The sequence below is a fragment of the Lepisma saccharinum genome, chromosome 11 (genome assembly GCF_977018435.1).
Source record: "Lepisma saccharinum chromosome 11, izLepSacc3.1, whole genome shotgun sequence".
NCBI classification, from domain to species: Eukaryota; Metazoa; Arthropoda; class Insecta; order Zygentoma; family Lepismatidae; genus Lepisma; species Lepisma saccharinum.
The window spans coordinates 72446836-73023551 of record NC_139239.1 but is presented as its reverse complement, the minus strand read 5'-3'; the positions used below and the strand labels follow the sequence as shown (position 1 = coordinate 73023551).

General features: G+C 39.5%; 7 protein-coding genes and 1 long non-coding RNA gene across 12 annotated transcripts; 5 read left to right on the top strand and 3 right to left on the bottom strand.

The window, feature by feature from the left end:
* The first annotated feature begins 26701 nt into the window (after positions 1-26701).
* Positions 26702-40186, top strand: LOC145995315 (uncharacterized). The gene is made up of 2 exons (XM_083131923.1): positions 26702-26780; positions 38426-40186. Exons 1-2 carry the CDS (start codon positions 26766-26768, stop codon positions 39968-39970), a joined length of 1560 nt encoding a protein of 519 aa, XP_082988049.1. The 5' UTR covers positions 26702-26765; the 3' UTR covers positions 39971-40186.
* A 41664-nt stretch (positions 40187-81850) lies between these two features.
* LOC145995313 (uncharacterized) lies at positions 81851-96454 on the top strand. 3 transcript variants are annotated; one of them, XM_083131921.1, is made up of 3 exons: positions 81851-81906; positions 94560-94809; positions 96090-96454. In XM_083131921.1, exons 1-3 carry the CDS (start codon positions 81862-81864, stop codon positions 96185-96187), a joined length of 393 nt encoding a protein of 130 aa, XP_082988047.1. In that variant the 5' UTR covers positions 81851-81861; the 3' UTR covers positions 96188-96454. The 3 variants fall into 3 exon arrangements, with proteins under 3 accessions (XP_082988047.1, XP_082988045.1, XP_082988046.1); XM_083131919.1 differs by lacking the exon at positions 96090-96454 and having other exon boundaries at positions 94560-94985; XM_083131920.1 differs by lacking the exons at positions 81851-81906; positions 96090-96454 and adding an exon at positions 88496-88684 and having other exon boundaries at positions 94560-94985.
* A 1918-nt stretch (positions 96455-98372) lies between these two features.
* On the bottom strand, positions 98373-187535 carry LOC145995311 (uncharacterized). 3 transcript variants are annotated; one of them, XM_083131916.1, is made up of 2 exons: positions 187191-187535; positions 98373-99070 (listed from the first exon to the last, which is right to left on the bottom strand). In XM_083131916.1, the coding sequence occupies exons 1-2, from the start codon at positions 187251-187253 to the stop codon at positions 98669-98671; spliced, it is 465 nt and encodes a 154-aa protein (XP_082988042.1). In that variant the 5' UTR covers positions 187254-187535; the 3' UTR covers positions 98373-98668. The 3 variants fall into 3 exon arrangements, with proteins under 3 accessions (XP_082988042.1, XP_082988043.1, XP_082988044.1); XM_083131917.1 differs by lacking the exon at positions 187191-187535 and adding an exon at positions 121031-121113 and having other exon boundaries at positions 98374-99070; XM_083131918.1 differs by lacking the exon at positions 187191-187535 and adding an exon at positions 116633-116767 and having other exon boundaries at positions 98374-99070.
* On the top strand, positions 125244-134741 carry LOC145995310 (uncharacterized). The gene is made up of 2 exons (XM_083131915.1): positions 125244-125362; positions 134005-134741. The coding sequence occupies exons 1-2, from the start codon at positions 125345-125347 to the stop codon at positions 134626-134628; spliced, it is 642 nt and encodes a 213-aa protein (XP_082988041.1). The 5' UTR covers positions 125244-125344; the 3' UTR covers positions 134629-134741.
* Positions 170503-198700, top strand: LOC145995312 (uncharacterized). Its single transcript, XR_014442434.1, has 2 exons — positions 170503-170636; positions 198196-198700. It is a non-coding gene; the product is annotated as an uncharacterized LOC145995312 (long non-coding RNA).
* A 2183-nt stretch (positions 198701-200883) lies between these two features.
* On the bottom strand, positions 200884-464563 carry LOC145995074 (uncharacterized). The gene is made up of 12 exons (XM_083131606.1): positions 464249-464563; positions 428332-428774; positions 244021-244082; positions 236001-236104; positions 233436-234721; positions 227089-227213; positions 224659-224826; positions 220953-221069; positions 214145-214213; positions 211208-211336; positions 205126-209417; positions 200884-201136 (listed from the first exon to the last, which is right to left on the bottom strand). Exons 1-11 carry the CDS (start codon positions 464354-464356, stop codon positions 205237-205239), a joined length of 6792 nt encoding a protein of 2263 aa, XP_082987732.1. The 5' UTR covers positions 464357-464563; the 3' UTR covers positions 200884-201136; positions 205126-205236.
* A 20371-nt stretch (positions 464564-484934) lies between these two features.
* LOC145995073 (uncharacterized) lies at positions 484935-497069 on the bottom strand. The gene is made up of 3 exons (XM_083131605.1): positions 496874-497069; positions 490151-491443; positions 484935-484993 (listed from the first exon to the last, which is right to left on the bottom strand). The coding sequence occupies exons 1-3, from the start codon at positions 497067-497069 to the stop codon at positions 484935-484937; spliced, it is 1548 nt and encodes a 515-aa protein (XP_082987731.1).
* A 7706-nt stretch (positions 497070-504775) lies between these two features.
* Positions 504776-528321, top strand: LOC145995309 (cysteine-rich protein 1-like). Its single transcript, XM_083131913.1, has 3 exons — positions 504776-505066; positions 526784-526936; positions 528005-528321. Exons 1-3 carry the CDS (start codon positions 505027-505029, stop codon positions 528046-528048), a joined length of 237 nt encoding a protein of 78 aa, XP_082988039.1. The 5' UTR covers positions 504776-505026; the 3' UTR covers positions 528049-528321.
* Positions 528322-576716: the final 48395 nt, after the last annotated feature.

Here is a 576716-nt window from a genome sequence, read left to right as displayed (position 1 = left end):
TGTTTTTTTTTTGTTGTATTTATCAAAATAAATATTAATGTTGAGTATACTAAGCTATTTGTTTCCTTAAAAGTTTACGAGGCTAAGTCATACTTTTTATATGAGTGCACATTTGAAAATTTTCCCATAAGTGTAAAAAATCTTACTAAATAGAAGAAAACTATTGTTATTTCGAAATCAGCATGTCTTGATTAATAAATTGAGGTACCAAACCAATTTGGGTTCGATGTTGATGTCCGGACCAATATAATGTATCACTAAAAACAAGAAAGTTGTACCTTTTTTATGACCGACAACAGCGTTATTAGCTGGGCAGATCCTCCTTCGAAAAATATGGAACTATAGCAATCTTCTTGTTGGAACTTTTCAGATAAGGGCCTAAATAACTAAAAAGATGTTGATCTTAATATTTTTTTTAGTTTTATTGCCATGAATACCATGGTTAACAATTACCTTGGTTTCTCATTATTGCTATCCTCTGGTTTAATTGTTGTGATATCAGGAGAAAATTGCCTTTGTTTGGGATTATTGAAAAACACATTAACTTTCCTACTACTTACATCTTATTCCAAAAAGGAACCTTGTGCATATGGTTAGGGCTTGTTCATTGTAGAATGTCATATACGAAGGTCATGTGGGAGGAACAGTCCAGTCTTGAGCGTCAAGGAGGTAACAGGCGATGAAATCTCACGTTCTCCTTAATTACAATTTTTGAGAGAGCGTAGGTCAAGCCCGGCGGTTCTCTTCCTTATCTCGAATTCTATAATACAGAATGATCTTTTGAAGTGTAGACCGCCCCATCAGCGTTTGCGCTATCGGCAAGCGACTTTGATTATTCTATTTGGACACTATCCAACAGAACTTTATTTGTTGTTAACTATAACAGTAAGAAACATTCTGCTTTGTTATAAATTTAAATAAATATCCAAGGGGTTTCACGGACCGATCTGATCCCTACCTTTTTCCCGACACCCATAGGCACCAGCCATGATGGACGTCTGGGAGGGGGTGCAAGGGGGGAATGAATGTCCTAAAAATTATATATTTCACACATAATTTAAGTTCAGTCACAGTTAATTATTATAAAGGCGTTGAAGGAACATTACAATTTTAGACTGAAGCAGTGTTTTGTGAGGGGGTATGAATGGATGAATATTATGGAGGAAAATATCCCACATTTGACCCCATGGAAAAAATTACCTTCCTTACTCCTCCATGAAAAAAATCCTGCGGACGTCCATGGACACTGATTACAAGATGATGCGACCTGTCCCATTAACGAGCGCCGAACATCTCGATACTGAATCGATTGTCGACTATGATCTAGCATCGAATAAAAACCTCAGCATGCTGGTTGCTATGACGCTGACTGTTTCTATCTTGGATGGTTTACGTCGCTTTTCTATCTCTGGGAGCTAATCGCGACCATGAATATGAATTGTTGTTTTAAGTACACTTTAAGCACAGAGAGGCTAATCGGTACTGGACCTACAGTTTAATCCAATGGCGACCATTTGAATGACGGAACAAACAGGATAATACATTTAAAAAGGGGGGAACCTCCGAAGTAAGCCCGCCTCCACCCGGATACATTCGAGGGTATTCTCTTAATGTCCTGGTACCTTTAAATAAACCAGGACGGCAGTTTCTCTGAAGTTAACGATTCCCCCGCTTTTTATTATCTTTCTTTACATCTTTATTTTCAATTTAATACATAAATACAAAGAGAAAAATAATTTTAAAATATGGTACCGTACACATTGGTAACTTCAAATTTATATTATTGTATTGACCCATTCTGGTGACCGGAAAAAGGTCTTTAGCAAAGAATTGTTTGTTTATTTAAGGATTTTAGTTTATTTGGTCCTTAGTTAAACTATTAGTAATGTAGTTTAATGTTGTTAGTTTTTTATGTTAGTTTGTGGTTAGTTTTGCTTACATAACTCCTGTTATTTTGGGTATGTTATAAATAGGTAGGACAACCATTCTAGATAATACATTCATGCTTGACCAGGCTTCGAACCTACGACCTTCTGCTTCGGAGGCCGACGACTTCGACTGTCCAACTGCTGCAACCATTGTTTCGTCCTTGCAGCTCAAGCCCCACTTACATCTCGAACGTATTCAGGCGAATCGGTCCAAATTACCCCAGACTTTCCCGACACACAAGCGGTGGAAGGGGAACGGAAAGAGGAAGCGAAGATGGCATGAGATGCTGCCTCTACCAGGGCTCCCAGCTTCTAGTGGTGGGAATTGGCGGTTTTGTGGTTTTTCTACTTTTATGCATTTCTGCGCTGCTTCCTTCAATATGCGCCTGGTGGAGAAACGAGGTCGTAAGATTTCCCTCCTGAATATTACACTTCAATACGTTGCACGACATAACCTCCACCTGCAAACCAGGTCATGCTTCTTCCAAAGACCGTTCGATATTCAGAATTCAGCGCTGCATACAGAAACCGAAATGCACCATTGTTACAGTAGGATATATGTAATTTTGGTTCATCTGTAATGGTCGAGTCAGATCTGCGCAAATGATGCATTTGTGTACCACACACCCTATCTGGCGAGTGATATTGAGTGGTATTTCTATTTGCGCTGGAGCGGGTGGCAATGTCAGTTGCGATGTGAACGTTCTAGGAACAGCACCGGCTATAGTCGACGCGCTAGCTTCGTTAACGACCGGCTGGCTTTGGAGTTCACGGAGCGCGCCCACCAGCTGCAACAATCATATTCAACGTTCAGTGTTGGCACACATCTACTCTACGCCACGTTGTTACTCCGCGCACTAGCACCTTCCCACGGTCTCCACATTGAAGTTGCAAACTACGGCAACAGCGTATCCGCAGTCATGTGACTGAGACTCCACGTGGAATAGACGAGCAGAATGAAAGCTGAGCCCATTCGCTGAAGGTTGAGTGTGATTGGACGAAATCAACTCGCTCGCTGTTTAACCACAACCACGATCGTGGCGGCAGCTTCCTTCAGTTCTTGGACGTTAACGAAGTAAACGCGTGGACTATACCCTCAGACGACATCGGTTCTCCTTGAGACAACGTTCTAGGAATATAATCCTCAACCGAAAGGTGTAAGACCCTACTTGAAGCGAGGATACTTCGATTGATTGATTGATTGAGTTGGTGTTTTAAGTTCACTTTATGCACAGTAAGGCTAATCTGGACTGGACCTACAGTTTAAAGTGGAATCCGAACCACTATGTGCCTCCACTGGGTATCGAACCCGGGACCCCTTGATTACAAGGCGACGAGAGAGCATACTTCGAGAATGGTATCGCACTTCCGTCTCGAAGGGAAAATATTTTCAATTACACTTCGACTGCAGCGCCTAATACGGCCAGTAGATAAAACTACGAACACGTTTTTTTTTCTGCATTATATGCACTTGTTTTTCATTTACATCGCATTTTAAAAAGATTTTATAGTTACATTTTCACGCAAGAGAAGATACAACCAACAACTGGCAGAATTTTGACTTCATGATTTCAAACAAGTGAACAAGCACATGAGTGAAACAGAAACGACGGTCGGTAGTGAAGTAAACAAGACTGCATCGTCGAGTAGTACGTCCTGCGCACTCGAATGCTCGTTTCATTGGCGCTTTCGAACTGCACAAGGTGGCGTTACTTCCGTCAAGACAGTACCTCAAGTCTGCTTGCTCTGAACAATGCACCTGCATGGGGAATCGAACATCCAACACCTTGATTATTTACAAGGGGATAGCATTAACCACACTACGCTTCTGAAGAAGCCCTCTTCTGGATAACGACAAGTCACACACTAATTTGTACCAGTTTTCCAGATAGGAAATTTTCTAAATGTTAAACGGCCTTTAATAGAATGCAGTACCAACTGTAAATATGGCTGCCAACATTCACATAACAACACAACCTCTATAGTTGAGAAATCTAAATAAAGCTCAAAAATTGTCTCAAGATTTCGATGAACAGGACGAGATTTCTGCTCCATATGTTCCGCTAACGAGTTCATTGAACCACGCAGGAAGAGAAAACGCTAATTGTGCCAATTGTGGCCATACTGAAACCCATTCTGCTGTAATTTGAAAGCGATCTTCGCACATGGAAATATTGCAGCGTGCTTCCAATTTCACAAATTTCTCTGCATGAAAAAAGAAATCGTCGATATGTTACCGGACATGAGTATATTATGTGTGTCACACAAAGTTCTTACAAATGACCACGAAATCATCAGATATTTCGCCTTTCACAGCTAAAGCCAAAACGAAAAAAAATCCAAATTGCCCTATTCCTAACTTTAGTTTATGGGTGTAATGTCAGATCGACCAGGTCCTCCAGGTCATAGTTTTGGATTTGGATTAAATTTGGCATGATGGGTCAATGATGTCTGGAAGGCTTGCATTCCAAATATTAGGTTCCCCCGATAAATACAAGCAAGCGAAGTGATTTCATGCAGTAATAAGTTCGTGTAAAAACAAACTCATAAAAGAAAGTTGATTACATAGAATGTCGCTAGAGGTAGACACCTATATCTCATTCTTTCTTTATATTTCGGTTATTTTGCGTTGCCTTTCTACTTCTTGGGTTAATATCAACGGTAAGGACAAACACCTTACGGTAATCTCTCGTCACGGATTTCGGCATGTATCGATCTAATGGTTAAATCAGCACGCTACGAACGCCAGAGATCACTGATGTTCTTTGTGAGTGTCCCCCTTCATAAATTTCATCATATCATCACTCATCCTCATCGTCGCGATTAGCCAAAAGTGACAGAAAAGAGATACTAAATAACCAAAACAAAAATACAGAAGTTATGCACGTGGAAACACGGGGCAGGCAAAGGGGCAGCGAGAGGAGATAGAGTATGTAACATTGTTATTCGTACACATAGAATTTCCGAGGAAAAAATGTCATATTTACTAGTAAATATAATCATTTTCATATGTACCTGGAAATTAATGTTAATGAAGGTTTCACCAACAAATGTCAATAAAAATGTATGTTCAAAGTGTATAAACAGAGCATATAATTTGTGTGAAAAGAGAAAAACACGCTGTTTTATGCAACATTGTTATTCGTACAGGCACGAGTTTCAATCTTCCTCGCATACAGCGCCACCGCTATTCGGGCGATTTCGTGCAGTTTGCAACTTCGTAACAAGTTTGAACATGCAGGCGCGCTCCCCGCCAAGCGGAATGCTTGCGTAGGTATTGTTGAAGGCCTATCGTCCATCTATCAGCGTGTTCGAAATGGGCAAGGTGAAGGAACTTAGTTCCGATCTGAAGGATGTTATTATAAATTTGGCCCTTAGAGGTTATTCGTTAAGAAAAATTGGACAAACAGTCAATAAATCAAACTCCACAGTTCAATACATAGTAAACAAATTTCGAGAGGAAAGTTCAACACAGAATGTGCCGAGAAAACCAAAAGAGAGACGGTTGAATAAACGTGATGAACGCTTTATTTTAAAAAGAGTGCGAGAAAACCCCCGACTAAGTGTTGCTCAGTTACGACCGTTAGTAGAAAATGTTGCTGGCAAGATTATGTCTTATCAAACTGTCCGACGTGCCTTGTGGAAGCATGGATATCATGGCAGAATACCACGAAAGAGACCGTATGCAAATAAGGTGAATCGCAGGAACAGACTTTCATTCGCGAAAGAGCACATCCACAAGGGCCAGGAATTTTGGGATAGTGTCATATGGTCAGACGAGTCCAAGATTAATATATACGGGTCAGATGGGATAAATAGGGTCTGGAGAAAATCAAATAAAGACAATGATCACATTAACACAGTTCCAACAGTTAAACAGGGTGGTGGGTCATTAATTATTTGGGGCTGTATGTCGTCCAAAGGTGTTGGTACCATCCAGTTTATTGATGGTATCATGGATGCATATGTCTATTTGGACATATTGAAGAACAATGTAAAGCAGATTGCCCAAAAAATGGACATGCCGCCTATCTACAGATTCCAACAAGACAATGACAGTAAGCATAAGGCGCGAGTTAACATGAATTGGCTAATATCGAATGTGCCCAAACTACTACAAACACCAGCTCAAAGTCCAGACTTAAATCCCATTGAGCATTTATGGGCAGTTTTGAAGAGACGAGTCCGTAAAGCAGGCGTCAAGTCCAAACAAGAGTTGAAAACTGTTGTGCAAGCCGAGTGGAATAAAATAAGCTCTGAAACATATCGGAAACTGGTTAATTCTATGAAGAACAGGTGTCAAGCCGTAATTAAAGCCAAAGGATACGCATCAAAGTATTAGAACTGTCAGTCAATTTGCTTTGAATATACTTTTTTCTTTTATATTATTAAGTGTACGAATAGAAAAGTTGTACAAAAAATGGCATGTTTCTCTTTCAGTTTCATTTAATTTATTATTGTCATTGGTTATACAGAATTTGGGTAAGATTTTATGTTCCTAATGATATTAGTTATTGAATTGTAAAGAAACAATTTCAAAAGAGTGTATTTCGTTTCAGATATTAATGCATTTTCTTTGAAAATCCGTGTGTACGAATAAGAATGTTACATACTGTAACAAATAACTGACCACTTCAGTTCGCGAGTTTCCATCAATATCAAGTCAAAGTACGTATAATAAAGACATCACTGTCACTCAAATCATAAATCTTCTAAAAGACGGTTGCCTTCCTGATATTGAAAAAAAAATGCCTTGTACCGTTAAGCCGTGTGCTTCAGTTCCGCCAATTGACTACACGTGAATCTTTTTGCTTTACTATCTCACCACCCCCACTCCACTTCTTATACATTCACCATTCGCCTTTAACGACTGCTGTTGAAAGTTTGAGAGATTTGACGCTGATATCCCTCTTCCCTCATGCTATAAAAAACAAGTTCTGACATGCCCTGCAGGCGAATTTTTTTTCCAGTCAACTTGAGAGTGCGGGTTCATTTCTTGCTCTCTGATTGGCTGTTGGAAAGTTACGGTGCTCTGATTGTGAGAATATCTTATTTCCTATTTTTCAGCGAAAATTTGTGTTTGTAACCTAACCTAACCGTAACTTTACAACAGCCAATCAGAGAGCAAGAAATGAACCCGCATTCCCAAGTTGACTGGAAAAAAATGCGTGCCCTGGCAGACGTAACGACGCGTTAAAACTTACCCAAATGCAGAAAGAGTTGTAAGTGTTTCACCAGTCTATCAACTCAAACTTTGGTTGTCAATAACACCAAAAAAAAAAAAAAAAAACACGAAATATTCATACCCTGAAAAAAAAAACTTGCTTTAAATTTTATCTTTCATGTAATTTTCATTTCATAATATTACTCAAATATTTGAACTTAGAAATTAATTTGTCAATATTATTCCTAAATACTTTGTATTTAATTGATTGATTCATTTGGTGTATTTTACTTCGCCTTTCTGCCACTTTTGACTAATCGCGAAGATGAGGATGAGTGATGATGAAATTGGTGAAGGGGCATTCACAATGAAGGCGATGTGCTAACCACTCCGCCACGGAGGCCGGCTATTTTGTATTCGAGTTTGAGTTTTTAAGTCCACCTTTATGCACGCATAGGCTATTTGGGACTATTTCTTCAGGTTAATTTGTGATCCGAACCACTTTTGTGCCTCCAATATTTGATACTTGAAACTCAACTAACATACATTATAAGTATACAGTAATTCATCTGTTTTAACAGAATCTTGAACACATTCTTCATTATCTTCTTTCACTTATTCGAAATATATTTCTAAGAAGACAATCAATCGAAGTCCATTTGCAATGTCGACAAGTTAAAAAAAACAACTTTTATGATCAAAATATGCATTTATACCATATTTAGACCAAAAAATGGTATAAAATAGGGCTGAACTGATACTATTTTTAGCCGATACCGATACTCTTACCGATTCCCACCGATACCGACACTTGAAATTTGTAACAAATTAAAAAATGTTCAAACTCTTGAAAAATATTTACGAGTATTCCACTATAATTATAAGCATCAATTTATCTGATTTTTCTTCTAAAATAATAAGAATATAAAAATAACTCTCACGTAATCACAAAACACAGTTTCTCACATAATATTAGTGTGAAATCAATAGAAACTACGAATTTGCATAGATTCCGCGAAAGTGTCGCGCTGCAGTTTTATAGACTCGCGAACAATCAAAACGCCTCCATTGGTATCGGCTCAGCCCCTAGAAGAAATATACAGGGTGTTCATTAGTGTTAGCCCACGAGCCGAGACATGTCCCGTCTCGTCTCGTGTCTCGTCTCGAAAACGAGACGAGACACAAGACGGGACAGGCTTGTCAAAATTCGAGACGAGACTGACCACCTGTATCGTCTCGTTTTCGAGACGAGACACGAGACGAGACGAGACAGCTCGTGAAAAGTCTCGTCTCGTCTCGGAAGTCTCGAAAAAATATAAACAAAATAAATAATCAATTGCAAATATTTGGGCCTCCCCCGTGGCGCAGTGGTAGCGTCATCGCCTTGTAATCAAGTGTTCGATACCCGGTGGGGGCACGTAGTTGTTCGGATCCCACTTTAAACTGTAGGTCCAGTCCCGATTAGAATTACTGTGCACAAAGTGGACTTAAAACAGCAAATCAGCAGCAAATATTTATTTATTCGGAATAAAGCATTTCCTTTTGGAAACCCAGATCAGCTTGTATTACATGAAAAAAGATCTGTAAAATTCCCCCTCGAAAAATCCTAATTCGTCACACGTTCTCCGTAACGAATTTGCCAGACTTTAGCCTCGTATCCGAGCTATCTTAATTTCCTACCTTAAGAGATCTCTTCCATTCATCCTTGCGCGGCCTGCCATGCCCCTACGCTGTGAAACGTCGCTGTTGATTGGCTCGTTCCAAAGCGACATCTGTCGCTTGTCGCTCCGGTGTGAAAGCTCCCTAACGGAGCTTGTCGCTTTGGTGCGAAAGCTCTGTGTCGCTTGTTGCCTGTTGCTTCAACTTGAAAGCTATCTTGGGGAAATTTCACACCGAAGCGACAAGCGACAGGTGTAATTCACACACAAGCGACACAATCCCTTTCAGTCGGAAGGAAAACATTCACCCCGCATCCGTGAACAACGGACTGAAGCGTCAAGAGACACGTGCAGCTTCTCGTGTGTCTTCTGTTCGAAAGTTTGCATTGACTACTGAAAGTTCGCTTCCAAGCGACTCGTGTCCTTTTCGAACCGAAGCGATACAACAAGTTGCACGTCTCGCTTGTCGCTTGCATGTTGTTCTGCTTAGGCTGGTTTCTGGATACCGTGTATCGTCGCGAGGGTTGTTATTCGCGTATGCTCGGTGAATGCTTGCTTATAAACTGAACTGTCCCTGTTGTTCGTTGCTTCAGTGTGATACTTCCGTGTCGCTTGTCACATTCAACAAGCCACAGGAGAGAAGCGACAAGCAACATGTCTCGCTTGGAAACGAACTCTCAGTAAACGTAACTTTCCGAACCGAAGCACCACGTGTCTCTTGTCGCTTGCGTGTCGCTCAAATTGGGTCGTTTTCTTAATATCAAGCGTAGAGTCGCCTCGATCTGTTGATACTGCCCGTGAGGTGAATACTTTTATCATAGACGGAACGGAAGGGGATCCTGTCGCTTGTCACTTCAGTGTAAATCCCCGTGTGGCTTGTCGCCTGTCGCGTGTTCCTTCTGTCCAGGGACTGCAGTTGAAACCTAGTTTCAGTTTCAGTTCGGCTCAGAATGAAACATTGCGGTTCACTTTCAGTTCTCGAACTGAAACTGGAATGAAACCGGAGTATATATGTCCGAACCAGAACTGGAATGATCTGATGTTTTACATCCAGTTCGGCACGGAATGAAACCATTCGGTTCATTTTCAGTTCTCGAACTGAAACTGGAATGGAACCGGAATATATATGTCCGAACCGTAACTGGAATGATCTGAGGTTATAGTTTCAGTTCGGCCCGGAATGAAACCTTTCGGTTCACTTTCAGTTCTTGAACTGAAACTGGAATGAAACCAGAATATATCTATCCGAACCGTAACTGAAATGCTCTGGGGTTTTAGTTTCAGTTCGGCCCAGAATGAAACCTTTCGGTTCACTTTCAGTTCTCGAACTGAAACTGGAATGAAACCGGAGTATATATGTCCGAACCACAACTGAAATGATCTGGGGTTTTAGTTTCAGTTCGGCCCGGAATGAAACCTTTCGGTTCACTTTCAGTTCTCGAACTGAAACTGGAATGAAACCGGAGCATATCTATCCGAACCGTAACTAGAATGATCTGAGGTTGTACTTCTAGTTCGGCCCGGAATGAAACCCTTCTGTTCATTTTTAGTTCTCGAACTAAAATTGGAACGAAACCGGAGTATATCTACCCGAACTGTAAATGGATGGTCTGAACTTTCACTTCCAGTTTGGCCCGGAATGAAAGTTTTCAACATACTTGTTCACACATAAACACATGTGCAGATGTAACAAACAAGTTCTTATGGGTTGGCAACTATGGCAGGTTCCAGCTTTGTTGTTATTTGTTTTATTACAATAGAGGATAAGGAAACTCTTGTTCTTTTTTAATTTCTGAAAGTAGCGTATGACATCACAGTACAGTAACCAAATTGTAGTTAAACATTACATTTATGAAAGTAACGTATGTCATCACAGTACAGCAACCAAATTGTAGTTAATAAAACAGATACAATTCTATGTGAGCTGTGGCTAGCTTCATAAGTGTGTCCATTTTCGCGCAAAACTACATCAATAAGATTAATACACATTAGATTTTCCTATGGCAGCAAATTTTCCAATTCATGGAAAATGGCATTTACTCTTTTGTATTACTCTTTTGTATGTAATTACATAATTTTGTTTGGTTTTCTGAATTCCTGAAAATAGAAAATTAAAATAAAATAGTGTATGAACTGTTAATTTATGAAAAACGCAATAAGCATCTATACTCGATGGATATTTTCACACCTACAAATAACCATGGATTAAAAAAAAATCACTTAAAAATATGCTTCACAAACTTTGGTTGATTGTAAATGATACATGTCATAATTTTGTAGTACGAGTTCCTCCTCCTCGTATGTAACCTCGTATTTGCACTTTAACAGCTATTATTTAAATTTTGAATAAAAAAGGAAATTAGGTCATACATAAATCTTACAATGTTAATCTTTTAAATGTCTTTCCAAACGAGAATTATGAAAAACGACAGCAAACATGTGAACATTAAAAACAATGACTATTGACCTTCCTCCTCGACGAACTCGTAAACACTACTGGAGCTAATAGAGGAACTGAAAGAATTTTCATCTTGGTTTAAGGTTGGCAAGTGCTGATCAGAACGCTTTTGGAATAAAGCATTCGTCCGCAAGACCATGAGATCATCAAGTGTTGGAGAGGAAAGGTTGTACCTCAAATCTGACATTACAAACTTCACACTTGAGAACAACCGCTCCACGCTTACCTGGGTGGCTGGTGCAGCCAAAACCACCGGTGTCGGGAAAAATGCGTCCGGGAAAAGTGCGCTCTCACAATAAAAGTGGGAAAAATGCGCCCTCTCAAGAGTAACCACAATGAAAAGTGGGGAAAATGCGCATTGCACTTGCCTTCCCCAGTTACCCATTGAAAGAAAATGTATTGTGGTTTAAGCCGACAGTGTGTCGATCAAACTTCTTTCGTGACCGCAGAACCAATAACCACCACTCTTGGACAATGCCGATATGAGAATTGTTTCTTGAATTGCGCTGCAGCTGTGCTGAAAAACACGATTCCAATGTGGATTTGATTAATATCTTGTATGAACAGGGTTATTTATAGTACCTGGATTTAAACAGTTTGATGGCATGGCAGTCGGGTAGGAGGCCACGTGATTGGTTGGGAACGGGAATGCAATGCGATGTAAGGCATGTTGGAAAATACATACTTCCTGTTCCCTTCCTACAGGTGGTGACGCAATAGAAACTGGACCGGACGGACCTAGTGACTAGTGAGTCACCTACTGACTATTTGAATCAACAATGTTATTTTTTTATGTTGTAACAATATTACATTTATTTTGTTATAATTGAAATCTGGGCTATAAAATATGAAAAATGACACCAAACACGACCAAGATATACGAATTACAAACATATTGCCACTCAGAAGTAATAACTACGTATCCATATTATTATGTAGCGTATTGGAAGCAATGAGTTCGTGTTTGGTGTCATTTTTCACACTTATTTCATACAATGTTTAGGTATATAAAATATTGAGAATTCAGGGGGTACACAGAAATATTCAATTATGTCAAGGTGGACTCTCAGGAAAAAAAATTGAGAAACACTGCTTAATGGCATTTCGGATCTTATCTATTTCCAAATATTCGGATCTGGCAGCCCCCAAAATACCAAATTGTTCACTACGAAGTTTTATTCCGAAACAAAACTTAAACTGAAAGTACACGGAGGGTTATGGTGCACCAGAATGTAGCGAAACATTTCAGTTCAGGTGCGCACCGGAAATGTTCACAACGAGGTTTCATTTCGGAACTGAACTGAAGCTGAAAGTACACGGAGGGTTATGGTGCACCAGAATGTAGCGAAACATTTCAGTTCAGGTTCGGGTGCGAACCGAAAGTGTTCACAATGAGGTTTCGTTCCGGAACTGAACTGAAACTGAAAGTACACGGAGGGTTATGGTGCACCAGAATGTAGCGAAACATTTCAGTTCAGGTTCGGGTGCGAACCAAAAGTGTTCACAATGAAGTTTCATTCCGGAACTGAACTGAAACTGAAAGTACACGGAGGGTTATGGTGCACCAGAATGTAGCGAAACATTTCAGTTCAGGTTTGGGTGCGAACCGAAAGTGTTCACAGTGAGGTTTCATTCCGGAACTGAACTGAAACTGAAAGTACACGGAGGGTTATGGTGCACCGGAATATAGCGAAACATTTCAGTTCAGGTTCGGGTGCGAACCACAAGTGTTCACAGTGAGGTTTCATTCCGGAACTGAACTGAAACTGAAATTACACGGAGGGTTATGGTGCACCAGAATGTAGCGAAACATTTCAGTTCAGGTTCGAGTGCGAACTATAAGTCGAACTGGAGCATGTTTCAGTTCGAGTTCAAATTCGGTTCGCAGTCCCTGCTTCTGTCTGAAAGCTCCTTACGTGTACAGTGTCTCTCAAAAGTTTTAGGACAACGACATTTTAAACTAGGCAACCCAATTTACACAAGCCGTTAGTGGGTTGCGTGCAGAGTTAGGCTCAATTTCAGGGTTGCCACATGCACAATAGATATTTATAAAATACGCGAAAGAAATATAAACAAGTATTATTGTATAAAATTATTAAAAATATCACTATTATATCACAAATGACAAAATTCTTTCTGAAAGAAAAAATAGGTTTTCTAGTATTTCATCGGTGATGAGTCTACAGTAAGGAAAAGAGGTGAGTGGAAACGAAAGGTTACAAAAGAGAGAAGAAATAGAAAGCGAAAGGAGAAGAGGAAAAGTAGAGGAGAGAAGAAATATAGGATGGACGAGGAGAGGAGATGTAGTGAGGAGAATGGAAAAAGATTCTAGGAGAGATGAGGAAAAAAGAACAAAGAAGAGAAAAGAGGAGGAAAACGAGAGGAGAGGAGAGGAGGAGACGAGAAGACGGAAGTGGAGAGTAGAGTAAAGGAGAGAAAAAGAGAAGAACGAAAAAAGAGAGAATAGTGCAGTGGAGTCGGAAATCTAAGACAGGAAAGGAGATAAGAGGAGTGGAGAAGAGTGGGATGGAGATAAGATGCGAGAAAAGTAGGGAAGGCGATATGAGATAAAAGCAGAACGGAAAGAGGGGAGAGAAGAAGGAGAAGGAACTGGAGAGAAGAGGTAGTTGCAGAAAATATCGTCTGAGCGTCAAGAATGGATGCATTGGTCAAATTATCGACATGAAACATTCAATAACATTTTGAAAATTACTGGAGAATATATTAGATCGGTGCGAAATGCCTTTTGGCTGAGTTCAGAGCAAATTAAAATCTTCCATGTAAGATCTTTGATTTTACCTGCGATTACACCACTAAAAAAATGAACGTAATTTTTAATATTTATAAGAATTATTCAATTTTTCTCCACTTCTCGGTTCTTTGAAATGGAGATTTTGTAATTCAATATTTCCCCTTACCCCATCGTTAATTCCAAACTGAATCATTCCGTTTCACACGGCGTGGACAATGAACACAATGGGATATGTCTAAAACTTACGAAAATTTTCTGCCACCGGAAGGGTTTGAACCTACGACCATCAGATTGACAATCCTGAACGGTAGCCACTACCCTACAAGTTTTAGTTCCTTAAACCAGGTAGAAGAACCACTACACCACGCCTTTACCTTCGAATGAAACAACATTTTTTTTTAAGTATTCTGTCCCTCCAATATTATAAATGTCGGTTGGTATACGTGTAGTTGAACTTTTACTTTAATTTTGATTTGCTTTCTTGTAGTATAACCGATATCTTCGAGAAATAATTTTCGAAGTGATTAAAAACGAGAATATTGGTAGTTGTGAAAATGAGAGTTATTTCTTCTAACTTATTATTGTGATTAGACATTATTAATGGAAAATATCTAGAGGCTTGAACATTACAGGACGATGTTCTTTTCCTGTGATACTGTAACAGACAAAATGCTTGTTTACTGATGCAAGTCTTGTGTCCAGAACAGTCTTATGAAATGTATTTGCTGTTGCGTAAGATAACACGAAATAATTACACCGTGTGCGAACTACCAAATCTGTGCAACGTTATACGTAAACAGGCGGAAAATTTTATTCATAAAATCACTTCACATTTGACAGTGTTAGTCAAGAGAGACTCGTGGGACACTGTGTTAAGGTGCTGGACTAAATCCTTCTAATTTTTCTTCCTCGAAGAATAACAATTTCTAAGGAAGAGCAACAGTGATCTGCTTGGTAGTCTAGCTTGCTCGCGATCAAAGTGACTCACTCACGCTATTCAAGGCCGCTTCTTATCGCAAAACACTGTGCTTCTATGCACAGTGTCTGCACCCAGCACGTTACAAGTGACCAGAGTCGAATTTTAAAGAGAATCTGAAGAATGATAGATTTCATCAGAGGGGGCTAGGTAGTCTAGTTTCTGTCAATGACAGAAATGCAAGCAATATTCTTATTTATTTTTAACCCAATTAAAGGAAAGTGTAAGCATTTAAAAGAAATAAGAAAGATCATCACTGTTGCTCTTCCTTAGAAATTGTTATTCTTCGAGGAAGAAAAATTAGAAGGATTTAGTCCAGCACCTTAACACAGTGTCCCACGAGTCTCTCTTGACTAACACTGTCAAATGTGAAGTGATTTTATGAATAAAATTTTCCGCCTGTTTACGTATAACGTTGCACAGATTTGGTAGTTCGCACACGGTGTAATTATTTCGTGTTATCTTACGCAACAGCAAATACATTTCATAAGACTGTTCTGGACACAAGACTTGCATCAGTAAACAAGCATTTTGTCTGTTACAGTATCACAGGAAAAGAACATCGTCCTGTAATGTTCAAGCCTCTAGATATTTTCCATTAATAATGTCTAATCACAATAATAAGTTAGAAGAAATAACTCTCATTTTCACAACTACCAATATTCTCGTTTTTAATCACTTCGAAAATTATTTCTCGAAGATATCGGTTATACTACAAGAAAGCAAATCAAAATTAAAGTAAAAGTTCAACTACACGTATACCAACCGACATTTATAATATTGGAGGGACAGAATACTTAAAAAAAAATGTTGTTTCATTCGAAGGTAAAGGCGTGGTGTAGTGGTTCTTCTACCTGGTTTAAGGAACTAAAACTTGTAGGGTAGTGGCTACCGTTCAGGATTGTCAATCTGATGGTCGTAGGTTCAAACCCTTCCGGTGGCAGAAAATTTTCGTAAGTTTTAGACATATCCCATTGTGTTCATTGTCCACGCCGTGTGAAACGGAATGATTCAGTTTGGAATTAACGATGGGGTAAGGGGAAATATTGAATTACAAAATCTCCATTTCAAAGAACCGAGAAGTGGAGAAAAATTGAATAATTCTTATAAATATTAAAAATTACGTTCATTTTTTTAGTGGTGTAATCGCAGGTAAAATCAAAGATCTTACATGGAAGATTTTAATTTGCTCTGAACTCAGCCAAAAGGCATTTCGCACCGATCTAATATATTCTCCAGTAATTTTCAAAATGTTATTGAATGTTTCATGTCGATAATTTGACCAATGCATCCATTCTTGACGCTCAGACGATATTTTCTGCAACTACCTCTTCTCTCCAGTTCCTTCTCCTTCTTCTCTCCCCTCTTTCCGTTCTGCTTTTATCTCATATCGCCTTCCCTACTTTTCTCGCATCTTATCTCCATCCCACTCTTCTCCACTCCTCTTATCTCCTTTCCTGTCTTAGATTTCCGACTCCACTGCACTATTCTCTCTTTTTTCGTTCTTCTCTTTTTCTCTCCTTTACTCTACTCTCCACTTCCGTCTTCTCGTCTCCTCCTCTCCTCTCCTCTCGTTTTCCTCCTCTTTTCTCTTCTTTGTTCTTTTTTCCTCATCTCTCCTAGAATCTTTTTCCATTCTCCTCACTACATCTCCTCTCCTCGTCCATCCTATATTTCTTCTCTCCTCTACTTTTCCTCTTCTCCTTTCGCTTTCTATTTCTTCTCTCTTTTGTAACCTTTCGTTTCCACTCACCTCTTTTCCTTACTGTAGACTCATCACCGATGAAATACTAGAAAACCTATTTTTTCTTTCAGAAAGAATTTTGTCATTTGTGATATAATAGTGATATTTTTAATAATTTTATACAATAATACTTGTTTATATTTCTTTCGCGTATTTTATAAATATCTATTGTGCATGTGGCAACCCTGAAATTGAGCCTAACTCTGCACGCAACCCACTAACGGCTTGTGTAAATTGGGTTGCCTAGTTTAAAATGTCGTTGTCCTAAAACTTTTGAGAGACACTGTACAATGGATAAAGAGTGGATGAGAGCCAGAAAAACAAGGCAGATTCTATACACTATCTAGCTATTGATAATCAACAAACTTTATTTGAAATGCTCATGTTCTTATGATTAAGGAATCATATTTTCACTATACAGTGAAATACCCATTTTCGAGAATAATATTTTGTCATGTCTCCCAGTTTTAACTTTTGTTGGCATAATATCCTGCATTAATTTTCGAGACAAGATACGAGACGGGACAAACAAATATTTTCGAGATGAGACACGAGACGTGACAGCATTTCCACGAGACGAGACGAGACAGACCAAAGTCTCGTCTCGTGGGCAACACTAGTGTTCATAAATTCCGGTACCATTACAAAAAACATAGCTCAGAAACTACATGGAATAGAACAATGCTGTTGATTGCAAAATGAGCTACAACTCTCCACGTTTATGTGCCATACACCTCAATGTGCGCCCCTTTAGTTGCTCTCAGAGCATGAAGGCGATAACACATACCCCCAGAAGAAGAAATCCAAAGGTGTGATAAAAGGAGAGCGCAGAGGCCAGGGAATAGCCTTTTTTGTAATGGTACCGGGACTTTATGAACACCCTGTATATTTATGTAACAAATATACTCGTGTGAGTGTTAATAAAAGGTAGAAGTGTGTTTAACTTCAGTATGGTAAAAACAGGGTAAATAATACACTATAAAAAGCCCCAAGCCATAGGGATGAGGAATGTCCATGAGCTGACCAGAATTGTCGTTCAACACTCGACCAACGAGACAACTTCATTCCGTTCTTGTTTGTGTGACATGTGTAACAGGTGACTACTAACATCCTTCCCCTGACATTCAGCAATGGAAAAAACAGTGTCCGAGGCAGAAACATAACTGGAGCATTCGTGATGCGCATGCATAAACAGAAGGAAAGGCAAAACAAAAAAAGTTCCACGCGCCGCGAGATGTACAGGCAAGGAAAGGCTACTGGTGCAGCACCAGAAGCATACTGACCGTCTTCCATGCTTAAAAAAATAAAACAAAGAAAGTTAAACTCGAAGCAAGTCTTCCGGAAGAGGTTGTTCGAGCTTCCTCGCCGCAAAACTTCCGATAAACATACGGTTTACAAACGTGTTGTTATGCATAGACCTGAATTACCTTCTGTAAGTGGGACAGAAAGTGGGAAGAAAATATCCAGTGGTGCATCATCATGTGCCACTCACCTTGGTTGCGGAATTCTTTTTTTCTGAACAGGGGACTAGTTTTCTAAGTAACTTGGACAAGGATAGCTAATTATTTCATATAATTGCGACTTCCATGCATTCATTATCCTACCTCAGAAACGTTTTCATTATTGTATTACAGTAAAATGCTTAACACAACATCAAATTATTCTGTGCATAAGAAAACAACAGTAATAAGTTCATTTTGCTGTGTGGATATTTCCTGCGGTCTGCCCTATAATATGTATTCACTCCAGGCGAATGCTAATATGCAGGGGGGATTTGCCTCTAGGCCGCAAGTCCGGGGGGGCACATAAATGAGGCATTGAAGGATTAGAAGTGGCAAGGACCATCAACTATTAAAAGTCCTCCATATTGTGATTACAGCAAAATAAAGCAACATGTCAAAGTCCTTTTACTTGCTTATTTCATGAAAGACTGTAGAATGAAGGAGTTCATAGTGTTTAAATAACTTCTTACACAATAATCCTATTTTCAGTACCGTATTTTAAGAGGAGTGCAATTCTGTATGGGAGACTGCAAAGGTAACCACGCGATGTCACGTAACAGGGCTCGACTTAGTTCTTCCCATGGCCGTAGGCAGGAACATTTTTCGGAGGAGGGGGGTTCATTCATAATTGTTCCCATGGACGTCGCAAGAAATTTGAATAATAGAAATAATAACAATAATAATTATTAAATAATAATAATGATTAAAATGTCATAATAAACTAATTTATTCCAAACGTATTATTATTGCTGTCCTTATATCCTCGTTGAGACTTTTCCACTCTATCCATCAGAAGTGTGAATATGCAGCACAACTGTTTTTATTATTATTATTATTATTATTGTACATTTCATGCAGTGTGTACTGAAATCCATAGTTATTATATTTTGTTATTAAATTTTAGATACCTCAAGAAAAAGCTTTAAGTAAGACAGCAATTTTAGTGATAATGTTTGTTGTTGACCATTCACATAAGACTAAATTTTTGGAATTTTGAAAACTGTGGAACCAGTTATTCTTTGGATTAAATGGTAAAACATAACCTGATGCCTGTATCGGAACTTCAATTTTTCGATCTAACGCCGTTTTTCCTTGGTTATTCTGTTGAAATACTAACTAACTGGACTTTATTTCCGTTATTAACAATAAAACTAACACACGTTCTGCTATTTTGTAACTTGCAATGAACGATGTAAATTCGGGGGGGGGGGGGGTTCATGGACCAGTTCAATCCCACTTTCCGAAGCTCATATTGTTCCTATACTTAGCGAACAGCATTATATACAACCACTGTGCATTATACAAGTATGTGCTTTATGGTACCGCATACAGGTTAAATATGTACTATATCGAACGCTGGGTGAAGGATAGTGAATGTAACGCGCTACGAAGCTGGATATCCTAGGTTTGAAATCTTATAAAAGGGGAATGTAAAATTTGAAACGGGAATTTTGGGAAAATCACAAAAAAAAATCAGTCTGATGCAGGAACAGCACTGTAAAAAGGACAGCAGAAGTGAAAATGAAGGGGTTGCGGGTGGGCTGCGATTCGGAGAATTAAACCCGTTTCGCTCAAATTTCGAATTCAAAATGTTTGAAAATTCTAGCTCGATCATTTCAGGGTTGTCTCCCTGTCGTATTTTTGTGAAACTGCGAATAATTTTTTTGAAAATGTGTTACAAATTTTGGTTTCTGAACTTCCATTAATCCAACATGCCAGAAGTTTCGGGGGGGGTTGAACTCTAACCCCCCCCCTCTAAATACGGACATGGTTTTTCCTCGAAGAAACGAATGTGAACATTTGGAATGCCTGCAATGACCAGTGTGGCTACCGTAATGTAGTGACGGTTTCTTTTGGTGCGTGTGCGATATTAGTGTTGTGTGGTGCTTATAAACCAAAAAGAGGTTTAATGAATAAGTGTTATTCAGTGTCCAATTTTAAAGTTTACAAGTGTTATTAATACATAGCATGCAAGTAGTGGAAGTAAAATAGAACCATGATAATAAAACTTAATAATAATAATAATGTCAGCAGGGTCCAAAACAAAGGATAGCCTAGGTCCAAATTTTATAAATCCCTCCATAATAAAGTTTCTTTAACGACGGGCACAGATGCATTATCCAATTTCAAAGATTTGGCGAGAAGAAAGAAAAGTTCCTGCGGTGGGGGAAACAATTGTTTATTTTGGTCCAAGGTATAGAGTAAGGCTTGTTTTCGTGATATTGAATGAGGACTGGAATTTCGAGAGGTTACTTCAAACCAGGTGTTGGTAACTCAGCTAAGTTGTGGAAGAGCGCACTTCTGTACTAGGGATGGCCAAACGGATCCGGATCCAAAAGTTACGGATCTGGATCCGGATCTTAGAGTTCCGCATCTGGATCCGGATCCGGGTCCGAAAATTCCGGATCTGGATCCGGATCCGGGTCTGAAAATTCCGGATCTGGATCCGGATCCGGGTCTGAAAATTCCGGATCTGGATCCGGATCCGGGTCTGAAAATTCCGGGTCTGCATCCGGATCCGAGAGTTTCGTATCTCAATCCCATTATAATATTACCACACCTTAAAAGTTATTATGATCTTCGATTACAAAGAAATTTTTCATTAGTTAGTCCTACAAGAATTTTTTTCAAGTGTTGTTCCTAAAATACTTTGCTACGCATCGGCTAACACACTCGTGCACAAAAATAATCTTACTTGTTTAACATAAAATGTCAGAGGTGATTTTGTAAATGCCATTGAAACGAATATGTATTCATTCGAATGTATTGGAAATGGAAACACACATAAATGTGAGACATTCCATTCCAGGATGAAACCTTTAACACATATAACAAGATAGAAATGTTATACAAAAATTATAGAATTCTTCTACAGTTACAATTTTACAAATTAAAATAAAACATTATAATATATGCAGTGTTATATAATTACAAAGTGTAAGACTAACAAGGGAGGTTATATAAGTGTCCCCCTCCGATTTCCATGAAACTTGGCAGGCGTATAGTGGGGCCCAAAGGAAGAAATACGTGTTTTTTGTCTCAGCTAAAAAACGGTTTTAGGGGGCAAAACACCCTCAAATGTCAAGATGAGGACAAATTGAAGTGAGGATCTGACCCCTGTGTCCCCCTCCGATTCCCATGGAATTTGACAGGTGTATAGAGAGGCCCTATGCCCCCTGTTTCTTCCTATGCCATATTTACGTGGTTTCAGGGTCAGATCCCCACTTCAATTTCTCCTCATCTTGACATTTGAGAGGGGGGCCTCTATACACCTGCCAAGTTTCATGGAAATCGGAGGGGGAGACTTAGACCTCCCTTGTAAGTGTATTAATTAATTACAAATTACGCGCGCACACACACTATATATATGTGTGTATGTATGTAATATATATATATATATATATATATATATATATATATAGCAACATCTCATTTACTCCGCGTGGAGTTGACGAGAGCTGTCATTTTTTGGACGGACACTATTGGTGGAAAAGGTTTCAGGGGAGGATTTACTGGACTCCACGTGGACCTGATATATGGTTGTAAGGGGGAAAACTGATCTTTCGGAACTTTCTTTGAAGTAAAGTGAGGTTTCTTTGGGGACGAGCGCTATATAGGGCCGGTGGCAACCCACCATCGTGAGGAAATTGGGGAGCTCCGAGTGAGTGAGCGTAATCCGGTCGAGACGACCTACTATAACGGCTGGGGATACGTCGGGCTGACCCCCCGACTATTCCAATACTGGTTGAAGATCTCCACGCTTAGAGGTGACGAAGGGAAGCGTGGGAGGGAGATCGGCAGTCGGTAGGTACGCCAAGGCCCTTCATGGGCTGTTGCGCAACGGATTATTATTATTATATGTATATTAGCAGGTAACAATATGTTATCAGCACATTCTTACTTTCCAAAGAAGCGCATGTGGGATGGCAAAACGGATCCGGATCCGAAAATTCCGGATCCGGATCCAAAACAACCAGATCCGGATCCGAAAGATCTGGATCCGGATCCGAAAGTACCAGATCCGGATCCGAAAGTTTTGGATCCGGATCCGAAAGTTCTGGATCCGGATCCGGATCTGAAAATTCCGGATCCGAAAAATTTTAGGATCCGGATCCTTAGGATCAGGAACCAACCGGATCCGGATTTCGGATCCGCCAGGATCCAGATCTGGCCATCCCTATTCTGTGCACGTGTGGAACTCGGAGGAGCAACGTTAGGCTGGCTCCGTTACATTATATCCCCATATTTTTGTGCCATCAGAACCTCTTTGGCAAAATGTTGTACTATTTTTGAACTACTCAAAAACTAAAAAATCTGCTGGGCCATTTCGCCTATTACAGACCACCCCTGTATTCGACCCTCTTTGTTGCTAAAGTTGCCTTGTTCCGTCAACGTCTGTTTCATTGCGCACGCTGAGACAATAATTTGGAAGTGACAGAAAGAGGTCCACCCTGTGAGAGGGACAAATAAGAAACGAAGATTGTACAGGTTTCGTCAAGTTTTCAAATTATATGAAAAGACATTTAGATCTTTAAAACGAAAAAAATATATTGCCAATCCACAAGAAGTTGACACGTCTTTCCATTACACACAAAATTACACACAGGCATCGATAATACATACATTTTGTGTAATTACACAGACACTGGCAACGCTGAAAAGGAGGAGGAGGCCTTGAAGTGCAGTGTGCAGGCCTGAAACTCAAGTCCAGTGCACCCGTTGCCAAAGCTTGCTTTAAACCCTCATCGAAAAGCCATCACATTTGAGTAAATCTAGGTACATGTACTGACAACATCGTGCGTGATCATGGTACGTACAATAACATTACTTTGAATTTTTTCAACTCCCCAAAATATAGTCAATAGTAACGGTGAAGAGAACAAAAAGATAACCGGAAATCTCTTTTTTTTTTCAGAAGGAACATTATTCACCAATGTTCGGGTCCTGGGTTCGATACCCAGTGGAGGCACATGGCACAGCGGTTCGGATCCAACTTTAAACTGTAGGTCCAGTCCCGATTAGTCTTCCTGTGCATAATGTGGACTTAAAACAACAAATCAATCAATCGAACCAATGTTCGTTTACGAAATACATTGTAAGCCCTTAAAAACTTACACAGAATGTTAATTCGAAAGCTTCTTCTTCCAATTGAAACTTTCGTGGATGATCCTTGTAAGTTAACGCCTTAGTTGGAAGTAAAAAATATACTTTTATGTGTAATGTTATAATATTTTTCAGAATCCTTCAGTGGCGTAGCCCCTTTAGTAAAAATATATATCGCGATGATACCATGTACATAGTCAGTTAATCCTTCACTTGTACAGTCACGGACACTTCTGGATTGTAACAATCCCATTAACATCCAATGTAATCGTTACAACTCAGAAGTGTCCATGACTGTACAAGAGATTAACTTTTTTCCCAAATACCCTGGCTTCCCATTTTTTGTTATCGACTTATATATCAGTTGTAGTAGCTTTTTGAAACTTAATCAGGATGAACTGAATCTCCGAGAATAACTGGAAGAAGAAATTGGAAATATTTTCAAAGCAGTGGCACGTCCAGTTTTCTCTTTTGGAGTAGGGAAGAAGCTTCACGCAGCCAAATATTTTGTTCGTGATCCTTTGTATTTTTTGCTTGAAACATTTTTTAAAACAATAGGTTAGATACAATGCACAGATATTTAAAAAAATACTGGGCCTCCCCGATGGCGTAGTGGTAACGTCTTAGTCTTGTAAACAAGGGGTCCAAGGTTCGAAAGCCGGTGGAGGCACATAGTATTTCGTATCCCAATTTAAATTATAGGTCCAGTCCCGATTAGCCTATCTGTACATAAAGTGAACTTAAAACAACAATTCCAACAATTCAATTAAAAAAGATAGTAAACAATCCTCTTTTGGACTTTGAGGTGGATGCGCCTTCCAGCCCCAAAAGCCATCCCCTGACTGCGCCAGGCCAAGATTCAACATAAGAGTCGCACACATTAGCCTTCTAATAATGATACTAATAAGCCATAATATACTCAAGCAAACGTATCATTTCAGTTATGGGGGGTTTAACTGGACCTCTAGATTGTCGGTGGTGACCTAACATCATAAGGTCAATTGCAATCTGCTACAAAGATATAGCAAGGGACTCCAGTCTTGAGAGAGTCGGCCTCTGTGGTGGAGTGGTTAGCATAGCGCGCCACGACGTCGGGGGTCCCGGGTTCGAATCCCAGCCTGGGCATGGGTGTCATTTGTGAGTGTCCCTTCATCAATTTCATCTTATCATCGCTCTTATCTTCGAGACTAGCCAAAAAAGTGGCAGAAATGCGAAGTAAAATAAACCAAATCAAAATAGAAGAAAATCATAATCAAATTAAATCCAGTCTTGAGAGATAGATAATAAAATGGCGATGGGGTTCTATTCACTGAAAAATTTTCACTCAATGAAAAGCCGATTGGAAGGACTGGGCGCTCAAAAAGGTTGTTGCCACCCGGACACGGTGTTTAATTTTGGTGTTAGTGGACCTCAACATTTCGTGCCATTTCTTTTAGATAGACCACTGAACATAATATTTCTTAGATATGTTTTCATGAAACAAGAGCCGTTTTGTTAATAGATTATCAGTGCTCGAAGTGTGTTTGTGAAGGGGAAAGGGACGCAGGGGGATGCTATCCCCCCAGCTAAGAAACATTTCATAAAGTATCCCCCCACAGCTAGGATAATTTGCATAAGCGTCCTCCTTCATCTACTGCATTGTCTTCAAGTTGATCCCAAATTCGAACAAGGAAATTCACAGCTAGGAATTTTCACTTCGAACTCTGCAGATCACAGAATCGTAACACATTGGAAAAGAAGAACTGGTTCGACAGAAGTGTCCAGAAAAATTAACTTCACCAAACCCTCCAAAATAATGGTGACATTTATACGCTGTATACGCTGCGTGACAGAAGAGTGGAAACTGGCCCCTTGGACAAAGGGATAATTGTCCATGGACTATTCCTCCTATACTCAGTTTTTGAGCCCCTTTCAAGTAAAACGTAACAAGTGTGGACAATGTGGGAAAATGTATCTTTATCTCAATACTTATTTCCATATGAAAAGGCTTGGGGCCCTCTTGAAAATATTTGGTGCGAAGTTACATTTTAAATATCACATGTAAAACTAATACGTATATTAGTGGTAGAAAATCATGAATTATCAAGTTTGATTGTTATTGTACTGTACAGCAATTAAGGCATCGACTGGTTAAACTGAATCTTTATACTGGGGCCGGACCCTGTGGCCGAGTGGTTAGCCATCGCGCTGCGACGCCAAGGGTCCCGGGTTCGAATCCCGCTCGGGATTGGTTGTTTGTGTATGTTCATTCATCAATTTCATCATTTCATCCCTCATCCCCATCTTCGGAAATTATCAAGAGGCACAAAACGCGAAGTAAAATAAACTAAATCAATCAATCAATCTTTATACTGGATTCATAGACAATTGACACACTACACTAGTTTACGATAGCGTTACGTAGCTATAAAGGTACGAGATGAGGAATTTTCCCAATCGATGGCCATCTGCGAGCAAGTAAGTTAATTCTGCATTTTGGAGGGGGCCCATATGTCAAGTTGTCAGGGCCCCTCTGGGTTGGACAATACGCTGCTTATTATCGTAGACGTTACTGAAAACCAGATTTATGTTTCGTATATAGATTCTTTTCTAAGCGACACTCTGTTGAATTACTGGGAGTATATAAAATTTCAGGAGCACAGGGAGAGAACATCGCGGGATCCCTACACCTCGCCCCCCCCCCCCCCGCATTGCGGGGGATGCGGGGGCGGCTACTAAGCTGCTGGAATCCTTCATGCCTTCATATTCTGCCATCTAATGGTATTTGTTGAATATGCTTGTGATTCCAATAAACTAATTCTACCTTTCTGCAAAATCATTATGCATAAGCTTCGTTTGAAGGGCATATAAGATAAAGTTGTGCCATTTAACACAGCACAGCTTCCTGTGACCAACACCGGCGGCAGCACTGACGGACATTTTCTTCATTAGGTAATTATCGTAAACTTTCTATTTGCTAAAAGTTTCACGTTCCGGCCCATACCTGGAATGGCCTAAAGGTGATCAAAATGTGCAGATAATTATGAGTTACCTCAAAAACAATCTCTAATGTATGCAATCAATATGTTTTTTCCTTCCTTTACAGCCTGATGCTGCACGTGGCACTGGAAAAATCCCCACATCGCTTGGTAGCGGACGATGAGCTTGCTGTTCGAAATTTCTTTTTCGACCCATTTTTCGTTATTGCAGGTTTCCTCTACGACACGCCTCGCTTTCTACAATGTCATCTTCCCTCACCTTAACCTCAGATACTGGTCGCACGTACTTCTACGTGCCTACAAGGAAGGGAGGGGGAAGAGGGGGGAGAATTCGACGAGCAAAAAAAAGAGGGAAAAGAACAGAGAGAGAGCAAACTGAAAAGCAGTTAGACGAGAACCTGATAAAAAGACAAGTTGCTTCTATCCGGCTTGCATTTCGTTATCTTCTTTCTTGGAGTGTTGTTCTTTCGTAAATTCCGGAGCTGGCTTTGCATTGGGATAGATGGTTGGAATACCCGTAAGTGCTGTAACGATCCACGGTGTAATTTGTTGCTTGGTTTCAGGACGTTTTCAACAGTGACAAGAAGTGTGCAAGTGTTTGTGTGCGACCTTGAACTCTTGATTGTTCGACGTCGAGTGTTGTCCGAAAGTGGGCTAGTGCAGCGAGTTTGTTTTAAGCTCACTTTAGGCTGAGATAGGCCAATAGGGACTGGACCTATAGTTTAAAGTGAGTTTTTTGAGTTGGTGTTTTAAGTCCACGTTATGCACAGTAAGGCTAATCGGGACTGGACCTACAGTTTAAAGTGGGATCCGAACCACTTGTGCCTCCACCGGGTATCGAACCCGGGACCCCTTGAGTTTAAAGTGGGATCCGAAACGCTGTGCAATGTGGCCCCAGAGAGGAGGTCCAAAAGTTGGTGCTGAAAATGTTTATTCATACTGTTGGAGAACAACAGGTCATGTTCCTTTGTAAATGTTCCTTCATTATATCTAATCAAGTAATTAAGTAAATAGCCAAAACTGGCAGCAAAGCTACGCAAAATAAGGTTGGTTCGTTTATTTAGTGTTTTAAGTCCACTTTGTGCACAGTAAAGCTAATCGGGACTGGACCTACAGTTTAAAGTGGGAACCGAACCACTATGTGCCTCCACCGGGTATCGAACCCGTTACCCTTTGATTACAAGGCACGCAAAATAAGGAAAATACAAGAATATTTATGGCCTCCCCGATGGCGCAGTGGTAGCGTCGTCGCCTTGTAATCAAGGGGTCCCGGGTTCGATACCCGGTGGAGGCACAAGTGGTTCGGATTCCACTTTAAACTGTAGGTCCAGTCACAATTAACCTTACTGTGCATAAAGTGGACTTAAGACAACAAATCAACAAGAATGTTTACACTCATATTGCAAATAGCCAAGATGTACAGAAGAATCACAAGTGTACACAGGATTGATTTTCTATGGGGGTTGCAATTGTAAAAGTGGATATCACATAGCTGTGTTCTAGGTAGAGGCGTAGGGATACAGGATATAATATTCGTAATTATCATTTTAAAACTTCGTTATTAAAGTTGTACAAGGTAATCGGATGCCATTTTAATGGGGGTTGAATTTATTATTTTGGTTTTTACCAAAATTCTTCACACTTTTCATTTGAAAATTTTGATCTGCTCAAAATTTCGGTAGGCCCATCAGCTCCTCCCAGCGTACGCCAGTGAAAGGGTTGTGGTGTCGCTGGTGTCTTCACACAGCTCTGGTTGGCCTTGTATGTGCTCTGCACTCTGCACACTATCTCTTCCACGACTTCTTTCTCTCTTAGAGCCTTCTGCCCATGCTATCATATGCCTTATCAATATCTAGAAATGCCATAGTCAAATCATTTCCATACTCGTAGTGCCTTTCCTGCATTTGCCTAATGGTGAATATCAGGTTTACTGTTGATCTGCCTCTTCTAAATCCTTACTGTCCCTTTTTCTTTTCTCTAATATTTTCACATATACCTTTGCTGAGTGGCACATAAGTGTTATTTCTCTGTAGTTTTTACATTCCTTTCTGTCATCCTTCTTGAATATGGGAACTATTAGCCCCTTTCCAATATCATGGCACTTCTCTCTCTTGCCACACTGTTTTTAATACACTGTACAGCCACTGCACACCAATCACTCCTGCTCCTAGCATCATTTCCACTGGCACTTCATCTACTCCAGGTGCTCTACCTCTCTTCATTCTCTTCAGAGCTTCCTCCACTTCTTTCCATGTGAGATTCACTTTTTCCTTCCTCTTTTATTTTTCCTTCACTTCTTCATGTTCATTTTCTTCTTTCACATTCATCAATTTCCCGAAATGATTTCTCCACATTCCCCTTATTTCTTCATCCTCTTCTACAACGTTCCCCTTTCATCCCTGAGGTGGATTACAGATTACAATTTAAAATGGAAACTGAAGCTCTGTGCAATGTATGGTCAACCGCAATAAAAACGAGACAACTATATCCTGAAATATTCGCTTCCGTGTGCATTGTGTGTGCTACCTACTCTACGACGATAACCAATTTTCAATGGCAAGTTCGGCTATCGTCGTATGATTAGGCAACACACTTTACACTATTCAGAGAAGTGAGTACTTCAGGATACAAGTGTTTCAGTTTTATTGTGACTGACTTTACTTGCAGCGGGAATCCAACTAGGGGCTTTTTGATTACCAGGTGACAGCATTGACTTATCAAATCGGAGTAGTGGCCGTCTCTAAATTCATTTTAGCAAAATGTCAACACTAGCTAATTTCTACCAATTTTCCAATATATATGTGGTCAAAGACTACAAAATACCAAAGTATCTCTCCACAATAAGGTTGTACACTTAGTAGAACCGGAATTCCATTCTTTTATACAGCATTTTTGTCCAAGATGCAGTTCGACCGACATTCTGTATAAAAAGCAAAATGAGCAAAATTCGACATCGTGTCGAATTACGTGCTGGGGTATACAAAGCTAGTAGACCTGATACTTTCGTGTGTATGGGGCGCTGGTGTGACCTTTAAACGAGTTGTTTTTGGTCTTTAAGAGGGGGCAATTGAGCTTGGGACACTCGTACCCAGAATTCCTAGAATACCACTAACGACCGATCTACAATGACTTACCTTACATAATTATTTTAACAATGAAATTACTTTCAATTTCATACGTTTTATTAACTAAAACTAGTGTTGCCCACGAGACGAGACTTTGGCCTGTCTCGTCTCGTGGAAATGCTGTGAAATGCTGTCTCGTCTCGAAAATATTAGTTTGTTTCGGGACACATGATCAATCTCGTCTCGTCTCGAATTTTTAAAAGCCTGTCCCGTCTCGTCCCGTGGGCAACACTAACTAAAACTGAAGGTCTTTCGAAATTTGATTGATTCTTTACGAAATATGGTTTATATAAGCAATAAAAGTATCTCATGATATAATTTTTTTTTCACTTAGCAACAAAATTAATCAATATTATATTGATTGGTAGTTGCCTCCTACTTTTACCCCCCCCCTAAGGTATCATATTAGACTGTCCTTGCCCCCCCTTCAGTTTTGGCATCCAATGGTCGCCACTGGTTGGTTGTGACGCCATAGAGATTACTTTGACACAGAAATAAGGCAGTGGATGGTGTATTGGTTAATACATGTCTTATGTCTTTATCACATCTCTTTTCCTGCAACTATGGGAAAACAATTGAAGTAATGATTTGTAAATGAGCGAAACATAAAAAGTGGTCACAGTAGGGTAAAAATCTATGTCCTATTAGCAAATGTACTATAAATAACGAAAACTCCTACAAGTCTATATTTAGAAAAAAATAATTGATTGAATTCGTTCATTGAGGAATGCTAGGTCAATCTCCCGATTCCCTCTGATGCTTGCTGCTTCGTTAAAGTTATGTATCTGTAAGATACGAGTTCTCTATGCTGTGGCCCTTTTGAGGGGCCCATTTTCACTACACTTCTTATTTAGGAGTCATAGGTCCTGAGGCATTCATTCACTGATGGCGAACCTCTGTCCTAACAGAAATGAAGGTCGATATACCTTGATATATCTGTTTACACTGAATAATCACCATCCTCGAAAACAAATATCTGCGTGTCACATGTAGCCGAATATTTAGCACTGTTGGTTTTCTTTCGATCTCCAGAATATTCATGTTGTATTATAAGTCAAACACCATTTAAACATATTTTAATGGAAGTTTTACACTAGTTTCCAATTTATTGAGGCTGTTCAAACCAGCCGTGTGGCGTCGCTAGCGTCGCCGTAAAATAATCTTGGCCATCTTTCAACCTACCCAGTTTGCCAACATAAGGATTTTTCAGAATCCTTTTCAGCAGAAGAAGAGGAGGAAGAAGCTCAGAGGGACAGGGTGAGAATAGATATGGGAAAAACTGCAAAAACCGATAATCCCAAATAAAAGTTAATAAATAAACAGGGCGAGAAAGAGGCAGAGAATCTGAGGAAGAAAAAGAAATAAGGGGATAGAGGAGAAGTGGAAGAGAGAAAGATAGAAAACATGGGAAGAAGAGGAGGAGAAGATAGTAAAATATAAAGTGACAGGAATACAGAGAAAGAAAGAGAGATACAAAAAGGAGATAGAGAAGAGGAATCAAGAAAGACGAGGAAAGAAGACAGACAGAGGCCACGGGAATAAAGCAAAATAGAAAGACAGAAGAAAGAAACAACTAGAAGATAAAGAAAGAAAATATAGAAGACTGGCGAAGAAATCAATCAATTTGGAAACGAAGAAAGAATGAGTGATTTGATTTATTTTGCTTCGCTTCTCTGCCACCTTTGGTTATTGTGAAGATGAGGATGAATGATGATAAAATGAGATTCAATGAGAGGACAATAACAAGCATATATGAACGACATAATATGAGCTCCCAGAGGATTTTACTGGCTGTGAGTCCGCGGGAAAACAAAGAAAGAGAACTAAAGAGATAAAGAGACAGACGACGAGGAAAACAAACATACTAAGGACGAGAGGAAGAGACAGTAAAAAGAACATGAGACAAAGATCCTTAAAAAACACTACATATGATGGTATCCACATGCGAGGACCATTATTCATCCGAGGACAGTTTCAGGGAAAGTAATCTATTGGATAGTGTGAGAATGTGCTAGCTTTCACTGACACGAATGTTGTGGACACTCAGAAGAATCGCAGCATAAGAATATGTTCGTACAAAAGCCACGACGTACAGACGGACACGCAAGTGACTTTCTACCACGCAATGATTAATATGCGAAGCAAATTATCTTTGACCCCAAAGAATGATTCGAGTGGACTTCAGTCCACGCAAACATGGATGCCCGAGGCGACGAATCTTCCCAGAGCTAACCTCTTTTCCTTCTTGCTCTCTCTTTCACCCACTTGCACGTGGCAACCTTGCTTCCTCTCAACAGGAAATGCGTTTTCCAGCATTTCTCATGCCATTTGAGCAGCTACTGCCAGAAATAGCGTTGCACCACACCGAAGTCTCCTGATTTACCGGGTGGGTATAAGTCCGTTATCACTAGCAATCGTTAGACTTTGTTTTGCCTAGCGTAGTGGAAGTCAGTTGTGAACTTTACTAGTGCGTATTACCCCGCATTCTTATATTGGGGGTAGCGTCATTACCTTGTAATCGAGGGGTCCCGGGTTCGATACCCGGTGGAGGCACAAGTGGTTCGGATCCCACTTTAAACTGTAGGTCCAGTCCCGATTAGCCTTACTGTGCATAAAGTGGACTTAAAACACCAACTCAACTCTTATATTGGGTAATACGCACTAGTCAAGTTCACAACTGACTCCCACTACGCTAGGCAAAACAAAGTCTAACGATTGCTAGTGACAACTGACTTATGGCTCACCCGGTATTTGTAAGGGATCAGGTCATTCATAGGACTTGAATAGTAGAAATGACAACAATAAAAATTATCAAGGTTATTTTTAAAAGGCAATGACTATTTTGAACTTACAAAAAGAAGCCAATTTTATGCCAAACTTTATTATTACCATAGCCTATACTTTGGGATATTATAGTACTGGGGCATTCCGTTGTAGGACACACATACTACATTATTGGTATTAAAAGCAACTATCTGCTGATAGTTAAGTAACATTTGTCTTTCAACACTTTCTGTGCAATGAAGTATGAAACGAAACGCTATTGATTAAATATAACTACCCTTAGAATACCTTCCCAGATTTGTAGCTCTAAGTGAACAATTTTGTGTCATGGTTGGGACAGATATTGCCTCTTTACTTAATTAAGTAATTCTTATTAATAATAAATTCATTTTAATTTATGTAAATTTTCAAATTATGAAATCGAAATTATTTAAGACAAAGAGTTGACTTTTGAATATTCTAGTGGAGTTGAGGTGGGAAATGCAACAGTTAAAGGAAAAATTAATTGTTTTTAGTGTCACAGGTGGGACACTATACAAAACAAAAGTAAATGAAAAAGTTAAACGAACAATATGTCAAATATCTAACTTAATTATGTTTAATTTTTATCCAAATAGCAATTTTAGATTGTTGAGTCATAAAGAATAAAGTTACTTCATTTAATTTAATTTTAAAAATTGATATTCTGGATTACTTTGACATGGAATGCCCCTACTCGATCTACCAGATGGGTGAATATCAAGCACAACTGCGTTTTTATAACATTAGTTATATAGTGATATGCATAGTTATTCTATTTTGCTATTAACTTTTACACTCCTCGTTCAAGAAAAAAATAGGGGCGAGTTTTAGTGATGTGCATGTTTGTGACCTCTCATAAAACTGAATTTTTTTGGAATTTTGAAAACTGTGTGATACCTTTTATTCTTTGGTTATTTAAATTGTAGAATATGATAGATAAACTGCATTTAACACAACATTTTACTTCATTATTCTTTACGAATACTAACTAAATGAACTTTATTTTTGTTATGAAAAATAAAAATAACAAGCTTTCTGAAAAAATTGGAAATGTTTAGACAATGCTAAGAATTCGATTTCCAAAGTTCAAGGGTGTTTGTATTTGTAATTTCGATATTTTGCTTTTGCATTTCTGGTATTTTTGACTAATCGCGACGATGATGATGAGTGATGAACGATGAAATTGATGAAGGGTCACTCACAAAGAACACCCATGTCTTTGCTCCAGTTCGAACCCAGGAATTTCGGTGGCGAGATCAAAAGTCGGCCACCGACCCGGCTTAAATTCGAGGGATAGACATATATTTAAAAGTACTCTAAATACATCGTTTCTCATATTTTCAAGTTTTTTATTCACATGTTTGAAGCACCTTTTGTAAAACTCGAAATTTATTTATTTTTCTTTGAAGTAACAAGAACAGCATTTCCATTTAAATACAGCATTAGGAGCAAACATATTTGCATCACACTATGAATGATTACACAAAACTATTTTATAATACCTCAAACAATAAATTTTTCGAGCTTTATACGAAGGGAAGCCAAAAAGTTAGTTGCATGAAACTAACATCGTAGGGAATCTTGAATTTAGTTGCAAGTATAATACAAGAGCTACATTCCTAAAAATATCACCAAGTTTATTTAACTCATCGTACCGTGTCACGAGTTATGATATGATTTTTTCCCCCAAAGAATTTCCCCATCAACCCTCCGAGAACCATATCAGTGCACTTCCCAAATTCTTCCGCGATCTCGTCCTTCGTAATTCATGCAATACATTCTAATGCATGGCCGACTCTACCATATCGCTGCAAATATTAAAATTCGGCTAGCGACAGTGGAAGAATTTATAATGACATGTTTATTGTTACGGTTTAATAATACACGCGATACAGAAAACACGAAAAAAAAACATGCTCTACTTCTTATTTAAAAAAGTAATGGAAATTTCCATAAGCGAACTCGAAATATTAAAAAATAATAATAATAACTGGATTTAAAAATTCATTTGCAATGTACAAATTTTGAGGCGCCATAGCGACCTGTATTTTTCTACCCCTGAATCGCCAATATGCGATCACTTCGTGGGAAATACTTCGCGAAATTTGAGATTTGTACATATTTCTACCATGCCAACAATAAAGGCATTCCCTACGGCGAATTACAATTTGGACGTTAATACTTGCACCAGACGATATATCGTTCATGGCTGATCAGTGGGGTAGCAAGGGATGAGCGAGGTTGGCGACCGGCCAGGGCCTCGCGTCTATGGGGTTGGTACGAAAAATACAATAAATAGAAGTTAGAAAAATATGGGAAAGGCTAATTTTTGTTGGCAACAAAATTAAAACATTCTGTTTTTACCTGGTTTTAAATTCTGGTATAATTTGAATGAATATGTCAAATCAGTTGCGTAACATACAGGCTAGGCCAGCCCTAAGACGAGGAAGCCCCCATAAAGTAAAAAATTATCATGGCATTTCTCATGCGAAACATTTGCGTCGAAATTCATGATAACTTGCTTTGACATTTTTATCCATTTAATCTTTTCTTGAAAAAAAAAAAAAAGGCACAGTCTTGTACGTATTTTATTATTTCTCTTGACTTTGCACTCCCGATTTTAATAAGTTAACAATAAAGCACATTCAACTTCCTTGAATCAAGTGTGAAGCATTTAAATGCTTGCAGGCACGTACCAATGATCAGCAAATGTGAAACAAAGGTATGATTCGAAATGCTGTTGGATTGATTGAGTTAGGTCATTTCACAAATTTTCTGACACTTTTGGCTAATCGCGACGATGAGGATGAGTGACGAGATGATGGCATTAATAAAGGAACACTCACAAAGAACACCCGTGCCCAGCCCTGGATTCAAACCCTGAATCCTTGGCGCCGTAGCGTGACATGCTAACACTCAGTCACGATGGTTAGCGAAATGCTGTTGGGAGTATTAGATGTGAACACCATAATGTTATGGTAGTATTGCAGCTAGTGCTAAATGTACACACAGCGGCAAAAGTAATATGTCCATTAGCTTCATTCAGTCTGTTTTCCACAGTGTGATGAAAATGGGTTGAAATAAAAATGCCAACATCAGCTTCGCATCAACAAAATTTCATCCCTTAGAACAACACAAAATGTAGAATAAAAACAAGATGAAAACATTGGTGAACAATTTGCTATTGGCTGTACAATTGTAGAGTTGCAATGTTATGGTCCAAGGTAACGGCGGAAAAAGTGAACTCGCCGATACTTCACCGCCCTCCTCCCCTGATCCGACAATCAACAGAACAGTTGCTTACAGACAAAGATGTCACAGCTTACAGCTTGCAGCTTATTGTGTAGAATGAATTCTCAGAATTAATTGAATTGTACTGTGTTTTGCAAATTAACATTGTTTCATTTTTTAAATTCTTGTGCCAAGCACCACTGAACAGCCATGATAATTATATTGTTAGAAAATAATATGTTTATTAATTAAATGGTACGTATTAGCAATGATTACCAAAATGAACATGCCTAAATGTGGGTTAATAAAAAAAATAAAAAAAATAAACATTTTCGCAAAACGACTGTAGTTTGAAAAAAAGTAGGGACAGTGATTAAAAAGAATTGACTGTCCCGACTTAATCTGGATGTCTTGTAGACTTGCATTAGTGGTTATAAATAAAAAATTATTCAATGTTCCAGACTGCAGACTTCTGGAGCCTCCTTCTCTCACCAAACAATCCATTCATATATGCAAGGACGAAATCGAACTTCTTGCCCAATATGAAAAATCATAAATATTATTTTCGTAAGTTTGTATATCTTCACATTATAATATTTCACTGAATACGAGCCTGTCCTACAACTTCAGATTTCAGCTCCCGGAAACATAGAAATACACTTTTAGAGTGAGTGAAAGTATTAAATTATAATTTTCATCAGTAATGCATTATTATTGAAATATGATAAATTGCTGACGTATCCCTGAAGAATTTGTATCTATTCACGTCACGTTGAGATTTCAAATTTAAAATACGTTCTAATCTCACCCAGGGCCTCGCGATATGTTGCTACGCCCCTGTGCCTGATAACAGACGAATTGTACCTGCACGTCGAAAACATCAACGGGAGTACAAGTTTCATCAAAACATATCTTTTCACACAAAAATACTTCACCTCGCACACCCATTGTTATTAATTCAAATGGTGCTTTTAAAATTATAAAGAACAGAATATACGGGGAGTGCAATGGAATGGAATATCACTAGGGAACGAATTTTAAGTTGCAGCACCTTTCGAAAAATATAGTTGTATCGTTTGAAATACGTATTTTAGGTCATGAACTCAAGTAAAATGAACACACTTTGTTGCACCTTTTCGTGAGATAGCACATTTATCCCATTTTTACCCCCCTCTTTGATGCTTCAGCGCCCTTCTTCTCCCTTTTCTTTCATGTTTTGTTAAACAATTGGGGAGAGAAATAAATTATTTTCACTCTTCTTGAGTAGCTACATAAACTCCTATGATTTTGTAGAGAACGAAAGCTATAAAATGGTATAATATAATCATTGCAGCCGAAATAGTTTCCAAGATAATGTAGCAAGACCCACGAGAGAAAACACAAACTTCAGCAAAAGCTATTCGACAGAACCACAGTTCTCTATGCGGTCCGCGCGCATTATATACAGAAGGCGCAAAGTAAATGTAACTGGTTTAGACCTGAATAAAAGCATTTTACTAGAACCTTTCTTTGCACCTTTTTGAAAACATTTTCAGAACCTTTCTTACCCTTTTCCGACCATAATTTTGCACCTTAAAATCCTTTCCATAAATATCACACATAACAAGTTTACGCGAAGAAATCGAACATACTGTAAAAACCGCTGTTAATTTCTCTAATTCACATAGTTACAGAGTAAAGTTCGTGAGAATGTATGTAAGTTAAGTAAAATATTGAGTTAAATAAAGTAAATGAAACATATTACTAATAATTATTAATAAGCCATAAGAAAAATATTTTATATTATTCTTAGCATACTTAACAAGTACGTATTACCTAACATGAATTATATAATTCAGTTACGCAATACCTATCTCCATCTAGTGTGGTTAAGATTGGCGTAGCATGACGATTTGAATAAATTTGACAAATGATGCAGTTAGGAAAGTGACTTTATAATTATACTTTTAATATCAGTAAAAAGGTCATTTTCAACAATTCGTGACAGTTTTTTCGTGCATTTCAAAAAGTTTGCTCTAACCTTAAAATTAAAATATTTCTCTCTCACGTAAACTGTGACAAGTAAATTTTGTAAAGTTTGGAAATCATGATCGCATTCTTCAAAATACAATACCAGAACAGTCAGTTGCTCAATTGTGGTGAAACGTACAATAAGGTAACTTAAAAGTAACAGTTGCAGTTAAAGTGATTTATTTCAAAAAGTAACTGCCGTAGTTATAGTTACCTTTTCTTAAAACTTCCAAACACGGCTAGTTACCAACTACACAGGCTTGTTACCATTAGACATTTTCCAGGATAGACATTACCCCCGCCATCTTTACCACATGATTTGGAGTCTGAGTCTGATTGGGTACTCTTAGCGTGGGCACAAAGTCCCTGGGCAACTAACTTTGAAGAATATCTGTAAATTGTCTTTCATTACCAGCACAGAATTTGATTTTCTTCCACGTTCTTTTGGACACTTTCTTCCATGTGGATGACTGCATTTCGAGGAAGCACTCTGGGAACAAAGTTGGAAAATTATGTATTTCACTATATAATACCCTAGAGCGAATCATCAGATGTCCTAGAGTTCGAGGAGGACAGAACTGTCGCGATATGGACACTTCCGACACGGAAAGTTTTCTTCTCCCAAGAATACAGGGTGTCCCGTTTTGGGGCAGGCTTATTGAAACACCGTGACACTCGTTCTCTATTGTTCTAAAATTTACATTTTCCCATACGCTGGATATAAGTTATTTTTCTATGGTATAGTGACTTGTATCAGCCATGATGTCAATCAATCTGAAATTGACAAAACATTAAGGTTCAAATATGTTGTTCAGGGACTTTATGCCCACCCTGTAGATAAACCAGTAACGATAATATGTGGTACGATCCTGTTGCTAAGGTCGATAAATACTCGAGTTTTGTAACACGTAAGGCTTCACGAAAACTGCTTTCATATTCTCGAATTGTGGTGACCTGAGTTCCTGTTCTAATCATATTTTTAATCTTTCAGACCTTATTCGCCGCCGCAGTCCTCATTATCGGATTGGCTGAGGCGGATCGTGGAAGAGGGTTCAAAGGATGCCAGTACGTGGACCGCACCGGCGAGGCAGCAGGGCGCGAACCATACGGAAGAGGCTCGAAGAGATTCCTGTGCAGAATCGCCCCGCAGGAGGACGCCGATCGTCCCAGCGACAAATCTTCGGAGGAACCTGGCGACTTTGTAGATTACGACAGCGGCAAGGGGAGGGATCTTCGGGGTAGGCCGTACAGAGGGCTCAGGAGGGAAAGAAAACCACAATACTCAGGAGACTACGAGAGTTCGGAAGAGGAAGATGTCGTCAAGTACAGAAGACTCAAGAGCAAGCCAACAAGAGGGCATGTTGTGAGGATCCCCGTACGTGCAATCAGAGAGGGTGGGAGGTACGTTAATCATGATTCTGCTGAAGACCATTCCCCAGAATCGGGCAGATACCACAGCCGGTACCGTAAGGCCACCAGGGGGAGGTACGGTAAGAACTCCAGCAGGTACCGTAAGAATCCGCCGAAAGAGCTGGACGAATCCCGTGAAGAAGACTATTACGGCAGAGACTCCTCTGAAGAACCTGGATACGGCAAGAGAGGTTACGCGGGTAGATACAAGTACACGGAAAGACCGGTGAGATATTATGAGGGTAAGCGTGAAGACGACAGACATTCAGAAGGGGTAAGGAATATCTTCAGACACTATGGCCACAAGGTCGAGAGTAACCCAGTGAAGCTAAGAGGCAAGTACCACATCCATAAGCACCCTCCTGCGGAAGACCACCACGAACACGTGGAAGGCTTTGGGCAGAATGTAGGTTTGCTGAAAAACAACTTCAAGGCTAATGACGAAATCTTCGGCCAGCAAGGTGCCAGCTCATCTCAAAGTTACCCCACCGAGTATGTTCCAAGATTCACAGACAGTTTCGAGGCACACAGGGACTACCTTCGTAACTACTACGACAATAAACATTACGGAGACAGCGGTTCTGCCAGTTCCCATGCTGGATACAAGGAGGAAAGGCCTCACGTGAGCAGCCTGCACGACTACGGGCAATACAGCATGGGGTCTTACGGTGGAAGGTACAGGAGGAAGGAAGACTCAGCAGAAAACATTGCAGAGCAGTACAAGGACTCGTTCGGCGGAAATGCCAACTACCAGTACCAACCTCAGCAGCAAACCGAGTATGGAGAAGGTACCGAAGAAGACGGTGGATATCAGTTGGGGTACAGCCTGGGCAGCATGTACGGAAAGGACAGCACGAAGGAAGCTCTCAGCAGTGGATACGACGGTACAACCGCAAACACGTACAACAACGGAAATCAGTACGGATATGCTTACAGCACCCTCAACGGCTACGGCACCCCGTACAGTGAACAATCGCCTACTATGTATGGCGTTGATGCGACCGACACTAACAAATACAAGAGGAATCCAGTTAGTGGGGTAAGTTATGTGATCTTCCATCGTGATGCCAGGACTTCCGCTGATAGTTCGGGAAACTACAGTAATGTGGCGCCACTTGGCATATAGCGTCGATATGTTGACAATGGGTTGTGTGATATGTTTTTTAACCCAGATTGTGCCAACAAATGTTGAAATCAACTACGCTATCCAATAGTTATACGTGATATAGCAATATCGCTGCAATGTATCTTATGTAACAATTACAGTTCTTTATTCTCTTTGCTAAATAGTTAAAGAATACAAATTTCATGACTGCTCAGATTTCGGTTCACGTGAATTGTAAGAATGTTCATAATCTAAATGAAACTCGTAGCTAGGAAGACTTCAATATTCATTTTACCTAAAAAATAAAGTGTTTTTTACATCAAATCTCTCCATAACAGATGCATTAACAAATAAGCTTTAATTGCAATATCATTCTTACATAACTGCCATATTCAGTACATCATATTTTTACTCTTCAACAATAATAGACTGTAGAACGCTTACATTTTTAACCATTCCTTCAAGCATAGTACTATATCACGACATAGTACTGCCTAGTATTATTCATTGTTCAGCACGATGTGCAGTTGTTATTGTTAAGTTTGACTGTTGTTATTTAAAAATAACGTTTATCGTCAAGTATGATGAGTTGTTATATTTGTCACAATTTATTGTTATTTTTATTGCCGTTACTATTATTGTTATGTAATTATTTAATATGTAAATTGGTTTGTAAACCATTTTCAGTTAAAACTATTCTATGCCTTTTGGTTAATAAATCGTATTAAAAATACAATTGAAATAATTTTTCATTACATTTTTATCACTCGTCTTGTATGTATTTATTCACTAAATAATAGTGTACTACTTTATTCAATATAGTTGATACAAAAGAAAACAAATTTTACCTACAGTGAGTGTAAGAAGTGTTTGGACACGTAAACAAGGGATCCGTTCAGGGTTGTGGGAGCAGGTAGGCGAGTGTTATGAAAACCACATTATTCTACCTCATATACTTGTTTATCTGGTACAACAGGAAAATACAAAATATAAAAAATAAACCATCTATAAACAATAATAACGAAAATATCACATATTTTGAACACAAAAAGTCTTTTGACACTTGCCATTCTTGTCCATATTTTCTGCAAGAACAAAAGCATTTGATATTTTGTTGGATTTCCTTTGGCACGAATCACTGCCCGGAGCCTGTCTGGTACAGATTTAACCAGATCTGCAGTAATCTGAGGTGAAATGGCGTTCCATTCTTCCTGCAATACTAATTTTAGGTCGGATTTGCTGGATATGTTTCTTTTTCTTATCCGTTTCTCTAATACACTCCATAAATTTTCTATGGAGTTCAGATCTGGGGATTGAGGGGGTGTGTAAAGTTGTTTTGGGGTGTTATATAACAGCCACAATTTTGTATTAAGGGCGGTATGCTTAGGATCGTTGTCCTGTTGAAACAAGTAATCATTACCCAAGTTCATTTGAGCCGCACTAGCGCTCAAATTATTCTTCAATATATCAATGTACATATACTGATCCATCGTTCACTCTATGAAATGCAACTTGCCTACCCCAGCAGCACTTGTACTACCCCATACTAAGAGTGAACCACCACCTTGTTTGACAGTTGGGATTAAGTTTCGCGACTCCAACTCTGTATTTCTTTGCCGCCATACCATATGCCTACCATCGAACACAAATAACTTGAATTTGCTTTCGTCCGAAAAAATGACCTTGTTCCAGAAGTCTGCATCGAGGCGTTTCTTTCTGTTTATTGTACTAACCCAAACTTTCTTCCTTGCCACTCGTCTATGGTAGGCATTTCGTCGGCATACATTACGAACTCTACTGGAGGAAACTTGCTCACCTCGGTCTTGAAGGCTTGCAGCCAACGTCGGAGCACTACGGAAGTTTTGGGGTCTTTTTTGATAGTTCGCAAAATAAACCGTTCGTCTTGCACAGAAAGCATTCTTGGTCGTTCACTCCTCGGCTTACTTCCTACTGTTTTTCTTTCGCGAAAGCGATCTATGATCACGTGCACTGTTGATTTAGGAATTTCGGACAAGCGTGACATTTCCCTTAATGATTTGCAATGATTGTGAAGCCGGATAACTTGCCGACGTTAAAAAACGGCGAACTCTCCTTCCGGGACCCATGTTGCACTATCGTGTTCAATGACTCAGGGTTACTGCCGGTACTCAGACTTGCGAACTGAAAGCTGCGAGCCCAGAGGTTGAAAGGGTCAGTGGTACGTGTATGGCAGTCCAGGTTTATTGATCGTGTTTCACAGAGGTCCTTTTTAATGTTTTTTACTAAGTGTCCAAAGACTTTCTGTGCCCATAATCTGTGGCATTTTTGTTATAATTGTTCATGGATTGTTTATGTTTTGATATTTTTATTTCGTTGTTTTGCCAAGAAAGAATTTGAGGTAGAACCATTGCACTTTTATCCCGCTTACCTACCATCATCCAGAACGCCAAGAGAATCAGTGGCGGTCCCTCCATGGAACAGAGGGAACAGGCTGTTCCCTTCTACTTATCGTCCTTTTTTAGCTATTTAAATTATCTATAATTACATAATAAGAACACTTCTTTCTTCCGAAATCAACACGCCGAAGAAAAACTTTCACCGTGACTGGACGTTTGTTTACTTCACCTACCCTCGTCGTCCCACGCTCTGCTGTTTGTTGCCGAGTATTTCCGACCACGCGCGAACGATCCTCATGGTGCCGCGGAAGCTGAACTCTCTAGCTGTTCCCTACGAGAGACATAGCGAATTCGTTTTCCTTCGATTTTTTGCTATGTGCTAAAGTTTAATTGCGTTGTAGTGATAGTTTTGAGTGTAGTAAGTCTATAGTTTCCTAATCTCATTGCAAAATTGCGTCTGTCATTCATACCGAACTGGAAAAATCTTCTACAGTCTAAGCGTCTGCTAAATGCCTTGGCTAACCGCTGCGAAATAGCTTCCGAGGGAACAGCTCGCATCCACCTGTTCCACCAGCGCCAAGACGCACGCAGCGGCAGGACAAAGCGAATGTTGCAAGTGTTGTATGATCGACCGGCTGAAGACGAAAGATTTTAGTTTTAGTTCATATATCCGCAATGACTGGACTACAGTTTAAAGTGGGTTACGAAACTCTGAGACCCTACGAATCTGTTCGCAGGAACACAATCATTTAGGGTAAAATCCTGGCTGAGTAATGCTCTCCTCCCACTCGGGCCTGAATGACTGTTCCCCGTAGAGAATTACGTCGATTTTTTCGTTAATACATTTACGTTTTATGTAAAATAAAAGTTATTTCAGCGCTGTGAAGCTACAAATAACCCAGATACTTGATCCCAAAGTACGGTACACGTAAGTAACGCCACCAAACGTAGCACTCCTAACCTATCACAAATGTCGAAATTTCTAGATTTCGAAGTTTCGTGTATAATAAGTATCGGAATTCACAAATAAGCAATACGATTTGATCCTTGGTCCACTTTACCCTCTTAAATTTGAACGCCACCTATAGACGGGATCTACGAGACCGAGGTATACGCGAATCCACAAATAAGCAATATATTTGATCCAAATTATATCACATAAAACGCAATACTTCTCTGTAACACACTTTTGCGAGCTAAAAAAAACAAAACAAAAAAAACAGAAAATGTTCACAAACAAAATTTTACACTTCCTAGCAGAGGTGCATAGGATCAGGGTGCCTTTATCTGTGTGGGAGAGGGGTGTGTGTGTGTGGGAATGTGTGTGCGTATGTGTGTGAGGTCAAGATGAACAAAATAAAGGAACACTTTTGTCAGGGAACAGTATTGAAACAGACTTTACTTAATATAATATACAGATAGGTTCAAGTTGTATCGCAAAAAAAGGTTTAAGTTCACTTTATGCTGAGAGAGGCTAATCGGGATGGGACCTATAGTTTAAAGTGCAATCCAGAACACAAGGAATCAAACCTGGAATTCCGTCTTGCGAGGCCACAGCGTTGACCATTATGCTCTTTGTTTTATTCAAGTTCACATACGTTGTTTGTTTTTAAAAGAAGTGAGGAAACATGCAGTTTAAACTTACCTCTCAGTTTTTTCATTGGAACGAAGTGAAGTCAAAATGGCAATCTTGAATCTTAGTTCTGAATTTTCATCTACACCGAACACAATACGAATATCACTAGTAAACACTACAGAAACAGACTGAAAACGATAAAAACAATGGTCCACTTTGCCCTCTTAAATTTGAACGCCACCTGCGGACGGGATCTACGCGAAACCTGTTGCATCCAGTTGCCTTCTGCTGCTTGTGCCATGTCACGTGATCAGGAAGAACATTGAATCTCCGAATAACACACGAGCGAAACAACAGCGAGGGAATCGGTACAAAACCGAATAACTGCGAAACTAATAAACTGTAGTTGTAAGAAATGAAGGCAACGCGAAAGCAACGAACAGAATTGTTGGATGATCCACATTGAAGCAGCATCAGCATGTTAGGTGGTATAGCTATTATCTTTTGTTATTTGTGTGTAGCGTCTGCTATAGTATTTTCGTTATTTAGTGTCGCTCTTCTGCCACTTTTGTCTAATCGCGACGAAATATTCTGACTAGAAGTTCCATAATTTTTGTATAGAATTTTATTCTGCAACAAAAAGGGGGCTTTCCATTTGAAAAAAATATGATTGATTGGTTTGTTTTACTTCGCATTTGGCTAATCGCGAAGATGAGGATGAATGATAATATCATGAAATTGATGAAGGGGCACTGACAAATAACTCGGATTCGAACCCGGATGAAAAAAAATAAGTTCATATCTGTTTCACCGACAGTAACGCCATCTCCGACATACCGATAGTACCATCTTACGGCCCCTCCCAACATTATACGTATCTTGTATATGGAATATTTTATTCGTACAATGTGTATTTTGCAGTATATTTATATTGTTCATTGTAAACGGAATGCCCTGTTTTTTATGTAATTCCGATTATACAGATAGTTAACTCTAAACCACCGATAAGACAGTCGCATAAGGAATATCCTTTCCAGTGATTATCGATTACTGCATCCAGTACTGGCGATTAGAGGGACAAGGGGGCAGTTGCGCCCCTAAATTTTGCCGATTTATCCCCCACCCCACTACGCTCTCATAATGCTAAGTCCTGTATACCAAGAGAAGGTAAACTTTCCTTGCTCCTCAGTTACGCCACTGATTGCACCTAAACCAATTTGTGAAAGCCGTGAATAAACTTCGAACATTAGAAAGAAATTGAAGAAACATCAAATTATGTTCTTCGTGACATTTGTAAATCGTGGCTCAATCATTTTGCTGCGGACAATTGTTCATAATGTGAGGTGATGGAGAAATGACCAATTGCGAAAACGGCTGAAATAATAATAATGCACACGAAGGCTGAGGTGCGAATCCTTTCATTAACGGTGTTATTTTTCTGCTAATTGTTGTTTCGCTGCATTCTCTCTAATTGCTCTGGTGTCATATATGTCGCTGTTGCTGAGGACGTATATTGCAGTTTGCGAATAGCTTGCACCGTGAGACACTTCTGGTGAAATCTTCTTAATGAAAATAATGTGCCTGGTAAGTACTGCGTAGCAGATGTGTTAGGTGGTTGGTAGATGTAAGCAGCTAAATACTATACCAAGCCTAGTCAACCAGCAGTATTTGTGAAAGAGCCACGTTCCTCCCCAAAACCCCAGTAATGCAAGCACATGCCCCCCTTTATGTAATTTAGATTCGAACCCGGGGTCCCTTGAAAGACCATATCACCGGACCTCGATATGTAAAGGAGTTTCATATGCTATGATGCTTCAGAAAATAGTGGAAATATTTTTTAAAAAATACGGCAAGTTTATAAAAATGTAGCTGGCCGTCTGACATAACTGAAATCATATATGGCGGGGGTGAGGGGCAGGGTTGTGCAATTACGCGTAAAAAAGGTTTCTACATGACACGTAAATTACGCTTAAAACGCGTAAAATACGAAAAAACGTAAAGTACTTCAAAAAACTAGAATCAAACAAAAATGAAAAGAAAACATGTTTTTTGCAATTGATATTGTTATGTACGGCAGTTTGCAGTAGTAGAAAACAAAAAAAGGCTTTAAAAAACTTCCCTCCCGAATTTGTGATTTTAAAAAATTAAAGTGCTGAAGTGGTCCCCTGTGCTTTGCACTACGCCATGAAGGCATATAGGGGGAGTGTAGTTAGGACTCCACACTTTCTTGATCACGGACGAAGCTGGGGGTGATGTGATCAGTCCATAGGCGTGCACAGACCCTCAGATTACGGGGGGGGGGGAAGCCCTGATGAAAGTTAAACCGGAGGAAAAAAAATCCTCATTTCATCTCATTGCTTTATTGCATTAATGTGTATGGAATAGAGGCGTATATAGTGTCCGGACCTTCCGAAAATCAATGTATTAGAAGAATTTAAACTTTGTAGCACCAATGTTCTTTGACCCCTCCTGTGGTTAAAGACTATTTTACGTGTAAACATGGTTTCGTACAGCAAATTCAAAACAACTACACATAATTTATTAATTTCTAACCGTGGCGGAAATTAAGGGAGCGTGTGGGGCATTGCCCCCACACTTTTGCCCTTGCACTATGGCATTTTAATGCTAAGCCTTGTCTACAAAGACAAAGTCAACTGTCCTTGCCCTCTCCCCACACTTCCTATCCAATCGCCGCTACTAATTTCCAATGCATTGGTAAGTTATTCTGCAAACTCATAGAGGTAACACAACACGAATAGTGCGGGAATGTTAATAACAAAAAATATGCTAGAGAACGAAGTTGGATATTGTCAATTTCATAGGAAATAATGCACCTTCCTCCCCTCGGTAGTTAAGTACATTTTTAAAGTCAAAGTTTTAAAAATACAATTTTTCAAAGTTAAAGTTTTAAAAGTACATTTTTTTAAATTAAATGTTATGAAAGTATATTTTTGTTAGTATAACTTTTTATACTTTTTTTTAAAAAAAGAAAGCATCATATTTTCTAATAACTGAGAAAAGATTCCTCTACACTAAAATTCAAAGTGAGAGAATTAGTGGGGGCAACCGCCCCCTCTTGACCCCCCGTGCTCATGCCTATGGATCAATCTTAATTAGCATATGCAAGTGTATAATACGCATGAAAAAGGAATTTGAAGCTCTTACTAAAACTTCGAAATCCAATCCAAATAAATTATCGTTAATCGGTATGTCTTATTTTAGTACAAGTACCGTGCAAGACGTATACATCAGCAGGTGTCTCAATTTTAAAAATATGTGAAAGAACAATTCTATAATAAAATATTGTTAGTCAGGATGATTTTTTTTAGTCAGGATGAGGGCTTGAGGTGTCTGTGTAAACAATCTTCAGAAAATAATGGTTTTGTGCTAAAATATATAGGAAAATTAAAATGTAATATAATTAAAGTAGTTTTTATATTAATAATTTACGAAGGAAAATTAGTTTTTTTACATCTGCGTAAAAATCTGGTTTTCTACGTGAAGTAAATTACGCGTAATTTACGTAAAAAACCTATCGAGTTTTCCAACCCTGGGGAAGGGAGCTCAAAATTTTGTTAGCACGGGCTCGACTTCGATCGTACCTGAGGTAACAATGTATTACACAGCATATGACAATGCAAAATACTAATTAAAACAAATATATGACAAATATATATATAAAAAAGTGTTGGAGCTATTGACGGCGCCAGAGGAGAAACGCGGAGAGTGCAGTGCATAGGCGGAGTTCGGGGGGGGGGGGGGGGCAGGAGGGGGGCCTGGCACCCCCAACTTAAAAAAAGACTAAAAAATAACACATGATTAAGTTCAGTTACTACATTTTTGTTATGAAGCCATACCGCAAATATTGACGTTTGGCATGATGGCATGTACGGTAATTGCGCCGCAATAGCGGGTCTTAGACGCTTTGATTGATGTGTACAGTTTGAAGAAAGAAAAACGTGAAATGACTTTGTGTCGAGTCAACAGTTACTGCTGAGGCATCAAAAGAACTTTTCAATTTAATTTTTCTAAAATTTCTGAAGCTTACTATTGTACCGTAACTTTTTAAACATGATTTCAGTTGTATCAATAAAAATTAATGAAATCCAAAATGCAATAATCGTACTGTTTTGCTTCTTTTAAAACTGACAACCAATATACGAATTAATATTTGTTTACTTAAGCGAGGAAATTTAACATTTTCAAATCTAAAAGGCCTAAAATTCAGTATTTTTTTTTAATTTCCGGAGGAAGGCCTCCGGAACCGTTATAAACTAGGGGATATTCAATACCTGAGAGTTATTGAATATCCCCTATTCTGGCCCTCCCAAAGCAAAAGCTCAAACTCCGCCCATGGTCCAGTGATATTTTACGGGAAGCAGACATGTTTATTATACCCTTATATTTACATACAATATACAAAAGATCTGCTATTAGATCTCGCACAATGCCTTTTTTACAAAAATGCAATCCCGCATTTTTTACGTGAATGTTGAGTTGTCTATTCGTTTACTTACGCAATTATCGACGGGAAAGCTGTGATATTTTATATCTCTTCCTTTAGTTTCCTGATAATCGTTTTCACAACTTTCCATAGCATTTAGACATGATTTCAGTTGACAAAAACATAAGAATCTCGTTTGAAAACATCCAGAATAAATAAATCCAACGCGCAAAAGATTCCCTATCATGGGCAGCACGGAGAACAAAATAGGGGTTCATTCGAAAACTATTAGACGCATTTGAATCAATTTTGTGATAAATTGTTTAGAAAGGATGAATCTTAACAGTAAAAGTTGTAACTTTTCCCCTGCTACTATATTTTAGAAGATATTTGTTGCCAAATATCTGAATATTTGCATAAAGAACCAGCTCTTTCCGTGCCGATCCTCTCAGCGATGACGTAATGCATCCACGGACAACTGCGCATACGATCTGCGCCGCCGAACGAGCACCCCCTGGAGACAAATAGCTAAAGTGCTGCCTTTCCATTAAATTTAAAATCAATTCATTATATCGATGAGATGAACTCTAGATATTTTTCTTTTCAGATTTTGTGATAAGAATATATTTAAAATTCATTTACATAACACTTTCGTTTTTACTAGTTTAAAATCTCCTCGCGATTTCTTACTAACGAAAGTAGTACAGCAAAGAGAATTCCACGCCCGAAAATGAGGTATAGTGAGGTACACAGTGTTGCCAACCTCTTACTCGAAAAAATAACCAAGGTTTTTTTTTTTTTTTTGGTCTAACCTAACCTCAAACAAGGAGCTGGCAACCTTGCTTGAGGCTTTTCTCGCAGTGTTGCCAGCTGGGGCTCGGTGGGGCTCGGTGCCAACCTCTTACTCGAAAAGTTACCAAGGTTTTTTATTTCTTGGGCTAATCTAACCTAACGCGAGGAGCTGGCAATCTTGCTTGAGGCTTTTCTCGCAGTGTTGCCAGCTGGGGCTCGGTGGGGCTCGCAGTGTTGCCAACCTCTTACTCGAAAAAAATGACCAAGGTTTTTATCTTGGTCTAACCTAACCTCAAGCAAGGAGCTGGCAATACTGCTTGAGGCTTTTCTCGCAGTGTTGCTAACTCCTTACTTGAAAAAATCACCAAGGTTTTTATTTTGGTCTAACCTAACCTAAGGCAAGGAGCTGGCAATCTTGCTTGAGGCTTGAGGCTTGCTTTAATTAATTGCATAAATCAAGGTTGCCAACCTACTGGTATTTCTACCATGGTTTTTTTACAAAAAAAAAAAAAAAGAGGGGGAAGAGTTAAACAACCGACAATGCTGCCAACACCTACCTATAGTTTTTCTTACTTGATAAGGGTTTAGCCAATTTATACACTGGCGTAACATACACACACTGTGCAATAGAGCCGGCAACAAATATATACTGCCGTAAAAGAGAGATGGCAACACAGTATGTGTGTGCGTGTGTGCGTGTATAATATGTAGCATTATTAACTAGAGTGTGTTGGCAACCCACCTGCAATTAAAAAAAAAAAAACTAGAGACGTCAATGTTGCCGTAAGATAAAGAGGGAGACTAAGCTGGCAACAGTGGTGAGCGAATATGCCTTATTTCCAAGTCCCGGGGCGCTAATGTATATCGGGATTTTTGTAAAAAACCTTATCGCGGGAACGATGTGCTGCACATACGCGCGCGCGCACCTGTATTGTGATGCAAACAAACAAATAAATAATTGTTGTTTTTTAGATGCCTGGCCCCTAACCTCGCCAGGGTGCGTGGTGCCCAACCAAAAAGGTTCTAACGGCTGCGACTCTAAATAACCGCACCTCTGTAGGGTTTCACGTGTTTTTTTGTATGGTAGTGGTGGTGCCGGCAATAGTGGGTGGGTTAATTGTTGTCGTAATATTTTGGTTATTTGGCAAAATATTGCTAGTAACTAGAGGAGTTAGCGTGGGAACGTAAGGCGGCGGCATCTAATTATCTCCTTTGCCATTATCTCCACCGGAAGGTCTACTCCACCCAGTTCGGCATCTAATTATCTCCTCCGCCATTATCCCCACCGGAAGGTCTACTCCACCCAGTTATTGTGTTGGTTTTGCTGCTGGGCACGCCAGTGATGCAGAAAGCTCCAAAGGCAGCGATCCAAATCATGATGAGCGTGGGAACGTGAGGCGATGGTATCTGATTGTCTTCGTCGCCATTATTCCCACCGAGGTCACTCGCACAAAAAACTGGCCGTAACTGGGTGGAGTAGACCTTCCGGTGGCATTGTGTTGGTTTCGCTTGCTGGGCACGCCAGAAGCACTCGGGTATTAATCAATCAACGTCTGGTGAATCGGGGGTGTGATACATGCCAAGGCTTTTGCCTGCTTTTTTGCTATTCTTCGCACATCAGTTGCAGTCGAGTATTGCTACTAGGTAGTTGCATAAAAGTGTACGCTATACCAAGTGTAAATATCAAGTGTAAATATCAAGTGTAATAGAAGCCGAATTAGTTTGGTCTGTCAGGTGAGTACCATATCAGCATAAGTTATACGCACACAAGTTGCTTGACTAGCTATAAAACTAAAATTTACGCAGTAAGGCTAATCGAAACTGGGTCTACAGTGGGATCCGAACCACTTCCACTGGGTATCGAACTTGGAGTTTACAATTATACAAGTGTACAGGGGAAATTTTATTTTTTTTGAATTTGTTGATACTATCGATTGGATTTTGTTGTTTTAAGTCTATTTTATGCATAGTAAGGCTAATCGAAACTGGGCCTACAGCGAGATCCGAACCACCTCTGCTAGGTATCGAACTTTGAGTTTAAAATTATACAAGTGTACAGGGGAAACTCTATTTTTTGAATTTGTTGATACTCTGGATTGGAATTTGTTGTTTTTTAAATCTATTTTATGCACAGTAAGGCTAATCGGGACTGGACCTACAGTTTTAAGAACTACTTGTGCGGGTATCGAAGCCGAGATTACAAGGCTATTGCAGTGCTATCGCAGAGGCTGGTGGAAGTACTGATTGATTTGATGTTTTAAGTCTATTTTATGCACAGTAAGGCTAATCGGGACTGGACCTACAGTTTCAAGAACTACTTGTGCGGGTATCGAAGCCGAGATTTTTTGATTATAATGCTATCGCTGCGCCATCGCAAAGGCTAGTAGAAGTACATAGTTATTCGAATCTTATTTATTTAGACTTACAGTCTAAAAAAAATATCATGGTATTATTATTTCTGCAATTATTTGCAATCTTGGCCAGAGAGAGGAGAAGAGGAAAAAAAAATAATATTTTGTTTTAATGTCGAGCCTATATTTTAAATTTTAACATGTGCGCATGCGCGCAGGGGGTAAATTTTATTTTTTTTGATCGAGTGGGTTGTAAGGTGAGTGAACATGTAGGAAAAGTATTGGTATATTGATTGATTGATTGATTGATTTAGTTTATTTTATTTCGTGTTTTGTGCTTTTTGGCTAATTTGCGAAGATGGGGATGAGTGATGGAATTGATGAAAATGGATATTCACAAACAACCATACCCGACCGGGATTCGAACCCGGGACCCTTGGCGTCGCAGCGCGATGTGCTAACCACTCGGCCACAGGGTCGGGCAAGTACTGGTATATACATAGACCAAAGTTACATGGTTCTAGGTCCCATAGAAGCCGAGAAAATCAATATCTTGGAAAATATCTTAAGACAAATATCTTAATCTTTAAGAAAGTCGACTTCCGGTCTGTCAAGATGTTACTTCCGGTCTATCAAGAAAATTTTCTTAAGACAAAAATCTTAAGACGTTTTCCAAGATATTGATTTTCTCGGCTTCTAATTGAGCTAGGATGATGATTTTAGGTTTGTTGGATAGGATTCGACGAGAACTATTCGACTGGCAAATAAAATCAATTCTACCCCCTCAAGTTTCGGAAATACAGACAATTTTTTTATTTTTTGAGAAACTTGATTTGCTGGCTTAGTTTTTACCCTATTTCGAAAATTTTAATAGTATTCGATACAAAATTAGAAGTACTCTACAACCTAATGGAGGGATGATGACTAGTGCCTGCTGTTTTTGAGTTATTTTGGATTAAAATTTCAAGATGTAATTTCTAAGATGTTTTGTAATTTATAAACTATGGGTTGTAGGAAAACGATTCTTGCTCTATCTGCTATTGCCCGACAAATACTATAAACACAAATAAATTTTTTAAAAAAATAAAGATCGAAAATAATTTTGTTTTCTGAAAATAAAAAATATGTGTATGGAAAAAAAATACGATTGTGTAATTTTTTTATGATGTATGTTTGCATATAAAAATAAGTATACCTGAAAGTTTTAGAATTTCAAAATAACTATATATATATTTGCTATTATATCAGCCAAAACAAAAAAAAATATATATAAACAAGTATATTTTCATAGTTTCACACCTCTACTAGATTGGTGGAAAAATATACTAGTGGGCAATAAAATCTGAAGAAAATTCGTGTCTAGCGAAAGTAAGCTAAATAAAATTACACATACATACAATATTTATTGTGTTTTTTCCATCTACAATCATATTTTTCTTATATATTTTTTATATTTTTTTATAGAGTTGATTAAAACACATATTTGAGGAAGACAACGCTACCCATATATAAATAAACATACCCCGAAAAAATGCCCTCTATGAAAAGTTGCCCTGTGTGCAAAAAAACTATATTAAGCAAAAATTTTGCAAGACATTGTCGCACCTGCGTGCCAGACAAGCATTTGGCTGCCACTGAACTGTGTTCCGGATGCAATAAACATATTACGATTGCGTATGCCAAGAAACATAAGCTTACTTGTCTAAGCAAAAATACATCTGGGGCACAGCCTTCGACCTCCACCAAAAGAGAGGCAGAAGCAGCCACCATCAATGCACCACCCGCCAAACGTGTCAAGCATGTGGCGAAAGCGAACCAGTCTGCTTTCCAGCATTTGTTAGAGGACTTTCCTTTTACTTCGGAGGACTCATGCGACGTGCGTAGCTTTTTGGAGAACGTGCAAGCCCAAATTATTTCCATTCTCGGCGATGCGCTTGCAACGCACTCTACCAAATTCTACGCATCGCTTTGTTGCTGGTACAAGAAGCCGTCTGATGAAATTTACAGCTTCTGCCACAACACCAAGGCGAAGACGCTGCATTTGGCGGATGTCGACAACCTCAAGGACATCTACAACAAGTTTGTCGAGGAGCTGCTGGCAAAGCAAGAAGAACATGAAGCTAAGGGCTCGGGGGGTTCGCTGTGTGGTGAGCCTCACGAGTTGCGCGTCAAACTTTCCAAGTTTGTGCCTCTCTCCGCCTCCAGCTACGTCCGCTTACCAAAAGCAATTGCGGCAAAGACGGCCGTCCTGAACATCCAAAATAAAGATAACAAGTGCTTCGTATGGTGTGTGCTTGCGGCGTTGCACCCTGTCGACTGGAAAAACCATCCACACCGAGTTAACCACTACCTACCCTATGAGCCAGAGCTGGAAGATGCCATTGCTGGGATTGACTACCCGGTGGAGGTCTCGGACATTCGCAAGTTCGAGGCCCGTACACACAACCCTCGGTTGGCCATCAACGTTTATGGCCTCACCGACAAAAATGTGGTGTACCCCATCCGGGTGAGCGACGTAGACAACAATGATGCTCGAGAAATCCATCTCCTACTCATCAAGAACGAGACCCATCACCACTACACTCTTATTCGCTCCCTCTCTAGACTTGTGTCGAGTCAAAAAAGCAAGCATCATGGTAGCATAGAAGTTTGTCGAAAGTGCCTGATCACTTTTGACAACCAACAACAAAAACACCAGAGCTTACAAGAAGAAAACATCGCTGCCGAGAAGCTCGCTAACCACAAGCTCTACTGCAATGCCAATGAACCGGGGGTGGCAGACTTGCCCGAACCTGGCACCGTGGAGCGTTTCCACATGCACGGTGCCATGGTGGAGCACCCTGCTATCATCATCGCGGATTTCGAGGCCTTCCTCAAACCCCTGTCCACTTGCGATCCCGATCCTGAAGTTTCTTCCACCACCCCTTACCAACTCCACGAGGCATCCAGTTTCGCATACGTTGTGGTGCGACGAGATCAACACATCGCCCCCGAGCCCTACGTGTACCGTGGTCCCGACGCAGCCAAACACTTCCTCGAGAGGATGGTTGTCGAGGCCATCGAGATAGGGAAGGTACTATTGACCCCCAAGTCTATGCTCCCACTGTCCCCCGACGATCAACGTAGACACGACGAGGCCATCACTTGCCCTGTCTGCGTCAAGGAGTACACCGCCAAAAACCGTAAAGTCCATCACCACGATCACTTTAACGGTAGGTATGTTGGTCCTTGGTGCAACGATTGCAACCGCTTGGCCCGGGACTCGCGCTTCATCCCTGTGTTTTTTCACAATGGCTCGGGATACGACTTTCACCACCTGATCAAGCATCTTGGATACGACAATGCAAGAATCAATGTCCTGGCGCAGAACGAGGAGCGTTATATTAGCGTCAGCAAGTGGGTGCCGATCCCCAACTCAAAAAGTAAGAGCATCGAGCTTCGCTTCCTCGACTCCCTGAGGTTCCTCCCGGCCAGCCTCGATGCTCTTGCAGGGAAGCTGAGCAACGAGCAAATGCTTATTACCTCTGCAAATTTTCCAAACTTGGACGCCGGTCTCTTCAGGCGTAAGGGGATCTACCCCTACGAATACGTCACCGACTCTACCAAGTTTGCGGAGACGTCGCTACCTCCCCAGGCGAAGTTCTACAGTCAGCTACGAGGCTCGAACATCACCGACGAAGAATATCATCACGCCCAGTCCATGTGGCACGAGCTGGATTGTCGAACTCTCGGAGACTACCACGATGCCTACCTCAGACTTGATGTGACGCTCCTCGCCGACGTGTTCCAGACGTTCCGGGCGACTGCAATGAACATCTACCACCTGGACCCCGCCTACTTCTATAGTCTCCCCGGACTGGCGTGGTCAGCCATGTTTCTGGTGACGAAAATCGAGCTGGAGCTTCTTTCGGACGTGGACATGATGCTGTTTGTGGAACGCGCCGTGCGGGGTGGAATGGTCCAGGTGTCGCAACGGCACGCGTGCGCCAACAACCATCACATGGCTACTGGCTACGACTCCACCCAACCGTCGAGCTACATCATGCACACGGACGTCAATAACCTGTATGGGCACTCCATGATGCAGCCACTCCCCTTTAGAGGGTTCGAGTGGGCTGATCCTTCCAAATTCGACGTTGAAGGTTTCGACGATTCGGAACATGGGTTCTTCGCCGAGGTGGACCTTGAGTTCTCCAAGAACGTGCAGGATTCGTTCTGCGATCTTCCCCCTGCACCCGAGTTCAAGTGTCCACCCGATTCTAACCAGAAGAAGCTCGTCATGGATTTCGAACCCAAAAAGAATTACGTCCTTCACTACCAGAATCTCCGGTGGTTGATGCAGCAAGGGGTCACGGTCCACGCAGTTCACCGTATCCTCAAGTTCGAGCATTCTCCGTGGTTGCGTCCATATATTGAAGTTAACACTGAACACCGCACCGCAGCCACGTCCGAGCTTGATAAGGATTTCTTCAAGCTCATGAATAATGCGGTGTTTGGCAAGACCATGGAGAATGTACGGAATCGCGTGGACATAAAATTGGTGACGAGGAAAAAGCGATGTCGCCAGCTTGTCGCGAGTCCATTGTTCAAGTCTCGAACAATCTATAACGAGCAGCTGGCTCTGATTCACATGAGGCAAGGTGTGGTGAAACTCACCAAGCCCATCTATGTCGGAGCCACGGTTCTGGATCTGAGCAAGCTCCACATGTTCGAGACGTACTACGACATATTACGTCCACACTACGACTACAACATCTCGCTTCTCTACACGGACACGGACAGCTTGGTGTACCACGTTCGCACAGCCGACGCATATGGGGATATAGCCACAGTTCCATCTTTGGTTAACCTCTTCGACACCTCGGGCTATCCCCAGCCGAACCAGTATGGTATCCTGGCCTGCAACAAGAAGGTGCCTGGCAAACTCAAAGATGAGAAGGACGGAGATGTGATTCTCGAGTTTGCAGGTCTTCGCGCCAAGGCCTATACCATCAAAGCCGAGGGTAGCGTTACCAAGAAGGCCAAGGGTGTCGGCAGACAGGTGGTTCGGGAGCATCTCACATTCGAGGACTTCGTGGATTGCCTCAAGACCAGGTCGTCGGTTCTAAGAGCAGAACAGCGCATCCAGAGCATCGACCATGTGTTGACCACCAACAAAGTGAGGAAGATTGCCCTGGATCCCAACGACGACAAGAGGTGTGTTCTCCAATGTGGAATCCACACACTGCCGTGGGGGCACTATCGCTTAGCAGAAAGCAAAACCTGCAACATATGCCCATCTTCAACAGAAGATTCATAAAAAACAAACAAAAAAAAAACAAAAAAAAAAAAAAGTTATTTTGTTAGTTATTACAAAAAAAAAAAACACTGACTGTTATTACAAAAAAACTTTGACCGTATTTTAAATAACCAGCATACCTATGAATCTCTTTGGTTTCCGAAAACAAACCAACATGGAGACTGTACACAGCGCGACGACAGATCATGAATTTCTACCTTCCATGTTAACTAAACTCAACGGTCTACTGATTGTTCACCTTAACAGCATTTGGACGAAATTGGATGACGATGTGGGCAAGATGTTTTACGTCTTCAACAACAATTTACATTTTTACAAAATTCCGATCGATGGAAAACTTCAAATTGCCGTGAATCCGAAAAACGTAGGCGAAATCAAAATATCTACCGGCAAAAACATTTTTCGAATCAAGCACGACAAGATGCTTTCTAACATTACGTACGATGTTTCCGCAGGAGATTGTTTATACGTGGAACTCCTAGGAGATTACGACAAACTCATTCCTCTCTTCGTAGAATTACGAATCGTCTATCCTATTATAAATAACCGTTAACCAAAATGCCTAACGATATTTTCGGCCACACCAAACGTGTAGACCACGCAGAAGAGATTCTCATGTTGGACGTCAGAATTAAAAAGTTGAGGAGCGATTTGATCGCTTTGCAGGAGACCTTAAACAAAAGTTTAGAGTCGGAGATTGCTACGCTCCAAACGCAATGTCTGGACCCCATTCTGAAAATCGATTCCGAACTGAAAACGCTCATAAAAAATTATGTCGACGTACCTTCTTACGACAACGTTCAAAATATACAGTTGAGCGTGGATAAGCTTCAAAATGATTTGGCCAAATTACAACAATTTCAATCGAAAAATGAAGATTTGGAAAAATTGAAACTCGAAATCGAAGAACGAACTTCCGCAATCGAAAAGAATTTCTCTGAACTTCAAACCGTCGTGAAGGATATTGATGTAGAACGCTTGCATGTTGTTGTTTCCAAATTACAAGAAGAATTCGCCAGCACGTTGGAAGAAATTAAATCCAAGTTACAGACTTTGGAAGATACCATGACGAACCTACCATCGTCAGACGAGCTGCAGGTCATCGGCAAAAGCGTCGCGAACATAAAAATTCAATTGGAGGCTTATCAAGATTTCGAACACATTCAAACCACCATCGCTACGCTTCAGGCGTCTCTGGAGTTGATCAACGAAGAAATTAAAAATATTCACGCTGAAGCAAGTGCGTTGACGAGCATACAAGACACGTTGAGCACGGTTCAGCAGAAGATCGAATATTTAGAAAATTTGAACGTCGAATCGAACCTTGCTCATTTTCATCACATACTCGACAACATACAGGGTGACTTGGAATCGTTACGGACGAGCGTACCTTCGAGCGAAGATTTGGAAAAATTGAAAACGGCGGTGACGGCACTATCCGATTCGAGCGACATCAAAAGTTCGTTGAGCGATCTCGAGAGTAGGGTTGCCAATCTCCCCACCTCCAAAGAATTGCACGCTTTGAAAAGAAGCATATCACGTATGCTGAAACGACTGGAAACGGAAACGGCGAACGTGGAACAGATTCGAGACGAACTTGCTTCGCTGGTGTCGACGCTGCCCACTTCGCAGAGCGTCGCCGACCTTCACACGCAGTTTACCGAGATGCGAAGCATCGTGAACGATCTTACCGAGAAAAGTTCGAAATTGAATCAAGTCGAGAACCTTCAGAGTATCGTCGTCAACATCAGAGATCAAGTTGGAGTGCTGGAATCCACGCAGGAATCGACGCTGACCTCTTTCGGTGCCAAGTTGCAAGAACTCAACGAAAACTTCAAGCAGTTGAACGTGGAAGTGAAAATCAAGCCGTCATTTTCTACAGTAACGGATACCATCGTCGAACATTTGTTGCCCGTACAAAATACACTGGGACAGCTTCACAGCAACCTCGTTAGCGTCGATACTAAATTTGCTAAACTGCATTCTCTGCAAGCCATCGAAATCAACAGCGTACCCAATCAACAGAGAATCTCCACGTTTGTCGAAGGTAACAAACTGTACATGTTACATCCTTATCATCCGTACTACAAGTTTCTCCTCGATGGCACAATTCAGATAAACGAATTTTCGTACTGGTCTCACGGCAGAAAAGCTAGCGTTCCCACCATGACCTTGATATCGAATCGTGGTGTTCAGAAAGCAGGAAACATTCCTCTGGCACGTTGGAACGAAACGCGCAACATATATGAAATACACGAAGACGAAGATCTCACCGTTTTCGACGTGAGTGCCGGCGATAAGCTGATCATTCAAAACACGAGCGAAGTGCCACCCTCTTTGAATCCCATCACGCTGGTGCTTCTCTTCAAACGTAATCTCTAAAAAATGTCTAGGCAAGCCATCGTCGAAGAATTGCATAAACCTGCACGCCGCAACTACGAACGTTTAGCTGTGGTAACCAAGGGAATCGATGACCTCTGGCAAAGTGACCTCGTGGAGATGAGTAGCGGCAATTTGAAAAATGTGCATAAATTGAACAAGGGCAGCAAGTACCTCCTCACCGTCATAGACACGTTTTCGAAATTCGCATGGGCTCTACCTTTGAAAGCCAAAACAGGAACATGCGTCACGGAAGCATTCAAATTAATTTTTCGCGAAAGCAACAGACGACCACGGTTTTTGCAAACGGACAAGGGGAAGGAATTTTACAATGCCGTATTCCAAAAGTTTATTCAAAAACATGGCATTCGACATTATTCAACCTTCAGTCACATCAAAGCCAGCATCGTGGAAAGATTTAATCGAACCTTGAAAACACACATGTGGAAACGATTCACGCTTCGAGGAAATTACAAATGGGTCGACATACTGCCGGAACTCGTCGACACCTATAATGATACGGTACACAGAACGATAGGCATGAAGCCGGCTGACGTTACGAAATCTGACGAGCAGCGTTTAATTTCTACAGTTTACTGTCCAAAGTACACTCCCACGACTACCAAGAAATCAAAATTCAAAATTGGAGACCAGGTGAGGATCAGCAAATTCAAACGCACCTTCGAGAAGGGGTTCACAAAAAATTGGAGCACGGAACTTTTTACGGTGGTTCGAGTTTTACCCGGAAACCGACACACGTATATAATAAAAGATAGTAGCGGCGAGATTTTGAAAGGAAGATTTTACGAAGAGGAACTCTCTAAAACAAAACATCCCGACACGTACCTCATCGAGAAAGTATTGCGTAGGAAAGGTGACAAACTGTTTGTCAAATGGCTGGGACTTCCGGAAAAAAGTTGGATCGACGCGAACGAAGTGATCTTGTGAGTACGTGGAACGTGGTGAAGCGTCTACCGGATTCGGAAAGTCAAACGAGGAAAAAGAACGGCGAGTTGCTTCCCGACAGCATCCGCTGTCTGATCGTAGGTCCTTCGGGGTGCGGGAAAACAACACTGCTCGTGGACAATTTTCTCCTTGCACCGAATTGGTTAGATTGGAAGAACAGACACCTCTACGTATTTTCGAAAAGTCTCGAACAAGCGAAATACAAGCAACTGATGAAACTGTACGATGGTCTGGACATTGCAACGTTCGCTTCGGAAATAAAGCCACTCGACGATTGTCGTGAAAATTCAGTCGTTGTGTTCGACGATGTCATCCTGGAAAATCAAAATGAAATTCGCAATTTTTTCACGCAAGGTCGTCACAAAGGAATAGATTGCTTCTTCCTAGCTCAAACGTTTTCCAAAATTCCAAAACAGTTAGTACGCGACAACGCTAATTTCATATGTTTGTTTCGTCAAGATCACACCAACCTCAAGCACGCGTACGATGACTACGTAGGCGGAGACATGAACTACAATCAATTTTCGGAAAGCTGCTGCTCCCACTGTTGGAACAGTGACGATTTCGGATTCGCGACGATCGACATGACGAGAAAACCCAACAACGGAAAATACAGAAACAATATCAACGACTTTCTAAACGTTGCAACGTTGTGAGAAACGACGTGTATAAATAACGCTATGACGAAACGAAAAATCGAAGACGAAAATCTCAAGTTGCGAAACTACCTCGCGAAACGCTTCAAAGGTTGGAAATCCGAGAATCGCGGATTCTACGAAGAGAAGAAACGTCAAGATCAACCTGTGATCGACGCCATCAGCGATCTAGGTAAAGAAATTAAAGGCGTCACGGAACAAAATAAAAATTTGATCAACGAACTCGTACCACTTGCAGCTAAAAGTTACACCGTACCCACGCCCATTTCGAGCATTCCTTCGACGCCCTTCGAGCTAAGAGACGTACCGCCACGACGTCGAGCCATAGGTAGCACGTCGTCGTCTTTGGATAAGATCGAGTTGGGACCTTTGGCACGAGACTACCTGAGCACGGGGAAATTCGACAAGGATGAAGTGTTCGGATTGTATCCGAGCATGGAGAGCAACGAAGGCGGCGGTGTGGTTTGGAAGATTGGAAAATCGAAGGTGACCTTCGAAGGCAACGACATTAAAGTTAATTTAGGCGAGAAGGATAGTTGGAACAGGTACCCGGGTACGGTGGGACTGTGGGAACTCGTTGCCAAAAAGCAGCCGAAAGATTACACCGACGAAGATTACCAAAGTTACAAGGAAATTTTGATCATGACGGATGCCTTGTACCAGAACAACGACGCTACGCAGAATAGGGTCAAATCCAGCAGCGGCGAGAAGTACAGAAATCTCATCAAGCCGATATGGAACCAGGTGAAAACAGGCAGCGGCGTCAAACTCTACAACACCCTGCCCAAAGAGTTTGTGTGGGTGGACGACGTGCGCAAGCTCATAGACAGGTTGTTGGTTATTGCAGGAGAGGAGAATGCAGGCAATCGTAATTTCTACAACGAGAAGGTAGGAATTGTGGACATGATCAGCACAAAACTTTCCAACTTCATCGTGAACGACGACAAGGGCATAGGTTACCTCATTAAAATTATCAACACGCTGCCTCCGAGATTCTGGAACGTGGCCGAAGGAAAGGGACTCGTGAACGACATCATCAACAAGTTACCTTTCGAGATGCATTTACCCGGCTACCAGTACTGCGGACCAGGTACCAAACTCGAGAAAAGATTGAAGAGAGGAGACAGGGGTGTGAATCCGTTGGACGCCGCATGCAAAGATCACGACATCGCTTACAACACCACTCGCACCGAACTGGATGCACGTCACGAAGCAGACAGAAAGTTAGAGCACGCAGCTTTCGAAAGATTCGTCAGCAGAGACGCTTCGCTGGGAGAAAGAGTTGCAGCACTGGGCACCACCATCGCCATGAACACAAAACAAAAACTTGGGTGGGGTATATAAATAACATACAGTAAAAAAATTATAACAACAACATGGCTTGCATAACCGATTTGCCGCACGAGCTGCTGTGTAAAATATTCAAACATGCTTGCGAGGATGTAGGGAAACTTTTACACGTAGCAAGAACAACTCCGAAATTTTGCATCCCTTGTGAAATGGCTGTCAAGGACCATCTTCGGGGGATCAGTGGAATGAGGTGTGATGATCTCGACACTCTTCTTTCGGCTGCAGGGGAAAAATTAAACAAAAGGATGGACGAACTGCACGAGGCGAGGCAGGGAAGAAGACGATACACGGATGATTGGCGTAGATCTAAACAAGAGACGGAAGATATTATCACCCACATCATCGCGTTTTCCGAAGCACGAACTTTCTTCCTCTGTCGATAACTTGATATATAAATAACACACATCGTGAAAAAAAATAATCTTCAGTATATATAAATAACACACATTGTGAAAAATATTAAATTTCTCTAACACACACACTGAAAATTTCTCTTCAATATGACGACTGAAAAAATAAGTGACTTTCAAGCATTAAAACAAATGCTAAATTTGTCAGTAGAGTATGTAAAAATTCAGGAATTGGAAGTGGACAAACCTTACACGATAACTTCCGGTTCAATTGTTTCTACCCAGTATGGTCCCAAGGCGCGTTTGTTGCTCAACGCACAATACAGTCTATTTTTACCAGATCGATACGCTAACATGTTATCCGACGAGAAGCTAGCTATTTTAATCGAGAACAAAACTCAAATCGTGTACAAGGGTACAAAGGAACTTCTTGGTAAGAAAACAAAGCACGTAATAGAATTTGTGTAACGGCTCTGCGCGGAGTATATCCTTGAAAAAAAAAATTGCACGGAACAAAAAAAAGTCTCAGAACATTTATATATAAATAACATACCGAAAAAAAATTACACAAAACAAAAAAATCTCAAAACATATATATAAATAACATACCGTGAAGATAACATATAAAGCATCAACATGAAGCCCAAAGGTGTCGTGTACCAGATACCTTACTCCAATCTGAAAAATCTAGGTACCCTCGATGGGTTACTCACCAAAAAACAACGCGAGAAGAAACGTTCTTGCTTGACGAAAGGACACGGAATGAAATTACTTCTCAGCACACCTCAATTGAGACGCTTGCAGCGTTCGCGAAAACAGCAAAAAATCGGAGGTTTCATATTCAGCATCCCAGCCATCCTGGCAGCATTGGGGGCTGTTGGAAGTTTGGCCGGCGGAAGTGCCGCCATCGCAAAAACCGTCATCGACTCGAAGAAGAACAAGGCAGAATTGGAAGAACAGAAACGTCACAACCTGGCCATGGAAAAAAAGGGGAAAGGTATAACCAAAAAACAAAAAAGCAACCTCGATGCTTTGAAAAAATATAAAAAAAAGAAGAAGCCCTGTCCAACTTCGATATTGAATCTCTAATCGAACTGTTGGGAATAAAAAACTTCAGGGGTGTTTTCATGTCCGATTCTCTACCCTCTGCTGTGAAGAAAAAGGAGTATGGCGTGGTCAACCTGGACAGTTACAAAAATCCTGGTACACATTGGATATGCTACCTCAAAATTGACGATAACAATGCATTTGTTTTTGATTCGTTCGGTGGCACACCACCTGCCAGGTTGGTAAAGTATCTCAGTGTTGCCAACCTCTACTACAATGACAAACGCATCCAGGGTTTCACCGATGTTAACTGCGGCCACCTATGCCTTTCCGTTCTCGCATACATGTCTAAAATAAATAACCTGTCGGTGGAACATTTTCAGAAAGCATTGTGGAACCTGAAACACGATGGGCGTGTTCCATCTCACGAGCGAATCTTCGATCCTGAAACTCACGCTGCACGACGACATCGTCTATCCTAAATCCGTAGCTCTGCGTGCATTCTACAGCATGTACCTCATACCTAACGTCACGCAGCACAATAATAAAATTAGTGTCGGAAGCGAACACATCGTCGTCACGCCAGGCCAATACAATCTTTCCACTTTGCAAGCTCAGTTACCCAAAGGCACGTACCTTTCTCAAAATTCGGTTACGCACAGAGTGGAAATCGTGTCGGCGACGGAGACCGTGGACCTGGGCACCATGGGAGAACTTTTAGGTTTCGAGAACAACACCAAACTCGAAGCTGGCATCAAACATACGGCAACCAACATTCCTAAATTTCTAGCCATAGAAACTTTAAACGTTCACTGCAACGTGGCGGAAGGTATGATCACGAAATCCTCGGACGGATTGTTAGGAAGTCACAAGCAGACAGGAATCATAGCCACATTCAAACCCAGTTCCGAATTCATGGAACCGATCATCTACACACCCTCTTCGCCGATCTATTTTCCAGTATGCCGCAACCGCATAGACGACATAGAGTTGGTGGTGACAAACGAGAAAGGAGACGTGGTGGATTTTGCAGGTGCAACAACCACTGCCATCGTGGAGATCAACGTATAATAAATAACACGCATAGTAAAAATGGAGCAAATCGAAAGTTACGAATTGCAATCTTTTCCTCCCAACCGTCGCACGTTCGCCAATCTCAACGAAGCGAACAGGGAGATCGAATACGACGTGGACGTAGGCGACGGGTTCGTTCATCCTCACAGAGCAGACCTCTACCTTCAATTCGACGTGGTGAAGAAGGAAAGCGGAGACGCGTTTCCACCCAATGCAAATATGATACTCGTGGACAACTTCGTGCCTCACCTGTTCTCGCAGGTGGAGGTGAGGAAACACAACACCGTCATAGACAGAATAGACTATCCAGGCATCACGTCGACGGCAGTGGGAACTTTGAAATTATCCAAAACAGACGCAGCATACTACCAGGCGGGAGGATTCGAAGCGGGGACCAAAATATCGACTAAAAGTCACACGGTGCTCTTTCCCATGCGTCTGCTGCCGGGATTCTTCTCGGACTACAAAGAGATCATGTGGAAGGGAGGATTGCGCGTCACGTTTCGAAGAGCGGCCAACGACAACAACGCACTGATGCGATACACCAACTTGAACGCTGACGGCACGCCGATAGCCAACACATTACCTGAAGCAGCCAAGTGCGTCATACGGAGCATGGAATTGAGAATGCCGATCGTGGAATACGAGACGAACTACGCCCTCAAGTACAAAGCGGAGATCTTGAAGAATCCACAGGTGCCGATTCACTTTCACGGTTACCAGTGCGTGCAGAAGATGGCATCGGGAAGTCACATGGAATTCGACGTGACGACGCAGTTCAACAACATACAGTTCGACATGCCAGATTTCGTCGTAGTGCTCTTTCAAACCGGGCGCAATAACAACCAGGAAAAAGATTCCAGCAAGTTCGACGACTGCAAGATCAAGAACATTTATCTGAAGAATGGACGCAACGAAGTGTTCCCGCGCGAGAATTACAACCTCGACATGACCAAAGACGATTACCTAAAACTTTACGAAGCTTACACCTCTTTCAAACGCGTGACCGAGGGAAGCATGGACATGTACTACACGCCCAGCGAATTCAAAACCCGCAGGCCGATGTTCGTCATCAACACATCTAAGAGAAAGCAGGTGGTGGTCAACGATCGAACCAACATCAAGGTCGTCTGCGAGTTCCACGAAGCCTTGCCCGAGGACACCGTGTGCAGCGTCATCCTGATTGCAGAGAAGTCCTTCGTCCACGACGTGAAGAACGAGAGGGTCACAGAGCAGTTTTAACAAGTTTTTTTTAACATTTTTTCTTGCACAATAAGAAATTTTTGTACTAGCACAATCAGTTTCAATGGCACAATACGAAAATTTCACTAGTTCAAGATGAGTTACAAATGTCTATTTCATTAGTTATCAGTTGCAATATCTTTTTTGCACTATAGCACGAGAGACAATCAGAAATTTTTTGCACAAAAAAATTTGTTGTTGTTGTTTTTACATGAGAAAATTAACAATAAAATTTTTTTTTATCGTTTCAGATGCTGTCGAACATCAAAAACACATACACACACACTAGAAAAAAAAGCATGCAACTTTATTTGTAACACACACACATACATTCTCCATCTTCATCAAAAAAATATTATAATAAACATAATTATTTTTATCCATATCTCACAATAAAACTCTATATCCAAAAATATTACAACATTAAAATAACACTAGAGTCGTTAGTACACGTTGCATGCATTACGGAGGTCCTCTGTAGGGTTTCATGGAAGTTTGGGGGAAAAAAAAAAAAACACGTGAAACCCTACAGAGGTGCGGTTATTTAGAGTCGCAGCCGTTAGAACCTTTTTGGTTGGGCACCACGCACCCTGGCGAGGTTAGGGGCCAGGCATCTAAAAAACAACAATTATTTATTTGTTTGTTTGCATCACAATACAGGTGCGCGCGCGCGTATGTGCAGCACATCGTTCCCGCGATAAGGTTTTTTACAAAAATCCCGATATACATTAGCGCCCCGGGACTTGGAAATAAGGCATATTCGCTCACCACTGTTGCCAGCTTAGTCTCCCTCTTTATCTTACGGCAACATTGACGTCTCTAGTTTTTTTTTTTTTAATTGCAGGTGGGTTGCCAACACACTCTAGTTAATAATGCTACATATTATACACGCACACACGCACACACATACTGTGTTGCCATCTCTCTTTTACGGCAGTATATATTTGTTGCCGGCTCTATTGCACAGTGTGTGTATGTTACGCCAGTGTATAAATTGGCTAAACCCTTATCAAGTAAGAAAAACTATAGGTAGGTGTTGGCAGCATTGTCGGTTGTTTAACTCTTCCCCCTCTTTTTTTTTTTTTTGTAAAAAAACCATGGTAGAAATACCAGTAGGTTGGCAACCTTGATTTATGCAATTAATTAAAGCAAGCCTCAAGCCTCAAGCAAGATTGCCAGCTCCTTGCTTGAGGTTAGGTTAGACCAAAATAAAAACCTTGGTGATTTTTTCAAGTAAGGAGTTAGCAACACTGCGAGAAAAGCCTCAAGCAGTATTGCCAGCTCCTTGCTTGAGGTTAGGTTAGACCAAGATAAAAACCTTGGTCATTTTTTTCGAGTAAGAGGTTGGCAACACTGCGAGCCCCACCGAGCCCCAGCTGGCAACACTGCGAGAAAAGCCTCAAGCAAGATTGCCAGCTCCTCGCGTTAGGTTAGATTAGCCCAAGAAATAAAAAACCTTGGTAACTTTTCGAGTAAGAGGTTGGCACCGAGCCCCACCGAGCCCCAGCTGGCAACACTGCGAGAAAAGCCTCAAGCAAGGTTGCCAGCTCCTTGTTTGAGGTTAGGTTAGACCAAAAAAAAAAAAAAAACCTTGGTTATTTTTTCGAGTAAGAGGTTGGCAACACTGTGTACCTCACTATACCTCATTTTCGGGCGTGGAATTCTCTTTGCTGTACTACTAACGAATTAATGGGTAGTCAAATTTCTGATTTTATACTTCAGAATTTAATAACTATGTTCAATATTTAGGTTTCTAAGTTGAAGTTCCGTTTCTAACAACGGAAACCAGTACGGATATGCTTACAGCACCCTCAACGGCTACGGCACCCCGTACAGTGAACAATCGCCTACTATGTATGGCGTTGATGCGACCGACACTAACAAATACAAGAGGAATCCAGTTAGTGGGGTAAGTTATGTGATCTTCCATCGTGATGCCAGGACTTCCGCTGATAGTTCGGGAAACTACAGTAATGTGGCGCCACTTGGCATATAGTGTCGATATGTTGACAATGGGTTGTGTGATATGATTTTTAACCCAGATTGTGCCAACAAATGTCGAAATCAACTACGCTATCCAATAGTTATACGTGATAAAGCAATATCGCTGCAATTTATCTTATGTAACAATTACAGTTCTTTATTCTCTTTGCTAAATAGTCAAATACAAATTTCATGACTGCTCAGATTTCGGTCCAGGTGAATTGCAAGAATGTTCATAATCTGAATGAAACTCGTAGCTAGGAAAGCTTAAATATTCATTTTACCTAAAAAATAAAGTGTTTTTTACATCAAATCTCTCCATAACTGATGCATTAACAAATAAGCTTTAATTGCAATATCATTCTTACATAACTGCCATATTCAGTACATCATATTTTTACTCTTTAACAATCATAGCCTATAGAACGCTTACATTTTTAACCATTCCTTCAAGCATAGTACTATATCACGACATAGTACTGCCTAGTATTATTCATTGTTGAGCACGATGTGCAGTTGTTATTGTTAAGTTTGACTGTTGTTATTTAAAAATAACGTTTATCGTCAAGTATGATGAGTTGTTATATTTGTCACAATTCTTAACTTTATTGTTATTTTTATTGCAGTTATTATTATTGTTATGTAATTATTTAATATGTAAATTGATTCGTAAACCACTTTCAGTTAAAACGATTCTATGCCTTTTGGTTAATAAATCGTATTAAAAATACAATTGAAATAATTTTTCATTACATTTTTATCACTCTTGTCTTGTATGTATTTATTCACTAAATAATAGTGTACTACTTTATTCAATATAGTTGATACAAAAGAAAACAAATTTTACCTAGATACCATTCAGGAATAGCTACACACATCTTTGCGGTCACTGAAAAGGTTTGAGGAAATCCATTACGAACGGTCAGCCTTGCACGGTTCAGCACAGCACAGCACAGACCGCCATCGGCAAGTTGATTTAAAGCAAATGAACCCACGAGCGTCCAGGTTCGATTCCGTACACTTCGCTTGAAGTCGCACATGAGCGGAACGGTCAAAATAGGACACACTCCACGGTGCGATGGATATCGGACCAATGATTACAAGGTGACAGCGTTAGAGCGTTAGCAGTTGTGACGTAGATGCAGTCTTGTATTGCCAATGATCAAAGAATGAAAGTTGAGAATTCCTTGTGTGGAGTGAAACCGTCACAAAGAGCTTCAAGTTTTGTCTAGAATTCTTCTGCTTTGACTCATTTAGTTTAAATCTACTCGTAATTTCTTCCTTGAGGATCTCTGCAAGTGATCATTTTGTAATGATATACACTTCCGATTACCTTATTTGTGCAAACTATCTTTTTTGGGGCTGGCAAAGGAAGATATTGAAGGATTAAATCGTATGTTGCTCAATCATTTCTTGTCTTCGGAGAAAAAGCTATAATCATTTTTGGTATTTTGTAATCCCTTTCAGGAGTGGCACGTGCCCCCGTAACCCCCCCCCTCTATATCAGCAATGACTGGACTACAGTTTAAAGTGGGTTACGAAACTCTGAGACCCTACGAATCTGTTCGCGGGAACAAAAATAATTTAGGGTAAAATCCTGGCTGAGTAATGCTCTCCTCCCACTGCGCCCTGGAATGACTGTACCCGTAGAGAATTACGTCGATTTTTCCGTCAATATATTTACATGTTTTATGTAAAATAAAAGTTATTTCAGCGCTGTGAAGCTACAAATAACGGAGATATTTGATCCCAAAGTACGGTACACGTAAGTAACACCACCAAACGTAGCACTCCTAACCTATCACAAACGTCGAAGATTACTATCAGCATCAAATTTAATACTCCTAACCTAACAACGTACAATTATTAACACCATTCAATATAAAACTCCTAACGAAAAATGAATTTTCTGTTATGTATAGTTGCAGGGTGAAATGTGTCAAGTGATACTCGAATGGTGTTCTACTATAATCGTTTCTCATTGGTGTAAGTCGGTTGTATGCACACAACAAACAAGCGAATAAACACGTGCAAATTATTTCTAGATTTCGAAGTTTCGTGTATAATAAGTATCGGAATCCACAAATAAGCAATACGATTTGATCCTTGGTCCACTTTACCCTCTTAAATTTGAACGCCACCTGTAGACGGGATCTACGAGACCGAGGTATACGCGAATCCACAAATAAGCAATATATTTGATCCAAATTATATCACATAAAACGCAATGCTTCTCTGTAACACACTTTTGCGATCTAAAAAAAACAGAAAATGTTCACAAACAAACGGGTGCCTTTATCTGTGTGGGAGTGGGGGTGCGTGTGTGTGTGAGGTCAAGACGAACAAATACAAGGAACACTTTTGTCAGGGAACAGTGTTAAAACAAACTTTACTTAATAAAATATACTGATAGGTTCAAGCTGTTTATCGCAAAAAAAAAAAGTTTAAGTTCACTTTATGCTCAGAGAGGCTAATCGGGATGGGACCTACAGTTTAAAGTGCAATCCGGAACACAAGGAGTCAAACCTGGAATTCCGTCTTGTGAGGCCACAGTCTTGACCATTATGCTCTTTGTTTTATTGAAGTTCACATACGTTGTTTGTTTTTAAAAGAAGTGAGGAAACATGCAGTTTAAACTTACCTCTCAGTTTTTTCATTGGGACGAAGTGAGGTCAAAATGGCAATCTTGAATCTTAGTTCTGAATTTTCATCTACACCGAACACAATACGAATATCACTAGTAAACACTACAGAAACAGACTGAAAACTATAAAAACAATGGTCCACTTTACCCTCTTAAATTTGAACGCCACCTGCGGACGGGATCTACGTGAAACCTGTTGCCTTCTGCTGCTTGTGCCATGTCACGTGATCAGGAAGAACATTGAATCTCCGAAGAACACAAGAGCGAAACAGCAGCGAGGGAATCGGTACAAAACGGAATAACTGTGAAACTAATGAATTGTAGTTGTAAGAAATGAAGGCAACGCGAAAGCAACGAACAGAATTGTTGGATGATCCACATTGAAGCAGCATCAGCATATTATATAGCTATTCTCTTTTGTTCTTTGTGTGTAGCGTCTGCTATAGTAGTTTGGTTATTTAGTGTCGCTCTTCTGCCACTTTTGTCTAATCGCGAAGAAATATTCTGACTAAAAGTTCCATAATTTTTGTATAGAATTTTATTCTGCAACAAAAAGGGGGCTTTCCATTTGAAAAAAAATGATTGATTGGTTTGTTTTACTTCGCATTTGGCTAATCGCGAAGATGAGGATGAATGATTCGAACCCGGTTGAAAAAAAATTAAGTTCATATCTGTTTCACCGACAGTAACGCCATCTCCGACATAACCGATAGTGCCATCTTACGACCCCTCCCAACATTATATCTTGCATATGGAATATTTTATTCGTACAATGTGTATTTTGCAGTATATTTATATTTTTCATTGTAAACGGAATGCCCTGTTTTTTTATGTAAATCCGATTATACAGATAGTTAACTCTAAAGCACCGATAAGACAGTCGCATAAGGAATATCCTTTCCAGTGATTATCGATTACTGCATCCAGTACTGGCGATTAGAGGGACAAGGGGGTCAGTTGCGCCCCTAAATTTTGCCGATTTATCCCCCACCCCAGTACGCTCTCACAATGCTAAGCCCTGTATACCAAGAGAAGGTAAACTTCCCTTGCTCCTCAGTTATGGCACTGATTGCACCTAAACCAATTTGTGAAAGCCGTGAATAAACTTTGAACATTAGAAAGAAATTGAAGAAACATCAAATTATGTTCTTCGTGACGTTTGTAAATCGTGGCTCAATCATTTTGCTGCGGACAATTGTTCATTATGTGAGGTGATGGAGAAATGACCAATTGCGAAAACGGCTGAAATAATAATAATGCACACGAAGGCTGAGTTGCGATTCCTTTCATTAACGGTGTTATTTTTCTGCTAATTGTTGTTTCGCTGCATTCTCTCTAATTGCTCTGACGTCATATATGGCGCTGTTGCTGAGGACGTATATTGCAGTTTGCGAATAGCTTGAACCGTGAGACACTTCTGGTGAAATCTTCTTAATGAAAATAATGTGCCTGGTAAGTACTGCGTAGCAGATGTGTTAGGTGGTTGGTAGATGTAAGCAGCTAAATACTATACCAAGCCTAGTCAACCAGCAGTATTTGTGAAAGAGCCACGTTCCTCCCCAAAACCCCAGTAATGCAAGCACATGCCCCCCTTTATGTAATTTAGATTCCAACCCGGGGATCCTGGCGCCGTAACGCGTTGTGTTAACCACTTCACAGTGGAAATAAACTGACAATTATGTTTACTATTGGGCAACGCAAGGGCCCAGTGTAAATTAATTAGCTATTAAAATTTATAACTTATTCCTGTTCAAAAAAATGAACTGCGAAGTAAAATCAGTCTCTCATATGTATAATTTTCTTTCATGAGGTCAGGCCCAGGTTTGGTTGAGGGGGAGGGGGGGGAGTTGCTTGAAAGACCATATCACCGGACCTCGATATTTAATGGGGCTTCATATGCTATGATGCTTCAGAAAATAGTGGAAATATTTTTTAAAAAATACGGCAAGTTTATAAAAATGTAGCTGGCCGTCTGACATAACTGAAATCATATATGGCGGGGGTGAGGGGCAGGGTTGTGCAATTACGCGTAAAAAAGGTTTCTACATGACACGTAAATTACGCTTAAAACGCGTAAAATACGAAAAAACGTAAAGTACTTCAAACAACTAGAATCATACAAAAATGAAAAGAAAACATGTTTTTTGCAATTGATATTGTTATGTATGGCAGTTTGCAGTAGTAGAAAACAAAAAAGGATTTAAAAAACTTCCCTTCCGAATTTGTGATTTAAAAACTTAAAGTGCTGAAGTGGTCCCCTGTGCTTTGCACTACGCCATGAAGGCATATAGGGGGAGTGTAGTAAGGGCTCCACACTTTCTTGATCACGGACGAAGCTGGGGGTGATGTGATCAGTCCATAGGCGTGCACAGACCCTCAGATTACGGGGGGGGGAAGCCCTGATGAAAGTTAAACCGGAGGAAAAAAAATCCTCATTTCATCTCATTGCTTTATTGCATTAATGTGTATGGAATAGAGGCGTATATAGTGTCCGGACCTTCCGAAAATCAATGTATTAGAAGAATTTAAACTTTGTAGCACCAATGTTCTTTGACCCCTCCTGTGGTTAAAGACTATTTTACGTGTAAACATGGTTTCGTACAGCAAATTCAAAACAACTACACATAATTTATTAATTTCTAACCGTGGCGGAAATTAAGGGAGCGTGTGGGGCATTGCCCCCACACTTTTGCCCTTGCACTATGGCATTTTAATGCTAAGCCTTGTCTACAAAGACAAAGTCAACTGTCCTTGCCCTCTCCCCACACTTCCTATCCAATCGCCGCTACTAATTTCCAATGCATTGGTAAGTTATTCTGCAAACTCATAGAGGTAACACAACACGAATAGTGCGGGAATGTTAATAACAAACAATATGCTAGAGAACGAAGTTGGATATGGTCAATTTCATAGGAAATGATGCACCTTCCTCCCCTCGGTAGTTAAGTACATTTTTAAAGTCAAAGTTTTAAAAATACAATTTTTCAAAGTTAAAGTTTTAAAAGTACATTTTTTTTAAATTAAATGTTATGAAAGTATATTTTTGTTAGTATAACTTTTTATACTTTTTTTAAAAAGAAAGAGCATCATATTTTCTAATAACTGAGAAAAGATTCCTCTACACTAAAATTCTAAGTGAGAGAATTAGTGGGCGCAACCGCCCCCTCTTGACCCCCCGTGCTCATGCCTATGGATCAATCATAATTAGCATATGCAAGTGTATAATACGCATGAAAAAGGAATTTGAAGCTCTTACTAAAACTTCGAAATCCAATCCAAATAAATTATCGTTAATCGGTATGTCTTATTTTAGTACAAGTACCGTGCAAGACGTATACATCAACAGGTGTCTCAATTTTAAAAATATGTGAAAGAACAATTCTATAATAAAATATTGTTAGTCAGGATGATTTTTTTTAGTCAGGATGAGGGCTTGAGGTGTCTGTGTAAACAATCTTCAGAAAATAATGGTTTTGTGCTAAAATATATAGGAAAATTAAAATGTAATATAATTAAAGTAGTTTTTATATTAATAATTTACAAAGGAAAATTAGTTTTTTTTACATCTGCGTAAAAACTGGTTTTCTACTTGAAGTAATTTTCGTAAAATACCTAACGAGTTTTCCAACCCTGGGGAAGGGAGCTCAAAATTTTGTTAGCACGGGCTCGACTTCGAGCGTACCTGAGGTAGCAATGTATTACACAGCAGATGACAATGCAAAATACTAATTAAAACAAATATATGACAAATATATATATAAAAAAGTGTTGGAGCTATTGACGGCGCCAGAGGAAAAACGCGGAGAGTGCAGTGCATAGGCGGAGTTCTGGGGGGGGGGGGCAGGAGGGGCCTGGCCCACCCAACTTAAAAAAAAACTAAAAAATAACACATGATTAAGTTCAGTTACTACATTTTTGTTATGAAGCCATACCGCAAATATTGACGTTTGGCATGATGGCATGTACGGTAATTGCGCCGCAATAGCGGGTCTTAGACGCTTTGATTGATGTGTACAGTTTGAAGAAAGAAAAACGTGAAATGACTTTGTGTCGAGTCAACAGTTACTGCTGAGGCATCAAAAGAACTTTTCAATTTAATTTTTCTAAAATTTCTGAAGCTTACTATTGTACCGTAACTTTTTAAAAGTAATACGAGTGTTGTATGAATAAAAATTAATGAAATCCAAAATGCAATAATCGTACTGTTTTGCTTCTTTTAAAACTGACAACCAATATACGAATTAATATTTGTTTACTTAAGCGAGGAAATTTAACATTTTCAAATCTAAAAGGCCTAAAATTCAGTATTTTTTTTAATTTCCGGAGGAAGGCCTTCGGATCCGTTATAAACTAGGGGATATTCAATACCTGAGTGTTATTGAATATCCCCTAGTCTGCCCCCCCCCCCCCAAAGCAAAAGCTCAAACTCCGCCCATGGTCCAGTGATATTTTACGGGAAGCAGACATGTTTATTATACACTTACATTTACATACAATATACAAAAGATCTGCTTTTAGATCTCGCACAATGCCTTTTTCACAAAAATGGGAAATCCCGCATTTTGTACGTGAATGTTGAGTTGTCTATTCGTTTACTTACGCAATTATCGACGGGAAAGCTGTGATATTTTATATCTCTTCCTTTAGTTTTCTGATAATAGTTTTCACAGCTTTCCATAACATTTAGGCATGATTCCAGTTGACAAAAACATAAGATCTCGTTTGAAAAGACTCCCTATCATGGGCAGCACGGAGAACAAAATAGGGGTTCATTCGGAAGACGATTTTTCGAAAACTATTGGAAGCATTTGAATCAATTTTATGATAAATTGTTTAGAAAGGATGAATCTTAACAGTAAAAGTTGTAACTTTTCCCCTGCTACTATATTTTAGAAGATATTCCTTGCCAAATATCTGAATATTTGCATAAAGAACCAGCTCTTTCCGTGCCGATCCTCTCAGCGATGACGTAATGCATCCACGGACAACTGCGCATACGATCTACGCCGCCGAACGAGCACCCCCTGGAGACAAATAGCTAAAGTGCTGACTTTCCATTAAATTTAAAATCAATTCATTAATCGATGAGCTGAACTCTAGATATTTTTGTTTTCAGATTTTGAGATAAGAATATATTTAAAATTCATTTACATAACACCTTCGTTTTTACTAGTTTAAAATCTCCTTGCGATTTCTTACTAACTAATTAATGGGTGGTCAAATTTCTGATTTTATACTTCAGAATTTAATAACTATGTTTAATATTTAGGTTTCTAAGTTGACATCTAGAATTTTTTTCTGCTTTTTCTGACCACAGAATTAGAGTAATCTCGTAGTGCCATCTATCAAACGCAAATTCAATTGTCATACAAATATTTGATAGCCTACATCTGTGACGAAGTGGTTAGCACAGCGTCCTATTTCAAAGTACCAGAGATATGCAATAGCCAGTGGCGGCGATTAGGGGGGCAGTTGCCCCCCAGTTTTCGCCACTTTTGCCCCCGCACTATGCTAAATCATATCTACAAAGGGAAATATACTGTCTTTGCCCCCCTATAGTTTTGGCACCTTGCCCCCCGGTTTTGGGACCCAATCACCGCCACTGGCAATAGCACTGTGGCAGTCTGGGAAATAAAAGTTGAGCTCACGGTTGAAACCGCGCTTGCATATAACTATAGTGGAGGTTCAAAGATGGTGCTGATGTATTATATTCGATCAAAAAGATGGAAATTAGGAAACGTCGCGGTGCCCTGTAAAAAAAGCGGCACCCTATTAATTTATTATTATTATTTGTCAATTTGCAAACAAATAAATCAAACAATTTGCTTGCTCACTTCGTTTGTATTGCAAGAACTTCTGTAAGAATCACTAGTTTATACTTGTTGCTTAAAAAGGTATTGAATACTGTTTATTCAGTATGCTGACGATTCTCAAATCTATATTCAGTGTAATACAGAAAACTACGATAATGCGATGACCAAACTCCAATTCGATCTTGATGCTATAACAAAATGTTGCTTCATGATCATAGGAACTCATGGTACACTTAAAAACTTCACAAAAACGCACCTTCTCCTCCAACTCTTGGCAGTATGCCGCTAAGCGAAGTCGATACAAGCAAAAACTTGGGGATTGTGTTCGATAGGCGCTTAAATTGGGAGGCACAAGTAGAATTTATTGTGAAACACTGTATGGGGAAACTTAAATCTCTCTATCATTTAAAAAATACTCTGGACGCTAATGTTAAAGAACGCCTTATGGAAGCACTAGTTCTATCCACACTAGACTATTGCGCTCCAGTGTACAGTGTAAAACTTTAGTAAGGCCGCACTGAGACCTCACCTTTTACAAACAAACCAAACAAAAACCGATATTGAATTGGAAACACTGCATCGTCAATGCCGAAACTCTATGCAAGATAAGGAAGAGCTGTGCAACTGTCAGTCGTGAACACCACACAGGAGAGCAATGTTAACCATGAGTCATCAAGGAATAAGCACAGCGTTTCTTTCTGTGGTCACTCGGCCTCGGAAGAAATATTTGTTGTCCATTTTGAGCTTTCAAGAAATCAGGTTCTGAGCTGGCGATTTATTTCCTTCATGAATGAAAATAGGTTGTTCATTTTTTCGTTTCTTTTCTCTCTTTTGTCATTAGCTCTAAAACAAATATAAAAAGAAAACGAGCAAAGAAGGTCGTTTCTTTCGGCACGTGACGTGCTATTTTTACGACCATATTAAATCCCTCTTGTTTACTTTCAACGATAAGGACGAATGTTGGAGTGAACAGAAAAAATGAACGAACACAATAAGCTCTTAAATATTACCAAACCTTCGAAAATAGATGCCGGCCCCAGTGGCAGAGTGGTTACAAATCGCGCTACGACGCCAGGCGTCCCTCCTTCGAATCCTGGCCTGGGCATGGATTTGTGAGTCTCCATTCATCAATTTCATCATGTCGTCACTCATCCCCATATTTGATTGAGTTTGTGTTTGAAGTACACTTTATGCACAGTAAGGCTAATCGGGACTGGATCTACAGTTTGAAGTGGGATCCGAACCCCTATGTGCCTCCACCGGGAGGAAACCTTGATCACAAGGCGACGATGTTACCACTGCTCCATCGGGGAGGCTTCCCCCATATTTGCAAATTAGCCAAAAGTGGCACAAGAAGCGAAGTAAAATAAAGCAAATCAATCAATCAATCAATAGAACATAGGGTCTCCGGTTTCATAGAACAGTATGCAAAGCACTTTGTTATGTAGACCCTCAAAATTGCAATAATAAGTGGAACAAAAAACCTAATATTAGAGTATTTTAAGAGTGTAGGCAGATTAAAAATTCACGTCAACCTACAATAATTTCATCTGTGTTGTGTGATATATGGTTCTGCCCTAATATAATTGAACGTGCTCTTGCGATAATAGTTACACATTTCCGTCTTGCAATACACAACCTCGGCTCGGCACGATATGTGCATTTCCTTGTCCCTTTTCTGTATTTTTTTTCTATTTAGGATATATTACGTTTCCTTTTTGCCTCTTGGTTAATCCGTGGTGATGAGAATGAATGACCAATTGATAACATGAATGTGATGGGGCAAACATGCCTTAATCATGGTTCGAACTTAAGACCTCTGTCTTCAAAGCACGTTACAATCTACCACGTGTGTCTTTTCATCTCCAGTCACCATTAATTTCAAAAGTTAGAAAACGACGTTACTCAAACAAATTGTATAAATAATTTTCATGACCATAAACATTTGTTGCACTTGTTGAGAGAAATCCAATACCCTCGTAATGTTATAAGTAAACGTCAACCTAGTTGATGTCCCAGGAACCCTTCCTTGCACGAAAATCACACTGTCCACATGATTTACGACTGAACGTTTACTAAAGTAATAGAAATGTGCATCCCCATTTCCATTAATCGTTCACTCTTCGTATATTTTGAGGTCAGCTAATTCGAATATACAACCCTAAGACAGCTACACACTGCCAAAAAAAAAACTGCAGCGTCAACAAAGTAATTACTGTATTTTATATACATATAATTTTTGGTAATGGAATATTTTTTCCTTCAGCTTCTTATTTATGTTTGATTTGGTTTATTTTACTTCGCTTTTCTGCCACTTCTGGCTAAACGCGACGATGAGGATGAGCGATGAAATGATGAAGGGACACTCACAATGAACACCGAATGAACACAATGCCAAGGCGGTGTTTAAGCAAGCTGTATTAACCACTGTACCGCGGAGGCCGGAATCCTGTTTAGTTAGGAGAAATCGTTCCTTGACAGTGAACTAAGAACAGTTATAATGTGTCATGTCGGAGTTATAATATTTTAAATTTTTAACAATCAATTGGGATTTACTCTTAACCATTTTTTTGCCTACATAAAAACTTCCACACAGTTAAGATCGTTTACACTAAGGAGAACAGCGTTAAAGTCTATGCTTTAAGGAATAATTAAGCACACTATGATGACGGAAAATAATAATTCACATGACTATAGTCATGCATTACATCGGTGAAACATTAATTTTCGATCAGGAAGAAATATTGAAAAACGCAGGGACAGAATGACCTATTGATTTATTTATTTTACTTCGCTTTTCTTCAACTTTTGAGTAATCACATAGATAAGGATGAAAGGTGTGTTAAGATGAAATTTGTGAGAGGCAATCACAAACGTAGGACACAGCCCAAACTCCTCAGATCATTATACTGGCCTTGTGTCTAGACGCCAGATCCATGTTAGTTTGCAAAATACACTCCATGGTCACAATGACGTAAGCATTCGTAGAATAAATTTGTATATCATTCTCCCCCCCCTCCTCCCAAGAAACGTGAGCTAAACTATTGCGCATTCTGTGATATGTTCATTACTTCTCAGGAACCACTCGCGGCCTTCAACTAGTTTATCCTGAAAAGAACTGCTGGTTAGGATGTCAACATATACTTTAGGGACAATATCCAAAGAATACTGTCACATACGCAGAATGAAAAACATTTCTATTTTCTCATTTCTACTACAACCCTGGCGAAAAAAAGGTGGCTGGAGTGTGGTGCTGATTGTATCACCTCTAAAATGGCCGAGCTCGAGAATATGCGGTGCCCTACTACCACATCCCTTAAATGTGTCTTCATGGCACGTTGCTATACGCACGAGGAACTTTACCTAACCTTTACTACTACTAACTACTCAAGCCAGGAATTTTGGTATTTTTTATACTTTTTTATTTGCCCATTGCTAACCTGGATTATTCCCAGCCATAACAGCAATTAGCCGATGCAATAAAAATACGCCAAACTTAAAAAGAAACAGGTGTCGGCGTGCCCGCGACACACACACACACACACACACACACACACACACACACACACATACATACACACAGAGAGCGAGAGGGGGGTAGGAACACAAAACTCTTCCACAAACTGCCCAGATCATGCCTGACGCGACTCCAACAGAAATCATTCCGGAAACAAGTTTACGTGCGCATAGGGTAGTGATGGCCTTGTCTGCAACTGCCTTCCCCCACTTTCGTATCCAATACAGGAGCCATGAAGTGTTTCCAACTACCTTCCAATCTAACTAAGAGGAGGGATATCTTTTTTTAAAGTTCGCCAGTGTACAGTAATATCTCCCAGGGCCTAAACTATAAACTTCAAACAATTCAGAACTGTTGTATACGTTTCATATTTAACCTAAAAAGAAAATAACATATATCCCCCTATGTAAAGAAACTTTCTTGGCTAAACATTAGTAATAGAAGAAAATACTTATTACTCACCTTGATGCACAAAATACTTAAGAGTGGCCCCCCAAGATACTTATTCGATAAGATTTGTTCTCGTAGAACTTCGGTCGAACATAATATCCTCAAGAAACACAATCTAAAAATCCCCAAACATAAAACCGCCACCTATAAAAAGTCCTTCATTGTTGCAGGGATAAGGGAATGGAACAAACTCCTGCACCATTGACTAACATTATTTGCCATCAAAGTTTTAAGACAAAAATAAAGAACTTACTATTGTCCCAACAACTACATTAACCTTCATATGTTAACAATCGCACCTGGACTTGCACATCATACAATGCATACCTAACACCGCCCCCCCCCCCCACCCGCACACACACAATGAACTACTGAAAACTTATTACTTATCTTTACACAGTAGTATATATACAAATCAATCCAATGTATCATTTTATTATTGTATAATCTTTATATTATCATGATCAATGCGGTTTTTTTTCTTTGTTTTTATTCATCTATTGTATCTTTGACAAATGTTGGGAAGAACGGACCACGAGGCCGAAACACGTCTGCTTAAATAAAGATCATTCTATTCTATTCTATTCATGACGAGTGAACACTAAACGTTTTGGAAATAGAAAACTCTCAAAATTGGAAATATGTGTTTGGTGTTTTGATCAGGTTATGATGATAGCAAACTATACTATCATAAAAGTCAGTTATGATTAAAGTCAGTTATGATATGATGCTTCGTCCTGGTACACCATTGTATTTAAAGTAGATGTGTATCATAACATTGTTATATGTGTATTAGTGTATTAACGGTTGTAATAATTGTACTGAATATACTGTATAGTAAAGCATCTCTAATAACCCAAAGAGAATAGAGTAGTTGCTATGTGGTTCAGAGACTTATCTGACTGGATCTTATTCTGCCGAGATTTCTAGTACAATTGGCATATGCATATTCTTCTTAGTCTAGTAGCACATTAAAATGCATAATGATGTCTCTTTTGTGAATCAAAATACACAGAAAATGCATCAAGGAGTACTTTTATCAGTTGCTGTTCCGTATGATGTACTAAAATACATCAGTACACAGATCAGACAGGATATTTTGAAAGAAACCAAGATTAATTGCACGTTTAACTGTGTCAATTGATGCATCAAGTGTACGTCGCCTTGGGGTTCCGGGTTCGATACCCGGTGGAGGCACACAGTGGTTCGGATCCCGCTTTAAACTGTAAGTCCAGTCCCGATTAGCCATACTGTGCATAAAGTGGACTTAAAACACAAATTCAATCGGCAGTCGCTTCATCTTGTTTAGGACTCGTTCATTCCCACCAAACACAAATGCAATAATCCACGTTTCTCATATCTAGAGAGGATCAAGTTATTTTTACCAACAGCCAATTCTTACCATTCCATTTTTTTTCCACACAAGTGCTTTTATTCTTCCGCTACAAGACCAGACTGGAATTAGATATGACTGATAGAAATCATCTGCAACAGGAAAAGTCCCATACGGGCAGGATGCACGTAGAAAGCTACACATGGGATTTTCACTTAATATAAAACAGGTGTTATGATTCACGCACGACTCATTAAGTGCTGCATTATAGATGGACACGAACATCCCTTTTCGAGGAGCCATGAGATACGTCTTGGTAAGTGAAACATTGCATTTACCGGTGAGATATCTTTGTCGTGATGGTTCTCTGTGGGATTTAATTATCAACTAGTACAGGCCAGTAGCCACGATTTTATTTCGGGGGGGGGGGTCATCCCTTATGAGCACGGGCGTCGCCGCAAATATTTGTAGAGGGGGTCAAGACATAGATAAAACCTGATTAGTACAAATAATAATGATAATAATAATTATTGTTATTTTGCAATAATAACTATTATAAGTTATTAAAAATATACCAATTTCAATCCAAATTTATTGTTATTATTACATAAATGGAGAGATTTTGTTACTCGATCAGTGAATATCTAACATTTTTCTTATATTTTGTACAGTTAGTGTACTGAAAATCATAGTTATTATATTTTGTTATTAACTTTTATACATTTTTTTTAAAAAAAAAGTCTTTAACAGTGATAAATTTTACTCATAAAGTTTATATTCTGTGACCTCTCACAAAGAAAACTATAAGATTTCGAAGCTGTGGATCCATTTATTCTTCGGATGAAATGGTAGAATATAAAACTGTAACCTGGTTCCTCTATTATACACTAAACATTTTTCGATGTAATGCAGTTTTTACTTTAGTTATAACTTTATTTCTGTTATTTCGGAGGTGGGAGGCTTCAGGCCCTTAGATGAGACCCGGGTTTAATACCATCGTGAGACATCGTTATGTCACATGGTTAGTTACCGTATGTCAGTGCATAGTCGTCGTGGGTTTTACGACATTGCAAAAAAGTGGGGAGCGATCCATTATGTGAAGGTTTTTTTTTAAAAAAAAAAATGTGCCGGTAACAATTGAACAGTCAAAACCGACGCACAAAATTTCTTCGTGACAGTTTAACGAACATTTTTCCGGTCTGAAAAACAAAAGTTAACACATCAGATTTTATTGGTTTGTGCATTAGGCTATAGTCGAAATATTACACTTGACAAAGTTTACTTGCGAAGTATTGACTGGCAATCTTCTGTGTGCGAAGATTCTGCGCCGCTATCGGACGCGTCGATGCCATGATTGCGCGATGAAAGGTTACAAACCAATGCCTCCCCCTTTAAATCCGGGCTGTAGAGCAATTTTAGTTCGAGTGGTATTTTTAAGTAATATACATTATACCGAAGTCTCGAACGAGGTCAAGAATCTCGAACACTAAGTCTTGGTCTCGTCTCGATTTCACAGAGGTCTGTCTCGTTTGACTTCTAACATTTTTTTTTTTTTTTAAATAAACTATAAGATAGTGACCCAAAGGTGGCCATAGTTAAGCTTCTAGGGCAATTTACAAATCTCTAATGAGAGAAAAATTTATGAAATTTAAGAAATAACTCTTATAACTAATTAACAACATGTAGGCATATAAATATTTTGTAAAATTGCTTGTAACTTTTTTTAAAAAAAAAATACAAAACCGTTCAATCTTATCCCAAGGTAGCTCATGAGTACCCCCTGCTTATAGTTTCGTTGAGAATGTTGCTTGTGCTCAAGAAAAAAATATTTATTCATGAATATTCATTCTTTTATAATTTATTAGAGAAGTGGCGGAGTGGTTACTTATTGAGCGACCCTCGTATTTAGAATGATTTCCCCAAGCTTCCATCTCTTGGCACTTTGGATTTGAGTTGTCCTGACATTGGGGAACATTCCTGGAAAAGATATTTTCTGTAGTATTCCGGGTTGGAGCAAAATTTTAGCTAATTCCACCCTACTAATTGTCTTCGAAATAAATAAAAGAAACACTTCCGAAAAAAAAAATCAATGAAGGATATAACATATAAATCCAACATAATAATAACATTTAGTGATTCATGAAGTCCGTGCAAATTTAAAATTATTATGTAATCTTTAACAATAAAACATTTTAATGTGAAAAGAATGTAAATTCCAGAGGCGAGTGTAACTTGTTCCCTAAGTCGCCCGCCATGGGATACCTTAGGAACTCGCCTCTGGACTACGTTTCTCAACAAAAATAGGTATCGTTCCTTTGACACAAAAAACATTTTTACAATTTAACTATGTGATCAAAACGATAATTAAACAAGCTTTCAAAATATGTATAAAATATTAACATTCGTTAATTTCAAGGACGTACATCCACATTTCTTACTTATCTTAAAATAACAACAAAAACGAATCTGCTCGATCCCTGACACAATAACTTACATAAAATGGCTGCTGGCAGCCCGAGACAGTTCGTTTTCTGCATGGTGCACCTGAGGGGAACTGGGTACATTGATGTAGTGCCATTTGTTAGCTTTGTGAAATACTAATATGATTTTCGTGAAGTGGGCCACCTTGGGGACTATGGCCAACTTTCGCTCACCTACCTTAACATTACTGTTTTTAGTCAACAATAACTACGTATTACTTAAAACATTATTGAGTATTTCGTGATAATAAATTGAATACTCACCTCCAGTTTTACAATAATCAGTTGTAGTGTACAAGTTAAACCTATGTTTTGATAGCAGGGGCGGGATGTGGTATAAAATGTGCTATCGTGTTGGGGGATGATCAATCTCTATTATTTATTGATATGATTTGTTTTCTGTACCACTACTTTGCGCAGCCATACTGCAACTCACTTTTTGTAAAGGCTACATTTATTGAGCAGAGAATCTAAAACACAGTGCTACATGAACCTTTATGGATAACAATATATTTTGAAAATGTTTAAAAGGAGAAATCACAAGCCACATTTTTAATGTAGGTAATAAATAGGTGGAAATATTATTATGATTGTTTTGGCGTCCTGCTTCCATATTGGTCGCCTGCACCCCAGAGAACGTTGGTTGACGTTGGAGCTGACACCTGGCGGGAAAAGTGACAACCATACTACTCTAGCCTTTCGATTCGAAGTGACAAGCGACACGAACAGCTCCTGTCTGTAGGAAAAGCATTCACTGCGCACACGCGATCAACAAACTGAGATGCACAATATTGAGAAATGTCGGTATTGCTGCTACAACCATTTTTCGTCCTCTTCTTCTTCTAAGAGAACCAAACCACCCAACTAGTCTAACCTAACCACCACACATTATTGACTACCCCCAAATGGCTACCAGCCAATGGCAATGCTTGAAACAGTTGTAGCAGCAATCACTACCATTGAGAAAACGACTCAGTCCAAGCGACCCGTGCGACTTGTCGTGTTACTTCGGTGTGTTCGAAAGGTTACGTTATCCGAAGGCTTGTTCCCAAGTAACACGTGTCCAGGGGCGGCGCCAGGAGGATGCGAAAGGGTGTTTACGCACCCCTTGATTTTTTCCGCACCCTCTTCAGCACCTCATTTTCAAAAGCTATGTTCGACAGTAAACACTAACTCTTACAATGTCATACTATGTAACTATGTATGTCGTCATGGACGTCCGGAAGGAGGGGCAAGGAGTGGCCATTCTCCCTCTGGAAAATGAATATCCGCCTAAAAGTTATAAATTTCACATATAATTTCATTTCAGTCACAGTAATTATGTTAATTATTATAAATTCGTTGAAGAAGTGATAATTTCAGATCGAAATAGTGTATTTTGAGGGGGCATCACTATATTGTGGGGGAAAATATGCCTCCTTTGCTCCCCGTGAAAAAATTACCTTGCTTGCCCCTCCCTGGAAAAACTCCTGCGGACGTCCATGTATGTCGTCATATTGAGGGTCGAATGTTAGGTGTTCAACTGAGATTACTGACACAAAAAGCAAGCATTGATCCTACTCTGAAAGAGAAGCCGCATTTACCTCCTTATACTGGCGGCAATCTCTCTATAAAGATCAGCGACAGTTATCTTTCTTTCGTCAACTCTTGTTAAGAATTTTTTCTTCAAATGGTCTGTTTGAGGTTTACAATAATTGGTTGGTTGGTTGTTTAAGTCCACTTTCTGTAGAGACAGGTTAATCGGGACTGGACCTACAGTTTGAAGTGGGACCCGAACCACTGTGCAATGTGTCTCCACCGAGCATCGAACCCGGAACCCCTTGATTACATTACTACTACACCATCGGCGGGGAAGTGGCGGAGTGGTAACGTCGTCGCCTTGTAATCAAAGTGTCCTGGGTTCAATCCCTCGTGGAGGTCCGTTGTACAGTGTTTCAGGCCCCACTTTAAGGTGTAGATCAAGTCCCAATTAGCCCATCTGTGCATAAAGTGGACTTAAAAAAAACTCCAACCTCGGTCTGGAAGCTCCGTAACAGCTAAGCGCTGCGTGAAAGAATTTTTTTCACTCTCGAGCGAACTCCTTCAACAACGCCTCTTACATAACACAAAATTACACATGGCGTTCACTTTTATAATAGATGCAACAGCCAGCGCCAATTTACCTGCAGGAAGCGGTAGCGCAACACGCAACTAACGAACACAAAGATATGCGTCCGTGACGTCACGCAGAAGTATTTAGAAGCTGGTTGGGTGTCTGTAGGTCACAAACTAGCAATGGCCTTCGCAGCGTTCTGGGTCGCCTTGAGATGGGTGGTGGTCAGCTGTGAACAGGGTTGCAACCTCGTGTGAGCGAGAAATCCCCTTCATGAAAGTGAAAGCGTTTCACTTCTATTTTCTTTCCCTGTCTGGTTGCAGATTTTCCCCCATCTATTTCCCTCTATGTGTTCATATCTTCCTCCATTTTCTTTCTCATTTTTGGACTTTGTCTATCTCACTTTCCTCTGCGAGCAAGGGGTCCCGGGTTCGATCTCCGAAGGACGTACATTGTACAGTGCTTCAAATCCCACTTTAAACTGTAGGCCCAATGCCGATTAGCCTATCTCTACATAAAACTGTATTTAAATTGATTCATTGATTGATTTGCTTTATTTACTTCACTTTTCTGCCACTTTTGGCTACTCGCGAAGATGAGGATAAATGGTGATAACATGAAATTGATGATAGGACAGTCACAAACACAAATGAACAACGTACAACACAAGCCCTGCAGAGGATAACAAGTGGCTGCGAGTCCAGACGCCAGAGCCTCGCTACTGTACTATATGGGATGTTGATATGTGGGTGCTAATGGGAACGTCACCCCTTACACCCCAGGAAGAGGCGTTTTTTTTGCCGCATCCCATATCGTTTTACCTCTACGTCTTCCAGTCTCCCGCTCTTTCTATCAGCTTCTCTGACTCACTCATTCTTCCCCTGCGCTTTCGTTTCCCTGTTACTCTCTCTCTCTCTTTCTCACATACACACACACAATATATCTCCCTCTCGCTTTCTCTCATTCCCTTTTTATCTGTATTTATTATAGCTCTTTTCAGTTCTTACGGCGGCCGGTCCTAGTCCTGCCAAGGGAAGTGGGAGCGGGGATTACGCAAACAGACCAACCAGGCAACAGCAGTGGTGCCGAGAGACACGACGCTGCCGGAAAAAGCACTACGTGAAACTCGTTCTATTGGCCGCTGCGTTTCTTATCGTGCTGGATTGGTCGCTTCCCCGCTCCCCACTTCCCCTGCCAGCTTCTAGAGCGCCTGCCGTAAGAACTGAAAAGAGCTATAGTGTCGGGGAATATATCGTCCATATCGCGAGGGATATTTTGGCGATATATATCGTGTCGGCCACACATCGTCACGATATTTTTGCGATATATCGTCACAACATTTTGGCGATATATATCGTGTCGGCGACATATCGTCACGATATCATGGCGATATATATCGTGTCGGCGACATATCGTCACAATATTTTGGCGACATATCGTCACAACATTTTGGCGATATATCGTCACAACATTTTGGCGATGTATATCGTGTCGGTGATATATCGTCACGAAATGTTGGCGATGTGTATCGTGGAAACGATATATCGCCGATATCACGATACGAAAAAATATCGTATCTTATCGTCTGTTACGATATCTTCTTGACGATAAGTCGCGATATCAAATTTCCGATATCGTCCATCCCTAGTATTTACCTATCTTCCTTTAGCTGTCTTCCCTTCCTCTTTGTCCTCCGTTCGTTCTCTGACTTCTTTGTCGTCTTTCTCTCTCTCACTCTCAGTTCCTCTCTGTCAATCTCTCTTTCTCGTCTCCTCCCTCCATCTGCCTTTCTTTGTTTCTATCCCCTTTGTAATCAAGAAGGCCTTGGTTCGATACCCGGTGGAGGGACATCACTATGTTCGGTTGCCACCTCAAACAGTAGGTCCAGTCCCGATTAGCCTATCTGTGCATCAAGTGGACTAAAAATCTCAAACTTGGATTCACCAAGCATCCTTGTTGATCAGGGTTAATCTAGAGAGGTATTGGATATGATTGTCTATATTTTCTGCCACTTTTGGCTAATCGCGAACATGATCGCATTTTTTTGATTGTGATTGTCTTTGTGTGTCCCACTGTGAAAAGTTTCCCCAAATGAATTCTGGAGAAATATTGCTGAGAGAGTGGAATGTCTAAAATTTAACCATCGACAGGTTCACTTAACCTTACAATAAAACACATGCGTTGTTTTAATATCGAAAAAATATTCCTTCCACAACGAAAGTGTTTCAAAAGGGAAAATTCCCTACATCTAGTAACTTTTTCTTACATCAGCAACACTGGCATGAACCTGCACGAGACGTATTTACGACATCCTGATTTCCGAAGGAAGCTGACAATGGTACAGTGTGAATTACGCGAGTGACTACCTGGTGACAGTTCCTCCTGTCTGTTTACAATTGTTGACAGCGCCGGTGGCATTGTTGTGCGACATTGTTGATCTGCCCAACCTTGGACGAATTTGGAGAAAAGGTTGACTCTTATTTCTTTATTTTCATGAGATGTTTTCTTCCTCGAGAATACAGGTATGTTGTGCCATATGGAAACCAATCGTATGTTTACATTGAATTCTTTGGATATATGAATTGGAATAAGTCAATTAGTACACGAACCTTTCAAGGTTATTTACTTTATTAGCTGATTACTTTACTAGCATGAACAAATATAAAATACAAATGCAATGGAATGACTGGTGCAAAAAAGAACTACGAAATAATACAATCTATAAGTGGCATGCTCAAGTCAGTAATCAAAGACCTTGGTATCAAAACATGAATCTGCCTCCGTCAGTGGTTGTTTTTATATTAAGAATTAGCTGATTACGCGGCGTTGCCCGGGTATTTATTTATCCCAATCTTGTATTAGACAGGAAAATAATGAATTCTAACTATAGTGCAAAATGTAACTAATTTTAAATGGGATAGTGAATGTCACCAATTAGCTTAGCGACTCCGAAAACTATAGCTTCGACACTAATCTACGTCATTTTTGGCATTTTATTTTCCACCCCTCTCACCCCCCATGCCGATAGGTGATGAACTTGGAGTTGAACCGCATTGGCAGTGTCACGAAAACTATGGATTCCATTCACAACACAGCCTGAATGTTATACAACCCGGGAAACACTATCGTTGTGCGGATTGCATAGGGTCACGGATGTCTGTTTGTGCGGAATTTAATATCGGTGGTTCTCGTTTATTTTTACATGTCACCCCTTCCCAGCCACACCCCTAGGGGTGCCAGGGGTATCTTACCCCCACAGTATTTCTTTCCAGGTTGCAAGTGATACGCGTACCAAGTTTGGTTGAAATCGCTTCAGGCGTTCGAGAGTTATGCCGGAACAAACAAATATACACACCCACCCACACACATACATCCATTTTTATATATATAGAAGATAGATTATATATTTATAGTTTTAGAATTTGAACTTTTAAAATTTACAGATTACAGTTGCAAATTACAAATTTCAAAAACAAAGTAAACCGCAGTTACTTCTTTTAAAAATTGCCTGTTACTGTGGAAGTAACAAGCTCATTTCTCTCAAGATTGAGTCAAAATCCGGCCAGAGCATGGGCATTTATTTGATTTGATTCATTGAATTGGTTTATTTTACTTCGATTTTCAGCCACTTTTGGCTAATCGCGAAGATGAGGATGAGTGATGATATGATGAAATTGATGAAGAGACACTCACAAAGAACACCATGCCCAGGTCGGCATTCGAATCTGGGGCCCCTGTGGCATTCATTTGAATTTGAGTTGGAATTGTTGCTTGAAGTCCACCTTATGCACAGATAGGCTAATCGGGACTGCGCTCATAGTTTAAAGTGGGATCCGCACCACTGTGCAATGTGGCTCCACCGGGGTATCGAACGCGGGATCTCCTGATTACAAGGCGGCGACGATCGGTGCTACTTTGCACCGATGTAAATATGTCATCATTGATCCGATATTTCAGAGGAAAATCCCCGCTCACAATTAGGAATTAGAATCAGTGCCGGATCTACAAGCCGCAAAACCTCGCAGTGCAGGGGGGCCCTCAGTCATTGACATAGTAGAGGGTTCGTATATGCGTATGTAAAAAATAAACGTAGTTACTCAGGGGTACAGAGACGAATACAAGTAAAGGTAATGATAAAGTTCCCTGTGCATATAGCACCGTGCCATGAAGGCACATTTAGGGTATGTGGGCCCCACATATTTTCTATGTCGGCGATCTTGGAGTTGATATGATTAGAACCACGCTGCGGCCGCCTTTATCCCCCCTCCCTCACTCGGAGGTACCAATTGTTTTGAGGCTAGGTGAGCCCTAGAGCCGCTTTATACGGGGACAAAGCCGGGAAAAATCCGATCTTGGATCATCCACCCGGGGTTTCACGCGCGTGGCAATCAGACTAGAATCAAACCAGGCTAGAATGACATATACAGGGTGGGCACAAAGTCGCTTTCCCCAAAACAAGTAATTCTTCATTTATTGGGGAAAGCGACTTTGTGCCCACCCTATATATATTAGGGCTGAGCCGATACCACTTTGATCCGATGCCGATACTCTCACCGATTCCCGCCTATACCGATACTTGAAAATTGCAATAATTAAAATTTGTTCAAAATATTGATCAATATTGGTATGTAAATATTCTTCTCTGCATCAACTTACCAAGAAATTTGGTTTAGAATATTCAAGAATTACAAGAATATTAAAATAGAAGTTATGTAATCACAAAATAAAGTGTTTCGACCAAAATTGGTGCAAATTTGGTGCACGGACGAAATAGATAATTGTCTTATGTTGAATTACTACATCAGTCCTCCAAGTTGCTATGGAAATTTCAGTTCAAGAAATTTCTAGAAAGTAGCGTGACCAACCAATTTGTGACTTTTAGTTTCTTTCTTGGCTTACCGACTCTCCTCAACTATGAACTATATTTCAAATACTTACGTTTTATCATCAAATTGCAGTGTAAATGATGCCCCCAAAATGTAAAGAGTTTTGTTTGTTCAGCTCTGAAAATATAGTTTCGATAGATTTGAAAATATATGCAGAATTTGGAGAGAAAATAAATTATTGTTATATATTGAAATGTATTGGCCGATTTTTCAGATGCAATTATCAGATTTGCCATGAGAGATATGTAAAAAACATAAAAAACATAAAGTCAATCGCTTCGAATTTATTTTACTTATCGTGACCACAGCATTGGTGATTTGCCCCCACTTATATCCGTGGCTCCTCCTAAACCTTACACTATATTTTGAAGTCTTTATTTCAATTTTATTGCTCAGCAAATTCTCTAAAATTCACGGGATATTCGGGACATATACAGGGTATTCATACCTAATATGATATTAATTTTATTTATTTGTCTGAATACTTTTACGCTGAACACCCTATATTTGAGGAAGACATGATGGGGGACAAACACAACATGTCTAACTTCTTACCTGGAATTCGACCCTATGAACTCTGATATCGTAACATTTGGCTGCCTCGAGAATAAAGAAGAAACAAAGCAACACGTTTCTACAACGACCGGTTTCTTACCATTGCTTGTTCGAGCATGGCGAAAAACGTGATGTCGGTTTCACCTATGTATTGGGAACGGACTTTGGTTGCGACACGAGAAATGCAAACTTTTTCTCTTTTTTTGCACAAAAGAAACGCACTCGCACAAAAAGGAAAAGTCTAGCCAATGTTTTTGTTTTTCTGCTTCAGGAAATTACTTTCTTAACTTTGCACCCTCCCCCTCCTCTCCCCTTTCTCTTGACGTGTTGAAATGAGTCGAGATTGCTACTCAGGAACAAATATTTCACCTTTTGTCGAGAAATTCGCCACACAAAGTGACCGATAGCATCGCGAAAATTTTACCTAAAGCTTCTTTTTTTACGCGGCGTCAATCGTGCGTGTATAATGATATCCCAGGAGGAAGTGGCATGACTTATCCTCTTACGTAAGGCACCGGCACAGACCGCGATATCCAATCTGGATATTAAATTCATTGCAATAACGGTTGCCGTATCTTTTCTGGTTAAAAATATAAATGCCTGCGTTCCGCAAGACGTGACTATCCTCTTTTAGAATATAAGCCTAACGAGGTTGATTTCATTGATATGGGGCAACCTGATCTCGGAGTAAGTTACTCTAATGGGGTTACTTACCCAAAAGCTTTCTCTCCCTCCAAAACATTCCTCAGTTGCATTTCTAATAGTGACGAACCTTTAAAGAGTAGAACTAAGGCATGGCACCTAGGCGAGACAAGTAGGTACAAGACTTCACAATCTCGTCATTCTTTCAGTGAACCATGCTTCTCTGGTTCTCGGTTTCGTTTCGTTCTGCAAGCACCATTCTCGTCTCGACTTCAAGTGTTCACCCTCGATTTCGGATTCCAAGGGTAAGATTGCATTTTCAGTTCCAAAAGCAACCTTCTTGTTCAGTGAACGTTTCAAATTGCCTGCTTACTTTAGGGTCTCGCTTTTCTCACACCTAATCAGCAACCGATCGATTACGTTTCGGCCTTCAACGTAAATATGCGAGTAGGTTAGGCAGGTCAAGTTTGGTGCAAGGTCTTACCACAGCCGTAGGTTAAAAATGTTAAATTGTTGCGTTAAGTGGAAAGAAAATTAAACTGTGGTAAGAATAATAAGTGGTGAAACATGTTTTACTGCCACAGATTATTCAACTTTCCTCAAATGATGTTCAATGCTGAAGAGAGTTATATAATTACTGCATTATTTATGCTCATTTGCATTATATTATATTCTAAGCGCATATACAATTATACACAGCAGTGGTCCGTTAACCATTTGTATTCCGTGTGAGTGACTTAGGTGGCGTTTAGTTCGCTGCATTTTTTGACGGTAGTGATTCCTGCTACAACTGTTTTAAGCATTGCCATTGGCTGGGAGCTTTGTGGGTGTCTCACTTATCGCACACAACTTAAACACCCATGGTGGTTAGGTTAGACTTGTTGGTTTTGGTTCTCTTAGAAGACGACGAAAAATAGATATAGCAGCAATACCGACCTTTTTTTGACACTGTCTGTACTCATGTGTCTAGTTAGTTACAAATTGCAACACTGAGTCGTCTACTTTGTTGATATGATGTCACGTAGTGTATTTGGTTTAGGTAACGTTTGCATTACGTTTTGGAACGGTGTACAGTGTGGTGTATGGTAACATGGCATGTACAGTCACCGGCACTAAAAATGGAACACCTATGTCCTGATATGCTCGCTTCCCTGAAAGGTGTTATGAATGTTGCCTAACACTAAGGACAAACGTGGATTTTAATAGCAAATTTTCAATGCTAACTTCAACCACAGACGTATGATTTTACCGGATTTGTCCTAGGTTCCACCGGCAAAAGAAATGCCACCTGAAGACGAGAGAAGACGTGCTCTCTTGAAACGTAGTGTTAGAATAAGCATAGTTTATAAGCACTAGACAATAGATAATGTTTAGTTAACATTGTATGCTGACAATGTAAATGATCCCTTTAGAACGAAGCAACAGGCTCGTTCCAGTGTATTGCCTCAACGGCGCATTCTACTCAGTGTGCGAATTATCGGGAGTGTTGTCGGGGATTTCTCCCCCACAAAAAAAAATATTCCCGGCAAAGGAAAATTACTTTCATCCCTACCAGGAATGTTTTTATCCCCCTCAAACAAAATGGAATTGAAACCATACAGTATACCATTTCTTAACTGTGCAACAAGCACAATTGAAAAATCATTCATGTACATGCCTAGTCATCAAATATTTACCTGCGGGAATATATGCAGCCTTGTGGATTAAAGGAGGACACCATTCTGCAACTGCCCAACTTGACTAAGCCGAGACAACAGCAGACTGTCTTCCACTTCAGATTTAATGGCATAGTGGCTGATATCTTACATGTATTCAAGTGATCACAAGGGACTTGTAGGTAGATGAGATGGACATTAAGTTTGAGCTTGGCAGTAGAAATTACGTCAAACTTTCGGTGTTACTAGTTCGATAGCTCATTTTGTGTATGAATTAAGATTTTCTTAGAATGTACACATAGTCTTTCTAAATTACATAACATCTAATGACCTAGGATTGACCCAATGTTCTAAGATAACATATACACATTTGTATACCCAAAAAACCTACATCCCAAAATCAAATCACAAATACGCCACTGAGTGGGTATCGCCCTCAAAGCAAAATGTTTAATTCGCACACTGATTCTGCATTCAAAACTCAAGCACATTCGATTAAGAACTACATATATACAACTTTCACCTCTTTCGCTATCTACACTAATAACGAAGTCGTCTTATGGTACCGGCACTTTAGAATCAGCCTGTATAATATTCACGTTTTGACCTAGAATAAAATTCTGACGTATATTAACATTGCAATGTATTTATCTTTTCAGGCAATCTTTTACCTGATCACCATAGCATTCGGGGCATCCGAAGCTGTGCGTGTCTACAGTCTAACAGGCGACCTAGCGGGCCTAAACGGAATAGGCGCTCTGATGAAGAACAACGACGCCTACATAGCTTCGCTGAAAGGATTCGGCTCCACTGTCGGCGGTTTTGGACCAGTGACATTTCCTGACATGGGACCAGTGATTCCAGTGAAAATGGGAGGCTCCCTTGGCAGCAGCACTGCGATGTCAGGAGGTAGTTCACTTGGTATAAGATCGCTCGGAAGATTCAGTTTGTTTGGGAGTCCGTCGGGGTATGGAGGGTTGTTCACGGGGTATGGAGGGAATGCTGGTATCTTCAGATACTTTCTATAAGTTTCTTGGGGTTTAAGGTACCTTTGTAAAAAATATTGTACATAAGTTATTTTATTAAAAAAAACAGAAAAGAGAAATAAATTCATTGTGCTGTTTTGGTCTTGTTACTTCGTGAAGTTTGGCCTGGAACAGTATCCGCCATTGTACTCTACAATGTTGCCAGGCCGTGCGCGTAATACAAGAAAAAATATCGAACACATAACACTAACCAAACCAGAAACACCAAATACTTTAACACAGTATATTTTGTTTTGCAGTGAGTCAAAGAAGAATGTAATATTATCAGGTTGACTTTACCTGGTCATGACTGCCAAGTATCTTTAAATTACCCTAAAAATTCAGATATCTCATAGTGGGTTAGTGTCCACCTTTGCTGACATGGTGGTGACGCCACTGCCTGCATCAATAAATACTACATTTTGCTCCTTAATTAAATCAATAGACGACGTTAATTTACCAAACATGTATATCGGGAAAATTATGACGCAATAATACACATTGCCCATTGATATTTAACGACTCTATTACGACAAAAGCAATAAACATTGTCCATTTTCATTAAACGGTCCTAATGTAAGATAAAATAATTATTCAGGTTCAATATCTTATACACTTCTGCAGGTATTTCAGTCTGCTTGCTTGAAGTAGGCTTTCGATTAGATGTTATTTCACACCCAGCGTTTATTATATATTTCTCAAAAGAAGTCTGTTGTGTTCATATGTTTTGATTTCATACCGATACCATTGGTGTCCCTGTCACTGATTTCACATCGAGTTCAACTGTCTCTAATCTTTGATTTGTCTGGAATTCTTCATTTTATGACTCAACCAATACTTTTAATTCAATCAATCTTCATTTTATGTCGAAACATGTAAATAGTGTTCCTAATCTTTGATTTCACATCTAGTTCAACTGTCTCTAATTATTTTTTTTTCACATCGAGGTCTGCAGTGTCCCTAATCTTTGATTTAACATTAAGATCCGTAGCGATCTTTGACATTTCGTAGTCAACTTGTAATATAATTATATGTACCCAAGCAATAGCCCGTTATTGAAATCTTAAGTGAATTAGAGGAAGCGAGTCCAAATGTTTTGACAGGTATTGTTTCAGGATAAACTTCTCATGAGCAGTAATTCACTGAAAGATTCTTCTTTCGTAGGTCTGATAATGGAACATTTCTTTCTGCGAACGAGCAGACGGATGAACAGAAGAAGAGGGAGTACGAGGAGAAGAATGTCTGACACTCAGAACTATTAAAAACAGGATACTGTGCTTAGTCGTACATTAGCATGACTGAGGTATACGTATCCCAAACCAGTATTACAAATCTAATTAAATACAATGTAAATGTTTTTAAAATAATCTTTCTATGAGGTGTAGCCATTATAGAGTAGAAAGAATATGCAATGACTTCAAAGAAAGTGGCTGTACGTATACGTTTATCGCTTCTACATTAACTGATTACTCATCAATCATCATCTTCATTAAGACGCTCGCTAAACAAATAATAAATGTCTACATAAATATTATGTTTTTTAATGCTTTAACTACATACGGAGTGGTCCAAAAGTCCCGGAACGGTCACATATCGTGAGAAATACAGTACACATCGAATCGGAAAACGAAAAAATACGTGTTTAATAAGTGAAAGAAAGCTATTCAATGATATCACACTTGATTCCCCGCCCACGTGAAAATTTCATAAAACTAAAAAAAAAATTCAAAGGGACGCTCTTCCCCCTAATTGAGCTAGAGTGGAAGCGATACAGATTCGGAATCTGCACGTCAAGACCTTTCAATAGTAGACCCCTTCCATATACTCTATTGAATCGCCATATCTCCGTTCCTAATTGAGCTAGGAAGATGGTTGATAGCTCGTTGGACTCGGAATGAAGTCCTCTTTCCGATTCTTCAATACAAAATGGGGATTTCCATTTAAAATTTCACAGTTGCCCCCCCGCCCCATCCCCAGGGGGCGGGGGTGGGGAATCAAGTGTGATATCATTGAATAGCTTTCTTTCACTTATTAAACACGTATTTTTTCGTTTTCCGATTCGATGTGTATTTCTCACGATATGTGACCGTTCCGGGACTTTTGGACAACCCGGTATGAACTTAACATTTTATAGGCTTTAATAATCAGATGAACAGACTTCATAGTGTTGTGGAGTACAGTCATGTAGACTTCTAGATTGTAACAATCCCATTCAAAGTCAATGTGATCGTTACAATCCAAAAGTGTCCTTAGTTAACTGTACATTAAATGTCGTAATTTTATAAACAAAAGATTGTCAATGACCATGTGTTTTGAGTTTTGGCGTCATATGTTTCAAACGTTAGAGTGATCTTGACAAAGACCAAACTTCTGAGAATCCTACCACTGCAATATCGGGATTTCGTACCAAAGTTATGAAATAGACTATGATGTCAGTTACTCTGAAAAGTTATATAGTGTACTTTGGAGGCTCCTACGTATGCGCAAAAAAGGATCTCTCTCTCAGGTGCATGCTGCGCAGTAATATGCGTTCTGGTTATCTATGCTTGCGCAGAACTAAGGGGGGTAGGGGGAGAAGTTTTCATTGCTGCATCCGATGAGCGACTGGTTTTGATATGAATGTTCACATAATATATGCTTCTATGTTATTTACGTCACTCTTCTACGTATTGAGTTAATCGCGACGATGAGAATGAACCATTAAATGGATTATAGGACAAACACAATGATACATCCATGCTTTCATCAGGGTTAGAACGTCACGTCTGGCTTCGTAGAGCATGATGCTGACCACTACGCCATGGAGGCCGGTGAAAGTCACTAGTATTGTAAAAAATAAGTACAGTACATTTGCGAGTTGAGTCAGAAATAACTAAAATGTGAAATTAAAAACACCGCGACAAAGATTGTAACCTTTATTGATTTCCTTGCAGTAATTAAGAATTCCAATTTGACCTGTCTTTAGCACAGTGTTTCACCATAAAATGAATTGCATAGTATTCGTGTCCCGATGGATGTCTGTCTTTTAATCCAACTCTTCCATTGACATCATTATACTTATCTGCGTGGTAAAAATACCGAACCTAACTTTATGTGGCTTTTCTACGTCTTTCAGTATAAGAGAATGTATTTTTAATTAGTGCAAATGCATTGGAGAATAAAGTCAATAACGATGCATTTCTCAAGGATCGATTCCATTACAATTTTTCAGACGTCTATGAACTTCTATCTAATTACTACCCACAACTCCAAAATGTAAGAGAAATTTGGAAGTTTGTAGTGAACATAAGTTTAACGTATCAGGACTTGTCTCGTCAGTATGATCAAGTAGATCGTAGATTGATGCAACAAGAGGGCAATAAGTCGAAAAATATTAATTTGATTTGTTTTTCAGGAAGAAACAACCAATGCAAAGAATAACAAAGGAAAATTATGTACTTTTTTCTACAATTAATACACGTTATCCGGATAAACAGTGTGTATATTTACAATAATTTAAATCTTCACAATCTGCACAAACAAGAGTAACTATTTGCACATTTCAATCACTAGATTCATTGGCAGCAATACATGCAATCATTTCACTCATCGAAAACACACATACACGTTATACACTACAAAGAACGTATAAAAATATTTTTTAAAAAAGGCATTTTCTTCCAGTCTGGAGCTTCAACGAACTCAGGCACACACGAAAACATAAAGCAAGACTATTTTAAAGGAACAACAGGAACATACGTTGATTAGTAGAAGAACATTTTACACAAAGCCTCTCTCGTGTTCTTGAATCCACCAAAAGGATCATTAAATCTATGTGGGTTTACAACTTTGCCAGCCGTGTCCACCTCGCCCACAAAATGCGCCACTGAGCTCACACCGATCGACGCTTGATAGGGAGACATCTGTTTGGCGGACTTAGAGTATGGTCCGCCATCTTCCCATGATTCCCCGCTGTGGTCCCATGATGCTCCGCTGTGCCTCCACGATTCGCCGCTATCTTTTGAATTGCTGCGGCCATGACCAAAATGTAGATTGCGTTCCCTGTGGCTCCCGAAAGGAACGCTTCTTGAATATATCCCTCTGCTGCACGGAACGCATTCGGTGATTAGGATGTTAGAGGTCAATAAAATCGCGTAGACACTAATCTGCAAAGAAAGACAAGAAAACTGTAGAAGTGCTCGGTCACCCTACAAGTAAAACACAGTTAATGTAGTATTATGTGGATTTTGTTTTTCAGTTTTAAGCATTTTCCTGAACTTTAAACGTTTCCAAAGTGTTTAACACATACTCATTCTCAGTTTTTAAGCAATATGTAGTCTAAAGAATACGCTACTAACATACTTTTATATGTTAAAAGGGTCATTCGGAAAGTATAACTTCTGTTTGGGTATAAAAGAAGCACAAGGACATTGTGACAGTTTTTATATATTATATACAACTGAAAAGAGACAACTCTAAGCTATTTTTCTACATAAGCACCGTTTCTGTTGAGACAATTATCTTATGGGCGAACAAGGTTTACAATACCCATGTCAAAGAAATCTGCCGCCTGTGCATTCAGCCATGCAGTAACACCCTCTCTCTGCTAACACTGTCCGTGAGCAACTGTGTTTTGGGACAGAAAAGGGATACTGTTGGTGGAGTTCCTGGAACGAGGCACAACAATCAACGCCAAGTGTATTGTGAAACCTTGAAGAAATTGCAACGAGCAATTCAAAACAGGCGACGTGGCGTGTTGAGTTCTGGCATTATTCTCGTGCATGAGCGCTCGCCCGCATACAGCTGCTCGAACCAAGGACCTTCTCCAACATTTTCAGTGGGAATTGTATGACCACCCTCCTTACATCCCAGATTTGTCCCCTAGCGATTATCACCTCTTTCCACAAACGAAGAAGTGGCTAGGGGCACAGCGCTTCAACAATGACCAGGAGCTCAAGGACAGTGTTACTGCATGGTTGAATGCACAGGCGGCAGATGTGTTTGACATGGGTATTGTAAACCTTGTTCGCCGATATAATAAGTGTCTCAACAGAAACGGTGCTTATGTAGAGAAATAGCTTAGAGTTGTATCTTATATAATAAAAACTCTCACAATGTCCTGGTGTTTCTTTTATACCCAAACGGAATTAACTTTCCGAATGACCCTCGTATTTTTAAAATCAATCAAACCATCCTGTAAAATTTAGTTATGACTCAGAAATGAAAAATTGAATTCACAGCTGCCTTTCTTATCACAGTTTTTTCTACAGGTAGTTAATCATTTAACAGAACACACATCAGTACATTGAGTTGTAATTTTCTTGGCAATGAGGCAGGCCCGTAACTTTGAAGGACCAGGGGGTTGAGTCCCCACAGTGTCCTGGACGAGCTCCATCTGATGTTGCATATAGTGTTCATTATTTTTGTAGTTGCGATTCATAATAAGTGTAAGTTTCTTTGTTCACGGATTTAACAACAAAATGGCGGGGATAAAATCCTGTGTTGTGGAGCGGGGTGGGGGTGGAGAGATGAGGTAAACGAGCTTCACAAGGTTGGTTGTCTTATATTCTTAACCATCTTTTAAAATTTTAACCGCAGTAGATCTTCGGTTCAAGTCCCGTCCTAGTCAAAATAACCGTATTTGAAACAATCCCTCCTTCCCGATCAAATCCAACTCGCTTTCTATCTAAAGTAAAAAAAGGTAAAGTACTCCCCTGTGCTTTGCACCACCCCATGAAGGCGTATAGGGGGTGTGGCCCCACACTTTCTTGATCTAGGCCGAGCTGGGGGTGATGTAATCAGCACCACGCCCCTGACCGCCATTTACCCCCCAGAGTTTCCTCCAGGTACCCACTTTATACGACGCTGGGTGGTCGCCGGAGCCGCTTGAACAGGTTGCACATGAGGTTGAAGACTTTTAAACTACAGCTTCTCATGACGACAGTACAGAATGATTCAAAAGTCGTTCGAACTGAACTACCGGCTACTACATGTAGCTATAAAATCTCCATGATTTGTTCAGCCTCCTGCACCATTGACGCACGAAAGGAAAACGAACTTTGTAAGTCCTTTTCTCTGCTCCATTAATGCTACAGTTTCAAGAAGGGTTCCAATGCAATGTGCCACAACTAAAGAACGAACAGATGACCTATTAATTATAAGTGAGCAACGTTAGTAACTTCGCTGACTGGTATCATGAGATATTGTATTGTACGACCAATAACTATTGTGTGTGTATGCAAAATTTTGTAATTATTCGGCGGCTTATACTAAGCTAGAAACATTAGAAATTCAAAGGTTTCTACTAGATGCGGAGAATTAATATAATATTGTGTGGTGTATCCAATTTTCTTGTCCATATTGAATCAGAAACCCACAAAAAACGTTAGCAAAATAGAAAAAGTCAAATTATTCTCTAATGTTTTTACATATTGTTGGCATATTCTTTTGCAGTAATTTAAATATTTCTCTCCTCTTGCCCTAAAATTTCCTTTAATGTTACGTTTGTGAAAACATTATGTTACAATAACTGTGAAAAACTACCAAATATTTGCATTCACAGTAAATTTATCCTATATAAATCTACAAACTTCCTTTTCTCCTCATAGGTGGCAGTGTAAAATCATATTAATTTGTAGATCAGAAAAAGTACAGAAATCTAAAAGATAATTCATTTAGAAATATAAATTTAAATATACTACTTTGGAGTAAAAACCACAGGATTCCATATTTAGATATTGTCGTCTCATATCTTGCCTACTAAAATGTTATTATTCTGAAAACAAATATTTTACTTCCTTTATAAAAATCAAGCTACATTTGCTTTTCAAATTAATCTGAAGAATTTAGTTGTTGCAGCTTTTTTATAAAATATTACCAGTTTAAAGTCCGAAAGTTGATTCATTTGTTTAATTTAAAATATTACCAGTTTAAAAGTCAACGAGTTGAATGATGGTTATATTTTCTAAAACTTACCACATTATAAAGTCTAAAAGTTATCTGCTGTTTCTATTTTCTTGTTTTTTAATTGCCAATTTAAGAAAAGAAATTGAAAGTTGATTGTTTTAATTTACGTCACTTTGCTGTTACTTCTTGCTCATAGTAAAAAAAAGTTTTCTATATTTTCCTCAATTTGAACACCGGTTATCTCCACGAGGTTAAAAATAATAAAATATAGTAGTTCATGTGAAGAATGGCCAGAATAAATATTATTAATGCAATTCTGAAATGTTAATTCATAGGAAGAAATTCGGTGCTTCGCCCTTCAATTCGAACACTACTGATATAATGTCTATAAGCACAATCATACACCCTTGAAATTATAAGGGGTGCCCAGACTTTTTCGCCAAAAATAAACTTTTCCGGGGGGAGGCAAACAAAACATTTTGCAGGGGGGAGGGAAAGGAATATATTGTGGCAATGCTTAATTTTGAATTAGTTCAAAATGGAAAAGGGAATAACATTTATTTTACTTTTCCAACGTAACAAAAAAAATAATTAATGAAAATGTTCATGTTTTGTTTTCTATGAAGAACCAGTTCCCCCTGCCCACCTCCCGGATACGCCCATGACGCCCGTGATGCGTACTACCGGATAGGACCTCGTGTTTTCAAGGTTCTCGGTCTTCCGGGAACGTAAATTTGAATCAAGATTCTAAAAGGTTAAAAAGGGGGCAAAAAAACAGATTTTCTTTTAAGAAGTCAGAAAGGTGCTCGCGATATTTGTTACTACCTTTAAATATCGATGCATGAATTGAGCAGGTCTACCCGATGGCGCAGTTGTCGTCATCGCCTTGTAATCAAGGGGTCCCGGGTTCGATACCCGGTGGAGGCACATAGTGCTTCGTATCCCACTTTAAGCTGTAGACCCTGTCCCGATTAGCCTTACTGTGCATAAAGTGGACTTAAAACACCAAATCAATTAATACAACTCCAAGCATGAATTGAGCGAAAGGATTGGTCATCCTATCGGCTTCTCTGCTAGCATGATCTCGTGTCCATAGAGTACCAACGTCATGTTATACGACAGAAAAAATAAATGTCAGTGGCAATGAATCTGCAGTGCATGGCTGCATTCCAAGATAAAATACGTTTTCGAAGAGTGCATAGCGGCGAAACAAAGTCTCAAAGGTCAAATTCTGTCTGTGGTTCACGATAAAACCCTGTTTATATACGAGCCTCTGTGGTCCAGTCTGGAAGACCCCGGTTCGACTACCGAGCTGGGTGGTAAATTTTCAGACTATGTCCCTTAACAGAGGGTCTCACTTAGCAGAGGCGAGGCGTCCGGTCATCGGGAGATGCGGCGATGACAAAGCAAAATATTAAAAATATTGCTTTTTAAATATTTTAGGGAAGAAGAAAAATTAAATCAGAATATTCGCATATTTGAGCGAAATTAGTCAAGTAACACCATTAAACAGCTATAAATACGGAAGCGATTCGCTAAGTTTAGCGCATCGAAAGGAGAGCTCAGTTCTACACCCCCTCCTCCCGTGCCCAACCGTCCCGCTGCGTTTCCGTTGAGTGCAATGATGTCAGGCGGGCCAGCTCATCGCAGCAGGTCTGCGAATCCAAGGTCCTTCGACCGCTTTTCCCCCGCTTTTGAAGGTCTGGTCATGAGAGACCTTTTTTTTCAGCCTCCTTGTTTACAAATACGGCAGGGTTTCTGTGACATCAAGATGAAACTTCTCAGAATGTCCAGCACTGTAAAGCATGCAACGCTCTTGTTTTTTAAGAGAAAACAAAACATATTGAAGAGCATCGCAACGCAACTTACACAGAATACATGATGAAAGTAATGGCGAATAGAAAAAAATATAAGTAAGCAAAAGCATAAATTTCCCCACGGTTAGTGCTAGAAAGAACTGAAAAAAAAGCAGTTCTGGATCCATTCTATTTTCTTCATAGTATTTCTTCTTTTCATTTTTTTTGGATCCTGCGGTTCAAATATCGATTTTTAGGGGGAAAAAATGTTCTTGGTTTACAAAACACGAAGTACTTCCTGCTGTTTTGTGTTTACTATGCTTACAAATGACAAGATTGATCAAGATTTTTGTTCTCGGGGTGATAGACATACTCAAACAGAACATTTTTCCTAACATATCTTACTTTCACACCAGGGATGGCCAAAAATATCAGGATTCCGGAAAATCTAAAAATCTCGATTCAAAAATTCTACTTTTTTTAGAATAGATTTAGCCATCTCTACTTCACACGTCATGTACGAACACTGTTATCATCATTATCAATGTAGAAATGCCCCCTCTCCCTTCCCCTTTCCGGCTTGAAAGATTGACCCTGACGTTTGGCTAGTCTTGCGATGACTGCATAAAAACGTCACGCTTCGCCACTGTCACTTAACCTTTCATCAATGAGAGCCTGGAGGGGGGCAAAGGCGGCGGGAGCGTTGTGCTGATCACATCGCCTCTATGGCCGAAATTGAAAATGTGTGGAGCCCTACCTATAAATCCCGTCATGTGCGTTCATGGCACGGCGCAATGCTCAGGGGATGTTTTCCCCTTGTAGAGAAAATTAAGGCAAATAACTTCTCTCAAAAACATATTTTACCGTGTTTGTATGCCGCCAAGCATTGCAGATTCAGTGTTGCCACCGATATTTTATTTTCCTGTCAGATAACAAGACGTTAGCACTATACGGACACAATTTTTTCAATAAATTTAAGTTATCTGTATTGTCACCCTTCAAAACATAAGGGACTTGCAGATATAGTTGGCATAAAGTGTCTCGTTTCTTAACGAAAGCCCTGAAGACTGGACAACCTGTTTGTAGGGAGAACCAGGGTGCGAAATCACTAAAGATTCTAGATTGAAAGTGGACGCCATTCTGCAAATAACCAACCTCACTGAGCCCGAGACAACAGCAGGCTTTTTCCACTTAAGTTTAAGGTTGGAATTAGTACCACAACAATATTTCATCTTCTTCTTCTTCTATCTAATCAAACTCAACCTAACCTAGCCTCCCTAATGACGTCATGTCAGACAATGGGATACGTCAGACAATCTGATTGCTTAAAACTGTAGTGGCAGCATTCACTATCTAAGTTTACATAAATGGCATAATCGCAGATATCTCACATGTATTAAAGCGATCACAAGGGACTTGCAAGTGGGTTTGAACTTGGCAATATTAAATTTGGTACAGTTTTTGGTTTTACTAGTTCGATAGCTCTTTTTGTGTACGTACAGTGGGATCCATGAGTATTACCCTGCAAATTGTCCATCACCATGTTCACGCACTTTATTTGACCTAATAAGAGCTTGAAGAATTAAAAGGAAACTCAACACAAGCTGTTGACAACTTCTGCACCAGCATACATAAAAATTCATCGCTTAAAACTCATAGGATGTAAGAGAATTTTTAATAAAAATAGTCATGTACAATTTGCACGGTAATACTCATGGATCCCACTGTACAAGTTCGGGTTTTCTTAGAATGTAAATATATTAATTGTTTTCTAATTACGTGAAAATGTTATCATGAGATTTAATAAGCTAGGTTAGAACCAGAGTGCGAAATCCTGGGGGAGGGACGGGGGATTCCCCCCCCAACAACGATCTTGGTCTCAAAAATTCCCCCACCAACAATCTTGGCCTCAAAAATCCCCCCCATCAAAAATTTTCGGGGGGAGAGTTTCTGTTACAACAAACAAAAGATAAACAATTACTTTTAATTTCAGATATACTGTACTAAGAATAATATCAAATACACACAAATTAGTGTAGTTGTGAGTGTCCAATGCTTTTACTCTCTCAAGAGATCATTACAAGTTACATCAATACGCACGATAAAAGTAAAACAAGAATGCAAAACAATAATAACTATGAAATCTAATTGATTTATATTAACATAAAGCAAAAACTTAATAAAAACTTACACATAAAAAAACACTTCAATTATTTCATAATTTATTAACATCTTTAACCAGTTAGTAAAGGACGTAGTTTGCTACTTTATAATATCTCATATATTTAAAAGTATCAAATATATTTATTTTTGGGTAATTAATAATAATAATATATTTTTAATTTAGTAATTTATTTTTACTTTTATTGACATTATAAATATGTATATCCTATAATTAATATATATGTTTGTCACCAGCAGCAAGGGTATAGTTTAATTCACTGATTGGTAACATGTACAAATTTTCATACCCAAAAAAAGCCTGACTCCTGTAATGAAATCACAAACACGCTACTGAGTTGACTTAATTCCCACAGTGACTGTAAGTACTTAATACACAGACACTGTGAGTTTGGTGTCGTAAGGGAAGCTACATAATTCCTCATTTTTCTCACAGTCAGCATCATACGAATGGCATTACCTCTGTCCTGTCACGCACAAATAATTATTGTGCAACATGTCCACGTACGGAGTGAAAAGCAAGGCTCGAAGGGCGAAGTCTCATCTCGATTTCGTGACAAGATCGAGGACAGGGTTTACTTTAGGGACTCGCCACAGTGTTGCCACAACACGTTATGAAAAAAGAACTAAATGATATCTCAAATGGACTGAAATTGCTTCCATAGTGCCCTGTCTCCGGGTGGCGTAGGAATGATTGAGATTGATTTGGTTTATTTTACTTCACTTTTCTGCCACTTTTGGCTAATCGATAAGGATGAAATTGATGAAGGGACGCTCACGAAGGACGGAATTCGAACCCGGGACCACTCCGCCACGGAGGTCAGCTGTGACGCAGGAAAAGGGGGCATTGCATAGGCAATGGGAGTGTATCGTTCCAAAGTGTCTGCATGAATTGCATATCGTTCCGAAACTTCTTCATGAATCAAGTATCATTTCATGTTTCCTAACATCATCGGGGACGATAGTTCACACACAAATGGTTATTGCGGAAAGCTGACAGTATCTGCGAAGCTTATTAACATGAATTAAACACCAACCAATACTTTAAGTTTCTGTTATTCTTGCCTAAAAATATTAATGTATTATTAAATTTAATACAAAAAGTATATGAGATGGGAAAATCTATACCAATCTGTCACTTTGACACCGATTCTTCGAACAAAGAAACAGATATAATGGACTTTTCTGGGCAATTGTTACATAAAACTCCAAAGAATTTTATTTAAATATTTTCCCATAAAAAGGAACCAGGGGTGCCGGATTCGAATCCTGAGTGAGACATGGGTCTTTATATCGTGTCTCTCCTGTTGAAAATTAATAGTATAAGTGGATAATTGAAAACAAGAGAAAATGAATATGAAGATAGAAAAGGAAAAGAGAAGAGCGTTAACTGCATAGTTTCGAGTCACGATACCTTGCGAGTGTCTCGTCATAAATTTCATCTTAGCATCACTCATCTTCATTACCCACAAGTGGCAGAAAAGGAACAATAAACAAAAATATGAAATTAAAAAGGCACTTCGTAATTTTGTTTTTAAGAATAATCATTATTGACCAACAATGAGACAGGAAACAACCAGGAAGGATATTTGTGTGATTTAATGTTTTTATTGTTTTTGCTAATAAAGATATGGAAACATCTTGTTCAAAGGGAGACAGATGTCTACAATTGTGTGCAATTCTTGCTATTACACTTGAATACAAAATGTTTCATTCTCACACTGTTCAAATACCATATTGCCTGAATATTGAACGAATAAGATGGCTGTCTTTGTCACAGTGGCGTGCATACAAGGTAAGCTACCGAAGCATCGCTTCGGAATACAATATGCAATAACGCAACAATATATTATGTCATTATAATCACACGATTATTCAATAATATCTAGATAAAACCGTCACATTTCTTCGCTACAAATAGAACAAATACCAGTCCCTGCAGGGCTGCACTGAGGTTGAGCCGAAGCAATCTTCTTCTCGCATCGGTTAAGCAGTGGCAGACAGTTGCGCGCACACCTCAAGGTCACGAACCGTGTGCATGTATTTCTTCTGCAACCGAAGCTAACATCGGACAGGGAGTTCGAGAGTGTTTCAACTCTTATTGTTTTCGGTTTTCCTCAGTTTACGGGTTTGGTTTGCCGAATGTATATGAAAATATGTGAAGGTACCAGTTAGTATCTAGTAATATAAAACAATGTGTAATATGAAAGAGCTTTCGTCCAAGCCGTTTTCTGCCCGTTCTTTCTCAGAAAAAAATAAGATAATTAAAAATGGACGGCCAACACCAGAACTACCGAACTTGGTTCAAAAGACCAGTAAATTCACTAGACATTTTCAGTGTAATATGTATACCAAATGTGACTGGTTAGCCGGTAGCGCTGAGCTAAATGCGGTGTTTTGCTGGTATTGTCTGTTGTTTGGAAAGGATAGAAATACTTCTTGGACCAAAACTGAGTACATGCATTTGGGAAATTTAGTGAAGTCAATAGCCGAGCACGGACTGTTGTTAACCATCTACGATCGTCTGTAGCTATAGCTGCTTTTGAGGAACACAGAATAGAAACTGCGCTTGATGACCAGCTTAAAAATGAAATGAACTATTACCAGCTGTGCTTTTTATCAAGGCAAGCTTGCCCCTTGATTTGCTATTGTTTACTTAAAAATTATATATTCAGTGCTTCGGCTATCTAAATGGTCACCGCACGCCACTGCTTTGTCAGCATACTATAAAACTCTTCGTATGAGATTAAAGTAGTGCCTTTTCGTGGAGTTAGAATACATACCTTTACACTGGGGAACCAAATATTTACTTAGGGTCCCAGAAACAACCAAAATAAGCAGAAAATTATGGAATAATGCTCTTCTATATAAATAATATATAATCTGTATAATAAACAGCTTCTAAAGCAATACTATACCAGGCTAACATTAGTTCAAGAACAACCCGAACAGATGGCAATTAAAACATTCAATAACCTACCAAATTATATAAAGGTAGAAAATATGACAAAGTTCAAAAACAAATTGAAAAGCTATTATTAAATCATGAGTATTATATTAGTGACTACTAAAATTGTAAATTATAGAAATCTTGTATGTTTTTTTCTGAACTGTACTGAACACTCTAAATACTGGCTGCATCATAAGCAATAATGAGATATGCAGCCAAGAAATAAAAGTAAGAATAACAATGGCGAAGGAAGCCTTCAATAGAAAGAAAAATATTTTCTGTGAATCTATGAACAAAAGACTAATGAAATGCTTTGCATGGAGTGTAGCTCTATATGGTGCGGAAACATGGATACTGAGAACAAGTTAGAAAAAGCTACATGAAGCTCGAGAAATGTGGCTATGGAGACGAATGTAACGGGTGAAATGGACAGAAAAAGTGACAAATGAAAGTGTGCTAGAAATGGGTTGTGGAACAGAGATCAATGAAGAGAAAAAGAAAATGGTTGGGTCACTGCATGAGAAGAAACTGTATCCTAATGGATGCTATTGAAGGAATGGTCAATAGAAAGAGAATTTGAGGAAGAAGAAGATACCAAATGCTTGACATCAAAATAAATGGGTCCTACAATGTCACAAAGCGAAAGGCTCAAGATCGAACAGCATGGAGGTTGCAAGGAAAAGACCTGCCCTGAGGCAGAAAACAATCAATGCATGGTTTATATGGAGTAATAAAATTAAAATTAAAATTCTTAGTAAATTCTGTGAAAAATATTCATAAGATGAAAGCGAAGAAGATGGAGAGAATTTGACACCGATGGCCGCTGCAACCGAGTCCCTGAGCGGAATTCTCTGGCAGCCTCCCTTTAATGCAATCATAATAGCATGCTTGTTACCGTAACGAATGCTGCACACATTACTGACCTTGCCATAATAACCCACATTTCAACATCCAAGGTTTGTTATGTAATCAACAGGTATAGATTTATGAGATAATGGAATTGAAAACTAGTTTCTAGATTAATACATCACTCGACCGTGGTTCTTGCAATCCTATAAATATCAACACCATTATCTAAGCCGGAATTGAAATCCTTTTTTTCTCTCGCCACCTTAATGTTGCGTGGTAGATTGTTCGTATTAGCTCTTGCTACACTTTAAGTACGTTCGCGTATGCAAGCGATCAGTGGCATGCCCATGATTTTGGAAAGAGGGGGTAAGATAAAAGGTATAGCACCGTACCATGAACGCACATTTAGGGGATGTGGGGGGTAAGGCCCCAAACATTCTCGATCTCGACAATTTGGAGGTGATGAGATCAGCATCACGCTCCGGAGAACGATAATCGACCTCATAACGCACTTGGCCAACGATCGACCATAAACATGTGTTTGATTCTTGCTATGTTAACCTTTAAAAAGCTACATGCTTGCAAGACTTTTTAAAAAAACCTAATATGGAATATATTAATGAAATGCCATATAATGCTTCTACATAGTATTGCGTATTTTACGTTATGTAATATATTTTAGTATAAAATGCAAAAAAACAACAAAAAAACTGATTTGGTTATTTTAAAATTAATACACATGGTACTTAAGCTACGTTCGTTAATCCTATCAGCCGACTTACGTGGCGGAGTGGTTAGCACATCACGCTAAGATGCCAGGGAGTTCCAGGTTTGAATCTCGGCCTGGGCATGGTCTTTTGTGAGTGTCCATTCATCAATTTCATCATATCATCACTCATACTCATCTTCGTGATTAGCCAAAAGTGGCAAGAAAGTGAAGTAAAATCAACCAAATCAATCAATCAACCAACCAACGACATGGAGAGAAAATTTCAAAAACCGGAAATGTTGATTTACTTGATCCTACATCACCTTTCTGCCAGTTTTGACAATGGCGATGGTTTAGTGAAGGCATGGAATTGGTGAAGGGACAATCACAAACAAGCATGTATGACACAATGGATTATACTGGCTGTGATTTCAGGCACCAGAACCTCGGTAGTCTGCAAGAATGCAGTTCAGGATGTGCTATGTGGAAGTACTGGCGCACGCAGGGGGAGCTGATGGGGCTACCAACCCCTCCGAAATTTTAAGAAAGTCAAAATTTTCAAATGAAAGTAGCAAAGAACTGTGGAAAACCCAGAGTGGTAAATTGATCCCGATTACCATTTCTGTCTTTGAACACATTTCAAAACGGAGCTTAAAAATGCTAATCAAAATATTCTATTGTGAATTCCGCTCCTTCCTAGAATGCAGCCCTCGCGGTAAAAATCCTGCACCATCAAAGAGAAACTTACATTGGAGTGCCTTCGGTAAAATACACCCCAAAAAGGAAGAAATGGGGTAGGGATTACCGCAAGACGAGTGTCGTGTGTTCGAATCACGAGCATGGCATCAGCGTATGCTTTTCGTGATTCGTCCCTGGTCTGTTTCAACAAATTAACAATAACTTCTAGAGTCCTGGTTCTACCTAAGGTTACCAGACGTCCTCCTTTTCCGGGACATGTCCTACATTTTAGCCTTAAGTCCAGCGACCTGGAGGATTTTTTTAAAAAAAATCATAAATGTCCTACATTTTTATGAAAATGTAGTGTCATAATTTGAACTAAGAAAATGTGTGTTTCAGTTGAACAAAGAGAAATCAGGCAAGTTATAAGTCTATGGACTTCACTCCAAAACTCAATACTGAAAATTATTTTCATTCATTGTCAGACATTGGAATCGCCGATTTCAATTTCTAGATGAAGAAAAAATTTACTCCCGAAATCCAAAACCCAGAATGAGGAAGAGATCCCAGGTCATAATGTAAATGTTAATCGAGTATTTTCATTAAATTTCATTAACTGTTGAGAGAAATAGTTTCTCATAGTAATGTAATAGGTTTGCACTGGTTCGGTATAATTTCAGAGTTTGACTCTTCAGAGTTTCATAAGTATATTTTGACTAAATATGAAATTTTGAGAAAAATTGACTCGTCTGAGAACTACGACTGAAAGCACGTGCAGTAAAAAGTGTATTGTTCAATATTCATTACAAATTTGGAAATTTTGTAAAAAAAAACTTCAATAATGTTATTTTTAAAAACTGAAAATTTGCCAATTTTACAATATTTGCTAACATTTTCTAGTAATGTGTATTATTTAATGCTCCTGATTTGTGGCCTACATTTTTAATAAAAGTCCTATATATCGGTTCCTTTATAGTGATCTGCTAACCCTACTTCTACCTTATGCTTTGGGAACAAGCGCGCTGTTGCCAAACCAACAGCCCCAGAATTCTGTAGCTAAATGTTACATTCCCAACGTTTTAAGCACACGCTGAGAATTATGAGTATACCTGACTTTTTCACTCACTGTTTTTGGTGTTGAGACTGATGACACCCCCTTTCCCAAAGAAAGAAAAGGTTTAATTCGCACGCTGCCCCTGCCACTTTTAGCTGATCGCGAAAATGAGGACGAAAGTTGATGAGATTAAATTGGTGAAAGCAGAAACATACACACACATGGTAAGGACAAAACACGAGTCCCACAGACGCCAGAGCCTCGTTAGTCTGCAACGTTATCGCTCAGCTGCTTGACGGCCAAATAAGCGTTTCTCACTTGCTCTCTGGGCTAGCTTGAACCTTGCTCGCCACAGGTTTAAGGCACAGAATATGTCGTTTTGGTGTTTAGATCTCGTCAGGCAAAGAGTTAGAAGAGAAAAACTGAAAAACTGTGTGACTGAGGATGGTGGCCAATGAAGATATATTTACAATTAACGATTGCAATGTAACGTAATTACAGAGGAAGTTAAGTAACAGAAGGTAATATAATTTTCCACTGTTTGTAATTGTATTAAAATGAAAGTGCTTTGTATTGTTTATTCCAAAGATACACTGTTGTGTTCCAAAGCTGTGCAAGTGTGAGGAAAATAAAATTTGACAGTTTTGTCCACATCAGCCATTTCCATAATTAACAGCTTTTCATAATCACTGAAATCTTGTTCACTCGACGCAACCATATTGATCACAGATTATTTAAAGGCACTTAATAAATTTGATCAATGAGCACACAGCGTCAAGTAATCTGTCTGCTCAACGAGCGAAAATCTTGCTCAGCGAGCAGGGACGGCGCTACAGGAGGGATGAAACCCCCCGAAATAGGTCTTAGCCCCCCTATAGCCCCGCCCCTAGATTTTTGTAGTGCGGTAGACGCATTTTGACCAATATGAAAATTTAAATAATAGAAGTTTACATTTTCCACTATAAAACTTCCATTGGCGCAAGTAAAATATTCAAGTACATTTTCTAGTTCGGTTACATCGCAAGGTTACGTTATTACAATGTGTTTTGAAATGAAGGGAGGGATAGAGCAGCTGCAAATATGTGGCCACTGATCATTTGATACCAAGTAATTGGCCAATCATGAGTCGCCAAACGTACTACGAAATATGCTGCCTGTCTGGTAGGTGGACGTATTCAGTAGCTGTGAGATGGTTCTTTAATTGTTGCATATACAGCTAAATGGGTATACTGTCTGGCTGCCTTAGCTGAGACCATGGACGAGAGTGCGCATGCGCCAACTGGACGTGTTCATTGGCAAAATAGGGGTGACGGCACTTTGGTCAGAAAGCGGGTTCCCTGAAAATGGTCTGCTGTGGAAACAACAATGAAGTTTCAAACGTAGTAACATCGCCGCCAAAATACGTAGAGATGTTTACGAATTATGTAAGGGTACAGAATGAAAAAGATAACCATCCATATACTATATAAGCAAATAGAATATATCAGGAAAGTATTATTTACGTCACATTAGTAGATAAACTTGTTTGTAAACTAGTAACTTTATTTTTGGATCATTCAATTAAATTGATCTCCTTAGTAAATCTTATAATTAGCACAAATGTACACAGCATTAATCAGAATAGTTCACTAATAATAGTATTATTATATACATAGTATTATAAATATAATAAAGAAAATGTAGTAACTGAATGATTTGTGGCATTGTGTATTATACCGATGGCGTTTTGTAGAATGTGCAACAGGGACCAAAACGTCACACTTTTCTTTGTTCCACTTGGAAACAGTTTGTAACAAATTGTAAGAGACATCACGAACACACAGAAAGCAGTAATAAATACAACAAGCGAAACAATAGAAGCAAAATGCCACAGGGTGGTGTGGTGAGTGTTCTACCTGCTTCCCCTCTTGCGTTTGGAATCTTACTTCCCAGCTAGTTTCGTTTCCCTTGGCCGGACTGTACAGCCGTATCACTATATTTCGGAACAGGTCTAACATTCGTGGGCTGTTTTTTAGTTCATAATTCGAGTACCGACAATTACACGAGTGTTAGCGATGTTCTTTCATTGGTTTCATCGTTGTATCTATCCTTATCGCTGCAAATATTGGAGAGGGAGAAATACGATGTTAAAGCATGAAAGAATATACAAACTACCTAATTCGCAAATGTTACGAATTTGGCTCCCAGCACAGCTAATCTATCCATTTATCCATATAACTGCTGCCTTGATATCACCGGGTTCGATCCCCGGTGGAGGTAAGATTTCATTAAGTGGTTCGGATTCAACTAGAAGCTATAGCTCTCGTCCCGATTAGCCTCTGTGCATATAGTGCACCTCAATACAATACAAATCCATCAACTAATCATTGCATCACGCTTTGGCAATTTTATTGCTCGCAGACCTTGTCCTTTATGTTAATTAATTATAATTTGAGAGGTTAGACAAAAAAATTCTGCAGAACTGTCATAGTGGCCAAATTTGATTCAGTGCAAGAGAATCAATCTTTGAAGCACATCTAATACTATTCATCCTATGCTGATCAGTATTTACGCATAATACATATATTTTGAAATAAAGTTATAATCTTCAGCAGTTATTTTCAAAATGCCAAGTGCAAGAGTTGCAACTACATTCGTTACTTTTATGTCAATATACTTGTCTCCAAGTAAGGGGAATTTGTAGTGAAAATGTGTTTGTTCCTTGAGAGTGGCACCTAAGTGGACGGTATTGCCTCATCCTTCCCGTTTTTAGTCCTAAGTTTTGAATTCCAGTCGTTGAACAAGAAAACGTAAGATATTTCATCATGACAGAGAAAATGGTATCATTAACACACTTTCTACTCAAGGGTGGTATTGCTTATTTGATGCCTACTTATTAAGTTAGTGCCGCTTTTCTGAAGCACGAAAAGCTACAATCTTTCTCCGCTCCCTACTGTTGTGATTTGGACAGTTCAGAGTTATGACACACTATGAGGCAGAAGGAACTCAAAATAAAGACCCTTCAGCAGCTGGTTGCAATGGTTGAAACATTCAAAATTGCCTTTTATGAACTTTATATGCTTTGTGTTATTGTGAAGTGGTAGAGCAGCCGGCTGAACTTCGCCCATGAGAAAAGAATTTCTAATTCTAAATGTGCATACCCCCATTAACGGCTGCTTGCGGCAAATCAAATGTTACCTTCAAGGGCGCCCGCAGGGAGGGGGCAGGAGGGGCACGTGCCCCCCCCCCCCCCGAGATTTCTGGAAAGAGTTAATTCGAATGGAGAAATTGTAGAGATATTTTATAACAAAAAGTACTGTTTTCTGTGACTTACAGGCCATAAGTTATAGCAACAATTATTATTATTATTTGAAATCCGGTTACATTTAAGCTTACAGTCTATTCTACACTCATTATCTAACTATAAAAAACAGCTTTTTGTCAGTATACAGTTATGCAAATTGTATATGGATATACAGAATATGGAAATTACAAATGTATGTAATTTTTTTAAAAAAACATTAGTATTAGTAGTAATAATAATAATAATTATTATTATTATATTAATAATAACAGAAATAATAGCAACAATAATAGCAGTAATAACAGCAATACTAAGAGCAATAATAATAGCAATAATAATAATAATAATAATAAAAGTTTCAGTGACGCTGCCCGCCCTGAGAACAAATTCTGCGGGGACCCTTGGTTACCTTCGCAATCGAATTTGTAACGAGAGGTTGAGCATGGCTGTAGCTGATCATAAAAACAGACATATCTTGCAATGTAGTTTCTTGCTATGGTTCATTTTCTCATTTTAGCAAAAAGCATTCAAACTCTTTACATAGAAATAGTGTTAGGTGTATATTTATATGTACATATATGCAGCGAGTTGATAATGAGTGTAGGTTTTATGATGTATTTTGTTCTGTTCATAGTAAGTCTGTGATGTTATTTCACTCAAAAATGGCTTAGGAAAAGAAAGCAATATAATTATTGCATATGATTTTACACAAAAAGATTCTTACCTAAAAGTACTTTTGTATGTGATGGAACAAAATGCAGTGATCTAGCTTTTGGTTCTGCCTGTAATAATATATGCCATTGATAAAATTACACCGTAGTAAAGTATTAAGTAAATACACTTTTGCCGGTATTAGTTAGCCCCCCCCCCCCCAGAATTTGACTCCGAAATCTGTACCCCCCACTTATTTCAGGCTGGCGCCGTCACTGTCATTGAGCAGTGGCCGCGATTAGGGGGCGAGGCAGTTACCCCCGCCCCCTACTTTTGCTAAATCTTATCTGCAAAGGGAAATATACTGTCTTTGCCCCCCAGTTTTGGCACCGTGCCTCCCCCCGGTTTTGGAACCCAGTGGCCGCCACTGTCAGCGAGCATCGCTCAGATGTGGCTCAGATACTTGACGCGCCCCAAGATGTACAGTCACGGACACTGCCGGGTTCTAATGAATACATCGACATACAATGGAATGGTTACAACCCGGCAGTGTCCGTGACTGTACCACGTGGAAGAGAGGTTGACATTCAGGTGTTCTTCAGAAGGGTCACCCCCGCGTGAAATAGTCAAAATACGTAACACGTTCAACAGCATAGAAATAAATTGGTTACCTTCTGTCCTAGGCTCATTGTTATCTAGTCCTGCACCGGAACGAGGAAATCCTTTAATTCTAGAATCAGTTCTACTCCCTTAACCAACACAACGTCCACGACCGTTTCCAATCCTTGTTCACGAATCACTCTCACTCCTTCCTCCCCTCAAAGGGAAGTTGTACTCAGCATTCTTGCGGTAACCCCGCCCTACTTTTGCGACGTGACGCCACATTCCGATCACACACTTCCTTGTCTCGTGTGACACCACCTGGCTCGCATCAAATTTCACTTGCCAGCACGTTGCATTGTCAGCATTTGATTCTTCAAGTTTTGCAGGAGACCAGTTCTGGTGGAAAAAACTAATTGTAACATACGAAGCAAACTGACATTGCTCTAACTGGACATCCAAGTCCAAATCATGGCCGGATCTAATGTGTTGATTTAGATTTTAGAGAATTTTTCAAGTACGAGCCTTTACAGTTGTTCATAACTTACAATAACCATGCTTTCTATATCCTTTGCTTCTCCTTGTATTTATTTATTTATTTTATGCCGTCCTCGGTGGTGGAGTGGTTAGCACATAGCGCTACAACATCAGGGTATGGATGTTTGTAAGTGTCTCTTCATCAATTTCATCACATCATCACTCATCCCCACCATGTGTGTGCTCACGAGCGCGTGTGTGTTTGTGTGTGTGTGTGTTCAGGGCTTACAGTGAGCCGGAACGCACAGGAAATCCTTTCCGACAAGTCAGTTTAGTGCAGGAACTTAGTTCCTGCTGCGACACTGGACATCAATCTTATTTATTTAATACATTGTACATACAATAGTCCATCCTTTGTTACATTAGTTCTTGTAAAAAATAGATGAATAGGAAAAGAGAAAGTTCTTGTACTAAATTCGTCTCCTGTTGGTGCTATCCGGAAATTTAGTAAATATAATATATTTCGGTCAGTGCTATTCGTTTAAGATGTAGGGTGTGAGGTGACCCTTTCTCAAGACACCAAAATGTCAACCTCACTTCCACGTAGTACACCCTGGACTGCATTGCGCAGACTAACGAGGCTCTGGCGTCTGGTCTCACAGCCAGTGTATAAACCTCTGTGGGGCTCGCGTTGTGTGCTGTAACATGTGTAGTCGTGAATATCCCTTCGTCATTCTGCCAAAACTGGCAGAAAAGCGAAGTTAAAAGACCTAATTCGATCAATCAATGAATGAATCGTTTAAGATGTAAATGAGAACCTAATTTCCTGAAATGACAGACATGATAGATCTTGTGTTTATATATTTACTTTGGATGCAACAATAGCAATAATAATAATTATTTAAGTGATGAGCACGATTTGAAAACCAGGTACATCACAATGCCAAAATAGGTGATACAAAATTACAGAATTGAATATATAATTATAAAATAATACAATGAATCCTACAATCTTATACATTATCATAAGTTCATATTGTAGCTTTCTACAAGTTCAGCTATTAAACCTTTGCCCTTTTTGAGACATGCTAGAATTGCGATGTTCCTCTGGCAATATCTGGGAATTTTATAAGAAGTATTATTCAAAAAGTATTCACTATCTATTTGGAAAGATAAAATATGTCAGTCTGTACAAAATTGTTCCTTTACATGTCTCTTGTCTTTCTTTTAAGGAAGACATATTCAACTGTCTTAACCATTCAGAATAATGCTGTTCATAGTAATTCTTTTTAAATTTCATGCGTAACAACCTGATAAAAAGTTTTTGAACAGATTCAACGTTTTGAAGGTACCTACTTCTTGGCTGCCAGGAACCATAATTCATTAGCATATTGAAGACTAGGACAAACTGTTATAATAATATAATAATAATAATACTGTTGATAAATATCATTGTTATTTTAATATGCATTATGTAGTAGTAGTAGTAGTACTCGGTACTCGTGTCTATCCATTTGTAGTTGGCGTTCAGTCTATTGACTAAAACCACTTTAAGCACTGTGTGTGTGTGCCTGTGAATGGGGGATTGCAATACATGAGCCATTCCGTATCTGAACAACATGTAATTGCTACTCATGACAGCCTGCTTTTTCATAACATTAAAAAACACTTTAATGTTTGTGAGTGTCCATTCATCAATTTTATCATGTCATCCCTCAATGTTCTCAAATTGGCCAAAAGTGGCGCAGAAAGCCAAGTAAAATATAGCAAATCAACCTTTAATGTTGACTTTTTTTACAATTGTACGTTCCAGTTTGTTTTGTGAAAAATGGCAAAAAGATTTTGGTTTTCTTCCTGCTGTTATAACTTCTTTGGAACAATCAGGAGTAGCACTAGCGCACCAGATAGAAGTGAATAAAACTGTAAATAACTTACATAGTGCTTGTAGTGGATTGGGACAACAAGTATCAACGAAAATTAGGAAAGTCTTGAAAAAATAAAACAAAGGGTATCATACATTGTGCTCTATTGCAAACATTTTATGCGAGAAAAATTTTCTTTCGACACTACAGAACTTGAGCCGAATGACACTTCACTTTAGTGCTCCTCTTGTGTCAGCCGAAGTAGAAAGAAGCTTCTCTCAGTACAAGGCTTTGCTGGTGTACAATGTTTATTTGAAAATTTACAGAAAGTTTTCATTGTATATTGCAACTCAGGGCTCTTAAAGTGAACTAAAAATAGTATGTACAAATAATTATCTCAGCATTTGTTAAATATTGATGTTTGGAACAGTTCAGTCGTAAGACGATGTTTTTCAAATTATAGACCATATTTTTTTTAAATTTTAGGTCAAGAGCAGGGCTCGAAAAATTTTCTTCAGAGCTAGGCGCCAGCTCTTAAAATCAGGCGCCAGGCAACCACCTACTAGCAATTCTGCATACTACAGTATGTTTCAAAAGTCGCGCAATTCAAACTTTGAAAATGCATATCATGAAAATCGTAAGAGATATTTACACCGGGTTTTCTGCACTAAACTAATCCTGTAGGCTATCACTGGGTTCATAAATTTATGTTAGCATTTATCTAAATACATACAATTACATTATTTAAAAAAAACTGTTAATTTGCTGAAAACATCTGAGAACTGATTTTCAAAAATAAATACCAACTCTTAAACAATTTGTGGGATCATTTGTTGGTGTTTGACTGGTTGTAAAACAATTGCTTTGTGAGGTACAGCAGAAGCAGGGCATTTTTATTGGAAAGCCCCTTGCACGTGAGTGTAAGAATGAGTAGTAAAATACTCTTCAGCAATGCACACGCACTGCTCCAATGAATACGCCATGCTGAATCAATTTTTTTAAAAAAAAACAGGTACAGTAGCGGCGAAAGTGAGCGAAGAGAATTCAATGAAACCAGGGGCAGCCTAGGATTCTCTCAAGAGTCCTATTTCGGCACAAAATCTTGATTTACGAATTTTCACGTCAATATATAGCCAATACTTAGACACATGTTGCATGCGACTGCTGGCAATATTTCGACCTGCTAGTGTTGCCATATACGGAGATGTGTCCCAAAAATGGCACTTTTCACTCAACCCATAAAATCGCCAGTCAAAAATTCATCAAATGTTGCACATGACCAATATTTGTCGCAAATGACAGACTGACGTGGCATCAGTCATCAAATGTCTAATTATGACCCTTCGATCATTTCTTACATATTTTTCTTACTCAGAACTCCATTTCTGGAAAAAAATGAATGCTGCTTTCCGTCAGTTATTAATTTATATATATTTTTTTGTACGGAGTGAACTGAATTTTAAGCATTGAAAAATATCTCAATGGATGAGGCTTTATAATGCAGAAAACCCGGTGTAAATATCTCTTACGGTTTTCATGATATACATTTCCAAAGTTTGTGTTGTGCGACTTTAGAAACACTATGTATAAGATGCTGAGCATCACGGTATTCAAAACATCGCTAAATTATTTGAGAGAGCAGAAAATGGGGTGTTGGGGAACAAAGGGTAAGAAATTGTTACTGATTCTATGGAATGTTCACAACATTGATAAAAGAAAAAAAATCATTTCCTAACTTACGCTCTACTGGAATTTGAACTTAGAATCATCAAAATTTCGTACATATTACAGCAAAAGATCACAGTCGCCAGGCTGAAATTTTTAGCGACTGGGATTTTTCGAGCCCTGGTCAAGAGCATTTTATATTTTCATATTTTGGTCATGAAAATTCTAGCCCTACTCATCAGTTTCATCCAATCATCTCTCATCGTCGCGATTAGCCAAAAGTTGCAGAGCGACGGAAAGTAGCGGTATCGGACTCGTGAAAAATTTCGTCTGTATCATGCCTAAACATTTGTATAACACCAATAAATAAGATAAACTTATTATTATATCTTACAACTAAACTAACGAAATTTCAATTACAACAACCAAAGACTACAAGAAAAGAGACACGACGGATATCCTTACCGAGAGTTCTGCAATGCCCATTTGTCCACGTCCGGCGGCCGCAGCGCCCAAACTGCTCTCTCATTTCGAGTGAAAATCCAAGTGACGGTTGGTTGCCTCGCCACGCCGTATCAGCTGCATCACAAAGCAAATTTCTGGCTTTCTAAAACACCTTTCGTTGCCCGAGCTGCAATTGGGCATGACCAACATGGAGAGATGCGAAAGATGCTGCTCTCTGCAATTGGAACGCAATCTGCGCTTCATTGTATCTCGGTGTGTTCCTTTCCCCTTCCCACATGTAAGGTAATTGTAGTATCGTATGTCATCCCACACCACTCCGGAGTCGCGTGGTAACAAAAGGCGTTGTATGAACTTTCTAGCAAGGTAGAGGGGAGAGGGGGGAGGGAATAAGAAGATAAAGAAGAAGAAAGACATGTTCGAATTGTTCATTTACGGTGATTGTGATACGTTCCTTTGTTTGTTTTAAGTCCACTTTCTGCTAAGATAGGCTAATCGGGACTGGACCTACAGTTTAAAATAAAGTGTGGCCCAAAGGAAGACATACGTGTATTTTTGCTACGGCTAAAAAACTGTTTAAGGGGGCAAAACCCGCCTCAAATGTCAAGATGAGGATAAATTGACGTGGGGATCTGACCCCTGTGTCCCCCTCCGATTTCCATGAAATTTGGCAGGTGTATACAGGGACCCTATGCCCCCTGATTCTTCCTATGCCATATTTACGTGGTTTCGGGGTCAGATCCCCACTTCAATTTCTCCACATCATGACATTTGAGCGTGTGGTGGTTGCCCCCTAAAACAGTTTTTTAGCTGAAACACAAAAACATGTACTTGTTCCTTTGGGCCCCTCTATACACCTGCCAAATTTAATGGAAATCGGGGTGGTACACAGGGGTCAGATCCCAGCGGCAATTTGTCTTCATCTTGACATTTGATGGGGGTTGCCCCCTAAAACATTTTTTTAGCCGAAACAAAAAAAAAACACGTATTTCTTCCATTGGGCCCCTCTGTACACCTGCCAAGTTTCATGGAAATCGGAGGGGGACACTTAGATAACCTCCATTGTAAGTATATAATTATGAGTATTGTTAACATTTTTACTAAAAAGAGTTTCAAAAGACGATGTGCATGAACTAGGAGAGTGGATGGGACGTTTGGGCTACAAATGGCTCTCACGTGACATTCACAACGAGATCATTGATATATTAGGGAGATCTGTTTTGCGCTCCGTGGTAGCAGATATTAAAAGTTGGGAATATTTTGCTATTATGGTAGACGAATCTTATGACATATCCATCCGTGAACAATTGACATTCTGCTTTCGAACTGTGAATGAAAATGTTGATATTTTTGAGGAATTCATTGGCTTTTACGAGATTCAGAACACTGAGGCCAAAACTTAAAAAAAGGAAGGGAGTGAGTCATTCACTAATTTATTTCAGTGATCAGAGCCCCCCCCCCCCCATAATTTTGACAAGTCGGCGCCCCTGCGTGCCTCCATCGGGCACGTTCCTTTGTCAAATCGGTACAAAATTGTTCGTAGTCAACGGCAGTTTCAGGAGAAATTTTTTTGTCTAACATTTTAGAGCATTTATTATGTAACATTACAGTTTCTGTTTCTTCAATTATCCTACTTCAGTCAATACAGCGTATCGACTAATCATGCTTCTCAATCCTTGTACAGTCACAAACAAAAATTTAAGGACACCTGTTTTTCTTTGACAGTTTAAATTAATGTCACATGAAACTTTTACCTTCATAAACACAAAGATCATTTTCAGAAACTCTTTTAATAGTCAATTTCTCCACCATCAGCTTTCAAACAGTCTTCGGTCGTCTTCGGCATTGTTCTTAGCAACTTACTGCATTCATTGAGTTATTGAATTAAATGTAGCTTATATATCTTCTTAATAATTATTATCTAATAAATTGTATTTATTTGAAAAGTAAGTTTGTGCAAGTGAAAGATATTTCCATATTGTAATTTTGTGTATGATCAAGGATTGGAATTATTGTTTGACTGACTTCAAATTTTACTGTTGGATTAATCGGGGCAAAGAAGAAAGGACGACAGAAAAACACTGAAAAAGATAAATTCAATAAATAAGATAATACTGCAGATGGTGCGCTGGCTGCAGTTGCAGAGCTCCGTTCTTGTCTGCAGCTTATTAACAAGTAGGGTAGAGGGAGATTGATTCCGCAACATCTTTGGCTGTTGTGCATTTGAGGCTTCGGAACGAGTCACAACTCTCGAAGCAGCCAATCAACCATGCGAGCCGCTGACGTAATCTCAACCAAGAACCTATCGCTAAGCCCTTTGCTCAGGCTCTGCACACCCACTAGGCTCGCTAGACAGACTCGCTCAGTCTGCTGGAGATGTTCCGAAAGTAATTGGACTCTACCTATGCTTTTGTGTAATGGAGTTCACATAGGATACGAGTCAACGAAGATCGATCACAAAAAGGACAACCCACAAAAGCGATAACACAACGGGTACACTCCAGGGTTGTTAAAGATCCAGATTTGATTTTTAAATAAATTCAATTCCGGTCCAGTAGAGAAATTCAGCAAGCGTAAATGGGTTCTGGATCGTAAAGAACCTTTTCATCTGTAAAGTGTTTCAATTCGGTCCAGGAACCTTTTTTACGAGATCACTTTAAATATCGTCCAGAAACTTCTTTCCAGCTAAATTTAAATACGGTCCAGGAAACATTTTTCGGACTGAATATAAATTCGGTCCAGGCACCTTTCTCAATGAAACAATACGCAACTTGGACCGAATTTAAATTGTGCGAGAAGAAAAGGTTCCGGTCCTGCAGCGGAACCCAATAGAACCCATTAGAATGTATGGCTTCCTGTACCTTTAACTACCCTGGTAGACTCCAACACTACCCTGCTACGCTTAAAGGTACGAGGAACAGTTTTCGCGTCCAGCCAGACGCGAGGACCCGAGAGTTCTCCCCCCCCCAACCACCCCACCGACTTTTCCCCACAGCGAGTTGGGGATAGAGAGGTCAGAGTGCTGGATGGTTGTAGTAGGAGGAGAAAACACGCTTATGGGAGTATTATTATTGTACTTCCGATGGCGTACATAAACACATCAGCGGGAACAGTACATGTTGAAGATTTTACTTGTGTTAGGAAAAGTCGAAATTTCCATTTCATTAGCCGTAACTTGATGTGGAATCACCATATATTTTACAGATCGTATCTAGTTTAAAAATCAACTTTAAAAAACACTTTCACTTGAAGCATGGAGAGAAATCCATACTATCTTGTCCTATATCTTGCTTTTTTCAGTAGCAGTTCCCATTCCGAGGAAATGGCCGCCATTTTTGGACAAAGTTAAATAAAAAAGAAGATAATGTCTATTATGAACTAGCTTTGCATAAGAGTTACAACAACATAAAAATGATTTATTTTTTAAACTGGTCAAGGAACTAATTATTATATTTTGATATGGATTCATCTAGATAAGTGATGTAGGTATGTAATTAACATTGTATAGCGACCAGAAATTTTAATCTGTTAACCGGATGCATTTAATCGATTTATGAAATTTTAATCGATTTTAAACAGCGTTTATTACTTGAAGTAAAACCAACTAATACCATTTCTAATTTTATTTTTTTGAGACAATACCATGTAGTAACATTCCAATAACCAGCAATCAGTGAATAGGTAAACAAGGGTCATTGAAACCTGGCCTATAAAGTTTCCTGTTTTGCTAAGTAACTAATGTGCAGTCAGGTTCATGTAGACTGAATAAGAAGTCTTCAGTTGTGGTGTTTCTTGTAACATGAAAACAAGGCTTACAACTGTGTTACATTATAATCGAATCGATTAAACACATTTCATCCGTTAATCGAATTTTTAAATCAGTTAAATTAACCGATTAAATCGACAACCCTAAAAACTCGAAACAGAGGTAGGGAACACTGCTACTACTTTTGATGCCAACTGTACATTTAATAATTTGTCCCCGCATTGCATCACAACAATGTCATACAGGCCGAGATATTAATTAAGTCAAGGTGGCTGTTGCGTGAGAGAATACGAAAGAAAGTTATTAGAAATGCAGATGCGTTTTACGATTGCTGTGGGAATTCCTAAACGGCAACCTTGCATCCCATGCGTGACGTAAAAATCATTGTGCTCGTTGATTCGATGACTGCTCCTCAAAACGTAGCAAGCGGGCGAATGATTCGGTCGATTTCCACCGGACGCGCATGCGCTCTGTATTGAATGCAACGGCGCAAGTAGCATGTTTCAGGGTTTAAAATAACAGTAAACAGCTCGACTGGCCAACCTGACGCCATGATTCGCACGTTGTTCGTAAGTGTACCAAATAATATTATTCGTTTCAATATTCAATAAGTGCACTTTTAAGTTTTCAAAAAAATAATTTAAATTTAAAATCAAGTCTTGCAAAGGTTACATTCGTCTTGGTTTGTTATTGTTACTTATTTTTTTTTTTAGTTTACACAGTAATTAACAGCGCCATTGGGTGCGATCACAGGCGTTTTAACTTCAAGGTTTTGCAAAGTATTATATTCTGTGTAGTATATGATAGAGGTGTTGCATGTTTAAAATCTTTAAAAATGAGTTGCAGAGAGATGAATATGGGTGCTATTCCTGAGTAATCAAAAAAAAATCGATCAGGCAATTCGATTATAGATGGCGGGGAAAGAACTTCTGGTTTGGCCAATTTTCCAATGTAAACTTGGAATACAGATCATCACCGAGCTTATTTTCTTACAAAAGATCGGATACAAAATGGATCACTTGAAATTTTTGAGTGATATAGAGAAACAAAGGTACCTAGAAAAGATTGGCAATTTCCCGGATCCATTGGATGAATATTTACGGGTAAATAATAGTATTTTCCAAGACAATGTTGATCTTCTACCAATAGTTTCGTGTTAAGACTTCTGCAGGTTGAAATAAAGCTTACATAAATTATAAACATTGAAATACTTCAATTTTACAACAGTAAAATATATAATTTTCGACATTGTGTAATCAAACACAGCCCCTTTAATTTTAGATTAATTTTATCATATGGCTTAGAGAGAGCGTCGTCAGAAATTTTATAGGGGCAGTAAAGGCCAGTAATAAAAGTAGAATAGTAGAAATAATAATAATAATTACAAAATGTGATACAATAAATAATTACAAAACTAATGAAATAAACAAATTTTATTCTAAATTTATTATTATTATTATTTATTTATTAATTCTATTCGAGTGCATATCCAGCACAACAGTTACAATACTGAAATACACAGTTATTGTATTTTATTATTAACTTTTGCAAGTTTCGTTCAAGAAAAGACTTTATTTTACTAATAAAGTTTACATTGATTACATTAAATTAAATAATATATTTTTTGGAATTCTGGATGATTATAAACAGTTTAAATTTTTAAATATAGTCAACACATGTGCCTTAGACGATTATGATTTTCGAAACACGTAAAACATTTTCATTTGAATTTCTCCGGTGATGTAGTGTCGACTATAGAACCTATTCCCTCGTGTTTGTGTCCAGTCTTTTCGCTTTACCGCCTGAATTCACTGATTTTTCCGTATCGGATCTGTCTGAAAACTATGTATAAATACCCGAGAAAAAATATTTGTTCCCAACCTTGCGTTGTAGCCACAAGCCACACAATGATTGTCGCCTTTTCTTAAGACACTGTCCATGCTATTCTATTGAAAACCGGAAGTAAAGTTCCCGCCCGCGCCAAGGAAGCACAGAAATGTAAATATCCGCCGAATAGCCTCCATAGCTACTACTTGTTTTCGCAGTGATGTTCCCTATAATTTTCCAGTAGAATATGGGCTAGTGGCGTATTCTCAAAATTTGACCTGGTTTACCTCAACCATTCTTATTTATTGTACGTACATATTTATTATAGATAATATAAATAAAACATCAATGCAGGCATACAAGTAAACAAAAGCAGAAATCCGACAACTTCAAATTTTCCGTCAGTTTCAATACGTGTGAAAAAAGTTGGTTTAATAATCTGAATATCAAATTGCATTTTTATTTTGCGATGTGGCCCATTCAAATCTTTGACAGCCATTTAGTGGCCCACCTATATCAGGAAGTCTGGCTGCACCACTGTTTACTCAGAATCATAAAATGTTATTTAAGAAAGCCATGTGAACCGAACGTGATCCATATTCCCACAGAAAGCTTTAGCAGAACATACTGGCCCCGTCTAAATGGCTGCACCTCGTGACTGCTTTCAGCATTCACGTTTCTATTATATTGTAGTTGGTTAGAAAGTGCAACACTGAGTCGTCTATGGTGCCATGTAGTATATTTGGTGTCTGCACCATTTGCACTACGTTCTGGAGCGGTGTACAGTGTGGTGTATAGTCACATGGTACTTGCTAACCAATCAAATGAACGATGAAAGCGGCAGACAGGCATTTGTTACAGACTGAACACGATTTCCTTGTACCAGTCGGCACTGGAATATCCAAAGTGCAATGAACCCGAACTAGATTGGACTACTAAAAACGCCGAATCACACGGAACTGGATTTCTAGTAGGAATGCCCTAGTTGGCGCCGGACTGGCTACCTGGCTGGCTGGACTGGTCTTGATTAACTCGTGTTCTAATTGCAACTGGTTTCCTCTGCTGGATTCTGTAGAACAGCCAATCAGAGCGAAGTTTGGTCATATGAAGATAATATGTGAGTTTGGAAAGATAAAATTTCGTGTCTGTGTTTGTTTTTGTTCGCTGCTCAATGAAAGAAAAGAACAGAGATAATGTGCATTCGCAGGCAGGATTTTATTTCGGGGGGGCTCATCCTTTAACAGCACAAGCGTCGCTAGAAATATTTGATAAAACTTGATTAGTAGAAACAATAATGAGAAAACTAATTATTACCATGGTTATAATTGTCATTTTACAATAATAACTATTTTAAGTTATTAAAAATAAACCAATTTTAATTCTAAATTTATTGTTATTATAATAATTGTTATTATATGAATGGAGATGCTATGCTACTCGATCCACCCTATGAGTGAATACCCAACACTGTTGTCATTTTTTTTCTTACATTTTGTAGTTAGTGTACTGAAATTCATAGTCATTGTAGTATTTTTGTTATTAACTTCGGCACATTCCGTTAATAGTTAGGACCAAATTTTACTCATAAAGTTTATATTCTGTGACCTCTCACAAAGAAAACTATAAGATTTGGAAGCTGTGGATCCATTTATTCTTTGGATTAAATGGTAGAATATAAAAACGTAACCTGGTTCCTCTGTTATACACTAAACTATTTTTCGACTAATGTTTATTCCTGCTAATGAAGTAAAATTAATTACCACTATACACTATTTGAATTAGATATTTGAAGGATTTCGGGGAGGGTGCTTCAGCCCCCTTAGCCCTCCCCCTGGCTAGATGCCTGTGCATTCGGGTTCTTTAATATTTAGGAATTTATCCAAAGCGATGAGATTTGTACACAACAAATGTGATGTGATAGCCGTTAATGAAAATCCTTATTGTTACCAGTGTATTAAATGTTTGACATATTTAGTTAAAGAAAATATACATTTTTATGAATGAATCCTGCTAATTTCATGTGTGGATATACATACCAGAGTTAATTAAAAAGCTTGTTGAGTACATCTTGATTAGGCTATCATACTTCCTTTCGAGCCAATTTCTGGTCCATATAAATACTTTTATATTAATTATTTCAATTTAATTTTTAATAACAGTAGTAGCTATTCTCCTACAATGTTCTTCAAATCGCTCGTCCAATATTTTTAGATTGTCTGAATAACAGTATACCGACAAGTACGGTAATAAGTATCGTGTGAGGCGAAAACTAGCGGATGAGCCAGTACCACACATACGTATTTGTCACGTACACATCTCATCGGTTTGCATAAATACCTAAATATTAATGAACTGAACACGAATGCACTGCACGCCATCTCTTTACTTTTTTTTTATATCGAGAAACTAACAAAAACAGGCAACATTCGGAAACCACAGACAAAAAACTCCCCTTTGCAAACTCACAGATTATCTTCACATGGCCAAACTTTGCTCTGCTTGGCTGTTCCACAGAATCCAGTCGAGGAAAGCCAGTAGCAATTAGAACATGTCCTATTCCTCCAAACCAGTCAAGCAGCCAGCCAGGCAGCCATTACATCCGGGCAGGTAGCCAGAAATCAACTAACTGGATATCCAGTTCCGTGTGATTCGGCCTTTAATCAGTGCTCGATTGATTGATTTAGTTTATTTTACTTCCGGTTGGCTAATTTGCGTAGATGGGGATGAAATGATGAAATTGATGTATGGACATTTACAAACAACCAAGCCCGAGCGGGATTCCAACCCGGGACCCCTAGCGTCGCAACGCGATGTGCTAACCACTCGGCCACGGGGTCCGTCAATCAGTGCTCGATGTAGGAGTTCCTAACTAGGGACGAGGGGGGGGGGGGGTTGCTTGGTTGAGTTTGTGGATAGGTTGGGGGATGTTTCATGAGCAGTTTCCATCTCTCCATCTCGAGACTGCTATAAATCAATAAAAAGTACATGGGACTTACATCTGACAGATAGCCTACTGAATTATTTAAATTGCGTTTAAAATGCGGTAATTTGATTTGATTTGATTTATTTTACTTCGCTTTTTGTGCCACTTTTGGCTAATTTGCGAAGATGGGGATGAGTGATGATATGATGAAATTAATTAATGGACACTCACAAATATCCTTGCCCAGGCCAGGATTCGAACCCGGGACCCCTGGTGTCGTAGCGCGATGAAAATGCGGTAATTTGCTTAGAATATGATTTCAGTAGATCAATGAGTGGTCTCTGATGGCGACATAGGCTAATAGTTATAATGGTTACAAACGTTTGTCCTTGTACTTGGTATGAGGGAACTTCTCAAGCTCTTGCTAACTGATGTGCTACATAGAAAAGATATATATTATTACAGGGTTGCAAATGTAGTGATTATTTTGGTTTCATTGATTTCGTTCATTGTACTTCACTTTTCTGCCACTTTTGGCTAATCTCGATATATTTTGGAAAAATATATTTTATGCAATATAAATTTTAATAATGGATCCAACCCGGACTCATTATTACAACTCTGATGATATGGACGAAAACTTTAGTTACTACTGCCTGTATAGGAGGTGCGAACATTTTAGGGGTGGGGTGTGTATACCAAAATCCCTACACCAAAATTATCTCCTGTAGTTTCCCCGCAAGATAATTTTAACAACACGGAACGTTTTAAACAATTTGAAGATACGCACGACAAAATATTATATTGCAAGGAACCAGTGACGCATGCATTATGCGCTCATTTACCTCAAGAAGGAAAAGAAAGTATTGTAAATTCACCGACAGGGGGGAAAGTACAATCTTGATTACAACAATTAGCATTTTTTTCTAAAGTACAGTGATAATTGATGTTCATATCACGTTTGCCATTATCACTCATAAAGGTTCTGGTCTGGTGAAGTAATGTGATTATGTTCAATTGAAGAATGATAACATAACAACGAAAGTGAAATACAATTTTCTTTGTTGCAAACCTATATTTCAAATTGTTGAAATCATTAGTGGTTATTAATTAAATCTCTTTGTTTTCCGTCTCTTTTATGCACGTTAATTGTTTCTACAATTGGGTGATATGCGATATGCATCCATATGGGTGTGGGGAGATGTGTGTGCGTATGGAAGCACCTGCTCTATTTCTGAGAGGGACTCCCAGATGGTGTAGTGCTACGTCAAGGGGTCCCGAACATTCCCGATGGAGCATAGGCGCCGACTCCATGTAGCTTGGGGGGCTCTAGCCCCCCCCCCCCCATGTTATCGATGTGGGAGCAGAGCCCCCAAATAATTTTGCTTAAGAGATTCTAATGTATTATTTTGCTTCTCTTGTAAAGTTTACTCTGAATTGTGCCACATGAACTTAACTTTAAATACACATTTGAAATGTTCTAGACCATCAACTTTGGGGGGGCGGGGCTGAGACCGCTAAACCATCAACTTTGGAGGGCTATGACCGGAGACAGCAAAACACATGACTTATTACTATATACTAAGTATATAATTATGAGTATTGTTAACATTTTTACTAAAAAGAGTTTCAAAAGATGTGCATGAACTAGGAGAGTGGATGGGACGTTCGGGCTACAAATGGCTCTCACATGACATTCAGAACGAGATCATTGATATATTTGGGAGATCTGTTTTGCGGTCCGTGGAAGCAGATATTAAAAGTCGGGAATATTTTGCTATTATGGTTGACGAAACTTGTGACATATCCATCAGTGAACAATTGACATTTTGCATTCGAACTGTAAATTAAAATTTTGATATTTTTGAGGAATTCATTGGCTTTTACGAGATTCCGAACACTGAGGCCAAAACTTAAAAAAGGGAGGGAGTGAGTCATTCATTAATTTATTTCTGTGATCAGAGCCCCCAATAATTTTGACAAGTCGGCGCCCCTGCGGTGAAGGCATATAGGTCTGGTGCGAGGCACACTCGGCTTCCACTAAACTCCAAAACGAAATGCTAAGAGCTCCCTAACCAACCAATTCCGCTGAAGTCTAATAATGCATATGTGATTAGGTTGAGAGGGGCAGGTTTAGGTCTCTTAGCATTTACTTTTGGTGTTTGGTGGAAGCTGGGCGTCTTCCGCAGCAGACCTGGAGGCACGTAATGATTTAGATCCCACTTCAAACTATAGGTCCAGTCCGGATTAGCATTTCTATGCATAAAGTGGACTTAAAATCCAAAAATTCACAAAAACCCTCGGCTTCTGATGACTCAGGAAAGGAAATTAATACGGAAAATATACACACCGAAGCATGGTCGGTGCTGGGGAAAGTCAAAGCCAGGCAGCCAATTAAAATACGCAACGTCGCAACAGCGTCTACGTAAGCGCCTCTCTTCTGGCTTCCATTCGCTCCTCGCTGCCCAGCAGACGATTTTTTTCCTCGTTTCTCATTGGCACCGAAACTGTGGAGAGATCGCTAGCGCGAGAAACGGGACAGGTTCTAACAAACGCGGTATAGTTCGGAAAATGTACATGTTATTATAATCTTAACAGAGAGCGATATGAAGCAACATGGCAAGATGAGTGTGCCTTAACTCTTCTTACAATGTGATTAAAATGAATAACAGTGTTCGCAGCAGAGTTTATTTCTGCCAGAAGGACATGTCTTTCCGCTGGACGCCATGCGGCAAATTTCTATAAACAAAACGCTGCGCCTGCGCTTTCGTCTAGAGCGTCTCATAAGTCTGTAAAATAACTGGATTCACCAGATTCACTAGGCCAGTTACTTTCGTTCGATTCGTTCGTTTCGTTAAGACTTTCGGAACGCACACAGAGTAGTAAAGAAATTATTCTCCGTAAAGCATGGAGACAGAAGAAGAAGAGGGCGACCCAGGATGAGATGGATACATGATGTGGAGAGAGACATCAGAATACTGGGGACAAGAAGATGGAGACAAAAGGCACAACACTGCCAGGAATGGACTTGCATTGTTGAGAAGGCTAAGACTGTATACAAGGGCCGCAACGCCAAAGAATGAAGATTTTTTTAAAAAATAACTGAAGAAACCCATAAAATTAAAGTGAAATTGTGTGGATTAACAAATATGTGAAGTTCAAAGCACAAATGTCGTAACTCCATTTAAGACAATGTTGAGAAAAATACATATTCAGTTGTTGGAGCATAATCATAGCGGTGCCTCTATGAGTAAGAATTTGAAACTTGGGAGATACTTACTTCTAGCACTGAAATGTTGATACTTCACAGTTCTAAGTCCATTTCCACGACAACAGAGTTACGCCAATTGTGCTCTGAACCCCCTCATATGTAAATTGTTATAAGCCATAAATAATTTTCGTCATTTGAACACATTCATTAAAAGTTTAACACAAACTATTTCAAATTATTTTTATCCCCAATCAATTACACTTGTACTAAATTGAAGGTCGTATGTGTACTTAATGTCATTTGAATACTCTCGCTGCAAGTTTCACAAGAACAAATTTCGACATTGCTTTCATCTAATCTGTTTCGTCTGCCTGTGACAATTAAAAATTGTAGGTTAAATTGCAAAACGTCAAATGTTACCACGTCACTTCACCTGCCATTTACTTCGCTTCACCAGTGTGTGCCTAGTTTCTCCCGTAGACCGAGGTTCGCTCGCACTTTTCGAAGTGTGTTAACTCTGATGCTATTTGCAACAAGCGAGTAGAGAAAATAAATTGGCTCTTTCTTCATTATGAACTTCAATCGCCCAGGAAGCTCGTGAGCTACCACCACCAGCCATACTGATGGTTATAATGTTGATCGATTGATTGATTTAGGTTATTTCAATTTGCTTTTTTGCCACTTTTGGCTAATCGCGACGGTGATAACGAGTTGATTGATTTGAATTATTTTACTTCGCCTTTCTGCCATTTTGGCTAATTACGATGAGGTTATGATGAAATTGATGCAGGAACACTCACGAAAAACGCCCAAACCCAGGACGGGTTTCGAACCCGGGAACTCTGGCCTCGTAGCTGCTGTGCACTCCGAAGGTTGGCTCGGGTTATAATGTAAATATATTAAATGCCCGAGATGGTTATATCAAGTATAAAAAGAAGTAAAGTGCTCCCCTGTGCTTGCACCACGCCATGAAGGCGTACAGGGGGTGTGGAGTTAAGGCGTAAAGGGGGTGATGTGATCAGCACCACTCCCTTGGCCGCCTTTAGCCCCCAGAGTTTCCTCCAGGTACCCACTTCATACGACGCTAGGCGGGCATGTAATAGTGTTTTTTTTTTGTTTTTTTTTTTCCCAAAAAATTTTGTATTTATATTTGTCTTCTACTTCTGTTTCACTTTTATTCAGCACTATAAATATGTGTATAAATAAGACTGATAGTGATTGTAGGTTAATACCACATTTATTCGTTTCAGAGTTCCATCCTCATACTTGCTTCTCTCCTTCAACCGTCTCAAAATGTCCGCGTCTACACGTTATCTGGCAGTGCTAATAAATCTCCATTAGGACTCTACGGAGGGCAGAATATAGGCTACGGATCCGGAGGTCTCGGAGGCCTGATTGGCAATCTGCCAATAGGAGCAGGTAGTTTTGCAGGTGGAACTTTAGGTTTCGGAAGCGGATCAGGTGGACTGCAAGGAGGAGCAGGTGGTCTCTTCGACGCGATAGGTGGACTAGGAGGTTTAACCAGTGGAACAGGCGGACTGGAAGGAATAACAGGTGGTCTCGTAGGAGTAAATGGACTGGGAAGAGGAGCAGGTAGTTACGTGGGTGGAGCAGGTGGACTGGGAGGAGTAACAGGTGGTCTCGTTCATGGAGCAGGTAGTCTAGCAGGCCAAACAGGCAGTCTCGGAGGAGCAGCAGGTGGACTTCGAGAAAGCACGTTCGCTGGGCTACAAGACGGAGGAAACGTCGGCAACCATGCAGGACTGGAACAAACATACGGTCTAGGTCTCAACAATTCTCCACTGGGAGAATCTATAGGAAATATACTTGACCCGTATCAAGAATTTGGTTACTTTCGGAGCTTACTCACGTAGTCATGCACCCCATAGCGTAGTTGACGTGTTAGGTGTATTTTACATTTCTGTTATTTACATTTTACATGTGTTTTTTGTATAATAAACTAACTGAATAGCAGTGATAACATTGATATAGTTTTTGTTTTACTCTTCCTTCACTCTATCAGAGATGAAAGGGGTGACCTTTCTACAGGCACCTAAATGTCAAAATCTCTTCCAAGTAGTGCACCCTAGGGCCTCCCCGATGGCGCAGTGGTAGCGTCGACGGGTTTGTAATCAAGGGGTCCCGGGTTTCGATTCCCGGTGGAGGCACATAGTGGTTCGGATCCCACTTTGAACTGTAGGTCCAGTCCCAATTAGCCTTACTATGCAGGAAGTGGACTTAAAACAACAAATCAATCAATCAATCAAGTAGTACACCCTGGACTACATTTTGCAGAATAGCAAAATGGCTGTAGCGTCTGAATTCACGGCCAGTATAATCCTCCGTGGAGCTCATGTTGTGTGCTGTCCTTGTGTGCTGTCCTTGTGTGTTGTGATTGTCTTTTCACCAATTTCATCTTATAACCATTCATCTTCATCTTCGCGATTAGCCAAAAGTGGCACAAAAGCCAAGTAAAGTTAAACAAATCAATCAATCAATCAATTAATTCTGACCACATAAAGTCATTTTAGCTCATGCACCCCATTACAACATGTGTCCAACTTTTCCTTCACCTTACATACTACCAGCTTCCCCACTTTCCATGAATCCAGTCTGTTTCCTTCCTAACATTAGTTTTCATTCACGAATTCTCTTATCTAATTATACTTCTTGGGCCTCCCCGATGGCGCAGTGGTAGCGTCGTTGCCTTCAAATCAAGGGGTCCCGGGTTCGATACCCGGTGGAGGCACATAGTTGTTCCGATCCCACTTTAAGCTGTAGGTTCAGTCTGGTAGTCTCGCGGAAGCAGCCGCACAGTGTTCAATTATCGCAATCTAGCTGGGAAAAAAATCATTTTTCGAATTTTGTATTCACGGCTAACTGCTACACAGGTGTGTTAGGAAATGTCCAGGGGTAATTGTGATGATTGTTTTTCATTTGACTTTGAACCGGAAGTTATGTTTAGATGAACCTCGTGTCACTAGGCACCACGCGCAGAGGCATTTAGTTCGCGCGTGGAGTAGCTCATGTTTAGGCGCGTGTAGTGGCAACGTGGGTATCTCTGCTGTGTTTGTGCGGGGTGTTTGTGTAGCCATATCGTAAGTACTGTTTGCAATAATGTTAAGTGAAAAATGGTGCTACACAAGTATTATGTTATTCCTGTCAAAACTTGACGAAGGATTACAAAAAAAGTACCATATAGTGCACCCGTGTAATTTGCACATGTTGCGTAACGAACTTCCCGCTTGCGTAAAAGGTTAACACTACGTGCGCGTAGGTGCGCGATTTACAACAGCGTATAGTTTTTTTTTGCGCAGTGCACCCTGTTCAGGCGGGAGTTGTTTGATGTATGGCTGCAGTCTTCTCCCCAAAACAGAAGCGAAGAACTGTACAGATTTGTTGTGGATAGATTGGGGATACAAGATTGTCCTCCAGAAGTCGAAGAACGCATTGTCAGTGTAATTAAACTGTATTGTGTGAAAATTAGGGCCCGATGGTTGAAGAGTAACAGGCATAAAGACAGATTTTTGTGAGGTAACGCACAATGGCTCAATTATCAAATCAGTTTTCCACCAGAGATATATGGATGTGTTCCTGGTACGTCCAGTGGATGTGGTCCAGGCCGTCCTACGAAGTTGTTCCAGGAGAATGGCCCGAGGACGAAGATCAAGGCAGTTGCAGATCCAGTGCGGAGCCTCACAAGATTTTAGTACATGGTGCAGACATTATTTGGTCTTGAATCCTGCCTATCGGGCAGCTGTCAGAGGACGTACAGGAGGTAAGACGTAAGGACATTAGGAAGTTCAGGGAAGGTCATAGCAACAAATGATGATTTGCTGCACATTCTGCTTGCGTCCTCGGATCCGGTAATATCATCGCGCCGAAAGTTCCCAATCAAAAAGTCCGGAGCACTGTCACCAGCAGTTCTAGGTCTGCTTTCATCCGGTCTCCAAAGAAGGGGCAGTTCCACCATACCAGCATCCGACAGTTCTGGGAGCAGCAGCGCGAGCGGAATGGATGAGGACACTGATTAAGATACAGTATATACAATTCTATCATTGCAATCTAAATGTTTTGACTCAACATTGACCTGATGTGTAATCATCTTTTGTAATTCAAATAATATTAGTAATAATAATTCATTTGAAGTGCATTTTTTCATTTGATCATTTATTCTATGTGCGATTAATAATATCATCTTACTAGTATCAACAATTAAAATATTAATTTCATATTTGTCAGTATCAATTATGTGACAGCTTTCTAGCTCATTACAACCACACAAATATTTTTTTTATTCTAAAGTACTTCAGTTATAAGGACCATCCGAAATTTAGAAACTAGTCTGAATAGTATAACTTTCTACGTCACTTTCGGTGGCAAAATTAGTGCGCAGGAGTAACAGCAATACCAAGCATGGCTAAATATTATGAAACGAAGTTAATAAGATCAATGGAGGACAAGACAACTAGTCTTAGGAATTTTTTCCAGCTAGATTGTGAGAATTGAACACTGTGAGCCGTACGGGCAACATCGTCTCGAGTCGCGCTTGAATCTTGGTACGTACGTGGCCGTGTACTGGTGAGTAGGAGGGAGTGTTAGTTAAGAGTCATATCGAAGCAATTCTTATTGTTGTAGAATGGAAATAAGTCGTGTAAACACGTTAAAGTTGTCCTTTTTGAGTGCACAAAAGAGACCCACGTCAGTGAAGTTACACCGATGGATTAGTGAAAAGCTTGCTCTCACCGAAGACCAGCTTCTAAGCATTGAAATTGACCATTTTCATAAGTGTGTATACATTAAACTGGTATCACTCCTGTTAGGTGAGCAAATATTACGGAAGTGTGGACGAATGTTGGTGTTTCGTGATGAGGATGGTGATCATGATGTACGACTGGAATGGGCTGACAGAATAGCAACAATAGTGCGACTACATGTCACGGAAGAGTCACGGATGAGGCAATATCTGAGGTACTCGTCAAATATGGAGAATACAGTCTATCGAGGATGAGACTTACTCGGACGAACATATCTATCGTACCCGTACGGGCATAAAAGTGTTGATGATAGTATTGAAGCAGTCAATACCGTCTTACGTCATGATCCAAGGTGCAAGATATTGGGTCACATATTATGGGTAGCAGCCTTCTTGCAAGATCTGTGACGAATTGACACACGCAGCAGCCACGTGTCCCCAAATACGACGACGCACTAGTCCTACCGTATTAAGTTCAACCTCAGTCCAGGCGGGCACATCTACATCTACGGGCACATCAGGAACCCATTACCTATGCCCAACGTGTCAATCGACCACCAACGCAACTCACAGTCCAAGAAACACAATTGGACTCGCGACCCACAGTGTTGCCACTACCCACCAAAACGAAATTGAGTCAGAAGACAGAGGGTGATGTACCAACAGCGTCAACGGAGCAAGCACCGAAAGACGATCCTGCAGTGGTGCCCGTTTCGGGGAACAACGCGACTGACGAAATCATGGAAACTTCAATGTTATGGGCTGATGAAGTGGAACGGGAAGAATCTGTCCAAATGAAACTACATGAAGATCTACCAGAGGGTGACAACCAAATTAAGTGTGAAGACCGGACGAATGCGCGTGACAATTCTGGTATCCAGCTGACTCCATATGAAGGCCCAAGCCCTGCGAAGCCTGTTTCTGTTTCACAGGCGCCGTTGATGGATGCTACCAGAAGGAAGCTATCCATGGAAGGACAGCAGAAGCAGCAGAAAAAGCAGAAGCGTAAGAAAAGTTCTCAAAGGGATGCGGAAATCAAACCACCGACCAAGAAGATTGATGACCAACGCCCCCTCTCTCCCTACCCAGTGCGAATTACCCGGTCTCAAAGTGTTAATAATCTAAGTTCTAGTGTTAGTGCTAGTGAAAGTAAATTACTTGATGAAAATTAATTATGCGTGTGATAGTGTTCCTGCTTTTTTGTGTTAACGTCTGATATAATGTATACAACGACCTCCTTGCCAGTAAGAGGGCTAGAGTGTCCCTGATAATGTTTCGGCTTTCCCAATTAGTTATGTTTACAACACTCCGAATAGCCACGATTAACATTAATAAACTGCAAAACCGAAATAAACAAGAGGCTCTGGGTGACTTTTTCATCCAGTCGTCCCTCGATATAGCCTTCCTCCAGGAGGTCCAAGTGACAAACTTTGACTTGCCCCCATCCATAGTAGTGTATAACAATGCAAATTGTCAGGCAACAGGGACTACTCTTCTCGCGAAAAACACTGTGCCGATCAGTAACGTTGCGTGTCACCCAAACGGGCGAATTATATGTGCGAAAAAGTGGCAAATGTTTGGATTTGCAATATATATGCTCCATCTGGGACTCATCAGAGACATCGGAGAAATAATTTTTTGACGACAGACGTGGCGGCCGAATTACAGGGTGCAAAAGAACATATCATATGTGGCGGGGACTTTAATTGCGTCCTGCTCCCACAAGATCAACGTCCTGGTTTTTCCACATCAAATTCCATACAAAAATTGATGTCTGGTTTTAAATTTGTGGACGTTTGGACAGATAAACATTTCGGTAAGCGAGGGTATACATATATTAGAGACAATTGTGCGTCCCGCCTGGACCGGTTCTATGTTACCACGTTACTGCGTCAGAAAGTAACTTCGATTTACCTCACACCTAAATGTTTTTCGGACCATTTGGCGGTGATAATGGCAATTAACATAGATATCCCCCTAGTGCCTCGAGGATATGGTTATTGGAAACTGAATACTTCCATTCTTTCAGATGATGATTTCAAACGAGCATTCCACGAGCAATGGAGAATTAGGGAGACGCAACTCGCGCGACATACTGACATCATTCGTTGGTGGGACGAGTTTCTCAAACCGGCAGTCAAGAGATTCTGTTTATCATATTGTAAAGAACAGTCCCGTGACTGGCGTAACAAATATAATTTTTATTATCGCGTCTTGCGGGAACTAATAGAAGAAGCATCAGCAGGGCAACAGGTCCACACAGAAATTAAACGTATACAAGCCATCCTCCTACGCATGACCGCTCACAAAAGCCTAGGTGCTCAAATTAGAAGTAGACTTCCCCATTTTGACCCACAAGAATCTGTCTCGATCCGTCACGTTCTACAAGAACGACAAAATGCCCAAAGAAATGTCATCACTGAACTCACAGATGATGCTGGTAATAAAATCATAACGCCCAAAGACATACAAGGTAAAATATATGATCACTTTGGTACGATGTTTCCGCGTAACGAATCTGATACCTCCAATTACGGAACAGTTTTGGAAGCAGTCTCGGAGGTACTCTCAGCCGCTGATCGAACTACGCTGGATGCAGATTTCACCTTAGATGAAGTGTATAAAGCGGTGAAAGCGGGGAAGCCGTTCTACGCCCCTGGAGTAGATGGGCTTCCTAGTAGATTCTTTGAAACATTTTAGCTCTGGATTTCGAACGTGCGTTTGACTCACTGAACCATAACTACATGTTTCACGTATTCCAAAAATTAGGAACACGGGGAACATTTCTCTCAGCCCTGCACGGGCTGTATAACAACGCCGAATCGAAAATACAGATTAATGGTTTCCTGACAAAATCGCATCGTATTACTACAGTGTACGACAGGGCGATCCCTTATCAATGTTAGCATTTTGTATTTCACTACGTCCCCTGCTTGCCTCACTGGAAGCTCAGTTACAAGGCATTTCTATTCTGTTGAAATCTCTAAAAGTGTTAGCCTACGCCGATGACGTCAGCTTTCTTGTTAAGTCCCATGAAGATATTGCCACGGTACATAAATTAACGACAGAATTTGGTGTGCATTCAGGCCTCCACATTAATATACAAAAATCTTGTCTGATGCAATTAAGTACCGACCCGACACACACACCCGTACGATACTTCCCTGTTGTTACCACCTTAAAAATACATGGTGTAATATTTGCGCATTCTCTGCAAAGAATGATCAAATAAAATGATCGAGTGATTGGAGGTGTAAATAAAAGCAGTGCTCTAAATTCATAAGTTTCGAATCCTCAGTTTTCAATCACGAGTCACGTTTGTTAACTTGTATGCTCTTTCGGAAGTGTGGTTTGTGGCCAAAATACTTCCGATGCGCAAGCTTCATGTAGCAAAGCTGAAGAGTGCAGTGAACTGGTTCGTGTGGAATGAACAGTTTCTACGTGTTAATCACGAGGCCTTGTGTTTACCTACTGCAGGCGGAGGCTTGAACCTCGTTCACGTTCTCGTTGGCCTCTCCGCATCCAAGCGGACATAGAGACGATGATTCAGCGCCCTGATAGCCTTACTAGTCATGTCCTTCGAGACTGCTTGGCTCACATACAATTGGATTCCCCCATAAACGTTACTACCCTCCCCCACAACCTGAGGTACCTCCGAGATACTTTAGTGGAAATCTGCTATGCCTTGTTGCAAACTCCTACCCTGCCAGTTCCAGTGGTGTCGCAAATGCACAGAGGAATGCGTGCAGCGTCTCAACAGGCGTGTAAAATAGTTGCAAGAAACCCGGAAGTTCGTTGGCCTGCAGTGTGGAAAAATATTCATGCGAAACATCTTCCCTCAAGGATACGATCGGCGTGGTACAGTCACGGACACTGCCAGCTTGTAACGATTCCATTGAAAGTCAATGTATTCATTACAAGCCGGCAGTGTCCGTGACTGTACGTTATAGTGCATCAAATACTGCTGACCCGCGTGAAACTCCATGCCATGCACATGGCAGACACCTCATTATTTCAATATGTCACGTTCCTGAAACCTTGGTGTATAAGCTCAGTGCATGCCAACTTACTGCTAAGTCCTGGAAATATGTCTCAAAACTAGTGAGTGTACTCTGTCGCACAAGCGAAAGAAATATATCAGTTGATCACCTTCTGTTTCCCACCTTTAATTATTATTATTGGGGCATTATGCTTGTTTTGCCTCCACCTATCAGCAACCTGACTTTCACGCATAATTTCTGAATTACTTACATCACATATTCCAAACTGTGTCGTCAACCAAACAGAAAATTTTATATGCCAAATTCTTAAATGTACTGTATCCTAGTATGGAATAGCCTTTAAATGTAATCATGAAATCAGCTTGTTCCGTGCAGCTGTAAATAGTTCAATCAAGTAATAATACTTAGCCTTACTGAGCATGAAGTGAATCTAAACACCAATTCAATCAATCATTCAATTATACTTCTACAGAATTAGTTGCTACTTCCATTTCAAGTGCTCGAAATCAAAATTTCTCCCTTTAGAGTTTCTTTTTTATTATTGGCCGTATAACTTACACGTTTCCTCTCATGTTCCCTTTTCTACATTTTTATTCATTGTGATTAATACAGACAAATATTAAACCAACGTTAAAATATAACAACGAAGCCAAATGTTTTCTAACACCCAAAATAATATTTTTGAAACCCAGAAACTGAACAATGAACGTAAAGTGATCTAATGATAAAGAGCTCTTATTTGGGCAAAGATGTGTCGTGGTCACGTTAGTTTCGAGAAATTAGCTCTTCAAGGCAAGGTTGGATGAGGGCGGATAGCAGTTGAATAGCTGGACCTAGTTAATTATTTTATCAAAAAAATCTACAGATTTCCTTAAGAAATGCAGAAGTCATTCATAAATGGAAAAGCATACTGAACGGATTTAATTGGATCATAGTACCGCGTTTCCTCAGCAATGACGAGAACGAATCAGAAGACGAAGAGTAACGTAAATTTCAAAAAGCTAACAAGCAGGCTAGATAATTGCCGTAGCACTAGAGAATGAATGGGAAATGGTAAGGAGTTGTACTTGAAAGTAATATATTTGTAAAAGTAAAGCTATAAATCTATTTTTGACTGGTAATGTTTCATTTAGGATAACAATCTTGTGGACACACTGTAATCTAATGTATTATTTTGCTTCTCTTGTAAAGTTTACTCTGAATTGTCCCACTTGAACTTAACTTTAAATACACATTTGAAATGTTCTAGCTGAGACCACTAAACCATCAACTTTGGGGGCGCTATGACCAGAGACAGCAAAACATATGACTTATTACTATATATTAAGTATATAATTATGAGTATTGTTAACATTTTTACTAAAAAGGTTTCAAAAGAAGATGTGCATGAACTAGGATAGTAGATGGGACGTTCGGGCTACAAATGGCTCTCACATGACATTCAGAACGAGATCATTGATATATTAGGGAGATCTGTTTTGCGCTCCGTGGAAGCAGATATTAAAAGTTGGGAATATTTTGCTATTATGGTAGACGAATCTTGTGACATATCCATCCGTGAACAATTGACATTCTGCATTCGAACTGTGAATGAAAATTTTAATATTTTTGAAGAATTCATTGGCTTTTACGAGATTCAGAACACTGAGGTCCAAACTTAAAAAAGGGAGGGAGTGAGTCATTCATTAATTTATTTCAGTGATCAGAGCCACCCCCAATAATTTTGACAAGTCGGCACCCCTGATCCCATCATCGATTTAATGAGTCCACTATTATCGTCTCAAATGACCAAGAGAGGGAGAAAAGGAAGCAAAAGTAAGAAAAATAGAAACAGATACATGGAGCTAAGATTTTATTCTATTATAGAGCAAGAATACTTTGCAAGTACAATAAACGGCAAAAAAAAAACAGGACACCTAGATCCTGAAATACTCAGTTCCCTACACGGCGTTGTGTATGTTGCCTAATGGGCAATTTCCAATGGCAACTTTTCGATAGCAAATTTGGTCATTGCCCTAGAATTAGGCAGCACACATAACACATTGCAGGAAGTATTTCAGGATCTAGGGCAGGTCATTTTTTATTGGCGGTGACTGTACCTGCTATCAAGTAGATTTAATACTACTAACCTTAGGGAAAGTATCAATTGATTGATTTGCTTTATTTTACTTCGCTTTTTGTACCACTCTTGGCTAATTTGCGAAGATGGGGATGAGTGATGATATGATGAAATTGATAAACGGACACTCACAAACATCCATGTCCAGGCCGGGATTCGAACTCGGGGCCCCTGGCGTCGTAGCGCGATGTTCTAACCACTCCGCCACGGGTCCCGGCCAGGGTAAGCAAGAGTAAAGTACTTGCATCATGTAACAATTTGCAAGTCACGGCAAGAACAGCTTTTGACGGAACTGGAACATTATACGTCTCCGTAGGAATCCACTTCTTACATACGGTACCACCCAAGGTCTCCTTAACCCATTTCTATAGGATTTAATCACTGGAGCTCAATAACCATTTTTTTTGTTACTCGGTAGGTGAGCCTGTGACTCCGACCAGATCTGAAGGTTAGTCAAACACTTCGACACACAAAATATTATACGCCCCCTGGGCGTCCGGAAATTAGTCGCGAAGGGGACTACGCCCCTCCATGGGTGTAAATACCATGCATGCAGTTTCATACAGGGTTGTTAAAGGTCCAAGAACCCATAAATTCTATTGGGTTCCGCAACAGGACCGGAACCTTTTTTCTCGCACAATTTAAATTCGGTTCAAGTTGGGTATTGTATCATTGAAAAAATGTTCCTGAAATGTATTTAAATTGATCCGGAGAAAAGGTTAATGGACCGTATTTAAATTGATCCGGAAAAAAAGGTTCCTGAACCGTATTTAATTTGGTACGGAAAATAGGTCCCTGGACCGAATTCAAATACTTTACAGATATAAAGGTTCTTTGCCTTCCAGATCCCATTGCTGATTTTCTCTCCTGGACCGGAATTGAATGTGCAAGTACTTAAAATTCCTGGACTTTTAACAACCCTGGTTTCATGTTGTTGACAATGCATTGCTTTACTGGTTAAACGGATTTGGGACCTATTGTATCAGAAATTTCTCTGGGATGCACCTGTTCTCAATTACAAAGGGACACACAATCCACATGAAACATTATAGAAGGAATTCTAAACAGATGCATATTTTAGAATTTAGAATAATTTATCAGTGTTCTTATTTGAAACGGGAGCCATTGAACTATCGAGGAAGCAGTTGCTGATGCAGACAATTAGCCTTAATTATATAATCAGAGGGCTGATAACAATGGTTGGCATCAATGTTTTTGACTGGATAAATTATGGGTGAATTTTGTAGATTTTGTATTGCTGAATTCAAACATGGCAAGCATAATTCCATTAATTTAGATAAACCCTAAAAGTTATAATACAGGGTATCGGAGAATTATATAATGTCGTCGTCGTCTTTATTTGGCTTTTGGTTTTGTGAAGTATTGCCTTTATTAGGGCTGGTTTCTAGTTGTTCTTTTGTAGAGTTAACTATTGGCGTGTTGGTAGTGCTGTGGGTTCTTTTACTCCTGCCACTGTCGCTTGGAGTGTGACATCTGCATATTTAATGCTGGGTATGCTGGCTTCAAGTATTAAATTTCTGAAGATGTTTCCATCAGTCTTTACCCCGTAAAGGGACATGACAATGGTAACGCCATATGGTGCAAGGGTCAGACTACCTTCTCATAGACAATGGTTAAACGACATTTTACTGAAAACAAGCATCTTACGTGGAGTTGCGATCCTTGTGATTGGCCCCCACAAATATATTCACCTTCCCCTGTGTCCCTCTATTGTCATTATTAACAATGACTAGAGGAAAACATTTGGGAAATATTCAGCTGATGAAGACGTCACAATGGTATATTGTTTCTCTTTGAAAAATATTTTATGAAAAAATATTGACTCTGATGAGAGCCGATGTGGTCTAGTCTGAGACTGTAACGCGGGGAACCCGGGTTCGATTACCGGGATGGCTGATCTGAGGTCGGAATTTAGCGGTTCTGAGGTTCACTCAGCCTCAACTCAATGGGTACCTGGGGCAACCCTGGGGGTAAAGGGCCCGGAGCGTGGTGCTGATCACATCAACTCAAAAATGACCGAGATCGAGAATGTGTGTGGACCTACGCCCACATTCCATAAATGACAGTGCTATAAGCACGGGAAACTTTAAATTGACTCTGATACGTGGAAAAACCTTTCTAATCAGCAGCAATTAAACCGAGTCACGACCCTGCACACCCTTCCCCCCCTCCCAGTAACTTGGGGGTTGCAGAGGTGTTATTTACGTTGTTGACTGTGCCCAGGGACGTTGCATTCTCCGCTCAGTCTCACGTTTCATAACTTGTAAAGAGTCCCTTCCTTGCTCTATAATAGCTTTGAAAACAGGAAAAAATCGTATTCCAAGCGGAAAAGAACTTAAGTTTCGGTGAAGTTCCGCACGATGACTCTGCCGTCGTCATCAACGCAACACGGCAAGGCTGTAGGTGAGAACTAGGTTGCGAGTGTGCGAGTTTTCTCTCCCACAGCTTGTCCACTATCGTTTCCGTCTTCTGTAACCATGACATTGAATTTCACTTTTCGTAATCTGTTTCTTCTTTTTATCTTCCTCCCTGTCTTATATCCTGGCTGTGAAATCTCGGCTTAGGAAGACAACGTATCGCTTGTAAACCTAGTGGTAAAGGACATGTTAGTAAGGATGTGAAATTTTCGTTTTAAGGATAACACCAAAAGGTTGAGGAAGTCAAAAAGTGTTTAAATTGTATTTGGGTAGGTTACGGAGGTAAGTTTTCAGTGTTTTGGGATCGCAAAATAACATGAATTATGCTATTTTAATTTTACACTTTGACACGAAAACGCCTCCAGATATGCAATATAAATTCAAAGTGAATTTACCTGAAGTGCTATGAGTTCTATTCTTTCTATGCTAGCTGGTGGAAGTTCAATTCAAAAGACACTGTCATGTTAGATGTATTGCAGTGTTGGCGCAATATACGTATATATGTACGTATAACCACAATTGTGTCAAATTAGCACGATACATGACAAAGTGTATTCATATCCTGCCGTTCATGTTCTCCACATACAGTGTTCACTTTCGTACACAAAGGGGGGCTGAAAGGGCTACAGCCCCTTCCGGATTTTGAGAAAAATGAACATTTACAAATAAAAGCAGTGAAGAACTCAGGAAAAGTCAGTGTTATGCAACCCCTGACCTTAAAATGACCACTGAATGCCATTTATGAGAGCGGAAAGTTATAAGTTTACGAAATATCTTATTGTGTATTCCCCCCCCCTTAGAAAGCAGCTATGCACTATCCACCTTTATAATTTCAGCCCCTCCCAAAAAAAAATCCTGTGTTTGGCAGTGACGGTGTTGGGCGCAAGTAGGTGGGTTGGTACGTTCTGGCTGCGCCCTTTGACCTACTTTCTCGCCTTAATGGATTTCTCTCGTAAGGCATGAGCAGTGTTGCCAACTCCTCACTCGAAAAATCACCAAGGTTTTTGTTTTTGGGTATAACCTAACCTACAATGAGATAAAAATGGACGGAAAAAGCTCTGACATCACTTTTTAAACTATTTTTTTTTTGCCAAACTCGTTTTTTGACCTACATTTGAAATGACTTACAATATTTTCCTATAAGGCTGCCTCCCTCTTACTGTAAGGCCCCCCCCTCTCAGTGTAATCTATCACGACCTACTAATAGGTTTTTGCTCTCAGCGTAAACTGTTTTACGGACTAAACTAACCTACAATGAGAGAAAATTAGGCAGAAGAAAAGCTCTGGCATCAGTTTTTAAGCTATTTTTTTACCTTCGGCAAATTTTGCTAACCTCGCTTTGTGACCTACATTTGAAATGACTTACGACATTTTCCTATAAGGCTGCCCCCCCTTTTTTATTGTAAACTCCCCCTTAGTGTAATCTACCACGACCTGCTAATAGGTTTTTGCTCTCAGCGTAATTTGTTTTACGGGCTAAAATAACCTACAATGAGAGAAAATTAGACAGAAGAAAAGCTCTGGCATCAGTTTTTAAGCTATTTTTTTACCTCCTGCTCTTATGCTAACCTCGCTTTTTGACCTACATTTGAAATTACTTACGATATTTTCCTATAAGACTATCTCTTCTTAGTGTAAACTCCCCCTCAGTGTAATCTACTACAACCTGCTAATAGGCTTTTGCTCTCAGCGTAATCTGCCACGATGTGTTTTTGTTTTTAAAACTCTCAGGTGTGATCTTCTACAATATGTGTGTGTGTGTGATAATCAAAATTTATTTTTGTTAAGGAAATCCCTGGCCCCTGCTACGACCTAACGGGGACCTCTCCTACGATGTTTTGGCCCCCTGTTACGATATTTTTCTGTAAATTTAGTTTTCATGATGTAAAAATGGTATTGTAGCGATATTTGAAATCGAGTGTGCTGCGTGAAGGGGGAAGGATGAATATATTTTATCGCAATTTTCCAAGTCCCGGTCACCAATGTTTATATATCGTGACCTTTGTAAACTTACCTCTTTTGGAAACGAAGCGCCACACACACACGCGCGCGCCTATCTATCTATCTATCATAGGTAGATATTGTTAAATAAACATTAATATTGTAAATATATATATATACTTATTGTATTTAGTTTTTCGGTATCGAAAAAAGCGACTGTCATATCGTATTTGAAAATATTATGCTTTTGCCTGTGGATATCTAAAAATAACAATTTCGTTTTCTCTCTCTCTGCGTGTGCTATCAACGTTGACGCAATGACACAAATTCAACAATTGCCAGAGCTGATGTTAACAACCTGCTGTAACCTCGACGGAAGTTACTTCCTGCCCTACTGACGTCACTATTTCTCAACAATTGCCAGAGCTGATGTTAACAACCTGCTGTAACCTCGACGGAAGTTACTTCCTGCTCTACTGACGTATACAATTTTGACGTCAGTTAACAGCATAGGTAGCTCGGATTTCTATTGGTCCACGTTGCGTTGGCTAACATTTCACTTTTGACCTCATTAGAAAACCGTATAAAACTTAAAGCGTTGGTGTAGAAAGTTCTGTTTTATTTTGAACGTTAGTGAAGAGTATTTCTTCAGTATTTTCCAAAAGTAAGTAATTTTGTTTCTTAGCTTGCATGAGTTAGCTTTGATTTATAAGTATATTTGAAGCATGCATCTTGGTAACTGGAATATCTTTTTTTCTTCCGTGTGCCGTTGTTGGTAGGTAGGAAATATGTGTGCGAGGCATATTTCAAAAAATAAATGTGTTAAATTGTTAGAAGAATGCAAAAAAAAAAAAAATAGAGGAGAGTTGCGTGTTTTTGATATCTAGTGGAAGTACTGATTGATTTGATGTTTAAGTACATTTTATGCACAGTAAGGCTAATCGGGACTGGACCTACAGTTTCAAGAAGCACTTGTACCCCCACCGGGTATCGAACCCTTGATTACAAGGCTATCGCTGCGCCATCGCAGAAGCTGGTGGAAGTACTGATTGATTTGATGTTTTAAGTCTATTTTATGCGCAGTAAGGCTAATCGGGACTGGACCTACAGTTTCAAGAACCACTTGTGCGGGTATCGAACTGTGCAACGACGCTACCGCTGTGCTATTGCAAAAGCTAGTGGAAGTACATAGTTATTCGAATCTTATTTATTTAAAATATTAAGTTTTTATGTACGCTTATTAATATTAAACCTCAAATTAAATAAAATCTGACAACTATATCCAATTATACTTATGGCTACAACAAGCATTCGCAAAAAAATAATGGCTTGAGATTTTTTTGCTACGTAAACAAAATGGCCGACATGCCAAATATGAACAGACTATATAGATTTGAGAGATAGATAGAAAAAAAAAGTTAATTAAAATGTAATTTCATGATTGCAACACAGAACTTAATGATTGATTTATTGATTTAGTTTATTTTACTTCGCGTTTTGTACCTCTTGGCTAATTTGCGAAGATAGGGATGAGTGATGAAATGGATGAATGGACATTCATAAACAACCAAGCCCGACCGAGATTCGAATCCGGGACCCTTGGCGTCGCAGCGCGATGTGCTAACCACTCGGCCACAGGGTCGGGCAAACACGGACATACATAAAAATTAAATGTTTGGTGCTGATCACATCACATATTACCAACTATGTATTGGACTTCCCATATGCACAGATATGAATTTATTTTTGCTTGTTGTAGTGCAAATATGTCGTCTGGGGTCTTCTCTATGGCTCAGTGGTAGGTGGGTTTGTATTCAAGGGTTCGATACCCGCTGGAGGCACAAGTGGTTCGGATAACACTTTAAAACTCTTTAGGTCTAGTTCCGATTAGTCTTACTGCACATAAAGTGGACTTAAAAAACACTAACTCAAATGTTGTCCGGTTCGGGTGACCTGGACCTACAGTCTAAAATATCATGGTATTATTATTCCTGCAATTATTTGCAATCTTGGCCAGAGAGAGAGGGGGAGGAAAAAAATAATATTTTGTTTCAATATCGAGCCTATATTTAAATTTATACATGTGCGCATGCGCGTAGGGGGTAAATTTTATTTTTTTGATGGGGTGGGTTGTAAGGTGAGTGAACATGTAGGAAAAGTACTGGTATATTGATTGATTAATTGATTTAGTTTATTTTACTTCGCGTTTTGTACTTGTTAGCTAATTTGCGAAGATAGGGATGAATGATGAAATAGATGAAAATGGATATTCACAAACAACCATACCCGACCGGGATTCGAACCCAGGACCCTTGGCGTCGCAGCGCGATGTGCTAACCACTCGGCCACAGGGTTGGGCAAGTACTGGTATATACATAGATCAAAGTTACATGGTTCTAGGCCCCATAGGAGCCGAGAAAATTAACGTCTTGGAAAACGTCTTAAGACAAATATCTTAATCTTTAAGAAAGTCGACTTCCGGTATCTCAAGATGTTACTTCCGGTCTGTCAAGAAAATTTTCTTAAGACAATTATCTTAAGACGTTTTCTAAGACATTGATTTTCTCGGCTCCTAATTGAGCTAGGATGATGATTGTGGGTTTGTTGGATAGGTTTTGATGATAACTACTCAACTACAAGCAAGCCCCCCCCCCTTTCCCCCCTTTCTCAATTTGTTTAAGAAATTCGATTTGATCCTAAAAAAACACTCTGCATCCTATTGGAGTGCTTTGGATGTGTTTTAGATTAAAAATTTTGTAATTGGGAATGTAGAAAAGCTATTCTTGCTTGTTGGTGATATTTTTTAAAACTGCTCTGTGACCCTCTCGTTCTTCACGTCGTACGCAAAGGACTTCTCTGCGACCAGGATGACGCTGCACAGAGTATCGGCAGGCAGCGCGTCGTGGAACTCGCAGACGACCTTGATGTTGGTTCGATCGTTGACCACCACCTGTTTTCTTTTTGTGGCGTTGATGACGAACATCGGCCTGCGGATTTTGAATTCGCTGGGAGTGTAGTACATGTCCACGCTTCCCTCGGTCACGCGTTTGTAAGCCGTGTAAGCTTCGTAAAGTTTGAGGTAATCATCTTTGGTCATGTCGAGGTTGTAATTCTCGCGCGGGAACACTTCGTTCCTGCCATTCTTCAGATAAACGTTCTTGATCTTGCAGTCGTCGAATTTGCTGGAATCTTTCTCCTGATTGTTATCGCGTGCGGTCTGAAAAAGTACAATGACGAAATCTGGCATGTCGAACTGTATGTTGTTGAACTGAGTTGTCACGTCGAATTCCATGTGACTTCCCGACGCCATCTTCTGCACGCACTGGTAACCGTGAAAGTGAATCGGTACCTGCGGACTCTTCAAGATCTCTGCTTTGTACTTGAGGGCGTAGTTTGTTTCGTATTCCACGATCGGCATTCTCAATTCCATGCTCCGGATGACGCACTTGGCCGCTTCGGGTAATGTGTTGGCTATCGGCGTGCCGTCGGCGTTCAAGTTGGTGTATCGCATCAGTGCGTCGTTGTCGTTGGCCGCTCTTCGAAATGTGACGCGCAATCCTCCCTTCCACATGATCTCCTTGTAGTCCGAGAAGAATCCCGGCAGCAGACGCATGGGAAAAAGCACCGTGTGACTTTTAGTCGATATTTTGGTCCCCGCTTCGAATCCTCCCGCCTGGTAGTATGCTGCGTCTGTTTTGGATAATTTCAAAGTTCCCACTGCCGTCGACGTGATGCCTGGATAGTCTATTCTGTCTATGACGGTGTTGTGTTTCCTCACCTCCACCTGCGAGAACAGGTGAGGCACGAAGTTGTCCACGAGTATCAAATTTGCATTGGGCGGAAACGCTTCTCCGCTTTCTTTCTTCACCACGTCGAATTGAAGGTAGAGGTCCGCTCTGTGAGGATGAACGAAGCCATCCCCTACGTCCACGTCGTATTCGATCTCCCTGTTCGCTTCGTTGAGATTGGCGAACGTGCGACGGTTGGGAGGGAAAGATTGCAATTCGTAACTTTCGATTTGCTCCATTTTTTTTTTCACTATGTGTGTTATTTATTATACGTTGATCTCCACGATGGCAGTGGTCGTTGCACCTGCGAAATCCACCACGTCTCCTTTCTCGTTCGTCACCACCAACTCTATGTCGTCTATGCGGTTGCGACATACTGGAAAATAGATCGGCGAAGAGGGTGTGTAGATGATCGGTTCCATGAATTCGGAACTGGGTTTGAACGTGGCGATGATTCCCGTCTGCTTGTGACTTCCTAACAATCTGTCCGAGGATTTTGTGATCATGCCTTCCGCCACGTTACAGTGAACGTTCAGAGTCTCTATGGCCAGAAATTTAGGAATGTTTGCTGCCGTGTGCTTGATGCCAGCTTCGAGTTTTGTGTTGTTCTCGAAACCTAAAAGTTCACCCATGGTACCCAGGTCCACGGTCTCCGTCGCCGACACGATTTCCACTCTGTGCGTGACCGAATTTTGAGAAAGGTAAGTGCCTTTGGGTAATTGAGCTTGCAAAGTGGAAAGATTGTATTGACCTGGCGTGACGACGATGTGTTCGCTTCCGACACTAATTTTGTTGTTGTGCTGCGTGACGTTAGGTATGAGGTACATGCTGTAGAATGCACGCAAAGCTACGGATTTAGGATAGACGATGTCGTCGTGCAGCGTGAGTTTCAAGATCGAAGATTCGCTCGTGAGATGGAACACGCCCATCGTATTTAAGATTCCACAATGCTTTCTGAAAATGTTCCACCGACGGGTTATTTATTTTAGACATGTATGTGAGAACGGAAAGGCATAGGTGGCCACAGTTAACATCGGTGAAACCCTGGATGCGTTTGTCATTGTAGTAGAGGTTGGCAACACTGAGATACTTCACCAACCTGGCAGGCGGTGTGCCACCGAACGAATCGAAAACAAATGCATTGTTATCGTCAATTTTGAGGTAGCATATCCAATGTGTACCAGGATTTTTGTAACTGTCCAGGTTGACCACGCCATACTCCTTTTTCTTCACAGCAGAGGGTAGAGAATCGGACATGAAAACACCCCTGAAGTTTTTTATTCCCAACAGTTCGATCAGAGATTCAATATCGAAGTTGGACAGGGCTTCTTCTTTTTTTTATATTTCTTCAAAGCATCGAGGTTGCTTTTTTGTTTTTTGGTCATACCTTTCCCCTTCTTCTCCATAGCCAGGTTGTGACGTTTCTGTTCTTCCAATTCCGCTTTGTTCTTCTTCGAGTCGATGACGGTTTTCGCGATGGCGGCGCTTCCGCCGGCCAAACTTCCAACGGCCCCCAATGCCGCAAGGATGGCCGGGATGCTGAATATGAAACCTCCGATCTTTTGCTGTTTCCGCGAACGCTGCAAGCGTCTCAATTGAGGTGTGCTGAGAAGTAATTTCATTCCGTGTCCTTTCGTCAAGCAAGAACGTTTCTTCTCGCGTTGTTTCTTGGTGAGTAACCCATCGAGGGCACCTAGATTTTTTAGATTGGAGTATGGTATCTGGTACACGACACCCTTGGGCTTCATGTTTTTTTTTTTCACGGTATGTTATTTATATATAAATGTTCTGAGATTTTTTTTGTGTAATTTTTTTTACGGTATGTTATTTATATATATGTATGTTCCGAGATTTTTTTTGTTTCGTGCAATTTTTTTTTTCAAGGATATACTCCGCGCAGCGTTGTTAAACAAATTCTATTACGTGCTTTGTTTTTTTACCAAGAAGTTCCTTTGTCCCCTTGTACACGATTCGAGTTTTGTTCTCGATTAAAATAGATAGCTTCTCGTCGGATAACATGTTAGCGTATCGATCCGGTAAAAATAGACTGTATTGTGCGTTGAGCAACAGACGCACCCTGGGACCATACTGGGTAGAAACAATTGAACCGGAAGTTATTGTGTAAGGTTTGTCGACTTCCAATTCCTGAATTTTTACATACTCTACTGACAAATTTAGCATTTGTTTTAATGCTTGGAGGTCACTCATTTTTTCAGTTGTCATATTGAAGAGAAATTTTCAGTGTGTGTGTTAAAGAAATTTAATTTTTTTCACAATGTGTGTTATTTATATATACACTGAAAATTATTTTTTTTTCACGATGTGTGTTATTTTATATATATATTTTTTTCACGAGATTTTTGTATCGAAGATTTTTTTTTGTCTGTGTTAGAGGAAGAAAGTTTGTGCTTCGGAAAATGCGATGATGTGCGTGATGATATCTTCCGTCTCTTGTTTCGACTTATGCCAATCATCTGTGAATCGTCTTCTCCCCTGCCTCGCCTCATGCAGTTCATCTAACCTATTGTTTAATTTTTCCCCTGCGGCCGAAAAAAGAGTGTCGAGATCGTCGCACCTCATGCCGCTAATTTCCCGAAGATAATCCTTGACAACCATTTCACAAGGGATGCGAAATTCCGGCGTTGATCTCGCTATGATCAAAAGTTTTCTTATATCCTCACAATCTCCGTTTACTGCATGTTTGAATATTTTACACAGCAGTTCGTGTGGCATGTCGGTTATACCAGACATGATGTTTTTTTTTTTACTGTATGTTATTTATATACCCCACCCAAGTTTTTGTTTTGTGTTCATGGCTATGGTGGTGCCCAGTGCCGCAACTCTTTCTCCCAGCGATGCGTCTTTGCTAACGAATCTTTCGAAAGCCGCGTGCTCTAACTTTCTGTCTGCTTCGTGACGTGCATCCAGATCGGTGCGAGTGGTGTTGTAAGCGATGTCGTGATCTTTGCATGCGGCGTCCAACAGATTCACACCCTTGTCTCCTCTCTTCAATCTTTTCTCGAGTTTGGTACCTGGTCCGCAGTACTGGTAGCCGGGTAAATGCATCTCGAAAGGTAACTTGTTGATGATGTCGTTCACGAGTCCCTTTCCTTCGGCCACGTTCCAGAATCTCGGAGGCAGCGTGTTGATAATTTTAATGAGGTAACCTATGCCCTTGTCGTCGTTCACGATGAAGTTGGAAAATTTTGTGCTGATCATGTCCACAATTCCCACCTTCTCGTTGTAGAAATTACGATTGCCTGCATTCTCCTCTCCTGCAATAACCAACAATCGGTCTATGAGCTTGCGCACGTCGTCCACCCACACAAACAGGGTGTTGTAGAGTTTGACGCCGCTGCCTGTTTTCACCTGGTTCCAAATCGGCTTGATGAGATTCCTGTACTTCTCGCCGCTGCTCGATTTCACCCTATTCTGCGTAGCGTCGTTGTTCTGGTACAAGGCATCCGTCATGATCAAAATTTCCTTGTAACTCTGGTAATCTTCGTCGGTGTAATCTTTCGGCTGCTTTTTGGCAACGAGTTCCCACAGTCCCACCGTACCCGGATACCTGTTCCAACTATCCTTATCGCCTAAATTAACTTTAATGTCGTTGCCTTCGAAGGTCACCTTCGATTTTCCAATCTTCCAAACCACACCACCGCCTTCGTTGCTCTCCATGCTTGGATACAATCCGAACACTTCATCCTTGTCGAATTTCCCCGTGCTCAGGTAGTCTCGTGCCAAAGGTCCCAACTCGATCTTATCCAAAGACGACGGCGTGCTACCTATGGCTCGATGTCGTGCCGGTACGTCCTTCAGTTCGAACGGCGTCGAAGGAATGCTCGAAATGGGCGTGGGTACGGTGTAACTTTTAGCTGCAAGTGGTACGAGTTCGTTGATCAAATTTTTATTTTGTTCCGTGACGCCTTTAATTTCTTTACCTAGATCGCTGATGGCGTCGATCACAGGCTGATCTTGACGTTTCTTCGCTTCGTAGAATCCGCGATTCTCGGATTTCCAACCTTTGAAACGTTTCGCGAGGTAATCGCGAAGCTTGAGATTTTCGTCTTCGATTTTTCGTTTCGTCATAGCGTTATTTATACACGTCGTTTCTCACAACGTTGCAACGTTTAGAAAGTCGTTGATTTTGTTTCTGTATTTTCCGTCGTTGGGTTTCCTCGTCATGTCGATCGTCGCGAATCCAAAATCGTCACTGTTCCAACAGTGGGAGCAGCAGCGTTCCGAAAATTGATTGTAGTTCATGTCTCCGCCTACATAGTCATCGTACACGTGCTTGAGGTTGGTGTGATCTTGACGAAACAAACATATGAAATTAGCGTTGTCGCGTACTAACTGTTTTGGAATTTTGGAAAACGTTTGAGCTAGGAAGAAGCAATCTATTCCTTTGTGACGACCCTGCGTGAAAAAGTTGCGAATTTCATTTTGATTTTCCAGGATGACATCGTCGAACACAACGACTGAATTTTCACGACAATCGTCGAGTGGCTTTATTTCCGAAGAGAACGTTGCAATGTCCAGACCATCGTACAGTTTCATCAGTTGCTGGTATTTGGATTGCTCCAAACTTTTCGAGAACATGTACAGGTGCCTGTTCTTCCAATCTAACCAATTCGGTGCGAGGAGAAAATTGTCCACGAGCAGTGTTGTTTTCCCACACCCCGAAGGACCTACGATTAGACAGCGAATGCTGTCGGGAAGCAACTCGCCGTTCTTTTTTTTTGTTTGACTTTCCGAATCCGGTAGACGCTTCACCACGTTCCACGTACTCACAAGATCACTTCGCTCGCGTCGATCCAACTCTTTTCCGGAAGTCCCAGCCATTTGACAAACAGTTTGTCGCCTTTCCTACGCAATACTTTCTCGATGAGGTACGTGTTGGGGTGTTTTGTTTTAGAGAGTTCCTCTTCGTAAAATCTTCCTTTCAAAATCTCACCGCTACTATCTTTTATTATATACGTGTGTCGGTTTCCGGGTAAAACTCGAACCACCGTAAAAAGTTCCGTGCTCCAATTTTTTGTGAACCCCTTCTCGAAGGTGCGTTTGAATTTGCTGATCCTCACCTGGTCTCCAATTTTGAATTTTGATTTCTTGGTAGTCGTGGGAGTGTACTTTGGACAGTAAACTGTAGAAATTAAACGCTGCTCGTCAGATTTCGTAACATCAGCTGGCTTCATGCCTATCGTTCTGTGTACCGTATCATTATAGGTGTCGACGAGTTCCGGCAGTATGTCGACCCATTTGTAATTTCCTCGAAGCGTGAATCGTTTCCACATGTGTGTTTTCAAGGTTCGATTAAATCTTTCCACGATGCTGGCTTTGATGTGACTGAAGGTTGAATAATGTCGAATGTCGTGTTTCCGAATAAACTTTTGGAATACGGCATTGTAAAATTCCTTCCCCTTGTCTGTTTGCAAAAACCGAGGTCGTCTGTTGCTTTCGCGAAAAATTGTCTTGAATGCTTCTGTGACGCATGCCCCCGTTTTGGCCTTCAAAGGTAGAGCCCATGCGAATTTCGAAAACGTGTCTATGACGGTGAGGAGGTACTTGTTGCCCTTGTTCAATTTATGCACATTTTTTAGATTGCCGCTACTCATCTCCACAAGGTCACTTTGCCAGAGGTCGTCGATTCCCTTGGTCACCACCGGCAAACGTTCGTAGTTGCGGCGTGCAGGTTTATGCAATTCTTCGACGATGGCTTGCCTAGACATTTTTAGAGATTACGTTTGAAGAGAAGCACCAGCGTGATGGGATTCAAAGAGGGTGGCACTTCGCTCGTGTTTTGAATGAACAGCTTATCGCCGGCGCTCACGTCAAAAACGGTGAGATCTTCGTCTTCGTGTATTTCATATATGTTGCGCGTTTCGTTCCAACGTGCCAGAGGAATATTTCCTTCTTTCTGGACACCACGATTCGATATCAAGGTCATGGTAGGAACGCTAGCTTTTCTACCGTGAGACCAGTACGAAAATTCATTTATCTGAATCGTGCCATCGAGGAGAAACTTGTAGTACGGATGATAAGGATGTAACATGTACAGTTTGTTACCTTCGACAAACGTGGAGATTCTCTGTTGATTGGGTACGCTGTTGATTTCGATGGCTTGCAGAGAATGCAGTTTAGCGAATTTAGTATCGACGCTAACGAGGTTGCTGTGAAGCTGTCCCAGTGTATTTTGTACGGGCAACAAATATTCGACGATGGTATCCGTTACTGTAGAAAATGACGGCTTGATTTTCACTTCCACGTTCAACTGCTTGAAGTTTTCGTTGAGTTCTTGCAACTTGGCACCGAAAGAGGCCAGCGTCGATTCCTGCGTGGATTCCAGCACTCCAACTTGATCTCTGATGTTGACGACGATACTCTGAAGGTTCTCGACTTGATTTAATTTCGAGCTCTTCTCGGTAAGATCGTTCACGATGCTTCGCATCTCTGTAAACTGCGTGTGAAGGTCGGCGACGCTCTGCGAAGTGGGCAGCGTCGACACCAGCGAAGCAAGTTCGTCTCGAATCTGTTCCACGTTCGCCGTTTCCGTTTCCGTTTCCAGTCGTTTCAGCATACGTGATATGCTCCTTTTCAAAGCGTGTAATTCTTTTGAGGTGGGGAGATTGGCCACCCTACTCTCGAGATCGCTCAATGAACTTTTGATGTCACTCGAATCGGATAGTGCCGTCACCGCCGTTTTCAATTTTTCCAAATCTTCGCTCGAAGGTACGCTCGTCCGTAACGATTCCAAGTCACCCTGTATGTTGTCCAGCACGTGATGAAAATGAGCAAGATTCGTTTCGACGTTCAAATTTTCTAAATATTCGATCTTCTGCTGAACTGTGTTCAACGTGTCTTGTATGCTCGTCAACGCACTGGCTTCAGCGTGAATATTTTTAATTTCTTCGTTGATCAACTCCAGAGACGCCTGAAGCGTAGCGATGGTGGTTTGAATGTGTTCGAAATCTTGATAAGCCTCCAATTGAATTTTTATGTTCGCGACGCTTTTGCCGATGACCTGCAGTTCGTCTGACGATGGTAGGTTCGTCATGGTATCTTCCAAAGTCTGTAACTTGGATTTAATTTCTTCCAATGTGCCGGTGAATTCTTCTTGTAATTTGGAAACAACAACATGCAAGCGTTCTACATCAATATCCTTCACGACGGTTTGAAGTTCAGAGAAATTCTTTTCGATTGCCGAAGTTCGTTCTTCGATTTCGAGTTTCAATTTTTCCAAATCTTCATTTTTTGATTGAAATTGCTGCAATTTGGCCAAATCATTTTGAAGCTTATCCACGCTCAACTGTATATTTTGAACGTTGTCGTAAGAAGGTACGTCGACATAATTTTTTATGAGCGTTTTCAGTTCGGAATCGATTTTCAGAATGGGGTCGAGACATTGCGTTTGGAGCGTAGCGATCTCCGACTCTAAACTTTTGTTTAAGGTCTCCTGCAAAGCGATCAAATCGCTCCTCAACTTTTTAATTCTGACGTCCAACATGAGAATCTCTTCTGCGTGGTCTACACGCTTAGTGTTGCCGAAAATATCGTTAGGCATTTTGGTTAACGGTTATTTATAATAGGATAGACGATTCGTAATTCTACGAAGAGAGGAATGAGTTTGTCGTAATCTCCTAGGAGTTCCACGTATAAACAATCTCCTGCAGAAACATCGTACGTAATGTTAGAAAGCATCTTGTCGTGCTTGATTCGAAAAATATTCTTGCCGGTAGATATTTTGATTTCGCCTACGTTTTCCGGATTCACGGTGATTTGAAGTTTCCCACCGATCGGAATTTCGTAGAAATATAAATTGTTGTTGAAGACGTAAAACATCTTGCCCACATCGTCATCCAATTTCGTCCAAATGCTGTTAAGGTGAACAATCAGTAGACCGTTGAGTTTAGTTAACATGGAAGGTAGAAATTCATGATCTGTTGTCGTGTGGTGTACAGTCTCCATGTTGGTTTGTTTTCGGAAACCAAAGAGATTCATAGGTATGCTGGTTATTTAATACGGTCAAAGTTTTTTGTAATGACAGTCAGTGGTTTTTTTTTGTAATGACTAACAAAATGATTTTTTTTGTTTTTTTTTTGTTTTTTTTTTGTTTTTGTTTTATGAATCTTCTGTTGAAGATGGGCATATGTTGCAGGTTTTGTTTTCTGCTAAACGATAGTGCCCCCACGGCAGTGTGTGAATACCACACTCGAGGACGCACCTCTTGTCGTCGTTGGGATCCAGGACAATCTTCCTCACCTTGTTGGTGGTCAACACATGGTCGACGCTCTGGATGCGCTGTTCTGCTCTTAGAACCGACGACCTGGTCTTGATACAATCCACAAAGTCCTCGAATGTGAGATGCTCCCGAACCACCAGTCTGCCGACACCCTTGGCCTTCTTGGTAACGCTGCCCTCGGCTTTGATGGTATAGGCCTTGGCGCGAAGACCTGCAAACTCAAGAATCACGTCTCCATCCTTCTCGTCTTTGAGTTTGCCGGGCACCTTCTTGTTGCGAGTCGGGATTTTGTATCGGTTTGGCTGGGGATAGCCTGACGTGTCAAAGAGGTTAACCAAAGATGAAACTGTGGCTATATCCCCGTATGCGTCGGCTGTGCGAACGTGGTACACCAAGCTGTCCGTGTCCGTGTAGAGAAGCGAGATGTTGTGACCGTAGTGTGGACGTAATATGTTGTAATACGTCTCGAACATGTGAAGCTTGCTCAGATCCAGAACAGTGGCTCCAACGTAGATGGGCTTATTGAGCTCCACCTCACCTTGCTTCATGTGAATCAGAGCCAGCTGCTCGTTATAGATTGTTCGAGACTTGAACAATGGACTTGCAACAAGCTGACGACATCGCTCTTTCCTCGTCACCAATTTTATGTCCACGCGATTCCGTACATTCTCCATGGTTTTGCCAAACACCGCATTATTCATGAGCTTGAAGAAATCCTTATCAAACTCGGACGTGGCTGCTGTACGATGTTCGGTGTTGAGCTCGATGTATGGACGCAACCACGGAGAATGCTCGAACTTGAGGATGTGGTGAACTGCGTGGACTGTGACCCCTCGCTGCATCAACCACCGGAGATTCTGGTAGTGCAGGACGTAATTCTTCTTGGGTTCGAAATCCATGACGAGCTTCTTCTGGTTGGAATCGGGTGGACACTTGAACTCGGGTGTAGGGGGAAGATCGCAGAACAAATCCTGCAGCTTCTCAGAGAACTCAAGGTCCACCTCGGCGAAGAACCCATGTTCCGAATCGTCGAAACCATCAACGTCGAAGTTGGAGGGATCAGCCCACTCGAAACCTCTAAAAGGGAGTGGCTGCATCATGGAGTGTCCGTAGAGGTTATTGACGTCCGTGTACATGATGTAGCTTGACGGTTGTGAGGGGTCGTAACCAGTGGCCATGTGGTGATTGTTGGCGTGCGAGTGTCGCTGCGTCACCTGGACCATTCCACCCCGCACAGCACGTTCCACAAACAGCATCATGTCCAAGTCCGAAAGAAGCTCAAGCCTGACTTTCGTAACAAGAAGCATGGCCGACCATGCCAGTCCGGGGAGGCTATAGAAGTAGGCGGGGTCCAGCTTGTAGATGGTCTTCGCAGTTGCACGAAACGCCTGGAACACATCGGCGAGAAGCGTCACATCAAGTTTGAGGTACGCGTCGTGGTAGCCGCCGAGATTTTGGCAATCCAGCTCGCGCCACATGGACTGAGCATGGTTATAGTCATCCTCAGAGATGCCAGAGCCTCGCAGCTGACTGTAGAACTTCGTCTGGGGAGGAAGCGACGTCTCCGCAAACTTGGTAGAGTCGGTGACGTATTCGTAGGGGTAGACCCCCTTACGCCTGAAGAGACCGGCGTCCAAGTTCGGAAAATTCGCAGAAGTAATAAGCATTTGCTCGTCGCTAAGTTTTCTCGTGAGAGCATCGAGGCTGGCCGGGAGGAACCTCAGGGAGTCGAGGAAGCGAAGCTCGATGCTCCTGCTTTTTGAGTCGGCGGGGATCGTCACCCACTTGCTGACGCTAATATAACGCTCCTCGTTCTGGGCGAGAACGTTGATTCTCTTGTTGTCGTACCCAAGATGCTTGATCAGGTGGTGAAAGTCGTACCCCGAGCCATTGTGAAAAAACACAGGGATGAAGCGCGGGTCGTGGGCCTTGCGGTTGCAGTCGTCGCACCAAGGACCAACATACCTACTGTTAAAGTGATCGTGGTGTCGGACTTTATGATTGTTGGCGGTGTACTCCTTGACGCAGACAGGGCAAGCGATGGCCTCGTCGTGTCTGCGTTGATCGTCGGGGGACAGTGGGAGCATAGACTTGGGGGCCAACAGCACCTTCCCTATCTCGATGGCCTCGACAACCATCCTCTCGAGGAAGTGTTTGGCTGCGTCGGGACCACGGTACACGTAGGGCTCGGGGGCGATGTGCTGGTCTCGTCGCACCACAACGTAGGCGAAACTGGATGCCTCGTGGAGTTGGTAAGGGGTGGTGGAGGAAACTTCGGGATCAGGATCGCAAGTAGACAGGGGTTTGAGGAAGGCCTCGAAATCCGCGATGATGATAGCGAGGTGCTCCACCATGGCACCGTGCATGTGGAAACGCTCCACGGTGCCAGGTTTGGGCAAGACTGCCACCCCAGGCTTGTTGGCATTGCAATAAAGTTTGTGGTTAGCGAGCTTCTCGGCAGCGATGTTGGGACCTCTGATGCGCCGATAATCCTGCTGTTCTCGATTATCAAAAATAGACAAGCACCTGCGACAAACTTCTTTGTGGTGACTATCACTGCTCCCTTGGCTCGAAACAAGCCGAGAGAGGGAACGGATGAGGGTGTAGTGGTGATGGGTCTCGTCCTTGATGAGCAGAAGATGAATTTCCTGCACACCATCGTCGTCTACGTCGCTCACCCGAATAGGGTACACCTCATTTTCGTCGGTGAGGCCATAAACGTTGATGGCCAACCGAGGGTTGTGTGTACGGGGCTCGAACTTGCGAATGTCCGAAAGCGCCACCGGATAGTCGATCCCAGCCATCGCATCTTCCAGCTCTGGCTCGTAGGGTAGGTAGTGGTTAACTCGGCGTGGTTGGTTTTTCCGGTCGACAGGGTGTAACGCCGCAAGCACACACCATATGAAGCACTTGGCGTCACTGTTCTGAATGTTCAGGACGGCCTTCTTTTCCACAATCGCTTCTGGTAAGCGGACGTAGCTGGAGGCGGAGAGAGGCACAAACTTGCAAAGTTTGACGCGCAGTTCGTGAGGCTCGCCACACAGCGAACCCCCCGAGCCCTTGGCTTGATGTTCCTCCTGCTTTGCCACCAGCTCCTCGGCAAACTTGTTGTAGATGACCTCTAGGTTTTCGACATCCGCCAGATGCAGCGTCTTCGCCTTGGTGTTGTGGCAGAAGCTGTAAATTTCACCAGACGGCTTTTTGTACCAGCAACAAAGCGTTGCGTAGAATTTGGTGGAGTGCGTTGCAAGCGCATCGCCGAGGATGGAAATAATTTGGGCTTGCACGTTCTCCAAAAAGCTACGCACGTCGCATGAGCCCTCCGAAGTAAAGGGAAAGTCCTCTAACAAATGCTGGAAAGCAGACTGGTTCGCTTTCGCCACAGGCTTGATGCGCTTGGCGGATGGTTGCGAGTCGGCTTCCGCTTTCCTCTTGGTTGAACTGGTCGACGGTTGAGCCCCAGATGTACTTCTGCTTAAACAAGTAAGCTTATGCTTCCTGGCATATGCAATTGTAATATGTTTATTGCATCCGGAACACAGTTCGGTGGCAGCCAAATGCTTGCCTGGCACGCAGGTGCGACAATGTCTTGCAAAATTTTTGCTCGATATAGTTCTTTTGCACACAGGGCAACTTTTCATGGTGCGCATTTTTTTCGGGGTATGTTTATTTATATGTAATCTGTTGGTGGTAGAGTGTTTACAAAACAAAAATGCCTTATGAGAAAAATTTTGTAAGCTAATTCTAATTAGTGTTAGTTTGAGGGGTTTATTTATATATGGGTAGTGCTGTCTTCCTCAAATATATGCTTTAATCAACCCTATAAAAAATAAAAAAATATATAAGAAAAATATGATTGTAGATAGAAAAAAAACACGTGAAACCCTACAGAGGTGCGGTTATCTACAACCGCAGCCGTTAGAACCTTTTTTGGTTGGGCACCACGCACCCTGGCGAGGTTATAGGGGCCAGGCATCCTAAAAAAAAAAAACAATTATTTATTTGTTTGTTTGCGTCACAATACAAAAATAATAAGAGGCGCCAGCAGGCGCACGTGTGTGCAGCACATCGTTCCCGCGAGAGAGGTTTACAAAAATCACGATAGGTCTCCCTCTCTTTATCTTACAGCAACATTGGCATCTCTATTTTTTTAGTTGGAGGTGGGTTGCCAACACAATCTAGTTAATAATGCTACATATTATACACACACACGCACACACATACTGTGTTGCCATCCATCCATCTCTCTTTTTTACGGCAGTATATATTTGTTGCCGGCTCTATTGCCCAGTGTGTGTATGTTGCGCCAGTGTATAAATTGGCTAAGCCCTTGCCAAGTAAAAAAAAAGCTGTAGGTAGGTGTTGGCAACACTGTCGGTTGTTTAACTCTTCCCTCTTTTTTCACTCTTTATTTTTGTAAAAGGCTATGGCAAAAGTACCAGTAGGTTGGCAACACTGCTTTATGCACTGTAAGGCAAGCCTCAAGCAGTAATGCCAGCTCCTTGCTTTAGGTTAGGTTAGACCAAAATAAAAACCTTGGTGACTTTTCAAGTAAAATGTTGGCAATACTGCAAGGCAAGTTTTAAGCAGTATTGCCAGCTCCTTGCTTTAGGTTAGGTTATACCAAAACAAAAACCTTGGTAATTTTTTCGAGTAAGATGTTGGCAACACTGCGAGAAAATGAGGCTCATGCCTTAGGCCGTGTCCGGATTGGCAAGCGCTCCGCCCCGTTCTCTCCCGTTGCTCTCGCGTGCCGTCGAAGTCACGTCCAAGTCGTCCGAATCTACATGTCCCCTTGTAGTACGGTTGTCACTTTTCCCGCCAGGTGTCAGCCCGAACTTCACCCACCGCGCTCTGGGGGGCGCAGGCGCATCGCACGGAAGCAAAACAGACGCCAAACAAACATCACAATGATTTCCACCTATTTACTACTCATATTAAAAATATAACACGCTATTTCATCATTTATAATTTTTCTACATTGAGTATTATCGATAAAATGTTAAAATATAACTGTGTTTTACATCCTCTAATCAGTAAATGTTGTCTGTACAAAGTGAAAGTTAGAATATGGCTGCCAAGCGCAGCGTCACAGCAAGTTCAAGCGTGCATCTGTCGCGCCTTTCTGCTCTCCCCTCCGACTCCACGTCTGCCGCGAATTCGGACAACAGAGGTTGGTTGAGTCCCCGGATGGAACAGTGCTCTAGGCGACATTTGCTGCCGATTCGGACGCGGCCTTACAAGAGCAAACCATTAAGGCAAGCCTCAAGCAGTATTGCCAGCTCCTTGCTTTAGGTTAGGTTAGACCCAAAAACAAAAACCTTGGTAATTTTTCAAGTGAGGAGTTGGCAACACTGCAGAACAAGCCTCAAGCAGCATTGCCAGCTCCTTGCTTTAGGTTACATTAGACCCAAAAACAACCTTGGTAATTTTTCGAGTGAGGAGTTGGCAACACTGCAAGGCAAGCCTCAAGTAGTGTTGCCAGCTTCTTGCTTGAGGTTAGGTTATACCCAAAAACAACCTTGGTGATTTTTTCGAGTGAGGAGTTGGCAACACTGCTCATGCCTTACGAGAGAAATCCATTAAGGCGAGAAAGTAGGTCAAAGGGCGCAGCCAGAACGTAGCGTTCCACCTACTGGCGCATAAATTGAATTTGATTGTAAATGTATGTGAGAATGAAATTAGCAACCTGTTTGAAGTTGTAGTGAAAATGAAGCATGCAATTTAAATGCATGAAAAAAAGAAGGCACTTCCATCAGGAGAGGTAACAAATAAAGCTGCATTGTTATTCCCTGCTCCGAATTCGTCGTGGAATTCATGGTTTCAAGACACCTTGTATTACAACTACAGAATTTCTTCAAGTCGAAACGGGTGTGCTTAAGATAGACAAAGACTGAAATAAGATGTAATTTCCCAGATTTATAATTCTTCTAATTTGTTTCTCGAAGTAGCGACGAGTTTGACTTGTATCATTGCTCGGACCCCCTCATATTTGAAAGCGAGGGGGTCAACTTTCCCCGATGGGGTCGCATGCAGGTATTTGGGGAGTCCTCCAGACCCCCAGCTAGTTACGACTATGGAAAAAGATGAAACCGATTGTGATCTGTACTGGTCAAAAAAAGTTTTGCATACTGCAAGTTTTTCATATTGTGCATCACTGACGCCACAAATCGCCATACCTTTGAAGCTCACACATCAACCGAAGGCCAATTCAACACACAAAAGAGCAGATACATGTCTGTAGCTGGGTTTTGAAGCATGTTTCACGTTTTAACCTCGTTAATAACCCACCGATTGTCTCGCAGCTCGTGGGAAGTGGGGGTATAAAGCACTGGACGTCTCAAGGAAGGTTGTAATGGTTGTCATGGTGTGAGTTTACATTTTAGAAATGTCACGAAACTAAGGTTACCTGACTGCTATAAGGAAAATGTAGGACATGATGACCCAAAATGTAGGACATTGAGTCAAAATGTAGGACACAAAACATTCGCAATAAATAATAAATATTTCTATAGAACACGTTAGAAAGTAATTAAAAATTGACACTTTTCAGTTTAAAAAAAAAAAATTCTTGATGAATTCTTTAATGTAAAATTTTCAAACTTGTAATCATACTAAGCAATGAACCTCTTACTAGATGTTTTAACTGGTAATTCTCAGAGGAGCTAATTTTTCTCAAAATTTCAGGATTTAGTCAAAATATACAAGGTAACCAAAAAGGTTCTTGCCGTTCTAGAGCAGTAATAAACAAAGAGGAATACAGTGGTACCTTTAGGTTTCGAAGTATTCTCCATCAGCATCCAACACCTTTTGCCAACGTTCCTGCAGCTGAACAATACCCGGGTGATAAAACTCGGCGGGTTTGGATGCAAAGAAGTCCGTGAGTGCGTTCCGCAGGTCTCCCTCATTTTCGAAGGATCTCCCACGGAGGTGGTTATCGAGGGAATGAAACAGGTGGTAATCTGTTGGTGCAAGGTCCGGTGAATATGGTGGACGTTACAGTGTCTCCCAGCCAAGTTGCTGAAGGGTCTCCCGGGTCCTCTTTGCCACATGTGGCTTGGCACTGTCGTGCAGGAACAGCATTGCGATTTACCAATGCCGGCTCCTTCTGTCGCAATGCACGGTGCACAATTTGCAACTGCTGAGAGTAGAGGTCAGCAGTGATGGTCTGATCAGGTAGAAGGAGCTCGTAATGCACCACTTGCCGACAATTCCACCATACAGAGAGCATAACCTTTCATGAGTGCAGAGGTGGTCGGTCTTGAGGTGTGAGGAACAGGGTCACGTGGCGACAACCAATGTGTGGTACGCTTGGGAGTGTCATAGAGGACATACTTTTCGTCACCAGTGAGTAAGCGATCACATTATGGGTGTGTTCAGGTGCCGAGTGAGCAAGGACAAACAGGCTGTCACTCGTTGTTCCTTGTTGGCTGCCGACAATGTGTGGGGTACCCACTTGCTTAACTTGTATGACTTCCCTATCCCATGCAGGTGCAGTCTGACTGTTCCAGCGGAAACATGGAACCTTTCTGCAAGTTCTTAACACGTTAGACCACTGTCCTCCTCGATGGCTGCTTTCAGGGCCTCGTCATCCAACACACGTGGTCGTCCACTGCGAGGTTCATCCGAAAGGCTCACATCTCCCGAACGGAATTTCTGGAACCAATGCCTGGCAGTGCGTTCGTTCACGGCATTCTCCCCAAATGTCTGGAAAATGCGGCGACTTGATGCGGCAGCTGACAGGCCCACTTTAAAGTCATACAACAAACACACGCGAACAAGTTGCTTCGATACATCAATTTCTCTTCGACAGTGGACGAGCTATGACTGCTGTGTGTGCGCAACGTACCTGTATTACTGACAGTCGATGGTCAGACTAACTCCCGATCGCTTGGCAGGCACGTGCGTCATTTCGTTTCCTCTCTGTGAGCGCATGATTGATGGGAAGTCAAAAATGGCAAGAACTTTTTTGGTTACCTTGTATTTATGTGAGACTGGACAGTCAAACTCTTTTAAACTCCATATAGGATCAGTACCAAACTTTTTACAGACTTTATGAAAAAAAATATTTCTCTCGTGAGTCCTCAACATTTGCATTATGACCTGTAATGGCAAACAAATATTCAGGAATTACCGTAATTTGAAATGATTTCATCTTGGGGGTAGTTTTTATTTCAATAACAGGATTTCTACCAAAATAACAAATCTTGACTTTTTCAGGACTTTTCGTGATCTTTTTTTTTCAGTTTTTCTTAACCTTTATTTATTCCACCTCCACTTAGGTAAAGTTGGAAATTAGCAATTAAGAAAATAAATGTTTATTTAATTAAGAATAAAACCTACATGAAAACATGAAAACTGGACCCAGGAACAGTGGTCGCAAACACTGTTTACAGATGAAGTACGGGTTAGTCTGCACCACTATGACATTACTATACGTGTCTGGAGGGCAAATGGGCAGCGTTTCAATGAATCGTCCATGGTGGAACGCTTCGAGCAACAGGGTGGTTCGGCACACATCTGGGCAGGAATCATATTGGGTCGTCGGATGCCATTAGTTCACATACAGGGTACTATGGATGCACAGACATACGAGGACAGTGTTCATCGACCCGTCGTTAGGGCATTTGCGCAGGATGTTGGTGCAGGATTCACGTTGGTGGACGATAATGCCCGTCCTCACCGTGTCCGTTCAGTGGACTTTTTCCTTCGAAGGCATGCAATCCGTCGGATGGACTGGCCAGCAGTCTCCCCGATATGAATTGTATCGAACATGCCTGGCACCTTCTGAAACGTGCCATTGCAAACCACCCTTACCCACCTCAAACCCTACGTGATCTTATACACGCTGCCATTCAGGAATGGGACAATCTTCCACAATATGCATTCGATAACCTGGTTTTCAGCATGCCCCGTCGTGTTCGAGAATGTCTACGTGTTCCTGGAGGCCACACATGTTACTGACTAGTGAGGGGTTTCTTATAAGTTTACTCACCATGGTAATTGATGATCTTTTTGTTGCATCTTACTTTGGTCAGGAAAACAACTTTGTTTCTTTTGTTTCTTTGGTTATATCTTTCAGAATTTTCTTTAACTATGTTTTGTGTTTCGTACTTTCATTGCCCTAGTCGGAGGTATCAACATGTGTGGCTTCTGTGATGCAGAAAATAAAAATTTTGTTATATGCAAAACTTTTTTAACCAGTATATATTAGAGAGCTGCAGGGAGAGGATTTCGCTCGAGCGCCAAATAGTTTGCACGGATGACGCTAGATAGCGTAAGGAATTGAGAGTTTCTTCGTTCCAGCAATAACGCTGAAACAGGCAAAACGAGCTGTGGTAGTGAGCCCTCAAATATGAACCGCGAAGTGAAAGTCGCAATGAAATTGAAACTTAAGTGAACATAATCATCATCTCCATGTTAAAATGTAGTATAGTCTATCTTACCAATACAGTGATACATGAAGATGAAATAGACGATTGTGGGCTGAAACTACCAAGGTGAATATTTTAAATACACATGTATCATATATTATTGTTGCGTTAAAATGATATTCAATTGTAAACGCTCGAGGGTGAGAGAGACTAATCTGTATAAATAAATAATTTGGAGGGATTTTATAATATTAAAGTAAAATTTACTGTAAGTTATGTATGGAAAATCTTGGAGGAAGGTGCTAGTACTCCCTGGATCCCCTCTTAATGTCAAAGGAATATCATTATTGATTAGGACCAAGAAAATAACGAAACTGCCTGTGTTTGCCTGTCTTCCAACCCCCTCCGTCAACAGAAATATATTCCATTACAGCCACAGCTAGTAAAACATTAAAATGATGATCAAGGCAAACTTTTATAGTATAAAAATATACATAAAAACGTAACGTTTTCACCCTGTGTTACCACTGTTAGATATTGTTTTCCGCGTGTTGCTCGCAATAATCTCTAGAGTCTTTAAACAAGTAATTAAGTCCCAAATTGAGCAGATACAATGCTATATTATTTACGTTTCAAATTCAACATTTACTCTGGAGACAAAAAGAGTATAATAGGTGTCGCGTGCACCAAAAGTAATTTGAGTACTAGGACATGATTCGTACGTTTATGTGCGGCATTATAGTTTCCGTACACACATTATCTTCCACAATACACAACACAGAGCTTACACGCCCATTGTACGCCTTTACTTCACTTTCAGGTGCAGAACAATTAACACGGAAAAAATGAAGACTTGTTTTCCGTCACGAGCGCATCAACTAAGCAGCGTGAACGAATTTTTATTAATATTAGGGACAATTCGACACACAGACACGCACACGTTCTCAGTCACGCACTCCCGACACAATTACCTCACAAGAAAGACAAATGTCGACTCGATTCAACTGTTGTTAGGACATCTTGAGGATTGGATTGTTCTTTGAGGGAGCTGCCGGGGTGGCTATTTCGTGGTCGCTACATGGAACGGTAGCAGGAATGACTTTCTTTGGCAGGTGGTTTTTATAGCAAAGCAGACGTGGTTGTGAAACCAGTGTTTGTGTGTGTGCGCAAGAGTTACAGGAAGAGTGGCAGCTTACGATTTTCATTGCGGAAACATGATATGCAAGGTAGGGTAGCCAAAATGTTTCTTCTTCCTCTTCTAGTTTTGTCACTGGGATAATATTTTGTCCATGAGAAGTGCGTAAGGTAATTTTCAAGTTGCTTTTTTTCGAGTCCAAACAGTGCTCATTAATTTAAGGAAGGTTCAAATTTCGCGTGACAATGATTTCCAAAATTCTACAATAATTAGTCTTTGTGCTATGAGAAATCATAAAACAATCGGAACCGTTACCGGACGAAGCGACTTGCAGCCAAAATTAATTTAATGGCTGCGTTCAGAGGACTGGGCCGATGCGGAGCGGCTCACTTGCGAGCGATCACCGGAAAACTGGGATTTCTTCGAACGCTTCAGCTCAGTGATCGCATTCCACGGCCGATTTTCGTGATTTGGTGTTTTAAGTCCACTTTATGCACAGTAAGGCTAATCGGGACTGGACCTACAGTTTAAAGTGGGATCCGAACCACTTGTGCCTCCACCGGGTATCGAACCCGGGACCCCTCGATTACAAGTCAATGACGCTACCACTGCGCCATGTGGGAGGCCCACGCGGCCGATTTTCGTCTGCTGCAGACAAATGAGCAACATTGCCGTCGTCCTGGACAGCAAGCTTGGCTGCGCTGTTGTCAAAAGTTTGCAACGGATGACCATATATTTAGGACCCTTTTAAAGTTTCTTTAACAGGTTTTAGAGATGTTTTAAGCCCACTAAAAAGATTCCATCGTTGTCAGCTAATGTAAATCAAATTTCATGTTTGTCAACAAGCCTAGACATTATCGAACTAATGCTGTCTATGGTTATGCCGTAATTTGTTTATTAATATTAAATTTCAAGGTACATATTAATTAATGTATGAAGTCAATAAAATCAAGAAGCTATTTACGAATAAAATTGTTGGGATCGGGGCATCGATTTTAAGAAAACGAATTTACCGGTAGGCATAGGCATGCACAGATTAATTTATTTGGGGGTGCCTTAAGGGGTTTCATTTCAATTGCCTATCTGGGCAATGTTAGCCTAATTGCTGTATCTTCATGTTACTTATTCACGGAAACTATTATATACATGAAGATGAAATTTTAACATTAGTCTCTAAGTATTCGTTATCATATTAACATAGGTTCTCTTATCAATATGACGATATTTATATTATTATTCAATAATGAAAGTAAAGAATTGAAAATCAATATTCTTACAGAATAACCAACTATAACTAATGTAATAAAATAAAAGGCTATTTTTGTCTTTTTAGTCCTGTTTTTGGTCTTTTGGAATCCTGGTTCAAATTTCCTTTCACTGGCATAATACCTAGTACAGTATATCGGAAGCGCGAGGGCTGGAACCGGTTGGACACCCCTAAAGGCACCCCTGCAACTACCTGTTTTTTACTCATCTGGTAAATACACAGAAATACATACTAGAAATTCTTATATTTTGTTGCAACTTTTATCCATCGCAATGAAGCAAGATTCTCTGAAAGACAGTAGGGGAAACTTTAGTCTGTGTGTGACCATATAAAAATAAATATTTAGAATTTGGAAAGCCATATGCATCCAGGGTCTACTGGCCGGATAGCGTAGTGGCTAACGCCGTCGCCATGTAATCAAGAGGTCCCGATGGAAGCATATTACAGTGGTCCGGATCCTACTTAAATGAAGAGTAAACTTTTTAAAAATAAATGTTATATGCATTTGTCCATAAATATATAGACTTGTAGTTTCCAGATAAAAAGCATACATTTTCATGTCCAGTTTCGTATGCCAAGCACCCCCATCCTTTCCCTCCCCCTTCTCTCTCTCTCACACACACACACATAATATAAGCACAACATTTAGCCGTTCGCGCATGAGTCTGATTATTGGCCGGTAAAGCAAAACGAAGATGCAATTTCGGAACGTTTGGATTAACACTGCACTAATACACCGCATTGGAAACGCAAGTTTATATTTTTAAGTAACATTTCTTTCAAAAGCTAACACGTTTATAAGCCGTGCAAAGCGTTTGGTACAACATTCTTACATTCATCTACGTAACTCAAAATAAACAGAGGGGGACAACGACTAACTTAATTGTCATAACAACAAGGATTCAGAAGAATATATACAGCTCGCCTTCCTTCTAAAGTATTTAGCTTTTCATACAACTACAAGCACACATCCTCAAAATTATCATCGTTAATTTAAGAAACGTGCGATATATATATTTTGTATACGTATATTCTTCTTCTTTGGAAAGTACTTGTCTTTCACCTCCGATTTTAAAGCATTAAAAGTGTACTCGTGCTCTAGATGCAGGGAGTCAAGCGAAATTGGCCCTTGTTGACTGGGCAGTCTGTATGTTCTTCAGACTATGCAACGGCAGAGTGCTCCATTACCTAGTGTCTCAAAGTAGATACAATTGGTGGAAAAAAATCAAGCATAGCTGACAACCTACAACACTTTCAAAATTCCTTCCGGTTTTTGGTAACAGTTCCGTATATCGGAGACACATTTCTTCATTTTTACAGAAGAAACTACTTACGGAAATTAGTGTCTCTAAGGTTTCCAAAGTTCGTGCAGGTATTTTCTTTCATCGTGGAATCTATTTGACCGTGAAATCGTGTATTTTTCAAGAGAAATATCTCACCGACGCAAAAGTGTCATTGCTTTCGCTACGTGAACCGGATGCTGCATACGTTTGATGACGTAACCCCCTGTAACCTAACCTTTTCGGAAATGGTTCGTGGGGCTATCCGTGAATGGTTCGTGGGGCTATCAGTCAGCTACATGTGCATAATGTACAATTTGCACACGTGACGAACACGATAGTAGGTATTTTTCGGTGAAGAAGGTTGGAAATATTGCATACCCACAACAGTAGTCAAGTTGTGCCCGCCATATTCTGTGTTACGGAAGCGAAGAAAGGAATAAAAGAATTACTCTATATGTGAAAAATTGTGTTTGTTTTCGTGTAAAAAGCATAATGTCACCTTGAACTATGTAAGTACGAACCATGCGAAACACAAAATATCCGATTTTAATGTGTCTCCGATATAGGGAACTGTTACCCTACTGGTAAAATAACGAAATACAGACACTATTTACTGCCTTGTACAAATTTTACGTCGCTTTTTCTGCCACGTTTGGCTAATTGCAGCGATGAATTCGATGAAGACGAATAATTATTAGGTGAAAACAACAAGTGAATACTCGCAAAAAACAGGTCAGAAGTAGTATAAAAGTATATAATATAAACCCGAGAAATGATGAGCCCCCTCAGGCAGATTTGGCTACACTTAAAACTAGCTCAAGATAAGCATATGAGCTTATTGCTCAAGTGTGGTACTCTGTCTAATCCAAGATTTTTGTAAAAATGCCCTCGGGAATTTCCTGTGAAATGATGACCCCCCTCAGATTGATTTGCTTACACTTACAAAAGCTGCATCTGCCAGATTTTTGTCCATAAGCTTGTCAAAAATATGCCCTTCTTGATATTGTTTTTGCTATACTTAAAATTAAGCCACCCTCACCCACACCCACCCACATCTACACGCACACATACCCCCCTCACACACACATACACATACACACACACACACATGTAATGCAATAGCTATTGCATCATGCTGTGCAACAAATTATTATCCAATATTATACAACAAATTATTAGGCATGTATTGTTTTCTAATTGCTTAATTATGACATAATATGATGATGTGTTATATTCTGATTGGTTTATTGTTTCAGAAGTTTTAATCCGTGCTTAGGGTATATAAAGAGATTTTGCATTACATATCAGCCAGTATTGTGAGAGTGGCTGAGGAGTACAGATGTGTTGTTACAGTGCTTTTCATACTACAGGCCTGTTTGGTTTAATATATAATATTTCTTATTATTCATATTAAATATATTTCTGGTATATTGAACAAAAGGGCTTATATTTTGTATAAAAAATCTGATATTTGTTACATCCAGCTTGTTTGTTGTAATCCACTCATATTTAGAGTCAGGCTTATATCTGTCCCAGCCTGTTATACAAAAATCAATACATAACACAGTGTTAGGTCATTGCCTTTCTAGGACATGCATGTCTGTGCAGGTATTTGTGCTAGGTCAGTGTAGATCAATATTTATTCTCTTTTTCCACTTGTAGGCTATTAGCTTTACAACCTGTCATAGTAAGCATAGAGTTTTGATTAAAACCCAAGACATTTTATATAATAAACCGAGGATAAAAATTAATAATAATATTAATAATAATTAATAATATTAACATTAAATATATACAAGAAATATACAAAGCACACTGCTGAACCCAACTTATATTTTTTATTCAGTATAAAGTTTTGAATTGAAGCCCAGGAAATTTTATATAATAAACAACAACAAAAATGCCGAATCAAAAATATTGTAATCAATGCAATAAGAATATATCCAGCCCCAATTGGGCCAGGCACCAAAGGAATTGTGTTCTAGGCAAATGCAGAACTCCCACTAAAATATGCCCTAAATGCCATAGAAAATATAGCATGGAATACTTCACTTATAAACATAAGGGTACTTGTTCTGTACAGTCATCAACATTGCCCCCACAACCATCTACATCTGGTCTGAAAAGGAAGCATGAAACACCTGTTAATGCTAGACCGACAAAGCAACCACGCTATGCATCACCTATCCATAGCAGTTTTGCTGGCCAATTAAGGGATTACCGGTTTGTATCAGAGCCAAGATGTGGTATTAAGAATTTTTTGAACAGTATAAATCCTGATGTGCAGGCAATTCTAAATGCACAAAATGGCTCTTATAAGCTGTCCCTCAAATTGTTTACACAATATAAGAAGCCAAATGGCACAAAATTTACACAGCCCCACATAACAGAAACTGTACCGGTATATTCAAATGCAAATTCAGACAAAATAATAAGCAGTTTGATAGATCAATTGAATATTAAACACTCTGAATTTGCTGGAATAGAGTCTGGATGGAGCCTATGCGGATCTCCACACAAGCTCTATGTTAATATTTCTGAATTCAGCCCATTACAAGGATCTACATATTTGCCATTACCTGCCAATATTAAAAACAAAAGAGCCGTGGTTAACATAGAAAATAATGATGAGAAATGCTTTTTGTGGTGTATTTTAGCTGCTTTGTTTCCAGTTTTAAGGCATCCTGAGAGAATAAGTTATTATAAACAACATGAACATGATTTTGATGAAGCAATGGAGGGTTTAGAATATCCAATGTCTGTTCAGAATATTGATAAATTTGAAAAAAAGGCCAGGGATATCAACGTTAAACAATTATCTATTAATGTATTTATTTGTTCTACTGGCCGTGGAAATTGCTTGATAGCACCTCTCAGAATCAGTATATTTGATGATGATTCTGCTGTTCCGATTGATCTGCTCTTAATTGAAGGGGATGATACATATCATTACACTTTGATACATAATCTTGAAGCTTTAGTCAGAAAACAATTAGACAAATCTAAGACAATATTCAAGTTGTGCAGAAGATGTTTGACTGTATTTGATGGTAAAAAAATAATAAATGGGGTTTGTAAAGTGAATGCAGAAATTGCTAAAAACAAGTTAATTGAGCATCTGAAATACTGTGGCAACCATAAACCTGTTCATATGGTGATGCCTAATCCAAGTGAAAAAGCCAATTTTAAAAAATTTGAAGCCTTGTTGGAACACCCAGCATATATAGTCTGTGATTTTGAATCAAATCTCAAACCTCTTGCATTCTGTAGCCCAGACCCTGAGGAATCTTCAATTACATCTTATCAATTACATGAACCTTCTAGTTTTTATTATGTGGTTGTACAGGATGGGGTTGTTAGTAAAGAAGATTTACACATGGGAGCAGATGCCATCAAAGAATTTGCACATAGAATAGAAAATGAGTGCCATGACATAGCATCTAATGTCTTATTAAAATCAAAACCCATGTTGCCTTTAACAGAGAAACAGATTGAAGATTTCAACAATGCAGAAAAATGCCCGGTATGTGATTCTGAATTTTCAGATACAAATATCAAGGTACATCACCATTCCCATACAGATGGTAAATTCTTAATGGCCCTGTGTAATAGCTGTAATATTAAGATCCAGAGACCAAAATTTATCCCTATATTTTGCCATGGTGCATCCAATTATGATTTTCATCATCTGATCAGGTACGAGGGGTTTGACAAGCAGAATTTAAATATTTTAGCAGAAAATAATGAGAAATATATTGCTATTAGCAAAATAATTAAAGTTAATGGTGTTCCTATTCACTTAAGATTTCTTGATTCCTACAGAATTTTATCGGCTAGCCTGGCTACACTGGCCACTCAATTATCTGATGATCAATTCAAAATCACATGTGCTTTGTTTCCAAATCAGGACCTGAAATTAATTAGGCGGAAGGGTGTATATCCATATGACTATGTTACAGATTTTTCTAAATTTGATGAGTTTGCTCTGCCACCACAACAAGAGTTTTACAGCAAAATCAGAGGATCTGGAATCACTGATGATGATTATCACCATGCCCAGTTGATGTGGAACAATTTAAAATGCCAGACATTTGGTGATTATCACAAGGCATATTTAAAACTTGATGTGACCCTCTTAGCTGATATACTGCAGGCATTTAGAAAATCTTCCATGCAAAATTATAAACTGGATCCAATGTATTTTTACAGTGGTCCGGGCCTAGCATGGTCTGCAATGTTTTTAAATACTAAAATGCAATTGGATCTGATCCAAGGTCAGGACATGTATCTGTTTATGGAGCAATGTATAAGAGGAGGCATGATGCAATGCTCTCAGAGATATGCCAGAGCTAATAACAAATATATTCCTGATTATGATCCAGCACTGCCATCAAATTATATACTGTATGTGGATGCCAATAGCCTGTATGGTTATGCTATGATGGATAAATTGCCATATGCAGGGCTTGAGTGGGTTGAAGATTTCAATATTGAAGATCTTAAGGATTTTGATGACAGTAACTATGGCCTATTCTTAGAGGTTGATCTGACAATTCCTGATAATTTACACAACACATTTTCTGATCTGCCCCCAATTCCTGAGGTTGAGTGCTCATCTGGCTCTAAACAGAAGAAATTGATGATGACTCTGGAGCCAAAACAGGGTTATGTCATATATTACAAAAACCTCCAGTTCCTGATGAATCATGGTGTTCAAGTGACCAAAGTTGGAAAAGTTTTGAGGTTCAGGCACTCAAGATGGTTGAAGCCATATATTGATACAAACACAGAGCTTCGAACATCTGCAATGAGCCAATTTGATAAGACCTTGTTTAAATTGATGGTCAATTCTGTGTATGGCAAAACAATTGAAAATATCAGAAAACATATTGATGTTAAAATAATTACTGACCCCAGCCGGAGCAAAAAATTGATAGCAAAGCCCAACTTCAATTACAGAAGAATTTATGATGAGCATATGGCACTTTTTAATATGAAAAAACAAAGATTAAGTTTGATAAGCCTATTTCTGTAGGGGCTGTGATATTGGAATTGGCCAAATTACACATGTTAAAATTGTATTATGATGTGTTGAAGCCTTTTTATAAGGATCGTGTAAAACTGATGTACATGGATACAGATAGTTTTGTTCTTGATATTCAAACAGAAGATGTTTATCAAGATATAGCACAGCCTGCATTGCTTGAATATTTTGATACCAGTGAACATACAAAGATTCAACCCCACAACAAAAAGGTGCCTGGCAAGTTAAAAGATGAGACACTTGGTGATGTTATTGTGGCGTTTGCTGGGTTAAGGGCCAAGATGTACAGTTTTGAAACATGTAGTGGTGCTGTTGCAAAAAAAGCCAAGGGCATTGGCAGAGTAATTGTTGACAAAGAGCTTGAATTTGAAGATTATGAAGATTGTCTCAAATCATGTAGCACAATCAGATCATCAGAATCCAGAATTCAGAGTGTGGATCACTTGTTGACTAGCAAGATTGTAAGAAAAGTGGCTCTGGACCCACATGATGATAAGAGATGCATTTTATCATGTGGCATACATACTCTACCATGGGGTCATTGTTATTTGAAAAATGGCAATCAATGCCCAATTACAGAGCATGATTTGAAATAAATAAACATGCCTATGAACTTATTTGGGTTCAAAAAACAGGCTATTATGGACCTGCCAACACCACAACCCTCTTCTGATATAATATCTAAACTAAGTGCTTTGTTAATTATTCATCTGAACAGCATACTTACAGATGTTGATGATGAAACAGGTAAAATATTGTACATATTTAACAATAATTTAAATCATTACCAATTACCTGTAGGTGGTCAATTTCAATTTATTACAACCCCTGAGGGTAATGTCAAGATTTCAATAGGGAGAAATATTTATAGAATTAAGCACTCAAACATCATTTCTGGCACTGTATATACTGTTTCTGCTGGTGACTGCTTATATATTGAGGTCCCTGGATCCTATGACAAGCTTATACCTTTTTTTATAGAATTAAGAATTAGATATTCAATAATAAATAACCACTAAAACAAAATGCCTAATGATATATTTGGCCATACAAGGCATGAAGATCACAGTGATGAGATTCTGATGCTTGATGTCAGAGTCAAGAAATTAAGAAGTGATTTACAAGCTTTACAAACCACACTCAATGCCAGTCTTCAACTAGAAATTACAAATTTGCAATCACAATGCATGGACCCTCTTCTTAAAATTGACTCAGAACTCAAATTGCTGCTTCAGAAATATACTGATTTGGCCACATTGGATAATTTTCAAAGTTTAGAAGAAGCTGTAGCAGCTCTTCAAGCCAAATTTAAGACCCAGGCCACCAACTCTGAGCAATTGAAACAACAATTGGAAGAGCAAATAAATAATGTCCAGGCACAGCTCCAAACAATTGTCAAAAGCATAAAATCACAAGAAGGTTTTGATCTAGTGATTTCCACTCTAAAAGAACAGATTCAATCATTACAGATACCTAATCTGGACCCCTTGAACAATGCCATAGCCGAGGTTAAAGAAAAAATTGAGACACTTGAAAATTTTATGAACAACTTGCCATCTTCTGATGCTTTGAGTGCAATAACTCGGAGTGTTGCCAACATTAAGCTGCAACTTGAAACATATGAAGATTTTGGAAAAATTGAAAGTACCATAACCCGTCTTGAGGGTACAATAGCAGCAGTGCAAAGTGATTTGACAAATGTACAAGAATCTCTAGAATCTCGCCTGCCTGGTATTGTAGACACCCTTTCCAGTGTCCAGCAACAGATCACAAAGCTTGAAAACCTCAACACTGAATCTGAGCTATCTCATTTTCATCACTTGATCGATGATATCCAAACAAAGCTTGAAATCTTACAACAATCAACACCCACTCAGGCAGATATAGCCCTGCTCCAAGATGCTATGCGTGGTGTGGTTGATGCTTCTGAATTAAATGATGTGAAATTGGCACTTGAATCTTTGCAAAATACTGTATCAAATCTGCCTACATCACAGGAACGTAAAATATTAAGAGAGCTGTGAATCGCATATTGAAATCAGAAGATATCAAGAATATCCAGACAGAGATCAAACAACTCACTCAGACAGTGGCCACTCTACCAACCAATCAACATATTAATGAACTGCATGCCCTGTTTGAGGATATCAGAAGACAGGTCCATGATCTTACTGCTCAAAATTCAAAATTGGCAGTTGTTGAAAATTTACAGCAAATTGTAGCTAATATCAAGCAACAGCTAGGGACCATGGAATCCAATCAAGCAAATGCTTTGTCTGTTTTTGCCACCGAGCTACAAGAAATTGTGCAACAATACAAGAAACTTGTTGTGGACATAAAAATCAAGCCAGGCCATGATGATGTTGTTAGGACCATCAATGAGCACCTTGAATCTGTAACAAGTAGATTGCTTACAGCAGAAAAAGAAATAACAGGCATAATCGAGAATCCTAAACATACAGTAATTCTTGAATTGTACAGCATCCCAACAAAGAATATGATTCACCATTTACACAAGGTGGCAAAATATATATGCTGTCCATTGCACAATTTTATTACCAATTTTTTGTTGGGGGCACACTTAGACCAATCAAGATAAAATATTGGCTACAACCACAGGCACACCACTACCCTACCTTATCAATAACAAATGCTGAGAAGAAACAAAAAATCACCAGTGTAGAATTGGAGGATTTTACAGACCCCAATACATTAGAAACATCTTATGCTGAAGATGATGGCTCTCTGGAATTTCATATACAAATAGGAGACAAATTATATTTAGAAAATCCTGTAGTATCAGCTGCTGAACACCCCATAGTTGCAATATTCTTGTTTTCATATTATGTCTAGACAAATTATTGTTGATGAATTACACAGACATGCCAGACATAATTATAAGAGACTGCCAGTAGTCACAAAAGGCATTGATGATTTATGGCAGTGCGACTTGGTTGAGATGGCAAGTGGACAGCTGAAAAACTTAGACAAAATCAACAAGGGCTACAAGTATCTACTCACTGTAATAGACACATTTTCAAAATTTGCCTGGGCTGTGCCACTCAAATCCAAGACTGGAAAATGTGTTACAGAAGCCTTCAGGACAATCATCAATCAGAGTGGAAGATCACCGCGCTATTTGCAAACAGATAATGGCAAAGAATTTTATAATTCAGTGTTTCAACAATTTATTAAAAGCCAGTCAATACAACATTATTCGAGTTACAGTGATCTCAAAGCCTCAATTGTAGAGAGATTCAACAAAACCCTAAAAAATCTTATGTATAAACAATTTACACTTCAAGGTAATTATAAATGGTTCAGTATTCTTCCAGAACTTCTACATAAATATAACAACTCGGTCCATTCCACAATCAACATGAAACCCTCTGAAGTAACTTCATCTGATGAGCAAAAATTGATCAGTACTGTTTATTATCCTAAATATCAGCCAACAACAAGAAAAGCCAAATACAAGGTGGGTGATCAAGTAAGAATCAGCAAATATAAGCACTTATTCAAAAGAGGCTTTACAAGAAACTGGAGCACTGAATTATTTACAGTGGTTCAAGTTAAACCTGGGACCCTTAACACATATATAATAAAAGACCACCGAGGAGAAATTCTCAAAGGCAGGTTCTATGAAGAAGAACTCACCAAAACTAAACAGCCTGACACATATCTCATAGAAAAAATCATCCGCAGAAAAGGCAACAAGTTATTTGTCAAATGGCTAGGACTTCCAGAACACAGCTGGATCGATGCAGACAAAGTGATAATATGAGCACCTGGGATGTTATAAAGAGGTTGCCAGAACCTGAACAGCAGATTAAGAGAAATGGCAAGTTGCTGCCTGAAAATATTAGATGTCTTATTGTTGGGCCATCTGCTTGTGGTAAAACTACACTAATGATTGATAATTTTTTATTGGCACCCAACTGGTTAGACTGGAAAAATAGGCACTTGTATGTCTTCTATAAGAGCTTGGAACAATTAAAATATCAGCATCTGATGAAGCTTTATGATGGACTGGATATAGCCACTTTTGAAACAGATGTTAAGCCACTCCATGAATGTCTCGATAATTCTGTTGTTGTGTTTGATGACATTATACTGGATAATCAAAACAAGGTTAGAAATTTCTTTACACAGGGCCGACACAAAAACATTGATTGCTTCTACCTGGCACAGACTTTTTCTAAAATTCCGAAGCAGCTGATCCGAGACAACAGCAATTTTATATGTGTGTTTCATCAAGATCATACCAACCTCAAACACATACATGATGAATATGTAGGTGGGGACTTGAGCTACAATGATTTTTCCAAGTTTTGCAGTAGGTGCTGGAACCAGGACAGTTATGGGTTTGTCACAATTGATATGACAAGAATACCTAATACTGGTAAATATAGAAATAAAATTAACAATTTTCTAGACATTGAAACATATATAAATAACCATGAACAGGCCAATCATTGATGATCTTAAATTAAGAGATTATCTTGTAAAAAGATTTAAGGGATGGAAATCAGAGAACCGAGGAATTTATGAACAACACAAACAAACAGAACAGCCTATTATTGATGCTATTAGTGAATTAGGTAAAAATATCAAAACTGTTACAGAGCAAAATCAAAATTTGATCACAGAGCTTGTACCTGTAGCTGCTAGGAACATATTAGATTATCCAATCACCCCACTTTCTAGTATTCATACACCTAGTCCTGTTGCTCCTCGAAGAATTGAAGCTAGTCTGGATCCTATTGAATTGGGTCTTCTTGCTCAAAAATATTTAAGCACACCTAAAGACAACAAAGATGAGGTCTTTGGCTTATATGCTGACACAGAGCGTGATGGTAGCATCATACATAGAATTGGCAATTTCAGAGTAACATTTATGGGAGATGATCTAATTGTATATTCAGAATCTCATCTTCGAGAAAAAGGTGCTTTTGTTAAGTATCCCGGAACACCTGGATTGTGGGAACTGATGACTAGGAAAAGGCCTGGCAGCTATACAGATCAAGATTATGAGCATTACAAAGAAATATTAATAAAATCAGATGCTCTTTACCAGAACAATGATCCCACACAAAAAAGAGTCAAGTCTAGCAGTGGAGCAAAATATAACAACTTAATCAAGCCCATATGGTCACAGATCAAGACTGGCAGTGGAATCAAACATTACAACACCCTGCCCAAAGAATTTGTGTGGGTTGATGATGTCAGGAAACTTGTAGATAGGTTATTGGTGATAGCTGGGGAGGAAAATGCTGGCAACCACAATTTTTACAATGAAAAGGTTGGAATTATGGACATGATAAGCACAAAATTGTCTAATTTTATAGTGAATGACACTAAGGGGATTGGATATCTTATAAAAATTATTAATACTCTACCACCTAAATTTTGGAATATTTCTGAGGGTCGGGGGCTGGTTAATGACATTATAAACAAGCTGCCATTTGAACTACACATTCCAGGCTATCAGTATTGTGGTCCAGGCACAAAATTGGACCATAGATTAAACAGAGGTGATCCTGGTGTTAATCCCCTAGATGCTGCTTGTAGAGACCATGACATAGCATACAACACACATTCTGATCTTGACAAGAGACATGTTGCAGACAAGAAATTAGAAGAGGCTGCATTTGGTAGATTTGTAAGCAAAGATGCTTCTTTAAGTGAAAGAATAGCAGCATTGGGAACCACCATAGCTATGAACACCAAACAAAAACTGGGGTGGGGGTTGTGAATATATATATAATAAACCTAGGATGAAGGCCAAGGGTGTTATGTATCAGGTACCTTATGCAGGTCTTAAATCTCTTAAAACTATTGATAGCCTTTTAACCAAAAAGCAGCGCAAGAAAAAAAATCTTGTATTGCCAAGGGCCATGGTATGAAATTATTACTTAGTACCCCCCAATCAAGAAAATTACAGCAATCTAGAAAAAAATCACATGTGGGTGGCTTCATATTTACTATCCCGGCCATCTTAGCAGCACTTGGGGCTGTTGGGAGCTTGGCTGGGGGATCAGCTGCCATAGCAAAAACAGTAATAGATGCCAAGAAGAATAGGGCAGAATTAGATGAATTGAAGCGCCATAACCTGGCCATGGAAAAACAAGGCAAAGCTGTTAAGAGAGCCATGAATAAGTTTAAAAAAAACAAGAGCCGCTTACAAACCAAGATATTGAAGCTTTAATCAAGCCACTGGGCATCAAAAATTTTAGAGGTGTGTACATGTCTGATTCTTTGCCAGAACAACCACTCAACAAAGAGTGTGGCATAGTTAATTTGGATAAGTACAAAAATCAGGGCACTCACTGGATCTGTTATCTTAAATATTTAAAAAATGAGGCATTTGTGTTTGATTCATTTGGAGGTGTTCCACCTGAAAATTTAGTAAAATATCTAAAATCAACTAATTTTTATTACAATAATGCCCGTGTTCAAAATTTCAAAGATGTTAATTGCGGACATCTGTGTTTATCTGTCTTAGATATCTGTCTCAAATAAATAAACCATCAATTGAAGATTTTCAAAAGGCCTTGTGGTATTTAAAACATCATGGGGGTATTCCATCTCACCAGCCAAAATTCAATATTGAAACTTAGATTACATGATGACATAGTGTATCCCAAAACAATAGCTCTCAGAGCATTTTATGGCATGTACTTGATCCCTAATATTACACACCACAACAACACAATTGCAGTAGGGGATCAAAAAATTGTCATCACTCCAGGGCAATATAATCTGTCCACTCTAAATGCTCAATTACCCAGAGGTATAGTTTTAACTCAAAATTCTGTCACTCACAGAGTAGAGATTGTATCTGCTACAGAAACAGTGGATCTGGGTACTATAGGAGAGCTGTTAGGCTTTGAGAACAACACAAAACTTGAACCAGCCATCAAACACACTGCTATTAATATACCTAAATTCTTAGCCATAGAGACTCTAAATATTCACTGTAATGTGGCCGAGGGTATGATCACCAAATCAAATGGCATAGGCACTCACAAACAAACTGGCATCATTGCAACATTCAAACCTAACTCTGAATTTATGGAGCCCATCATCTACACTCCATCACCAACATTATATTTTCCTGTGTGCCATAATAGAATAGATTACATTGAGTTGATGGTCACTAATGAAAAAGAAGAATTAGTTGATTTTGCTGGAGCCACAACAACTGCTATCATAGAGATTAATATTTAAATAAAAATACATACAAAAAAATGGAAAATATTGAGAGTTATGAGCTACAATCATTCCCCCCAAACAGGAGGACCTTTGCAAATTTAAATCAACCCAACACAGAGATTGAGGTTGATCTTGATGTAGGGGATGGCTTTATACACCCCCACAGAGCAGATCTATACATCAGATTTGATGTTGTAAAGCTCGATGGTACAGATTATCCGGCAAATTCAAATATAAGATTGGTAGACAATTTTGTGCCACATCTGTTCTCTGAAATTGAGATCAGAAAGCATGGTGTTGTTATAAACAGAGTAGATTATCCCGGCATTACCTCCACAGCTTTGGCCACACTAAAATTATCCAAAACCGAGGCTTCTTACTACAAAATAGGTGGATTTGAGGCTGGTGATAAAATTATATCTAAGAGCCACACTGTACTGTTCCCCATGCGCCTGTTGCCAGGATTCTTCTCAGATTACAAAGATATTATGTGGAAGGGTGGTTTAAGAATCACATTTAGAAGAGCTGCCAATGATAATAATGCTTTGATGAGGTACAGTACATTAAACTCTACAGGGGAAGCTCTGCCTAATACCCTACCTGATGAGGGCAAATGCATTATTCAGACTATGGAGCTAAGAATCCCAGTTGTTGAATATGAAGCCAGTTATGCTCTTAAATACAAAGCAGATATAATAAAAAATCCACAAGTTCCTTTACAATTTTATACATATCAATGTGTACAGAAGCCCGCCACTGGTACCTATTATGAGTTTGATGCTACAAATTCATTCTCCAGTATACAATATGACATGCCGGATTTTGTGGTGGTACTGTTTCAGACTGGAAGACACAATAATCAGGAAAAAAATTCAAGTAAATTTGATAGCTGCAACATCAAGAAAATATATCTTAAAAATGGCAGAAATGAGGTATTTCCTAGAGAAAATTATAATTTAGACATGTCCAAGGATGATTTCCTCAAATTATATGAAGCATTTACAGCATACAAAAGGGTCACTACTGGCAATACTGACATGTATTACACACCAGATGAATTCAAAGCACAGAGACCCATGTTTGTCATCAATACTTCAAAAAGGAAACAAGTTGTGGTTAATGACAGGACAAACATTAAAATTATCTGTGAATTCCACGATACACTCCCTGATGACACCATATGTAGTGTTATTCTTATAGGTGAAAAATCATATGTTTATGATGTAAGAAATGAGAGAGTCACAGAGCAATTCTAGAGGGCCTCTGCATATTACATTGTCTTAGTACTAGATATGCAAGTTGAGCCTGGTGTATAATTAAACTTAAACCGGAAGTAAATATGGGTGGGTGTGTGTGGGTGTGTGTGTGTGTGTGTGTGTGTGTGTGTGTGTGTGTGTGTGGCTTTTTAGCTTAATTTTAAGTGTAGCAAAAACAATATCAAGAAGAGCATATTTTTGACAAGCTTATGGACAAAAATCTGGCAGATGCAGCTTTTGTAAGTGTAGGCAAATCAATCTGAGGGGGTCATCATTTCACAGGAAATTCCCGAGGGCATTTTTACAAAAATCTTGGATTAGACAGAGTACCACACTTGAGCAATAAGCTCATATGCTCATCTTGAGCTAGTTTTAAGTGTAGCCAAATCTGCCTGAGCGGGCTCATCATTTCTCGGGTTTATATTATATACTTTTATACTACCTGGTTAGATTGCGAGTCGACCACTCAACGTTGATGTCAACTGAAGCGGCTGTTAACCTTGAGCGGTAGAAATGTTGCGCCAAGTCACAAAAGAAAGTATCAACCTACTGTATGAACGATAATACATTTGTAACATACCTTATTTAGGCACATAGCTTCCCGAAGTTGTATGCTGAGTGGGGCCAAGTAGTTGGTATCCATTTTTCACATACGTTACACACATACAAGAATTTATTACTTTGAACTTGATGGATGAATACAACCGATATAGTAAATATTCGAAACCATTTTCGCAGCCACATGCACGTACGTACACCAGCTTGCTATGTCATCGATGTATCACGAAAAGCCTGAAATTACGATATATGAATCTTGCATTTCATTCACAAAACGATATCACACGGTTTAGACTTTTCGTTCATTATAAATACAATTTCAATGCAACAGAATCACTTAAAAACATTGTGCGGTACGCCGTCTGTCTCACACCCACGCAAAAGCACTACGCAATGAACACTTACAAGAATTTAACACAGGTGTCGCTACTTGTAATAGTGATAGACTTGCTTGAAGACGTTCGTTTCTGCTTAATGGGAAATGCTTTACGTTACGTTTTTAGGTTCCACTGGGAATATCATATAATAAGGGGTACAACATTTCTAAATGTAGATATTGTCATTTTTAACATTAATGGACACAAATTCTACAGTGTAACGTTCATTTTCTCATTTCAAGTTCCGAAAATAACCTGTGTACAGATGAAGACGCCCCAATGAAAAGCTAATCACGGGACTGGTGTCTTTGCCTACACAGAGCAAGCTGTCTCAAGTCTAATACAAAATAGGCTTACGCTGCGTTGTGAATTTCTAACGTCTTAGGAGGCATTGTAAGGTTTAATCTTTCAAAATCTACAACATGAATAGACAATGAGAGCTATATAATAATAAATGTATATTAAAATAAAATGGTATTTATTATTACGTATTACCATTATCAGTGCTTTTTTCTGGGAACAAAGGTTTCGGCACTCTTCATGTTGATTAGTTGTTATTATTATTTATTGCTGTGTAATGTTGTTTTAGCAGTACTTTTCTTTAAACACATTTAAGGCTGCCTTCAGAGATTTACTTCACCTGAAAATTTTCAATAATTTGAATTAGCAAACTTAGGTCTATTAATGATTTTCTCGTAATACCACTGAGAGTGGCTAAAATGTATGAAAAATATGGATTTTCAGATTGTATTATTATTACCTTCAGACTTCAGTGGTCCACTGCAAGATAAATCGTCAGAATCAATATTTGTCCACCTTTCTCGACAAAAACAACATCTCCTAACTACTATTTGCTGTTATTAAATCACTATTATTATTATTATTATTATTACTAGTGTTGCCCACGGGACGAGACGGGACAGGCTTTTAAAAATTCGAGACGAGACGAGATTGACCATGTGTCATAAGACAAACGCATATTTTCGAGACGAGGCAGCATTTCCACGAGACGAGACAGCATTTCCACGAGACTCCACGAGACGAGACAGGCCAAAGTCTCGTCTCGTGGGCAACACTAATTATTACCAGTTTATATAATTTGCATAGAGCTCCTTCATAAATCAGTTTGCATTTATCTTTCTTGTGTGTGATTGCTACTGCAATCTTCTTGTTATGTATAAATGCGAGTAAGCAAATGGGCCTTTGGTGCGAGCGGTCACGTGTTCGATTCCCGGGGGGAGCCCAGGGTCGTGAACAAGTGGGGAGCTAGTTGAAAAGCGGACTCCGGTCTCGAAAACCAGAAAACCGCGGCGATGGGACTCGATCCGCTTACCAGTCTTCACCCATTGAAATAGCTGGTCTGGCAGGAGGACTTGGCCCTTATAGGCCTGTTGCTCCAAGAAGTTTAGATCAGCGATTAAAAAGTTGAGTGATTTGAGGGAGATCACTCTCTTCTACTACTAAATGCCTATGTTCCTTGTAGCTTTCCTTGCATTTTCAGACTGAAGTAGTTGTAGAGGAAGCGCTACTTTTAAATAACTGTGCATTATGACTAATTGCGAATAGAATATTGGGATAAAGTAGGAGATGGAAAAAATCGGAAACTATGTGAAAGAAATTTCCGTTTTTCAAACTCTGCATAACGAAAAATGAATAAAAATGTCAAACTTCTGTTCTGTATGGGACGTATATTTATATATTTTTACCGTTGCATTACCGTTGAACTTTACACGTACAGAACAGTAACACTGCAGAGGCGCAACCACGAATTTTTGTCTGGGGGCATAGGCGCCGACTCCATGGGGCTTGGAGGGGCTCGAGCCCCCCCCCCCCAATGTTAACGATGTGGGGCAGAGCCCCCCTAATAATTTTGCTTAAAAGGATCTAATGTATTATTTTGCTTCTCTTGTAAAGTTTACTCTGAATTGTGCTACATGAACTTAACTTTAAATACACATTTGAAATGTTCTAGACCATCAATTTGGGGGGAGCTGAGGCTGCTAAACCAGCAACTTTGGAGGGGGCTATGACCAGAGACAGTAAAACACATGACTTATTACTATATATACTAAGTATGGAATTATGAGTGTTGTTAAAATTTTGACTAAAAATAGTTTCAAAAGACGATGTGCATGAACTAGGGTAGTGGATGGGACGTTTGGGCTACAAATGGCTCTCACATGACATTCAGAACGACATCATTGATATGTATATTAGGGAGATCTGTTTTGCACTCCGTGGTAGCAGATATTAAAAGTCGGGAATATTTTGTTATTATGGTTAACGAAACATGTGACATATCTATCCGTGGATAATTAACATTCTGCATTAGAACTGCGAATAAAAATTTTGATATTTTTGAGGAATTCATGGGCTTTAATGATATTCCGAACACTGAGGCCAAAACTTAAAAAAGGGAGAGCGTGAGTCATTCATTAATTTATTTCAGTGCTCAGAAGTCCTCCCCCAATAATTTTGACAAGTCGGCGCCCCTGTCTGGGTGGGGGTAAGTACCAGACCAGGATAAACGTACCAGTAATAATAATAATAATAGTAATAATCAGTGGCGGCTGGCAGCTAGTATGATGGGTAGTGCCAACGTGATCAAGAAATCAAAAAAATTTCACTAGCATATGTGATAGAAATCTAATGAAAGAGGTAATTTTAATGGAACTTTGTTTACTAAAATTGCAGACAAAAATTTAGAGTTCCTAAAATTGGTTTATTTTACTTCCCATTTGTACTACTTTTGGCTAATAGCGAAGATAAGGATGAGTGAACACTCACAAAGAACACCGATGCCCAGGCAGAGATTCAAACCCACAATCCCTGGCGTCGTAGCATGCTGTGCGGAGGTCGGTCAGAGTTTTTAGGAAATAAATGCGACTATTAAAATTTCGACGCCTGTCACCTTTACCATTTTTTTGATATTTTTAAATAGAATTTATGTTTGAATCTGGCGTGGGACAGCCAAGTTGTTTAACTTTTAATTTAATATCGTATAGTACCTTGGAAAACTGTGTATGTAATAATGCTCTAATTTGACTCGTCTTTACTAACTACCCTTCCTTTCACACACCATCGGACACTTTCACTTCACTAAAAAGAAAAACACTGAACAATTAGACACACCGAGTCGATCACAGTATTCTGGCCTTGCATTGTTTATCATTTGCAACCCCAGCACGGCAGACGGTACATCAACAATCGGTGTTACTAACAACTGAAATATGATTATCTGCTAAATGAACTGTAGATCTACAATTTTTAGAATTCAATGCAAGAAATTGAATTATATCTCCAAGTGAAATTCTTATACTGATAGATTTTCCGTGTGATTTTTTTATAAATATTAAAGTAAAAAATCCCCTGGTGATGCGAATTCCCTTTGATATTTAGGCAATCCTTTTGTACAGTAAATGTCTTCAATGTTGTCAACGTCAGTTGCAACACATGAGTGTCTGTGTGCGTGAGAGCAAGGGATATATCGTTTCTTAAGGAAGAAATCGATAACAAAAAAGTCCGGATGGCTCTTTAGACGCATCTATCTAAATGGTTATATAAATTTGGGGAAGATATTACGTTCGTTCTTGCCAAGTATGCAGGAAAGTATCTTTCTCGCGAATTACTTCTCCAACGAGTATTACAAATCGGTCAGGATTAGTCACTTCTCTGTGAAGTTTGCAACTATGTCAACACAATGCGATAGCTCTCGCGTCGTGCCACGACGCGACCTGGCACGGCTGCTTGTCTTATGGCTGCCACTGGGCTACCACCCCACCTCCTCGCTCGTTAACTGCGGAGACTTTTTCATGCCTCCGCGCATGCCTCTGCGCTTAGGCCAGACTATGCTGGCCCAGAGCAAGTGAGAGAACAGCTGGGAATACGACGAAGGAATTGAGGCGGCCGTAAGCTGGAACGCTTACGAGATTCGAATCTCCTCGTTCCTAAATGCATTGATTTAACTATATTTTGGCAAAGCAAGTGCTATTCCTTTTTCTGAGGGTAGAGCCATGGCACGGCGGCTCTCCCCTTAGAGCCGCTGCTGGTAATAATAATAACAATAATAATAAAAGCAACAAACAATAACACTAGTAATAATATGAACAATAATAATAAGACAGGAAGAAATGCATGATAAATGCATTCCGAATATAATTATTTTTTACATGTAACGTGTATAACTTTCATGTAGAGCATATGTTTTACCCTACCTAGGTATGCAACATGGAGCGACGTAAAATGAGAAAATACAATTTGCAACTTTCTGACAGTAAATTGTGTAGTAAAGTAAAGGTAAAGTGCTCCCCTGTGCATAGCACCACGCCATGAAGGCGTATAGGGGGTGTGAGGGTAAATAGACTGGTAAATTGTGTAGTACGTATTCAAAGTTTCTTTATGTATACAATATATATTATTTAAATCCATTACATAATCTGTCATCCACCTCATAATAAACCAACAGTAAAAAATGTATAAATTGTCTCTCAAATGTGCACTCTCCTTTCCCTTGAAACAATTGTTCATGCATTTAAGACAAAATCAATGAAGAGATGTCTTTTTTCGCTCTCTGGTAATTTACAATGCATTACAGAATGCATTTTAGATCCAATTTTTTGCAAACTGAAAAAACAATATTGATTTAATGGGGTGTAAATAATTTCACGGGGCGCCATGGCATTCTCTCTTTCACAATTGTTTTATTGTTTCTCAATCTATGGGGCGTGGGTCCCGGGGAGCGTTTGGTGGGTCGCGAAGTTGGCTCGAAAATTTATTCAGTGTGTCTTAAAAACCTTTTGTCGAGCTTAGGTGCCGAATGATCTAAATTTTATATCGTTCAGCGCCCATGCCCGACCCCCTCCGTCCCCTAGCTACGACTCTGAACTTTATAACACTGAGAAGAGGAAGGACTGGGAGCAAAGCGAGCAAGGAAATTTTACAAAAAATGTGAAATCGAGAGGGGGGAAATTTCGCCTCTGTGTCCCCTGCAGCTGCCCTTAGCAGTCAATATTTGCCCCCCCTTGAATCGATTTGCGTCCAAGGTTGGCCGCCCCCTGTGGTTGCGCCACTGAATAACAGTCAACTTAGGCAACGTGCTATGAAACTAGAGATCTCTGGTTCAAACTCTGGTTAAGGCATGCATGTATCATTATGTTTGTCCCACTATTTCATCAGTTCATGATTTATTGAAATATGTTACTGACTCATTCAAAAAAAGTAACTAGCTATACGCTTGGGCTACCTATTGGATATCCAGAATTACATAACCCTAATTGGATATCTAGTGGATGTCCAATGGATGTCCGTGGATCTGTTCTGGACATTGTGAATATCCAATGGATATCCCTTGGAGATTTGTGCTGTATGGGAATTACTGTTACTCGAAACAAGTACAATGCAAGCAGTGAAGACTACAGAAATGGAACGAGAAAAACCTACCTAATGTTTTGGCAACATGTGCATTTTGTATGCTATCTTTTTTTTAATTTTATATTCTAAAATACTATTATTGAGAAGAAATAATATTTTTTTCTTTCAAGTAACTTTTTACAGAGAGAAGAGAGCACATGAAAAAATGTTCAAGCAAAAGTTGATAAATTATAAGCTCTTAAATGATTATAGTAATATGTAATTTTATGCAGGGCATGATATGTAATCATATCCTTAACATCACAACAGTAAATTCAGACCTTGGACTAAACGAAACTACCTCACATCCCCTATGGAATTTGTGATGCACAAGAGCAGAACAGCTGGAATGCTTGCTCGAGAATAAAACTATTCTAGCACCTTAGTCCTAAACCACCTACACATGCTGGTGTGAACCCTTGTGTTGTGAGAAAATGACCAGGAAAAGTGAAGAGAAATTTTTTACAGAAGAACCCATTCCTCTACGATGTCCCCGATCCAAGTTCACCATATTCTCTTCTCTTCACAAACGTGTCCTGCACCCAATCAATATATGGATATTCATTTGCAAAATTTCTGTTTCTCTTGTTCTAGCCCCTCCTCCTCCTCCACAAAAGCTGCAACAATGAACTCTGTATTGAAACTTCTAAGCTGACCATTGATAATAGGCAGTGGCGGTCCCTCCATGGAACAGAGGGAACAGGTTGTTCCCTTCTACTTATCGCCCTTTTTAGCTATTTAAATTATCTATAATTACATAATAAGAACACTTCTTTATTCCGAAATAAACACGTCGAAGAAAAACTTTCACCGTGACTGGACGTTTGTTTACTTCACCTACCCTCATCGCCCCACCCTCAGCTATCTGACGCCGAGTATTTCCGACCACGAGCGAAGGTAAACTATTCTCATGGTGCCACGGAAGCTGAACTCTAGCTGTTCCCTACGAGAGACATAGCGAATTCGGTTTCCATCGAGTTTTTGCTCAAATTTAATTGCGTCGTAGTGATGGTTTTGAGTGTAGTAAGTCTATAGTTTCCTAATTTCATTGCAAAATTGCGTCTGTCATTCATAACGAACTGCAAAAATCTTCTACAGTCTAAGCGTATGCTAAATGCCTTGGCTAAACACTGCGAAATAGCTTCCGAGGGAACAGCTCGCGTCCATCTGTTCCACCAGCCCCAAGACACACGCAGTGGCAGAACAAGAAACCGAATGTTGCGAGCATAGAGTCGAGAGTGTTGTATGATCGACGAAAGCTTTTAGAACTTTACAGAAATAACAGCAAACCAACACCCATCCTAACCGAATTAAAAACTGAAACTGAAAATGTCTTGTGTACGATTTAAACAAGTTACTACAACTCTGTAAAATGATTAACTGGATACTCTTCCAGTGGCAAATTATTGTCCTCGTTTGTTCCTGAGAAGGGAGTTTGGAACAGTTCAGGTTTTGTCAAAATTTCTACAAAAAAATGAAAAAATGTCAACTTAATCTACAAATAGAGAGGTTTCGACAAAACATTTTTTTCTCTGATCACTCATAAATTGCTTTTATTAATTGTTTCTTTGTTGCGCATCAACATTATATCATATTTGTTCAGTGGCGGAGCGTGACCTTTCCAACAGTGTAAGCCTATCATGATGAAGGTTATTTCCCGTTGTGCTTATTTTTGGGCCGACATGGTTAGTGATTTTATCCACACACATCGACCCCCCCCCCCCCATTTTTTCAGAACACTTCCCTGGAATTTTTCACCAAATTAAAAATCCTGGATAAATCCCTGGGATTGGTGTTTTCTTTGCTAGGCTGTGTATCTCCTACATTTCAACTGATAATTAAGTCAGTCTTATTCCTATCACAATGAGTAACGTAACGATAAAAAATATGCAAAATTACATAAAATTAATAATAATAATAATAAAGAAACGGAAACAGAAAAGTGCTGAATACTTTTTACAACCGCATAACCAAGTATCAGCTTCGTACCCTGAATCACAAAATCGGCGCACTTTATTTTTCGTTTCTGTTACTACAACCTGCTAGAGAAGGAAGGGGTGGGCCTACCTACATCCACAAGTTTCTTCTTGGCAGCAAAATTCTTTGCTGGACAACGGCGTCTTCAACAAGTTATCCACCCCACCGCACAATCACACTCATTTTATTCCATAATGCACTTCACTATCACACCACAGCACAGGGCCGACAGTCCGCTTTCAATAGATGGAATTCGCAAAAGCAATACCTCGACAACAAGAACGGGGAAACAAAAAGAAACCAGATCCAAAATTGGTCACTGCTCAAAGCAGTGATCTTTCGGACTGTGATGGGAATATCCCTTCCGGATATAAATAAATTCCCTCTCTTGCCTTAAAAATTCCCTATATTTAGTAAAAAAAAAATACAATATTAATTATAAAAGAAATGCTCACTAATTGTATGGACATATTCAGAAATTTCTATCAAAGGACATGTAAGTGCTTTCTTAGGATACTGTAAAAGCAAATCTAGCACCTAAAAGATCATAAACAGGCTTTTCGAACGCTGTTCGAAGAGTGTTTGAATCACAGACTACGTAATTAATAATATTTGGTTCACATTTGACATGAGATTTGTATAATTGGTTCAATCTTCAGCTTTCATTAACATTTATTTATTTATTTATTTTTGCACTTTTTAGCTCAATTATTACCAGTTGAGTTCATACATAAACGTAAAATAGAGATCTTAATATTTCTGATGTTTATGCTCTCCTACAAGCTAAAAACAGAAACAAGAATTTAGCACATCAATGTTTATCTAGTTTTCCCGTATCCCGCTCATTTTTAGGTTTCTCCTTTTAACCTTTCCTGTTAGATTTTTGCTTCAGAATTCCCTGTTCATGGAAAGAAAAACCCTCCTTGAAGCACCACCGGCTCAAATTTCCTTTGCAGTCAACCATTGATACCGACAACGCTGGAGCCCCTCCTCCTCTTGTAGGACCTGTGTCTGTCTCGCTGGCGCGTATTCAGTGAAGCCAACCCAAGCATAATGGTGCTAAATCTCGCACAAGTTAAAAAAGTCGTTTGTAAGTTGGGGATATAGATAAAACAAGAGGGCCACTTTTCGTTGTGGTTGAATTTTCTCAAACTTTTCACGTATAACGTCGAACCCATGCCGTTGGTTGAACCATTCGAATTTATATTTATGTTTTTGTTATAAATTAATATTAATAATATGAAAATCACAGAACAATTTAGTAGTATGTAGCATAATTTCGGAGTTTATACGACACCATGGATGTCCAGAAGGGGCAAGGCAAGGAGACACTTCCTGAAAAATGAATGTCAACTATTTTCACACATACAATTTCATTTCAGTCACATGAAATTGTTAATTATTGTAAGGGCGTTGCAGAAAAAAATAACTTCAAATTGAATTAGTATATTTTGAGAGGGGAAATATAGCTAGTTTACCCCAACCCCTGAAAAAAAAAACTTTGCTTAATCCTTCCTGGTGGAAAGAATACTGCGGACGTCCATGAACAACACTTTTTCTAAACATGAGGTTTGCCACGCTGCTGTAAGCCTGTGGCCGTAGGTTTACAAACCTAGAGTTTGGCCCGCTCTCCTCCCTATATTCCTTGCTCTTCTCCATCCAGATGCGGTAGGCACTGCTCCTTCGCGGTCAGAAATTTGTAAGACAACATTCAGACGGCTTACAACTTTCCGCAAGCAGAAGGCGGGAGTTCCTGAAGTGTTGCAATCTAACAAACAGGATCTCGAAGACTGGTATCGGGCCGAGTTGAACTTTGAAGTTTTTAGGAATTTTGCCATATAATTACATACATTTTACTAGAACTAATAAAGTGTAAGCCCGGCTTACATGGACGCTCCGCGCCTGTATTTGTTTAACATTGGTATTGTTATAATTTTAACGTGTTTCATGTATGTCACCTCTGACAATTTGTAACATATGTATCGTATTTTTATTTGGTTCATTTCAACAAGGGTTGAATTTTACTTGGTCTACTGTATTATTATATTACATTATATTATTGTATATTATATTACGACAGGTATGGGAGGGGAGGGGGCAAGTGCAGGTCACCTGTTCCCCTGCCTGATTTAGCACCGCATGCCACTGATAATAGGGTTCATTCATAAGATAGCCAGGGTAAGGATAACTTGGCTATCCTCTTTTATTTGCAGTTTTTCCTCATGCTTATGTGTTCTGTATAGATTTTCACCTTTCCTTCTCAGTTTTACACTCCTTATTTCTTCTTGTCTACTTCTTTTTGTATTGATTATTTATTTTTAATTTTCTTTCATGTTTTCTGTTGTTTGCTCCTTCTCTCTCTCTCTCTTTTATTTCTCTCCCTTAAAACATTTCGATTTTACTATGACTACAAACATAACATAACACAGTTTTCAATATACATCCCACTTCAGGGCAGAACTTTCTAATTTAGACTAATCTTTGAAATGGTTTAATGGGCATTCACATTTCTTCAGAGTCCCTTCCTCATTTATTCATCAACAATTCATCATTCATCCTAATCACCATGGAGTACAATTTTAAAAATATCAACTAAGGATTGTTTACAAAGGTGGATGTATGCAAACATATATGAATTTATGATAAAATTTTGTTATGATGTACCACCAAACTTAATTTAAAAACATATTACAATGGTGCTTTTACTCACTATCAATTCAAATAAAAATATATAAATAACTTACGTGAGTGAGTAGGAATGTTTCAGAACAACGTTTCAAAAGTCTGTACTACTTCCTTCATCAGGTATTAAAATAAAAAACTTTAGGTGCCAAACATGGTACTGCATTGTTAAATCGTAGGTTGAGGATAGAAAAGGTAAAAAACTTACGGTGACAGCATAAAAACTCCGATGGAAGTCTTCGCTGGTTAAAAATTCCCTATGTTAAAAACAAAAACCACAACTAAAAAAAATAAAAATCGAAGACCTATTACAGTCCCCTAGTGACTTCCGTCAGTGTTGGGTAGAACACACGGATTTAAGTTAGTGAATTTAAGTTCATGTCACTACCCTATGAACATAGGCATTCCAAGCAATGAGGGAGTATTGATTTCTTATGTAATGTGTACATGTCTATGCCTAAAAATGGACATGATTCTGGTTATAAACAGTTACAAAATAAATGGTACTACAACTGATTTTGTTTGATCTAACTTTTCCTCCCATTTATTGTTTCACACTAACTTCTGGTTTTATTTCGATAGGTTACTTTTGTCTACACTCTCCTGTTCATGCTTGTGTTAACAGAATCCCATGAGACAGCAGAGAATTTCAAGAGTTTTGGACAAAAACTGGGAAATTTCGGTCAACGCTTCACTGGAGTCTTTGATCTAGTCATCCCTGGACCTATAACCCCAGACAATAAATATGCATACAATATAATTGATGAAGACCACATGGGAAGTTTTGGTAGATTTGGAGAAGGTTTTGGACACTTTCTCAGAGCAAGATTTGGAGGGTTTTATCCTACGAGGTGAAGCAGAAATGTACACAAACAAACCACATTGGTTTAGGCTAAGTGTTCAAAAATTCAATCCATATCGTTAATTCAGGATCAATCCTAGCTTTGTTAAAAAGCTGTCTTCTATGAATGAACATAAGCTAGATTTTAACATGTGATATATATTGTAATGATGATGCAACTTCTAGGCATTATAAAAAGTAATTGAGGACTTATATTGGTATATAATAAAAATCTGACAAATCATGTTCGACTGCCAACGATCGTTGGTAATATTGTTTTAGTTTACTAGTCAATCCTAGTGATATTCATGTATCTATAATTCAATTTCTATATAGTGTGTTAATTATGTATTGTTACTGTTAATATATTTATTTTCAAAACTAAGTACTTATTTTGTTTATTTTCTACCAAGAAATAATTGTTAGAATCTGCAAAGCACTGCTGTACATAGTACTGAATTATTTCATTTTTGCAAAAATTCAAAATTATATTGTAGTTTTTCATATTTTTATTTAAATTATGGGCAAGTCATCACATAGGCTATTTGTACCCATCACTCATTATGGGGATAAGCCCTTTAACTAAAAGAAAATGGAAAACAGGGCAGGACCATAACAAGAAAAAATTTGTCCATTAAAAACTTCCTTAATTAATTTCTAGAACTACTACTATCATCAACAAATAAATCTATACAGACTCCGAGAATAAAATCTGCATACCCAATGAAAGTTACTTTTCAGATACCTCTGGAACATGACATTTAATATACTTGTAATGTAACTGGAATGGTAAATGATATTGATGGTGATAAAATGGATAATACAACAATGAAACAACCACTATCTGGAATTTGAATTTCAAAGCACTTTAGAAGAGATTTGCTTTACAATACCATAGGTGTGCACAGACCCTCTTTTTAAGGGGGGGGAATTTCCTCCTTAGTTGCTTTGAGTTTTAATCGGCTTGAAAATATATAATTTTCGTTAAGATTATAATATAGTTTAATAATGGTGATAAAATTCCTCTACACTAAATTTCTAGGTGAAAGTATAATATAATAATGTAGGAACATGGACGTCTGGAAGGGGGGAGGGCAAGGATGGCTACACCTCTCCCTCAGAAATTTAATGTCAACCTATAATTCGATTTCAGTCATAGTAATTTACATTAATGTGATAATTTCAAATTCAAGTAGTGTTTTTGAGGGGGGGACACTATTATCGGGGTAATATGCACCATGGAAAATACCTTGCTTGTATTCCATGGAAAAATCTGTGTACGTCCATGATTAGGGGGGCAAATGCCCCTCTGGTGCACGCCTATGTAATATACCCATATAATTACTGAAAAAAACAAGAGTATATCTCACTTATGATGGTTAATTTTAGAAATTTCAATATAAATATTCAAATAGTTTGCACAGTTGAATAACAGCAACTGTAACTATATGTAATAAATTTAAAAGCAAACAACATATTTTACTTAGGATAAACTTCATTTTCATATTTATTATAAATTCATACATAACACACAATGTCTTCCACAACAATGCAAGCACCAGGTTGTTGCTATATTGTACAAACAAGTAGCAAATGCAGTTTCATTTAACAAATAACAATCCTCCCCTCTTATATATAATCATCTCAGTCATTTACACTGATAGGTTCTTTTGTCAATATGCCCTATGTTACATTTTTTACAAAATACTTAAGACCTTCAACTAAAATTGTATGAACAAAATAGTCATTTGTTTTAGATTGAATCATTTAGGTACAATATATTACAATTTTGGTGTCAAAATTCATAGCTCTCAATCTAACAAGATGAATTATGTAAACGTTGAAACACTGGACTCATTAGTCTTTGTGTTATGGTTTTCATATGAACCAAATGGTTCCTGAATTTCGAACAATAATATATACTGCTCAAAAATTGGAAAGGAAAATAAATAAATATGTAATTAGATTTCTGTTTAGATGCAAAATTTAAATTAAGTCTCCACAAGGGTGATGCAACTGCTAATGAAAAAATAAGCATCCAGCTTATGAAGACAGTTAAAAGAGAAATTCTATACAGAGAAGTATTAAAAAAACATAACTTTAAGAATCTAGTAATGCACTCAGGGAAGCGAGCTTCTACAAAATACTTTTATTTACAAACAAGAAAAACAACATGTAAAGAGGTTAGATACACCACAAAAGCATTTTTTTGTTTTTAAAAAATTAAGTACTTTCAACCAGCGATAGAAATGTTTGTACCGTTTGAAGAGTAAGGAAAAAATGTTTGCAGTGTCTTATTAAAAAGGGATCTACAGGCAAATACTGCTGACTACATTTTGAAAACAAAAATTGGCACAACTCTTAGGATATTATAAAAACCCTATTTTGTGTGACTTATTTCTTGTCACAAATTTACCTTTATTTTTAAAAAAAGAGAAAAGTTCAGTTAAAAACTTGTTGCATATCTTCCTCCCCCGTCATTGTGGAGGGTACTGTATCAAAAGATATTACACAGAAAGTGAACATATTAATAAAATGCAAAGTACCATGCACACAACACAAGAAAATTTTGAAACATTACACAATCTTCAGAATTTGTGGCAAAACATGTCACACATATTTGCTATTCTGCTGGTACTTCATAAGCAGAATTGTGAATTCACATGTCAGACTGCCCTGGGCCTAGAAAGAAGGAAGAAGCAATTAGTAAATGCAACAGATTAAAATGTTACACATTACTATATTTTAAATAGGTAGTACTATTTATTATATTGAAATCACTCAAGAGGCTGCAACGAATTGTATAATTTTTTTCCCAGTCCTCTGTTGTAAAATGTAAAAATAACAGTTATTTTTACAATCAAAAACTTTATAGCCATTAACAAAGAATGATTTAGTGCTCCTGCAAATCACATTGAATTCTTATATCAGAATAAAAGCAAGATATATATATATACATATATCTTAATTCACGGAATATGTTTACCTAACATTCTCCTCTATTTGAAGATCACACCATTCATCGAAGGTGTACATATTTTGTTTTAAAAGTTGAAGAGTGAAATTTTATACATTGTTGTATTACAATGATGAGGAAAGGGGGGGATGAGGGTGAATAGTTTCTCCACAATTATTTCCATAAAGTGTAAAGAGCTCATTCAATGGAATCAATTTTTACAATATACCATTTTTTAAAAAAAGCTCTTTTGCTTCAGATTGAGGTACAATTTGTAAGCGAATATGTTATGGAAACACAATATTTCAGTTACATAGACCATACATAAGCAATATCTCTCATTTATGGCAACCGACCCATATGATCCTATTATGTAATTACTGTTATACCTATGGTCAATGCCAGTCATGGAATTTTTCTCCAAATAACAACAAAAGATCTAGTTTCGGGTAGCAACAAAGTATAAGTAATTTCCAAATCATATGTTGTTCACTGAATTATTTGTACGTAAGTAGAAATGAGAAATTGGTACCAATATTAAAACCATGAATATGATGGATCCTTAATACCACTAACACCATTGCTGAGATAACTTACTTCAAGAAAAACATATATATGTATTATATTGAATGATATATTTCCAAATTCCCAAAGACTATAAACACAATTCAATCTGTAACTGATTGATATAATTTGTCTATAAGCATGTCCAAATGACACTCTCATATAAAATAAATTCTTGAGAGCACAATGTGACCACTCTAATAAATGTAACGCATTAAGACAATTTATTATTAAAAATTCTTGAAAGATATTTTGTAATGGATATCATATTATATTATAAAGAATTACTCATTATATTTGATTATATAGATTGTAGAAATCAACATCAGTTTTGTGAAAGCAATATATATTTGTAATTTGCAACACTTTATATTCAAAAATTAATGCATATTCTTCTTTCAGCATACTTATAAGAATATGAGAAAAAGTTGTGGAATGTCATTCATTGAAAAACAACTTTAAATTGACAGTAACTGTTATAATATACATGAGAAATTAATACTTGATAATTGAGTGCATTCAAGACTTCGTGCTACACTTCCAAAAAAATCACTCTAAACACTGTTAGGTGAATATTGATTCTTATGAAACTTATTATTTGAGCAAACCATGCACCTCCTACTAGAAACATGCGTAAATAATATTAAATTTATTACTAAGGTTAAAATGCAAACGCACCACCACACAGTTTTTGGTTTACATGATAATTTTGTCGTGTGCTACAAAAGCTAAATCTTAAATATGAAATCACACGATTAAGTAGAAATCAGAAATAGAAAAGCCATAACAATATTTCATTGCCCATGCAAAACATGATCAACACGCTAATACTGATGCTTTGTAACAAAAGAAATAAAGTAAAAACTTTCTGTACCCAAACACTCATGCTCGTGTGAGTCACCAAAGAAAGGCTTACGTATAACCTCAACACAGGGAGTGTTACATATTTTCGCTTTAAATTTAGGCAATTATGCAGCTCATAATACGCAAAACTTAGAGCAAAAGAAATGCAAACATCAAGATAATCACAATGTTAAAAAATGCCAAAAAAAAAAGTATGCCAGATAACTTACTTACTCACAACCAGAGATTAATTTATCTTAGCATGGTTTTTGACAATACATTTTGTTGCTGCAAAACTAACATGGGATTTTAATCAAATTCTTTTTGCAACATTAATGCAGAACATTTGTTGAAACATGAACTTGTACAATTTGCAGTATATAACATTTTTATTTTGAGATTTAAACCCACACAAAGTGAGGAATAAATAAATTGTCATCTTCGTTTTTCATATATTTTTTTTTCAATTTGTAACAAGGAAGTATATTATGTATGAAATACCTAAATAATCATAACCAATTAAACATAAATTATATTTTTTTGTTACCAGTATTCATCAATTTTATTGTTTTCTAGCATAATCAATGAAGCCAAAATATCCCTTAGTGATTCTGATACCACAAATGTTTATTTGCAGCAGTTATCATTCTTTTCTATTTGTACATTGGGAGCAAATTCTTCACATATATGTTAGTTTTATTATAGATAAAATATATGTTTCCCCATTCTCATTTCGTTATTACATTTTGGAATGATTTACCTTTATTAACCACTAACATTCACATTTTATAAAATTCATGAAATAAGTTATTCGTCCAAGGAAAACATGTCCTACTTTAGATAAAAATATATTGAACAAATGGTTGTAGAATTGTCCACCACCTGATGCAATAACTGAATACTGGACAGCTGTTTTTCTATCCTTAAGAAGATATTAGGATAAATATAGTTGTGACTATAGCAAACATTATGACAAGTTAACTATTGAAAAAATATCCTCAACAAATAACATATTTGATTGGGAGACTGATGAAAACTTCCTTGTCACAAGTGAAAAATAAGTTTTGCATGAATCAAAATTTCTAAATACAAGATTCCAAAATGATTCCTCCTTACGTGAAAATAAAAATTGCAATCACATGAAGCAAAAAAATATCCAAAACTGCAAACAAAAAATATATTCTGACCTAAAAGTGGAAATATATAAACTTTTACACTCATAATACTACACTAAGGATTTTTCTCCATATTAACATAGTCAGTTCAATTAAAATTTTGTCCCAAAAAATGTATATATAAAAATAGGACTTGACAAATATTTACTTATGCCTTAAAAGTTATATCAAAAGAAAAATAATTCACCATCCACAGCAAACGTACAATTCATGTCGAGAAATCAATGCTTCATATGCACGCATACCTTCAAAGAAATTGTTTCTAATATTTGTTATTCATAGTTGAAGAATTTTCATAATATCTGTAAAACGAAGAATACCTTATTTCTGCTCATTACTTTCTAATTAATGCACCATTCACAATACCTTCATTTTTTCAGCCTTTCTTTGATGATCTGCTTGTAAGTTAGTATTTGAAGATGTTAAAAATTTGTAGTAAGACAACAGTTAGAAAGAATTCTCAAATCTCTTTGAAGCAAACTGCACCCTTTGCAGTCTGTGAAATGTCAGTTCATTCAACAGAAAAAAATATAGTAATACAATCATACATGGTATGAAAATTCAGCACAAACTACTTATTTCTAAAGCTGTTAATGTATTATAACTTGGGCAAGGCAAACATTGATAAACAATCAAAATGCAATAACATTCATGTTGTTTTTCTTTTTTTTCCTCACATCTTATAAGTATTTTTTTTTCCTTAAAAAACTGCTGCAAACTGCACAGCTGCTGTAATGCTTAGTAGCTCAATGTGCTACAATATATTTTTAAAGAATTTCTTAACAAAAAATTGCCAATTCTATTCCCATTTTTTAAAGTATTTCAATTAATGTTGTGGCTACAAACACACACAGCAGTATCGACAGTTTAAAAATTTAAATATTTTGGCTTGCCAATTATGTTGAACTCATTCTCAAATTACATCATACTTCTGATTTTCTTTTCTTAATGAGGTGGAGTTTACTCCAGAGAGACGATATATTTTGCAAATAGTATTTTGTTATTTTTCTCAACAAAAAAATCTATGTACGTGTATATATAAATATATATCTACAATAAAAAACAAAAAAACAAGGTAAGAATATTAAGTGAACTCCACAAACTAGCTAAAACCTGAAGTGGGAACAAAATACCTTCTGGGATTGACCCAGGTAGCTGCTAGTGACATCTTAGAAAGATTTAAAAAACTGACAGTTCACCCCCTTTCTCTCTCTCGCTCTCATTCATACAAAAAAATTCTCCCTTCAGGTAGCTCGAGCAGGATCCTGTGGAACTGGTGTGCCAAGAACAGAGGATCTTGTGGAAGAGTCAGGAACCTTATCATTATCATGTAAGCTAGTGCCACCAATGGCTTCGTTGCTTGATGAGCTAGAACTTTTTGTGATATATTTGGCAGTATGGCTGGAGGGACTAATTCTGGGACATTTTGGCCATAATCCTTCCATTACACCCGACGAAAATCCATTTGACTGCGTATGTTCTTGCAAAAGTCGGAAAGCTCTCGAAGGCAGGATGTTGTAGTCAAAAGCTGGATCGTAGTACCCACCCCAAGAATCATAATATTGCGAGTAATCGTATGCATAATAATTGGAATAATCTAGACAAGCCTGGGCAGACATAGGATTTGTCATGGCAGTGTTATTGTTGGCTGAGCTGGCTGCTTGAGAAAACATGGCAGTGTTGTTTAAGTCTCTGTTGGCTACAGGACTATCACAGTCTATTTGCTTTCTGCAGATCCCTGCATTGGTAGTGTGGCTTGGAGCATGGTGCTTGGAATGCAGAGGTGAATGAGACTGATAATAGCTGTCATCTGATGCTGAACTTCCTGTATCGTACGGATCCATATCTTCTTGGAGGATTCTGAGGGCAGCTGCATGCAATTTCGCCATTGGTATCTTCTTGTACCTCTTTCCTCTTCTTCTCTGGAGTTCTTGAATGAGATCAGTTATAAGTTTGTCGGTGACAGTGGGAGACGAAGGAGAAGTTATCCCAGAAGAAGACAGGCTATCTCCATCACTATGATTGAGCAATGGTAGACTGAGACACTCCCTTCTCGAACTCAAGTCACCTTGAGTTGGGAGTTTCTCTACAACTTCAGGGACCTTTTTGAAATGGTCTTTTGGTAATTTATCTTCAACAACAACATCATCATCATCATCATTTTCATCATCACTTTTACCACATGCATCCTGTAATAACTTAAAAAGTCGGGAATGTGTGGAAGCTCTCTGGAATTGAGCCATTTTTAATTCGTTTGTACATTCAGACTCAGTATCCGTTTCTGATATCTGGCGACTCATGTCGGTAACTCCGGAATCATCTTCGCTTGCAATGCTGTCCAATGAATACTTCTGCGATAATCCAGACGATTTGGAATTACTCTTCTTTTGTTTGAATGAAGAATTTCTTTCAAGTCTAATCTTCTTGCTTGCTCCATTTTGCTGGTGCTGTAATCCATCTGATGAAGCTTTCTGTGAAGCCTTCCTTTCTTTGTCACCCTTTGCATTTTCATCCTTTTCACTTTTTGATTCCTTGGCATTTGAATCATCTTGCTCAAGAGATTTCTTTTGGTTTGTAGATGCAACATTATCTTCCCTTGGATTGTTCAGTTTTTGTTCAATCGCATTGATAGTGTCACTAACAGCTGCCAAGTGATCTTCAATTTGTTCCTCATTAGCATCTGCTTTCTCACTCTCAGATTCTTCACTACTGTCCTCATCTTCACTATTCTCATCCTTTCCTCTTGATCCAGTCTCCGATTGTATATTCTGTGCGCCAGACTTACTGGACCCATTACTACTACTTCCAGTGCTCTCTTCTTCAACACTAACTTCACTTTTATCACTTGAGCTGGAATCTTTTCTATTGCATACCCTTCTGCTGTCTACCTCACAGGTTTCTTTCAGTGTGGTTGAATTTTCTGAAGGTAATTTCAATTCATTTTTATCCTCTTCCTTTTCTTCCTCCTCCTCTTCTTCTTCTTCCTCCTCCTCTTCCTCTTCATCCTCTTCTTCCTCCTCTTCTTCTTCTTCATCAGAAGATTTCTCACTTGGTTTTCCTGTACTACACTCAGACTTTATTTTTTCAATATTCTTTGGGGGATCATTCTTTTCTTCAGAACTGTCGCTCTCCTCACCACTAGATTCAAGTTCATTTGCATCTGCATTGTGTTTTTCGTTAGCTGCATCTTGAATTACATTGGTATCATCTTCATCTTTTTCAGGTTCACTACTGCTATGATTGTCTCCCGATTTTCTTCCTGTTGTTAGCCTCACAGTTTGGATACTTGTGCTGCTAGAATCATCTTCCCAATGGCTTAAAGCATAATCACTTTCCTCATTCTTTCCTCTTCTATCTTCATTATCATCACTTTCATCATCACATTTGTTTCTCTTGTCATCACCATTTCCAGAGTCCTGTTTACCTTTTCCACATTCAGGTACACATTCGTCATCTGAATTATCTGCAGTCTCAGCTTTCAATGGAGTCTTCGCAGGTGTTGTTGGGCTTGATGGTTTTCTCTTCAAAGGTAGAGACAAGCAAACAGACACCTCTGTATCAGATTCTGCAGTTTCATATGTATCATTATCATCTGTGACAGGCGTGTGATGCACTGGAGTAGAATTTACAGACCTATCACTTTCACTTGTGGACTTGATGTTAGCATGTGCTGGATTCGAGTCCTTGCAGCTGGTAGAACTTGCTGTCTTCGAAGACATATAAGATTCTCTCCTCCATTTTTCAACTTTCGAACTAGAACTGGTAGCTGATTCTTGCATGGGAGTTGCAGAAGCAAATGAAATAGTTACTGATACATTGGCATCATCCTCTTCTCCTTCCTGCCTGTTTTCACTGTCATCTTTATCTTCTTTCTTGTCAACAACTTCAACGATTTTATCATCCTTCTTCTCACAAGAACTGTTTGTAGGGCCATCAGATGAAGAATTTGTAGGTGATCGCTCAGAATTTTCATATGTTTTCTTGATTTGACTGTCTCCAACAATTACGGTTGTAACTTCTTCATCATTCTCGGACCGACTGAACTTCAACTTCAAAGGAAGGCGAACTGTAACCGATGACTGTGCATCAAAGTCTCCACCTTCACTTTCTTCGTCACTCTGACCACTGGCTAGAGTTGAACTGTCCTCACTGGTCATTTCAGATTGCTTGTCAGTATTTGGATATGACGTGCCATCCGAATCATACACTAAACTCTCACGTTTCTTTTTCTTTGAAATGCTGTCTGCATCACTATCTTGTCTTTTGACAGCACCTCGCCTTGCACTTTCCGCATCACTACTGTAAGAATGTTCACTTTCCTCATAGATAACACTCAACTGATGTGGAACGTAAGACTGTCTATCTGCACTAACCTTTTGCTGCACATCGTCATCCGGTTCTTCCACGATGTATCCATTTTCTTCCTCATCATCTTCATCGTCATCTTCTCTCTCATCCATTTCGTCTTCATTAGTTTCAGATCCATGAGAATGTATGTCACTTTCAGAGTGTGAATGGAAATCTGAACTCTCAGAACTTTCGTCTGTTGTTGTACGAAGATGAACATGAAATTCTTCATCATTGTAAAGATTGATGTCTGACACTGACGGGACTGTCTTCAAACCAGAGGAAATTCTTGAACCACTGCTGCTACACTCTCCATCCTTTCTTGGCAGTTCATTACAGTCATCCTGGTCAGTTTCAACTTCTGAATTTGAAGTAGAATCTGCATGTACTTCAGCTTTTGACAACTCGCCATTTACTACTGGTAAACTTTTCTGTTTATCACTTTCAGGTACTTGTCTTGAACTTGGGCCTGTTCCTGTGTTTCCACCATCATCTGACGATGCTTTACCCACTTGCGAAGTTACTGAAGAACTAGATGAAGAGTTTTGGTGCTCAAATCCTGCATTCATCCTCCTTGAAGCAGACGCCTGTGCTATGTCTGCTTCATAGCTTGCTCTTCTCGAATACATATTATTATAATATGCCATTTCATCTGTGGATGAATAACCAGAATAGTCGTCAGCATCACTATAATAATGATTCATGAATTTGTACATTTTAGGAGGAATGCCCATGTGATGATGATATCCAGGATATGGTGGCATTGGTGGTGGCGGGTATCCGTAAGCACCATAATCTCGCATGTAAGCGTACATGTATGCGTCCCAATTAGGATCACCTTCAGGATAATACCACCATGGGTTCGGATAATCTGCAACCATTCTTTCATCTGGAGCACCATTATGATAAGGGGGATAGTAGGAAGGTTGTTCATGGGGTGAAAGATGTTGGTTGGCAGACTGGTCAATGATTCCCCACGTTCCAGTGTTTGGATCATATACCATTTGGGGATCTGAATAGAGAGAATCTATCTGTTGACTGTTATTCATCTTGTCAGGAGTATCACCTCCATCTGATTCTACAAGAAACAAAATCGTGCAAAAGGAGGCACCAATATAACTCTGTGTACATCTAAATTAGCTTATAATAAAGAAAAATTAACGCTTTTAATAATCATCAGGACTAAAGTATAATCAAATATGAAAGGAAATAAATATACATTGACTTTATATAAAGCATTTCCAGTGAACATGATAATACAATTATATAGAACAGTAACAATAATTTTACTAAGGTTTCTTAAGGTAACCCAAAGATAAAACTCTGCATAGGATATGAAATAATATAAAAAGTTATATACAAATTAATTATAAATTTACACATGTGTGAATTATCTACTTATTCATATAGTTGTACTTAGGACCAGAAATAAAAAATTCATGCGAATAATGATACGTTGTCAACTGTATTCTTTAATTATACTGGTAGAATGCAACGACTACAATAATTAAAGAAGGAAATATCAGAAATGTTCCAAAAGAAGAAGTTAGCTTATATCATCATGGTTCATGTATTTTGTTGGATCACATTTATGCATGAAAGTAACAACTGGTAAAGTTCTCTTATGTTTACAAAGATTAAACAGTTGAGTAGAGTAAAGAAAAAAAATATGGATAGAATTTACAATAGCTGGTTCTCAAAAGCAATTATATTTTCATCACATAATTTTAATTAGAATCAATATTCTCATAATACAGCAAAATAATTTATCTGATTTTCATCTTAGAATGTGCACTTTATACACACAAAGGCTAATAGGGATTTATCAATATGTGATGATGTAAAACCATATTTAAATTTGTTTCTATTAGCATGTTGTCGCTATTCCATTATAGTTGCATTTTGGGTGTATGTGTTGTATGTCACAAGTTTCAATACAAATATGTACGAGATCCAGTAAAACAAAGCAAGTCTGTGACAGACTCACAACTACATTTCTGTTAATATGAATGTGTTGAAAATAATAAGAGTATATACTCTTATCGGTATCGGCCGATACAAGCATATTGGTGTATCGGTAAAATTACCGATCCAATATATCAATAAATATCTGACAATTTAGTGCAAAATTCTGCCATTTTGTTGTAATTTTTTCAAGTTAATCTCCATGCCCTACTTTACAAAAAAGTAAATGTCTAAATGTGCAATCGCTTTTGCACTGCAGTCATCTTGAAACACACATTTATTAAGGATGTCAATGAACCTTCCAGGTTCTTCAAGGACCATTTCTAATTTTATATCAGATTGGTAGGATATCGGTTATCGGTAAATTTTATATCAGTATCAGTCAAAATTTCAAATCGGCTTAATTGACAGAATTTTGGAATTGGGAGTGTGAGTAAAACTAAAGAGTGTCGGAAAATACTTTCCAGGCATAATTCAAGTCCAATTCCAGTGACAACAGTAGTTTATCCAGATGATTCCATAGCAGCAAAATGACACAAGAAATTCAAATTATTTTCCTCTTTAGTGAGTGAAACAGAAAATTAAATTTCCAGAAAGTCAGATAAAGAGGAGTATTCCAAAATATTTTTCAAATGGATGAAATTTGTGGGCGGGGAGGAGTAGAATCCATAAACCTTAAAATCTTCATAGGTCTTCCTTACTAATCAGATTGCCGAGAAAGCAACCAGTTTTAGAGATTGAAACTTAGCATTTATCTATCACATCAGGTACATTTTTATCTCACATTTTTTTCTAGTAAAATGTACAAGAAAATGTTTCAAGTATCATTAACAGGCTGCTCAAAGCAATAGATGAAAATATATTAAGATTGCGCACTGATAGGATCATCATAATAAGTCTTACCACAATTCTCAGGTGCGGTCATGGCCTGGAGCATTCTGAATGAGCGAGATGGTATTGCTCCTCCAGTGTACTTCTTTGGTTCAGGCACTTGTTGTTCTGAAGGATGAACGTATGGTTGGGCTTGATTTTCTGCAGGGAAAGAATTAACAATAAATATACCAAAATACAGTCATAATGAAAAAGAACTCGTGTGTATAGTGCATGAATAAAAATGTAAATAAAGTGGACTCTTTTCAAGGGGACACAAACAATGTTTGAATTATCCTAAATTCGAATTGACCAAAACATCATGTCATTAAAGATGGTTTCAATGGAAATAAACTTCTGTTCGAATTACTAAGTAATTTGAATTATTTAAGTTTGAATTAAAGATGTAATACAAATAGGGCAAATTAATTGGCTCTCTATTGTTATGGGCCAATATTCTTGTAGCACACAAAAGTCCTGGAGAACTATTGGAATTTTATTAATATCTTCAAATTATTATTATTATCATTTACTTAAATGCAACCTTATGTTAACATTTACATTTATATTTTTTCTTTTAACATTTTTTTAAAATAATATTCTTGTTCTTTCACATTTATATTATCCTATGACTAATATTACTGAAATGAGAATATTCGTAATTATAGGTAATGTGATTTTTTTTCTTTATTTCTCTTTAGTGTAATCAAGCTTTCCATCTGTACTCATATATTATCATATTATATTATATATACTTATATTTTCTTATGTAGCTCATGACAAGGGTTAGGTGGCAGAGCAGCCTACGGCTGAACCTCACCCGCTAAATAAAGGAATTATTTTTATTATTTATTGAATGTCTCCTGAATGCTCATGTTGAAGCCCTGGATATTCAAAAGACATCCATATCATATATACTAGACACATTCGACATCCCTTGGATATCCAGGAAGACTGTTATGGATATTCTGTCTATCATTTTTAGTTTGATTCATATGTGTCATGAATAAGAAAATGATATGTATTCTAGGCTACTAGTGGACTTAATTTGGACATTTCTTAGACATCATTTGGACATTGTCAGGATATGTTTACACAAATTTTAGACAATAAAAGAACATCCCTGGACTAAATTTAGGAATATCAAGGATCCATTCACACATATGTTTATGAAATTTTGGCCGATACCGATAAAGTAGTGATGTAAAACTACTGATACTTACCGTGTCAGAATAACAGATATTCTATTGATCGAATATAAAATTCAAAATGGTCCTTGAAGAACCTGAATGGTTCATTGACCTCCATAATAAATGTGCATTTCCAAGCGACTGGAGTGCAAAAGAAGTTGCATATTTAAACATTTACTTTTTCAAAAAGTAAGGCATGGAGATTATCCATAAAAATTATAACAAAATGGCAGAATTTTGCACTAAATATGAGATTATAACACCATTAAGCCTTGTTTCCATGATTATGAAAACTAAATATGCTCATAGAGTGGGATGAGGCTAAGCAGATAGGAAGGGAGAAGAGAATGCTAGTGAGAAAATGGAAGGAAGCCAAGGAAATAGAGAAGAAAGGTGAAGAAGACACAATGAACTGGAATGGGGGATTGAAGTTAAACAAAGAATGGAAGAAGATGTTAGAAAGAGTGGAAAGGAAAAGAGAGAAAGAGGAGAGGAGAAGGAAGAAAAATGAAGGGAAAAGAGCGTGAGATTAAAAGTCCAACCACATTCTATATGGAAGTAATTGTGTTTAGCCTTTTAGGTGAAAGTAAATTTGGAAAGTGAAAGTCACCAGCTAGAAAGTTCCAAACAACTTTCTAAATAGTCTGGAGGGAGTAATGTTTGTGTATATATAATGCCCCGTTTTTGTATCTTGTTACTTTTGTACTTGATACAGAGTCTGAAGAAGACCTTGCTAGAAGGTTGAAACGTTACGTTTAGTTTATGTTTTTAATAAAATAAATTACTGCCTTGGTCAGCATATTTAGTTTTTCATAAATATGAGATATTTATAGATATATTGGATCAGTAAAATAACTGGTAATTTTACCAATAACCTGATGCACTGATATGCCTACATCGGCTGATACCAATAAGAGTATAGAGTACAGATTAATTTGTCCCTATAACCTATATATCTGAAAAATATTTTAGATTCACACAAATCACAGACAGAAGGACACACATTTAACATAGAAAAGTTAACAATGTCGTACATCCCCACTGGAGTCATGCATGCATACAATGAAATCTAAGTGAAAGTTGACATTCTTCTTTTCCTCTGTGTGTGTGTGTGTGTGTGTGTGTGTGTCAGTGAATTTGCAATTGAGGGCATTGGAGTGCTTACACATGTAAAAAATGTAATAATCTGCTTATCAAGGATATTACTGCAGAATCTTGAGATTACCAAAAAAATCCAAAAATAGAGATTTTCACATCTCTGCAAGAGAAGTTTGTTAATCTGCCAATGAATATGGATGGATCAGTGAACATCTTTAATTATTATTGTGCAAATCTAGTAAGAATTCAATCCCATAGGATTAATAGGATATGCAAAATGTATAAATTAAAATCCAATATCTTCTACGTACTTATTTCTCTCTCACACACACACCTACACATGAGGGGGAAGGGGGAGATGATGGAGGGAGAGAGAGAGGGGGGAGAGAGAGAGAGAGAGAGAGAGAGGAAAGGGAATCCTATAAGGTTGCCTAAGATTTCAACAAGCACATATATACATAGGTGAATGTACATGTTGTACATGTGTGTGGGATGTGTGTGCATGGAAAGGGGGGGGGGGGGTTTGCATGCATAAGCATGTCTGCATTTGTTTTTCCCTCAACCTCTGTCTGGTATAAAGACAGTAACCTTTATCACAATCATATCAATTAATGAACTCATATTGCATATATGAAAGGCTGGTATGACAGGGAGAAGAAACATTCATGGAGGCGACACTTACCAGAAGCAATTCCTGGTGACTGATTTGCTGGGCGTTGCTGTGGACCACGGGAGGGAGGGCCCCTGGGAACTGAAATTGACATGGAAAAGAAAAATGTTAGGCATGTACAATTTTATTAAATTATTGGTTGCATGCAATCTATATATTACAGCATATATACTGTACTTATGTTAGAAAAATCTGTCAAATGCAAAGTATCCACAAATAGTCTATTTTATTTATATAAATTAATAATTAATGGGTATAAATTTGATGTGACTGTTGTAAAAATATTGGTATTGCAAAAGGAGCAAGCAAGAATATGTTTACAAATCTACATGTTTACAAACCAACAAAATTCTAATGTAATAATTTCTGGGGCAGGGCATCATATGCTCTTTTTCTATACTTGCTCATTCGGCACTCTCTTGCATTAGCAACTAGGGCAACTGTGGCACTTGACTCCCCTTGCTTTGTGAGCAGGGAACAGGGGGGGGGTGTAATATGTGCATGGAAGATATATATATACATGTGTGTGTGTTACACAGCATGTCCTCCTAATAATTCAAAGAGAATTCTGCTTGTGCTTCTGTAGTTATGGCTCTGTGTGAAACAAACCATACTCTTGGAGCACATGGAACAATTACAGTTTTAAAAATAAGTTATAACAGCTTAAAACTTAACAAACAAGCATAAAATACTTATGATTAGAGCCCGGATTTATATGCGAAATGCATGTTTCATGTAACATGCAAAAACTTATGGAAAATATTTTCTTCTTTCCGACGAACTTGTAAAGAGTCTTTTGAGACACATTTGATAGTGCATATAAGTGCATATTTTGAGTGAATTTTGTTGTGCATGCATATTTCGTAAACTTTGCAGGATAAGGCATATTTCGAATTTTATTGCTACATACTAGCATATTTCATAGTCTATCAGGAGAAATTAGCATTGATTTTGTCGCCCACAATCGTTGGTAAATTCACTTTCGACTGCACGGCGATAACCGAATGGTGAACATACCATTTTAATATACAATATACACTATAATTTTTAAAGTTTTTTTTTCAGGATTTTATGTACCGCTTTTTAAACAACAGCGATCTAGCGCCTTCTGATGCTTTTACAACTGTCAACTAGCGCGAAGCCTTTCTCGCGACTTGGCAACTATGTGGAAAGGATTTCTGCTGTCAGTATGAAAGGAGTTCAAGAACGTTGTGTTCTGTTAAACATTCCACCTGAAAAATCAAGTAAGGCTGTATTGTTGCGTAAATACATACAAGAATTTGGAAGTAGTGTATTTACAGAAGATGGGTCAGTTTTGTGCTATGTGGTGTGCGAAAAAAAAATTTCAGCAGAGAAGAAATTTCAAGTTACTCAACATGTAAATACAGCAAGACACAGGGAAGCCCTTCAGAGAAGATCGCGCAGTAAACAACAACTGCTTACTATCGCGTCCACTAATTCAACATCTGAATGCACAGTAAGCAATACATTCTACATACATACATACATTTGTGTCCTGCCTTTGTGAGTGCTAATATTCCTTTGTGGAAACTGAGCAATGCCCATCTACGAGGTTTCCTTGAAAAGTACACGGGACAGAGGGTGCCAGATGAATCAACGCTACGTAAAAACTATGTGCCTGTTTGTTTTAATGAGGTCATCGGAGAAATTCGGGAAGCGTTGAAGCACGAGAAAATATGGGTGTGTATCGATGAGACTATTGACGCGGCGGGACGTTGTGTTTGCAATGCTGTTGTTGGTGCAATGAAGGCGAGTGGTAAACCCTACTTACTGAATGTCGAGGTGTTTGAGAAAGTGAATCATTTCACAATTGTCAACTTCTTTAACGATTCGTTAACTTTGTTGTGGCCAGATCACATCCAGTATGACAATGTGTTACTGTTTGTTACTGACGCGGCCCCGTACATTGTCAAAGCAGCAGCTGGTTTGAAAGTATTGTATCCTAAATTAGTCCATCTGACTTGTTTTGCACACTGTCCTCATCGCGTAGCAGAAATAATCAGATACCAATACCCGGAAGTAGACGCACTTGTATCAAATGTAAATAAAGTATTTGTGAAAGCTCCTTCGCACGTACGTCTCTCTCGCGAAGTGGCGAAAAATGTTCCGTTACCTACGCAACCGGTATTAACATGATGGGGCTCGTGGCTAGAAGCTGTGTCGCATTATGCAGAAAATTTCAATGAAGTGATGGCAGTCATAGACTCACTAAAACCAGAAGATGCAGTCGCTCTTTGTGTGTCACAGAAATGTTTCTCTAGAAGTGGCATTGAGAACGAAATTAAGTACATACTCAACCACTTCTCGAGTATACCTGCAATTATTACACAGTTAGAGTCCCATAATAATCCTTTGCAGCATTCACTGTCCTTGTTGGGCGAAGTATCGCAAACTTTGTCCAGTGAAACTCACGGTGTTGCCAAAATAGCGTCAGAAAATCTTCCCCAATTATTATTAACAGACAAAAATCCCGGGTACAGAACAATCTGTGACATTCCAAATGTAATGAATGATGAAAATGTGGACTTGGAAGAGGACCTAACACAGGAGGAAGTTTGTTGTTTCTCACATGCACCAGTGACTTCTGCTGATGTAGAAAGGAACTTCTCGATCTACAAAACGTTTCTCACTGATAAACGCAGAGGGTTTACAGAAGAAAACCTAAGGAAGACGTTCATAGTTCATTGCAACAGAGGTCATTACGGTAAAATGTTTGGAAAAAAAATAATTGTATATTGTTCATGCATATCTTAGTGCATATTTTTCATATTTTTTTAAGGTAAGATGTTTAAAAAACAAAATTAATTGTATATTGTTCATGCATATCTTAGTGCATATTTTTGATATTTTTTGTGCATATTTGCATGCATATTTTGCTGTTTGTTTGTGCATGGAAATCCGGGCTCTACTTATGATCAATATCAAACTTCATAAAGATGTAAACAAATTTCATATTCTTAAATTAAATGTAATTATTATTTTACTGTTACTCAAACAGATATTTATAGGCTGCTATTCTAGCACTATAATGCATTTTATGTTCTACAAAGAAAAAAAGCAGAAGCATACAATTATTGCTTTACATGCATTAAGAGAACCATACTACAAAACACCATAAGTTCATCCTGAAAACAGTTTTAATGTGTGCTGTAACCAAAATGGAAATTGCATGGAATATGCGTATACAGTATATCATGCTTATTTGACTATATTACTATTAAAGAATACAGACTATAGCCAATTTTATAACACAGAATTAGGAACACAAGTGTGACGAAATATAATAGAAATATGCAAAACAACTTATTACCACTTTGGGTGTCAAAACTGGATTGTTTTACTTTCTCTTGGAAGACAAGGCTTAGTATTAAGATGCTATATTGAGAGGCAAAAAGTGAAAAAGTGGGGAGGCAACTACACCCACTAGGCCCCAATCACTGGTACTGCTTATCATATGCACTAAGAGCCAGAGATAATGCCACTGGAGCAACATTCCCCCTTTAGACAACCTAGACAAAATAATTTTACAAATAAATAATTACTAATGGAGAATATCTATATATAGGGTGTTCCGTATAGGACGCCAAATTAGAAAATTAAATAAAAATAGGGAAAATACCATGAAAATAGTTATATTTCACATTTATGTAAGCAGTAACATCTCCCATTTACGTAGGCATATGTCCACCCCTACTGAATCTGCATGCATTTATACGCTGCACAAAATTATTGATAACCCTCTCGCAGATGTCTCTCCAGATGCCTCCAATCAACCGTATGATTTCCACCTTCAGTTCCAAAAGGGTTCGTGGTTTGTTAGCATACACCTGTGATTTCACAAACCCCCATAACTCGCAGGGTGTAAGATCACACTCAACCTGCCAAAATCCACACCACACAGTCGTTCTCAGCGGATGCATGGATTTCACGCTCCTGGATTATTCGAGGATTTTCGGAAGGAAACCACAACAAATGAGTCAAAACAATTGAGGCTACATTAATCGGCATGACAACAGATGCCAACATTGGTAAGAACAGGTATGCCAACCTCGAAACAAAACAATAGCACTCGATTCAAATTCAGCATCCTATACGGAACACCCTTTACTATGTGCCATCAATTATTCTAAAGAAAATTGTAACTGTTCAAGTGATCTATAATGTGATCACATAAGTATTACTTTTGAATGAATAAATATGATTATGAATGTACCACTTAACAGCCTATTTAGAACAATTACAAGCCATTAATTAAATTCTCAAACTTAATACAAATTAATAAAAGTGTAGTGCCTTTTACATGTACACCGTGTCCCAAAAGTCCGGTAACACTTTTATTAATTCATTATACAAAAACTACAAGTGATATAGCTTTCGTGTATATGTCATATGAAAGAGTATCTCAAATGGTTTTTTTAATGTATGAGTTCACAATGCCTCGATATGGGAACCATGTGTAATACAACATATGTCTACACGGTAATCAAATTCTTGCCAGAGATATGCTCCAAAGAGTATGGCAAGAATTTGATTACCGTGTAGACATATGTTGTATTACACATGGTTCCCATATCGAGGCATTGTGAACTCATACATTAAAAAAACCATTTGAGATACTCTTTCATATGACATATACACGAAAGCTATATCACTTGTAGTTTTTGTATAATGAATTAATAAAAGTGTTACCGGACTTTTGGGACACGGTGTATAGTCAGTGCACGAGAGAATGCTTGATATAATGTATCTTTGTGGCAAGACTATAAAAATAAAAGTATAAGAACACTATCAGAAAAAAATGCATGTATGTCAAAAAGGCAGAGTTTGAGGTTCATTTTATGCTCTGACAGGTTAACGAGCATGGCAAGTGGGATCTGAACAACTGTGCAGTGTATCTGCTGGGAATTGACCTTTGGGTCCCTTGATTACAAGGCAACAGCATTCACCACTTCTTCAATGCATGCGCATTGCAAGGATAAATAACCTTACGATGTGGCATATACAGAAGATGTACTATGCAGAAATTTCAATGAGAAATGCATGTGATTCGACCAGACTTGAGCCCAGGTCACTGGCCTACATGCCATTGCTATACCAACTGAGCTACCAAGCCAGCCCTGGCTTTATCTGATTATTCGCTGTCGCAAAGACAATTCCAGTATGTAAAACAATGACAGCGAAAAATAAGGTGAAGCCAGGGCTGGCTTGGGGACTCAGTTGGTATGGCAATGACACAATATGCCAGGAACATGGGCTCAAGTTCTGGTCGAACTTGCATGCTACAGAGAAATTTTTACAAAATATGAATAAGTAGAGGCATGTATATTTAGTTTTTGACGAACACACGAAATGTGAAATATCACATTGTAATGCTAATTTTTCATGAAAGGTGTGAGGTGCATTTTACTACCCTGTTTTGTCACAAAATAATGCGAAATGAACTGCAAAATGCGTAATTGACTCTAAACATGAAATTTGTCGTTTATATACAAACGTGACACTTTCTGAAGTCAGAAAAATCCTGCGAGTTATGCAATTCACGGAAAATTAATTAATTTTGCTGCAAACATTTAAGAAGCAAAAATGGACCCCTTTATACAGAAATGAACTTAATATTCTGGTAATGATTTAATGTGCTATTAGAAGGGATATGTTTATTTTGTGTAATAGTGCAGTTTTTAAATCAAATTTCAGATTATATTCACATTTTTAAAACCAAAATGTCATTTTATATGCAGTTTTTCACTGCTATAACAGCGAAATTTCACTTTATTTACCGCTTTTGAACCCAAAATTGACTGTTTTTGTACCGAAATTTTGCTGTTTTATTTACCAAAAATATGTGCCTTTATGAATAAGTATTGTAGCAGTACATGAAAGGTAGAAAAATAACCACCGAGATTATTGTAACCAAGAAAATATGCTCCAGTTTCTGTAATGCAGATCAAAGTGATTTTTTTTTAATAAGACAAACTAACATGTTTATGATAATAATTATTGTCATTTTTTACTATATTTGATGTCCAAGTCTAACTTTCATATTATTAGGCATTGTATGTTTCGAGACCTGACACAAAAGAAATGTTTATTGTAATACTTATTTTTATTATTGCAAATAATGTGTGTTTGTTTCTTAAGTCCACTTTATGCTCGGAACAGCTAATTGGAACTGAAATTCAACAAAGTGGAACTCGAACACTGTGCAATGTTTCTCTTACCTGAACCTGGGACCCCTTGATTACAAAGGGCCATAAAAGAGGCCCTTAAGGTCCCAATTGTGATTATGTTTCTAGTGTCCAGCATGACATTTTCTGAACATTTTAGTGTGTTAAGTTTTTACAAATTGGTTGCAATGCTTAGCATAAATATTGAGTTAGAGATTTAGTTTGAAGTCCACTTTATGCACAGAAAGGCTAATCAAGAATGGACCTTCAGTTTAAAGTGGGATCCGAACCACTATGTGCCTCCACTGGATATTAAACCCTTGATTACAATGTGACGACATTACCACTACGCCATTGGGGAGGCCCAGCTTATACACTGATCAATGCTGCCATAATATTGAAAAACTGCAACTTATGCCTTCCTGTTCAGAAAATTTGCACTAATTCTTTTCGAATTGACCATTCAAATGTAAATGTTAAGATTATTATCACAAAAAGACAACAACCACTAGTTCAATTTTAATACGTTAGTACAAAACCAACACAAATATTAATGTGATTGATTATTTTAAGCACTTTAACGAGGACAATTATTGCACACAAATTCACACGACCACCCTTGAAACACATCTCACCATCTCCCTCATCTCCACTGTCTGTCATATTCTGGAGCATACGGAATGCCCTGGAAGGGATTGCAGCCCCACGGTATCTAGGATCAGACTCACTGTGCAAGAAAGTGTCTTCGTCAACTATAGTGAGGAAGAACAACAATGTAATTGTGCAATGCAAAAACAGGGGTGTGTATATAAGTTGTTTAAAATAACAAATTACTTTAGGATTACACAGTACACAGTTTTCAAATTAATGCACATAAGGGGCTATGGATAACAGCATGTTCATGTTTATTTGTGCCCATCCAACACTTTTATTTTCCAAGTAAAGCCCATATTGGAGAAACATCTCTTTATTGAGTCAAAAATCCCTTTTTGGTGTATTTTGGGAGAGATTACATCATTTTCTAATAGCCAAAGCTTCATTTTTAGAACAAGAAGATTGATTTGGAAATGTATTTCAGCATGCATGTAAAATAAACAAACTTCAATAGAGTTTGACAAGTCCTTCAGAACACAGTCATTAACCGAAGAGTGAAGAGGACCTTGAAGGAATGAAGTCTTCAGAAACTGTTGTAACAAACCCGTCTCGTCACAAATTGTACGAGTCGCACCTCTATTTTTATGACCTTTCTAAGAATCTGAGAAATTGAGAATTGTATAAATTTTAAAAAAAATGAGTTCCACCTCTATTTTTAAAAACTTACTTTAGGAATACTTATATTAATTTATTTTTTCTCCACCCGTTTTCGCTAGCATCGCAGACCCTATATAAAGTCAAAAGCTTGGCTGGCAAGTTAGACTCCGCCTGCGGGCGAGAGAAGATGTGCTCTGCTACTGCGAGAGACCAAACACCAGAAAGGGAGAAGGACTCCACTTTTGGGCAAGAGGAGGTGCATTTTGCTCCGGCGAGACACCAAGCACCTCAAAAGAAAATCACTCTGCCCTATCCAGCGAGAGACCAAGAGTAGTAAGGTCTCAATCTTCGGATGAGAGAAGCTGAGCTCCATCTCCGGACAAGAGATAAGAGATTGGACTCTGTCCACTGGTCAGAGAATCCACTCCATCTTCGGATGAGAGACAGCCTCGCTCCATCTTCGGATGAGAGAAGTTACGCTCAGTCTTAAGACTAAAGAAGTGAACTTGGAACTGCCAAGAACACACTCCACCCTCGGGTGAGAGAAGTGACTAATCAGCTTTCTTTTTACTTTCCACAGCCTCCAACCATGAGGTAGAAATTTATGCTCTAATAGGAATATTATTTTAGGAGATAGATTAGTAACGGGTTTAATATGTAAACGTAGGGTCCCAATGTATCAAGATAAATTGAGTACGGACTAAGTTTATCCTTTGCTTTTCTGTGTCTAAAGTCCTGTTACCTTAATGTAAACTTATAACTTCTCTGAATTAGTCTAAGTTTTCTTTCTGAACTTTGTAGTTTGTATCGCTCTGGTCAAGCCTTTGGCTACTTTTTTTAACTGGCAACATACACCCGAACCCTGAGAGCAATTTAGTGTCTCATGACACCACTGGAGGAAAAGGTTAGCATTATGGGTAAAACTGAAAATAGTCCTATCTCTGTGGATGGAGACGACGACTCTTTCATACTGCTATACAGATTGGACTGAATTATAGTAAACATTATGGACTCTGTTCATGAGAGTCCCGCACTAAGCCAACCTTGGTCCACAGAAAGAACGTTACACTGTTGCACAAACGAGAAATGTCAATTTACAAATTCTTTTCTGGCACTTCAAGACAAGAGTTTGAAATGTTATGGTACCAATTTCGACAATAAGCACCTGTACAGTATGGAAATGACAAGAACATATTTTAAAATCGTAAAAACTGCAATTATTCACAGAAATATAACATCTCCTATTCCTACCTCAATTGCCTCAGGAGAATGGCATCACCAAAGTACGATTGCAAATGCATTGTTTTACTTGCTTTGCAATTTGTTCTTTACATTACTTGTACTTGTAAAAGCAATGAATGCTGCAAAAAAGCCCTAAAAACAGTGCTCAAAGTGGGGAGGAGGGCCCAAAAGGTAGCTCAGTTACAGTTACCCTTTTGAGAAAGTAACTCACAATTATCACTACTTAAAAAGTAACTGAGTTACTTACCAACTTTATTTTAGATAACATAATTCACATAATATATCCTATTCCATGAATTGCAAGTGGGAGGGAGGGTCTTTATTTTTATTTCTGAAGACTAGGTTGAAGCAATCACTCCCAAGCCCCAATCTAGGAATTTCTGTTCAATCAATATGGTTATATGTATTAAATACATTATCTTAGATAAATATATGGATCAGTGCTCTTAGAATGGTATTAAGCGCCACCACAAAAAAAAATCCAGAGAAGAAACCTTGATTCCATTTGTTAATCTACTGAACCTCCACCAAATAACCTGCAAAGAACTATGGGAAAAAGCCATAAGAATTAGTAAGCATATCTAGAAGAAAGAAATAATTTAATAAATGCTGCAATACCACTTTCATCCAAAAGACGGAACACTCTGGAGGGAATATGACCACCTCTGTAGCGTAAATTGTCTTCCTCTAGTACATCGGACTCTTCTGAAACTAAGCCAATAATAGACATGAATTCACCATATTTTGTCAAGTACAAGCAATTTTCACTTTTATCCTAAATACTGTCAGGCAATTCTTATGCTTTATGGGATATAATTATTTCAATTGTCTCTTACATCAGTATTTGTACTTTGCTTATTTTATACTGATTTTCTACCTCTCTAGATTAATCACAACTATGAGGATGAGTGATGATTAGATAACATTGATGAAGAAACAAAAACAAAGAAAGAATCATTCATGCTTAATGCAGGTATCTTTATTCAATGTAAACAACAGGGGCGTATATTCTAGGTTAGATGAACTTCTCTGAAATCTGAGGCCCAGCAATTGGTCATTTCAATAAGATGATGAGTGTGATTCTGGAGTTAGCAATCTGATTTCTTAGGAATTTCTAATCTGGCTGCTGTTGACATGTCAACGTGGCTTCCTTGAAGATGCCAAGAACTGGCAAAATGATATATATATATATAAATCAAAGAAGGTAAAAGGAAACACTCACCGGACAGTAGAAAAATTCAAAATTTTCGCTAATTTCGAAAATTTTGAATTTTTCTACTGTCCGGTGAGTGTTTCCTTTTACCTTCTTTGATTTTTACTTAGCCCTTTTGGCCCTCCTTGCTTTTATCCATTATATATATATATATAAGAGGGGGGTCTAGTCTTCTCCCTTCCTCCATAACCTACAGAACCAAGTAACAATGAGGCAGTCCAGATCTCTTGGACTCGGCGCATGCCACTGGTAAACATGTATAATATGTATAATAATAAATCACCTGGCTGATGCCCGAGAAAACCTCTTCAATATTCGCCACCAGGAAACCTTCAAGAATTATTTTATGTATAATAAATATGCACAAATCAGGAAAGCACATGTTTGTTACACTTGCATGTGAAACACAGGATAATATCTCACACCTCGAAACATTTTGTTGCAATTCAAATTCAGTTCGCGAGTTTACCAGGGTCTTTTTCATATTGTTGGAGCTGTAACGAATGGGCCAATACACAAAAAAAATCCACATCCACGCTGGGACTTGAACCAGGAACCTTTGGCAAAGAGATCAGCCACTGAGGATGATACTTTTATATTTATTCTTCCTTCAACAAATCTTGCATAGAACCTACCTTGAGCTTTGAATTTATTCATGAGAGCACGATCATCATCAGACAGCTGCATCTTCCTTAGCTGCTGGAATGTTCTGGAAGGAACTTGATTCTTCTGGTTCAAACCAGTAAAGTGCATTTCATCTTGCTCTGCCTGACTAAGTTTCCTGCCATTAGTATTTGCTGAACCTGAAATTAAATGTTCTCCATTGTAAAATTGAAAAAAAAAAAAAAAAAAGTTCACATCCTTAAAATTTATAAAGCGTATTTTGTTTCTTGGTTTTTAAGTCAACTTTATGCTCATGTAGTCTAATCAGGTCCGGATCTACTGTTAAAAGTGGGATTCCAATGTGTTTCGATTGGGAATTGAACCTGGGACTCCTTAGTTATAAGGTGAAGCATCATCACTACACTAACGGGGAGGATTCACATTTATATTGCACAAAAGATTTTCATACATGTGTATATTCAATGACTGATTGGTAATCTCAGGTAAAGTGGAATAATATGAAATTCACAATTTGCAACAAATTAAATTAACGGTGTCTATTCTACCAATTAACAATCAGATTCTGTGTAAAACATTAAATAATAATTACTATGGAAAAGAATGTAAGATATAAACACCTTCTGCACGAAAATTATTTCATTAACAATATGGATGCATTATCATTCTTTTCAAATAAGTATACATAAACATAGTTTCAATTCTGTATGTAACACTATGCAACAATGTGTTTGGAAATGAAATTATTGCACAAGGGAGATAATAAATATTCAATGTTGTCATTTTAATTCAATGTAATGATTCTCAAATTTTATCACACCTTGTTTTGAAATTATATGAACTATGAGAGTTTGGGTAATGTCGATCACAAATTTTTATTTTTATTATTTTATGTTACTTTTCCACCACTTGGGCTAATTGCATTGGTGAGGATGAATGATTATGTGGAAGTAATGAACACACACACCCCACACACACAGAGGAAAATCCATCCTCGGGCTGGTATTCAAACCTGGAATATTCCGAGACATGGACGTCCGCAGGATTTTTTCCAGGGAGGGGCAAGGATGGTATTTTTTCCAGGGGGAAGGGGGGCAAACAAAGCACATTTTCCCCAATAATAGTGTTGTTCCCTCAAAAAAACATAGCTTAAATTTGAATTTATCATATTCATGCAATAATTAACACATATGAATGATTGTGGCTGAAATGAAATTATGTGTGTGAAATACATAATTTTTTGTTTACTTTCATTTTCCAGGGAGGCCACAGCCCCCCCTTGCCCCCCTTTTCAGACGCCCATGTTCAGGGAAGAATTTGAATTTAAATTTTTGGGTGCGTCAGTACTTAAAGGCTATTTTGCACCCATCACGTTATATGGGGTCCAGTTCCTAACCTTACCTAAAATGTATATTAGGACACAATTGTACCATAACTAAAATAACTGTAATGTCGTTAACTTAAATATTAAAATATTCTGACTTCGGTTAAAAGCTGAGGCTGTAAAGGAGCACTCACCACACATAAGGACAAAACACGTTACAACACACACAGAGTCCTACAGAGATTATACTGGCCATACGTCCAGATGCCAGAGCCTCATTAGTCTGCAAATGCAGTCCAGGGTGTACTATGTGGAAGTGAGGTTGAAATTGGGTGTACTACGTGAAAGGTCACCCCTTACATCCCAATATTCAGGGGAGAGACTGAGGATCCACACACATGAGTAGCAAAGAAGGGCAGCAGATTACATCTGTGGATGTATGTAAAATCAGACTTAAATGATTCCTTCACACATAACAACTGTTCACATAAGTTCTATACAAGGAATGGCAGGAACCATAACACCACATTATATGAGAATGGACCAAAATACGCAGCTGTTCACTGTTTCAATATTCTTCCAAGTAACTTAAAAACAATGCAGTCAGCTAGCTACCTCATATGAAAAGCTTGTGAAAAAAGTGCTTATTGTTTTTATTCTGTAAAAGAGTACCTGACAATAAATTGAAAATTGCTACATCCTTAATTAACTCCTAGGACATGGATATGTGTGTATTGATTTTATCTATTGTGTGTATGTAAATTAATGTAAACATATCTTGTAACTAATATTAGCGAAAACGAGGAGAATTTAAAAGAATTCTCAATCAAATCAATTATAATGTATTTGAACGTTATGCGTAATATCTTCACACACCTATATGCTTCTACCTATTTGAAAATAATTGTTAATTATAACCTAATATACTGACATGTTCCATACCATTTGTAGAAGGACAATCGCTGTACAATAGTCAACGGAATGAAATAAATCATATTATAAGATATGAGAAATTATAATAAAAGTTAGCAACTCTGATTGTGTTATTATAATAGTTACATTACTTTTTAATTATTATTACCACTATAATAATTTAAATACTTTAGATCTCAAAGCATACCTGTCGTGTCATCCGCATCTGTGTCTGTAATCTTTTGTAGAACTCTGAAAGAGCGTGACTGAATGGGAGCTGCAGATCCCCAACTCTGTTGATGTTGCAGTTGACGTGGATCAGACATTGACATGCTGAAAACAAAAGATCGTATGAGTACTACTGCATATAATACAAGGAGATAAATGAATCATGTTCAAAGCTTCAACCTTAACTGCATAAAAGGGAAAGTAGCGTAAAGCAAGGTGGTCAGGTAATATGAGTCAGTGACCTTGATGAAGCAGCTGGTGCTACCACCTACATGGATTGATATCAGAAAAAAAATGTGTAGCACTTCTGTTCTAGATTATTTTTATTGTTGGTTAATAATTGCTGGTTTAGCTGCATAGTTAAAAGATATACACATATACATGTGATGAATTTCCCTTCCCTTCTACACAGTTAATGCAATTTTCCAAATATTCAAGCAGTCTATAGTATAAATTAAGTGAAGACTATGACTTAACCAGGAGTTGAAGCGTCTCCTGCTTGATACAGAGACAATGATCAAATCTTTGATTTCCAGTCAATTATACTAATAATTCTAGTGTGTTCCACACAGTAAACGCAAGCTTCGGGCTCTAGTTGCGGGATTTGAGTCTCCTGAGGGAAGCGTGACAACTTTTACTGAGATTTCAGCCTGTGTATGGGACTGAAAGCCACCCACCATTGCAATGCATTGTGAGGAAATTGCGGAGCTACGAATGAGTAGCGCAAGCAAGTCATAGAAAACTTATGACAATGACTGGGGGTTCGTCATGCTGACCACACGTCATCCCTTAACTGATTGGATGATCTCCCACCTCTAGTGGGAGTGAGGCTGGCTGTCAGTAGGTAGGCAATGGGCCCTCCCGGTCTGTTAAATCACTGCTTTTTATATAATAATTTCAGTCAAAGACACAGTCAGACAGGTTGAGGAACAGACATGACTGGCACATAAGAGTAGTACTTGTTTCAGCTTTTTGATTAGTTGCCAAAAATTTGAATGGGAGTAAGAAGGAAAATAACTTTCCTTCTCCGATTATATATATATATATATATATATATATATATATATATATATATATATATATATATATATATATATATATATGTATATATATATGTATATATATATATATATATATATATATATATATATATATATATATATATATATATGTATGTATGTATGTTAAATATTATGTACAACCTAGGTAATAGATAAAGTCAATTTAAATTGTGTCATGACTAGGGCTAGGATTTTTATGACCTAAAAATCACCAAAATTGGCAAAATAAAATATGCTCCTATGACCTAAAATTTTACAAAATATGCACTATAATTTGAAAAATATGCTCTTATAACTAGACTGTTTCAAACATCAATATCTAACTTATGCTGAAATATTTACATATACATAGTATTTTTAGTTCACTTTATGGACCGTGAGGAGTTGAAATGCACAATGAATACTTCCTGTAAATTTTCAATTAAAAATTAAAAAGATTTTGCTGCAGTCAAAAAAAAAAAAAAACTCGAGTGGACATGGGAGTAAGAACGAATCCACTTGGAAAATGACTGTATATTTTTAAAAAAGCGAAAATATGTTGAATATGATGAAAAATCCATCAAAATATGCCCTTAAAAAGCACCTTAATTCAATTTGTTTCTTCAGAATGTGAATTTCTATATATTTAGGGAACACATCACCCTTACCAAAAGAAATATGGTAAGTCATAATAATCTTAGCCCTAGTCATGACAGAAACTATGCACATTTGGTGCATCAATTGACACAGTTGAACCTAAAATGATCGTGTCTGATCTTCTGAATTGGTGCATTTTTGTGCTCAAGCGGAACAGCTGCTAATAAAGGTAGCCTTTGATGTATTTTGAAGCGCCAAAAGCATATCATTAGCAGTTTATGCCCTTTAGTGTGTTACTGGAGTCAATATACATATTTGTAATTGACACGGCTTTGCATTTGTGCGTAATATCTGAGGTATAGTATAGTACCATACACCAATATATACATTGGTCTATCAGCATAATCGAAAATAGAGATCCGCTTGACGTCTAAAACTAACCATAAAACTGTCAAAAGTTACCCATTTGGACACTGCGAAAAAGAACACTATTGGCGAATTTCATACAAAAATTTCGAAAGCGGTTCGATTACTTCACTCCTTCACGTTTCTCTCTGAAAATTTCATGGGCAATCGGATTATGGAACCACGCAAAACAGGACACTTGTGACGTTTCTCTGCGGTTGTACACATACGCTGAATCAGACTGAGATCAAAAGAACAATGTGTATAACCACATGAGAAAGAATCAACAAGGTAGGCTTGTGGCACACCCGGCGTTTAAGGTTGTGCACCACAGCCATGTTATCACAATACAAAAATACCTTATAGTCCACTAATACATAAGGGTTACCAACATAGTGAGAAATTCCATACAGTAATTGGGATACACATCAGGCCAAGAATACACAAATGAAGTAGAACCGATTGAACCGTCGTCGAACATTCGCACTATAGAGATAGAGTGAGATAAATTGTGAACTATCAATAGCTTCAATCATCATTTATATCCAGGATCGACGATTAGGAGGACATGGGGGGCAGTTACCCCCACTTTTTGTGCCTGCATTATGGCCTTGATGCTAAGCCTTGTATCCAAAGTAAGTAAACTGTCCTGTGAAAAACTGAAAAGTCACATCAAAATGAGCGTCGAGACAATAAATATTGCGATTCAAAACTTATAAAACCTGAAAGATTGAATGATTATCCTCCAGAATCGCTGCTCCTTATTAAAGGGCATCGCTTTATATTCTCCTAGTGGAAGAAAATCTTATGGATGAGCTTGTTCATCGAGTAAAACACTACAAGTCTCGGGTCCGAAGAAACAATTGTCAAAGAGTGTTGAAGAGAGAGTATCGTTTTGAAAAAAGAGCAGCATTGACGCCAATAAAGATTACGAGGGGTCACTATTTATATTTTGAGCCTAACAATGAAAAAACAGGAATTTGGCATTGAAAACTGCTTTATTGTTTTTTCGAAGTATTCTCCTTTATGGTCAATACACTTTTGCATTCGTTCGAACCATTTGTCAAAGCAGTTTTTCCAATCTTCTTGAGACACCTCCATAATATGGTTTTTGAACGCATCAACGGCGTCTTCCGCCGACGAAAATCGTTGTCCACGCAATTTATTCTTGACATTCGGGAACAAGAAGAAGTCATTGGGTGTCAAATCAGGACTGTACGGCGGATGACCCATCAATTCGATTTTTTGACTGTTCATAAAGTCGGTTGTTAGACGAGATGTGTGACAGCTGGCATTGTCTTGATGAAGAATGATCCGACGGCGTTTGTTTGTTTTCCGTATTTGACCGAAGATCTCTGGCAAACAAATTGTTGTGTACCATTCAGAGTTGACGGTTCTACGTTCCTCTAAAGGCACAGTTGCCACATGACCAGTTTCCCCGAAAAAACAGGCGCCCATTTGTTTTGATGTGCTTCGAGCGCGAACAACTTTTGTTGGATTGGGTTCATTTTGAAACACCCATACAGTCGACTGCTGTTTACGTTCCGGCTCATATGCATATATCCATAATTCGTCACCTGTTACAATCTTATATACGTCTTTTGAAGCACCACGATTGTATTTATTGAGCATTTGTTTGCGCCAATTGACGCGAGAGTCTTTTTGAGTTTTGGTCAAATTGTGTGGGATCCAACGAGAACATACCTTTCTCACAGCTAAATGATCATGTAATATTTTATATATGCTGGTGGAACTAATGCCTATGGTTGCCTCAATCTCACAGTATGTCACATGACGATCTTGCAGTATTAGGTTTTGCACAGCATCAATGTTTTCTTGAACAACAACTGATTTTGGACGACCTTCGCGAATCTCGTCGGTGAGCGAATGGCGGCCACGATTAAATTCCTTATACCAGCGTTTCACAGTGGCAAAGGATGGGGCTTCATCGCCAAATGTGGAAGTAAGTTGATCGATGCACTCTTGTCTTGATAATCCACGTCGAAAATCGTAAAAAATCATCGCACGAAAATGTTCACGACTTAATTCCATTTTATTGTTGTCGCGCAATCTCCAAGGCAACATAAACAACACAAATGAAGCTATTGACAATACATTTGAAGTACGTTATGGTCAATAATGCCAGACGATTCCGTGCAAACGTCAAATCGCGCCTAACTTCAATCAGTGTTGCCAAGGCTCAAAATATAAATAGTGAGTGACCCTCGTAGAAAGGGGGAAGAAGAAGGGTGTGAGTATGATTGGGCTACACAAGAATTCTCGGAAGTTCTCAAGTTAATTCAGAATATTGTGTATGTAGTAATGAGATGCCCAACATGTCAGCCAAAATATGTTTTCTAAAAACTGGTTTTCTGGTGGGCGAGATGCCCCCCTGCTCCCCTTTTACAGCTGCCACTGAAAAGACACCAAACAATTGTTTCTGAAAATTGGCAAAAATTCAACCTGTACTGGAAGAGGAAACACAAACCTTCTGCAATCGACGAATAAAGCAAGCTGTTTCGGAAATCGACAAAAAGCAAGCTGTTTCGGAAATCGACAAAAAGCAAGCTGTTTCGGAAATCGACAAAAAGCAGGCTGTTTAGGAAATCGACAAAAAGCAGACTGTTTCGGAAATCGACAAAAAGCAGACTGTTTCGGAAATCGACAAAAAGCAGACTGTTTCTGCAATAGACAAAAAGAAATCTTCTCAATCGCCCGAAAAACACGATTCAATATGAACATACCACAAATTCACTCTGAAACTTGAGTTCATCGAATTAGGAACACATCTTCTTATACTCACTTCATTTCTTCCTCCTTGCAAGATCCATAATTCACACACTTCCTATTCCATCACAATCGCATTACAAACAACTATCTCTTTTGTGCGGTGAACCTATCCAAGACACAGAAACCATAACATCTTGCGCACATTCTCTCTGCAGTGCAACGACCCTGCAAGCGCTTGAAACCAACTGAACTACCGAACCTATTGCTTCTGCCACAGGGACCAGCACGGCACAAAGCAACTCGCTAAACACGATACATCTGAACAGTTGGACGACTGTTGATGCCAAACTGTCTGGCGTGCATGCCATTGTCAGACGAAGGAAGGGGAACGGATGCTTTTGGCAAGCTGCAGAAACGCAGGAAGCGTCTGTTTGTTTACTACGTCTGTGATAATGTCTTTATTTCCCTCGTCTAAAAGGCTTGATCGAAAATAGACAAAGGCTTAGCGTGTACTTCATGACGGAGCCCATGTTCAATTTGTCAAGGAGCAGGGGGCTGTTGAACTCGCAACAGAAAAGAGACTGTCGCGAGATCTTGGGAAATTCTGCACATGGCTGCTCTGCATGTTTCATTCGAAAAGCACATTCTGTTTGATTCAAGAAGGCTTAGGCTAGGGATAGGGGAGAGTGTGTGATTATTTTTTCAACACCACAATGCTCCGGCTAAGAAACAATATTTGAATTTCAAATTCTGACGTTCCCAGAAGGCACATTCGCCTGCAATCTTTGCGATAAAAATGGCACACCTAGATGCATGCAATACATGTACCAGTCTTACGTGCAAAGAATTAATACAAAGTGTGTTACATATGATAATCTTAGCTAAAGAGTTGTTTTTGAGGTTGCTTTTTGTCTCGGCAAATTACGCCGATGAAAATTAATTATGGTTAGATAAAATTGAAAGGACATTCACAGAAACATCCACGCGCAGGCAAGTAGCTACTTGAACTCTGTGGCCAGAATACGATTCCATCACTCATAACTAGATCGACCAAGGCGGGAGAAAGGTTCTGCACAAGTATGACAAGTTAACATTTACTTGTAGAAATAAGCACCAACTATGAATAACTTTTATTGCATTCTAATTATGTAGACTACTCTCCCACTAACTAAGTCGCATTAAACTTCAACTGGACCTTTGGCCGACTACAGGGCCGTTGTTCAAATGTTCCTCTCCTTTCGAAAAATGCTATTATTTTCCAAAAACTGAAAAACTTAATTCAGCACGAAACTATTGAGAATATCCAGTCGAAAGCACACCACATGTAGATTCACGTGAATGTTCCCAGCCTGAAAATATGGTTTCCCTATAGCCTAGATTTTAACATATTTACACGTTTTTTCGTGTTTTCCGCTTAAATTTGCTTGATGAACAAGATATGTATCAGAAATAAGCCCATTTCTGAGCAAAGATTTAACACTTTCTTGATCAACAGATCACTACGTTACACTTGAATATATGCAGCAATAACGTCGAGTCTATAATATGTACTTACTTCTCCATCCCGGTAACAATTCCTTCCTGGGGGCTCGTAGGGGAATAAGGAGTCGGCGAAGAAGGTGCATAGACGGGTCTCCACTGCGGCTGTTGCTGTTGAGGAGAACTCTGTCCTTCCATTTGGATCGGGATTATCCTACTTTGGGAGCCATTGCCCCTGCCGCCACCTGGCTGACCGTCCCTCTCCACTTGTATGGGGACGACCCGGGTTTGATTCTGTGTTTGGTACCCTCCTTGCCTTGGCTGTGCGGGACCCGAATCTCTGCCTTCGACTTGAATCGGTATGATCCTTGTCTGCGGACCTTGATCCTCGCGTTGAATGGGTATGGTTCTTCCTTGCATGGGCTTCTGCTGAGTCTGGGCCCACGGTGGGACCTGCTGCGGTGGCGGTGGCTGCTGGTGGACGTACGGAGGGGCAGGGGACTGCGGAGGGATACGGTTCTGAGAGTTCATCCACGGTACGGGCGCCCTGTTGAGAGTGGCGTGGATCGGCGACGATGGTGTCGGGGGTGAAGTTTGCTGGGTTTGAGGGTTCTGGGTGACGGGAGGGATGTATATGGAGCCCAGCTGCTGGTTCTTGGTGACCGGAGGCACGTATATGCTTCCGGGTTCGTTCTGGTAGGGTGGCGACGATTGGTGGTACCCTCCGCCAGGCTCCGGTCTGGTAGGTTGCTGCACCACCTTGACGACCGTGGGAGACTGGACTCTCTGCGGCTCTGGTTGCCGCGGTGTCGGCGTCGACGGCGTTCTGGGAGAAGGTGGTTGAGGAGACGGTGGCTGCTGCGATTTCTGAGGCGAGTACGTCGGTTGGGGAGTCGGCGGTGTGTACGCCGGCTGAGGAGAATACGTCGGTTTGGGAGTCGGCGGTGTGTAGGCCGGCTGAGGAGAATACGTCGGCTGGGGAGAGTACGTCGGCTGAGGTGTGGGCGAAGAATACACCGGCTGAGGCGTTGGCGGTTGCGGCGGAGGGGGCGGTGCCGGCGGCGCGTGGTTCAGCTGGGGCGCTCCTTGCGGGAAGACTGGGATGGCTATCTGCGGCTGCATCGCCGCCAAGGCGGACGGCGGGAGGGGCTGCGGAGGCGGCTGCTGGGCCAGAGGGGAAGGCTTGGGTTCGTTGCTCACTCCCTCCGCCTTGGCGTTCCGAGAGATGCGGCGCTGCATCCGAGGGCTTCGGATTTCTGATAAGTCGATGCCGCCTGGTGTGTAAGTGAATGGCTTCTTGTCCTTAGTCATCATTGCGTTCTGTATGGCCGCGGGTGGAACCTTCCCTCGTGTGTCAGGAATCTGCAACAACAATAATATCATCACTACACAGAGAAAATGGTTTGACAATTCTCTGAATGTTAATGAAAATGGTTCTTTATTAGCAACCGATGTTAATTCGGTTATCCATGCTTTTACTCACACTTATTCTAACACTACGTTATGAGAGAGCACCTCTTACAGCTTTCCTGGCGACGAATGATAAAAAGCTTCTACCCTGAAGATGAGAGTGACGTTAGCTCTCGAAAGCTTGGAATCCTTTGCACAAATCACCTGATCGATAGCCCGAGAGAATCTTTTCACCTCTTAAGTAAGTTTAACCAAACGCGTTTTAGTTTTAATTCAAACTATTTTTTTTTTCTGTACACTCTCTCAAGTTAAACAACGACAAGCAAAGCAATTCTCAAATCTGTCTTTAGTCACAGCTACATCTCTTTGAATTGTTGTCTTAAGTTCACTTTATGCACAGATAGGCTAATCGGGACTGGACCTACGGTTCAAAGTGGGATCCGAATCACTGTGCAACGTGCCTCCACCGGGTATCGAACCTGGGACCCCTTAATTACAAGGCGACGACGTTACCACTATGCCATCGTGGAAGCCACGGCTACATCTCGTCTGTAGTGTACAGTCATGGACACTTCTGGGTTGTAACGATTCCAATGAAAGTTAATAGAATTGTTATAACCTAGAAGTGTTCGTGACTGTACAAATGAAAAAAACATGTCATGTCAGGTCTTATTATAAATGTACTGTGGATATTACATTTATTTTTAAGAGGTCTGTAAGCATGACACTCCTCCTAATTATTTCATCAACGGTATTATTTCCTCTCACAATAAGGTATTTGAAAGATTTGGTTAGATAGGAGGGGGTTAGAGAGGTAGGAGGCTTCGTCGGTCGCGTTTGTACAATGCATAACCTCGTGTCATCCGATTCATGAGTAACAGTGCAGTGAGGCACTGTAATAATTGCAGAATAAACAGGGAGTGGTTGCGTGAGAAGCACTTTTCACCTCTGAACGCAAGCGTGCTGCTTGCTGACCTTGGCGGGAAGCTCGCACCGCATGGAGCATTCGCTGGCCACCACAAGGGCAAGCGATATGCACAAGCCTGCTCTATATTCAGGTAGTAAGCAATGACCATATTCCATCGCAATTTAGTGCCTGCTGATACGGGTGCAAACAATCTTCACTTTGATCTAACTGCAAACACTTTTTACTCCTAATGTAACTTTCTTACAAATTACTTTTCCAAATAATAACTATAACTGCACAATCTAGTGCAGAGTACCCACTTACCTCTGTGTTAAGTCTTACTGCTGGTATCACCCCAGGGCCTGGAGGTGGAGGGGGCGGCGGGGGCCCAGGAAACGATGGGGCCGAATTAACTGCTGCATCCTCTCCTGAAAAGACAAAAACGAATAAGATTAACTTAGAACTCGAATAAAAAAACTATATTCCACCTAAAAATAAAAAAAATAATCGAATTTGTGAAGTGGTTTAATGAAAACTAATGTGCGTAAGTACTGTATAACATCAATGCCCTTAAGATGCTGCAGGACCTTTGACCAGGAGATTCTTTCCGATATATTCAGTTTCGAGAAACTCCTAGACAATACAATTCTAAACATTTCACCTGTTCAGAATTTCTCTAGAACTTTCAAGTGAATCTTCTTGTGGTTTTATTTGGCTGTTGTCAAGATAACTGTCATAGAAAATAGGCTCACGTTATCTAGATCATAGTGGAAGATTCACTTGAGTGCTCTAGAAAGAATTCTAGACACATGCAATGTTTGAGAACTTTTTATTTAATGGAAAAGTTTCGAAAGTCTTTGGCCGAATGAATAGTACCTCATTGCAGATTTGGTCAAGCAGTAAACTGATAATCCAGCTAACACATTCACAAGTTTGCTGTGATTGCATAGTAAAATCTACTAATAGTTCACCGTAAGTTCACTCTACAGTAATTAAGAGAAACTTCAAAACACTGAATCCAACTTCTGAATTACAAATAACCATAATTGACAACAAATAATTTTAAATGTATTGTAGAAGTGTTGTAAAACGTTTGTTATCGAGAGAAGTGCAGATTGATACTAAATTGCAAAGAAGTAACATCGGGTTAGTCATTGTCGTCGACATCATTTGGTTGGCTCATACCGCGTATTTTTTGCGATTTCTAGCCAAAGTTGCTGCGTTCAGGTACTTATATCCAGGCCCGTAGTTAGAATTGATCTCCAGGGGGCTCACAGGTTATCAGGGGGAGGCTTTGTAAACAAAGTCCATTTTTCAAAAGTTTAACAGTGTAAAATGAAGGTAAATTATGTGAGTATGTGTGGGAGGGGGTCAATAAGTTACATAAAATTTAGAAATATACAAAAACATCACTTGAAGTGTTAATTGACTGCTATTGAAATCATCCCTTACTACACAATCCATACTACTTTTGATGATACAGATATTTATAATCACACACAAAAAATGTACAATATTCAATCATAGTGCCTACTGTACATTCCACCCCTGGCCGAAGCAATGAAACTCCCATTCGTTCCCAAAACTTGGGAGCTATTGACCTTTGACGCAGATGCGGAGGGAATTTACATGATGCCATCAAAGTCACAGATTTTTGTCTAAAAGGGAGGTCGCAACAGGGGTAACGAAGGTACAGATAAATAATGTAATAGCTGCTGTTCATGTTTTGTGAATTTATACTTCACCAAAGTTGTGAGCAAAATAATATCTGCAGTCTACATTTTCACTCTTCACTGCAAACTAATTACACAAAATAGTTTTACCTAATGTCAAGGGGGCTGATGGCAGTTCCGGGGGGCTGAGCCCCTCCTGGCCCCTGTCTGGCTACGGGCCTGTTTATATCACAATCAATTATGTATATATGATATGTTCCAACATGATGATTACTAACGTCCATTTTCTTCGAAACACTATTGACTTCTTACTGAGTGCATTTATCCATTCTGGTCTTATGATAGTATGACGTCTAAATAATTATGAGGGTCTGAGTATTTAAAATTAGAATGTAATCCGATGTTTTCTAGCGAAACTATTAAAGTATCCAAATAACTGCAGTACGAGGCTCAGAGATTAATGTAGATTTTGATATCGGAAATGGAACCTTAACGCGTAATAAATTTAATAAATTGTCTTGATATTGCTGTCTTAAGTGGCATTGAAAAAATAAATCATTGAGGGATTGTATAGCTTCTCCGCACTGACAGGAAGTTGACGACACAATTTTTAAACGTGCTAAATGCTGATTAACTAAAACATGACCTGTACGAATTCTTAATATAAAAACAACCACTGACGGAGGCAGATTCATGTTTTGATACCAAGGTCTTTGATTACTGACTTGAGCATGCCACTAATAGGTTGTAGTATTTGTAGTTATTTTTTTCACCAGTCATTCCATTGCTTTTGTATTTTTTATATTTGTTCATGCTACTGCCACTGAAGAGCACAACATGCAAACAAATGAAAGGCGAAGAATTCTAGAGGCGTTATTTTCCCTACGCTTAAGGTGTCTTTGTTGTTGTTTCTGAACTTGGTGTTTTTTACGGTGGAACAACTGTAATTTTACAGTGAAATCACTAGTATCCTAGCTGCTGGAGATTATCCCTGTAAAATTACGGACAATTTTTTTTTCAGTGCAGCCCAAAGAGCGCAAGCAAACATCTCATATCTAGTTACATTCGAGTCTCATATCCATATATGAGCGGCGAACTACAGCACAATAGTACGAGATCAAAACAGATGCAGTTTCTGACAGAAATTCAAGAATTTATGAACTGGTTTGTAACCATGTTTGGCGCATTGAGGTAACCTGCTTTGGTGGTGAAAATTAATTTGTTACAATAGGTAAAAAATCGTGAAGCCTTGGAACTGTAAAAAAGCCGAACAGGAACAAACGACATTGAAATTTCAAGTTATGTAAGTTTTCCAAACATGGCGATTGAATAGCACAGAGGTGTTCAAGGAGTGTGCCATGAAGAAAAGGTTCATAAAATAACAGGAAATGCGTGTAATACATAATATTACATAAAAATAATACAAGGAAAATTTAAATCAGTAATCAGCCCTTGTTAGGTGGGAATGTTTGGCCGAACCTTGGGGCTAGCTGGTGGAATGCTTCATTTTTAACGTTGTCACAACGACACAACTGGGGGGATGCTTTGCTAGCTGGAACCCCGCATACCTTTCACATCGAGTACTGCGAAATTGTACATCCCCTGTACTGAAAAAGTTAGTACGTAGGTCTCCATTTGTACCATCGTTTCTACAGTCTCAAGTCCAGACGCGATCTCAGATTAATAATATTTTTTTTATTAAGCGGTCGAGGTTCAGCCTATAGGGTGCTCTGTCACCTAACCCTTGTCAATGTAATGTTACATATCTAACTGCATATGGAGCAGTAAGCTACATGTAAAATACTACATATATACTTGTAACAGATACACAAAATTAAATAAATACACAAAGTGTTTAACTACAAATATAAAATACAAAATAATAATTAATAATAATTCGAATAACATGGGTACCTGGGGGAAACCCTGGGGGGTAAAGGCGGTCAGGGGCGTGATGCTGATCACATCACCCCCACTCACGACCGGATCAAGAAAGTGTGGGGCGTTACCCCCACACCCCCTATACGCCTTCATGGCGTTGTGCTAAGCACAGGGGAGCACTTTACCTTTAATAATAAAAATACAATTTCATAAGTGACTTGATACCTGCAATATGTGCCGCGACTCTGCCATTGTTCTATTAGCAGCAGATCTTTTACTTTACCTCTGAAATTTACAGGGTTGTTTATGCAAGCGATGTTCGCAGGCAATGCATTCCCTGCTTTGGGAGCCGAAAAAGAAAAAGATGATTTGTAGGCCGTGGTTGAATTACGGGGTAAATCGAAATTGTTCCGCTTGCGGGTAGCATATTCATGGATATGCCTACGAGAATGGGGAACAGATACTGCGGTTTATCTTCTGCAAATGTACCAAGGATGAAACAGAGATAATGCAGTTTCCTTACATTATTTCAAATTTATCAGTTATTTGCAAGTAAGTCACCCAAATCTTTCGGACACACGGGGAGATGTAGTTACTGCGCGAATATGGAGTATACTATGTTGAGAAATGTTCTGAAATATGGAAATAGTATGTAAAAATAACATATATAAAATATGAGCTAAAACCTAATATATGGAAAAATATGGAAAATAAAAACTGAATTTTTGGAGTCTACATGCCATGATGCGCAAAGATAATACAAAATATAACTGATTTCAGCTTCATATAAATGAAATATATATATTATTTACATATAAATCCTTTCCCTGCTGATAACTATTTTAAATCGGAAGAATATGATCAGACCTTTTTAGTTGAAAATGTATCTGAAACAGACATTTTGCACCATTATTTTTTAACTAAGCTCTTCCGAGAGTTGAGGACCGTAAACATTGTTACAATAGTGAAAGGATGGGTAGGTGAATGCCTGGATAAGTCTTAGCTTGCATTCAACAGAATGAAAGAAATCGTTCGAAGGACGACCTAATTTCACGAGCGTCTCCCATCTGGACGTCTCGCCAGATACAGAGTAAGGAAAGCACCCCACGCAACGCCAGTTCGCAACCTTGCCAAACGTCGCTCTAGAAAACTGGACGATTTATATTTCCATGTGATATTTTCAAAAACTGTCTCTCGAGCTACGGTAAATCTTCCAAAAGACAAGCTGAAGTGAGAATTTTCGAACGAAACGGGACAGAGAGACAAGGGTCAAGCGGTTCCGGGTTCGAGAAGAAGCGCGGCGGTTCTAATATCACTGTGAACTGTACTACTAGTCCCAATTGGCCTATCTGAGCATATAGTGGACTAAAACTGTAAAAACGTTTGTCTGCTTCTTGCATCAGTAGCGACGATGAGGATGAGCTCGTGAAATAGAGGAAGGAACAAACTCATTGATTCAACAATGTCTTGATAACGATTCAAACCAGCGACATCTGACTGCGAAGCGTGTTTCATTTACCACTATGCTACGGAAGCCGGTGTCACAACGCATTTATAATCGATTCTGTGACCTTGTAATAATGTAGACCCTCGTACATTGGTTCGTACTCCACTTCAAAACTCCGATTCCAGGGTGTGTACTGCTAAAAAGGGTTCTGGCCTTTTGAAATTTTGGCCGGCCTGATAACGCCCCCGATCACTGCCTAACCTCTAAATATAACTTACTCGCTGGCATAACTAAACCCAAAGGTTTATTGCCGCAGCAACACAATTCCAATTCCTTTCAGATATAACTTTATATTTTCAAAATATCTTCCTCTTGGCCTTCACAGAGGTCTATTACCATCAGGTTTCCCAACAAGACCATGTAAACTTTCCGATCCTCTCCCACGCGTGTTACCTAACCTGCCCAACATAGTTTCTGTGATTTAATGTAAATAAAAAAGCAATGTTACTTTTCAATTTACGAGAGCTAATCAAGAGTTCAATTCCTGACGAGAGCAAGAACGAGAGACTTCCTCATTAACGAGACGATCACGCCTCGTCTTCTCTCGGTACCATCCTTGGCCTGAAACTCGAAACATCCCGTTCAACCCCCATGGGATCGTACGTTGCCCGCTTTTCCCAAGGACAAGTAATTTCAACCACGACCTTTCATAACAATACGGTTTCTTGAGGGAAATCTGATAGCTGGAGCAAAAGTTTGAACTGTTCTCGTTTCTTTACCAAAGCACTCTTTGTTCGGAAGTGAATTTCCCTTTTATACCGCCACATTAATTAATCAGTTTTACATTTCAATAGGGAATCGTTTTCCCATGAACGTCACAAGCAGACAGTAAACAATTTCCTCAAAAGATGGTGCTGCAGTCGACACAATTCAAATGGCGAGAAAATTCTTAGTAAGGTGAACAATATATTCATTATCACAATCACATTTACAGGCGTCACATCAGGTATTTCCTATGATAGTTAACTGTGGCTCCGAAATTATACCCAGAATCCTTATATTGATCTTATTTTCACTATCGCGTAAATATATATATAAACACATTATTCTAAATTTTGCCTAATACTAGAGCACTAGACAAGCTCTTCTGTGGGTAAAGCGCATGGTGTAAATATCTTAGTAAGGTCATTGAGTTTTCTGGTAGTCTCAATAAAAATTCTAGTGAGCCAGGATAGGCAGTGGGTAGGTAGTGTGTCTGCCACGCGAGAGATCCAGGTTCGATTCCAAAATTGGATGATTTCAGGCGAGAATTTATTCAGCATGGAGCGACCTTGGGTTTTCTTCAGTCTCTAATAAACGGTTACCTGGAAGCATAGAAGCGGCCGGACCGTCGTGCTGATCACATCAACTCCGCAAATGGCAATGGGGTACATTGTACGGTCCTAATAATTTTTAGAGGGGGTACAGCACACTCTAAATACGCATATTCAAACTGTAATCCTTTTACTCCCTCAAGTATCGGACATAAGATGCTGCCGTTTGAAGAATATTGTTTCTATTTGTTCAACACAAAAGTTTACTTTGTCCACAAACATTAGCTTCCTTTGCAAAAGAATTGAAACCACCGTAAAGCAACTGCCATACCCCACGCCCCTAATCCCCGCCACTGGTCACACGCTTCCGAGTTATCGACGCAACTTTGAAAGTTCTCGCAAGATGGCAGCAGCTGTTCAAGTCATTACATGACCACATTGTGCCACAGGGGGGCCTTGCTCTATCCACGTCGATAGATAGATAAATTGAGAGGCACAATTCTAGCGGAGAAGCAAAAATAACTTATTTCTCCTTCGACCAAATTTTAAAAGGTCTGCGCAACATTCTAAAACAAGACCCACATGTTCGAAGCTAAAAATAGCACAGCCGCATGCGACCTGATTCCGAAGTTGGTAACCAAGGCCCACGCTGTAGAGATACAAAGTTGTACAGCCGGTAGTAATCAATATTGGAAATCAGTTAGTGTTGAATAACAGCCTTACAGAATATTGAGTAAAAGTACCAATTGCCTACTGCATTCCCCTTGATATTTTTTGGCACTTGGAGGGGATAACATATTATAATTTCCAGTGTTTGGAAGTAACTAGTTACAAGTAACAGTTACTCTTTTTTGAAGAAATGTAACTAACTGTGACCAAGTTACTTTTTTCAATGAAAGTAACGTTTTTAACAGTTACTTTCACAGTTACTTTACGACACTTAAATTTTTATTGTGACTTAAATTATTGGCATTTTGTTACTTTTTTTGTGCTTGCCATTCATTTGCCACAGTTTTCTGTCAGACAGTTGGAAGCTTTATTTGGCAAAGACAGTAGTAGAAACAGTCATGTTAAGTGGTATAAAAACACTACCTCATACTGTTCCCATACAGTTAATAGAATTCCTCTCCCCCCTCATGGAAATTTCTTAAATACAATACTGATAATATAAATGTATGAAGACTTATATTATGTACCAGAAACGTAAATTTGAAAAATATAAGTCTTCACATATTATTTTATTGCAATTAGTGATTACTGATTGTGTGTAATTTATTTGCAAGAAAATTTCCAGCAGAAAGTAAATGTAGCAGAGTTCTTTTTCAAAATAAGTAACTGCAACTCTGTTACTTTCTGGAGCAAGTAACTGTTACTTTTAAAAAGTTACTTCCGAACACTGATGATATCCAGATGTTTCATGGTCGTTTACTGCCCCCCCCCCCCCCCCACCCACACACAGAAAATCTCTCAAATTCCATACTGTATGTAAACTTTAAGTGTAATGAATATTCAATTTCAAATAGTTTTCTCGCAGCTATTTCGACTGCAGCGTCATACAACACTTTAAAATATGATATATGGTTCGAATTGCATAAAATGTTTAATGAGTAATGATATATATATAGGGAAATAATACCGTATGTATCTTCAAAATGGCACAAAATGACGCGCTAACACTATTCGTGCACTCGGTTTATTACCATATTAAATATTGTCTCCATAAATATACACTCTGATCTCTTTCCATGCTTTTAACGTAATAATTCTCTACTAGAAGTCCCCTAATTAATACGAGTGCCAACGTTTATCAAATGCAACAATTGAATCCGATATTATACTTCATTTTCCTAAGTATATAATGGGTGAACAATTATTTGTTTGCCTCGCTCAAGCTCCATTTTTGCATTTTGAACATTATCGTATTTTATGTGTTCATTACCAGGATGGCCGAAATTGCTGCGAGAAAACTACTTTATATAGAAAATTCTAGGCGTACGAATGCTTTTAGGCTCACTTTCTATAATACTCACCTCCTGTCATTGGCCCAGGGCCAGGGCTCCCCCCACCTCCTGACATTTGACTTGTCTGCCGTCTGCAAATAAAGAAGAAAAAAAAGGAATTAGTACGGAAAACAAATATTCAAACCTCATAATCAATTACAGTCTAAAGTGGCAGAAAGGCGACAGAAAATAAAACCTGCCAAAAAAAATGTTGACAGAAAACTGATCTACTAAAATCATATGCTAAAATCGATGTTGTTTTGTATAATCTTTGCAAATTGTGGCACATTAGTTCATTTTCCATATTTTTACATGTAGGGCTATTAGCTTCTAGCATATTTTAATTACTTCCACATTTTCGAACATTTTCCGACATACATTCCACATTCATGATATTATGATACTGCATTTCCACTCTTGTGTTAAATACCGAAGGTTTTCCTCTCATCTGCATCCTGTTCTGTTTATTTTACAATATGTCACCAATATAGCCTATACACTCCTCACAAATAATTTGGAATATTGTTACGTTAGACAATAGGTGATAGACACGGCCTTGGAATGCAACAACACTTACACATGGTATCTGTCTGGTGGACGTCTTCGTCTATTCGCCGACATATGCCACTGTGCCTATCACCTATTGCCTAATATAATAATATTCCAAACTTGTTGTGCCTAATATAACAATGTTTAAAAACTTTTTGTGATGAGCGTATTACCCTGGCTATGAAGAAGTTCAGGAAGGTAATGGTGTTTTATGTGGTGATTCAAATGTGAATATAAACTTAATTTTAAAAAAATACATTGCATATTTTAAATACATATCCTTCCTTTACGTCATGTGGTACTGAATGCAGTTTCAGTCTATATAAATCTATCTTTAAGAACAAAAGAGAGAGATATTCACGTTTCAGCGCTTACAAGAAGGTTTGGTAATCCATTATTTTTGGAACAGAAAATAAATCACATTCTGTATTTAGATCTTGCATTACAATTTATGTCGTTTTAATGCATTTTATTTAGATACGTGAGCCGCTTGCTTAATGAAAATTGCCTTTTTTGACAATGAAATCCATATTTAATTCCATAGGTTGATTAAAATACATATCTACAGTGCGTTCGTTTTGGCTCTGGGCCGAGATAGCGCGTGACATGGCGCAGATGCCGGCATTTTCGTTCCGCAACGTATCGCTTATTATTTAGGCACATATCTTTAGCATGTAGGCAATTATATTTGTATTGCATAACGAGCACTAACCTGTGTTATAAGAGTTGTTCACGCGCTATCTCGGCCCACAGCCAAAACGAACGCACTGTACTTGCATATCTAACACTTTTTTTGGTGCATATCTGGTTCTAATTAATCCATAACGAACGTCTCATGTGTTTCATGAAATATAGCTATGCTACATCACAATAATTCATCATTCGCGATTTTCTGTCTTTCTTTGATCCTACGATTACAACTAACTTCCTAATTCCTATTAAGAGAAATACACCGACTTGCCATCTCATTCAACATGTAATGCGTGCAATATTAAAGAGAGAATCTTTACATGGTGCCTGACCATACTAGCAAACTGTCATGTCAGACACGCCCCACATCAACGATACTGATAATATCGCTAACCTTACATCAGAGCCTGGGCGAAACCAGCTTTTTCTTTCCACAACCGAACAACCAAGCTTGAAAAGGTGAAACCGCCTTTTTCTGATGCAGCCAGTGTGTGTTAGTTATCTCAATGCAAATTTAAATGTTGAGGGGGAGGGGGAGATAAACTGGGTTCTGTCTTGGATGTGGCAACTGAGCTGACGTTTAACAAAGCGATGTTCTTGCGGACAAAACATTGTTGCTGTAACAATTGCCAATCGTTCAGCTGAGTCACACGGTCAAGTTCACTCTGGTAGTGTGCTCAAGAAGTGGAACTAAATTTGCAAAGTACGGGAGGAGTTGCATATGTATGAAAGTGCAATTTGGTGTAACGGATATTGTCTTTCTTGTAAGAGCACACCCTACCACCACCTAATCCCAATCTCCTCCACCACGGTGCACCCTATAGAATATGGTTACCAACATGGGCATTGAAACCTTGCCTCTCCCTTCCCCACAAGACATTTATTTTTCAATCGCGTAACTCTTATGACTTACACTACTGTTTGGAAGGAGCAATCCTTTTTATAAGTAAGTAAGGACAAATAAATATTGGGACAAGGTTGACATGGACATTACTTTGCATATAATAACTGTCCTACTTGATGAATATTGCAAGAGTCCTGAAAGACTAACTCTGTTACTTTTATCAGGTGACGAGTACTAAATTAACAGTTACTTTTCTTACGTTTCAGCAGTAACGAACAAAATTATGGTTCGCTAAAAGGAATAACACTAATCTTCACGTAGGCTAAAATGCCTTTATTACGAGCAAATATTTTGCGTGGTGTATTTTTTTTTAAATGTTTACTTTGAATTTTCTAGACTTATGTATTTCCATATTTAAACACGTGTGAGGTTTGTGACAAGTGTAAATTTTAAATATAAAGTAACTAAAAGTAACTTGCGATTATTTCTTAAAAGTAACAATAACTGCCCAATTATACACAGACCCTTGATAATTGAACAAACTTCTTGGACCAATAATATAAGAAGATAACACCAGGTTCAGCTCTCTCCCAAAACAAATACTGCATACGCCACTGTGCTGAAGTATCCTAAATGTGTAGAAGTTATTTACCAAGCGGCAGAGCCTCGTTAGGCTGTCAGGGTTCCTACTCATTTTGGCAAAGCAAATTCCCTCACATTTCCAAGTTTCCAGGCAATTTTAACTATTCCACTTCCACACCATTCTCTGAGGCTTTAGCATAATAACAACAAAGGTTTAAGTTTGATATTTCATCCTCAAGCAACACGCGACAAGTGTCGCTTGAGGATTTCACTAATGACTTGTCATGGTACTACGGTGTGAAACGTTACTTCGTTACACAAGAGTTGTCGGTTGTCAATTCAGTGTGAAAGGTCCCTTAAATTACAGCTCTTGAAAGCTTGGAATCTCTTCCATAACTCACCTGGTCGATAGCTCCAGAGAATCTTTTCATACAAAAAGCATGTTTATATAGAATCATCTCCCATCAAGAAGATGGTTCAAGAAAAGCTGGCAAATTGATTTTCCATGCTTCTGGATATATTTTCAAAATTTCTGGGCTTTGCCATGACATTTTTCACCGACGAGTTGATTTCCTTGATTTTACAGGTTTTACAGGTCAGTGGGAACCCTGCCTGCCTGAAATAACATTTTTCAAAGAAGTAGTGACGGTTTGTATCCTTGAACAAGGAAGCTAATAACATTTTGAACATAACGTCAAATGTTCAACCATGAAGACTCCAGCAAATGCTCCGCACAATACCGTCAGGTTAAAGTAGCAAGGTGAGGTAAGAGTAGAGGCAGTCAGCCAATGGGAAGGAACAACCTTGCAGCAATGCCAAAAGCCATATTAGGAAGAAGCCAGGCTAACAAGTCGAGATATAATGTCCGTAAGCAGTCTCCATAAGAAGAGAGCAAGGCATAGAATACTTGAAAACAAGAAGTAGAAAAAAAGGATTAGGGGGATTCGGTAGGCCATCGTGGCGCCATTTTATGCGTTGCATGACGTCATAAGTTCCCGATGGGAGCTTGCTGCTGCCCCTTCTAATCGCGATCAACTGTTCGGCTACAGTGTTTCGATTATGCTTCCCTTGAACGTCAAACGGCGGTAAAAAAAAAAAAAAAGAGTGCGCGGATGGTGTGAAAGAAAGAGAAAGCAAGCTTCTAAATCTTACATAGTAATTCCAAAAGCGGAAATACTGATAAAGGACAAGTGCAGTGATAAGGACAAAAATAATAATATCTAAAGTGAAAGTGAATGTGTAATAGGAAAAGAAAAAAACTCGAACAGAAATAGCCCGACCCTGTGGCCGAGTGGTTAGCACATCGCGCTGCGACGCCAAGGGTCCCGGGTTCGAATCTCGGTCGGGCTTGGTTGTTTGTGAATGTCCATTCATCAATTTCATCCTTTCATCACTCATCCCCATCTTCGCAAATTAGCCAAGAGGCACAAAACGCGAAGTAAAATAAACTAAATCAATCAATCAATCGAACGGAAATAAGAGCGAAAAGAAATTACTCGAAAGAAAATAAGCGCGAAATGAAAGAACTCGAACGGAAATAAGAGCGAAAAGAAAGAACTCTAACGGAAATAAGAGCGAAAATAAATTACTCCAACGGAAATAAGAGCGAAAAGAAATTACTCCAACGGAAATAAGAGCGAAAAGAAAGAACTCCAACGGAAATAAGAGCGAAAAGAAAAGCTTGAAAAGGAATATCCGCGAATTGAAAAACTCGCAACAAAATAACCACGATATGAAAAAACTCGATAGGGAATAACAACGAAACGAAAAGAAAAAAATGCCATAGGAAATATCCACACAAAACAATACCAATATTTTTTTTTAATGTTTTTTTGTTGTGTAATTGTAAGATTTTTAAAGCGTAAGCAGGAAATCTATTACGAACAGTCGGCAAGTACAGATGAGAATTAGCAAACTGAATTAAGGTAAATCAAATAGGAAATACGTAGCTTACGAGCGGCCGGTTCAGATGCGTTCACCTAGCTTCAGCTCGGCGCATGAGCCAGAGTAGAAAATCTTTAAATGTAGAAGTAACTGTTCCTCGATGACGTCACAGTCTCTCTTCACAAATACTATATCATGTACCCTATATCTGTGTTTTCGTTTGGAACGGTGATGTTCAGCTTTACCCCGCATTTATTAACAGAAGTTACCACCATTCAACTTTTACTTCGTCCGAGGCAATGTTTTACACTGATTCAACAGCTTCCCAAGAAATGTTTCGCGATAAATAAATAAATTTAGATTGTATTAATTTTGTTGCTCGTTGGGCAGTTCTATACAGGGCACAAATGTTATTTTTTTTTTTTTACGTGCCTGGACGTCCGGAGGGAAAGGGGGAACAGGGAAATAGAATATGAAGAAGAAAATGATAAACGAATCAGAGGCCATTTTAAAGCCCACCTGTGCAGACTTTCGTGGCGGAGTGGTTAACACAGCGCGGTACGACGCTAGGGGTTCCGGGTTCGAATCCCGGTCTGGGCATGGGTATTGTTTGTGAGTGGTCCTTCATCATATCACTCATCCTCATCGTCACGATTAGAAAAAGTGGGAGAAAAGTGACGCTAAATAATAAAAAATCAAATTAAATTAAGCCCACCTAAATCTCGAAAACTACCAATATCTGCAATTATTTTATAGCACATGAAGAATAATATACACCAACTGGTATGAATGTATAAAAAGTACAAAAAAGGTAAAGTTCCCCGTGCACATAGCACCGTGTCATGAATGCACGTTTAGAGGATGTGGAGGTAGGATCCCACACATTCTCGATCTCGGCTAAGTTGGAAGTGATGTGATCAGCACCACGCTCCAGCCGCCTTTACCCCTCCCCCCCCAAGGGTTGCTCCCAAGTACCCATTGATTTGAGGCTGGGTGAGCCCCAGAGCAGTTTTTTGCGGGGACAAGGCCGGAAGAATTCCGACCTTAGATCAACCACCCCGGAAATCGAACACGAGTCTCTCATGTGCCAGTCATACGTCATACAAACTAGATTATTCCTTCTAGTATTGAAATTATTTTTAGAAAAAACTATCGGTATTTCAACATTTCATTTTAAAAAATATTTCTGTTGCTGAATGCAGCAAAATTTCGTTATTTTCACTTTTTCACGTATGTATTTCGTAATACGCATGCAATCATTTATTTCTACAGATTAAACTTATTATGTGAAAACTGTATTAAAAACTTTCACGCCGAATTATTTTATTCATTTTAGTGGAAAATGCACATTACAACTGTGCTCCTGCAAAAAAAAAACAAGTTTTATATTTCATGACAACATATTTTTTTAAAAAAATTAACATGAGAAACCTGACTCAAACATAATATAAACTGGAGCCATGTCAAGTAAACAATGAATAAGTCTAAGTCTGTTAATTTTTAAGTAACAATTCTCATTTAATTAAATGCCTGGAAAAATTGTTTAATAACATTGTATAAAAAATTCTAAATATATCAAACTGTTACTAAATTATTAATTATTTGCATTTTAAATAAAGCCCCTGCCATCTATCGGAGTAACCGCAAAGTTTCTTGTCTCCCTTTTAAAATTGGCTCGGTAATCAGGAATCAACATTTCTCAACCAAAGTGAAATAAATACACAGGGTGTCCCAAAAATAAGCGGCATAACTTTAGGAACGTGTACCTCATGTGTAAACAATGGGAAAAGGGTAATGTATGAACATTAGGTCCGGAAATTCTTGGTTTTCGACCTACAGACTAGTAGGAATGATTTCAGAAGAATCCTAATTCTATTGTTCTCCGAAAGAACTCCTACTCAGACTTTCACAACACTGCTAACCGGAATGTCTTTATATCACACATGTGGTTTCCTGCAACACAAGACACTGTTAAACACAATATGGTAGTTGTCTGGCTAGTGGTGTATGATTTGACGGATGGCAATATTGTAGAGGTTCGTCGTTTGTACCTGGTCTCAAGTCTCAACAACGTTCACTTAATATGTACCTCTAACCAGACAACTATCAGATTGTGTTAAACAGTATAAGTATCTTACGTTGAAGGAAACCGCACGGGTTAGAACGTGCTGGGAAAGCCTATAACTCGGAAACGAACTTTTTTCAATGAGGAAAACATTCCTGAAGTTATGCCGCTTATTTTTGGGACACCCTGTATAAACTGAAGGAGATTGTGATTTGTAAGTACTTCCTCAACTCGTACTTTGACGCCGCTTCTCGACTCGGAAAGGCTTGCGATTTCGAGTGGATGTCACGTGGTTAGAGCAACTGTCTGTTCTTTCTGTGAACAATAAGTCGCAAGCGGCATCCGGGGATTTTAGAAAAGGGTGAACTGTGAATCTCAAATACTCTTAGCGTTTATTCACGAAATGTATCCATTGCTTTTTCTGTTACAGTTAGTTTTAATGTGGTTCTTAAAATTACGCTTATTTTTCGTGGTGGATGTTTCTTGAAATGGCCAGTCTTGCACAAAACTTGAGCTGTAGTTTTTCGCATTTATTCCAATGGTTTCATCGCGGTAGCCATTAACTGACACTGCTTCTTGACTGTTATTCCACTAGCACTTGTTCCCGGTCTCAGTTTTCCTTATCGCACTTGTTTTGCAGACTAATGAGGCTATGGCGTCTCAATCCATAGTCAGTGTCTCTTGACCATGTGAGCTTGCGACTGTCATTTCACGAATAAAAGCGAACCGAAACACATCAATGGTACAATCAAACCTTTTGCACTTGTGGGCCTCCCAGATGGCGTAGTGGTAACGTCGTCGCCTTGTAATCAAGGGGTCCCGTGTTCTATACCCGGTGGGGGCACATGGCATAGTGGTTCGGATCACACTTTAAAATGTAGGTCAAGTCCCGATTAGCCTCTCTCTGCATAAGTGAACTTAAAACAACAAATTAACCAAATCAATCAATCTTTCGTACTTGTTCCTGGTTGTTGTTCCCCCTTTTCGCACTTATTCTTCATCGTTGCTCTCACATTCGCGCTTATTTCTTCTCGCAGTTATTGCAATCGCCTTTAGCGATTATTCCCTTTGCTCTTATTTTCACACTTTACACCAGTTTCACGTAACGACTGTGCCTTTATAGCGAAGGGCATATCTTACCTGGAATAATCCTCATACCCAAATCGCATGTCCTGGGAAGGGCCTTGGTCACAGTGCACAAACACTACCATGCCGTGGCAGACACACTTTCGGGAACGGGCAAGTCGAGACTAAAACCTGGACTCCGTGGAAGGGACAGCAGCATCCCCTCCCCGCTTTCCCGCCCCTCCCGTCCCACACTTCAAGATCACTTTCTCCAGATCCAGATGCAGACCGACCTCCAAGTGACATTGACCAATATTTCTCGGTCGCATCTGTTCGCTTCGATCACTTGAACGGGTCACTTTGCACTTTTGGAGCTCCTGGTTCAGTCGTAGACTATGCAAATGCGATTTTCGATTTCGGTTCTTGAGGAAATCTGTCCCGAGTTCCGGTCCTCGGTGATGCTAAGTTTGCTTGAACCGATTCTTCTGCCAGGTCGGTCCATATTTGGATCTTCGTTTTATCCTTCCCGCTGGCTAGCATTGACGTCACAGCGCGCACGCTGCATACAATTTTATAACTGTAAAGAGAGAGCTTAAAGCCATGAGAGCAGTGCGATGCTAATGTAAGCATTCTAATTAATGATGTGGTTCCGAAAAGGGGTATCTGTTGCACTTATATATAGGAGGATGATATGAACGTTAATGTTACTAGGCTGAAAGTTCTGAAGTGGAATATGACATCACCGAAAATCGAACCCGGAACCTGTTCATTACTACCCAGTCAATAACTAATTAACCAACTCTCTAGCCTTCTTAAACCCGAAAGTTTATGGCTGCAGCAACTCAAGCCTTCCATCTGTCCCTATCCTGGGCAATATCAATCCAATCTTTTCCATCCTTACAGATTTCCTTTAGGTCCATCTCAACATTATCCCTAAATCTTAGTCGGGGCCTTCCTACTGGTCTCTTACCATCAGGTTTCCCAACAAGAATCCTATAAACTCTTCTTTCCTCTTCCTTTCGCACCACATGGTCTGCACACCTAAGTTTTTTGATTTAATCATTTAATAATATCTGGACATGACTCAGTCAGTACGGAAAGAAAAATGTTGCACTTGTTCCTGACCAGCCGTTTGCAGCAGCGTGCACTGCTTTGCTCCGCCCTATCGCCTTCTCTCATTTTCTACCGTTATGCGAGACGGTGCTCCACAGGTCAGGGACGATTCCTCCATGTAGGAAGTGAGGAACTTCCTGCAGTTCATTTAGACTTGCTTCCAGTTCTCTACTTTTTTGGAGTTTAATAATTACGCGCGTTATAAAATAATGAGGGCAATGCAATGACTAGGTTAGCTACTGTCACGAGTTGACAGCTGTCACTCGCTCCAGCTGCAGCCCAAAGACGATGTACACACAGGCTTTGCTGCCCGGCCTAAGCAACCTCGATGGTATCACTACAAACAGATGGGTGAGGAGTGGGAAAGGGGCAGAGGGAAGGTTGCTGTTTTAATGCATGCAGCGAGGAAGCATCGAGGGTTTCCTCAATCAGTGATACCAACACCAGCAAAATGGTACTAAAACTAGCACAGTTTCATCTTTGTTGGTCCCTAGCACCCTGCTTTTGGCATAATGGTAAAATATAGCAAAATCTGCAAACGCGTGTGTCTGGGAGAGGGAAATTAATGCAAAGGAATATGTTTTCAGGAAATAAAACTAAAATTAGGTCAACATATTATTTTTACTTCACCAGCGGAAATGTTTCAAATAAAAGGGTGTATGCCTACACAGCGACAAGCGTTTTATTATAACCATGCCACGATCCATCCTCTATATTTTCTTTATCCTGCCAGATTTTGTTGGTGAGGAAATTTTAGGGCAGGAAATCGGTAGAAGATTGGGGGTAAACAAAGAATTTTCTAAAACTATTTCAAGTTCTATGCTGAACCCATTTCGTTTGTTGAGCCATCGTACACAATTTTTAAAACGTTCCTAGGTTTACTATAACTTCTTCCTACACCCCAAAAAAGCCACGAGTCGTCACTGCCACAGGTATGTACAGGTCCTCGTAGTATAGGTCCATGGGTGGGTGGGGTGTTGCTCTGTTGCTTTATCCTCACATAAACCACGCTTCGGCCAATCAACATCTGCTGTCCCTTGGCAGTGGAACCAAGGTTTGGAAGACCAGACATTCCATAGTTACCCGTTCCCTATTCTAAAACCAGTGCGGCTGTTAAGTTTGGCAATACACCACAAAACGCAAAATAACCCCCATGGCAATAAACCTTTGTTCAAGGGCCAGCACACTCTCTTTTCACTCCCCCTACAAAAGTGACAACTGTTCACTTTGAAATATCTGCTCTATATATGTTACCTCTTTCTTCAGACACATGCAACCTCCAGTAGGCAACAAGTTTTATACTTTTTTATCTTCTATTATTTCGCAACTGGTAAGTCTATCCATGGTAGTGTCAAGGGTAGCAATCGCCCCCAAATTTCCATGTTTATTAAAATTTGCATGTTAGGGGTATTTTTTAACCTTCTGGAACCTGAGGTTCGCCCCCCTATAACCCAAATTAGGTCCAACGTTACGCTGCAGAGTTTATCGCGAACCAATGTAACACAAAACATCTTCCTTTCAACTATGGTAACTTGTAAAGATGCCGAACGAACAAGCTCCTGCAGTACTGAAGAAAGGAAACTACAAGTTGTAGCATTATCAATGCTTCAAGTCTTGGTTTTACCTTCACGGCACGCAGAGCTTCCTCTCGATCCATACAGAGTTTACATTGCTTAAGTGACGTCGAAATTAAAATGAAAACGTCACTATCAAAGACCGGCTGCATTTAATTTCCCACTACACTGTCTTGGAGAAGGCGTTAAGATCCGCATAGCAGCACATTGCAACGTGACGAAATGCACAAAGGCACAATCTTTTGACGCGTGAGTTCGACTGAAACATTGCATAAGCACAGCTAATCGTCATTCCTCCATCACGACCACTGGAAACAAAGGGGGAAGTCCTGAGCTGACCTATCTATAATCCATTTCCTTAAAATAGGCAGATCAAGGTCACATTCCGCCTTTCCTCTTTGAATCGCTTCCGGCATCAATGTTGCCAACATATAGTCTTGATTTCCACTAGATACTATAGTTTCTTCCATTTCATAATTCTGTAGCGAGTATGGCGTTACTGCATCATACTGGAATATCATTATCTGCGAAACGATATTTGAATAGATTTCTACGGGTTTTGAATTCATAATTTCCTTTGTAGATACTTTCTTGCATTGGAGAGTGGCGTATAATGGCCCACCGCATTAGCTTGCGTGAATCAATAAAAATCAATATGAGCAAGACTTTGGATAGTTCTGTAAACATTTCCGCTGAATTTTTTTTTTAAAAAAAAGCACTTAAATACTCACTAACCGCCGGCGTTGCTAGATTTCAGTTCTGTATTCTTCCGAAAAATGTAATTTTGTTCTTGTTCGATATCGTATTATACCGCGATCTTCTTAAATCATCTTAAACTTCTAATCGTTTGACTAGATACCTATATTATAAAACTTCGTGAAATAAAAATAACAGAAATTGTGTCAATCAAGCATCTGTATTCTTGTTATTTAAATTAGCTTTTCTTCCACTTTAGGATAATCACGACGATGAGGATGGTAATGGTAAAAGTCGACCTCTGAACGCTTTCGGCCACCTAGCAGGCAAAATTTGGAGAAAAATAGTAGCAATTGTCAAAAATGAGAAACTGAAATTATATTGCCTTTGGCCGATAATTTAAAAGCAAAACGCTAAAATCTCTTCTGAGCTGCTGGGAGTAAATTGTTATCTAAAGAAAAATACTGGAATTGAGACTCAAGTTAGATAGACCTAAAATTTAGACTAAAATTGTAGTCTTAATAACATTTTAGACACATTCATTATTCACATTCAATTTTCACCAAAATTTTACTTGCTGAAAATTGCCATCTATAGGTGTGTTTCACCTACGTCACAAACTTTTGCATTGTGGGATCGAGCAGCCATGATTGTGGCGGGTTCTTGTAAACATTCGGAATTCAAGCGGGCGGGGGCTAGATTTGAACCTTGTTTACGATTATATATTTTGTGCAATATTAGGTTGTATAGGTCTAACAGGCACTCACGTTTATCCTAGAATTTTCCGGGAAAACAGAAGGTGCAATTCACGGCACAGAATTTTCCGATTGTTGATTAGAATACGCTGTCATGGCGAGAATAAATTGTGCCAACATTAACGAACAAAACAAACAGTACAGAGCGGTGGGGTGAACATTTCTTTTCAGGTATGTTCGTTCATATATCGCATTTCTCTGCGACTTTTAGTACAAATGATCTAAACTGGTGTTTCTTATCATACTTGGAAGTAGCGTTTCCTTGTTATTGTTTTTTATTTAAAAGAAAGGTGTTGATAAGTTTGACGATAAAAATGATAACATTCAAAGTTAAATTCATCTTTATCATTGCACGCTTGTACTTGATTATTTATATTTCATTCATTAACACAAACTGTTATTAATTGTTATTCTATTCATGAGAAAAGGTGCCGGTAGAAGGTTTTGCGTACTGTCAGAAAAAAACACTGCTTGGTTAAAACATGTTAATGATATATCAATGTATCTCAAATTGATTGATTTATTTTACTTCGTTTTTCTGCTATATTTGGCCAGTCGTTAAGATCAGTCATGCCCAGGCCGAGATTCGAATCCGGGACCTCTAGCATCGTAGTGCGCTGTGCTAACCACTCCGTCACTGAGGCCTGTATATCCCAAATTGTTAAAGCACGGAGTGAAACTACTGTTTTTGAGCAACTCAACATTTCAAATTACTGCGCTTGAACAAACGTTAAAAGGAAACACAGAAGATAATGGCTGGGTCTTGGAATTTTCAGTTAATTTGTACTCAAGGTCGTTAATGATCACTTTCTCCCTCCCACCCCCAGCGGGAAACATAGGTTACTTACTGGATGCAAATATTTCAAGCAGAATCCGAACCACTAACAAATACGAAAACAAACTGATTCCATGTAGCTGGTTCAAGTAAATAAACACAGGTGAACTAGAGTTGGCCTTTTCGTTGCATTTTTATGCAATGTTACCGACATTGTACACAGTACTAACAACAAACGTGCTCTTGGCGCAGGTGTAACGAACGCTACGTGGTGGGTATTTCCTTCCAGACGACAAACAGCTTTGCCGCAAACATGGCGGTGGTGCGAATCCTGACCTCACATGAAACCCACCTATAGTGGAACCTCAAGGAAAGAAACCTGCGCAGACCCGCGACTCCTGTGCACCGTACTCCCGCGTGGAGGGGAGGGTAGGAGGAGAGTGGACCATGCTTCCTTATGGGCCGAGCTGAAGGGAGGAAGAAGGGAAAGCTGCGCGGGGACTTTTCTTCCAAGGTTTTTTTCCTTGTGGTTGCTCTATAGTATGTATTAAGTGTACTTTTATTTAAATACGGAAATAGAAAAGTAAAAACCCCAGTCTGGGCATGAGTGTTCTTTATAAGTGTCCCTTCATCGATTTCATCATACAATCACTCATCCTCATCGTCGCGATTAGCCAAAAGTGGCATAAAAGCGACGATAAATACCAAAAATCAAGAAAACTGAAAGAAGTTATGTTAAAAAATGAACGGCAACACAATTTGAAGCTAAGCCAATGGATACATCGTCGACAGTGTTCTAGAAAAACTCGACATCCAACCCACGTGGAGTGCGTGCAGAGGATTCTGGGAAATGATACGTAGCAAAACGGTTAGCGGAGGGGGGAGAGCTTAGCTGCTGCCTGGTTGTCGATGAGGTCCTCAGAGGGGGGCCAAGGCTAAATTTGGAAACAAGATAATCTTCCGCTTCAGTAATGCACCAACCGCGGTGACTAGGAGGGGAAAAAAGATGTCGTGACGTAATGTGCGAGTAATGCTTACGTCATGAGAGATTCTCCATGTCTTTTCTTCCGTCGGAGCTGTTTTTTTTTTTCTAGAGGCAGTGAGAAGCTAATCGAGTGATCAACGGACACGTAATAAAAGAAGCATCGTCCATCTCAGCAGTAGGCAATGTTGCAAAATCACTAAAGCTTTTCCGCCTACACGCCTGATTCACAGATGGAGCTCCGTACGCCCACATTGATAATATTTCTGCACGATTCTCGAATGCTACAGATTCCGCTGTTGCTTAGGTCTTGAGCTATATGTGAAAGACACCATTGGCGTTCTCAAGGGGGGACTTGTGGTGCTACAGCCCCTCCCGAAATTTTGAAAAATCAAAATGAAAGCATTAAAGAAGTAGGGGAAAGAACAAGGTGGTAGGGGAAAGAACAAGGTGGTAACTGAAAACCCCCCTTTAATACCATTTTTGTCTTTGAACAACTTAACCAGTGTTATCACTAGGGCTCGAAAGTTGAGGAAAAATCTTTTTTTTTCCTAGTGTGCAAAGACGAGGCCCAACATAATATATGTTCATTTTGGGTCATTGTAGGCCAGAAAGAGGTGGGTTTTATTTGTCCTTTCTTGCCTTTTTCGGCTTATTGGTCCTTTTTAGCCTCTTTTTAGGCTTTTTTTGCAACTGCACCTTCTTTCGACTACGTTTTTACTGCCCATTCTCAATTCGAATCATCATCAGTTCATCACCTCTTAAAAATCCTTCCTGTAGTAAAGAAAAAAATTAAAAAATAAATAAATATATTTTTGGACGACTGAAGCACGTACGGTACAAGGTCCTTAAACCGTAAGTTGTCTGGATGGTCGTGCTGTAAGTGGCAAATTTCTCTTGTTCTGAAGCTTTCAGTTCTTTTCGCACTGTGTGTTCCATACCACCAGAATTTTGTATTTTTTTATTCATTAAATATGTAATTAAGACTGGTTATTAATTAATTTGGATCACATTTATACGTCTTTTTTTCCGTTTTTAGGTCCTTTTTTATATCTTTAGGTATTTTTATGTCTTTTTTTTTTGGCTATTTTAAGGTCTTCATCTTCCGAGCCCTAGCAGTATTGAAAAGTATGGGTTGGATTTTATTTACAAAATACCATGTTGTAACAGGATTTTGGTGTAAACGAATGTAATATTGAACCAAATCGTATCGGATTATCTCACCTCAGAACAGCGAGTAGAAGGTGAATGGCGAACGTACACTATCACACATGGGCAGGCAAAATACTAAGTCACAAGAAATAACAGCGTTATTCTGTGTTACAGAATATTAATTGTTTCTTGCACTACATAGAAATATCAGTCGACTTGCACATACAAAATAGCTATCTACAAACAAGGTCCGCGATAGGAAAAGTTGCACACAACCGCCTCTTCTCCGTCCTTCACTGGCGCTCTAGTGTTGCCAGGTCCTATTCGAAATTTTTTTCTGCTTTAGATTTACAATGTTAGTAACACAAAGGGGTAGTATAACCTAGCGCAGGCATGTCCAACTTCAACTACTTTTTATTGTCACAACAGCCAGTGAGCTACTATTATTAATCAGTTTTGTTTTGACTCATTTTCTCGATTCGCCGCACGACAGTGTTTCTTGATAATTGAACATCTTTAACAGCAGCTGAGATCTCTTTCTCGTTCTTATTTCCCTCAAAAGGATTATCGGCTATTTCCAGAAAACACTCTTTTACGAATTCCCCTTCGGTAAACGATCTGCAAGTTTTAATTATCAGGTGACTAACTTTCAAGGAACACAGCTTTGATATATTGTGAGGTTGGTTTCATCATAAATTGTTGTTGAGCAACTAAATTTGATTTAAGTTCATTCAGTTTAGCTTTACGAATGTCAGTTTCGTGTGGAAAATCGGCATCGTAATTATTGCTATGCAGTGCTTTATAAGTTTGCTCTAATTGCCCTTTCTTGGCAATGATATTGAGGTGTTAAAATTAAACAACATTTGTCTTTTACTATTACAAAAAAGTGCTCTCTTTCCCGCGAGCACAGCAAGGCGACTGGCAGTCAGCGCGAATCTTCGCCTGCACGGCTGAGTCATACCCGCTGGCGACGGTAAGGGAACAACAGACGATGGGGTTCAAAACTTCGCCACTTAAAAAAAAAAGGAAAAGAATACGAGGGTCACTATTTATATTTTGAGCCTAACAATGAAAAAACAGAAATTTGGAATTGAAAACTGCTTTATTGTTTTTCGAAGTATTCTCCTTTATGGTCAATACACTTTTGCATTCGTTCGAACCATTTGTCAAAGCAGTTTTTCTAATCTTCCCGAGACACCTCCATAATATGGTTTTTGAACGCATCAACGGCGTCTTCCGCCGACGAAAATCGTTGTCCACGCAATTTATTTTTGACATTCGGGAACAAGAAGAAGTCATTGGGTGTCAAATCAGGACTGTACGGCGGATGACCCATCAATTCGATTTTTTGACTGTTCATAAAGTCGGTTGTTAGACGAGATGTGTGACAGCATTGTCTTGATGAAGAATGATCCGACGGCTTTTGTTTGTTTTCCGTATTTGACCGAAGACCTCTGGCAAACAAATTGTTGTGTACCATTCAGAGTTGACCGTTCTACGTTCCTCTAAAGACACAGTTGCCACATGACCAGTTTTCCCGAAAAAACAGGCGACCATTTGTTTCGATGTGCTTCGAGCGCGAACAACTTTTGTTGGATTGGGTTCATCTTGAAACACCCATACAGTCGACTGCTGTTTACGTTCCGGCTCATATGCATATATCCATGATTCGTCACCTGTTACAATCTTATATTCGTCTTTTGAAGCACCACGATTGTATTTATTGAGCATTTGTTTGCACCAATTGACGCGAGCGTCTTTTTGAGTTTTTGTCAAATTGTGTGGGATCCAACGAGAACATACCTTTCTCACAGCTAAATGATCATGTAATATTTTATATATGATGGTGGAACTAATGCCTATGGTTGCCTCAATCTCACAGTATGTCACATGACGATCTTGCAGTATTAGGTTTTGCACAGCATCAATGTTTTCTTGAACAACAACTGATTTTGGACGACCTTCGCGAATCTCGTCGGTGAGCGAATGGCGGCCACTATTAAATTCGTTATACCAGCGTTTCACAGTGGCAAAGGATGGGGCTTCATCGCCAAATGTGGAAATCGTAAAACATCATCGCACGAAAATGTTCACGAGTTAATTCCATTTTATTGTTGTCGCGCAATCTCCAAGGCAACATAAACAACACAAATGAAGCTATTGACAAAACATTTGAAGTACGTTATGCTCAATAATGCCAGACGATTCCGTGCAAACGTCAAATCGCACCTAACTTCAATCAGTGTTGCCAAGGCTCAAAATATAAATAGTGACCCTCGTAGCAGTGATAAATATTCAGAATCTGACATTTGCATTAAAAATGGATCAATCCATTATACATTATAGAAGTTGAATTCAAATAACGTATATTCGTATAATTACAATAGATAACTGGAATCAACCAAAAAACGTCCCGCGATCGACGCGTTGGACATACCTGACCTAGCGGGTTATAACGTTTCCACCAATATTGTGTGGGGAAACTGTATGCAATCTCCACCAATATTGTGTGGGGAAACTGTATGCAATCTTGAATATTTTAAAACAAAACTCTAATAAATTGTTGCATGTCATTGGAACTAATTACATACACACTACACTAATACTACTCAATATTTTCAACAACTTATAATTATGGTTACAATATTAAATATGAATATTAAATTGTTGTGGGAGGGGGTAAATTCCCCTGAGTACCGGAATACAATGGGGAGGATAAAATCCCTGACATCCCCTCACTGTAGGTCTAGTCGCAATGGCTCTTATCCGAGCACAAAACAATCTCTTGCCAGCAGAGAAGGCGGTCCATGTCGCTTTCATCGGCCTCAAACTCCACAACCTTGTTCCAGTTGGAGCAAAACAAGGAACGCTGGAATGGAGAAATGCTACGTGACGAAAATTCCCCAATTGCAGGCAAGGTATCGCCCCGACCAGACGCCATTGACCCACAGCGGCTGAGGCGAAGAAGAAGGCAAGTGGGGTGGTGGATAGACTGGTGGCACCGGTCCCAAGGATGCTGATTGTGATTCACCCGCCGCTTCTTTGAAGGGCGCGCAGGGTTTCTAATTATGCGTTACAAGCGGTTTCCTTTCGACGAAATAGTTAATGTGACGGTTACAAGAACCTTGGAGAGAACAGGTAGGTAAATGAACGCAAGGGGCTCATTGTTGCACGATGACGGATTCAGAACAATTGGAGAAAGTGCGATTCTTCTTGGAAAAGAGAGAGGAAAGTCGTGTGAAGAGAGGACAGAGACGGAGGAAGTGCACTAAAGGAGGACAATAACTCAAGGAGAGATTAAGGGGGTGGAGTGACAGTAGCGGTAAACCAATCCTTACGTTTAAAAAGAAGCATCAACTCCCTCCTTAATCTAAAATTAAGCATTGCTCCCTCCTTACGTTAAAAATGAAGAGATTGCACCCTCCTTGCCTTAAGAACGAAGCGATCGCTCCTTGCTTACGTCTAAAATGAAGAGATCGCCCCTTCTTGCGTTAAAAATTAGGCGATCCTTGCGTCTAAAATGAAGCGACTGCTCTTTTCCTGCGTCTAAAATGAATCGATCGCCCCTTTCTTGCTTCTAAAATGAATCGATCGCCCCTTTCTTGCTTCTAAAATGAATCGATCGCCCCTTTCTTGCTTCTAAAATGAATCGATCGCCCCTTTCTTGCTTCTAAAATGAATCGATCGCCCCTTTCTTGCTTCTAAAATGAATCGATCGGCCCTTTCTTGCTTCTAAAATGAATCGATCGGCCCTTTCTTGCTTCTAAAATGAATCGATCGGCCCTTTCTTGCTTCTAAAATGAATCGATCGCCTCTTTCTTGCTTCTAAAATGAATCGATCGCCTCTTTCTTGCTTCTAAAATGAATCGATCTCCTCTTTCTTGCTTCTAAAATGAATCGATCGCCTCTTTCTTGCTTCTAAAATGAATCGATCGCCTCTTTCTTGCTTCTAAAATGAATCGATCGCCTCTTTCTTGCTTCTAAAATGAATCGATCGCCTCTTTCTTGTGTCTAAAATGAATCGATCGCCTCTTTCTTGCTTCTAAAATGAATCGATCGCCTCTTTCTTGTGTCTAAAATGAATCGATCGCCCCTTCTGGTGCACTGTGTATATATATGACTGGAGTATGTAAGCGCCATCAGGAATTTTCGAAGAAAGAAGATGGGATTCAAGTACTGGAATAATCTTAAATGTAATTACGAGTAAGCAATGACCCATTTGATTCAGAGAAAAGTTCAGAATGGATTGGGGGGCTACAGGCCACATATCCCCCCTCCCCTTACGCGGCCTTACAAGACCGCCGAGAATGAAAACTCCACGGAAATCTTTTGTTGAGACTTTTAGACTCCTGATGCCATAGTGGTAACGCCGTCACCTTGTAATCAAGGGGTTCCGGCTTCGATCCCCGAAGATGACACATTGTACAATGGTTCAGATCCTACTTTAAAGTGTAGGCCCAGTCCCGATTAGCCTACCTATCTGACCATAAAGTGGTCTAAAACTTTGGCAAAGTCTTCAGGAGAGGCTAAGGCGTGTTAATTATGGTACTCAATTCAGTTTGCCAAGGTTCAGTACTATTCTCGACCTTGGGGTCGAAAAACTAACAAAACAAACCAGATCAAATAGCCCAGCCTTAAAACTCAAGATACAACTCGGATTAGATCATCAAAACTTACAAATGGCGCTTCTTTTGTAAATCTAATCTACTAAAACCATACATTATAGGCAATAACAATTTAAGATCCTTTGACCCCGTGTATAATCTCCCCGAAGCCGCTACAACGATGTTGAAAAATGAGCATAATTGAAACTAATTTTCACTTGTAACCAAATTGCAGATGTGTCGTGGTCTTCAGAACGCTTTAAGTGTGTCGCAAGGCGGGCGTACCTTGATCTGCCATTGTAGCACATCAGGCGTCATGCATTTCCCGAGGAGGGGCAATTTGCTGACAAAATGAGACTACAGCAGGGAAATCAACGATCTCGATCAAGCCGCGGGGTTGCAATTTTGATCTGTAATCTTCCACAATTTCCTCTACCCACACTGTGACTGGAGTTCAGCGGTGTGCTCACGTATACGATGAGCAGCAATAAAGAAGTTCCTTGATGGTTTAGTCGCTTCGTTAACATGGAATGAGTATCAACATAAAGTTATTTGATGATTTAGTTGCTTAGATTCACAGGAAAAAGTTCCTTGATGCTTCTAGTCGTTTCGTTAAATTGCATAAAGTTACAGGAAAAAGTTCATTGATGCTTTTAGACGCTTCGTTAAATTGCATAAAGTTACAGGAAAAAGTTCATTGATGCTTTTAATCGCTTCGTTAAATTGCATAGAGTTACAGGAAAAAGTTCCTTGATGCTTTTAATCGCTTCGTTAAATTGCATAAAGTTACAGGAAAAAGTTAATTGATGCTTTTAGTCGCTTCGTTAAATTGCATAAAGTTACAGGAAAAAGTTCCTTCATGCTTTTAATCGCTTCGTTAAATTGCTTAGAGTCGCAGGAAAAAGTTCATTGATGCTTTTAATCGCTTCGTTAAATTGCTTCGAGTCACAGGAAAAAGTTTCTTGATGCTTTTAATCGCTTCGTTAAATTGCATGGAGTTACAGGAAAAAGTTCCTTGATGTTTTTAATCGCTTCGTTAAATTGCTTAGAGTCACAGGAAAAGTTCCTTGGGGGTTTAATCGCTTCGTTAACTTGCGTCGACTTGCAAGAGGAAAGTTATTTTAGAGTTGGGGCCGTTTTGATAAAATTATTGCAGTGGGCAGTTGTAGACAATGTGAAACAGGATGAAGAGTTAACGGTTTGGTTAATTCAATTCACGTCCATTATTTGCAGTATAGAGTTGACTGCGAGGGTTTAACACCACCTGATTATTTTTATAAGTGCGCCGGGCCAGGAGACCGCCATTATGGCAGTGATCCTGTGTTGCCTCGTCTACCTGCGAACGAACTCGCGGTCAAACAGCCAATTGGGCCCACAGTTTTTGCAAGAGCCGATAACGTTAATATTCCCCCTCACCAAAACAGGATTTTGTCAAAATAACCATTCTGCGCTATGATATCAGTTAATACCGCGACCGGACTGTAGTCATGGGACCAAAAATAATGTTTGTTACTTATCTTGTAAAGAAATATCCTGATGTAACTGCACAAAGCACAACTAAAATTAAATTGCACAATAATTGTCTGCATGCATGGTTCGGATCCCACTTTAGATTGTAGGTCCGGTCCCGATTTCCCTACTTGTACATAAAGTGGACTTAAAACTCAAACTCTCAATGACTGGTACCGATAAAAGAACAAACTCCCCCCCCCCCCCGCACCAAGTGAACTCCTATACCCTGAACAGAAAACAATATGAGGCAGGGATCGTTACTGCAACACCGTTAAAGAATTTCGTGCGTAAATCCTTTGTCGACAAATCATCCAGTTGTTTATGATGTAATTTCAATTTCGCATCCTGCCCCCTTCCCGAACTTGCTCCAAAGCAATACGAGCAATTAATCGGTGCTCACGCACATCTTGCGTGCAGACCGACTTCATTTGCATGTGTGTTCGTTATCGCGTTTCTCTTGTACGAATCAACTTTATTATTATACCGGTCTCCATAAAGTATTGCCAACCATAAATTGAAATCGAGTGTTGCCAATCTCAAAATAATTTTACTATCTCAAAAGATTGTTGTTGTTTTTTGTTCTTCAATTAGATTGGTAACCGGAACTAAATAGGCAGTTTCTTGAATACGAACTGAGCTGGCTTTTATATTGTTCGCCACAAAGGCTCATAGAGTAACCCTTTGGCCGCATAATAGGGTGTTTCTTAAATTTACAAAACAAATCCCACGTAATTCATTCGTACAAAAACATATCTGCAGAAATTCGTAATTTCCTTGAATTTTCTCAATTAAATAGACACAAAAGATTAAATACTAGCTTCTACCTTCTGATTGGTACTGCATTTGCTAATTGGTTTTGCTGGTACAAATCCAGCTGAGATCAATTTCGGAACATTTTACATTCGTACACCAACGTTCTCTTGCAACGAAAACACAGGACCTCGAAGCATACGAACTTGGGATTATTTAACGTTGCAGAGATGGCAACACTGAGAATAATAAAGATGGGAGAAGTGCCTCAAGTGCCTCAGGATGAAGACGAAAAAGTTCCCTTTGATTGGATGGCGGCGAGTGCCGGAAACGTAAAACTGCAAGATGACAGACACTAACTAGGGAACAGCCATTATACTGAGCTCAGGACTAGAATTTCAGTGCGTGTATCAATCACGTGGAATTAAGGTACTGTATATGAGCACCGGTTATTAACTCTCCCTGACTCAAGAAGAATTTCGGAAGACATCAAAAGGCGAGCAAATTGTGACATGTAGTAATCAGCTCAGAAGAGTCCATATGAAGAGTTCATATACATTGGCGTAGCCAGAGCTCATGGGACTCTGGCCCCCTCTTGAAATTTTATTAAAGTTTTCAGAAATATTGATCAATGCAATCAGAATATTTGCAAAATACCAGTGACACATACAGTGATGACCATGAAGGTATTGCTTTCATTATTTAGGCTAGAATTTCAGTTTAGAAACAACCAAGAATGAAAAAAAATTACAAAGGGAGGTGTCAATTAATGTTCACCTCAACAATTTTTGACCCAGTGTCTACATACTAATGTGATGCAAGAACTTGTTCACTTCAATAAACAATTTTTTTACCAAATGTGTACCTACTTATGTGATGAAAGAACTGTTCAGTTCAATGAACAATTTTTTTATCAAATGTGTACCTACTTATGTGATGCAAGAACTGTTCAGTTCAATAAACAATTTTTTTTACCAAATGTGTACCTACTTATGTGATGTAAGAAATTGTTCAGTTCAATAAACAGTTCTTGACCCAATCTCTGTCTACTAATGTGATGCAAGAACTTATTCACTTCAATGAACATTTTTTTTACCAAATGTGTACCTACTTATGTGATGAAAGAACTGTTCAGTTCAATGAACAATTTTTTTTATCAAATGTGTACCTACTTATGTGATGCAAGAACTGTTCAGTTCAATGAACAATTTTTTTATCAAATGTGTACCTACTTATGTGATGCAAGAACTGTTCAGATCAATGAACAATTTTTTTTATCAAATGTGTACCTACTTATGTGATGCAAGAACTGTTCAGTTCAATGAACAATTTTTTTTATCAAATGTGTACCTACTTATGTGATGCAAGAACTGTTCAGATCAATGAGCAATTTTTTTTATCAAATGTGTACCTACTTATGTGATGCAAGAACTGTTCAGTTCAATGAACAATTTTTTTTATCAAATGTGTACCTACTTATGTGATGCAAGAACTGTTCAGATCAATGAACATTTTTTTTTATCAAATGTGATGCAAGAACTGTTCAGTTCAATGAACAATTTTTTTTATCAAATGTGTACCTACTTATGTGATGAAACCACTGTTCAGTTCAATAAACAATTTTTTTTATCAAATGTGTACCTACTTATGTGATGCAAGAACTGTTCAGTTCAATGAACAATTTTTTTATCAAATGTGTACCTACTTATGTGATGCAAGAACTGTTCAGTTCAATGAACAATTTTTTTATCAAATGTGTACCTACTTATGTGATGAAAGAACTGTTCAGTTCAATAAACAATTCTTGACCCAATCTCTGTCTACTAATGTGATGCAAGAACTTATTCACTTCAATGAACATTTTTTTACCAAATGTGTACCTACTTATGTGATGCAAGAACTGTTCAGTTCAATGAACAATTTTTTTATCAATTGTGTACCTACTTATGTGATGAAAGAACTGTTCAGTTCAATGAACAATTTTTTTATCAAATGTGTACCTACTTATGTGATGCAAGAACTGTTCAGTTCAATGAACATTTTTTTTATCAAATGTGTACCTACTTATGTGATGCAAGAACTGTTCAGTTCATTAAACAATTCTTGACCCAATCTCTGTCCACTAATGTGATGCAAGAACTTGTTCAGTTCAATGGATATTTTTTTTTACCAAATGTGTACCTACTTATGTGATGTAAGAAATTGTGCAGCTCAATAAACAACAGTTGACCAAATGTCTACTACTAATGTGATGCAAGAACATGTCCAATTTAACAAACAGTCTTGAGCAAATGTTTACGGATTGCTGCGGTTCCCCTAATCGCCACTTAGAAATTGTTCTTCACAATTTTGAAAATCAACAACACACGCACACCACTAAGTTCTCACAATTCTGTGTTCGATTTCAATCATGTTGTACACTCTGGGTTGGAACCAGGGTGGTATTTGTAGGGGGATGGGAGGGATTTCCCCTCTCTGGGTACTTGTGTCCCCCCCCTCTGCTTGATAAATTTTATCCAAGGGGGGAAATGTTATATGGCATAAAGCCATTATCTCATGCTGTCCCTAGACAGTCAGTAGAATTCCCCCCCTCCACTGGAAATGTCATAAATACCACACTGGTTGGAACACAGAAATGTCCGTGACTGTACTTGCACCTAATTCTCTTTCTTAAGCAAACAGTAAAAATACTCGAAACATCCATAGCCAACGCAGGAATCAAGAGTATTATTTACATATGTATACGTAGAAATCACGTGATCGCTGCAATTTATTAAGCTGCATAATGCATACTGTGCGTGATATATAGCTGACAGGAACTCCTACCGCGCCAGGCTATATACCAAAAGTGGACAGTTCAAAATGCGTCTTGGAGCTACTGAGTAGGTTGCAGTAATTGTTAGTTTCTTCTACCTCCATGCCAGAATGCACCCACAATGCAAATACAAGCACGACCTTTATAACACGTAATGTCATCACGAAATCCTGATTTTAGTTTCACAATGTAAAGGGTCTACCAATTTGAACGTCAGAACTTTGAAAGAGTGTTATGGCATCACTGACTGGATTGACGAGATTGAACTGTGACATCTGTGTGCAGTAGTCTCTGGCAAGTTATCATGGAGAGATATACAATGCAGCAACGCATAGAAATTATTCGAATTCATTATCAAAATTCGTGTTCAGTTTGACAGACATTTCGTGCATTGAGAGGAATTTCATCATCTTTTCCGATGAAGCAATTGTTTATTCTTCATAGCTACGTAGGATTTGGGCAGATGAAAATCTGCAAGTGATTCTGGACGTACTCCTTCATCCTAAGAAAGTGAGTGGTTTGGTTTTTGGCCAATGGCGTGATCGGGCCTAATTTTTTTGAGGTCCAAAATGTAAATCACGTGACTGTCAATGGGAAGGGATACAGGAATATGGTGGTGCAGTTCTTGTGGCCTAAACTGGCAAATCTTGACATCAACATTCCAACAGGATGCCACACAGCCACACACTTGCCACACAGCTCGCCAAAGAATGGAATTATTACAGGAAAAGTTCCCCGGACGAGTTCTGTCCAGAAAGGGGGGATGTGAACTGGCCATCAAGATCATGTGACGTAACCCTCCCCCCCCCGGATTATTTTCTATGGGGTTATGTCAAAAATAAGGTCTATGAGACTAAGCCACGCACAGTTCGTGACCTGAAACGGAACATCGAAGGAACCATTGAGGCTATACCGCTCATTATGTGTGCAGACGTGATGGAAAATTGGACATTCAGAATCCATTCCACCCACCGAAGCAGAGGAGGGCATTTGAACGACATATTGATCAAAACATTATGCCATTGTTTGCTCTTCAAAATAAAATAGAAAACAATATAGTATGTCATTATCACTTGTGGTTTTCATTGTATCTAATTTTAAAGATCTGACGTTCAAATTGGTAGACCCTATATATGCAAAGGTGAAAGGTAATCATGCAGTGGTAAGGAAGAAAAAAAAACTATCAACCTCAAAGATAATGGCGTTGTGTTCTACCGGAGTTTACTTTGGTGGGTTAGTTCTGAGACTAGTTTGATGCAAACAACGCTTATATTCCATGCTCCACAATCGACAAGGTATATATTTTTTAAAAAATGCCACAATTCTTGTTGACTTCCATAATTGAATGGCTAGGGAGAAAAACGTGGTAAGTGACATTTTCATTATTATAGAGTTCCTTCACCAGAATTGTTATTAGAAGCTGTACTGTTTATAAATTGTTTTCGTGTTGTGTTTACCAATTTCAGAAGGGTTCAATGAGTCAAATGCAAATTGCATGATATGGCATTTACACGCGAGAATTGAAGGATGGCTCTTTCTACTTTATAACTTAACTAGTTGATTTGCCCGGCGTTGGCCGGGGATTTATTTATCCCAATCTTCTATTAAACAGGAATATAATGAATTCTAACTATAGTGTAATGTGAACTTGGAGTTGAACGGCATTGGGAGTGTCACTATCCACCTTAGCGACCCCGAAAACTATGGATTCGACACTAATATCGGTCGTTTTACATGTCACCCGCTACCCACCCCCACCGCTAGGGGTGCCAAGGGTGTCTTGGAGTTGAACGGCATTGGGAGTGTCACTATTCATCTTAGCGACCCCGAAAACTATGGATTCCATTCTAATATCATTCTTTTTCGATTATTTTTACATGTCATCCCCTTCCCATCCCCACCCCTAGGGGTGCCAAGGGTGTCTTACCCCAACCGTATTTCTTTCGAGATTGCAAGTGATACGTGTACCAAGTTTGGTTGAAATCGCTCCAGTCGTTCGAGAGTTATGCCGGAACAGACACACACACACACACACACACACACACATACGTGGGTCGTTCAATATATAAGTTTCCGTATGCTGTAAAAAAATATTTTTAAGATACATTAGAAAACTATACATACATGTGTAGGAGGATCCTTCCTCACTTCTCCACATAATCCCCATAGAGATTCAGGCATTTGTTCCACCGTTGCACCAATTTGTCCATACCCTTTGCAAGAAAATGAGGGCTCTGGCTATTGAGCACTATTCTCACATTCCGCTTCACTTCTTCATCTGTTTCGAAACGGTAACCTTGCAATTCAGACTTTAACACCGGAAAAAGATGGAAATCAGTCGGCGCTAAATCGGGGCTGTATGGAGGGTGGGGCAGCTGTTCCCACCCCAACGTCCCTAGTATATATATATACATCCATTTTTATATTTATAGAAGAAGATAATGACTAAAATGTCACTTACCATATTTTACACCCGAGCATTTCAATTGTCATTGCATGGAGTCACAGTCCAACTTATTAATGATACAAAGTAACTTTTTCAAATATCATTGAAAACGTTGCTCAGTTCTCTTTTATTGTTAAAAACAACAAGAAATCATAATTTCTTGTGTGAAACAGTAATATATTAATCAATTTAAAGGAATTATAAGAATGGGAGAACTACAAGTTTTCTTGCTTTGTCGTTAAACGTTTCCTGAAGTTCAAATGTGTCTGTGAAAACACACACTTGCGATCAGGGAACGAGGTTCGATTTTTGTTCCTAGATGGCAGGAGCCTGCTGTTTTGGACATTTCCACTCGTTTGAAAGCAAAGTCTCGAACCCAGCTGTCGCACCACGGGGTGGTAATATAGCGGTAATAAAACGCGGCTTGAGTGATGCATTTCTTAAAGATATTCACGTGATGTTCGCCAGTTCCTATCAAGTTTGAAACGTCATTGAAATAACGATATTATTTTATTATGGATGAATGCAACTGTTTGTAATGAATTAACAACAAAGCAATGCAAATAACAACAAATTTATATTGTTAAGTAATATAACTAATGTTTAGATGAAAATAATACAATAATTTAAATTTATCCCCATCTCTTCTAGGCTCGCATAACTTTAGATTGCATAAATTAAACTTGGTACTAAAGCTCTCGGTTTTGATCTGTATTGTCCCATATTTCTATGAATACAACCCAAACCGAGTGGAAATTTACAGTCAATCTTACAGCAAGACGGCTGATTTCATTCGTAATGTCAAAAATTCCATGAATCAGCTTTCCGAGTTCTGAAAAAGCCATTCAGGAATGTTGATCACATGAAAGAATGTCATGCTTGATCACCTCGAGACTCACAATGTGCAGCATTTTTCACAGCTGTTCCGTTCACAATACTGGCATTACGTCCCCCATATCTTGCTCGGATCTGCGCACGTTGTATCGAAACACGCAACGCAATAATCACCCATAAGCTCAAACTAACTACTTGCAGTGTAAGCAATTGAGTCGTTCGCCCAGAAGGCGATTGTGTTCGTCAATTTGCAACTCATCAGATTCTCTTCCAACTCCACCGGGTGCTCATTTGACTATAATTTACCAGACTTTCGCCTGAAGCAGTGCTGGCAGATTCAGTTACGTAATTTTACTTCCACTTTCGGACACAAAATAATTTGGGTTTCGCTCCAAGATCCTTTAACTTTAGTCACTTTTTTAGTATTCTTTAGCGAAAAGTGAATACAAATACAGGAGTGTACAATGGATATAAGAAACAAAAACATGAAAACAAATATAGGACAATCCAGGAAGTGGGAATGGACCACGGATGAGATTGTGGCGAAGCCTGTCGAGCTCCCGGACCTGAATGCAAAGGCCTGGAAATAGATATTTTAAATACATTTCACAATTTAGGATCCTATCCATTACACATTATGAATTCACATTTTCACCTTCACCTCAAAAGAATTCGAAGTGTTAGACCGGGCACGCGTGAATCTGCTGACTGGTTTCTTTTGCACGACAATGCTCCATCTCACAATGCCACTACCGTCAAGGCGTTTTTGGCCAATCGAAGTGTGCCTGTGTTTGACTACCCTTCATATTCGCGAGACCTGGCACCTGCTGATTACTTTTTTGTTTCCAAAAGTAAAATCGCGATTGAGTCAGACTCGATTTCGGACATCCAAAAAGTCGTGACGACTTAACCCCCATTGCAAAGGACTCTTGTACAAAGGCATCCAGAAGTTGTGTGGTCGTGCAAATCAGTGTGTACGACTCTTTACAACGTCAGTCCTACATATTAGTGGTCTCTAACTTTTCTGATTTAAGTTCCAGCTACTAAAATTAACGAGATCAGAGTTATCGAAAGAACTTATCAGCCACACTTGTTGCAATGCTTCGAATGATTATAATTCCCAGTGCAGTGCGGTAGGCTCTTGAGAGCAAGCCTAGAATGGCCCAGTTCCCACACCAACGTGAGAATTGCCACATGTTTCAAGGTCAAGTACAAAAAAGGATCACACCGTAAACACTTTGTAGAGCACCACAAAAGGAACAGCGACATGAATCAAGCTGTCAGAGCATTTTGTTGACAATCAAGTACGTAGCAACTCCTGCTCTCCATTCTTCCTTCCTGAGAGAGCTTTCAGTGTCGAAATTAGAGAGTCTCAACCTTATTTGCTTCGAGACACGTGTTGTACTTGACGGAAGCAACATTTTCTCAGCCTGCCAAGCAAATGATGATACTTTCACGCGATCTTGAAACTCCATTACTTTCACCGGTATTCCCCCTTTTTATTCAAGTTCCTATGCAGGCTGCATAATTCGATAAAGACTGCCTAAACTTTTTCTTTCTTCTTGGAACTCGGCAAATTCCACTGGCATACGGAGAATCTTCTTCGGGAGGGGCTAGAATTGCAAAGGTGGACACTGCAAAGCTTCGTTTTGGGAGGGGGTGGGCTACTTAAATTTTCGTATATTGGGAGTTTTTCAGTCTTCGGGGGTCACTTTAGAGGGGCTTTGGTTGTACACATTTTAATTCTTCTTAGTTTTTAACGAATAATCATTTGAATTTTTTTTTTTTCACAATTTCGGGAAGGGCTGTAGCCTCAGTAGCCTGCGTACACCAGTACCAGATTCTATCCAGTAACAACGGTACTCCGAAAGCTAGATCATATTGTGTTTGTCGGGAATTGCCAGAATACAATAACTTTGAATACTGCTTTAGCTAGGAATACGATAGAAATCGTGCCAAAAAGTAAATACATAATAAGTCACAGTGGTAACTTTGACGTTCCATAATTGACAGATTGAATTAGATTACTTTAAGTCGCTTTCTTCCAGTTTTGGCTAATCGCGACGGTGAGGACGAGTGACGATTTGATGAGCGGACACTTAGAATGACTCTTAGACCGCACGGTCACGGTGAGTGACCCACTAAATATATTGCCGTTATCATATTGATATATCGGTAAACTTGTCAACCCAATATCTCTTCACATAAATTTACAGTTTTATCACTTTTGTAAAGGTTTTTGATATTAAAAATTTTCTTCTTCAAATATTCGCAACGAGATCTTTCTTGTAAGCAACAGTTCCCAGGGTTGCAACTTAGTTCTTATGAATTTCTAATCAAAATACAGAAGCTATATACTGCAAAGTAACACAATGCAACCAACTGACGTGTCCTTCACTTTCCTGCTGAATGGAGTCATGAATCATGATTGTGTATTATTCACCGACGATACACAGAAAAGGTTGGGTTGGTTTTTCTTTCAAGTCTCTCCTACTCATCGGAAGTGTAGATGGAACCAAGCCCTCTCGTCTGCATTAGAAACAAGCACGCATAATAATTGCGCGGGTATGGGCAACCGCGTGTGTGGTTCCCTGTGGCATTGAAATGGGCTGAAACCGTTGTTTCTCCTTCGGAAATGACGTAATGTCTAAAGGTTGCCAACTTGTACATTTCTCTCGGGGCTTCCTGCATAATTATTTATGATGGTATATTTGCATACATTTATTAAATGTTGTCTCAGGTGAGGTGTATTCGTGATAAGTCTTACTGATCGTGGGGCGCAGGGGGTGATCGTTTCCCAAGACACGCAAATGTCAAGGTCTCTTCCACATATAGCATTTATTTCTAACTGCAACAAGACCGAGGACTAGACCTAGCATCTACGAGTCGAGAAGACAGTTTCAAGTTTTGTGACAAATGAAAATACTGACTCCTAAAAAGAACCTGTACACCCAACAGCAAAAGAAATAGTAGGCGAATTGTTCATTGCCATTTTCATTCAGCCTGCTTGCGACAATGTGATGATCATGATTTGAAGTTAAAACATCAATAAGTAGAGGGGAAATCAACGGAATTACATACCTTAAAACAACAATGTAGAACAAGAAAGAATAAAAAATAGTGATTGAAAATTGTCCTATTATTTTTGCGGTTGGCTGTACAACCATGCCGTATAATGAAAGATGCCTTAATCCTAACACGTTTGACATGTACATTATGCAGACAACGTTGAAGAGAAAAACGCTCCTTCAAACCAGAAGACAAGAAATTTCACGTTCTATTTACAAAGTCTCATCATCATCAGGTACTACTTGTGAACAACCATTGTTCATTAAGAAGCAAATGAAATGAGCTCAACAAAGCGAGGTCCAGTTTAATCTTATCTTGTAAAAGACGAGCTGCAACAATGTAAAAAAAGGTATCGTTGCCCTCTGCGCAGAGGAAACATCTTATTAACTCGCGAACGTGCTCTTTTAATTTGTGCGAATGGCGAGCACGGTGCACAGATCGTGTTCCCAAGGCACGAAGCAGCGTTTCTGCATAAACTCGACGGCTGTAATTTGCCTAATGTCCGTTTTCCGAAATGAAGACGTATCTCGAATGCCTTGTAATCGCCTAACGTGACTAGTACCCGCTCTTTTAATCTCGCGTTGCGGGATAAGTGATCCTTTGTTCAACCCGGGGCTGCTGCAACAGTGAACTCTATATTTGTCCACGAGGAGAGAACGTGAGATAATATAGTCCAATGGCCGTTCACTTCTGTATTTCTCATGATGAACAGGTGCTTTATACTGATCCAATAAAATGTTGTTAAGGGTTAAAACAGCCGCTGTGAGTGGTCGACTAACGGATCTTACCATTGTAGGTTCCGTGCTTGAGTCCTGGTCTAGGGTGTTGCCCCAGTTGGGGATGAGTGGGCTCTAACCCATCACGAAATAGTCTCAGCCAACACAAATAGCTTATATTAGATTTTCAGAAACATTTTGAGTGTAGCAAGGACCACACAAAGAAAAGGATAAGAGAGATTGACTGATTGAGATGGTGTTTTAAGTCCACTTTGTGCACAGTAAGGCTAATCGGGACTGGGCCTACTGTTTAAGGTGGGATCCGAACCACCATGCGCCTCCACTGGGTATCGAACACGGGACCCTTTATTACAAGAAGGATAAGATAAAGAGATTAAAAACCGAAACAAGAGAAAGTGTAAAAAGTCAAGAACAAGAAGGAAATAAAGATTAGGAAGAAGGAAATAGAGAAATCACGAAGAAAAGAAAGAAAATATGATAGAATAGAGATAAGAAAATAAATAAAGAAAAACGAGCAAGGATCACGCACAAAACAGAGAGATAAAGAAAAAAGTTTATAAGGTAATGAGTGAAGTGCAAAAAAAGACAGGAATAACATAAATAAATAAATAGAGATATACATGTATATAAACAGAGATAGGAAGATGGTAAAGAAAGGAAGAAAATAGGATAGTAAACAGAAAAGAGAGAAGCGAATGAAGGAGAAAAAGAAAAGAGAAAGAAGGAAAGAAAAATATTGACAAAGAAAAAGAATCAAATGAAATAAAGAAAGATAGAAAAGGAAAAGAGAAGAACAAGGAAAATGAAACAAAAAAGAAAGACCAAAGAAAGAAAAAAGAGAAACAAAGGAAAAACAGTGAAACAAGGAAAAAGAAAAAGAACACAGGACAAGAGAGACAAACAGCAAAAATTACAGATGCAGAAACAGAGCATGTCTTTCTATGCAGAATCTAAAGAAGATGCCTGACTATCGAACACAGAGGGCTTCCGGAACGAAATTATCTTGCGACTCCATTTGTAAGAATCCCTTCATCAATTCCATCTGATCACCATCCATTCCCGCCTTCGCGGGGAAGGAAGACGATGTAAAAACAATACGAATACAAATGGTCATCGGGCCTCCCGGATGGTGTGATATAATCAAGGGGTCCCGGATTCGATACACGGTTGATGCACTTGCACAATGGTTCGAATCCCTTTTAAAACTGTGCTAAATCAGCAGTAGTTGTAGTAAGTCGCGTTTTGGCAAGAGAAAAGGCTAAAATGAAATGGTCTCACTTATTGCACAAGTCTCAACATTCCCGCCCCTCGCATTCTGACGTCAACCTAAATGCTTCCATTGTTAGGCTAAATGCCTTAAGGCTCGTTAGGTTTAGTTCACTTAGCATAAATAACACATTTTTGGTCAAACCCTGAAAAATGGCAGTGTATTTTTGCCAAGAAGAGGCCTAACCTAACAACTAAAGCATTCAGTGCTTACGTCAGTAGGCGAAGGGCGGGAATGTTGTTTGAGGCTTGTGCGGTAAATGAGGCCCAAGATAAAAGCACATTGAAGAAAGTTAACAGCAGGAAGAGGAACGTAGCCCACGCTAAGCATGGATGGATATAGACGGGAAATATGTTTTGGAATGCATGGATGAATTGTTGTTTTAAGTACACATTATGCACAGATAGGCTAATCGAGACTGCACCTACAGTTTAGAGTGGAATCCGAACAACAGCGCAATGTGCCTCCACCAAGTTTCGAGCCCGGAACCCCTTGATTACAAGGTGAGGCGACAACGTTACCGCTACACCAACGGGGAGGCACGAAATGTTTGGAATGCGTAAGGGAAATCTCTATCAATATCCGGGGCTGCGAATCTTATAATCCCGGGATTTCGGAACGGGAGAAAAGAAGGGAACCCGGGATTACATTCCCTAGATGGAATGCCTCGAGCGGAACAGAGTGTGGGCGACAATAGGTCAAGTGGCAGAGGACATTCCTGAGAGGAATCCAGCGTTTTTATGCTCCAGCACGACTCGCAGTGTTAAGAAAGCTTAGAGAGCCGGAACGCACCGTCACCTAAAAGGTTACTCCTGTGAGAATGTCCCGACCCCAATCTCTGAAATATTGCAGCTATTTGCCGTTTTTTCTGCTCCGTGCTGAAAGAGTTCCGTGGTTATTCTCTACTCTGAATTTTTCTTTAGCCCTGAAGTTGCCACCAACGGTACCTTCATTCTTTCGAATATCTTATGGCTCTTTTTATGGGCGACTATTCTGCGTCAGTGTTCCAATCTCTTTTGTTGGGAAAAGGTCCATTTCACTCGAAGATAACCTGGCTGAACACTCAGGTTATTGTTGACAGCCTTTTAACTGCACATCATATGTCTTCCAGTAAAAATTAGGAAAGAGTTCCATCGTCTTTCGGTTAATTTACGTTCATGATATGCTAACACTGAAAGCGATAACTAGAGAGAAGAGATAAAACAAAGTAACACAAAGGAATGTACATGCAGTGGCGTGCCCAAGGGGGGAACTGCCCAGTATTCCTTAGAATTGAACGTCAAAGACAGGAAAAGATAGTAAGCTGAGGACCGACTACCAAACAAAGGATACATAGCCGCCTTTCTTTTCGAAAATCCTGGGCTCGCCACTACAGTCACCGACAATAAAAATGGAACACCTATACCTTGTCCCAGCTAACTGTGGAGCAAGGCCGGGCATAGCGTCAGAGAAGCGAAGGAAATCGAGTGGCCAGAGCGAGGAAGTACACGCTGCTGGGAACTGCAGTCGTTTTCCCTCACTCCACGTAATTCCGTTCTTCTTACGTGTTCATTGGTGGAGCCGTCTCGCGTCACTACTTGCGCAGAGACTTGTTCTCGTTCGCCTGGTCTACAGTTAGCTGGGACAGAGTATAGATCCTGAAATACTTACTCTCTTCCCTGCAAGGTGTTGTGCATGTTGCCTAACTCTACGGAGATGTGTGTGTTTTAATAGCAAATTTTCAATGGCAACTTCTACCACTGCCGTAGTAGCATTGTGCAATACACAACGCCTTACAGGGAGCCCAATATCTCAGGATCTACGTGACCCATTTTTATTGTCTGTGACTGTACATGTGCTCGGAACCAGGGTCGAGATCACAAGGCGAACACTCCATTGGCTATGTTCCTGGTGTCCAAGTCAAGGAACCCAGTTCGTCCCCCCCCCCCCCCCCGACCCTTATTACATTACAATACACTATGTCGTAGGATTGAAGATTCCATATTGTTTATACGATATGAATCCTGGTGTAGCAGCAATACAGTCAAAAAATGTCACACTGAGGGAATCCGAGTCTAGGCATGGAGGTTTTCTGTCAGTGTCTCTTCATCTGTTTCATCATACCATCACTCATCGTTGCGATTAACCAAAAGTGACAGAAAAGCGACGTAAAATAACCTACTTCAATTAATCAAAGGAGGAGAAGTGTAAAAGAAGCAGTTGTATTTTCATATTATTTTGCATCGCCGTTTCACCGCCTTTATTTGTTGAGAATGAACGATGATTAGTTGAAAACTATGAACACACTCACAAAGGAACGCCAGTGCCTTGGCCGGGATTCGAACTCATGACCTCGGCCACCGAAGTTGGCTTGGGACAAGCGTCCAAGGCCGCCGTTAAAAGAACCACCTAGCATTCACCTGGAGGAAAATTCCCACGGGCAAACCTGTCGCAAAAGTAGGCGTTACGAACAAGCAACCAGAAACCAGATAAGTAACAAGAACTGATGACATTCTGGAATTCGTGCCTGGAATTCCATCGCTCCAGTTGATTAGCTTAATTGTCCAGAAGGAATTAAGAGGACAGGATTTCGCACTCCCACTCCTTCCAGATCAGGTCCTGGTGGCTGCATTTGAAGAAGTTGCAGGCGTCGTCAGCGATCCATCAGCATCCTACGTGGAGTGCAAGGACCTTATCCTACGCCAGGCGGGATCACTTTCAGAGGAGTACGCTACGGTGGAGCAGTGGGCAGCGTGTCGAGTGCCATAATCTTGAGGCGAGGTTTCCAGTTTCAAGTGACTTACTGCTGCCTCCGAACGAATTCGCTGCACTTTTTAACTCTCTCTACACGGTGCAACACAGACTCTTCTACTGTGTTGATTTGGTGTCTGCACCGTTTGTACTACGTTCTGAAGCGGTGTAATGTGTGACGTATGGTCACGTGGTCCGTGCTAACTAATCAAATGAACGTTTAAAGCAACAGAAGGCATTTGATGAATGTTCTGAACTTGAACACCGCTATTAGTCTACTTGGTTGACCGTTATTTCCTTGCACCAGTCTGGCACTGCACTATACCTATAGTCCCAGCTACCTCTGTAGCTAGACCGTGCACAGCGTTAGAGAAGGGGAGAAAATCGAGTGGGCAGAGATAAAAATCGACGCGCTAGCTACGTTAACGACCGGCTGGCTTTGAAGTCCACGGAGCGTGCCCAACAGCTGCAACAATCACATTCAACGCACAGTGTTGCCACACATCTACTCTACGCCACCATGTCCCTCCGCGCACAAACACATTGAAGTTTCAAAGTACGGCAACAGTGTATCCGCAGTCATGTGACAGACTCCACGTGGAGTAGACGAGCAGAATGACAGCTGCGCCCATTCGCTGAAGGTTGAGTGTGGTTGGACGAAAACAACTCGCCCGTTATTTATCCCCACCAACGTTCGTGGCGGCGGCTTTCTTCAGTTCTTCGACGTTAACGAAGTAAACGCCCGGACTGTAACTGCAGTCGCTTTCCTCCCCTCCACGCAATCCCGTTCCCTCTCGCGTGTTCATTGGTGAAGCAGTCTCGCGTCACTACTTGCACAGCGACTTGTTTTCGTTCACCTGCTCCAGAGATAGTTGGGACAGGGTATAGTGTCAAAAAGTGCAGCGAAGTAGACGGGGCTAATATTCATGTCCTCGTCACGGAACATGCGATCTGGAGGTTCCAAAGGTCTTGTTGTCGAAGCCCAATTGAAGCTCAGGCAGGCTAACTGGGACAAAGACCGAAGTGGGATCTAAACTACTGTTCAACGTGCTTCCATCGTTAATTTGATTTTTGCAAATTAGCGCCATTTTCTGCTAATTTGGGTTAATCTCGACGATGAGGACAAAATCGATAAAGATCTACTCAGAAAGAACACCCATGCCGGGATTCGAACCCGGGATCTCTTGAGTCGTAGTGCGCTTTTTTAACCTCTCCACCACGGAAGCCGGCCCAGATAATACTATAAGCGTATATGATCCAGGTTCTAAAAAGGTTGTTAAAGCTAAGATAGGACAATTCGGGGCAAAGTCTAAAGTGGGATACAAACTACTGCACAATGTGCTTCCACCGGCATGACATTTTAAGTTGTTGAATCTTGTTTTTGGGTCCACTTTCTCCACAGAGAGTGTAATCGGGACTGGGCCTACAGTTTAAAGTGGAATCCGAACCACTCTGAGCCTCCACCGGGTATCGCACCCGGGACCCCTTGATTAAAAGGCGAAGTGACACAATTTTTAAAAAAGAGAAAGAAAATCAAGGGAATTAGAAATAAGGATGCAAAGGAAAGGGGAATAGAGGCGAGAGAGAGAAATGAAGTTAAGAGAGTGAAATAAATATGTTGGAGAGAGGAAGGGAAGAACAGAAGCAAGAGAAAAAAGAACTTGAGGAAAAGAGAAATAAGGATACTGGACAAAAAAGGATAAATAAAAGCAGTGCGAGACATAAAAATATACAGAGAGACCGTAGATAAAGACGCTGGAGAGAGGAAAGGCATAAAAGAAGGAACAGAATAAAGTTGAGGGAAAGGTAAATAAAGATGTTCGAGAAAGAAAGGGGGAAGGGAATAGAAGAGAGAGTTAGAGATAAAGGAACTAGAAGGTAAGAGAAATAAAAAAGCTCGAGAGAGGAAGAGAATAAAGCAAGGGAGGGAGACAAAAGAAATTTGAGGAAATGAGAAATAAGATGCAGTAGAGAGAGAGAAAGGAAAAAGAAGCAAAGGATATAAATGAAACTAACTTTAGAGAACGAGAGAAGAAATGCTCAAGAGAACAAGAAATAAAATCAGCAAGACAGAAATAAAAGAAGACGGGGAGAGTGTGTGTGAAGGAAAGATATTAATGGCGAAAACAAGACACAAAAATGGAGGGAAATGGGGCAAAGTTGAAAATGTAGGTGAAAAAGAGAAAGGAGGAATATGGACACAAGGAAAGAAACATTCCAGTGGGTGTCAAGCGACCCCTCTCACATTCTCTGAACACCCCGTGCAAGAGCAAAAATCAACACGAAGTAGTCAACAGCAACAGCATAAATAGCGGAATGATTAAGTGGTGTAACGGTGAACTAGGAAAGCTTATATGGAGTGAAGTCACCAAGCCAGAAAAGGACTGACAAGAGGAAAAGGTGGCGAGAGTCGAGTAATCTCACTCAAGAGCAGTTTCCGCAAAAACAACTTTCCGGGAACGGAAGACCTATATTAAACCAGTGACTAACCGATATCGCATGTTAAGTGATTACTCATATGACCTCTATGAAGCTGGTTACTGCTGTTTTGGTGTGCCGTCTGGATATTCAAGTCAAAATCTCTCCTCGAACCCTCCCCCCCCTTATTTTGTCCACTTGTTCAAGAAAAAGAAAGCACGAATGGAAACAAAAGAACGGCGAACGCGAACTACAGCACAGGGGAATAAGAAGGTAATGAAACAGGAAAATAAAAGATAAAAACAAAAAGGGAAAAACAGCACCGGCGTACGCAGAGGTGGGCGGCTAATGGGTCTAGAGCCCCCTTCGAAATACTGAGAAAAATCAACATTTTCAACTAAAAGAGTTTGAGTTTAGTTGTTTTAAGTTCACTTTATACACATATAGACTAATCGGGACCGGACCTACAGTTTAAAGTGAGATCCGTACCACTATGTACCTCCACCGGGTCTCATTGATTACAAGGCGACGACGCTACCACTACGTTATCGAGGAGGCCCAACTAAGAGAGTTTATGAACTCGGGGGGGGGGGGCTGTGTGTTGAGTGAAAATCCCCTTTAAAATGACCTCCCTTGCCATTTTTAAAGTAGCAAGTTCTAAATATACGTAACATCTTATTGTGTATAACGTCTCCCTGGAAAGCAGCTATGTGTATGCGTTCACAATTCCAGCCCCTCCAGAAAGAAATCCTGCATGTGCGAGTGAAAGGGAAATGTGTATTTAAAAAACAAAACAAAAAAGGAATGGGGAGAACACTGGAAAGTGAGATAGTTTTCTTCCACTTTTGGCTAATCGCGACGACGAGGATTGATGATGATTAGAAGAAATTGATGAAAAGACACTCACAAAGAACACTCATGTCCAGGCCGAGACTCGAACCCAGGAACTTTGATGGCGAAATCGAAAGTCAACCACTTAACGCACTTAAGTAAAAAAAATCCCTGAGCGAAGGTCTCCCCCGTCAATATCTTTCAAATGTCAGTTTTATATAATTCATTTTTTTCACATTGAGGTCAATACAAACATCCATGTCTTAGCCAGGATTCGAATCCGGGACCCCTGGCGTCGTAGCGCCCCATGCTAACCACTCCGCCACGGAGGTCAACGCACGCCCTTGGCCACCGGGCTAAGATAAGATGAGAGAGAGAAATTATAAACCACATCGCAGCAGGAAAGTTACGTGTCGTTTCATACGATAGCTTCAGCCTAAGAAGCTTTTGAACCAGACCTAAGTGCTACTTTGACAACCGACATCTTGTAATGTCCAAAATCCACACTACTCCATAGTAAGAGTATAGTGGCTGAATAGCACTATTGAAAAAAACTGCAAAAACAAGGCAGGAAAAATAAAAGTGCTGTGAAAATAGGTTCTTCAGATTGGTGCACAGCTCACGACTGACCTTAGGAGGCTCATGCCACTTGCACCGATGGTCGGTCACCCGACTTTCTCCTTTTTGTGGTTTACGAATGTGGGACAACAACAGCCTCTTCCAACCCCGAGGCGATGCATTCGTGGTGACAGAAAGGAGAATCGAAGGCTTTTCGTGCGACAAGGTGCCCGGTTGGGGAGAAGTTAGAACCTTCCTTGAGCCGAACACACGGTATTTATGTATGATCCCATACCTCCATTCAGACGCTATTACATTGAAACCCCTTCCTGTATCCTGCAAGGTCGTAATCCTTCTCTAGGAATACAAACTCAGGTCACCGACCAGAAAACCTACAGGATTCCATGATTTGCAATATGGAGGTGTGGATCTTGTATTGGTATCAAGTGATGATGTCATTAAGGGGGGAGCCAGAAGAGCACTGGCCCTCGTAAAACCTTCCTTGCCTTGGAGAAAATTTTACTTCGAAATTTTAAGAAAACCCTTCGAATTATTGCTTTTCAAAAACCGATTTTAAGTTTTAGTTATTTACTTATTAGAATATGGGCAAAGTTAAATATAAATCTAATAATAATAATTTATAGATTTATTAAAAACTAATAATAAAAATTAATGAAGACTTAATGGATGGAAAAGAGTATATAGATCTTGCTCAAGATAGGGAAAGATGGAAGGCCTGTGTTGCTGCAGCCATGAACCTTCGGGTTTAAGAAGGCTAGAGAGTTAGTTAGTTAGTAATGAAGACTTAATACTATGTCACAGAAATTGTACGTTTGTGTATATGTGTGGTTAATACACAGCAAAACAATATATAATATTAGGTCATAAAATCCTTAGGAAAATATTTTTGACCTAAAAGGGATGAGGAGACAGGTGAGTGGAGAAGGTTACATAATTTAGAACTGCATAATTTGTATTCATGTCCAGATATTATTAGAATAATTAAATCAAGGAGACTTAGGTGAGCAGGCTATGTGGCACAAATGGGAGAATGAAGAAGAGTTTACAGGATTCTTGTTGAGAAACGTGATGGTAAGAGACCTGTAGGAAGGCAAAGGCCAAGATGGAGGGATAACGTTGAGATGGACCTAAAGGAAATCTGTAAGGATGGAAAAGATTCGATTGATCTTGCCCCGGATAGGGACAGATGGAAGGCTTGTGTTGCTGCAGCCATAAACCTTCGGATTTAAGAAGGCTAGAGAGAGAAAGAGAGAGAGAGAGAGAGATCATAAACGGGACCTGTGCAAAAATCTCAAGGAGACTTTTAAATCTCCAGTCACCAAAAATTGCATCTTAACCTCCGGAAATTTAATCCTAAATACGAGATTGGAGACAAAAAGCGCCGTCATATCTATGTGACTCACGGTGCCATTCAGAAAATGCACTGCATTAAGATTTATCGTTGAATCACGCCCTTGCATACCACAAGGCCGAATGTCCACAAACAGAATGATGATGCAGATGGTTGCTGAAGATTCCTCTCCACTGCGTCAGTTTACAACAACGTTTGGTCAACAGGTCAACATGGCAAGATATTTTATTGCTCCATAACTCAGTTTTGAAACGCTTGCGGAACGGCCTTGTTGTGCAGCTGCTGTTTACGAATTTCCATCGCCATAAAGTCCTATTTCAAACATTTTGTCTTTTGCGTCGTTTATCTATTCTCGTCCGCCGTAAGAACGAAGTCAATGTCAGCAAACACGTTGCTGTGGGACCTTATGTTATGAGCTGTGCAGCTACGAATTCCTGGGGACAACAACAACAGATCTTTCCAATAGGAAAGAACTATTTCTCGGTAGTCACACGGTTTTTGTATGCATCCTGCATTGGGTATCTTAATCTCGAATTCTGGTTTGGATATCGGAATACCAAATCTGGTATCCTAATCTTCATTATCCATTAAGCTACCCCTTCTTTTTACGAAGAATTGCCTGAATTGTTGTTTAACAAAAGTTAAACAGTTTTAAATTAAGGTAAATTTATTGTGTGGAGGGGTGTCATAAGTTAATATAAAATTTAGAAATATCATACAAATAGTAGTTTCTTTTTCTATGTCTTTTAATCTCGAAGTGTTAATTGACTACTGACATCATCCCTTACTACACACCCATACTACTTTTGATGATACTGATATTTATATAGTACAAGAAAATGCACAATATTTAATAATAGTGCCTGCTGTACCCCCAGCAGAAGCAATGAAACTTCCCTTCGCTCCCAAAACTTGGAAACTGTTGACTTTTGATGCAGATATTGAAAGGAATGTGGATGCTGACTTAAGTCACAGGTTTCTGTCTAACGGGGAGGCCGCACCAGGGGCAGCGAAGGTACAGATAAAGAAGCTTCCCTTTGAAATAACTTTCTAAAATCTAGATAATCTTCATGCTTCATCAATAACATGAACAGCAGCTATTACATTCGTTCATCTTGTTTATGGGCCGATGTCTAGTAGTAGATGGCAAGTGTTTAGAAGATTCTCTAGACTTTAGAAAGTTCTTTCAATGTTCTGTGAATTTATCCTTCACCAAGTTTTGAGAAAACTAATATCTTCCGTCTAATTCACTCTTCGCTGAGAGGAAATCACACAAAAATAGATTTACCTTACATCCAGGGAGCTGACGGCAGTGTCATGGGGGCTCGCTCCCTCATGGTCCCTGCCTGGGTTTCGCCAATTTCAACAAATGTTTAGTTGCCAAACTTTTTCCTCTGTAACCTTGCGCCGTTGGGCACGCCATCGGGAAGGCAAGAGGGTACTAAAACCAGTGAACATTTACAGAATATACATATTACGTAGTTCCATTTCACCCAGCGAGTGCTTACTCAAAAGATATATGAAGAGTCGATCGCAATTAACTTGAGTTCACAAAATGCAGTCTACAGCCGAAGAAGCTGTAATTTCACTCCTCCTCCGTCCCCCTAAGGCAACCGAAATTGACGGATACAGAAAAATCTTTGGAGTTTCCGTAACGACGAGATTATAGGATCACTTATTTATGAAGTGTGCGTGTGTGGTCCGTTGGCGGAAAAGTACCAAAGCAAAACAAAAGATGCAGAAGGAATCAAGTCTTCTCATTGCAAGGATAAACGCCCAAGGTCAAACACTGAGACACAACTACAAGCCCTGTTTTCACAGGAAAGATGTGCATGCAGATTAACGAGCAGCATTCAATTGGCTGCTCAGGACAAGAAAAAAAAGTACAAACGTGTCAGATGAAGCAACTCTCTTGACACTGTGCGATGGCACTGCTAAACAGTGTTGCCATATCAATCACTATGTGCCTCTATCCAGGGAAAATACTGCAGAAGTAATATTAAAAATCTCGATTATGCTCGACTTGCTTCAAAGTCGAAGTTCGTTTAAAGTCCACTTTCAAGGTCAATCTCAACGCTATCCCTCCATCTTCGTCTTGGGCTTGCTACAGGTCTCTTACCATCAGGTTTCCCAACAAGAATCCTGTAAACTCTCATCTTTCCTTTTCCCATTCGTGCCACATGGCCTGCCCACCTGTCTTCTTGATTTCATTATTGTAATAATATCTGTGTGTTTAATTGAGTGAGTAAATGAGGCAATATGAAAAAAATATTATTATTGAAATGGAATTGCTTACATGTAAAAAGGTAGCACCACGCCATGAAGGCGTATAGGGGGTGTGGGGGTAACGTCCCACACTTTCTTGATCCGGTCATGAGTGCCCCTGACCGCCTTTACCCCCCCCCCCCCCCCCAGGGTTTCCCCCAGGTACCCATGTTATTCGACGCTGGGTGGGCGCCGGGGCCGCTTCCAACGTTAGAAAAGTTCCCGGATTTGAACCGGCCAGGGAAAACATGTCGAAAACAATAAGGGCACTTGGGAGCAAAGACAACCAGCTCAGCACACCACCTCCAAGATGGTCAACAGTCAACACCCACGTACGTTCCTTCATTGTCAACTATATAATACTGAAGACAATGAAATATCACGTTATCATCATTATTGTAGTAATACTTGAAGTTAGTACAGTACAAGGCCCGTATAGCAATCTGAAATTTGAATAAATACAAATGGTGTGTGAATCAACCTGTGACCGCAGAATGTATCGACATCCACCCAAGCTGTCTCGACTCTTAACAGACTTCCGCTCTTAACACGCTGCGTACTTTATTCCTTCGACTCTTTTGGTGAGTACGGGTTCATTCTGTCACGATAAGAAAGAAAAATGAGAGGTCTTAACAACGCGCACCAAACACCATAAGCTGACGCGTGCTTCTTGCAGCAACTTCTCTTCGCGCTTTCGAGTGGGTGCAAAGACACTCCAGAGGACCAGGTATAAATGTCACACTCGTAAGAAAGTGACACCTTAAACTGCAAGCAAATGACCCATTCCATATTCGGTTCTGCCTGCCTACTGCAAATGAAAGCGGCAATGCGACATTTGCATCGACGGCCACTCTGCTTTGCGTACAATGGTGTGGCCAATTCTCTTCCTGGCTGCGAAGCTTGAACTTTTCTAGCAGCTTCGATCAGTCTGATCACAGTCCAATCTCTCTGGTAAAGGCACGGCGAGAGGCCGGACATCGTATTCATTAAAATGTATGTAATTGTTACCATGGGGACCGAACGAGTCGATAGACCCCACTGGAATTTGGCATCGTTCAAGTTGCAAAAATTCAGAAATCTTGTATTTCATAGGTGTGGGCAAGGGGGGGACAGTTGGCCCTCCTAATACTCTCGCTTAGAAATTTAGTGTAGATAAATCTTATTACCGTTAGTAAACAATATTATTCTCTTTAAAGAATAAAGTATTTTCAATCAGACAGAAGTTCTAAGCAACTACGACGGGTATATTTCCTATGTAATTGGATCCTCTCACTTAGTTCCCCAGCAGATCACTTGTTATTAAGACTCACGCATTTTTGTTGCGTTGTGTTACACCTAAGTGGACGCAGAATAAACTGCTCACACATTGGAAATGAATAAATTATGTGTAGTTGCTTTGAATCTGCTGTACGAAATCATGCTTATATGTAAATTAGTCTGAACCACAGAGAAGGGAAATAAAGGGGGGGAGGGGAACAGACAACTTTTGTGCCACGGAAACTGGAATTCTTCTAACAGAGTGATTTTTGGTGTGTCCGGACACACACTACATTATGCACCTGCTTAGTGCCCATCAATACAATAAAACAGTGAGTTGGAATGAGATTTTTCTTTCTCTGACGACTGAACTTTCATCAAGGCTTTTGCCCCCCCCCCCCTTAATCAGAGGGTCTGCACACGCCTATGTTGTATTTTTATTGCTAATAACAATAATGAAGTCCATTTAGTTGGCATTCGAACAGAGTAACCAAAGTAAAAACTTAACTGGATCGAAAAAATTAAAACAGCTACAGGAGCCAGGTTATATTTTAATATTCTACAATGTAAGGTAAAGTTCCCCCTTCACTTAACGAGACTGGAAGTAAGTCTAGATGCGTGTGAACAGGTCTCGAATTGTCAGATGTTATCGTCCAGATGAGAAATAAAACCTAACACGAACATTCCCTACAAACATATCAGCTGATAGTCACGTCTTTATCAAGGATATAACTTTCATTTCGGCACGATAGCACTCGAGTGCGAGGAATGCAGACTTTCAGTTTTGCCGCGTGTCCGTTAGCACTCGGCTTGCTCTCCGGAACAGGGTCGCGCGAGGAGGCCCACTCGTGGACAAGAACTCCTTGGCTCGAGCGGTGCACTTTCGTCTGCCAACCAAGGTCCTGGAATTCCAGGCATTTCCTCTCCAGAACTGATGCCTCAGCATAACTGGAACCTGGTCGTCGCTCGTGACCAAGTGAGCCAGTGAACAAGATACTTGAAGGAAGAGCTGGACTGATGGTCAGGTTTTCTGGAACGTTTTTGCTAACCGTAACAATGATGATGAATAGGGAGAAATTTTTTAGTTTTAGGTAAAAACGTATTTTCTTTTTGTTGCTTCGGAAGTTGACCATACTCAGTGTCGACCATATGCCTACAATGATATGGCTCCTTAGGTACTCGTTGTAGTACTAGAAATTTAAATTATAATATCGTTAGAGAAGTAAAATGATCTTACAATTATTATTGTATGCCTCAAGAGGATACTACTGAAGTATAGAGAATAACAAAAAACTGTAACTTTTGTTACATTTCTTCCACGATTTTTATATTCATTTCTCTTGTGCGGTAGAGCTGCCTCATTTGTTTTCTTAGCGCTCTTATTGTGATCTCTCGGTAATTAAATAAAGTATTGCTGTAACATACTTCCAATCAAAAATCGAGTAGCATTAACTAACACCAAATAAATTCCGCCGATTCTGTGGATTTCAAAGTCTGATTCAGCACTTCTCCGTAACAAGCGTAAATTTTCATGAAATAAGAGAATGGAATGGGTGCGTACATCGTGCAATCTCTTGTTCAACATATATGTTTTGAAAACTCTTCCAATATCTCTTGGATCATGTATGGGCGTCTTTAGAAATCATTGACTTTCTAAAAAAAAAAGTAGTAGGAAAACTAAAGCTACTCGAACCTATTTGTGATTGAAAACCCTAAAAAATATTTGTGCATTTAGACTGAGGTGCAAATATTAACACAACGAATATTCATTTTGAAGTGCTTGATAAGATAGCAAAAACCTCATACAATCCAGCAGATAAAGTTGTGGCATTCAGGACACAATAGCTTTATTATTTTCTCATTCAAATATCTTCAACAAACAAAGCTATAAATATTTGAACAAGGGCCGTGCAAGGACTGGCAAAGACGATATATTCTCCACAATATTTTGATGTATTGAACGAACGGCCTTTGAGATTACACGTAATCCATGTAGAAAATATCTGTACCGTGATGAGGCATTGACAAATTGCAAATTAAAGTACACATTATTGGTAGCATTAATCCGACGACCATTTCTGAACAGTTATTTTCTCTTGTATGTTCCAACCAGGGGCGGCGAAACCTGGCAGCCAAGGGGGACCGGGCCCCCAAAGTTCGTTTTGGCCCCCTTTATGAGGCGCCCAATGTGTAACTTTGAAACAAAATATCTAATATGTGACGAAAATTCCATAACTTAATTGAGGATTTTCTGTGAACATTTTAGATCCATATTTCCTCATTTCTAGTTCGAATTATTTCTTTTATTTGCAACTATAAAAACTTTTGCACACAGGAATTTTGCATACAAAGAGAAATTAAATTACGCAGGATTATTTTCTGAAATGGGCATATCAACTCAATGTGGATGATGTTACTACCCCTTTTGAGGCAGGGTCTCCGGTTATGAATCCCGGCCTGTGAGTTCCTCTTCATCAATTTCATCAGTTAATCACTCATCCTCTAGACTAGTCAAAAGTGGCAGAAAATTAACTCATCAAAAATCAAGTCAAAACCAAATTAAATTTTAGCCAAGGTTAGATGGGAATAGGTGTCACAAACCGAATGTGAAAATCAAATTCTCAATCAAAAAGTCACATGTAAAGAATTATGATATTGTATAATCACATCAAAATATAGTGTTTTTTTTTTTTTTTTCAGCTAATAAAGTTGGATGTACCCTGACATATATGTTTGTGTTTTCAGAGCTAACATTCTAAGTACAGGTTTTCAAATGCTTTCCTCAAGTTCTTCTTCTTAGATCCGCATTACCGGAAAAAATCGCCCCCCCCCCCCCCACCGAAAACGGAAAGAAGTCTGTATTTATGTTTTGCTTAGCTTTGCCCCCCTCCCCAAATGTCGGAAGATATGGTTCCAACCTTTATGAACGAATATAAAATAATAAAATAACTCCTACTGATGCGGTTTCGTTAAGGTTAGGAACCGAAAGGATATGTTTCTTTTTCGTTGTCCTTCACCGTTGAGTTCTTCACACATCAGCATGTGAAGCGTAGGTATATGATACAGAACACAACCGAGGTTTTACTGACTTGCTTGGTTTATCCTCAAGACTTCCCTTCTCTTATGTCCATATGGTTTATTTTTCCTATTAAGTTTCCGATACCCGTCAAAACACACTAGCAATATACAAAACAAAGTCCTTTCATGTTAGTATCCCATGTTGAAGTGTAACTAGTGCATGGCTCTCGAAGCGTCCTAGGATGGGTAGGGCCGTCATAGACCTGTGCTGGGTTTGGGTGTTGCATTTTCACTAATTTTCTTTTTCTTCTAAAGAAAGTACTAAACATCATCTCGATCGCAAGCACAAGCCGAGAGGTTTCAGAACACACTTTCACTCTATGAACATAAACACGTGAAAATTCCTATAACGGGGTTAAAGTGTCGCAACATTGCACTCTGTGTTGTGACACTCAAAACTCACCACAGCCGACAGAGAATCGGGGCTTTTTGTAAACAAGGCCTGGTTAGGTTTAATGGGCTGAGAAATCCAAACATTGCTGTTTTCTGTCCATTGCTAAACGCACCACGTTTTCCGATTAGTATCTGAACTTGTTTGAATAAGCCTCCCTTCAAATCAGAGAAAGGCATGGATCTTTGGACTAATTCTGGGATCCATTTCAACAGCTCTTAACTCATGTCAGACGCAACGCCAGAGCAAGTAGATTGATTCCTTGAACAACGCTTTTGTGCCACTAATCACGACGATGAGGATGAATGACGATGAAATTCATGAAGGGACACTCACAAAGAACACGCATGCTCAGCCCTAGATTCGAACCCGGGACCGCTGATGCCGTAGCACAATGTGTAAACTAGAGGTCGGTGGGAGCAAGTCGAGTGTTCGATTTCGTATACAAAATGCAGTATTTAATGTTTACATTCTGAAGTACCCTTATGCCAATGGAAAATTAACTTGGATCCACCAGTGAGCAAGAGGACTCGAGTAAGCTTCCCTGAACCTCCCCAAGGAGTGAAAAACAGTGGCGTGCCCAGAATTTTGAAAATGGGGGTTATGTATACTGTATTTAGTAGTCACACTTCATTTTGAATTCTTCCTGCATTCGACGTCATTTTAAGAATATTGGCCCAAAAGATAGGTAAGGATCCCACCAAACACCCTTGAGCACGTCACTGGAAATAAACCTTAGATTAAGTTTACAAACAATATACAGCTTTATAACATTTTCTTTAGTTTTCCAATTAATACCTGATAAGATAAACAGGGCAATTCTTATATCTTTCAACTACAATCACAAAAAACCCAACTTAACTAGCAACTCCCTTATTTGATAGTCAATATTATTAGGCAAGTACATACAGGTTGGTCCATCCGTTTGGTCTGTCGAATTAGAAGTGTGACGTCATCGGTACGAGATTATGAAGCAGTTTGACGAATGAGGTCAAGCTTGTATAAATAATGGATTTTCCTTCTAAATAAGTTTCCTGTGACATAATTAATATTTATCTACGGAATAAGCGTTTAAATAACTTAACAATTGGAGAATACAAAACGATAGCATTGCATTGCAACATGAATGTCCTGGGGATTTTTATGAACTCTGTTTACGTAAGTTTCAAGATAAACTCAACAGCAAGTCTGAAATTTTTTTATTTTTTTTATTTTACAAAAACGTTTTAAAAACAGAAGAATGTGGCGTGCATTAAATGTGAATTAATGCACGTAATATTTTGTTGCTGTTGTTAAAATGCAGTTCGACAGAAATGGTGGAATACAGTAGACCATCACTTCCATGAACGCATAAAGTAGCTTATGGCCAATTCTCTCGACCTTGTAAATACGAGCATCGTAAGATCATAGGCGGTGCATTACTCTACAAGGCACTTACGGTATTCAAAGAAATGTTGATAAGGGACTGTTGTGATCTTTCACACCAAGCAGGCCTTCTGCGATAACAAAAAAACTTTGTGCAAGTTTTTATGAGAAATTTTTATCAAGAAAAATAGATAATGCACTTTCAAAGCCATATATTAATTGCAGGCGATTTTGTTGATACGATGTTCACAATGATGTTATTAATAGATATGTTCCTAGTCCTTGGTTAAATGGCAATAAATGTAACGGATATTAGCGAGACCAATCGAGACGAGCACGAGGCATCATGGAACACCTGGCAGGCGCTGCGCCAAGGGAGTCACGTCTCCTACCGCACCCCCTTTTAAAACTTATTTTCAACTGAAAACATCATTAACTGTCGCGGTGTCGTCTTATGTTATGACGTATTAAAACCATTTCGTCATATTAAACTTAGAATATTAGATATAGAAATGAAACGGATATTATATATTCCCCCCTAATCATGGACGTCCGCAGATTCTTTACACGGAAGGACAAGCAGAGAATTTTTGCATGGGGCATATTACCCCCGATAAGTGTTGCCCCCTAAAAAAAAAAAAACACTTGAATTTGAAATTATCGCATTAACATAAATCAAATTATACGTGTGAAATATATACTTTTAGGTTGACATTCGATTTCAAGTTTGGCCATCCTTGCCCCCCCCCCCCTTTCCAGACGTCCATGACCACACATTATTATACTTTCACCTAGAAATTTAGTGGAGAGGAATTTTTTCGCAGTTATTAAACGATATTATACTCTTATTTCCCCTCCCCAACCTTGGACGGAAATCAATTCTGGGGGGGGGGGCAAGGGGGCAAACATTGAGGTAAAAGAAAGCATGGCTAGGAGAATCTAAGCGTAGCAGGACAAAAATATACTCAAGATTGAATTTGTTTTCACGTCTTCCTTGCATTATTTCTTCCAGACGGCTAAGAGCACCTGCAGGGGGCACAGGGGCAATTGCCCCCCCCTTGATATCAAATTCTGTACAAATAAAAATACATTTCGTAAAATTTTCTTGCTCGCAATGTCTACTTTTCTTGCAGTCTTGTCAAGTCCAGAGCCGTAGCTAGGGGCTGCGGGAGTTGGTCCTGAGCGCCGAAATGAAAAAAATGTAAAAGAATGACATGGCGGCCCATGAATGCCATATTAAATCAATATTGTTTTCAGTTTGCCAAAATTTAGATCTAAAAATTTTCTTGCTCGCTTCGCTCGCAATTTTTATTGTTTTCTGTAATGCATTGTAAATTGCCACAGTACTACAGGCTCTTGCTACTAAACAGTTTGGTCTTAAATGCATGAACACAAGTGTTTGGAGGAAAAGGAGCGCAACACATTTCAGAGACAATATATTTATTCATTATGGTTCCTCTAAGTTGCTACATGATATATATATATATATATATAATCTATATACAGTGAGAAAAAATGAGGTTTTTCTTTCCCGACTGAACTTTCATCAAGGGTTTGCCCCCCCCCCCCTAATCAGAGGTTCTGCTACACGGTAAAGTAAAACGCTAAGGTAACAGACTTACTTTACTTCACAATAACACATTTCCGAGAGCAAAAATCAACTGAAAACGTTCAAAACCAACAAAATATTCATAACCCATGCAAAATATTTCACTTTCTCCAGGGGGTACAGAGGGTGAAGGGTACCGAACGCGGAAATAATATTAACAATTATGTACAAATATAAAATTTTGTTACGAATCTTGAATTTGAAGCAGTTGTCTACACCACGAAAAAGAGCACATTTCTCTATTTTCCTAAAAACCCGACCGGACCATTTTAAGGACCCGAAAAAGATGGCATGTCCCGGTAAAAGAGGACGTCCACAGATACACAAACTCATATCGCACACGAACTGGTACTCACATCATGCTCTCCAACTGCCTGGTGATCCCCTCGTCCTCCCTGACCAACTCCTTCGGCAAGGACTCTATGATGTCGTTAGCCTTGTCATTATAATTGCACAGCATCCCTCTGTACATATTGTACACAAGTCGCCGGACGTTGGGATCCGAAGGGTCAACTTTCTTCACTTGGGTCGACATCGCTTGCGACTGCAGGTAAATCTAACACGACACTCGCCCACTCGCTTGGGGCTATCAGTCCGTCCGACGAGGCAGTTCGCGGCACTCGGGAAGTTTTCGGGTCGAATGCAACAAGTGGTTGCTTTCCGCCAAGAATCGGTCGAATAAGCCCACGCTTGCAACCGCGACAAAACCACGTTTGCAACTATCGCTGACGAGCAGGCAAAATCTCCCTCTACCTCCCACAATTCAGTCGGCGTGCAGTGTTGCCAACTGAGACCAGTGGGAAAAGAGCTAAATCGCTCGTTTTAAAAAAAAAAAATCCAGTTTGACGCGCAAATGAAATGACAGCAACCTGTCGAAGATTGGTTGCCCTGCCTAGCGCACCATCAAAAATATATCCTGTGATTGATTGATTGAGCTGGTGTTTTAACCCTTAGCTGGTGAGGTGGATTTTTTGGGACGTAACTGGTGAGGTGGGGTGAGACAAACCCGGAACAAGAAAATGTCCTCACAAAGGAATGGTTGTGAATATATTTCAAAAAATAAAATAATGAATTAAGTTGATTTGAATTAACATAACTACATCACTTATTTAGACAAAACGTTACAGAAAATACACATAAATGCTATTTTCTTTCAAAATGCAAAATGAAAAGGAAAGAATGCACAGCTTCACATTTTTTTTAATTTTTGCAGCTCATAAAGAAGGAAAAAATCCAAATTCTTACAAAATATTGATTATTAGGACATAGATATAAAGAATAATAAAAATATTCTACAATCAGATTACGCTGATGCATTTTTCATGCAGTTTATATTGCACAAAAATGTTAGGTATGTGGTGAGGTGGGGTTTAGTCCACCCAACAATATTTCGCCGGACTGTTTACACAGGTCAACACTACCTCATCCTCCCACAGCTGTTAGAGAACTGACCGAAAGGTACTCAGCATTCCAGGTATCAGATGTGATTAATATGTAAGTACAGTCACTTCAAAATATTCGTGGAGTAGCTCAAACCCCACCTCACCAGTTAAGGGTTAAGTCCACTTTATGCACAGTAAGGCTAATTGGGACTGGACCTAGAGTTTAAAGTGGGATCCGAACCACTATGTACCTCCACCGGGTATCGAACACGGGAGCACTTCGTTACAAGGCGACGGCGCTACCACTGCGCCGTCAGGGAGACCCCAGATATCCTGTGATCTTTGTTATTGTTGTTTAACGTCGCTTTTATTCCACTTTCGGCTAATCATGACGATGAGGATGATGTGATGTGAAATTGATGAAGGAACACTCACAAAGAACACCCTCCGGGATTCGAATTCGAGGCCCCTGGCGTCGTAGCACACTGTTCTAACCACTCTGCCACGGAGGTCGATTTTTAAAGTTTTCCCTTCAGTAACAACTCTTATTCAGAAGATCGCGGGTTCAATTCATGTAGCTGGCCAATGAGAGAAGTTTTCTTGGTTTTCGAAATTCGTTTCAAGCGAATGCTGATATTGTTCGTTTAACGAAGGTCTTCCCGATAGCAAAGGCTAATCTGGACTGGACCTACAATTTAAAATGGGATCGGAACCCTGTGCAATGTGCCTCTACTGAACTCGAACCCGGGACTTCTTGATTACGCGGCAACGGAGTCAGCCTCTATGCTAATCTCCTTCATATAGTAGTGGTTAGCATTGTAGCCTTGAAAGCAAGTGGATCCAGGTACGATTCCACGTTAAGAAGGCGACTAGATTTGAAGATAGACTCTCCAAAGAACAAATCGAAACTACGAGTAAGTTAGGGTATTCAACATGGGAACGTCGCCGCATTGTAATCAAAGGGCTCTGGGATAGATTCCCACTATGAACCTATCTGAGCACAAACTTGGTTTAAAACTAATTTTGCCATTTTTTTTAGAAAGTGACTATATCTGGCTTACAAAAAGCCCGGTTGGCAACCGTAGTCAACAACCTGATTCCGACCAATCCGACGGTTAGGAGCTCCGTTACCTTGGCAACAGGAAAGTGGCGTCCCTCTTCAGTGTGGCAAGAGACTGACAGGGTTCGTCTTGCGTAAGAAGTGACCAAGGAAGCTCGATGAAACAAACATGCGTCACCGAAAGGATGACCTCATCTCTCAAGAGTACGCACTATTGTTGCGTCACGCGTGCCTCTGGCATTTTGAGGAAACCCCAGAGAGATAAAATTGTTATGAGCGCATAAGAGAAGCCGTTGTCCGAGGTGTCAATCACAGGCGATTAAACAATGTGCTATTCCGAGTGTCAGTCCTATTTTACCGGTCTCAGATGATGTCTCCGTAAGTGGGTCGGCGGAAGGCGAGAGTAAGACATGTGGGGAAAACCAGACCGATGACCAGGTTAACCTAATGAGTTTGGGGACCTTCCAGAAAAATCAATTTTCTTAGACTGTCTGGTGGAGGAGTCAATTCCAATTTGGTCCACCCCGGTTGATGATTCGTGTCACTTGGAATGGTCTTTTGGGTAAATCGAGATGATAAGGTGAAACATGATGATTCAAACACAACGACATACAGCCATAACTTACCCAGGGTTCGAATCTGTGACCTCTGGCTTCGTAGCGTGTTGCCATGACCGCTCCGCAGTGGAGGACAGTGCGTATATGTTTTGTTGCGGGATCATAGTAAAACCTCCAGAGGGGGGTAAGTTTGAGGCACAGTGGTGAGTACTTAAAAGTGCCTTGTAATAAATTATTCAAATATTGACTGCCAATTTTGAAGTCAAATTTAGAATGGGCAGAGCGGTGGATAGAACTGACAGTGTCCACGGTGTTATCAAATCTCTGACATTCTTAAATTATAAGAAAGGGCCTCCCCGATGGCGCAGTGGTAGCGTCCTAGCCTTGTAATCAAGGGGTCCCGGGTTCGATACCCGGTGGAGGCACATAGTGGTTCGGATCCCACTTTAAACTGTAGGTCCAGTCCCGATTAGCCTTACTGTGCATAAAGTGGATTTAAAACACCAAATCAATCCAATCCAATTAAATTATAAGATTTGATTGATTGGCTGAATAGGAAATTTTGTGTGCGTTAGCACTTGGGCTATTTTGCACCCGTCATATAACCAATATAACATAGCCGTAATGTCGGAGGAATAAAATATTCTGACTTCAGTTAAAAGCTGAGGCTGTAAAGGGGCACTCAACACAAATAAGGACAAGACACAGGGAAACACACAGCCCTACGAGGATTGTATTGGCCGTAGGTCTAGACGCCAGAGCCTCGTTAGCCTACAAATGCAGTCCAGGGTGTACTACGTGGAAGGGTCACCCCTTAAATTATAAGATTTATTACTTCATATATTGTTTATACATACAGAGGCTTAGTAACACTGTGAAAACCAGCAGTTCTACCCACCACTTATACCACCCACTTAACTGGACTTAGGAATATCGACAGCGCTTGGATAATCATCTCCCATCATGCCGGAGCATATCAGTTACGTGTGTAATGTATTTGTAGTTGTATTTTTCTTATGTGATGTCACCTTTCAGCCTACTTGGGGCTATTCACGACGGTGACGATGATGAAGTGGCACTTGCCGGAACTCCAAATCCGGAACTTGCCTTGATAATTCGGGTTTAAGAATAGAATGAAAGCTATCCTTTATCCGGCGTTAACTGACGTTCTCGAAGGAAGTGCTAAGGAAATCTTTCACCAGGAAATCCACATCCTTTAAGGAAAATTGGAATACGAGCGTCTGATATTACCTGCATCCTGCAAAGGCTGTGCATGCAGAAAAGTTTGGGTCTCTGTGGGAAATACTAGAATTGACGTCATAACATGTGAAGATCATTCTGTTGTAAACGTTGCATTCTAAATGCCCAACCACTCAATTATGCATAGCCGTAACAACATTACTCACATATATACGCGGACGCGTGCACAAAGATTAAGCATTCCACTTGTCATGGGAGAAAAAGCCGTGTGGGGAATCCACGCGTATGCTCTGAGCAATGACTCATCCTTTTTGGAGGTTGCTCCGTGGAAGGGGCAAACATAAGCCACTCAGAGGTTACCGCTGTTGATGACCCTGGTTGAAAAATAAGAAAGAACAAAAAAAAAAGAGGAGAAAAGTAACTTTGAAGATGAAGACCTTGAAACGTCCAACTTGTAAAGAACAGCGGGTGGGGAAAGTACCAGTACACTCCCTCTCTCCCTTCCTCGAGATGAAAATATTTGAATATCTGTCACTTTTCCTTTTTTGTGGGGGGGGATTCATAACACGGATAATTTAGTCGACAGCAGCTCGACAAACGACACACTCCCTTCAGTGCTACGTAGTTTTGGGATACAACAACATTGCAAATCCGGATAGTCACATACACATGTGAAATTGTCTCTCATTGTAGAGCCGCGGTCAGTCGTCAGGGCGTCTAGCTATCGTGCGAGAGACCCGGGTTCGATACCCGGCTTTTTTTCACCTGTTCAAGCTGCTCCGGCGCCCACCCAGCGTCGTATAAAGTGAGTGCCTGGAGGCAGATGCCGCTCCCTTTCGAAGCCCCCTCCCCCCGGTCATTACACAGCAATGCGAAATTGAGTTGAGTTGAGTTGAGTTGGTGTTTTAAGTTCGCTTTATGCACAGTAAGGCTAATCGGGACTGGACCTACAGTTTAAAGTGGGATCCGAACCACTTGTGCCTCCACCGGGTATCGAAATGCGAAATTGAAAATCAATATATTCCTAAGCAAAGCATCAAACTATAAAATAAATTATGAGAATTGCTACGCTATTTCAATACTATTGAGCACAAAAGGATATCTCGCTCGACCACAGCTAACCACAGCTAAACTTTAAAAAATGCGACACTAATTTTATATTATTATTATAATATTTTATGGAAACTCTCTCTCTCTCTCTCTCTCTCTCTCTCTCTCTCTCTCTCTGCCCGACCCTGTGGCCGAGTGGTTAGCACATCGCGCTGCGACGCCAAGGGTCCCGGGTTCGAATCCCGGTCGGGCTTGGTTGTTTGTGAATGTCCATTCATCAATTTCATCATTTCATCACTCATCCCCATCTTCGCAAATTAGCCAAGAGGCACAAAACGCGAAGTAAAATAAACTAAATCAATCAATCAATCTCTCTCTCTTAAACGTATCTTAAATGTGACAAGTATCAGGAAAGGAATGAAGGCTAGACTTCATATGTTTGCCGTTGTAGGTCTGTGATATATGATTGGATTTTTAAAAGGATTACATGTAATATTCCAGGATCCCCCGCGTGGGTGATCTAAGGACTGAATCCTTTCCTGCGTTGTCCGCGCATAAAGCGGCTCTGGGGTTCACCAGTCTCAAATTAATGGGTACCTGGGGCAACCCTGAGAGGTTAATGCGGCCGGAGAGGGATGTTGATCGCATCACCTCCAAAATGGCCGAGATCGAGAATGTGTGTGGCCCTACCCCCACATCCCGTACATGTGTCTTCATGACATGGTGCTATGTGCACAGGGAACTTTACCTTAAACTTTGCATGTAATATTCTATTTCGTGTAATGTTATCTTGCATAAAATGGAAACAAGTGTGTTTCAGACATGAGTGACCGAAGATAGTATTTTTATTAGCCTTAATTTCCAATAAAAAACTTTGTTCGCCACTTGCCACGGTTACCGACAAAGTAAATAAATTCGAAGTTCTACACTCACATTTGGTGCAAAATCATGACCCTTTATTAGTTTAAGGTCTCCTTTGGTGTAATTCTTTTATTATAGCCGAAAGCACATTTAGTTCATCTTTTAATTCAGTAGCCTTCATGTGTTAACATTCGAGCAAGTTTTCTACACTTTTCAGACAAAAGATCAGATGGTATGTCTTTATGCTTACTAATATCATAAAAGAAATCGAGAATTGACTGTGATGTTGAAGCTTCTCAAATCTTTCTCTTAGAGCTAAAATAATCGTCTATGCCCTGGTAATAAAAATCAACTCTGTACCGTTTTTGTGGATCTTCAACAGTTTCATCATACTGAAACTGCTTCCTCTTTCGATTGCGGCCCTGTACAGTGTTGCCTTTCTTTGGATCATCCATATCTAAATTCGATGCCAATTATTTCTCATCAATCGGATTGATTGATTGATATGTTGTTTTAAGTCCACTTTATGCACAGTAAGGCTAATCGGGACTGGACCTACAGTTTAAAGTGGGATCCGAACCACTTGTGCCTCCACCGGGTATCGAACCCGGGACCCCTTGATTACAAGGCGACGACGCTACCACTGCGCCATCGGGGAGGCCCTCTCATCAACCGGAACCCACAGGTCGGCGCCCCCCTACGGCTACATGAGTGAGGGGGAGGGAGGAAGTGATGTCTAAGAAACTTTGAAATTTTTCACCACTCCTGCTTTTTTATAATATTATGATATATTTGCTAGAAATCTAACAGCATCTAACACATCGTAGATTAATGTTTTGAAGCTGTATATGCTCATTACATTACGTGGAGTAAAAGGTCATACCAGTTAACTAGTGAGCAAAGGAACTGCGACCATTTGGACAGTTTTATTATCGTCACTTATTTGAAGGAGCGCATCATAGATCTCTCCCACTTGATATCTCAACGGAGTTAAGGCATCGAATCTGCTCCCCCCCCCCCTTGTAGCACTCAGAGGTTTTAAAGCGAGACTACTGATATGTTCCTTCAAAACGGTGTGTTGGCATATATTAACTTCCAAGTTAAATAATATAATATTATAACTTCCAAGTTAAATAATATAATATTATAACTTCCAAGTTAAATAATATAATATTATAACTCTCAAGTTTTCAATAGGCTTATTTTTTACTTCTTTTCAAATTATGCCGCCCTGAAAATTTGCCGCTCTGGGCAGTGGCACAGTTCGCCTCCCTTCCGCCGGCCCTGAGGCCCAGTATGTCAGAGATCCGAATTCCAGTCCTCAAATTTCTACGTAGCACATATGTGTGTACCAACTCATAAGTCACTACCTTGTAGACCCAATTCGGAATACGATACTGGGACAATTGTGCATTAAAATTTCAATTGAAAAAAAAAACAGCAGGGCTTCACTTATGAGAAATAAATTCGTTGAGATATACGGGGCCTCCCCGCTGGCGTAGTAGTAACGCCGTCGTCTTGAAATCAAGGGGTCTCGGTTTCGATACCCGGTGGAGGCACATTGCACAGAAGTTCCACTTTAAACTTTAGGTCCAACCATTCAATTCGTAAAGAGATCATTTGAATAATATTTTGGGTCGAGCCGAGTTGTTGTTTTAAGTCCACTTTGTGCACAGATAGGCTTATTGGGACTGGACCTACAGTTTAAAGTGGGATCCGAACCACTGTGCAATGTGCCTCTTCTGATTACAAGGCAACCACGTTACCATTACATCACGAAGGAGGCCCTGGATAATATTTGGGCGTTTGCAATTCTAGTGTATTCGGGAAAAGGCACATAAGTCACAAACCGGGGTTTTCCGTTGCTATCATTTAAGCCTCACGTAATCAATTAAAGAAAATATAATAAGTATCATTTTATATTGGGAATGTGAAAATATTTTAAACAGTGATGATCTAACATGTCTGGAATGTTTGCTATTAAAATAATAAACACATTAACTGTCTGCTGTAAAATTGCCGTTTTTAACTTGTTTTCTCCAAATACTTAGGATTAATATTAACAAGTAAAAATTATATTAAAGAGGAAATAAAAAGTAGGCTTAATTCAGGAAATGCATGTTACTTCTCTCTTCATAAACTTTTGTCGTCTCGTTTAATATCTAAGATACTAAAAGTTAAAATATACAAAACAGTATTTTTGCCTGTAGTATTATATGAGTGTGAAACTTGGTCCCTTACATTGAAAGAGGAACATAAATTGAGAGTATTTGAAAATAAGATCCTTAGGAAAATATTTGGACCTAAAAGGGATGAGGAGACAGGTGAGTGGAGAAGGTTACATAATTTAGAACTACATAATTTGTATTCATGTCCAGATATTATTAGAATGATTAAATCAAGAAGACTTAGGTGGGCAGGCCATGTGGCACGAATGGGAGAGGAAAGAGGAGTTTACAGGATTCTTATTTGGAAACCTGATGGTAAGAGACCTGTAGGAAGGCCAAGACGAAGATGGAGGGACAACGTTGAGATAGACATAAAGGAAATTGGTAGGGATAGAAAAGAGTATATAGATCATGCTCAAGATAGGGACAGATGGAAGGCCTGTGTTGCTGCAGCCATCAACCTTCGGTTTTAAGAAGGCTAGAGAGTTAGTTAGTTTTAGTTAGTTTTCTCTAGAAAGCCTAGATGTAGAGTAAAGTATAGCTTGACACCTCCCCCTCTTAAATTCTCTGCTGTCCGTATTTGGCGACAAACTAATTCAAGGCAATATATTAGTTTGAACCCTACCGTGGAATTTTACACCTTCGTTGAGTCACCTTTAATCGAACAAAAATAACTAATGGGTTGCTGTCTACAGAGCAAGGAAGCTCTCACAACAGGAAAAGATGGTTATGTGACGGAATGCAGACCGACGGAAAAAATTACTCCAGTCTGATACGAAGAAGGGAAATCTGAAGGCCATGTGACCCTTCCTCCCCCGACTTTTCTGGTGAAACCAGCGTTATCATTGAAAAATCAAGTGCTTAGTAACGACTGCAGCGCGGACTGCAGAGAAAACGGTTGGAAACCGGTTTGAATCGAATCTCATCCAACCGTCTGGTTCGTGACTTGCAGGGGCAATTGCATCCGGGAGAAGTGTTTTTTTTTAAAGATGTGATTATAAAGGTGAATCAATCATCGTTCATGTTTCAATTCTAGACTTAACTGAGAGAACCGCCATTCATTTTTCTCGTTGCGGCCCATTATATAGCCGCAAGGGGGTAGGGGCGAGGGAGAATGTAGCCCACAGTGAAATATTCTTCTGTGCACTCAAATAGAATTCCCGAGAAATATATTTTCAAGATTTAAAGAGTAGAACTAGAATAACGCACAGAAGCATAAGAGGACAGAAAGAGCGAGAGATGGGATAGTGACAGAAAAAGTAGAAAAGCAGGGGAAGAATGAAATATGAAAAAAAGACGAACAGATGAAGAAAACAAGGTAGTGAAGATATGGAGAAAACGTGGAAGAAATGGAGAAGAAATATAGAGAAACCAAGAAAGAGAGAAGAGGATTGAATAAAAGAAAGAAGAAGAGAGAGACAGAAGAAAAAAGAGAGAATGTTTGAAAGAAAGATATCAAAACAGAGCAAGAATATACCTAGGTAGACAGGGAAAGAAAGAAATAAAAAGTTAGAGAAAGAGGAAGACGGGAAAACAGTAAGAAAGAGAGGGAGAGAGTGAAGTAGCTGCCATGGCAAACTGAGCTGGTCTAACGTAATACCAAGGACGTATATAGGGGGTCCAGTGGGTCCGGACCCCCCTGAAAAACTTACCAAGTACTACAATTAAATAATGAAAATATACTTGTTTAGCATTTATTATGTAATCCATAGTTATAATTTCCTCTGAACTTACTGGAAGGCAAGGATTAGATTGGGATTATAGGGCTTTGAAAGACAGTACTATTTATGATAATATGCATAACATATTAATCACGAACTGTACTTCTCGCCAACTGAATTTGATATCTTCAGTTATATTCAATACATATTCAATTCTTCATCTATTTGACATAAATTTCTTTGACAGGGCACTTGCTTTTATAGAAATTATGCCGATCTTAACTACAGGTAAGCTACGTAATGAATATGCGCTGTTATATCTCTATTCTTATACAGTCTTTTTACCTATTCATGTAATAATAATAATATATGAATTAATTTATATATTTTAATTAGTGTTAATTGAATTTAATATAATTATAATATAATTATTTTAATTTAAACATTATTATTATTATTCCTGAGACACTTGGTTCGGAACCCCCCCCCCCTGAAATTTATTTCTAGATACGTGCCTGCTAAAAACCTCTACACTTGGTGATGCTTCACAGATGCAATGGTGTAACGAGACACCGTTTCAGCTGCTGAAGAACGCCAATTCCGGATACGTTGACTGCCAAGGCCAGATTGTGTGAATGACATCGTGGGGCCAAGTAAAAACAATTTGCGAAAATGGATCAAGTTGGTGTCATTAGATTTGTGAAGCACAAGAAATTTCAAAACAAGCCAAAAAACCGTTGAAAATTCAATTTAAATTTGAGACCCAGTCTTGGGTATCGTCTCACTTTTTTTTTGTAAATGACTCTACGTCATTTTTTATTCAAATTCACGTGAATACAGAGAGACTATTGGTCACAAAACAGTATATTTGATCATGTTAGCAAATGACAAGTGGAATCCATGTAGGGGTATCGCGGCCTGAAGCAATTGCTGCGGTGAGGCACAAAAGTGGGTATCACGGCTTTACGAATGGCGATACTTGAGACACACTTTTTGGTCTCATGGCAGTCAACGTGTTAACACAGAAAGGAGTGTTCTATTAAAAGTACGAGTATTTGTAACAACACTCTTCGTGTTGCTTATTTTACAGTTTGTTATAGGTAATCCTTCTTTACAAGGTCGTACCGTTATTCGCTACGCTACATATTATTAATTAGCATATTTAAACACTTTGTATCTTGGCCTTCTCGATGGCGTGTGATAGAACTATTGCCTTGTAATAAAGGGGCCTCGCATTCGATCCCACGTGGTTCGGATCCGATCTCTGTAGATTCGGTCCCGATTAGCCCGCCTGTGCATTACGTAAACTTGAAACAAACAGAGATTTTCTACAGTCACGGACACTGCTGGGTTGCAACAATTTCATTGAAAGTCAATGTATTCATTACAATCCAGAAGTGTCCGTGACTGTACCTCAGCGTAATCTCTCTCTCTCTCTCTTTTGACTGTATGTGTGTGTGATGGTGTATGTGTGTGTGTGTGATGGTGTGTGAGTAAAGAAGAGTTGAGCGTTTCAGTGATATTTTCTGTGATGTGAACTCGCGTTAAAGATTATTTTAATTCATTTGCGAGATTAAACTGCTAAAATATATTATGTACAGCCACCGGCAAAAAAATGGGACACCTAAATCCTGAAATACTCGCTTCCCAGTAAGGCGTTATGTGTGTTGCCTAACTCAACGGCACTAATAGGAGTTTCCATTGAAAATGTGCTACTTATCTTTATTATTATTATTATTATTATTATTATTATTATTATTATTATTATTATTAACGCTAGTCTACTGTTTGATGATGTTTCTTTCCGGTATAAAATGGCTTCTGCTGTACTGGAAATTTCAATAAATAAATACATTTATAGCCATAGAGTTAGGCAACACACATAACGCTTGAATATTTCATGGTCTTGGTGTCGCATTTTTATTGCTGTTGACTGTACCTTATATCCCAAAATACCGTTGGAGGGCTTCAAATCCTCAAAAGAACCCAATAGTCGCATCAGGGCATTTTTTTTTCCAATCAATTACACTGATTAGTATCCCTAAATATCCAACTACGCTCCAAAACAACTTAACTGAACCGCTCTGTGCTATTTCTTGCCTCAGACCAAACAACAGTTGTATTTATTACTACGTGACTTTGCAGCAAGTTTATTGGAAACATGTGTAACCAGGATAGAGGCTCTGAGCACGCACCGACTCAGCTGCCTGCCTGGAGCTTAGATGACGCCACTTGCATCCATCAACACCCACGTCCTCCTCGCAAGGCAAGCGTGAACGTTTGGTACTTGCGATAAGTTGGGTGATGGAAACAGTGCACACCCATCCGTAACTCTCCATGCACGGCAAGCATGTACTATACCGTAAATGTCGTAGCGGACATCCTACCCTAAATAGTATGACAAGTGTATTTCTTTCTTCGTCACCTTTGACTATACATAGTGGTTCGGATCCCACTTTAAACTGTAGGTCCAGTCCAAATTAGCCTTACTGTGCACAAAGTGGACTTAAAACACCAACTCAATCAAACCTTTAACTATAATCGGACCGCCATACGAACCGGTCCCCAATCACAACGCAGAACTGCTATTTTGACAAAATCCTAATGCTCCCTGCTTCGGGGAGGAGTGTTTGAAATATTGCCGATTGTTGCCCAAAGAGGGAGGCAGCGGTAGGTCTAATTAGCTGTTTGACCGCAAGTTCCTTCGTAGGTAAACGCGGCAACAGAGGACTGCCAGAAAGGCAGTCCCCGCGCCGGCTGTAAAGGCGGCGAGACTGTAGTTACCAGAGCACTTGGTTTCGGATAACTGAAAAACAGTCTGGATAAAGATAAAGATAACACTTCAGATGACTTGAAATTATGAATTTGTAACTTTTAACTTTGGTGTCTATCTAAATCTACAGGGCGTCTCACATAAAATTAGCCCCAAATGATTGATTGTTTTTGGGTTTTTTTACTTCGCTTTTCTGCCAAAGATAAGGATGAGTGATGATATGATGAAATTGATGAAGGGACAATCACAAAAAACACCTATGCCCAGGCCTAGATTTTAACTCGAGAATCTCTGGCATCGTAGCGCAGTGTGCTAAACACTCTGCCACAGAGGTGGGCTAGCCCCAAGTGAATATCAACAAATACGCCAATATTGGCCTAGAACAAATTTCTTAGAGTTATGCTCTCCAGGACTTGCACACACACGTACATGTACACGGGTTCTGTCTTACTACTCGAGAGGCTGCAACACAAGCAGAACAAGCAGAGGACATTTAGTCAGAGTTCATTTTCATCGCAACAGTATAACCCAGAGCAGTCGTCGAGGAAAGTTCCCAGGTTCGAGTCTCGACCTGAACATGGCTGTCCTCTGTGACCGTCCGTTCATCAATTTCATGTAATCATATCTCTTCTTAATCGTCGTATTCAGCCAAAAGTGGAAGAAACGCGACGTAAAATAACAAAATAACTAATACAAAATATTAATTTACCCATGCACCGGCTCCAGGGATAAATGCACCGAGGACACAAATTATCAAACTACCCTCGTACATCAACCAAAAATATCCAGGACACCAAAAGCACAAGCGACAGGGGACTCTGAACCCTCACGGCTGATTCAGAGGAGCTATTCTGGCGGTTTCTCCCGCTCAAGGCCGAAAGTCTTTGTGAAGCTGTTGTTCCTATCTTAATTAATAGCCACGTTGCCACTGTCCCCCCTTGTCCCCCTCTGTTTCTACAGATTCGCTTTTGGATGCTGAGAGTATTTTGGTGCCTGGCCAGTCGACGGAGGTAGAAAAAACAATTGCCGAACACGAGTTATCGGCTTCTAAGAACCCAACCAGCTCTTTTTATGGGAAGGCTTGGATTCAGGGATGAGTTAAATGAGAATGAAAGGCTGCAGTGAAATACTGTCCCGCGGCGCTGTCCACACACCAGGAGGTCCTTGATTTCCAGGAATTACTGGAATTATTACTTTTATTTATTTCAAAACCGCTGAGAAGCCACAACCTAAATGCAGTATTCCCAACAATCATTGCAAGAGTCAAATGAATACCTTAAAAGTCCAATAAAAATTGAAGGGCAGACTCAAATTTACAGGAGGTATCGACTGTTATTTACAAAACGACCTCAAGGCAGCAACAGCAATCAAGTGAGCTTCAAAACGCCATTATTGTCATTTTAAAGATGGCGCCTTCTCTACACTCTTGCACCAGTGGAGAGGAGTGGTTTCTTTGCCCTCTGTCAGCCTAAAACGTACAGAAATTTCTCGGCAAATGAAAATTCAATATCTCTGTGCATGCTTAACACACAAGCAACTTTACTAATGGAGGAGAAAGTTCGACAATGACCTCAGTTCGCAGGCAGATGGGTGGAAAGGCCGTCTGAGTAACTGCACGTGGACCCCAAAGATTTAATCTTATAAAGGTATACAGGTACTAAATGAAAGCATATCACCAATAGGTTTGTGCTAAAATGCAGCAAACTTGTGCAACTATACATACAGAAATCTACTACATAAGAAGCAAAAACAAATTAAGGTTTTTCATTTTACTTTCCCTAGTAGTAACACAAATGACACTTGAGAATTGCACAAAGAATAGTACATGAAATGCGTAGAATATGACATATGATTTCACCTAATATAAGGCTCCCCTCTGTCACTCTCGTATTCTCATTCTCTTCCACTTTCCCCTCTCCCTAAACCCCCTCCCCATGGACGTTGGCAGAAATTGTTGTTGTGGTTGGTTGGGTCGTTGAAATGAAATTCAATACTAGAAATAATAGCACTGGTCGGCATTTAAAGAAGAAAAATGAGTAGTTTCCAAACCAATAGGCGATTCCGGAAGTATTTTGAATTCTGATCACAGAAATGACATTTCCTATCACACGTAAAGGTTCTTCTCCATGTCACCAAGTTCAATCAACCCACCATATTATAACACTAACTTCTGGAAACTTTATGAAGACAAATTTCTATGAGATAAAACTTACGTAACTAAAGTCCATGAATGTTTATGCCAATGCATCACGTGGAAGGTGGATTAAATGTTTACAATTCTATATTCATTTTATAGTTAAAAAAATTGGAGGATTTGTAAAGTAGAAAATCAATATTTTACCACCATCTAAACAGAGCCATCTATTGTGCAAATAATGGAACTAAACATTTTATTGTGAAATTAAGGCAGTTGCCGTTTTCTGGAAAAATTGGACGTGATGGGTAAAAATGGATTTCAATTTTGGAATCAGCATGCCGAAATTATTTTGAGACAAGTCATCTGCGAGACAATCAAATCATGTCGACCAGTGTAATTAACAATGATAATAACTTCGATTTTGGATACTATTCAGTATTCATATAACATTACGTTTCATGTACATCCCGACTGGTTTCTTTCTTTGGCTACCGTATAAGTTGCTCCTTCTAATCTTATTCTAGTACATTTTTATAATATTACTTTCTATGGTGTTAGCAGTGTCTCATGTGCTTGAATTTGTCAAACAGTGCTAGTGAACGCAGTTTTGTCTAATTTTCGCACATAAAAATTACATTCAACTTCATTCCTATCTCTTATCTTTAAATATCAGGCATTAAGGATGAAATTACACTGTGAACTTGCAATGCGGAAACAGAAAACAGTTTTAAAACGTCATCGATTCTCTCCCATATAGTCAGTCGTGAAGTGAAACCGTGCTACAAGTCTGGGATGTGTTTCATTACAGTTATATTACTACGTCATAATTCACAAACCTTCTATACTGCCGTGTTTAATGTTGAACTGAGTTTTGAAAAGTAGGAAATTGAATTCTTTGAACGTTACATTGGAACTATTAAGCAAGTAACGATATATACTTCCCGCAAATATACTTTATAGCCTAATAACATGGTGTGTATGTACATATTCAAGATCTTACAGATACTGTATAATTTAGTCCAGGATGGTACCGGAAGTTCTACATTTACGAGCCCTAGATGCGTTTGTCTCCTTTACCACATGGAGGGGAAGTAAAAAAGGCAAATTTCGATCTAGCTTCGAATTCCGAGACGAAATCGAGACAGCCATTGAACAATGGAGACGAAAAAATATTTTTATTTTTCCAAAAGCCTATTTTTAAACGAAATTAGCATTACAGATGGCCAATACTGAAAGTAATATCAAAAGATTCGCTGTTTTATCTGTAGTTCTGTTATTTTACGTGCTATCCTGCTACTTCTGGCTAATCGTAACGAAGATTGATTGATTGATTTAGTTTATTTTACTTCGCGTTTTGTGCCTCTTGGCTAATTTGCGAAGATGGGGATGAGTGATGAAATGATGAAATTGATGAATGGACATTCACAAACAACCAAGCCCGACCGGGATTCGAACCCGGGACCCTTGGCGTCGCAGCGCGATGTGCTAACCACTCGGCCACAGGGTCGGGCAATCGTAACGATGAGAACGGTTAGATGAAGGGACATTCACCAAGGGTGCCCGCAAGGGGGTAGAGGGAGCACTTCCCCCTGAGATGTTTGGAAAATGTTCAAGTAATTTTAATGGCAATATTGTAACGATATTTTATTACAAATGTGTAATTTACAGGCTGTAGGTCACAGCAAAAAGAAACCTCTAACATGATAAAAACGCAATCGAAACAACAAAAAATACTGAAAAATAGCCCAAACGCCAAAGAAAGGGCCGGAAAATGCAAAAGAATGGAAAATAGAAACGATGCTTTCTGGTTCTCATTGTAGACAAACGGACTACTATCAGGTTTAGCATCGTCTTCAAGGGCCAGAAAAATATATGATTTGTCATCATTCATCAACGTCCGAGTCCTACTTATGTTATGGGTTGCCCAGATGTTCCCGCGTGTTTCTGTCTATCAGCGGCTACTGAAGGCTCTTCATTCGCTATCATACCTCAACCTTAGACTGTGCAGCTACTGTTACGTTACCTCAATTTTCAACAGAGTGCGGGGTTATGAACTTTTACTCACGAGCCGCTCAATTGAAGTAATGTTTATATTGCGATTAGGACACCAAGGAACAAAAATCTCAAGATATTTTGTTTATAGGCCCTGCATATATCGTCCGCTCCAGGCCCCACACCCAGTGTGCGAATTCATGGTGGATGCCTGCCGGGGATTTTCCCCGCTCAAAAAATGTTATCACCGGCAAAAGAAGAATATGTAGCTTGTATAATGAATGTTTAGAGAAGGGCGTACACTTGGACATATTTGCTAAATTTCCTGAGTATAAACGCAATTTCATTGACAACATTCTTACTTAATTTTATTTTTTTGTATTTTCTTTACTTTCTTTATGTGTATATAATGAATGTAATTGTTTAACATTTGATTGGATTTTTATCCACGGTAATGATATATGTAACTTCTATATGTATTTTTTCATATTTGAAAATGTGTATAAATATTATTGTTATGTGTATAAATCCACAAATGTAAGAAATTTACTGTGCACTGTAAAAGAGCAGATGCCTGTTGTGCGCAGCATAATAAATAAATAAATATATGAAAATAAAATTATTTTTATCCCTACCAGGAATGTTTTTATCCCCCTCAAAGAAAATGGATTTGAAAGCATACAGTATACCATTTGCTAACTACGTAACAAATACAAAATCATTCGCGTCCATTAATGGTCCCGTCATCAAAGGTTTCACTGCCGAAAAGTATGCAGCCTGCAACTGACCAATCTCACCCAACCGAGACAACAGCAGGCTGTTTTCAGCTTACGTTTTCATGGCACAGAGCTGATATTTTACACGTGTTAAAGTGTTCACAAGAAACGTGTAGGTAGGTTAGACGGAAGTTAAGTTTGAACTTGGCAATAGAAATTTGGTATAGTTTTTGGTGTTAATTACGTGTAAATGTTATCGTAAGATTTAATGATCTAGAATGAGCTGAGTTGGTGTTTTAAGCAAGGTTGCTAAAGGTCAAGGAATTTTAAATAAATTCCATTCCGGTCCAGGACAGAAAATCAGGAAGCGTAAATGGGTTCTGGACCGTAAAGAACCTTTTTAACCGTAAAGTATTTTAATTCGGTCCAGGAACCTCTTTACCAGATCAATTTAAATACGGTCCAGGAACCTTTTTTTCAGACAGTATAAATTCGGTCCAAGAACCTTTTTCCCGGCTCAATTTAAATTCGGTCTAGGAACTTTTTCCGGATCAATTTAAATTCGGTCCAGGAACCTTTTTTCAATGAAACAATACGCAACCTGGACCGAATTTAAATTGTGCGAGAAAAAGGTTCCGGTCCTGCAGCGGAACCCAATTGAACCCATTAGAATTTATGGTTTCCTGTACCTGTAACAACACTGGTTTTAAGTCCACTTTATGCACAGTAAGGCTAATCGGGACTAGACCTACAGTTTAAAGTGAGATCCGAACCACTATGTATCGAACCCGGGATTAATGGTCTAGGTTAGAACCAATATTGTAAGATAAGGCAATAGATTAGTTCACGTATTAGCATATCCAAAGAAAGCTATCCCCAAAATGAAATCACAAACACACCACTGAGCCCCCCTCCCTCCCCCCAAAGCAAAAAGCTTAATTCGCACAGTACGCACACCTAACCCGGCGCTGCGTGTTCTAATTTTCGGCCGGATTAACAAAAAACAGTCTCGATTCGTGTCCAGTCATGCTCTAGGAAGTCTGCATTAACTGGGACAAATATTCTTATAAATTCTGGGCAACTGCAACTTAAAAAAAAAAAGAAGAAGACTGTAAACAAAAGATGCCCCAGACCGTAGTGTCAATAAACGCGAGGTCCACTTCGCACAATTCGTGTTTACACAGACCGATGCACACTCTGCTGTTCTCTTTTGCACCAGAAAAAAATCGTGAGGATGAAAGAGCCATGATTATGGCACCCGCACAATTATAACGGACATAAGAAACAGAGACATGTGAAATTTCTCGGTTCTTGTCAACACCCCTTTCTCGCACATGGCACGGACGAGGAGGGGGGGATATTTAAAAATACATTTCAGCTCCGTACATTGGCACTCAACGAAGTCACCTCGAGAGTCTTTTGTTTTAAGATCTTCGAATACCAAACCGAGCCAAGTGTTCGACGCTCATGCTAAACACACGCACGAGAGAAAACAAACGAATCTCGTCAAGCGTGCGTTAATGGAGTGGGTTCGTATACATACCCCGGAAGCCCACAAAAACGCCCTCGAAGACTATGAGGGCCTCCCCCATGGCGCAGTGGTAGCGTCATTGCCTTGTAATCAAGAGGTCCCGGGTTCGATACCCGGTGGAGGCACAAGTGGTTCGGATCCCACTTTAAACTGTAGGTCCAGTCCCGATTAGCCTTACTGTGCATAAAGTGGACTTAACACACCAACTCGAAGACTATGAATCCTGTCTTTAAAAAAAAAAAAAAAAAAAAAAAAAAAAAAAAATCGAACACGAACTTACGCAATAATAATTTATATTCATGTCCAGATATTATTAGAATAATTAAATCAAGAAGACTTAGGTAAGCACGCCATGTGGCACGAATGGGAGAGGAAAGAAGAGTTTACAGTATTCTTGTTGGGAAACCTGGTGGTAAGAGACCTGTAGGAAGGCCAAGACGAAGATGGAGGGATAACGTTCAGATGGATCTAAATGAAATCGGTAAGGATGGAAAAGATTGGATTGATCTTGCCAGGATAGGGACAGATGGAAGGCTTGTGTTCAGTTTTGGAAAAGGCCAGATCAAGTGCATTTTGGAGAGGTGTCTTGTCGCTTGAACGAAGCGCAATTTTCCGCTTGCAACTGCAAAAGATTTTGTGCAATCATCATTACTACTTCCCACGCACGCCTTTGTTTGCCTTGGATGCGATTTCCATCTCGGTGCGTTGGAGGGAGAAATTCAGTGATAATTCACGTCCGCATAAATTACGCATTGGTTACATAATACCGAGTACTAAGGTCATCTGCCTACATTACAAAAATCAATGTTGCAAACTGTCATTTAGAAAAACTCATTATTCGAAAGCATAAACTTAAAATTGAATGATCGTAGAAAGTGTAAATTATGGGAGATAAGAAAATCAAATAAACGATAAAGGAATGGAAAATACATTAAGAATAAACGATATGCACTGAAGATAATATAGAGTAATATCAACACGGGCAATCAGTGGCGGAGATTGGGTTCCAAAACTGAGGGGGGGGGCAAGGACAATTTACTTTCCCTCGGTAGATAAGGTTTAGCATAGTGCTGGGAGAAAAGTCGAAAAATGACGGGGTAACTGCCCTTACGCCCCCCCCCCCTAATCGCTGCTACTGGGCAGTGTGGAAAGGTTCATGGGTGTGTTTAAAAAAACTTGGAAGTTGATAAAAAACGCCTAAAAATGTCCCAGAACTTAAAGGATAATGAATATCAGTGTAGATAGTAAAGGAAGCCAGAAACGTTAAAAATCAATTGATAAAAACGGTATGCACGGTAATTACAAAATCTGCGACAGGTTTTCAAAAATCAATGTAATTAAATAATTTATAAACATGTTAATAAAACGAACACCAAGTGGAAGATATACTCTCCAAGATTTTTTTCTTTAATGTTGCCTCGACGTAGTTGTGAAAACAGCCGACAGAGGCGCCCCTGAACGATTGAACGTCGCCTATCTACGTATTTCATAAGGCTAATTGTAATATTGAATGATTGCTTTAGCTATTCAATGCCACTTATGTGCTTCCTAAGGCTAATTGTAATTGATTTGTTTACTTTACGCCGCTTGCCTGCCACTTTTGGCTAATCGCCACGATGGGGATGAAAGGTGATAGGGCTAGGATTTTGATGCAAATGCATCTTTTTTTTCCGTAAGGCAGAAACGATGCATAAGTAAATAAGAACATTTTTTACACGTAAGTGAATAAATTGGGATGCCTTTGTTAGGGCATTTTTTTGCATTTTTTGACCCTTTGAAAGTAAAGGTCATTTTTTAAACATTTAAATCATTTTTCGGCATTTTAAAAGTCATCTTATGCATTTTTCTACATTTTCGTGAAAGAAGGGGCATTTTACTTGCAAATGTGACCCTTTGAAGGAGAGAGGTTCCTGACACTCGTCTCATTGCCTTCAGCGCAATTCTGAACGACTGTGTTTGAAGAAACAAAAAAATTCTGTACAGTATTGTTGATACAAGCTGTTGTGTAACAATCCAATTCTCTTGTCCGACAACCGACAATCATTCACTTTTGAAAATTTGCATATGATTTTCGTTGTGTACTGCAATTCATTACTTAAAGTGTAAAAGATGACAAAAAGTTAGCTTTCTTACTTGTACGTACTACCATACGCAATGAACATGTAAAACTCAATATGCTGACCAAGGTTGTAATTTATTTTATTATAAAACATAAACTAAACGTAACGTTTCAACCTCCAGCAAGGTCTTCTTCAGACTCTGTATCAAGTACAAATGTAACAAGATGCAAAAACAGGACGATATATATACACAAAAATTACTCCCCTCCAGACTATTAGAAAGTTGTTCTGGAACATTCTAGCAGATGGCTTTCCCTTGCCAACTGTACTTTCACCTAAAAGGCTAAACATATTTTCTTCCATCTAGAATATGGTTGGACTCTTTATCTCACGCTCTATTTCCTTCATTCTTCTTCCTCCTTCTCTCCTCTTTCTCTCTTGTCCTTTCCACTCTTTCTAACACATTCTTGCATTCTTTGTTTAACTTCAGTCCCCCATTCCAGTTCATTGTCTTCTTCACCTTTCTTCTCTATTTCCTTGGCCTCCTTCCATTTTCTCACTAGTATTCTCTTATCCCTTCCTATCTGCTTAGCCTCATCCCATTCTATGTAATGTCTAAATATCTCATTTCTCTCTCTCTTAAGTCGTACATCATCCCTATGTTGTTTCAACCTGTCTTTCAGCCTCTTTTTCGTTTCTCCTATGTACACACTCTGCCATTCTTTACATTTCACTTCGTAGGTAATCCCTTCGTCTTTATCTTCTATGTTTTCCTTTTTCTTGTTTGCATTCTTCGCTATTCTCAAGATGCTTCTCCCTCCCTTCCTGTATATCGTCCTGTTTTTGTATCTTGTTACATTTGTACTTGGTGCAGAGTCTGTAGAAGACCTTGCTAGAAAGTTGAAACGTTACGTTTAGTTTATATTTTTAATAAAATAAATTACTGACTTGGTCAGGATATTGAGTATTACATATCATGGAAACAAGGCTTAATGGTGTTATAAATGAACATGTGATAGATACTGTAACGTCAATTTGTAATTTGAATTTCTCTTGGTAGTTTATAAATTTGTTCTAGAAATCTTTCAGAATTTTTAGCTCATTTTCCTAAGTTTATAGGGCATTTTCTTGAATGTATTAGGTCATGAATGCATTTATTAAAGGTCATTTTTTGGCAATTAAAGTCATCAAAGTCCTAGACCTAGTGATAACACACGTGCACCGGAAAAAATATGAATCCCACAGAGGATTGCACTGTGAGTCCAAAACGCCAAAGCCGATATACGTGGTGGAGTGGTTAGAACAGCGCGCTACAACTCCGGGCGTCCCGAATTCGAATCCCTGCTTGGACATGGGTGTTCTTAGTGAGTGTCCCTCCATCAATGTCATCTTATCATCACTCATCCTCATCTTTGCGATTATTCAAAAGTTTTAAAAAAAAGCAAAGTCAAATCAACTTTAATCCAACCGCCAGAGCCTCGTTAGTCTGCAACAATACAGTCCATGTTGGAAGTGAGGTTGATACGTGAGTGCCTTCAGCGATGATCACCCCTTACACTAGTAGCGTATATTCTAGGCTACCTGCGAAGCCTGAAGTCCAGAGAATAAAATACAGGAGAAAAATAGATCAGAAATTGTAAATAAAATTATTCATATCAGTAAGATGATAATGGTGATTCTGGAGTTGGCAACCTCATTTCCTATGAGTTGGCAACCTCTTTTCCTATGAGTTGGCAACCTCATTTCCTGAGTTGGCAACCTCATTTCCTATGAGTTGGCAACCTGGTTTCTTAGAAGTTGGTAAACTTATTTCTATTCATAGCTTAGGACCACGTGACATAGTGAGATAGCCGGTATACGCCACTGCCTTACACACCGCTGACTGCAACGATGATAATAACGTTCAGCAGAGAGATGTTTTGAGTCGAACATTGTACTTTCTTATTATTTGCACGCTTTATACATCTATAGGTTAATCACGACCAGGCATATAGCCGATGGAGGGGGGGCTCGGGAGCTGAAGCCCCATGGAATCCTACAAATGTTTATTTGGTTTGATTATAAACCTGCCTCCTTTTAATAATTGTTACCTAGCTTCAGGGCGGGGATGAGCGCCATCGAAATAAAATTATGTCTACGGGCCTGGTCACGATGATAGAGACGAACCATGTATTGATTCTATAGAGGAATAAGCACACGCAATGGGAGATATAGGATTCAAGCCTACAACCACTTACTCGAACACACAACACGCTCCTTCACTGAGTCGATAAAAGTACTCTTTCCAAAATAATTTTCGTTGTACAAGAATTGTAGTGATTATAAAAAGAAAAGTTTATTTCTTCAGATGCCAATATTTCAGTTCACCCTGAGTATGAAAAGATCGAACACCTTGACCCACTGTGCTGAAATTCCGGCGCGAGGATGCGAAAACAGTGAAACAAACATAAATTTCTCACTTCTGACGACAGTCCCTGCCCGAATCCGTGTGCACGACTTGGAACTGTATCCCGCCAGCAGTTCTTTCCAGTTAATCAGATATTTTTACTGCCCCTTAGGACCTCGTAAACATTTCTCCACGGGGATTCGCTAAAAGTTAAAGAGCGTTTCATTGGCCGAGGCAACGAGAATTCCAACGGTTAATCTCTGTAGGAGATGTTGTGGAGGGGATGTAAATGTTTGACCGTAGCTCCATGCCCTTGAACTGCATAAACCGAGTGGTCCAGCGTTGGACGTACCCTTCCTAAATATAACTTTCCTCTGTGGTCTGGCAAAAGAGCCAGCGCACAAGCTGGCACCGATAAATTAGTTTCGCGTGGTGCCTCAGGAGAAAAACATGATTTGCTGCTGAATTTGGATCCATTAGATCTGATGGGGAAGCTTCAGTGTTGCTTCGGAGGCGCTGTACACTGTGGCATAGGGAGTTGAGAGAAAGGGCTCCACCAGGGGCGTATATTCTAGGATAGCAAGGCTATCTGCGAAGCCTGAAGTTTAGAGAATAAAATACAAGAGAAAAATCGATCACAAATTGTAAATAATATTATTCACATCAGTGCGATGATGCTGATTCTGGAGTTGGCAACCTGATTTCCTATGAGTTGGCAACCTGATTTCCTATGAGTTGGCAACCTGATTTCCTGTGAGTTGGCAACCTGTTTCCTATGAGTTGGCAACCTGATTTCCTATGAGTTGGCAACCTGATTTCCTGTGAGTTGGCAACCTGATTTCCTTCGAGTTGGCAACCTGATTTCCTATGAGTTGGTAAATGTATTTCTATGCATAGCCTAGGACCACGTGACATAGTGAGATAGCCCATATATTGGACTCAGTATACGCCACTGGGCTCCACGTATTCTCGTTCTCGGTTACAGCACTAAGCTCGTGATGGTTAACCCTTTGAGAAGACGCGCAAATGCAAACCTCACTTCCACAACCTGGATTCCCTTTTGCAGACTAGCGAGGCCCTGGCGTCTGGACTTACTTCCAGTATAATCCTGTATGTGACTTTTGGTGTGCTGTCCATATGTGTTCGTGATTGTTCCTTCATCCTTTTCACCTTATCACCACTCATCCTCATCGTTGCAGAAAAGCGACGTAAAATGACCTCCTTCAATCAATTCAAAACCAAGCTCATGAAGCCTGTACCCTACCCACCAGGTTGTCACGGAAGCGAGGCAGAAACAGCCCCAGAGCCGCTCATGCAGGGATATCGTAGAGGAAAGTTCTACCTGAACTCACCATGGACGTCCGGGAGGGGCAAAGGGGGCCACGATCTTCCATGAAAGTTAAATGTTGGCCTCAAATTATATATTTCACACATATAGTTTAATAGTATTCATGTAAATGTATTTCATTCTAATTGTTATAAAGGCGTTGCAGGAACATGATAACTTCAAAGTGAAGGAGAGCTTTTTGAGGGGACAACGCTATTATGGGGCTGCAATATGACTCGTCCCTCCCCTGGAAAATATACCTAGTATTAGTACAATAGTACTGTCCATGGAGCTCATCTAATTTGGGGATAAAAAGTCTGATCCCACTTTAAACTGTAGGTCCAGTCGCGAATAGCCCTTCTGTGCATAAAGCGGACTTAAAAACGAAATCAATCAATCAATCATCTAACTTGGGAATCGACCCCACGTCTCTCGTGTGGCAGACAACAGACCCCATACAGACTGAAACACCACAGGCGGTCGAAGGCAAACGAAGCCTTGTCGTCTGGACGCACGTCCAACAACAAAAAGATATATATCGGGTGATCCGTTTGAGATGTCAGAAAAATAAACCGTTGTGTACAATAGGTTAATGTATCTCTGAGCAGTTTGTTGTAATATAAAGGATGTAAGTTTTGAGTAAGTTCAGGTTTACAGACTTCAGCCTCGTGGCGCTAGCGTTCTTCTGCTATATATATAAAAATGGATGTATGGTGGGTGGGTGGGTGTGTATATTTGTTTGTTCCGGCATAACTCTCGAACGCCTGGAGCGATTTCAACCAAACTTGGTACGCGTATCACTTGCAACCTGGAAAGAAATACTGTGAGGGTAAGACACCCCTGGCACCCCTAGGGGTGGGGGTGGGAAGGAGTGACATGTAAAAATAATCGAAAACCACCGATATTAAATTCCTCACAAACAGACATCCGTGACTCTATGCAATCCGCACAACGATAGTGTTTCTCGGGTTGTCTAACATTCAGGCTGTGTTGCGAATGGAATCCATAGTTTTCGTGACACTCCCAATGCGGTTCAACTCCAAGTTCATCATCTATCGGCATGGGGGGTGAGAGGGGGTAGAAAAATAAAATGCCACAGAGGATTATACTGGCCGTATGTCCAGACGCCAGAGCCTCGTTGACCTGCAATATTGCAGTTCCCGTTATTCTACTACGTGGGAATGAGGTTGACCTTTGGGTGCCTTGCCAGAAGGTCGCACTTTGCACCTTCTCCGTAAACAAAATCAGTTTGCACACATATCTAAAAGTTGTATTGACGATCAACGTCAGGGTTGCGCGGCTTACGAATCACCCTGTAGAAATGCAGCCTCTCGCATTCCAGCGTCGGATCTGCATTAGGAAGAGGGAGACCAAACTCCGGAATGACGTGGAGAACGAATTTGGAGCAGCAGCATCCGAGAAGAGGAGATCTGTGCCAACAAAACCTGCAATGTGCACGTGCACTGAGCATGGACCATTGTTTTTAATCTGCAGCCTAGTTATGGCTACCTTCAGTTGTTTATCCATCGGGCTTTCTCCGTCGCAGAGATGGGGAGGGTATTTCCAGGAAACCCGTGGCCTCGTTTTCCACACACAGAGAGAGCGAGCGAGATAGAGAGAGAGAGAGAAGGTTTGTTTTTAACTCTACTTACTCATATGCACGTATGTGCAGCTTATAGGGACTGGGCCAACAGTTTAAAGTGAGATCTGAACCATTGTACCATGTGGCTCTACCGGATATGAAACCCAGGACCCCTTGGTTAAACAAGACGGCAACAGCGAGGCGCATAGGCAGAGTACAGGTTGTAGAGAAGATGATGTCCAGCTAAAATGCCAAGTTTGTGACTGGCATTTTGTTATTATCGAGCTCCAGCCTGGGCGAATGGCTATGTCACTGACCCTTGGTGCAAGTGGTCCCGTGTTCGATCCCCCAGTAGGAGCTAAAAACGTCAGTGTTGACCCGGCATCGTGAGAACTAACGGGGGCTGCTTGAATGCATTACTAGTGGGCTCCGGCCAGAAAACAGCTGTGATTGGACCCGATGCGCTGACCACACACTACCCAACGAAAAGCCACTTGGCAGTCCCTAGTCCTTAAAGGGCTGATGCGCCCTTTAGTTTCATAATTTACAACGCTGTTACTTAGAGAGAACAAAGGTACGATTATAATATAACGTATCGTTGCTTGTCTCTTGTGTGAATCATGTTCACGTAAAACAGTTTTTCTCATCCTTGTTCAGAAACAAAATATGCATTTGACCTAAAACCTAACTCTAGTTATAACCTATGACCTTAAAATCACCATTATTAAGACACTTGTAGAGAGCATAGAAGCTTTTGTATTCCCTCTTGGAAGAAACCTATCCAGATGAAATCTTCTACTGCGCATGCGCAGTGAAATAAACGTATGTAAAGCATAAGGTCTTGACCGTACATGTACAGTTATTTTATATCCAGTACTGACGTAGGTACTACCCCTGGACCGTAAGCTGAATGTATGGTCCTGGGAGAATTTTTAGAGACATAATATATAAAACAGTTTACAACATAATCCCATGGACCTACAAACCTGAACGTTTTCCTCTAATGACGTTAAGACTCACAAAGAAGGGCTTTTCCGAAATCCAACCTCCGGGCGGGGAAAAGGTGGTGTTAAACTTTTCTTTCTGATGCGTTTACAGTTCCAAAACAGACATGGGAACACACTTAAAACAAAAGTCCTCAACAGACGACACTATGTGTATTTTACATCTCGACGGGCGAACCGAATCACAATGTTCTCGCTAGATATTGGCCTACACGGCACCAGATCTCAATCTTTGACTTGCTGGTGACTGACCGATTCACAGACCTCCACAAAAATCAGAAATAATTATATTAATCCAGTCATTGAAGAATATGCATTGTCTCTTGTCTGCTAATGTTGCTTAGCTTCTGCTATGGGATTTCGAAAGTAACACGAAGTAAAACTCTATGTGGTTATTCGCTTCGACTTTCATGGCACTTTTATGTTCCCTAACGTTGCTTCACAGACAGAGAATTGACGAGAAACAGTCAGCTATGATTTGTTTATTGATCCAAGAGAGATTTTTGGAATGCAAAGCGCATTGCTCTGTCCGAGGGAAAAGAAATCTGTTTAGACGGCAACACGAATAGCTCGCTTGCACAATGATGGTTTCCTTAAGAGATATTTTTGAGAGACTGCCAGTGAAAAAAAATACGTCTGGTTCCCTATAAGGGCGAGAAGAGTATTGCGTCTCTTCGAGGGGGACAGAGGGGATACATCCCACACTAAATCGCATACATGATTTTTAGATGGAAAACTTAAGTCCTACAGAAAGGAATGTTATTTTAGGTACCCGTGAAAAATGATATGACGTGAAACTTGGTCCCTTGCATTAAAAGAGGAACATAAATTAAGAATATTTGAAAATAAAATCCTTAGAGAAATATTTGAACCTAAAAGGGATAAGGGGTGAAGGTGGATGGAGAAAGTTACATAATGTAGAAGTGCATAATTTGTATTCATGTCCAGATATTATTAGAATAATTAAATCAAGAAGACTTACATGGAAGGCCATGTGGCACGAATGGGAGGGGAAAGAAGAGTTTACTGGATTCTTGTTGGAAGACCTGATGGTAAGAGACCTGTAGGAAAGTCAAGACTAAGATGGAGGAATAACGTTGAGATGGACCAAAAGGAAATCTGTAAGGATGGAAAAGATTGGATTGATCTTGCCAGGATATGGAGAGATGGAAGTCTTGTGTTGCTGCTTCGGGTTTAAAGGCATGCGATACAGTCTCCACGGGACTCTTCCGAAGCTCTTCCGTCCGTGGCAGTGTGCCAACTTAGCTCTCTTGGAGCCAGATCTGGCTCTTTCGTGCACTCGTTCGGCTGTGAACTGGGACGCCTAACCCCGTGCCCACTACGATGCCATCACTGGTTCCGGTTCTCATAGACCAACTTTTGTCATAATTATACATTTTGCATGTGACGTGATATTGTTATATTGGCTGCGTCACCCCACTCCCTCTTATCTCCCCAGCTACTTCTTTATAGCGCCGTGTTTGACGTAAAATTGACATAATATTGTTAACCGAGAATACTTTATTTTCGATTTCATACGACCATCGGTGGATTATTGAGATGGGCGATGACGCCGGATCTAGATGGTGGAAACTAAGAATAAATTGTCATGAATTTAGAATTAACGATATTAGCAGTGCCCCCACCCTTTGACAACTAACATTACCCTAGGAGGCACTTTATCCAGACTTCGAAAATCTAGCTCCTTGAAAGTCAGTTTTAACTCAATAAGGTGAAATTTAGTTCCCTTATGCCCATCAGGTTTGGCAACACTGGCAGGAGGCAAGGAGAAAAGCATTGATGATATGGGAGTATGATTTGATTCGTTCTCTTGGGAATATAAAACTTCCGTTGGAATAGAAAAAGATATCAACCGGAAGAGGGCAGTTTGAAGATGCATTTCACCAGCGGGAAAGTCGAAACTTCCATTTGATTAGCCGTAACTTGATGTTGAAGTCGATTTCCCATAAGGATTACATGGAATTCCGAAAATTCTTATTCATCATAATTTTCAAATATGGTGTCCAGCTTAATAATCAACATAACAAAATGTTTGCACTTGCAACATGGAGAGAAATTCATACTCTTGGATACACCCAGTTTTTTTTTTTTTTTAGTAGCAGTTCTCATTCGGGCGATATTGAAATAAATGCACAATTCGTGCGTAACTGTATCTCCTCCCCTTAGTTATTTAGTGAAAATTATATACATATATCTTACGTCTGTTGGAAACAGGGAACTATTTTTTTTTTTCGGAATATGGTTGCGACCACTCCATTCATATGAAAAACGTGAAGTTGACTCGAAGGTGACCGCACTTTGGTAACACACTAACAAGTACTCTCATTTCCTGTATCATGTACGAACACTTTTGAATCCAGCTTCTCCTATCCATATTTGGTTTAAATAGGTCATTCCACACTTGCGGACCACGTGATACATTATGGCTCCGGCAGTAGGGCCCCAACGTGTTTCTTAATTACAGACCAATTTGACAAGTCACGTGATCACCTTTCCAAGATATTAAAAATGAAGTTGATTCCAAGATGGCCGACATGTTCGTGACATATCTCAAAAGTTCCCCCCTTTTCCTACATCGTATATAATCATGGCCGAGTCTCTTTAGTGTTAATTTTTTAAAAAAAATTCGTGAAAAATATATAAAATATCGTGTTTATAGTTAAAAACATGGCAGTAATTTCGTGACATTCGTGGTAATTTTTAATGCCATGCACTTATAATGTTACTAAATCATTGAATGATTTTATACAAGGTATAATATTTGCATCATTTATGGGAAAATAAGCTTAAAAATAGTAAATAATAAATTTCACCCTTGAAAATCAGCCTTGCTCAGTTATATTTATATTTTAGAAAAAGTGGAGTGTACAAAACAATCTCTCTCTCATGTATTTTCATTCATGAAACATCAACATACAACAAGTGACAACATTTTGTTCCTTCATACTTCTTCTCATATCTGACACTTCAAGATTGTACTGTGAAAAAAAAACGTTCACTATCTGCGTTTGAAGGAGGTAACCAGAATGACTTCCATTACTCTTGCAGCTAAAAACGAATGTATTTCTAAATAAATGGAATGTTCCAAAGGATCAGGAAAACCCAGTCACCTGCACATAAAAAATAATAGACTTTCGGGTTACTGTGCCTTTCCAAATGACTTCTCATTCCTTTGCAGCCAACATCTTCAAATCGAATACATTCCTTAAAAATAAATTTCTAAAAAAAGTTATTTTTTCGCTTTTATCGTAAAAATGAAAATGTTCGCAGAAACCGTCGATTTTCGCGAAAATTCGCGACAAAATTACAGCCGGAAATCGGTCACATTTGTGATAAATCGTGCATGTACTACTTGCTGCATCTCTCCGTTACATCTCGCGTTTATCGCTAATAACAAAGAAAACGGCCCTGCATATAATTACTTTTCATTATCGCGTTTGCCTCATCCGCAATTTTATTGAACGGTGTTTTCATACTGATGGACGACCATGCATATGTTCCGTAGTGCATGTATCGAGACCGAACGATAGGATGTTTATAAATCGAGACGAGACCGAGACAGTAGACAACACGGATGAGACGAGAGACTGCCCTACTCTCGTTTCTTCTCGACACCTACCCTACCTATTTCTATCGGCCTCCCCGATGGCGTAGTGGTAACGTACCCGGTGGAGGCACATGGCACGGTGGTTCAGATCACACTAAACTGTGGGTCCAATCCCGATTAGCCTTTCTGTGCATAAAGTGAACTTACAACAACAATTCAAAACCTATTTATATCTTAGTGTGACAAGAAGTAATCTCAAGCAGAGGTCCAATTGGGAATAGTAGACAAAGAAAAAACTTGATTTGATTTTGATTTGGTGTTTTAAGTCCACCTTATGCACAGTAAGGCTAATCGAGACTGGACCTACAGTTTAAAGTGGGATCCGAACCACTTGTGCCACCAGCGGGTATCGAACCCGGGACCCCTTGATTACAAGGCGACGACGCTACCAAGAAAAAACTTGAGCAATCGCTATTAAACCTTCAGGGACCGAAATTTTCATAGAATGCCAATAACATGCATGACAATATATACAGGGTGATTCAGTTAAAGCGTGCAAAAATTAAACAGGAAACAGGTGACGCACCACTGAACAGTCGGAGATAGGGAACCGAGGGTCGGAGGAACGAGAGTAGCGAGATATGGGTTGCAACATGTCGAGCTCTAGTTCGTACCATCGTCTATAAAAATCACAAATACGCGTAAGTTACAGGTAGTGACATTGCTGACGTAAAATGGGTGGGTGCATTAATACATTGTATAATCTAATAAACAATATCTCAAAATTGGTCAAAACACTATTGATTGCAAAGGCTTTGAAAGTTACATTAAGACCACGCGCACACAGGTTGCAAAAATTAAAGCCTAAATTTAATAAGGTTAAATGTAAAAATAATATCGTTATGTTCAATGTATAGAGTAAATATTTGCATCCAGAGAAAATTTTATTGGTTATAATTTAATAGTGTTTATTAATAATAAATAAAGAGTAACAATTATGTCATAACTATTAAAATTGTACAATGCTTGTCTTAAATCCCACCCACTACTTTTGTCTGTATATATACGGCCATGGGTCTGCATATTAAAAATACTCTTTTCTTTCTCTATCAGAGCGTGCTACGCAGTTCTGGGTTGGAATCCCGGGTGGGCATGGGTCTTCTTTGTGAGTGTCCCTTCATCAGTATCATCACTCATCCTCATCGTCGCGAGTAGTCTAAAGTGGCAGAAATGCTAAAATAACCTAATTCAACAAACCAATCAAGATTTTTTTTCTCTTCAATGGTCCTTAACGGTCACTGCTACCAGAGCGTGGAACAACGTCCCCAATGACATAAGACACTCTTCTTCTCTCAGCCAATTCAAATCAAAATTAAGAAATCATCTTCTGGAGTCAACTTACCAGTACTGAAAACAGGGAAATAAAATTAAACCTTCGTGTAAACTTGTAGAACCAACACCCACCGACGTTTTCTGTAATTTGAGTATGTTTTTATGTGTGTGGTCATGTTTCACGTGTATTTTTTTTACTTTTCTTAGTGTGTATGTATTTTTCTGTTTTTATTTCTTATGTTTTTTTGCGTGTTTTTATTTTTTCTTGTCTCTTTCATTTCTTGGTATCTTAATGTCTTTAGTTTTTATATATTTCACGATGGTTAAGTGGAAGAAAAGGCTTGTGCCTTAACTTTGCCATCCAAAACAAGGAATAAATAAGTAAAAACACTTCGAGAAAAGTGGTATTGTCGGCATTACCAATTAAGCCAGACGACAAGATCGAAATTATTTTTGTGCAAAATGTTTAATCGGTCAGTGATGAAAGTAGGAAGGAAGGGCGTCTGGGTGTGTGGGCGTTGTGTTCGAGACACAGGAAGTCGACGACCGGCCAGGAGGTGTCGCTGCCGAGAGCTTCTGGTATATTTAGCCGCCGCTTCCTCGGGAGGCAGTGACCAGCGCCCGATCTCCCCGAGGAACCAACCGACATGGCATCCGACTCTGCCATCAGAGTCACTAACCTGCTGCAACCCCTCCTCCGAGAAACGGTTTAAAAATACGACCGATGTACGGAGGTCGAGAGCACGTGCTTTGATCAATCGCCGGCTCACGATGCTCAAGCAGCAAGACCTTGAGCGGACGAGCGTCCGAATTGAAAATTGTGGACCTTTTTCCTGATTAAAAAAAAAGGACCTTCCCGAAATGTCTTCTCGAAAAACGGATATGAGATTCCAAAATCTGAACCAAATGTATGTTTAGACAGGGTGGCCACTCTAGGACCATGATGAAATTCAATTATAACTCCCGGTTTTCAAGACGAACTTTCCAAAAATTCAAGGGTACAACTACAAGCAGATGTTTTCTCTATTTCAACCTTACGTATTACCGCCTCTCACCACACACACACACACATACACATATAAACAATACAAATTGTCTGCATGATTCCAATGTATCCAAAAATTCTAATGCAATTCAATTAAACGATTTAAAATATTCACTTTAAGGTGCGGAGTTTCCATTTGCGTTTTCACATCCTCAGACTCGAAATACATCTGCAAACATAAGTCACAAATGTTACGGGATAAACTGATCTAATCTAATTCTACGAGAATTCTGTTTTATTTTCCGCACAACTTTCTTTTTCCTTCCTCGGTAAAAATAAAAGCTACATGCCTCGGGACATTTGTAAATGTATGAATTCATTTGGATTAATAAAAGTTGCAATTTTTCACGTCTACGAAGAAAAATTCACGCATATTTTCCGAAATTCCCGGTAATTGGCCACGATGGTCCAGTAGGTATGTCGACCTCTGTGGCGGAGTGGTTAACACAGCGCGCTATGACCCCAGAGGTCCCGGATTCGAATCCAGGTTCGGATATAGATAGCGCCCCTCACTACAAGCTCCAAACTCCATACGCACCTCCAGATTTCAAATCACGTCGCCATCTACGAGTACATGACGAAAACAAACAACACAATATAGCAAGTGGGAGTAAAGGTCCTCCAAGGTAGCTTGGTTGTTGAGATTGTTGCACTATGCAGTCTCGTATTTTATACCACATGAGGGGATATTTCAGTGACTCTAATTCTGCCTTAACCCTACATGCTAGAATATGTTGATCACTTGCAAGTAGAATCACTTGTCAATAGCTATTTTATTTTAACCATGAGCTGATACATGGATTGTCGAACCGATATAGCTGGAACAAAAAGAGATACAAATCTATCTAACCTTCTGCCACTCCCGCATGCGACACCAAGGTCATATTGAAGGGTGTCTACCAGTCAAGAAAGTCATGAAAAAGTAAAGAAATCAACAAGGAGGTCAAGAAGCCAGTAAAAAGGTCATGACTTAATTATACTTGTGGTCAAGAAATTTTTGCTACCACAATGACCGATTGATTGATTTAGTTTATTTTACTTCACTTTTCTGCCCGTTTGGCTAATCGCGAAGATGAGGATGAATTGTTATAATATAAGATGGATGAATGGGCAATGACAAATATATAGGGACGACAACACGATCCCCACATAAGATTATACTGGCTGTGAGTCCAGACGCCAAAGCCTCGCTAGTCTGCCAAATGATGTCCAGGATGCATTAATAAATAGATAAAGCCAGCTTTATAAAGAATTATTTTCTTAATTGCTAATTTCCAACTTAACCTAGTATAAATAAAAAAGATAACCACATTAACAGAGTATAAAAAGGCATTAGTGCCTGACTGATCTTGCCGTACTTAAGTATCTTTAATGTATTCCTATAATCAGTACACATTAAATACAATGTTGTCTGATATTAATGTAAATGGTCCTTAACAACTCGAACTGTCAGTACAACAAGTATTGGGATGTAATTATAGTCCAGCATTTCATATCGGAAAGATAGTTCTCACAGTTCACAAGATGATAAGAATCAATTTAGGATAATCCAAGAAATAGGTTACGAAGGCGGGGGTAAAGCCCTATTTCCCCATGTTGTTAGTGCCTCAAAGGTGTCCATAAACTCTCGATTGTTTGAGCTATTCTTAATTTCCATTCACAGTATCACTGGGTGTGACTTAACGTTTCTTCCCGCTTTGCCGATTTTTTTTCAGGAAGGGAATTTTCCTCTCTGGTGGGAAATTTCAGGTGTTCGAGGTCAAAGTACACCTGTTTAATTTTTGTAAACAATCAAAAAAGTTATTAAAAAGTTACATGGCGAAAGATACCTAGAGAGAAAGTATTTATAGTGTTTCTGGATGTGGAGAAATTATTTGGTAGAGAGTGAATTGGATGGGACTTCCAGAGATACTGAAACGATTAGTGTAGATTGGAAAGAGTTGAGAGCAAGAAGGGGAGGGCACGAATTGGGGCAACTGAGTCTGTGACGGGACTTCCTGTAGTGGTAGGTTGCCCTATAGGAATTTACATGAGAAGGTAATTGAGAGTAGAAGAAGATATGACAGAGGCAAGTGGAAGTGGGAGAGGGGTACGACAAGGATGCTGCCGACCACCATTATTACGCAACATCTACAATTGTGACAACATTGTGCGTCCCCACCGTGCCCTTATCATCGCCAGAGCACAGAATCCATCGCAGCCATGGCCAGCTTATACACCAACATCAACTGCATTGAAAACGCATTGACACTCCTGAAGAGATATATCGTCAATCGCCCCAACCCACCACAGATTCTCCGATAGATCACTGATGCTGCCATACAGGAATGGAAGCATATTCCTCAGGACATGGCCGTCGGTAAGGGGAGGCAAGGGGGGCCGTGGCCCCCCTGGAAAATGAAAGTCAACCAAAAATTATGTATTTCACACATATAATTTCATTTTAGCCACAATAATATGTGTTAATTATTGCATGAACTTCATCAATTCAAATTTAAGCAATGTTTTTTTAGGGAACAACACTATTTTTGGAGAAAATGTGCCTTGTTTGCCCCCCCCCCCCGCTGAAAAAATACCTTCCTTGCCCCTCCCTGGAAAAAATCCTGCGGACGTCCATGCCTCAGGATACACTGGATAAGCTGGTGCGAAGCATGGCACGTCGTGTAGAGGGTGCATACGTGCTAGGGGAGTCCCATTTGCCTGAAGACCAGGAACCAGTGCAACCGCGATGGCCGTTGGGACTGCAGACATTCATATGCATCTCGGTTCTAATGGTTCGTGTTGTAACAGTCCTACTGTGTACTTTTCCCCTCTTGTTTGATGTAAAACACTTTGACTTTACTATTACGCAACAATTTATTTGAGTACTGACTTCATTCTCGTAAGCTGTAAATAACAACCTCTTCGTTATCTTATAAATCTTTTTCTATTTACTTTTATATAATTTTCTTTTCGAACAGATTTTTTATACATTCTTCCTGAAACATTAAAATGCTGATTAAGGCAAAATTTATTGTATAAAAATATACACTAAAAACGTAACGTTTCCACCCTATAAGAGGGTCTTCTTCAGACGAAGATTCACAATAAATTTATTGTGAATATAATAAATAAGGTAAGGGGCCAGAATTTTGCCTTAGTCAGCATTTCAATGATATATTAACATGGAAATAAGGTTCAACAGTGTCAAAATCTTCCTGGTGTCAACTAAAGATAAGTTATATATTGAATGTATGGCGTTATATCTTTTTTACTTTTTCATATAATAATAATATTTTTTATTATTATTATTATAATTAATATAATAAAATTTGGTTTGAGTTTGTAACTAAGTCCACTGTATGCATAGATAGGCTGAACGGGACTGGGCCTACAGTGGGATCCGAAACACGCTGTGTCTCCACCGGTTATCGAACCTGGTGCCTCTTGATTACAACGCGGCAACGCAAATATAATAAATGTAAAATATTAAATGTCATGTTTGATTGATTGATTTGCTTTATTTTACTTCGCTTTGTATGCCACTTTTGGCTAATTTGTGAAGATGGGGATGAGTGACGATATAATAAAATTGATGAATGGACACTCACAAACATCCAGGCCCAGGCCGGGATTCGAACCCGGGACCCCTGGCGTCGTAGCGCGCTGTGCTTCGCCACGTGGGCCAACAAATGTCATGTTATATGTACATATATTTACATATATTATGAGCAATGGGTATGTCCATTATGAGATATTTGATTAGTGTGCAAAGACCCCTTCCGAAATGTACGTATTTCTAGATAGGTAATTTCTATCTCTCTAATAACAATATATAGTCATATTTCTAACAAAAATATTTTCATTAGGTTTAAAAACCTGGACTTGTTCATGAAACCAGTTTCATTCTTGCTTTCAAACTTCATCATTGCAATAGCTGGAAGCAGATCCTACAGTATACTATGAACCCAGCTTATTATCAACAATGCTCAGCAATGTTTTAACTATTTGCTACTGTTGGATAAAAAAAGAGTAATACTAAAATAAATTTATTGGAAGAATACAAGGTGTATTTCTCATCCAGGCACTCGCATTAAATCCTTCAACTAGAAGATGGAAATTTCTCGGTTCATCTATAAAGATCCAACAAATGTTCACTTAGTTTAAGCTGAATTTGTTGAAGATCAAGAAAATAATGTTTTAACAATTCTTGAAAAATTATACAGCGTAGATCGATAACTCGAATGAACACTCGGTTAATATAGCCTATTTGTGTAAAAATATGAATTATTTATTATGCAGTTATATTTTGATGTTATGTTATTGTTAATAATAATGATGATGATGAATCCAACGATAAATGGCAGTACTAACGATACTAACCACGAAAATTAAAACGAATACTTTCTCCTAGTATGGGTGTGATCTATATTTTCAATTTACGCTAACTATGTTAGTGAATGTTCAAAACATTTATATCTTCCACTTTTGAGCTGCTCAGTGTGAGTTGCTATTATTTAAATGTATTACCAAAAAATAAGTGTTATTTTGTGAAGGCACAGGCAGTGGTTATATCTATGAATAAGATTTGTCCCCCTTACCTTGCTTATATGTAGTAAACCCCTGTCATCTGTAGGTCAATTTTTAAGCTAGAAAGTCAATTTTGAAACGAACCGAGCTATTTTCAGCAGAACAACTGCAAGATGGCAGTATGGAAAGAGTTATGTTCGCTTTTGATATGAATGCATGCATGTCATCTAATGTGACGGTTTTTTAAAAGTTGTTATTCAAGTTAATTACTACTTGCTGTAAGGGAACTAATGGCCAATACAGCTATTAAAATTATTAACAATTTCAATCTCCATATGTCCTTTTCTACGTGAAGTATGAACTTCTTCTTAAACCACTCAAGCGAATACTTGAGTTATTCTGGCTGTTGCCATTTTAGGAGGATATTCAAGAATTGTGATTCTAGCAAGATCTAATTACAGACAAAATGCAAGTATAGTTCTATGTGCTTACACGTTATATCAGCATTACAGAAGTGTTCACAGTAACAGAATGCACGCACGTGTATAGAATACGTACCCGGTCAGAGTAAAAGGCCTTTGGCACTGTTCACACTTGTGTCAGGGAACGCTCTGCTCCGGACAAAGTACGAACTCACTGCTAAAACAAAAGCGAAAAGGGCCAAACCGATTCTCAATCCACTTGCTTCATGGCAATCAAAGACACTGAACAAAAATAGCAACGGCCTCCGTTAGCGGAGCGTCCGATGCATCTCTCTATCATGGCGTCGGTGGGGCATGCGTCGCGCGAGGAAGCCGACAAAAAACTGAACACTTACCTCCAAGGGGTAGGATCGGAGGTGCTCATCGTGGTGACCTGCTCCTGCCCTGCCCTAGACCCCGGCTGCAGCCAGACGAAGGAAGGGGGAGGGGAATAGCCAGTGGACGCTCAAAGTCGCTATGTCCCTTCTGCGCGGTTTCTTCTTCGAGACTTTGACTGAGGAAGGCCTCAACCACCGGTTATCGCCAGAGAGGGGTTATTTTTGGAAATGAGATTCGATGTCTACATCCATACCGTCCCACTCGGTCCCCACCCCTCGCCCCCTCCCCCTTTCTCCTTTACCGAAAGGACTTCGCAAATGCTCGTCTCTTTAACGCTTCGACACACCTGGGCTAATTCTAGCTTTCTTGTGTCCACTTATGATGTGTTTGTGTTTGTCTTGTCTTTCGGTTTGAAGCGTGTGGCGTGCGTGCCCCCCCGAAGAGGGGGGAGGGGGCTACTAAACTAAAGCGCTGGTTTTTACACTGTAGAAAGCCTGGTCTTGCAAACTCAGACTTGGTGTAACACGACACGAATTCATGTAGTTAAGCGTCATATGTAATGTCTTTTTAAACCGACTGGCTGAAGTAGCTACTAAATTACCGTTAATTTCGATATGAAGGCACGATAATAGGCATTGGAGATTTTATTAACAAAGCATATAAAGTCTCGTATCCGTAACAGAAAATACGCAAGAGGTGTAAGCGTCATGCTTGAGGTGCTACAAACGGTGAGTGTCCGAACTCAGGATGTCCCAATTCAGGAACTGTGGCGAAAGTTCTCAATTCAGGAACCGATATTTTCACGTGGAATGTTCCCAACTCGGGAACCGCTGCCTCGGGAGGGAAGGGGGAGAGGTAAGAATCGGTTTCTGAGATGTTCTAATCGTTACTGCCTTTTACTTCATTCCTCTAATATATAATGATTAATGAATATATTGCTTGCAGATCTTCTTCTTGTACGTTAAGTTAAGTTTGTTTGGCGGTCACACAGGTGTGCGTAATGTCAACTAATTCAAACGCCAATTCGTCCTCCTCCCAGGCAATTAGTGGGACGCCCTGAGTTGGGAAGTCATTTCACTGAAATAAACAACTGGCAGAAACGGTTCCTGAAACGGCACTGTTTTCATTGGAATTTCCATAGTTCCTGAGTTGGGAAATCATGAATCGGGAATAAATTATAACAATCTTAAAAAATGGACTTAAGCGATACCTTTGACACTCTGTCAGATCTAACCTTCCTGAAACTGGTTGTTGTAATTCTGTGCCTCATATTCTTAACACTTGTTTTGCTGCATCTTTTGATGACACTTTTGTATACATTTAGCAATAGACGCCACTGCAGCTCGAGTATTGTTTGGACCTGGTAAAAAATAAAGTGCTCTTCAAACTTTCCGCAAAAGAGGAGGACAAGATATTCCAAGGATTATCCCGAGCATGATACTAAGAGACATGGTAGGCTCATGCGCATCGCCGGGGGTTCCCCGGGGCTGCTGTGACGTCAACTGGTGAGCAACTCGACATTTCGCCCGCTACATCTGGAAGTGAATCTTTGTCTCTCGCTAACAAATAGACGTTTCTTTCTTTACTGAGAGTTTTCTTCAAAATGGCTTGTGCTGTGTTCGGATGTAATAATTACAACAGTAAGACTAAAGGAGGAGCTGTTAGGTATTTTAGATTTCCGAGAGATGAAAATGCACGAAAACAGTGGATTTTGCTTTGTAGAAGCGTGTGTACTTCACACATATATGTATATTTATGTAAAATGTGGAGCATGCGGAATTCCATTTTAGATGCGAATATAGAGTTTTTAATGCAAAATTTGCCTAAATAAATTTGTATTTACTTATTATTATTTACTTTTTACAGTAATGACTATTTTAAAACCGGTTTCAAGACCAGATAACAATTCCAAAACATATAAAGCTCTGGAGCTTATTCTGAGCTCATTTTGAATTTAATGGAATGGAAAATCAGGAGTTTGTAATATGAAAATTGTCAGCAAAGCTACATGTATTAATTTTAATGCAGGTTGCTATGGGGTGAGGAGCATTCCCCCTCCTCTAATTTGATTCATTACAAATAAGGAATAATCATTTCATACCCAAAGAATATGAAAATCATATTTTTAAATATATCGCACTTACAGAATTCTACTTCAGTTGAGTTAATTTTAGAGCCCCATAGCTATATATAAAATATCATTAAACTAATTTATGACAGATATGTACCGTATGCAGTGCCCTTTAGAAGCCATGTATTCGGTATTTTCTCAGACTTCTAGAAGGTGTTTTACAAGTACTTTTCTATGAAATAAGAAAACTTTGACGTATGTTAACAGCACTTTTCGAACGCTTGTTGACAGCTATAGCGTTGTATTGCCTTTTTTTAAAAAAAAAAATACTGAATCGAGATGATTCCCGATCAACTCGCAAGAGATCTAACTGTGCAGAATTTTTAAAACATTTGACATAGTAATTATTTGTAATGTAATTAGCTGTACCTTATCATGCTCTTCAAACGCTGAAAGTACTATCATTGCATATGCTAAACCGAAATCCTTCACATCTCAAAGCAAGCTGTGTGGTTGTATTAAATGCAGATACACACGTGTGTTTTATGGTGACATGTTAATTCCTCGTTGTATCAAAAAGTGAACTCTAATGTAAGCGAAAGCATGTCGAAGATTTTCACATCTACAAAGAATATTCAATACACATTCCCACCTCACTCAAAGACTTTGTGAATCCAATCCAAATTGTACCAATAACTACAGCTGACTGTGAACGCGGGGTCAGTGCCATGAACTTTACCTTAACTGATTAGAGAAATCATTTAGAAGTTTTAAACCTGCTATATTTTCAATACTTGTAGACTCCCAGTGCATTATTTTAATGCAGAAAACTTTGCAACAAAATGGATCAAGTCATAAGCATTACAGTGTTCTTGACAAGCCAAATGCCAAATCATCGCACCTGCAGTGTCTCATTAATTTCGTGCATTCAACTGAATAATGCAATTTTCTTACAGTTTGACTTTAGAATTTAACTTGAAATGGTGTTATGTTTGTGTTGCATTCAATATCAAAATTAGATTTTCAGCAAGTTATGTCCAATTCTAAGCATATCTAATTCATACGTAAATCCTCCCTTTCTGATAAAATCACAAATCGCACCCTGTTTTAAAGTCTAGGAAATATCGCTGATCCATTTCAACTAGGAATGATATCGAGATGAGACAAATGTATCACCACTCAAACTTTCACAACGTATATATGTCATTAAAGCAAAAACTTTTCTTAATAACGTTTTTCTGCTTTACATTTTGTTCGACGCTGCGAAACATTTTATCCTGAATTGATGAAACCGGGCAGCACAGGCTCGCAATTGTCACTAATGGATTAACTTTTCAATTACAATAAACAAAATAAACGACTTATTTGGAATATGAACAAGATATACGTTTTGTATGTCTGAAAAAGACACACTAATTTAAATTTAGTTTAAGTAAATTCTTCAAATGTGATACGAAAGTTTTGAACAAGATCGTCTCAGACATCAAGTATCGTCTCATTTTGATTTAGCACAGATTTATTTCAGTCTCTTCTCCAAATTTGAGACTTTTCTTGTCTCTTACCATCTCTATTTTCAAAAAATCTCTTAATATATAGGTTTAAGTACAGTTTTCCGAACACCCTCTGACAAAGTTATAAAAATAATCGGTGAGGTATATTGTACCCCCGAAATTGGTCTGTCGTGTCGCATCTCGAAAACAAGACGAGGCAGGAATTCGTTTCGGAAAATTCCATTTGAAAAATTCAAAATGAAAGAAGGTCAGTCATAATGCTCTTCTGGTGCAGATTGATATCTTCGAATCGACGCGATCACTTGTTTACAAAACATGCACCCCCCTTATACGAAGGGAATTCGTCTGCAGCGTGATTTTCTGAAAGTCAACTTTAACTCATTCCATCGTTCCACACACATTTTGAATAATTTTCATCTCCTTAAAAAGATTTCTAAACACACAGATCAATGAACTAACTAGTAGCAACCACAATGTAGTACATGTAGAATAAGTCTACAACGGTTTGAATTCCTGTGGTAAGGAAAATAATGCTTAAAACTTATATTTTTTGTATTGAGCAATTAGAAAATACTAGGTTCTTTTAACAGTAGCATCTTGTATCTGAGAGGGGTACAAGGGGTACAACTAGAATCTTCGATTTAGGGGGTACACTACCCCCTCCAAAAATTTAGGGGTGCAATGTACCCCTGTACCCCCCGTTCCTGCGCCACTGTTCTTATGAGTTTGATTCTATGTTAAGAAGGATTACGTCAGCCCTTGTGCTTGTACGCGTGGCACTGTAATGTTGTTTGTGTACTTTATAAAATTTGTGTTAAACTAAAAAGAAATTGCAGTACAAACTTACACTAGAAATAATGTAACTAAACATTTGGCGTTTAGGAAATATCGTTTACAAGAAAGAAAAAAACTGCACTATATAAAATTTTATATTTATATTCTTCATTCTTCCATTAAAGAAAATATTCAATTTAGATTTTTGTTGTTTCATTGATACTTTTTCCACCCAACGAACTGTATCTTGGATGACTACCGTGACTACCTCCCTATGTACTATATTTAAACTTTCTTTACTACTTTTCACAAACACTGATATGGGTATATTAAACTAACTAAAATTAGTAACAATGACACTGAAGGATCTTAGAATGTGTTTTAACACGTTACATTTTAGGAATTTAAATATGTAGGCTTCATTTTAAATTTACGTATCATCAGACAATATATATTATAGTAAATGCAAGTAGTGTCTAGTGAGTTACAAAAGTTCGAATATCGGGTAAAGCATTTCTGTTACTTGCCTTTGCGAAATATAGAAGAGAAAGCAACAGCCATGGTGAAAATGCGAAAATATTAACACAATGTCCACACATTTACAAGGATCAATGCAACATGTGTTAACTTGAGGTACAGAGGAAAAAGCTATAGTGTTGCTCACGGGACGGGACATGTCCCGTCTCGTCTCGTGTCTCGTCTCGTTTTCGAGACGAGACACGAGACGGGACAAGCCTTTTAAAATTCGAGACGGGACGAGACGGAATGCCTTTCTCGTCTCGTTTTCGAGACGAGACACGAGACGGGACGGGACGGCTTTTGAAAAGTCTCGTCTCGTCTCGAATGTCTCGAAAAAAATAAAAGCAAAATATTTAATCAGTTGCAAATACTTGTTTGCTTGGAATAAAGTATTTCCATTAGAAACGTTCATAAGCGTGTATTAAGTCAAAAGAAGAATATTCTAGAGAGAGTAATGAATGAATTGAATACCTAAGAAGACTATTCTAGAGAGAGTAATGAATGAATTAAATACCTAAACTTATTTTCAATACTCTTTCGAAACACAGCTTTACTCCCCATTTTTTTTCAATTTATTCCAGGTTAATAACTTTATGTTACGATAGTACTCCAGATACTAATACAATTCTGAATAACATCAAGTAAAAGTTCAGGTAGAGAAGGTGGAAGGAGAGGCCAAAACATCGTGGAGTGTCTGAGTCCGAGATTTATCTTGTAAAAATAGTCTCAGCTCTAAAGGTTGGAAAGATAAACGGACCGACGGATAGGGTTTATTATTATTATTATTATTTAATTTTTACATCAAAGGGTGTACAGAAGTGAATGTTATTAGGACGTAGGAAAAACATTGTACGAAACATGGCAGTACAAATTGATAAGGAGTTGTTGGGAAAGTTATTAAGGAGTTCAAGATATTAGCAAGACTAAGAGAAGGAGATAATTAGGTACAAATAATCTTGCATTATCCCACTCCGAGCAGCTGAGAGCTAAAGAGGAGGAGAAAATACGGGAAATATGGAAATAACTAATTTGGTGATTTTAGTGTTTACAGGGAACCATGACAAGATTTTACCACATGATTATTTGCACGGGTTGCGAAATTATTAGAATGTTATGGAAATTTCGGAAATGTCTTTGTTCAGAAAATGCTTGTTGTTTCCCTCAGGCAATCTACAGGTGGTTGGATTCGATTTCTTTACGTCCGTTTGAAGATTATTTCCAATGCTTTTTTTATTTATTTATTTCTTATTTAAGGAGAATACTATTCCTTGGATTGTAATAACGAAATACCAAGGCTGATATAGAATAGATTTCAAATGAAGAAGAGCACAAAGTTCTGTATAATCGTCGTAGAAGGAAACGTTGTTCTACGAGGGGACTCCCCGATGGTACAGTGCTAGCGTCGTCGCCTTGTAATCAAGGGGTCCCGGGTTTGATACCCGGTGAAGGCACATAGTGATTTGAATCCCACTTTAAACTCGGGTCCAGTCCCGATTAGCCTTTCTGTAAATCAGATGACGGAATGTTGTAGCTGTTATTTTTATTCTATGAATTTAGCCTTCAAAACAAATTTCACAAAGTAGTTTTATCAAATTTCAGAAGGAAGCTGACAGCAATGTCAGGGTGGCGGAAGCCTATTTGTGGTGAGGGTGTATTCCGAGACTATTTTTCGCTGTTCCCCACTGACAGAGGTTTCGCTTTGAACAATGGACACCGTTGCTTCTCGGGGCAAACACCAAACATAGAGGCGAGGTTGACCTGCAGTAGCGGGTAAGTGCCATAAATCCAGGCCTGAAGTAGGAATGAAGGTTGATGCAAGGGAGGGGCAATAAAAATTCTGTAATTTGGTTTGCTTGCTGACGAAGTTTTGCAGGAAAAACTGAAAAGGAAAACGGCAGACTTTAAATGAAAGAGGGACAGTGAACACAAGTTCTTTGTATTATTCGCCGACACACAAGCTTCCATTTCCAAGGTGAGGCTATCAGCAGCAAAGTTATTAGAGGGTTGGAAGCAGTGACGACGCCAGAGGGGGGCAGGGGGACGCCCCATGTCAGACACTTCGCCCCCCCCCGGGGGCCCCCAACTGAAGTTAATTTAATATCGAATAATAAGAGAGTTCATTTATAAGAGTATGACAATTTTCACCTTTTCAAAGTGGTGTATTCTGCATGATATCACTTTCCTGCTTATAATACCAACTTGATTAACAAATATTAATTTGTTTAGTATATATATAGCTATCTGTGTGTGACTTTCGTCCAAGATTCGAGCGCCGACCTGGGCATAGGTGATTTCTCATTCATTTATGTCCTGTAATAGTCGAGATTAACCTAAGTTTTAACCAGTCTTAAGAACTGGGAAAAAATGTTGAATGTGGATGGTTTTAAAACATCACGAATATTTTGAGGACCGCAAGACATCATCTGTAGTACGAGCAAATTATTCTAATCGTGGTCATTAGTGACAACGCTAATTAGTAAAATACATTCAAAGTTGATTCAAGATTTGGTTGGTTGGTTGATTTGATGTTTTAAGTCCACTTTATGCACAGTAAGCAAATCGGGACTGGACTTATAGTTTAAAGTGCCTCCACTGTTTATCGAACCCAGGACCAAATGTGATCGAAGAAAACCCGTCACTACATGTCAGTTGTGGATTCATCGCGGTTTCTTACTATTCAGGGACTTGAATTTCGAGATGATGAGTCTGAGGAAACCTTAACAAAGGGAATTTCTTCGATACTCTTGAAGTTAATGAGGGGATATTATTTGGAAATGTATTGAACGTGAACCTTAAAATGCAAATTACACTTAAAATTCGATTCAAAACATATCGCGGGCAGGTAAAAGAGCGCTTATTATGATTTGCCCCTCTTCAATCATTAGATGCAGGTTCGCTCTTTCTCGTACATATCAAAATCGAAGAACTTCTTCCCACGAACTCCATAGGTGCCTGTAATTGTGTAGCACAGACATACGTTGGAATGGTAGAGTATGAGTAAGTAATGCCAGGGTCAGAATATTTCTTGAATTATGAGATAACTGAAACCTTGTCTGATTTTTTATCCTGTGATAACATTTCCCTGAAAGGTGAAACACAAATTTTGTCCAAAACCCTTCAAGGTTACGAAGATGGTTGTCCTTAAAATCTTTGAAAAGGCTTGCTCGAAACAGGATGCTGGATGCAGACTGCCTCATTTGGCTGTTCTTGCCATTGAGAAGAAATGTCAAGTCCTGGACGTACCAAAGGTGGGCAATGTGTTCTCCAAAGCACATAGAGCAGAATTCTCCTACATGAGAATTGCACTTCACTAAGTGCCTCACATTGTTTCTAATACTTAAGAAGACTAATTTCTTCCAACGTAAAGTTTATTTTCCAAGAAAATTAAACTCTTCGAAGCATTTTTTCGTCATTTATATTATTATCTTATAACTTAATTATTTATATCAGTAGTTTCGTCTCAAGAAAGACGATGAATTATAAAATTATGAATGTCTTCCAATACTGAAATAGGCCATAGAGAAAACGCAACTTTACAATAAAAAAGAATTAATGTCTTTATTAAAACGAATCATGTGGAGATAAACTCGTAATCAAGAAGTAAATTTAGGCAGTAAACGTCCACTCTAAATAAAAGACAAACACAAAACACCATACATGAATATAATAATTATTATAATAATAATAATTATTATTATAAGTATTATTATATATGTATATATATGTGTAGTGTTTTCGGGCGTGTTAATGTGACTGCCCCCTTACAATATTTTGTTGCCAGCCTTCCGCCCCCCCCCCCCAGTCACATTTCCCTGGCGCCGTCACTGGTTGGAAGTAAATTGATTAGGACGAGGAAGGTAACATTAGCTGTTGACAGTGTTGCACCAAAGGACGTGATATGTGCTACTGTTTGTATAAATGATAGGAAATTTAAGCAAAAAATTATAATTGTTGAGACTTGATAGTTGTTTCCTTCATTTCATCGTGGGAAGAGGTTTTCTGAGACAGAGTGGGATTATTTTACACATACATGAGAAAGAGTGGTTGTTTAAGGATACAGACGTATTTTGCACATTTTTTAAAAGTTCAGATAAAACGAGAATTTAGCTTTACTGTTATGAAAAGAAATAACGCAGTACAGGGAAAGAATAACTCTGCACATTTCTCGCACCTGGTATGATGCAACACACATTCACTAGGTATTGCAGGAAGTCTATGAACGAGGATGAAGACGGATATGTGAAATTTGACTTACCTGTGGGTGAATTAGTGGATTCTAATATTCTTAAGGTTGATATATATATATATATATATTTTAAGTTCACTTGATTCACAAATAGGCTAAATCACGAACCGACCTACAGTTTAATGTGCTATCCGATCCACTTTTTGACTCCATTGGGTATCGAACGCAAGGACCGTTCATTACAAGACCTCGACTTTATTACTACGCCATCGGGGAGGCACCCAATTTACACAAATATGTTGATTCCAATAACACGTTATATGCATAATCTGATAATGATGCACTTTTGGTGCATCTAAACATATTTTTTTCAACTATAGCATGTCTAAAAGAATCATTCAAGTTGGGATTTTTATAACTTCAGGAGGCACGGCTCTGTAAATATGCGATATGAACTAAATGCAGGTTTGCTTTCCATACGTGGTGGTTTTGTCACGTTTCTTCGCTTCGTAAAACATACACATTTGCAGGAACTACTTCTTGCATCCTCCTGGGGCCTTGCTCTAGCTAAACAAGAAAATATATTTGTTTAGCATAATCGAGGGTTACTTATTCCTGCCGAACTTACTAGAAAACAAGGATTCTATTGGGATCATACGGCTTTGAATGACAGTATCAATGAAGATTTATGATGTACACTAATACTTATGATAATGAGCATAAAATATTAATCAGGAACTTTATTTTTCGTCAACTGGATGTAACATCCTTTTTTGTTATTCAGCAAATATTCAATTTATCACCTTTTTTTACATTAATTTTGTTGCCATGACAGCTGTTTTTATGTAAATTTTGGCGATCTTAACTACACGTAAGCTAGATATTAGCTAATATTTGTGCTGTTATATTACTATTCTTCTACCATCTTTGTAACATTTCATGTAATAACAATGATAGAATTAATTTACATATTCAAGTGAATAGACCTATGAATTATATTAATGTATTAATTTAAACATTTGCTTAATTGTTGTCGTTAATGTTATTAGTATTATTTTTTCTGAAACACTTGGCTCGGACTCCTTCCCCGACATATATTTCTAGATGCGTGCCTGCCGAAGGATAAATTAGATCAAGCGGTGGTGGTACCGGACTTAGAGGCTAAAGGGAAAACAAAGAAGTATGTGCGTCATAAGCTGAGCATAAGAAACAGCACAATATCACAAAGAAACACTTTTTGAAACTTATGTCATAGAAGATGTTTAACAATATTAAAAACAATAAATGCTTTCTATTTGTAATATACTAAGTATTGAAATTTTAAATAGTCTTTTGTGTTCGTACTACACATTTAAAAACTTTTTTGTTGCTCCCAGCGCCAAGCTTAGAATTTAAAGAAAAAAATGTACATTTTCATAGTACATGGAAGTTTGACATTCAGAAAGAAAGAAGGTCTAGTGGAAAACATTTGAAGACTTCCAAAAGGTATAGCAGTAATGAAACAGAGCACTCACTTATGTACGATGGATAGACAGTGTATGGAAGCGAGAAAAAACACAAGGTAGATTTCATAAGATACCTAGCAATCAGTAACCAACAAACTGCATTTTTAATATTAAAGTCCTCATGATTAACGAACCTTATTTATTCTCACCACGCAATGGGTAAAATATTTGGAGCTTTATCCCACTTTCCGGAAAAATATTTCGTGTTTCTGCTACTTTTGACTTTTGTTGGCATGATATCCCGGATCACTTTTACGAGACGAGACGGGACAAAACGAGACGGGACGAGACGAGACGAGACAGAACCCTTCGAGACGGGACACGAGACGGGACAAACGAATATTTTCGAGACGAGACACGAGACGAGACAGCATTTTCACGAGACGGGACGGGACAGACCAAAGTCTCGTCTCGTCTCGTCTCGTGGGCAACACTAAAAAGCTACTAAATTAGCTACAGGTTTTCTTCCGTATGTGCCTCCCCTACGCTCTATTCATTCCTACTTTTACTGACTTTGTGCACAAAGAAATACCAGTCCTTTTAAGCAGTAAATAAGGTTTTAAACCTTCCCCGGAAAACTTCATTCAATGAAAAAGAACCCCTGCTATGTGATTTCTACCCGCTGGCTGCGACATTTGCTCACCAGATGACGTAATGCGCTGGAAGGGACGAAAGTCGTCCGCCGGATGAGCCAACCTACTACTCTTAGAACCATGATCCCGAGAAAGAAGTGTCTGCCCAGTTCGACCTTCAGCCACTGCCCATGGAACCCGACTCCGTGACCCTAGTTTTACACCCTTGTGATTTAAGAAATAAAAGTCTTCAACCCGAAATTACGGTAAATCACCATCCAAAAGTCAGGTTCCAAGTTGATCCTGGAACACGCATTTTGAATTTCAAGTTCGTAAGTAACTATCCCATAGTCCCCCCTCCCCGCAAACAAGGAGTTTTGCACCCGAACCAAATTGCAGTAAATCGCTATTCAAAAGTCAGATTTTGATTTGAAAATGGAACTCGATTTTCAATGTGAGCTTTCAAACTAGCCCTTGTTGGGTTTGCACATTTTTGGCAGGAAAGAAAAAGCTTTGTGCCTCTCTCCAATCGCCATTAAAGACATTTGGGTTCAAAGCTGTAGCTGGAACACGACTTTTGAATCGTGATTTACAGTAATTTGGTTAAATCACGATTACCCAATCGTCAACTCACCCCTATCACCCTCTCCAATAATATTTTCAGCAAAGGGTTTACTAACAGTAACATTACGTCGGCCATTTTCATACATTGTTCACATCAAACTCTATCAGAACATTGACGATTTTCCTGATGCAATGTGACCACCAACCACCAGTGGCCAGAACGTCAGTCGAACTCTGCAGAACTGCCAGTGTAAAGGTTCGCCAGAAAACATTTCCAATGTGGCTATAGGGTAAGGGGGCGATTGCTCCCCTGCGATATCTAAATCTAACAATAAATCGCCAATTATGTAAGTAAATAAGGACCACCCTCTCACAAGACATCCAAAAACTAACGGTAAATCAATTAACATTGGCTCCTTTGATGCCTAAAATTAACAGGTCACCCTGATATATATTATAAAATACATTATTGTATGTGGTGAACTAGCAGTTATGGCCAATGTACATAGTCTGTGCATAGCAACGATTATGCATCTTGTTTATATGTCTAATGGATGTTTAAGTTTTAATCATGTAATCCACCTTGTTACAAGTTTGAATATATTTATTATGAAGTTCCAATCTTGAGATGTTTATTTCTGTTTATGTCATTCATATTAGGACATAACAAAATGGCGACGAGGATTAAAGAAGATAAATAATTACTACTGTAAGTAGAATTATAGTAATTAAGTCCAAGTGAGCCAGTATGGAAAAACACATAAGTTTTATACCTGCATTTGAGGCTTATAACCCAAGCCAGGATATAAATTCGTATATTAAAAGATTCAAGGCTTTTATTGAGGCTAACGATATACAAGAAAGGAAACGAGTGTTTACTCTTATTTCTGTAATCGGTAGTTTACCATATCAAGAGCTGGAACACAGATTAAGTCCAAAGGATCCACAAGATTGCACCTTGGAGGAACTCTTTGATACATTGCGAAAAATATATGCACCACAGGTTAATAAATGGATTCAACGATTCGCTTTTATGCAAATAAAGCAAGAGCAAGATGAGACAGCTACATCGTACATAAATCGTTTAAAAGTTGCTGCAATAACTTGTGAGTTTACAACAGATGAATTAGACACTCGTCTTAGAGAAAAACTCGTGTTTGGACTACCCGATAGTATACTAAAAGATAGATTACTGTCAGACATGCCCAACACATTCGAAAAGGTTTGTGATGTAGTACTCCAACATGAGATAATACGCACAAATAAAAATAAAGTCAACCAAAATGCATTTTTGGTAGGTGAAAATAAACAAATACAAGGCTCACGTAGATTCGGTACAAACATTTCGTTTGCTAAAGCTCATTTTTCAAAGAATCAACAAGATACAAGAGAATCCAGATTCGGAACAAATAATGAATACAAAGGCATGCCACAATCTAAACCCCATACTGCATTTAGCCAAAAATTTGTGTCACGGCAAAATCAGGCAAAAGATATAAAATGTAAGCGCTGTGCAAGGTTAGGTTGTACATTCAAAGAGAACTGTCCTGCATTCAATGCTATTTGCAGTTTCTGTAAGAAGAAAGGACATTTCTTGGCTGCATGTTTCGAAAGAAATAAACAATGGAAGGAACCTGCAGTCAATTTATCTAGTATTTATAAAGGAAATTGTGAAATGAGAAACAGTAATTTGGATACCAAAGGTAATGTTTATGGAGAATGCAATTCTCAACTTAGCTTATTATCTGTGCAAGAAGATAGTGCATACACCTTTTTAACTACAAACACGCAACAAATGTACAATAAAAAAGCAAACGAATCTATTTCTAATTTGCAACACGCATCTGATCAGAATTCATTGAGAAATGAACGTTTACCTTTGTACATTGATATTATAATACAAGACCAATATTTAGAAGCTATAGTCGATTCTGGTAGTTTTGCTAATTTCATTTCAAAAGATTTGTTAACTAATCTTATTGGCAACTTCACACTGAGTCCGTTATTAAATTCATATACGTCGATATCAGGTGAAAGATTGTGTTTATTAGGCCAATTAAACTTAAAACTTTACTATCATGGCAAAATGTACATGATGCCTTTTGTTGTTGGCGATAATATCAATACAAATATATTAATTGGCAGAGTTGGAATGAATATATTATTTGGTGATTGGCGCAGCAAACTTCTAAATGAGTTTCCTGAAACTGATTATGTTCAAAAGGGAGATTCTACACATGCATGCTTAGGTCTAGAATCAAAAGATTCGCTACCAGATGCTTGTTCGAAAATTCAGCGTTCAGGCATAATGGATACTCCAAAGGTACATGTACAGAAGATTGATGACGTGGGTGAATGTTCACGAACATCAAATGTGCAAGGGCAAACTAGCAAAGTCATGATTCTGAACAAACATAAAGCCGACGTACATAATTCAAGTAATGTAAAACAAATGAACATTGAAGACTGTCGTTCACAATTACTGACATCTTTTGCAGAATTGTTTAATGAGGATATTAGTACACCCATTAAAGATTTCAAGGTATCAATACCTTTACAGAAGAATGCTAGGCCTGTGTTCAGGAAAGCGTACAGAATAGCATATTCATTACGAGATCAAATAAAGGAAGAAATAGATAATATGTGTAAGCAGAATATTATAGCTCCTATAGAACATTCAGAATGGGCAAGTCCTATTGTGCCAGTTAAGAAATCAAATAATTCTATACGTATCTGTGTAGACTACTCGAAGACGGTCAATTTTCAAACCGATGGTTTGGTGTATCCTCTACCAGATTTTCCTGATATTTTACAAAAAGTTAAAATAGGAAAGTACTACACCAGGCTTGATTTACGTTCAGCATTTTTACAAGTTAGTTTGCATCCAGACTCACAAAACATATTATGTTTAAATTATGATTCTCACTTGTACAGAATGCAACGTTTACCATTTGGTACAAATGTTTCGTCTCAGCTTTTCCAACAGGTAATTGATTCAATTTTAACAGGATTGGAAAGAGTTGCAGCATTTATTGATGATGTTATCATTTCCGGAGATAGTCTACAAGAATGTTTCCTAAGAACAAAACAAGTTCTGGAACGCTTTAAAGATTATAATGTTAAAGTCAATTTAAGTAAATCTGAATTCCTAGTGCAAGAAGTGATTTACTTAGGAAGACGTTTCACGGCAAATGGAATCACACCAACTGAAAAGCATGTGCGTGCTATTTTAGAAAGTCCAGAGCCAAAGGATATGGTTCAACTACAAAGTTTTTTAGGGATGGTTGCATTTCAAAGCCGGTTCCTACACAACTTGTCATCCACAATACCACACTTATATCGACTTCTGAGAAAAGGCAAAAAATGGTTGTGGACTAATCAGTGTGTATCGGAATTTAAGGCTGTTAAAGATAAGATTGTTCAGACACCTGCTATAATTCCTTTCGATCCTTCAAAAGAAATAGTCCTAGAAACGGATAGTTCTTGCTACGGTGTTGGAGGTCGTTTAGGGCACAAGATAGATGGTGAACATCGAACGGTGGCATGTTTTTCAGCCACACTTTCACCTGCTCAGAAGAATTACTGTCAGGGAGAAAGAGAGGCATTAGCCATTGTTTCGTCTGTTAAGCATTTTTATTTATATCTGGCAGGTCAAAAATTTACAATATACACTGATTCAACGACTGCGAAATCATTGCTTGATTCGAATACACCAGTGCCAATGCAACACAATGCACGTTGGCAGAGATGGAAAATATTCATGGCATCTCTGAATTACGAAATAATGTATTCTAAGAAGGTTCCAATAGCAGACGCTTTGTCAAGATTACCACTGCCTGAAGAATTGCAATCAGACTTGGTTTTAACAGCGTATGCAGATCTAGAACAAAAGTTACAACCGTTACGCATATCTGAGATCAAGGAGCATACAAAAAGCGATAGTCTGTTGTCTAAAATAACAAATTATGTTAAGAATGGTTGGCCAAGAGGAATTGATCCACAAATCAATGAGGAAGCAGTAGCTTTATGGAAGAAACGTCTGGAACTGTCAACAGAAGAGGGATTGTTGATGTGGGGAAATAGAATTGTATTGCCAGAGACACTGCGATGCAAGTTTCTGACTCAAATTCATGGCCTGCACAGTGGCGTAGTGAGATTAAAACAGATTTGCAGAGAGTTAGTTTGGTGGCCTAAAATGACTTCTGACATTGAAAGTTTTGTTGCAAAATGTGATGCTTGTCAGACGAATGCAAGAGCTCCAGCAAAAGGACAATTTATATCATGGACACCGACATCACAACCTATGGAACGTGCACATGTCGATCATTTCTATTTCAAAGGTTATTTATTCCTGTTGTGTGTTGATGCTCACACGAAATTTTTGAATGTTTGGCAATGTTCTAATTTAACGGCTCAGGAAGCAATTAGACATTTAAAAAGCCAATTTTACATACTTGGTTCTCCAAAAGAGTTAGTCTCAGATAATGGACAACCCTTTGCAAGTGAACAATTTAAGATGTTCTGCAAAAGTTTGGGCATTGAACTAAAGCATTCCTGCCCATATAAACCTTCGGGAAACGGGTTGGCTGAGAGAACAGTCAATACCGTGAAAAGGTATCTAACCCTCATAGGAGATTTTCCAAAAGGGGATGTTAGAAAATTAAATACTGAAGTAGAATCACTACTGCGTACAGTAATACACTGGCATAACAACACTCCATTGCCATCAACTGGAACATCTCCAAGTTCATTAATGTTTTCTTACAACACTGCAAGTAATATAATCATTAAAGATGACACTAAAAATGTTCACTATGAATGTGAGAAATTTTCAATTGGAAGTAAAGTATATTATTACTGCCCTGAAAGAAAGATATATCGGAAAGGAGAGATTATTGAAAGATGCAGTTTTGCTGTGTATAAAGTAAGAGATGTAGAAAGTGGCAGATACAGAAATGTACACTATTCATTTTTAAAGATTCTTCATGAAACAGGAGGAGATTCAAATCAGTCAGAAATACCCAAGGAATATGACGATAGTGCATATCATGCATATTTATATCCGCCGATTAAAAATGAAATGCGTCGGCAGGAACTAAGCGACAGTGAAGAACACAATGCTCACAGTTCGTCTCCGAAGCAAGAAAGTAGATCATATTCGAAGGAAGCGAGCAGACTTGGTCCAGGAACAAGTTTGTCTTCGAAGGGAGGAAGTGATTTTGTAAGAAGGAAATCTGAAAGAGTAAAAAGGCCAAGAGTGTTTTACCCCTCATAAGTTTGTTTTCTCTAGAAGGGGAGAAGATTGATATATATTATAAAATACATTATTGTATGTGGTGAACTAGCAGTTATGGCCAATGTACATAGTCTGTGCATAGCAACGATTATGCATCTTGTTTATATGTCTAATGGATGTTTAAGTTTTAATCATGTAATCCACCTTGTTACAAGTTTGAATATATTTATTATGAAGTTCCAATCTTGAGATGTTTATTTCTGTTTATGTCATTCATATTAGGACATAACACACCCCTCCCCCCTAGAAATCCAAAGATAATAATAAATTATCCCTTAGTTTCCATGTCTAAAATTAACCTAGCGGGCAACAGCTGGAAAAATAGTAATCAACATCTCGCTAGAGACGGTCATTAATCAGCCAACAGTCCCACGTACAAAAGCAAACTTAATATTCAGCCAATGAAAAGCCTGTTTTACGATTTCTCGTCAGGGGAATACTTACAAAGTGCTCACAGTGACAGTAGATGCAATTTTTCTTAATAATTCGTAGCTTCAATGATTGATTCAGTTTATTTTCGTCGCTTTTCTACCCCTCTTGGATAATCGCGACGATGAGGCGGACCAAGGGTCAATAACAAACGCTTGTGAACGACGAAACACAATCCCGACAGACAATTATCCTCGTCGTTTCCCAGGCACAAGAGCCTCGTCAGCCTACAAAAATGTAGCCCAGGCTGTCTACGTGGACCACTGCCTCCACCTCGTAGCTTTTTTTGATATTACAGATTTTTGTAACAAAATCAATACGTAACATCACTATAGTGTGACGTAACTAATTGTACTCTGTGGAAGCTACGCGAACTTGTAGTGCAACAAGAATGAAAATAAAACTTCAGATCAAAGTTTTTTACAGTTCTGTAATTGTGTACACCACATAGAAAGTTTTCTAAAGCCTCGATTGAAAAATGAAAAGTTCAAGAGCCATTCTCCAAGTTGACGCTGGAGTGCAGCAGTATCGTCCAGCTCTATAAACGGGTTTTACATAATGTATAGTTTTTGTACACTTTATAAAATTACGAAAAAACGTTTTCTAACGCCTTGGTTCACGAGAAATTCGAAGTTTTGAACCCAAAGTTGTCCAGAATAATGAACAGGTTTTGTACAGTTTTGTACTCACCGTAAATAGTTTTGCAACGCCTAGGTTCAAGAAAAATTCAAGGATCAAATGTTGCATACCAATTTGATGATAGAGAAAACAACCAACGGACTTTAAATAATATACAGGTTTTGCACAGCTTGCAAAAGATTTGTAACGCCTTGGTTCACAATAAATTTTGACTACATAAAAATACAAGCTTTACTTGTAAGATATGGCACTATCCACAGCGGTTAGAACAAAGCAAGCGACACGGTTGATGTTGACAGGCGTGTTGTGGTACCCGCACAGTTTCCTCTGGTTTGTTTTTAACTCGAAACACCAACAGGGGGGGGGGGGGGCAGAGGACAGGTCTGCCGTTGAACCCAACAAAGTGTCCGAAATTATGAAAGCAAACATCACCTTCTGTTCGGAACTTTCGGTGACGTTTCCTTTTTCGCGAACGCCAGACGTAGAATGGATTTTTCAGTTTCGGAACATTCCTTCGAATTCCACCAGTCCGTGGTCTCGCGTTCGTAACTCAGGGTAAGCAATGCCCTCCCACGGATCGAGCAACAAATTTACGTTCCTCGAATTCCCTTCCGCTCGCCTTATCTAAACTTTGGCGCAAAACGCGGAAAAAATCGGGCATTCTTCGCCGCAGGTCGAGTCGAGATATCGGTGCGTTCCGGGAAGGCGAAGAGGAGGGGGGTCCTCCGGTCTGAGGATGCGTTTAAAAATGGTTCACTGAGTCACTGCTCGTTCACGCAAACTCTGCCGCGTGGGTTGAACGAATTAAAGCTTATCCCTTTGAAATCCCTTTCTAGCCTTTCGGCAAGGGTTCCACTTTTCGCACACCAACGTCGCACAATTCTAATGATTTATATATCCCCGCACGCATACCTAACACCAAGCCAATTTCCTCAACGCCCTCCTGAACTTGCTCACAAAGTCCACAACGTTGGTTCTTTAGCTCTAAATTTACCCTTAACTCCCCCCCCCCCTAAATACGAACCTGCACTCTACAAGATGGAAACTAATTTCATTCAAATAGTTGCCGCACAGAAGGACCTAGGCGTCATATTTGATGACAAACTCTCCTTTTCTGAGCACATTTCCGCAGTCACTAAGGTTCCATGCGTATGCTGGGTCTACTCCATCATTTTAGTGAAACAAACAACCTGTCTGCTTTCGGCATTTTTTACAAATCATTCGTTTCATCTAAAATTGAATACTGTTCCCCGATCTGGTCTATGGCATGCCCCTCAAATTTAGATTCTAAATTTCTTCTTGGCCATTGTTCGTCACCGAATTCCACCCACAAAACACTCCCAAAAGCCCAACCTTCTGAAAAAGTTAAAAATCCATATTCCTCACGAGAGAGACAGACTGGCAGACCATATACGAGTATTCCTGCATAAATATGCAATGGAAACATTAGAAGTGACCGCCTTCTTCAAGAAATATACTTTTTTCGAGTGCCGTCTCGCACCACAAGGAACACTCAGCTTTCACATATCAGAACCCAAGATTATGCCTCATCCAGCGTTCTCTCCTCCACAGACTACCCAGCCAAAACAACAAACTATCAAACCGAACAGACATTTTTGAAAACCAGGCACGTTTTTTGTAGAAGGCTGTTATGTAAAAATATCTAAGTCACTTCATCAAATCTAATTTGATATATGTTATTTCTTATTGTTACCTTATATTGTTACCTCTATTATTATTTTTTATTGTTATTTTCTATTGTTGTTACATTCCAATGTAAATTGGCTAATCTGTATTTGGAATCTTCTGTTAAATAAGTGAAATAAATGAACCACTGCACAACCTCACTCCCAAGCAATAAAATTAGTGAAAAAGAATATTGGGATGAAATACAACAAAATAAACGAAATATCTAGTGGGTGTGATATAATCCGTTCCTACATACTTAAATATACCCATGCGTATGCTGGGTCTACTCCATCATTTTAGTGAAACAAACAACCTGTCTGCTTTCGGCATTTTTTACAAATCATTCGTTTCATCTAAAATTGAATACTGTTCCCCGATCTGGTCTATGGCATGCCCCTCAAATTTAGATTCTAAATTTCTTCTTGGCCATTGTTCGTCACCGAATTCCACCCACAAAACACTCCCAAAAGCCCAACCTTCTGAAAAAGTTAAAAATCCATATTCCTCACGAGAGAGACAGACTGGCAGACCATATACGAGTATTCCTGCATAAATATGCAATGGAAACATTAGAAGTGACCGCCTTCTTCAAGAAATATACTTTTTTCGAGTGCCGTCTCGCACCACAAGGAACACTCAGCTTTCACATATCAGAACCCAAGATTATGCCTCATCCAGCGTTCTCTCCTCCACAGACTACCCAGCCAAAACAACAAACTATCAAACCGAACAGACATTTTTGAAAACCAGGCACGTTTTTTGTAGAAGGCTGTTATGTAAAAATATCTAAGTCACTTCATCAAATCTAATTTGATATATGTTATTTCTTATTGTTACCTTATATTGTTACCTCTATTATTATTTTTTATTGTTATTTTCTATTGTTGTTACATTCCAATGTAAATTGGCTAATCTGTATTTGGAATCTTCTGTTAAATAAGTGAAATAAATGAACCACTGCACAACCTCACTCCCAAGCAATAAAATTAGTGAAAAAGAATATTGGGATGAAATACAACAAAATAAACGAAATATCTAGTGGGTGTGATATAATCCGTTCCTACATACTTAAATATTGCGCTGAAGTGCTTTAAAACACTTCTGTACAAACAGATTATACCTGGGTATAATTTTGTTATAAAGACGCAGATATGGAAGACGTGAAAACCATAGTCCATTGGCATTCCCTGTGCATCAGCAAAAATATTGGAATAAGTTTTGCACTCAAGGATTTCCTACAGAAACTATACAAGAAACAAAAAAAAAAAATGGCTTATATTCATGCCGATCTAATACAATTATCTTGGTAAATGTTGTTCAAGATGTATATTTATTTATTTATTTATTTATTTATGCTTTGCACTTATACAGAGGATTGAACCTCCAATTACAGAAGGCGTACACTGTGTTTGATTAATACAATAGAAATTACATGGAAATAAACAAACACATATTCATTCATTCACGTACAATACATATAACAACATACAACATACTACATACGTAACACATGATATATATATATATATATATATATATATATATATATATACACTTATCTACATACATTTAGGCAAGAGGTTTATACGTAATTCACAAGTATTGCATACTGTAAATGGTAACATTTATTTTAAACAATCTATATTCTATTAGAGTTTCGTTTTCTATAGCACTGAATCTATTATTCTTTTATATCTGTCAAATGGAAGTGAAAAATCTACACATTGGTTGTTTGCAACAAGGATATTGTAACTGTGACACATTCTATTTATTGGTGAGTTTCTATATTTCTGAGTTTTTGAAATTTTAGAAGTTAGAATATTTCTATTACGCATATTATGTTTTCTTATACTGAATTGTATTTGACCGAGAAAGGAGCTGTTGTCTAAAACACCATTAATTATTTTATACAAGTACAACTGTTCTAATATTTTCCTCCTACTACTAAGACTCTTAAAAGCAAATATATCAAGCAGATTATTATACGAGTAATTCACGTTATTTTGTCGTGGGGACATATCAAATTGTTTGTAAAACAGATACCTTAGGAACCTTTTCTGAATTCTTTCTATACGATCTATACATTGGAGACCAAATAACGGATGCGTATTCAAGTCTACTTCTTACTATGCTATTATATAGAGTTGTAATACAATGTATACTCTTAAAATCTCTAGATATAATGCGCTCTGTATAACAGATCAAATGTACATTCAATTTATATTGATTTTGCAAAAGCCATTTCATAATATAGGCAGAAGATTACATATTCTTCATTAACAGTCTGTATATTTATATATTATTTACTGGCTTTCAAGACATAAAAATCTTTAAAATTCTCTTTTTTAAATTTGTCAAAAGCTACTGTGAAATAACGAAAGGCAATGAAAACCTATGGATGAAACGCTCAGTAGAGCAGTAAAACAAAAGTCGTAGCAGCTCGGTGTCGACTTTCGATCTCACCGCCGAAGTTTCCGGGTTCGAGTCCTGACCTGTGAATATGTGTTCTTTGTTGAGTGTCCTTTCAACAATTTCATCAAATCATCACTCGTCCTCATCGTCGCAATTAGCAAAAAGTGGCAGAAAAGCTACGTAAAAAAAATACAACTACAAAAATAATCGGGAAGAAAGATTAGAAGAAGACAATGAATGGGTTATTATGAACTTATTAATGGTCTTAACTTTTTCTTCTAGAGATCGTTAATAACACTCTAATACTCTGGAGCGAGCGTAAGCAGTAACTCGAGAAGGCTCGACCAATGAACTCGTGAGAGGGGCAGCACTGCTTTGCTCCGCCCACTCGCTTTCTCCCCTTCGCTACCGTTTTGCGAGGCCTTGCTCCACAGATTCCTTGGACAGAGTATAGTAATGCAGGGTGTCACAAAAGTCCCCACATATAGAGAATATCGTTTGAAAAATAGAAATATCACATGATGGCGGCTGTCTATAACCAGATACTGTCGTTGCGTTTCCAGCATTATATTTGTAGAGTTCGAAGCATTTGTCACGACTAAATGGCATTTTGGCGTCTCGTGTGCAAAGAAAGAACGTTATTTATTTGTAATGGAAACTTTTGGAACACCCTGTAATCATCACCATTTATCTGCCTAGCAACCCTTCTCAAGAAAAAGAAGAGGTTTTGTGAGAGCACTGATGTAAGCATGAGGAAGTATATTCGTTCTTTCGAATCCATTTCGTGAACACGCGGAGAATGTGGCACAAACATGGTTGTCCCGATTGCCCACACATCGTGGACTATTCATGATCTATTGCGTCTGGGCGAAGGCAATGGCATGTGAAGGAAGGAGCAAGACGTCAATGCTGCACTTGCGAATTTGAGCCCCCACCACCTCCTTTCCCCCGCCCCCCTTCCATCTCCTAAAAACCAGTAAGCAATGATTCCGATGCCTCATGGCAGCGCCCGAGTAAAAATAGTTATCCGTGATGGCACCGTGTCAAGGGACTGCATGCGTCTTTCTCGCCCACTTGCGCGTGTTGGGATATGTCCATACGGGGAGAGGGGGTGAGGGGGGCACCGAGGATGGACGGGTAATTAACCGCGATTCAAAACGAGTCAACAACTTGCGACTGATATTTCGCGATGTTTTGCCCTTGAATGCATTGTTGAGTGGTGTAGATCACCGGTTCTCAAAGGTTTACAAACCGCGGAGTCCTTTTCATCCAAAAACGAGGTCTGAGATACGCCAACATCTTCTATGTCCTTCAGAACAATATTATTGATGTATATTGTTATTGTATATATGGATGTGAATTTGTCCATTACATTAAAAGAGGAACATAAATTAAGAGTATTTGAAAATATAATCCTTAGAAAAATACTTGGACCTAAATGAGATGAGGAGACAGGTGAGTGGAGAAGGTTACATAATTTAGAACTACATAATTTGTATTCATGTCCAGATATTATTAGAATAATTAAATCAAGAAGACATAAGTGGGCAGGTCATGTGGCACGAATGGGGGAGGAAAGAAGAGTTTACAGGATTCTTGTTTGGAAACCTGATGGTAAGAGACCTGTAGGAAGGGCAAGACGAAGATGGAGAGATAACGTTGAGATGGACCTAAAGGAAATCGGTAAGGATGGAAAAGATTGGATTTATCTTCACCAGGATAGGGACAGACGGAAGGCTTGTGTTGCTGCAGCCATAAACCTTCGGATTTAAGAAGGCTAGAGAGTTAGTTAGTTAGAAACAAAGCAACACGGAAGTAAAACAGTACGTAAGAACATTGACAGCGCATGTGCCTTCATGTAAATTAGCCAGTCCGAAAGATTCCCATTTGCACATACTTCCCGCAGTGAACGCATCTGGAGTTCGCTTTCAAGCCTATCGGGAGGAGACGCATTCCCCATGAGACAGGTGGCCAAAATATTGCGCGGACTCCCTGACTGTGGTTCCCTGGCATGTACTCAAATTAAAAGTCTCGTTGAAACCCGCGACGCAGCCTCTGCGGCAAAAAGGACAGGGGCGCTCGCTTCAAAGGAGTTCATTAAGTTGTTAGAATCCTCGGGGCCTCTGACGTTCAATTGGCGACTTCTTTGTTTCACACAATGACCAGGGCCAGATTCAAAATGTTGCTGACCCTAGGGCAGTCTAGAAATGTCGTGCCGTTCCTTCCCACAATTCTTTCTGCGCAAGTGTGGTGAGGATCGTTGTCATGGCAAAAAACAATTTGTTTGAATTAACAGAATACGTTTGGTTAAACTTTTAGGTAACCATAAACAAAAATAATTATTTGGTAGTCTTTTATATCCCAAATAAACCCCCAACTTCCTGTACTACTGTATGATAAGCGTATGCGCAATGTTGTGTTTCGCTGTTATGGGCTTTTACTTTTGAGATCCCCACCCCCATTCTGTCAGAAACAAAAGTCGTTAACATGCGAAGAGAAAATAATAAATATGCAAAAAGGAGAAGAAATGTAAGGTTTTGATGGTCTATACCTTCTATTACAATTCAGAACATTCAAAAAAAGGGCGCGATTTGGGGAGTCAAAAATAACAGCCTTCCGCCTGTTGCCAGTGTTGCCACATGAAGGGAAATTTCCCTTTTTGAAGGGAAATTTGGAGCTAATTTTAAGTGAAAAGGGAAAAGGGAAATTCGATGAAAAATAGCGAATTTTCAGGGAAATTTTAAGACACACTAAACATTAATTATATTAAACATTATAACAGATTCCAGTTTTGAAAATGAGAACTTATTATTTTTTTCTTATTTTGTCGTATACTTTGTTCTGAGAGGAAGGGTGGAATTTGGGTTGACCCACATCTGGCTACCGTTTGGGGCCGGAGGTCTTTGGCCATTCACCCTTATGGGAGTGGGACCCGAGGTTAAGTTTTCCCCGGTTCTCTGAATTTTGCCTCAAACACTACATGTGCAAACCATAAAGTTATCTTTGTCGCAAACCTATCTTTACTTCAGTCTTCATTGGACACTGGGTGGGTTATTCGTCGTGTGCGAGTGTTTGGTGGAAGGCTGTGCCCGTCTTGGACGACGCGAAAACAAGGAAAGCAAAGGAAACTATCTACAAGAATATATTAGAAAACATCGTGGAGAATTATCGGAAGATGAAAAAACACCGCGGAAACAAGTTAAAAAATTCCGTGCAGAGTGGCAAGAAGTGACCAACAATGGATTAAATTTTAATAAAAAAACTTTCTGTGTTTAGAAGTTTCCACCTTATATGTGAAATTTACCAGAATAGAACAATTGCTCAGGTATGTACTATATATCTTTTTTAATAAAACGCGTATATCATTGCCCCGAACTTAACATTTTTATGGGGAGGCAAAAATGTGATTTTCCACACAAACTCTTCATATGTGCGCCTGTAGAACAGCATTTTGTGTAGAATATTTTTAATTTTCTTCTGATGGTGTGATGAAGACAAGGGGCATTGGCCTCCCTAAATCCAATCTCTGTTTGTGTGTTTTGCTTTTTACTTATGAAAATCTTCAGTTGCCAACTATGACATAGTTTTAGCTTTCACCTCAAAACAAACAATTTAGCTTGGTTTAGAAATAAAATCTAAATCTTCCAAAAAAACATTTAAAAGTTATTTTATTGTTTACTGATTTGGTTTATTTTACTTCGCTTTTCTGCCACTTTTGGCTAATTGCAAAGATGGGGATGAGTAATGATATGATGAAATTTATGAATGGACACTCACAAACAGCCATGCCCAGGCCGGGATTCGAACCCGGTACCCCTGGCGTCGTAGCATTTAAAAGTTAAATTGATTAACATTTTATACATACATACGAACATGGGTCAACGATAATATTTAATTATTATTATTATTATTAATAATAATAATAATAATAATAATAATTCTTTAGATGAAGGGAAAAAATGGGCGAAAAAGGGAAATTTTACCCCTTGGAAAGGGAAGTTGTGCTTACAGATTGTGGCAACACTGCCTGTTGCCACTCGCTGCAAACACGTGTTGGGAAGAGGGAAGGGGGTGGGGAATGGCCAGGCAAAAGTTCGTGAATAGGCTTCCGTCTTGGGGTCAGGTCAAGAAATTTATTATTTGTGTGTGCCCTTTCTAGTTTTGGGGAATTTTTCTCTGAAAACAGGCATATTGTATGCATTGGCGGATCTAGCGGGAATACCCCCGGTTCACTTGCTCTTCCCAAAGGATGACTAACTATTATAAAAAGTTAGATAGCATTATATTAAAAGAACATAAAATGATCGAGCAGTTCTTTTCCAGATAGTAAAGTTTGACGCAAATGCATAAATAGGGAATAGATTTATGAGATATCTAAGTAAATTTAATCCGGGACTTGTTGCTTGCAAGGCAATAACGTTAACTGATGGACACAAAGCGAGAGCATTTTAGATTGAATATTTCCAATGTCTATCTCTTTCTTTCTATTATCATTGTTCACACAAATACAACAGAACTTCATCTATTTCACACCTCTAGTAATTGATTAATTGAGTTTTAAATTCACTTTTCTGCACAGATATGTTAATTGGGACTGGACGGACTTACGGTTTTATGTGAGATACGAACCTTTATATGCCTCCACCGGGTATGGAACCCTAATCCCTTAATTAAAATGCGACGACCGGGGGGGAGGGGAGGGATTTGCTTTGGTGTATGCCGGTATTATAATGAACACTGTTCCGTTTCAAATGAGACAGTGCACCGAAAAATGTGAAACAGACCTCCCCAATGGCGCAGCGGTAACGTCGTCGCCTCTTAATCAAGGGGTCCCGGGTTTGATACCCATTGGAAACACATAGTGGTTCGGATCCCACTTTAAACTGTAGGTCCAGTCCCGATTTGCCTTTCTGTGCATAAAGGAAAGAAAAACACTGTGATAAAATAGTGAGTAAGACGTATGTAAAGTATATTCGGAAACAGTTATTTTCAAATCTTCCTCCACGGACCGTCATTATTCTGGACCAACAACTGCAAGAATGAACAGCTTCCCACCAAGTCATGCATTCTTGTATGTTCCTGGTCAAAGCAAACTATTGTAGGTGCCAGCACCCCTGTTGTGACCTCACGCTTTTGATTAGCAATTGTTCTCCTATTTAAATATATGGGGAATTTGATGCTGAACGTGCTGCTATTACATTAAATTGCAAGTTTAATTTCATCTTAACATCGGAAATTATGTCGGAACACCAGTGCTGTGAAACTAAGAATTTTAATAAGACGATGATCAATAACAGAAAAGATATCGGAATTAAAAAAGGCTTAAAATTTGCACAGCACCGGTTTACGTCACTTTGAATTTTCACAATTTAAGTGATTTATTCTTGTGAATCTGGTAAAGAATAATACATAATAATTCCACGCAACTGCACTTTTTTTATAGCTAGTTGCTATTAATACCCGACTCATTTTTTTTTTACGTGATATCATACTTTTCCTCATGGCTAGTAAATATGGTTCTCTATTTTCTACACATTTATCGAGAAGAATAGTTATTACAAAAAATATGTTACAGTCTGTTTCATATCTCGCAACCTCTAGGGCTTTCTTATTTACAGGAATTATAATTTTAAAAGGACGAAAATACGAGGGGGAATGTCTGCTTCATACAAAGAAAACATATGTTAATATTAAGTTATCGGATAGGGCATAGTGTATAATAATAAATATTATGCGCTTATCCACTTAATACATTCTCTCTTTGTAATTTGGATAGTTTCCCCGATTCCTACTCCCGCCGTTGAATTGCAGATACTCGCAAGTCGCAACAAGAGGAAACATAAAAGCGTAGTGCAAAAATCTATTTCTTTTAATTATAGACCCATGGCAGCTAGGGACGGTCAAGTTTAGTGCTCTTTGTGCATAAATATACTATATTTAGCCCGTCTGAGCTACCCTGTCGTTGCGCTTTAATATATTAATTCTTAAGTTCAGGAGAACGTAATTTTCAGAAACTTATGACTTGCTACATAATCCTAAAGGTTTGCTAAACACTTTTTGTTTTCGATTTACACGAGAAATTCTTACCTTCGTTGAAAATAACGTTTGAATAGCCATCCTATCGCGCTCCAATGTAAAGCTTAGGGCAACCAGATGACGAACGTAATTATTTAGGGACACAACAGGGCTGGCGCCTCTAGTAGAAAAGTTTGGCAGTCAACAGCCCCGTTGACCACTAACTTTTGTTGCGGCGTGTACTACAGCAGACGCTCGATGAGCGCTGGAGCTTTCTTGTACTGCGCACCATGCGGTAACACTGTTGCCATAAGCCCCATACTGAACTCTTAAGTTGGGCTCACCAATAGAATGTACGCAACACACACAACAATTTAAGTGGCTCGGTGGGGTTTGTTGCTGCTTTGAAGATCCGCTGAATTTCCACAATATGCAGCTGGCAGTACACTTAGGCCTACTACAATCTGAACAAATTTTGTCTTCACGGGTGCTACGAGTCTACGACTCCTTAATTATAGTGCAGGAGGCCTTAAAAAGATCGCTTCGCGGGCTTCCAGCCGACAACAATATGGGGGTGTGTGCGAGAACCAATCAGGTCCGCGGATGAGCGAGCCCGGTTGCCACAGATAGCTCGCTGCACCCTTCTGGAAGGGTGAGTGACCTCTGTCTCTTGCTACCTCGGCCTGTTTGTTCGGCTGAGGAGCAGACGACACGAGAGTATCGGCAATAGTGTGCGAGCGACGTCTACTGTTAGACCGCGAAACGCTCTTTCTAAGGTCTCCTGCACTATAGAAGAAGTAGCGTTTGTCTTTTAAAAAAAAGCCCCTCCACATACAAGAAAAAAACCACTTGTCCATATTTCATTGTATACCTTTATTTATAATTTGTCACAATGGAAAACATAGGAACATACTTTAATACTAACAAATACTATCACAGGAGTTTCTGTTTGATGTTGAAGAAATTAAGGTTGTTCGCAGGCTACAGGTTTGGCCAATTCTTCTACGATAGATGAAAATTGAGAAAGTTGTGCCATCATATTCCAGAACAACTTCCACGTATAGACTTGATCTAAAGTCCGCCCCCGTGGCGGAGTGGTTAGCATATCGCGTTACGACGGTAGGAGTCCCGGGTGCTAACCACTCCGCAATGGACATCGGCGGCATCTTACTGATGTCGACATAGTCTACTAGTGTGTCAATTTTGGTAATTCTATCCATGGTAGTTTCCAGAGTACAAGCCGAAACGTCTCTCAAACACAAGCCGATTCCATTGAGGGTAAAATAATTTATTTATATTCAGTAGTAACGATGATGAGGCCTTTTGATATCCCGTACATTTAGACTTAGGTATAGGAAACATAGCGAATCCCGCTATGTCTTGTTTCTATACGTCAAATTGATTTAAGGGCTTTGGTTGCATAAAGTTATCAACTTTAGTCTGGAAACATAGTGAGGTTTTTTTTTTTTTTTAGTTTGTTTTAAGTAAACTTCATGTACAGGAAAGCTAACCGGGACTAGACCTACAGCATAAAGTGAGATCCGAACCACTATGTGCCTCCACCAGGCTGTATTCCCTGCAAAGGTATTCCAAAAGCAATGGATGAGAGAATAAAGTTATGAAACTTAATTGTAAAAAATATTCTCTGGGTAACGTTAACTATTAAGCAGGGTTGTGTTTAATAAATTCAATTCCGGTCCAGGAGAGAAAATCAGCAAGCGTAATTGGGTTCTGGACTGTAAAGAACCTTTTTATCTGAAAAGAATTTCAATTCAGTCCAGGAACCTTTTTACCAGATCAATTTAAATACGGTCCAGGAACCTTTTTTCCGGATCAATTTAAATACGGTCCAGGAACCTTTTTCCGGATCAATTTAAATTCGGTCCAGGAACTTTTCCCGGATCAATTTAAATTCGGTCCAAGAACCTTTTTTCCGGATCAATTTAAATTCGGTCGAGGAACCTTTTTCAATGAAACAATACGCAACTTGGACCGAATTTAAATTGTGTGAGAAAAAGGTTCCGGTCCTGCAGCGGAACCCAATAGAACCATCACCTTCTCAAACTGGAGAAAGCCGAATGGCTTCTTCTAGTCACGTGAGCGACGTCATCATCTGTAGGCGAGACAGCCGCCATGTTTGATTTATTTGGTGGAAGTAATGTTGCACCTTTTTAGTGAATGTGGAATTGCAATGCAATTTTAAGACCTGCAACGTAGTTTAAGTGAAGTGTGAACGTACAAGAAATATAGTCTATAAGTGTTGAGTACCCCAGTGTAGAGGAAGTTATGATGAGAACAATAAAACTAATGTATTTAGTTTCCTCAAGATGTTACTAAAAAAGAGAAATGGAATAGGGCAATTCCACGTAATTTTGTCCCTACGATCAACTCCAGGGTAAGTAACACAGATTTTATAATTTTCAATAAACTTGAGAAATAGCTTAGTTCACAATATAAAGATTTAATGTGCAAGAAATAGGCATCTTACAAACTTTTAGATTTGCTCAAGTTTTACTTGTTTCTTGCAAATCATTTTTGATCACCAGTATCGAATTGGTAAATCGAACCAAGCTAATTTATTTAGAAATGCCAAATAATTTAACTTGAATTACCAGATTAGGTTAACGTTACATAGTTGTTTATCGCTCCAAAATGAATTGTTCAACGTTATAAAATATTGTCACATCTACCAAAGTAGTGTAGTGCTTCGATAACATGTTCGTTATCGAGACTTCCATATAATTTATACAAATATTCAGTTTCAAAGTATGCTTAAGGAAAGAAAACTATAGAACTGAGCAAGATTGAGAAATATGAACATTTATATTCTTATTTTTAGCTCGCTTTTCTGCCTCTTGAGGTTAATCGGAGATAATGGAAGACAAATTGATATTTATGTTATGCATTGAAATACAAAGTGCACTGTATAACAACAAGCACTTTGATGGAATATTTCCTTGTACAATTGTACAAGAATATATTGTTTATGTTTCAAATAAAAGTTTTCACACAAGCATACTTTTTAACCGAGTTATATGAATAAGCAAACATAGTCATTTTCTTTAATTTGGGTTTTCTTGAGTGTATTTAATAAAATTCTGTACTTGCATGTGTATAAATTATTTGGGCTCTACAAACTTCCATGTGGCATTTTTCTTTGGTATTCCTAAAAAATGGTTGAGAAATTTTCACTGATGTTTGGTTATTGGAAACAAACAAATCGCCAAACTGCTCAACGCCAAACTGTCAACCTAAACTTTTTCTTTAGTCTAAGCAAATATTTTTTTTTCCGCGTACCAATTGTAACCTAAAATCTTAAACCGTTTTGTATAAAGTATTGGTTCAATTTTTTTAAAAAATAAAGTATACCTACTAGTATTGAGACTTGCTGATGTCATGTTTGATTTTTGTTATTTAGCGTCGCTTTTCTACCAATTTTGGCTAATAGCGACGATGAGGACGAATGACGATATAATTAAATTGATGAAGGAACAATCAAAATATCACCGGTCAGGATTCGAACACGGATCCCCTGGCGTTGTAACGCTGAGTGCTAACCTCTCAGCCACGGAGGTCGGCTCTGATATCAGGTGACCTACAGGAGAGAATATTATTTTCCTTTCAACAAAAGTATTATACATGTATACTTGAGGGCAGGTTAAGTAACTAAATACTGTAGATGTCCATTGTTAATAAATTGGAAGAGCTTTCCTAGTTTGTTCATTCTATGCTGGTGAAAAAAATTGTCATACCCGCCTGTGATCTTTTTACTGCCAATTCCAGGCATTGTAAACCCCACGTCATGATTTTGCTGAAAATGTTCATGGTAACCACACACTTGTATATCTATATTTCAAAGACGCTCACAATTTCTGCAATATTTCAATTCTCTTATAACTTAAGTTCTGCATATATAAAGCAAGTACCTAATAGTCCAGTTCATTCTAAAGATCCCACTTTACCTTTATGTTCCCAGTTATAATGACATTTTTCCTTATGCTATTTCCAGGTGTGCCAAGCACATTTCAATACTTTGGACATTGAATGGGAGACCGTGCACTTGGATGACCGTACAGGAAAAGTCTTCAGAGTTGCTTTGGCAAGGCCTCGGATCGTCCAGGTGCAATCCCATCTATTTTCTCTGGATGTCCATCATACCTGTCTTCTGGAACGCAAAATGAAGAGGCGCGAGAATGTCCAGAAAAGAAGAAATAAAAGAGGGAGGCGGAAGCTTTAAGAAGAGCAATTGCAGACAGAATAGTGACAAAAAAAGAGTATGACGCAACTCCCACATTTTCGATCTTAAGTGAACTGAAGGGTCGGATCAACAAAATCCATCTTTCTTCACGGTAGGATATTTTGCAAGAGGAAAGTTGCATTATTTTCTTATCCATCAACCTCTCTGAAAAACCTCATGCAGTTAAATATGTTGTTGTAAATGACTCACTCTCTTTGTCAATGTTTTATCGTGGAGTTGAAATTAATACAAAGAGATTTTCACGTAAGGTTTCAACTATACACATGCTATTGAAGATACAATACACTTCCTAGAAATGTTCGACAGTGCAGAATCAGCATGTAATATCAGTGATGTTTTGGAAACCATTGAAATCCTTCTGGATAATGTAAAATACACTGTGCATGAAAGCAGAATGTCAGTGCTTTATTTTATAAAATCCCAAGTAAAGAACGGCTGAGATATGATTCTGAGATTATTGTTAATTTTTGAATTTTATATTTTATTATACCCCATCCAATTAGTTTGAAGAAATTATGTTCACATATCCGTGCAAGCCCAATTTCAGAGCAAAGTGAAGGTAATTTTCTTATGCACATGCAAGTGGCCGCGGTGGCTCAGTCGGTAACGCGTCTGACTACCATGCTAAAGGTCCCGGGTTCGATCCCCGGCTGGTTCAAATCCGGGAACTTTTCTAACGATGGAAGCGGCCCCGGCGCCCACCCAGCGTCGAATAACATGGGTACCTGCGGGAAACCCTGGGGGGTAAAGGCGGTCAGGGGCGTGATGCTGATCACATCACCCCACTCACGACCGGATCAAGAAAGTGTGGGGCGTTACCCCCACACCCCCTATACGCCTTCATGGAGTGGTGCTATGCACAGGGGAACACTTTTACTTTTTACTTTACTTTACATGCAAGAAAAAGTGGTTCACCTTAAATATCATGAGTTGTACTGCCAATCTATGATAGTTGTGAAGCTTCAAAAAGTGCTCATGTATATATGATTAACAGTGTGCTCTCTAAGTACAAGGAAGTTGTGAAAACTGAAACTGCTCAGTCATTGCATTGTGTAATTAAGAATGTCATATGTGTTGTTTCAGATAACAACATGATAAAAATGAAATGTTTAATGTTGACCATAGGCAGAACTTTGAGTATATTCACCCAACTGATAAGAACAGGCCTTTGTTTTATCTTGTGGACACTGTGCACTTATTTAAGTGTATTAAAAACAACTGGCTCAATTAGAAAAAATGAAAATGTGAGTGTTGTTTACCCAGATTTTGAAAACCTGTGTGATTTTCATGTTGCATCATTTGCAACTTTAAGAACACTCTTTAGTATGCTAAGTGATATCATACTAAAATATGGTTATAAATTATCATTAAAATCTCTGTGGCCAACTTCCCTAGAAAGCCTAAATATGCAACTAGTTGTTCAAGTTTTCAACCATATGGTCATTGAAAGTTTAAAACAACAAAGGCCAAACAACAATTTGCCGAACTATGAAGACACTGCAGAGTTCATTAACATTGTTTTAAACTGGTGGGAAGTAGTCAACGTCAAGTCTCCATGGAAAGGTGCGAGGTTAAGAAATATTTCGCAGTATCCTCTGACAAACGAATCCTCAGATGAGAGACTCTCGTACCTACATAAATTCCTTGATTTGTTGAAAAAGTGGGAAAGTTTGAACGTCTCGTCAGGAAAACTCACCAGAGAAACTTCCAGTGCCCTGAAAATAACCACACATGGGCTAATTGAAATAACCAGATATTGTACAGAAGAGTTAGGAATGCAATACCTTTAACCAGGAAAATTTCAATCATGCACACTTGAAGCAAGATTTGGGTGGTGCGCAGTACAACGTATTTCTCCATCATATTTTTGAGACGGAACAAAAACTGCGTCTTGCCAGCAGAATGAAGTTGAAACTGAAGTCACTAAAATATGGTGACATCTTTGCAAATCAAATTGACGATTATGGTACATCTGAATTTACCCTGGCAGTTACAGACTTGGCAATGTTTCAGAGTTCGAAAATTCGTGCTGCGGATATTGTGGAAGCGAAGAGAGTTCTTCCTATTTTGATGCTCTTACATTACAAGAAAAATATTGACTTGCGATGACAGTAGCAACATTCTAGTTTTGGACAAGATTATGCAAGATATTCCAAATGATTCATTGGATTTTATAAAAAGTTCGGATAGAGGTGGATTGTTGTGTCCTTCAGAGGTGGTTGTGGATCAATTATGTTGTTGCCAAACACTGATAAGCCGTGAATATGAAGTGGAATTCTTGAAAGCAGCAAACCAACGGGAAGTGGCATTGAATTTGAATCTTGTGAAGTTGAAAGAAGATGAAGATAAGTGGTTGGTAAGCTGCAATAATGGACACGAATGCGAAAACGTTTTGAGAATAATTTTGTGGTCCTCAACAAATGCTTTATTTATTGTAAAAGAGTAAATAACTTTGTTGAAGTACGACACAAAATAAGATAACTCTCCACACACTAAACTTTTTTTGCTGTTTGTATTATTCAATTGTCGAAAAAATTGGGTGTTGGTACTACAAACTGCTATCAGAAAGAAAATTAAATTATAATAATATTGAAAGTGCAAGCGATGTGTCTAAGAGTTTATTAATTGGTTAGGCAACTTGACCAAGTTCCTGTCAACGTAACAGGCGGTGATTAACTAATCTATTTGTTTTATACTTTTCTTACAGAAACTGTAACGAGTTTTATGTAAAACTTATTTTATATTATATTTTTTGATATTATTTTATATTACGGATAATATTTCATAAATACATGCATTTTTTAAAAAAATTCCACCAGGATGTTTGTAACGATTTTCAACATGAATTTGGGTTATAATAGGGATTTTTTGTGGTGGCCATGGTGGCTTCTTGAACGAAAATGTTGGTGTAAATATTCAACTTTTTTCTTCTATCTCTTCTAACCATATTTACGTGGGGGTAAATGTTAAAATGTGACTTCCTCTGAGATTCCAGTCATTCAAAAAAATGATCAAACGAACTTAAATTCTCTACGATGAAATATTGTCTTCCATTTAGAGCGTTAAGATGATCGCCTCCAGATGATGACGTCAGGACTGAGCGCTCTGGCCTAAGCCTCTAAGATGGTCTTGATAGAACCCATTAGAATTTATGCGATCCTGTACCTTTAACAACCCTGCTATTAACGTATCCTATTATAATTCTGTGCGAGAGACTAAGAATAGGTAATCTGTAGAGGATAATGTTGAGGTCCCTCTCTATACAATTTTTGCTAAGTTTGAAAATGGAACAGAAGAAAGGGGGTCAGCCACTGTAGAAGGAACAACATGAAGCTTGGGCAGACGCCGAGACGCCGAAAGAAATATGTCTCCCGCAAGAGAGAGAGAGAGAGAGAGACGACATCAGTGATGCCAACCCTAGCATAATGGTGCTAACCTAGCACAATTTGAACTTCGTTGGTACCTAGCACCCTGTGTTTGGCATAATGGTTAAACATAGCATCATCTGCAAACGGGCGTCACTGGGAGACAGATAAATTAAATTCAAAGGAATATATTTCGAAATAATATATGTATACATTTTAAAATCTGCATCTTATTTCAAAGTAAAGGTGGTAAGGTATGCCGATTAAGAAGCAAGCTTTTCCAGCCATTCCCTGGTCCAACCTTTCATTGGTTAAACCATTGTAATTAATTTAATGGGGGAAATTCCCAATATTGTTTAATTTGAATTTTGAATTTGAATTTAAAATTTTGGGAGCGTCAGCACTTAGGTTATTTTGCTCCCGTCACATTATACGGGGGCCAGCCCCTTACCATTACAAATAACAACTCTAACGTTGCATAACTAAAAATCTTAAAATCTTCTGGCTTCTGTTAAAAGCTGAGGCTGCAAACGGGCACTCAGCACACACAAGGACAAAATACAGAACAACACACACAAAATTATACTGGCCATAGTGCCAGTCGCCAGAGACTCGTTAGTCTTTAGTCCAGGGTGTACTACGTAAAAGTGAGCTTGACTTTTGGGCGCCTATGTGGAAGGTATCCCTTACAACCCCCAATATTGTTTAACTATAGCAAATAATCAATAACGCACGTTTACAACTCCCCCCCCCAAATATTCATAAAGTGAACTTAAAACCGAAGTCATCGGAAAATAATAAAAATAAATTAATAATAAGTACAGTAGACTCGCGATTAATCGAGTCCCGATTAACCGAGGCTCCGGATTAACAGAGGGAGTGGTTGGAAAACATTGTGCTTCATAATGCACCCCCTGCTTGTTTATGGAGTCAAGTCACCGTCCGCGCTGCACGTGTTCGTTACATTGTCGGTGTATCCGATTGTAGGTCTATTCTAAGCGGAAAAAGTAATCTTCTCATTTATGTTGTACTAGTAATAAATAATTTCTATACAGTTTTAAGTGTTGTTTCGTCATTTACGACCTATTAGCACATTATCTCCGTATTATCCGAGTTTTCCCGTATCCGAGGTAATCTCGGTCCCAATTAGCTCGGATAATCGCGAGTTTACTGTATATAATAATATTATTAATAATAATAGATCCTACCACAATTTAGTCGCATTTAGCATAATTGAAGAGTTTAATCAGCACTTTTCCTGATTGTGAGGTTGGCAACGCTGGACGTAACCTGCAGAAGAGTGAGCTCGTCCAGCGTGAAGGGAAGTCGAAGGATTCTTCGCGATTTCGTCCAAGCATCCGCGAATATTTTGGCACGGATTCAGCGTACTTCGTGGACCGAACCTACGCCGAATTTGCCAGTGGGGCTCCACAGGCTGCGAGCCTCACAAGAATGAATTGGAATCTGATTCTTGGCATGGGAGGAGGAAGATTTGTAGCTCGCCTGGCCGACAACTAATAGCAGGGTCCGAGTGAGGGCCAGGTCGTACAGAGACCCCTTGGTTTTACTGGATCTTTTTTCGCGTGTGAAAACCAGATCACCACTGCCAATACATAGCCTTGGGGAGGGGAGACAGGGGAAAGCCCGTCGTAACACTGGATATTTACGGTCCGCGATAAATTTAGCGGGCGGAAGCTTTTTGTCTAACGACCTCGCCTCCTCCATCGTCTATCTGACTAGGATTGGTCAGTTCATTAGCCTATTGGATGCTAAAGCAACAAATATCGACAGGGAAGGTCTCCCCGACAGTGCAACAATAAACTTTCGGCCATTGCACTTACATTGTTAGCCTTCCGCATTACTGTTCCTGCCCCCTTGCTATCTTGTAACTCCATGTGGAATGTGCCACCAGAGTTTGCTTATATGCTTTACGAGTTCAAGCTCAAAACAAAGTCATTTTCATAACCCCAGGAACGGCGTCAAGAGAATGTTGCCACCTATCTAAAAATTCCTCTGCGTACCCTATTTGCTCACAAAAAAAAAAAAAAAAAAAACATCAGGAACCCCAGACTCTTCGTATCAATGCTATGTGAATGCTTCCAAAAATATTATAGCAGATAGTTCTTTATGCGGAAGAATTTCATGGAACTTTTCGCTTAGCTTTTGCGACTCCCATGTATAATACAGCATTACTTATAATGTAGAGTACTAATGCATGCAAGTACATTAATAAAAATGCGATACAGTCGCAATAAGCATAGCAGAGATTACAATTAGGTAACTACACAACTTGTTGGTACACATTTTACAGTAATGTAAGAAGGTACAGTTGTACAGTGTCTCTCAAAAGTTTTAGGACAACGACATTTTAAACTAGGCAACCAAATTTACACAAGCCGTTGGTGGGTTGCGTGCAGAGTTAGGCTCCATTTCAGGGTTGCCACATGCACAATAGATATTTATAAAATACGCGAAAGAAATATAAACAAGTATTATTGTATAAAATTATTATATTGCAAATGACAAAATTCTTTCTGAAAGAAAAAAATAGGTTTTCTAATATTTCATCGCTGATGAGTCTACAGTAAGGAAAAGAGGGGAGAGGAAACGAAAGGTTACAAAAGAGAGGAGAAAGAGAAAGCGAAAGGGGAAGAGGAAAAGTAGAGGAGAGAAGAAAGATACGATAGACGAGGAGAGGAGATGTAGTGAGGAGAATGGAAAAAGATTCGACGAGAGATGAGGAAAAAAGAACAAAGAAGAGAAAAGAGGATGAAAACGAGAGGAGAGGAGAGGAGGAGACGAGAAGACGGAAGTGGAGAGTAGAGTAAAGGAGAGAAAAAGAGAATAACGAAAAAAGAGAGAATAGTGTAGTGGAGTCGGAAATCTAAGACAGGAAAGGAGATAAGAGGAGTGGAGAAGAGTGGGATGGAGATAAGATGCGAGAAAAGTAGGGAAGGCGATATGAGATAAAAGCAGAACGGAAAGAGGGGAGAGAAGAAGGAGAAGGAACTGGAGAGAAGAGGTAGTTGCAGAAAATATCGTCTGAGCGTCAAGAATGGATGCATTGGTCAAATTATCGACATGAAACATTCAATAACATTTTGAAATGTACTGGAGAATATATTAGATCGGTGCGAAATGCCTTTTGGCTGAGTTCAGAGCAAATTAAAATCTTCCATGTAAGATCTTTGATTTTACCTGCGATTACACCACTAAAAAAATGAATGTAATTTTTAATATTTATAAGAATTATTCAATTTTTCTCCACTTCTCGGTTCGTTGAAATGGAGATTTTGTAATTCAATATTTCCCCTCCCCCCATCGTTAATTCCAAACTGAATCATTCCGTTTCACACGGCGTGGACAATGAACACAATGGGATATGTCTAAAACTTACGAAAATTTTCTGCCACCGAAAGGGTTTGAACCTACGACCATCAGATTGACAATCCTGAACGGTAGCCACTACCCTACAAGCTTTAGCTCCTTAAACCAGGTAGAAGAACCACTACACCACGCCTTTAACTTCGAATTAAACAACAATTTTCTTTAAGTATTCTGTTCCTCCAATATTGTAAATGTCGTTTGGTATACGTGTAGTTGAACTTTTACTTAAATTTTGATTTGCTTTCTTGTAGTATAACCGATATCGTCGAGAAATAATTTTCGAAGTGATAAAAAACGAGAATATTGGTAGTTGTGAAAATTCGAGTTATTTCTTCTAACTGATTATTGTGATTAGACATTATTAATGGAAAATATCTAGAGGCTTGAACATTACAGGACGATGTTCTTTTCCTGTGATACTGTAACAGACAAAATGCTTGTTTACTGATGCAAGTCTTGTGTCCAGAACAGTCTTATGAAATGTATTTGCTGTTGCGTAAGATAACACGAAATAATTACACCGTGTGCGAACTACCAAATCTGTGCAACGTTATACGTAAACAGGCGGAAAATTTTATTCATAAAATCACTTCACATTTGACAGTGTTAGTCAAGAGAGACTCGTGGGACACTGTGTTAAGGTGCTGGACTAAATCCTTTTTTTCTTACTCGAAGAACAACAATTTCTAAGGAAGAGCAACAGTGATGATCTTTCTTATTTCTTTTAAATGCTTACACTTTCCTTTAATTGGGTTAGAAATAAATAAGAATATTGGTTGCATTTCTGTCATTGACGTAGACCAGAGAGAGAGACAGACAGACAGACAGATATTACAAAATAGTTCAAATAGTGCGAGCGCCATTAAAAAGTCATGATAATTCTATGTTGCGTACTTAGAATTATTCATACAATAAAGAACATGTCTAATTGTGAGTTAACAAAAAAAACAATAATAAAGAGACATTTTCGCATCACGATTGCAGTTCGAAAAAGTCGGCACAGGGATTGAAAGTAACGCACTGCCCTGACTAAATCGGTGAATCGGACGTCTGGTAGCCTTGCATCAATGATTATAAAACTAAAACCACCCAATATTGCAGCTTGAAGACTTTTGCGCAAGAAACAGATTCATTTATACAAAAGCAAATTTGAAATTTTTATACATCCTTGCATTGAACTCAAGTGGGAAAAGGGGTAAAATTAGCATGTCCTGAATTGCCACACATATAAATAGTTATTTCATTAATATTTGTCAATGTCTTTGAAGCAGTACACAATTATCGTTAGAGTATCATAATCCATGATCTTATATATAAAAATATCCCGTTGAACGTGTGTCAATTCATTTATTTGTTTATTTTTTAATATAAATTCCATATGCAGAACAATGTAGCCACTATATACTGCTATTACAAATAGTGTTACCATGCTCTTGTTTAATAGAAGGGATTCTTTTTTAAGGAACATCTAGTATGGAGGATCGAACGTGGGACCGCAATGCTTTCAAGAACTATAACCAATACACTACGCCCTTTGTTTTCTTGGAGCTACTGTTCCTAATTATTCTTTCGCCTCAATATTGTAAACGTTATCTGCAAAACAGAAGTTAAATGCTCAGATATAGGTCTGTACTTCTAGAATTACTTTATACACATGCATTTGAAATTTAGCTCTGAATTTCTTTCTTCGTATTAGTATATCTAAGCTTGTGAATATATTTTATTTGTAATTTTATAACGGTTTCATGAACATCTACGAAATAGTTCCTTATAACTTGGAATATGGTGAATAGATATGAAATGTCTTGAAATTAATTTTCGATCACTAGATTTTGGCAAGGGAATTATGTGTGATCCGTTTCCAGTTATTCATTGCTTAAACAAACGTTTTAAAACTATGTGGAATTTTCATTCTGGGATAAGTTCCTTTACTTGCTACATGTATGCGAACTACACTCTGTCCCACTTATCTCTGGAGCAGGTGAACGAAAACAAGTATCTGAGCAGCGATGAACACGTGAGAGGAATGGGATTGCGTGGAGGGAGGAAAGCCACTGCAGTTACCAGCCTTCCCAGCAGCGTGCACTGATTCGCTCTGTCCACTCGATCCCCTCTCCCCTCTCTCCACTTCACTTCCGCTATGCGCGGCTTTGCTCCAGAGATGCTGGGACAGGGTACAGTTAATTGTTTCTCAAAAGGTATCATCTATCTCTGTATGCCACACATTTAATTCTTACTCACATGGAAAAAATGTCAATTTGTATTCAGGGGTAGTTTCACAATTACAAACTATTTTGGCCTTGATGAGAAGTTTAGTGTAAGTAGGCATTTTGTTTATAATTTTGAAATTGAGGTCTAAGGTTAAAATCCTCATATTTATGGTTTGAACTCGTCACTTAACAGGTTGAAGATCGTCCTCTACTTGTGCGTGACCTTCTTTATTTTTCTATTCATTATTCATCCTCATCGTCGCGATTAGCCAAAGGTAATATAAGAAAAGTCCTCCGACTGCAGAACGGCATGGATTCGAGTCCGCCTATGCTCACTCTCTAGATTCTCGGCCTGTGTATGGGACCGGTGGCAACCCACCATCGTGAATAAATTGGGGAGCTACGAGTGAGTAGCGTAACCCGGTCTCGGAAATCTCCTATGGGGCATGTTCCTGGGTAAACAAAAAATAATCGATCAGACAATTCGATTATCGAAGGCGATAAAATAACCTCCGGTTGACCAAGTTGCCAATATAAATAAATGGATCACAGATTGTCTTCGAGATTACATTGTTAAAAAGGAGCGGATACACGTATTACTATCCCAATAATTATTCAATACGGTTTTTTGTTTGTCAAGAATTATCACTTAAACTATTGCATGTTGAGCTGGTGCCTACCTAGCCGCCTCTGATGAAATCTACCAGTAGTACAGTGTCCCGGGTTCAAGGACAGAAAATGAGGCTCGGTGAGGCTCGCAGTGTTGCCAACCCCTTACTCGAAAAAATCACCAAGGTTTTTATCTCGGTCTAACCTAATTTAAAGCAAAAAGCTGGCAACACTGCGAATCTCACCGAGCCTCATTTTCTTGCAGTGTTGCCAGCTCGAGCGAGGCGTAGCCTTTTACGGTGTATGTTAACGGTTTGCTCTCGTAAGGCATGAGCCTTATTTTCTCGCAGTGTTGCCAGCTCACCCCAAGAATATTTCACCATGTGATATTTTACAGGCGAAGCTAACCTACAAATGGGAGTTGGCAACACTGGCAACATCAATTGCGGTTTAGTGTTGCCAACTTACCTCAAGAATATTTTACCATGTGATATTTTACAGGCGAAGCTAACCTACAGAGTAGTACAGTGTCCCGGGTTCTGCGCCCGAAAATGGCGCTCGGTGGCGCTCGCAGTGTTGCTAACCCCCTACTCGAAAAAATCACCAAGGTTTTTGTTTTTGGGTATAACCTAACCTCAAGCAAGGAGCTGGCAACGCTTGAGGCTTTCTCGCAGTGTTGCCAACTCACCCCAAGAATATTTCACCATGTGATATTTTACAAGCGAAGCTAACCTACAAATGGGAGTTGGCAACACTGATTAGTGGAGGTGCACGGGTTCTGCAACATCAATTGGCGATCAGTGTTGCCAACTCACCTCAAGAATATTTCACCATGTGATATTTTACAGGCGAAGCTAACCTACGAATGGGAGTTGGCAATACTGGCAACATCAATTGGCGATCAGTGTTGCCAACTTACCTCAAGAATATTTCACTATGTGATATTTGACAGGCGAAGCTAACCTACGAATGGGAGTTGGCAACACTGACTAGTGGAGGTAGCCGGGTTCACCAGCATTAATTGGCGATCAGTGTTGCCAACTCACCCCAAGAATATTTCACCATGTGATATTTTACAAGCGAAGCTAACCTACGAATGGGAGTTAGCAACACTAGCAACATCAATTGCGGTTCAGTGTTGCCAACTCACCCCAAAAATATTTCACTATGTGATATTTGACAGGCGAAGCTAACCTACGAATAAGAGTTAGCAACACTGATTAGTGTAATCAGCTCAGTTGAGCGCCATCAATTGGCGATCAGTGTTGCCAACTCACCCCAAGAATATTTCACCATATGATATTTTACAAGCAAAGATAACCTACGAATGGGAGTTGGCAACATTGACTAGTGGAGGTGCACGGGTTCACCAGCATCAATTGCGGTTCAGTGTTGCCAACTCACCCCAAGAATATTCCACCATGTGATATTTTACAGACGAAGCTAACCTACAAATGGGAGTTGGCAACACTAACTAGTGTAATCAGCTCAGTTGAGCGCCATCAATTGCGGTTCAGTGTTGCCAACTCACCCCAAGAATATTTTACCATGTGATATTTTATTTCCAAGTCCCGGGGACACCAATGTATATTGTGATTTTTGTAAACCTCTCTCGGGAACGATGTGCCACACACACGCGCGCGCGCCTATCGGCAGATTACGTTTCGCGTATTTATTCGTTGCGCTGACACAGCGTGATGAGTAAATAATGCATTTTCTTATTTTTGAAGTACGAATGCACTTTATCGTAATCTTCCAAGTCCCGGGGGACACTAATGTTTGTATATCGTGACCTTTGTAAACCTCTCTCGGGAACGATGTGCCACACACACGCGTGCGCGTGCTTTTTTTTTTATTTTCTGTATTATGGCGCAAACACATCTAGAAAAACTACAATTTTGTTCTTTCTCCTCTCTGCGTGTGCTATCAATGTTGACACAATAACGCAAATTCAACAATACGTAGGCTTTGGGACGACGGAAGTTACACAACGGCAAGCCTCGTCAGTACACCTACCCCCAACATCCGGAGTGTGCAAGTACATAATAGCGGGCTGCTTGGGCGTATACAATTTGTTTTGTTTATATTTTGTTTCAGAGCGGGTGAGATGCCCGAAGATTATTAGATATCTGGAGCATGCAGGCACACAACAGCGAGCTGGGATGGAAGATCGTCAGCACATCCGGAGCGTGCAGGTACGTAATAGCGAGCTGCTTGGGCGTTAGCGTGGCTTCGCCGGATGCAATACACACGATGCTTAGGTTACAACAGGTTGTTAACATTAGCTTTGGGGGAGAATGTTCTAGAGAAGATTGTCTCAGAACATTTTCATAGTTTCACACCTCTATTAGATTGGTAGAAAAATATATTAGTGGGCAATAAAATCTGAAGAAGATTTGTGTCTAGCAAAAATAAGCTAAATAGAATTATACATGCATACAATATTTTTTTTTCTATCTACAATCATATTTTTCTTATATATTTTTTTAATTTTTTTATAGGGTTGATTAAAGCACATATTTGAGGAAGACAACACTCTGCCACCAACAGATCACATATAAATAAACATACCCCGAAAAAAATGCGCTCCATGAAAAGTTGCCCTGTGTGTAAAAGAACTATATCAAGCAAAAATTTTGCAAGACATTGTCGCACCTGCGTGCCAGGCAAGCATTTGGCTGCCACCGAACTGTGTTCCGGATGCAATAAACACATTACAATTGCGTATGCCAAGAAGCATAAGCTTATTTGTCTAAGCGAAAATACATCTGGGGCCCAGCCTTCGACCTCCACCAAGAGGAAGGCAGAAGCAGCCTCCATCAATGCACCACCCGCCAAACGCGTCAAGCCTGCGATAAAAGCAGACCGGTCTGCTTTCGGAGGAATATTAGGAGATTACGTCCGATTGTCGGATGACTCTTGCGATGTTCGTAGCTTTTTAGAGGAGAAGCGAGCAGAGATAGTTTCTATTCTTAGTAATGCACTGGCTACGCACTCCTCCACTAAATTCTACGCATCGCTACGTTGCTGGTACAAGAAGCCGTCTGATGAAATTTACAGCTTCTGCCACAACACCAAGGCGAAGACGCTGCATCTGGCGGATGTCGACAACCTCGAGGTTATTTACAACAAGTTTGCCGAGGAGCTGGTGGCAAAGCAGGAGGAACATCAAGCCAAGGGCTCGGGGGGTTCGCTGTGTGGTGAGCCTCACGAACTACACGTCAAACTTTGCAAGTTTGTACCTCTCTCCGCCTCCAGCTACACCCCCTTACCAAAAGCAATTGTGGAAAAGAAGGCCGTCCTGAACATTCAGAACAGTGACGCCAAGTGCTTTCTCTGGTCGGTGCTTGCAGCATTACACCCTGTTGAGCCAAAAAACCAACCAAAACGCGTTACCCACTACCTACCCTACGAGCCAGAGCTGGAAGATGCGATGGCTGGGATCGACTATCCGGTGGCGCTTTCGGACATTCGCAAGTTTGAGGCCCGTACACACAACCCTCGGTTGGCCATCAACGTTTATGGCCTCATCGACGAAAATGTGGTGTACCCCATTCGGGTGAGCGACGTAGACGACGACGGTGCGCAGGAAATTCACCTTCTGCTCATCAAGAATGAAACTCACCATCACTACACCCTCATCCGTTCTCTCTCTAGACTTGTTTCGAGCCAGCTGAGCAAAGACAAAACCCACATAGAAGTTTGTCCCAGGTGCTTGTCTATATTTCGTAATCGAGAACGGCAGGATTACCAGCGCATCAGAGGTCACAACATCGCTGCCGAGAAACTCGCTCGCCACAAACTTTATTGCAATGCCAACGAGCCTGGGGTAGCAGTTTTGCCCAAACCTGGCACCGTGGAGCGTTTCCGCATGCACGGTGCCATGGTGGAGCACCCCGCTATCATCATCGCGGATTTCGAGGCTTTTCTCAAACCCCTGTCTATTTGCGATCCCGACCCCGAAGTTTCCTCCACCACCCCTTACCAACTTCACGAGGCATCCAGTTTCGCATACGTTGTGGTGCGACGAGACCAACACATCCCCCCTGAGCCCTACGTGTACAGTGGTCTCGACGCAGCCAAACACTTCCTCGAGAGGATGGTTGTCGAGGCCATCGAGATAGGGAAGATACTGTTGGCCCCCAAGTCTATGCTCCCACTGTCCCCCGACGATCAACGTAGACACGACGAGGCCATCGCTTGCCCTGTCTGCGTTAAGGAGTACACCGCCAACAACCGTAAAGTCCATCACCACGATCACTTTAACGGTAGGTATGTAGGTCCTTGGTGCAACGGATGCAACCTCATGGCCCGGGACCCGTACTTTATCCCTGTGTTTTTTCACAATGGCTCGGGATACGACTTTCACCACCTGATCAAGCATCTTGGGTACGACGACATGCGAATTAACGTCCTGGCCCAGAACGAGGAGCGTTACATCAGTGTGAGCAAGCGAGTGTCGATCCCAGAATCCGGCTCTACCGTCGAGCTTCGCTTCCTCGACTCCCTGAGGTTCCTCCCGGCCAGCCTCGATGCTCTTGCAGGGAAGCTGAGCAACGAACAAATGCGCATCACCTCTGCGAATTTTCCAAACTTGGACCCCGGTCTCTTCACGCGTAAGGGGGTCTACCCCTACGAATACATCACAGACCGTACCAAGTTTGCGGAGACGTCGCTACCTCCCCAGGCGAAGTTCTACAGTCAGCTACGAGGCTCAAACATCACCGACGAAGAATATCACCACGCCCAGTCCATGTGGTGCGAGCTGGGTTGTCGAACTTTCGAGGACTACCACAATGCCTACCTCAAACTTGATGTGACGCTCCTCGCCGACGTGTTCCAGACGTTCCGTGCGACTGCAATGAAAATCTACCACCTGGATCCCGCCTACTTCTATAGTCTCCCCGGACTGGCGTGGTCGGCCATGTTTCTGGTGACGAAAATCGAGCTGGAGCTTCTTTCGGACGTGGACATGGTACTGTTTGTGGAACGTGCCGTGCGGGGTGGCATGGTCCAGGTGTCGCAACGGCACGCGCGCGCCAACAACCATCACATGGCTACTGGCTACGACTCCACCCAACCGTCAAGCTACATCATGCACACGGACGTGAATAACTTGTACGGGCACTCCATGATGCAGCCACTCCCCTTTAGAGGGTTCGAGTGGGGTGACCCTTCCAACTTCGACGTTAAAGGTTTCGACGATTCGGAACATGGGTTCTTCGCCGAGGTGGACCTTGAGTTCTCCGAGAAGCTGCAGGATTTGTTCTGCGATCTCCCCCCTGCACCCGAGTTCAAGTGTCCACCCGATTCCAACCAGACGAAGCTCGTCATGGATTTCGAACCCAAGAAGAATTACGTTCTGCACTACCAGAATCTCCGGTGGTTGATGCAGCGAGGGGTCACGGTCCACGCAGTTCACCGCATCCTCAAGTTCGAGCATTCTCCGTGGTTGCGTCCATATATTGATGTCAACACTGAACACCGCAAAAAAGCCGAGTCCGAGCTTGATAAGGATTTCTTCAAGCTCATGAATAATGCGGTGTTTGGCAAGACCATGGAGAATGTACGGAATCGCGTGGACATAAAATTGGTGACGAGGAAAGAGCTATGTCGTCAGCTTGTCGCGAGTCTATTGTTCAAGTCTCGAACAATCTACAACGAGCAGCTGGCTCTGATTCACATGAGGCAAGGTGTGGTGAAACTCACCAAGCCCATCTACGTCGGAGCCACTGTTCTGGATCTGAGCAAGCTCCACATGTTCGAGACGTACTACGACATATTACGTCCACACTACGACCACAACATCTCGCTTCTCTACACGGACACGGACAGCTTGGTGTACCACGTTCGCACAGCCGACGCATACGAGGATATAGCCAGAGTTCCATCTTTGGTTAACTTCTTCGACACCTCGGGCTATCCCCAGCCGAACCAGTACGGTATCCTGGCCCGAAACAAGAAGGTGCCCGGTAAACTCAAGGACGAGAAGGACGGAGACGTGATTCTTGAGTTTGTAGGTCTTCGCGCCAAGGCCTATACCATCAAAGCCGAGGGTAGCGTTACCAAGAAGGCCAAGGGTGTCGGCAGACAGGTGGTTCGGGAGCATCTCACATTCGAGGACTTCATGGATTGCCTCAAGACCAGGTCGTCGATTCTAAGAGCAGAACAGCGCATCCAGAGCGTCGACCATGTGTTGACCACCAACAAGGTGAGGAAGATTGCCCTGGATCCCAACGACGACAAGAGGTGCGTTCTCCAATGTGGAATCCACACACTGCCGTGGGGGCACTATCGTTTAGCAGAAAGCAAAACCTGCAACATATGCCCATCTTCAACAGAAGATTCATAAAAAACAAACAAAAAAAAAACACTGACTGTTATTACAAAAAAAACTTTGACCGTATTTTAAATAACCAGCATACCTATGAATCTTTTTGGTTTCCGAAAACAAACCAACATGGAGACTGTACACCGCGCGACGACAGATCATGAATTTCTACCTTCCATGTTAACTAAACTCAACGGTCTACTGATTGTTCACCTTAACAGCATTTGGACGAAATTGGATGACGATGTGGGCAAGATGTTTTACGTCTTCAACAACAATTTACATTTCTACGAAATTCCGATCGATGGAAAACTTCAAATCACCGTGAATCCGGAAAACGTAGGCGAAATCAAAATATCTACCGGCAAGAACATTTTTCGAATCAAGCACGACAAGATGCTTTCTAACATTACGTACGATGTTTCTGCAGGAGATTGTTTATACGTGGAACTCCTAGGAGATTACGACAAACTCATTCCTCTCTTCGTAGAATTACGAATCGTCTATCCTATTATAAATAACCGTTAACCAAAATGCCTAACGACATTTTCGGCAACACCAAGCGTGTAGACCACGCAGAAGAGATTCTCATGCTCGACGTCCGAATTAAAAAGTTGAGGAGCGATTTGATCGCTTTGCAGGAGACCTTAAACAAAAGTTTAGAGTCGGAGATCGCTACGCTCCAAACGCAATGTCTCGACCCCATTCTGAAAATCGATTCCGAACTGAAAACGCTCATAAAAAATTATGTCGACGTACCTTCTTACGACAACGTTCAAAATATACAGTTGAGCGTGGATAAGCTTCAAAATGATTTGGCCAAATTACAACAATTTCAATCGAAAAATGAAGATTTGGAAAAATTGAAACTCGAAATCGAAGAACGAACTTCGGCAATCGAAAAGAATTTCTCTGAACTTCAAACCGTCGTGAAGGATATTGATGTAGAACGCTTGCATGTTGTTGTTTCCAAATTACAAGAAGAATTCGCCGGCACGTTGGAAGAAATTAAATCCAAGTTACAGACTTTGGAAGATACCATGACGAACCTACCATCGTCAGACGAACTGCAGGTCATCAGCAAAAGCGTCGCGAACATAAAAATTCAATTGGAGGCTTATCAAGATTTCGAACACATTCAAACCACCATCGCTACGCTTCAGGCGTCTCTGGAGTTGATCAACGAAGAAATTAAAAATATTCACGCTGAAGCCAGTGCGTTGACGAGCATACAAGACACGTTGAGCACGGTTCAGCAGAAGATCGAATATTTAGAAAATTTGAACATCGAAACAAATCTTGCTCATTTTCATCACGTACTGGACAACATACAGGGTGACTTGGAATCGTTACGGACAAGCGTACCTTCGAGCGAAGATTTGGAAAAATTGAAATCGGCGGTGAGGGCACTATCCGATTCGAGCGACATCAAAAGTTCATTGAGCGATCTCGAGAGTAGGGTGGCCAATCTCCCCACCTCAAAAGAATTACACGCTTTGAAAAGGAACATATCACGTATGCTGAAACGACTAGAAACAGAAACGGCGAACGTGGAACAGATTCGAGACGAACTTGCTTCGCTGGTGTCGACGCTACCCACTTCGCAGAGCGTCGCCGACCTTCACACGCAGTTTACCGAAATGCGAAGCATCGTGAACGATCTTACCGAGAAAAGCTCGAAATTGAATCAAGTCGAGAACCTTCAGAGTATCGTCGTCAACATCAGAGATCAAGTTGGAGTGCTGGAATCCACGCAGGAATCGACGCTGGCCTCTTTCGGTGCCAAATTACAAGAACTCAACGAAAACTTCAAGCAGTTGAACGTGGAAGTGAAAATCAAACCGTCATTTTCTACAGTAACAGATACCATCGTCGAATATTTGTTGCCCGTACAAAATACACTGGGACAGCTTCACAGCAACCTCGTTAGCGTCGATACTAAATTCGCTAAACTGCATTCTCTGCAAGCCATCGAAATCAACAGCGTACCCAATCAACAGAGAATCTCCACGTTCGTCGAAGGTAACAAACTGTACATGTTACATCCTTATCATCCGTACTACAAGTTTCTCCTCGATGGTACAATTCAGATAAACGAATTTTCGTACTGGTCTCACGGCAGAAAAGCTAGCGTTCCCACCATGACCTTGATATCGAATCGTGGTGTTCAGAAAGCAGGAAACATTCCTCTGGCACGTTGGAACGAAACGCGCAACATATATGAAATACACGAAGACGAAGATCTCACCGTTTTCGACGTGAGTGCCGGCGATAAGCTGATCATTCAAAACACGAGCGAAGTGCCACCCTCTTTGAATCCCATCACGCTGGTGCTTCTCTTCAAACGTAATCTCTAAAAAATGTCTAGGCAAGCCATCGTCGAAGAATTGCATAAACCTGCACGCCGCAACTACAAACGTTTAGCTGTGGTAACCAAGGGAATCGATGACCTCTGGCAAAGTGACCTCGTGGAGATGAGTAGCGGCAATCTAAAAAATGTGCATAAATTGAACAAGGGTAACAAGTACCTCCTCACCGTCATAGACACGTTTTCGAAATTCGCATGGGCTCTACCTTTGAAGGCGAAAACGGGGACGTGCGTCACGGAAGCATTCAAGACAATTTTTCGCGAAAGCGACAGACGACCTCGGTTTTTGCAAACGGACAAGGGGAAGGAATTTTACAATGCCGTATTCCAAAAGTTTATTCGGAAACACGACATTCGACATTATTCAACCTTCAGTCACATCAAAGCCAGCATCGTGGAAAGATTTAATCGAACCTTGAAAACACACATGTGGAAACGATTCACACTTCGAGGAAATTACAAATGGGTCGACATACTGCCGGAACTCGTCGACACTTATAATAATACGGTACACAGAACGATAGGCATGAAGCCAGCTGACGTTACGAAATCTGACGAGCAGCGTTTAATTTCTACAGTTTACTGTCCAAAGTACACTCCCACGACTACCAAGAAATCAAAATTCAAAATTGGAGACCAGGTGAGGATCAGCAAATTCAAACGCACCTTCGAGAAGGGGTTCACAAAAAATTGGAGCACGGAACTTTTTACGGTGGTTCGAGTTTTACCCGGAAACCGACACACGTATATAATAAAAGATAGTAGCGGTGAGATTTTGAAAGGAAGATTTTACGAAGAGGAACTCTCTAAAACAAAACATCCCGACACGTACCTCATCGAGAAAGTATTGCGTAGAAAAGGCAACAAACTGTCTGTCAAATGGCTGGGACTTCCGGACACGAGTTGGATCAACGCGAACGAAGTCATCTTGTGAGTACGTGGAACGTGGTGAAGCGTCTACCGGATTCGGAAAGTCAAACGAAAAAAAAGAACGGTGAGTTGCTTCCCGACAGCATCCGCTGTCTGATCGTAGGTCCTTCAGAGTGTGGGAAAACAACACTGCTCGTGGACAATTTTCTCCTCGCACCGAATTGGTTAGATTGGAAGAACAGGCACCTCTACGTATTTTCGAAAAGTTTGGAGCAAGCGAAATACCAGCAACTGATGAAACTGTACGATGGTCTGGACATTGCAACGTTCTCTTCGGAAATAAAACCACTCGACGATTGTCGTGAAAATTCAGTTGTTGTGTTCGACGATGTTATCCTGGAAAATCAAAATGAAATTCGCAATTTTTTCACGCAAGGTCGTCACAAAGGAATAGATTGCTTCTTCCTAGCTCAAACGTTTTCCAAAATTCCAAAACAGTTAGTACGCGACAACGCTAATTTCATATGTTTGTTTCGTCAAGATCACACCAACCTCAAGCACGCGTACGATGACTACGTAGGCGGAGACATGAACTACAATCAATTTTCGGAACGCTGCTGCTCCCACTGTTGGAACAGTGACGATTTCGGATTCGCGACGATCGACATGACGAGAAAACCCAACGACGGAAAATACAGAAACAAAATCAACGACTTTCTAAACGTTGCAACGTTGTGAGAAACGACGTGTATAAATAACGATATGACGAAACGAAAAATCGAAGACGAAAATCTCAAGCTTCGCGATTACCTCGCGAAACGCTTCAAAGGTTGGAAATCCGAGAATCGCGGATTCTACGAAGAGAAGAAACGTCAAGATCAACCTGTGATCGACGCCATCAGCGATCTAGGTAAAGAAATTAAAGGTGTCACGGAACAAAATAAAAATTTGATCAACGAACTCGTACCACTTGCAGCTAAAAGTTACACCGTACCCACGCCCATTTCGAGCATTCCTTCGACGCCGTTCGAACTGAAGGACGTACCGGCACGACGTCGAGCCATAGGTAGCACGCCGTCGTCTTTGGATAAGATTGAGTTAGGACCTTTGGCACGAGACTACCTGAGCACGGGAAAATTCAACAAAGATGAAGTGTTCGGATTGTATCCGAGCATGGAGAGCAACGAAGGCGGCGGTGTGGTTTGGAAGATTGGAAAATCGAAGGTGAGCTTCGAAGGCAACGACATTAAAGTTAATTTAGGCGAGAAGGATAGTTGGAACAGGTATCCGGGTACGGTGGGACTGTGGGAACTCGTTGCCAAAAAGCAGCCGAAAGATTACACCGACGAAGATTACCAGAGTTACAAGGAAATTTTGATCATGACGGATGCCTTGTACCAAAACAACGACGCCTCGCAGAATAGGGTCAAATCCAGCAGCGGCGAGAAGTACAGAAATCTCATCAAGCCGATATGGAACCAGGTGAAAACAGGCAGCGGCGTCAAACTCTACAACACCCTGCCCAAAGAGTTTGTGTGGGTGGACGACGTGCGCAAGCTCATAGACAGGTTGTTGGTTATTGCAGGAGAGGAGAATGCAGGCAATCGTAATTTCTACAACGAGAAGGTAGGAATTGTGGACATGATCAGCACAAAATTTTCCAACTTCATCGTGAACGACGACAAGGGCATAGGTTACCTCATTAAAATTATCAACACGCTGCCTCCGAGATTCTGGAACGTGGCCGAAGGAAAGGGACTCGTGAACGACATCATCAACAAGTTACCTTTCGAGATGCATTTACCCGGCTACCAGTACTGCGGACCGGGTACCAAACTCGAGAAAAGATTGAAGAGAGGAGACAAGGGTGTGAATCCGTTGGACTCCGCATGCAAAGATCACGACATCGCTTACAACACCACTCGCACCGATCTGGATGCACGTCACGAAGCAGACAGAAAGTTAGAGCACGCAGCTTTCGAAAGATTCGTCAGCAGAGACGCTTCGCTGGGAGAAAGAGTTGCAGCACTGGGCACCACCATCGCCATGAACACGAAACAAAAATTTGGATGGGGTGTATAAATAAATAACATAGAGTAAAAAAAAAAATAATAACAACATGTCTTGCATAACCGATTTGCCGCACGAACTGCTATGTAAAATATTCAAACACGCTTGCGAGGATGTAGGGAAACTTTTACACGTAGCAAAAACAACTCCGAAATTTCGTATCTCTTGTGAAATGCTTATCAAGGACCATCTTCGGGAGATCAGTGGAATGAGGAGCGGTGATCTTGACACTCTTCTTTCGGTTGCGGGGGAAAAATTAAACGATAGGTTAGACGAACTGCACGAGACGAGACAGGGGAGAAGACGATATACTGATGATTGGTGTAAGTCCAAACAGGAAACTGAAGAAATCATCACGCACATCATTGCGTTTTCCGAAGCACGAACTTTCTTCCTCTAACGCACACACACAAAAAAAATCTTCGATACAAATCGTGAAAAAAAATATATATATAAATAACACACATCGTGAAAAAAATCTTCGGTATATATAAATAACACACATCGTGAAAAAAAAAACTAAATTTCTCTAACACACACACTGAAAATTTCTCTTCGATATGACAACTGAAAAAATGAGTGACCTCCAAGCATTAAAACAAATGCTAAATTTGTCAGTAGAGTATGTAAAAATTCGGGAATTGGAAGTGGACAAACCTTACACGATAACTTCCGGTTCAATTGTTTCTACCCAGTATGGTCCCAAGGCGCGTCTGTTGCTCAACGCACAATACAGTCTATTTTTACCAGATCGATACGCTGACATGTTATCCAACGAGAAGCTAGCTATTTTAATCGAGAACAAAACTCGAATCGTGTACAAGGGTACAAAAGAACTTCTTGGTAAAAAAACAAAGCACGTAATAGAATTTGTGTAACGACTCTGCGCGAGTATATCCTTGAAAAAAATTACACGGAACAAAAAAATCTCAGAATATTTATATATAAATAACATACCAAAAAAAATTACACAAAACAAAAAATCTCAAAACATATATATAAATAACATATCGTGAAGATAACATATAGAGCATCAACATGAAGTCCAAAGGTGTCGTGTACCAGATACCATACTCCAATCTGAAAAATCTAGGTGCCCTCGATGGGTTACTCACCAAGAAACAACGTGAGAAGAAACGTTCTTGCTTGACGAAAGGACACGGAATGAAATTACTTCTCAGCACACCTCAATTGAAACGCTTGCAGCGTTCGCGGAAACAGCAAAAGATTGGAGGTTTCATATTCAGCATCCCAGCCATCCTGGCAGCATTGGGGGCCGTTGGAAGTTTGGCCGGCGGTAGCGCCGCCATCGCGAAAACCGTCATCGACTCGAAGAAGAACAAGGCAGAATTGGAAGAACAGAAACGTCACAACCTGGTTATGGAGAAGAAGGGGAAAGGTATAACCAAAAAACAAAAAAGCAACCTCGATGCTTTGAAGAAATATAAAAAAAAGAAGAAGCCCTGTCCAACTTCGATATTGAATCTCTGATCGAACTGTTGGGAATAAAGAACTTCAGGGGTGTTTTCATGTCCGATTCTCTACCCTCTGCTGTGAAGAAAAAGGAGTATGGGGTGGTCAACCTGGACAGTTACAAAAATCCTGGTACACATTGGATATGCTACCTCAAAATTGACGATAACAATGCATTTGTTTTCGATTCGTTCGGTGGCACACCACCTGCCAGGTTGGTGAAGTATCTCGGTGTTGCCAACCTCTACTACAATGACAAACGCGTCCAGGGTTTCACCGATGTTAACTGCGGCCACCTATGCCTTTCCGTTCTCGCATACATGTCTAAAATAAATAACCCGTCGGTGGAACATTTTCAGAAAGCATTGTGAGTAGTACAGGTGGCCCGGTTCTAAATCCTCATTTGGGGCTCGAATCATCATGTGGGGCTCGCAGTGGTGCCAACTCACCCCCCGAAAATTTCACCAACTGATATTTTGAAGCCTTTCACGGTGTATGTTAACCTCACAAGCAGTGTTGCTAACTCGGCGTAGCCTTTTATGGTGTATGTTAACCTCACCAGCAGTATTTCCAACTCGGCGTAGCCTTTCACGGTGTATAATTTTTTTAGCTTTTTTTTTGTGTGTGAGTGTACATGTGTTTGGGCGAGGCGTAGCCTTTTATGGTGTATGTTAACCTCACCAGCAGTATTTCCAACTCGGCGTAGCCTTTTATGGTGTATGTTAACCTCACAAGCAGTGTTGCCAACTCGGCGTAGCCTTTTATGGTGTATGTTAACCTCACAAGCAGTGTTTCCAACTCGGCGTAGCCTTTTATGGTGTATGTTAACCTCACCAGCAGTGTTGCCAACTCGGCGTAGCCTTTCACGGTGTATGTTAACCTCACCAGCAGTATTTCCAACTCGGCGTAGCCTTCTTTGAGGCTTGGGTTTTTTTGCCAATTTATTTAAAGAAAATTCTACTATATAATTTTTTACTGGCTAAGCTAACCTACAAATAGGAATTGGCAGCACTGACGAGGCTCGAATTATTATTTGACGCTTGAAACAAATCGCTAAATATAAAATAAAATAACAATGCCTATGAACCTGTTTGGCTTCAGGAAGCAGGCTATGGAGGCATTCGCCCAAAGTGCACCGTCGCCACCTGCGAGCTTGGACCTGTTACCCTCCCTATTATCTAAACTCAACGGTTTGTTGATTATACACTTGAATAGCATCCTGACCCAGTACGACGAGGATGTGGGCAAAACTTTCTACATATTCAACAACAACTTGAATTATTACCAATTCCCCATCTCCGGCAAACTGCAGTTTGACATGAATCCCGAGAATAAAGGAGAGGCCAAAATTTCCTCCGGCAAGAACATCTATCGCATCAAACACGATAGGATGAACAGTACCACCACGTACGATGTATCTGCTGGCGATCGCCTGTACATAGAGCTCTTGGACGACTACGACAAACTCATCCCTTTTTTCATAGAAATGAAAATTAGCTATCCTATAATAAATAACAATAATGCCTAACGATATTTTTGGCCATACGAAACGCGACGACCATGGCGACGAGCTTCTCATGCTCGACGTCAGGGTCAAGAAGTTGCGAAGCGATCTGCAGGCCCTCCAGTCCACGCTCAACTCCAGCCTCCAGTCCGAGATAGCTAGCTTGCAGTCTCAGTGCTTGGACCCTGTACTCAAGATTGATGCAGAGCTAAAATCGCTGCTGCAAAAATACACCGACCTTGCGTCGATAGACAATCTCGACAAGCTGGCACTGAGTGTGGGCAATCTGCAGAACGAACTTCTGAAGCTGCAACAAACGCAAACCTCAGACGTTGAACAGCTGAAACAACGCTTGCAGGACCAAACAAGCAACATCCAGACCGAACTGCAAACTATCATCCAGAGCATTAAAACACAAGACGACTACGATCGCGTGAACGCTAGTATTGCTAAATTGCGCGAACAGTTTCAATCTTTCAAAATCCCTACGTTGGAAAGCATCAAGGCTGAGCTACAAACGGACGCTTTGCATGCGGCCATCAACGAAGTAAAAACTAAACTCCAAACACTGGAGGATTTTATCAACAATCTACCGTCGTCTAGCGAACTGAACGCCATTGCCCGTAGCGTGGCCAACATCAAAGTCCAACTTGAGACCTACGAGGATTTCGGGAAGCTGCAAGGCACCATAACCCATATTGAGGATGCACTTGCTGTTATTAGAAATGATCTGGCGAACGTTCACGATGAGCTGGAAACCAAACTGCCGGGCATCAGGGATACACTGGCCAACGTTCAACAGCAAATCGCCAAACTGGAAAATCTGAATGCAGAATCCGAGTTGTCTCATTTCCATCACTTGATCGACGACATACAGACTAAGTTGGAAACCCTGCAACAATCTACTCCCACCCAGGATGACATAACACAACTGCAAGAAGGCATACGTGCTGCTGCCGATGCCTCCGAGTTGGACGCGGTGAAAAAAGCTTTGGAATCGCTCCAAAACACGGTGGCCACCCTGCCTACCTCTCAGGAATTGAAAAGCGTGAAGAGAACTCTCAACCGAATACTCAAATCCGACGACATCAAAAACATCCAATCCGAAATTGAATCGATACGGGGGTCTGTCGCGACTTTACCTACCAACCAGAACATCACCGAGCTGCATGAATTGTTTGCGGAAATTAGAACCCAGGTCCACGACCTTGTAATACAGAGCTCCAAGTTGACGCTTGTAGAAAGCCTGCAGCAGATTATTGCCAGCGTGAAAGAGCAAATTGGGAGTATCGAGGCAAGTCAGGAATCGACTATAGCTAATTTCAGCACCCAACTACATGACTTAAATGAAAAATTCAAGAGCCTTATTGTCGATGTAAAGATCAAACCAAACTACGACACTGTTGTTCACGCTATCGAGGAACACCTGGAATCGGTGAATGGCAGATTGGAGGATATAGAGACCGAGGTTCGAACCAACGTAAACACTTTAAATGCCAGCATCGACAATCTCAAGTCTACGATTGTCATCGAACTGTACAGCATACCAAACAGAGAGTTCTCCTCCCCTTTCAATCCAGGTTACAAACTCTACATGTTGACTCCTGCAAAAGCTTATCATCAATTTTTCCTCGCTGGCACACTTCAGTTCGTCAAGGTTTCCTACTGGTCTTTGCCTCACGCAACCCACTACCCAATCATGACCGTGACGAACATTGGCGATGAGCCTAAAATAAGAGGAGTTGAGCTGGTCGATTTCACACACCCCGAAAGTCGCGAGACTGCCTATGCCGAAGATGCCACTCAAATTATCGACATAGAAATAGGTGACAAGCTGTATATAGAAAACCCAGCATTGTCTGCAGCCAGAAATCCCATCCAGGCTATATTCTTATTTTCGCGCCATGTCTAGGCAGGGTATCGTGAACGAGCTGCATAAACCTGCACGACGAAACTACAAACGACTGGCGGTGGTGACCAAAGGCGTGGATGACCTTTGGCAGGCTGACCTTGTGGAAATGAGTAGCGGCAACCTGAAAAATTTACATAAAATCAACAAAGGATACAAGTATCTTCTTACTGTTATAGATACATTTTCAAAATTTGCGTGGGCTTTGCCCCTCAAGGCTAAAACAGGTGTGTGCGTAATGGAAGCATTCAAAACTATTTTCAATGAAAGTGGCAGGCGACCTCGATTTCTTCAAACGGATAACGGAAAGGAATTTTACAACTCGATATTTCAACAGTTTGTTCAGAAACAAAATATTCAACATTACTCGACTTTCAGTCACATCAAAGCCAGCGTAGTGGAACGTTTTAACCGTACTCTCAAAACACGCATGTGGAAACGATTCACGCTTCAAGGTAACCACAAGTGGGTCAATGTGCTTCCGGAACTCGTAAACGACTATAATCACAGTTTGCATAGCACGATACGCATGAAGCCTGCCGATGTCAGCAAGTCTGATGAGGCACGACTGATCTCTACTGTTTATTGCCCCAAGTACCGGCCCACTAACAAAAAACCGAAATTCAAAATTGGAGACCAAGTAAGAATTAGTAAATTTAAGCGCATGTTTGAAAAAGGCTTTACCAAAAACTGGAGTACGGAACTTTTCACTGTTGCTCGATTGTTACCCGGTAACCGTCACACGTATATAATAAAAGATAATCGCGACGAAATTTTGAAAGGGCGATTCTACGAGGAGGAACTCTCTAAAACAAAATACCCCAATACGTATCTTATCGAAAAAGTATTACGTAGAAAAGGTGACAAACTGTTGGTGAAATGGCTGGGACTCGAGGAAAAAAGTTGGATCGATGCAAACGAGGTGATTGTGTAACGGGTGCTTGGGATGTGGTGAGGCGACTACCAGATTTTCCCCCGGAGCGTCAGGCTAGGAAAAACGGCGAACTGTTGCCGGACAACATTCGCTGCCTTATTGTCGGACCTTCAGGGTGTGGGAAAACAACTTTACTTATTGATAATTTTCTTCTTGCTCCCGACTGGTTAGATTGGAAGAACAGGCACTTGTATGTTTTTTCCAAAAGTTTGGAGCAAGCAAAATATCAACAGCTGACAAAACTGTACGAAGGGCTGAGCATAGCTACTTTTGCCTCCGAAGTAATGCCACTAGACTGCTGCCATGAAAATTCGGTGGTGGTCTTCGACGATGTCATCCTGGAGAACCATAACGAAATTCGCAATTTTTTTACACAGGGGCGGCACAGAGGCATGGACTGCTTCTACCTTGCTCAGACTTTTTCTAAAATTCCCAAGCAGCTTCTCCGAGACAACGCTAATTTTATTTGCTTGTTTCGTCAAGACCACACCAATTTAAAACATGCTTACGATGATTATGTAGGCGGGGACATGAACTACAATCAGTTTTCCAAATTTTGCTCTTCATGCTGGAATCAAGATGATTTCGGATTCGCCACGATAGACATGACGAGGAAACCCAATGACGGAAAATACAGAAACAAAATAAACAACTTTCTAAACGTTGCGACGTTACAAGAAACGTCTTGACGTATTATAAATAACAAATGATGAAACGCAAACTCGCAGACGACAACTTGAAGCTGCGCGACTACCTGGCCAAACGCTTCAGGGGTTGGAAATCAGAGAATCGCGGAATTTACGAAGAGAAAAAGCGACAGGACCAACCTATTATTGATGCTATAAGTGGACTAGGTAAAGACATCAAAGATGTTACCGAGCAAAATAAAGATTTAATCAACGAGCTCGTGCCACTTGCTGCTCGAAATTATGCTGTGCCTACACCGATATCCAGTATTCACACTACCCCGTTCGAACTTGGAGCTGCACCTCTGAGACGTCAGGTTCTAGGCAGTACCTCTTCGGACAAGGTAGTTGAATTAGGTCCGTTGGCGAGAGATTACCTGAGCACTGGGAAATTTGAAAAGGACGAGGTGTTTGGATTGTACCCCTCTGTGGAACTTAACGAGGGTGTGGTTTGGAAAATTGGAAAGTCAAAAGTTACGTTCGAAGGTGACGACGTGAAAATTAATTTGGGCGAGAAGAACAGCTGGACTAGGTATCCTGGCACTGTGGGCCTGTGGGAACTTATCACCAAAAAGCAACCTAAAGATTACACAGACGAGGATTACCAAAGTTACACAGAAATTTTAATCATGACGGATGCCCTGTACCAAAACAACGATGCAACACAGAATCGCGTAAAATCAAGCAGTGGAGAAAAATACAGGAACCTCATCAAGCCAATATGGAACCAGCTCAAGACTGGCAGCGGTGTCAAACTCTACAATACCCTACCTAAAGAGTTTGTTTGGGTAGACGACGTAAGGAAGCTTGTAGATCGATTGCTGGTTATCGCAGGCGAGGAAAATGCAGGCAATCGCAACTTCCACAACGAGAAAGTGGGCATCATGGACATGATTAGCACCAAGCTTAGCAACTTTATTGTCAACGACAACAAAGGTATAGGTTACCTTATCAAAATCATCAACACCCTGCCTCCCAAATTCTGGAATGTGGCCGAGGGTCGAGGTCTCGTGAACGACATCATCAACAAGCTACCCTTCGAGATGCACCTACCAGGTTACCAATACTGCGGACCGGGTACTAAACTGGAACGGCGACTGGAGAGAGGTGACAAGGGGGTAAATCTGCTGGATGCTGCATGCAAGGATCACGACATTGCTTACAACACATATACGAATTTAGATGCGCGTCACGATGCTGATAAAAAATTGGAGCATGCCGCGTTCGGGAGACTCGTCAGCAGAGACGCCTCGCTGGGTGAACGGGTTGCAGCATTGGGCACGACCATTGCCATGAATACAAAACGAAAATTGGGGTGGGGGCTGTAATTAAATAACATACAGTAAAAAATGTCTACGCATATAACAGACTTACCAACAGAAGTGTTATACAAAATATTTACATTTACTTTCGACGATAGTCACGAGGATGTTAAAAAGCTTATTGATTTAGTTAAAATAACACCACAATTTCGCTTGCCCTGTGAAATGCTACTTCTGGATCATCTGAGAAAAATAAGCGATGTAAAATCTTCTTCTTCTCCCTATGCTCTTTTTCGGGCTGCTGATGAAAAATTGGCTGATAAGATGGACGAACTTCACGAGTGGAGACAGGGGAGGACATGATATACAGACGACTGGTATGCTTCAAATGCTGAAACCAGTAGGATCATCGATCACCTCATCGCATTAGGCAATGCCAAAACTTTTTTCTATAAATAACACACTGTAAAAAATCTACGAGACCAAAAAAATATTTCTTCGATATGGGTGAAAAAATTAGTGACGTCCAGGCATTAAAACAAATGCTAAATTTGTCAGTCGAGTATGTAAAAATTCAGGAATTGGAAGTGGACAAACCTTACGCAATAACTTCCGGTTCAATTGTTGCAACCCAGTATGGTCCCAAAGTACGTCTGTTGCTCAACGGACAATACAGTCTATTTTTACCAGATCGATACGCTAGCATGTTATCCGACGAGAAGCTATCTATTTTAATCGAGAGTACAACTCGAATCGTGTACAAGGGGACAAAAGAACTTCTTGGTAAGAAAACAAAGCACATAATAGAATTTGTTTAATAGCTGCAAAGTATATATAAATAACATACCGTAAAAAAAATTACACGGGAGGGAAAACAAAAAATCTCTGAACATATATAAAATAACATACCGTAAAAAAAAAATTACATCATGAAGCCCAAGGGCGTCGTGTACCAGATACCATATTCGAATCTGAAAACGCTGGGTGCCCTCGATGGGTTACTCACCAAGAAACAACGCGAGAAGAAACGTTCATGCTTGTCTAAAGGACACGGAATGAAATTGCTGCTCAGCACTCCACAATTGAAAAAGTTGCAACATTCGCGGAAGCAGCAGAAGATTGGAGGTTTCATATTCAGCATTCCGGCCATCTTGGCAGCTTTGGGTGCAGTGGGCAGCTTGGCAGGAGGCAGTGCTGCCATTGCCAAAACCGTCATCGATGCAAAAAAGAACAAGGCCGAGCTGGAAGAACAGAAACGTCACAACCTGGCTATGGAAAAGAAGGGGAAAGGTGTGACCAAAAAGCGAAAAAGCAACCTCGATGCTTTGAAGAAATATAAAAAAAAGAAGAAGCCCTGTCCAACTTCGATATTGAATCTCTGATCGAACTGTTGGGAATAAGGAACTTCAGGGGTGTTTTCATGTCCGATTCTCTACCCTCTGCTGTGAAGAAAAAGGAGTATGGCGTGGTCAACCTGGACAGTTACAAAAATCCTGGTACACATTGGATATGCTACCTCAAAATTGACGATAACAATGCATTTGTTTTCGATTCGTTCGGTGGCACACCGCCTGCCAGGTTGGTGAAGTATCTCAGTGTTGCCAACCTCTACTACAATGACAAACGCATCCAGGGTTTCACCGATGTTAACTGCGGCCACCTATGCCTTTCCGTTCTCGCATACATGTCTAAAATAAATAACCCCTCAGTGGAGCATTTTCAGAAAGCATTGTGGTACCTAAAACACCATGGGAGTGTTCCATCTCACCAGCGAGACTTCGGTCTTGAAACTCGCGTTGCATGACGACATCATTTATCCTAAATCTATTGCTCTTCGTGCATTCTACAGCATGTACCTGATACCCAATGTCACGGAGCACAATAACAAAATTACTGTTGGAAATGAAAAAATAGTTATCACGCCAGGACAGTACAATCTGTCTACCTTGCAAGCCCAATTGCCAAGAAATATACTGCTATCTCAAAATTCTGTAACTCACAGAGTTGAAATTGTGTCTGCTACGGAAACAGTAGACCTAGGCACTGTTGGAGAGCTTCTGGGATTCGAGAACAACACAAAGCTCGAACCTGGCATCAAGCACATCGGTGCCAACATTCCTAAATTTCTAGCCATCGAAACTCTGAACATACATTGCAACGTGGCAGAAGGCATGATCACCAAATCCTCGGATGGCATCCCAGGCAGCCACAAGCAGACAGGTATCATCGCTACGTTCAAACCAAACTCTGAATTCATGGAACCGATTATATACACACCCTCACCACCGATATACTTCCCTATATCTCGTAATCGCATAGACAACATAGAATTGGCAGTGACAAACGAAAAAGATGAGGTGGTGAATTTTGCCGGAGCTACTACCACCGCCGTCGTGGAGATTAACGTATAATAAATAACAATCATGGAGCAAATCGAAAGTTACGAGTTGCAATCTTTCCCACCCAATCGTCGCACGTTCGCCAATTTGAACGAACCGAACAGGGAGATCGAATACGATGTGGACGTCGGGGATGGGTTCATTCACCCTCACAGAGCTGATTTGTATATCAAGTTTGATGTGGTGAAGAGAGACAACGGGGAAGCATTTAACGCCAATGCAAATTTAAAACTTGTGGACAATTTTGTGCCGCATCTGTTCTCGCAAGTGGAAGTTAGAAAGCATGGCACCGTCATCGATAGGGTTGACTACCCCGGGATTACTTCTACAGCTGTGGGAACACTGAAACTCTCCAAGAGCGATGCGGCATATTACCAGGCAGGGGGATTCGAAGCAGATACAAAAATCAAAACTCGAAGCCACACAGTACTGTTTCCCATGCGCTTGCTTCCAGGCTTCTTCTCCGACTACACGGAGATTATGTGGAAGGGTGGCTTGCGCGTCACTTTTCGCAGAAGCGCCAATGACAACGATGTGCTGATGCGTTACAGCACCTTGGGTGCAGACGGTGCAGCACTTGCCAACACACTACCCGACGCAGCCAAGTGCGTCATCCAGTTCATGGAGCTGCGCATGCCTGTGGTAGAATACGAATCTAACTACGGTCTCAAGTACAAAGCCGATATTTTGAAGAACCCCCAAGTACCCATCCAATTTTACGGCTACCAGTGCGTGCAGAAACCTGCTTCTGGCAGCCATTTTGAATTTGATGTTACTACGCAGTTCAACAGCATCCGGTACGATATGCCAGAGTTTACCGTCGTGCTCTTCCAGACGGGGAAAGATAATAACCAAGAGAAAGATTCTAGCCAGTTCGATAATTGCAAAATTAAGAATGTTTACCTCAAAAATGGAAGGAATGAAGTTTTTCCACGCGAGAATTATAACTTAAACATTACAAACGATGATTACCTGAAACTTTACGAGGCGTACACAGCTTACAAGAGAGTGACCTCCGGCAATGTGGACGTGTACTACAACCCCGACGAGTTCATAGCTCGCAGACCCATGTTTGTCATCAACACATCTAAAAGAAAACAGGTGGTTGTTAACGATCGTACCAACATCAAGATTGTATGCGAGTTCCACGACGCCTTGCCTGCAGATACTCTGTGCAGTGTCATTCTTATTGCAGAGAAAACATTTGTGTATGACGTCAAGAATGAAAGAGTAACTGAACAGTTTTAGATACAAAAAAAAAAATTAAAAAAATAGCACACAATAAGAAATGTGGAATTTTATATACACAAGTACAAACTACAATAAGCAGTTTCCCAGAAGTTTAATTTTGCTGTGCCATGCATGTAATCGAGGAAGTTGAAGTAAATTAAAATTGATTTTTTTTTTCATTTTGCATTGCCTATTACTTTTTGTTGCACTCTGGGCAGGCCTTACTAGTTTGCAGGCGATAGTGGCCCCACGGAAGTGTATGGACCCCACATTCAAGAATACACCTCTTGTCGTCGTGTGCATCCAGAGCAACTTTCCTGACAATATTAGTTGTAAGCACATGATCGACGCTTTGGATACGATGCTCTTTTTGTAGAATGGGCGATTTTGTTCTGAGGCACTCGAGGTAATCCTCAAACTTGAGGTGCTCCCGAACCACTTGCCTGCTTACACCCTTTGCCTTTTTTGTTACAGAACCCTCAGCCCGGATCGCATAGGCTTTGGCACGAAGTCCAGCAAAGTCCACAATCACATCCCCGTCTTTCTCGTCCTTGAGTTTGCCGGGTATTTTTTTGTTTCGGGGCAGAATTCCATACCGGTTTGGCTGGGGATAGCCCGATGTGTCGAAGAGCTTGACAAGAGCTGGAACTTTGGCTATATCACCATACGCATCGGCCGTGCGAACATGGTACACCAAGCTGTCTGTGTCTGTGTAGAGGAGTGAGATATTGTGGTTGTAGTGTGCACGTAGTATGTCGTAATATGTCTCGAACATGCACAACTTGCTCAGATCCAAAACTGCAGCTCCCACATAGATGGGCTTGTTGAGTAGCACCTCGCCCCGGTTCATGTGAATCAGAGACATCTGTTCGTTGTAAATTGTTCGAGATCTGAACAGCGAGCTTGCAACAAGTCGACGACACTGTGTTTTCTTCGTCACCAACCTCACATCAACGCGATTTCGCACATTCTCCATGGTCTTCCCAAATACCGCATTGTTCATTAATTTGAAAAAATCGCGATCAAGTTCCGAAGTGGCAGCAGTGCGATGTTCGGTGTTCAGTTCGATGTACGGCTTCAACCATGGAGACTGCCTGAACAAGAGCACGCGGTGAACTGCTTTGACCGAGACCCCTTGCTGCATTAACCACTGGAGGTTCCGGTAGTGTAGCACATAACGCTTTTTGGGCTCCAAGTCCATGACGAGCTTTGGTTGATCTGAGCCAGGTGGACACTTGAATTCCGGAGCAGGCGAAAGGTCACAGAATGTATCCTGCAGCTTCTCGGGGAAGTCAAGGTCCACCTCGGCAAAAAACCCAAACTCGTCGCACTCTTTTTCGATGTCGTGGTATAAAGGATCAACCCACTCAAACTGTCCTGTTGGGAGTGGCTGCATCATGGAGTGCCCGTAAAGATTATTCACATCAGTGTACATGATGTAGCTTGATGGTTGGGAGCGGTCGTAACCAGTGGCCATGTGCTGATTGTTGGCGTGTGCGAAGCGTTGCGACACTTGGACCATGCCGCCCCGGATAGCTCTCTCGATGAAAAGCATGATATCAATATCGGAGATAAGGGAAAGTTTAACTTTAGTCAGCAGGAGCATGGCCGACCATGCCAGTCCAGGAAGGCTGTAAAAATATACAGGGTCCAGGTTGTAAATGTTTATCGCAGTCGCCCGGAACGCCTGGAACACATCGCCAAGAAGCGTCACATCAAGCTTCAGGTATGCATCGTGGTAATCACCAAAAGTTCGGCAACCCAACTTGACCCACATAGACTGAGCATGCTTGTACTCCTCGTCGGTAATACCTGAACCTCTCAGCTGGCTGTAGAATTTATCCTGGGGAGGCAGCAACTCTTCTTCGAACTTGGAAGGGTCGGTGACGTATTCGTAGGGGTAGACCCCTTTACGTCTGATGAGTGCGACATCTAAGTTCGGGAAACTTGATGTGGTAATGGCTAGTTGGTCGTCTCTGAGCTTCCCAGCAAGAGCATCCAGGCTTGCCTGGAGGAACCTCAGAGAGTCGAGGAACCGAAGCTCGATGCTCCTGTTTTTTGAGTCGCCGGGGATCGGCACCCACTTGCTGACGCTAATATAACGCTCCTCGTTTTGTGCCAGGACATTGATTCTTGCATTGTCGTACCCTAGATGTGTGACCAAGTGATGGAAATCATATCCCGAGCCATTGTGAAAAAAGACCGGTATGAAGCGCGGGTCCCTGGCTCTCAAGTTACACCTGCTGCACCACGGGCCAATGTAGCTTCCGGTCCCATAATGGTCATGGTGGTGGACCTTTTTGTTATCGTCAGTGAAGACCGAGTTGCAAACAGGACAATTTAGAGCTATTTCGTGCTGATGCTTGTCTTTGGGAGACAGAGGCAGCATGGGCTTGGGGGCCAACAGCACCTTCCCTATCTTGATGGCTTCCTGTTGCATTCTCTCCAGGAAGTGTTTGACCGGGTCGGGACCGCGATACACATAGGGCTCGGAGGCAATATGTTGGTCTCGCCACACCACAACATAGGAGTAACTCGAGGCCTCGTGGATTTGGAAAGGAATGGTAGAGGATGTTTCGGGGTTGGGCTCGCAGTTAGACAGAGGTTGAAGAAAGGCCTCGAAGTCTGCTACAATATAGGCAGGATGCTTCACCATAGCACTGTGCCTGCGAAAGCACTCTACTGCACCAGGTTCGGGCAGGATAGTTCGTGCAGGCTTGTTGGTACCACAGTAGAGCATGTGGCGAGCTAGCTTCTCAGCAGCAATGTTGGGACCTCTGATGCGCCGGTAATCCTGCTGTTCTCGATTGCGAAATGTAGACAAGCACCTGCGACACACCTCGACGTGGTGACTATCACTGCTCCGTTGGCTCGAAACAAGCCGAGAGAGCGAGCGAATGAGGGTGTAATGGTGATGGGTTTCGTCCTTGATGAGCAGGAGGTTGATTTCTCGTGCCTCGTTGTTGTTGCTCACGTTGCTCACGCGAATGGGGTAGACCTCATGTTTGTTCTCGAGACCGTAAACATTGATGGCTAATTGCAGGCCCAACAAGTCACGAGCACGAACCTCAAACTTGCGAATATGCGAGACTTCTACAGGGTAGGCAATCCCCGCCATTGCATCCTCCAGTTCCAACTCATACTGCTTGTAGTGTGCAACACGGCGTGGACTCTTTTCCCAAGGTATAGGGTGCAATGCTGCCAGCACCGACCAGAGGAAGCATTTGGTGTCTTTGTTCTGAATATTGAGAATAGCTTTTTTTGCTTTAACCTCGGGTGGCAGGGCAATATAGCTAGACCCTGCCAGTGGCAGGAATTTGTTAAGTTTCAAACAAAGTTTGTGGGGGTCGCCACACAGCGAACCGCCCGAGCCTTCAGCCTGATGCTCCTCGTGCTTTGCCACAAGCTCCTCGACAAACTTGTCGTAGATGCTGTCGAGGTCAGTGACATCTGCCTGATGCAGTGTTTTTGCTTTTGTGGCATGGAAGAATTTATATATTTTATCAGACGGTTTCTTATACTTGCAGCATAGCACAGCATAGAATTTAGTGGAGTGTGTGGCCAATGCATCGTTGAGGATGGATATTATCTTAGCTCGCTCGCTCCCCAGAAAACTACGCACATCGCAGAAGCTGTCTGATGTTATGTCAAAGTCTTCTAATAAATGCTCAAACGCAAACCGGTCTGCTTTCTTCGCCAGCTTGACGCGTTTGGCAGGTGGCGATGCATCGAGAGAGGTTACTTCTACCTTTCGCTTGGAAGGTTGCGGTAGAGATGTTCCAGTGCTCTTGCAAGTAAGCTGGTGTCGCTTGAAGTTGGGAATAGAAATATTTTTTCCACACTTAGAGCACAGTTTGGTCGCACATATTTGTTTTCCCGGCACACAAGTACGACAGTGCCTTTGAAAATGTTTACTTGACACAGCAGTTTGGCACGTAGGGCAATTTTTTACAGAACGCATAATGCAGAGATTTTTTGGGGGTATGTTATTTAATATCCAATGCTGTGCAATGCAAAATATAATTGTTAACTTTTTTTTTAAAAAAAAATCTTTTTTTGAAATATTCTCTATGACCTTACTTAGGTTTTTTCGCCAAATTATATGCTTCTAGTCTCCTATACTTTGGTGGAGCCCGTTCAGGTTCTATCCCCCGCCATGTGGGTTCCTCTGCCAATCCAGCAAAGGTGAGAAATCAGCGCTGTGCTCCGGCTTTAGACAGCCAATAGAAATTTTGCTTACTTAAACCAATCAGAAAACACCACGTATAAATTATTAGCCAATCAAAATCTCTGTTATTTTAGCTATCATATAAAAAAAATGCAAAATATCCCAGTTTCAATTCGATCCATTTATCTGAATCGAAGAAACCGACAATTCACATATCCCCATATCATTGTATGCTTGCCCTATTAGCACCTCTTTTGCTGTTGTGCTCAATTAGTTTTCACTAATTGGCGATTTTCTTGAAGAGGTCTAATAGAACAAGATACGGCGGTATGAGAAATATGCAAATTTAAAGATATTTTAGCGAATTACGCCGGCATAAGCTAAGTTCGTATTGCTAGAAGGCCTTCGTCGTTGCAAGTCACCTAACCCATTCACTGGCAAAAAAAATTAAAAATGTTGACGTACTGAAAAAAAATAACTTGTCCCACTCAAGCATTCATCGAGTTCCAACATTTGTACAGAGATGGCTCTGTTGTTGTCGCTTATCAAATATATATATAATTTTGGAATATCTCTTAAACGGTACGAGATAGCCAAAATCTGTTTGCAGATTTGTAATGTACACTCGAAGATAAGTAAAAGTGTGAATACAACCTATGCTCGGAAATCCAAAATGGCGACCGGAAGTAGGTTCATCTCTTAAACGGTACGAGATAGCCAAAATCTGTTTGCAGATTTGTAATGTACACTCGAAGATAAGTAAAAGTGTGAATACAACCTATGCTCGGAAATCCAAAATGGCGACCGGAAGTAGGTTCATCTCTTAAACGGTACGAGATAGCCAAAATCTGTTTGCAGATTTGTAATGTACACTCGAAGATAAGTAAAAGTGTGAATACAACCTATGCTCGGAAATCCAAAATGGCGACCGGAAGTAGGTTTATCTCTTAAACGGTACGAGATAGCCAAAATCTGTTTGCAGATTTGTAATGTACACTTGAAAATAAGTAAAAGTGTGAATACAACCTATGCTCGGAAATCCAAAATGGCGACCGGAAGTAGGTTCATCTCTTAAACGGTACGAGATAGCCAAAATCTGTTTGCAGATTTGTAATGTACACTCGAAGATAAGTAAAAGTGTGAATACAACCTATGCTCGGAAATCCAAAATGGCGACCGGAAGTAGGTTTATCTCTTAAACGGTACGAGATAGCCAAAATCTGTTTGCAGATTTGTAATGTACACTTGAAAATAAGTAAAAGTGTGAATACAACCTATGCTCGGAAATCCAAAATGGCGACCGGAAGTAGGTTTATCTCTTAAACGGTACGAGATAGCCAAAATCTGTTTGCAGATTTGTAATGTACACTCGAAGATATGTAAAAGTGTGAATACAACATATGTTCGGAAATTTACAGAGTTCATAGGAATTGTTATTTTATAGAACATTGTCAGCCATAAGGTTAATTCACCCTCTTCTCCTCAAATCGCATTACATACATGTGGAAGACAGAGGTAAAAAAAAATTAGGTTAAATTAACCTCTCTCCGAGAACTGACCCCGAGCGCCCATTTTTAGCGAGCGCTATTTCAGCGAGCGCCATTTCAGCGAGTGTTTTTGTAAAGCGAGTTGGCAACACTGCTTGTGAGGTTAACATACACCGTGAAAGGCTACGCCTCGCCCGAACACATGTACACTCACACACAAAAAAAAGCTAAAAAAATTATACACCGTGAAAGGCTACGCCGAGTTGGAAACACTGCTTGTGAGGTTAACATACACCATAAAAGGCTACGCCGAGTTGGCAACACTGCTTGTGAGGTTAACATACACCATAAAAGGCTACGCCGAGTTGGAAATACTGCTGGTGAGGTTAACATACACCATAAAAGGCTACGCCTCGCCCAAACACATGTACACTCACACACAAAAAAAAAGCTAAAAAAATTATACACCGTGAAAGGCTACGCCGAGTTGGAAATACTGCTGGTGAGGTTAACATACACCATAAAAGGCTACGCCGAGTTGGCAACACTGCTTGTGAGGTTAACATACACCGTGAAAGGCTTCAAAATATCAGTTGGTGAAATTTTCGGGGGGTGAGTTGGCACCACTGCGAGCCCCACATGATGATTCGAGCCCCAAATGAGGATTTAGAACCGGGCCACCTGTACTACTATTGTGGAACCTGAAACACGATGGGCGTGTTCCATCTCACGAGCGAATCTTCGATCCTGAAACTCACGCTGCACGACGACATCGTCTATCCTAAATCCGTAGCTCTGCGTGCATTCTACAGCATGTACCTCATACCTAACGTCACGCAGCACAACAACAAAATTAGCGTCGGAAGCGAACACATCGTCGTCACGCCAGGCCAATACAATCTTTCCACTTTGCAAGCTCAGTTACCCAAAGGCACGTACCTTTCTCAAAATTCGGTCACGCACAGAGTGGAAATCGTGTCGGCGACGGAGACCGTGGACCTGGGCACCATGGGAGAACTTTTAGGTTTCGAGAACGACACCAAACTCGAAGCTGGCATCAAACATACGGCAACCAACATTCCTAAATTTCTAGCCATAGAAACTCTAAACGTTCACTGCAACGTGGCGGAAGGCATGATCACGAAATCCTCGGACAGGGAGTTGCTGGGAAGTCACAAGCAGACAGGAATCATAGCCACATTCAAACCCAGTTCCGAATTCATGGAACCGATCATCTACACACCCTCTTCGCCGATCTATTTTCCAGTATGCCGCAACCGCATAGACGACATAGAGTTGGTGGTGACAAACGAGAAAGGAGACGTGGTGGATTTCGCAGGTGCAACGACCACTGCCATCGTGGAGATCAACGTATAATAAATAACACGCATAGTAAAAATGGAGCAAATCGAAAGTTACGAATTGCAATCTTTCCCTCCCAACCGTCGCACGTTCGCCAATCTCAACGAAGCGAACAGGGAGATCGAATACGACGTGGACGTAGGCGACGGGTTTGTTCATCCTCACAGAGCGGACCTCTATCTTCAATTCGACGTGGTGAAGAAGGAAAGCGGAGACGCGTTTCCCGCAACAGCAAATTTGATACTCGTGGACAACTTCGTACCTCACCTGTTCTCGCAGGTGGAGGTGAGGAAACACAACACCGTCATAGACAGAATAGATTATCCAGGCATCACGTCGACGGCAGTGGGAACATTGAAATTATCCAAAACTGACGCAGCATACTACCAGGCGGGAGGATTCGAAGCGGGGACCAAAATATCAACGAGAAGTCACACAGTGCTCTTTCCCATGCGTCTGCTGCCGGGATTCTTCTCGGACTACAAAGAGATCATGTGGAAGGGGGGATTGCGCGTCACGTTTCGAAGAGCAGCCAACGACAACGACGCACTGATGCGATACACCAACTTGAACGCCGACGGCACGCCGATAGCCAACACATTACCCGAAGCGGCCAAGTGCGTCATCCGAAGCATGGAATTGAGAATGCCAATCGTGGAATACGAGACGAACTACGCCCTCAAGTACAAAGCGGAGATCTTGAAGAATCCGCAGGTGCCGATTCACTTTCACGGTTACCAGTGCGTGCAGAAGATGGCATCGGGAAGTCACATGGAATTCGACGTGACAACTCAGTTCAACAACATACAGTTCGACATGCCAGATTTCGTCGTGGTACTCTTTCAGACCGGGCGCGATAACAACCAGGAAAAAAATTCCAGCAAATTCGACAACTGCAAGATCAAGAATGTTTATCTGAAGAATGGAAGAAACGAAGTGTTCCCGCGCGAGAATTACAACCTCGACATGACCAAAAACGATTACCTAAAACTTTACGAAGCTTACACCTCTTTCAAACGTGTGACCGAGGGAAACGTGGACATGTACTACACGCCCAGCGAATTCATAACCCACAGACCCATGTCCGTCATCAATACCACAAAGAGGAAGCAGGTGGTGGTCAACGATCGCACCAACATCAAGGTCGTCTGCGAGTTCCACGACGCGCTGCCCGAGGACACCGTATGCAGTGTGATCCTGGTCGCCGAGAAATCCTTCGTCCACGACGTGAAGAACGAGAGGGTCACAGAGCAGTTTTAACAAGTTTTTTAACATTTTTTCTTGCACAATAAGAAATTTTTGTACTAGCACAATCAGTTTCAATGGCACAATACGAAAATTTCACTAGTTCAAGATCAGTTACAATATCAATTTCATCAGTTATCAGTTACAATATTTTTTTTTCTCATCAGTTTTTTTTTGCACTATAACACAAGACAATCAGAAATTTTTGCACAAAAATTTTGTTGTTGTTGTTTTTACATGAGAAAATTAACAATAAAATTCTTTTTTTAACGTTTCAGATGCTGTCGAACATCAAAAACACATACACATACAAACACACTAAAAAAATAAGCATGCAACTTTATTTGTAACACACACATACATTCTCTATCTTCATCAAAAAAATATTATAATAAACATAATTATTTTTATCTATCACACAATAAAACTCTATATCCAAAATATTACAACATCAAATAACACTAGAGTCGTTAGTACACGTTGCATGCATTACGGAGGTCCTCTGTAGGGTTTCATGGAAGTTTGAGAGAAAAAAAAACACGTGAAACCCTACAGAGGTGCGGTAATCTACAACCGCAGCCGTTAGAACCTTTTTTGGTTGGGCACCACGCACCCTGGCGGGGTTAGGGGCCAGGAATCTTAAAAAAATAAAAAAAAATATTTGTTTGTTTGCTTGCGTCACAATACGGAAATAATAAAAGGCGCGCGCGCGTGTGTGTGGCACATCGTTCCCGAGAGAGGTTTACAAAAATCACAATATACATTGGTGTCCCCGGGACTTGGAAATAAAATATCACATGGTAAAATATTCTTGGGGTGAGTTGGCAACACTGAACCGCAATTGATGGCGCTCAACTGAGCTGATTACACTAGTTAGTGTTGCCAACTCCCATTTGTAGGTTAGCTTCGTCTGTAAAATATCACATGGTGGAATATTCTTGGGGTGAGTTGGCAACACTGAACCGCAATTGATGCTGGTGAACCCGTGCACCTCCACTAGTCAATGTTGCCAACTCCCATTCGTAGGTTATCTTTGCTTGTAAAATATCATATGGTGAAATATTCTTGGGGTGAGTTGGCAACACTGATCGCCAATTGATGGCGCTCAACTGAGCTGATTACACTAATCAGTGTTGCTAACTCTTATTCGTAGGTTAGCTTCGCCTGTCAAATATCACATAGTGAAATATTTTTGGGGTGAGTTGGCAACACTGAACCGCAATTGATGTTGCTAGTGTTGCTAACTCCCATTCGTAGGTTAGCTTCGCTTGTAAAATATCACATGGTGAAATATTCTTGGGGTGAGTTGGCAACACTGATCGCCAATTAATGCTGGTGAACCCGGCTACCTCCACTAGTCAGTGTTGCCAACTCCCATTCGTAGGTTAGCTTCGCCTGTCAAATATCACATAGTGAAATATTCTTGAGGTAAGTTGGCAACACTGATCGCCAATTGATGTTGCCAGTATTGCCAACTCCCATTCGTAGGTTAGCTTCGCCTGTAAAATATCACATGGTGAAATATTCTTGAGGTGAGTTGGCAACACTGATCGCCAATTGATGTTGCAGAACCCGTGCACCTCCACTAATCAGTGTTGCCAACTCCCATTTGTAGGTTAGCTTCGCTTGTAAAATATCACATGGTGAAATATTCTTGGGGTGAGTTGGCAACACTGCGAGAAAGCCTCAAGCGTTGCCAGCTCCTTGCTTGAGGTTAGGTTATACCCAAAAACAAAAACCTTGGTGATTTTTTCGAGTAGGGGGTTAGCAACACTGCGAGCGCCACCGAGCGCCATTTTCGGGCGCAGAACCCGGGACACTGTACTACTCTGTAGGTTAGCTTCGCCTGTAAAATATCACATGGTAAAATATTCTTGAGGTAAGTTGGCAACACTAAACCGCAATTGATGTTGCCAGTGTTGCCAACTCCCATTTGTAGGTTAGCTTCGCCTGTAAAATATCACATGGTGAAATATTCTTGGGGTGAGCTGGCAACACTGCGAGAAAATAAGGCTCATGCCTTACGAGAGCAAACCGTTAACATACACCGTAAAAGGCTACGCCTCGCTCGAGCTGGCAACACTGCAAGAAAATGAGGCTCGGTGAGATTCGCAGTGTTGCCAGCTTTTTGCTTTAAATTAGGTTAGACCGAGATAAAAACCTTGGTGATTTTTTCGAGTAAGGGGTTGGCAACACTGCGAGCCTCACCGAGCCTCATTTTCTGTCCTTGAACCCGGGACACTGTACTACTTCTACCATTCTTCAGATTCTCTTTAAAATTCGACTCTGGTCACTTGTAACGTGCTGGGTGCAGACACTGTGCATCGACGCAGTGTTTTGCGATAAGACGTGGCCTTGAATAGCGTGAGTGAGTCACTTTGATCGCGAGCAAGCTAGACTACCAAGCTTGTCTGCCTTTGAAAACCAAGTCATTTTTTTCACGGTTTCCGAACGCGATTCCTATTGTAGAAGTATATATTCTCTCAAAAGAGCAAGAAATGAAATTCGACCAATGTTCTCCCGTCGTTTAAAACCAAATATTATCTATTAAACGAAAATTTCACGATTGTCAATAAACGGTTTAACCTATCTGAGCATAAGGTGAATGTAAATACTAAATTTAATAGAAAGGTTCTCCAAAATTTCTCTTCCACTGTCTACGTAAGGTCAGTACCCAAGGGAGGGGCCATGTGGGCCATGCTTCCCCCTCAAACCCTAAAATATTTAAATGTGAACCTATAAATAAATAAATAAATACGAAAATAACATCGTAGATTTTTGAAATGAGTAAAAATTTCAATTTTGCTTTTTTTATAAATGAATCTGTTTCTTGCGCAAAAGTCTTCAAGCTGCAATATTGGGTGGTTTTAGTTTTATAATCATTGATGCAAGGCTACCAGACGTCCGATTCACCGATTTAGTCAGGACAGTGCGTTACTTTCAATCCCTGTGCCGACTTTTTCGAACTGCAATCGTGATGCGAAAATGTCTCTTTATTATTGTTTTTTTTTGTTAACTCACAATTAGACATGTTCTTTATTGTATGAATAATTCTAAGTACGCAACATAGAATTATCATGACTTTTTAATGGCGCTCGCACTATTTGAACTAGGGTAGACCAGGGCATTACGGATCACAGGGCATTATGGATCAATGTAAGGTTCACGTGACCTGCAAAGAAAACTGTTGCAGCCACGAACTTGAAAAATATAGCGGATCATGCTGCCATCTGTCCGCTTACTAGCTGCCTGTCTTTGTTCGCTGTGGCAGTTGGCGCGCGTCTGTGACAAGTGATTGTTGTAAGCAAGTTGGTGGAGACGATGCAGAAAAAGTACCCATTGTAAGTTTTGTTCGACGTTTGGTAAGGTTGCATTGTAGAATGTAGGGGTTTAAGTGCTCTACAATTTAACATGTGATAAGGTAGGGTGTGTTTTTGCGATGTGCCAGTATTTGATATGACTAACCCTATTTGTTATTATTTAAATGGACATATGTCGACAATATGCAAATCAGGGCATTACGGATCGGCCAAAACGGGGCAAAACGGATCTCCCACTTTCAGTACGTTTTACGTACTTTTACTTAACAGTATCTCTTCTAACACGACGCTTTCAATTTCCAGATAGTTCGCGATTATCAAAAGAAGTCCACCAGAAATTCGTGGTCTGTAGTAGGAATGTCCCGGGTTCGATCCCCGGCCGGTTCAAATCCGGGAACTTTTCTAACGATGGAAGCGGCCCCGGCGCCCACCCAGCGTCGAATAACATGGGTACCTGGGGGAAACCCTGGGGGGTAAAGGCGGTCATGGGCGTGATGCTGATCACATCACCCCACTCACGACCGGATCAAGAAAGTGTGGGGCGTTACCCCCACACCCCCTATACGCCTTCATGGCGTGGTGCTATGCACAGGGGAGCACTTTACCTTTTTTAGTAGGAATGTGTGAAGCTGTGCGTTTGGTGACATCCGGAGAAAAGACTATTCGACAAGCTGCGGAACTTTGTGGTGTGCCATATACTTCATTGCAACGAAGAACATCTGGTGGATCAGATGACGTTGGTCGTCCTGGTGTAAAGAAAGTGTTTAGTGATGAGTTTGAGCAGGCTCTTTCTTCGAGATTGTGTGATTTAGCTCGAAGAGGATTCGGGCCAACACCCAACGATACGTTTTCAAGTTTGCAGAGAAAGAGAACATACCGCATCCCTTTAATAAAGAAAAAGGACTAGTCAGGGCGTACGAAGAAATGTCATGTCGAATGTAGACATGATTGCTAGCAATTCTTGTAGTTTTTGTAAGATTTCATATGAAGATCCAAGATGTGCACAGATGGGAGATTGGATTCAATGTCAGTCCTGTCGTAAATGGTATCATGAGCGTTGCGTAAATGCTGTCGGAAGAAAACAATTTGTGTGCGGTATATGTCAGATCCCAAAACTGTAATACAGTATACGGTACTTGTTTTTATGTTTTTTATGTTTTTAATCTTATGTTATATACATAAAATTAAACTGATTCATATTGCCCCGTTAGTGATCCGTTTTACCCCTGCTATCAAGGCAATACGGATCAATTGCAGTGTCCCACAAAATATTTTTTTCTGAATTGTATTTTCAACTTCTGGTTCTTTCAATGCTATGCACATGTAGTAGAAACTATAATTAATTTTTTGGTAGAGTTTTGTGTTGCTAGCATAATTCCTTGGCCAATAAAAACTGTTGTAAAGAAAAATTGATCCGTAATGCCCTGGTCTACCATATTTTGTAATATCTGTCTGTCTGTCTGTCTCTCTCTCTGGTCTACGTCAATGACAGAAATGCAACCAATATTCTTATTTATTTCTAACCCAATTAAAGGAAAGTGTAAGCATTTAAAAGAAATAAGAAAGATCATCACTGTTGCTCTTCCTTAGAAATTGTTGTTCTTCGAGGAAGAAAAATTAGAAGGATTTAGTCAGCACCTTAACACAGTGTCCCACGAGTCTCTCTTGACTAACACTGTCAAATGTAAAGTGATTTTATGAATAAAATTTTCCACCTGTTTACGTATAACGTTGCACAGATTTGGTAGTTCGCACACGGTGTAATTATTTCGTGTTATCTTACGCAACAGCAAATACCTTTCATAAGACTATTCTGGACACAAGACTTGCATCAGTAAACAAGCATTTTGTCTGTTACAGTATCACAGGAAAAGAACATCGTCCTGTAATGTTCAAGCCTCTAGATATTTTCCATTAATAATGTCTAATCACAATAATCAGTTAGAAGAAATAACTCGAATTTTCACAACTACCAATATTCTCGTTTTTAATCACTTCGAAAATTATTTCTCGAAGATATCGGTTATACTACAAGAAAGCAAATCAAAATTTAAGTAAAAGTTCAACTACACGTATACCAAACGACATTTACAATATTGGAGGAACAGAATACTTAAAGAAAATTGTTGTTTAATTCGAAGTTAAAGGCGTGGTGTAGTGGTTCTTCTACCTGGTTTAAGGAGCTAAAGCTTGTAGGGTAGTGGCTACCGTTCAGGATTGTCAATCTGATGGTCGTAGGTTCAAACCCTTTCGGTGGCAGAAAATTTTCGTAAGTTTTAGACATATCCCATTGTGTTCATTGTCCACGCCGTGTGAAACGGAATGATTCAGTTTGGAATTAACGATGGGGGGAGGGGAAATATTGAATTACAAAATCTCCATTTCAACGAACCGAGAAGTGGAGAAAAATTGAATAATTCTTATAAATATTAAAAATTACATTCATTTTTTTAGTGGTGTAATCGCAGGTAAAATCAAAGATCTTACATGGAAGATTTTAATTTGCTCTGAACTCAGCCAAAAGGCATTTCGCACCGATCTAATATATTCTCCAGTACATTTCAAAATGTTATTGAATGTTTCATGTCGATAATTTGACCAATGCATCCATTCTTGACGCTCAGACGATATTTTCTGCAACTACCTCTTCTCTCCAGTTCCTTCTCCTTCTTCTCTCCCCTCTTTCCGTTCTGCTTTTATCTCATATCGCCTTCCCTACTTTTCTCGCATCTTATCTCCATCCCACTCTTCTCCACTCCTCTTATCTCCTTTCCTGTCTTAGATTTCCGACTCCACTACACTATTCTCTCTTTTTTCGTTATTCTCTTTTTCTCTCCTTTACTCTACTCTCCACTTCCGTCTTCTCGTCTCCTCCTCTCCTCTCCTCTCGTTTTCATCCTCTTTTCTCTTCTTTGTTCTTTTTTCCTCATCTCTCGTCGAATCTTTTTCCATTCTCCTCACTACATCTCCTCTCCTCGTCTATCGTATCTTTCTTCTCTCCTCTACTTTTCCTCTTCCCCTTTCGCTTTCTCTTTCTCCTCTCTTTTGTAACCTTTCGTTTCCTCTCCCCTCTTTTCCTTACTGTAGACTCATCAGCGATGAGGGCCTCGCCCCATGGCACAGTGGTAGCGTCTTTGCCTTGTAATCAAGGGGTCCCGGGTTCGATACCCGGTGGAGGCACAAGTGGTTCCGATCCCACTTTAAACTGTAGGTCCAGTCCCGATTAGCCTTACTGTGCATAAAGTGGACTTAAAACAGCAACTCAAACCAAACCAAACTCATCAGCGATGAAATACTAGAAAACCTATTTTTTTCTTTCAGAAAGAATTTTGTCATTTGCGATATAATAGTGATATTTTTAATAATTTTATACATTAATACTAGTTTATATTTCTTTTGCGTATTTTATAAATATCTATTGTGCATGTGGCAACCCTGAAATGGAGCCTAACTCTGCACGCAACCCACCAACGGCTTGTGTAAATTGGGTTGCCTAGTTTAAAATGTCGTTGTCCTAAAACTTTTGAGAGACACTGTACTTATGTATCTTTTCGAACCCGGGACGCGTATTTCACATGTTCACATTGAAATAGAGATTGGGGGCGTGGTTTGTGTATGAATGCTTTCTATTGGCCAGCAGACTGCCTCAATGATATAGGATAGGACACTGGCATTTATTTCATTGACTTGTGCGAACACTTTCTGTAAAGCACAGACTACAAGCAGAACCATCTAGTGGGTATACAACGCAATCGGATAGTAATCAATACTCGAAAAGCGAATAGACTTTCTTATTGGAAATAAAAGAGGCAATAATTTTTAAAATGTTGCGTTGGATGAAAATTCTTATACAATTATTTAATATATTGGGTCATTTTCCGCTTTTCGTCAGATGCAAACAAGGACCATTTTTAATTCTTACTTTAAAAACCTTGAGTTGCGCCAAAACATTAATTTCGACTATATAAGCGCGCGGCTATTTGTTTTGTAAAACGTTGTTACAAAATAGATACTACATACTGGAAACATCACAAGATGAAAAGAGAGAAGTTTCAAAAAAGAAAAATAGATGGCAGCACAAGGCGAAGGAATATAAATAAATTGCTGGAGGATAAGTATGGATTTAGTGAAAGTGAACTACAATAGAAAGATGTAGAAAAGATCAAAGCAATGTATAAAAAGTAGATAATAGATGAAAAAGAAAAATGTAAGTGGTTTACATCATTCAATTGTTAGGCACGCCATAGAAGTACTCAATAAAGAAAATATAGACTCCAGCCAACCAGAAACTTCTCCATTACAAGCCACGCCCCCAATCTCTATTACAATGTGCATATGTGAAATACGCACCCGGGACCCCTGTCGTCGTAGCGCGATGTGCATAGAGGGAAAGAGAAAGATTGAAAGATGGAATAAGAGAGGTGAAGAAAGATTGAGATTAAAGTGAAGAAAAAAAGAAAGAAACAAAGAGATACAAGAAAAATAGAAAGATGACGAAGGAACAGAGGAGAAATACACAAAGAAAGGTGGAGAAAGAGGGTAAGACATGAAGGGAAAAAACGGAATCGTAACAGCTATGAGGATTGTAGCACATTCTTTCATATCCACAATGTTACTGATAAGCGAGTGGCAACAGAGGCGTGTTCCACTTACAGTATTGCATTGTTTTCTTGCGAGCGAAAAAAATAAAGGAAGAAATTTCCGTCTTACTGAGAATAAAATCATTTCGTTGGTCTTTCAATGGTGTTCTGTTTCCGCGTTAAGGAGGTTTCAGGTATAAAATCGGTCCGTTCTGGGGACTTTTTTTTTTCCGTATTTACAGGTTTCCTTCTTATAGAAGTTCGGGGATATGCAGTTTTTACTGTATATACAGCACGAAAGACACGTCGAATTACACTGTATGGTGAGTCCACGGCAGGGTGCGAAATCACTGAAAACTGGTGGGGGGAGAAAGATCTTAATCTACAAACCCCCTCCCCCCACAAACATACATATAAAATATATGGTATACATATTTATAATGTTATTTAAAGTAAAAATAAATTACTAAATTAAAAATGTATTATTATTATTAATTATACCAAAAATGTTACTTTTATGTATATCAGATATTATAAAGTAGCAAACTAATTCCTTTACTAACTGGTTAAAGATGTTAATAAATTATGAATTAGTTCAAGTGGTTTTATTATGTGTAAGTTTTTATTTAATTTTTGCTTTATGTTAATATAAATCAATTAGATTTCATAATTATTATTGTTTAGCGTTTTACTTTTACTGTGCTTATTGATGTAGATATGTTAATGATCTTTTGAGAGAAAAAGCATTGAAGTCTCACAACTACACTAATTTGTGTATGTTTTCGATATTATTCTTAGTACAGTATACTTGAAATTAAAAATAATTGCTTATCTTTTGTTTGTTGTAACAAAACTCTCCCCCAGAAAAAAAATTGGTTGGGGGATTTTTGAGGCGAAGATTGGAGGGGGGAAATTCCCCCCATCCCCCCCTAGGATTTCCCACCCTGGTCCACGGTATTTACAATTGAAACAACTAAAATATTCTTCCATACGTGTACAATAAACGCTATAAAGTATGTATTTAAGCAGCGCCATTGCTTTGTACCTAAAACCATTTAATAGGAAACCTTATTCCACTCGGTTGAATAGTTATCGTCTTTTAAAAATGTGAAGTGACACATTGTTTACATCTCACGCGACCGCCATTATATCTGCACTCGTGACCTAGAGCAGTGGTTTCCAACTTCAAAAGGTCCGAGGGCCAAAATTATATCCAGCAGCATTTTTTTTGGGGGGGGGGGGATTAAAAATTACAAAAATTGTAAGTACTGATCTGAAAATGTAGTACTTTCGCATGACCTAAATTTCTAAAATGAGGCAATAAAACAATGGAATTACAAATCAAAATTGTATAATTACAATTTATTTCACAAACACCCAATACTTATTGATGAATTGAAAGAAATTAAAGACACACCATACAAATAATAATCCTTCATAGTAAGTGTTCAATGTGAAAATTGAGGCCGATCTGCTTCTTTTAATAAAGTTGTATTTGAATTTCTGTATTTGAAAGTCTCAGAAGGTGAAGCAGTGAAAAATCTGCCAGTCGGCTTCTGTAGCGGTTCTTGATGAACTTCATTGAAGAAAAATTACTTTCACACGTGTATGTGCTGCCGAACATCGATGTCATTCTTTGCTCAAAACTATGAAGGTTTGGAAAGCGTTCTTTTGAAAAATATTTGAAAAACTCTGGCCCCTTTTCTTGCCTAGTTCGAAGGAACACATCGCCTTCCAAATCACGCAATTCAAGTTGGAGAGAAGCTGTTTTAATTTTCAATCTTACGTTTTTTGGAGATATTGCTCGTTTCGATATTTGCACAAACTTTAACAATCAGTCACAGTACAATCCGAGTTGGAACACTGGAAATCTCTTCGTACTTCGTGCGTAGTAAAACAGATCTCTATAGCGCCTCTCTGCAGTTTGCTTCTAAACACAAAGAGTGAAGCCTTCACGGAAGCGGCAGAGTTCATTCCACATAGCGAAGGGATGGAATGCTTGGTGTGAAGAGAAAGTTACGTCACTTTAGATTCTTCTGATTATCATTATTGACTGCAAAATCAATTCTACCTGTGATATTGTCTTTCTTCACAGAACATCCGTTCCTTCAGTAAAAGGAGAACGTATTTTAATAAAAAAAAATACATAAAATTAATGTATTTTGCAAACTGGCTTCGCGGGCCGCAGAAAAAGGCAACGGGGGCCGCATGCGGTCCGCGGGCCGCCAGTTGGAAACCCCTGACCTAGAGCATGCTTCTGATTGGTTATGCTACGAAAAATGCTGTCATGGGCGTCCGGAAGGGGGGGGGGCGTGCACCCCCTGGAAAATGAAAGTCAACCAAAAAATATGTATTTCACACATATAATTTCATTTTAGCCACAATAATATGTGTTAATTATTGCATGAACACCATAAATTCAAATTTAAGCAATGTTTTTTAGGGAACAACACTATTTTTGGTGAAAATTTGCCTTCGTTTGCCCCCCCCCTGGAAAAAAATACCTTCCTTGCCCCTCCCTGGAAAAAATCCTGCGGACGTCCATGTGCTACGTAAATATGGCCGATCCTATCCTTGAGAAATGCCATGAAATATGCCATGGCATCTGAAAAGCCATAAGATTTCTCGCTTTGCACGGTAGCATTTTGGTCATGGCACAAATGTTAAGAAAAATGCTATGGTCTAAAGCGGCCCTTAGTCTTCGCCGTGCCTGGCCTTGTTGAGGGTGCCACCTGTTTCGAAAATGACTGGAAACGAAAAATTTGGCAACGCAAATACCACGAGAATTTCCCCATACCACGGCAACTGGACCATTGGTTCAATGGTTCATGTGACCCTCCCGGGGTGTGAAGTTTGATGTTTCGCCGAACAAGCTTTAGACAAATTTTATAACTTAACATTTTTGATGTAAAGAAGTTTTCCTAGAGAATATTGTCGATTGTAAAGGGTCAACGAAGTTAGTATTAAGGTGTGTTTTATACAGCGTATATTGATATACCTGTAGATTGAATTGTATCTTCTGCAAATATGTTGTATAAAGAAACAAATTGCCGGAGTACTAATTGAGTTTGCCGCGGTGGCTCAGTCGGTAACGCGTCTGACTACCATGCTCAAGGTCCCGGGTTCGATCCCCGGCCGGTTCAAATCCGGGAACTTTTCTAACGTTGGAAGCGGCCCCGGCGCCCACCCAGCGTCGAATAACATGGGTACCTGGGGGGTAAAGGCGGTCGGGGGCGTTGTGCTGATCACATCAACCCCACTCACGCCTTCATGGCGTGGTGCTAAGCACAGGGGAACACTTTACCTTCATCTAATTGAGGTGAGTGTACAAAATTTAACTATTCTTTACTCATTAAACCTTTCATTTGCTTGACGTTCCTCTAATATACAAAGTATATATATAGTTGTAGGAATCGCGATAAAGTTAATCGAATTTTAGCTTTCTTTTCGATAATATGTTTACGAAATACAAGACGAAGAAAGAGGGATATTATTGGAACTTGAAATAGAAGAAGAAGACAAATTAAGCTACCTGGATATATTGATGAAAAGGAAGAGAGGACAAGAAATTGAAACCGCTTGGCATCAGAAGAAGTGTGCAGCAGGGGTGTTCTGCCACAAAAGAAGTGATGTAAGTGAGGTGACAAAAAGAAATTTTATAAAGAATATGGAGGACAGAATGAAGAAAATATGCATGAAAGAATGTGAAAAAGAAGGCAAAATAAATAGCCTATGGAAACAGCTGGAAAAGAATGGCTATGAGAAGCAGGATAGACTAGACATAAACAGAAGAAGTAAGAAAACGGGCAGGGGAGAATTGGAAGAGAAAGAAAAAGAGGAGAGAAGGTTTGGAATAAGGAGTATGGGGAAGACCACAGAAAAGATATGCAAAGTGTTTAGAAACGCGGGAATTAAAACTTACAGGAAGGGAGGGAGAAGCATCTTAAGAATAGCGAAGAATGCAAGCAAGAAAAAGGAAAACAGAGAAGAGGAAGAGGAAGGGATTATCTACGAAGTGAAATGTAAAGAATGTCAGAGTGTGTACATAGGAGAAACGAAAAAGAGGCTGAAAGACAGGTTGAAACAACATAGGGATGATGTACGACTTAAGAGAGAGAGAAATGCGATATTTAAACACACGAGAGAAACATAACATGACATAGAGTGGGATGACGCTAAGCAGATAGGATGGGAGAAGAGAATGCTAGTGAGAAAATGGAGGGAAGTCAAGGAAATAGAGAAGAAAGGTGAAGAAGACATAATGAACTGGAATGGGGGACTGAAGTTAAACAAAGAATGGAAGAAGGTGTTAGAAAGAGTGGAAAAGACAAGAGAGAAAGAGGAGAGGAGAAGGGAGAAAAATGAAGGAAAAAGAGCGTGAGATAGAAAGTCCAACCACATTCTATATGAAAGTAATTATGTTTAGCCTTTTAGGTGAAAGTACAGTTAGCAAGTGAAAGCCACCTGCTAGAAAGTTCCTAACAACTTTCTAATAGTCTGGAGGGAGTAATGTTTGTGTATATATAAATGCCCTTTTTGTGTATCTTGTTACTTTTGTACTTGATGAAGACCTTGCTAGAAGGTTGAAACGTTACGTTTAGTTTATGTTTTTAATAAAATAAATTACTGCCTTGGTCAGCATATTTAGTTTTTCATAATGGAAACAAGGCTTAATAGTGTTATGTTTACGTGTGTTCTTGGCAGTGGCGTGCCAAAGGGGGGATCTGAAGGCGGTCATACCCGGTCTCTTTGGCCAAATATTCCTAAAAAAAATATCGTCAAAGACAGGAAAAGATGGCAAAATGAGGGCAAACTACTAAAAAAAGTATACGCAACCTCCCCCCTCCCTTTTAGAAAATCTTGGACACGCCATCTGGTTCTTTGAAAGCCGAAGAAGGGAAGAACAAAAATGTGAGCAATATAATTTCTTTGTTTCTTTTTTTTTTTTTACGTTTCATACAGTGTGTACTGTAATGCACAATTATATTTTACTTCGTGATTAAACTTTAGATACCTTCAAGAAAAAACTTTAAAAGTTACATGGAAATTTTAGTCATAAAGTTTTTGTTGTTTGACTTTAAAATTAAATTTTTGGAATTTTGAAAAGTGTGGAACCAGTTATTCTGCTAGGGTATCAAGGGTTTTTCTCTGCTGATTTGGTCTGTTATAATTAGTTTTTCGAGAAATTTTTGTGAGGTTGTATTTCAAATTATTACATTCTATTTCTCAGGCATCGAGTTATTTAGTTTGATGGTAAAAATGATAATATTTTAATCACTTGTGGTGGTCATATCAAGTAAGGTTTCAGTTATTAATAATTAATGAGTTCATGTCTAGTATGTTTGTTTTGCGTAGTAGTTGTGTTGTCTAATTTGTTTGTGTTTGTCTTGTGTAGTAGTTGTGGTGTGTTTGTGTTTATATTGTGTTAAAGTTGTGATGTGTTTGTGTGTGTCTTGTGTAGTAGTTGTGCTGTCTAATGTGTTTGTGTTTGTCTTCTGTAGTAGTTCCTCCATTCATATTGGGGGTTAGGCGTAGAGCTGACAACTCTGCACTGTAAAAAGACATGTCAAGAATCAGCAATATAAGGCCATGGATGTACCCAAGGTAAAATATTCCGGAGGTAAAATAGTCCCCCCGTTCGGATCTCCGGGTGGGGACTACTTTGCGAGGTCCCTGGACTAAGGATAAGATCTACATTAGGAATAAGGATATTAAATTAGGCACCTGGAATGATCTGAGCCTTTACCGCCTGGGGCATTTCAGTGTACAGTTAATGAGATAGTTAAGTATAAATTAGATGTAGTACCTGTCCAGGAAGTTAGGTGGCCAGGAGAAGGGAATTGTAAAACTAAAAATTATACTTTTTTCTATGGTGGTACTGAAAATCATAATTTTGGAACAGGCTTTTTCATAAATAATAGAATTATCTCAGCTCTTAAAACAGTAGAATTTATTAATGATAGGATATCATATGCAGTTTTACAGGGTAGGTAGTGTAAAATTATTTTAATAAACATACATGCACCAACGGAAGATAAAGATGATAATACTAAAGATGATTTTTATGCAGAGTTAGAACAGGTCTTTGATAAATTTTCTCAGTATGATATGAAAATTCTGTTAGGTGACTGTAATGCACAGATTGGCAAAGAAGAGACATTTAAACCCACGATTGGTAAAGAAAGTCTTCATGAATTAAGTAATGATAATGGTATAAGATTGATTACTTTTGCAACCTCAAAGAATTTAATTGTGAAAAGTACCACTTTTAAACATAAAGATATCCATAAATATACCTGGTCTTCTCCAGATAGTAAAACTCATAATCAGATAGATCATATTCTCATTGATAAGAGAAGGCATACTAGTATAATTGACGTTCGTACACATAGAGGTGCTGACTGTGCCAGTGACCATTATTTAGTAATTGCTAAATTAAGAGAAAGACTCTCAGTGATAAATCATAAGCAACAAAATCTAAAAGTTCTAAAATTTGATACAGGAAAGTTTACTGATGATTACCAAATTAAACTGTCAAATAGATTTGATGTTTTGCAGGATTTAAATGATGATGAAAATATAAATGAAACAGACGTAAATAAGAATTGGGAGCACATACGCAATGCAATAGAATCAGCAGCTAAAGAAAGTATAGGATACCATAAACCGAGAAAAAGTAAGCCATGGTTTGATAATGAATGTCATAATCTAATAGAAATAAGAAATCAGGCTAGACTTAGGTGGTTAAATAACTCTGATGATACAAATCTAAACAATTATAATAGAATAAAGCGAGAAGTTAACCGCACATTTAGAAGTAAAAAAAGAGATTACTTGAAAAGCAAAATTAACGAAATTGAAACAAACAGCAAAAATAAAAATATCAGAGATTTATATAAAGGTGTAAATGAGTTTAGAAAGGGGTGGCAACCTAAAGTAAACTTGATAAAAGATAAAGACGGTGATTTTCTAGCTGAACCAAGCGATATTCTAAATAGATGGAAGAACTACTTTAATGACCTTTTAAATGTCCATGTAGGAGATAAATCAGAAGTGAATGAAGTACACACAGCAGAACCTTTAGTTCCAGAACCTAACTTGACTGAAGTTCAAGATGCTATTAAAAGGCTAAAGAATAACAAAGCACCTGGCATTGATTTAATACCAGCTGAGTTAATTAAATATGGTGGAAATTCATTAATATGTCAAATTCATAAATTAATTTGTTTAATATGGAATAAAGAAGAAATCCCTCAACAGTGGAAAGAATCCATAATTGTTCCTGTGTTTAAAAAAGGTGATAAAATGAACTGCAATAATTACCGTGCAATTTCTCTACTCTCAACAACATATAAAATATTATCTAACATTCTTTTAACAAGACTAACCCCATATGCTAATGAAATTATAGGTGATTATCAATGTGGATTTAAACGCAACAGATCAACTACAGATCAAATTTTTCACATCAGACAGACACTTGAAAAAAAGTGGGAATATAATCAAAATGTCCATCAGCTATTCATTGATTTCAAAAAAGCATATGATTCGGTCAAAAGAGATAAATTATATAATATATTAGTAGAGTTTGGAATACCTAAGAAGCTTGTTAGTATGATAAAAATATGCACCAGTGAAACAGAAAGTAAAATTCGTGTGGGTATTAATATGTCTGACAAATTTACAATTCATGATGGGTTAAAACAAGGAGATGCATTATCTCCATTGCTCTTTAATTTTGCCTTAGAATATGCTGTTAGGAAGGTAAACGAAACTAAAGAAGGACTAAAATTAAATGGTGTGACTCAGTTGTTAGCATATGCAGATGATGTAGACTTACTGGGGGATGATGTGAATACAATTAAGAATAATGCTAAAATATTTTTCAAAACTGCTAAAGAGATAGGTTTGGAAGTTAACAAAGAGAAAACTAAATATATGCTTACAGGCCGAAACCAAGTGTTAGGTAATAATCAAAATCTAATTATTGATAACAACTCGTTTGAACCAGTTTCCAAATTCAAATACTTAGGAGTAATATTAACAAATGAAAATTATATTAAAGAGGAAATAAAAAGTAGGCTTAATTCAGGAAATGCACGTTACTTCTCTCTTCATAAACGTTTGTCTTCTCGTTTAATATCTAAGAAACTAAAAGTTAAAATATACAAAACCGTAATTTTGCCTGTAGTATTATATGGGTGTGAAACTTGGTCCCTTACATTGAAAGAGGAACATAAATTGAGAGTATTTGAAAATAGGATCCTTAGGAAAATATTTGGACCTAAAAGGGATGAGGAGACAGGTGTGTGGAGAAGGTTACATAATTTAGAACTACATAATTTGTATTCATGTCCAGATATTATTAGAATAATTAAATCAAGAAGACTTAGGTGGGCAGGCCATGTGGCACGAATGGGAGAGGAAAGAGGAGTTTACAGGATTCTTGTTGGGAAACCTGATGGTAAGAGACCAGTAGGAAGGCCAAGACGAAGATGGAGGGACAACGTCGAGATGGACCTAAGGGAAATCGGTAGGGATAGAAAAGAATATATAGATCTTGCTCAAGATAGGGACAGATGGAAGGCCTGTGTTGCTGCAGCTGCAGCCATGAACCTTCGGGTTTAAGAAGGCTAGAGAGTTAGTTAGTTAGTTATATAATTTCTTTGAAATTTAGAAGAAAGCGTATAAAATTTACTATTCTAATTTATTCTAGTTTTAACTGTATGAAACTCGCTGTGAAATACATTACTTGTTAACTTTAACATTTCGACACTAGGATCAAAACTCGATTTTTCGTGGAATTTAAAAAAAATATTAACTTAATCCTTGCTTAACTTTAAAATAATTAACTTACTACTTTATTTAAAGATTAAGTTACGGTTACGTTAGTCACTATTGAAAGTATTCCAGAGCGGTTAGTATTTCAATTACAATATATAAGAACTATGTGCCATTATTACTGAAATGTTTATCCAAAATTAAATGGAATAATTATTCACATTTATTATTGGATATTATAGCTAAAATTATGGTGCATTGCCAATTAGTATGTTGATTTCATCAAGAATTCTTGAAAGCGACCTCTACAGACATTCACAATCCAAATGGGAAAACTGACAACGTGTGCCAAACACGTGAACGTGCTCTTTCACTCACTCGAATACACATGAATATGGTATGTATATGTAGACATTCACATACAGTACGTGTATACCCTGTCCCAGCTAACTGTGGAGTAAAACCGAGCATAGAGTCATAAAACCGAGGGAAATCTATTGGCCAGAGCTAAGCAGTAGACGTTGATGGGAAGGCTGGTAACTTCAGTCGCTTTCTTCCACTCCACGCAATTCCGTTCCTCTCGCTCGCGTGTTCATTGGTGGAGTCGTCTCGCGTCACTACTTGCGCAGAGACTTGTTTTGGTTTGCCTGCTCCATAGTTAGCTGGGACGGAGTATATATGTCTTTCTCGCATGCTCGCTCGCTTTTCTACCTGAATCACGGGTATTACAAAATAGACGAAGAAATGAACACAAGGACGTCTATGCCTCAACCAGAATTCGAACCTACAATCCCTGGCTTCGTAGCCCCTTTTTTAAACTCTTCCCCTCTCTACCTCCCTGCCTCTCACACACAGGCTCTCTCTCTCTCTCTCTCTCTCTCTCTCTCTCTCTCTCTCTCTCTCTGTCTCTTTGCTTCTTTCTTTTCTTGTTTATCTCGATTTCTCCATCTCCTTCTATCATTTTTCTACTTCTCTCTTTCTTTCGGCTTCTGTGTTTCTTCCTCTTTTTCTCTCCTTTTTTCTTTATTTCTTTCTCTTTCTTCCTATCTTTCTCTATCCTTCTTTTTTCTTCCTCTCCTTCTCTCTTTACATCTTTATTTCTCCCTCTGTTTCTGTATCTTTTTCACTCTTTCCTTCGTTCTATCACTGTCTCTATGATTCTGTCTCGTTTATTCTCTCTCTCTCTCTCTCTCTCTCTCTCTCTCTCTCTCTCTCTCTCTCTCTCTCTCTCTCTCTCTCTCTCTCTCTCTCTTCCTCTCTTTACTACAAAATTATCCTGAAAATTTCTAAAAATAGCTTCTCTATTTTGATGGGCAGAAAGGTGGGCTATGATTGTTTCAAGGTGGGCCATTGGCGACACCCTTTCGTATCGGTTTACGTCACGAACATCGCGCTGCGACGCCAGGGGTCCTGGGTTCGAATCCTGGCCTGGGCATGGATGCTTGTTAGTGTCCATTCATCTATTTCATCATATCATCAGTCTTCGCAAATTAGCCAATAGTGGCACAGAAAGCGAAGTAAAATAAATCAAATCAATCAATCTGCTGACAGCGCCACAGCAGTAAGAAAAATGTAAGAAAATGCATATCAGATAGTTTCATACAAACATTATATAATTAGTCTTAGGTAGTATAGTCAGTCTGACTCGAATACATTTGAGGTATTGACACAACATATTCGTTTTTCATTATCATGGAATTTTCAATATGTTTGTGCAAACATTTTCATGGTATTGATATTGCATATATGTATCTTCAACACTAAAATAATTTTACTGGCTTGTTTCATGAAAGAATGTAGAAGGAAGAAGAAGAATTTGATGAAAATTTATTCATTTCTAGTAATAGTTGACAAACTACGTAGTTGAAGAATTGCAGAGAAGAGCAGTCAAATGCCACGAACTTGAAACCCTCTCTAGTTTCCTCGATTTAAAAACTTTTCATTTCGAAAGACGTAAGAACAAATGCTGAAAATTTTGTGGATAAATATGCAGACGATGTTGCCTATTGAATAACGAATAATTTTGAATCACATGTGCCTAGTTCACAACTGTTATTAATACAGAGCAATTAGTGGAAGTGAAGTACCACGAGATACAGGCCGAATCCAAGTGTTAAGTAATAATGAAAATTTAATTATTGATAACAACTCGTTTGAATTAGTTTCCAAATTCAAGTACTTAGGAGTAATACTAACAAATGAAAATGATATTAAAGAGGAATTAAAAAGCAGACTTAATTCAGGAAATGCATGTTACTTTTCTCTTCAAAGGTTAAAATATACAAAACAGTTATTTTGCCTTTAGTATTATAAAGATGTGAAACTGGGTCCCTTACATTAAAAGAGGAACATAAATTAAGAGTATTTGAAAAAAAATCCTGTGAAAAATATTTGGATCTAAAAGGGATGACGAGACAGGTGAGTGGAGGTTACATAACTTAGAACTACATAATTTGTATTCATCTTCAGGCATTATTAGAAGGATTAAATAAATAAAAGTTAGGAGGGCAGGCTATGGGGCACGAGTGGGAGAGGAAAGAAGAATTTACAGGATTCTTGTTGGGAAACCTGATGGTAAGATACCTTTAGGAAGACCGAGACGAAGATGGAGGGATAACGTTGAGATGGACCTAAACGAAAAAGGTAAGGATGGAAAAGATTGGATAGATCTTGCCCAGGATAGGGACAGATGGAAGGCTTGTGTTGCTTCAGCTATAAACCTTCGGGTTTAAGAAGGCTAGAGAGTTATAGTTACTTAGAAGTACCATGATAACAAAACTGTTAATAAGAAATATAATAATAATAATGGTAAGGCCAAAAACAAAGCATATCCAAGGGGGCCAAATTTTATAACCCCTCTCCCCCAATAGTTACGCCACTGGCAATTGTTATTGTTTTCCCTTTCGTTGAGCTTTCTCTGCCCTGCCGCCATGCAGATTTCTCTCTCCTTCATTGTTTATTTGCCTGTCTTGCGCAACGTGACTCACAGGCTTTGCACACGTCCACCTGGCTCTAACATAAACAATTCTGGATGTATTTTTGGTTACAGACCTTCTGCTGAAATGACACCTCCTACGTGGCGGTAATCCACTCTGGCGGTTTCTTCTCGTTCAAAGAGGAGAAAGCAAGAAAGAGGTGATCTGTTCTCTCCTCTGCTAGCTTTAATTAATATTTTAGTTTTCAAAAATTCTGGCCTGCTCAGGATGATACGTTATCTTTTGTACTAACTGTCTAACTCTCTAGCCTTCTTAAACCCGACGGTTTGTGGTTGCAGCAACACAAGCCTTCCATCTGCCCCTATCTTGGGTAAGATCAATCCAATCTTTTCCATCCTTACCGATTTCCTTTAGTCCATCTCAATGTTATCTCTCAATCTTTGTCTTGGCCTTCCTACAGGTATCTTACCATCAGGTTTCCCAACAAGAATCCTCTAAACTCCTCTTTCCTCTCCCATTCATGCCAAATAGCACCTGCCCTCCTAACTCTTCTTAATGTAATGATTCTGATAATATCTGAAGATGAATACAAATTGTGGAGTTCTCCTGTCTCGTCATCCCTGTTCGATCCAAATATTTTTCTGTTGGTTTTTTTTCAATACTCTTAATTTATGTTCCTCTTTTAATGTAAAGACCCAAGTTTCACATCCATATAATACTACAGGCAAAATTACTGATTTGCATATTTTAACTTTTAGTTTCTTAGATATTTATTATTCGGGAGATAAAAGCCATCTCTTTTGTTAGCGTTCATAAATTTTGCCTTTTTTTTCTGCATTTAGCTTTCTTTCATGCGGTTCTATCGCCAGTGCTTAAGTACATGTCGTCTACCAACAAAATTAGGCTACTAGTGTTGCTAACCAAGATTATAAGCCACTAAAATGCCACTTTTTCACTTCTCCCATAAAATCGCTATTCCTAAAGCTACTAAGTGCTGCATGTCTGTGGGGTGTGTGTGGGTGTGTGTATGTGTATGTATATATATATATAAAGCTATGACATGAGCATCTGATTAACTAGAACTTTCTGTATAATAAGATGGCAAGCAATTCAAAAATATATAAGTGGATATGTAGACTTCATAACGCAGAACACTGGTGTGAATATCGCTTCCAGTTTTCATGTAAGCAAGCAAACTAGGGGATTGCCGACTTCTGAAACACACTGTATAAAGATGGATCTAGATACTTCGGACTAAAAGCGTTGACTAAGGCAGTTTTTTATTTTAAATAAAATAACACACTATATACGTAATGTTTCATCCCTCTATCAGGGTCTTCCTCAGGCTGAGATTCAAACTAAACCGCCTTATTTTGTATCGACGGACTGACCACCGCTCAAACATTTCTGGCGACGCCCATGCAAGGGTAGGAATCTGTGACTAAATTCATGCTTGTAGCCAAATCGGGAATTGACTCGGTGACGAAGGCACTAAGCTGAAAGGCGTACAAAGAACGCCCAGATAGCATGTAAGCTTGAGGCAAGCTCACGAAAGTTTGATTTAGCTTGTCAAAGTAAGTTTGATACGGCAAGCTGGATACAAGTTCGATGTAAGTGGTACTCGGCAAGTTAGTGTTCGCAAGCACTTTTGCTTTGAAGAAAGGCTACTGCCTAACGTTTACTGGTTATGACAAGTTTGATGCAAGCCTGCTTTGGCAAGTTTGCTGCAAGTTCGACTTACGGTGACTAGATAGCTAGGTGCAAGTTTGCAGCAAGCTCACAGCTTGCCGTGGACAGCTTGCGGCAAGCTTGCTTCAGGCTTTCAGGAAGTTTGCTTCAGGCTTGTTGTGGCAAGTTTGCTGCAAGTTCGACTTATAATCACTAGATAGCTAGCATGGTTATAGCTTGCCGTGGAGAGTTGCTTGAGGCTTGCAGCAAGTTTTCTGTGCTATCTGGGCGTGAAGTAATAGGCAAGAAAGGAAGGTGACAAACGATAGACCGGAATTAACCATTAGCAACTTTTCAGCTTTGGATCCTTCAGTTACGTTAGAGATAAAATATGGAAAAATGGCTCCCTTACCTCTCGTTAGCGATTGGCAGAACTCCCACCGTCTCCGGCTCCTTAGCAACCCAGCTTCTGGACTCCTCTGGATAGGCCGTCTCCAGCGCATGCGGGATAGGCCCCCCCGGCGCCTCTCCACAAGGCCGCGTCGGGACATCCTTCGCGTCGCTGTACCAGATGGACGGCGGCAGAGGCGTCACCGATCGCTGCTCCGGGGGCGGCGTCCCTGCGATCCCTCGGGACTCGGCGGTCGGGGACCGGATCGGAGGGGACATGCTGCTGGCCGAGTAGGAAGGTCTCTTCTGGTTCACCTTCTGCACCATCAGTTCCAGGCAGTTTCCGGCCTCGCGCACCAGGTCGTTGGCTTCCATGTGGTACAGCCCTGTGGTACTCTGTCCCTGGATCATTAGTATGATGTCCCCAGGGGCCAGGTGCTGCGCTGCGAGGGTCCCAGGGGTTATCTGTGAAGAGACGAAGAGGATTGTTGGTCTTCAAGTCTCTTCAGGATAAACAAGAAAATAACCTAAGTTAGTCTAAACCAAGGTTAAATTGATTTAAACCAAGATTTAAATCGGGTGATTTTCTTTCCAAAATCACTGATTGAAATCACTTTAAATAAATAATTTAGAGAATAATGCACATAAGAATTTTGTAGATATCTGAATCACTTTTCGTGAAAGTACATTAATTTCGTAAAGATTGTTTACAGCTGGGGTCTGGAAGTGAAAAATCTCTTATATAATAGCGGAATGGGTTGGGTATGGGAAGAGGGAGGAAGAGGGGGCATCTCAACAGAAAATCAAATGAGGGACAGGTTACTCGACATAGACAGACAAGAAATAATAGCAGACTGCCAAACAAAGACCTCAATCAGTGAACAGCTAAGAGTACGAGAATGGGGGAAAGCTAAATATATCCAGGTTGTGGGAAAAAAATGAAAGAGGCGCGCTGGCATGGTTCAGATTAGGGGAATGGAAACAACTAAGAAACAGAAACGAAGGAGGGGAAACGATATGTCCTTTGTGGGGGAGGAGACGGATAAGCATATCCTACTGAACTGCCCATCTACACGTGACCTCAGGGACAAATGGATGAAAAACTTAACAGGTGACGACAGAATGAAGATAAAGGAAGCGGGGCAACAAGTGGGGAACTACCTGGGAGAAGTAAGACAACGGCGGGGGAAAGCTATTAGAGAAGGCAACGAAATGAGTGATCATGCTCCAGACGAGCCATCTTTATAGTGTGAGTGTGTGTAAAGCAAAATGTATGCGTGTTTTGGTGAGAGTGCAGGAAAAGAGAAGTGGGGAGAGGAGGAAGGAAGAAAGACTGGAAGAAGAACTGTCGAGGAAGGGGAAGAATGTATATATAGGGGACAAAGTAAGAGACAGCTTAAAAGAAAACTAAATGTAACAAAACAGTGTAGAAAAATCAAAAATATGTAGTGCGTACAGCCTATGGCTCGCACAAAAAGAAAATAAATCCAATAAATCATACGAAAGGAAATGTGATATGTCAACCATAAAAACATTTAAATTTCTCTTGATTTAAAATTCAATATTTTTTATAGGCAAAAATAGCAAACATTTTTAGTAGAAAATAACACAAAATGTTAATCATGTTAAACCATAAATAGTGTAAATATCATTGAACTGTAAATAAACATGACAGCTGATATTATGAGAACTATCATTAAAAAAAATTGCCAAAATTCAGCTACAAATACTATAAAAGATTTTTTAAGTTATAATTTTAGAGTCCATCCAGAATGTTTTGTTTTCACTGGGAGAAAAGTTACTGAAATTATTAGTTTAATCAAAACACTCAAGAAACATTTCCATAGTTGGTTCATAGATACAGTATCAGAAACAGGAAAATGTATATTTACATATAATTTTTTATTTCCTTTAATCAATCTGTTCAAATATTTTACAGGGGCTTTTACTAGAAATAGCCCTTCTATAAAAACATATATCTATAGGGTCAAAAACCATACATGCAATTTTAAGCGTGTTTTTTTTTAAAAAAAATTAAAAATAGTTTTAATTAAAAAAAGTCATCAAAAATATTTTTTTAATAATATCCACCCTGGTCTAAACTGAGTTGGAGAAGATCATCAAAAAGTTTTTAACTGTGTTAGCCATTCAGAATAACGTTGTTCATAATTTTAATAATAATATTAATATTCAAACGTGTTACAATTAATTTCCTTAATTTAATTAATCTTTGCCAGGATAGGGACATTTGGAAGGCTTGTGTTGATGCAGCCATAAACCTTCTGGTTTAAGATGGCTAGAGTTAGTTAGTTTAATTAATTTCCTTCTATAACTAATGGAACTCCTTAATAAGACTCGACTGGACGTTTGGCCGCCGCCAGGACAGATGATTTAAAATGTTCCTCCCCATTCGAAAAACCACTATTACATTCCAAAATCTGAAAATCTAAATCAGAGCATTGACGTGAAATTAACTGTGCTTTCTCTGTTATTTAGATCTCAATAGTTTAACAGACTTATGTAATCAGGAAACTATTGTGAATATCTATTTAGACAGCTCTAACAAGGGAGGTTATCTAAGTGTCCCCCTTCGATTTCCATGAAACTTCGTAGGTGTATAGAGGAGCCTAAAGAAAGAAATACGTGTTTTTTTGTTTCGGCTAAAAAAATGGTTTTAGGGGGCAAACACCCCCCCCCCCCCAAATGTCAAGATGAGGACAAATTAAAGTGAAGATCTGACCCCTGTGTCCCCCTCAGATTTCCATGAAACTTTGCAGGTGTATAGAGAAGCCCAAAGGAAGAAATACGTGTTTTTTTTGTTTCGCCTAAAAAACGTTTTTAGGGTGCAAAACTCCCTCTCAAATGTCAAGATAAGGACAAATTGAAGTGGGGATCTGACCCATGTGTCCTCCTCCGATTTCCATGAAACCTCCCTTGTAAGCAATTTGGGTATAATGTACAGCTTGATGTACAGTAATTATTTAACCTTAAATATATTGTTTTTACATGTAACATTGGTAGAGTCAAGCTTAAAGTAACTTTCAAAAACTTTTCAAATGTTGTTTATTTGATTACAAAATTAGTGCAAAATGTGTATTAAACAATGAAGGTTTTTACTCCTTATACGTATATATGACCATGTCTGCAAATACAAATTAACTTATCAAATTTACTGTTATTGACAATCAACATAATCTCTATTTTTAAATATAATTTGTAATTAATACTGACAAATAACCAGGGCGCACGGTTGTTTAAGGTCCAGGGAACCTATAAATTCTAATGGGTTCTATTGGGTTCCGTAACAGGACCGGAACTTCTTTTCTCGCACAATTTAAATTCGGTCCAAGTTGCGTATTGTTTCATTTCAATACCGAACTTGGACCGCAATTAAATTGATCCGGAAAAAAAAGGTTCCGGAACAGAATTGAAATTCTATAATGATAAAAAGGTTCTTTACGGTCCAGAACCCATTAACGCTTGCTGATTTTCTCTCCTGGACCGGAATTGAATTTATACAATTGCTGGACCTTTAACAACTCTGCCAGAGGGTCGACTGAACTGATCAACTCCCCCCTCCCCTCCCGACGTCTTTGCTAATCTGGACTGGACCTACAGTTATAGTGGAATCCGAATCTATATTAGCTTGGGACTCCTTGGGCGGATACGATTTCTGAAAACGGAACAAGACTGCTTATATACATTTGACGTGACAAATGTTTGAAGGGGAGGTTGATACTAGGCAGGATAATTTGCTACGGCCCTGACTAATGCAAGGTTTCGCACTCTCGGTCGGCACGTTTTTCATGTATCGTCGGTTTTGTGACTACAGAGATAATTAGTTTTCTCGCTCAAAATTAGATCTTGGCCGAGACTCAGTTGCGACTCCAGAATATTCCAAGAGACTTGGCAAGCGTTGCGGTCCTTATATAACAACGTCTTTCGCTTCGGTGTACACGACGGTGGGGAAGGGGGTCGAACACTTATCTCCAGGTCATTGGTGTGGTGTCCAGGTAGAGATTCTCAAATCTGGATAAAATATTTTTTTCCGGAAATAGGATATTTTCATATCCGAATTATCGCGATGTTCGAATTACCCGAATTATCCGATATGCGGATATTCGAACCTGCAATATACGGATTACCCGAAAATCCAGAATGTGTGCATTATCCGTACAGTTGTATCGATTATCCGTTTTACTGGATATCAGCATATTCTTTTGTACGTCATGTTCGTATTTCTACTGTACAGAAAAACTCAATATGCTGACCAAGGCAGAAATTTATTTTATTATATAATATAAACTAAACGTAACGTTTCAACCTTCTAGCAAGGTTGAGGAGAGGAGGTTTGGAATAAGGAGTATGGGGAAGACCACAGAAAATATATGCAAAGTGCTCAGGAAAGCAGGCATTAAAACTTACAGGAAGGGAGGGAGAAGCATCTTAAGAATAGCGAAGAATGCAAACAAGAAAAAGGAAAACAGAGAAGAGGAAGAGGAAGGGATTATCTACGAAGTGAAATGTAAACAATGTCAGAGTGTGTACATAGGAGAAACGAAAAAGAGGCTGAAAGACAGGTTGAAACAACATAGGGATGATGTACGACTTAAGAGAGAGAGAAATGCGATATTTAGACATGACATAGAGTGGGATGAGGCTAAGCAGATAGGAAGGGAGAAGAGAATACTAGTGAGAAAATGGAAGGAGGCCAAGGAAATAGAGAGCAATGGGGGACTGAAGATAAACAAAGAATGGAAGAAGGTGTTAGAAAGAGTGGAAAGGACAAGAGAGAAAGAGGAGAGAAGAAGGAAGATGAATGAAGGAAAAAAAGCGTGAGATAAAGAGTCCAACTACATTCTATCTAGATGGAAGAAAATATGCTTAGCCTTTTAGGTGAAAGTAATGTTGACAAGGGAAAGCCACCTGCTAGAATGTTCCAGAGCAACTTTCTAATAGTCTGGAAGGGAGTAATGTTTGTGTATATATATCGTCCTGTTTTTGTACCTTGTTTCATTTGTACTTGGTGCAGAGTCTGAAGAAGACCTTGCTAGAAGGTTGAAACGTTACGTTTAGTTTATGTTTTATAATAAAATAAATTTCTGCCTTGGTCAGCATATTGAGTTTATCATATCATGGAAACAATGCTTAATGGTGTTACTGTACAGATTCTCTACCAATCCTTCATCCAATCTATCACTTTATCCGTTTCACGGATTCTCCGCATATTTTTAAAAAGTTTAACTTTTCTTTTCCTAAAACAGATCTCTGCATTCCTAACTTCAGTGTAAATGCACAATGTTTTCCGACGTATCAAGAAAAGGTAAAAGAAATACAGTTTAGAATGTGAAATTCTCAGTGTCCCGATCCTTTTATTTGGTAATTATTTCCTTAATTTCAGAAGTCATTCCTACCAGAATAAATTGCTGAACTTGAAAACAACTCCCTCAACAAAAAAAAATGTCACAAAGCCCCCAATTTAGGATGAGATTGGTATTAAATTTGCCCATAAAAGATCTTATACCCTTCTCCCAAATGGTGGATTCTCGAGAAAATTTTCACAATCGATATCTTTCCCAGATATCGACAGGTCAATTTTGATCGATTGTTGCGTTGAGCTGTTACTTTGTAGGTCATAAACGCCACCAAGTTTGATATGCTCCGAACTCCGTGGCGGAGTGGTTAACGTAGCGCGCTACGAAACCAGGGTTCCGGGTTCGAATCCCAGCTAGAACTTGGATGTTTGTGTTTGTCCGAAAATGAGTAAAAACGTGAATGCGGTGAAAATTGACGTGTGAAAGTTTGAGAAATGTGTGAATGACGGGGGATACTGCCGAATAGGGGTATTCATTTTTTAAAAAATGGTTAGCACAGTGCTATTCGACGGCAGGGGCCCCGGGTTCGAATCCAGGCCTGGGAATGGGTGTTCTTTGAGAGTGTTGCTTTATCAGTTTCACCATGTTATCACCCATCAAGTTCGCGATCAACCAAAAGCGACAGAAAACCTTATATAACAACGTCTTTCGCTTCGGTGTACACGACGGGGGGGAGGGGGGTCGAACACTTATCTCCAGGTCTTTGGTGTTGTGTCCTGATAGAGATGCTCAAATCTGGATAAAATTTTATCCATATAAGTGATAATAATATCGATAAATCATGACCTCCTAGGAAAATGTAAGAATACTTTCCTTAATATTATTTTCTGTTTTTATTTCATTCTCCAGATTTTAGATTATCTTCCTATGTCTTTTCATGTGTTTCTTCTTGCTTCATCCCTCTCCCCCTCCCCTCTCTCTCTCTCTCTCTCTCTCTCTCTCTCTCTATCTATCTTCTGATATTTAAATTTCTTACTGTCTTTCATTTAAGTATTTTGTTCTAACTAAAAGTTAAAATATATTGGTACTAAATTTGCCCATAAAAGATCTTATACCCTTCTCCCAGAAAAACAGTAATCTTGCCTGTAGTATTATATAGATGTGAAACTTGGCGCCTTACATTAAAAGAGGAACATACATTAAGAGTATTTGAAAATAAGATCCTTAGAAAAATATTTGGACCTAAAAGAGATGAGGCAGGTAAGTGGAGAAGGTTACATAATATAGAATTGCATAATTTATCCAGATATTATTAGAATAATTAAAACAAGAAGACTTAGGTGCGCAGGCCATGTGACACGAATGGGAGAGTGAAGAAGAGTTTACAGGATTCATGTTGGAAGACCTGATGGTATAAGAGACCTGTAGGAGGCCAAGACGAAGATGGAGAGATAACGTTGAGATGGACCTAAAAGAAATCGGTAAGGATAGAAAATATTGGATTGATCTTGCCCAGGATATCGACAGGTGGAAGGCTTGTGTTGCTGCAGCCATAAACCTTCGGGTTTAAGAAGGCTAGAGAGTTACGTAGTTAGTTCATTTCTTTCTTTCTTTCTTTCTGTAGTTCTTATCTTTTATTTCTCTCTTCCTCTCTCTCTCTCTCTCTCTCTCTCTCTCTCTCTATCTATCTCTCTCTCACATACACACTGTCTGTTATCTGTCTCTTTCTCTGCATCTCAAACATTTCTATTTAAAATTGTTTTTCAATTTACTGCTTGCGTCCATGCCTATTTCTCCTATATTTTCTTACCAAGTTCCTCCACTCACGTACTCTCTCACTTTTTTTCTAAAATATGCTTCACATCCTTTCGACTATTTATGCGATTCCGTAAAAACACTTTCCCAACTTCTTTATGTTGATGCATCGCCGGGACGTAACATTAGCAGCAAGAGGATGGCAGGTCCCATCCTTTGGAGAGACTCAGTGTGGAGTGAGAGACCGAAGATCGTAACTAACCGGGCTAATCCCAAATTTATAAATATAGACAAAACTTGGCTTCCACGCGCTCTCCTTAATCCCCCTTCACCTTGACCGGCTCAACGGCCTCTATCTGCACGAGACACCAGTCCGGGAAGAGGGGGGATAGGAAGACAGGCATAGAAAATATAGCGTAAACGTAGCTTAATAAAACTTATACATTATGGATACTCCAGTTTTGACTCCAATTAAAATTTAACCAGTAGACCTACATAAAAATGAGTTACATCAAAATTTAGCTTATTCAATTCTGCGTTAATGCTAAACAATTTGTTTTCCAGTATGCCTCCTAATTTTTACAGTCGTGAGAACAAAGAAAATGCATTTTTTTTGTGTTTTCCAAACGACCACTCTCTTTGAAGTTCTATACGTAAAACTTCTGGTCCGATCGTGATGAAATGGAAATTCAGTGCAGGTAGAAAGGTTTTTACACACAATTCTTAATTTTCAGATCTTTAAAATTTGTCAAAAAACCGTTCTTAACAATTTTGCGAAACAACTTTTTCTTAGTTTTGGGTAAGGTAAAAGAAAAAGTTCCCCGTGCTTATAGCACCGTGCCACGAAGGCTGGGTGAGCCCCAAACACGCTTCTTTATGAGGGGACAAGGCATTGCTGGGTTCAAATAAGTAACTGCAATTGAATTACTTTCACAAATGAGCAGTGGCGAAGATTAGCGGGGGCGTGGTGGGGCAGTTGCCCCAGTTTTTGCCATTTTTGCCGCTGCACTATACTAAACCTTATCTACCAGGGAAGATTAACTGCCCTCCCCCCTAGTTTTGAAATTTTGCCCCCCCAATTTTTGCAACCCAATCGCCGCCACTGCCAATAAGTAATAGTAGTAGAGGCCCTTTCGCAAATTAATGTGGCTGAGTTACTTTCTCAAATGAGTTTCCATAACTGAGTTAAACTCTCAATAGGTAACTGCAACTTAATTTCTTTCTGAAATGACCAAGTACAACTGTTTTTTGTTTTTTTTAAAAAATGAGCAACGTATTATCGCTATTAATGTGACCAAATTAGATTCGTTAGTTGTCACGTTTCGCATTCTAGATAGTGCCCCTCACTTATACCTGCCGGACACCAAATGTTTTTTTTCTGCATAGATTTGAAAATTTCAAAATAATGAAAACGCTAAATCAGTCATTTTACCGTTGCTGTAAAAAGGGGACACGTGGAAATGCCCATACCCAACGGCAATGACGACGACAAGTATATGTAAATGAAACCATGTCTAGCAACGATGAATTTAATAATATATGTGTCAGTGTGTGTTTGTTTAAAATCTTTTACCTGTTTTGTATAATACGTGTGTGCCACGACCTGAATAAAACAATAAATCGTCCAAGCTGTGGTTATTTTTGCCAAAGCGGCTGGCTCGAGCTAGTTCGAAATGTGACCGCTAGATGGTACCAGCGTGTGGTGAGACTTGCCATCTACAGTTGGAGAATGAAGACGCTCACAAATCCAAGGAAACTGAACTAGAAAAATCATAAAAGATTATTTTAATACCTGTGTGGTTGAATAATGTGATATTTTAAAGAACTGCTATCGAACAAGCTATATATTTCGTATGTACCACGACAAGAAAAGAAAATTATCTATACTTTCTGTAGACAGGATATTAAATTTGCACTCAATTTCATTACCTACTGTCGGAATTCTTATAATCGAAATAACTACTACAGTAGAATAGTGTTGGAAAAATGGGTTGCTGGCAGTTTTGTAATTATTTATTTACATACGACTTGGTTTGCTTCTATTAGTAGCCAGTGTAAATAGCATGGCGTATTTAGGGGAGAGTGGGGGGGGGGGCGGATCCGCACAAAAAAGTGTTGACAAGAAATATATTAATTTGTTTAATTAAAATGGATGTTTCAGCATTAAAATAAACAAAAAATTGTATTGAGGTTATAAATAACATAAAGTTCACTCATTTCCGCGCAATTTACACGTAGATAGTATTCGATTTGCATTACTCAGTTTTGTACTGACAGGGTGAAAGAAAATTAACGCATAATAAAAGTAAAAAAAAAACTAAAGTTCTCCCCTGTGCTTTCTTGTTCGCGGCCGAAGGTGGGGGTGATGTGGTCAGCACCACACCCCTGGCCAGGGGTTCCCTCCAGGTACCCAGTTTATACGACGCTGGCTGGGCGCCGGAGCCGCTTGAACAGGTGGAAACAATGTCGGTTCTCCCCCGCCGGGATCGAACCCTGGTCTCTCGCATGGTGGTCAGACGCCCTAACGACTTTTTATTAAAATTTAAAAGGAATACCCCTAAGCTGTAGTATCCCCCGTTACTCACATTTTCTCAGTTTTTCGGATTTGCCATTTTTTTCTTTTTTTCTTTTTTTTTTTTTGCGAATTTTTTTTTTTACCTCATTTTTGGACAAACACAAATGTCCGAACCGGGATTCGAACCCGGGACCTCTGGTTTCGTAGCGCTGCCCACTCCGCCACGCATAATGATAATAATAATAGGGAACGTTTCTTCATCGGCTGGAAATAGCAGTGCTTTTGTTACTTCATAAATATTGAATTTTCATACTTATTTTCACATTATTTTCCTTAATGATAAGTTTCTTTTCGTACGAATTTTCATGATCTTAAATAGAAATAGGTTTGAGAAATAATGGAATGTAATAGCGTGACGAGGACTAAAGCACTATGACTCTATTTTTGAGGCACCGTAGACGTGGAGAGGAAAAGTAAGGGAGGTGGGAGACGGTAAAGGGGGAGAATGACGTAAGAGAGGAATTCCAGAGGCGACGGTAGCTTTGAAATTTCCGGTGTAAACATTGGAATTCTTGCTGAGTGGATGATGAAGTATGGGTGGGAGAAATATCAACAAACTGCGACGCGTTTCCTCCAGAGGTTTCCTTCCGTTCCTCCAGGAAGCTCCAGGTGGCATTTCGTCCATATTTCTGGAACGTTGCAGTGCTTCAGTTGCATCGCGCATGCGTAACTCCGACACGTATGCCAATATCGCCTCCAATCTAAAAATAACCGACAATCACATGATTTCAATGTCTTGCCTTCAGCAGGGGATGATTTTCCACTAGGCTATCCTAGGTTATGACGTACTGTCGGATTAAAAATTGTGGATACTTTAGTTTGGAATTCAATTAAAAACTAACCAGTAGACCTAAATAAAAATTTAGCTTATTCAATCCTGCGTTCATCTATGGTAACCAATTTTTTTTCGAGTATGCCTTCTATTTTTTTTATCGTAATGAGAACAAATTAAAGTGCCTTTTTTTTCCTTTTTTTTTGGTAGCTTTGCAAACGATAGTTCTCTTTGAAATTCTATAAATAAAAAAAAAACCTGTGGTCCGATCGTGGCTGTGCGGTCTAAGGCGCTGTGCTTTGGGCTCCGACTGCGGGATGCCATGGGTTCGAGTCCGCCTGGGTTCAGTCTCTAGATTCTCAGCCTGTGTATAGAACCGGTGGCAACCCACCATCGTGAGGAAATTGGGGAGCTACGAGTGAGTAGCGTAATCCGGTCAAGAAAATCTCCTATAACGACCGAGGGTTCGACGTCCTGACTCCATGTCACCCCATTACTGGTTGAAGAACTCCACACCCCTAGGTAGGATTGTTGGAGGGAGACTGGCAGTCGGGAGATAGGCCAAGCAAGGCCCGTCCAGGGTGCGAATTTTCTTTTTCCAGTCAACTTGTGAATGCGGTTTCATTTCTTGCTCTCTGATTGGCTGTTGGAAAGTTACCGTGCTGTGATTGTGAGAATGTCTTATTTCCTATTTTTAGCGCAAATTTGCTGCTTTCTAATCTAACCTAACCTAACCTAACGTACAACGCAAACAAGATATTCTCACAATCACAGCACCGTATTTTTCCAACAGCCAATCGGAGAGCAAGAAATGAAACCGCATTCACAAGTTGACTGGAAAAAGAAAATGTGCGTCCATGGCTGTAGAGCCAGGATTATTATTATAAACCGTTCTTATAATTTTTTGAACAACTTTTTCTTAGTATTGAATAGTCCTACAAATACATATTGATCTTGTTTTAAACACATTGCATCTGTATTTAAAATCCATTATCATTGTCAATTCACACTGCGAGACTGATTTCTCAACAGAGTAAAGATGTACGTGAAACGTGGCAACACCGCACGTGCTGACTCGCAGTGATAGCCCGCAGACATAGCTAGGCCACAGTGTCAGGCAACATTGTCCTTCTGCGTCTCGATATCACCCCACTTACATCAATGGCCTTTCTCGTTGTCTTTGTTGGCACCGTTTATGTGGAGGCGCTCGCGATGGCTCCTGGGGTGCTAGAAATGCAGCCAGGTCGAAGATGGACGTGGCACAAGCATCAGGGAATAAATTATCCGGAACAACAGGATTGGACACAGCTTTCTTGCATTAACCTCGAGTCACGTTATTGGCGTCCGTCGTATGCACTGCGCACAGGTTAACAATTCGAAGTGAAAAGATTACAGATTAGTTCCTCAGCCTTCGTAAAGCTTTTGTTTAAAATTAACTAAGCAGCAGTTGAAGTAACTTCGCTCAAACAGTAACTGAGTTAAATTTATTGACGTCATAAAACTCAGTTACCGTTATTTTATTCATAAAAACACCCCCTCCTCACAGTTTACGTAATGATGCAATTATAAGAAGTTAATTATATGGAATGTTCATAATAAAATCTTACTTTTTTTCTGTGCATTTCTAATTTACTATTTTACACTCCTAGACTAACATAATTAAAGTCAGTTGTTTTCCCTCTCTCTTAATTTGCCCTTCTAAATTCTTACTTTACTCCGGTACTTTTCATCACATGACTATTTTCTCTTTCGTGCATTCCCACATTACTCTTCCTTTCATGCTTTTCTAATCAAGTACTTGTTTCTTCCTTATATACTTTACAGTTTACTATCTTCCTCATGTATTCCCTACCAAATTACTACATTCTTTATGATTTATTTACAGTATACTACCTCATTCCTGTAATGTGATTACAAAATAATGTGTCTTCTTTTTTTTTCCTTCCCTTTCCTTTTCGTTCATTCTCAAATACTAGTTTCCTCTTTTAAGGATTATACAATTGATTCTTTTATTACTTAAATGCCTCTTTCGTTCCTATTCGAACGTCTACTTTCCTTCTTTAGTTTCTTCCGAGTTGGTATTATACTCTTGCACTACCTTTCCAAATAACTACTTTCGTCTCTTAGTGGTTTTCTAAATGATAATTTTCTCCTTTAGTGCCTCTGCAAATGACTAATTTCATCTGTTAGTATCTTTATGAATAACTACTTTCCTCTTTTACAGCTTTTCTAAATTACTAATTTCTTCCTTTATGGCATCTGCAAATTTCTAGTTTCCTCTTTCAGTACCTTTGTCAATTACTGATTTCCTCTTGTAGTGTAAATGACTGCCTTTCTCTTCAGTGGCTTTCTAAATTACTACATTCCTCCTTTAGTGCTTTTCTAAGTAACTAATTTCTTCTTTTAATGCCTTTGCAAATGACTACTTTCCTCTTATAGTTCATCTACAAATGACTACTATCCTTTTTTATTTTTTCTTCTAAATTTCTAGTTTTCTTTTTTAGTGCTTCTGCAAATAACTAGTTTCCTTCTGTAGTGTGTTTCTAAAGTAGGGAGAGCGGGGTCAATTGTAACACGGGGCAAATGTAACAATCGCTACTGTGCTGCTCTCGTGAGGTATTTTTTAAAACTATTCAAACCTGTAGAAAGGAGACGTCAGTTGGGAGTGACTCATGTGGTTGTGGTACTTACGTAGCGATTGTTCCGGCTATTATTGGGAGTTTTTCAAATTTTCAACACGTAAGTAAAAACATAAGGTTCCTTTTTATTGTTTAATAGTGATTTCGCGATGTCGTCTGATCAAGGTTTGTATATATCATCGCAATACACAATATTTGATGCATTTGTTAAGATAGTTGTGATCAATTTCTGGTGTCGGGGTTAGTAGCTGCAAGCCAGCAAATAATATGGCGTCAGGATGGGGCAAATGTAACAAATGTAACCGGGGCAGTTGTAACACTGTTCCAATTGCCCCTTATGCGTTTCTTATGTAAAATAGTCACTTGCATTGAAATAAAAAAAAACATTGTTCAACCATCCTGAATTATTACATTCTGTATGGTTCAGAATGGTGAGAGACAGAAATAGAACTACCGAACGAAGCCCTTCACAGATGGAAGAAGCTGCAAAGTTAGTTTTGGAAAGCAATGTTTCCATCCGACACGCAGCAAAAGCGCACAATATTTGTCATGTGACATTGGCCCGTTTTGTTAAGAAGAGACAAGAAGAAGGGAATCCTGTAATGGGTTATAAACCACACCTACTAATGATGAGAATGAAGTTAATGAAACAGAACAATCAAGTAACTTGGAAGAAACTAGTTGTACCTAGAACAAAGAGCAATGCAACCCTTGCAATGAACCTCTTCCGTCCACCTCAACAGCTGTTTCTCCGGCTGACATTCGACCTCTGTCTCATGCAGAACCTAAAGAATCAGCACCTCGAAGGAGAAGAAAGAAAAGTGCAATATGGACAGATACACCTGAAAAAGAACTACTTATGGCACAGCAAAGATCGAGACAAGAAAACAGCAAAGGGAAAAAGAGGCTGTTCGACAGAAGTGACAGTCGTCAATCAAAAAAGAAGAGAACTACAAGAAGAAGCGCAAGAAGGTGTCAGGAAAGCAGATCTGAAGGCGACGAATGTTTTTGTTTAGTTTGCCTTGAGAAGTGGTCCAATAGTGCATCTGGTGAGCAATGGGTGCAGTGCTTAACTTGTGACAACTGGTCACATGAGAAATGCACCAAAGGAGACAGCTTGTACATTTGTCATAACTGTCAGTCAGAATGATCAGATATATCTTTGTTAGAAACAGTGTTTGTGACCTGGTATGGTTCGATTAGCCTACTTATTAACGAAAACACAGTTAGCTAATTCTTAATCATTGTGTAAGGCTACATGTTATTTCCAGCAAAAAAATGAATTGTATTTCTGGTAAATGTTAGTATGTTACATTTGCCCCTGTAGTGTGTTACATTTGCCCCCGAGCAAGGGTCAATTGTAACATTTGCCACACATTTTTAAAACATTAATTATGATTATCATATTATATATGGGGGATCGTGACTGCATAATATCAATAACAACATATTGTAGTGTTTCCATGCCGATTTTCACGCTGCAAAGATAAATAGTTTCATAGAAAATGCATCATTTGTCAAAATTGTTACAATTGACCCCGCTCTCCCCTACTAATTCTCTCTCTTACTGCTTCTGCAAGTGTATAATTTCTTCTGTTAGTGCCTTTCTAAATAACTACCTTCCTCTTATGTTTCTAAGTGACTACTTTCATATCTTATAGTACCTTGCTAGATAATATCACTTTCTTCTTTTGTGCCTTTGCAAATGACTACTTTCCTGTTGTAGTGCCTTTTTAAATTACTACTTTCCTCTTTGAGTAGTGATTAATTTAATTATGAATACATCATTAATTATTATATTAATTACTTCAATCTTTGGAAATTAGTACTTTCCTGTTGTGCTTTCCCAAATTACTACTATCCTCTTTTAGTGATTTTCCAAATGACTACTCTTCTATTTTAAAAAGCAATCTTCCTATTTTAATGTCCTTCCAAATGGCTTCTTTGTTATACATTGCCTTTCCAACCAAATATTTTTCTTCAGGTTCCAATGGACATTTTTAATGACTGACTTTGATAGTACATAAGCCTAACTTTTCCTGCATCAACTAACCCGCAACTACTCCTGTGGGATGTTCCGTCTTCCTCATGAACGTCGCCTTCTCTCATTTAGGCTAAAGATAGCAAGCATTTAGCAATAGGAGAAGAAAAAGAAGGAGACACTGAAGACTGTCTGCACACGTCTTCCTGTTCATTTGCTCCCGAGAAATAACCCGTTATTCGAACACCTTTTTTTTTTTTGTCACTCTTTTCCTTGAAGTCTCCTTTTTTCCCTTTCTTTCGGTGACTCGGAGAACTTCCCCCCTTGTGAAGACGCCTATTTTTAGTCAACCTTTCCTCAACGTTAATTTCCAACCCAAATCCTGCAACGACCGAGCGTCTCTCACTTCCGTAGGCATTTTTCTTCGGCTTGTCTATACCAGAGGTTCCCAAACGGTGCTCCGCGAAGCATCTCCAAAGAATTTGGAAAGTATAATGTAGTCAATGCGGCAAAGTCTCAAAATTGTGAATTTGTGTGGACATGAGCCTCTGCAATAACTGCTTTGAATTCGTTGTGAAATGTTTTGCGTTATTTTGTCTTGTTTTTTCATGTTATTGTTTTTCCTTTTTTAGTTAACATGGACATGCGCAGGATTTCTTCCAAGGAGGGGGACAAGCAAGGTATTTTTTTCAGGGGGGCAAAAAGGCATGTTTTCTCCCATTATTGTGACGCCCCCTTAAAAAAAATGCTTCAGTCGGAAATTATCATGTTCTTCAACGCCGTTATAATAACTAACATAAATTACTGTAACTAAAATGAAAGTATGTGTGAAACATATAATTTTTAGATAGACATTCATCTCCCGTGGGGGCGGGGGGGGCGTGTCCCCTTCCGGACGTCCATGTAAGTAAGTTTCTTATTTTCCTGAAGTTAGTGAAGAAGATATATTTTCTTTTGAAATGAAACTTGATGTATAACATGCTTTAAAACACTGCTATCGATTAATTGATTGATTTGCTTTATTTTGCTTCGCTTTTCTGCCACTTTTGGATAATCGCGAAGATGGGGATGAATGCTGATAAGATGAGACGAATGAAGGGACAATCACGAACATATAGGGACGAAACAAAACAAGTTCCAAAGAGGATTATACTAGCTGTGGGTCCAGACGCCACAGCCTCGCTAGTCTGCAAACTATAGTTTGGGGGGTGGAGGGGGTGTACCAATTCTCTCCATTTTCCACAATAAAAATTAACCTCTTCCACGTAAAGAAAATAATTTTATGTGGCATAAATAATGCTACGAATCTATGAAAAAATAAGGTGTTTCAAATGTGGTAAAAGTATTAGAAATAATTAGACATTTTCTCAGGGGCCAGCTTTTTTTTCACAAATATGGACTGCGAAAACCATGAATTCAACTAAGATAAAGCTACACATTTTGAAATGTAACCTTAAAATATTTAATTTATTAATTAATACCCGACTAGATTAAAAGTAAATTAATTATTGCGCTGAAATGACCTTCCTGAAGAAGGCACAACTGGTAACAGGCGGAGTGAATATGAATATATTTCTATACACTGATACCAAATAGTATCAGATTGATTGATTGATTTGGTGTTTTAAGTCCACTTTATGCACGGTAAGGCTAATCGGGACTGGACCTACAGTTTAAAGCGGGATGCGAACAACTATGTGCCTCCAGCAGGTTTCGAACCCGGGATCCCTTGATTACAAGGCGACGACGCTACCACTGCGCCATCGGGGAGGCCAGCATCAGATTGAAATTAACAGTTATCAAGATAAGATTCAAAAATGTAAAACAAATTCTACTCATCATTGACCCATTGATTGTAACCAAAATACGCGCCGTGGAGACTTGTTTTGTTTACACCAAACGACTTGCACTAACAACGCAAATACAAAGGAAGTCCTCGCTGTTTGTTGTCCCTGGTGCTTTTTATTCGGTGGAATTCTTGGATGTCCACCAACTGCAGCGCTTGGTTCGTGCATTTGCCGCTAGAGTGCAGTAAAGGCAGTCGCTTCAGTTCCACGCATTGGTCAGCCCCCTCGAAACAATACAGGGTAAGTCAAAATGATGGACCCGATTTCAGACATCTATTCTGTGAAATATAATAAACAAATGTTATTGTGAGACATGTGCTAAGAAAGGTAAACTGTCAAAGTGTTTTTCAAACAAATCACAAGTGTACTATGTGAGCACCTCGCGTAACACGGCACACATCAAGCTGATAGTGTATCTCCTGCCAAACCTTGTGTAGCATGTTGCGGTCAATATCAGCAATGGCTGTTGTGATGCGGGCACGCAGATCATCCAATGTTGTTGGAAGTGGTGGTACATAAACATGATCCTTGACAAAACCCCATATGAAGAAATCACATGGAGTCAAGTCGGGGGAACGAGGTGCCCAATGAAGGAGAGGTCGATCCTCCGGAGATGCACGTCCTATCCAACGTTGTTCCAATGCCCCATTGAGATGGTCCCGAACGCTGCCATGGTAATGCGCAGGGGCACCATCCAATTGGAGAATGAAATCTGCGCTATCCTCTGCAAGCTGTGGAAGGAGCCACAGTTGCAGCATATCAAGGAAAACAAGTCCTGTCACAGTACGTTCATGGAAGAAAAAGGGCCCATAAATCTTTTCATGGGAAATGGCACAAATGGCACTTTGGGAGAATCGCGTTCGTGTTCCACAAATTCATGGGGGTTAGCAGTTCCCCAAATTCTTACGTTGTGTCTATTCACTTTCCCTGAAAAGTGAAAAGTTGCTTCATCACAGTAAATTAACCTCTCAGAGAACCCATCCGTTTCCATTAATTCGAGGAAATCAGCACAGAAGGATGTGCGCAAAGCATAATCAGTGTCTTTTAAGGCTTGAACTAGTTGCAAGTGGTAGGGTTTCATTTGTAAACGTTTCCGCAGAACCAGCCAGATTGTTTTTTGTGGAAGTTGAAGTTCTCTCGCTGCCCGGTAGGTGGACTTCTGTGGACTCCACACGAAACATGTGCGCACTCGTTCCACTGTCTCTTCCCCAGTCAACAGACAGCCAGACGATTTTCGTTTACAGACATGGGCGTCCGGAAGGGGGGGGGCAAGGGGGGCCGTGCCCCCCCCCCTGGAAAATGAAAGTGAACCAAAAATTATGTATTTCACACATAAAATTTCATTTTAGCCACAATAATATGTGTTAATTATTGCATGAACACCATAAATTCAAATTTAACCAATGTTTTTTTAGGGAACAACACTCTTTTGGTGGAAAATGTGACTTTTTTGCCCCCCCCTGGAAAAAATACCTTCCTTGCCCCTCCCTGGAAAATATCCTGCGGACGTCCATGTTTACAGATGCAGCCCGAATGTCTGAAATGTTCATACCACTTACGAATGGCCTTCCCCATAGGTGGTTCTCTCCGATATTTGGTACGGAAATGCAATTGCATACTAATCACAGACTTGTTCACATGATAACCAAGCACACAGAAAGATCTCTGTTATCCAGTCCACGCCATTTTCCTGCTCGCTGCTGACTCCTAGCGGTAGAAAGTGGAAACACTACATGGAAACTAAACTTTGAAAGTTAATCTTTCGATTAGATTTCAGAGAATACATTTCTGTAATCGGGTCCATCATTTTGACTTACCCTGTATTGTAACTACTCAGGCTTTACGACAATCGAGCCCCAAGATAATTGTTGATGTCGTCCGCAAAGAATTTCAATCAGGTGGACGAGATTCTGGGTTCTTAAAGTTCCAGAAACCCATAAATTGTAATGGGTTCTGTTGGGTTCCGCAGCAAGACCGGAACATTTTTCCTCGCATAATTTAAATTCGGTCCAAGTTCTGTATTGTTTAATTGAAAAAAGAGGGACCGTAATTAAATTGATTCGGAAAAAAGGATCCACGCCGTATTTAAATTCAACCGGAAAAAATGTTCCTGGACCGTATTTAAACTGATCAGGAAGAAAAGGTTCCTGGACCGAATTGAAATAATTTAGATCAAAAAGTCATTTCCGGTCCATAATCCATTTACGCGTGCTTATTTCCTCTCCTGGACCGGAATTGAATCTATTTAAAATTCCTGGACCTTCAACAACCCTGACGAATCGGCGAGACTCTTCTTTTCTCTTTCATAAATTATTCACTCCTTCTTCTCTTTCCTCTATCTCGCTTTCTCTCTTTCTCTTTGTTTTCTTCTATCTCGCATCACCATCACATTCATTCTCTTACCTTTCTCTTCTTCTATCTCGCTTCCTCACTTTCTATCCTTCTCTCTCTTTCCAACTTCCTATATCTCTCATTCTCTCTGTCCCACTCTTTCTCTCTTCATATCTATTCCTCTCTCTTTTCTTTCTCTTCCAACTGCATTTGTCTTCCTCTATCTAGCTTTCTCTGTTCTTTCTCTGCTTCTAATTATAATCTATCTCCCATTCTCTCTCTTTCTATATATATATATATATCGTTTCCTTTGTTTCCCCTCCTTCTCTCACTTTCTATATCATTTTCTATCAACCTTTGGTTCGCAATTTCTCCATCTCTTTCTCTCATACTCTATTCTCTCTTTCTCTCTCTCACTTTCCTTCTATTTCAGCCTTTCATTATCACTAGAGCCCGGAAGTTCGGCAAAATGCCTCTTTTTATCTACTGCATATATTGATAAAAATTTTCCGGATATACGTTTCTTATGTTGTTTCGAATGTTTTAGAAGCCTTTTCATTTTGCCTATGTTGCCTATTTGGGACCCCACTGCCTATTTTTAATTATAATGCCTTTTCTTGCCTTTTTCAATGAAATTTGACCATTTTTTTAAAAAAAATGTGTATATAAATTATTTTTCTCCCAAAAAACATTGTTGGAATTTATTTTTCTTCCGTTAATTATGTGAATAATTTTCGCCTTATTTAAGTAATATTGAACTCACGCATGTTTCAACATTGCTGAAGAAGAAAAGTGTGAGAAAAATGTATGTCATGCTCAGTTAGGATATTGCCTTTCGGTTAACATTTCCTTGTGCATGATTGACTGCTGAAGTGGACAGGTTGATTTCGAACACAAAGAAGATATTCCTGAAATCTCCCTCTCGAACCCGAAAATTTAAGGAGCTTAGTTTTCCTCCGCAACCAGTATTGACCAGATGGGGAACCTCAGGGACGGCGACAGGGGTGGGCACGGGTGGGCAAGCGCCCACCCAAAATTTCCTGTGCCCACCCGATTGCCCACCCAATCAAATTCAATAAATACATATATTCAGGGATATATGAATGACTAAATATTTAAGTGTAACCTGGTGTTCATAACATGTATATTTTACTTGTGAATATTATCTATGCTGGAAATGTTCACATATTATCAACCCATAAAAAGCCACTTTTGTCATTGTTGATACAAAAACTGTGATCAAATTAATACTTCCATGTTTAAAAGCAGCTAGTAGGCTTAGGAGGCTCAAAATTATGCAGGGTATGATCAAGATTAAATCAGAATTGAGGATGAACTTGAGGGCTGCAGCTCGGGGCTTCCACTACGTATATATATTCCGGCCTGGCTATGGTTAAAATAATCTCCAAATAAACAAATCTAAACATCATCTTAGCGTTACTTCCACCAGCAACACAATAAATTATTTCGACTTTTTAATTAATATTAGAATAATTTAATGAAGAAGACTTAGTTAGATGGGCAGGCCATGTGACACGAATGGCAGAGGAAAGAATAGTTTACAGGATTCTTGTTGGGAAACCTGATGGTAAGGGACCAGTAGGAAGTCTAAGGCGAGGATGGAGGGATAACGTTGAGATGGACCTAAAATAAATCGGTAAGGATGGGAAAGGTTGGATTGATCTTGCCCAGGATAGGACAGATGGAAGGCTTGTGTTGCTGCAGCCATAAACCTTCGGGTTTAAGTATGCTATAGAGCATGCATGTCCAACGCGTCGATCGCGTTTGACCGGTCGATCGCGGGGCGTTTGTTGGTCGATTGCAGTTATCTATTGTAATTATACGAATATGCGTTATTTGAATTCAACTTCTATACTGTATAATGGCTGAGTAGGTACAAATGTTTTCAAAGATTAACGATTAATAGTAGCTCACTGCCTGTTGTGACAATAAAAAGTAGATCACTGCTTGATTGAAGTTGGACATGCCTGCTATAGAGTATAATATAATTTTAATTAGCTCTGCATTGAAATTCCAGAAGTGTCCCTTTTTTTCATCACAATTTTTATATACCTGTCATCTTCAAATATCAATACAGTATAAGAAATATCAACTTTATATTTGTTCTACTAATAAGAAGGAATCACAACAATCACTACAATACCGAAGTGAATAAATTTTAATAAATCAGTTATATATGCAAAAAGCTACAGAATTATTCAATTGCTAATGAGTGGCTTATCCTATTTAGAAATCCTCGTTCCACACATAAATTTTGTCACATGTTGTTAGTTTGTTTCTGAGCCCACTTTTATGCTCAGATATGCTAATCGGGACTAAACCTACAGTTTAACGTGTAGTCCGAACCCGTGTGCATTGTGCTTCCACCAGAGGAGGGGGGAGTCGAACAAAGGACCTCTTCGTTATAATGCGACAGCGTTATGCCATTGGGGGAAAAATATACAGAAAGAACTCGTACCAAACGTGGCATTTTTTCTCCACAGAAGATGCGTCTATTTTTACCTGAGACAAATATTTGAGACTTTCTGAAAACAACGTCATTGTTCACGGAATTAGCTGCCTTGATCCACTAATGAAACGCTGTGCGATTGAAATTACCACCTCAACTATCTAAGAGGTATAAACTAATGAAACTCCATTTTTGGAAGAGTAAGTTCTGGTTGATTTGTTTTATTGTAAGTCATTCTTCTGCTAATTTTAATAATGACGACGTTATAAGGTTCAATGGTGATTAGATGAAAGTAACGAAGGGGCGAAAACAAACACACGCGGACACTCAAAATACAAACCCTCATAAATTATTACTTTGACAGTGGTTCCAGGCGCCAGGGACTCGTTGCCCTGAAAGAAAAAAGTTTCCCGGGTATGCTGCACAGGATAAAGGTTGACATTCTAGTGTGTTCGAAATGGTCACGCCATACAACCAAATGAAAAATAGATGAAGTATTACTGATACGATGAACAACTTTGATGAATTCCTTGTGTCCTAAATCATTTTGTTACCTCAAAAAATATGTTCATGTAACCATACGTGTATTGCTTCTCCCGCATTAGTAATATGACAGTTCTTCGGAAAACGAATAGCAACTTAGCTAATAATCTCTTAAATTCTGAACAGATTTGTCAATGTTACTTTTTTATTACTTATGACGAGTTATATTTTGTCAAAATAGCCTTTCATTAGCCTAGGAATACTTCATGGACAATGAACAAATAATTTGTTTTCCATGTGTGTTTCAAATCATTCCTAATAAGACGTTCATTTTAATCCAAACATTCAGTGGCGGCGATTAGGAGGAGCGGGAAGTGGGGGGTTGCAGTTCCCCAGCCACATTTTGCCACTTTTTGCCCCCGCACTATGGTCTCTTTATGCTAAGCCTTTTCTACGAAGAAAATGTATATTCAGGGGTGCCCACAGGCGGGATTATGGCGCAGAAGAAAATACAGGTAAAAATGTTACACCTTAAATTCACCATATTTAATCCATTAGATGAAGAAAAGAAAGCGTTTAAGGTCATTATTGAAGGTGCGAGGAGGGGGGGGAGAATAAATATCCAACTCTTATATATTAGGCCTTAATTGACACGTGGGTTCTGGGGGGAATTCTGAATTAAACGTTGGCAGAGACAGTATTCAACTCTAAGTCTTGGATTATGGCAGGTATTTTAGTTAGAGGGGCATTGAGCATTAAGGTATCCAATTCTTGTGTATTACTCATTGTCTTAGAATGTTGCAGAAATTCTGGTGTGGAGACTGAGAATTAATTTTTTGGAGGAAGCAATATCCAGTCTTCAATATCAACAGTAAGTCTAAAATTGGCATGGACATTTTTGTGGTAGGATTGAGTATGAAATTTAAAGGGGGAGATAGGAAGCTCTTGATAAAGTGTTAAATCTTAGATTGTCAAGGGATTTCTGTAGTGAAGAGAGAGTTTGAACATTAAAGTTTGGAGACTGTATTTAGCGATATGGTATCCACACGTTTTCGACCCCGAACGTGCCAAAACAGAAGTTGGAAAAGACTAAATATCCCGGGATCCTAAGAAAGTATTGACACCCCGTTAAAATAATATTCTTGAAAGCCTGCAAAGAAATGGATGTAAAAATGTTCTTGCTTGCTTCGCTCGCAATAATGTGTTTGTTACAACAATGCGTGTTTGGCGCTTTACTGAGGTGGATGTGAATTTTTATGCTATAGCTGCATTACAAGACATGAGCGATATTCTCCATATTCATGAGTAACATCACTTCTTAAAATATAGTGCTTAGTGTTGGTATACTGCTTATTTTAAAGCAGGTGCATTATTTGTAACAAAAAACTAACAAAAAAGTTACTTTCGGTGTAGGGATTACGATATAGTTTCAGGGCGCAAATGATATGATTTTGAGGGGGGCGGATGACATGGACATGATTTTTGTGGGGATGCGACATTGGCCTTGGGGGAGATGGGCACCCCTGCGTATATTGTCCTTTCCCCTCAAATGTTGGCACCCAATCGCTGCTACTACAAACATTCAGATAGATTTGTCAGTTGTACAAACCTTGTAAGCTAAGAAAAGTAACCCCCACGGAGTAAGAAAACTCTTTCAGTCAAAAACTTATACGATGAAAATATTATGCTCAGGAACATGCATTTAAATTACGAGAAACTTCACGATTGTCTACCATCGTACTTTCTATCATTGTCGCCGAAAACATAAAATCAAGTATGTGCCTTGTATTTGCAACACAAGCTTAAACCTAATTCACATTTATTTCACTGTATTAACATGCATGAAATAATGTGATTAGAATGTATGGCTGGTGTATGGCTGCGCATGTGTAAACACTTCCTTGAAATAATTGTGTCCATCAGAGACAAAACAAAAGGAAATGGGACAAGATGCGACAATAGATTAGAAAAGAATAAAGAGGAAAACAAGGAAAAGGGAAAGAAGTAAGAGGAAAATCGGGAGTGTAAGAGAGAGGGGGATACATACGTCTTACGTACACATACATGGTCTTACATTTATACTCCCCACCCTAATCTATCACTATGGAGCTTCTGCCCACCCGGTCGAAAATTTCTGGCGCCGCCCCTGGGGAACCTGGATATCAGCAGCTATATATTATGCTAACAACGTTGAAAAAATCAGTGAGGTGATCGATGCTCTTCCAGAAAATGAAGCGGCTTCAATTCGTGAAGTGAAAAAACTCCTGTGCTATTCAACTTTATTTTTGCACATTATGGCGCATTGCCAGAGTCAATTACAATTATAGCATCCATGAAAATCTACGAGGAATCTATGCAGCAGATGATGGAAGTGCCAGGAGAAAAAAGGTCAGCTGTTGCGGAAAAGTGCAAACGGGTAGTGAGTGCAAATGAGAACCTGAAACAATTGAAAACAATTTGTGATATTCTAAAAGGTGAAAATGCTGTTACCCAAAATGAGTCCAGCTACATTAGCTTGTTTTATGTATGCTCCAATAACTTCTGTCGAAGTAGAAAGATCATTTTCTATTATGAAAAACATTCTCTCTCACAGACTACTATCAATGAATGTTGAGAACTTAAAAAACACTTTGTAGTTATGTGCAATCAAGACGGAGAAAATTGAAATGCTCTTCCCAATGTAGATTTTAACATTTTGCCACAAATTATAGATAAAAGTAAGCGCTTTCCAAATGTGCCTTTTTCGGTTTATTTTGCCTTTTTTTCATTTTTTGTGCCTATTTTCCACATTATAAATGTCTTTTTGCCTGCCTATTTTAACGAAAATAAATGCCTGAACTTCCGGGCTCTAATTATCACTACCTATCCACTTTCTTTATCGCTGTGTATGTGTGTCAGTTTCTTGTTGCACTACAAAGGATTCTGAAAACGTCCCGTGTGAGCCATTTCAATGGCTTAAAACGATTTCACAGGGGAGGTGCTATAGCCCGCCTGTTGGCGACTCCCCTGAAAATTTAGCCAAGCTGTATACTTGTATATATTTGTAAGGCTGCAATTACATTGGACCAGAAGTTGTCCTCTGCCTACTGGCTTTTCTGTATCAATTCCTGAACTTCGCGACGTGGAAAGCAAAGTGAATGGACATAGTGATGAATAGTTTGCCTCCTATTATCTTTACCGTCAGCTGTACAAATACAAACAAGTATCATTGCATTGGGATCCGAGAGAAACTCATAGAGTTACGGTAACAGTAAAAAAATAATACACATTTTGCCATACACTGTTAGAAGTTACAGTAAATAGTACAATATTTTGCTGGTAAACGAAGCCAGAGATTGATGATAACACCACTTCCAGAAATAGTCGAGCCTACCTCCCCATCCCCTCTATGTGCCTTCAAGGGATCATATATACAGACATAACACATATAATTTATGTCAATTCCTACATAATTCATTCATTCACTGTTTTCTGTCCAGGGGCAGGGTTTTCCTTGCAACCTCCATGCTGTTTGATCTTCAGCTCTTCGCTTTGTAGTAACTTAGGATCCATTTATTTTGATGTCGTCGATCATTTGGATTCTTCTTATTTCCAGGATCTTCTTTCCCTAGACCATTCCTTCAATAGCATCCCTTAGGATACAGTTTCTTCTCATCCAGTGCGACAACCAATTTATTTTTCTCTTCATGATTATGTCCAGCATTGATCTCCCCCAACTCTTTCTAGCACTCTTTCATTCCTCACTTTCTCTGTCCATTTCACCCGTTCCGTTCGTCTCACATTTCCAGAACTTCCAGTCGCTTTTTCTCACTTGTTCTCAGTGTCCATGCCTCCGCACCATATACAGAGCATTCTCTGACATTCGCTACTGTCCGGCATCAGCGCTTGTCTTTCCCGGCGAACGGGTCCGCGACAGTCGGTAGAGTCGGCTATTAAAATTACAGTTTTCATATTGTGTACTAACCTTGACTACAGAAGGTGTTGAAAATGATGTCCCTCTGCTGCAACACATTCCTGGCATCTCCGAAGGAAATTGGCATTTACACGTGCAAGTTCGTCTACTGTAATTCTCGTACAATACTCTCTTTTAACTCACGGATGGTGTGCACATTGTCTTTTTATACTTTATTTTTTAGATTTCCCATTTTTTTTTTCGAGGTTCAATATAGTGGTCCTATGTGGAACGAGAACACCAGGAAATTTCGTTGCAAAACGTCGTCGCACTTCTCCACAATTCCTCTTTCCGAAGTAACACTCGACAAGAGAAATCCTTTGTTGTAATGTAAACTTTTGTGGTGCCATATTAAGCCACAATCTTCAACACACGGACACGACACAACACAACTTCCAAGGGAGGATTATACTGGCGTCAGTCTGCAACGGCAACAGAAAGGGAAAGAGAGCGAAGGCAGGGAGAGCGAAAAAAAACAGACTGTAGCGTGCGACTGTCGCGGACCCGTTCACCGGGAGAGACAAGCTCTGATGCCGGGCCGCTTGCCGCCGAGTCTCGTAGCGAATGTCAGGGAATGCTCTGTAGAACTACACTCCACACAAAGGATTTCTTTAGTCTTTTCCTTCCCTCAGTTTTTGTTCATAGATCCACAGAAAATATAATAGGTAGGAAAATTATACCGAATTTGTGAGAAAAGGTTACTCATTCTTACTGTGTGCGCAGTTCGTAGCCAGAAGTCGCAGGTTTGAATCTCGTGCAAGCAGTGGCGTACGCAAGGGGGGGGGGTTGCCGGGTTTAAACCCCCCCCCCTTGAACTTTTGAAAAATTATGGAAATTGCTGTAGATAAAAATTAAAAATGGCTAATTTATTACAGTCAAAGATCTGCGACAGTAATAATAATAATAATAATAATAATAATAATTTGAATTATTATTCCCATGCAGCATGAATAAAAACACAACATTCCAAACACAATGTAAGGGGGCGCCAAGTTCAATTTGGAATTTTCTTGCAAAAAGTCGCGCAGTGACTCTCGCGAGAATTGTGAAAATTCCTTGCTTCGTCGCAGTGTGCCGACCTTATTGTAAAACTTTCTTCCCGGTACTGATTTCACATCCCCTTGTGAACTCTCAAGTGATGCTGAGCCTACATCCACATCATTAAATACTGTTGAATAGGGTGGAGTGAATTTTTTTTTTCTTGAATTTCGAAATGCCTGTAGTCAGAAAAGTTGCATTTTGGTATCAGATAGTCAAATAAAAAAAATCAGCTCTAAGTCAATTTCTTCTGGTGCCCCAAGCCCTCCTAAGTTTTCATATTTCCACTTATTTTCGTGTATTGAAAGATACATGGAGATTTTTTTCTTTTTTTTAATTTCGAAATGCCTGTAGTCAAGAAAGTTGAATTTTGGTATCAGATAGTCAAATAAAAAAAAATCAGCTCTCTAGGTCAATTTCTTCTGGTGCCCCAAGGCCTCCGAAGTTTTCATATTTCCACTTATTTTAGCGTATTGAAAGATACATGGAGAATTCTGGATGTGATGAAATTATATCTTCATATCCGCCTTTAAAAGCAAAATGAGAAAAACTCAGGAACCTCATGTTTCAGAAATTAGTGAAAGTGTTTCTCACCAAGTGGTAGGAATTTTGATGAAAGCTTCATTGGCATCAGTGTCACATCAGCAAGTCGTTGCAAGAGTGAAAAAACTTCACGAACACTATCGAAATCTCTTAAAGCCCTTTAAGCGTAGACAAAATGAAGAAAACTAGAAGAAAAAATTGCATTGTATTGCTCACATGCTAACTCTACATTATTTGATATATCGTGTTGCAAGTGTAAAGACTTTTCAACCTGTGTTTGTTCTAGAGAGAAGAAAGTACCTATTCAAGAAAGAGAATTTCTTTTGGATCAAAGAACAACGAGAAAAATGTTCATTGGAAAAACTAATTTCAAAAAATCCAAAGAATTGCAGAAGAAGCAAGCAAGAAAGCTATGGAAGAAGCAAGACTTCAGAAACATTTGTCAAGCTGTAGTGTCAATGCTGCTACTAGTAGTCCTCAATCAAGTCCATCAAGTGAACTGGAGGAAGAAGGTTGAGATACTGACAGCGACACGAGTAAAGTACTTACAACCAAATCGGAAATGCCCTCCACTTCAGCGAATTCCTCATTAACCTCAAACGAAACTCAAATGCGGTTGCCTCTTAAGAATTTTGCTAGAGAGTGTGACAGACATCGCATATCTGACAGAAGTGCAGCTAAAATTGCTAGTGCAGTTCTTCATGATGTAGGTGTTATTAGTGATGCAGATGTTTCTAAAGTGATAGATGGGAGCAAGGTTAGAAGGGAAAGAAGTAAAGTCAGGAAAACAGCTGCTGATAGTTTGGATACTCTGACTGGATTGTATTTTGATGGCAGGAAGGACCAGAGAAGAATTAATGAGAAGAGAGGAGTGAAGAATTATGGTCGCGTCGTAACAGAAGAGCATGTGACTTAATCCAGGAGCCAAATTCCAAGTATATAGGACACGTTACTGTATCACTATAAAAAATGAGATCTTGAGCTTCTGTGCTAGGAAGGAAATATGTATGGACGATCTTTTAGCAGTTGGATGTGATGGTACAAATGTGAATACAGGAAACAAAGGAGGAGTTATTGTTTTACTAAAAAATGAACTTGGTAGACCCCTCCAGTGGCTTATTTGTTTGCTGCATATAAATGAACTCCCACTGCGCCATCTCTTTCAGAAAATTGATGGATTCACAACTGGTCCAAAATATTTTTCTTGGGAAATAGGAAAAGCTCTACAAACTTGCGAAAAACAACCTCTTGTGCAATTCGATCCAATAAATGTTCCTTCTTCTTGTCAGCTTGTTGGGAATGTTGACTTTGAAGACTTAAGTACTGATCAGAGGTATCTCTATAATTGGTGTATTAGTGTAACAAATGGACACTGCAGTGATGAATTAGCGAATCGCAAACCAGGCCCATTAAACCATTCTAGGTGGCTAACAACAGCTGCAAGACTGCTAAGGTTGTATGTATCGACTGATAAACCCTCAAATAATTTGACAACTCTTGTGACCTTTGTGGTCATGGTATATACTCCAGTGCAAAGAGATGGATTTATCTTTTCAACTATCAAGTCAAGAGCATTGACGAAAACATTTCACACTAAGAAAGAATATAAGTTGTAAAAGTAATTAGTATTACGATATTGGGCTATATGTAAATGTAAAAGTTTAACATTGTTACATACGTATTTTGGGCACTAATGAGTATTTGGGTAGTTTATTTTATGTATTTCGGTAGCACAACTTTATGGTTGTATTCAAATATCTATTTTTTGCACTTGTTTACTTAGGAAACAGTGTATTCTGTGTTTCAGTTCAGAAAAAAAAAATAAAAAGTTATAATTTTCAGTGAGTAAATGTTGATTTTCAATATGAAATCTTCAGTGACCCTGGGGCACCACTAAAAATCAATTCTTTTTTCTGAAATAGTTAGGGTTAATTAACTGTATAATAACACAGCTTTTCCCACTACAGGCATCTTCATTTTTTGAAAAAAAAAATTGCCCTATATTTTCACTCCACCTTACTGTTGAAGAAGTGCTTTTTGAATCACCTAGAAGTGATAAATGTGTTGGAATGTCTATAAAATTACTTTTGAACGAAAACATAGACTCAGTGGAATTTAGCAACATGTATTCTCGCGCCTCATCATCATCCTGGGCTAGATCCATAAATGTAAATTTCCCCGTGCATATAGCACCGTGCCATGAAGGCACACGTAGTGGTGTGGTGGGCTCCACACATTCTCGATCTCGGCCATTTTGCACGTGATGTGATCAGCACCATGCTCCGGCAGCCTTTATCCCCCAGGGTTGCTCTCAGGTACCTATTGATATGAGGCTGGGTGCGGAGACAAGGCTGGATAAATTCTAACCAATTCCGGGAATCGAACCCGGATCTCCCGCGAGGTTGTCAGACTAGACCACCGCGGCTCCTTGGATGAGTTCCATACTTTGATTATTTCAATAAATTTAATATATTTGCTTGTTTTTATGGATTTTCTTCACACTTAAAATGTCTCACCTATTATATACAAATAACCGTTGACTAGACAATTATTTCGTAACATAGAAACAAAAAAAAATGTAATTTTGTTCTATTGCTTTCATAAATATATTTATGTAGATCTCTACTACTTAATAATAGTAGTGATATAAGTAGTAACAGCAGCTGCATTAGTAGTAATTAAACTAATTAATTAATTATAAATATTATTAATTAATTAATTAAAGTATAATAAAACGATGGTAATGTGAATTTGTAGAAAGTTTTCGAAATAACACCCCCCTTGATGAAATCCTGCGTACGCTACTGCGTGCAAGGATGTATCTTTTCTTGCTCCCAGCCAATAAATTAAATATACAACGCAACGGACCAGAATACAATATTTTTAGAGCGAAAATGGTCGGTCGCTGTGCAACACTGCGGGCTTATCAGCAGTTTGTTTTACACAAACTTTGCTCAGAGCCATGATATAATGCTGCATTGTTCTAAATGTTGGAAGCTGGTTTAAGGGAGGGGGGGAGTAAGTGTAACCTGACTCTTCGCTTCAAGATCAAGAAAGCAGCTCGACGCGTGCTGTCAGCTTAGTCTAAAGCTTGTCAGCATTTTCGAGCAAGCAAGTAGCACGTTGTTAACAAGCAGACACTAACACGTGCTGCCTTTTTTTCTTCTTTCAAGCTGCTACCAGCTCTTTCTTACATTGCTGTTCTTTTAATATCACCTTACTCGGTTTCCAAATGCCACTGACCTCAGTTATACAACTAGATTTTTCATTGATAACTAACTAACTAGCTCTCTAGCGTTCTTAAACCCGAAGGTATATGGTACAGCAACACAAGCCTTCCATCTGTCCCTATCCTGCGCAAGATCGATCCAATATTTTCCATCCTTACCGATCTCAACGTTATCCCTCCATCTTCGTCTTGGCCTTCCTACATGCCTCTTACCATCAGGTTTCCCAACAAAAGTACCTGATGGAATTTTCATTGATATAAAATTGATTTGTAGCAAGCATCACCTGTTTTTATTGCACAGTGCCATGAAGCCAATTAAGGGGTATGGGCGGAGGTACAGCGCTACAGACTCTCGATCACGGCCAGAATGGAGGTGGTGTGATCTGCACCATGCTCCCGGTTGCCTTCACTCCTCACGATGTCCCTAACTACCCACTGACGGCAGGCTGGGTGAACACCAAAGCCGATTTATGCAGGGATATATATTGTTGGAAAATACCCCAACTGAGATCATTAACCCCTGGAATCGAACCTGGATCTTCTGCATGGTAGATGTTAGATTGTTCACCGATTTTTACATTTTTTTTTCATTCTCGTGTTTATAACTGTTCCCTTTTTACTCTTCAGTTTTTTTAACAGGACGAACACAATCACAAATATCCATATGTTGTGGTAACCATTCTGCTATATCAAATATTATCAAATAACAATTATTATGATAAATTAATAATAAATTATTATTTTTAATTTCAATTTATAGTTATTCACGAGATGAATGATGAATGAATTTATTTAGCACATCTGTTTTTCTAAGTTATTCACGTTCACAGACCTAGATCAAGAAAAATCTTTGAAAATTGAAGGGAAATGTTAGTAATAATTGATTTCCTTTACTTCGCTTTTTGTGCCACTTTTGGCTAATTTGCGAAGATGGGGATGAGTGATGATATGATGAATAGACACTCACAAACATCCACCCCCAGGCCAGGATTCGAACCCGGGACCCCTGGCGTCGTAGCACGATGTGTTAATTATTCCGCCACGGGGCCGGCTGTTAGTAATGAAGTTTCGATTCTGTGACTTCTGATATAGCTTCAAATCTCTTTTTTGCAATTTTGAAAACTGTTTGAATGGTTTTATTATAATTATTTCAGTGAGACGATTTTAAAGATAGAGTCAAAAACACTAATATCTCGTCGAATTGGTAATACGAACGCTTTTTGACAAATCGTAGAACGCGCTCAATGGTGTTTTCCATATGTCTTACGATGGCGCAGTGGTAGCGTCGTTGCCTTGTAATCAAGGGTGGAGGCACATAGTGGTTCGGATTCCACTTTAAACTGTAGGTCCAGTCCCGATTAGCCTTACTGTGCATAAAGTGGACTTAAAACATTAACTCAAACCATAGTCTTACACATCTAATTAAAATTTGGTGATGGTATTTTTCCACATAAAGGAGAAAATGTATTTTGAAATGTACATGTAGTGTGCCCAACGGTTACAATCGTGTGAAATATATAATTTTAGGCTGACATTCATGTCTCCTTCGCCCCCCCCCCCTTCCCACGACCATGGCTTTGCCTGAACCTACGAGCTCATTTTTTACGCCCTTCACCCGGAATTCAAGTTGTCACCTGCACACATTCGACGAAGTCCAGAGGAAGCTGTGCAAATGGGTCATTGGATGGCGTTCAAAAACAAATTGGACACGGACTGAGGGGGAAGAGGGGAGGCGCAATTGCAATTGTCCTTGGTGGGGGGGGGGGGCGGGGAGCGGACGTTTAAGTGACCAGCACGACGCAAGATAAAAAGGCCTTGTGTAAACAGCGCGACTTTAGCAAGAGCCTGCGGTTTGCCTCCTCTCGGGTACGGTCACCGGCATAAAAAACGGGACACCTACATCCTGAAATACTCGCTTCCCTGCAATCCGTTGCGTTATGTGTGTTCCCCAACTCTAGGGCCATTGAAACTTTGCTGTTAAAATCCACTTATCGTCGCATATTTAGGCAACACGCATTACATTGCCGGTGACTTTTGCGCCTTAAAGCAGTCCTTCAGTGTTTTCAGTGCGTTCAGTTTGCTTCGGGGCCGAGATAGCATGACTGCAGACGGCGAGGCATGTCAGCGGCACTTTTCGTCCCGTAACGTCCCGCTTACTTTTACGCACATATATTTAGCACGCAGACAATTGTATTTATATTGCATATATTGCATAACGAGTACAGTCAACGGCAAAGATAATGGTAAGCAAATTGTCCACCGCTATTTTCATTACTTTTTTATTCTACGTCCTGTGTTGTTTTAAGGAATGAAACTATGTTGGTTCGAAGCAGCCATTGTTCTTTGTTAATTGACGTCATTATTTAAATTCATTGTCGTCACATTGTGTAATACTGACCGAATGAAAATGGTGGTGGACAATTCGCCTACTGTTTCTTTCGCCGTTGGGTGTACTAGCTGTGCTATAGGAGTTGCTCAAAGTGGTGGCCAACTGCATTCACACATTCCCGGCATCTCTTGATGAAATTTTAATTTTTGTTGACATATTTGTTCTGTTTGCAAGTTGTTTTCTTGTCATTGTTAACCTGGCAGGATGCGCTCTGGTAACAAAATACCCAGAAGAAAATTGCTACGTAAGTCCGAATTTTAATTGTTTTAAAGCCTGTGGAATAGAATAGTATTTTTATTTTCCGCTGAGCGAGGTTAATTAGTAATACCTTCATTGATTAATATAGTTTTATTAATTTTGAACATTTGAATTCAACCACACGAATACGCGACCGAACGTACCACCGACAAAACATACCAGGGACAAAACGTACCTACCACCTGACCGGCTACCTGCGAAGGGTCTTCTAATGAGTCTAAAAATATTTGCGATGCGACGAAACGTACCACTTGATGGTTTTGCTGATTTCCATCACACTTTATCCACGCTTTGGACTGGCAAAATAACTATATAATGAATATATAGCTATTCTGGAGTGTTTTAAATCAGCTGTGGTTAAGCTGTCGTTCACATTTTTTCTTTTGTTTTATCTTTTCGTCTTTTCTTCAATTTTCGTTTTAGTTATGTCAGTTCTAACCTAACCTAACCTAGCCTAACCTAACAACCTAACCTACCCTAACCTAATCTTTGTCGTGTGGGTTACCTAGAGTACAATTGATAAGAACGAGAAAAAATAACATGTTGAAATACCAATCTGAAACGTATGAGCGAGCGCGCGTTGGGTGAAAATTCTATGGTCCTGGGAACGGAACAAAAGAACTAACTGAAAGGTCAGACAATAATCGGAAGTAATCAAAAAATACATCTCAAAATCGACTCGGTAATTTTTACCCACCCGAGCTTCCTTATACTATAGTGTAAGTTCTCTCCAATTCCAGTGCTTGTTTGTGTGTGTTTAATAAGATTGTGAGACCATTGAAATGCCAGCCGAACTTTAGAACAAATAATTTTTGTGTATGACACTTATTATGTGAAAACGGAATCATGTCGAGACGTTCGTAAGCAATTTTCACAGAAAATCCCTGATGTTGCAGCTCCATGTAGAGAAATAGTTATTCAACTTGTTATATTAAGAGAAACAGAACTTTCAAGAATTGCTGTTCAATGGTAAATGCCCAGTATTTACCTTATTAGAATACAGTCAACAGCAATTATAATAGTATGCAAATTGTACATCACCATTTCATTCATTGAGTTTTCTGCAACGTGGCACTCACGTATTGAAAAAAAAAAGCTCTGAACAACCTAACAAGAAGAATTCCATTCACTAAATACACAGAATAAAGAAGAAAAAAGAACGAAAATACGTAACGATGGACAATTTGCATTCTATCTTTAAAGTTGATCGTATGAAACAAGCACTCTGGATCAAGTGATTCATTCGGAACGAGAAATCTGACAACTAGAGGATCATGCACGCCCACTGGATCTGTTCGTCATCAACTCCTCGTAAAAGATAACAAAATACTAAACGTGTCTCTTACAGCACAATCTGCACGTTTGATTGAGAGTTGTTAGAAATCCCGGAACGAAGAGACTGTAAGCTACAAATCGAAAATTCTAGCCAGGCGGAGACAATAATATGTACAATTCATTGCACATTTAATAGAACTTAAGGAACACCATAGCAACAATATTTATGTAATTTTTGACTGATTGATTTGATTTGATTTCGCAGGTCAAATCGCAAGTGGATCTCAGTTGTAATGAAATTAGGAATGTTTCGTTGTGCCTCCCCGATGGCGTAGTCGTAACGTCGTCGGCTTGTAATCAAGGGGTCCAAGGTTCGATACCTGGTGGAAGCACATAGTGCGTCGGGTCCCACTTTAAACTGGAGATCCAGTCGCGATTAGCCTTTCTGTGCATAAAGTGGCGTTAAAACAACAAATTAAGTAAAATTAAATTCTTAATGTTCCATTACCCATGTAAGGTAGATAGTGATTTTAAATGTCTTGCAACATTATAATTTGTTCATTACCATGAACACAGGTTAGCCCATTAAAATTGTACTTTCTTTGTTTTAAAGAAGAAATGCGTTCCATAATAAATTTGCAACTATGTATGTAATTATTTATTCCTTTCACATAAGTGACACTCAACAAAAACCAATTCCATTTCATTTGGATAAGATTATGTGACGATTACGTGCTTACGCCCGTGATGATTTTCGTAATGGATAAAATCTTGAATAACCTTAAGTACAGTTAGTCCCCCCCCCCCCCCAAGTGAACAGACAAAACTCCCCGTATAGTGAGAAGTCTTGTCTTGTCTCGTTTCATATAATATTACTGTAATGCAAGAAGAAAACCTTCAAGCAAGAATTACGTCAATAAACGTGAGAATGCAATGTTTAGATATTATCTTATGGCCATTAAAAACGTTAATAAAGCAATGACACACTGATAAATCGAACAAGCACTGTCTTTAGGTTAACAAACACGTGCATCTCGTTAACTTACAACAAGATATTAACTAGTGAGATAAATGTAACAAAACTCACCCTTTGTATTGTTAAAGGCAGTCCGAAATCTTTCCCGCCTGTCAAACGAAATCCCCATGATATACTCGAGTCACTTCGCTGCAGAAGTATGCTCAAAAGCTTCGTCATATTGTACAAGTTTCTTCATTCAACAAAACTTTGCTGTGTATTAAGTCAGGAAGTTCACTGGATTCATTACACGTTGCTCAACGTTGTATCGTTTCACTGAACAACAAAAAACACACAAACATTTGCATCTTGCGTACACAGTTGTTTTTATCCCGGCGTGATTTGACAATCAAGAGTTGTTGACTGTTCCCCACTTCTCCCCTCAAAACCTCGTGCCTACTGCAGCTTCTGTCAAGCTGCTAAACTTGCGACTCAATGTTGCCAGGTGCTCTGTATAAATTGTCGTGCAGCGAATCACGACCTACTACCCGCAGTGGTAGCGTCGTCGCCTTATAATCAGGGGCTCCCGTGTTCGATACCCGGTGGAAGCACATAGTGGTTCGTATCCCACTTTAAAAATTGTAGGTCCAGTCCCGATTAGCCTTACTGTGCAAAAAGTGGGCTTAAAACACCAAATCAACCAACGTTGCAGTTGAAACGAATCAGTCTGAAGGACTTATACATTTGTAGCTGCTTCCGTAAGCGTAATTTGCGGAGTCAAGAGGGGCACTCGATCCCTAATAAATGTTTGGGTTTATTAAAATGTGCAAGTTAAGTTTGTTAACGTCCTGGGGATTGGCGTACCAACATGTCGCGATGCCCTGGTCGAGATTCGAATCCGAGGCCCCAATTCGTTCATAAATTTGAAATCTCAATGTACATCGACATAAAATCTTCAGACATACGTCAGCAAAAGTATCATCAATTTTTAAAATTACTGATTAAAATTATATTTAATAATTTCACTTAACCTAAAATTGTCTTTCCATGCTTTTCCTTGAGCTCAATCAATTCGCTCACGACTTGTAAAGAGTTTGGAGGTAAGACGATGTCATTCTGACTGTATGGATAATAGAGAACCGGTAGCACTATGTAAGAGCATTCCGTGACATTCGCTACGAGACTCGGCGGCATGCGGCGCGGCGTCAGCGATTGTCTTTCCCGGTGAACGGGGTCCGCGACAGTCGCACGCTAAAGTCTGTTTTTTTTTTTTTTCGCTCTCTATGCCTTCGCTCTCTTTCCCTTTCTGTTGACGTTGCAGACTGACGCCAGTATAATCCTCCCTTGGAAGTTGTGTTGTGTTGTGTCTGTGTGTTGAAGATTGTGGCTTAATATGGCACCACAAAAGTTTACATTACAACAAAGGATTTATCTTGTCGAGTGTTACTTCGGAAAGAGGAATTGTGGAGAAGTGCGACGACGTTTTGCAACGAAATTTCCTGGTGTTCCCGTTCCACATAGGACCACTATATTAAACCTCTTAAAAAAAGTTTAGAGTAACAGGGTCAGTTCTGAATAAAAGTGGAAAGAAAACCCACGTGTACTTATTGAGGAAATATTCGATGAGATAGGACAAAAGTTAGAACAATCTCCTCGGAAATCTCTCCGCCGCCTCTCACAAGAAACAGGTGTTTAAAAAACCACAGCATTTAGATCCGCTAAAATTCTTAAATCTTAAAAACGAAGTATACAAAGACAATCCGCACACCATCCATGAGTTAAAGGACAGTATTGTACGAGAAATCGGGAGAATTACAGTAGACGAACATGCACGTGTAAATGCCAATTTCCTTCGGATATACCAGGAATGTGTTGCAGCAGAGGGACATCATTTTCAACTCCTTCTGTAATCAAGGTTAGTACACAATATGAAAACTGTAATTCTAATAGCCGACTTTACCGACTGTCGAGGTCCCCGTTCGCCGGGAAAGACAAGCGCTGACGCCCGGCCGCTTGCACCGAGTCTCGTAGCAAATGTCAGGGAATGCTCTTTACTAGATAATGTTAGTAATACACACAAATGCTAATGTTAATACATAAATTAATGTTAACATTTTTAATCGTGTATCAACATGTTATAAATACAGTTAAAACTCACTTACAGTCGGATCAAATGAAATAGAAGTTTTACAGAATTTTGCACTTAATAACATTAGGGAATCAAAAAATATGTCCAAATCATGCAGTAGGAATAACTCATTAAACGATTCCTGAACTCTTACTACTGGAGAGTTGTTGTTTTCGTTTAACCTTGAGAATGGCATGTAGAAACTAGAAAGGTGTTCTATTCTTCGCTGAGAAAGGTGTTACATCTAAGAAAATCCAAGTTTATTGGATTTTTTAAAGTCCACTTTATGTACAGATAGGCGTATCCAGCGGGGACCAAGGGGCATTTGCACGCATTTACGTCGAAAGTAAACTAAATATTACTTCCTTTTCAAATAATTGGAAATCAATCATTGCCCCCCCCCCCCCCCCCGCGGAAAGTGTTGCTTGCTCCTCCCTGGAAAAAGTATTGTTTGAACCCACTCAGAAAAAAGTTTGGGTAGCTACGCCCACGACTGGACGACAAATAACTTGAGCGGTTGTAGAAATAAATTCGTTAGAGTTATGACTTCTATAAAGCGTACCATCCATCGTCTCTTTTTGGATGCATAAAAGTTTTTATAAATATAGCATAAACCTAGTTTGTTTCAAAACCTAACAACTACTACAGATGTGTCTTTCAATTTAAATTTTAACAGGCCTTTTTGTAGCAATTTAATGTACATAAATATACAGTTTAAAGTTGAATCTGGACCACTTGTGCTCCAACCCCTTGATTACCCAGCGTTTTATTTCATCTTCGCTTTTATCTTCGCACAGAATTTATTTTGTGTGGGGGGAGAGGGGGGAGTTGTTGTTGTTCACATTTTGAGCAGCAGTGGCGACGCTAGAATATTTGAAGGGTCAGGGTGGAAAACAGAAAATTTTTGAATTTTGACCGGGTGGGCAGGATCCATATATTGATAAATTAGGGTGGGCAGATACAAAGCATATATGATTTTCACTAATATGCACTCTCTCTTTCTCTCTCTCTCTCTCTCTCTCTCTCTCTCTCTCTCTCTCTCTCTATCTATCTATCTATCTATCTATCTCTCTCTCTCTAACCCTTTCTCACCTAACTTCGTTTGTATTTCTTTTCACATTTCTATTTGCTGGTGTACATTTTATTTATCCTCTGCTTGTGTTCCTCCCTTTTCTATCTCTTTCACACACACACATGCGCGTGCGTATAATATTTTCATAAATTCTTCTAATCAAATTTCTCATCTGAATTCTCTCTAATCACTCCACACTAGAACAAGGTGGCGAAGAAACTCGATGCAGTGACCTACTGAAAAAAACACTTGGCAGGTCTTGGTCCAGGCCAGTAGACAGAATTTTATTTCCGACGGGAAAGCCGCCATTTAAAAACGAATAATTTGGGAGGTTAGAAGCCCTGGAGATGAGTTTCTCACTATATTACAACTGATTACAGAAGATGTTTAATCCTGCTAAGGAAGTAAAATTAATTTCCACTATACACTATTTAATTTGGATATTTCTAGGATTCAGGAGTTGGCTTTATCCCCCTTAGCCCCCCTCTGACAATGAGCATGTCTCGACTCCTGTTGCTGCTCAGGGTTTTCTCCTCTGTCTTATTTCTTCTGTCTATCCTGTGTCAGTCTTGCTTGACGTAATCTCCCTACTTCTTTCTCATTTAGGTCCCCTTTTCTTGCATTGTATCTGACTGACCATGCTTTCAACTGCTCACTGTGTACTTCGCTTTGTGTAGTGGACATATTGTCTTATCCCTACAAGTTAAAAAGCAATTTTCCACATAGCCTACTACTTCATTTGGTGAACGTACAAATAACAGCAGGGCTGTATCACAGATAAGTTTATTTATTAACTTATCTGTGGTTGTACTGTTTAATTCATGCGAAAGTTATGAAACTTGTGGAAGAAATTATCTACCAATCCAAAAGGCAGCGAAAGTTATTAGGTTACAAGAAGTTTCGCGCTACAAGGAGGGAAGCCGCCTAGTAGCAAACATACGTATTTGAAACGTAATTTTAGCATAACAGGTGGAGGCACATAGTGGTTCGGATTCCACTTTAAACTGCAGGTTAAGTCCCCATTACTTAAAACAAAAACTCAAATGTAATTTTAGCGTTTTAAATTCGGAAAGCAAGTTATACTAAATTCGACTTTTACAGTTGCGCAAGTTTCAACTACCCTATTTTATTTGCCACCACTATTAACGTCCTTTACAAAACGAAATATCTTGTTTCTTCTTTCGATACAAGACACATGCTATGTGTACATTTGCATTTAAGGATGACGACAGACGGTGGTATGTAAACATCAACAACAGTGAAGATTTGTTTTCTCCATAATTCAAATGAATGAGCTTGAATTTCTACTTATATTGGCAGTTTTTAACTGGAAATAGTGTTGGTTCCTGAATGATCCTTTTACTTAGCTCACAGAAGTTTTCCAAATTATTAAGTGCGTATGAATCTTTGCATTTAATTAATGCCTCAATGTGAAAGTTTTAAAACACACATGGAACGTACATTATTTGTCATTCTATAGTAAACATTATCAGTATAAAAACGCTAATTTTCACACAAGATATCACTGGTAAAACTAAAGGAGTTTGCACAAAATTAATTTTGAAAAATCGATGCCATTACAGAAGCGACCACTTCCAGAAGTAAATCTTCATGTGGCCAAAAGAGATGCTCGATGAGGTTCAATAGAAATATGCCTAGCGCTTGGGAAAACATATACTTTTACATACTGTATTGTGGAAATAAATTTAGACCAAAAAATGCATCCATTTGTACATGATAGTTACGTAGCATTTCTTCTCTTGTTCATAGCGCTTTGAAACTATTGGAAAAAGTTCCATTTATTTACAATTATCACATCACCATATGCGTCGTCTTTAGGGGGAAAACACGTTCTGTTCTCAATCTTTCCTTCTCCCCTAAATGTTTATATGAAGTTGCCACCCTCTGATTATTATCATACTATCGAAGTAAAACACCCACTATCCAAAACGCTAGGATAAGGAAGTCTCGAAATTATTTTTCATACCATATGGAAGTAACGTGTCTTTATTTACGCGTTTGGTTGTTTCAAGATATTTGTTCCATTCTGCTCGATTTTTTACTCTTCACCTCGGAAAACGCGCACTTTGGCTGTAGCCAGATATTGCACTACTTCTAGCTATAGAAGTATTAACTAGATCATGTTTCAAGTTTTAAGAGATAAATTTGACAGGTATTATTCATGAACACATTTGCTAACGATTTTCATTTTCTTACTCAGAAAACTAATGTAAATTCCAAAAACAGTGAATGAGTGAAACTTCTTGTAAGATAATTTGTGACTCTTTCTAGAGGGAACAATATTCATAAGAAAAATGTGCACGGAGTCGACAATAAATTACTTTTCTCTTATTGAAGCATTCATATTTTCCTAAACAATTACGTCTTGAATTTGTTTGGGTGGGCAGAGGAATTTTTGGGTGGGCGTTTGCCCACCCTCGCCTACCCGTCGCGCCGTCCCTGAAACAGACGTCAATTTTCTGTAGAAAGCTTGACGCGAAGAAACGCGGCAACAGACGCGTTTCCGGCGTCTCAGTGTGCGATAACCTGCAGACTTCTGGCACGGAAATTCCCGCTTCGGTTCCGCGCGTTTCCCTGTAGTGAGCGTTACACCATTTGATTTCAATAGAAGCAGACAACAGAAGTTCTGTTGCCGCGTTTCCCCGCGTCTCAGTGGGCGTCAAGCTTTAAGGGAGTTAGCCGTGTTCTTTCGATTCTAGATGAAGAGAGGCATGGCGGCTGAGATGTATGAAATGGGGACAGAAGCAAGTTGGTAATGACAATGAGTTATATGCATCTTTCCACATTTCATACCTCTCTTCATTAAGCCATATCTCAACGTATGAAGCTCAGGGCAAGAAATAACAGATTGGCAGTGAATGGCAGGGTTGCCAATATCGATTGTTTCTGGCAGAGGTGACGTACTACCAGAAATATTGCACCGTCAACAGCTTGTGATATTTTCAAACTTGAAAGAGCATATGAAAACGATATTCTGAAACAACTAGATACGTTAATAACTTTCCACAAAAGACAAGCATTTCGAAAAGAAAACAACATGATACTGATTGTTCATTCTCAGAATCAGTCTACACAGTACTGTTTATTATCAAGCATTGACTTTTTTTGTTGTCATTATCACCTAGGAAATCTTGTACTGTGAATTGTTCCACACCCTTCAGCTTCATGGATGACTGTATCTATGTATAAGTGGGATAGGGGGTTCCCCTTAATAACTTGGAAATTATTTGATTCTTAATGCTGTTTATGGTATCCAAACGAGCCATCAACGAACAAAACGTTACTAACAAAAGTTGTTTTCCATGAACAGACTGAGATAAGATCAGCAGCAATCCATTTAAAATACATTTGCATCCTCTGTGAATAAAGTAGACGATTAAGAGAAACACTGCTGAAGAATACTTGCATTGCTGGCGTCTTTACGAATCCACGAAAATTTCTCGTACCTGGCACCATTGATGAAGGAGAGCTGGGCTGAGTGCAGCACGATCTACGGGCTCTGACAGTAGACCACCACAAGCAAGCGAGCTGTCACCAAAAATAGGGTGCAAGCCAAGTCTGCCAATACAAAGGTAAGAGTGCGATTTGGGAGCGGAGTATCGAGAACGATTCAGGGCAACAGGTTTGGAATGTGAGCGAAGTACTTGGGAAAACAACAACTTAGATCGGAGTCGGTCAATAGTGGTGTATTTTGTTTTCACAGTGAACACAATATTTTGTTAGACACAGGAGAGAAATTTCACGAGAATTAAGGAAATTAAGGGAAAATTTTCAATAAAAATAAAAATATTACAATCAAATCAAAATTCACAAAGAAACAAAGAGATTTGCTAACGAGTTGCCAGGAATTTATGGAGAGGTTTTGACATGCTTATATATATCGTATACATATAGCCTATAGGATAATGGCAATTAGAAATTATTTTATAACACGTTTGTTATATTTATACACACACACACACAACGTAGACGCCTTCACCTGGTAATCAAGGAGTCCCGGATTCGTTACCCGGAGGGGGCACATAGTGGTTCGGATCCCACTTTAAATTGTTGGTTCAGTCCCGATTAGCCTTTCTGTGCATAAAGCGGACCTAAAAACCAAACTCAAATTAATCAAATACACACTTATGAATTTATGTGTATAACAGTTGGGCTGAAAAGTTCATAGGCTGACTCATAGATGGCGTTACTAGAATTAAATCCATGTGATTTTTACTTAGTACTAACCTTCAAAAGATACGTGTATAAATTTCACAGCTGCCGGATAATTAGTTCGTGAGATATAGCATTGTGAGTGAAGCAGCTTTTGTTATTGTGAAAAAATGGATAAAAAATAATTTCGTGTGTTAATAAAGCATTGCTTTTTGGCGAAAAAAAATACTGTTGAAGCAAAGACTTGGCTTGATAAACATTATTCGGACTCTGCACCAGGAAAATCAACCGTTGAGAAGTGGTTTGCTAAATTTAAACGAGGCGAAATGAGCATCGAAGACGATGCACGCAGTGGACGCCCCAAAGAGGCTGTTACCGACGAAAACATCAAAAAAGTCCACAAAATAATTTTAAATGATCGTAAAATGAAGTTGATCGAGATAGCTGAGACTTTAAAAATATCAAAGGAACGTGTTGGACATATTGTGCATGAATATTTGAACATGCGAAAGCTGTGTGCAAAATGGGTGCCGCGCGTGCTCACAATCGATCAAAAGCAACAACGTTTTGATGATTCGGAGCAATGTTTAGCGATATTCAACCGTAATAAACACGAATTTTTCCGTCGATATATTACAATGGATGAAACATGGCTCCATAACTACACTCCAGAGTCCAATCGACAGTCAGCCGAGTGGACTGCACGTGATGAATCGAATCCAAAGCGTGGAAAGACGCAACAGTCGGCTGGCAAGGTTATGGCATCAGTATTCTGGGATGCGCATGGTATTATATTCATCGATTACCTCAAAAAGGGCCAGACCATCAACAGCGATTATTACATAGCGTTGTTGGAGCGTTTAAAGGATGAAATCACGAAAAAACGGCCCCATTTGAAGAAGAAAAAAGTGCTGTTTCATCAAGACAATGCACCGTGTCACAAATCAATGAAAACGATGGCAAAATTATAAGAATTAGACTACGAATTGCTTCCCCATCCACCATATTCTCCAGATCTGGCCCCCAGTGACTTTTTCCTGTTTGCAGACCTTAAAAGAATGCTCGCTGGAAAGAAATTTAGCACTGATGAAGAGGTAATCGCCGAAACTGAGGCCTATTTTGAGGCTAAAGAGAAATCGTACTATAAAAATGGCATCTAAAAATTGTATGACCGCTATAATCGTTGCATCGCCCTCAAAGGCAACTATATTGAATAATAAAATCGAATTTTGTCAAAAAAATATTTTTTACTATGTTAGCCTACGAACTTTTCAGCCCAACTGTTACATATAGGACAAACTCTTTTTTTATATATAAAGAAGTACATAACAATATAGCCTGTTATACTTATTTGAATTATTTCTATTATGTCTATTATATCCATGCATAAATATACATAAATAAGTGCACATATTCTATTGTATTCTTGGAACTTTTATCTTATTTTCAACTATTTTTGTTCCTACTCATTTTAACGTACATTACTTTTTGGTTGTTCCAAACAAACGTTTTCTGTGTGCATGTATTTAAGTCAATACAAATAATAATTAGAGTAATAGTAACAATTGTTAGTATTATTATTTTATAAAAGCACGCGGTGTCTCAGTCGGTAACGCGTCTGACTACCAAGCTAAAGGTCCCGGGTTCGATCCCCGGCCGGTTCAAATCCGGGAACTTTTCTAACGATGGAAGCGGCCCCGGCGCCCACCCAGCGTCGAATAACATGGGTACCTGGGGGAAACCCTGGGGGGTAAAGGCGGTCAGGGGCGTGATACTGATCACATCACCCCCACTCACGACCGGATCAAGAAAGTGTGGGGGATACCCCCACACCCGCTATACGCCTTCATGGCGTGGTGCTATGCACAGGGGAGCACTTTACTTTTTTACTTTATTAAAACTTCTGATTTGGGTGTGCACCAAGTTAAAAATTGAAGAAATCATTCAGAATCTGTGAAAATTAACTACAATGGGAAGGAAAAATATTTCAGAAGGCTCAGAAAGTATGTAATTCAATTTTAACCTAAATACAGGGTGTCGACCGAGAGACTCCAACATTTTAAAAGTATATTTCTTTTTCATTTCAGATCATACTGTTGTGATTCCAATAGGAACAGAAGCAGATACTCAAAAGGTTTATGTGGTAATGTTGTAGTTCGTGCTGGAACCACAGTGGCGCTAAAACAATTATTTGTTTCTAAAATGGCGATTCCAAACGAGCGGGCACAAGTTGTGTGGTGGTATGCAGAAACAAAATCCATTATTCAAGTGTGACGAAACTTTCGTGTGTGCAATAAGAAACCTCCGACTTTTTTTAAAAAGAAATTGTAGCGTGATAACTGTTAGACATTCTTCATGCCACCAAAGGCGTCCATGCAAATGCACTGAACTGAATTTTGTGAGTTATGCTGAAAACCTTGTGAGTTACATTATCATTTTCATGTATAGTAATGATGGTAAACAAATATTCCTTTCCACTATATTTGTCTGAAATGTTGGAGTCTCACGGTGGACACAATTCTTCTTTGCCAGAAACGCCACTGGTGCTATGCATGTCTACCACACCAGCAAGTTTAAGAATGAAGGAGGACGTTCGATAATGGTCTCAGTTTGCAGGTAATTTTGCACACGACACCCTCATTGAAATTTTGATATTTCACCTTTTTACCAAAAGATGGCAGTAGCTATGTCGGTACAACACGAACAGTGAAATAAGTAGATTTGCCGTAACGGAGCTAATTATTTTATTTAAACAGAAAGGGAATTATGTGTCACGAAAACTGAAGAAGTTTATGTACTATCTGGGAATTGTAAATGTAATCTCAGACACAAAGAAATATTATGTGCTGATAACACTGGGGAACAAAAAAAAAGATTTTATTTTGCGGCATAAAGTTTAATAACAGTTTCAGCACACAAAACAGCTGTGATTGCCAATTGTATGATTGGTTCAGTTGAATTGACTCCAGTTATAAAAATAAACGCACCATGGAAAATGTAGGAGGTAAAATTACTCTACGCTTTTCTCGGTAATATCAAAATTTGATAATGGGCTGAAATTCCCATAAGAAACTTATTTATTTATTTGTAAATTGTTGCTAGGCAACTTATGAAGCATTGCTAGGCAATATATCGGACACTCAACAAACCTTAAGGAAGAATACCAAAACATAAAAATGGTTTTAGAAAAAAATTGAATATGCTGAACATAAGTGGCTCGTGTGTGTGGATTTGAAGATGGTGATTTTTTTACTAGGACAGCAAAGTGGGTACACAAAGTATCCCTGTTTCCTATGTTTGTGGGATAGTCGTGCTAGAGAAAAGCATTGGACGATAAAAGTTTGGCCCCCAAGGGAAAATATTAGTGGGAAAAGCTAATATCATTTATGAACAGCTGATAGATAGGGACAAAATCATCCCTCCGCCACTGCTTATTAGACTTGGGTTGATAAGACAGTTTGTCAAGGCCTTAGATACAAGTGGTGATTGTTTCAAATATATATGCCACACTTTTCCAGGACTAAGTATTGAAAAATTGAAGGCAGGAATCTTTGACGGACCACCACAAATTCGTACACTTATAAATGATGCCAATTTTACAACTTACATGTCTTACATCGAATCTGAGGTCTGGCTGAGCTTTGTGTCCGTCGTCAAAAACTTTTTGGGGAATCACAGAGCAGAAAAGTACCCCGATATAGTTGGAATTATGTTGAAAAATTTTGAGAAATTGGGAGCTAATATGAGTGTGAAGATACATTTTCTACATAGCCACATTGACAGATTCCCTGAGAACGTTGGTGATTTTAGTGAAGAACGGGGAGAAAGGTTCCATCAGGATATAAGGATAATGGAAGAAAGGTACCAGGGACGGTGGGATCGCCACATGATGGCCGACTACTGTTGGAGCTTACAGAGGGATTGTCCTAAAAAGCAATACAGCAGGAAATCGTATAGAAAACGTTTCACACAGTTTGTTACTTCATTGTGTACATATTTTCTTAATTATTATGATCATAGGCCTATATAAATTTATTTCTATAATAATGATTGTAATCACAAAAAGAAATATTAAATTGTTGTTGGAAGTTCATTTATATGTATGTCTTATGTTTCCGCCATTTTGGTTTAGTTGCATTTATTTCATAAATTAGAGCCAATTCAGGAAATATATTATTATATCATTATTCAGCAGCATGAAATTGCCCTAAATTAGCTCTCAAACACTGTGCCGCAATTTCACTGTTCCCCAGTGTAATGATTCAGTAAATATTTAGTATTCATTAAATCTTAAAAATTGTTACATAAAATATCTCTGTATCTGTATGCGTTAATAAAAGTCGCATTCACATACTTGTATTTATCATTTGGTTAAGGTTACATTATAATCTAGAGATTTGTGGAATAGGTTATGTAGCCGAATAGAATTTAGCAACTTGTGCACTGCTGTAGAATATACTTGAGTGTAAATAAATACATAAATGACTGTGTCTTCTGGATAAAATACTCTTTACATCTCTAGTTTCCAAATCCTGATGATGCATATACTCTGTACCATTCCTACTTAGATTTTTTAATCCTTTGCACCCAGTAGGTAGTACTAATGCACGTTAGAAACTCACTAACAGGAGGCGCCATATGAGTATCTTGACCACGCACTCTCGTTTCTGTACTGTACTGACCAGGAAGACAAAAAATGGACCTAGCATGCGATAACAGGAACTTCATTGTGTACCAATGAGCTCAACACGCTTCAAGTGCCAAGTTGTCTTTAGCAGTTAACATGGATGTGTGTACGTTTCGTTTGCAAGTTCCAAAACGGTAACATTCACACTGCGGGCAGGGTTGCCACAAGCAATGAAGTTTTCGGAAATCCTAATGATTCCTTACAAACTAGACACACTAAAGTAAGAATCATGAACCTTCCGACCTTCTGTAAACAACCGTCTCACTTCGAGTAACGTATCACTCCGCGCCAGCTGTTCGTGAATGGTGCGGCCCCCTTGGGTGCGGCCATCATATGCTGCTCACTCGCAACCTTTAATTTTACGTAACATGGAAAAACGTATTCTTATTTTAACTGATAATCTACACATTGAAGTATAATAAATTTTCTACAAGTGATTAAATACGTGTTCTTGTTCAAGAATGAACATATTTTTCTACGCCAAAAGTTCAATTTATCTGACTCTGGGTTAACAGATCCCCCTTCCCCCTCCTCTCTCAGTATGACAGCGCCAAAGTTATACAAGAGAGAGAGAGAGAAAAAGAGAGAGAGAGAGAGAGAGATTCGTTTCAGTAATTCAAGCCTTTTGGTTTTATTTCCACCAAATTATTGCCCAACATTGTTGACATGTGGAGTATTGTTTTCTCCTTTGTGCAACAAATATACCGCCAGTTTTAACAGAAGCTGAACAAAGATAAGCCGGGGAGTAAAAAGAGATTGTTTATCTTTCTCTCGGTTTCTCGTGCACTAGAAAACAAGAAGACTATAATAAGCACATTATTTACGCTCGTTTCATGCAAGTAATGTGTTTTCTTACCTTGATTCAGCAGTTCCTTTTTGAACTTGAGGCATTTTCGGCGATCGACAGAGTACGGTCTGTCAAATTTGCTTCCCAAAAAGGAACTCAACGTGGCACAAGAGGCGATTTAACGTCGACTGCTAAAATTGGGGAGATCGTCATCAATCATCACTATCAACATCTTCTCCACAGTGGACAGGACGGCTCTTTGATTGAAAGAATACGAATGCACCTCGCGTTGTATTGCATTTATCTCAAAATCGGTGTATTTGTTTATACGAGCAACAACGTGTTTTTTTTTTCGCGGGACTCACAACTATACCGGTCGTTTTCCTATATTTCACCACACCGAAAATACAAAGACGCAGACACACAATTCCGCTTGGACACCAACTTCACTGCTTGCTTAGGATAGCACCGACACAACTTCACATAAACGTTAAGAACAACCTGCTTCTTGCCACTTTTCAAACGGCTGTATTTCCGAAAGACTACTCTGAAAACACGGGAGACCTTCCTGCACGCATGGAAGTCGCCATGTTCGAAAGTGGCGCTATTTTCTTGCTGTTCACGTGATCGATTGTAATTTATACAATAATCACGTATTATTATTATAAACAGAAACCTTTAATGGAAATATATTTTAAAATGTATAATCCAATGTAATTTACACGTTTTTCTTCCATTAGCATACTTTCATAGAACGGACTACATGATGCGGAAGAAATCCGTTATTAGGCTGTTGCCAACCACAATACTTCTCACTAAGTACAGAAACGGAAGTGGTATGTCGAATGTCGGCATATTATAGTGTGATTTCACATTGTCACTGACGATCCTCCGGGGATGGGGAAGGGGGTGGGACGCGGGAGTCGATCTATAATACAGAGGTGTTCACCATCTGGATGGTGACATCCTCACACTCCGGAATACTTTTGCAGGTGAAGGAGGGCAGGCCGTAGGGTGAGCTGAGGGAGGTTGATTTAAAATGAAAACCTCACAACAAGAGAGAAGAAAAATGTGACAATATTTAAAAATTCACCCCCAAATATGCATTTTATTTTATATGTAGCGTACAATAAAATGTGACTGCCTCAAAATATTTCTGTATTCTACAGTCTTCTTCCCCCACTTTTATGCATCTCTAAGTTGCCGTTTTAGTTTCCCTTGCTGTCTTTGCTGCATAATTATTAATTTAGTCAATCAAATCATATGTATTAGGTAACTTTCATTATCTATAATAAAAAATCATAACACTTTCCAACATCAAATAAATTTAATGAAGAAACCCCGGTTTTAAAACGTAATTTATCTCATGTGTCACATTCTTCTAGCAATGTTTTTTTAGTAAAATATGAGAGAAAATTAATCCTTTGGTACGGAACCGTCTTACTCCTGGGGGATAAGATGTACATATTGTATTTGATTTTTTTAATTTAGCGTTGCTTTTCTTCCACTTTTGGCTAATCCCGACGATAAGAATGAGTGATCGTCAGATGATTTTGATGAAGGGATACTCACAAATAACACCCATGACGGGGTGAGCCAGGGAACTTCGGTGATGAGTCTGAAAGTCGGCCACCAGGCAAGATGTACATTTTTTAAACTTTTTTAAACATACATTCAATAACTTTCAACAGGTCATCACTCAGTGATACACTGCATATTCCGCATCTGTTGACAAATGGAATGTTTTTACACCTTGTAGTCTATGTGGAATATTTTTTTCTTTCATAAGTTTGCAACACTGGTAGGGTACACGTGCTTTTGTTTACAGAAGGTCTGAAGTTCTATGATTCTCACTTTAGTCTTTGTTGTGTTGTGGCGTATCCTGAGAATGTGACCTGTTATAATGGAACAATTCATCTTTATTGCATAACATTATATTTATATTTATCGTACACCGCTTAGCTATATAAATGATATAAATAAAACACAAAGTAAAACACAAGTGGGAGTCGGACAACTTCAAACTTTCCTGCAATTTCTATATTTTTCATAAAATTCCCCATTCTCCCTTCACTGAAGGAAATTTCCCATGTTAGCCCGTACCAGGAAATTTTTCCAATTGGTTGAGATAGCCAATATGAGTTTTTAGACACTGTATCAGAAACAATTGTTCAATTGTAATGAATTGTTTCACTTCTAACTGTTTTCATTGCAATTGTCCGTCATCGCAATTGTCCGCCATCGCAATTGTCCGGCTACCATTTCCAGCAGCCCCCCCCCCCAAAAAAAATATTTTCAAACGGAATTCTGTAGCCCCGCTACTTATATCAGGCTGACGCCGTCACTGGACTTGATCGCTTAGACAAATATTTTAGTTTTCAAGAGAAGATTCCTCATTTTACGAGGCATTGCGCATGTCACAATGTGAAAACGTCACTAAATCTTCTGAAATAGTTGCGAGTCGCCTAGAAAGAAATAAAATAGGCAAAATTCATCAAACTGGTGAAAAACTTGTACGAAATTTGTCACCTCATGAAATCGTTCGGAGTTTCTCCGCCTCCACTGCTGAGCGCTGCTGTACAAATCCAGACAGTCTGCCCTTTAGCGGCATCTTGTGTCAACGGTATGTACTATTTCGACTTCTTCCATGAAAGCATGGATTGGGATGTTGTAAACACAGATTAGAAATAGGTTTTACAGATGGGAATGTTCCTATACCTCCCGTGGAAATCATTTGTCGTCTGCTAGCGTGCTTCTTCCGCCTGTCGCTGCAGCGCTAGTATCGCCGGGATCGTGACGTCACATGGTTCCGTCATGCCGTTACCATGGCAACGCACAGCATTCCCTGAACCACCGTTCGTCTGCTTGTTTTCGGAACCACCGATCGTCTGCTTGCGTTTCCATTTTCGCAAAGAAAGCCTTTTTCGTTCGAAGAAATAAGCCAATATTTTATCTTGTAGACAAATAAATTTATTTTTATTAACTAATTAGAATTTCGTGAAAAGTAATAAGAATAATCTTTTGTCTTCAATGAGTTCCTAAAATACATTTTTAGGCAAGAACAAATAGCTAAATTTCCGAAAAATTCTGTTCATAATGTATTCAATTTTCTTTTTCTGCACGAGAAATATTCTAGATGAAGAAAATACTTACACATACACCAAGGTAATATTTCTCTTTTTGCACACAGAACGGGTACATAAAAACCAGTTACACTAACACACAGGTGATATATTTCATATTCACATTACATATTACATTGAAATAATATATAATTTTTCACAGGAACAAAACGAAATTGCACAATAAAGGATATTTGGCAACCCTAACCAAGAGTATGGATTTCGTAGTTTTGAACTTTAGTATGTTAACACATGGTAGAAAAATAAAACCTACAACAAACCGTACAGACTATAATTGTATGTTTGCAGAACTGTACTGTAAAATAAAACATTTGAGACTCCATTACATTACGTTAGTAACAGAATGCAATTTCTCATCATACTAGTTGCAAAAACTAGCAGAATCTATCATGAAAAAAGTACAGGATTCAACAGGTGGGTTTCATGTGTGCTAGGATTTGCACAGTCACCATGTTCATGGCCAATTTTGTGCCATGTGTAAGAAAAAATAGTGAACTTGTTTGAACAACATTATATATAATGAATAATAATTACTATAATGGCAGAAAAGTGCATTGAATTCAGGATTCAAGAATGTGAATATTGCACCAAGTATATCATCAATAAGGTTCAAATCTCCAGCCCACTTGCTTGAATGTGGCCTCAATAATGGCTTCTCAAAGAGACAATGCAATAGTTTGTGACGTAGGTGAAACATGCTCATAACAGAAAATCACTGCATTTGATGAAAGCACTGACAAAATGTGGGGGAAATGAAAATTTTGTAAAGTATTAGGCAAGATAGGTTTCAGTCCCTTGTCTACTGATACCTGTAATTACATGAACATCCAACTGCACTTGCAAAAATCAATGCAGTACTTCTGGAAATGTTAAATTTCATTTGCACAAAATGAGCAAAGTCAAGGCATGAGAAACTGCACTTGTCATCATAGTTGGTAGCAGTTTCAAAACAGAATTCATACAGATATTTCATGTTACTCACCTCTACAGTTTATTCACAGCAAACATTATGGCATGAATTGAATTTATTTGCAAAATATTTTTTTTTTACCATAGATGCTGATCACTAAGGTGTTCTCTCACGGCAGCTCCTTAAGATTCGCTTGGAATATGTTGCTGTGGAAAAAGTGCACTGGGCCTTTGGTACATGCCAGCAAAGTACTATTCAAAAATTTCTCTCCCTCATCTGTTTCACTGAAAACAAACCACAGAAAGATGGAACTTGAATTTCCGAGAAGGAATTGCAAATATTTTCTCACAATTTGGAATGAGGTTTTTGAAAGAAGAGAAATTTTTGAAAACTAATTTGCTGACAGACCTTCAGTAATGCAACAAAGCAAAAATAGCAATTCCTACCTAAATAATTCCAAGTTACTTCCCCCCATCTGCATGTATTATTTTATATTTGATGCTGAAGGATAGAAAGAGAAAATATGTATACCTAGCTACTCTGCCATTATATTAATCATGGATCCACTCTGATTCTCAATTATCACATTCTATGCTATACAATTGGTTTGAAATGAATAACAATTTCTCTTCAGTTGACCAAAACTGCTATCACTACATCAGATTTTTTTGTGAACTACAATGCCAAAGAACGAAACATAAGAAGCAAAGTGCATTGTACATTTTTATTTCCATCCTACGATCATATCAACTTAAAATCAACAAATCGCTTATATCATATATTAACCTCATGCAAAACATATTGCAACACACAACACATATTGTCGTTCAATGCCAAAACCACGAGTGTGCAAATTTTGACTATTTAACCTAGTGCAGTTGCTCATCAATATTTGTTGATACATTTACATGGTGTAATAAACAGTCACAAGTGGGTGCATATTTTCCCAATGACAACATTTAATCAAATGCAAAAGTTATTAATAATCTGGGATATTGACTAAAATGTTTTCATCTCAAAAGTAAGAATTAGCACTTTCGTGCTTTTGGCATTGGAGCAGCAATATCCATCCATAAAGAACTTATTTCTTCTGGGGGCAAAAAGAGACAAGTTAATGTAACAGTTCGATTTTATTTTTAAAATAAGGAAACGCATAGCTGTTATAATTCACACAAAACACTGCTTAACACAGGACCTTATAAGCATCCCTTGTGAAAAAATATACCCTTGATAATACATTACAACTTGTGGAGGTGCTTGTACTGCAATTTTTCCTACAAGTTTTGAATTTGAAAAATTCCATTCAATTTGAAATAATTACTACTAATATGTCACAATTAAAGTAAATATGAAAAACAGGATTTCAGCAATTAAAATAAGAACCAGTGACAATTTGAATGCAAAGTTTGTTATTTTACTTTGTTGCAAAAAAACAAAAAAAAAACTGCTTTTTTGACACCAGCAGTCAACACAGTTCAGAAAAGAACTTACTGTTACTAATTAGCAGTTACCTCCATAGGTTCGTCCACATACTACACTGTAAAATGTATTGTTCAGTTTGGCTGGCTCTTTATTAGACAGAATATGTCCGACCGACCGTCCAGGCCACTACACAAGCTGGAACCTTGGTAACCTCTAACCAGGCATTCTGCCTTTCGTATTAATCTTCCTCCCCTACAAAGCCAATAATAGTAATCATGAATCAACCACCACTGATTAGGTAAAAATATTAAAAAATGGAAATTGACCATGGAATACTGATTTTTAAAAAGATGTTTACAACATGAATTAGTACTGTAGGTGATGTTCATAGAACATTGTCAATAAAAAAAATTGGGTGACCATATTCTTTAAGTGTCATTTCATTGGTGTTTTTCATTTTTTTAAAGCAACAAACACATGCCTGAATGCATATGTTGCCAGCATAAATAGTCAGTCTGATTTCAGAAAAAAAAATATATTTGTATCTTTACAATCATGTTGCCCATGACGGCAGAAAGAAATTTGTTCAACTAAAAACAAAAGAAGTGTTGCTGAACGTACTCCTAAGAATTTATTTTAAATTAAAAATGGGTGTGTCACCAGGTAGAGAGAATAGTATTAAGTGCTCAAGACCAGAAATTACATGATCAGACGTTGGAAAGTATTTACAGAAGTAAATTTAATGCTAATAGCCATAAACCTGACCTGCCTAACCTAACAATGAAAGCAAATGCACACTGATGTAAGCTTCAAACACATCAGCAATTAAAGAATACACATGTCCATTTAGCAGGCCAAGCCAGATTGTAGATGATGCACATGCATATGTCCACCAGTCAATATTAATTAACCTTCCTTGTTTTTCCCCTTCAGTAGGTATTTTTCTGTGAAAATGAGTGCTAATGGAACCTAACCTAACCTCGTAGGCATACCTCATCCCCGCGATGGTTCGTGGGCCTATTGTGAATTTTTGGGGCTACCGTGGATGGTTGATGTTAGCCCCAAAAACCATTGACGTTAGCCTCAAAAATTCACGATAGCCCCACGAACCATCACGGGGACGAGGTATACCTCTGAGGTGAGGTTAGGTTCCATTAGCACTCATTTTCATAGAAAAATACCTACGGAAGGGCAAAAATTCACTATAGCCCCACGAACCATCACGGGGACGAGGTATGCCTACGAGGTTAGGTTAGGCCTGTTAGGTTAGGTTCCATTAGCACTCACATACAAACATGAATTAACGGTGAAATAACTTTACCGATGAGAGAGAACACTTGTACAACCTATCACAAGTCTACAGAAACTCAATTACATAAGTACTTTCTCCTGTAAATTTGAAGAAACCAGTTTCCTGGCTTTGAAAATTTTACCGAATTGCATTGTTGCATGCGTAAAGGTTTGTAAAAATATATTAAAGTAATGTGGCCATTCCCCATCCAGGATGAAGTCTGAAGCATTAATAATTAAAGCAAGTCTAAATCTCTTGTTAAAGTACAGCTTCAGTTTTCATGTTAACCAGCCTTGTTGTAGAAGTTTTTCATTGAATAAAAATATCTATTTTTCTTAATTTCCAACCATAAATAAGTAGGGCGTGATTAAATACATGCTAAGAAAAAGGAAAAAAAGGTCAAAAATTTTAGATTTGTTATTTTGGTAGACACCCTGACATGCAGCTTAAAATCTGGTGAAAATTGCTCAAAAGCTAGCTTCACCACCTGGTGAAAATAGTCACTCCGTAAACTAAACAGTCCTTCGAAAACCAAGGCATACCAACTGGCTTTCAGACACAAATGCTCAAAATTATTGATTTTAAGTAGAAACTGATTGTCCTCACAATGCTGGGTAAACATCATACATCATTAGCACATCATTTACACAACCTGGGAAAACTACTTATTTTCACTGGGGACAAAAAAATGTCTTCACTATCTGCCTGGACTGTTTTCACATAACTTACCTGTAGTACATATTTCCCCCCGCCCCACAACATTCATATTATTTAGCAGCATTAGACAAAAACTGGGGTATGGCATAACACTAGAAATAGAATGCACTATTTTTTTTCCCACTGCAAGGAATCTGTCTCACCATAAACTGATCAAATCACTGAAAAACATTTTTTTCAAAACATACTTTCACTAAACGTTAATAATGTTGATACTGACATTTATATTTTTTCTATTCACTTAAATCTTTCATCTTTGTTAAGCAAGTAAGTACACAGGGATCTTGCAAGATTTATTTCGGAACAGTTTCACTGCGGTTAAATACCGCTACGCTGGATTGTGCCAAGCAGGACATCACACATGTGCATTAGTTTGAGATCTCCTTTAAACATTGTCAGGGGAATGTCATTAGTACATAAATCACTTGTCTTGAAATATTTTGGTTGTGGCTCAAACTGAACTGCTGCATCTAAACTGGGAACAGGAACTAAGCAGGGAAGCAGATGTTGCATCCTCCATTTTGATTATTGCTAACCAGCTGCAAATCTGAAAATAAGAACAAATGTTTATTAGTTTTGAAGTTTAAAAAGTCAAGCACATAGCACAAATAATAATTAATTTAATTACAAAGACATAAAACAATTCCCCCAGATTACCATACATATATATGCCCACAAACATCTTTCCTCTCCATTTTTGTTGAAAAATGAGGGAGTTGTTCCTCCTTGCATCATAAGCAAACATTGCAAGCTGGGCACAAAAGTAGAGAGAGATGTGTGAAGATAATTTGCAGAAAGCATCACACAACCAATTTCATTATCACCATCTCATGCAAGCCTTGACTAAACACAAGTATACATGGTAGAATTTAAAATTAGCCAATATATGCAACTTTCGATGATAGAGGAAATATAAAAGGCAGGTTTTTTTTTTTGTATTTTTTTACGTGGTGCAATTATGGACAAAACAGACGAAACACTTGGCATTTATTCAAAAAGGACATCGTGCCGTGACTGTACACACAGCTTTCTTTTTAGACAATAACGGAAACATAAGCCCACCCTCAATTTTGTTGCAAGATTCGACTTTTACTAGAAAGAAAGGCTGTTTCGAGCTAGTACACGTCCAAGCACGAGGTGAACATGAAATTAGGCAAAATAAATATTATTTTTACTGTACGTTCAATGGTATCAGGCATAGTTGTAAAAATAACTTTCAGAGTTAGATAAATTTCTGAAAACTAATTCTACATAGAAAAAAATATATAATTTTTTATCGTACATACCTCGCCAGATCTTCGGAAATTTTAAACGTTGAGAACTCTCGACTTCTAGCTGCATTACGTAACATGTTTGAAAGATACAAATCCACCAAAGAACAAACAAACTCCAGGAAAATCGGCAAACACTATATAAAAAAAAACTCACTGCAGGTTCGACGATATAAAGACGTTACCAGTTAAATTCAAAACTTGGTGCGTCGGTAACGCGTAGGCTCTCCGAGATTCTCATAATTCCCGATATTCACGCAAGTTCAGAGATTCTCGCAAATCCTGGAATTCGAGTTTCGTCCGCCTGCCACCGCAGTTCTAGTGTCGCCCCAGTTACCCTAAAAGCCGTCTGCTTCCCCCGGTTGGTTGTAAAGGTCGCCAGAACGAGACCGCCTCTTCGAGACAAGACCGAGAATTACTATCAAAGAGTCACGTTCGAGCAACTTGGATATTACACGTTCATATCAATAATTACATCTTACGTTTTTGCAACTGCTACAGCTACAGCTAATAGCGAAAATTTCCGTTTCGCCTAAAACTGCGCCCCGGTCATAAATTATCGTATGGTTTAACCCTAGCTTACCGTGCCGCACGAGATACTTACTTACCTGAGGGGGGGGGGGCTCACAGGCCCACACTTTCTTTAATCACTAAAATTCAAGAAACCATTGTGCTTTTTTGTTCATAGAAGTTTTTAGTTAATTATTAATTATAATGATTACAAAAATTACCATCATTAATAAAAAAATATTAACCAATTATTGCACGAGTGTCAACCATATTTTAACATTCGCTAAAAGTCACAAAACATAATAATTTTTGTTAATGCTTCTTTGTTTATAGAGAAGCAATTGTTTATTAATTATAATAATTACTTACTTACTGGTCGGCGCTACAGTCCGTGTAGGTCTTTGGCCTTCCTGACTACCTCTCTCCATTCATCTCGATCCTCTGCTTTTCTTCTCCATCCTTTAACTCCTAATCTTCTTAGGTCCTCTTCCACGTCCTCTATCCATCTTTTCCTGGGCCTACCTCTTCTCCTTCTCCCTTCCGGTTTTCCATTGAATATTTTCTTGACAACCCGTGCTTCTTCCATCCTCTGAACATGCCCAGCCCATCGTATTCTACCCTGTTTGATCTTCACTACAATATCTGGCTGGTTAAACAATTCCTGTGCTTCCATATTTGTCCTCATTCTCCATCCCTCTTTATCTCTTACCGCTCCAAATATCCTTCTCAGTATTTTCCTTTCCCACCTTAACAACCAATCTTCCTCTCTTACCGACATCACCCAACTTTCTGAACCATACATTACTATGGGTTTTAATATTGTTGTATATATTTTAATTTTTGTGTTCCTACTAAAATTCTTAGATTTAAACACATTTTGCAAAGAAAAATGGCATCGATTTCGACTTGTTATCCTTTCCTGTATTTCTGTAGCTGTCTTGTTATCTGCTGTTATTATTGAGCCCAAATATTTAAAGGCTTCCACTCTTTTATATTCTTTTCCATTTATTCTTATGTAAGGTTATCTTCTGCCTCTTTCTGGATTTCCCATCTTCATATATTTGCTTTTATTTGTGTTCACTTCCAGTCCTAGTTCTTGAGCTTGCTCTTCTAATACTTGATAACTCTCTTCCATAGCTTGCTTATTCCTTGCTATTAAAGCTACATCATCTGCATATGCTACTATTTGTGTTAGTCTATTTAATATTGTTCCTCCAGGGTTGATTGGTAGTTGTCGGATTACTTTTTAAAATGCTAAATTAAATAGTATTGTAGAAAGTAAATCTCCCTGTCTCAGTCCTTTCTCTACTTTAAACATGTTTGTCATTTCCTGTTCAACTCTGACTTTACATTCCGTTGTTTTCATTGTCATTTTTGTCAGTCTTATCAATTTCCTTGGGATTCCAAACTCTTTCATTATACTGTAGATCTTATTTCTTTCCAGGCTATCGTATGCTTGTTTAAAATCGACATATAGTAGGTAAAGTTCTTTGTTATACTCATACAACTTCTCCAGCACTTGGCGCAGTAAAAATATCTGGTCCATCGTGGAGCAATTGTTTCTAAATCCTGCTTGGTGATCTCCCATGATTCTTTCCATCCAATCTTCCAATCGTGTTGCTAAAATTTTATCAAATACTTTATGAGTTCCATCCAGTAGCATAGGCGCCGACTCCATGGGGCTTGGGGGGCTCGAGGCCCCCCCCCCCCATCAATGTTAATGATGTTGGGGCAGAGCCCGTCAAATAATTTTGCTTAAGATGATCTAATGTATTATTTTGCTTCTCTCGTAAAGTTTACTCTGTGCCACATGAACTTAACTTTAAATACACATTTGAAATGTTCTAATGAAATGACCGCTAAAACGTTAACTTTGGGGGGGAGCTATGACCGGGGACAGCAAATACATGACTTATTACTATATAGATATACTAAGTATATAATTATGAGTATTGTTAACATTTTTACTAAAAAGAGTTCCAAAATAACGAGGTGATATGACAATTATACCAGTATGTTGTTTAGTGAATTCTGGACAATTTGAGGTCGTAAACACAACTTTCAGGCAATATTGATATGTACGATATTTAGTTATCCTCGAAATCTCTAGTCCAAAGAATAAGGGGAAAAATTCTAAAGTCTTCGAGTTTATTTAACACTGGCTTGCAGTAAAGTACGCAAGGAAAGCTTATGAAAAGTCTGTATCGCGAAAGCGGGAACTGCTATGATCAAATGCATTATTGCTAAAGCACGGCGTGCTATGTGTTTTTTTATTATTCCAAATTAAATTTAAAAAGTAAAATATTGTAGCAAGAACAAAAAAGTAAAACTATTTTCCTGCGATTTGTGTTAGCATTTATGTAAATAATTAAATAAAACTGTTAAATATTGTAAATATTTCTTATTTTTATGGGTACGTCAACACTAAGGTTATTTGCATCTGTCATATGTCCTTTTTTTACAACTCTGTTGCGGACATTAACCCTCCTTAACCCGCGCGGCGGCACTCCGCCGCCTTTTCTAAAATTTTGAATTATTCTCCTTATCAGTCAAGAATGGTCTGCAAAGCACTAGGAAACTTATCTACACTATTCCCAAAAAAACATACAGGCGTTTCAACCTTTTTTCTGGCGTTTTTCAGTTGTTTACATGCCTCAAAAGTGACCGGTCCCCCTTAGGCGGCACTCAGTACCGCGCGCGGGAACGTTTCCTATCTTAAATCATATAATAGCACTCCAGCCATGAATTTGGCGGATATAAGAAAAATAAAACGACGGTACGTTGTTCGGAATGCAAATTAATTGTATGCAGAAACCATTGCAGTACCCATACGAAATGTCGGAGTTGTCAAAATGTATTGAAAAGTGACAATATTGGGTCCGTTTTATTTGAGTTTGTATATGTCTTTTCACGTATATCTTGTAAAACAAGAAGAAACATATTGAGATTTGAAAATTTTAATATTTTGTAAGTATCTTCGAGTTGTATTTTACTCATTTGCTTGCATTTTCAGCGAGTCAGCAAGATTTTGACTGAGAATTTTGGAACAAATTGTTCCTTTCTAAGCCCACATAAGTTGTATGACTTCAATTTTTGAAAAATATGTTGAACGCTTTGAAAACTACGTTGAAGATTTTGTGAATGATGAGTTCATTTTTTAGTTCCTTTATTATACGGCAAAATTTTAATTACACGCATTTTGGGAATAATATTTTGGGGCATCTGCTTCTAGAGTGTAAGCGTGTACTTCTGTGTCATTTCCTCTAATGTTTTTAGTTTATATAGGTTTAGTTTAGCTAATAAAAATATCCGAAATGGACTGTTTGCGTTCATATATATATATCGTCTAATTTCTAGTAAGCGCTAGGGTAATTCAACATCAATTTGCATCAATAGTTCATCTACGTAAATAAAGTTGGTTTTGATATGGCGGCACTGAGTGCCACGCGCGGGACATTTGTGCTACATTGAGGGTGCGGACGACGGAGGGTTAAAACACACCCATGCCCTCGCCGGGACTCGAACCCGAGACCTCCGGATCAAAGCGAGTTGAGTCGACCACCCAACACGCTCGGCTACCGAGGCCGGCATAAAACTGTTAGGTTGGTCTCTTAATGTAAATACATAGCCTACTTTTCAATAAAAATGTTAATTGTTATCTAAAAAAAAACAAATGAGCAGACACAAAAGACATAAAAAGACTTTGAAACATTTTCTGGAAGTTTTTCATGTTACATTTCATTTGCATGAAGAATATAATAGTTGCTTAAAAACTGATGTACGAAGACGTAATTTTTATTTTTAAAAAGGGAGGGAGTGAGTCATTCATTCATTTATTTCAGTGATCAGAGCCCCCCCCCCCCCCAATAATTTTGACAAGTCGGCGCCCCTGTCCAGTAGTGTTATCCCGCGGTAGTTTTCACACTTAGCTTTATCCCCTTTCTTATGTATCGGGCATATTATTCCTATTGTCCAGTCTCTGGTCATTTCTTCTTTTATCCAAACTTCTTCTATCACTTCATATATGGCCTTCTTCACTCCTTCTCCACCATATTTCAACAGCTCCGATTCTATGCCATCTTCTCCTGGCGCTTTATTATTCTTTAGAGACTTTATTGCATCTTTTACTTCCTTTAAAGTTGGTATTATCTCTTCCTCCTCTTCCTCACTTATTTCTTCCTCTTCATCACTTTTCCCCTCTTCTTTATCCTCCTCATTGGTTCCGTTAAGTAATTCGCAGAAATACTCCTGCCATCTTTCCATCATCTTTCTTTTGTCTCCAATGAGGTTTCCTTCTTTATCCTTGTAGAAAACTGCTCTGGGTTGGTATCCTTTCTTCAGATCTCTTGTTCTCTCATAAAACTTTCGTATCTCATTTCTATCTTTCATTTCATCTAACTCTTCTATTTTATTTCTCTCAAACTGTCTTTTCTTAGCTCTACATATCTTATCTGCTTCTCTCCTCTTTTCTCTATATTCTTCCACTACTTGTCTTGTTCTCCGTTGAAGCATCCTTTTTCTGGCATCGTTTCTCTCCTGTATTAATATTGAGCATTCTTCATCAAACCACTGTTCTCTCTTCTTGTTTTGTTTCTTTCCCAATGTATCCTCTGCTACATTACCTATTAGTGTTTTTAGTATTTCCCACTTACATTCTAGTTCTCCTTTCTCCCATATATCCTTTTTTGTTTCTAGTGCCTCCATGCGTTTTTCTTGGTATTCCTCTCTTACTCTGGCATTCCTGAGTTCCTCTACATTATGTTTCATGTTCTTGCTTTCCTTTTTTGATCTTTTCACATCAATTTTCTGTCTATACTTGATTCTCACTAGATGGTGGTCTGTGTCTCCATCAGCACCTCTGCAACTACTGATCTCCATAATATCTGTGGAATGTCTCCTGTCTATTATAACATGATCTATTTGGTTTTTTGTGCGGCCGTCTGGAGACACCCAGGTCTCCTTTTTTATGTCTTTTCGTGGAAGCCAAGTACTTTTAATTGCCATTTCCTTACTGCTTGCAAAGTCTATCAATCTCATTCCGTTATCATTGCTTACTTCATGCAGGCTTTCTTTCCCAATTATGCTTCTGTACATCTCTTCTCTTCCTATTTTGGCGTTTAAGTCCCCTAGTATGATTTTTACATCGTGTCTTTGTACATGATTTATTTCTTCTAATTTTGAGTAAAAACCATCTTTCTCCTCCTCCTCTGTTTCTTCTGTGGGGCATACACACAAAACAATGTGATATTGAAGAATTTTGCTCTAACTCTGACTGAGCACATCCTATCATTAATTACTGTAAAGTTAATAATATTTGGTTTGATAGACTTTTGGATTAGGATACCTGTATCATTATTACCAGTTTCTCTCCTCCACTATACATCAGTGTATGTTTTCCAGACGTTATCATTCCTTGTCCTTTCCAGCGTGTTTCTTGTAATGCTAACACTTTCACTCCATACTTTTCTATTTCGTCTCTTATTTCTCTCAGCTTTCCTGGTCTCTTCAATGTTCTTACATTCCAGGTTGCGAGCATTATATCGGTTTTCCTTCTCATTAGCCTTTTCTTTCGCCGGGTCGTCAACATATTATCCGATCTCCTCCGAGGCAATCTTGTGGTATCCGTAAGAAGTTCTTTTGACGGGGTAGGGGAGTTAACCCTACGCCCAACCCCCAACCTGGAGGACCAGGATTTATTTAAGGTTTACTCCCCTAGGTAGGTTGGTGTTGCTTTGCCTTCGGAGCCCTTCCTACCCCTTGGTTTTCTGTCAGGGTATCCTTCCCTTAGCCTTTGGGGATCCCTCCCCTCCCTGCAAGGCAACAGGGGCTGTGCTTATTTAACGGGATGGACTACGGTCGCCATCTTGAAAATTCGTCCCATTCATTTACATGGTAAATTGTTACCATAATTGCGTTGCTCTGAATGGAACTTCGACCATCTGCTTGTAGGGCCTTGTTCTTCGTAACCGTCCCCTGTGTTCTAATACTTCGAAGCATAAATTTTATAATTATATTGAGAGCAAAATAATAAAAACTGACAAAATGCAGCTGACATGCCTTTCCACTTAATTTTCTTATTTCACAAGAAGAATATTATAAATCCAACATAATAGTTCACTAGAGGAAACATTTATGCTGCGATTGATGTATACTTGTCACTGGGAACTTTGCGTATTATGATGCAATTATTATAATATTCGAAGTCTGCAGCGTATTTTTATCGCAGCATATTGTGCTGCCACCTACCATTACTCCTGGAACTTCCAGGAGGTGTAGGGATATTTGAGTTGGGCAGCTTCTGCTAGCTAAACGTTCGTCGAGTGCTGTCAACCAACACAATCGCCAAAAAATAGAGAAGATTGTCTCTATCAGGTCAGGGAAAAGAAAGACGAGGCGAGCAATTAACTTGAACATTTGGCGAGAATAACAAAAACAATATAGATAAATGTAAATATGTATTTATATTACTTCCTGTAATGTAGATAATTTAAAACTGCGCAGTCGTCACGCGAACAATTTTGTCCGCGAATTCATGGGTCGTAGAAAACCTTTCTGGTCTGAAGCCTAGAAATTGCCTGAGGGAGGGATACCGCTATGGTTCTTCCATCCCTCGGTAGGAGCGAGCTCCAAATGTTTGTCACTTCCCTTGCGAGTGGTCAAGGTCATCTTTTCGGAATAACACAACGGTGTGTTTATTTACGATACAACAGATCCCAGTGATTAGGCGATACAACCAGAAACATTTCCTCTTTTTGGAAACCGTTACGTCTTTCCATTGGGAAAGGGTTTCTACAAAATGTGCGAATAATTATTGTTTTGATTGCACGATAAACTGCATATTCTATTATTGTGTAAAAGTATTTTCTTTCACCTAGATGCTTCCCTTGAATAATTTCACAAATGATAGTTTACGTATTCTCACGAAATCCGTACTGCTTATGTACGGTATCCTACAAAAATTATTGTAGACAAAGGAGATACGAAATAGACTGACTGCAAGCATAGGTCGATGCATAAAATTTTCCTGGGAGGGTCACAAAATATGCCGTAAAGATACGACAGGATGTAATATTGAAAAGATTATGGGCAGACACAAGATTCCAAGACAAATGCAAGGATGTTTTTTCTTTTACATATCACCAAATCCGAACCCGGGACCCTTGATTATACGGGAAAGGAAAGGCGCCAGCGTTAGAAGAATTTGATGAAGTAGAAGTTGTTCCACAATTACTTGTATTGACAGTGATTAAAAAAGAAATACTTTTGAGAATTTTCTTTCTCAGACGAAACTCTATTTTTTCTTATTTAACGTCGCTTCTACGCCACTTTTGACTAATCGCGACAACGAGGATGAATGATAACACTGGTCGACAGTGATTTTTTTTTCGATCTGCTGAAGACGAATCAGAACTTGGTTTTTGTCCTGCACCCTCAGATTTAGAATTAATGCCAGTTATTGTATCAACCTTTAGACCCCGGCCAAAATTTGAAGGAAATTGCAGAGCTTCATGTTGGCGGCCTTTGTACCCCTCTACTAATTAGCCCCGTCTACTTGCTGCACTTTTTAACACTCGGTGCAGTGCAGGTGTATCCAGTGTCAGAGTGGTGCAAGGAAATGACGTTCAACCCAAGACTACTAGAAGTCTTGCGTTCAACCAACTAGACGGAAAGCGGTGTTCAAGTTCAAAAGATTCAACAAATGCCTGTCTGCTTCTTTAAACGGTCATTTGATTAGTTAGCACGCAACACGTCACCATACACCACACTTGCACCGGTCCGGAAGGTACTGCAGACGGTGCAGACACCAAATATACTACTTGACTCGAAATCAACGAACTAGAGGACTCGGTGTTACACCCTTCAACCAACTAGATGCTTCGGTGCAAAGAGAGTCAAAGCGAGTCAAAAAGTGCAGCCATCTAGACGGGGCTATCATCCCAGAATCACAAATGATACCTCGTTGGAAAGCTTATGGAACTCAGATTCCAACGAATTACATTTAGGTTCCATCACGCCCAATTTGTAGAAGAAGAAGAAGAAAATAAGAACATTTGGGGAAAAGTTAATTTTTGGAGAACTTGAGGTAAGGTTTGCAACACTTACAGTTGCGCTACGCAAACATAAACTCAGTACGACACACCCTATACGTTAAGTTGGCTAACTGAAGTTGTCCTGTAGGACGAATTTCAATGAAGAAACATATGTAAAGTATACATATTGCAATATACAGGGTGAGTCAAAAGTCCGTGACCACCCCTTATAAAATGGAAGGGAGTGTAGATTGCAACAATTCAACACTTTTTCCAGTTCTTAAAACTGGTTGAAACTGAGATTATTTGCGAAAATTACAGGACATAAATGAATATCACCTATGCCCAGGTCGGCGCTGGAATCTTGAACGAAAGTCACACACACATATATATATACTTAAACAAAATTACTTTTTGTTATAGTGGTGTTGGTATTATAAGCAGGAAAAGTGATAGCATACAGAATACACCACTTAGAAAACTGAAAATTGTCATACTCTTAGAAATGAACTATCTTATTATTCGATATTTCATTAACTTCAGTTGGGGGTTAGGGGGCGAGGTACCAGGTGACATCTGCCCCCCCCCCCCTGGCGTCGTCACTGAACCCCTGTCGCCGTAGCGCGCTGTTCTAACCACTCCGCCACGGAGGTTGACTCTCAGGCGAAACAATCAGAAACACTGGAAAGATCCGAGTTCCTATTCGCGAACCGTCTTGTAAACAAAAAGTAGGAAAGTAGCTACTCGTTACATAAACGACAGAATGAGTGAATCAGTGCAGTCAGATATATTCCACTTTCTGAGATTGTATTATTTAATATTATTAGTATTATTTTACTGTTCTTGGTTCTTGAAATACCGTAATTTATTCTGTTGTTCGCAAAAAGAACAGTATTTTCTGGTGAGATATTTTGCTTTTGCATTGACGTTGTATTTACGTGGGCCTTTGATATATTTTTATGTCAATTTTTTTCAGATTGAAACATAATTTTAATTACGATTTTTAATAAATTTATAATATTCATACCAATATTACGAAATGAATTATTAATTCATATGCAGTCCCAGGTAGCCAAATGTTGCTTTCGGTGTGAACTGTCTGGTGTTGGCCAAGCATCGTGAGGATAATGGCGAGTTCATTGAAAAGGAAAGCCAATTAAGCTTCGCCTGGAAAGCCAAATAACAGCAACAATTGGTTTGATCGATTTATTTATTTGGTTTATATTTCTTCGTTTTTCTGCCACTTTCGGCTAATCTCGAAGATGAGAACAAGTGATAGGATATTATGAAATTGATGAAACGACGCTCACATGGAAGCCCATAACCAAGCCTGGATTCGAACCCGGGAACCCTGTCGACGTAGTGCGCTGTGCCAACCATTCGGCGACGAAGGTCGGCACGATAAAAACAATTGGACTCGTTGCGCTGAGCAGGTGTACTCCAAAGATAAGCCATTCGGTAGGTATTGAACCTCAGACGAAATTTTCACCATGGAGTTTATTATTCCAAAGCTGCTACCTCGGTGGCGGAGAACTAACTGACTTCTGTTCTAAAGGCTCTAGGTTCGAATTATGGCCATGGTTTACATATTTTAGGTCATTTGTTCTATTCCCTGTATCATCGGATCACCATTTATCCTTGCCGTGGAAAGTGACGAAGTTTTTGGTTCACTAGTTGCTCAGATAGGCAAATCGGAACTGGAGTAGTGGAGTTTCCGAGCCCTTGATCACAATCCCACAACGTTATCCCCTACGCTATCGAGGCGGCCTGAAAAGTGGCTTAGACGAGTGGAGGAAATAAGAACTATAAAGAGTGTATTCAATCCTGAATATTAACTATAATACAAAAATTCAATTTCAATACTTAGATTCTAAGAAAGCTTATTCATATAAAGGTGGATCCCATACAATTTGTAACGACACTGGTTCGTTACAATAAATAAGTGCGTAAGTGGTCAGTAATTTGTCAGTATTTGGTCAGTTTTTTGTTACTTTGTTCACTTAAATCAATAATTTTGACCACTTGAATAGTTTCCACCCCTGCTATCACCAAAACCAAAACAATCGCACATAAGAAATTCCAACCCAACCTGAGTCGCTGGCTAAGGGCTAGCACTACAGACATTCAGTTCAGTGGTCAAACTTGCCTCGGGGACAGACAAAATCAAAACAAAAGCAGTCGGAGGGTGTTGGTTGAATGTTCTGCGAGGAAGGAATTTTCAGTTCCGGAAGTTTGGGGAGGGGAGCTTGAATGAGGGTCGGCACGTGTCTCGTAGTTTGTGGGTGAAAGTTTTATTTTAGCGTATACTATTTTTCGCTGTTTGTAAGTAAAATACAGAGTAATTAACTTATATTTTAGGAAAGGAATCAAATGGTAACATTGTACACAGAGACCACCATAACACTTCCTTGCAGTAGTTTGCAAACATTCAACTACATCTTTTTTTTTTTTTTTTTTTTTGGCTAAATTAAATCAAAATATAAAACAACCTTTCTCATCTTGTCTATTCTAATGCATAACATACAGCCAAAGTACATCTACGTTTCGTGTGTTGCACTAAGTACAGGTAAATTGTAGAGGAAGAACTGCAGCGACGGAGGAAAATGCAAATCAAACGGGGAACTATATTCAGTCGCGGAATAAGCCACAGTCTTGCGTTGGACCCGCTCGCGAAATTATCGTCGGTGGTTGCTAGTAATTCGGAAGTTTCACCACCAGATGTCTCAGACGTAAGGGTGGCAAAGTCGTTTCCTTGATCCATGGCGTTAATGGCGGCACTTCTTCGCCATGTCACAGTGCTGTCTTTGGTCATTTCTGGGTTTTAATGGGTGTGATCCTGCCACAGATCACTCTCTCCAGACCCTGCTAGCACTGCCGCCTCATATCTGATGGCCATTCGCTATCAGCCACCTGCGACCCGCCCAGTAGCTGAGGCCCGCCCTGGGAATTATAATAATTACAAAATAATAATAATTCCTTTATTTAGCTTAATAGGTTCAGCCGTAGGCTGCTCTACCACCTAACCCTTCTCATGAGCTACATAAGAATATATAAGTATATATAATATAATATGGTAATATATGAATACAGATGGAAAGATTGATTACACTAAAGAGAAATAAATAATATAAATAAAATATACCATCATTACCAACCAATTGTACACTGTCACTGGCATGAGTGTCCCGAATAACACTCTTTCAAAGATGGCACCTGATACGCCCTCCAAGTGCATTTTGCCTCCTATTTATATTAAATTTATGTTATTTATATAAATAAAACTATTACAGAATATTCAGAATACCCTACGTAACAATGTCATTTAGTTTCATTTTTTAATAAGGATTTTCACAGAGGAAAAATTAAAAAAATATAGGTTGTGAGCCTGACAGCCACCTCTCCCCTCCCGGGTATGCTAGCGTTAATTCCGCTCTATGCTCGGATAGGCTAATCGGGACTCGACGCATAGTGTAGTGTAAGGTGGAATCCGAACTACTGTGTAATGTGCCCCACCCGGTCCATAAAATAACCTTATGTTATGCATATTATGTTAGATTGAGGTTCGTTGATTGATTGCTTTATTTATATACTTATTTATTGATTTGTTTGTTTTATTCTACTTCGCTTTTCTGCCATTTTTGACTGGTTGCGAAAATAAGGATGAATGGTGATTGGATGAAATTTAATTACGTTATTTTACGTCGCTCTTCTTCCGATTTTAGCTAATCACGACGACGGGTATGAATAGTGATATGATGAAGGGAGAATCACGAACACATATGGACTACACAACACAACAGAGAATTAAACTTGCTGCAGATCCAGGCACCAGAGCATTGTTAGTCGGCAAATTTATCCGTGGAAGAGAGGTTGGTGTTTGGGTGTCTTCTGAAAGAACTACCCCTTACACACCGGACCTCCCTTGAAAATATACTACTTACGCTAATGATTAGAGCTAAGATTTTTATGACTGGCATTTTTTTTTTTTTGATAAGGGTGATGTGTTCCCCAAACATATAGAAATTAATATTATGAAGAAACTGATAAAATTAAGGTGCTTTTTAAGGGTATATTTTGGCATATTTGGCCATTTCTGCACGATAGAGCATATTTTGATGGATTTTCGGTCATATTCAGCATATTTTTGCACTTTTCAAGAAATATAGTCATTTTTCACGTGGATTCGTTCTTACTCAAATGTTTACTCCAGAGTTTTTTTTTTCTTTTCACTGTAGCAAAATCTTTTTAATTTTTATTTGAAAATTTACAGAAAGTATTCATTGTGCATTGCAACTCTGAACTCTGAAATTATAGTGCATATTTTGTAAACTTTTGGGTCAGAAGAGCATATTTTATTTTGCATATTTTGGTGATTTTTAGGTAATGAAAATCCTAACCCTACTAATGATATTTATGGGTAAAATACACATTTGATAACATTAGGTACTATCTGAATTTGGTTATCCAATAATTTACGTAAAAAGTAAAAAATAAAAAGTAAAGTGCTCCCCTGTGTTTTGCACCACGCCATAATGGCGTACAGGTGTGGAGTTAGGGCCACACACTTTCTTGATCACGGCCGAAGGTGAGGGTGATGTGATCAGCACCACAACCCCAGGCCTCCTTTACCCCCCAGAGTTTTCCTCCACGTACCCACATTATAAGACGCTGGGTGGGCGTCGGAGCCGCTTGAACAGGTTGAAATAATCCCGGTTCTCCTCGCCAGGAATCAAACCTGATTGATTGATTGAGTTGGTGTTTTAAGTCCACTTTATGCACAGTAAGGCTAATCGGGACTGGACCTACAGTTTAAAGTGGGATCCGAACCACTACGTGCCTCCACTGGGTATCGAACCCGGGATCCCTTGATTACAAGCCGACAACGACACACATATCCATGTCGAACCCGGAACCCCTTGGAAGTTCGCCGAGTTACATACAACACAAACACACAATTACTAAATCAGAAATAATTGTATCGCTTGTATATTGACATCGACGTAAGATGCTATCAATAAATAAGTAATTTGTAATTTAGTCAATCTGTTGTCGATTTGTTAGTAAGAATTAAGGACATTGTCCGCCATAGAGGCTAGACTTGGGATTTGCAATGCAGGAAAAGCTGCCTACTTCCCAAAATTAAGAATAAATTAGAGGACGTGCCGAAAAAGAAACCAGATTACTCAATCTCGAGTCGAGTGGGTGGGCGTGCGCCAAGACAATCTCTACAATGCACTTACAAACAGATTCTGTTATGATTTCACATCAAAAGGACTATTTTATCAACCACGTGGGGGCATTAGCAACGAAGATGATCTTCCCGTGTTCCGACATGTACAAATGCTGCAAAATCCAAAGTGTATGTGTGTGTGTGTGTGTAGGAAAAGGGGGTTACAATTAATGACCGGCAGCCATCTTGGCATGAAAAGGACTAAAAATCAAGGGCTTGAAAACGAGAGGGAGAAGCGAACGCGCAGGACATGAGAAAATAAGAGAGGAAAGATTCCTTTTTTTGCTGAACGAATTTCCAGCTGTCCATGTATAATTCCCTTTGCCAGGTGTTGCGTCCACTCTTAATATTCCGAGTAAGAATTTTTACGAACCTTGCTTTTTTTTCCTCTGACACATGCACTTTAGATTTTTCTTTCTGTCCTTTTCCCACTTTATTTTCACTTTTTTTTATTTCATTTATGATGTTTTACAAATCTTAATCCTGATTCGATCAACGCAAAAATGTATATTTTAATGATTTTAGAACTTGTCTATTATAGTCATGTCTAGGCAGACGATCCTAAACTCTGATCCAATTTGCAATCGTATCAAAAGCAAATTGAGTGCACTAATGCCCAATTTCCGTTATGTTCTGAGAGTAGGATACGTTGCTTACAGTTTACGAGCGAATGCGGAAATCACTAGCGCCGCCAAGCGGAAGGTTTTTTCCTACTTCCACGATGTGTGCCAACAGTTGTCTATATTATCAATAGAAATCAATTTGCTTTTTATTTCCTTTGTTCAAAACATATGCTTTAATGTTTTTGATTCGTTTTATGATGTTCCGAGTCAATAACGCATTTTTAGAGCGAAAGGAAAAATAACACGAAATAATTTGTTGATTTGGTGATTTTTGTTATTTAACGTCGCCTTTCTGTAACTTTTGGGTAATCGCGACGGTAAGGATAAGTGATGATATGACGAAATTGATGAATAACACCCATGCTTAGGCAAGAATTTCTTTCATTGATTCATGGTTGGTTTATTCTATTTTGCTTTTCTTCCACTTTGGGATAATCGCAAGAATGGGGTAAAAGTGATAAGATAAAATTTACGAACGCATGGACAGGACACAACACAAAGACGCCAGAGCCTCGTTAGTCTGCAAGAATACAGTTCAGGGCACACGGAAGAAATTGACAGTTGGATGCTTACGGGAAAGTCACCAATTACACTCCAGTGTTTCAGTCACGTGGACTTCAGCTTCGAAATACAGTAGGTGAAAATCAGAAAATGAGAGGAAAATTCTTTCCATCGTAAAACGAAAAGAAATTTTTAAGTCCGCTACCTGAAAAAATAATTGGGGATTGCTTATGTCAAGAAGTAACTCTTTGTAGCTACTCACTTATTACTTTAAAATACTGTCACAGACATATTGCTCGTTCCTGTATTCTTAACGTATGGGAAGTAGTGCTTAGAAATTCTACTAAAAAAAGTTAGGTCAAGGTTACCGCTCTGTACAAACACTGTCGCCATCTATCTCTCACCCCTGCCACTTCCGTTGATCAGGAGAGAAAGAAGACGGAAATGTTTGTTTGTCCATTTTTCAAGGCCACGCTACCTAAGCTTCGAGTTCCTGTCGTATGACGTCATGCACCGATGTGCTACATGACTTGCAATGCATCAGGGGCACGGAGCAGGGGGGGTGACATCATACACGTGAACCAGGTGGAAATGATAGTTTACGACTTGGGATTTCGTGGACAGACATAAACAGCAAAACAGCTGCTGAGGGATAACACTGTTTTGAGCTTACATAATACTCAAGTAAGGTCAGATGCGGGCATAGGTGTGCATGGCCCTAAACATTTCTTTATATGTTATGTTTCCAGTACAATGGGATGCAAAAGTATTGCTTGGGAAATTGTCCATAACCACTTTCATTTTTTAAGGAATGGATTTTTACATATGCTGGTGCAGATGTTATCAGCTGCTTGTCTAGCATGTTGTTTCAATTCTTCAAGCATTCATGGCGTAAAACAACCAACTAAACATGGTGATGGACAATTTGCTTTGTAGTACTTATGCATCCCACTATACCAGTAAAGAGTTTGAATGTCTAAGTCTGTATGGCGTCTGACAACAAAACGTGATGCTACTTTTGGCTAATCTCTAAATTAGAATAACCAAATAGATTATTATTATTACTATTATTTTGAATTTGAATTTGAATTTAAAATTTTGGGTGCGTCAACAGCTATTTGCATCCGTCACACTATACGATATCCAGCCCCTTATCATAACAAAAATAATACACGTTTCTGAGGATTCAAATATTCTTACCTTGGTTAAAATCTGAGGCTGTAAAAAGTGTAAAAAGGTACTCAGCACATATAAAGACAAAACAAAGGACAACACACACACAGTCCTACGAAGTTTATACTGGCTGTAGGTCCAGTCGTCAGAGCCTCGTTAGTCTGCAAAATGCGGTCCAAGGTGAACTACGTGGATATTATTATTATTATTATGTTATTACTATTTTGTTAAATAATCGACAAAAGACATTCAGTTAATTTTTTTTCCAGCAGATTAACAAAACGGGCGAAAAGTTTGCTTGAAAAAATAATACGAGAAATATAAGGCCAGCTTTTTTTTTTCAGTTACAAAAATGATTTTTTTTTTAATGTTAGAAGTCCTTGAAGGGGAGCAATTATACGAATGAAAAAAAAATCTGCAGTATTTCTTTTACAGAAGTGAGGGTGAAATACAAAAATAACATAGAGGTAAAATGGATTTTAAGGTGGGCAACACATGTCCATCACACACAAGCAACCCTTTGAGAGCATGCCGTGCTGAGAGCCAGACATGGGCACTTAAAAGAGATGGAAAGATACGAAAATTCCAGTGTTGTCAACTCCTGAAAATGCTCCCTACACTTCTGTACTCTGCGATGGAAGTTTGCATAGAGGGCGTCGGCAGTACAATTCTGGGTCAAATATATTACTACGAGTATTATGGAATAACTATTTCGGTAGCAGGGAGACTTGTTCTCTGTTTCAAAATGCTAAAAATATAAAATCAACGAAGTGGTGAGCGAATCTTTAAACGATGGAAAGAATCGTAGGTTCGAATTTAGGTAAATACATCAGACATGAAAACTCTTCAACAGTCTTGCCTCGTCTCGAACGTGCGCTCAAACTCGTATCGACGTTCAGTGTGGTAACTATTGCTCGAAGTGAAATAATTCTTGTAGAATAGAGTTCACACCATCCGCTTGGCGGCGATAGTGTTCTTCGCAGTAGAGTTTCAGACGAGCGATATAGAGAATCCGTTATTATAAAATTTCATGATTAGAGGACAGGAAACAGATGTCAGTGCAGGATGTGGTGTGTTGTGGATCTAGCACCAACAGCTATAATCGAAACTGACCATTGGCATTTGTGAATGTAGTGTGTGAATTACAATAAACTTTCAAAATGTCATTTATGTCAGGATGTGAATATTATTCTACCTGGGCTAAATTAAGGTTAGGTAAGTTTAATAGTAGGAACAGAACAGAGGACATTGGCAGGAAGATATTTTGTTTTATTTTACGTTGATTTTCTTTCATTGCTCGACTAATCGCGACGACGGGTTGAATGATTATGTTGATGAATGGATACTTACCAAGAAACAGCTAGTCTTCCTTCTGGTTACGTTGTCGCCTTGTATTCAAGGGTTTCGGCTCCGACCCCTATTGGGGCACGTAGTTGTTCAGATCCCACTTTCAACTGCAAATAAACTTCCTATTTACCTCTGTGTGCACAAAGTGGACTTTAAAAAAACAAGAAATAGCCATTCTCTGGCCAGGATTCGAACCTGAAGCTCTCGGTGACGAAATTGTGAGGTCACCGAGGCAAGGTAATGGCGACGGTGCTACTCGACGACGATCCGTACAATGGCTTGCCCTTCAAAGGCCTGTTGAGCCACACGAAGTTTGGTTTGCAACTCTGTACACTCCCTACACACGCAGTCAAGTGGTGGTGGGGGTTCATCTGGAGGGAGTAAATGGCACCTACTCTATTGGCTCTTCCGATGCTTGGGTACAAGTCTAAGGCATGATACTTTTTAATTTCTGGTAGCTTTTGTTTTCTATGACAGTATAAACATGACAAGATATTCACCTCTCAAATTCAGGACAAAATGTTCTAATTTAAACTTCCGAGTCCGTTTTCAAGAATTTGTTGATCCAGAATTGGGAAAAAAAAAAACTTTAAGAATGAAGATACAAATCACAGTAAACCCCTGAAAATATTTGTGTGTGCAGGCCCGTAGCCACAATTTTATTTCGGGGAGGCGTGGGGGGGGGGGGCTCATCCTTATCAGCAGACGCCATATAAAGGCGAGGAACGTGTCGTAGAATCCCTGAAGATGAATTCCTCAGTATATTACAACTTATTCTACAATAAGTAAAATTAATTAGCACTGCAACTACATTTGATGCTACGTGAATGTGTATGTGAGAGAGGGGTGAGTATAGTTCCTTCCATTATCGAATTCGCCCATAGGCGCCGACTCCATGGTGCTTGGGGGGGGGGGGGGCTCGAGCCCCCCAATGTTTTTGATGTGGGGGCAGACCCATCAAATAATTTTGCTTAAGAGAATCTAATGTATTATTTTGCTTCTCTTGTAAAGTTTACTCTGAATTGTGCAACATGAACTTAACTTTAAATACACATTTGAAATGTTCTAGATCATCAACTTTGGGGGGCTATGACCAGAGACAGCAAAACACATGACTTATTACTATACTAAGTATATAATTATGAGTATTGTTAACATTTTTACTAAAAAGAGTTTCAAAAGATGTGCATGAACTAGGAGAGTGGATGGGACGTTCGGGCTACAAATGGCTCTCACATGACATTCAGAACGAGATCATTAATATATTAGGGAGATCTGTTTTGCGCTCCGTGGTAGCAGATATTAAAAGTCGGGAATGTGAACAATTGACATTCTGCATTCGAACTATGAATGAAAATTTTGATATTTTTGAGGAATTCATGGGCTTTTACGAGATTCCGAACTTTAAACTTTAAAAAAGGAGGAAGTGAGTCATTCATTAATTTGTTTCAGTGATCAGAGCCCCCCCAATAATTCTGACAAGTCGGCAACCCTGTATTCGCCACACCCAGTACAAACTCAAATAGGCTACTACTCTTCAAATCCTCAGTGATGATTGAACCTTTTCTTTTATCTTGTTTACGTAAGAGGAAAGCAGCACCTATTTAACGAACGAAGCTGCAATTCTTCTAATTTCTCCCTTCCCCTACTCACGTTCGTTCCATCGTTGCACACGGCCCCACAACTCAACGCCTGAGTGACCTACACTCAGCTGAGTATTATAGCTCGTGCAACACGAGGAAGACAAGCCGTCCGAGTAGCTGGCGCAGTTTTCCTTTCACTCTGCTGGCGGACTTTAGCGGGAAAAGATTACGTGTGTTGTGTGTGTGTCGACCTTGACGCAAGAGAAGAAGCGCTATCATTCAGTGTGTTCCTAGCCGCAGCTACAAGTCATCATGCCGAACTGCCCCAAGTGTGATAAACCCGTGTACTTTGGTAAGTGTTTGTAATTAATAATTGGGCTGCTTATTTCTTGTGCAATGTTGTAGTCTTGTTCTTCAGCTGCTGTGTTCATTAGATTCCATGCGTAGATGTCGCTGTTGCTCTGGTGTGTTTTGTTTTACTTTACGTTATGTATCGACTTCAGTGTGTTCACATTGAAGCAGCTGTAAATTTTAGACTTGGATTTAATCCAATCCGAGTGCTGTATTTTCCCTTGAGCAGTAACTGGACGGACCTCCCCACTAGCGTAGTAGCTAGCGCTGTCGCCGTGTAATCACGGAGTCTCAGGTTCGATTTCCACTATTTCGAATCCCACTTTACACTGTAGGTCCAGTTCCTATCTTAGCATAAAATGAACTTGCACAGGATCTGTAACGATACGAGAGAAAAATAGGTGAGCCAAGGAAAGCTGAGTGGCGAGAGGGGGGGGGGAGAAGCAGAAAGAAGTATTAGATATTCAAAAGTTATCACATTAATGCAGCGTATACATGTGATGTTATTAAAGTCGAGGCGCCCTTTCAGCCGGCGCGGGAACCGTCTTTATGGCAGTAACCCTCTGTTGCCGCGTTTACCTACGAAGGAACTCTCGGTCAAACAACCATAGGCCTACTGCTTGGGCAATAAAAGGGTAACCTTAAAAAATCCCCCTTTCCAAAAGCAGCCAGCAGGGGAACAGGATTTTGTCAAGAATTGTGGCCGGTTTGAAACATTTTTTGCCCAGAGGAAGCCCCTTAAAAATGAAGGCCCAGGACTATACAAAAGCAACCCCCCTCCCCCCTAATTTCGGATCTAAGCCTGTGACAACACTACAAAATCAGGGTGAACCAAAAATGAACAAAACGTTATTGAGAATAGTTTGTTTCTCATCATGTTCTCTACACACTGTGAAAGGTTACCGGGAACACACACATATACATATGCTTCTAGCATATGCACATTTATGGATCCGCCTGGGACTGAGGATAAGTGAGTACCTGTATGGTATGTAAAAGCGCATCAAATATCATACTGCTACTTGTATATGAACAAACTTAATTTACGTAATTCAGATAAGGTTATAGTTCTCCCATCTAACGGCTGTATTTGTAACGTCTGCAAGTCTGCTGGCTAGTTTTCACTTATTTTGGCTATTACAGTATGTAAAGTTCTCTATGTGGCGCACCCAATGTATTGACTGATTTTCTAAGTTACATTTGTTTAAACTGGAGTTATGGGATTGTGTTAAATGTAACTCGAAAGAACAACGCTAGAGGGCCGTGTTCACAGTAAACCGCAAGACTCTTGAACAGTTTTGCAACCATCCCTGAAAATATGGTATTCTTTACCATTAACCACTATTCCTTTACGGTTATCACCCTCCTTTTTCTGGATGAAATTCCGGGAGTTGTTAAATTTTTGGGCAAGTCTGTGAAACAGCCAAATTCTACCTGTAACGCATTGTCAAGGTTGTAAATATGTGGTAAGACTAAAATATTACACGTCGTGGGAGGGTAAATCTAGCGAGAAAACACACGAACTGCCGTAAATCAGATCTGCTTGCCTTTCCATGTCATTCGTGTAACGTTTCTCTTCTAACAAGACCACAACCTAAGCACGCTAGCCTCATTACACGCACGCTCTCACAGGTATATGTTGAAGATGAAGTTCAAGAACAGACGCCGAAAAGCAGATGTGCAAGGCCAAATTTGCCTAAGCCGAATGTGCAAGGGCTTTTTGAGTGGTCTTTCATAAATGTCATCATCATTGCAGCGATTGGTCAAAAGTGCAAGAAAAGGGATGTAAAATAACAAGCAATACAAAATGCAAGGGCAAACTTGATTGTACATTGATACTTATCTTGTTCATAACTGTTTTGTCTCAACAGGTGTCGTTGCAATTCGCAAAGCAACAGAATTTAGTTATGCAGTAGAGATTGACGAAGGAAATAACTGAATAGTCTTAGTTTCTTGCTCTTGTAATTCGCAAGGTTGATGGCCTATGCACAAGGCATAAAGGTTGTTTGATTCGCATTTGAGTTCCGTGTAAATACACTTCACTGATGTTTAAAAATCCATTCCGTGCAGTAAAAAGTGCACTAAGTACCAGGATATAGTTGCACAATGCCGACCGTAATACTAGTTATATTGTAACGCGTACTTTTTATTAACATGTAGTTAATTAATTAACCAATTTTGGACTCTTTATGAATGTAACAATGACAATAATGTAAGAAATGAAGTTGTAGCAATTTTGAGATGTTTGTTTATATAAACAACATACTGCGAAGAGAAATTGCATTCGAGCAAGCTTCGGCGAGCCTCTATCATTGTGGTATTCGAACAAAATAAGATTTAAACTTTTATAACTGTTGAAAAACACCCCTCACCCCCATCAAAAGAGGAGTAAAAGTTAACAATTTATTTTTGGAAGAAACAAATTTTCAGCTGTTAATTTTTACAACCTGCATTTACATCACCGAATAAGATTAATTTAAATAAAATTCTTAAAAACTGTACAAAACCAGAAATATTCCAAGAATGGAAGTTACATCATCTAGCGATTGTTGGGTAGAAATTATTTCATATGTGCCATATTCCAATTTTCTTGAAATAATGAAGTTTCTTCTCTGTTTACCTGGAACTGATGTCCCCACTGAACGAGTGTTTTCGAACATGAATTGTTTGTGGACACGTGACATGAACTCTCTTTCAGTACAAACTTTGAAAGCTATGTTGATTAATAAGGCACACTTTAGTCACACGTTTACAAAATGTTATTTGAAAAGAAGGATATACTGAAGAAGATCCATTCATCGGCAAAATATCAATGAATGTCTTCTAATCCTAAATATTATGTACACTTTGCTGTTCCGTTTTTTCTTCGGGGAAAACATGAAAAGTGTCCCGTTTCGTTGTTTTAAAAATTTGTTAACCTACAATTCTGCCTTGATGTGTATTGCTTCAGTAAATCGCACAGATCTCTGCGTGAAGCTTAAAATCGGCGTTAACCTTCGACATTGTGTTCTTATCAAAGTTCTCAGCAGTTCACGACTTTTACTGCTAATAGAAATACTTCGTTTATTGTTAAATCATGGCAAGCAGAGCGGAGATGTCTGGGGTATAGAGTGACGTTGGGGAACTTTGAAATGTCTTCCCGCTTCCTGCAAGAAGAATTATGTCATCGTAACGAATAACCGATGACCATAGAGTTTGAGAAGAGGGCTTCAAGGTCATTCCCTGTTAGCATTCCTGTCGCTAGATTCCAGAGGTAAGCCTGAAGGAGAAAAGGGGTGAGGTAAAGGTAAGGGAAGTGTTTCCAACTGCACCAATAATTCACCATCGGCACAATTTTATTGTAGTTAGGAATTGGGGAGCACAGTATCTGGTAAATGCATGTTTCCATGTTGTTGTTTTTTTCGGTATTAGTACACATAATATTAATTTCAAATATAGGTAATTACACCCAGTGGCGGGGCCTAGATTTTTTGATGCTGTTGGGTGGTTCGAAAGTATTTTGACTACCACAGCTTCGACATTATTTGTCCTCTAAATTGTGTAGAATGATTGTTATTAACTAAATTTATTAGAAAAATGATTACTACGTAAAATAACTTCAATTTAAAGCCCAATATTTATTTCCACTCCTAGCTTATTACTGGTATGCACAACTTGGAGTTACCAATTCTGGCACCACAGGCAATTTAAATGCAAGCTGTAGACCGAGGTCTGTTCCTCATTGAGAAGCGGGGATAATTGATGAAATATGTAACTCGTTTATAAAAGAAAAAAGTTTTTCAAAATGCTGTAACTCGAAACAGCTGGCTTTTGTCGAATATTGCATCCACAAATACACACATTTTTTCTCGTAAACACACACACACACACACACGTTGATATAAGGGAGGCCTTACGATGGCGTGGTAGCAACTTCGTCGCCTTGTAATCGATACCCGGTGGAGACACAAAGTGGTTCGGATCCCACTTTGCTCCCGATTATACTGTTATGCATAAAGTGCACGTGCACACAGACACACACACACTTGTTGCACATAATACACTGTACAGCCTAATGGCAGGAAAACTTCTGTTATATTGGTTACTTTATTGGACCTTGCTGAAGGCGTAGGGCTCTTTCTGGCGCCTTGCAGTAAAGGGGTCAAGGGTTCGATCCACGGTGGAGGAACATTGCAGTGTGGTTCTGAATCCACCTGGTCAGTACGCATTAGTCTATCCTTGTATGCAGTAACAATCATCTTTATTACATGTGCTTGAATTTCTACATCGTATGATTATTAGTTACTAATCAGTTCACCAAAGAGCGAATGCATGTGTTACGGGGGCCTCCCCAGTGGCGTAGCGGAAACGTCGTCGCCTTGAGGCGTATCTGGTTCAATGCCTGGTGGAGGCCTACAGAGGCTTAAACTGTAGGTCCAGTCTCGATTAGCCTATCTGTGCATGAAGTGGACTTAACAACTCAACTCAAAGTATGTGCCGGTGCTGAGTGGTTAGCACTACGACGCCAGGGGTCCCGAGTTCAAATCCAGGCCTGGCCTTGGTTGTTTTCCGCATCATCAGTTTCGTCATATCAGCTCTCATCCTTGTCGTGATTAGCCAAAAGTGGCAGAAAAGAGAATAAAAATAAACCGGTCCTCCCCGATGGCGCAGTGGTAGCGTCGTCGCCTTGTAATCAAGGTGTCCTGGGTTCGATACCCGGTGGAGGCACAAGTGGTTCGGATCCCACTTTAAACTTAGGTCCAGTCCCGATTAGCCTTAATGTGCATAAAGTGGACTTAAAACAACAAATCAATCCAATCCAAAAATAAACCAAATAAAGAAAAGCATATGGTGTGGCATTGTTTTAGCATGCAGACGCACTCTTCTTCACCGTAAGGTATTGACGCCAAAAGAGGACATTACGTTTCTCTGTCATGTACAGAAAGCAATGAATCAGACTCCCCCCTTCCTCCCCCCTCGTTTCTTGTTTCCTGTGACACAAATTCCAGCGCTCTTCAGGAGAGCGAGCGGGTGGCGTAACACGCTGACATAATCGTGCCCTGTTGCATATACTTGCTAGCTTACCGCCATATGTTATTTTGTGTCACGTCGAGTTTTCTCGTCGTCCCGGATTTGGGTCCGTGTAGGAGGAACAGCGTGTTTTTCTTCACTTGAGCTTGGCGGAAAGTGAAATGTGCTGTGTGCCGGGTGTGCAGATAAAGGTAAATTATCCAGTACCATGCTCGTTCATTTTCTTGTACAGTGGGATCCATGAATATTAGCGTGCACCATGTTCGTGCACTTTATTTGATCCAGTAAGAGCTTCAAAAATTAAAAGAAAACTCAAAACAAGGTGTTGACAACTTCTGCACCAGCATACATAAAAATCCATCGCTTAAAAACACAGGATGTAAGAGAAAAATTAATTAAAATAGTCCTGGACAATTTGCCGAGCAATGCTAGTGGATCCCAGTATACACAAATCCAGGGTTTCTTACGGTACTGAATGAGGAAAGTGAGAGAAGTAGTTGAGCGCAGTTGTTCAATTCCATCCCTTGCAAACTCCGTGCCACTCTTAAACCCGAAGGATTACTGCCGCAGCAAAATACAGTAAAACCTCGTTAATCCGGGGGGGGGGGGAAGTTGTAACGAAAGTCCGGATTAACTGAAATAACTTAAAAGAACAGTAGAAAGTGCATTAAAACTCCGTGTATAGCAACAAAACACGTTTATGATGGTGTATTTAAAGGATATAGGCCTTAATACACTATACAGTACAGTACAAAGTCTGCGGGAAACAGAATTTCATCAAGGGTTGGCTGCCTTTTCTTTGGGAAGTTCTCTTGTTGACTTCTAGCCACATTTAAAACCTTTCATTCTGCTTTTTTTCCTTATTGGGGTCGGCATAACGAGGTTTTACTGTACGTCTTCTATTTATGGTCCTGCTCAGGACCAAACCCAGTGGTAGCAATCTTTTCCAGTTTCCTTCAGGACCTTTACCAAAATTTTCGACGCTGTAGCCACAGTAATCCGTAACAGTAGGCTGAAACTACTAAACGTCCAAAAAATTTCATAGGAAAAATCGCTGTTTTTAACAGTACGTTCTCTGTTGAGTTGCACACAGGGCTTCTGTGGGGCACCCTTAGCGTTGAACAAACGCCAAAACGAAATGCTAAGATCTCTAATTCTGGTCCTCCTTACCTAACCACACATTATTAGTCCTAAGCGGAATTGGAGCTTAAGAATTATTAGATTAGGAAGGCCAGTTTAAAGTTATTAGCACACGTGTCTGTCTGCCAGTCATGAAAGTCGAGAAAATATAAATAAATCAAAGTAGGTGAAGAAGTCAAATGTCGACAAATTATACTTGTGGTCAAGAATTTTTGCTAACACATTGACTGATCGATTTAGTTTATTTTATTTCCCTTTCTGCCCGTTTGGTAAGGTAAGATGGATGAAGGGACACCAACCCCGCTTTACGTCAACATGCAATCCGGGGCGGTCCGGTCCCCGGGGATCAAGGTGGAAACCTAACGGTGCCACACGAAGTCTCGATCGTGACCTTGACGTGGTCGTCTAACTAAGTGGAGCCTGTGCCACTGATAATCCTATCTGGCAACTTAATGTATATAGAGGTCTTTGTGACCGACAGATGCGGTGGAGCCTAGGCCACCAAGAATAATCCTCCTAGGCAACCATTTATATTATGTAACAGACTACATGCTTCCCTGAAGAGGGAGGCAGATTCAGCCTCCGAAAAGTAGGTAAATCTCTTTTAAAAAAAAACAGTGGTTAAAAGTCCAAAAAACTAGAATGAATAAATCACCACTGATTAGCTACAAAGAAGAATTATTCTTAACAGTTATGTAATTGTATAAATTTTTCCCCCAAAATTGTTTAAAATTGTGCAACAAACAACATGGGTTCAATATAGAACTTAAAAGAGATTTGAGAAAATTGTTTACCTACAAATTTCCACCGATTTCCTACCACAAAATCTCTTGACAAATTAAATCTGGCAGGATGAAGAAAATATAGAAGATGGATCGTGGCATGTTTGTAAAGAAGCTTGCCGCTGGATTGGCATACTCCCTTTCGTTTGAAACATGTCCGCTGGTGAAGTAGAAATAAGATTTGGACATATTATTTCTATTTGCTGAAAACATATTCCATTGAATTCGATTTTTCCTCTCCCAGGGACTGCCGTTTGCAGATTTTACCATTGCGTCAAAAGCAGGGTGCTAAGTGCCAACAAATATCAAACTCTGCTTGGTTTAGTATCTTTGCTGGGGTTGGCAACGCTGATTGAGGAACAACTTGCTGGTTCCTCAGTCCTCGTCGATCTTCGCAACCTCGACGCCCCTTCCTCCCCTCATCCATCTGTTTGTAGGATGACTGCCGTGGTTCCTCAGCGAGCGGCAGAAAGCCTGTGGCCTGTGGCCTGCTGCTGGTGCATGCGAAAGCAGTCAACTCTTGACAGTAGCTAATCTAGTCAATTGTACGTACATTGCGCTCACAATTTTATAACGCATTAAACTCCTAAAAAGTAGAGAACTCGAAATAAGTACAAATGAACTGTAGGAAGTTCCTCACTTCCTACACGGAGGAATCGCCCCTGCTGTGGCTACGGTATGGCATTTGTTCTCGATCCGCTGGGATTTCAGATACCCTCAACGGATTGAAATTGGCCTGCGTGGAGCCATTCAACGGGTTCTCTGCGACCAATCCAGTGTTCCGGAAAGGAGACATCCAGCCAGTCTCACACAGCCACAACGTATGGTATTAGGCCTGTGTTGCGAATTTTCTTCCTTCCTTCTTTGCTTCTTTCATTTCATCTTCTTTCTTTCATTCTCCTTTCTTTCCTTCTTCTTTCTCCCTATTTCTCTCTCTGCCTATTCCTCTTTCTTCATTCTTTTTTCTTTTCTTTTTTCCGTCTTTTTGTCCCTTTTCCTCGTTCTCTCCTCACCTAGTGCTTCGGATCCCACTTCAAACTGTAGGTCCAGTGCCGATTAGCCTTTCTGTGCATAAAGTGGACTTAAAACACCAACTCAATCAATCAATCTATTTCCCTCTCTCCTTGCCTCTCTCTCTCTTATCTCTCTCTCCTTTCTTCTTTTTTTCCTCTATTTGCTTTCCTTCTTTCAGACACCCTGTAGCCTGCATAGCCCATACAAGGTTCTGTTCTTCCTGGAAATGTTATCTGACGCCTGAAACATAACATATCCTGCAATGACTGGCCCTGCCAAGAGGAAAGAGCCTTCTGCTGATAAGCCAGAGCTGGTTTGTTTCAATTCTTCTCAGAGAAGGCTGCTTTCCCTCTCACTGCAACACATTATGGAGTCAATGACGGTCGTTCCTTGGTCATATGATATATTTATTGATATTGATACAAGCCCTTGGGGTGTGCGTATCCTACAATATTGTAACATACACATCCCATTGATCATACATTTAGAAACATTTATAAACAGAAACATTTAGAAAAAAAAAGAATATGTATGTATATATATATGCATTTGAGATTGTTCATTATCACTACCTTCACAACACTGCACTAAACGCCAGGTCTATGCCTGATCCACTGTTCCGTATCCTTCACTTTCACTGACCCCTTGCAGCATTTTCCTGCGCTCCCTCCAAACTGCATGTAAATATGAGCCCAGGGCTTTGATGTTTGCATCCGTTATATTACCCCTCTCCTCCCTAGATAAACGTCCGGCCCCTTAAGTTTGTATTGCCTCCACCCCCCTAGCAGGAACCAGGCGAATCCACTTCTTTGCTGTTATGTACACGTATCAATGTACCGTTTCCTCCCCCATTCCACCCACACCCCAGGCGGTTGTGCGGCGGCGAGCGTTACCTTCTCCCCACATTCTGCCATGATGTCTTGCCTGCTACTGTCCATCAAGCTCTCCCTTATAATTTGCAACATCCCAGTTTCGCACCTCCCACCCCTCACATCTTCCCACAGTTCCACCAGACCCCATCCCTCTTGCCCAGTGGCGTGCGTGTTAAGTTCCCTTCTCTGCCTGTGGCTAAAATCACGTAGCCAACAATGTAATGCTATCAAAATGATTCTTTCCTGTGCGTTGTAAATGTTTTATTAGTTATCAGAGGACAGGTACTTTTACTTAGGTATCTCGTCTAAATATCTAAAATCGTTTCATCTTGGTTTTGTTTGTCTCGAATCTTGAAACAATTAGCGTCTACCTACTAACGTTGGGTATGACAGACCGAAGAGAAATTTCATTGGCTCTACATTATGTTCTAATTATTTATTTTAGTATAAAGTTTCAATTTCGTGTAGTTTAGTGTGTACCTTACTATTACCATCGTGTATGGATATCGTGTAAATCATGGTTGCCAAGCGTCCCGGAATTTTAAGGAACAGTCCCTTATTTAAGTAATATGTCCCGTATTCCGTGACATCAATTGGTAGTTGTGAATCTGTACTGCGTGGTTGCATATATGTCACGGATATACTCCCGTTTTTTAAGGGTTCGCGGCGTCGAAACGAGGCGTCAAACGGGAAAAAAAGTTATTTAGAAAAGTGGTTTGCCTGAATGATCTCTGGATGTTGTGAAAGCTTGTGAGGTGAGATGTGTTCTTCATGCTACATATTTCGAAACTTGAGGACGAGACGAATTTATAAATCGAGACGAGAACGTGACAAGCACTTACAAGTCAAGACGAGACCGAGAAAGTGCCAAGTCTCGTCTCAACTCGATACCAGGCACGTAGCCAGGGGGAGGGCTCGGGAGACTGAAGCCTCCATCGAAATCCTACAAATATCTAATTCAAATAGAGTATAGTGGCAATAAAGTTAACTACCTTAACAGGGATGAAACATCTTGTATAATAAGTTGTAAAACGTATAAGGGTGAGTCAAAAGTCCCTGACCACCCCTTATAAAATGAAAGGAAGTGTAGATTGCAGCAATTGGTCATGGTAGTAATATGTTAGGCCTAGGGGGAAAACTTTTTGGTGCATGTCATGACAACGTCCGCCATCTTGGATCCAACTTCATTTCTTTAAATGGGAAGGGAGGCATGTGGGATATGATTTTGGGCTAGAATTTCACCAGGAATACAGTGGTGAAGTCCGATTTATGAAAATTTTAATGATAAGGAAGTTATGGGCATATGAAAGTGATAATTACGTATCATTTGCAGGTGCTGAACCATGCCATTGACCAAGGCCGAACGAATTCAGATCATCAAGCGGGGGGAGGGGGGGGTAGAAGTGCTGTAGCTCGTAATTTCAACGAACGGAACCCAGTGTCGCACGTTACAGTGTCCCAATTGCTGACCAGGTTCGAAGAGAGCGGTACAGTCCAGGCAGGCCACGATCTGGTAGGCCCAGAACTGTCACTGACGAAGGAACAGCTACAGCAGTGCAAACTAGCATTGTTTGCCAAGTCTCCGCAGCGCAGCACACGTCGAATGTCTGTGCAATGTGGTGTCAGACAGAGTTCCATTTGCAGGGTGTTAAAGATGGTTAAGTGGCACCTGTACAAGTAGCAGCAGCACCATCTGTCTGAGGACCACCCGGATAGGAGAATGCAGTTTTGTGAATGGGCTGTGGAGCAAATTCGCCAGGACCCACACTTTGCACTGCATATTCTGCATTCTGACGAAGAAAATTTTTATGTGAATGGGGAAGTGAATAAACAGCTCATGTGGTATTGGTCCTCCAAGAACCCGTTGTGGAGAGATCCGAGCAATTATGGTTGGTGCTGGGAAATTATGGTGTGGGTTGTGGGTCGGGATCTGCGGAACACGTATCATTGGCCCATTCTTCATTCATGACAATTTAAATGCAGAGGGCTACTTGCAGTTGTTATAAGAACACATTTTTTCGTCAGTTTTGACGGAGGATGACAGCTTTCCCTTATACTTTCAGCAGAATGGGACACCACCTCATTATGGGCGACAGGTTCGTCACTATCTGGACCTCCAGTTCCCTGATCGATGGATTGGTCGACGTGGGCCAGTGGAATGGCCTCCCCGATCACCAGATTTGACCCACTCGATTTTTACCTGTACGGTCACGTGAAGTCCATCGTGTATGCTGAAAAGATTCGGGATGTGGGTCACTTGGAGCAACGGATAGTGGATGCCTGTGCACAAATCACACCTGAGATATTGCTCCGTGTCCACAGAGCATGGGAGAACCGTCTCAACATGTGCATATCACAAGAAGGACAGCATATTGAACACATTGTGTAACTTTCATGTGCCCATAACTTCCTTATCATTAAAGTTTTCATAAATCGGACTTCACCACTGAATTCCTGGTGCAATTCTAGCCCAAAGCCATACCCCTCATGCCTTCCTTCCCATTTAAAGAAATGAAGTTTGATCCAAGATGGCGGTCACCAAGATGGCGGACGTTGTCATGACATGCACCAAAAGGTTTCTCCCTGGGCCTAATATATTACTACCATGACCAATTGCTACAATCTACACTCCCTTTCATTTTATAAGGGTTGGTCAGGGACTTTTGACTCACCCTGTACTGAGAAAATCATTTTCAGGATTTCTATCCCAAACTTTTCTATCGCCTTTAGATGGCGGCTATTGATAAAGGATGAGCCCCTCCCGAAATAAAATCCTGGCTACGGGCCTGCTCGATCCCTATTAACAAGATCTCTTTGCAAAAGACATTGGTGATGCTAGATGTTACACCGCGAATGTGGTTAAAGTCGCAATATCCGTTGAGATTGATCAATATTGTCGCGGCGTAACAAGTCAAAAGAAGCCATAGTATAAAAAAAGGAAGATAACGGAAGTAGGCATAATCTCGAAATCGGAGTGAAGGGGGGAGTGGATGTTCTCTTTGGAGGGAAACAAATGACTGTCGGGATTTGATTGTCTCAGGGGAGTTTTGTTTGATTCAAGTTTTCCGTTTTGTGTGAGGGAAGCGCTCACACGCGAATCGGCTCGTGGGTACACGCGATCGAATTTGTCAAAATAGGAAGAAGAAGAATTCGAACCCATCAAATATGTATGGCGGATATTAGTCAATGCTGGCGGCTCGGGTTTCTTTGATGTTCTTTTCCTTTTTACTTGTATAATAAAGTTTACACGTAATCTTAATGTTTCTTTTAGCATTTCCTGCCTCCGTGGTGTAGCTGAACGCGCAGGGTACCAGAGGTCGAAATCTGAGTACCGCATGTTTTTCCTTTGCAAAGTTTTCAAAGTAGCGTTTATGGCACATAGATTGATCGGGACTGCACCTTAAGTTTTTAAATGAGTTCTAGGTATGGATTGTTAAACGTCCAGTTCATTTTAAATAAATTCAATTCCGGTCCATAAGAGAAAATCAGCAAGCGTAAATGAATTCTGTAAAGTATTACTATTCGGTCCATGAACCTTTTTTTTCGGATAAATTTAAATGCGGTCCAGGAACCTTTTTTTGCATTAATTTTAATATCGTCCAGGAACATTTTTTCCGGATCAATTTAAATCAATAAAAAAAGTTAGAAAGAAATAATTTTGTGCAGAAGATATTGTTCTTCCAAATAGATAATTATTTAAATCTTATAAAATTCCCAGATGGGATAATTCGATTCTAATGTCTCAATAAGATCAGAGATTGCAATGGGATATGATGAAGTATAAGATCGTACAGAGCTGACGCCGGGCCGCTTGCCGCCGAGTCTCGTAGCGAATGTCAGGGAATGCTCTGTAGTAAGTTTTGTATTTTAAATGCATATACTTAACTCTGTAATCTTGTATCTCCATACCTTGTCACTGTAATGTATTTTGTTTTTATACCGTGCTCTTAACTGTAATAAATAAATATTAACCAACTAACTCTCTAGCCTTCTTAAACCCGAAGGATTATGGCTGCAGCAACCCAAGCCTTCCATCTGTCCCTATCCTGGGCAAGATCAATCCAATCTTTTCCATCCTAACCGATTTCCTTTCGGTCGATCTCAACGTGGGCATCCTGTCTTTTTTCCTCTCCCATTCGTGGCACATGGCCTGCCCAAGTAAGTCTTCTTGATTTAATTATTAAAAAATAAACATTATTATTATTATTAATGAAGTGATGGTGGGTATCATATCTCAAGTGTTACAGAAAAAGCAATAGGTGCGCGCCATTATAATTTTTGAGTATGCAAATGTGCAAGGGCAGAAGCGCTTGTTCTAGAAGCACCAGCCGTCCTTTCCTCCATGGCTGCCCTGAATTATGCATCAAAATACGAAGCAGACGAGGCTTCAGACAAGGGGGAGGGGTGCTATATATTCTCTTTATGCTCGACACAAGCCGACGGGCGTGGGAAGAAAGAATATGAGACGCATATTGTTTCAGGTGCCATATCAAATCGTAAAGATTATTGTCTTCTGTTCGTGTCGCCGTGCTTACAAACCAAAGTATTATTTTTTTCTTTCTTTTGGTATCAGTTTCCTGCTCTCAGAATGATGGCATGTTAGCCTAGAATCATTTAACAGATTGGAAAAAAGAAGCCACGATTATGGTGTTGTGCATTTAGCTAAAAAATGAGCTGAACTTAGAAGTAATTGTAAGGCAATTTCTTTTAACGATATCTTACAGTAGAGAAAACGGTGGTGACAAGTCTACCACTTTACGACCGGGCGTACGTCCAATATTTTCCATTATGGAAATCTTTTCATTCTCACATGCAACATGAACTAACACTTTGGGTTCTATTTTCAAAATTGTTATTCTGATAATTTTTTACGAACAAAATTACATTCCTTTCAAGATAAGAATCATCATTTTTGGATGAATATTACACCTCGTACGCTATTTCTTTCCTGGAAATTGACAATTTTTTAATCGTTGATTGATCAATTGCTTTATTTTGCTGTTATCGCTGCGCGTGTATGTTCGCGTTGGACCCCGTCGCTGCTCGTGGATGTTCGCGTTGGACCCCGTCGCTGCTCGTGGATGTTCGCGTTGGACCCCGTCGCTGCTCGTGGATGTTCGCGTTAGACCCCTTCGCTGCTCGTGGATGTTCGCGTTAGACCCCTTCGCTGCTCGTGGATGTTCGCTTTGGACCCGTCCCTGCTCGTGGATGTTCGCGTTGGACCCCGTCGCTGCTCGGGATGTTCGCGTTGGACCCCTTCGCTGCTCGTGGATGTTCGCGTGGGACCCCGTCGCTGCTCGTGGATGTTCGCGTGGGACCCCGTCGCTGCTCGTGAATGTTCGCGTGGGACCCCGTCGCTGCTCGTGGATGTTCGCGTTTGACCCCGTCGCTGCTCGTGGATGTTCGCGTTTGACCCCGTCGCTGCTCGTGGATGTTCGCGTGGGACCCCGTCGCTGCTCGTGGATGTTCGCGTGGGACCCCGTCGCTGCTCGTGGATGTTCGCGTGGGACCCCGTCGCTGCTCGTGGATGTTCGCGTGGGACCCCGTCGCTGCTCGTGGATGTTCGCGTGGGACCCCGTCGCTGCTCGTGGATGTTCGCGTGGGACCCCGTCGCTGCTCGTGGATGTTCGCGTGGGACCCCGTCGCTGCTCGTGGATGTTCGCCTTGGCCCCCGTCGCTGCTCGTGGATGTTCGCGTGGGACCCCGTCGCTGCTCGTGGATGTTCGCGTGGGACCCCGTCGCTGCTCGTGGATGTTTGCGTTGGCCCCCGTCGCTGTTCGTGGATGTTCGCCTTGGCCCCCGTCGCTGCTCGTGGATGTTCGCGTTGGACCACGTCGCTGCTCGTGGATGTTCGCTTTGGACCCCGTCGCTGCTCGTGGATGTTAGCGTTTGACCCCGTCGCTGCTCGTGGATGTTCGCGTTAGACCCCTTCGCTGCTCGTGGATGTTCGCGTTAGACCCCTTCGCTGCTCGTGGATGTTCGCTTTGGACCCCGTCGCTGCTCGTGGATGTTAGCGTTTGACCCCGTCGCTGCTCGTGGATGTTCGCGTTAGACCCCTTCGCTGCTCGTGGATGTTCGCGTTAGACCCCTTCGCTGCTCGTGGATGTTCGCGTTAGACCACGTCGCTGCTCGTGGATGTTCGGTTTGGACCCCTTCGCTGCTCGTGGATGTTCGGTTTGGACCCCTTCGCTGCTCGTGGATGTTCGGTTTGGACCCCTTCGCTGCTCGTGGATGTTCGGTTTGGACCCCTTCGCTGCTCGTGGATGTTCGCGTTGGACCCCGTCGCTGCTCGTGGATGTTCGCTTTGGACCCCGTCCCTGCTCGTGGATGTTCGCGTTGGACCCCGTCCCTGCTCGTGGATGTTCGCGTTAGACCCCTTCGCTGCTCGTGGATGTTCGCGTTAGACCCCTTCGCTGCTCGTGGATGTTCGCGTTGGCCCCCGTCGCTGCCCGTGGATGTTCGCGCTGGCCCCCGTCGCTGCCCGTGGATGTTCGCGCTGGTCCCCGTTGCTGCTCGTGGACGTTCGCGCTGGCCTACCTTCCTGCTTTACTTAATGTCCGTTGCATTCATTGATATTCTTGCACTTGTTACTGTTTGTAATATCTTCCACAATCAGCTTGTATAATATTAATCCCTTATGCCTAGCCCACGAGCCTCAATATTTGGGAAAAGTTCTACATCGAATTTGTTTTGACTAATGATGAATAGAGCGATGAAATTAAAAACTTTACTACTGGAGATAAGAACAAACACGTTTTCAGGGAATTTGAAAAAAAAATACGGATACATCCTGGGAGGAAAGACTGCATGGCGGGAAAAAAAAAAGAGTGGCGCAGAAAAAGGGGGAAGTGCAGGAAAAAAGTCAACAATCAATATGAGACGTGCTCGGAGCAGAAATTTCCTGGTCCAGCCTCCGGCGCGGCTGAGAGCTGGGATTTTCATTCCGTGAACGCTTTAGTCTCGCTGCTGATAATTAGCCCTTTTAATTAGAACTGCGAGCGCGTGCTGAGTGCGAGCTATCGACAGACTAATCAATAAAACTTTCCCCATCTACGCCCTCTTTGTTCAGCTTTCTCTTGCTTTTGCTGTCCGAAAAAAAAAACTGAGGGAGATGAGGAGAAATTCCAAAAAGTTTTCATCTCCCAAGGCTTCAGAATGGCACAAAGAACTCAGCCGTGTAACGGCCGAGGGGAAGGGGGGAGACAAAGAATACAGAAAGAAAGAGGAGGAAAAATCTGTACAAGAACCTCGATATAAAAGGGATATAAGGGAGAGCGAAAAAAAATTGTTCGCATAGGCAGCTGGTTTTTTTCAGTTTTCTTCTAATAAAGATTCCCGTTGGCACCCAGCTGATGTACTCGTATGAATATGTGAAAAGAACCGTGAGATCTCTTTTTCTGGATTTGTTAGATATTAAAACTGAGGAATCTGCCTGGCGTTGTCTTTCGTAGATGTGTCGCCTTATTGGCTGACGTATTATGTTCCCGTCTGTTATTAGAAAAGTAGCAGTCACCTCGACTGTGCGTGTACAGATGCCCCGTTAATTTATCAACAAACTCCCAGCAGCCGCCCGCTAAATTTCCTCAGACCCCTAAAAGTTATTGTTAATTTGGTTCTAAATTAACCCTGATACCCCCCCCCCTAAATAACGAGCATACCCCATTCCCCCAGAAGGAGAATTTCGGATAAAGCACTGCAGATGTCCTGCGGCTTCGCCTAAACCATGAAACGTTGACTTTAGAAATGACTGTCGAAGACCGTGAATTTCCACTATCATCCAACTACCATAACAAAGTTATCACCAAGGCCCGGATAGTTGTGCATTTTGTATATTGTACATGCAAATGTATCTTTTAAACGTTTTTTTTTTATATATATATATAACTGCAAATTGCGTATGCAAATGCATATATGAATCATGCAAATAAAGTTTTTGAATATTTTAGAGCCAATAACTACTACTATAATTGCATTTTATTTCTTTTCGTTGGGTGTAATATCTTCTTAATAAAATAACTTCCTATTTCCTTCCGTCACTGCTAGTTATTCTCCATTATTAAAAATAATGAGTCTGTCTCCAAAGGATATTTCGTCGCCATTTCGGGGATAAAACGTCATGAAAAAGTCCCAGATTATCGGACGATCGTAGGTTGGGTGAAACAGTTACAGTACCGTGATACTATATACATCAGGCAGCGAGAATAAAATAATAATCTTTTTTCAGAGTTTAGTGCTTTTCATTTCATAATTTTACATTTCTCACGTCGATATTCTATGGAATTAGCAAAAAACATATTCGCCATATTCCAAGATGGCGGACTTTCACCAGGAAGATCAATTGAAGGCTTGACATGGAAAAGGAGGCAAGTGCCAAATTGGTCGAAAATCCAACTTTGCATTGACAACAGTCTATGTTCCATATGCCAATGGCCTGGATAGAAATGGAAGTGCCGAGTACATCTCACTGATGCCAGGGTCGTTGACACGGAGAAGGATGTATGTGCCAGTTCGTACTCCGTGTGAGTTCAGACAACGCCGTTTAACGTTCCGTGTTAGGTATTGACTGTTTACTTAAGTGTGTTGTGACATTTACCGTGGACTTGTGCGGAGTTAGGTGACAAATAACATGCCAAAAGCGAAGGAGGCGTATAAACACCCGACAAGGTAAGTTTTAGCTAGTTCTTTGTGAAGTGTGCAAACCCAGCGAACATAACCTTCTCATTGTGTACATGACTACAACCCCTTCATTATTATTGCTGATTCCTCGTTACTTTTCATTCCAGGCATGCTGTAAATGCCGCTACAGATGCCAATCATTGTGCAAGAGTGACATTCAGACGTTGTATCATGATTTCTCCTGTTTATCAAAGGAAGCCCAAGGCACGTATTTAATGAGCCGCATCCATTTGACGAACGTTCGAAGACGACGTCATGGAAGTTATGAAGATCCAGCGGACAGCAGAAGACAAGTGTCAGCTACGTACACTATTCCGACACGTCGAGGCACAGTGCAGGTCTGCAATAATACCTTGTTAGCAATATTCGGAATATCGAAGAAGAGAAATCAACTGCTCTTGGAACGTGTGAAGAAAGGGGATATGGTGTTCAGGGATGCCCGAGGCACATCCACCGCATCATACAAGAGAAAATATAATGCCTCCGACATACGTCTCATTAAAGATCATGTGCGCTCATTCCCTACAGAAGAGTCGCTACTCGAGGCAGAAGTCAGCAAAGCAATACCTAAGCCCTGACTTAAATGTTAATCGGCTTTATCTTGCATTCAAGGGGAAATTTCCTGATACACACATCGATGGTCGATTTTACCGTAGAGTTTTCAAAAGAAAATTTCCAAACCTCCATTTCAGACGGCCGAGAACGGATACCTGACGCACCTGCGATAAACTGACCTGTGAAATAAACGCCAGTAGTCGGGCGTCCAAATTCTCTTTGATCGCTAAAAAAGAACTTCACCACAGGAAAGCTGAAAAAGCACTACGACTTCTTTCCCATTATCTAGTCGGTATCCTTCAAGTACTGTAGCTACTGTGGCTATTGAAATGCAACAGGTTATGTTCACGCCCACTTTGACACACAGTGACATATTCTACATGCGCCAACTGTCGAAATACAACCTGTGTATTCATGTGGGGTATAATGCTTTCATGTGCATGTGGCACGAAGGAGTTGCAGGACGTGGAGGCAACGCTGTTGCATCATGTCTTTTGAATGTTTTGTCCGCTCAGTTTACACCTAAACGCGAGCTGAAAATATGGTGTGACAACTGTACTGGCCAAAACAAGAACAGAATGAAGCTGCTGGTCATAATGAATCTGGTGGTCAGAGGATACTTCGATTCCATTGAACTGAAATTTCTGGCCTCTGGACATTCTTATACACTTTGTGATCGAGACTTGGCATTATTGAGGAACGTAAAAGGGTTTGCAAGGCCATGGTGACTGAAGAACTTCAGATAGCAGTGAGAACAGCACGACTTGAAAATCCATTTCGGGTGGTGACAATGAAGAAATCTGATTTCATTCATTTCTCCAGTGCATGTGATTTGTTTATAAACACATCATTTCATATCACTAACAAATCGTGGATCAAAGTATCAGTGACAGATTTGCCAACATTAAAAGAAAGAAAACCTTCAGTGCAATGGAAGAGTGGGAGGATCATGCTGTCTTCAAAAAGGGAAAATATGCAGAATTCAGGAACATAGAGGCCTTCAACAATGATACAGGTAATATCCTTAAGTGATGGCAAGAAAAAAAAACTTATTGGCAATGCTGGATTACCTGGATGCACAATATCATGCGTTCTACAAGGAAATCTGTTCTTCCTGACTTTGCATTGTTGTGAAAACTTATGTTTAATACACATTATTGATAACATTATTCGTGATAATAGTTAACAACAACACTGTACACGCAGAATGCACACATAAAACATTTTTGATATCACAAAACTGCGTTTTTTCTTTCTCCTAGAAAATTTACTTTTTGGCACTTAAACCTTTTCCGTGTCAACTCTTCAATTATACATTTTTAGAATGTGTAAAATTATATAATTTTACACTTTTTAACAAATAAATCATGAATATTGCAACTATGCCCATTCCAAATCGTAGCCTCTGCTTCATGTGAAGAAATAAAAGAATGCGGAGAAATGTCAAAAGAAGATTATCTCCCATGATTCACTCTGTTCCAGATAATCATAGTTGATTGTGTAATTTACTGCATGCTATTCCCCACCCAATCTTGCAATGCCAGGATTTTTTCTCGTTTTCCTTTTGCAGTGTCGCCCCGGAACGAGGATAATGTGACTGTCAATGTTGCCAAAACAGATTACAAAAATAGGTAAAACGGAGCTGAAAATCGCTAGATTTTACCAAAGCACAAGAACTTGTTTACCTGTCCTAAAGATAATTACACTATTCTAAGAACTTGGTTTGGGATTTCAAGAAACATTAAATGATTTTCTACGCATGAGGAGCAAGCAAGCCAATGTGATTTTTTTTTAGATTTTGTCTGACAAATAACACTTCCTCTCATTCTATTGCCTGAGTAATACACTTCGTACACTCATCAGCGGTTAACTAAGTGGTAGAAATGTGAAAAAAAAATATTAAAATATTTTCTTGCCATTATTGAAATAAAACTTAAAACTGATTAGACTAAAATAGACTCGATTTAAGGCTTGGAGTATGTTGTAATTTTAGGAGTTAAGAAAGTGTGCAAAATGACCAGACCTAGCTCTAAAAGCATCACGTTAGCAACGATGGCGATAACGAGGCTCTAAATCATCTGGAGACATATTTAGGGCAGAACTTGATTGCTTGAAGAGATAAGCTGGCTTAGGTGTGAACATTCTGTCAGTTATAAAATATAACACTAATCTTCAGTCTGGTGTATCAATTTCTTCTAAATGATTAAGATTTTTTTAGCAATCTCCATACCCTGTTTGAAGTTGTGATCTCACTTAAACCTATGCGGGATAATTTTACATTTTGTCCAAATTTCCAGTTTTTTTTTGTTGTTTTTTTTCATCCAGTGAATCCATTGTATTCTTCTTCGTTGGCTGAATTCCCCCTCAAATAAAATGGAATTGAAAGTATTTGTAGTATGCAATTTCTTAATTATGTAAGGAACACAATTAAAAAAAAAAACATTCATATCCATTAATCGTCCAACCATCAAAGATTTCCCTGCCGAAAAGTGCGCAACCTTGTGGATTAAAGAAAGACTCCATTCTGCAATTGTTGTTGTTGAGTTAGAGTTTTTGTAAGTCCAATTTGTGCACAGTCAGGCTAATCAGGACTGGACCTACAGTGGACTCCGAACCACTATGAATCTTCACCGGGTATCGAACCCGGGACCCCTTGATTACAAGGCCACGACATTACCACTGCGCCATCGGGGAGGCCCCATTCTGCAATTGATCTTACTACCTTTAGTATGGGCATCTAGTGGCGGATTTAACAACTAAAAACTGTAAGATCTACACTATGATCGATGCATAATGCAGCTGAAAAGGTTATTTAGTTTCACTGAAAAGTGCTCAATTTGTGACCACCCTGTATACCTGAAGCCTTTCGTATACAATGTGTAGAACTGTCATTGACTGCACCTAAGGTTTTTACCAAGAATTTTCAACCTGGTTGGTGTAAATGCAAATTTAGCAATCAAATTACCATAAGCGTTTCCAAGAAAAATTATGGAGGTTGTAATGAAAATGAAGGAATGTTATGGATACTTATGTGGATATGAGTCAACGTAAGAATTAGGTTATGTTATAAAGAGGGTGACCTTCTTGGAATGTATTCATTTGCGGCCCTCTCTCCCTATCTGTCGCACGTAGTACACCCTGTTACTTGCATATCGTGTTAAGGAGTTTGTTTTCGTGTGTCCTATTCATGTGTGAAATTTAATCTAAACGCACGGCCATGAAATTAGGCGGGTGGCAGAAGTTTGCGCTGTTGCCAAGTTGGAGCACAACCCCGTGTGTTCGGAGATTTAAGAGAATGAGAGATCTCGTTGTAGAGTTGGTCTTTGTAATCCACGTGATACAAACTGGCAGTATTTGCTCGCAAGGTCAGGGAAGACACAAAAGTGCCACGGAGAGAGGTCGGTCTGACGCTGGAACTAGGCAACGCAATCCGGTTGACGTTGCCACACAGTGCGCGGGAACCAGCGACTTTTGTCCCGCTCTCGCTTTGCTTTTCTCATATGTGGCAACAGCGCAATTCTGCCCAGCCGCCTATTTTCATGGCCGTGCGTTTAATTAACTTTCATTCCCATCGTCGCGATTAGCCACAGAAAAGGTTCTAAAGCCAAAAGCTAGGTTTCTCGTTGACGCTATCGGACTAAGTGTTCCCATTTGATTTCTATTTTTCAGCCGAGAGGAAAACCTCTTTGGGGAAAGATTGGCACGCTGCCTGCCTGAGATGTGAGAAGTGCAACAAGACGCTGACCCCTGGTAGCCACGCTGAGCACGAGGGCAAGCCGTACTGCAACCAACCCTGCTACTCTGCACTCTTCGGACCTGGCGGTATGACGTCAATATATTTATTTTTTTAATTACTGTTGTTATACATTGCAATGAAGCATACGCACGTCGTTGAGAGATAACAGGTTTTATCAATTATTTGATAAATTCTTGAAGTGCGTCCTCAAGAACATCCTTTCTCGAGTCGTATCTTTATCTTAAGTTTATATCCTCGTGTGAGAACCTGAGGGACGTAATTCTAATTTATCAAGTTTACAGGAGAAAGGAAAGAATGTATTATTAGGAGTATGTCTGAGTCTCAAAAAGAGTCAGTTACTTGAAGATACGTGACTCCACCTTACTGCTAAGGATTAGAAGTGGAGATATGTCTGACTCCAAAGAGAGGCGGAAAAATGCGTTTTTGGAGTTACGTTGCTCTGGTTATCATACGACGAATATAAACTTTTGTTTTGTTAAGGTAAAGAAAACTAGTTTTACTAAGCAACTGATGTCACAATATTTACTTGAAACCGATTTAGACAGTTGTAATTAAGACGGATTTGCACTGAGTATTAGTAACAATAGTGCTTAAAAATAGATTGCTCTTCTGTTGGAAAAATACATATTTTATTTCTGCATAGGTATTAATGTTACTCGAAATTTGCACATGTTTATATGTCGTTTTACTTCATCCAGGCTTACATTCATAATTTCATTTCCTTTTTATAATTTTTATTTGGTATTTCCATGTACATTATTTGTTTCCTTTTCTCAATTTTAGGCATATTTCTATTTCTGTTTGGTACTTTTTCTTTTGCCATCCATATTCTTTCCCATCATCTTTCATGTATTTTTCTCTCATATCTTTCATTATACTTTCACATGCATTTTTCTAATTTCTCCATCTCTCGTGCCTTTAGTATATATTCCTCCCTTGCAATTTGTTGATTTTCTTAACACTAATGTGTGTTTTCTTTTCTTGATTTTTTCTCTTTTTACTGTCATTTTAATCACAAGTTATCTAGGAATTCATTGACATTCTAGTCGCTATATTTGTTTCCTGTCATAATGTACGATCTTCTATTGTGTCAAGTATGTTTATAATTTTTCATATTTTTATTTTACTTCCAGGTTTTGGAAGAGGAGGAGCAGAAAGCTACAAGTACACCAAGTAACAATTCAAAAACAAGAATGAAGATTATTTTCTCCAACATTCCTTTTTTCTCACTCATGTGTTTATGTATTTTTTACTTAAATCGTCAATTTGTAGAATCAACACCATTAATAATTTCTTACAGCTATTTTAGGTAGCAATTGTAGTAGTTTATTTTCAAATTATTGCATTGTTTCGCTTTTCTTGTGTGCTTGGCAACTCTTTACGTTTCTTGAATATTTACTGTAGCCTATCATTCAATTTTATGAAATAAAAATGATAATGTTCACAAGGACATGCGTCTTGTTAATATTTTCAATAGACGAAAATACCCCCTCAAGTGTTACAAAAGATAATCCAGGATGATGAAAACTTTTAAGATTTCCAAAACAACAATTCAACCTTTGATATTTAAATACCCTTTAAAAAATCCAGAGCCTTAATGTTTAACAAATTTTGATTAAAATTCATAAATACCTTCTTTCCCACTGTTTTCCTTAATTATTTTATTTTTACTGTTTGTAAGTTTTGTTTTTATTTGTAGTTAATTATCCAGGATTCACTTCCATATATCTTGGTACGTAGGTTGATTTGTAAACATTAATTTTTTTTGGCTTATTTCCTTTTCCCCTAAAATCATTTGTTTATGGCATAATATAATCTGTTTGTATTCTTTATTCTAGTGTTAATTCTTCATCTATTTTTGTAATTGTTTTAGCTCTGAATCTTCAAGGCTTATTATGCAGGCTAAATTTCTTTGTAGGTTTCCTTGTGAATTTGCAAACAATACAATATCATCTGCGTACAGAAGTTCATATACGGTTACAGGTTTCAGTTTCCCACCTTGAATTTTCTCATATTTGGTTTTCTTTCTTTCAGAACGTCATCCATGAAAATCATAAACAAGTACGGTGATAAAATATTACCTTGTCTTAATCCTATTATGAATTCCTTTGATCTGTTATTGCCCATTCTGACATAGCATCTGTTTGTCTTGCATCTATTAATTCTTTTATGTAGGATTTTATTTAGTGTTTTCCATAGCTCTTGCCATGGCACCCTATCGAAAGCCTTTTCCATAAAAGCAAGTCTATAAAGCATAGGTATAATTCTATTGCATTCTATAACTTTCTCCAATATTTGTCTTATTGTAAATATATGATCTTGGACACCTATTTCCGTCTGAACCCACTCTGTCCTCTAATTTATCCTCTTATTTCTTGTCTTAGTCTATTTTCCAGAATTCTTGAATAGACTTTACCAGGTACACTGATTAGTGAGATACTTCTGTCATTTTCGCATTCCCTGTTATCTCCTTTCTTATGTATGGGTATTAGTATTGATACTTTCCAATCGTTTCACTATATTATTTTTCTACATGCTACATTTACTATTCTGAGCAACAGATCTTCTCTTTCCTTTCCCATATACCTACTCATTTCTGGTGCAATGCCATCATGACCTGCTGCCTTTCCTAGTTTTATTCTACCAATAGCTCTCTTTAACTCTTCCTGTGTAATTGCTTCTTGTTCTACATCTGGAATATCTTGTTCTTCAGGCCTTCTCTACATCTAATCTAACAATCTAATGCATTACTACTTCCATTTTTTATTAATAATTTTTGCAAGTAGTTTTTCCATCTTTTCATTATTTCTTCAGAATTTGTTAATAATTTCTTATTTTCATCATATATAAATTTCAGAGGGTAATCTTTTTGTTTTCTCATGTTCTTCAGAACTTTGTAGAAAAGTTTTTGATTTTCTTTACGGTTTTGTTCCATATTTCTTCCAAATTGCTCCCACATTTCTTTCTGTGCATCTTGAACCACTTTCTTCACTTTATCTCCCTGCATTCTATATTCTTCGAATGACTCCATGGTACCCAATGAAATATATTTCTTATATTTTTTCTTTATTTTATCTCTCCTCCTACTTCTGGATTCCACCAATTTGTTACCTTCTTCTTACCGCCTACTCTAGATGTTCCACAAACTTGTTCAGCTTCAGTTGTTATGATTATTGCTCCTTTCTTTCCATTCCTTTGCTCTTTCTTTCAATTTACTCCAGAATTTTCTAGGTCCTCTTTTCTTTCTTCTTGTCCATTCGCTAATTCTTCTCTCACTTTTTTCTGAATTCTTCTTGGGCATTTTTCTCTTTTAACTTGAGTACCTTTATCTTCTCTCTTGATTGAGTTGGTGTTTTAAGTCCACTTCATGCACAGTAAGGCTAATCGGAGTGAACCTACATTTTAAAGTGGGATCCGAACCACTATGTGCCTCCACCGGGTAGCGAACCCGGGATCCCTTCATTATAAGGCGACGACGCTATCACTGCGCCATCGTTATCTTCTCTCTTACGTTGTCATTTATCCTCTTCTTCTCTCTATTCTTCCTTGATGTCTTTTAACTCCTATAGTCATATTTAATATGAGATGTTTATGATCCGTGGTTATTTCTGATCCTCTTTTAACTCTTGTATCTCTTGTAAACCTTTTCATCTCTCTCCACACAATGATATAATCTATATAGATTTTTCATTTCTACTTGGTTCTTCTCGAGTCATAGTGTTGGTGATTATCAAATCATTTATTATGCAGGGTTCCAATAGTCTCTCTCCATTGTTGTTTATCGTTTCTTCTCCATGCTTCCTATTACTTTTCACCAGTGTTCTGTTTTATTTCTCACTCTGGCATTCATATCTCCTAGGATAATAACTTCTTTATCTATGTCTTCAATAGTTCTTTGTAGTATTTCATAAAACTGATCTTAAAAATTACCACGAAATATGTTTTTTTCTTGACATTTGCAATAACATATAGTAAAACTAACTTAAAGTTTGGTTGAAGTTAAATATTTGCTAAATTTAAATTATATAGTGTTTGCTATTTGAAGTTGCATCCTCATTAGGGGCATACACTATCACTAAAGTTAATTCTTCTTTCTGCTCTAAAATGTCTACTGTCATTATTCTCTGATTTATAAATTTCCATCCCTTGATATTTTCTTTCTATCTTTATGTATCATACATGCCACTCCTTGTTACATTCTCACAACTGCGGGGTGTGAGTGACTCGACACTATCTGTAAACAGACATACGCAGTCGCAGGAACAAACTTAATTACCCTCAGCTCCTGTAGTCAGCATCATGAGAACTCCAAAGGTCCGCACTGGAACCATCTCAGGTGGGCAGAAAGAAGACTCGAACCACAGCATATAAGTATTATCTCGGTTTATTAAGGTAAGTCAATTTGTGTACATGGGGAAAACTAGGAGCGCGAGACTGAGAAACCGGGTAATTTCGGATTTAGAAACGCGATAACTGAAAGAGTTGCTTCAATTTCAGGTGTTACCACAATATATGTGGATATGATATAAAATAAAGAACTTCCGCCATTAGTTTCTTACATAAAGGTTAGTACATGAACATCTTTTGATTTTTAATAGGCGTTCATTCGATTACGTCATAATATTTAGTTTATCGGAACAATCAACTCTACTCTTTTTGTCATAACATATCCTTTAGTTTCCAACTTTTAACTTTGCACCTTATACATTTTCTTTCTTTATAAATGTATGCTGGGCATAAACAGCCACCTGTAAGCTGTAAGTCCAATAAAGCTTAGTGGAGTTGAGTTTCTTTATAAATTATTTAACAAATTTATGAAATTAAGCAAATTAAATTAACATCCTAATCTTGCTATTTCTTGTTTTGGTACTCCACTATAGAATAGTAGAAAGTTTTCATCAAGTTCTTCAATTCCATTACCTTTCTTCTTTGTTTCTGTAACGGCAAGGTATTTCACTTTTGTTTCCTTAATATATCTTACTAATTCACATTGTGTCCCATTTAGACCCCTTACATTCCATGTTCCAACATTCATCATCGTGATCTTTCCGGTTTGTTCTCCTTTTAATCATGGTCGGTGGAGCTGCCTCCTCTCTGCCCCTGGGCTTGCAGTTTGCATAGCTGTTCTGCTCTATATGTTTCATGGGTAGTGGTAATGTCTCACTCCAACCCCCCTCCTTTCTCATCCGGGCTTGGGACCGACAAGGGCGGAGTTGATATTAGAACATGTACTTAATATACCGAAAAGTATGCAGCTTTATGGATTGAAGATAACATCAGGATGTTTTCCAGGCTATAGTGCTGATATTTTACATGTATTAAAGTGTTCACAAGAAACTTGTAGGTAGGTGAGATGGACAATAAGTTCGAAGTTGAAATTTGGTGAAGTTTTCGATGTTATTTTCCGATAGCTCCTTTTGTGTATGAGTAATAATCTAAACATACTATGCGTTTCTAAATTACATGTAAATGTTATCATAAAATCAATTTTCTAAGGTACTCAGAACCGCAGGCAATAGTTTGGTTTACACTGGCAACATACACAAATTTGCATACCAAATAAACCTACCAGTCAAAATGAAATCACAAATACTCCACTGAGTGGGCATCCCCTCAAAGCAAAAAGCGCAATTCGCACAGCGGTTGAACACCTGACAACTTCTTGGCAGCCCGTAGTTTCATTTTTTAAAACTCTTCCGCATGAAGACGTTTCATGCAGTCTGCACATTTGATGCACTGTATCCAGTCTGCTGTGGACGTCTCCTCGTACAGTTCTAGGCACTGAACATATTCATTTCCAATGTTCATGGAATCCTTGCTGTCACACAACATAAGCAAATATACAAATGAAGATGAAGTTCCGTAAGTCCCCGTGGCTGAGTGGTTAGAACATCGCGCTGCGACGTCAGGGGTCCCGGGTTCGAATTCCGCTCGGGCATGGTTGTTTGTGAATGTCCATTCATCAATTTCATCACTCATCCCCATCTTCGCAAATTAGCCAAGAGTCACAAACTGCGAAGTAAAATAAAAAACAAGTCAATCAAATCAACCATAAGTGATATAAACCAATCACGAACAGCAATTTCCTTTTCCTGATTAAATCAGTTCATCACCCCATTAATGTGTGGCTACTTGATATTCAGTAATCTGCACGGGAACAAATTCCAGTTTCTGAATGTGTTTCGCAACCTACTTCACATTCGGCATTTTCCAAGCATGATGAAGGTCCTAACTTCGTCTTACTGAAGTTCTGGGTAAAGAATCTCCTACATAGACTCTGGTACGTGGAATTCTCAACTGGCTTCCCGCGCATTGTCAGTAATCACAGGGTGTAAAACATTTTGAAAGTCTTCATACATGATGTTCTTTCCGTTCCGTTATTTTCATGCCCTTCTGTGCGTATTTCTGCGAACTAGTGAACGGAATTCACTACTAACACATGTGTGGGAGTGAAATCCACATAAGAGAATGCCAGATGAATTGACAACTTCAGCACTTCTGCAGGGTACTTTACCAAATGCTATCCGAGAATGGAAATTGGTACAATGTTACAAACAAAATCAGTTTCTCAACAAATTAATACCCATTGAAGCTATCTACATCAACATTGACCCTCATGTAATGATCTTAAGAGCTAATAACTTAAGTCAGTGTAGCGTGTTTGTGTGCATCATATCTGATGCAAGTAAAGATTGTGGTAATGCAACTAGTAGAACATTTGGTTTACCATAATTAGAACCAAAGTTATGAATTCTTTTACGTTGTGAAAGGTTCGGTCACCCTATCCCTCGTTTTTATCCGGCCCTCTGGATTACTTCCTACTTTCATCCCTCAATCTCTCCTTTCACCTCACCCTGGGTGCCAAGCGAGCAGATTATATTTGCGCCTGAATTAAGAAAGGGGGGTTTCACATAATAATTTATAGGTTTATGTCCCTGGTTTGTTTACACATGTACAGAAAGTGAATATACAACTTGTTAAATGGACAGTACCGTAGTTCTTTAAATCATAACATTCTAATAGTATATATTGGTTTATTTTACGTAGTTATTTTACATAGCGTTTCCATGTGTGTCTGCATAGACCAAATTACCAAATCTCTAAATCAATATAATTGCGCACCTATGGCATAACCATCGGCACTTCCTTTACCGCAGAGTTAGCATAACTATCTCTGCGGGCCTATCCTCAACTTAAATGATATTCCGTTCATTACAAATGCGTTGCCTTACGCCTTCACTCCTTCTATTGGGCATCAATTATTCAATACGGAAATATCCACATATTCAAAGCTTTTTCTAAAAGGGGACTTGGGACAGCAACAGGGGCTGGCTTAACCAGATGCTACATTGTTATATCCAGTTTAGCCACCATAAGTGGACTAAACTTGAGGAGACGTTCCTCTTTCGTCGATCAATGGGGAAACACTGTTTTTTTGCTGAAGCCCACTGGCCTTTTTTATAGTCGGGGTAAACGTCCGTGGACCCCGTAGCGTTGGAAAATTCCACTGCAACCGTCTTTTGAAAAACAGCTAGCTCCCCCAACCGGGGAGGTAAAAAACGGGGGAATCTAACATCCAGCAAAGCACAATCCAATAAGCATATACATTTACATGCAATAATAACATAAAAGTACACTCAAACATATTACTTAACCCTACACCTTGTAGCTGGCCAGCAATTAATTAACATATTACCAAAACCAGTAATGATCAATCCGACCGTTACAACGTGACCTTGTAAGAATAAATTTTACTTACAACAACCCTGCTGTATGAATACCGGATATTGCTGAGACCTAAAATTTTACATATATAAGTTATTTCATGTCCTCTACCATCCTACCAAATCATGAAAATCTGGAATGGTCGAATTGAAAAGTTTTATTTTTGTGACGATTTGGCATGGAACGACCTCATATTCATACACATGAAACTTGTTTAAATAATATTTACTAATAGAAGTAGTGCAAATGTCACTATATTTATTTCATAGCATTTAAAACATACTTTATTTCAATTTAAAATAAACCTTGGCATGGTAACTGCAGTGCCTTGTAGTGATAATACAAATTTAGTAACATGAGACATTGACACAAAAATACATTATACATTACAAGACTTTTTTCTGACTCGCAGTGCAAAGGAATCTTGGTGACAACTTCTTGTATTTAACATACGTTAATATCTATGTATTAAGATAACATTTTCCAAGTGATATGTTGATCTGACACTGAGATATATTTTTTTTTCTGTTAACCACTGCAGGCTACCACCATTGTCTTGGCAATGACCAATCCATGCAAAATTCTGAAATTTTAGCCTCCTGTTTCTCGGGTGCGTGGGTGGGCGTGGGTGGGTGTAGGTGTGCGTGTTACGTACTTTAAATCGTAAGAAATTATGACATTCGTACGAAGTACGAGATGAAAAAACACAGATTTACAATAGTATAAAATCAACAAAAACATCATCAAAATAGGTTTTCCATTGTGGTTAAATTAATAAAAATAATAGACCTCGTACCACTCGTACCAAGTATGAGGTTCACAGAAGAAAAAAAATGCATGTGTTCATACCTTGGTAGTATTAACAAATACACCAAGTTAAAATCTGAATCGGTGGGACTCATTCTGAAATTTTTCTGGGTGATTTGATGTGGAATCAACCGTGTAGTTAATTCCCACTTACTTAGTAACATGCGTAAAGAGAAAATATTATTTTACTTGATTAATTAGTAACAATGTTAAACGTGATTCAATGTTGTAGGTCAGGGGTGCCCATCCGCCCCCCCCCCCTCCATGCCAATGACGCACTTCCCCCCAAATCCCATAAAGTATTTAATTATGACATCTTAACTACTAAATGTAACTTTTTTCTTAGCTTTACTGAACACAATACTTGATCTGCCCCTTCTCCCTAAAGAGGAATGCCCATCACCCCAGCACCGTGGTGGATGCCGCCCACCATAAAAATAGTTCATCACAATCCCCCAAAAATAGTTTGGATGAATACGCAATAATTGGTGTTTATTTGAATATAATAAGCTCAGGCCAAGAATACAATACGGTTCCTCCCCCAAAGAACTCGCCCACTCTGCTTGGGAATAGATATATATCATCCAAATTATTAATCTGCTTTAAATGAAGCAACCAACACTGAGCATTATATTTTACGAAGTGAAAAACTCAATATGCTGACCAAGGCAGTAATTTATTTTATTATAAAACAAACTAAACGTAAGGTTTCAACCTTCTAGCAAGGCCTTCATCAGACTCTGCACCAAGTACAAATGTAACAAGCTACAAAAACAGGACGATATATATACACAAACATTACTCCCCTCCAGACTATTAGAATATTGACAAGAGAAAGCCACCTTCTAGAATGTTCCAGAACAACTTTCTAATAGTCTGGAGGGGAGTAATGTTTGTGTATATATATCGTCCTGTTTTTGTACCTTGTTACATTTGTACTTGGTGCAGAGTCTGATGAAGGCCTTGTTAGAAGGTTGAAACGTTACGTTTAGTTTGTTTTATAATAAAATAAATTACTGCCTTGGTCAGTATATTGAGTTTTTCATATCATGGAAACAAGACTTAATGGTGTTATTTAAGAAGTGATGTTACTAATCAACATCGAGAATATCGTTCATGTCTTTTAATGCAGCTGTAGTATAAAACGTCACATTCATCCCAGTAAAACGCGAAACACGCATCTCCTAAACACGTTATTGCGAGCGAAGCAACCAAGAAAATATTTACATCCATTTCTTTGCAGACTTTCAAGAATATTAATGTAATGGGGTATCAATACTTCCTTAGGATCCCGCGATGTTTACTCTTTTCCAGCTTCTCCTTTCACACTTCCGGCGCCGAAAACGTGTGGATACCATATTGCTAATTATAGTCCCGAAAATATAATATTCAAACTCTCCCCCCACTACAGAAATCCCTTGACAATCTTAGATTTAATGCTTTATCAAGAGCTTCATGTCTCCTGCATAAAATGTAATACTCAATCCTCCCAACAAAATCTCCATGCCAATTTTAGGCTTACTGTTTGCGAGTCTTCCCGTTTCGCCCAGTACTGAAAAACTTGTTTTATTGACCCAAGTGATAACACGCGCCAGAACGGAAGTACCGTTTCGCCCGATGGAATTTTTAAAATATGGTTTGTGAAGGGAAATTTGAAAGTAAGAAGCCAAATAATCAGGTGTGGCTTCCAAAGGTGAGCCTTGTCGCATTGTTTAATGCATTAATAACAGAAATACAGATACATGTACAGTGGGATCCATGAGTGTTACCGTGCAAATTGTCCATGACTATTTTCATTAATTTTTCTCTTACATCCTATGTGTTTTTAAGTGATGGACTTTTCTCTATGCTGGTGCAGAAGTTGTCAACAGCTTGTTTTGAGTTTTATTTTAATTCTTGAAGCTTTTATTGGGTCAAATAAAGTGCATGAACATGGTGATGGACAATTTGCACGGTAATACTAATGGATCCCACTGTACATAACAATACACAGTACAAACACAAGATCAACAATAGTATTAGCCAGTGAGGTTAGGTTAGGTATTTATTATTACTTATACACGTGGCTCTACACGTTTGGGAATTTTTACTTTCACATTTCCCTCTGGGCGAAACGGTACTTCCGTTCTGGCGCGGGTTATTACTTGGGCTATAAAGGAAGTTCTTCGGTACTGGGCGAAACGGGCATGAATCACTGTTGGTATTGAAGAGTGGATGTTGTCTCCTCCAAAACAAATAATTCTCATTCCCCACACCAGAATTTCCGCAACAGTCTGAGACACAAGAATTGGATAACCCCCCCCCCCCCCATCAATTTAATGCTCAATTCCCTCTAACTAAAAAATCCGCCATAATCTAAGACTTAACACTGATATTCAACGTTTATTTCTCAATTCCCCCCAGAATCCACGCGTCAATTTGAGTAAGACCTAATTTGTAATAGTTGGATATTGTTCCTCCCGATAATACATATTACCCGTTACAAATCCCTTGAAAGTCTAAAAATTGCTATTTATATAGCAGCAATGGTTAATTGATAGCGTAATTCAACTTGTGTCCAACACTATATTGATTCCGTCAAATTTCCATCATCGGAATCCTTCCTTAATTTGGGCGGACGCAACTTCCGTCCACAAGCCCACCTGTGGGCACCCCTGCCCCAAAATACTTTTTCTTCACCTAATGGATTAAATATGGTGCATTTAACGTGTTTTCTTGTTTTTTACATTTTAGAGTAATATATAATTGTTGAATTTTATATTATTTGAAGGAAAAGAATGGTATTCAATTGAAATTTGTGTGTATGTTCAAGCTTCTGATCAGTGCTAAAATACAGTGAAGTGTAATATTACAATATCTTTACGACCACAACTTACTATGACTTCGATTCAATGGTACTTCTGCTCACAAGTGTACTACATCGCAGACCTTTGACCAAAACTGCCATATACCCGGCGGTAAGGGTCACGAAGAAGAAGAAGAAGAAGGAAAAGAAATCGACCTCAACAGAACATCTAATAGCAGTGTAATTTCGAACCGTTCGGTAGGTGGCTCTGCAATCAATGCTTTCTTCGCACAGTACACTAAGTTTGCATCCTTTTTAACTCTTGGCTTGTATTCCAAATTGAAACAGACATGCACTTGAAGTTCCCCACTTCTCGCACGCCATTTGCAATTAAAAATCTGCAACCTCATCTCCTAAAGCCGTTCATCATCATTCATTTCTCAACACATTTCCTTTCTTCTCATCGCGGATTTTTCTTTATAATTCCTTTTGTGGAGGAAGGGACTTTCGCAGAAGTGTAGCGTTTGTACATCCCGAGGAAAGAAAGAAAGAAGAAAAAAGAGGGGGTGGGGTTATGATCGCGTGAACTTTAAATGAGTTTAAATAACTGGAAGATTCGAACACGGGTGAAGTGTTTAATTATAAGACAAACGCTCAAAAATCCGGATTATATTACGAAGCGGGCCGGGAAGGAGAACTTAATATGAGAAGATAAAGAGAGAGAAAGATTGATTTACAGAACCGACCCTAGACAGCGAAAAGGGAGGAAAAAAAGAGAAGGTTCGACGAATGGCGGGGATAAGGGCGGAGCATATTCGCAAGAGCAAAAGAGGTAAAGAGAACGAGTGAGGAGGCGGGGAGAAGAAGGGGCTGAATTTGCTAATTAACGAATAATAATTTATTCGCTTGCCTAATTTTATCTGCTAACAAGAACTCGATGAAAAAAAACAGAAAACACGATGGATGGAGGTGGAAGAGCGAATCAAAGAAAGAATCTCCTTGAATCTTTTTCGTTTTCTTTTTTTTTAAACTGAGAAAATGAAAAAGGAAAACAAAAATTTTCGCCTGTACAACTGCATTCTTGACTTTTTCCTTCTCGTTCCTTTATCGTGAGGATTCCAATTCTGGTTCACGACCCCCCTTTTTTCTTTCCCTTCCGGGCCCATCAAATCGAGAGTGCTAGGCTTAATTGGATAGAAAACTTGTAAAAGAGCTGTTTAAATACGGTGCGCATATATATATATATATATATATATATATATATATATATATATTCCTTAGACGGGACTATCTCATCTTCTCTTTCACCATGTCCTACTGTTATGACTGTGGATCTGATCATCGAGGATTTCCAGGGTAAGCTAGTGTCTTTTTCAGTCCCCTTCTAGCATAAATGCAACTGATTTCTTCTGCCTTTTTCCGTGGTTTTATGTACTTGGCGGGAAAATGAGTCGCACATGATCCACCTCTCTCTCTCTCTCTCTCTCTCTCTCATTTTCTTTAACAAAAAGATAACCCAAATTAGCAAAACTCATCACAAGAGTTTTTGAAGAAATGTTAATCAGGCCTGTCAACTTCGTGTCAATTAAAAAGGACGGGGGTTGGCGTTGGTTCCTATACTCCATAGAATAGCCCCATGAAAGTCGGGAGAAGGGTCGACTTCAGGCAGGGGCGGCGCCAGAAATTTTTCACCGGGTGGGCAGAAGCTGTATATTGATAGATTAGGGTGGGCAGTTATAAATGTAAGGCCATATACATATATGTATGACATACATGTATATGTATCCCCTCCTCTATTCCATTTTCTTTTTTACTCTTTAATGCCTTCTTATATCTTTCTCAGCTTGTTACCTTTTTCTTCCTTTCACCTTCTCTCGTTCCATTCTTCAAATGTTTCTCTTAACTGACACACACACACACACGTTCTAATCACATTCTTGCAATCATGTCAATGTAGTGAAATAAATATGAATCGGTTGCATCACATTTTGTCCTTCAAGTGCAAAAAATACAAGGCACATACTCAATTTTATATAGCTATCCGGCGACAGTGATGAAAAGTGTGATTGTAGCTCAAATGTCAACCTCTATCCTGCCCAGCATACCCTGGACACTTTAATCTTGCAGGTGAACGAATCTCTGGCGCCTGGAACCACAGTCAAAATAATAATTTGTAATGGGTTGTATTTTCAGTGTCTGCGTGCATTTGTTTTCGTCCTTCGTCACTTTCACCTAATCACCATTGAATCTCATCGTCGCCATTAGCCAAATTAGCAAAAAAGTGACTTCACATGGAACAAATCAGTCGAATCAGCAACAACTTACTCTTTCAAAAGTGAAGTTTCATTAGTTCATATCCTTCGAAAGTTGAGGTGGTAGTTTCAAGTTCACATTGTTTCATTCTTGAATCAAGGCAGGTAACTCCGTGAACAATAACGTTGTTTTCCGAAAGTCTCAAATATTTGTCTCTGGCAATACACCCTCTTAAAAGTGGTGATAAAATGACACGTTTCCTGTAAGTTCTTTCTGAATATTTTTTTCTCCAATGGCATAACCTTGTCTCCTTATAATGAAGAGGTTCTGGCTTCTACTGCCACCTCCCCTGGTGGAAGCACAATGCACTGGTTCGGACTCCACTTTAAACAGTAGGTTTAGTCCCGATTAGCCAATCTGAGCATAAAAGCGGATTTAAAAGAAACAAACAAGTTTTTCGAATGGATACTTCGTGACACCTTTTTTCTTTACTTCATCTGCATCTACAGATTCTGTCGACCTTTTCGGCTGAACCTCTGATGCTTCTAAAGTTTAAACCATTCTCATCGTGATTGATTAGTTCTCTGACGCCCTCAAAACAAAGCTTTCCTACCACCCCCTTTCTTCTTTTAATTCTACGTAAGTTAATCACAAGAAAAATCGCATCATTACGTAACTGATAGGCTATTATCAATTCAATAATTCTGTAGATTTTTCCAAGGCTATTTATCAATTCAATAATTCTGTAGCTTTTCCCAAACCCACATAACGGTTACATCACAATTTATACACCTCGGTATTGTAGGGATTATTGTGATTACTTCTTATTAGTATTTATTAGCAGAACGAATACAAAGTTGTTTGTATATCACGTAGATATTTGAAGATGACATGTATATAAAAATTGTAATGAAATAAAGAAAGAGACACTTCTGGAATTTCAATGTAGACCTAATTAAAAAGGCGAAATAATTTATTGTGTTGCTGGAGGAAGCAACGCTAAGATGGGGTTTTAATTTGTTTATTTAGAGATTATTTTAATCATGCGCAGGCCGGGATTTATATATGTGAAGGCCCGGAGTTTACAACACCAAGACTCCAACCCAATCCCCTCCACAATTTCAGTTATACCTTTTCGCTAAGCTACATTAGGTAGTTATACGTATTTCTACATTTTTTCATCACATCCGAAGTACCTCCTTTATTTCTTCATGCAGTACTTTTCCAAGCAGTTTTCCCCAGTGAAGGCCCAGAGCTGCAGCCCTCAAGGTCACCCTAAATCCTGATCTCATCTTGACCATACCCTGAATAATTTTGCACCTCCTAAGTCTACTAGCTGCTTCTAATCATAGAAGTATACAATTGATGACAGTTTATTTTGTTTCAAGTTCTCTAGTAATTCCTTTTGCATTCTAATGACAAAGTTAAGACAGATTTTTATGGGATGATGATATGTGTACATTTCTAGTTTACTTAATAATCATGAGTAAAATATACAAGTAATGAATACCAGAATATACTTATTTATTGAAACATTCACATATCCCCAAGTGTATGTACTTAGTGAATTTGATTGGGTGGGCAACCCCTGTCGCCGTCCCTGGTGCAGTGATATTTTACGGGAAGCAGCAGGCACGTATCCAGGGATTCCTTTCGGGGGGAGGCTGAACACCATTTTTTAAAGAGGTATCACAATTGTATGTTTAAGGCCAGTGGTGGCAATTGGGTTCCAAAATGTGGGGGGTGAGTGTCTGTTAGAGACAAGCATTAAGAGGCCATAATGTGATAGTGTGGAGGTAAAAGAATGGGGAGCAACTATCTCCTAAATCGTCGCCACTGTTTAAGGCTGTCATTTTAATCAGAACGTGAAATCAGGACATTTTCTACCGCTCGAACTTCTCTCTTTCCATACATTAACATTGTGTGCCGGAACCATCTCAGTATGTGTGTTTGTCCATTTCTTCTCATCAGGCATCAAAACATCTATGTACCAGAAGTATTTTTACGAAGGTGTTACAAATGCACGGAATGCACAATCCACTCGACAACGCGAGATTCAAACTGTGTGCTGCGAACTGGACGCACACAGTTCTCGAATATTTCTCCCTGATTCGAGCCTGAACACCACTAATGTGTCTTGTCTTCCCATGTTTGCAGCTCTTATAAAAGCCGAAACCCACCAAATTGTTCATATTCAGGCCTAAGCACTTGCAAATGTTCAAAATTGTCTGTTGAGTGTGTGTCGAACCCATGAAATGCCCCTCGTGTTCGTCCACACACACACACACGCCCTCACACAACGTTGCAGTTGCGGTTTCTCAGAATGGTACTTAACTGCAACGTACCGGGTTCGACGTTGTGACGGGGAACATTATTCAGTTTTACCCATGATGTTAGCTCTTTTCTAGCCGGAGATATGATGTTCTTATACACTCAGTGTTCGGGTATATATATATAATGAAAGTTAGCGTCGACGTAATCAGTTTATTACATTGGGGTGTAATTAGATATCCGCACAAAACAAAGTCACAATATCTCCTGATAAGATTTCACTGCACTTTTGTCGTTCTTGAAGTTCCAGGTTCGAATCTCCTCTGCAGATGTCTTGGAGAGGGAGGACAGGGACCATTCAATTTTTCTCCAGTGGGGAATAAAGGACCTTATTTTTCTTTTATGGCATTGGGTCGCCTTTGTGCTGACTTGGGGACAATAGGGCATTAATTAAACGACTCAAGGAACATTTAAATCTGCTTTCCTAGTAAAGAGTAATATCGACAAAGCAACGGAAATTTACTATAAGCTTACAAAGGATAATGCTTAGTTAAACTTTATTTACTTTAATTAATTACTTGAATAATGCTAAGCTGAAGGCAGTAATAAAACACTGCTCGTTTTTCCCTTAATGAAAAATTAACTAACGATGAACATCACCCTTCGTATAATCTACCTGGTAGGCCAAGAAATATTGCTATCGCTCGTATAATCTACCACAGTAGGCCAAAAGATGACGTCATTTCTGCATCGACTGTTGTGAAATGTATAATCTACTAGTAGGCCAAAGAATACGGATACCCTTCGTATAATCTACTAGTAGGCCGTCTCCCAACAGTAAATATATCCACGAGCTAAACCGTAACCCAATGCAATGCGTATAATCTACCTGTAGGCCGCACAAGGAGTACGTTTCTGTTCTACAGGCAGGCCACACTGTAGGAGGTTGAGCTTGAAACAATGCGTATATTCTACTCGGTAGGCCGAGAAATATTGCTACCTCTCGTATAATCTACCAGAGTAGGCCACACTGTAAGAAGCTCTCTTGTATCCCTAAGCACCCGTGTGCTTGCAATGCTGGGCTATTTGCGGGAGCAGAGCTCGACCATGAGTCGCCGAAGATTCAACACAGAACTGACTAGCCGGAATTTTTTTTTTTTTTTACGTCAGGATTTGTGTATCCCAGCATATTGTTTATTTAACATTAACTGGAATCGACAATAATTTACAATACTGTTACAATAATTACTTTTCTTTACATCAATATTTTACAAAAACTAACGCAACTGTCGCGTTAGTACAATTTACAATGTTCCCAGAAAATCCCCAAAATCTACTCACTACTACATATATATGAACATTCACAATCACAATCATTACATTAACTTGATTGTCATTTCATTTATCTGGTTTATATAAACAGTCATGGACGGGGAAGTGAAACCCTCTCTACTCTGGGTTTCATCTGACCTATAGCTTGCACTAATGGGTCACATGGTACCTTACGGTGCCAAAGCATCGACTAACTGGGTAATCACCCGTTGTCGTGTCGACCGGTCCGGCGTTTCCCGGATTGTTTGTAGTCCCTGGAGGAGCTGTATCAGGCCTGGGAGTATGGCGGGCTGCGCCAGTTGACGGAGTAAATCCAACAAGGACGCATGATCTAGTGTCGAAGGAGCTGCTTGGCGAGAAGGCTGTCGAGCTGTAGGAGGGCGTCGGTCTCTCCTACTGGGTACTGGCTTCTGATTGGTCTGACTGGTTGTAGTTCTGGGACGGAAATCTCTGGCTGGCGTCTTCACCGATACGTCCTGTCGAATGGGTCGTGGTATGACCTGGCGTTTTGAGTCCGATTGGGCCCGTCGTTCTTTCTTTACGTTTTGAAACAGGGAGTACTCCCTGTAACTGGCGTAGTGAGATAATCCGCAATTTGCGCATGTTGGCAAGATAGCTTGGTCCTTGTTCGGGCAGTCGGAGAATTTATGTGGCCCCGCGCACTTCACGCAGCGAGGCGTAGCAAAACAGTGACGCTGGCCATGCCCGACCCTCTGGCAGGCATGGCATTGAAGTATCTGCTGGGAGTGGTATTTTTCCACTCTAATCGTGTAAGGTCCTAGATGATCAAGCTGGTATATTTGTTGTGACTTCTCAGTTCGAGGCAGTACAAACATTATCAAAGGTAGCGGGCGTCTGGTCGAAGCGGGTCCGTGGGAACCCTGGACTGCAGTTGGTGTTGTCGTCTGACGTCGAACTGGGGCAGTTAGGCGACTGATACTGTGGATGATGAATCCATATCGCCCTGTCAGGAAGGTTTGAATATCTTGTAGATTTACATCTATCGGAAGGAATCGGAAGATTACTTTAAGTTTGTCGGCAGCTGACGAGCCGTACGCGTGTCCAATGTTACTTTTCGTGAGGAATTCACGGATAGCTGTGAAGTCCATTTCATCGCATGCCTGTACTCTACGCCTGCTGTAGATAAAACTAGCGTTAGGAGCAATATGGTCGTGAATGTCGAGTGATATCTTCTGAGTTGTCGTGTTGTAGATGGTTATGCATGGTGGCCTGCGAGTCTTCACTGGGTCACCGGTCGGCTGCGACTCTGGTCTGCTGTCATCGTCTGACTCGCTGGTGGTATCTGCATCCCCCTCTTTTTCTGATCGGACTCTCTTCTTCCGTCTCCCCTTTTCCATGGCTGGGGCAGCGTCGCTGCTTATATACAATTCCGAGCGCCGCGCCAGCTCCTCTAGTGGATTCTCGTGAACTACGAGAGCGCTGCTTAACATGAGGTGCCATCTATACAGATTAATAATGAACTATTTGAACAATAAGGCTCCCTAGTGAGATATGGTAGAACTACGTTCTCTACCAAGCATAGCAGTGAAACCCTATGCAGAAGCGATAACACAATAGATAAGATTATACAATGCTATTCAACAATGACAATAAAAAGAACAAATGCGTAACTTGTGGCGATCTCGCAGGATCGTTGCACCCAGTAGCCTTAAACAAAAGTATTTTTTTTTATGCCATGAAATTCTCGAACTGCATGCGAGGCACGTAGCCAGGGGAGGGCTAAGGGGGCTGAAGCCCACCTCCGAAATCCTACAAATATCTAATTTAAATAGTGAGTGGTAATTAATTTTTAAACAACTCGTATAATGGGCTTTTAGCCCCCCCTTTTTTAACCTTTAGATGGGGGCTGCTGATAAGGGATGAGCCGCTCCCGAAATAAAATACCTGCTACGAACCTGGAAATTGATCTCAATTTCAAACGAAGAAAAAAACAAAAAAGTTTCTTATTATTGTTATTATTATCGTTAACAGATACAAAGTTGAATTCATTAGTATTCCACCCGAATAATGAAAGTTAAAAGTAAGTGCCTTAGACGGAAAACTTTGATAGCATAAATGTATGAACAAGGTCAGAGCTTCATGTTTTCATATCGTTTCATTTCAAAATTCGAAAGATAGGATTTTGATGTAAGATAAGGGTCCCGCACATTCTCGATCTCTGTTTTATATATATATATATATATATATATATATATATATATATATATATATATATATATATATATATATATAGTGCAATCAGCACCACGATCCCGTCGCTGTTGAAAAGATCGGGCGCAATGATTTTAAAAAAATCCAAAATTACATGTTCAACTGCGTCATTTCACCAGAAGTGCTGCATTGACAAACTATTATGCTGTACAGTGAGATCCATGAGTATTGTCGTGCAAATTGTCCATCACCATGTTCGTGCACTTTATTTGACCCCATAAGAGCTTCAAGAATTAAAAGAAAACTCAAAACAAGCTGGTAACAAATTCTGCACCAGCATACATAAGAATCCGTCGCTTAACAACACATAACACATGGACAATGGACCAGGTGCTCGATTGACTTTATTTAGAACTGTTCTTAAAGGAGAATTCTTGAATATTATTAAGGAGAGAAATAACGTGTACTCTGACGTCACTTTCTTCAAACTGGTTGTTCAACGTGCAATTCACGCCAAGTGTCCCGGGTTCGAATCCCGCTCGGGCTTGGTTGTTTGTGAATGTCCATTCATCAATTTCTACATCTCATTACTCATCCCCATCTTCGCAAATTAGACAAGAGGCACAAAACGTCATATACGAATGGGTTTAAACATTTTAAGCAAACTGATACATAAACACGATTTCAATGTCATATATGACTTGGCAATAAATTAGAGAAGTCAGTACGCATGCTCAAAATCACAATCATAGCTCTGCACCGGAGTTATTCGCACGCGATATTTATTTTTGAATACACCTCGTACATTCGCACAACCATAACTCCATGAATATGAATTTTTAGCTACATGATGCATATAGTAAACTTCTTAACTGTTATCAATTGTACTCTCTGCGCAGAAAGTTCCTAGGACTATTGTATTCGTAACGTGTTGCCTATATTTATTTATTTATTGAAATTTCCAGTTCAGCAGAAGCCATTTTAAACCGGAAAGAAACAATAGTAGAACAGTGAACTAGTGCTAAAATAAGAACAAAAGAAGATAAACAGTTTCATAATCGCATTACTTATGTTATTATGTACATTTTTTTCTAAGGTAGGTTATAAAAGACGAATACGAATTGAATAATATCTACTTGGTTTGAGATGTTGTTGAACTTATAAATAAGAAGCAGTCTACTCGAAAAAAGTATGTATTGCAATGCAACAATTGCGTACATATAACAGTTGACAAAAACAATGACTATAGGATCACCTATCAAATGTGCTAATATTGTACAATCTTTTTCAGTAAAATATGAAATTAAGTTACAGTTCTGCTTTTGTCTTGACACAACAGTTTTAGTGAAGTCGATATACACTGACTTTGAAGATTCGACAAGAACTTAACTATCCACTCCCTTAGTTTGTTCATTGGAAGTTTGATCATGAGATCCAACGGTGGTAGCAGTTTTAGATACTGAACCACCTTTTAGCGATGGAACTTCTTTCTGTCTGTTTCTAACTTCTTCACCCTCGCTCTGAGATCTCGTAACGCCTCTTCGATCGCCAGCCATTTCTTGTTCCTTGAACAGTCGTGGCTTTTGCTTCTGTGGTGCACATGGCTATCGGAAGCTGTCTTGTGGCGCTTTCTGTCGCGTCATGCTCTTCACGGAAATCATGTACGGTTCTGATTCTCTTCGGTCCATCTACGCTGTAGCGGTCGTTGTAAACTTCCTTGATGCCAGTGTCTGGAGCGTCCAGCACCTTCCTCACCAGTCTGGGCATGTTGTCTATGTTGGAGTGTTTGGGTTTGGCCCTTATGTAGTCCCGTATGTCCTGGGATTTCACCCCATTGGATTCATCTGACGTTGTGATGGCCTGCTTCACGATCTTGAGCATTTTCTTGTCGACGTCTGTGGCTTGTTCATCACGATGGTGGCCTCTACAATGATGATGCTCCTGCTGTTGATGATGATGACGATGAAGCTTCTTTCGCTTAGGCTTTTCTTCCCTTTCTGTCACGTGGCGTTGACCCTCACTATCTTCTTCAGACTCACCATAATCGGAGTGTTCACTTGAATCCATAGTAATTCCCCTGGGAAGTAAAGCAAAACTATGATGTGAATTTTGTAGTTTTTGGAATACTAGTGATTTTGATGGTTCATCTAAATGGTGATGATAACTGAAACCAAGGAAATATTTCGTCAGTTTTGTTATAATGCTAAATATTGTTGCAAGAAACTTGAAATCATTCATTGTTGTTACATTGTTGCAGCAAGCAGTACGACCCTTGTGTTAAAACTGAAATCTCCAGACATATTCACGGTAATGTTAATGTGTATGGACAGAATAATAAAACAAGCAGCACGACTTTTAAAGATAACAGAGTAGGGGAATATATATTGCAAACATTTCAAACTGAAATAGGTTTGTCCTCCATCAGGGACGTCGGAACTTATTTTGGTGTGGGGAAGCAGGTTTTCAAATCCATCAACCATTTTTAAATGTCTTCCCCCATATATATATATATATATTAATATTAAATAGCTTATTTTATTTCATTGTTATATTTATACAGGGAGGTTATTTCAATCGTTTACCGCGACAGCGCCGGCCGCCTAGCAGCCCCTTCATGCAACAGGTCCCGGCAATTTGCGTTACAGGAAGTCGGTAACAGAAACAGCTTGTTTTGTAATGTTTACACTTTACAATTGAAATAACAACGTACCTTGTCGCAAGGATGCTGGAAAAGGTGTCCTCCCAAATACAAATATTTCTGGCACCTTATTTCGGACATCTAATCTTAGATTAGACCGCTACTTTATCCTCAGTTGACAGAAAGGGAAGACAGCATCCCGTCGCATAAAGCAAACCGAAAGCGTAAAATGATATTTAAAAGTAATAATAATAATGATGATCACTAACCTCGTGTGTTATAAGAGATATTGAAAACGACCTCCTTCAACAGCAATACAACACGTTTCTTAGGTTCAAGAGATCCTGTCTATCGTAATTGCCTGATCACTTTTCTGCAAGAGTTCGTTTTCACGTAATGATCGTACATAAGAACTCTTTGTTCAAGACTATATTTGTTTAGCGGAGTAACTAATGAATGAATAACAATTAACACACAATAAAGCACTAGCACTGAATAGCAGACTCAACTCAATAACACAGTATAAACAACACGCGTACTGATAAACTCAAACAGAAGTGAACATGAGCTTAGACTCACTACGTCTGGTAGCCGACAGTGTTGCTAACCATTTTCCGGCAATGTCCCTACAGACGTAGTCAAAATCTCCCTACAACTTACCAAATGAACCTACGCCAAGTAAAGCGACTAAAAAAAAAAACACCTCATGAGCGTTCCAAACAGAAGATAAAATGTACACATTTACTTACCAAATCTTTCTGCTCGGTGCTTCCACAATTAATGAAGGAGCGAATTTACAATACAGGACCCCTTCCCGATTTATGTAATATTTCTCATACTCACTAATTGAGGCCTCCTAATCACGAATTTGAAGTTAAAATTTGGGGGTCACGTGTAGAAATTGCAAAATAAGTGAAATTGAGTGGTCCGCGATTGGCACGATTGCTCATTATTTACCAGAAGATTTTGTGTTTCCAATACTTAAAAAACGAAATATACATTCCTGATATTGCCTATCCTAACCTAACCTTACCGTGAATGGTTCGTGGGGCTATCCGTCAATGGTTTGTGGGGTTACCCGTGCATGGTTTTTCGACCCCAAATTTTAATTATGTTTGCCTTGCCTAACCTAACTTAACCTAACCTTACCGAGAATGGTCAGTGGGGCTATCCGTGAATGGTTTTGCGCTAATTGTGATTACGAACCGATAAAAAATCTTATTTTCGTAGCACTTTAACGGCAAACGTTCATCATCGAAGACGCCATTTTAGTATCCTGCAATTTTACGATCGATACACTGTTGCCAAACTTACCTGTAATCAAATCAGCCCACATTCCACATGTTCTTCTACATCGTGATTGTCACTGTCACATGTAAGCACCTTCTTTGGGCAATATACCGAAATCCATAAGTTTATTAATTAGCCCACGGCAATCCTCCTGCACACTCCACCTAAAATCTATACAACATTAACAACTTTTTTACTGTTCTCTTCCGACATTCTTACACGATCCATGCTCTCCAAGTATGAAATCGACAGTGTGGCAACGCTGTAGACAGCGTAACTAATTGCGAACGTCAATTGTTCATATCAACAAATATGGCTACCATACTTGTATACGGAGAATCATTGCGAGAATTGAAAAGCTTATTTTACAACTTCTACACGTTAATGAACAATCTTTTCACCTCACCCCAACATGTTAACTTGAGATAAATCATCACGACTAATTCTTTCGTGAGTATAAGACGTGGCATAGAAATTACAGAATGGTCCGGTATTGTAAATTCTTGCCTTAATGAATAATAGGGGTGTGCGGGAAAGAATTTTTTGGGTCCGGACGGGATCGGGACGGGGAAATTTTCGGGACGGGAAATTTCCGTAGCACTGGAAATCTCGAATTCTACACGTCATTTTCACTTTAAGTGTTTGTTTTTGCATTTGTAGAATAAAAACTTAAAATTTCCGTTAAGTTCCAGAAACTTACAATGCAGAAAACGTCGAGAATTAACGACCTTTAAAGTGACCATTCGGTATTTCCCGACTGCTCTGGATCCCGAAAAGTCGGGAAGTCATCGCGAAATTATTTTCCCGATCCCGGTCCCGACTTTTCGGGATCCGCACACCCCTAATGAATAACGTTGAGTCATTTACTGTTGATTATGTTATTTGAAGTAATACATGCTGCTCCTGCTGTGAAGAGATACATATTGGTTGGTTAACAATTCTGGTCCCATTTTATTTCTCTTTTTTGTTTTTGTATCACTTAACATTGAAAATATTCTTTCCGTTTCCGCGTTAGAATGTGCCAATGTTAGCACTATTTTCGCGAGAGTGGAAATGTTTTCAAGAAATAACTTGCCTTGAAAGTTCTTGGTAACCGATAACATGTTCCAAAATTCTGATGGAGATTTGTTAGTTAGTTCTTTTTTCTCCTCCTCGCTAAAGTATCCAGATAAACTAATCCATTCATTCGAAACCGAGCACGAAGAAAGTGCAACTGACTGGCGAGTAAGCTTTGCACCTTTGCACAATAATATGTTATTTTCCAAGATTGAAAAAAGACCCTACGTTCTCCCTTATTTGGTAAAATCTGTCCCTACGGGGGCGAAATATAGTGAAAAGTCCCTATGCGTAGGGACATGTCGCTACGGTTGGCATCACTGGCGACAGGTGTCGCGTTCGTTCAGTATGAAGCGCCCTCTCGCGGCTGACAACTCCCCCGACTCCCGATAAGCTGCCGGCGCTGTCGAGACAACTGAGGATAATGTAGCGATGTCTAATCTAAGATTATATGTCAGAAATAAGGTACCAGAAATATTTGTATTTGGGAGTACACCTTTTCCAGCATCCTTGCGACAAGGTACGTCCTTATTTCAATTGTAATTGTAAGTGTAATTGTGAAAAGTGTAAACATTACAAAACAAGCTGTTTCTGTTGCGGACTTCCTGTAACGCAATTTGCCGGGACTTGTTGCATGAACGGACCGCTAAGCGGCCGGCGCTGTCGCGGTAAACGACTGAAATAACCTCCCTGTATATTTATTACATAAATAATAAATATATATTTATTGAATATATTAATATGCACGGTGCCGTCGAAGCCTGGTAAGAGGAAAGAAGAGGCCCAAAGACCTCTTTACGGATTATTTTATTTCTCACAATCCTATTAAAGTGCGCTAAATACATAAAAAAAATGAATGTTATGTCTTACGATAATTACCGCAAATTTCCATCCCTGCCTGCATACGCGTGCGCAGACCCTCTGATTAGGAGGGCCAAAAGACCTGATGAAAGTTCAGTCGGGAAAGAAAAATATATTTTTATCTCACTGTTTTAGTTCCATTGCATTGATTGGTTTATGCAGTGGCAGCATGTATGTATATATAATGCAGGAACATAGAGGCACCATAACGAATAGATAATAAATAAATAATTTGTCTCTGAAATGTGCCGTGCTTCTTTTCCTCCAAACAATTTGCGTTCATGCATTTAAGACCAAACTGTTTAGCAGCAAAAGTATGACGCACTTACTAGTTATAACTTATATCTGGTAATTAACAATGCATTATAGAAAACAATAAAATAGCGAGCGAAGCGAGGAAGAACATTTTTAGATCCAATTTTTTGCAGAAAACAATATTGATTTAATATGGCACAAAAAAATTCATATGGCGCCATGGCATTCTCCTTATATATTTCTTTTTCATTTTCATCGTTCGGCACCAAGGGCCAACTCCCGCCGCCCCCTAGCTACAGCTCTGAACTCTTGCTTTCTTTTACCTCAATGTTTGCCCCTCTTGCCCCCCTCCCCCCCCAGAATTGATTTCCGTCCAAGGTTGGGTATGGGCAATGCCCATTGCCCCACCTGTGGTCGTGCCACTGTTACCCTTGCCCACGACCATCTTTAAAGAAAGGCGGGAGCCTTCAATTTGGCAACCCTGTAAACCGTGACATCAGCCGGCCGATGTTGCTCGGAAGAAAACATTCGAGAAAACGTCCAAACGTTAAAAAGTAATAATTTTCTGTAGCCTATTCATCCCGTAATCACTTCATTCGTCGTGCCTTGTCCCGTAGTTGCTTTGAACTTTAATCGGCTTGAAAATTCTTTATTTTCTTTAAGAGTATAGTATCGTATAACACTGCGATAAGATTCCTTCCTCTACACTAAATTTCTAGGTGAAAGTATAATAATGTAGGAACATGGACGTCTGGAAGGGGAGCAAGGATGACCACACCCCCCTTAAAAATAGAATGTCAACCTAAATGTATATATTTAACACGTATAATTTGATTTCAGTCATAGTAATTTACATTAATGCGATAATTTCAAATTCAAATGGTGTTTTTGGAGGGGGCAACACTATTATCGGGACAATATACCCCATGGCAAAATACCTACGGACGTCCATGATTAGGACCCCCCCGTGCGCACGCCTATGCCTGCTTGGTATTCCTTTAATGATTAGTAACATAACTTAAAACGCGCAACTTTTTAAAAAAGAGGCGAAGTACACGTGCAAACGTGAGAAAATCCATGTTTCTGAAACTTTCTGATCGCTGTGTTGCAAAGAAAGTTACCCGTGTTCTCATTTACCATTTCATCATTTCATAAATCGTCAGTGGCGCAGGAACGGGGGGGTACAGGGGTACATTGTACCCCCCTAAATTTTGGAAGGGGGGTACTGTACCCCCCTAAATCCGTAAATCGAGTTGTACCCCCTTGCTAATTTGACAGCAGACGCAAGGTGAAAGAACCTATTTTAAGTTCACCCAATAAAAAAAGTGTACAGTAGACTCGCGATTAACCGAGTCCCGATTAACCGAGGCTCCGGGTTAACCGAGGGAGTGGTTGGAAAACATCGCGCTTCATAACGCACCCCCTGTTTGTTTATGGAGTCAAGTCACCGTCGGTGTATCCAATTGTTACGGTGGTGTTTAAGTCTGTGTAGGCCTATTCTAAGCGGAAAAAGTAATCTTCTCATTTATGTTGTACTTGTAATAAATAATTACTATACAGTTTTAAGTGTTGTTTCGTCATTACGACCTATTAGCACATTATCTCCTTATTATCCGAGTTTTTCCGTATCCGAGGTAATCTCGGTCCTAATTAGCTCGGATAATCGCGAGTCTACTGTATATTGTAGAAAATTAAACATTATCTTCCTTACAACAGAAATTCAAACCATTATAAACATATTCTACTACAGTGTGGTTGCTACTAGTTAGTTCATTGACCTAAGTTTTTGGAAACCTCTTTAAGGAGATGATAATTGTTTAAAATGTGTGTGGAACGATGGAATCAGATTTGCTCTCAGACAATCACGCTGCAGGCGAATGTTCCTTCGCGTAAGGGGGGGGTACACTTTTCTAAAGAAGTGGTCACGTCGATTCGAAGATAAGATACAAATCTTCATCAGAAGAGTATATGACTGATCCCATTTTCTTTTGAATATTTAAAATTGAATTTTCCAAAACAAAATACTTACACGAACGGGACGAGACACAATAGACCAACTTGGGGGTACAATGTACTGCTGTACCTCACCCATATTTATCATAACTTTGTAAGAGGGTGTTCGGAAAACTATACTTAAACCTACTATATATTAAGAGATTTTGAAAATAGAGTCCCGATTAGCCTATCTGAGCATGAAGTGAATCTAGAATAAGTTTTAATAACTTCTGAGTGGAAACCGAAACAAAAATAAACACATACATGAACGAGAAGGACCTCGCCACACAGGAGACGAGATGAGGCTGTGACAATTCTCGACTCATCGCATCGCGATAGCATTCCTAGGTGCAATGAAATTTTTCCTAGATATTTAAACAGGGTTCAATTTGCGATATTATTAGAGGAGGGGGGAGGGAATTATTTTTACCTATGTATTAGGTATACTTATAATTGGACATTAATTACTTACAATCTAATTTTGGTATCGAATGCAACACAAACACAACGCCATTTTAAGTTATACCCTAAAGTTAAACTGTAAGAAAATTACATTAGTCAGATGAATGCACGAGATAGATGAAACTCACTGCAGGTTCTATTGGTAGATTTTGGATTGGATTCGCAAGGTCTTTGAGTGAGATGGGAATGTTTGATTGATTTATTTGGTTTATTTTACTTCGAATTTCTGCCAGTTTTGGCTAATCGGAAAGATGAGGATGGGTGATGATATGATGAAATTGATGAACACTCACATACCCAACCTGGGACCTCTGGCGTCCAAGTGTGCTATGCAAACCCCTCCGCTACGGAGGTCGGCGAGGTGGGAATGTGTTTTGGATTTTCTTTGTAGATGCGAAAATCTTTAACTGTGACGCGCACATGCTTTTGCTTACATTAAAGTTTAAATTTTCACATAAACGAGAAATTGACATGTCACCCTAAAACACACGCATGTATCTGCATTTAATACTACTTTATACGAAAAGAAACCTTGGGCGGTTCTTCATATTGTCCACCAAGGATCGAAACTGAAAAAAAAAAAAAAAAAAAACTTTTGAGCGTATGCCTTTCCTTGCTTCCTCTGATATCTGAAGGATTTCGGTTTTTCATTTTTAATGATAGTACTTTCAGTGCTTGAAGACTGTCATTAAGTACGGCTAATTATATAACAAATAAATGCTTTGTCAATTGTTTCACAAATATTTCAAAGTTGGACTTTTTACGAGTTGATCGGGAACCATCTCAACTCAGTTTTTCCTTTTTTTTAATACAACGCCCTACAGATGTCCGAGTAAATACCAAATACATGGCTTCTAAAAGACATTGGATGTGGTACACATCTGCCATAAATTGTTTGAAGATATTTTTATGCGTAGCTATGGGATTTAAAATTAGAATGAACTGAAGTGGAACTATAAGTATGATATATTCAATAATGTGGTTTCTATATACAGTGGGGGGAGATTCCTAGTTAGGGTGGCTCAAGATCCTCCTCACCCCCTTTAATTTCAACCCGCATTAAAATGAATAGATGTATCTTTGTTCGCAATTTTCACATTTCGAACTCCTGATTTTCCGTTCAGTTAAATTGAAAAAAGTCCAGAGCTATATATGTTTTAGAATTGTTATCTGGTTTTATAATCTGTTTAAAAAAAACATACATTCTAAGAAAAACAAAGAAAAAAATAGTTACGCAAATTTTGCATTAAATAACAGGACATTCGTGTGTGCTGTTCTAAAATAGAATATTTCCCATACCTTCACTTTATACCTAAGTATCAAGGACGTATTTAGGAGGGGGTCCGGACACTCCCCCGAAAGACTTACCAAGAAGTAAAAGTAAATAATCAAAATATAATTGTTTAGCATTTGTTATATAATCGATGGTTTTTTCCGCTGAACGTATTGGAAGGCAAGAAATTTGGCTCATACGGCTTTGAAAGGTTCCAAAGATTTATGCACACAACTACGAGGGTCACTATTTATATTTTCAGCCTTGGCAACACTGATTAAAGTTAGGCGCGATTTGACGTTTGCACGGAATCGTCTGGCATTATTGACCATAATGTACTTCAAATGTTTTGTCAATAGCTTCATTTGTGTTGTTTATGTTGCCTTGGAGATTGCGCGACAACAATAAAATGGAATTAACTCGTGAACATTTTCGTGCGATGATTTTTTACGATTTTCGACGTGGATTATCAAGACAAGAGTGCATCGATCAACTTACTTCCACATTTGGCGATGAAGCCCCATCCTTTGCCATTGTGAAACGCTGGTATAACGAATTTAATCGTGGCCGCCATTCGCTCACCGACGAGATTCGCGAAGGTCGTCCAAAATCAGTTGTTGTTCAAGAAAACATTGATGCTGTGCAAAACCTAATACTGCAAGATCGTCATGTGACATACTGTGAGATTGAGGCAACCATAGGCATTAGTTCCACCAGCATATATAAAATATTACATGATCATTTAGCTGTGAGAAAGGTATGTTCTCGTTGGATCCCACACAATTTGACGAAAACTCAAAAAGACGCTCGCGTCAATTGGTGCAAACAAATGCTCAATAAATACAATCGTGGTGCTTCAAAAGACGTATATAAGATTGTAACAGGTGACGAATCATGGATATATGCATATGAGCCGGAACGTAAACAGCAGTCGACTGTATGGGTGTTTCAAGATGAACCCAATCCAACAAAAGTTGTTCGCGCTCGAAGCATATCGAAACAAAAGGTCGCCTGTTTTTTCGGGGAAACTGGTCATGTGGCAACTGTGCCTTTAGAGGAACGTAGAACGGTCAACTCTGAATGGTACACAACAATTTGTTTGCCAGAGGTCTTCGGTCAAATACGGAAAACAAACAAACGCCGTCGGATCATTCTTCATCAAGACAATGCCAGCTGTCACACATCTCGTCTAACAACCGACTTTATGAACAGTCAAAAAATCGAATTGATGGGTCATCCGCCGTACAGTCCTGATTTGGCACCCAATGACTTCTTCTTGTTCCCGAATGTCAAGAATAAATTGCGTGGACAACGATTTTCGTCGGCGGAAGACGCCGTTGATGCGTTCAAAAACCATATTATGGAGGCGTCTCAAGAAGATTGGAAAAACTGCTTTGACAAATGGTTCGAACGAATGCAAAAGTGTATTGACCATAAAAACAATAAAGCAGTTTTCAATGCCAAATTCCTGTTTTTTCATTGTTAGGCTCAAAATATAAATAGTGACCCTCGTAATGATAATATCCATAAAATATTAATCAGAAACTTTACTTTTCGTTAATTGGATCTAACTTTTGTTTGTTACTCAATAAATATTCAATTATTTTTCTATTTGACATTAAATTCCTTGCCAGGGCAGTTGTTTTTATGCAAATCTTGGCGATCTTCACTACATGCAAGCTAGATGCTGTTATATCTCTATTCTTTTACTATATTTTACCTATTCACGTAATAACAACAATACAATATTAATTAACTTACATATTAATATTAATTAATATTTTAATTTAATTCAATATAATAATAATAATAATAATAATTATTATTATTATTATTATTATTATTATTATTATTGCAACACTTGGTTGGACCCCCCGAAATGTATTTCTAGGTGCAGTAGTTTGTGTGTTTATATATATGGGAGGCTGAATTTTGTACCCCCCAAATGAAAAACGTTCCTGCGCCACTGTAAATCGTAACATAATTTTAACAAAAACACCGCATACTAAAGAAGAATTACATGAATGAAAGAGTTAAGAAGAAATAATTTAATGATAGATTTAGTTTATTTTACTTCACTTTTCTGCCACTTTTGGCTAATCGCGAAGGCAGTCAATGAGATTGGGGCAATATAGTATATTTTATTTTGTAAGCGCTATATTTTTCATATTTTAACATATAAAACATTTCTGCTTCTAAAATTGCGTACAAAAACGATTCTTTCACCTTTTACTGATATTTTCAAATCTCAGACTGCTATTCAGAGATTGAGATTATGCTAAGTAATAAACTATCAGTAATTTTAGAGTATTTGCTAGGATAGAGTCTTGCAACAAAGCCTTTCAAGTATAGTGCATGGTTGGAGAGGACCGAGTTGTCAAGTACGGTGCAAGTCGCCACTCTACGCCAACAGCTTTAAAATTTGATATTTGGATCTGTAAATATTATAGCAGTTAGGTACCTGTTATTGCATTTGAGAGAAGAGCTTAAGACTGAAGGTGAGAGGGGCGATCCCCCCCGAGAAGTCTAAAATATCGATCATGCCTCGACCTTGCCACCTAAAACTAAACAACTACTCCTCCCAAGCCATCAGCCTTGAACATGACGCTTAAAACAAAGAGTAAATCTAAATGTCCAAGAAATAAAAGTTTTCCTCTTCCCACGAGAGGAGGTGGTTCATACACTCTAAAGTTTGCAGTTTTACCAGCAAACTTACCAGTTTTTTTTGATTCTATACATGTTCAGTGCTGATGGCTTAGTTGTAGACCTGAGAGAGAGATACCACAATTCATTCTTATGTTCACGGGTGAGTTTTTTTACCCGTGCATTTAGCACATTTAGGGGATGTGGGGGTAGGGCCCACACATTCTCAATCTCGGACAGGTCCCGGGTTCGAATCCCGCTCGGGTTTGGTTGTTTGTGAATGTCCATTCATCAATTTCATAATTTCATCACTCATCCCCATCTTCGCGAATTAGCCAAGAGGCACAAAACGCGAAGTAAAATAAACTAAATCAATCAATAAATCAATCAATCAATCAATCTCGGATCTTTTGGAGGTGATGTGACCAGCACCATGCTCCGGCCGCATTTACCTTCAACATTTTACCTAGAAAGCTCATGCTCTCCTGCCTCCGTGGTTTGGAGTCCTTGCATCCGTGCAAAGTAGTAATTATAGAAGGAAAAGAATAAATAAAATTAAACTGTTCTCTGCCCCTCCTCCTCCACTCCTTTCCCACCGGGGTGCACTGGGTTTATTGTTTCGCACCGACCACACCTGTACGTATAAAACCTGGTATAGTCGACGCGCTAGCTACGTTAACGACCGTGGAGCGCGCCCACAAGCTGCAACAATCACATTCAATGCAAAGTGTTGCCACACATCTACTCTACGCCACTTTGTCCCTCCGCGCACAAGAACCTTCCCACGGTCTCCACATTGAAGTTGCAAAGTACGGCAACAGTGTATCCGCTGTCATGTGACTGAGACTCCACGTGGAGTAGACGAGCAGAATGACAGCTGCGCCTATTGGCTGAAGGTTGAGTGTGATTGGACAAAAACAACTCGCCCGCTATTTATTCCCACCCACATTTGTGGTGGCGGGTTTCTTTAGTATTCGACGTTAACGAAGTAAACACGTGGACTATAGCTGGAAAGGAATACTGGATACCGGAGCGGTGTATTCCTAAGGGGGATAATTCAACGTTACGCTTGATTTGCAGATACGTGGCTGCGATTCTTATCTGCACATAAATCTTTCTGTCACGTCCTTCTTGCTGGTAGCGAACACTTGAGTCCACGTTCATTTAAATAGTGCCAAAATATTTTTCCATTTTCTTGAAAAAACCAAACATAAGTTGGAAAAAATATAGTCTCACTTTTAGCACGCGACCGGGGGGCCAAAAAGACTATCTTGCCCCCCTCGATGATGAGTGGGGGGCACGTCGCCCCCCTGCCCCCCGGTTCCAACTTCCGACGTCCCTGTCCTCCATTCCCCAAAACATTAACGTAAAATTCCAAGATACTCTTCTGAATTTCCTCTTCCCTGGATGTATGGACTGTGTTGCAAGCTCACGGCGCATGCGCAATGGACTGGTATCATTCGGGTTTCCGGTCAGCACTTCTGGGTGGGTTGGCTATCAGTGATTTATGAGAGAAATTTTCGATCCAGTCGTGATTTGCGCTGTTACACGATCAAATTTACCAAGGAAGTGTTTCTACGGTCCCTGAGAGCGAAACTGACGAAATCTCACAGCTTCCAGGTCCCTAACAGTTGGAAGAGTTCGCTGAAAAAGTAATGAGAAGGTTGGCCTGATTGCAAATGATCAAAAAGAATTATTATTATTAATAATAATTCCTTTATTTGGCATGTGAGGTTCAGCTCTAGGCTGCTTTTGTTGCCTGTTGCTTTGCTTGTTACTGCTCTAGCACCTAACCCATGTCACGATCTACATAAGAAAATATAAAAATATATAATATACATAGGCAATGACTAGACCTAAAAAGTTATCAATTATATGAGTCATGTACTACTTAGTTTTAGTCATTGTCTCTATCTGTATTCATGTATTGTCATATTGTATTTATATTTTCTTGTGTAGAATAGAATAGAATAGAGTAGCTCATGACAAGGGTTAGGTGGAGTAGTAACAAAGTGTCAAATTAACTCATAGTTATTTTTACAGTGACTGTAACTGTGAGTTGCATTTCAAATTGAGTAAACTGGGAACTTTTGATTTATGCAATACCCAGATGCAGGTATTGGAATACCCTCCCCCGTTCTGAAATTTCTTGAAATGCCACACTAGAAAATAAGCTAAAACATTCTACATATTCAATTCTCCAGCATGTTGCCAGTCAAGGAGTCCGGGTTCTATCCCGTGTGGAGGCACATTGCACAATGGTTCATATCCAGCTTTAAACTGTAGGTCCAGGCTCGATAAGCCTATGTGAGCATCAGTGGCGTATACTGAGTCCAAGATCTGGGCTGTCTCACTATGTCACGTGGTCCTAGGCTATGAATAGAAATAAGTTTACCAACTCCTAAGAAATCAGGTTGCCAACTCATAGGAAATCAGGTTGCCAACTCATAGGAAATCAGGTTGCCAACTCATAGGAAATCAGATTGCCAACTCATAGGAAATCAGGTTGCCAACTCATAGGAAATCAGGTTGCCAACTCATAAGAAATCAGGTAACCATCTCACTGATATGAATAATTTTATATACAATTTCTGGTGGATTTTTCTCCTGTATTTTATTCTCTAGACTTCAGGCTTCGCAAATAGCCTTGCTAGCCTAGAATATACGCTCCTGGTGAGCATAATGGGGACTTATAATAAACTTTTAAACATGTTGCAACCCGGCTGCATTGCAGGTTTCGGAAGGAAGACTAACATTATTTCAGCCAGGGTTTATGAAGGTCCAGGGACACATAATTTCTAATGGGTTTTTGCAACAGAACCGGAACCTCTTTTCTCGCACTATTAAAATTCGGTCCAAGTTACGTATTGTTTCATTTCAATACGGAACTTGGACTGTATTTAAATTGATCCGGAAAAAAGGTTCCTGGAACAAATTGAAATACTTTAAAACCGTAAAAGGATTCTTTACGGTCCAAAACCCATTTAGACTTGCTGATTTTCTCTCCTGGACCGGAATTGAATTTATTTGAAATTCCTGGACCTTTAACAACCCTGATTTCATAACTTTTTAACAAAATTACTCATGTGCGTTTCCTGCCATATGCACACAGTAGGCACATAAACCCTCTTCCCTTTCGGGCTTACGTCTGCCATCAATTTTAGTGCTACCTGTAAGTTACCTCCCCCCCCCCCCGGCCCACACTCTCAGCTGCATGCATCCAAAATATATGTCCAAACACGGTTTTACAAAATAAATAAATGTCATTGCAGCAGAAAAAAAATTAATTTGATTCTCAGCGGGATAAAGATGACAATTTTACTCCCATAAAGTTCCCTTCATTATTAAATACCAGCTGGGAGAATGCAATAAATAACATCATTCGTGCACTCGGAACATTAAAACGCAAGAAATTCCCCGACTGGTCTTTTTTACACTGGCAGCATTCGTGCCAACAGCGTGAAGGGAAAGTTCATCTCGCCACGGGTAGATGGCGTGCAGTGGCATTGCAGGATCGCGTACAGCGAAGCGCCTCTGCGACACCTACTGGAAAACCGTGTTACTAGCACGAAAGGATTTGTTACTTTGCGCTCAGCAGCCTCCTCTCCGCTCTTACCAAGATGTTTCATTTTTCTCTCACCAGGGGGCAAACACGTTCATCACTAAACTTAGCTATCCTGCGTCGATGGTATCGTTCGTCCTTGCAGTGTTGCCACGAGCACTGTCATTTTGTGCATTCGTCAGGTATTTATTATTGATATTGTGAAACACAGTAACAGTTTCATCGATGCTAGGATGTTAGGTTTAATTATGCCCAAACATGTAATAAAATTGCTTTTTTAAGAAAAGGAAAAATGTGTAATTATTGTTTTTTCATTATCAACAATAGAATTTGTGATGATTTAAAGTACCGAAGCAAGAGGAGAAATGATTGATAATGTGTTTTTTCTTAATGTTTTTGCTTTAAGGTTACATAAAATACGCTGCAGAGTGGACCAACTACGATTCAGTAGTTGATCAGCATCTGAAAATACAGTTGTGCTTCGCGTGTCAGATTTTTTATGTTGGGACTAATCTTACTTTGAAATCACATTAAAGCCATAATGGTGGCCAGCAAGGGAAATTCAAGGTAGGCTTCACATAAAGTATTTTAAGTTTGCTGGAGGAAAAGTAACTTTATCACAATTAATTCCTCAAAATCCATTGCCAAAGACTTCGGTTAAAAATAATATTGTACTGGGCGTACTTGCTAAAAAAAAAAAATACATATTGGGCAATTTAAATATGTAAGTTAGGCTAGAAAATGCATTTAAAATTCGCGAAACAACAGAGAAGGAGCAAAAAGAAACTCAAAAATGATTTAAAAAAATGCAACAAAAAAGGCAAAAATTATTGAAAAAGGACCTTAAGCCGGAAAATGCAAAATGAAAACAGTGTTTTCTGATTCTAACTGAAGTGAAACAGACTACTATCAGGTTTAGAATAGTCTTCAAGACAGAGAAAAGAATATTTATTTATTTATTTATTCCAAGTTTCAGATACAGCATTTGTAATAGCCATTTTCCACTGAAACTGTAATAGATAAACAAGAATAAGTCAAGATGGCCATAGGTAAAAAAAATGACAAGATATAAACAAGATGTAAACAAACGATATGATTCTACATCAATTTCCCAGCCCTAATAATAACTACAGCCGTTTTTCAAGTATTAATAGATCAATGTAATTTTAATGATTCCGCTTATATATATATATATATATATATATATATATATATATATATATATATATATATATATATATATATATATATACACACACAATGGTTCACGCAACTACAATTTATAATCATTATCTCATTTTCCATCTTTATTCAAGATAAAATATTCAAATTTATTTATTTTCTTCCATCTACCTAATTCCTATTTACGTTATACATTGTATTCGCTTCTTATTCTAGCAATAGTACAAAAAGGTGACTACAAGAATGTGCTGCGTTCAGGAAAAAATGGTTATGTTCCCCTTTTGTAAATTAACAAACAGATTGTTGAGTTTTAACGGTGAAATATTGTAAAATTGACAATAACTTCTAATAGTGGAGAAAATGATAGAATAAATGAAGAAATGGTCCCCGATATGTCTTATATTTTTTAGCGACCCCTACCGAGAAGAAAGTAATTTCTCTAATCACGTCCTGAACTGTCAGAGTATGTCCTGAGAATGTAATGTACATTAATTTTATAAGTTCACAAACAAAACTGAAGTAAATGCATTTATTATTTTAAAGCCATACTGTTCATTTCATCACCACGACAAAAAAAAAATCACTTTTGATTAAATCGAAAAGTCAAAGGTAACAAACATAATTTATAGAGCCACTGCCGTATTTGAAATCCTGGCATGGAAACAGTGGCGCTGGTGTCGCTGAAGTCAAGAAGGTGGTAAACAGCGCGGGGTGAATAAAAGAAAAAAAGTCCTTCATAGCCAATGAGTTCTTTCACGATCATTGTCTGTGCTGTGTATCCCTTTGCTATCATAACTACAGTACTATTGCCAGTAATATATATATATATATATATATATATATATATATATATATTCCCAATTATTTCAATGTTGGTTGCATCAAAAACTGATAGTTCAAAAGTTAAAACAGTTGACATGCTTTTGCTGTACAAATCACACTTCTTCTCCGACTCTTTCTCCGTGTTGGTAGTAAAGCTGTGGAATCAACTGCCAGAAACCACTAGAACAGTGAGCTCGGTCGCTGCTTTCAGCAAACGTGTACGCGACTATCTTCAGAGTAATTGTTAGAACTTCCCCTGTCAAGCACCAAAGGCATATACGTATGTAATACTTAAAGTACAAGTATATTGTAATTATTTGAATTTCTAGTTTAGATTTTTCTTTCTGTATTCTGTATATTGTATTCAGCATGATAAAACTTGTTTGTGTGTGGGGTGTGTATGTGTGGGGGTGTGTGGATATATTAAAAACGAGTATATGTAATTTGTGTTGAATCTTATTAATTTATAAGTATATGGTTGAGTGTAAGAAAAGGCCTTGTACGACCTTAACTTCGCCATTTAAAATAAGACGCCAATAAATAAACAAATATACGTTTCACAAACATAGCGCCAGTCATATTATAATCAGAAGAAAAGGATTAATCCGATGTATTAAATCGTGAGAGTAGCAAAACAGTTTATTTTGCAAAGCAAATCTTCGTGCCTGAGTAAATTTCATGTGAATATATTTATTTATTTATTACAGACAACGCTCACGTATAATAAATGGTACGCTCACCGGTTTGAATACCAGTTGTATACTGCATTATACTAATACAATAACACATAATACCAATACGATTAAATACAAAAAAAATACTGTATCCGAGATACATTTGTTACCACCACACAAGATAAAAAATTAACAAAATTTTGAATTCATTTAAAAATATCCTTTTATTTTGTGATAGGTTTTTATTTCATTTTGTGGTTGTGAGATGGAACACTGGTCAGCTTAACCCTTCAGAAATCTGTCAACACATCACTCTTAAATGTTTCAGAGTAAATATAAATTTGTTAAGCTAGAGGTCTTGAACACGAATGCAATCTAAGGGATGTTTTGTGGAGGATTGTGTAATCTGACAGGCAGTGCCGGATCTAGAAATCTTGCTCCCCCGCAAATATTATCAAAGCCCCCCCCCCCCAACTACCTACTTTTAGTAAAAGTAGGTAGTTGGGGGGGCCTTTGATAATATATATATAATGTGTGTGGGGGGGGGTGACTCTTGATATCATGTTGACAAAGTCACAAAGGGTGATTCAAAAGTTCCTTAACACCCCATATAAAAAGTATAATTGGTCACGAAAAAACCAGGTTAGGCGCTTAGGGGGAACCACATTGGTGTGTTCCAATCTGATGTCCGCCATATTGGTGGGCGCCATATTGAATTCTACTCAAAATTTTTAAATAGGAAGGGGGTGATGTGCGTATATGACACTGTTTTCTCACACCTGGAAAATTATAGATTTGTTGCAATCATGCAGGCGTAACTGATTCCTGATTAAAGATAGGTTGCATTTCTCGTGAAATTCTAGCCTGACTGCCACGTGGGAAACCCGGGGTGGGTGATCTAAGGTCGGAATTTTTTCGGCTTTGTCCCCACATAAAGCGGCTGTAGTGCCCACCCAGCCTCAAATCGAATGGTACCCTGTGGGGGGTATAGGCGGCCGCAGCCTGGTTCTGATCACATCACCTCCAAGATGGCCACATCGGGAATACCCTAAATGTGCCTGTATGGCACGGTGATATATGCATAGGGAACTTTAACTTTAGCTTTACCTGTATAGGTATATGGTACTCGTTTCTGTACCCCTTAGTAACACGTTTATATTTTACATACACATATACGAACCCTCTACTATGTCAATGGCTGAGGGCAGCACTGCAAGGTTTTGCGTCTTGTAGATCCGGTACTGCTGACAAGATCTGCGAAGTCTCATGTTCCTTCATGAGTATTATATTATAATATTATTCAAGTTCAGATTCAGACGCAGATCACAGATGGTATCCGGAACGAGAGAAGAACCGAGAACGGCATAGAACCGAGACTTAGCGTCCCAGACTCTCGATCTCGTTTGACCCTTGACATAGTTACCTTAATCCTAATTTACTTTACCATTCGACTTCAGACATATACATCTACTAGATTACTTATAGTGTATTTCGTGTATATTTTGTTCTGCGCCGTTGCGTAAATTCAGGATAAATCATTGCGACTTGCGACCATTTTAATGAAACCATTTGAAATAACTAGGGCTAGGATTTTTATGACTTAACCTTTTTATTTTTTTGGTAAGGATGATGTGTTTCCTAAATATATAGAAATTCCAATTGTGAAGAAACTAATTGAATTAAGGTGCTTTTTAAGGACATATTTGGCCATTTCTACGTGATAAAGCATATTTTGATGGATTTTCGGTCATATTCATCATATTTTTGCTTTTTCAAGAAATATAGAGTCATTTTCCAAGTGGATTCGTTCTTTCTTCCATGTTCACTCGAGGGTTTTATTTTTTATTTTTTTTAGACTGCAGCAAAATCTTTTTAGTTTTTAATTGAAAATTTACAGAAAGTATTCATTGTGAATTTCAACTCATCACGGTCCATAAAGTGAACTAAAAATAGTATCTATATGTACATATTTCAGCATAAGTTAGATATTGATGTTAGAAACAGTCTAGTTATAAGGGCATATTTTGTAAAATTTTAGGTCATAAGAGCATATTTTATTTTGCATATTTTGGTGAATTTTAGGTCATAAAAATCCTAGCCCTATTAATAACATTTGTTTGAAAAGAATAATGAATATTTGTTTGAGATTTTATGAACCTCCGAATACAGCTCATCCACGCCATTTGTTTGCAGGATTCCGTATTGTAATAAAGACTTACAATGCAGTAGAATTTCTCGAATTCTGTGAACTGCTTACATTAAATTTACTAATATATTTTTTTCTTTAAAACTCGGTACATTAACGATGTGGCGTCGCCGCCTTGTAATCAATGGGTCCCGGGTTCGATGCCCGGTAGAGGCACGTAGTGGTTCGGATCCACTTTAAACTGTAGGTACAGTCCCGATGAGCCATACTGTGCATAAAGTGAACTTAAAACACCAACTCAATCAATCAATCAATTAACGATGTGGCATTTCTTAATGATAAACATAGTGAGGCTAAACAAATGTCTGAATTAAGGAGCGAGTATACATACAGCCACCAGGCGCGTATATTCTAGGCTAGCTACGCTTTCTCCGAAGCCCAGAAAAAATACAGGAAATAAACGACTAGCAAATGTGACTGATGATTCACTCTCAAATAAGGACCGCGGGAGAAAACGATAGTACATGGGGATGGTCTCCTTTTCTTTAAAGCTACCACCAGGCTTCATCGGTTAAATTCTTCGCCTGGAGGCAATCGGTGACGTATTTGTAGTAGCTTCCAAACTCACGGTATTCCTCTCCGCACAACAGTTTTGCTACCTTGAGTTCTGACGTGAGACGAGGAATGCCTACGAGGTTAGGTTAGGCCTTTTAAGTTAGGTTCCATAAGCATAAATACAATGGAAAAAATATTATTTAGGCTGAGAGAACTAAACATAGCTAGCCTAACCTGACAACGTAGGCATCTAGCCTAAAATTAAAAAGCTTTCTCCCGTGACGTCAGAACAAGTGTTGTGCGATAAGTGAGACTCCCAAACCCAATCGTGGACAGGGAAGTTTTCATTTTATAATGGAGGTAAAACCTTACAGCGATGGCAATTCGCCAAGCAGCATGGGATTTTTCCCAGGTAAGGGAAATTTTGAAACAAAACTACTATTGGCTGGCTTTAGACGAAAGCATTTTCTTTAGCATTTTTCCTAGCATAAATGCTATGTAAAAGCTTCCAAAAATTTTATAGCAAATAGTACTTTACACGCAAGCATTTCATGTAACTTTTCGGCTAGCTTTTGCGATTAAAATGTATAACATATACAGCATGAAAGGCACGTCGAGTTACACCATATATGGCGAGTGTTCGGTGTTTACAATTGAAAGGACTCAAATATTATTCCATACATGCACAGTAAACGTTGTAAAGTATATATTTAATCAGTGCCATGCTTCTCTACCTAAAACCATTTAATACGAAGCGTAATTCCTCTCGGTTGAATAATTATCGTGTTTTAAAAATGTGAAGTGATACGTTGTTTACATCTCAAGCGGCCGCCATTACAACTGCACTCGTGACCTAGAGGACGCTTCTGATTGGTTACGCTACGAAAAATGATTCGGACCGAGCCTATCCTTGATTAATGCCATGAAATATGCCATAAGATTTACACGCTAGCATTTTGATCATGGCATAAATGTTAAGGAAAATGCTTTCGTGTAAAACGGGTGTTACAGGAATGGGAAAAGAGTGGCTGACATGTGATAGGGAATTTGTCCCGTAGGCCAAAACAACATAGTCCCATTGAACACATGCAAAAGCGAGAAGGCGCTGACCTTGAACCAACCACGCTTTACAATGGTGACGATGTTTTGAACCCCTCGGCTACTTTGTTTATGACTGGGGTAGACTGACTGGCTGGGGATGACAAGGGCAGGTCATATTGCGAGTGGAAATCGGTTTGAAGGAAATTTAAGAAAATTGGGTTTCGTACTGCGTGGATTTTCTTAAGTGTATTGAGTGAGTGAATTACTTATATGTGTTTTGAATGATCTGTGCTGCGTCCTATAGTGAACGAAAATGAGTGACATAATTAACGAACTATTGCCGAAACAATTTACTCAGCTTTTGCATGAGGATAAGCTTCAAATCGTGAAGATATGCAGGCCTCTGGCATCGCAAAGAAGAGAAGAATGGATTTGATTTGTTATTTTGCGTTGCTTTTCTGCCACTTTAGCTAATCGCGACGATGAGGATGAGTGACGATACGATGAAATTGATGAAGGGACATTCACAAAGAATACCCATGTCCATGCCTGGATTTGAATCCGGAACCCCTGGCGTCGTAGTGCGCTGTGCTAATCACCATTTTACCACAGAGGTTGCCAAGAGAAGAATGGAGTTCCTGTTCAAATGAAATATTCGAGGTAAGAAGTTTACTATACGCGTATATTTTATTCTCGCACGTAGGCCTACATAAATATTTCACAATATGGGCCTCTATATTTTATAAATAACGTTGAAATATTTGAAATGTTTTCCTTACTGTTTCTATATTAATGAAATAGTGATATTTTTATAATTACTAGTAAATTGTAATGTATGTATTTTTAATCGCAATGTCACATCACCTTAAAATCCAAGAAATTGAACGAAAAAGAGCCTCCCATTTGAACATTATGATATGAAGAGATAGCACAGGTTTTGAACCCAGCATACGCCACTGACAGCCACGTCCCATCCTTACTAACAGCAATCGACATTGAAATAGAAATAATAACATTTTGTTGATACTTATCGCAGTGGCGGGCCAAGAAACTTTGCAAGGTTATGATTACTCTCTTTCGGCGTCACTCGTATGTGACGTCAGTGACATATGTTTATATGTAAATGGATAGAAAAAGAATAACTCCATCGATACCCCTGGGCAGTGGTGGCGATTGGATTCCCAAACTGGGGGACAAGGACTGTTTATTTTCCCTTGGTAGATAAGGTTTAGCATAGTCCGGAAGCAAAAGTGGGAAAAGTGAGGGAGCAACTGCCCCCCCCCTAATCTGCATTAGTTCCAGGTTCGATTCCAAGTGGGAAATAAAAATGTTTGTGTTTATCCAGAGTCGTGAGGACAATCGAACCCTGATTCTGGTCTCTAGAAAACCACAAAGTTAAATAGAAATTATATTCATCCATATGGCATATTGGTGACTATTTTTTTTACAGGGGAGACGTGGCCCCACTTCCGGATATCCATCCATCCATGGGGGTCCTGAAGGGGGGCACAATCTTATACAATGGACCTGGGATAAAAATGTCGTATATAAAGAGAAACAACGTTTCATAGACAAACGATATGGCCTGACTGGAAAGGATGATCCCTCCGGAATCAAGATAAGGTCGAACAGCCAAAGAGCTGACGCCCCATCGTTGCTGAAAATTCACTATTTTTCCTCGTACATGACCTGCCAACACTGCACTCTCGTTCCTCTCCCAGCTCGAGACTTCCACACCCCCCTCCAACACTTCTCCAAATCTCCCTCCTCTCCCCCCTACGTCTCCGCTATTCCTCTCGCATTACGTTTTCTCATTATTTTGGAAGCCAATTTAGAACTTTTGTACATGCTTTATAGAAAGAGTGTGGGGAGGAGGGAAAGAAGGGAGGGGAGAGACTAAGATTCATTTAGGTACTTTTTGTCATTACCCAATTTTCAGTGCCGATAGAGCGCGCAGCCATCGCTTATGCATTCCAAAGTGTGCTTGTTTTCCATATAAGGGCACACAAAGGAAGCGCCGAGCAAGATCAAAGCGGCCGCGGAGGCTGATATTTAAATTGCAGAACACCCTGGAGTTATAACATGTCGGACGAGGAGGGAAAGGGGGGGCGGAGGGGGCAGGGGAGGGAGATTTTGTTCCCCATGTTAAAACATTGACCAGAATTAAATAGAGTCCTCCTTGAATTGCAAGTTGAGAAAGTGAAGAGGATGGGTTTACTGGGAGGAGGGGGGGGGGAGTATGACAGACTAGGCTGTCAGTATTTTTGAAGGAGGAGGGAGGGGGGGTTGGAGATCAGGAATTGTGGAGTGAGGCGGATTTTTTTGGTGGTGCCGGATGAATGAATTTTTTAGGCTCTAGCCAGGGCGGTGGATTACAGAAAAAAATTGCAGCGTAATATGAACATCATTAGGATCTATTCCTTCCCCTACTACCACCCTCCCCCCTTACGCACAAGCTGCTCAATGTTACGAGGCAGGTTGCAGCCTTGTTGCCTCAAGAAAAGGTGGAGAAAATCCGGAACGAAAGCATCACGAGGCGAAAAAGAAGAATAAAAAACGAAACAGGCGATTAAAATTATCCGATAACAAATTATCCTTAACTGACGCTTGTTAGGCCTAACTTGATTCTCGCTTTTCTTAAGGCCTTCAACCCGTTCTCCTCCCCTTATTACAGTCAACAATAAACATCAGAGCTAGCTGCAAGGAGATTGCCATGAAAAGGCGTTGGTCTCGTACTGGCGCCGATCTTTTTTAAACGAAATTACGGCAAAAGAAGAGTGCTGAAGAAGAAACAAAACGAAGCTTTCAGATTCTGTCGCTAGAGGAAGCACCGGTCCTGATTCAAAAACCGCAAACCTCTGCCTGTCGCGGGCGATCTTGTTCTTTCGCCGGCCGGGGAGAGCGAAAATTGCCACCGTGACGTCATCAGAGGTGGGCGTGTAATGACAAACACGCTAACAAGGAAGCGCTATTTCCTCAGATCCTTGGGTGGCCTAGCATTTTTACGACCTCCCATGATTTACAGAAGTGCGAATGACACGAATTACACCTGTAGGGTACTCGCAACCCTCTTAGAAACTGAAGACTGAGTAAGTGTACACGCTCGTGATTAACCCGTTATGCATCTATCTTTTGTTCCAATACTGGTTCCTGATTTTGTTACCTGTCCCTTTCTTATCATGGCAATTCATAAGACGCGTGCCGTAGAGCTTTATTCAGTACTGGAACTGAATGTAAAAAGCAGAGGAGTCTCGTGAACGCATGCGGTGCATGCTGCGCATGCGTCAATTGTTGGAAAAAGGATAGTTTGCTCTGCGACGACATTATTGAGCATTTCTACATTCTAATTTATTCATATAGGAGAAGTATTTATTTTACATGAGTGCGCTCAACTAAGATTATATCACATTTTTTTGGATCTGAAGTGATGCATGCGTCAATTGTGGGAAAATAATTATAACTTTCTTTCACTTCAGATCCAAAAAATGTAATATAAGCTTAGTTGAGCGCTCTCGTATAAAATAAATACTTCTCCTATATGAAGAAATTAGAATGTAGAAATGCACATTAATGTCGTCGCAGAGCAAGCTGTCCTTTTCCCTACAATTAACGCATGCGCAGCATGCACTGCATGCGTTCAGGTGATGCCTCTGGTAAAAAGTGTTGTGCTCACATCAGACACGGATCTAGAAATAAGTTGTTTTTTTTTGGGGGGGGGGGTCCGAACTAAGTATCTCAGGAATAATAATAATAATAATGTTGTTTAAATTAAAATAATTATATTAAATAAAATTAATACTAAATACAATACATAAATTAATATTATTATTACACGAATAGGTAAAAAGACTGTATAAAAATAGAGATATATCAGTGCATATTCATTACGTAGCTTACCTGTAGTTAAGATCGGAATAATTTACATAAAAACAAGTGCCCTGGCAATGAACTTATTGTCAAATAGATGAATAATTGAATATTTATCGAATAACAAAAATAATTTTACATGTAGTTGGAGAAAAGTAAGTTTCTGATTAATATTTTTATGCATATTGAGTAGTAGTGTACATAAATCTTCTTTGTAATGTCATCAAAGCCGTATGATCCCAATATAATCCTTGCCTTCTAAAAAGTTCAGAGGAAATTAATAACCATCGATTATGCAACAAATGCTAATATTTTCATTACTTCATTTTAGTACTTCGTAAGTCTTTTGGGGGGGGGGGTCCGCACCTCTGAACCCCCTAAATACGTCCTTCCTGTCCTTCAAAGCCGTATGATCACAATATAATCCTTGTCTGCCAATAAGTTCAAAGGAAATTATACGGCATAGGCTAAAATAATATATTTTTCATTACTTAACTTTAGTACTTGATAAATCTTTCAGGGGTCCAAAGTAGGGATGGCCAGATCCGGATCCTAAAATTTTTCGGATCCGGATCCGTTTTCCCATCCCACATGAGCGCTTCTTTGGAAAGTAAAAATGTGTTTATAACATATTGTTACCTGCTAATATATATATATATATATATATATATAGAGAGAGATAAAAGCAAGGAGGGCCAAAAGGGCTAAGTAAAAATCAAAGAAGGTAAAAGGAAACACTCACCGGACAGTAGAAAAATTCAAACTTCGTAGCATCATCGGTGTGAGGAGAGAGAGACGGAACCGGAAGTTCCCTAAGGAAGAAGTACGTGTTTTTGTGTCTCAGCTAAAAAACTGTTAAGGGTGCAACCCCCCCCCCCTCAAATGTCAAGATGAGGAGAAATTGAAGTGGGGATCTGGCCCCGAAACCACGTAAATATGGCATAGGAAGAAACAGGGGGCATAGGGCCCCTCTATACACCTGCCAAATTTCATGGAAATCAAAGGGGGACACAGGGGTCAGACCCCACGTCAATTTGTCCTCATTTTGACATTTGAGGGGGTTTGCCCCCTAAAACAGTTTTTTAGCCGAAACAAAAAAAAACACGTATTTCTTCCTTTTGGTCCCTTTATACACCTGACAAGTTTCATGGAAATCTTAGATAACCTCCCTTGTTAGTCTCACACTTTGTAATTATATAACACTGCATATATTATAATGTTTTATTTTAATTTGTAAAACAGTTGAACAATTGTTTAATTTTTGTATAACATTTCTATCTTGTTAAATGTGTTAAAGGTTTCATCCTGGAATGGAATGTCTCATATTTATATGTGTTTCCATTTCCAATACATTCGAATGAATACATATTCGTTTCAATGGCATTTACAAAATCAATTCTGACATTTTATGTTAAACAAGTAAGATTATTTTTGTGCACGAGTGTGTTAGCCGATGCGTAGCAAAGTATTTTAGGAACAACACTTGAAAAAAATCTTGAAGGACTAACTAATGAGAAATTTCTTTGTAATCGAAGATCATAATACCTTTTAAGGTGTGGTAATATTATAATGGGATTGAGATACGAAACTCTCGGATCCGGATCCGTTTGACCATCCCTAGTCCGGACCCCCTGGGCCCCCATAAATACGTCCTTGGCTCACATGCATCAATGAAACGTACTAAACAAGCAAAGGCGGATTGAGAGGGAGGCCCTGGGGGTCCAGACCCCCCCCTCGATAGTGGTGACATAACTAAAATTAACTAACCGATTTTTTATTAATAAAATTAAAATGAGTATTTCAGCACTACATTAAATAAGCAAAATAGTTATATGTATTTATTGTATTTTACGGGGTTTCTCTATTTCAGCCGAACTTGCACGAAGACAGGATTCCATTGGGATAAATCCATTTTGTACTGGCAGCATGGAATAAAATTAATGCACAATAACAATAAACAGGAACTTCATTTTTATCAGGTGTAAATAATGATTTGGTTACTATCTTATAATTCTTGCATTTTTCAATTTAATTTTACATTGTTTTCCCCTTCGTGGAATGGCATTTTTGTGCAAATTTTCGTGGTCTTAATTAGAAATAAATTAGATAATGAATATAAGTCAATATTACGTTACGTTGCGCCATCTTTTATCTTATCATGTGATAATAATTTTTGTTATAATAATATACGAATTATTATTATTACTGTACTATTATTTTTATATATGCGACATTAGCTCAAGGGGCAAGGACTCTTCCCGAAATATATTCCTCAATGCGTGCCTCTAGCCAAGAAAAGAAGAAAACATCCCTAATTCAATACAACGTGTGTACTAAGAGAATCAGATCTACACTATATGTTATCCTCGGTAAGGAAAATTACAAAGGCTTCCTGTCTCCAATCCAGAGGTGGTCACCCTCCGGAGGGCGATACTCATGAGGGCAAACCTCACACTCACTGTCCGAAGACTTGTGAGAGTGAGGGTGTGTGAGGGCGAGATCGAACCGTGAGGGTGAGGGTGAGGGAGGTTGAATGAAAATGACCACCTCTCCAATCCCCCAATATTCCTTCCTTGCTTTCTCCGCTAATAGCTATAGAGTAAAATGTTGTCTTTTGTGTTGAATAGTAATAGCAGATATATTTTCTATTGGTGTAAGTTTTTACTGTCGCCTTGTCAAGGGCTTCTAGGTTAGATCCCCAGTGGAGGACACAGTGGTCCGAATCTCACTTTAAACTGTAGGTCCAGTCCGCCAGCTCGGATCAGCAGGTCTGAGCGTATAGTGTGGACTTAAAACTTTGGCAAAAACGGGTAGTCCCATTCATTCATTCATTCTTTTATTTTGGACCTAACAGCTTTTTAGCCGTTATTTGTCTATTATAATATACATTACATATATAAAAATGGATGTGTGTATGTGTATATGTATGTATGTTTGTTCCGGAATAACTCTCGAACGCCTGGAGCAATTTCAACCAAACTTGGTAGACTTTACAGTATGAAAAGAAATACTATGGGAGTAAGACACCCCTGGCACCCATAGGGGTGGGGGTGGGAAGGGGGTGACATGTAAAAATAATCGAAAACGACCCATATTAGTGTGGAATCCACAGTTTTCGGGGTCGCTAAGATGAATAGTGACATTCCCAATGCCGTTCAACTTCAAGTTCATCACCTATCGGCATGGGAGGTGAGAGGGGATGAAAAATAAAATGTCAAAAATGACCTACATTAGTGTCGAATTCATAGTTTTCGGAGTCGTTAAGCTAATTGGTGACATTCACGGGGGTGAAACTAAAAATGTTGTTTATAATCAGGTTTTGAGTTAAATTAACATCATAGTGAATTTGTAAAAAAAAATACTTTATAATTTCAAGACTGTACTTATACTTTAAAGTACCTGTAAATAAAATTAGTTACATTTTACACTATAGTTAGAATTAATTATTTTCCTGTCTAATACAAGATTGGGATAAATAAATCCCCGGGCAACGCCGGCTAATCAGCTAGTATACATATAAAACATACATAATTGCTTTACATTACAAATATCCATCTTTTTCTTCCTATTTCACAGACATTAGATTCAAAAAGGAAATTGTTCCCCTTTATGTTACACTTTCTTAAAAATGTTAACAAATTATAACCCATCCGAACAACTAACATCCGATTGACAACTAAACTTGACAAATTTATTGGAAACTGAAGCTTTAAACTATATAAAGTCTTACGTAAGATATTATTTCTGTCTCTATTATATTTTGGACATTGCAGTATTATATGTTGCGCGTCTGTACTTTCCCAGCCACATTCACATCTCTTATTGTTCGTTATTCCAATTCTGAATAAATGTTGCCTAGTACATAAATGACCCAATCTCAGTCTGTTAATTAATACAATTACATTGCTTGTACCACCAACATGCGAGATTGTTGCAACGAACGTGTTCATCAATTCCTCATTTGCGACCACTGCTAGAACAAATATCTGAGTCCCACGATGTTATTAGAGTGGATGATAACCAACAATAAAAAATGTACGAACGAAGCTTGTACCTTCTGTATAATAACTTTCCATTGGGTTAGACAAAAATTTTCCCGGTGGGAGCTCCAATATTTCGACGTTGACCCAGCATCGTGAGGACAATTTGGTATCTCGCCATTCTTTGTCAATTGCTTT

What these genes read in the sequence shown, in the direction of transcription:
- LOC145995309 (XM_083131913.1), top strand. Translation starts at nt 505,027, where the DNA reads ATGCCGAACTGCCCCAAGTGTGATAAACCCGTGTACTTTG. An exon ending in TGATAAACCCGTGTACTTTG is followed by an intron (nt 505,067 to 526,783) that starts GTAAGTGTTTGT and finishes TCTATTTTTCAG; the next exon opens with CCGAGAGGAAAACCTCTTTG. An exon ending in TGCACTCTTCGGACCTGGCG is followed by an intron (nt 526,937 to 528,004) that starts GTATGACGTCAA and finishes TTTTACTTCCAG; the next exon opens with GTTTTGGAAGAGGAGGAGCA.
- LOC145995074 (XM_083131606.1), bottom strand. Translation starts at nt 464,356, where the DNA reads ATGACGAAGCTTTTGAGCATACTTCTGCAGCGAAGTGACTCGAGTATA. An exon ending in ATTGTTACCGGGATGGAGAA is followed by an intron (nt 227,214 to 233,435) that starts GTAAGTACATAT and finishes TTTTGTTTTCAG; the next exon opens with CATGTCAATGTCTGATCCAC. An exon ending in CAGTGGAGATGAGGGAGATG is followed by an intron (nt 214,214 to 220,952) that starts GTGAGATGTGTT and finishes TGTCAATTTCAG; the next exon opens with TTCCCAGGGGCCCTCCCTCC.
- LOC145995313 (XM_083131919.1), top strand. Translation starts at nt 81,862, where the DNA reads ATGGACACGAACATCCCTTTTCGAGGAGCCATGAGATACGTCTTG. An exon ending in GAGCCATGAGATACGTCTTG is followed by an intron (nt 81,907 to 94,559) that starts GTAAGTGAAACA and finishes TTATCTTTTCAG; the next exon opens with GCAATCTTTTACCTGATCAC.
- LOC145995073 (XM_083131605.1), bottom strand. Translation starts at nt 497,069, where the DNA reads ATGACCAAAGACAGCACTGTGACATGGCGAAGAAGTGCCGCCATTAAC. An exon ending in GCGACTGAATATAGTTCCCC is followed by an intron (nt 491,444 to 496,873) that starts GTTTGATTTGCA and finishes TATGCCCCACAG; the next exon opens with AAGAAACAGAGGAGGAGGAG. An exon ending in GAAAGGGGATAAAGCTAAGT is followed by an intron (nt 484,994 to 490,150) that starts GTGAAAACTACC and finishes TCTTATTTTCAG; the next exon opens with ATTTGCAGCTGGTTAGCAAT.
- LOC145995311 (XM_083131916.1), bottom strand. Translation starts at nt 187,253, where the DNA reads ATGGATACCAACTACTTGGCCCCACTCAGCATACAACTTCGGGAAGCT. An exon ending in AAGCTATGTGCCTAAATAAG is followed by an intron (nt 99,071 to 187,190) that starts GTATGTTACAAA and finishes CTTTCTTTGCAG; the next exon opens with ATTAGTGTCTACGCGATTTT.